Consider the following 537,673-nt stretch of genomic DNA (forward strand, 5'->3'; position numbering starts at 1 on the left):
TGACTGTCTGGGTTCAGTCACCAGCGTGGCTGACTGACGAAGTAAGAAACTAAACTCAACCATTGATGAAATGAGAGGACCTCATTTTATCAAGGAGCGGAAGTAGGAACGAGGTGGTTTTTAGTCAGTAAGAGTGTAAAACTCCCTCTCGCTATCTCGTTCACGTAATTTTAGACTTAAAATGCCGAAAATTAGACGATTAAAATGTTATACATTTCGTCAAATATACTAAATTAATTACTATGTTATCGGCTTACTCACGTAACTGTTTGACGAGGAACTCCACTAGTTTCAAGCTCATTAATTCATTCCAATTCAAATTCAAATCTCTTATTTAAAAAGCCGCCCCGAAAGCCCTTTCTAACAGCACGTTTCTAATGGCCCAATTTCGATCAATAATCTAACTATAAGGATTTTCTTACAAAAAATTATATTCCACACTAGCTTTTGCCCGCGACTTCGTTCGCGTGGAATAGTGACTTCCGGCAAATTTTTGGTTTTAACCACATAGTTCCCGATCTCGCGGGATCTCTTCAAAAATGAGATGTGGAAAATATTCCAGGGAACTCTTCAAAAATCAACATAATGAGCTCTGCGTTTGAATTTAATAGATGTATACTCACTTAGGGCATTGAAAAAATAGTTTAAAAACGGACTTAAACTAACTTAAAACTAAAGAAAGCTACGAATTACGAATTTATAACAATTAAAAAAGAAACTATATTACAACCTATCCTCTATGCTATAATAACCAAGCTTAAACTAAATAATTTAAAAGAAACGACTTAAATCTAATCTAATCTAATTAAAAATAAAATTAGACTTACAATTTTATTAAAAAAACTAACTACAGTAACTACTAATAATCGATATCAAACTAAACCTACGTTAAATAGTTTAACCAAAAAACCAGGAAAACCCAACAAATAAACTTATTAATTGACAAATACAACGAAACCAATTTAGAATATACGAAACAGCAGGACCACTACAGACAAATAATCATACGACTGATAATACACTTTTTCTACGATAGTACCGAAGCGCTCGGCCGATACCCAACCAAATGAATGTAACGAAACCATAGCGCGATCTATTTCGATCCCAACGCCATCTATCGAGGATAAAGACAACTTGGATTATTTATTTATACTCCGTTCGGGCATTTTCTTTGTACTAAAAGTTTAATTATATTGATATTATTTTTTTCATACCTTTTTACTATTTATTTACTTTTTTTCGATGAATTAAAACAATAACATGAACCGAAGTCGTGTAACGATCGACATAGAATTATCTATATTCCGTTAGAGCATTTTCTTTGTACTAAATGTTTTATTATATTGATATTATTTTTTTCATACCTTTTTACTATTTATTTACTTTTTTTCGATAAATTAAAACAATAACATCGAAGTCGTGTAACGATCGACATAGAATTATTTATAAATAATTTATTTCTTATTTTTATTTTTTGATTTTTGAAATAAAAATATATCTATGTCCTTTCTAAGGTTCTAAACTATATCTGTACCAAATTTCAACCAAATCCGTCAAATAGTTGCGGAGATTAATGGTATAAGCATAGAATGTTCGACGTGATTCTTTAATTTGACATAACTTTTTTATTTATGAACCGATTGACATGAAACAAACACTAAATGTAAATTTAAGCATCCCACAATATATTCGTGAAAACCGCATCCAACTCGGATCAGCCGTTTCTGAGATTAGCGCGCACAGACGAACAGACAAACAGACAAACAGACAAACAGACAAACAGACAAACAGACAAACAGACAAAAAAAAGTTAATTACATTTTTGGGTTCGACATCGACATAACAATAACCCCTGCTATTTTTTTTATTTTTATTTTCAATGTACAGACAGCACTTTTCTACGATTTTATTATATGTATAGATATAGATGAATGTTAGTAAAACCTTCCACTAGATTCAGAAACACAACCCAAAATCTCCACTAAACTATGGTAATCCATAATCTCCACTCACTATAACGAAACCAACAAAGCAATTCCCTTTTATAAACCTCCTAGAAGTATATGAGCTTTGTTCCTATTATCTACACGAGCCCACTATAAAACGTGAATAGGAAAAGGTTCGAAAATAACCGAAAAATAGACGGGAATGTACTGGGATAATTTATTCTGTACCTTTCTGAATATATATAGATGATATAGTGAACCTTATGTGTATAGGAATATAAGTCTTTGTTAGGAATACGAGTAATACAAAGGTATAGTTTGGATGGGTTTCTGTCTGGTGTTTGATAGTGAATCGATTTATACAATGTGATAGGGGTGGGACTTCTAACCCGTTAAGGCTGAGTGCTACATCTAATTTTATCGAAAACTGAAAAATAATATGGGGTGTTGAACCCCTAATTGAAAATATTGAAAAATAGTGATTTTTTCGGTAAAAATAATTCACAAATGATTTTTTTTCTCACCAAAACATTATCAAACATATGAAAAAAGTAATGAATTAGTTAGCCAAGGTTATTAGCTACCGTTTGTCGTTTTTTGTTTGTTTCTACGACGCATACAACCTTTGATATCAAAAAAGTAAAAAAAATATAAAAATAGCCATAATTTTTAGGGGGAGGGGATTCGACCGCTTCGACCCCTGACTTTTGTCGATAAAATTAGATGTAGAACTCAGCCTTAACGGGTTAGAAGTCTCACCCCTATCACATTGTATAACAATCAATTAAACCAATAATTTGTTATATTTACATAGAACTGAAAATGATTTAATGTAAATGCCTACGGCATTAAGCCCACCTATGTACACATTAATGTGCATGAAGAGTAAATAAATAATGTCGTGGTGGCCCGGAGGTTTAAAACGTCTACTGCTCATGCATGAGGGAGCGTATTTGAAATCTACCAATGGCAAATTTTTACTATTATAATATTTGCTTTGACGTTCATAAGTGCCTTCCCGGTTAATTTGAAATAAATTGTCTCTGACTTTGAAAACCACAAAGTTCTTACAACATTTACTGTTAAAACAGAACAGAATTTCAAACAGACATGCCCAATGTAAAGGTCACATCGCATGCTCCTATTTTCGGCCACATTACAATGCCAACTACATTGGGAGGCTGGGCACGCTTGCAATCAGGTGTTCATTCAAGCTTCAAAATATTGTTCCAATGTCGGTGGAAATTCGTGTCGTGTATCAGGTAAGGTCAGTTTTGTGTAACAGGTGATGTGAGTATTGAGTAGGTATCTATTTACCTATCTACTTTTATCATGGTTTATTATGTTACCAGTTTCTACCGGTTTTGCGTTTGTGTGGGATAAAAAGTAGCCTATGTGTTCCAAGTTGCCTCCCGATCAGTATAGCCGCTTTGATTTGAAGGATTAACAAACAAACAAACTTTCACATTAATAGTATTAGTGAGATAGTATTTTTGTTTTATCGATTTGTTCATTTATCAGTCTGGCTGTTATAAATCACATTTTAGTAAAGGAGATCATAATCACTTGGGCAGTTAATTTACTTTGTCTCACGACAGTTATTCTTAAAAAAATAATATGTTCAGTTTGTTTTTCATATTAATATCTAGGAACATGCATAAAGCTTTGGCATACAAAATTGTGAAATCACAAACGCAGCTGTAAAAAGGAATATTTCATACGTTTTTAATTTCGATTTCAATGAAGCATACACCTGCTATCCATTGTTGGAAGACAAAATAAAAACGACTTTTTTTGCAATCTCCTATTGAACAAATGACATGTTGAAAGTTAAATTCAAGAGGAGTTTGGAAATAAGCATAAAACAGAAATAATAAAACGAGCAGACTGATCACTTGATGGTAAGCAATCGCCGCCGCCCATGGACACCTGAAACACCAGAGGTGTCACAAGTATGTGGCCGGCCTTTTTGGAGTTAGGAATTTACATGTTGTTGGGCAATCGGGGATTGGGAAAGAGGGTAATTGGGCCACCGGTTACCTCACTCACACAATTCAAGCGTTGTTTCACGTCGGTTTTCTGTGAATGAGAGTGAGTGAGTTATTGTATTTATAATATTAGTAAGTTAACATTTATCTCGTTATAATAGACGTCAAAATAATTATTTCAAAGTAATTTTCGTTTTAAGTGTCAGTTTAAGCGTTTAAGATCAAAACGTGTCAGGTCCAGACAGTTCTCAAAACTCAGTCATTACGTCTTAACAAACTAAGAATTATGAAAAGAATAAATCTTAGTATTCAACTAAACTTTTGCACTTTTAATAACAAAAAATCTGATAATTTTTACTGACATTCGACTTTGTCCTTGAAATGTTTCACTTATCTATAAAAATCTAAAAACGTTTTTGCTTCTACTATACAGTCAGTGGGTACAAATTAAGTATCTTCGAGTCAGCGGAGCCCCGGTAACCCGCCAGGCTATCCGCAACTCCTTACTTTTTTTATGATATAAGCCGGTAAATGAGCAGTCGGGTCACCTGATGGTAAGCAATCGCCGCCGCCAATAGACACCCGAAACACCAGAGGCGTTACAAGTGCGTTACTGTTAGGAATTTAAGGGTCGTTGAGGAATCGGTGATTGAGTAAATTAGGAAGGGGCGTAATTGGACCTCCGGTAAGCTCACTCACACAACACAAGCGTTGTTTCACGTCGGTTTTCTATGAGGTCCGTAGTATCACTCCGGTCGAGCCGGCCCATTGGTGCCGTGCTGAGTTTATGATATTCTTGGTTAGACCTGTAGTCAAGGTATTTTCATTTAGAATTAATGAATAATAATTATAAATACAGAAATAAATCAAATACCAACTCCGCCAATTCTCAAAGTTTCAAATTAAAACCAAACCGAATGGATTAATTACTTGACTCGATTTGCATTTGCTGTCTCGTAATATTTCACTCCAAATTGTTATTAATTCCTGGAATCTAAATTATTTTCGCAACAGTCAAGGATTTGGGTTAAAGATTCAGGTACTTCTCCATAACTTTGGATTTTGTTTAGAATATTATATTTTAATGTGGCTTTAGTTTCACGTTAGAAACCGGCTACGCCCTAGGTTAAGTTAATTTGTAAATTAGTTACCATTTTGTATTTCTTGCTACAGAAACATTTAAAATCAAAGTAAAATTACGTTCAAGTATTCTCAAAAAAGTATGTAATGTAGCACCAACTTTTAACTAGTTATGTGATGAATGTAGCATCATAAACCATATATTATACACTTTTTTTAGGGAGGAAAATCATTCAATGTCTTCTCCCGCTTTAGGACGAGGCGAAAAGGAATGAGGTAAGATGAGTCTCTAGTCTGACAGACTCTTACTTACTAATTACTAAAAGCCACCCCGTTCCTAAGGCACGCCCCGGTAACCCACTAGGTAGTATGCAGCTCTAGGTCGGGACCGTATATTCACTGTGAATACAATTCTAGACTTTCTGAATACTATTGAGAAATTTTCCAAACTCCATTAATACTTTAGCCAACACGAATGAAATCAAAATCAGCATAATATATTTTAAACATGAGCCCGATTTCTCCCAATTTTGTCATCGATATAATTGCTTCAATAATAAATAGCGCTCCACTATCATTAAAATACCTCGTAAACACAATACATGTGTTTAATTTACGGCACACATATTACAAACCTGTTCCTACGAGATAACATGTTGTGGGAATTAACGGGAATTAATTAAATTTTAACATAATTGTTAGATGTACCACTACATTGGTAAATATGAGATAATAGTCGTTACGGATATTATACAAATATTAAAGGAAATTTCGATAAGATATTTACTAATAATGTTAATGTGAAGATGTTGTTGTTTGGTTTGTGTTTCGTTCACGTAGCAACAGTGTTGTATTATTATATTCTTAATAGCTACTTCTTACTCTACCACACTTAGAGACATTTAATGATAACCTACTTAAACTGTTACTTAGGGACAATTTTGTTCCGAAAACAATTTCTAAGGACTGTGTTAAGTAACCATTAAATGATTCTGAGTCCAGGGATAACGTAGTCTACGGTTTTTTTCTTTTGACCACACCGTTCTAGCCACGGTTATCCTTTTGACTAGTTCTAAATTACTTAAAAAACACGGTTTACTCACGTATATTAATGAAGAAAAGCTCTACTAGTTTCGAGTCACAGGAGGACTCTTCATCATTTCGTTTTCACTCTTTCATAAGTTCACCAGTTCTGTTGCAAATCTACTATCATTTTTCGAAATGAATTCATAACTTTTTTCCAAGTCATGGGTAAAGAATGCGCCAATTGACATAAGATAAAACAAACATGCGTATATTCCCACTCCTCCCCCCTACCTATCCCATAAGGTATTCTGTCAAAGTTCAAAGAGCCATAAATTACCATAGGTTCTGTATTTTTTCCATAAATTCTTGCACCCTACTCGCCATCGCCCGTGACGCAACCCACATCAATATCTGCATACTGACAGGCGTCTGTTCCTTGTGTTTAGCTATTTTTCTACACGTCAACATGAGCTAATTTCCATATATGTTTTTTTTACCTTGCCCCACACTAGGATTTTCTCCTGTGTCTTGGGTGCATTTACAAAGATAAAGTTTCACATACACATGCAAATGCAAGTGGGATTAAAATGTGAACCCTGTAACATAAATAAAAAGATCATATTAATTCAAAGGTCATGGTGACCCAGAGAGTATGGATATGAGCTCGAAACCTGGCAAGAACCAAATTTAATTGACACAAGTTACAGGATATACTGTGATGGAAAACATCAGAAGAGAATTAATTCTTATAATTTTATTAAAAGTGTAAAATTGCCTATCCAACTCAGCGCTTAATGCTCATGTGAGAAGAGGGTTATGCTCAGCAGGACACTTATAGGCGGTTGAGATTTACAACATGCGTCTGCCTATCTTTTCACATAAAAGTTTTTTTTTTTTTTACGTTTAATGGGTCGACGTTTGGCCGCTATCTCACCTGATGGTAAGTGATGATACGGCCTACGGTGGAGCACGTCTGCCCATAAGCAACCTATTCACTCGGGCCTTGAAGACACCCAAGTTATACCCATCAGGAAACACAGACTCCGGCAAGGAGTTCCACTCCCTAGCAGTTCGCACAAGGAAGCTTGAAGCGAAGCGCTTCGTGCGAGTGGGTGGGATATCTACCATGAAGCGGTGACGCCTCGCCGATTGTCTTGTGGTTCGATGATGAAAAGGACTAGGGGGAATCAAGTTGTGCAATTCCCCCGCACACTCTCCGAAATGTATCCGGTAAAAAACGGAAAGGCTTGCGACCTTGCGCCTGTGTTCAAGGCTTTGAAGCCGGGCCTCCACAAGCGCATCGTCATTGATGAGCCTCTTGGCACGCCTTTCAATGTGTTCGAGCGCATCCAGCTGGTATTTGGCCGAGCCGTCCCAAAGGTGAGAACAGTACTCCATACATGACCGAACCTGCGCTTGGTACAGGCTCAGCAGTTGTTTCGGTGTGAAGTACCGTCTCACCTTCGAGAGGATACCCAACTTCCTACCAGCCAGATGCGCCTTCGACTCTATATAAGAGCCGAAGTTAAGCGTTGGCGATAGAGTTACGCCCAGAAGCTCAAGACGATCCGCTACCGGAACGGACACATTTCGGAAAGTCGGAGCCAGCGGAAATTGACTCCGTTTGGCAGAGAATAGACACGCCTGGGTTTTGGTAGCGTTGAACTTGACCAAGTTGGCGTCACCCCAATCGGAAACCGCCTTCAGGGACGAGTTCAACCGTTCGACCATGGATTCTCTTAGAGACCGGATCTGTGTTCCGCTACTCCGCGCATCGGACACATACCTTTCAACAACTGTGCTGTCATCTGCATACCCAAAGATACCGGGCTTAAGCAGGTCGTTGATGTGCAGCAAAAAGAGCGTTGCTGAAAGTACAGACCCCTGAGGGACTCCGGCGTTGATGCCAAATTGGTCAGACGAGCAGCCATCAATGACTACTCGAATTGACCGATCCCTCAGGAAGTCTGCAATCCATCTGCACAGATCAGCGGGAAGTCCATATGCAGGAAGCTTGCCGATAAGGCTGTCGTGCCAAACCCTGTCAAAGGCCTTCGATATATCGAGAGAGACCGCTATTGCCTCCCCGTGCTTCTCGATGGCCTCGCTCCAAATGTGGGTGGCATACGCAAGAAGGTCCCCAGTGGATCGGTTGCGGCGAAACCCATACTGCCGATCACTGAGGAGGTCGTTACCTTCAAGGTATGCCAGGAGCCTGTTGTTAAGTACACGTTCCATACTCTTGCAGAGTATGGACGTGACCGAGATTGGCCGGTAATTATTAGGGTCGGCACGACTACCTTTTTGGGCACAGGCTGCACGTTGGCTAGCTTCCATGCAACCGGCACTTGACCAGTCTCCAAAGAAAGTCGAAACAGGCGTGTCAGGATTGGAGACAACTCAGGCGCACAGATTTTTAAAACCACGGCTGGGATTCCGTCGGGGCCACTGGCCTTGTTCACGTCAAGATTACGCAACGTCTTATATACCTCCTTCTGTCGTATGCGAATTTTTGACATATTCGTCTCGCAAACTCTATGGAGAGAGGGAGGCAAAGCGCCACCAGTATCAAGACGTGAAGATTCCGCAAATAGAGAAGCAAACAGGTTCGCTTTCTCTACCGCGGTGCGTGCCAGTGTCCCGTTAGGCCCCAGGAGAGGTGGGAGTGAAGGGCGGCAGAAGTTCGACTCAACCGCCTTGGCCAGGGACCAAAACGCTTTACTACCCGCTGGGTAAGAAGCCAGTTTGTTCCCTATTCGGCCAATGTGGTTGAACCGAGCCATCCGTAATGCCTTTTTGCATGACTTGGCAGCCCGGTTATAAGCTCTCTTCCTCTGAAGAATGTCGTCAGCCCTACGACGCCTGGCATCCGCCCATGCCAAGTATGCCGCATGCTTTCGCGCTTCAGCACGTCTGCAGTCGGCATCGAACCATGGACGAGTCCCACCGAAAGATGTCGCATCCGAGAATGGAATGTAGTATTCCATGCCCTGATGCAACACCCCCGTTATGGCATCCGCACAAGCTGACGGGTCCTCAGTAGAGAAGCAGACAGGCCCCCAAGGATAGGATGCAAAAAAAGATCGCATCCCATCCCAATCTGCTGACTTGTACCGCCACATCCGCCGAGATCCTCTGGGACAAGGATCCGGTGGGGAGTACGTGGATACGGATTTCACCAGACAGTGGTCAGAGCTACCCAAGGGTCAGCAGAAGGTCTAAGCAGTTGGCAGTGTGCGAGTCGACATCGGGCACCCTTGTGGCCTCCTGGACCAGCTGGGTCAGGCCAAGCGTTAGCGCAAGCTTACGCATTTCCCTCCCAGCATGGTCAGTGCACTGGTATGGGAACAGCCACTCCTGGTGATGGGCGTTAAAGTCCCCCAGTAACACCAACTGGGCCGAAGGGTACCTCTGCCGAGCCGCATCCGCCGTCTCCACAAGGTGTTGAGCTAATCTGGTCGTCTCCAAATCTCCGCTGTGCGACCGGTAGACACAGGCATAGAGAATTTTCTCCATCCCTGTGTCCACCAGTATCCACAAGGTTAAAAAACTGGGGTCTTCAAAGTTTCGGAGACGCCGGTAACAGATGCCGTCTTGGACGTATAGGCATACGCCTGCGCGGGAAACGAAATTGTGCTCCAGGGAAAAGCCTGGGTAGTTCAGGTATGATACGTCCGACGGACATCTGATCTGGGTTTCCGAGAGAAACAAGAGCGTGGGGTTCTCGGTCTCTAGGTGGTGATGGACCGCATTGATATTTGAGTGCAAGCCTCGAATATTTGAGAGGTGCACTTTGAGGGAGAGGGAGTGCAGCCGCTGTTGAACCCTTTTCTTTGCTCTTGTTTTCATTTTATGAGTTTGAGGTTGCTGAGAGGATGGCAGTGAAATGTTCCTCCACACAGGCGACCCCAGACGCGCGCCGCAGTTAGCTACATCATTGGGAGGCCAGCCTGGAGACTGCGGGGACGCCCGAGCCCCCCATGGATATCCATCGGGCCCTCTCGTCCGGTCGAAAGTGCACGAAATCGTAACACTATCGAGACGAAATAAATGTATGGAGATTTGTTTGGAGACCACGTGATTAATCGATGACGATAAGAAATCCCCATACATTTGTTTTGCTTCGATAACGATTTATAGGTAGTTGACTTGACTAACTGTGGGTCTCTACTGTATGAGAGGGTGTGCTTTAATATCCACGTTTGGCAGGTGGGTTTTTTTATGGTATATACCAGTAAATGAGAGACCCGAAACACCAGAGGCGTTACAAATGCGTTGCCGACTTTTTGGGACTAGGAATTTAAGGGAAATTGGGAATCAGGGTTTCGGAAGGGGGTTGTTTAGCCTCCGAAAACCTCACTCACCCAACGAGACATAACGCAAGCGTAATTTCACGTCGATTTTCTATGAGGCCGTGGCATCCCTCCTGTTGAGCCGGACCTGTTGTGCCGAAACATGGTTCTCCCACACTATTGAATGTTGTGGTGGGTTGTACATTATAGAATGAGGGTGTGTCAGAGATCAGCTCTTATGGTACCCGGGGGAAGAGTGGTGTAGGCACAGAACATTTATTAAGATAATGTTCTGTGGGCGTAGCTGATAAATGTATCATCTATTTTGTACACCTCTGCTTACCTTTTAGAATCATGACATTACACTATCAAATTTTCACCGTAACACGAGCTCCTAACATGAAACTCACATTCATCAATCATTAGTTTCAAAACACGTACTCTGAATACCGTATCGCAAAGTCCTTTCAAAATCGAACCTTAACTTGATTCAGTAAAAGACCAAATTCATTTAGCAAAGGTGTTACTAAAGGTGTAACTACTATCTTAAGGTATTTATGACACATTTCGTTACATAACTGAGACTAATAACATCCTAATTTACTTCGGGAAATAACAGTTCAGTAAATAAAAGAAAATCGTTGACTCTAGGAAAAACTTCAAAGGAAAGTATTTTTCAAAAGATATCTTTGTGCTTTTGTATAAATATTCGACCTTTTATTCAATTAATGGATACTTCGAATAGGAAAGTAAATAAGGAAAGGTTCCCGTTAATGTATTTACTGGATTGAAGTGCTAATGTAAACATAGTTGTCTTGGATCGATATGTAGCATATAAACCTGTTAATATTTTTTGTTGAAGGGTTCTCCATGGTGAAAAGTGGTTACACATTGTACAGTGGCATTACGTGTCGCAATGTGCACCTCTACCTACCCCATCAGGAATAAAAGGCGAGACAATAATAAAAAATATTTATTTTTTATTAGCCATACGGTTGTTTGTTTGAACAGGTGGGGCAATAGGCTAGATATCTGGCTATTGTGTTAAGTATGGTTCCAACTCCTGAGCAATTGTTGATTGCGTTTTCTAATTAAAATTACCTTTACTTGGCCCGCAGTTTATTTTACTCTCCTATTCATTTAAATTCATAAATTCAAACATGTCTTTTGAAGATAGATTTAATTCATAAAATAAGATTTCTCAAACTCAACTGTCACTCGATCTTGTAACACATTTGACAGGAGATACACGTTTTGAGATTGCCTCATTTCATCCAAAAATAACACGAACGAGGAAAAACGGTTCAACCTTTATTCTAAAGAAAAATGGCGGAAGGTAAAATAATCCCATTCGCTTATACGTCAATATTTTATAGCTATGAAGGATAAAGTATGTAAGGTAACAATATATCGCTGAAATTTTCGCGCTCAGCAATCTCTTTTTTATCCAAATATTTTCCTCTTTAAGCGTGACTTATAAAATATATAAACCTATGTACAGACGACGACAAATCAAAACTATTTACCAAAATAACTTAACCTTACATTATATACATTTTCCGAGCAATATGATTTCACGTATATTTTTCTTTTATATCTTTTATACACACAACACAACGTCACGCCTTTTTATCCCCGAAGGGATAGGCAAAGGTGCACATTACGGCACGTAATGCCGCTATACAATGTACATTGTACAACCTTATTTTTACCATTTGTATTAAAAGTCCCATGTAAATAGGTGGTGAGCCTAGTGCCATATAATGGGCACAATTCCAGACTGCGTACTACCAGTGAGACATTTAAAAAAAAAGGCGAAAAAAAAACACCAATTTATATACACGAGATATTTAAAAAGAGAAGTTACTTCGTTTTCTATATCTTAAGCTTTAATATAAGTTATAGTTTTTGTTGTAATAGGCAGATATTAAGAAGGTCATCCATACGAAAAATAACTATTGAAAACTTCTAAATTCACCCGCAGACAAACATTTAAAATTTATGATCCAAGATTGCTTAAGTTTACTTATATACCATGTAGAAAATTTACAGAAGGTTTGAAGCATTTATTATGAATGTAAATTATGTTTATCATCTAAGTGTGGGAAAGCCATGCCTTGGCACGAATGGCTGGCTCAATTGGAGTGATACCACGGCCTCACAGAAAACCGACGTGAAACAACGCTTGCGTTGTTTCTTTGTGCAAGTGAAGTTACAGGAGGCCCAATTACCCCCCGTCTCAATCTTCCCAATCCCCGATTTCCCAACAACCCTTAAATTAAACCTTCAAAAAATTACTAACGCACTTGTAACGCCTCTGGTGTTTGGGGTGTCTAAGGGCGTGTCATAATATGCATTTGTATACTCTCCATAAAAGATTGTCCGAATCTAACCTTCGTTCTCATCTCTAAAGTATATGAATCTCTTATGTATAAAATGGCAAAGACGTTCAGGTGACTATAAAGTACAGAACATTGAACAAAGTGGTCATAATTTTTAAATAATCCTGCCGAGACTGCACACTTGGAGCGATATGCTGCCGAATATCAATTTTCTTTGATAGCCAGCGATTTTACGTGAAAAACTTTTGATCGCTTCATCACAAAGGGGATAGGAGGAGAAATTGCCTTAAATCGTTAGTCTTTTAGATTTCTTTTTTTTTTGCATTTTGTTATCAAGCAAAGGAATTGAAATTTAGTTTTTGTGTAATTGTACATTTTAAGAGATTTTTTAAGAAATAAAAATTGAAAAATTAAAATTTCTATAAAGTGTAAATTAATGAAAATTTTGCGTGAGAAAATTTATATGAAGTGAAGAGGTATTCCAAAATCGTATTAGCCTGCTTGTCTCAGCTTAAATCAAAAACATCGTAGCACTTTTAGTTGCTACGCGACTACGTCGTAGCACATTTTAAGTCTACGCGTGCTACGTCATCAGCGACCGCGCTACGTGCTACGCGTTCGGTAGAATTTGTACTAACATTAGCTTATATATTAAATATCATAAATTAAATTAACTCCTCATCTTATAAGTCAAAGTTTACAAGTTATCTTGTAATGGCTACGCTGTGGATAGGGAAACATTGTTGCTTTGTTTACTGTAGGACAACTTGGCTTTGTATGTACCCACGAAGTTGGTAATTGAGATATTTGACTTGCTTTGTCTGTGTTAACAAAGAATTTAATGACGATTTGTAAATTGGAAACAAGGGGGAAATAAGAAAGCTTTGAATTCATGGAACGAGCTTTAATTGTAGAATATTTTTAGTAAGTATTTATACAAATACTTACTAAAAATGTTATTTTATAAAAAACTATTGTCTATATACGTATGTATATAGACAATAGACAATTGTGTACATTTTGTATACGTATGTATATAGACAATTGTGTGACGATGTTTTTTGATATCAAACAAACTTAAAAGGTCGTCTGGTAGAAATCACTATCAGTGATAAGACTGCCTTTGTGCCTATTATTTTAATAATTGTTTTCTTTTTTATCTTTTTTATTGATAGTGTATAACAAAGATTAATCTTTATATCTATCTTAACTAAATGTGTCAAGTCTTAATCAACGATATCCACAATCAATGTAAAACTATACATACGCACAATTTTATATGTTCAGTAGTAAACGTCTTGCAGCTGATATGATAACACTGACGATGATAATATCATATACAGTAATTACATTAAACAATACCACCACCAAAACAAATCAATCTTCACTAACCAACTACAAATCGCATCATCACGACCAATTACAGCTTATAATGAAGGTAGCGCCCAATAACTGTCTGATATATTATATGTACCTTTGTGATGGAAATTACGCGTAATTAATCACAAGCAGAACACACAGACAATTCAATTAATATGTATATATGTATGTATGTATAACTGTGTTCAAGTGAGAATGGCCTAATTAAGTGTTAAGTGCAATTAACAATGGGCCAGTGATGATGGTAGCGATATAATAGTGTCGTACTGATATCGTTTATGATCTTAGTACAGCCCTGGTGCGTTTCTACCAGAGAAGTGCTTTGGGTACATGGCTTAGCGCTGGTGGAAAAGGACTCTACTAAGATATATTTTTTACATGGAAAGATGCGTGCTATGGATATGTGCTATAGATGTGAGCTATGAAGGCGTGCTATCGTGATATGACATTTACTTGCGATAACTTAAACATATTAGAAAATAGATTAAAGATCTAGTATGAATCAACATCTTTTTATGACATCGATTCGTGAGACATAACTATCAAATAATTATTATGTCTTTATGTAGAAATCCATTAAAATTTAAGGAACTAAGTACTACGTCAAAATATTTTTAGAAATACTCATGAATTTGTTTTACAAAATGGCTATAAGAAACCTGTTCGTAGAATCTCATTTACAAACACAGCAGTTACAAAACTAACAATACCTATTTAAACTCTCACGAGATCAAACACCAAATTCAGTCGCCTCTTAACCTAAATTAAAATAAGTCTTTACATTTGACCATTGCGTAAACTTTGAGTTAGTTAATGTATTGAATTTCATCATTAAATCTTAGTTAGATACAATTATGTAGTTACTTCGGTTAGTTTACAGTTAGTTGGAACCCGGAGCCCAGTTAACTGAGAAAGTTGATCAAGTTGTTTATTTGAAACTGACGTAATAATGCTTGCTTTGTTCATCTCGAATTCGAGGATCTGATTGCTGAAATGTATTTTCTGTATCGTCGTGAAAGTAAGTGTACGTGAAAATTAATAGTTTTACAAATTTTAGGACATTTCTAAAATATTATTTAAAGAAAATACATAGTATAATACATAGATTTTGCATTTTAGTACGACGATCATGACTGAAAATAAATAATGCCTGGCTTCTCTAAATCTTTTAACAAGCCTCTGTAAATATTAAAATCATCAGAAACAACCTGCACGTACGAAATCCTCATAACCGTGTAGTATTATGAATTTATGAGGTAAAATCTTGATCCTTGACAAGCCTCGGGTGTTTCAAGTGTTCCTGGGCGGCGATTGCTTAACATCAGGTGATCCGTATGCACGTTTACTGGCTTATGCCGTATTAAAAAAAAAATGTGTATCAAGTACACAAAAACACTTGATTAGCCAAACATATTATCCAATTTTCCTCAGATAACCGAAAAAAATAAACGCCTATAAGCACATCCTTCGAACAATACTGTACAACAGCACAATGACAAACGTAAACGCATTACTGGTGTCACTCATACCCTTAGGACGTGACAATCGATTCGTGGCCGACGTGACAATGGTCCCATTGTCACGCTCTAGGTGCCAGTCCCAGCGGTTATCGGGACTTACATTAATGGAATCTGTTATTAACATGCCTATGGATGGTGGGCGAATTTGAATTTGAATCTAAATTGCATGGTTTTGTGGAATATTTTTACCCGTCAATGGATTGTACAGGAATCTGACGTCGTCATCAGAAGATACGATCAAAATTTTCGTCTTCTATTTTGTTGGACTTGTATCAAAAATGTCGAAAGATTGTCTTATCGATTACTGTAAAATTTACCTGTGTCCACCATTCTAAATGAAATACAATAAATAATATCAATCTCTTTATCGGAGTCTGTGTTTCATGATGGGTATAACCTTGGTAGGTATCTTCAAAGCCCGAGTGAATAGGTTCTTATGGGCAGACGTGCTTCATCATCAGGTGAGAGGCCAAATGTCGACCCATCAAATGTAAAATAAAAATATTTACACGTTAACAGTCACGTCGAACCCTGGTGGCTTCTGCTCAGCTGACGCCTCAACAGCTCTTTCACCAGTTAATGCTTTAATACAAAATTCATCACCTATCCAAACTCAATTGATTGATCTTAATAAGCACCTAAGTCTGACTCACAAACTGATACAAAAACAGAAAATACACATCATCTATTCTTCATTTCCACTACAAAAATCGACTGAAAAATTCCAAGTAATTTTTATGAGAATACCTCTCCAATGTCGAATGAATGAAATTATATGAACTCACACAGACGGTGGCTTGTGACTCCCGTGCGCCGCTCATTAGGCACAGATGCGAATAATTAGATGCAGATTCCTGAATGTAATTACAAAGCGAGAGGTGAGCAGAATAGATTACGATCATTTAGCTACTTCATTGTACTATTAGTGGGAGTTTCATAAACTTGTGAGGTATTTTAAAAGGTGAAAGGTAGTTGTCTAGACCACTGCTTTATTAAAGCATATATGTAGTCGTAATCAATCAATTCTATACTTTATTTTGAGGAGGGTAAATTATGCAATGACTTCTCGCGCCTAAGGTAAGGCGAGAGGGAGTGTCAGACTCTTACTGACTAAAAACTACCCCGCTCCTACTACTGATTTCAAGTTGGAGCCCTGATCACCCATTAGGCAGTCCGCAGCTCCGGGTCATCAATTCTATTCTACTTTTATAGTAGTAGTAGCACGGAGTCTGGAATTGTGCCCAGTTTATTGGAAATTTCCATATACTGAGAAATTTTCGATAAACCAAACAATGCCCAATAATACTTTGACCGACCCGAACTCGAACTCGAACCCAAGGCCGGGTCTTCAGTCGCACTTGCGACCACTCGACCAACGAGACAGTCCGAGACAGTCTAAGAGAAAATTTAGTCTATAATATTACAGCTACAACACGGAAAGCTAAAATAAAATATTTCATAAATTTTAATGTCCAACCAATAAATGTCAATTCGTTGGAGTTCCTATCTACCTTATATCATACATGACATTCATAGGTTCCTACAGTACCTATATAGCAACAAACGCAATACCTAACTATTCAATAAAAACACATAAATTGCCTGCGTTGGCATTTTGCCGAAACACATGCGACATTTTAAGACCTCTCGTGTCCTTTTTACATGGCAACTTAGTTTATGAATGAATGTACATGTAAAACATAAATTTTATAGTCATGGATGGTATATATTTTTATGTTCTCAGTGTAGGAACGTTATGTTATGATTATAATTCTCTAACAATCGGGTGTAAATAATAATGTACTATTATAATCAATTTACATCTACTATTATTGTTAATCGACTTAAAAAAGTGGGTTCTCAGTTTGACTTGTATGTATGTACGTTTGTGCGTGACTATCTCGTATTGGGATGAACCAATTTTAATTCGGTTTTCAGCATTGTATTTTTCAGACTTCAGAGAAGGTTTTAGAAGTTTTACCCGACTTATAAAATGGCTTTAAATATTGACGGCAATTTCTTTTTAAAAAAAAAGTTTTTTTTTAATGTCAATCATATCCCTGTTTCTGAAATCGAATTAACGCAAATTGTCTATTGTAATTAAATTTAAAGCATGAATCGCAATATTGCTATAGATCTCCATTTAAAAATAAACTTATCCACAATAATTTTTAAGTCTACTTTCCAACTTTTCATTAAAAGCCACACATTGAAAATGTCATAATTCAACTCAACATTATACACTGACCAATGAAAAAGTTTTTCACTAAAATTCTTAAGAAACAGCTTGGAGAGGTATGAAAATGTATAAAAACCGCAGTCGAGTCGTTAAGATAAAACTTTACTCAATTTATGAGACATCAGCTCCTGAATTTTGTGGGAAAGGTTCAGACAAGAACAGCCTTCGATATAACCAGATGTTCCCAATTTCAGACCAGGCTGAAGAGATCAGAAATAAGCATAACTTTTTTGGAAGATTGGTTGTCGTTCAATATTGAATTTTATTTCATTTGAATAATTAGGTTTGTCATTTACCCTGAAGTAAGATACTTTAAGTTGTGGTGGCCAGAAGGTTTAAGACGAACGCTTCTCATGCATGAGAGTGTGGGTTCAAAACCTACTAATTGCAAGGACCGGTTACCCAACTGTTGCCTAAGAACATACAGAAAGTACTTATAAGTACGGTACTTTTTAAGATTATTTATACACCACTGACAAACGGTGAAAGAAAACATCGTGAGGAAACTCGGACTTTCTAATTATACATTTTAAATTGCTTACCTGCTTTAAGTAATGGTGCTGATTAATGCTCAGACTTCTATCGTACGAGAAGAGGCCTTTGGTTAGGAGTGGCCACTTATAGGCTAATAATGAAGAAGTAATAGTATCTTAGAAAAGATCCCCATCCAGACAAAAATAATTCATACATGGACTGGAACTCAAATTAACTCAATATTAAACAGCCATATTCGCAACCACTAGACCACTGATTTAGTATTTTTATTATATTACCCTTTTTACTTCAAAATGTGTTTCATTAACGGTTTGAACGCATCCCTGTGTTCTCTCACACACCTGTGCCCGGGGCCAGGATCCATATTCTATATTGTATTACCTGGTTATTTTATTATCGTGTCTAAACATTTAAATTTCTGAAGGGAAACCCCTTCGAAAGGGGTATAAATGTTGTGACAAACTTAATTATTATTCCATACAAAAATAAATCGCTAAGTCTGTTGCTAAGCGCAAATCTCGAGAATCGATTTCGTTAATTATTTTTATTGTCTTTGTTATTGTTAGGAGATGGTTCTTACATTAAAAAAATAAATATGCTCCAAAATATTCTAAGGTGAAACAAAGTTTACGGTGTCCACTAGTATACGTATACATATATAGGTATACAAATATTATTCTTTATGCATCTTTTTTTTTAAACGTTTCCCCACCCTAGTATTGTCTCTAGTACCGTGGGTGCGTATTAACATACACATGACACCCAGACCCGAAACAACAATTTCTGGATCACACAAAGAGTTGCTCCGAGCGGGTATCGAACCCGCTAAACATTCCATGGCAGCCAGTTGCCCAGCCACCACACCAACTGTGCAATCGTATCTCTAATATATACCTATGAAACTGAATACTCCAGCATGTGTAGCGTAATCGCTAATCTCACATACCGAATCTCACAATAGAGGTTCACATAGCTACACATCATACCATACAAACCAGTATAAGCTGACCTTTACATGTGCGATAACATAATACAAAGTGAGACGATGATAAACTGGTCCTGTATAGCTCCATATGCACACAGACAAATGCTCGATAAAACCAAGCTTCAGTCCTGTGCCGAGCCCTCTATGGAAGTCAGAAATTCAGTTGCGAATACGTGTGTTGAATCGTAACATTTTTGTAACTCCATTTGTGTATGTGTGACGGGGCAGAATTTCCGAGGATATCGACTCGGTTTCGATGGAAATGTAAGGCACATTCTTTCAATGTGTGTGTGTATGTGTGTGTTATGCCTTTTGAGTGATTGATACTCAGTTATACGGTGTTTAGATGCTTTTGTAGTTGCAATTTACACACCAGATAGAGTTTTCTAGTTTCCTGAAATCACCTTGAAAGGATTTAATGTATGATTTGTTTTTACTGTCAAAATTACGTAGCAATATTGGTTAGAAGTGTGTGAACTTGTAATTTCGACTTCGAAAACCTCAAAAATATATTGTAATAATACATACTTAAGTATTTTATTAAGTTAACAAAGTGAAACCACAGTAAGATCTTCAAAGAGACGAGTAGAAGGAGGGTAGGGAGGCATTTGCCCTGCAGTGGGACGACCATGGCAGAAAATAATAAAAGAAAATAAAAAATAATCAAGAAGAAGAAATCAAACCAAGCAACCTTATATTCAGTACTCGCCTCTACAGGCACTGAACTATATCTTTATATATATAATTCTTCTGTAAGTTCGTATGTCACTGAACTTCTCTAAATTTTTTGTGTGTGTTCAAGGGGATCTGAGAATGGTTTAGATTCACAATTTTGTCCGCTGGACAATGTTTTTTTAATTATTTTTTAATTTATTAGTAGTTGTTGATTTTGGAATGTTTTACATTGGATCCGACAAATTTTCAAATTAAAGGCGTGTAGACAGGACAACGTCTGTCGGGTCCGCTAGTAATATATAAACTAGTACATAATTAACTATACAACAAATAAATATAAATAGATATCGTCCGTCTGTTTATTAATTTATGAAGCAATAAAACGGTTTGTTATCAAGAAACTACATACATTCCACGTTCGATATTCAAGTGTACTGGTAGCAGACAAACTTATTATGAACAAAGACACTGTGGCAATAGATAAGAAATACTTAAGTTTAGGTTATTGGTATTAATTTTTTAATCTCAATTTAGAGTTTATTCAATAAAAGTTTAGTTTAACATTCAATACAGTGCAAACAAAGGCCTCAATTTTTTCCAAAAATTCAAGAAGACGTAGCCTACCTACGTGACGCTGGTCATGATGAAGAGTCGAGTCGAACTCGAAACTAGTAAAGCTTTTCATCATTAATATACGTGAGTTAACCGTGATTACTTAGTTAATTTGGTATGTCTCACGACAATTATTATAAAAGACTCTTTGTTTTTAAATTCCAATTATTTCCCAGTGAACATACTAAAAAACATCAAATAGTTGTACACTACAATATTTTTGTCAACGACACATCATTATTCCCTCCTTTCAGTATTTTGTTCACGGAGGATTTGTGTAATCGGGTCAGACAGATAAAATACCGATACTTGCCTAAGGCTCTGTTTACATAAGGGCCGCATGAGTACCTCCCTCTCTGTAACTAAATACCCGTATTTGCTGAAATAAAAGGTGAAAGTTTCACGTTACAGACAGCTCTTTGTTTCACGTGGGTTTGCAAAAGGGATTTTGTAACACCATTTTAGTTGAAAATTAATTAACATTTTTACACGAGCACTTTATTGTGTTTTTTCACTTTGTTGGGGTGTAAACTAATATCACACGTATTCTCTGTAGGAGGATACTACATACTCTTTAGTGTTTAGTTTTTAAGTGTGGGAGAGCCATGCTTCGGCACGAATGGGCCAGCTCAACCGGAGTGATAGCACAGCCTCACAGAAAACGGACATGAAACAATGCTTGCGTTGTTTCCCAATCCCCGATTCCCCAAAACCCCTTAAAATCCTAACCGGCAACGCACTTGTAACGCCTCTGGTGTTTCAGGCATCTATGGGCGGCGGCGATTGCTTACTATCAGGTGATCCGTCAGCTCGTTTACCGGCTTGTACCAAAAAAAGGTTTTTGCTGTAGGTTTTTAACACTCATCATCATCATTATTATGATGAATATTTTACAATCCTATTCTTCAAACTGTTTCAAATATTCTCTTTATATTATAATCTCGAATCTTTGAATCTGAGCTGTAAGTGAACTATCTGGTACGTACCAGAGACAATAAGGCAGTGCTGTAACAAAATAGAAACAAAAACAACCTGCTGCAATCGTAGAAGCTACGTTACTACGAGCTATAAATCTTCGAGCTACGGTTAGTGCTACGAGCTACGCGCTACGTTGCTACAATTCGTAGCAGTACTACAGCAACTACAGCTGACATTTAATTTTGAGAGCTACAACATATGTGGCAACAAACTTCTTAAATACAGTATGGAGATCACTCATATGATTTAAATGAAACTACAAGTACTACTATTCCACAGAAACATAAAGAGAATAATGCACTTTTTAGCGTAACTACTAGGCCTATTTCGCTCATTTTTCGTATATTGTCAGCCAAGATAATAACAAATATGTGGCTTAAATGAAGTCATAAGAGGTCTCCTCGTACGGTAAGTGGAACTAAACTATTATTAGTTTTAGAAAATCCATCCTTAAAATCAAAAATCAAATCATGACAGTTTTAATGAAACATGAAAATACAACTTAGAAACAATATATTAAAGTCGGCTTTCAATTGAAAACTGTGCACGGATCCTTACGGTGTACCCCAACGTCCTCAAACCGACGAAATGAATTTTGTGCATGACGTGTTCACTGTTTATACCAGTTTTATTCCGAAAGAAAGTTCCCATTTATTGCCCGAAACGGTTCGGCAATCTCCGGATATGTTCGGCATTATTCGGCCGTTTGATTGATGTTTGTCATTTAGGGATTGTCACATGAATTGAGCGAAAATTTTTTTTTTTTCTTCTTATCGCCTCGCCCGTAGTCTTGTGATGATGTAACTTAGACCCTGGATTTTTTTATTGGAAAAGGACGTCGCTGCGAATGTAGGTGTAGATAAAGAATAAGCCCTTTTCGTCTTCTATATTGCCTGACATCGTTTTTGCTCTGCATGGATTCTGATAAAATAGTGTTTTCTGTTAACCGACTTCAAAAAAGAAGGTGGTTCTCAGTTTGACCTGTATGTATGTTTGTTCATGATTATCTCACGATTTGCAGAAAAATGTATATCATTTAGGAGCAGGTTGTAGTATATTAACCGATTTAAAAAAAAAGAAGGAGGTTGAAATCGGTTTCTTTAAAGCATTAACAGCCGAAAGAAAACTATTGAAGGCAAATTCTTCACTAAATATCGGTCACCAGTGTCTGACGTAGCAGTTATATACAAACTACGTTTAACAAATTATTACAGTACAACGATATTGTTGCCCTGATTTAGAATACTCCCAATAAATAAACTACCACTGAATTAAGTGTATTATTAATGCAGTTTCTGAACAACTGATTGATGCATAACGCGTTGTATTCGTGTAATGTATTTGTGTGATTCTCAAATTATTATTATGGATCGATCGAGTGTAATATTTATGTAAAAATATATGCAATTTTTTCATCATAGTATAAAACAAAGTCGTTTTCTCGATCCCCATGTCCATTTATAGGCCTTTAAAACTATATCTTACGCAACGGATTTTGATGCGGTTTATTGTAATAGATAGAGTGATTCAAGAGGAAGGTTTATGTTTATAATATATCACCCATGCGAAGCTGGAGCGGGTCGCTAGTTACCTATACAAACAATCTTTACCCCACTACATAAATTATAATAATAATTATGTATTGAAATTCACCTGAACACCATTAAAACACGTACAAAATTCAAAGCACACAATTTATAATTGATGGTAGACGCATTTAAACTTTGTCATTAAATCTTCATACATTAAGCATTTGAGTCACGCACCTGTGTCTCTCGTTCCATACTATGTAGTACGAGCATATATTCATCTATGTACATACTAAATGATGTGACGTAACGAATTTCTTATTAAAGTTCAGACTGAGATGTTATGTAGTACATTCACATATAAAGTCATGACTCTTAATCTGTAAAGGCACCAATCCTTTTGAGATGCACGTTACAATTTAACACCCACTTTTACAAATAAGTACTTACTCATTTGTATTATGGGTAAGTACTTATTTGTATTACGAGGTGAACTTGACTATCTACCATTAGCCACACAGTCCGCAGACGCGGTGAGAACCTAGAAAAAAATATTGTGGTTGCGAATATCGAAGGCAAGAGATCGCGCGGATCTTTCGCAATGAGATGGAGCGATCAGATGAAGGACTCGTCCTCAAAATTTTACACGGCTATTAGAGACGCGCAGGACAGAAACTACTGAAAGCAGATCATCCACTCCAGATGCAATCCTAATGCTAATCACGATCCTCATACGATCCTTTGAGGGAACGACAAGACAGAGAGAGAGAGAGAGAGAGAGATATTGATAGTGAGTATGTAACAGGGAGTGCCTATTGCCACAATTCCATGCTATTACTAAGAACATTAGTAAAAATAAAAAACGTCATAAATACCTTGCCCGACTCAAAAATCAAACCAGGAATGCATTGACGGGCAGTGACTCATATTACTACATCTATATTACTACAAACACTTTTTTATCACAACACTTTCTATCCATAAACTCTTTTAAACTTAAACAAAATTCCGTACAAACCTTCCAGAAATTTCTCTTCCATTTTTAAGTCAAAGCATATGTAATGCAAGGAAACTTTAACGGTAGCCTGTTCATATGCTAATGGTGTACGGACGGGGATAGCAATTGTGAGATGTAGATTACAGCCTTTGTGTCCGTCTGTGACTGGACGAAGACTGTTAGCAGATACTAGTTGGTTATCGTGGTGTCGCTTGTGGAATAAAACATATTAGATTTCAGTTTTGTTAAAAAGCTTGGATGTAAAAGTTTTAGGGCTATATTTTACCGGGACACCATGGCGGTGCTACCCACAAAATGTATACAGCTCTATGGATAGAGATACTCACCTGGTGTCCGCTTGGTTGCGCAACCAGTTCGAAGCACAGAATGTTTCTGATCGCACACCCATACTGGTTGCGCCACCACTAAATACAATAGCACTGTATAGTGTCTTACTCACTTAGACGCCAGTCTGCCAGTGCTATCTCATTTGATAGATACGTTTTGATACTATCACAGTGTGGTGTGGCGACTCTGGTGTCTAGTATGGTAGCTTACGGACACCACGGTTGCACAACCACCATGGTGTCCCCGTGAAAGAAAGAAATAATATCTGCAAGAAACAAGAACAGATTTTTTACAATAATCCATTGCATTCTAACCAAAACAGTTATTCTACATATAGATACTAGGAACACAAGCTAGTGCATATCGGTTTAAAAACAAACAAACTGAAGTTCCAATATTTATTTATACACACAAACGTAGATACGGAAGACGTTTTAAAATAAATGTATTTAAGGAAAATGTTCCAATAAAACGAATAAAACTCACTCAAGTGGATAATTTTAATACGGTTGCATTAGGTTACCGTTGTTCGATTTCATAAATCCGTATTTGTATGGGTATATCAAGGGTTTTGAAAATAAGATAACGATTTGAATGCAAATAATACATACATACATACCTTACGCTTGTCTCCCATGGGAGTACATACCGCTTGCATACCTCTTTCGCTTCATCTTCAGTTCAGTCTTTTCATGCATGCTAATAATATCCTTTATTTAATTTGATTAAAAAGTTTGGTAATAATAATTAATAATAATGATTATTTAAACTTATTTTAGTAAATTCTAACGTTAACTAACTCTCACAAGACTTATACTTTCCACATTAATCCAAAATTTCTACATGAATTTTCGAAAACTTTCCGCATGAATTGTGTTCTTCGATAAACTCACGTAAAAACTATTCTAAACTTTTTTAACGAACAAAACAATGTCATATTTAAATATTGTATTTTTCAGTATCATACAGACGTAAACAAAAATCCTTCCGCCTCTAGTTAATGCGTATTTCCCAAATCATTTACCTAACGAAGCGAAAAGAGATTAACGAGAAAAAAATAAAGGAAATTTTTAAAACAATATTACGAACAGCCACTCTATTTATTTCATAATTAGCGATGAGTTAATTATCTGAATTAAACTCGGGTTGTACCAGGTCAAAAACGATACCTGTTCTCTTGTTTACTGTCTGTGAAAAATACCTGTTAATAATTAATAACAAGCCTGGTAATAAATAACAGTTGGTTTTTTTTCTAGATACAAGATAGTCATTAAGAGATAACATTATATTTTTTATTAGTTTCAATCATATATTGTGATTTAAGCGAAATATCAAATTTTTTTTTTTAAGGGGGTAATATCATCCAATGACTTTTCTCGCCTTGGGCGAGGCGAGATTTTTTTTTTTGGGAGTGTCAGACTCGTACTGACTAAAAACCACCCCGTTCCTTCCCCTGCTTTTCGAGCCGGAGCCCCGGTAAACCCGCTAGGTAGTCCGCAGCTCCGGATCAGGCATCAGCCCTGCTGGGCCCCATCTGTGGTGGTCTGATGGAATTTACCAATAAGGCGCGTGCGGAACGCGACGCGCCGCACGCACGGGTCTGGTTCTGTTCGGGCGGCGAGCTACCCTTGGTCGCCGTCCGCAGGCCCGCACTTACGGTGGCCGGAGATCGTCTCGCGATCCCCGACGCCCGGAGGTCACTCGCGACGGCTGGGGCGTGAGGAGGTTTGTTCTCTCACGCGCCCCGCCTTCTCCTTAGCTAGCATGACTGCTTCGCAGAAGGATGAGACGGCATCCCAGACCCTCTCGCTCCGCACCATGGTTTGAACCAGTGCCGGGCGCGAGAGGTCGCCGTTGCCGACCACATCTGTGATCATGATTTGAGCAAAAATTTTTTGACTGACCAACTGTTATTTTGAAGATAAGTTATAAACGTTACCTATTATCTGTTATCTTTCAATACCTGTTACTTATAACTGTGATAATAAATACGCCCATGCCTAATCCCTCGCTTGTAATCAGGGCGCAAGCAGGTTGTTGGCGGTTTTATCCATTAATCACTGTTCAAGAGTTATGAATAACAAATTAACGTAAACAACCACGGTGGCTTAGTGGTAGGAAACGGGATTCTAAGCTTTGTGTTCTGGATTCAGTATTATATATGTGGTCTTAAGGTCCCTGGTGCCGACCGCTAAGATGGAATTTCTTACTGGAATCTGTGTTTCCTGAAAAGTACAATTATTATGCTCCATTGCCAGCCACATGGCCACATTGTCACCAGGCGAGATGGTTGCCAAATGCTATATTTAATAAAATAAAGATTGCTATCTCAAATTGTGAACTCAGTTCATCTTTTAGCTTGGTAAGGTATAGGTAACCAGTTTTTTAGGGTAAATTGTATCGGGCTCTGTGTATAAAAATAGGCTCAATCACATAAGACTCAAGAGATTAACAGTCATAATTTAAGTACAGTTTGATCATAGCTAGGAATGTTCCATTATCGGCCACAAAATCATTTTAGCCAATCGCGAAGTAATCGCAGACAAACATACATACAGACAAGGCCAATTGAGAACTTTCTTTTTAAGTTTGTTAGAAAGAAGAGCGATATAATTTATACTTATCTTCTTTAGAAGTCAAGAGAACGATGTAGCGTTATGTTGTGTAATGTAATTTTCAAATATGTTTCGTATGATGTTTTTAAGAAAAGATATTAAGTTGAACGTTACTACATCACGTTTATGCGTCATTAAAGAGATATTGCTCCTTGTATTGCTCAAAAAAAGAGCTTAAAAAGAACTCATACTCGGCATACTTTAGTGATGTGCATAGGTTTGAGAACTGTGTAGTTATCGATACAATGTATGTCAATTCATTTTAAAAACAGCATAGATCATTTGATTGTATATGACCCTTAAATCATTATCAGGCGGTGAACCTCTAATTATAAGATTAGAGATCACAATAATAAAAAATCAGGTTTCATTACGCAAGTGTGAGAATATATTTAAGGGGTAGTGACTCATGTATTATATCTTTTGAAAAAGTAAAAATCCAATGATATCTCCCGCCTTGGGTGAGGCGAGAAGGAGTGTCAAAATTTTACTGACTAAAAACCACCCCATTCCCACTCCTGCTCTTCAAACCAGAACCATGGCAATCCGCTAAGTAACTTAGTCTGCATCTCTGTGTCTTATCTATTATACTGTTCCAGTCACTATAGAAAACAATCCCAAAAAAAACGTTCCCACTTTTAAATAAAAACACAATCTTCCCATCACTAGCAAACAAAAATGGCCGCGTAAATATAGACAAATAAGGCCTTACACAACCGTAGCGAAACAGTCTGTAACTTCATTATACTACTGCGCTTCCCTTATTAGACACAGCTTACGAAGGAAAAAAGCGCTTTCCCAAGGTTTATTGTTAATTTTAAAATGTTATGAACAATTTTCTCGTTTCTTGCTTCATTCCGTGCGATATTACAGAGGTAGGAGTTACAATATCTTAGGTACACTGAATATTGCTTGTTTTATTATTTGTAGAGGTTATTTTTGTGATTGTTATCTGTTTAAGCAAAAGTAAAAATAAAACATATATATTTATGCAACGTCGTAGGGGTAGGCAAACGTGCACATTACGGCACGTAATGCTACTGTACAATGTTCATCAACTTTTCACCTCTTGTGTTTTAAGTCCCGTGTAATTAGGGATAAGACTATTGTCATATACCAAGCACAATTCCAAACTCCGTGCTACTACTGAGAACCACCGAAAAAAGCCCAGTAATACTTTGCCCGACACGGGAATCGAACTCGAGACCCCTTGCCCGGCAGTCGCAATTGCAACCACTCGACTAACGAAAGCAATAAAATATCCGCCCTGCCATCCATGGGTATCTCGATTCCCGAATGGCATAAATTACTAATAGGTTTTAAAAAATACTATAGGCTAGAATATTAAAATTTGGTATACGTTGTATAGCGGCATTACGTGCACTTCTGCCTACCCCTTTGGGGATAAAAGGCGTGAGGTTGCTTTGCGGATCCTACAATTGTACCCAAGCCATGACCATAATCTCTCACACTCTACTTGGGACTCATAATCAACCTGCTTAAAAGAAAAATATTTAACTGGCCAGGAACATTTCATTTCATCATCCATATACCGTCGTCTCTTTCCTTGTAAAGTAAATAAAAAATTCTGGCCGTTGAAAACAAAATCACTACGGTATACATATAAAAATGTCTAGGAACGTACTAAAAATGTTCTCTGGTTGTCCTATAAATTTTCTGCTCAGCGCTCGGCGTATTTCTCGCTTGGTCAGCTCATTCTCGCTTCGTATATGTATCAATCAAGTTTTTTTTTCTGTGGTAAACCGTTACCAACCATAAATTGAATGTCACTGTATTTTCTATTTAATGGATTAATCTAATTTTATGGTTTGCAATGAATGGCCAGATTTAATTTAACTTTGTTTATTGAAAAACATGATATTTTTGGGTTCGTTTTACTCGTAAAGTGATTTTGTACTGTTTTTGGCCACCAACCCGCTTACTATCAGAACGGTGAAGCGAAGATGTGGCTAGAATTTTCTCCTGTGTCGTGGGTGCGTTTACAAACATACAAATTCACATACACATGACACCCAGACCCGAAACAACAATTTGTGGATCACACAAAGAATTGCTCCGTGCGGGAATCGAACCCGCTACACATTGCACAGCAGCCATTGCCCAGCCACCGCGCCCATCATGCAGTCACTTACAAAGTACCTATTTACTTTGACCTTATTTTCAAATGATAAATGATAAATAAATACTTATTGAGGCTTCATAGTCTATCAGCTGGTTTTATAAAATTAATTTACAAAGTAATCATAAGAAAATAAACTTAAAAGTAGTCCCTATAACGTTGAACCAACAATATCTGAAATTTCCATGTACTTTGGCATTGATCCAAACTAGGCTATTGTAAAACAAACTTCCATTGCCATTTGCGAAAGTGCTGCCATAAAATTTTACACCTTAAAACCTGAGTGATAAAACTGAATTTTGTTTTAAGTGACAGAAGGTATATAATTGTTTGTGAGTTGTCGAAATTTAGCCTTGATGTTTTGCCAATACACGTAGATGTAAAAGTTTCTTCTTATTTCGCATCGATCTGAAAAAAATTGATAACTTTCCCTCATAAATATTTGTGAATACAACTGATGGAGGCGGTACGATTTTGATAGTTTTATTTTCGTTGGGAAATCTATAAAGTTTTTCAATTTGTGTTTGGGTTATATTGTTTTTGTTCGCTTTTGGAATATTTTCGTAGTTTGTTGGTTTACATTTTCTTATTTGTTTTATCTCAGGGTACGTGGGCGGTAAAATGTAAATAATTTGAGATTTACAGTTATGAGACGAGCTTTCCACTGTAATGTAAAGACGAAATCTTTTTTCGTATACCGGCCACGATTCTTGGCTTCATTATAAATATTAGAGAGAAGTTTTTGAAAAGCCGAAATTCCTAACACATGACCTTGACTGGTCAAGTCACCCATTAAGGTATTCAAGCAAAACTTATACCTGTTATATAGCAAAATGCAAGAATAAGGATCAATTTACTGGTCGAACTCCAACGACTTAAAAATTTATATTACGATACACAAGTCTTGTCTACTCTTCAAAAATATATCATCGATTGATGTCGAAGTTTCTCGTATAACATGAAGCACAAACAACAAAGTATTATACAACAAAACTCATGATTTTGTTAACGATCGCAAACAAATTTAATTAAAAGTACGATAATTAATTTTCATAGGAGGAAAAGTTTTTCAAGAAGGCATATATTATAATGTACTTAATATATTATAATGCGCTTAATATATTATATGTTAAATGTTACACGTTATAATGTGAAGTCGCCCGTTAAGGGTGACATAGTTTTACGAACTTTCTTCATGGAAAACGATGGGTTTTGTTTTTGGAGGGGGGGGGGGGAATCATCCAATACCTTGCCTCGTATTCGGCGAAGCGAGAAGGAATGTCAGACTCATACTGACTAAAAACCACCCTGTTCCTACTCCTGCTTTTTGAGCCGGAGCCCCGGTAACTTACTAGGTAGTCCGCAGCTTCTGAGAAAATTAAGATTTCTGACTTCGATGATTAAGATTATATTTTCATTTTACCTATTGTTATTTTACCTATTTTTATGCTATTGTTATGAGTCCCATGCAATAGAGGGTGAGCTTAATCATTATAATATTTTTTCTGATAACCAAAAAAACCTCAATAATACAAACTTTATTCGATTGAAGAATAAAACCAAACACCTCTTACTCAGAACTAGTACTCGAAACTACGCGTTTATTGAGCCAATATCATCAGCACCACCCTACATCACAACATCATCCATTAATTTAACAAATAACAAACTCAGTATTACGCAAATGAAGTGTTTGATACGAGATAAAATTAGTCTCTCTCAAATTGTAGGACAATAGCTTCGTAATTAAGCTCGCTCACAATGCCTTAATGCATTTAGAGGACGTACTTTACTTTGGCTCTTGTATTACAAAGTTTTAATTCTCGATGAAGTGGATAGAATGACTAATTGAAGATTACTTTATAAATAAATGTTAGATTGTGATGTAGCGGCTAGTTTTTGTACGGAGGACATGGTGGAGCATAGGATGGCCCTGCATGGGCTGAGCACCGACGTGTCCTCAGGGATGTGGTCGGCGACGGTGACATTTCGTGTCCAGCATTGGTTCAGGCCATGGTGGGGAGTGAGGGAGAATGGGATACCGTCTGCTCCTTCTGCGAAGCAGTCATGCTAGCTAAAGAGTAGGCGGGTGCGTTAGGAAATGAACTACCGGGTTAACCGACGCTCCGGCACGAAAAGCAAGAGTAGGAACGGGGTGGTTTTTAGAAAGCAAGAGTCTGATCTGAATTTCAACCTTCAAAGTTTTACTCAGTGAAAATATTGTAAACAAATACATAATAATAATTCATAGTCACCTAAAATTATATATTTGCATCGGTCGGGGTCATTTATAACCACTTTATAACTGTCACACGTAATTACCTGATAATTAGAAAGAGGTCCTTAAAAAGTCATTAAAGAAACATTTTTCGGCAACAAACTTGACGGACGCTTTGCATAAAATGATACACAATATTAAAATATATTTTTAGAAGGGTCAAGCAATCAAGTATTTTTTACTTCAGGCCATTTTTGACGAATAATTACATATTATAAGCAATAAACTTTCGTAACGCCATTTAAAGAACATTAAATCTTATGTCGTATGATATATTTTATAACGTTAATACAAAAAAGCTGTAAGCCCGCGGTCCATGCGCTGACAGCGTGCTTGCAGCATTTACAAAATATATCATATTTTTAATCGGAAATCTTTCTCATCAAGTTTGTTTTTAAATACATCTTTTATTAAATACATACATCTTTATTTATAATGCTTATTCTTTTTTAGCAATAGTCAACTTATTTTAACCCTTAAAAGTAACTACAACCAAAATTGCTTATATTTTCGAAACCGTTCACATGATATCTGTTATCGGAAAGCGCCTGAAATTGACCAGTCAGCTTGTTTTGAAGCTCAAGTACTGAACGGTTCAGTCTAGACGGAGTTCAGTTAATTATCGAACTCAAATTGCTAAATGAGCGAGCGAAGCTTGTGTTCATTTTGCAAAACGTAGCTGTTGAGCTAGCAAATAGCAATATGCATGGAAAAGGAGTTATTCTTTTTTAACCGACTTTAGAAAAGTTCTCAGTTTGCCTATGTATGTAGTATTTGTCTGGATTATCTCACGATTGGCTGAACCAGTGTTGATTTATTTTCAGAAAAGTGTGCTGCACTTAAGAGTAAGTTTTGATATATCAACTGACTTCAAAAAAGGAGATTATAATCGGTTCTTTAAAACATAGTTTAAATGAAATGTTCGGAATTCATACTTTTGAAAATGTAATTATCTTTTTTTGATATTTTATAAAAGAGTGACTAATTTAAAGAGAGACTAATTTACAGTTCAAATATAAGGATCAATTAGCTGAAATAAAAAATATGAGTAACATGTAGTCTCTTAGCCGACTGGTGAGGTGAATCAGGAACACCGCGGCGGTTTTAGCCGGTAAGAGTTCGGCACGCCCCCCATTGTCCCCACGACGTGGAAGTCCATGAGGAATTCCATCGAGTTACAGAAAAAAAGAGTCCCTTAGCTGACTCTTCTAAGACTCACATGAAGAAAAGAAACGGTGACAAATACATCCTACTCCGTCACCAGTCACCACACTACTCTAATGAACTGAAATACTCAATAAACAAGGAATGAATTGTCGAAACCTTCCCAACAAAAGCTTCACATCCCGGACTCCGAAAACGAATGGTACTAATTTGTTATGTCCCAAGGACCTAGTAAATTGAGTTCTGTGTACATACCACTACTAATTCCAGTTGAGTGGTATGCCAACTTAGGTAAGTAGTATTTACTTGACTTGTTTATTCATAGAGTTAATTGCGAGGATAAATAAGAGTTAGAGGTCTATGTAGCGTTGGTCTCGCGATTAAACAGGCTTGAGATTAATTAGAACGGTGTTTGGCTTCTGTCTTTTCTTTGGAAGGTTTTGTTTGATACAATAAGTTTGTTTGTTTTGAAGAAAAGCTATTTGAAATACTGTGTTTGTAATTTATGAAATGTGAAAGCGACTTAAATAAGAATCATTTTTTAGTGAGGAAAGTATGTTCGTAAATGGAACATATGTTCGGAAATACACGTAACTTATGAAAAACTACCTCCCGAGCCGAGCTGCGCATCTTCCACGCACAACTACTTTGCGGCGGTGCATCATCAAAGCACATTTTACTCGCACATATACTTTGCTTAGTGTCAGTGGAAACTTTCACATAGTTTCAGATAGTTATTACATCTTCGTAGTACCCTCAGAGTAACAAGAAAACTAGTCTAGATGTAAAATGTATGTGAATTTGTATATTTGTAAACACATCCACAATACAGCAGATAATTTTAGTGTCAGTAAAAAAAAACAATGTTATTGTGGAATAAGGAGCAAACAAGCAGACCTTTCACTAGATGCAAGCAATCAGCACCATCCATAGACCCGCAACACCATAACAGTCACAAGTACGCTGCCTTATTATCTTACTCCTATATTACCTATACAGAACATAGAACATGCAAAACACAATCAAGTATGGTCCCCAACAAGACAGGTCCCCATCAAATTAAAGACAAACACAGATTATACAGGGACTTAACTCGGTGATCACATTTGTATGCAGACAACAGACCGTACCTATGTACCCTATATTGAGAGACCTGTCAATATATACAGGCTATATTGACAGTAGGTCTAGTACTAAGGATCAATTGGAATGCTAGATGTAAAGAAAATAAAGTATATTGACCTATTCGTACCTGATTCAAAAAAGGGTTCTAAAGTTTGAGCTACGCACGATCTAGATTTGCAATATAGTGGTCTAGACTTTTTAAAACATCAGTTATTTTAATAGGTTTCTAAAGGACAGACGTGCGTTATCGTAAGCTGCATCATCGCTTACCATCACGCGAGATAGCGACCCATTAAACGCAAAAAAAAGATTTTACGTAACATAACAATAGTGTATTTCATATTTTAAAACTAATTATATCCTCATCATCATCATCAGCCTATAAGTACCTACTGTTCACCAAAAGCCTCTTCTCGCACGGAGAAGGCTTGAGCATTAATCACCACGCTTGCTCAATGCGGGTTGGCAATTTTTAAATAATTGTATAGAAGGCCAACCCGTTGCAAACCCGAAACAACAATTTGTGCCTCAGATAAAGAGTTGCTCAAACCCGTTGCGTGGCAGCCGGTTGCCCAGCCACCGCGCCAATCATGGAGTCAAATTTGAATTACAGAATCTAAACGATGTTCTTAGTATAAAACAGTATACCAAGAAAACTCCAGACATTCGATCGAGCTATATAAGTACAAACACACACTAGGTCTTACTGAGAATATCAAAAAAATCTAACAAAAAAACTCCCAAGCCTCGGAGATTTAATAAAAACCCCAGACATTAAACAGAACAAAGTCTATTAAAGATAATAATACTTTGATCCTATCAAAAGTTTATATGAAAAGATAAATAAAGGGCTCTGTTATATACTAAGCCTACAAAAGGTACTGTTCGAAACTATGCCTTATTTATCTTTCGCTTACAAAGAGAACATTATTCTAAAATAGTCAAGCCTTTAGGTTGCTTTTCCACCACAGATGTGCTATGTTAGTTAGTGATGCTGCGAGGATTTAATAGCTAAAGTAAGCTGTGATACTATTGACCGTTTCCACTGACACTTAGCTATGTAGCTTTGCGAATAAGATGTGCTATGAAGATGTGTCACCGCAAAGATGCAATGTATCGATAGTAGGGAAACCATCTATAGCACATATCCATAGCACACATCCATAGCACACATCTATAGTATGCATCCATAGCACACATCCATAATACGCATCCATAGCATGGATCTTTCCATATAAACAAACATACCTTAATTGAATCTGTTTCCACCAGTGCTGAGCTAGAGCTGAATATGGAAGCCAAACGCATCCACAGCAACTGCATAGCATATCACATCTGTAGTGGAAAAGCAACCTTATTCAAGCAGCCTTACACATTCATTATATGAAAATAATGAGCAAATCCTTTATCCTTTTGACTTTATACATAACACGACGCCTTTTATTTTGGCGGTGTTGGCAGCTTAACACTTTGTACTAGTTGTGTTACTTACCTCATTTAATACTAGCTTCTGCCAATGGTTTTGCACGCGGTTCCATAGGATAAACAGTATCCTATGTATTTTTCTAGGCCATAATCTACCCCTGTTCCAAATTTCATCCCAATCCTTTAAGCCGTTTTGACGTGTTTGAGTAACAAACATACAAGCAAACATTGTGTGTTTGCTTATATTGTGTTGTGTATTTACTTTCGCATTTATAATATTAATAACATATATTTGTAAATTTGAATGTAAACTACTACTTGTGCTCCTTTCAAGATGATATCGATACAACATAGTTCAAAAATAAAGTTTTATTTTAACTTTCCTGTGATATTAAATTAAACTCGACTAGTTTTAAGCCATGCTAGCTTGTTATTGAAAAAATAAGGGTAGCTCTAGACTGCAAAAAGACGGGAGCTAAAGTAGAAAAGGTGAGAAAGGCAAAGAACCAGAAGGTCATCTTAAGCTGCGGTACCAAAGAAGATATGAGGTTAGTGCAAAACCAGGTCCAGAAAAAGGATGACCTCAGGGTGGAAGTAGCCAAAGCTAGTAACCCACTGCTACGCATAGCAGATGTGCTGTCCTATCATACAGATACAGAGCTGGTGGAACACGTGCTTGCTCAAAATAAACATCTTCTGGGTGATGTCAACATGCAGGACAGCATCATAAGGGTGAAATACAGGAAAAAGGCACGAAACCAGCATGAGTGTCATCCAGTGCTAGAGTTATCACCAAGTATTCACAGGCGATTCCTGGAAGCTGGAAAAATTTACGTAGGGTTGCAGAGAAGACCTGTGTACGACCAGTCCCCACTAGTTCAATGCAACAAATGCCTGGAGTACGGCCACACCAAAACGATGTGCCAGGCTAAAGAACACCTTTGCAGTCACTGCGGAGAACCGCATATGTGGGAAAAATGTCCAAGCCGACTCTCAAATAAACCGCCATCATGCAGGAATTGCTTGAGGATACAGGGTGTTAGCACTGACACCGCACACAATGCCTTTAGCGACGTCTGTCGAGAAAGACAAAAATGGGACGCTATAGCACGATCTCGCATAGCGTATTGCTAAGGTTGACCAGGCGCAAAGAAGTGGGACTCCCTCAGGTTTGAGCAGCAGCAGAATGCACATCATCCAGGCAAATCTGCATCGCTCTAAGCTAGCAACCATTGAATTAATACAAGCGGCGGCAAGGAAGGGTATATCATTGGCTCTTGTCCAAGAACCTTATGTAGGAAATACCGGTGAAATGAAACAATACCCTGGCGCAAGAATAATTCAATGCACCATTAATCGACAGAAGCCTGTAAAAGCGGCTGTAATAGTCTTTTCGGATCGGCTGAGGGTTATACACGATCCTCAGCTGGTAACGGAAACCGAAGCAGCCGTACTGGTGACTTCAGGTAGCTTGCAGCTTGGAGTGATATCTGTTTACCTTGAGGGAGATCAGGATATAAATCTCAATCTAGTACGCTTAAAGGAATCCATACCAAAATTAAGAACAAAAAACCTCATCGTAGCTGGAGACGTGAATGCCTGGAGCCCTTGGTGGGGTAGCAGCTATGAAAACCAAAGAGGAGCAGACTATAACTCGTTCCTCAACGAGATGGACCTCCACATACTTAATACAGGAGATACACCAACATTTGAAGCACTCAGACGGGACCGATTTTACACAAGTATAGTGGATGTTACAACCTGCAGTACATCTTTGCTGGCTAGAGTTGAAAATTGGACAGTCGACAGAGGCCTTACAACTTCCGATCACAACGCCATTACCTTTGACTTGCAGTTGCAAAAGGAACTGGAAATTATAAAACCGGTAACAACGCGTATCTATTACACCAAAAAGGCCAACTGGAATCAATTTAAATCTCAATTAAGAACTTCTCTGTCAGAGAAAAAGATAACTCCACAAAAAATCATGAGTGTCCAATCATCTGGGGAACTAGAAACCATGGTCACAGCTTACATCAACGCCATCACAGAAGCATGTGAAAAAGCTATTCCCAAAATAAGGGCGAAGAAAGGGAAATGTAAGCCCCCATGGTGGACAGATTCCCTGGAGGATCTAAAGACTGATGTGCTTCGAAAAAAAAGGAGGATAAGGAACGCAGCTCCCTCTCGCAAACAGTTCGTCATTGACGAATATATACAGGCAAAGGAAGCATACACGTCAAAGGCAGATGAGGAACAAACAAGGAGTTGGAAGGAGTTTTGCACAACGCAAAAGATGAAAAGTATGTGGGACGGAGTGTACAGAATCATCAGGAAAACAACAAAACATCAAGAGGATGCTCTCTTAAGGAACGCTGAAGGAGCAACTCTCAGTCCGGCTAAATCAGCGGAACTGCTGGCGAAAACTTTTTACCCTGATGATTCTGAAAATACCGATGATTCCCACCATGCTGCCCTTCGAAAACTAGCGGATGGGAGGAACCTTGACGAAATAACGGAGCTTTCGGAGAATGATCCTCTCTTTTCTCAGGCTGAGGTGGATTTAGTGCTTAATGCACTAAACTGTAAAAAAGCCCCAGGAACTGACGGCCTGACGGCTGACATTTGCACAGCGGCTATCCAGTGTGAAAGGGAGCTGTTCCTAGCCATAGCCAACACATGCTTGGAACGAGCACACTTCCCAACACAATGGAAATCTGCGCACGTCATAATACTCCGGAAGCCAGGCAAGGAAGACTACACCCATCCAAAGTCATACAGACCAATAGGACTCCTATCCGTATTTGGCAAAATAGTGGAGAAATTGATGATAGGGAGAATTCAGTGGCACATCTTTCCAACTCTGCATAAAAACCAGTATGGATTCCTTCCTCAACGAGGAACAGAAGATGCTCTCTATGATCTGGTGGAACGAGTTAAAACCGAGATCGATTCCAAAAACATCGTTATATTGGTATCGCTAGACATAGAGGGTGCCTTTGATAACGCCTGGTGGCCTTCTTTAAAACAACAATTAATAGCCAGGAAGTGTCCTAGGAACCTGTACGCCCTGGTAAACTCCTACCTCAGTGAACGTAAGATCAAGGTTAATTATGCCGGAGCTAGTAGCGAAAAGGGGACGAACAAAGGTTGCGTCCAAGGGTCGGTAGGGGGACCAACCTTCTGGAATCTTATCCTTGATTCGTTGCTTCACAGACTCACCAGTGAGGGGGTTTATTGCCAGGCGTTCGCAGACGACGTGGTTCTCTTGTTCTCAAGCCATAAGGTAAGCGTCTTGGAGCAGTCTGTAAACAGTACCTTGGAAATAGTAACGACCTGGGGGGCTAGTAACAAGCTTAAATTCGGGGCAAGCAAAACCAACGCGATGCTGCTGACAAGAAAGCTCGCTTTTAGCCCTCCAGACCTTTACATGTCGGGCACCAGGCTAAACTTAGTGGACCAGATAAAGCTCTTGGGCCTTACCATAGATAGAAAACTAACTTTTAAACCCCATATATCCGAAACGTGTAAAAAAGCTGCAGATATTTACAAACAGCTAGCACGCGCGGCAAAAGTGACATGGGGACTAAATGGCGAGATAACGAGAACAATCTACGTCGCGGTCATTGAGCCGATTGTGCTTTACGCTGCGAATGTATGGGCCCCAGTAACCGAGCTGGAGTTGATTAAAAAACAACTAAATGCTCTCCAGAGGGGATTCGCACAAAAGATCTGTAGAGCTTATCGCACAGTGTCGCTCACGTCAGCAACGGTATTGTCAGGTACAATCCCACTCGACTTAAGAGTTCAGGAGAGTGCTAGTTTGTATCGAACAAAAAGAGGTTTCTCTCATGACTACCTACCACCCGGGAAGGAGCTCGAGAGGGATGTCCCTTACCTGGACCAGCCACATCCCTCAAAACTAATCTCAATAAATTATGAGCTCCTGGAGAATGATGGCTCGGAATCCTCTCTCATCGGTGAAATTGCCGGCCCTCATATTTACACAGATGGCAGCAAAATTGATGGGGGAGTCGGGTCCGCCTTGACTTGGTGGGAGGGGGGGCGCGAGTCAGCGTTTTCCAAATTTAGTCTAGACTCTTCCTGCACAGTCTTTCAATCCGAACTGTATGCGCTGAATAGAGCCACCAAAATGGCAGAAGACAATAGAGAGAGTAGAGTAAATATTATGAGTGACTCTAGATCCTCACTCGATGTCTTAAAAAATCCCAGGGTGACCCATCAGTTGGCCAAAGGCATAAAACAGTGTATTGAAAACATCAGGGAGCAGGGGAGAGAGGTTCGATTTTACTGGTTAAGAGCCCATGTTGGAACGGCTGGAAACGAGAGAGCAGACGAACTAGCCAAAGCCGCTGCTAAAACAAAAGATAACACCACGGCAGACTACTGTAAAGTACCCATGTCCTATGTCAAAAAGAAAATAAGAGATGAGACCATCCGAAAGTGGCAGGACAGGTATACCACCTCCACTACTGGGCAGGTCACGAAGTCGTTTCTCCCGAATGTCAATGAGGCATATCGTTTAGTGAGATCGACAAAATTGACACCTGCCCAAGTACAAGCGTTGACTGGACATGGAGGGATCGCTGAGTACCTGCATCGGTTCAAATTGAAAGAAAGTGCAGGTTGCGAATGCGATTCAACTATCAGTGAGTCTGTATGGCACATTATTCTCGACTGTCCTCGTTTTCTGGCCGCCAGAACCAACCTAGAACATCAGATCGATGCAAACTTGGATGCCTCTAAACTGAGCTCTATCCTAACTGACGACACTAAAAGACCGCACTTCCTGGAATACATAGATATCATCTTTCGCAGGGCGGCTGAAAGAAACAGCACGCTAAAAAACAGAAACCCAGCAACAACCAACCTGGACAGTCAAACAAGTTCGACCACGGCAGTATCCGGGATTTCCCGTGCAACGATAACCGATCTGCCTACAATTGGTGAACGGCAAATTCTCCTTCATGGGGAACACGGTGCCAAGGGTATACGGATTCGGGGGGTTGCCTTGTTTATGAGTACCGGTAGCGAAAGACTGGGGATCGCCTTCTGCAATACCGCACATCAGAAATGGCTAACAATCTCGCCAGGCCTTGCCTCCCTTCTGAATGGCAGCACTTTTAAAACAAGCATGAGGCGCAGAGTTTTCGAAGCACTGCCAGAAATAAAACTGGTGGGTCAAAGCTGTCGACTGTTGCGAACGCGCAACAAAACAATAGCAATGTTTTCCGGCGTTGACGCGATGACCTGCTTCGAACAGGCATGTAAGGTGTTGTCCGGTATAGGCAAGTGGGGTCAAGTAGAGGGCGTACAGTCAAGGGTTATCAGCGTGGATGCTGCAGTGGTGGCTTCCGAGAAGGGAAAGATAGCGGATCTCATGGGCTGTGTTCAGGCTTCCGAATATCATGAAGTCATCGTTTATGAGGCTAGGGGTGAAGACCTTAGCTTCCTCAGAAAACCAGTCCAGGATCCGCCAAGCGTTGGTTCCCTAAGTGGTTCGGAGCGTTTGCAGCAAAGGCATTTGGAACAGAGTGCTCTGCAACAACAGCAACGAAACGCTGAAAGACAACATAAGGAACGAGCCTCGCGAAGTAACCTGTGGGCAATAACATCAGCCATATGTACGGCTGCGGGCATTATTTCATCACCTTTCAGAAGGGGAGCGTCCGGATCCGCTCACGGGGGAAGTCACGTTGCTCAAGCACATTCTACTCAATCCAGGTCACCACCAACAAGAGCTGCAATGGGTCATGTCTGTCCACCGAAGCTTCGCCATGCTGCCACACCTAGGGACCATATCATAAACGCTTTCCTCGAGTTTATCGCAGTAATAGAAGCAACAAAGCAAGTAAATCAACGCACTTGCAAAACGATCCTGCAGGCTTACCTGCAGGGTAACGAGCTCTTACTGAACGATAGACTCGAGGCAGCGGAAGCAGTCATATACGACAACAGTACGTCGAAAGTATTGAGAGGAGCTTCGATAAGTCGTAGTATGGCAGCTTACAACGCTACCGCAGGATTTGTGTCTCTAGACGAGAAGGAGTCGGATCAACGCGGAGTTGTGAAATTTAGGACTCCTCCCGAAGACTCCTTAGTGGTGGTTGCTAGGTGCACCAGGATAATGCTGGACGATGGGATTCTGAAAATGGCAAAATCCATTTCTGAATCTGGACCGGAAGGCGTTCTCTTTGGGGGTTGGGACACCCCGACGTTTCACTGGACAAATGGTGTACCAGGATGCGGCAAAACTACCTGGATAATCGACCAATTCGAAGCGGAAAGCGATTTAATCGTCACCACAACAACTGAAGCGGCAAATGACTTAAGAGACAAACTATCCTGCCGAATCGGGGGGATGGTCAAATCAAAGGTCCGAACAATGGCATCCATTTTGGTGAATGGATTCAAAGAGCAAGAGAGCTGCCATCGAATGATGGTAGATGAGGCTCTCATGAATCACTTTGGGGCCATTGTGATGGCAGCTAGAATAACTCAGGCTAAAGAAGTCCTGCTGATTGGTGACGTGAATCAACTTCCCTTCATTGACCGCGACAACCTCTTCCCCCTCATTTACACCCGCCCTACGCACATCGTGGCTATAAGCCAGGAACTTCTCTGCACTCACAGAAACCCAATGGACGTAGCATATGCTCTTGGTGCTGTGTACTGTGGTATTTACTCGGCTAGGTCGAATGTGAGATCCCTTGACTTAAAAAGTTTCTCAGGAACGCAGATCCCAAAATCTTCACCGAACACGTTATACCTAGTACATACCCAGGCAGAAAAGGAATCCCTAAAAAACCAGGGATACGGTTCAGGTGCGGGATCACGCGTACTCACGGTACACGAGGCCCAGGGGCTATCGTGCGCGGCAGTGGTAGTTGTGAACACAGCGCAGAGGAAACAGCGGATACACGACAGCGTACCGCATGCCGTCGTAGCTATATCTCGTCACACTGACAGCTGTGTTTACTACACGGATGTCAGTGACGACGCGATCAGCAAATTCATCAGACGAGCGGCGGGTGAGAGTGAACAGGGGATCCTGGACTACAATCTTAAAATGGCAATCAGGAATAGGGACGCGACGGTTGTCGGCGCTCTTTTGGGCGGGGAGGGCTCGCTCTAGGCTTGAGCTGTGTTGCTGGGACGATGACATTATCGTGTTTATTAAAACTGCCTCAATGTTATGTTATTGCAGACACTAAGAGTGTAATAACATAATATCAAGGTAAACATTAACTTAACTACTTTGTGTGTGTTTGTGTTGCAAATCAACGTAATTATTATAAAATTATTAATTATATTTATATTGATATTGAGTAAAATCTCTAACAATAATTATTGTAGATGTAACTCTACTTATAAGACTGACAAATTGCACTGGCACTGCTGGAATCGGCTTACTGCCGCGTGAGCGGAGACGTCATGCATTCCTAAATGCTCTACAGTCGGTGGCGCTGTGGGCTGGGTCGCTCCGTTCCCTACATAATGGTCGATCGGACCGATTGCTGGCCCACAAGTCATGCTCGTGAACGGGTGCCTTCTGCTGGAGCAGGTCGGCTCGCTCACCGTGCTGGTGGGTTGATCCTGCAGGTCCAGTGTAATGCAAGTAATGTTATAAGATCTTATGTATTGTATAATGAATAGTGTTGTTGTAGCATGTAATATTATTGTCATAAGTTTTAGTATTAGTATAATTATAGAAAATTGAATAACAAGGGCACGGACTCGAGTCCGTGGAGATTGAACTATATTACATTAAAAAAAAAAAAAAAAAAAAGCCATGCTAGAGGCAAAATATTAATAAGCAGTATTCCGCGATACACAAAAATATACGCGGCAACTGTTTACTGTTAATAGTTTACTACAAACCTATAATAATTTTATTGCCTTTCTTTGCTACTAAGATTGGTTTCAACCAATCACAGCAACAGGGCAACTAAAGTATTTTATCCCACATTTTATGGGTTTCCTTGAACATTGCTGGGCCAATATGTTTTTAATCCCCACCTAATCCGGGAGACCTCTGGCCGGATAAGAGATATTCTTGCAGTAACTTTCGGTCCAGCGGGTCCGGATTATCCTGTTAAAATATAACCGGGTGTCAAGCGAGCCGTGTAATGTGTATTGGATTGAATTTTCTATTTTATTTACGGAAATAGTTTTAAGGGGATATGCATTTATGTATTTATCTGATTTAAGAATTGTTTTCTATTACTCGTTTACTTATTTAGGAGTTTAGTATATATTGGTCAAAGTAATTGGGTTTATTAGAATAGTTAAAATTTTGTTATCAGTTACACATTAGTCTTTAAGTAGTATTTTATAGTATGATCCGGTAAACGACGTATCGGATCACCTGATGATAAGCAATTGTTGCCGCCCATGCATGGACACCCGAAACACCAGAGGCGTTTGAAGCGCGTTACCGGCCTTTTGGAGGTTATGAATTTAAGGGGAATTTGTTGGGGAATGGGCCTTTGATTGGTATTATTTATTTAATCTTTAATGTACACAATACAATTAAATAATGGTACTTAACGCGAACTTAATACCATGTGGATTATGTATAAACCAACCAACAATTATGTATTAACCAACTCACCTTTAGGAAGCATGGCGATTAATGTTCATTCCTCCTCTATGTGACGGAAGGCCTTTTATCAGCAATGGAACAATTACAAGCATTATTAATGATCATGATGATTATGAATTGTTCCTAGTTCAATCGTATCTTATATACTATTATACATATAAAGCTGAATTGCATGTTACCTTGGGATCTACTTGGTCCAATTTATATTTTTTCTCAAGTTGAAGAGTCCATCGAGGACATTATTCGCTATAAAACATCACGCTACAATCAATAGAAACTGACTCCAGTTACTAGTTTCTTATAAAGTACAAGATAAAATACTGATCTAATAATATACCAAGCAATATAAGAATGCACCGCAAAATCCAGCCACTACAGCGCTACACTGAAAATCCATATAAGACCGCTCAATAGATATTGTTAGCTACTCGTGAATATTGTGCAAAACCTCAGTACAAAAGTTTATTGAAAATTCAAAAAGATATTTTCTGATCACGCAAGCGTAGAGCTAAGGCTTCAATTTATTTTCTGCTGTGCATAACAAGCGAAGAGTCTTAGTCTTGGCAACGACTTTGCACCTACAGTGGGTTCAGCTACAGTGCTCGTATGCATAAAACAGTAGGTGCTCAGTGTTTTAACATTGTGTTGAAGGTTTAAAGTTATTTCTGTGTTCGTGTGTGTGTTTGTAATATTTTTTTGTTAATTATCTGTTTGTGTGTTATAGGTACATACTATAATATAAGGATGCTTTTCGACCAGAGATGTGCTATGTAGCTATGCTACGAAGATGTGTGTGACCGTTACTACTGATACTAAGCTATATAGCTATGCGAGTAAAATGCACCACCACTATCTATAGTGCACATCTATAGTACGTATACATATCACACATCCATAGCACGTATCTATAGCACGCAGCTTAGGACATTTCCACCAGTGCTAAGCTATGTGTACTAAAATCTGTAGCTATTTGAAGACATTATTACAAAAAAGTCTTTAGCGCATTTTAAATAAAACTTGGAACTTTGTAGTTTTTCGTTCAGGGAAGTTAAATTACTATCTACTAAAATACTGCTATACATATTATTCTATATAAAACATAAAGAAACAACATTTCAGTAAGTAAAGAGAACTTTAAATACATGGAGCGTAAAACTTTCAAGTTCCTAAGGCATTGTACAGATAACTGCATATTAACCTACACTAAAAATTAAAGTTCTCCAATCGATTTTCTCCTGTAACTCCTTTGTAACAAAGTCGATAGTCCTTTGAAGAAATTGGATTGTATAGCTTGATATGCTGTTTAGAACAAGTCGATACTGGAAGTCAGTAATCTTCGCTTCGCTAAGGATACAACTTTATTCATTAACGAGCTATTATTATAGACCAAATAATAGAACTTTGATATCAGTGTTGTTTGAAACGTGACTGTATTTCTATATTACTAGACTTGCTTTTAGCCTGCAGATTTACCTGCGTGGGTATAAAAGTTGCGAGTCAATCTTGAATCCGTAGGAAAAACCAAGAATTACTCGTATATTGTGAACCAGATTGAAAAAAAGTAACCTATGGTTATGAAGTTTCTTGCTCGTTATTCTCCATAGTAATCTTACTTTGGAACGAGTATATAGTTTCACTAGAGGACCGACCGACAGACAGATGTTTTGTTTTTTATATTGAAAAGTGCCTTCAATCTATTAGAAATAAATCATTTTGACTTTGTATCAACATTATCATATAACAACCCCCCCTCCCACATTTCGCCATTTCTGTTATAAGTTCCATGTGGACTTCAGAAATTAAGGGGTAAGCCTATTCTCATATACTGGGCACAATTCCAGACTCCGTGCTACTACAGAGAAACTTTCCCCAACCTGGGAATCGAACACGAGGCCCCAGACAAAGCAGTCGCACTAGCAACCACAAGACCAACGAAGCTGTCATGAATATCTATATCGATATAATCTCATCTGAGCCGGACGACCAGACGGCCGGACGTAACACCGTCGTGTCTAATTTACTATTCAATTCTGTGTTGTCTTACATAGATTGAGTGTGAAATTGAGGTCATATGCAAGAGTAGGTAGAAACTACAGAGCGCTACTTACTATTGTTCTTACATACTACTTTAGCTTCTATCGCATTCATGAATCCGGTCTTACAAACAGACCATCAGTTAATGGTAAGCGTCCTCAGGCCCGCATCGTACGCATCGCACCGCAACGGATTTTAGTTTGTATTGTATGCACTCATACAACTGAGTCCACTAATCCGCATCATACGGACCGCTCATCGGCAATGCCTATATGCGATGCGTACCGATAACGTTATACGGAATGCCGATGCCAAAAATCTAAGTGAAAGTGACATCGGCAATTCGAACGCTGTCGATACAGTGGACGCAGTCAAGCGATCCGTCCACAGGTCCGCATAGTACGCATCGCATGCATGCGTACGATGCGGACCTGTGGACGCTTCCCATAAGAGTGCTCTGTACCTGGCCTTTTAAAAGTGGAAAAGTGGAAAAAAAAGTAAATGGAAATTTTATCACCACATAATTTATAGTCCATTCAATCTTACTAATATTATAAATGCGAAAGTTTGTATGTTTGTTACTCTTTCACATCAAAACAGCTGAAGGAATCGAAATGAAATTTGGAACAGGGGTAGATAACGGTCTGCAAAAATACACAGGCTACTTTTTATCCCTCAGGAATACAGGCGAAACCGCTGACAGAAGCTAGTATACTATAATAAAGGAAGATTCTTATACAATAGAGAAAATAGATTACTAGCCCACCTTAACAAAACCATGACAGGCATTCACAGGGTGTCCGTTTTCTGCACCACGGGTAACAATGACCCAGCATTTATATAAAAAGAAGTTTCTAAAGCCTTCACGATCAGAAAACACAATTTACACTATTTTTAAAGTCGAGTGCCGTTGAATAGGTTCGGATATTGGCCGGTTCAACGTCTTACTGGACGGAAATTGGTCGTTAGCCCGACCCATGTGGACGCACCCTTTGTGCTTAAAAACTTCGTTAAAAAGATTTTAAAGGGATTTATTAGGATTGTGGACGATTCTTGGGTATTCTTTGTGATTGTTGGAGGTTGTGGATACAATGGGTCATGCCATTCAAGTACATGAACTATTATTAGTTTTGGTTCCTCACATTGTATCTTCCCATATAAAAAAGTAAATCAAAAGGTTTCGATTAGAGAGCAAGGGTTAGTATGACGAGGTTTAAGACGCCCGCTTCTCATGCACGAGGGTACGGGTTCAAAACCTACCAAACGGCAAATACCAATGTAACTTTTTCCAAGTTATATGTTCTTTAGATTATTTTAGACACCACTGACAACCGGTGAAGGAAAATATCGTGAGGAAACCTGAGTTTATAATTTCTAATTATAAGTTTGTAATCACCAACGTGCATTGAGCAAACGTGGCGATTAATGAAGGATGCATGCATTCGTCAAATGACGTAACATGGACAGTAGGCCTTATTTTAAAAGTGTGAGTGTACCATACAGCTTCTGCTTTCTTCACTAAGATCAATAAAGCTAGTCCATCTAAAGACATCTATCCAAGGATCACTTACAAAGGCAAGGTATGTAAAGGCTTACAGTTATCTATTACATTATGTCACCATTCTCCTTTACTATGTAAATCTAGTCTCTGAGTGCATTCTGTATTCCACTCTAAGAGCAACCATTGAGTTACTGGGTACTGGTACAGGTGATTTTATCAGACATTTTGTTTTGGTATTTTTGTTTTTGTTTATGTTACATGTTATGTAGTCCCATGTGTATTACAGGTTGGTTAGAATTTTATAGTTTTGTATAAGCTAGCGTTTTTGAGGAGGAAAGTCATCCTATGATGAAAATCATCCTATGATTTGGTTGAGGCGAAAGGTAGTGTCAAACTCCTATTGATTAAAACCACCACGCTCCTACTCCTGCGCTTCGAGCTGAAGCTACTAATAAAATTTTGTTGAAAGTAAGTACACTAATGCCTGTACATATAAAATAATGCTACACTTTTTGTAACCTTTTAAAAAATAATCCTTTGAGGTACGCGTCCATAAACCCGCATCGTACGCAACGGATTTTAATTTGTTTTGTATAGAAACTCATACAACTGCGTCCACTGATCCGCATCGTACGGACCGCATCATAAGCAATGCCTACATGCGATGCGTACGATGCGGACCTGTGGACGCTTATCTTTATAGTACAGGGTGAGTCTGCACGGGACACAACTCCAAATTCGGTGCTATTAGAAATAATTATTTAAAAAACATTTGATGAAACACTTTCCGTAATCCACTATTAATAAAAATGAAGCCTCTTACACAGTAACACATTCATCAATCAATTCAAACTATAGCTTAAAAATTCACCAGTTTTGAACACCACTTTAAAATGGCGCAAACTTTACCTCCATAATAATATTTAAATAGACCATCATGCATTCAATCCTCCAGCCCTCATTAAGTCTCAGAGTGTCGCCACCGACGTTGATATATGAACCCTGCACCTTGCTCTACACCTTTATATTGCACTGGGTCACGACACTGACTGATTTCTAACTATTCAGGACTCGGGTACATTTCTTGTGGTCTCTGTAGAAGGGGTAAAGTGAACTAAAATAGAGTTGAATGACAAAGTTGACGTGGTTTGAAGTAATGCAATACATATTCATTTTTTTTGTCTTAAACGGTTTTAATGAGTGCTATTAGGGAATATAGGCGAATGTGATAAAACATAGAGTATAGCAAATATTGAATAGTCATCAAGATTTACCTGATATCAGATCTATCTGTCGTCAAGAAGTCCATTTCCTAATTTTGACCAAAATAAATGTAGTAAGATAATTTTGAGAAGTATTTTTATGTATTACTTATAATATGTACCTATGTATAATTTATAGACTTTTTAGGGAACTTCACACTCATTATAAAAAAGATGTTTTTATTTCGAATAATAGAAACACGCTTAATTCCCTACCAAACGTACCTACAACGACATCATAAATCCATTCACAAAACACAACGAATAATTATTCCATCCCTACCACCCAACGTGTAGCAAGAACAATTAATCCACAAGACAATTATGAATCCATAATTTGAGCTCACGCCTCAGAATGGGACTAAAAACTCCAATTAACGCCACGGAGAGCGAAACAATAGCTTTAGATGAAACGACTTCAAAGATGTGCATCAATATTAAGACTTCAAAAACCGGGACTTCAAAATGGGAGTAAAAGGAAACGGCGAGAAATGGGCTATTACCTAATGGTAGGCAAGAATTGAACATTTTGAAAGCTTATTACATCTCAAATGGAATATTGATTGGGGGTTATTGATGAGATAAAAGAAAAAAGAATGATCTTTTTAAAGGTCTTCGGCAATTTTCTTGGTGATAACATCACGCCTGTTACTTTCCAAGGGGTTGGAGAAATCTGCTCTTAGTTCATAGTTCATATTTTTACAATACTACACCTACACTAGAAGACTTAGTCTGTATCTTACGGGCGAAATTCTCCTCTAATTTTAAGGTCAAACTTTTTTATAGTAAAACAAGGTGTCTAAAATTATGACTGTTACTTAGCTTACTTACTTATTTTTGAGGAGGTAAAACCAATGACTTCTCCCGCCTTGGGCACGGCGAGTATCAGACTCTTTCTGACTAGAAAACACCCGTTCCTACTCCTGCTCTAAGCAGTCCGCACTTCATTCGCCCCTACTACAATGAAATTATTTAAAATAGGCACTAAAAATACAGACCTAAGTCTTCCAAAGTAAAGTAACAAACGATACATTACATTACCTACATTTTTAATCAGTCTTTCAACATTATATGTAGAACAATAGCTTTCATATTAATGCTTCAGTCCTAACATCACACATAACGTAAGTACTCTAAGTAATTAACGAAAACTACTTCAAAGAGGCTCTTTTCCATGTAAATATTAAAACCGGGGGAAAATATTCAAAGACAATGTTTCCCGGAATACCTTTGGCGTTGCTCCCGAATCCTGACTCCATTGAATTATTCATTTTGAGCGTTTCACGAGATGATGAAATTAAAAGTGGCCGCACACTGGCTCGGAATTTTGGGGCGTTGTTAGACTATACGTTTCGACGCTGTTTTGTCCGCATTTTTTATACAGTAATATTGAAAACGTAAGTGAAATTTCTAACAAAAGTAAATTGATAATTAAATACTGATAAGTTATTATATTTATAAAAATACTGCCTGATGGCATGTTAAATTTTCGAGGGTGCTCGACGTGTTTCGAGGCGCACCGGGACTCATAATCATGTACTACGGTATACGAATAGACGATAGGGCGCCACGTAGTCAATATTTAGTAAATAGTCTAATGTTTATAGAGTACGATTGCACAGTAACCTCAATGGATTCTCTTTTTTTAAAGGGGAAAAATCATCCAATGACTTCTCTGGCTTTGGTTGAGGCGAGAAGGAGTGTCAGACTCTTACTGACTTAAAACCACCCCGTTCTTACTCCTGCTTTTTGAGCCGGAGCCCCAGTAAACCGCTAGGTATTCCGCAACTACGGAACTCAATGGGTTCCATTGAGCAACAACCCACAACAATAATCTATTTCTATACATATACAAGTCACAACAATACCCAACAACACCTACGCACCAACGTAATAATATTTCCCCTCAGTATTCAAAATTATATCAAAACAGAATCACATTTAGCTCCCGCGGCCGCGCCCATTAAAATCTCGTCGACAATGAGATTAGTGAATAAACTTGACAAAATCTGCTTTGTAAGAAAAAGGGCAGCAATAACATAAAAGATTGTCCAAATCTTTGCAGATAAGAGAAAAGGAAAAGAAAAGAAACGTTAATAGGACTGCGAAACGCGAATTTGTCATAAGAAAAATGTCTTAATACAAATGCGAGAGATTGTTTGTCGGCTACTGCTCAGAGATTGGCGGACGAGAAATAAACATGAATTGTTGGTGATCTTTGTTTTGTTACATTTAATTGCACGTTGGTTAAATGTATTTGTTTATTTAATTTGGTTGAATAGAACGGTACAAAAACTCAATTACAGTACTCAAGACAATACGTAAAATACAATTAAAAAAATCAAACTTTTGACACTTAAGTATTATCAGTTACTGTGGAGTGAGGCAAATGAAGAGAGTCAGACTCTTACTGGCTACACTGTAAGAAAAGGGAACCGCCTTTAATTTTGTTTACCGCCTCCTTTTTTAAAGCCTTGTAACATCCCTAAAACCTCCTCGTAAGTCTGAAGGTTACTATGCTGAAAACCGCATCAAAGTTGGTTTAACCAAACGCGAGATTACCGCGCACAAACATACTTACAGGTCAAATTGAGAAACTTATATTTTAAGTCGGCTAAAAACTGATTCCGTAAAGTAAGGAGTAAAAGAGTATCTACTCTTCGATCCGGTAACCCGCTAGGATTGGAAAGGTTCACCAATATACATACAGGCTGTTCCTAAAATCACTTTAATCCACCCGAACTTAAAACACAAAAATTCCTAAGCACAACCAACCCATCTTTATAAACCTAACTACGCAATCACGAAGCAACCACTTAACCTCACATCAATTAACTCATAGTTATTTACAAGAAGGTTTATACGATAAATAAACACTATAAGTAATAATATTACGTCATAGTTCAGCTTCGCATCCCCCGAGGCCCCTTTATCTCCTTTTAAAGTCCGCTGCATAAAGGAACGGAGATCGGTTGAAAATAGCTGGAATTTTTATAGAAAAATGGGCGCCGCCTGAAGAGGGTGTGAACGATTATTTTCTTGCAGCGCTTGTAAAGCGAAATGGTTGTTGAGTTTTTGATATGAACTATACGAAATTTCGTTCTGTTTAGATCCCTGTTTCACTACTTCTGATTAATTTTGTGTTAGATTGTTTTTCCACCAGAGATATCCTATACAGCTATGCTACGAAGATGTAATAGTCAAGCTGTGAAAGTATGCGTTTCCATTGATACTAAGCTATGTAGCTGTAGAAAAAGATACGCAGCTCGAGTATGCGATGTATCGATAGTTGGAAGCCAAATATAGCACGCAACTTTCCATATAAAAACATATGTTTTTAAGCTAAGATATCTTAGCTGAGTCCGTTTCCACCAGTGCTAAGCTATATGTACCAATGAATATGATTGGTGGGAGCCAAACTGATCCACAGCAACGTAGCATAGCACATCTGTGGTCGAAAAACACCTTTACTCTAACTGGCAAAAATGTTTTCTAATCTAGTGTTGTAATGTGGAACGTTCTAAAACAATGGTTAAAATCTCGAAGACCAAAGAGGTTTAATGCAAAAACAATATTTATGTTTCCGAAATCGCTTATCGCGAAAATACACGTATGAAAGAGAGGAGTAATTTATTTCGCTAAAACGATCCCAAGACAAAGATAAAGTACTTATATGTATGTATCTACATCACGACTGTCTCCAATGAAGGGTAGGCAGAAACAATGTAAAGCCAATTGCTACGAATCTTACATACCTCTTTCGCTTTATCAACAGTCATCAGTAATTTCATGTATAATCGTCAGTCAAGGATAAAGTCACAATAATTCTTACTACAGTATACTCCAGTATATGACAATAAGCTCACCTCCTGTTACATGGGACTTATAACATAAATAATGAAAAGTGGGTGTACATTGTATAGCTGCATTACGTGCCGCATGTGCACCTCTGCCTACCCATTCGGTGATAAAAGATATAACGTTCCGCATTCTTACTTCACTCTAAAAATACTTCCTTAAACAACATGTAAATTAATTAACAAATACAATTTCCGAATAAATCAATATACACCAAGGAGAAGTTATTAAAAAGTAAATAAGTTCTCGTCTAAGTATTCAATGAACGTCGCTCGCTCCAAGTTCCTTAGTTTCCAATTAAATTGTGAGTTTCACTCGATTTAATTATGTTTATAAATAGACGGGAACGAAGTTGTCAAAAGAGCAAATTATATAATGAACTTTCCGACTAGTGTAGTTGCTAGTGGTCGATAGTATTCCTTGTAAACTTATTATGTTGGTTTTGTGGTATATTTATCCTTAAATATAGTAAGTTAAAGTCTTTTTAAGTTTGGCACAACGTATCCTTTTTTGATTAGGTATTTCATATCAATAACTACGTACTTATTGAGTAAAAACCATCCGTTTCTACTCTTGGTTTTTGAGCTAAAGCCCCGGTAACCCGCTAAGCAGTCCGTAGCTCAGCCTAGCTATTTCAGAGATCAGCTAAAAAAAATATACAGAAAGCCAATTTTATTTATTAACTACTCTAAAAATACATTATCGGCATACAAGTCACAAGTATATACACACTAGTGATCCTGTCCTTTCAGATGGACCAAGTAAAAAGCATTCGTTTAAGTATTAGGCTGAAAAATAAACAAAATCTTTCACCACATTCCCTTCTCCACTTAATAGCGTAGAAAAGTATTCACTATCGCGTATTTACAGAATGAGTCTGCCAAGAGTAATACTTTCATTCATTTAAGTGGCTCGTGCGTCACTGCTGGGATCCCACACAACGTGGGATGGGAACGATCGTATTAAATCAACAACACCTTCAATTCTTACGCTACATAAAATTCATTGAACTGTCTATACAAGGCTTGTTGTACACTGTAACTTATAGTGAGTCTTTTCGAAGTTTTTTTTATCCGGTAAACGAGCAGCCTGGTCACTTGATGGCAAGCAATCTCCGCCGCACATGGACACTTAAAACACCAGGCGTTATAAGTACGTTGCCGGCTTTTTCGGGGTTAGGTATTTAAGGGTTGTTGTTCGGGAATCGGAGATCCAATCTTCCCAAGATTGGGAAGGGGGAATGGAGCCTCCGGTAACCTCACTCACACAACGAAACACAACGCAAGCGTTGTTTCACGTCGGTTTTCTGTGAGGCCGTGGTATCACTCCGGTCGAGCCGGACCATTCGTGCCGAAGCATGGCTCTCCCACACTTACTTGCCTTGTTCGCATTACGCTAGTATTTTAGTTCAGTAGCGAAGTACATAGTATCCAAACGAGAGAGAGCTACTAATACTCTCTACTTGACTAAAATAGCGTAGTGCGAACAAGGCATTATAGTTAGTCTTGCTTATGTGCAAATGAGATTAGCTTAAAAAATGTTTAGTCCTTCACGCGAAGCGGTAGACAGAGATGCACATTACGGCACGTAATGCCACTGTTCAATATACTGCCTTTTTACCATTTAATCCTATGTAATAGGGGGTGAGTCTATTGCGACAAATTGACCTGATTTTATTAAGTAGCGATAGTTGCAGGAATGGAGAGTGGCATAAGCTATAAAACGTCACGCTATGATTTTTACATACACTTAATCTTGATCACCATACAATTATAATGTAATTTTTTCACAACTATCTCCAAATGAATATCAAATGAAAGAGTCTAATTGACAAAATAGAACTATCATTAAAACCGTTTAACATAAAAACTTTTTTTATTTAAGTACTTGTATATTTTATCAATGCAAGTAACTCTATGTTACAGTGTCGCATCGTTCGTTTCTAAACTGTCACGCATAAACTAAGGTGTTGGGTCTGAAGAATTTCAAATGGACCTGAATACAAATTGTCTCGTCCTCGCCAACGAATTCACTCAATAGTACTTTCGTTGTTTTTTCCTTTCGCTACCTGCATTTATTTCAAGCTTATTATACTAGTTTTATTCTGAGCATTTTTTCTTATTGAATAAATTGATTAAGTAAAACAAAAGAAAATTAAATGAATTAGGTAATATCTACTTATTGGCAATCTTTCAAGAATTGCTGGGCTTTATTCGGTTTTTCGAAAATTTCTTAGTGGTAGGTAGCACGGAGCTTAGAATTGTGCCCAGTATATGGCAATAGGTTCCTCCCTATTATATGGGACTTATAACACAAATGCTAAAAAGTAGGTGTACATTGTATAGCGGCATTACGTGCCGTAATAAGCACCTCTGCCTACACCCTCGGGGATAAAAGGCGTGACGTTGCATTAAAAATATCACTATAACAGTATACGTGATCTGATAATTGAGTCCAAGACAGTTAATTATGTTATATAGACTTATCTTATACGAGTATTACATTTATTAACCTTCTTTTTATTTTATATTTTTATTAGTTTACGTTGTTAAACGAAATTAGGTCGTAGGCATTCAGTATAATCTAGACACCTGTAATATCTTTCTTAGACTCTTTTTAATTATTCTTGATCTAAAACTTTTTTCATCAATCTTCTGATTTTGATGCGAAGACAGGCCAGACAGGTTTTCTTTTAGGCCTAATTTTAGATTAAGATTACCTTAATACATTTAAGTAAGATTTTTGTCAGTCATAATTTATTTTTCTTATTTATTAAGAGTAAGTAGTAAAACTTTGTAGTTTATTGACCACTATTGAGCACAAAGACCTTTTTTGAGGGGGTAAAATCATCCAATGATAGTCTGTTTTGCTATTCACATTACTTCTCCTCTAATTATTTTTCTGATTTATTGTTTTGCTTCGTTGCTGGATCCAAGACAGTTATACACGTCTCTGTGACACGCTGGACTTTAGTGTTCCGGTGTTTTCAAGGTTTGTATCTACTATAGGTCCTGGTTTACAGGAGTTGCAGCGGTTTGGGATGGCTGGCGGACTTGTCCCAAAAAACATCGACGTTATTGAAGAACACTAAAACAAATACTTACTTACATGGAAGCGGAAGGACCTGAATACTCAAATAAAATACACAATATAATCAACTATCCACCTTCGAAAAGATACAAACTTCACTCATTATTCACTAATAATAGCCAATAGCCAATAGCCGAATCGCGAACTTCACTTCGCGGATTCCATTCGATTCGAAGATAAACTATATTTCTTTCTCTCCCCTCTTCCACTCATACATAATTCTATCGAACTGATATATTTCCTCGAAGCATTTCCACCAAATACTTGCTATATTGCTTTCAGGGATTGAGAACTTTGAAAAAGGCGTCGAAGTAACTAATAAATAAGTTTCAATGTTCCAAGTTTTGTGGTCGGACCACTAATGTGACTACGTTTTCTTACCGAATTGAGACTTGACCTGATAATGTTAACAAAGTTGCGATAACACTTGATTTATTAGTTTTATCTTATTTATTCTTTGACTGTATATGTGTATGTGTGTGTGTATGTGTGTGTAATAGGCTATCTTATTGGTCTGGTTGAGGGCGGTCGATAGGCCAAGTAATGCCGAGTTTCATTCAAAAAGTTTCATTCGCTCCCGGTATTTATAAATGATCTTAATATATGTCAGGATGTGCTATATTGCTAAATATACTTTATTCTGCCTAACATAAATCACAGGGGTCATAATTTATTATGGAAGTCATTATTATTATAAAAATCACTCGTCAACGGCGTAAGAAAATAAAAATGTCGTCGCCACGCACGGCAGGTAGAGGTGCACATTATATTGTCATCGTACAATGTACACCCACTTTTCACAATTTTTGTTGTAAGTCCCATGTCCCATTTGTGTGGTGAGCTTATTGCCATATACCGGGCAAATTTTCAGATTCCGTGCTAATACTGAGAAATTTTCAAAACATCGAATAAACCCAGCCATACGTCGCCGGATCCCGAGTCCTCTTGCCTGGCAGTCGCAATTGCAACCTAATAGCCAACGAGGCAGTCACAAAATAAAAATGTATCGTAAACAAAAGAAATCTTGGTTGCCCTACAAGAGTGTAAAGTTTAAAAGCACCTTTGTCATCTCGCTGCCGTCTGAATGATTGATTGAGAAGAAGATTTGATTATCCTACTTTCTTTTATACCTCTCAGTGAAGTCCTGAGCCGTTTGGGTAACCTTTGAAATAAAGTAAGCCGATTACACAACTAAATATAGACAGAAATTGAATATCTCTACGTTAAGCACGTCACACAGCAAATAGTAAGGGTGCTTTTTCACCTAAGATGTGCTATGCTACGTTGCTATAGATGCATTTGACTTCCACCAAACATTGGCACATAGCATTGGTAGAAACGGACTCAGCTAAGTTCCGTTTTTTCTATGCTACATAGCTTAGTATCAGTGGAAGCGGTCACATAGTTTCACAGCTTATTTATTACATCTTTAATCACCACGCTTTCTCACTACGGGTTGGTGATTTCAAACATACAATTACAAAAATGATAAGCTAAGATTTTCTCGCGATGTTTTCTTTCACCGTTTGCCAGTGGTGTCTAAATAATCTTAGGAAGTATATATAACTCATAATCGTTGTGTTGTCCAGACCATAATCTACCCTTGTTCCAAAATCCCGATCCCTTCAGTTGTTTTCGCGTGATTAAGTAAATACACAACTCACTCACAATCTTTGACATTTATAATAATAGTAAGATATCTTTGCCATATTATAAAGCGACGTATTTGACTGGCTTTAGTTTTTTTATGTAATCTCCTTAGATAACAAACCTTTGAAGTTATCTTGGTCTTGAAATGGTTTGTAATCTAGATTTGAGTGATATTTCAAATTAATATTGAATTAAATTATACCTGATGAGATTGTTTCGTGAGATTGTTTGATTTTGTTTTCAATTAGAGTTTAGTCTTTGATATTAAGAAAATGGAATAAGATTTTTTTTTGCTAGTTTACAAATATGTAAGTTCGCAAGGATTATTTTAAATATTAATGTGTATTTTATCTGTTTATTGGGTTAACGGTGAATGTCGAGCAATGATTATTATTGGGTTGGTGAAAGTGTAATTAAGGTTTTTCAGAATTTTTTCAGTGATTTCTTTCTCGTTCTTCTCCATTCGAAGCTACACTTTGGAACAAACACTTCTTCACTGACGAATAATTCAAAAGTACTAATTAAGTATTAATTGAAACAAATACTTTTATTTGGACTTTATCACGAGCACACAGAGTTTGGATTTTTGTTCGACGTGTTTCAGTAGGTTTATTCCTAATCAATTAAAAATAACGGTTTACTCATGTACACTGGGAAAAGCTCTACTAGTTATGTGTCACAGAGAGAAATCAATAGAGCTACGTGAGTTTAGTGTAGTTAAATTAACTAAACGGCTATAGTTAATAATTTGTAAAACATAAGTGTAACATTGTACTTGAGTAATTGTATCTCTGACCTAAATTTTATATCCAACCTAATGAATTATACCTAAGCAAGCGCTTATCACCATTTATCTAAAGGGACAGCCCATCTTAATTATCTTAACAACATCAAGATTACTAATCTAAAAAAAAAACTCGTCAACTGAAGAACTTAATTAAAAAAACAAAAAAAAACATTAAAAATTCAAGACACGACTTGTTGAAAATTTGATCAAAAATCTCTTTTGAAGCCCAATCTTAGAATTGCACGTTTGAGATTTAAAAAAAGAAATCTTCGAGAAGTTTCTAGCACATTCTGTACGTTCTAACAAACGTTAAAGTAAATGAGTTTTTGTTGTTACAGGAATAATCTCTCTGACGTCTTTTAATCCGCGTAGAGATTGACAAAACTACAGATTAAGTGTGCTATTCCACCATAGATTTGCTATGCTACGTTGCTGTGAATGCGTTTGGCTTCCACCAATCATATTTATTGGTACACATAGCTTATCACTGTGTGAAAACGGACTCAACTAAGCTATGTATTTTATATTGATAGATGCGTGCTACGGATCCGTGCTATGGATGGCCCTGCTATCGATACATCGCATACTTACTCACATAAAATTATGGAGAAAAGCTCTACTAGTTTCGAGTCACAACGGAACTCTTATTAATGAGCAGCAATTAGTTCACGTGTGCACCTAAGCTCTTACATCAAATTAATTTAATATGTCTCACGATAGCTATAATACAAAACTTGTTCCTTGTACTGACAATTTTTAAAAATCTGGTAATCTTCAATATTCCTTTTGTGACCCAGTAACCAAAGGGCTAGCGCCATTCAACCAAATCGAGAAGAAGAATGGAGGAATAAGTGGCAAAAGTAATTCTGTACAACGTCAAAAGAATCACAGGAGTCATAAATTACCCTTACCGTTTATAAATAAAACACATAAAAGGGCCATTTTAGCGTCCCCAAGCCAAATAAATGGCGCCGAACGTAATTTGTTATGTCTCACTTATGCGACGTGAAAGTGGAGAAAGGAATGGCACACTGTTCGATGCGAGAGATGAAAGCGAAGTGATGCTATGTGATGCGATTATTTTGTGGATCCTTTTTAAGGGCAAACTAATGGACTATCCAACACAAAAAGAATTATTCACTTCGGACTAGTAGTTCCGAAGATTAGCGCGTTCAAACAAACAAAATCTTCAGCTTTTTACTTAATTAACTAGCGCCCCGCCCCAACTTCGCATGGGTGCAATGATGATATGTTATGCATGTATTATACATATAAACCTTCCTCTTGAATTATTATATCTATTAAAAAAACTACATCAATATCCGATGCGTAATTGTAAAGATTTAAGCATACAAAGGGACATAGACATAGGGACAGAGAAAGTGACTTTGTTTCATACTATGTAGTGATAAAAAAAAAACCTTAGTAAATATTAACCTCAATAAGCTGTATTTTTGTACAGATTCACAAAAAAAAAAACAACTTTATATCAACACAGCAAAACATAGCATTGTATCTCGTCGCTCCCACACGCGACCCTGTACATCGGTCACCCTGACTCCAAGGCGTCACTATTCATAACCATACCCTCGCTCTCCTGTCTCGCCGCGTTCCATATAATATTTATTCTAATACTATAAATGAGGTAATATGTCAGCTTCTGCCTACCCTAGCTGGAACGTGTAAAATATATTACTACAGATGAACTGAAGGATATATTTCTTTGTTTATGTCTTCTATATGACATGACGCCTTTAGTCTCTGAAGGTCAGTATTAATATTTTAATGTTTTCATATATTTTTAGTTAGTCATATTATGTCTTTCGTCTTATTTTTGGACTCTGTATTTACTTACTTAGATAGGCATGATGACGGGGTATGAAAATTAAAAATATATTTAGTTCGTCAGTTAGGTCTTGAAAAAATTAATTATAGACGCGTTTTTTTTTTTTTGTCATAAAAGATAACAATACATACTTAGATAAAACGAATCAAAGTTGTAGGAGTGGGAGTACGTCTATTTAGGAGTCATGTCAGGCGATATTTCAAATCGATGTATCTTCAAAAGTATTTGTTACCGTAAAAAAACGTGTCTAAAATTTTCAAATAATTTACAAGACGGACATTAAAATAAATATTTGTCAGCTGTAGTAGGAAAGCCAATATTTCAATCATTCTTTGACCACTAGTATACCAAACGACGATTATGTTCTGTCACATTAAGAAAACGACGATTCAATTAGTAGGTTACAGTACTTAAAATGTTGCCGCTTAGTCAAAATACAATTTACAATTACGTGTTAAATGTTCAGTTGCTGACAGCAATGTATAATCAACCATAACTTAAAACGCATACAGTTCATTACACATTATTAAACTTTGGGTCTAGCCACGGACTAGAAGATGCTTTCTCAGAAATATGTTTGAATTTACACTGTCTGTACCTACGTCTGTACAAATAACAGGGTATTGCCCTAACACTGAAAATAACAAAACAAATAGTACTATGCAAAGTGAATTCATATTTCAATCCGAATCTCTCCACACGAGAGCTTGAAATCGAATCAGTGCACAAAATGGCGCAAAATAAAAACATTCGCTATGATATCGATATTAGAGTTGCGATATGAAAAAAATGTTAGTGTGGGAGAGCTATGCTTTGGCACGAACAAGCTGATTCGACCGAAGTAATACCATGGCCTCACAAAAAACTGGCGTGAAACAACAGCTTTTTTTAAGGGTGGAAAATCATCCAATGCCTTCTCCCGCCTTGGGCGAGAGGGAGTGTCAGACTCTTACTAACTAAAAACCACCCCGTTCCTATTTCTGCCCTTCGAGCTGGATCTCCGGTAAACCCGCTAGGTAGTCCGCAGCTACAGATCAGGCATCAGCTCTACTGAGGCCCATGTGTGGTGGTCTGATGTCTCTTTGAGGCGCGCAGGAACGCTACGCACCACACGCACGGGTTTGGTTCTGGTCGGGCGGCGAGCTACCCTTGCTCGCCGTCCCCAGACCCGCACTTACGGTTGCCCGGCGAACGTCGCGCGATCCCCAACGCCCGGAGTGTCTCTCGTGTCGGCAGGGGTGTGTGTTTCACTAGTTGGGTGAGGCTATCATCATCATCACCATCATATCAGCCATAAGACGTCTACTGCTGAACAAAGGCCTCCCCCAATGACTTCCAGATAGGCTATGCCAGGATCCAGGAGGCCCAATTTCCAATCCCTAACCTTCATTAGGCCGGCAATGTACTTGTAACTTCTCTGGTGCTTCGGATATCCATGAGCGGTGCCGATTGCATACTCGATGGTAATCGAGTAATCCATCGGCTCATTTGCCGGATAAACTCATTAAAAAAGATAGAAAAGAATTTAACAACGGTAATGAGTAAACAACAGCAACTGCTCATAGCCATTGTTTTAAAATCCAAAGAGGATTTTGTATCCCCTGTTAGTATAATACCACAATACAGTTCCTACGAGGCAGTTACAATAACAACTAAAGCTCTAGAAGAGGTCCATTTCATAAAATTTCAAACGATTACAATAGACAGGGAACGTGCACTGAATGAAATTATACTGGGAACAGGTATCGGGGTAGTAGTGTCAGGCATTTTCTTACATTTAGAATTGTAAAGAAAAAATGTATTGTATTTTAGTAAGGTGTTCATATAACAATCTAACTCAAAATTTTTGTTGCTTTCCTTAATGTGATATGGTTGTTATATAGTATGTGGGTAACAATTAAGGGCCCTGTCGGGTACGCAACTTAAGGACTAATGACAAATAATAAATATTGTTGTTAATTAGTACATACTTAGTACATTATTTTCATAATCCTTATGAAATTAATCAAAACTTGACGCGGGTACGTTCTCATAAAGCGACCAGCCATGGACGGGTCAAAGTATAATTGAAATCTTCAATGATGTCCCAAGCTGCCTGCAAAAAGTGGGTACTATTTGGTAGCTGAAGCTGAAGGTGGTGGGCTCAAATATTTTTTAAACCAGGATCCCTATAACATTTTTTTCATTAAAAATCACGAAAATATCTTTAGATCCTCATCAGTCCGTATTCCGGAAAACAGCCTCGAAAAACGAATGAAAATCAAACGACATCAAAGCGATGCCAACACGATTATCGTTTGAAACGTTAAAAAGTACGGATATTAGATACAATCGCTCTCGCTCTTGAAATTTCTTGTTATTTTATTTTTATACGGAATATCATTTCGTTCTCATTCTTTTGATGTGAAAAACGTTTTACTTTATGATATTTTGATTTTTAATGTTATTAGGATAAGTGCTATATTGTCGAAAAGGGACTGATGGGATGTTTTGTATCGAATATTTTTGGCGTAATTTCTTTTGTATTGGAATTCGGTAGTGATTTTTATTCAATGCATGTATATTGTTTTCTAGCTGGGATGCTTACTTTTGTCTTTTTTGATTAAATGGCCTTACGTAGGGCAGAATAGAAGAAAAAGACATTGCCTCAAGTAACTTAGGTTGTGAACAGGAAAATAAAACGATTTGGTCCTTATTGTAATTGGGAGTAAGTCTAAAGTCTAACACCAGTTAAAATTGCTCAGTTTTGATTTACTGAACATTGGAAATTTCCATAATTTTATTAGTTCAATCTTCAAACTGAACCCTCCTAAAATATTACTCAAAAAGGTAGTCAAAGAATTTTTTCTTCAATATAACATTTTTAATTAAAAATCTTCATCAATCACCAACTGAACCTGGGCTGGGGATTTTAAACGAACCTTTTTGCTTCTCAAACCTGCCCAAGCTCACTACATTTTCGATATATTTTCGCTACAAAAATTGACAGCACACTTTTGGAAAATAACTACTCGTGCCAGCAAAAATGTGGAAATTGGGACGAAATTGCAAAAAAAGTATTTTTATGAAAGACTAGCTTCTGCCCGCGCCTTCGCTCGCTTTTCCGTAGGTTAAAAAGTAGCTTATGTGTTATTCCCGAAGCTGCGGACTACTTAGCAAGTTTACCGGAGCTCCGGCTCAAAGAACAGGAGTAGGAATGGGGTGATTTTTAGTCAGTAAAAGTCTGACACTACCGTTCGCCTCGCCCAAGTAATTCAATGGATGATTTTCCCACCTCAAAAAATAGACCACAATCTAATGCAAATCTGTTGCATCCCGATCCTTTCAGCCGTTTTGACGTGATTGAGTAAAAACATACACATACACACAATCTCGCCATCATTCGTATTTACGATATTATAGAAAGATATAATAAGACTAGTAAGATTCCGGCTTGTGGAACAGGTCTTTTGACAAACCTTTTTGGTCGTAAACGAAGTCACTAAAAGGTCGGTAAGTCAAGTTTTTGAGTTTTCCGTAATTGTAGTCTCAGCCGTCTTTGGTCGTTTTCTGCAGCCTGCATTTAGGGGCGCAACGAGAGGTACTTTTAAATTTGAAAATTTTGAATTGGCCATTACAAGCGTAATGGCGGTTAGGGGTGGCTCTCTAGTGCAGTATAGGGCTGTCAAAACTTTCTCAATTGTAATTATGTGACCTTTTAAATTGTTGTTTTGATTTTTTTTTCTTTTTATGCTTAGTTTAAAGAAATAACGATTTTTGTTACTTTTGTATGCTTGACAAAAAGATATAAGAGAGTCCTGGACTGGGAGAGTAGTATCGACCAGGTATGGTCGATTTTTATATACGGCGAAATAGGGATGTCTACGACACAGTCTCGTGCAAATATTGTCAACCTGTCTTGAGAATGCGTGGTGATTAATACTCTAACCTTCTCCGTTTAAGAAGATACCTTGTAGGTTGTTGATGTGAAATAGGCTACATTCTTAGGTTTATCATACCCTTTTCCTTCGATTTCTACTGTCCAAACCTACACGTAATTTCGATATAATGGGCAACCATATATCCAAACTATTGTTTCCATTAACCGAAACGTACCTAACTAGTAAAACTAATATACCCCATGCCCTTATGAAAACACCTGCCAACGCATTCACACCCGTAAATGCATGTATCATTAAGACTAGTATCCTATAAGGATAGTACAACTAGCAGGCTTTAGGCTCCGTTGAACATACTGTTACGTTGGAATGGCCATACTATGGTCAACGAATCATATACATGATGGCTGCAGATGAAGTTACACCATATTGTCAAGATTCTTCAAAGCATTTTCGATTTTATTACAAAAGCATTAAGGCTGTAAATCAATTGATATAATTTAGTGAACTTTGATGTGCGGCTATCTATACAATTGTACATTGCCCAAGACCCAAGACGTGTCGAATGGTTAGCGTTTGTAACGGTGGACAAGCACTAGGTATAATAGATAGAGACCTAGTTTAGACTTATGCTTATTGCTATGCATTATGACCAAGTTCGAGGTGTTGGTTTTGATTCCAAGGTTAAACGAACTCACTTTTTTTTTTGATTCATTAAATGATTAATGACTTCTTGGCCTTGAGCAAGGCTAGAGAAAGTCAGACTGTTACTGACTAAAAACCATCCCGTTTCTACTCCTTCTTTTTCGAACCGGAGCCCCGGTAAACTGGCTAGGTAGTCTGCACATCCGACTTTTTCCTGCTGATGATGATGATGTTTTATCAATAGGGTACAATGCCCTACACAAGTACACAACTTATATTTTTTTATTATTTATTTATTCCACTTCCACACAGGTGAGAAAATCTTATAAATATAAACTAAGCCCCACAAAACCGTTGCAATGGTTTACCTTAAAAGCAGTCAAGTAAAATCTCATTTTTGAAGTCGAGTAAAAATTTAAGATTTTTGTCAGATTTAGCAGCCCTATCACAAAATTTTAATTGAAACGGCAACAAGATGCGATTCAGAAGTGAACTTTAAACTTATTCAACTTGTTCAGCATTTCCCTGTACACTTTGTAAACTTAGTTCTTACCCCGCTTGACTTAAACTTGCTTGAAATTAATACTACTATTACTAACTTGTGTGCTTATTATCTACTGTAATTTATTTGCTTTAAAACAGCATAAATGTATTTTTTGAATATTTAAAGAGAAATTTCTGTTGTAACTCTTTTAATATTGACTGTGTTCGTCATAGGTGCTGATTGCTTACCATCAGGTGATCGGTTAGCTCATTTCATGAAAAAGTATAGTTTTTATACCTAAATATGACGAGGGTGGTTGATGATGGGATATGACAATAAAAAAATCTGATAAATTCATCTTGTTACATAATAAATAAAATAGTACACATTCTTTAAAAAATGTGACTTTACTAACTACAATTTTCGCGAGTCGTGACTGCGTGTCAAATGTTTTAAACTGACATTTCAAATAAGATGTAGGGAAACTATCCTATTCTGTTAAAGGTAAGAGATTAGAAATAATCTTTAAATATAAAACCAAGTTCCAACTCAAACAATTCAGAATTTAAAATTAACTTTACAGCTTAGAATTAACAACAAATTCGATGAAGTATTCAGGCGAATTTAAGGGTATTTAATATCAAAACCAGGCTTTCTGCCCATCCCCTTAATCCTTTTACACTGACAAGAAGCATTGTCTTGTGACTCGCATTAATAATTACCTGTTTAAGCATTAATCAAAGACACAACATGATCGCGGTTTGAATTAGAGGCTCGCAATGTCGCCATTTTGAATTGTTTATACTTATAACTAGGTATTGCCCGTTATTTCTGACAGAATTATGGATTTTGAGTTTATATTCAAATAATATATCTTTTCTCAAATAAAAGTTGCCTAAATTACTCCTTAAAACATCAGCTACCTGCCAATAAAAGTTTCCATTTAAGCTACCATCATAACCGGTAAAGCCGTAGTCAGAGATTAAAAGAAGCAGACATACAGACAGAAATTATAAAAAATATTATTTTGGTCTATGTATCGTATGTTATTCATATACATGTGGTAAAAAACTGTTAGTTTAATGTTACAAACAGACACTTCAACTTTTTATTGGTAAAACTATCCAAAAACACTCTTCCACGCAGACGAAGTCACGGGCACAGCTAGTACCTAATAACTGAGCTCACTGTTCTACGTGTATTAAGTACATAATAAAACTCAAGCCAAATATTTGTATAAAAACAACATCAACAGGCCTGTATATGAATTTGAAAAATACGAATAGCACCTTATACAGAATGTTGAAAAAGTATGAACCGAATAATATTCTCGGAAATATTTTCTCTTTATCATGAAGTGGCGTTTTCCCGTAAAAATACTTCTTTGTTTGAACATTCCCTTATTATCTTCTACAAAATATACAATATACCAGACCCCAATAATAAAAATATGATGGAACAAAGAGCCTAATAAAATGGAAGATTTCCTTTTATACGTGGCGTAGGTATCCAACTATTTTTACACGCAGCCATATTTTTTTCTAAGATGAGAATTTGAAAGTAAAATATAAGATAGTTTTTAATAAGGACAAATACGTGAAATTTATCGTCGTCACGCCTTGTATCTCCAAAGGGGTAGACAGAGGTGCAAGCGTGGTGATTAATGCTTAAACCTTCTCCGTGCGAGAAGAAGCCTTTTTACCGACTTCATTTTTGTTGTTTAATTAACATCAATCATACTAGAAAAGTTCACGTTCCCATGGGATGTATAATATTAGTGTGATTTCCTTGGTATTTTATCATTCTGGGTCCAAGTCGGATGTGTATGTAAAATTATATGTTGCTATACGAGTACATAGCACACATGAGAATATCTTAGTGCAGGATAAACATTAATTCAACACTCACTAACCGCCATACTCAGAGACATTTAATTAATATTTAAACTATTCCTTAGTAACGATTTTGTTTCGATAGCAAATGCTAAGGACTGGGTTAAGTAATCATTAAATGACTGTAAGTCTATTAATTTGTTTTTTCCTCCTTTATTTACCTATTCAGATACACGTGTCAGTATATTGTATTCTACAATTTGAATATAAAAGTAACATAGTGGAGACGCTTTGTAAAAATGTTTCGAAAGACGGCGAGCTCTAGTGTAGGAAGTAGGGTGGCCATCAAGCAGGTTTTATCTTTTTAAAAACGTTGATTTTCTTACACACTTAGATTTTCTCCTGTATCGTGGGTGTGTTTAAAAACATACAAGTTCATATACACATGACACCCAAACCTGAAACAACAGTTTGTGGATCATAGAGTTGCTCTCATACGACTATTTATATTCATTTAAAATGTAACTGACTATACTAAATGACTGTCTCGTTGGTCGAGTGGTCGCAAATGGGACTGTCGAACAAGAGGTCTCGGGTTCCATTCCCGGGTCGGGCAAAGTATTAATGGGCTTTTTTCGGTTTTTCTAAAATTTCTCAGTAATCCCTATTACATGGGACTTATAATACAAATGGTGGAAAGTGGGTGTACATTGTTTAGCGGCATTACGTACTGTAATGTGCACCTCTGCCTACCCCTTCGGAGATAAAAAATGCGTGATGCTGCGTTGCGTTAAAATGTAAACAAGAAACATTGGTGCGTGCCGCTACCAGAAACAATTTACTTACGCACACAGGTCTTGTCGATCCCCTAATACTGTTCGATAGCTTCAGAAATCCATTCGTAACGAATTCTTCCCTTTTTTAATTAAAAAAGTTAATTAACTTTTACAAAAACATTCTAGAGACATTTAATTTCGGCACGGTCAACGTTGTTTTCGGCGAGGTCGTGATATTTCTTTATTTTTATTTTTACTAAAATTGGTTATTTTTTACCCTTTGATGTTAGTTCAATTATGCTTTAAAATCGGGTTTGCATTTGAGTGTGATTAATTCTTTTTGTGGTTTAATATTTTTACAGTTATTTTACAATAATTTACAGCGAATTTCGTGTGATTTCTTCAGAATATGGTTTATAGCGAAATTCTGTCTAGCCATAGTTGGCTATCAGAGATGTTGGTCTAATGACAGGTAATGGTTTGCCTTTAAACAAAAGTTGCACTTTTCTAGAATTGCTCTGGTCCATTTTTTTTAACGGGGGAAAATCATCCAATGACTTCTCTCACCTTGAGCGAGGCGAGAGGGAGTGTCAGACATATTCTTATTGACTAAAAACCACCCCGTACCTACTCCTGCTTTTCAAGCCGAAGACCCGGTAAACTCGCTAGGTAGTCCGCAGCTCCGGATCAGGCATCAGCCCTTCTGGGCCCCATCTGTGGTGGTCTGATGGTTCTAAAACTTGAAACATTTCGGAATTGTCCTTGTCACTATTAAACGTAAAGTCACCCTACCCGGACAGGGTTGTTGATGCGAGAATATTGTTAGAACAGGTATTCCAAGCTGCTGTTGGACAATGGGCCGTGTTACGTCACGCGCGGACCTAAACTGTCTAGGTTTGTTTCTATTTCAAGATCTCTCCCTGTTCCATACATACATATAGAGAAATAGGTTTCAGGCCATTTTTCAGATATATGCGTGAACGTACAAGTGCATGGTTTAGGCGTGTTCTTGCCCACTGAGTTTATTAAAAACTTTTTGGAGTGATGTTCGATTGCAGTTGAATAGATAGATTTATTTCCAATATAAAAAACAAAAATTGGCTATTGGAGACTTATAGAAAGTACTTTACGTCTCATAAAGAAAACTATCTTGCTAGGAATTATTATCCTTGCAAATAAATTAATATCTAATTATTCGAAGAAAATTACTACAAAAAGGTCGCTTATCAATCATTAGACATTTTGTGTTCGACCGAAAACAACTACTTATTTCTGGTTGTCAAAAACAATGAAAATTGGCATTTGACGTTTTTATTCAAAGGTTTTTTTAGGATTTATTACCAAAAGAAATTTTATGGCCACTTATCTTATTTATAATTTTGCTGTTTACTTTAAATCTCTTCATAATCCTATATTAAAATCATGGTCGCCAAAACTTCTGGCACATCATGAAAGAACTTTCATCTCTTGGAAAAACCTTGTGAAGTGCCCAACGACGAAAGGGGGAACAGGAGGGGGTGCCAAAAAGCAGATAAGCCCTCGAAGACTGTTCAAAATATATCGATACGGTGGTATAGCACAGAAAGGAGTACCAAAGATGCAAACTTTCGAATTAGACGTGTCTAAATGTGGGCCCATGGTCCTTGATGCAATGATCAAACTCAAAGACATGGACCCAACATTTACCTTCAGAAGATCCTGTCGAGAAGGTATTTGTGGATCTTGCGCTATTTGTCTCCAAGGTAAAAACTGTCTGGCATGTATTACAGCAATACCAAAAGCTAAAACTATTACCCTGCACCCTTTGCCACACATGTATGTCCTCAGGGATCTGGTGGTAGATATGACGCATTTCTTAAATCAGTACAACTCAATCCGGCCATATCTTATAAGGAAGAGTACACCTCGTAGCATGGGACAGTTCCAGTACGCTCAAAGCGACGCCGACTGGCACAAGTTTGTGGGGTTGTATGAGTGTGTGTTGTGCGCATGTTGCGCCACGTCCTGCCCCAGCTACTGGTGGAACGGGCGCAGGTTCCTGGGGCCGGCCTCATTGCTGCACGCCTACCGGTGGGTGATCGACTCTCGAGATGAAGACACTTTTAACCGTTTATGCGATTTACGAGACGACTTCAAAGCGTTCCGCTGCCACACAATCTTAAATTGTGCTCTAGCTTGCCCCAAGGGACTGAACCCAGGGTTAGCTATTGCGAGACTGAAACGCCTAATTACGGGATTAGACAAGAAACCACCACCAGAATTTGATCCCTTGAAATTGAGGAGCGGCAGTGGTAGTGGAAAACCTAGTTTAGAAGAATGTATCAAAGCTAAATTAAAAAAAAAAAAGTGTTAAGCAAGTTAATTACGTCTTTGTTGATGCGGATATTTAATATATTTGAGTTTCTTGTACGCTTTGTGATTTATTTCTCGACAATCACTATTGCAATGGTCTTAAATTAAAAATCCAAATGAATCGCCGCTTGTGCTTTCAAATATCTCTTACTTAATGCAAATGGTAATCACTAGGTATTTGATTGCATTAAGTAGTTTATATTATATTGACTGCAGAGTTGGTGCGGTGGCTGGGCAACTGGCTACCGAGCAACGTGTCGCGGGTTCGATTCCCGCACGGAGCAACTATTTCTATGATCCACAAATTGTTGTTTCGGGTCTGGCTGTCGTGTGTATGTGGACTTGTATGTTTGGAAACGCACCCACGACACAGGAGAAAAACAAATACATATTATAACAAAGTCTATATTATGGTTGGTCGTCGTAAGCAACCCTAGTAAGCAATAATGTGAACTTGGCCTTGAATATGAAAGGAACTTCTCATAGCTAGGAACTCATCTATCAGTCCCCAACACGATTAATCATATGAATATTGATTCTACATGACGCCACGAGCTGTACACACGGCAGACGACTCCCAAACGAATTTATACTCTAAATGTTTTGTTATACGGTTCCTTTTCTTCTGTTATCGTTTAAATGATTATGTGAACCTTATGTATGTTGGAAATAAGTCTATTTTTCCCAATTTTAAGATCTATAAAAAGCGAGAAGAACATGTTAGATCTCCCTGGGATTTTTTTTATTGATTGTTTCCATACATGTGTTACATTACCAAAAATCTTTAGTCTGGCCACAAATACCTAAAACCTTTTGTACATTTAAATGGACATACACACATGATACAAGAATCACAGTTGGTGATAGTCTACTTCTGGACTGTGGCCTTCCTCTACACAAGAGGGCTTTCTATAATCGCCACGCTTGGCAGGCGGGTTGGAGATTGATGCAGGCTTATCAGAGAACCCTCCCCGTTTTAGTTTAATATGGCAGTCCCTTTGTAGGCTCTTACAAAACCTGCGGAAAGTAGTAGGAGTGGTGCCAATGACACTTTGACATTCCTAATGGGTATTCTTTTAATGGGACAAGCCCGCCACAACCTCCCATACCGCTGTAACTCCTGTAAGCCAGGATCTACAGTAGATACAAACATGAAAACACCGGAACACTGAAGTCCGGCGCGTCCCAGGGAGATGAATGACTGTCTTGGATCCCGCAACGAAATAAATCAGAAGATATTATTAGAGGAGAAGAAAAAGAAAACGATAGTTACCACTCCCCTCGGTGAATTTAAGCAAGAGACAGAATGACTTAAGCCTAAAGGCACAAAAGAGACTGCACAACTGGGAGAAGCCCAGTCGCCATGCCTAATGGGTATGCAATATACCATGCAGTACTATAAGATTTAGTACCGAGTCTATCTTAAGAAGCAAACAAAATATGCACAAAAATAGCGTTAATCCCCTCGTACTTACACAGTGTAAGAAACTAACTTATTTGGAAAAAGGCCAAGAGAAAAATAATAAAACCTAACAATATAGTCTGACTTGGCAACCTGTACATGCAGATATTAAAAAACATAATTTATTTAAAACATTTTATTTAAACCAAAGCCGGATAAGGGGTGTCGGTTTCGATTCCCGGCAAAGGATTACTGGGCATTATAGGTTTTTCGAAAATTTCTCAATAGTAGCACGAAGACTGGAATTGTGTCCAGTATATGGCAATAGGCTCACCCCCTATTACATTGGACTTATATCACAATTCACAAGTAGTGATTGTTGTTTTTTTTTTATTTAAACAGTATTTAAGTTCTAATTAGCACTCAACGTGTAACAGAATATCATAATTTATTTAATTTAAAATCTAGTTTTGTATACAAAAAGTTGTTGGACACTAATTTTCGGAATGGAAAGCAGAGCTGAACTAAAATTTAATTCAGACACGCTTGAGAGGTCTTTACAAACAAAGCGAAAAGTGGTTTTAGAATTTCGTTTTGACATGCAACATATTTTGTCACTTTTCACCAATTAGTGTCCCGTTTTAACATTTATGTGCATTTGCTTTACTGACACAACTTATTTTTAAGTGTGTGAAAGCCATGCTTCGGCGCGAATGGGCTGGCTCGACCGGAGTGATACCACGGCTTCACAGAAAACCGACGTGAAACAAGGTTTGCGTTGTGTTTCGTTGCGTGATAAACTTCCCAATCTCCGATTCTCCAACAACCCTTAACTTCTTGACCCCCAAAAGTCCGGCAACGCCCTTATAACGCCTCTGATATTTCGGGTATCCATAGGCGGCGGCGATTGCTTACCATCAGGTGACTTATGCCATAAAAAAATGTAGAATGTACAAGAAGCTGTTTTAAATTATCACAGTTTTCATTTACATAGTCACATGAACTTGGCACTCTTTTCCAACTCATCATCACATTTAAAAAACTAAATAATTAATTCGAAACAACAAAAACAAATACAATTTACAATCTATCACGCGAAACTAAGCTTTAACTACACCAACACAATGGTGAATATGAAGTAATTTATATTAACAAGTAACACATAGGTACATATACGGTATATCTCGTTGGATTAAGCACGTAACAGATTAGCTGTACATTTATACAGTAAACCATCGTTGTGTGCCTCAGAGGATTCTCTAACGCGAAACGTGCAAGACATCCTTGACACTCCGTCATATAACAGGTAATAAATAGAAGGTTCAATCTGTTACACTGTTTAATGTCATCATCAACAACCTATTTTTGGGTGGATCGAACACATATAGTAGGTTAAAGTGTTTATAGATACATTAGGCGTCAGGCCTATAAGTGGCCGCTCCTGACCAAAGCCTCTTCTCACGTGGAGAAGGTTTGAGCATTAATCATGGGGTGGCGATCCCAAAGTAATTTAGAAATTATAAGCTCAGGTTTCCTCACGATGTTTTCCTTCACCCTTTGTCAGTGATGTCTAAATAATCTTAGGAAGTACATGTAACTCGGAAAAAGTCACGTTGGTACTTGCCGTTGGTAGGTTTCGTAACCGCACTCTCATGCATGAGAAGCGGGCGTTTTAAACCTTCGGGCCACCACGACCCTCCGGGCTGCCACGACTGTTTAATTTACAGGGTCCAATAATTTAAATTGTTATAGTAGACAAAGTACTAGACCCTTTCGGTTCTGAATTTTAAACGGTTCGTTAGATGGACCTTACCATTCCCCAAAGACATGTACGGGACTCGGAGGTTCACTCAAGACGTCGATCCTAATGTAGGTTTTTCTTCCTCGTTCAATATAATATAAGGCAGTTTTCTTTACTTAAAGCGATACTGATGAGCCATGCTAGAGCGATAAATAAATTGACCACCAATTTTTATGTCAATATCAATCATTGATACATTGAGTTTCCTATTGCATTTTATTCACTAGTGGCAACGCTATATAAAATCGACCGCATGCTTGGCGCGGTGGCTGGACAGCTGGCATAGTATGGCAATGTATAGTGGGTTCGATACCCGCATGGAACATCTCTTTGTATAATCCACAAATTCTTGTTCTGAGTCTGGGTATCATGTGCATGTGAAATTGTACACACATCTATACTAATATTATAAAGAGGTAAAGTTTGTAAGTTAGTATGTAGGGGGTAATCTCTGGAACTAATGATCCAATTCTAAAAAATTTTCACTGGTAGAAAGCTACATTATTCCTGAGTGCTATAGGCTATAAATTATAGGCTATGTAAGAAATTTTCCGCAGACGAAGTCGCGGGCAGAAGCTAGTGTTAAATATACTATGAACCTTTTGCAATTCACCTGCCATACCATCCTTGAAACGACAAAGAAATTTCTCTCACCAGTGATCGATGTCCTCTCGCATCAGTCTTCATTCCGTCCTCTGTCACACGCGCCAATTATTGGCACAAAGGTATTAATAGGACCTATTGGATTACCTCGGTAATGAATGAGATTCGAACCTATATCGGTAATGAGATTTATGAGAGAACCTGTATAAAAATAATGTGAATGAGATATATTAGCGTTATTGGATATAATGATTAATGTGTGTTTATTAATTCTGTGGTTTTCAATATCATCCTTCTCACCTATTGGATGTGTTTTTTTCATACCTTACCTCCTTATCAAATGAGTAGTATGTTAGTCAGTTCTTAAGACAAGCACAGGAAGAGTAGTCATGGTAAAAAATGTACTCTACTCTGTATTGAGTGCCAACCCGCATTGAGCAAGCGTGGTGATTAATGTTCAAACCTTCTCCCGTTCGAAAAGAAGTCTTAGTTCAGCAGTAGCCACTTACAGGTTGATGTGTACCTATGTGTATGTGTGTACTATGGTATGACCACGTCACTAAATAGTATCATAATAAATCTCACATAACTGTTTGAGGAGGAACTTGACTAGAGTACTGAGTGGCAATCGCTGTGTCGTGTGTCGCGAATATGCTACTCATGAATATAAGTCTCTAGCTTAGCTTGAAACTAGTCGAGTTCCTCGTCAAACAGTTACGTGACTAAGCCGATAACATAATAATTAATTTAGTATGTCTCACGAAAGTAACAAACCCACAAATTAGCAAACCCGGCGAATTCTGTTTCGCCACCAATGATTTTCCCTGTTTTTCTCTTGAATGTTTCCTAGATTTCTCTGCTATAAACCTCACGGAGCCCGAGACCTTTACAACGAATGCAAAATCGTTCAAAATTGAAGAAAAACCCGACTTATTTTTATATTATAGAGATAAAAAGCTCTTCTTGAACAATAATAATAGCAAAATTAATATGTCGGACGTAAATCTCGGTGCAGCGTCCAGTCTAATGATTTATGAAATCTATGCTCCCTCCATTAATCACTGGGGAACCAGAAGGTGAGTTACTTGTTCGTGAGTAATTAGAACATGCCACGCTAATTAGTGACCTGGCCACACGGTTTAAAGTTTAAATTACCCTGAATAATGGTCTTTTAGAAAATTATATTATTGGGGTTTGTTATGCTGTGTATAATCGTACTAACATTATAAATGCGAAAGTTTGTATGTATGTTTGTTTGTTACTCCATCGCATCAAAACGGCTGAGGGGGTTGGAATTAAATTTGGAAGTGGGGTATATTATGACCTGGAATAACATATATGCTACGTTTCATCCCACGGAGCCGCGAGCAAAGTTGCTGGCAAAATCTAGTGTTGTTGCTACTGCTGTTGGGCCTTCTTAACATGAAATGAGCTCCTCGCTTGACAGATTTGAAGACTGCAGTTTAAAATACAACGTTATAAGGAAGCACTGCTTCTCATTTTCTGTCAAATGTGTAGCCTAAACATCGCAAACTTACAAAAATGAATTAATAAGAGCGAAATTCTTCACAAAAATGTTTGTATTAAATTAATGATGTAATTCTGTCGACTTATAGCTGATCCCGGATGATGTCTAATGATTACTCCCGCTGACCTTAAGCCGAAATGAAATAAGTATTACGCGACTAAATTAAAAGTTATTCCTGGAATAGGAGATTATTATGTCGTTTTTATGCAAATAGATACTTTAATTCTTAAACCCGAAGGTTTACTATAATATCCTCGCTTGACAGATTTGAAGACCGCAGTTTAAAATACAACGTTATAAGGAAGCACTGCTTCTCATTTTCTGTCAAATGTGTAGCCTAAACATCGCAAACTTACAAAAATGAATTAATAAGAGCGAAATTCTTCACAAAAATGTTTGTATTAAATTAATGATGTAATTCTGTCGACTTATAGCTGATCCCGGATGATGTCGAATGATTACTCTCGCTGACCTTAAGCCGAAATGAAATAAGTATTACGCGACCAAATTAAAAGTTATTCCTGGAATAAGAGATTGTCGAATATAAATGCGTATAAAGCTCTCATTAACCATTTTATGCAAATAGATACTTTAACTCTTAAACCCGAAGGTTTACTATAATATCCTCGCTTGACAGATTTGAAGACCGCAGTTTAAAATACAACGTTATAAGGAAGCACTGCTTCTCATTTTCTGTCAAATGTGTAGCCTAAACATCGCAAACTTACAAAAATGACCACCAAAACAAACAAATTGACAAGTCCGGGACCCAAACCCCCATTCTACAACTAAGTTAGACCATTGCTACTGCTAAATTAAACTTAGAGGACATCAAGAGGCGACCACATTTTCTCTTTAATTTATCGTCACGAAATAACATTCTTACCCTTAAAAATCTTGCTTCTAGGGTTCGGCATGGCAATGATAAAAACTCAATCCTATTGTACCTGCTATTTTTTATTTGTCTGTGAATCAAAGTCAAAGTCAACATTATTTATTTCAAATAGACCAGGAAGGCACTTTTGAACGTCAAAGCAGATATAATAATATTAATAACGTCTGTCTGTCGGTGAAGCTGTTTGCTCGTTCCAAAGTGTAAATTCCTATAGAGAAGAAAAGGACGAGCAAGAAACTCCATAGGTTACTCTTTTTCAATCAGATTCACAATACAATTCTTGGTTACATTGTTTCGATACAATCAAGATCATTAAAGCGAAATAATTGCGACGGTGATTCTTTCATATAATTTTATTATTACTAGTTGATATGTTTTAACGGTACCCATGTACATTTATAGCAAATATTTAAAAATATGAATTTATTAACACCAAGAGATAATACTCAACAACGAAACTCGAATAAATCCCTAAAACATAATAAGCATCAAAGAAAATGAAAGCAACTCCATTAACATTTACAGAATTCTTTGTCACTCGCATGATACAGAATCCTTAGTTAGCAAACCCGTCACACTTGGCCGCTTTATTCTCATTCCCACTTTTTCCTTATTGTCAAAATAAAACGATGCAAGTGCAATTTGCCGGGCCACCCTAATACCGGCCTACTTTATACATTCCAAAGCTTTGATAAAAATTCCGCGTCCATTTTGAAGGGTGGTACAGTCATGCTGCGGCATAAATGGGACAGCTAGACCAGAGTGATATCACAGACTCATAAAAAACCGACGTGAAACAACCGAAACGTTGTGTTTTGTCGCCGTGTGAGTGGGGTGATAAATCTCTACTCCTCAAATCCTTAAACCTCCAAAAGGCTAGCAACGCACTTGTAGCTCCTCTGGTGTTGTAAATGCTTTACATCAGGCGACCCGTCAGCTCGTTTCCTACCCGTAGGGTGTTCTTCTACCAGAGATGTGCTATGTAGCTTTGCTACAAACAAGTAATAGCTAAGTTGTGAAACTATGTGACTCTTTGCACTGATACTAAGCTATATAGCTGTCCAAGTAGGATGCGTAGCCTGAGTACGCGATGTATCGATAGTAGAGTAACCATAGCACACATTCATACCACGCATTCTTAGCAAAAAAAAACATCTTTCTATATAAAAAACATAGCTTATCTGAGTTCGTTTGCACCAATGCTAAGCCATATATACCAATGATCATGATTAGTGGAAGCCAAACTCATCCACAGCAACGTAGCATAGCACATCTCTGGTGGAAAATCACCCTGAACCATAAAACATATTTAATAAAAGCGAAATTCTTCAAAAAAAAATGTTTGTATTAAATTAACGATGTAATTCTGTCGACTTATAGCTGATCCCGGATGATGTCGAATGATTACTCTCGCTGACCTTAAGCCGAAATGAAATAAGTATTACGCGACCAAATTAAAAGTTATTCCTGGAATAAGAGATTGTCGAATATAAATGCGTATAAAGCTCTCATTAACCATTTTATGCAAATAGATACTTTAACTCTTAAACCCGAAGGTTTACTATAATATCCACGCTTGGCAGATAGGATTGGAGAACATATTTTAAAAAGTTCATTTTTATCAGAGAGTGCTGATCCCTTATTTTTTTAATGTTACAAGCACGCCACTTTCTCCCAATACCGCTGCAACGCCTGTAAGTCAAGATCTACAGTATGTAGTTAGTACAACCATGAAAACACCGGAACACTGAAATCGGCGCGTCTCAAGGACATGAATACTTTGAACGTGGTAATCGAACCCTGCTACACATTGCACGGCAGCCAGTTGCCCTGCTACCGCGCCAACCGTTCAATCAAATAATACGAGTATAACTAGGACATTTATTTATTTATTTCTTAGTAGAAAAATCATGCATAATTTTACATTAATTATTATGTTATCAGCTTACTCACGTAAATATTTGACGAGGAACTCGACTAGTTTCAAGCTATGCTAGAGACTCAAAATCAGGAGCAGCATTCCGCGACACAAGACACGGCGATTTTCGCGCTGCTACAGGTTAAGCCATAATTTTACAGCTTAAGCCAATACTTTACTACGTATACAATTAAAGTGATATAAACTACTTCACATTAAGTAATTCACTTTAAAAAAAAAAAAAAACAATATTTTTTTCGAACAAATAACATCCCATTACGAACAAATCACATTCGGGTGTGGACGTCAGGAGAGCATTGATCATCGCATTGAGAATTGACATCCAAAGCATTTATTCCAAATCATCTTTTAAACTGGAAATCTTCAGCACAACATTACCAAACATTCTACCAACGATCTCAGTTTCCGCGTTCAGATTTCTAATTACTTTGATTTCTGTTTGAAAACTTAATACTTAATGGTGCCTCGTCAAATTAAAGTCATCCCGGTTATAACGAAGGCTCATTAACAACTAAACTATTGGCTAATGGGCGCGCCATCTGTTGGTGACTTCGGGTAAATTGCTAAACGACCGTGTTTTCCTTAAAATCTTGTAAGACTTTCGTACTTTGTCTTGGTTACGATAGTATTATCTTAAGTATATTCACAGGCATATGTTATTTTTTTTTTTGAGGAGTTTATTTGGGGTGAGCTCATTACAATCAAACAAACATCATCTTGATTAATTATTATGGTATACACTTACTCATGTAACTGTTTGACGAGGAACTCGACTAGTTTCAAGCCGTGCTAGAGGCTCATATTCATGAGCAGCATTCCGCGACACAGGACACGGCGACTGTCGTGCTGCTACTGGCCCGTCATTTTAGATGCTGAAATCGTTAATAACCAAAAGATCAATCCTTAATCATGCAAGCCAAACATCAAAACTAAGATCTCCTGCTCGGTACTCATACATGGAATGTACCGAAAGATTGCCTGTTTCGTTAACAACGCTTTGTCCCTAATAACACACATACATAAACAAAAATCTTTAAACACAACACAACACTACAAAACTTACACCCATAAATCTCAATACAACACAATTCAAAAATAAAGATACATTCAACTGCAAACTTTCACATATTTTCCCGTCAAACTAAATCAGGATCGAAGTTATGAAACGTACAGTAATAGTAGAGGAGTGACTACTGTACAGTGTCCGGCGATAAATATTGCACATCGACATTTGGAAAGAGATAGACCAAGTCGCCAAGTAATTGGGACATATTATTGTATTAACATTGTAAAACTGGGAATAAAAAAATATAATCTACTTTTAATCTAAACTAACACATTATTTACAACTTAAAAATACCAAAAAAAAAGAAAAGAAAGGAATAAATACTAACTTAAAACTAAAATAAAGGTGTTAGGCGTGGTTAGGCGTTGAAGTACTCGTCCGCATCGCTGTCATTGGGGAACGTTCCCAGAAGACTGGCCGCATTGCCACGTTGTAAACCACCACTGTACACTATAGATCCATCAAAGTAATTTGATTTGATACTCTATACGAGAATCCTTAAATCATAAAAAGTTTAAAATAATAAGGAAAAAAAGGTTTGAAATTTGTCTTTTTTTTTGGATAATATTCTGGATGGTAAACAATCGGCACCGTCTATGGACACCCGAAACACCAGAGGAGTTACATGTGCGTTATCGGCCTTTTGGGAGGTTAGGACATTCTGGTATTGGGAGATTGGGGTGGGGTGGAGGGCTAATTGGGCCTCCAAAAACCTTACTCAATCTCGTCTCCAATAATAAATGTGCAATATTTATAGCCGGCTACTGTACAACTGTACTTACTTTGTGCAAAGCTCGCGAAGATGTATTGAAACAAAAGTTTGGCTCAGTACTCGCTTCATTGCTCTCTACTGCTCTCCGATTCATCAGGAACATTTTAGTGTAACTGTAAAACTAGTGGAAACTGTTCACAACTTCGTTTTGTTTTTGTAATGTAGCAAGCAAGGGGTGCGATATTCAGGTCGGGCAGAACAGGGCAGAAGTTTGTAAATTTTCGGTCATAGTACCAAGCTTTTTTTTTTGAGCGGGGAAAATCATCCAATGACTTCTCTCGCTCTGGGCGAGGCGAGAGGGAGTTTCAGACTCTTAATGACTAAAAACCACCCCGTTTCTACTCCTGCCTTTCGAACCAGAGCCCCGGTAAACCCGTTAGGTAGTCCGCAACTCCGGATCAGATAGTACCAAGCTTGGGATGGTGTCTTTGTAACTGTAACTGTAACGGTAACTGATAGATTAGAAGTCGCAGGTAGAACGCATTACTTGCACGGAGAAGGTTCGAGCATTAATCTTCACACTTGCCCAATGCGGGTTGGCGATTTCAAAGTTATTTTAATTACAAATTATAAGCCCAGCTTTCCTCACCACGTTTTCCATCACCGTTTTTCAGCGGTGTCTTAATAATCTTAAAAAGTACATATAACTTGGAAAAAGTCACATTGGTACTTGCCGTTGGTAAGTTTCGTACGGTAACCGCATCCTACTGCATGAGAAACATGACATCTTAAACCTCGGGCCACCACGACATAGATACATCATACCATACATAACCATATTAATTTTATATCACTTAAAAAACACAATCTACTTTATATCTATTTTGTATCGTACAATGAACTCGAAAGCCACAATAAATAGCCCCCATTACGTGAAATGTTCCACAAGCGAATAAAACCTAGATCTCTATCCTAAGTCTAGCTTAAGGAAGCAATACTAGACCTAGGCCGGTCTAATTACCATAGATCTTAGATACAGACTAGGTAATCTAGATAGTGCTGCAATAATAATGTCTGGTGTCCGAATTTCAATCGTGGATTCATGGAGTCTAATCTCAAGGAGAATTGCTAATTGTGTGGATTATTATTGTAATTGAGAAATGCAATTATGATTTTACATAAATTATGTGTATTTTTTGGGGGGGCGAAAATAATTGAATGACTTCTCCCGCCCAGTTTACCTAGTCTGTTCTCCCGCCTAGGGCGAGACGAGAGGGAGTGTCAGACTTTTCTTCTTCTTCAACTTCACGCCTTTTATCCCCGAAGGAATAGGCAGAAGTGCACATAACGGCACGTAATGCCGCTATACAATGTACACCCACTTTTCAGCAAGCATTTGTGTCATAAGTTCCATGTAATAGGGGATGAGCCTAATACCATAAACTGGGTAAAATTTCAGACTCCGTGCTACGTCTGAGACTGTCAGGCTCTTATTGACTAAAAACCACCCGTTCCTACTCCTGCTTTTCGAGCTACAGCCCCGTTAACCCGCTAAGCATCGCACAAGGCCTTGAATTCGACACACTAGTAACAAAAAGCATTTATTACTTTCCAGACAGAAACTAGGCAACCTAGGTCAGCAATTAGTATTACAGTTACCCCCCATTAGCATACAAAGCTAGTTTCTCTTGGCTACTGTTTACAAAGACGGTGTAACTAAAGACCCGTACCCGTACAGCGCCCTATTTACCTTGTAAGATATACTTTCGACTCACACAGTCAAGTAATTTGTAGACCAGACACCTGTTCTGATGTCTGAAGATATTGGACGCGGCATTTATAATGCGACACTATAAATAAAGAGGGCTGCAGAATTATTATTTTTTATTTCTACTAGCGAACTTCGCAGAGGTTTCGTTCCTTGGAAAATGTTCTGTGCAATTTTGTTTTGCTTAAGTAAGTACGTAGGTACCTCCTCCTAAAAATAACAAAAGCAAGAAAAAAGATTTAATGAAATCGGTTTAGCCTTTCTCGAGATTTGCGCTTAGTAACACATTTAGCGATTCATTTTTATATTTTAGATGTATAAATATTCCATGTAATAGAAGGCGAAGCTGCAACAGTGCTTCAAACCTGTCTAGACGAATTTTGATGAGAAATTTTAGAGACAGAAAACACTATTCCTGACTTGAGGACAAAACTCTTTTTTTTACTAAGCTGTCGCGAGAACTCCGTATGCATGTCCGCCATATCATTGGTTATGAAAATAATCTCCACCAATGACGAACAACCTTCGAAAGTTCAAATTAACAATTATAGAATGGCCTCGCTGACCCCAAATATCTTTACTCAATGCAACTGAAGAATCAGCTGATTCGATGATTGAGTGACAACCACTCATTTTTAAAGTCTATTTTTTCTCAAACACAAAAGCTTCAATTCACTTACCTCTGTACCCAGTTCTCCAGAGAAAAAGAAACTAATATATATAGCACTATTTATATTATCAATACTTTTCCTTCTTTCTTTCATATATCTTCACGTCGAAATGCATCCCAATTTGAGTCAGTGCATGCAAATCCCAAACTCCCACATCTGTTCACAAATACATCCGCGGGGAATTTATGCAAGAATAAAATTGCGACTTGAATAAAATCTTGGCGGACGGGTGTACGTGGACGTACAGTTAAAAATTGTATATTCCCTTTGTAGGAAGACAAAACAATTTAATTTGTACATAATGACATCTTTTGGTGTTATAAAAATAATGTGTTGTTTAATATTTTGTCTTATTTGGTTGAGTTATAGTTGATTTTGCAGCATCGGAATATATGTTGTCGAAATTTTCTCGAACTATGTGTCAGTTGTTGGAGAAAATTATCACCGGATTTCTTCAAGAGGGTAATATTGTCTAAAGAAAAACATCGTATAGAGGTTTCGTTTACAATGTAAAAAACTGTTATATGTTAACGAAGAAAAATTGGCAAAGAGAACATTAATAGTAACAAATACCACAAGCCCTCAAACTATTTCCGACAAACACATGACAATCTAACACGCTTTTACAACATAAAGTATAGAACAGTAAGTATCAGTGGTAAGTATAGACAGACAAACTCACATTCACATTTCCTAATACACTATAGACTAAACTAATAAATAACTTTTATAGCTCCTATAGCAGTTTCTCCTTTAAAATATCCAGTTCGTAGCTCATGCAAGTATAGAAAATAAAATAAAGAAGTTGAAACATTGTGCTTTTACTTGATCACGATACTGAAACTTCACACACTCCATCTCAATATATGTGTCCGTTTTATAAACAAAGTTATATGCAAACTTACTATGAATATAAATTATAAATATATTTTACACTTTTCTCTCTACTGTGCATCACACTAATATTATAAATGTGAAAGTTTGTTTGTTTGTTCGGAATGTTTGGATGTTTGTCCGTCAGTCATAGAAACTGATGATTTTAATGAAATTTGGTATACATTAAAAGGATCAAATTGACTTTGATTTCGAAAGCCGCTGTTTCTCATTATTGTTTGTTACTTATTTATATTTATAAGTTACTAGCTGTGCCCGCGACTTCGTCCGCGTGGAATAGTTATTTTAGGCATTATATTTATTTTTGCAAACAACTTTCTCACCTTCATAAATTATAGCTGTTACCCACGGTTAATTTGTGCAATGACCATTCGTGATAGCACTGGATTATGATTATAAGGAACAATCCACACTCATTTCTATACTATATGTGTTTCCACTGTTTTCCGGATACCTGCGCCTATAGGTTGGGTAACCGCCACCCCGGTTTGTGTTTCAGAAATAAAATTCCTAGGGTACTTTATAGATGGGCTCGCTACATACGCGTTATAGCAGTAGTAAGTCCCCTCTTTGAAGAATGGCTTAAGAGGCGTCACGGCTTCCTCATCTACCGCCTGACGCAGGTACTTACCGGACACGAAAGTTTCGGTTGGTACCTGTTTCGAATTCGGCGGGAGGAAACACCCGGGCGTTTCGTCTGGGTGTCGTCATTGCGAGGACCGCCCGGAAGATATGGTGGAGCATACAGTGGCGGTGTGCATTGCATGTGCTGAGCATCGCCATGTCCTTAGGGATGTGAATGGCGACGGTAACCTCTCACGTTGGGCTCTAGTTCAGGCCAAGGTGCGGAGCGAGGGGGAAAGGGACGCTGTCTCCCCCTTCTGCGAAGCAGTCATCCTAGCTAAGGAGGAGGCGGAGCGCGTGAGGGAACGATCCTCATCACGCCCCAGCCGCCGCAGAAGACACTCCGGGCGTCGAGCGCGGGTAAGCGCGGGTCTGCGGACGGCGAGTAAGAGCTAGTAGCTCGTCGCCCGATCAAAACCAGACCCGTGCGTACCGTGCGTCGCGTTCTGTGCGCGCCTCAAAGAGCCAGACCACTACAAATGGGACCCAATAGGGTTGATGCCCGATCCGGTGCTGCAGACAACGTAAAAGATTACCGGGGCCCCGGCTCAAATCAGAACGGGGTGATTTTTACACTCCTTCTCGCTTCACCCAAGGCAGGAGTAGCCAACGGATGATTTTCCTCCCTCAAAAAAAAAAAAAGAAAGAGTACTTTCTAGAACAAATGTTTTCTTTCATACATGTTGACGCAAGGTTATGAAATCCTTAATGACCATATTTTTATACCCTATCATATTTTTATGACAATAAATTGAAGAATTGGATTTTTTTGTTTGTCAAATGTTTCAGCCGATATTATTGCACTATACGTAGAATCTGGTTGTACTTTGTTAGACAGCCACAATAAAATGTGGGCGTGTGATAAACCGCTTTTTTGCCATTCTACGCTGTAAACAAACGCTTTCGATGGTCAATGATCAAAAAATGTTTTACTTCGTTAGTAAGACTATAATTTTTTTGAGTATAGTTACACCAGGCTCCGCGTCGTTCGCTAACAATGCCTCTCCTCCTGGCAGCGTCGTGTTTCGCACATCATGCGGCGCGGGTGAATTTTATATCGGAGTTATTTTAAAATTGTAATATCTTCTAAGATGTTTATTGAAGTTTAGTGATGTCAAAGACAATTTTGTTCACAATTAAATACTCTTAATGAACAACAAATTTATTTCGATAAAGATTAATATTTTTTCGTTAATACAACTCTTAACAAATAATGCATTAATTTCCACCCAGTTTGATTACCATAAAAACGATTCTAGTAAGTTAATCCTAAAAGATAGACATATACTGTCGCGGACTTTTTTAGATCATTTTAAGAGGAATAATTTTTTCATACATATAATTTTCGTATCTTGAACCATTTTCGCAGCGCACGCAACGGAAGCCCTCAAGAATTAATAATTTCCCCCGTTTTGTCCACATTTTACTTTATTTCTTCGCTCCTAATAGTTATAGCGTGATGTTTTATAGCCTATAGCCTTCCTCGATAAATGGACTATCCAACACAAAAAGAATTATTCAAATCGGACCAGTAGTTCCGGAGATTAGCGCGTTCAAACAAACAAACAAACAAACAATCAAACAATCAAACAAACTCTTCAGCTTTATAATATTAGTATAGATTTTGTGTACCATTTTAGTGTTTTTTTAACCGATTTTCTTCTGTGAAATCGGTATTTTTTTTATTTAAACGTTGAATGTTTGAATGATACCTAACTTTAAAAAGAAAATTGACTGGTTATAAAAAAAACAGGCTGTATTTCATGCACTCACCCACATAACACAGACTTGCCCAGTTTAGGCAATATGCTCACTCCTGTTTCATGCTATTAAAGCATCATGATTCTCATTCGTTCTAAACAAAGAGATTAATAGCATAAACTCTAATAAACTTAACGTATTAAACATGCATACACCTACGACAAATAACACCCATTCATCATCATATCAGCCATAAGACATCTACTGTCCTGAACATAGGCCTCCCCCAATGACTTCCAGATAAATAAATACTTAACTATCTACCTAATCACCCAACTAGTACATACATAAGTTGAACAAAACCTAACCACCACGCAGATCCCTACACAAAAAAAAAAGATATGTTATACATATAACATGTATCACTTTCCACAAAAACGCTTTAAAAATAGCTTAAGCTCACGAAGCGTTCGGAGTAAAATACACCAAAGGATCAGTTTACAGTTGATAAGGGTCGCAGTTTCACGGTTCGACGCTCTCATCCGGATTTATTGATGGCCTCCCGTCAGATGGGATAAAGTTCCTCTGTTTGCCGATCAGTGTGTGTGATAGTGATACTTAAATTGTCGCTGTTTAAGTTCAAAATATGTCATTGTACGTTTTTCAAGGAGCTCTATAACTAGTAAGAGTATACTAGTTATTGAACTACCTTTCTTTGTTAAAATGGGTACCTACTCGTTAGTCGAGTCGAGTCGGGACTGCCTCGTTGGTCGAGTGGTCGCAAGTGCGACTGCGACAAAGGGTTCGATTCCCGGATCGGGCAAAGTATTTCTGGGTTTTAATCGGTTTTTCGAAAATTTCTCAGTAGTAACACGGAGTCTAGAAATGTGCCCTGTATATGGCAATAGGCTCACCCCCTATTACATGGGACTTATAACACAAATAGTAAAAGGCGTAACGATGATGAATGGATGGGCTGAAACCGAGCAGTAACAGAGAAGTAACTGCTATATATTTAGGTAGTATTTTAAATATACCTATTAAAATTAGTCCAGTCATTACCGAGTAATTGAGAAACAAACATATTAACATTACAAATCACCTTTTAATCATTCTCACTCACACAAACAAATACGAAATTAAATTAAAAAAGCTAAATTGAAATCGTTGAAATGTTCAGTCATCCTAAACTCGTTCGTTAGACATTTTAATGGCCGGATACATTCGATGATACATTGGCATATTTTCACCCCAACGAACCAAATGAAAACATTAACCCTACACGGCGCGCTGGCCGTTTAAAAAGTCCCCGCCTAAAATTGGTATTGATATAACCTGTATCACCGTTTAGACAGGTACGGACAGACAACAAAAGCATATTACCATTATACTATTTGTTCTCATAAGTGGTAAAGAACTGTGGCGACACATGACAAGTGACAGATGATAGAAGTCGCACATAGACGATCGACGATCAAATCAACGGATGACGTCATAATTCCTACAAGGCACAAGTTTACATGCGAATAAACATGGATAGGAAATCCCATAGAAGGACAGTTGGGCAGAAAGCCCGCCAGGCATAATCACTACGCCTGATCGAAGGATCCTCCTTTTCTTAGGGAACTTTCTCAAAGAAGAACAGTGAATTTTAAATTGCGATCTTCAAACATGTTCAACACATCCGCACCTCACCGCAAAGCCCTCTCATGGTCCTCTTCGACCAGCAGCAAGTAATATACCATAAACAACAATGCCTTGTTAAATACTTACATTTTGCACTAGTTACATTAAACAACACATACATATGTGACATGCAAGTGATAGCGAATCCTAATGCACTGGTCACAACGAATGGATCGTAATTCATAGCTTTGTGGCGAAACGTTTCGAAAACTCAATAATACCGCCCAAAACCGAAATCAAACTTTTGATCCCTTGCTTAGAATTTCTACTTGCAATTGATGAATGGGGTAATCATACAGACGACAAAACATTGTTTAAATAAAAACGAATGGACGAAAAAACAAAAAATCAAAAGTACCCTTTTAGCGAAACCCCTCTTTTTGTCCAACTGTACGTTAAGCCGATGGATACTAGCAATCTAAAATCGAGTGGCGACGCGACACCGTATTTAATTTGCATCCGTGAGTGCAGAGTTAAATATTTGTGGCCACTTTTGGTCTGCGGCATATCCCCCTGGCGTTTAGACCAAAATGGATTTTGACATTTCCAATTCCACTCCTCGCATGTAGAGATTAAGTTTTGGAGAGTAAATTGTTTAGAGATTCGGTTTGTCTTTTCCATTTTTTGTGCACACATATACGTATAACGATCTTATTTCTCTGTAGGTAGCTAAATATTCTGTACAGAATTTACTTTTTGCTGTGCAATCGTGGTGACTAGAAAATTATTTATGCTCTGGACTGATCAAGTCAAATCGGCAACGCGAAATCCTGTGTCAGACTGCGCCAGACAGGACACAAACAGGGAGAGATAGTGGGAGATCGTGAGGCTAAGCATCATTTACGGGAAACCCTGCCTCAAACTAGACAGTCCACAAATACAGAGATGACGGGAGATCGTGAAGCTAAACAGCATCTACGTCTAATACAAATATAGCCGCCCCAAAGTGACCACGACAAAGAAGAAATTTATTTTAATTTTCACATTGATTACCAATTTTGGTAAAATCTATCAATCGATTAAAAATCCACAGGCATGTCACAAGTCATATGTTATAACCCAAACAATAGCATATTACACAAACTCTATGCATCAACAACTTTTATGCAATTACAAATATCACATGTGCCCTCAAAAAGCACACTAGCGCCACATTCAATTTCAATTTTCTCTTCGCAAACGGTATCGAGGCCGTGACTAGCCTACGTGCAATTCATTACTAAACGAATGGATATAAATGATCTTATGTGGGAATGAAGATTTATTAACGCAGTGTTTCTAGGCTAATCGAATGATAGGCGTTGTTTCGATCTTGTGGGTGCTTTTTAACAAAGAAACAGACGGTCATAAGTTAATTAATATGTTTATAAAACACGTACTTACTACCTACCGTACTCAGAGTCATTTAATCGTTACTAATATACATAACCCAGTCCTTAGCAATTGTTTTCGGAACAAAATCGTTACTAGGCATGTTATATGTTTAAGTAATCATTAAATGACTTTGAGTACGGCAGAAATTACAGGAAAGAAACCGCCAATTGTTACGGTATCAAGCGAAGGATATTTGTTTGCAATTTGCAATCGGTTTGAGCAAAGCATTATCGGGATATTTTTAAAATTTTCTACAAATGCGTCTGGAATTTTGCCTGGCCCCATCACATTAATCATAGAAGGAACTTATAACAGAAAATAGAAGCGGAAACTACATAGAATTAAAAATATTTAAAAAAGCAATTTCGTTACCTAATGAGCTTTTACTCAATATCAATCAAAACAATTCTGCACACCAATCAGAAGCCGTTGACCTTGTAAACTTATCTCGTACAATTCGAGTTGGTTACTACGAATGGACTGCTCGGGTCATGTAAAACGGGCCAGTCACATCCCAAGAGAAATCTGGCACAGAAACCGCCACATAAAGAAAACGTGACAGACCGACTGTTCTACTCAAATAACGGATGAAGTTATAAGCGCTGGCTTAATTTGAAATTATTATTTTAATTGCTTGAAAGTACTGGAAACTCTGGAGTATCTCTGGGTGTACCTAAAACTGGCTTCTGGTGTAGCAGCTTCTTTCGAATTGTCAGTGACCTAACTGCATATACACATGGTGAAAGGTGGGTTACATTGTATAGCGGCATGGCCGTAATGCGCACCTCTGCCTACCCCTTCGGGGATAAAAAGGCTGTGATGACTTTGTTGTCGTTGTCTTGATACCACTACCTCACAGAAAACCAACGTGAAACAATGGCAGCGTTGTGTTTCATTGCGTGAATGAGGTTACTGGAGGCCCAATTACCCGTCTTACCAATCCCCGATTCCCCAATAACCCCTAGATTTTTAACCTCCAAAAGGCTGGCAACGCACTTATAACGCCTCTGGTGTTTCAGATGTCCATGGGCGGCGGCGATTGCTTACCATCAGGTGACCCGTCTGCTCGTATACCGGCTTATACCATAAAAAGAAATATACCGAGACAAAAACGTTTTACTTCGGAGACAAAAACGATGTAAATTTCACGACATACAACGTGTTTAAGATACTTGAAGATCTCGAAGGGGATTTTGTTTATTTCTTCCATATAAGAACCGAACAAAAGGGGATTGAAAAATTGAATTTCTACCTCCACATTTGCACATGAATGTAAATACTATCTGTTATTCGGAATCGTGTTCAGTTAATGCGATCCTTTCAATCTCCACACCTACTCCTCAGCTGGGTGTTGTGTCAATATTTTTTCAGCTAAAACGTTGGGGCGAGGTGGCCGCGCGCCGAATTGGGTCAAATGTTGGCGTTCTGCGTTCTAAGAATGTTTTATTGTTAATAATTACGCTTTTAAGAAATCGGTAGTGTTGAGTATGTGTTGTATGTGATTTTTGTGTTAGTTTTCGCCAACCTCTCCATATTTTTAAGGATCCCCTAAGATATCCCTAAAGCTATATTTAGCGTCAATTAAATGGTTAATTTTAGGTGCTAAGTAACTTTTAGTTGATGGTTGATAGAAACGGCCATATTTTAAATATAGTAAAGACTCATGACTCATACACCTCTTTTCTTTTAAAGTTTTCTACAAGTCGTCATGCCTATTTACATCTCATAGAAATGCTATGCCACTAGATAGATATAAATCAGTGCGTAGATTTCTACTATTAGATCCCCATTATCTACCAATCATGTTATAATACGCACCTAATAATAAACCATAATGAATGAATAATAAACACACGTTATTGAATAAGACAAATACGAAATCTAAGTAACAAGAAGTCTTTTTTTTTTTTTTTTTTTTTTTATGGAACAAGCCGGCAATCGAGCAGACGTATTACCTGATGGTAAGCAATCGCCGCCGCCCATGGACACTTGAAACACCAAAGGCGTTACAAGTGCGTTGCCTTTTGGGAGTTAGGTATTTAAGGGTTGTTGTTCGGGAATCGGGGATGGGGAAGATTGGGAAGGGGGGAATTGGGCCTCCGGTAACCTCACTCACACAACGAAACACAACGCAAGCGTTGTTTCACGTCGGTTTTCTGTGAGGCCGTGGTATCACTCCGGTCGAGCCGGCCCATTCGTGCCGAAGCATGGCTCTCCCACACTTAGTATTAGTCAAATAGTTTAAACACCTTACTAAAATACAGTAGAGTACAGACCGTACAGGCGTACAATGGGCACTGTAATCACAGTCTGCCTGGATAAATCCTCGTTGCTGAGACTTAAGAAAACATTGGACTCAGTTAATGGAGTTCCAATTTATACTGGTTTCTTTTCTAGTTCATCTGTTGTAGGTAAGTTTGTACTATCGTATGTTTTAAATTGAGTATGTTATGTTAGACATTTCGGAAACTAGTGTTATGGTAGTTATTCATCAGACCACCACAGATGGGGCCCAGTAGGGCTGATGCCTGGTCCGGAGCTGCGGACTAGCTAGCGGGTTTACCGGGGCTCCGGTTCGAAAAGCAGGAGTAGGAACAGGGTGGTTTTTAAGAGTCTGACACTCCCTCTCGCCTCGCCCAGGGTGAGAGAAGTCATTGGATGATTTTCGCCCCTCAAAAAAAAAAGTGTTGGTATAGTTGTATAGAGTGACTGGTAATTAGTGACCGATATTTAAACACGTGATTGTACTCATGATTACAAAAAACTTTCCCAAAGAAACTTATTTTGTATACTCATTAGTTTTATTTTTTATCACAATATTTAACAAAACAGCAGTTCAGCCGTTCAACGTTAGTCTCGCTAAAACTCGAGAATGGCTGGAGTGATTTGGAAAATTTTGATCTTGAATTATTTGTGGAAGTCCAGGGCAGGACTAAGACTAAAAGGTGAGAAAAAATATGTTTGAGGCACTACGAAGTTTACTGTTTAATGTTTGCATAAAAACCCCTTAATTACATCATCATGTGTCTCTGGAAACCACACTAGGCTACCCTGTGTCGCAGGTTCCAGTCTCTTTCAACACATGTAAAAAATAAAGCTTCAAATGCTTGCAACTCATAATCCTGTGCCAAGGCGAGACTGTAGCTCTCCATCTAATATGAAACTGTAACATTTCTTGCCGACTAAGCGATGCCTTGTAAATGCTCTCTCAGCGTCACTCGGGGATTACTTACTTAACGTTTTTGCCAAGTACTGTGAATTTACTTCTACATTTACTTTTCACTGCCACATTGGATGTGCCACGAGTAACTAACAAGCACATGGCATGGAAAGGTTCTTTCTTTCTTTAAAAAAAACCGTTGCCCTACACCTGGATTTTCTCCTGTGTCGTAGGTGCGTTTACAAACATACAAGTTCACATACACATCACACCCAGACCTGGAACAACAATTTGTGGATCACACAAAGAGTTACTCCGTGCGGGAATCGAACCCGCTACACGTTGCACGTCAGCCAGTTGTCCAACCACCGCGTCAACCGTGCAGTCGATACTCATATCGGGTGAAATAAGGGACTTTTAAATTTAGGGCCTATCCACGTTACGTCATTTGACGAATCGTTTACAAACAATACATGACCTACAAATGATATACTACGCTTGCATCTTGCTTAGATACAATGAAAACTATCTACGAATCTGCAACGTGATATTGGCCTATCGATTTTGTTGGATGTGAATAAATAATTGAGTAGTGGACTCATTTACCTATACATTGTTATCTATGCAACGTCAGTTATGAGCGCTAAAAACAAATTTTCTTCATAAATTCAGCACTAAATTGGAACTGCTAGAAAAAGCACAGTTTAAAATGTTCCTAAAATCAAATGCAATTCTCAAAAACCAGGCCACAGTGCGGATGTGAATTTGATATCTTCATTTTAATATCGCAGTATTTTAGATGAGAAACGGTCGACGTTCAACAAAGAGCAAAACTGGTACATTTTCTCGTTTTTAGGTGTTCGCCACTTCATTTTATTACACACATTTTATCATACTCATTACACACATTATAATGTAAGTAGGTACAATTATTGTTATTTCTGGAGTCGTGTCAGCCAACTAAGATAGGTTTGTTATTTACCTATTATCACAACAAAACATTACAGTTTTACACCAGTTGTAAGTAGGTACTTAACCACCACTTCGCCCGTGCCGTGCCCGTGTCGTGTCCGTGCCGTGCTAGTTGTTGGCGTTTCCTAGGCTGACACCGACTCCAAAAATAACAATAATTGTACCTACTTACATTATAATGTGTGTAATGAGTTAGTAAAGTTAGTTGATCTATTAAGTTGTTGAAAAATACGCAATTATTTCTTTTACTTTTTAGTGCATATTAATTTGTTTTGGAATATTTATTTTTTGAAGTCGGTTTTTTTTTGTTAAAATTGTTTTTTATTTCTTGATTTTTAGTGAATAACTTATTTGAGTATGGGTCGACTAAACGCGCTGCTCATATGAGACAGCGCCGTTTAAATGAATAATATTAATATCTATCCATATTGACGCATAATTACATTATTTTAAAATGTATGTTGAACCTGATACCCTTACTTATGATCTGCTGAGCCGACAGCTAACAGTAACCTGTTCATAAGCCACATACATAGTCAGTTGTCAAAGACACAAACAAATTAGATACCCACATAGATATACAGTCATGTAACTCAGACAGCACATCAAGCTACCCATCACTCTATACCAGATATGCTACTATCTGTCCTGAATTTTATGGCTACTGAGAAAGATAAGCTATTATGCATCACTTCAACGTAAACGCAGAGCTAATTCTGCTCATTTTTAAGGAGTTCCCTGGATTATCTTCCACATTTATGGTCAGACTTTGAAAACAATTATATGGGACCACACTGCCATCGTACACTTTCAAACACAAAAAGTATTTCTCAAATCGGACTATAACTGCCAGAGATATGCATTTGTCAAACACAAAAAGATTAGGTACCTACATACACATGTAAATCAGACAGCACATCAAGCTACCCATCATTCTATACCAGATATGCTACTATCTGTCCTGAATTGTATGATTACTAAGAAAGATAAGCTAATATACATCACTTAAACTCAAACGCAGAGCACATTCTGTTCATTTTTGAGGAGTTCCCTGGATTATCTTCCACATTTATGGTCAGACTTTAAAAATTATTATATGGGACCACACTGACATCGTACTCTTTAAAACACAAAAAGAATTTCTCAAATCGGTCTATAACTGCCGGAGATATCGATTAACATACATAAAAAAAAATAAAAAAAATACGGTTGAATTGAGAACCTCCTCCTTTTTTTGAAGTCGGTTAAAAACCAGGCCACAGTGCGGATGTGAATTTGATATCTTCATTTTAATATCGCAGTATTTTAGATGAGAAACGGTCGACGTTCAACAAAGAGCAAAACTGGTACATTTTCTCGTTTTTAGGTGTTCGCCACTTCATTTTATTATTCCAAGAGAGAATAGACAAGGTACTTTTAAAATAGTGGTTTCTAATGTTCATTACGCGCATTACACGCATTACGCGAAATCAAAAAAACCACGAACCTACAAACTGCACTAGTTACATACTATGCCTACGCCCAAGCGTGGCTTAGTTATGGCATCATATTATGGGGAAATAGTACCGATACACATACCATCTTTACCTTACAAAAGAAACTGATCCGGATAATAACCAATATCGAACAAACAGACAGCTGCAAACCACATTTCCAAAAACATAAAATTCTCACACTTACCTGTTTATACATCCTAGAAATATGCAAATTCGTCCGACTTCACCCAGAATTCTATAATGCCAGACAAGATATTCAAAAAAAATATAGTCTACGACACAAGAATAGATTAAATCTACCCACATCCAACCTAAAAATACACTCTTCCGGTCCGTTAATTATGTCAATAAAAATATACAACAACTTGCCTAGAATGCTCAAAGATGAAACTAAAACCTCTGTATTTCTAAATAAATTAATAACTTTCTTACACTCCAAATGCTACTATTCAATAAAAGAGTTTATGGACGATAAAACAATAAAAAAATAACATACACACATACACACACACACACACACACACACACACACACACACACACACACACACACACACACACACCACACACACCACACACACACATACACGTATGCCCACCCACCCACATACTCCCTCTCTCTCTCTCTCTTACACACACACTCATAAGTAATCACCTACAAAGTATAATTTTAAGATCTCAATAATTATAATTATTTAAGCATTTTTAAACTAAGATAAACTATAATAATATAAAATTATATAATTATTAAGCCTGAATTTTATATCTTTAAAATTGCTGTGCCCAAACTGGGTCCATAATTGTTACTTTTACATTTAAGAACATCTCTGTACATACATTGTGGAAAGCAAATAAATGAATATGAATATGAATATGAATTACAAGTTAAAAATATATTCCAAAGATTTTCATGCTATTTTAATGTCGTTTAAAAAATATTTCTATAATCATAGATTAAGTAATATAGTACGATATGCAATGAATCATAGATAAGTCACAATTTTAATGAGAAATAAAAAAAAATACCCCATAAAAAAATAAAGCTACGCTCCGAGCAGTTCACGTACTAGGAAAACACACGAGAATTTTAGTCGCCTAGGGCAGCTACTCGCCACAAGATGGCGCTATACCCAAATTTTATAATTATATTGCTTTGTCATAAACTCTTCAAATACTTGAAACCAAAAAACTTTTTAAAAACGTTCTAAATGTTTACGATTTTTTAAGAGTAGTACAGGGTTGTACACCGCATATCATAGAAAAATAAATAATATTCTTCTATGATATGCGGATCATTGATGGAACATTCGTAGTATTTTCACATTTAACTTCATTATTTTGGCCACACATCCAAAGACCAATTTGCACCATCTAGTTATGTATCAAAACGCATTTATCCTTTACTGATTACAGCGTCATCTCTTGAGTTTAACCCGTACTAACAACAAAATAATACACAAAACATTATCTCCGTAACTTAGGAACTTGCTAATAGATGGCGCGCAATTTGACCAATAACATTTTGAAATAAAAATTAAATAATTTATTTTTGTCAAAGAATTATTAATAATGTTAAATTCTTAGCTTGAATAATTTAAAACCGTAAATTATTTAAACTTATTACAAATGAATATTGAAAGCTTAAAAAATGACTTTGCTTGATGTTCAAATCGTACTTTAAAGTATACTGGGCGCACTGTACCTACTGCATTTAGGTAACCTAACAAGGTGACATATAAATGTGTATAGTCAATAAAAAAAATCTAAACTTTATTTTAATATTATTAGTGCATACTAATGCCGACATAAAATATGATAAGAATATGGCAAATAAATTATTATGCATGGGTATGCTACATACAAGATGGATAATGGATAGATAGACGACTGCCGACCTTATAAATACCGCCGGATGCAAGTCGCTTCCATGTACCAACATCCGATTTGAATGTCTATGTTTAGTCATTGACACTGTAGTCTGTTATGATGATGAGACGATATCTGAAGTAGCTATAATAAACAGTTTGCTAGCTCTCAATGTGTGGAAAATGTAATGAGACAGCATAAAATATTTTTATCGCCACTACTGGGTTTCGTGGCACTCGTAAAAATCAACTATGGTACTGCATATTTTATATAGACCGAACAACATTGATCTCTGATAAACCTAAACCTTTGAAAGCGTAATCTCCAGCCCACCTGCTAAGCCTGAAAAATATGGTGGACCCTTTTATGCAGTAGAGATGATGTTGATAGACAAACTTACATTTTATTTTCTTTATTAAACTATGCATTTTAAATAAAATACAAGCATAAACACATCACCGCGTAATAAAGTTAATTGAATGCGATTTTAGTACATAGTTCTCCATTTAAATTCCTACATTTCCTACCACTTTTAGACGCTATCTAGACTTCCTGTATCACCTAGTGTTGCATCACTAACCTTGACACAGAGGCTGCGTTAATTTATCGATTTCAACTCCACCATATAACTCCCAAATCGCCATGCATATCTGCATCGTAATTCTAAATTGATTTAATAAGCTGTAACGTTGTGTGTAAGTTTTGTAACGTTTAATCATATTTATACCTTTCATCTTTTGTATTTTTAATGAATAAAATGATTATTTAGTGACCCGAAATGCAACGTTTGTCGCGGAAACTACGGAAGCAGTGTTCCAAGTATCAAGATGGAGCAGTTACCTGATCATCGAGACCATGAAATGAGTCTTCGGTGTCCCGTGAAGGTAAGTTTTTGACATTAATTTGATATTTTGGTTATTAAATTCGCACTATGCTGGCGTGCTATGCGGCTAGCTGCATGTGTCGAATGTTCTCATACCAAAGCACTAATTAACATTGGTGCTTCTGATTTTGGTTTCACGGCCGTGTGGTTTACAAGCTAGAAGAAAATCATCACACAGCACAATAACAGGCCGTGAATGTGTATTGGTGAACTATAGGCTTCCTTTAAGATTTGGCTTTGGGGCTTTGCTGCTGGGTATCAAACTAACCATTTAGGTAAGTAGTCTATGTATTGTGTACGTGTCTTTTTGATGATACCGACTGTTTTAGATGTTTTAAATCGTCATGACAAAGCACTCTCATGATAGTGCTGACGCGCGGCCATCTTAATATAAGTTGGTCCCAATGACTACCAAACCAAAATTTGAATTTCAGATAAGTTCAGCATGGACTTTCTTCACGGGATAAGGAAGGTTATACCTACCTATCTCTGGGTGGGTATCAGGTAAAAATGTAAGTATTGGGTAGTTCCCTAGGTTAAAAATAAAATATTTTGACATTTTAATATAAAAAAATATCTTAAAATAATCGCACTTTCATTCATTATCTTGACGATATACTTATTTATTAAATTTTTCTAGCTAATTTTAGAGAAGTAAGTATGCTATTTGACGCAAAAAAAAAATAAGTGTGGGAGAGCCATGCTTTAAGTGTGGGAGAGCCATGCTTCGGCACGAATGGGCCGGCTCGACCGGAGTGATACCACGGCCTCACAGAAAACCGACCTGAAACAACGCTTGTGTGAGTTAAGTTACCGGAGGCCCAATTCCCCCCTTCCCAATCTTCCCCATCCCCGATTCCCGAACCCCCTTAAATTCCTAACTCCCAAAAAGCCGGCAACGCACTTGTAACGCCTCTGGTGTTTCATGCATAAAGCTTACTCAATATTATAAATCTGAAAGGTTGGGTGAGTGAGTTTGTCTGTGTGTTTGTCAATCAATCACGTCAGAACGGCTGAAAGAATCGGGTTGAAATTTGGGACAGGGGTAGATTATTACAGGTAAGATAGGGTTATACGTAGGGCTGTAGGTTACCTAGTCGGAAATAACACATCTATGGACTACTTTTTATCTAACGGTAATGTGGGCAAAAATGCTGGCAAAAGCTAGTATACAATAAGTAAATTCAAAAGGTATTTAGTTTTTGGGCTATTATCAATTTATATATTTTGCGCTGACAGCGAAAATTAATACAGTTTAATATTTTATAATATTGAATACTTAAATTATCAACATTCAATAATATATTTTTTATATTATATGTGAATGTTGTATTAAACTGTGTTACTTTACGCCAAGTTTACGCTGAATAAGGGAAATTAATGCAGTTTGATATTTTGCAATATTTAAAACGTAAATTATCAACATTCAATAATATAGCTATTTATATATTATTTGAATGTTATATTGAACTGTTTTACTTTCCGCTATTATAGTTATAATTAATTAATATAAGTTGAATAAGGGAAATTAATGCAGTTTGATATTTTGCAATATTTAAAACGTAAATTATCAACATTCAATAATATAGCTATTTATATATTATTTGAATGTTATATTGAACTGTTTTACTTTCCGCTATTATAGTTATAATTAATTAATATAAGTTAAATAAGGGAAATTAATGCAGTTTGATATTTTGCAATATTTAAAACGTAAATTATCAACATTCAATACTATAGCTATTTATATATTAATTGAATGTTATATTAAGCTGTTTTACTTTCCGCTATTATAGTTATAATTAATTAATATAAGTTGAATAAGGGAAATTAATGCAGTTTGATATTTTGCAATATTTAAAACGTAAATTATCAACATTCAATAATATAGCTATTTATATATTAATTGAATGTTATATTAAGCTGTTTTACTTTCCGCTATTATAGTTATAATTAATTAATATAAGTTGAATAAGGGAAATTAATGCAGTTTGATATTTTGCAATATTTAAAGGTAAATTATCAACATTCAATAATATAGCTATTTATATATTATTTGAATGTTATATTGAGCTGTTTTACTTTCCGCTATTATAGTTATAATTAATTAATATAAGTTGAATAAGGGAAATTAATGCAGTTTGATATTTTGCAATATTGAATACGTAAATTATCAACATTCAATAATATAGCTATTTATATATTAATTGAATGTTATATTAAGCTGTTTTACTTTCCGCTATTATAGTTATAATTAATTAATATAAGTTGAATAAGGGAAATTAATGCAGTTTGATATTTTGCAATATTTAAAACGTAAATTATCAACATTCAATAATATAGCTATTTATATATTATTTGAATGTTATATTGAGCTGTTTTACTTTCCGCTATTATAGTTATAATTAAGTAATATATGCGCTTTAACAATCTGTAGTATTCAAATGTAACTTGGGGGGTTACATTTGAATACAATCGTACATTTAACTAAAACAAAAATCACAGCTTTTTCGTGTTTATATTTAAACTAGCTTCTGCAAGCGGCTTTACCCACTTTCCTAAGATAAAAAATTAGCCCCTTGTGTTATTCTAGACTGTAATCTATCTCTGTCCCACTTTCAGATCCGTTCAGTAATTTTACGTGAAAGAGATACAAATATACATCCATTTACACATTCTCACAAACTTTCGCATTTATCATATTGGTGGGATTAATTGCTGGAAGCGGTTTTCCTTATGCTTTTAATAGTGTAAATTGCATTAAATAATTAATAATTAATTTTTCATTTCATCATTAAATAATTAATAATTACAAAGTCAAACACCGCTTCTTTCCTATACCAATCTAATTACAAAGTGGATTAGGCCTTCATTCTGGGGATACCACTATAAAAAAAACGCACCTTCTGCTTTACCTCATGGGTGGTGTGGAAAAAAGCAGGAATAAGTTAATACCTATTCTATTTTATTTGAAGTAGATTGTTACAACTTTCATTAGTAAATACAATAAGTTTTTTTTTAAATTAGGGAACCTCCTGTGGGCCTTCTTTTTTTTAAGTCAGGTATCCCTAAATCCTTTTCCCAAGTCTGAAGAAATCACCAAAGTCGGTTCAAAATGAGAACCTCCTTTTCTCAAAAATATGAGGTAAATCAATAAGTCGTGAATTTTTCTAATAATTCACTATATAATAGATTCACTATTAGAAAAATTCATGACTTATTGATTTAATTTCATCGTTATCAATATCGGTACCCTCGGCAAAGTCAGGGTCTGCAGTCTCAACAATGTCAAACTTCTGTTATAGATTTGAACTTTATCATGTACTAATTAAAATATTGTTAGATATTGAATACGAGTAAAAAGACTATATTTATTTTATGGTCTTACTAAAAAAAAATACATTCTTCGTTTCACACTGGCAACATGACAATATGTAAACCAAAGACAATCTTTCAAATAATCACTCATTCATTTTTATTTTTCAAAATCATTCTTTTTGCTTTTTGCCAATTGCGTTGTTTCATGTTTGACATTTGTCATTTCCTGCGTGAGCTTCGTTGTACAACGTCGTTCGTTGTTGACGATAGCTCTGTAGAAAAATAAAATTGTTGTTCAACAACATGGCTGCCATCTGGTACATGTTGGCACGACGAAGATTACTTGAGCGATTGCATCAAAGGCCACGGAGACAACGTAAGCGTTTGCAAACACTTTCCTAATCTTCAAATCACTGTGTGAAGAATATTTTAGTGTAATCGTTAATTTTTTTTTAGGTTACGTCGGTGCAGCTTAGGCGCATTATGAGAAGGTTCTGGAAAATTACCATGATGGAAGCAAGTTGCGAGATGGGTTTCCCGTTCGGATGAATTCATGGCGCCCAAGCCCCTGACGATGAAGCCTGGGTAGACAGCTGCAATATGCAGTAAAGGTATAAAATATGGTCCCAATAGAACGAAGCGTAACTGAGATGTTTCAGTTTAACTTTGTTCACCCTTATTTTAATGCATTTCAATCGTCCAGCTATTGTAGATTTCCTAATATAATAATCACAGGCAGGTACATTACATACCTACCTAGTTTGATTTATTTATTTCATATTTAATTTTTATCTTGATTTGAACTATGTACTTAATTTTTACTTTTTTTTGTCGTTAAGCCTGGACTTTTACAATGCATTAGCGGAACTTTGTTCCGTTGTATATCATTAGGTTAAGATTAACGTAGGGTACATATTAGGTATCGTTCCAATAAAACGATTTTTCAAGGACAAAATATCAGGTTAAAGGTAAAATGCAGCAATATGCAAACAAAATGGCGGTTCGAATCCTCTAACGTTGCTAGCGGATAGTGGACTAGGCCTACTGGGGACACCACTTTAAAAAAAACGCACCTTGTGCTCTACCTCTAGGGTGGTGTGGAAATGAGCACCCTCTGAATGCTGCATCATAAAACAGGGTAATATCGTGTCTCGCCAAAGGGTAAGAAAGAAGTTTGTTCAAATAAAACAATGTAACTGTAAAATGGGGTAAATAGGGAACGAGAGGTGATTAGGTTCAGACAAATTCTTTATAGCATCTATTCACTCTTCTTCTGTCCCTATTCACCCCGTTTTACCATTAGGTAGGTAGATCTCATAAATTTTATTTTCCAAAATTTTTTATCTTTTGTTTCTCATACCTGGATGGCAATGCTCTCATCTGCTCATCCCATTGTACTGGGGGCGGCGCTGACCTTGCCATTAGGTTATCACTAATAGTGATAAGTATGTCCGTTTACCCTCTATTACAAAAAATAAATAAAGATCATTCTTGTAACCTAGCTACAACCTAGAAGAATTTTAATAGAATTAAAACTATGTACTGTCTTCACATGTTATTAACAATTTACTGATAATAAACAAGATGTTATAAAAAACTTTAGTTTATTATTTCCCTAATTGAAAATGTACTTCGACTAGGTATCTAAATTATTTACTATCACACTTCTTTTTAAAACAAATTTTGAAGCAAAACACCAGATATACAGTAAACGAAATCATCTGAGTATTTATCCTTATGACTATTACTGAAAGAGTTTTTACCCGACTGAGCCAGAAGGAGGGTTATGTCTTTAATTTAAAAAAGAACCAAAGCCCTCGATAGCACTTTTGAAAATTTATTACGAATTACCTTTGATCAGAATCACAATTCATGGAAGCGGTTTTATCTTCACCTTCAAACAAAATTGCAAAATACTACCCTATATTGCATTCCATACACTTGAGTTGTATAGACAACATATCAAAATAACATTATATTTATTTTATACATTGATTTCATTTTACATCAGGTATGTAAAACGGGGTGACTAAAATTCAGAGGGTGAATAGACAAAGGAATGGGGTGAATAGATGTTAGAACATTTTCCCAACATTTATTTCTGTAGTCAATAAAACTGCATTATGTACCAGTTTAATGCCACTGCCATATAATACGGCCAGCACCTACTCTATTGAAATAAAACACAAAGCCGTATCTAAAATTATTTTATTTTCCGTTGCACTTACATCGATTCAGTGACATTGTACAGTCTCCCATGTTAAATTACTCTCAACCAATCACGCCGACTTGCAAAAATAATACTTATATCACTTTAAACCTAATTTTAATCTAAATGGTATTGTACAGTTGAGATATTTTTACAAAAATTTAGTACACGCAATGGTTTCTAAGAATCCATTGAAATATAACCTATAGCGGGCATGGAAACAGTGCCCTTAGTACAAGTTTGCTTTTCGTTAAACGAAAACGAAACGAGAGCGCGTTCGGCGCTCTGATTGGTTGGTCTATTGGAGCCGACCAATCAGAGTGCTTGACGCGCACTTTAAACGAAAAACAAACTCGTACTAAGGGCAAAATTTTAGTTTGTAAAATGTCTAGCAAAGTGAATAAGAAGTTACAAAACCGCTACATCATATAAACACATAATTCCTTTGTTTGAAACAATCACTTAACTAAGAACATAATAACAAATTTCTTAAATCAAAACTATGTATATTTTTAATGTACTAATTGCCACAAAATTAATGTTTATTCTCGTATTTAAAAGGCGCCTGCGACCATCAGTTTTGAGAACAAAACAATGTTATAATATCCATGTTTTACTAAAAATAGCTTCAGCAATAGGTACGTAAAGGAACTTGATTATAAAAGGCAGAAACATGACTTTATTGCTTTTACTCCTACACGATAAGAACTCAATGTTTTATCGTCACAATAGTCCGATAACATGCCTTTGTGTTAAGTATGTATGTAGATAACAAAATCCCAATACTTCGAGAATTATTACGTAGATAAAACGAATATTATATTACAAAGAGCTGTCATATTTATTTATTAAATTAATCTTAGTTGTCAGTTCTATGCATATGGATTATAATTTTTAATGTCACTACTTAATTATATATTTTTAAATCAAAATTGTATGTATTGCTATTCAGATCCTCAATTGTAATTCAAATGTGTTTGTAACTTGACTACTAAATAGTTTAAAATGTCATAAAGTCTGATTGATCTATAAGTATGAATCGTTCAAGCGCTCGAAATGAATCCGATCTCAATATAAAATCAGGGGGCGTACTCTTGAATCCAATTTCGATCGACACTAATATCATACTCTTGAATTGCAACACTAGCGCCCATTGCATCCGTATTGCATGGATATTGAATGAACTAAATTGAGTTTGGTTTTATAATCCATACTCTGAATGCTATTTTAACAATTACAATTTTATTGGAGTTGTATAGTTTTGACATTGAATAATTATTAAGATTTTATTGGATTGAAACGGCATTGACATTGAGATAGGTTAATCGCGGTTTACTCACTTAAACTAATCGAAAAAAGCTCTACTAGTTTCGAATTACAGAGTAGGCTGTGTAGTTGCGTATCTGAGTAGGCTGCTTGAAGTCGCCGCGGCTGCGCACGCTGATGAGCTTTTCTCCATTAATTTACGTGAGTAAACTGAGATTTTTAGCTAATTTAGTATGTCTCACGATAGTTATAAAATTGACATTGGTTTCAAGAGTAAGCGCCCTGATGTTAGTTGTATACAGTTGGCTTGTGTGTGCACGTTTGCGGAGAGTGTACTGTATTGCCATGAAGTTAGGTTTAACACGAACCAGCATGGTCTAACATCCTACATAGATTTACCGCTGAATACTCCATAACCTGAACTTGTGAGAAGGCACTAAAAACACATCTAGCTTACCAATAAATAGAATCGGCTAGATTAAAATGAAAAACGTTTGCATACCGCGCCTTGATTATAGACCAACAATTACAGAAAAAATGTTCGCTAAAAACGAACAATAAGTAATAATATAATCGGACAAAGTTAATAATTATTTTTATGATTCCTTCCTCTACACATTTCTACACTGCTATGTACAGTTAGCACGTAGTTAGTCGTGGGCTCGAAGGCCGGATAGTGATTCTCAAATATTGTTCATGTCGTATAGAACTTGGGCGATCGTTCGGGAAGCCTCCACGCTGCTGAGCGCGATTGTCGCTAGATGAGCTTCGTAGGAGCGCAGTTGTCTGTAATTGAAAAAGGAAGAATATAATACATAATTTATTATTATAAACAGTTTCGCTGCATAACTGGCTTAGGTTAGATTACCGCACGGAACAACTCTTCGTTTATTTCTTAAATTGTTGTTTCTAATCTGGGTGAAATGTGTATGTAAAATTATTATATAAAACGATTTTCACAGTGGATAGCGTGTGGTAGTTTTTGAGTTTATCGCATTCATACAAGCCAACAGGGGACTTCTTTTAATAATTATTATGTATGTTTACTTTTTAATTTTTACAGTAACACATACATATATCCTTATTTAACGCTCACTAAGACAGAAAATATTAATGCACCTTTTGTCGTCAATAAACTTACATTAAACGAATAAAATATGTATTACGCTTACCTCCGTCCAGTATTAGAATAGATAACAATATTCCTCAATATGAGCGCTGCAGTCAACCGTATGCTCTTCGTGACTGGACCCTCGTTTTCATCCTGCCAATCAAAACAATATAATTAATAACCAATGTAACTTTATGGCATTAAATTCCATACTCAGAGACATTCAATGATTACTCAAAGTGTTCCAAACTGTAGTAACGAACTCCATTCGAAGCTACACTTTGGAAGGAGCACCTAGCTTCGCTGGCTGACAGACTGACAGTCTATTATTTATTTATTTATTGACATTTAAAAAGTACGACATTTCAAAGTAAGGAAAATGTTTTGACTTTGAACGACTTTGTTCAGAAAAGAATTACTAAAGACTGGGTTAAGTAACCATTAAATGACTCTGAGTAAGACGGTAAATTCCCAAAGTGTTAGGTAGAAAATAAAGATGCACATATTTTGATTTTAAACAAATATTTAACGAGAAATCTAAATAAAATTATTGATTTAGACCTACATTACCAAAACTAAAACTATTTTTTTTTTATTCTAAATATAGGTACCTACTTATAACAATAGCATGCAAAATAGGAGAGAGGACAGGCAGACAAGGCAGAACCGGACATGTAATACCGGTTTATATCGGTTTTCCTCCGAACTTTTCTTAAGAACGTGAACATTAAAGAACTTTATTGTTAAATTAACCGTTTTGTATTCGACGAGGGGCATGTCGGTACACGCGTTGAAATATTATTATTGAAATAAGCTGAACGGCGCGCGGCGTTTCTTTGATGTGCGTACGTATTAACCGGTTTTTATTGCTCTAAACCGGTTAATCCGAAAAAACCTTTATGAAAATACTGTTCCAAATACCGGTTTAAAAAACCGGTTTCGCTACGAAACCCAATGTAAAGGTTTTGCGTACAAGTACATAATAACGGTTTGAAAATTTAACCGGTATCCGAGCCTTGAGACAGACAACACTTATGATATATTTTAATGGATTTTCTCCTGTGTCGTGGGTGCGTTTACAAACATACAAGTTCATATACATATGAAACCCAGACCCGAAACAACAATTTATGCATCACACAAACAGTTGTTCCGTGTGGGAATCCGCACCAACCATGCAGTCTAGTCTATTATTATTTAAAATCAATGTGTCGTTGTAAGTTTTTTATACCAGAATAAACAGTATTTTTAATTAATGTACACTCTCCTATTTTCTTAAACACAAATCGGCATTCGCTAAAACACGTATTAAACTAAACTAAAGTTACGAAATTAAAAGTATTTTTGTCATGGATAAATAAAGCATGCATTGACTGGACTAGGCGATTGTGACGTAAAAACACAAATAACTAAATTGTAGTAACAAAATTATGAACAAATTGAGGCTACAATAAAAGTGTTTAACATTAACAAATAAGAAATAGTTAGATACTGTTTGGAATATATCTAAAAGCTTGTTTCATTCAATATACGTTAACATATTAGATTATAGCACAGACTTAACAAAGCACGACTCCGGCTTCGGCACAACGTTGTTTCAAAACGAGGCTACCGCTAGGTGCCAGCGTGCTTACGGCGCGCCGTCGGCGAGCAGTAAGCATGGATTGTTTGTATTGACATACGATTTAAAGTTCAAATTTAAATGACAAGTTAATTGCACGGTTGGAGCCGAGCTCTTTAAGTGTTTTTGACCTTTAAGTAGCCAAATCTACCAAAACAAACAGCTTAACCAGACAAAGCCTTTACCACCAAACAGTATCTAACCATCGTAAACACTAAACACGGAACACAGACACACACAAGACGAACACAAGAGAGCTACGAAAACACACACAGAAGCTAGGTACATGAACACAGAGTGTATCGAGTGTCTCACCAGTTGTTCCGGCGTGCGACCGAGTTCTGCCCTGTGCTGCGCGTGCACAAACAGACACGTTAGTGACGTCACACGGTGGGGGGTATGTGGCGAGGGGAGGGTACCGTTTTGTGAGAGTAAAACATCAAATCCTTGTAATTATGTCTTCGTAAATATTAATTTTATTCACGTAATGTGCACCTCTGCCTACCCCAAATTTAATTTTACTAATGTACCGTAATGTGCGCCTCTGACGTCTCCCTTCGGGGATAATCATTTTACTGATATTGTGCATGATCATTTTACTAATATTTTAAATGCGAAAGTTTGTGAGTGAGTTTATGTGTATGTTTTGTTACTCAATCACGTCAAAATGGCTGAAGGGATTGGGATGAATATTGGAACATGGGTATATTATGGTCTCGAATAGCACATAAGTTACTTTTTATACCACGGAAACGTGGAGAAAGTCGCTGGCAGAAACTAGTGACTAATCTTGTTAAACTAATTAGGAATTCATAAGCTTTTTTATAACTAATAAAGAAAACACTCACAATACGATATCCTCAGTAACAGCGGAATTGTGACTGCATTTAAGATATTTGACTATGTTCTATTAAGTAATAAAATTTGAAATGTAGCTGCAAATATTTACTAACAACACCTATAGAAGAACAGTCAAATACCCTATATATGGTGACTTATTCAGCTAATTATAAAACTATTCAGTTTTTGTACTGGTTAAATATAAATAACCAGAATAATTTGTCTTTTACATTTAGATAACTTTATCCAAATGATATGGTTCTTTATAGTGACACCCCTAAGACGCTAGCTCCGATTTTTCCGGGAACAAAAATCCTTTTGCTTACTCTTCACAAGATTTTCAACTTTTATTATAACAGGATAAGGTTGAAAATCCTTTATTGAATATGGGAATGATATTTCATAACATGATTTTAATGTTTATGTATTTAATGACACACATAAGCATGATCAAATTGTATGACTCCTGTAAGTAATGCAAAGGCTTGTCATTTCTGCGTTCACCAAGCGGCGCTAGTGTAAAATTTAGTCTCATGGACTTAAAACCGCTTAATATGCAATTGGTGTACAATACCCTTAGTACAAGTTTGTTTTACGTCTAACGAAAAAGAAACGAGAGTGTGTTCAGCGCTCTGATTGGCCGGCGTGAATGAATCAACCAATGAGAGAGCCGAACGCGCTCTCATTTCGTTTTTGTTCAACGTAAAGCAAACTCGTTCTAAGGGTACTGAACACACACACGAAGCGACACTAAAGTCGTGAAAATTCTTTATAACGGTAATAAAAATCAAAGGGTGACACAAGAATGGGTGAATAAATGTTAGAACATTTTCCCAACATTTATTCACCCCTCTTCTGTATCTATTCACCTCTCGAATTCTATTTACCCCGTTTTACGGTATAACTATTTAATTTACTCTCTTAATAAGATTAAGATACAAACTAATAAGTATAGTTTATGGTCCGGTATAACACATAGGCTACTTCTTATCTCACGAGACCGCGGGCAGAAGCAAAAATCTTATATTCTAAGTAATAATAAAGCGTGTAATATAATGTGTGGTAGTTACCATGAGTTCCCTGGGGTTGAACATGTCGGCGGCGTGCTTGTTGAGCGCGGCGAGCGCGGCGTTGGGCGGGTAGTTCAGCGACACCGCCTTGCCGTCGCCCGCCTCGCCCGCCGCGTGGCGACGCGAGTAGTACACCGCTGTTAATGCCTGGAAAGCCAAAATTAGTATATTTTTTAAGATTGTAATCTATTTTGGTGTTGGTGTGTGTTCGACGCCGCCTATAAAAACCCAGCATTGCCGGCCTTTTGCGGGTTAGGGATTTGAGGATTGGAGATTTAGGGAAGAGGAGAAGGGTAAAGATGGAATTGGGTCCCCAGCAACCTCATTCACACGACGAAACACAACATGAGGTTTCACGTCGATTTTTCTGTGAGGTTGTGGTATAACTCAGGTCGATTTAGCTCAGTAGTGCTGAAGCATGATCTAGTTATTTAAGGATTGACGTGTAAAAGTGTTATCTTGTAACCTAACTTGCAAAAATAAATACCATTTATCATTTATGACTGTCCCACACTTGCCATGACAATCTAAAATATATCTCCTAACTAATTAGTAATCAGTCCATACCTGCATGGAGCAATGTTTGTCAGTGAGATGGTTGAGTAGCGCGAATGTCTTCCGTGGCACCCTGTCGCAGTCGAGCCACATGCAGGGCGCCTCGCCGTCCGCAGACGTGGGGCAGTGCGTGCGCGCCGCGTGGAAGAATACTTGCGTCGCGTTCGAGAATGTTCTGGAAATTGCATTATATTATAAGAGATTAGGTGTTAATAATGCCAATGACTAACCGGCACTGCAAATGACCTTTTTTTTTTGAGGGGGGAAAATCATCCTATGACTTCTCCCGCCTTGGGCGAGGCGAGAGGGAGTGTCAGACTCTTACTGACTAAAAACCACCCCGTTCCTTCTCCTGCTTTTCGAGCCGGAGCCCCGGTAAACCCGCTAGGTAGTCCGCAGCTCCGGATCCTGCAGATGACCTAGCAGGTTACCGGGGCTTCGGTTTAAAGCAGAAGTAGTGACCGAGTGGTTAATATAGTCAACTAGAATCTGATACCACTTCCCTGTTGATTTGAACCCTCAAAAGAGGTATAAAGGATCTAACAGCGCCCTTTGATATCATAAATGATCACTTTTTACAACTACGATTTCCAATGCGTCCACCAAACGTATAAATTATGACAAAATACTCTTTTATAAATGAGGTTCATACGCCCGAATACTCAATTTTAAGTTGTACTTAAATATCGTGCTATCTCTGACATTTAATAAAGAATTGATAGTGACAAAACCACATTTGAGAGCGTCTTAAAATTGAGTAGCGTTTGAGTATTCGGGCAATAGTCTAACAATAGACTTTCATGAAACTAAAGACAAAACAACAATGAATAATTGAGTACTACTTACTTCCCACAACCTCTCCAATGACATATCCAAGGCGTTTCATCTTGTGGACTCGTGGCCTGAGTGGGTTGCGGCGCCGGCGCGGGCGGCGGGGTGGGGGACGGCTTCGGTGTAGGCGGCTTTGGAGGCTGAAGGATTTTCAACTCAATGTTTAAGACAATATGATTCATTTTCCAGTAATGATGATAAATAGCTGATTTTGTATTATAACTTTCATGACACATTATTAAAGTAATTATGTAACACTATTACGACGTAACTCAACTAGTTTCAAGTCACGCACGGAGCTCATAGTTATTAGCAGAATTGCACGACACAGAAAACTATGCGAGATACACTCAAACAATTCAATGAGCAGGTCGTAAAACATTATTTAATGACAAAATACAACTATAATTATTTATTTAATATTAATATATCGTAAATGATATTACCTCAGTCACAGGTTGGTTCACAATGAGTTCTTTGTCTCCAATTTTAGTGTTACCGACCATGACAGGCTGTCGGATCACCTGCCTCATTACAGGCTGAGTCGCTGTCTTCTGCAAACATAATGGGATATATAAATAAAAATGCCTGTACTATAAAAAATATCAAAGTGTTGTCATGGTTACACTAAAATTGTAATTGTAACTTCTCTGGTGTTGTCGTCGACTAATCTGCTCGTTTTTACCTAATATAATAAAAAATATATATTGCTTGAATTTTCTCACGTGTCGTGTGTACAAATTCACGCACACATCAAACTCAAGTGTGGGAGAGTCGTGCTTCGGCTCGAATGGACCGGCTCGACCGGAGTGATACCACGGCCTCCAGAAAACCAACGTAAAACAACGCTTGAATTGTGTGACTGGGTTAACCGGACGCCCAATTACTCCCCTTCCCAATCTTCCCAATCTCCGATTCCTCAACCACCCTTAAATTTCTAAACCCCAAAACGCTGGCAACGCACTTGTTACACCTCTGGTGTTTCAGGTGTCCATGGACGGCGACGATAGCTCATCATCAGGTGACCCGTGTCCTAGTTTACCGGCTTATAACATAAAGAAGAAGAAAAAAATCTATTCCCAGCTCTTGCATAATTAACAAGGTTTTTTTACATAATATGACTTGTCGACATTTGGCCGCTATCTCGCCTGATGGAATCCTTATATAACTAGTATACCATGTGATAGGGGTGAGACTTCTAACCCGTTAAGGCTGAGTAATACATCTAATTTTATCGACAAAAGTCGGGGGTCGAAGGGGTCGAATCCCCTCCCCCTAAAAATTATGGCTATTTTAATATTTTTTTTACTTTTTTTGATATCAAAGGTTGTATGCGTCGTAGAAACAAAAAAAAAACGACAAACGGTAGCTAATAATCTTGGCTAACTAATTCATTACTTTTTTCATATGTTTGATAATGTTTTGGTGAGATAAAAAATTAATTGTCAATTATTTTTACCGAAAAAATAACTTTTTCAATATTTTCAATTGGGGTTTCAAACCCCATTTTTTTTTTTGTCGATAAAATTAGATGTAGTACTCAGCCTTAACGGGTTAGAAGTCCCAACAACATTGTATAACTAGTATATAAGTAAACTTACCGGGCTCTGTATAACACTAGTCTTCGCTTCACTGACGACGGACACCTGGTTGCTTTGCACGCTGGTGACTACGGGACTCCGCTGCGGCTGTTGTACCACTCTGTGCACGTTCGTCTTCATAGGAGTGTTCATTATGATCGGCTGTGTATTCGACACTGCTATTATCTGCTGGCTGCCTTGTAGTAGTTGTTGGTTACCTTCAATGTGTAGTTAAAATATTAAGTTTTAACAATATTTTAACATATATACAAAGTCACGCCTTTTATCCGCAAGGGGTAGGCAGAGGTGTTGGAATAGCGCAAAGTGGCATGTCTCATCATCCATAGAGTCCATTAAATGACTTTTTTTGTGGGACAAACCCGCTACAAACTTTTAAAACCGCTGCAACTCCTGTAAGCCAGGAACAACAGTAGATACAACTATGAAGACATCGGAACACTGAAATCCGGCGCGTCATAGGAACATGAATAACTGTCTTGGATCTCGCAACGAAAATAATCAGAAGATATTATTAGAGGAAAAGAAAAAGAAAACGATAGTTTCCACTTCCCCGGGTAAATTTAATGCAGGAGAGAGAATGACTTCTGCGCAACTGGGAGAAGAAATATTACTGGACTATGGATTATACATAACATTTGATAATTCTGTGTATCTGTTAAATGTTGCCCATATTAAATTAGGTTTTGCACTCAGATCAGATATTCTTAGTTACGTGTTAAAAAAGCCTAATAAAAATACCATCATAATAAAAAGGTTACCTTGTATAATCTGCGCCGTACTAGTAACAATCTGACTGCTACTAGAAGTACTGATAAGCGCCGGCGGTTGTTTCTGAGTAACAACTATTTGTTGCGTCTGTTGCGGATTGATGATCTGTGCCTTGTGCGGCTGCGGCTGATTCGTTATTATTGGCTGCTGACTAGGAGTGATCTGAGGTGTATTCTGCGAATGTTTCAACACCATTTTACATTATAACTGTAGTGAGACATTTTAATTATGTTTAACGATTTAATGGCGCGCTCAGAGACATTTAATGGTTACTTAAACTATTGTTTTAGTAACGATTTTGTTCTGAAAACTATTACTAAGGACTGAGTTAAGTAGCCATTAAATTACTCTGTGTACGGCGGTGTTTTACGTAACTATTGGGCAATGTATCTTAGACTAGATTCAGGCATATTCATAACCATTGATACATACGATACGAGATCATATTCAGAGGGTTCTGAATATGAGCCCCCAGCGTGGTTCGAAACTAATCGAGTTACCTCGCCAAACAGTTACGTGAGTAATCCGTTAAACATAGTAATTAATAATTTTAGATATTTAGCTATATAAACGACTAACAATCAACATGAATATAACAGTTAGAAGAAACTAAATAATACATAATGAAGATGAAGTAAGGAAAATATACATAGCATGAAGTATTTTAATGAAAAATATGATATTGTTATATGTTACGTTACCATGCTTGTTTCTAGCAAAACGCTATTTTGTTTCGATACAAGCTTGAAACTTTACACATAAGATAACATCAAAATTATTTAAAAGAAGAAGGTAAAAAGAAAATGTAGATTCCTATGGAGAAAAACGAGCAAGAAACTTTATAGTCTTTATATTAAGTTTCAAGTTTGTTCGAAAATTAAATTAATCACTCTCTGTTTCAACAAAGATGATAATTTAAAAATAATTTTCGTCACATACAAAAATTTTTGCCATCATCTTTTCAGAAATCAGAGGTCATCGATGACAATTATATGTAAACGTGCAACAAAATTTTTAAATCCTAAAGCGTAAATCTCGTAAACGTAATATTATATTTTAACAAAAGTACCTAGTGCTTTGATATTATGTATGTTATATTATAACAAATAATAAAAATAGCTATGGACTTTTCCAATATAATTTAAAAATTTTGTCAGACGTATTGTTGTATTGAATAGAATACATTATAAAGCAATGAAGGTTTTCCTTTTTGTTTTTTCAATTTTTTCCAAATGGTGAGCGATAGTAAGTCATATGAGACATATTGGGTGTGCCATCTAGAAGCGAACGCGAACCGATGGATGACACACGAATTTAACGCGATGCGGTGTGATCTAGCCAATTGGTCGCTCACCGCATCCCACGTACGGTTGGACACGTAGACCTCAATGGATTTCGACGGTTTGTTTTCGCGCCGCACCGCATCGCCTTCGCTCAAGCAATACGTCGTCATAGAGTGTGGTCATTATAAATAAAATCGAACGACTTTATGCCTTACGACATTTCGATAGACATGGATACATTTATCTAAATACATGAAAACCTTCATTTATTAGTTACAGAGAAAGCACATTTATATACAGTATATACAGACATAAGTAAATACAATGAAATTATGTATAGATATATATAAAACAGACCAGTTACCAATGTCAAGCTACCACGACGTCTAACATATCTGCTAAAGGACCTAAGTTACATAATACATCAGTGTACTTTGAGCTATAATAGTAAAGCCACAGAGTCTAATTTTGAGCAGCATTTCATGCCTAAGAGCATTCAACACAGAAGGGAAATGTTGTATACAGTATGTTCTTTTGTTCACTACGATATTATAATAGTTTCTAAGATATATTTGTTTGTAGCTATCCTCAAAGTACTCATGCACATTGACAGAGACATCAACCTACTTGGACAGGTTTTAGGTAAATGGAACGGTGAATTTTGGCAATATGGCGGCCTAGTTTTAAAAGAAAGCCAATTGGGTGTCTATTATACGTTGTAGACTTATGATATATGTAGGTAGTAGAACTTATTTTTTGTAATTTTAAGAATACTTCAATATATTATAGAAAAGTAGCCTTTTCCAATTACATGCACATGACCAAATTTAGATATAACATACTACATTTGAACAATAAAATAAATAAACAAAAAAATAACTTTCAAAGTCACCAAAAAACAATAATTTAGAACTTTAAAACTCTGCCATAATCACTTTTAAGACAAAAAATATCGATTTTCTATACAAATCCACCATCTTCCGAACCAAAAACCTGTCCCTAAAGCTTAAATATTTAATTATTTATAATATTCTGTGCATGAAACCTGTGCGAGGACGCTCTTCACCATTGTGATCGCCTGCGAAGTACTCACTAACGTAGGCTGACTCAACACCCTTTGTGTAGACTGTATCACACCCGAGTTCTGCGATAACCAACTTTATTTCAACAAACTTTAGGTTCAAAATCCTATGTATAGCGGTTGCTGTTCACAACACTATGTAGGTAGACTGTATCGCGCCCGAGTTCTGCGATAACCAACTTTATTTCAACAAACTTTAGGTTCAAAATGCTATTTGTAGTGTTACTGTTCACAGCACTCTCTATGTTGGTAAACTGTATCGCGCCCGAGTTCTGCGATAATCAACTTTATTTCAACTAACATTAGGTTCAAAATCCTATTTATAGCGGTTACTGTTCACAACACTATGTAGGTAGACTGTATCACACCCGAGTTCTGCGATAACCAACTTTATTTTAACAAATTTTAAGTTGAAAATCCTATTTATAGCGATATATATTCGACAAATTACCGTTTTGGACCGGGGTCTGAATTGATTTAATAATCTATATGTCGCATTCTTTTTTTGATTAGATTTTTTTCTTTGGAGGACATTTGCAAATAATATAATATGAAAAATATGTTCGGTATACACATTTTTCATATTATATTATCTTATAATCACTGTTGTCATACTTACTTGCATATCCCGGGACTTTATTAGTGTGCTTATAATACAGTTTTGTTACTCAACCACAGACATAAATGAACTTACCTACTTTTGCAAAACAAAACATACTCTTTTAACTTAATCTACAATTTGGTAACCCATAAGTTAGTAAAGCGGCGGTTGAGTTAATAATTATGATTTAATGATCCGAATTTACACGCAAAACAATAATAACAACGTGCAAATACCCTTTTTTTCAGTAATTAGTAATCTTAATATTTTAAACTACTGAATGTAATGTTAAACGCAACATTTTTTTCTTTACTTTATATAATGACTCGTTGAATTACTAGCACAGTAATAAAGACGCTTAATAAATTTAGAAAAAAAAAAAACGACAATCAATACAAAAATTTGTAACAAAAAACCTACAAAAATTAGACACAAGACCCAAACCACCTGAAAACATTTGTTAGACCACAAAAAAGCGTAAAAAGAAATAGAAAAATGGTTTTTATTATTAATTGATGAGGACCCAAAGTTGCTAGGCAACCGCAACTATTAGTATGAGTTGAAGCTGTATTAGCACAGTGTTTCACACTACTCCAAATAGTCGACAAAAATCTTTACACTACAATAACTTTGAAAAATCAACTCGTGAGTGAGTTAGTTGACCTAATAGGGATGCTTACGGTCAGTCAAAATAAATCGTACTAATATTATAAATGTAAAAGTTTGTTACTCAATCACGTCAAAACGGTTGAAGGGATTGGGATGGAATTTTCAACATAGATAGACTATGGTGTGACATAACATAGGCTACTTTTTATCCCACCGGAACGCCACTAGCAGAAGCTAGTACTTTTTTGGTGAAAAACAGTAGTTTTTAATATTAATGTTGCATGTGACGTTGTTATTATGTTACGCCAGCTCACATAATTTAAATTTCATAGCTGTGCTATGAAAAATATGATTGAAATAATATTAACTCAACTCATTACGATTAAAATTAGATCAATGAATGAGAGTATACTTAATTTTTATTCTCTCAAGACTAAAACCTGCATTACTCAGATAACAGATTTATAAATAAAAACAATTTATTTTGACTAAGCCATCATCCCTATTTAGTTTAAAAGTATGTAAGTTTTGTTGCGCGAGTTCATTGACCGACTATAAGGAGAGATATCAAACTGTGTTAGCTACTTGATTTGAATGTAACCTGTATAATTTGCTGTTGCGTTATCGCCTCTGTTGCCTGCGTAATAAGGCTGTTAAGCGTCGCCTCGTCCAGGCCGCCTGGGTTGTTCACCTTTTTGTCATAACATTTAGATTTAGAACCTTTTTAGATCGAGCGCATTAAAGTTCAGTCTTAACTATTTTAGCGCATCAAATGTTGTAACGCGGATCGCGTAATGCCAATTATAAACAAAATAAAATACTCTTCTTTAGATATTTTTAAAAAATTGTACATTAGTCTAATTTGGATGGCCATTGCGCATGATTGCGCAATAATGCGCAAACCATTGACAAGTTAGAAACGTTAAGAGAAATCAGTTTCACATACTAACAGGTATTAATCTCATAAAAGATTTTCCATGCCGATACGATCTTGCAGATTTCCCCTAAAAGGGGTAATTTTCTGCTATCTTAAATTAATATATTACTCGTTTTTCTAGGTATTTAAGTAAAACAACACATACCGTTAAAGTAAGAGGCCCCCCGCCAGTCGGTCCTTGTACTATAATAATAGTTTTCTGCATCATATTCCCGGGAATGTTCTGTGCTATGTAGCTTATGCCACCTGTAATAGAGTTTATTTTGCATTAAACAATAATATACTTATTAAGTGTGAGAGAGCCATGCTTTGGCACGAATGGGCCGGCTCGACCGGAGTGACACCACGCCCTTACAGGAAACCGGCGTGAACCAACGCTCGTGTTGTGTTTCGTTGTGTGAATGAGGTTATCGGAGGCCCAATTACCCTCTCTCCCAACCTTAACACTCCCTAGTCCCCAATAACCTTGTAACGCCTCTGGTGTTTCAGGTGTCCATGGGCGGCGGCGATTGCTTACCTTCGCGTGATCCGTTTGCTCGTTTACCGGCTTATACTATAATACAGCAGATACAGCTAACCCAGTCTAACTGTGCATCCGAATAATATAAGAAGTTACCTTGAGCGTTGCTAGGTGTAGCAATAATCTGCATAGGTTGCTGCACAAACTGTGTCGGCTGGGAAGATATAGATTTCTCTGAAAAAATATCAATACAACAATCAGAATTTATCTTATCAAGTGGTAATTACTATTAAGTACTATTAAACAAAGTGTGTATATTGGCCAAAAACCATAAAAATGGCGACATCTCATATCGAGATTAATTTCGTTGAATTAACGGAGAAAGCAGGTAATTAAAACTATACTAGATAGAATAATAATAATCCTGTTAATTTAAAGGGAGTTAAACGTAAGAGGTTACTGAATAACCTCTTATGTTTAAAGAAAAAACTATAATACATACATACATACATATCGTCACGCCTTTAATCCCCGAAGGGGTAGGCAGAGGTGCACATTATGGCACGTAAAGCCACTGTACAATGCACACCCACTTTTCACAATTTATGTTGTAAGTCCCATGTAATAGGTGGTGAGCCTATTGCCATATACCGGGCACATTTCCAGACTCCGTGCTACCACTGAGAAATTTTTCGAAAATCCGAAAAAAGCCCAGTAATACTTCGCCCGACCCGGGAATCGAACCCGAGACCCCTTGCCCGGCAGTCGCACTTGCAATCACTCGGCCAACGAGGCACCTATAATATAATGTATAATATAGTGTGTAAAGAATACCTTGTAAGATGAGTTGGCCAGCCTGTGATGCGATGATGTTCTGGACATCCATCGGCTGTACCTGCAGCATCGGCTGCTGCACTTGTATCGTCTGCTGTGGACATGTCATGTGTTGCAATATTCCAAATGTTAATATTCATAGGAAATCTTTATTGTCGTTTTTTTTTTTTCATTTATTAAAGGACTTTTTCTCTCACATACTACATCGCCCAGTGCCGTTAAAATCATAATCTATTTATTATACATAAATAAGCCGGGTTTTCTTCCAGACGCTAATCTTTGCATTCGTTTTGCATTTGTAGGAAAGGTCTCGGGCTCCGTGAGGTTTATAAGCAGAAAATTCAAGAAAAATTCAAGAGAAAGCGAAACGGAGTTCGCCGGGTTTGCTAGTAACTTATAAAAAACTAAACTAAATAGCTACTAATAATCTAACCAGTATAGTCTACTGTATCAATTTGTATAACATTTTTGCCCTATCACAAATTGGGAAAACAAGAATACTATTCACAATAATGTTAGTTCAACTGAATATCTGTCAAAAACATCGATTTTTTGACATGTTCTTTTTTCAGTTTTTTTTTTTTTCGAGGTGGAATAGTCATCCAATGACTTCTCCCGCTTTGGGCGAGGCGAGAGGGAGTGTCAGATTCTTACTGACTAAAAACCACCCCGTTCCTACTCCTGCTTTTCGAGCCGGAGCCCCGGTAAACCCGCTAAACAGTCCACAGCTCCGGATTTTTTCAGAATCTGGATTCAGATTGTTTAAACTAACATATTACCTGTAAAGTCGGAGCCTGGACCTGCAGCGTAGGTTGTTGCACCTGCAATGTAGGCTGATGTACTTGCATTGTAGGCTGTTGTACCGTCAGTGGCGGCGGCTGAACCTAACATAAATAAACCAATTACTTTCTTTGAATCAGTTAGAGAGAGTGATGAGTTAGGGAGAAAAAGACTGAAGGCCTAGTACGAGTTTGTTCTACGTTTATGACGTTCGGCGCTCTGATTGGCGTGATCGTTAACCAACCAATCAGAGAGTTAAATGCGGTTACGATTATGTTAACGAACAAAACTAGCACTACGCCCTCTGATGCATTATGGAAAAGTGATACGATTATAGTGTACAAAATTGATTTGAATAAAACCAATTTCAAACTATTTTTTTTTGTATGATTTCTCTCGTATCCGTATCTCGTATTCTCTCGTATGTGACCCATACATTGTTGGGTGTAGGTATGATGTATATGCAAAATATATTTGTGAAGTTTTAATAGTGTCCACGACTACGCAGGAGAAAATCAGCACAGTAAATGAATATTGTATAATTATAATTGTAAATGCGATTAAATAATATACAACTGCCTCGTGGGTCGAAAAATGGATCTTGAGTTCGATATCCGGAAAAAAATATTAGGATAATGGAAGTAGGTAATCTAAGTATATTGTACCAGATATATGGTAATCGGTTCACCTACTAATAAATGAGGTTAAATAACATGCAATAAAAAATAAAATCACCTCTGCTTACCCCTTCAAAGTAGGTTTTTATATTCTATAAAAAAACTTACCTGAAGAATAGGTTCTTGTATAATAACAGAACTATCACCGGCCGCCGACACCAGTACTGAGGGCTGAATGATTTCCACGGGATCCTGTTTCGGCGGGAGCTATTTCAACAAGACATCTATTTAATACAATACTAACTACTGCTAATTATTTTACATGCTATGCTACTACTAAAACTAAAGACACACTACACTACTGATAAAACTAATATGTTACACAAAAACTAAATTATAAATGCTAACCAAAATGTTGATTGAAATGTAGACATATTAACAAAATATCTTTAAGATGACGTCACAATTTATATGGTGTATCCCTTTTTGAACCTTTAACCATTACCCCTAAGCTTAAAATTGTCTACACACGCTATGTGTGTAATTAAGTTATAACAATAAGCCTTTTTCCTATATTCATGCAAGTTAATATATTTTTTACGTAAGTAATAAATACATGCGTAACATGATATATAAAAGGTATAGTCTATATCTATAGCATAATGAAATGATGTACACAGCATGCAATATGACATTTACTAAATAAAATATAGCAAGAAACAATCCTTGCGGTAATAGACACATATTACATATAGAGAGCAAACCTTTTATTATACACCAGGCACAATATGGATGATGGTGGAGTATGAAAATTAAATAATCTGTCAGTTAGGTAATGAAATACATTAGTCACGTATCTTTTTTTTTGTTTTATCATATATAAGAAGTTTACGAATGGGAGTTAGATACGTCATTTTTACGTATGAAACGTACATAAAAGTGACGTCACCCGACATATCAAATCCATATATCGTCAAAACTATAATGTTTGCGCAAGAAAAAAAAATACGTGTCTAATATTAAATGAATACCCAATTCCAGACATAGACACAATATTTAAGCACGCAATTTTTAGGTGGAAATACACAATAATACTTTGACTATTTGAATTAAATTTTCGACCAACGAGACAGTTGAAAGTCATGCAGTTTAAAGTGATATGTTAGTGATAACAATATAATTATGTATTTATTAATAAAAAAAGGGTTAGTATGAAACCTTGGCTCGCAGTGCTCCCAATAACAATCCATGTGGTCGCTTTACACGGACAGACATGAAATAAAGATAATTATATACACGTTTAATATAAGCTGGTGTTAGTAATATTAGAATCAAAGTTATATTAGTAAACAAAAATATGAAAAATTGTGTGCCAATTATATTATTTATATACTATGCATTATTTGAATAAAGACTATTAGTATGGTTAGTTTTTTTTCGGTGATGAAGCACACTTAGCTAATTAGTATAATATTAATTTGAAGTAATTATTATGTTAATTTGTGAGATAAAAATATTGTCGGTATTTGTTTTTTTTTTTCGAAAGTCGTGTAATAAACATAGACAGTGTACAGAAAGTGAATATTCTTTTAATATACACATTATACAACACAATAATTAGAAATAGGTTAAATCAACAACACTATAAATCCTATGGTGTTAACTAAAAATCACGGTTTATTCACGTACGTTAATGGAGAAAAGCTCTACTAGTTTCGAGTATTGTAAATTTCCTAAATGAAATGTGTTGAATCAAAATATATCTTAATTCCTAGTCTGTAAGGTACAAACATGTGTGAATACTTACCAAATCCTCTTCATCTTCCAAAGCCGAGGCAGCGAGAGCAGCATACAGGTTCGCCGCAGTCTTTGATACGCTCTCTTGCGGCGGCGGGGCCTGGCAAATTTTATATAAATAAAACAATTATTATATTATCGGCCTAGTCACGTAACTGTTTGGCGAGGAACGCGACAAAGTCACGTAATTGTTTGACGAGGAACTCGACTAGTTTCAAACCATGCTAGAGGCTCATATTCATGAGCAGCATTCCGCGATACACGACGCTGCGATTGTCGCGCAGCCTGGCAAATTTTATATAAATAAAATAATTAGTTATTATGTTATCGGCTTATTCACATAACTGTTTGACTAGATAACTCGAAAAATTTACGTAATTGTTTGACGAGGAACTCGACTAGTTTCAAACCATGCTAGAGGCTCATATTCATGAGCAGCATTCCGCGATACACGACGCTGCGATTGTCGCGCAGCTACTGTAGTACAATCGCGTTTATGAATATGAGCCTTTAGCTTGAAACTAGTCGAGTTCCTCGTCAAACAATTACGTAAGTATACCGATAACATAAAAATTTATTTCGTATGTCTCACGAAAATTATAATAAAGTATACCTTTCGAAGCAAAAAACGATGAAAAAAACAAGAACTAACCTTTTCCTCCACCTTAGTTTTCTTAGCCGGCGGCTCAGTATACGAATGATCAGGAGGAACCTCCTCCTTCTCAGTCTTCATCTGTACCTGGGGTTCAGTCTTGACCTGAACGAGTTGCCCCTGTTCATTCTTATACTGCAAAATGGGAGCTTGTAATTGGTCACTTTTCAACTGAATGATTTGGCCCTGTTCATTCTTTATTTGAATCAGTTGCCCCTGTTCGTTCTTAATTTGAAAGTACTGGTTTCCAGGTGCTACAAGGCCCGAGTCGTTTATTTGAATGACTGGTGTCGGGTCCGATTTGACTTGGACGATTTGGCCTGTTTCCGTTATTTGAATGGTTGGCGCGTTGATTTGGGGGCCCATTTGAACAACTTGTAGTGGAGGGTTGGAGTTTTTCTTTAGTAAGTCCGCTAGCATCTTGTTTTGGGCTGATTTCTGAAAGAAAAAGATAGATTAAATAATAATCAGTTTTTTAGTCTAAGCTAATAAAAAACGGTACGTTAATATAATAATATACTATCGTTATATTTGAAAATAAACTTACAATAGTCAATTGTGTTTGTTCGTCGATTTGAATTTGTACCGGTTCTTCTTTGGGCACTGCAAAAATAAAAGAAATTAATCAAATCTTTTTCTTTAAAATCGAATTTACATTAAGGTGTGATTTTATAAGCAGTGACAATAATTACCTATGGGTTCTTCTACTGGAACATGTACCTGTAAAAATAAAATTTATGGTACAACATCACACAACTTTATCTGAGGAATAATTTAGACTTTTTTACAGATTTCCATACAATTTTTTTTTAATGAACGAAAGTTATCCGTAGATTAAAAAATCTACCTTAACTGAAAAAGAAATAATTCTACTTTGACTCTGACTTGTCTTTAGTTGCTTTTTGCAAAAAAAAAAAGTCAAAATCAATTTTATTAATTAGACTTACCTTATCTGTGGGCGTACTACTGGCAACACCGCCGGGTGTTATCGTCGTACACTTGATCAAAGCTTCCGGGTCCACGTCCATTACCTGCTGCTATGAAATACAAATATTTAACCTTATAATAATAAAGTTGAAAATCAGGGGCCATAGTCTGCTATACAATTGTGTCAGAATGATCGATCATTGAGCAGTGCAAGAGAGACGGAGCTATGTAGGTTGTATAGCTCCTTCCTTTTGTAATAGCACGACACAATTGTAATAGCAGACTAAGGCCCCAGGGCACTAGTGGTCTTTTCATGGAACTTTAAACGTCAAAGACTTAAAAAATACTTGCGACGTAATATATTTAATGCAAGTTCTTTTTTTATTGGACACCTATTCATGTCTGTCAATAGGTTGGCAGCTTTATGGCATACACCACATACACCAAATTATCCATTACACTAATAAAAATAAAAGAATTACCTGATTATTCTGTACTACAACTGTAGTTGGGGTGGCTGCGGGCGCTCGCTGTTGACTCTGTTGTCTTTGCGCCACCTACATTTATACAATTTGTATTTAAAAAAAGCACAAGATAGTTTTTAGAATCAGAATAATAGTAGCGACAAGATGCTTCAAACAATTTTTTTTTTTCTTTGAAATATAAAAATTCCTATCCTCCAATTATCACTATTAAATAAAAACGAATATACCAATTTAATGGCCAAGAAATAAACATTTCAGTTACAGTTACATTTTTTTTTTATTGCAAATGTCAAAATTACACGTATTATACCATAACGTATAATTTAAATTTTATTACATATTCCAAATGCTAATACAGAAACAAAATATTGTTTTATTCATTTTACTTGTAGTATTTTAACTGACAATTAATGTTAGAATAAGAAAAAATACTTTAAGCTGGGAATCTAACTCAGCCCTTTATACTCTCACAACTTATTTTACAACACATTTCAATAATTTTCACTAAACATTATAGTATACATTCAAAACTTAAGACACATGCTCACAAAATAAGCTAGCGTACTTCCATGCTAGATCAATCAAGTTATTGTATTGTTAGTTAACTAAGTATTATGTTGGGCATGCCTCACTACATCGCTGTAATTGCCACTACTCATTACATAATACATATACTCAAAGTCAAAGCATTTATTACAATTACAGGCAAAAATAACTTTGTAAGAGCTACTGTGCCTAATTGGGTTTAATTTATTTATAACTATTGTTGATTTTTGAATAAAGATTATTTATTTTACTTTAATTAGGCATATTAACAATACGACTGAATTCCTTCAAGAATCAAAGTGCCTACTAGTTCCCAGTGAGTTTGTTTTACGATGTATGTGTTTAGCCCTCTGATTGGTTGGTTAACTTGGAACAGCCAATCAGGGTGTTGAACGTCATACATGTCTTGTTAACGTAAAACAAACCACAGGGTGTGTTTTATTTCAACACCAATTCTGGTTACCACAAGAAATTACTGAGATTTTTAATATGACTGTTACAATCATTATTACATAATCTAGGATTTGATCCAAAGACGTTTCAATTTAAAATAATAATTAACAATTTTAAACACTTTTTGCTCTGGTAAATAATTGTCGCATAGAATGAGATTTTCAGTTCCCTCTTTCAAGCAAAAGACGTTGACACTTAAAAAGGCTAAAATTTCATTTTAACTTCTTCAAGCGTTTTAATACATATTAAAAACATATTCTATATTCTACAAGACATGCTAGATTCGACAGTGTATCATCAATTCACCATCGAATCCTTGTTATGGAAATCAACTCAATCATGCAAATTGTTAATCATTTACTGAATGATCCTGTTTATACCTTCTATAAGTTACACACGACACCTGCATTATCTATATTTCAAATAAGAAATCAAAAAAAACAAAATGAAATTAAAAAATAACTAATAAAAAATCACAAGAAAAATCGTCCGCAAATCTAAAGAAAACAAACCAATCTACTTTCTTCATTTAGACCCCAATTTCTCAACAGTTTTTAGACCATAAACCGCACCGCTTTTTTCACTAGTCGTGTTACGAGTCCCATGTAACTCCCTGTTAACCACTATTCGATAATAAAATCCTAATCTCCTTGCTTTCCAAATTATAGGATGGCATACGACAAAAATAAAATTAATAAATCTATCTTAGTCTAAAATCTTTAATATGAGACCGATTTTCGATACTAGTTCTTTGGAGTTTTTATTGTACGCAATACCTTATTGGCACTACGCTAGTATTGTTTATTTAGTAGCTCTTTCTTACTTCGATTTTAGAACAGAAGCAAGAGAGAACTACTAATGAGGCTACCATTTTTGCTCCACAGATGGTGCAGATATACGAAAAGATTTTTTATCCAATCACTGCAGCTGTCAAATATTGAACGTCCAATAGTGTGATACTAGCTAATTCCCTATTGGACGAAGAACAAGAGGTTCACACAAGCGCCATCTAGTGGGCAAAAATAAAGTAACCTCCATTACTCGCTACTCGACTTAAAATACTAGCGTACACCGAATCATTTAATTAAAGGCATCAATCTAATGCCTAGTAACGTAGGCATGAGTTCGTTGCAGATTTTGAATATCAATATCAAGGGCTAAATAATAATAATACTAAGCTAAAAAAAATGGTTATTTGTTAGTGTGTTGTTAGTAGCACTTACTTGCTGTGGTTGCAGGGCGGGGCTTACTTTGTGCGCGAGCAAATGTTTGATGAGCGTAGTGTTGGAGGGGGTCGACTCCAACGCCTGAGACAGGTGGGGGTGCGTGGTGGTGGGCGGTGCTTGTGGCTAGCGGAATAGTAGTACAGATTTAATAATAATATTTAGCTTAAGAACCTAACCTAACCTATTTAGCTTAAGACATTCAATTGTTGATTGCAAAACGAATGCTTGCATCCTGCATAGAAACAATGAAAACTCTATCCACGTTTGAATACCGTCGCGTCAACCGCATGTAATGCGTATATTTCTTATAGCAATATAATACGCAAAATTTGCCTGCGTCATTTGTAGGATGCATACATTCGTCAAACAATGCAACGTGGATCTTAGCCCTAAAGTATCTCAATGTTGAAACGCTAATGACCAATTTCTATAGTGGTGTATATGTGGGTATTTTCTTAACCAAATACATCCTTCGTAGCGAATTCTACCAACAGATAGATTAGTTCATTATTATAGAGACTAGTCATAATTGTATCAGAGTACTGATTTCTTTATTCTACGGAACACGTAGTTTCGGGGCAATAGTCCCTCTGTTAATAGGTAATTTGTTACATGGTACCCTTAACTAAACTAGCGAAAAGTCAGTGTAACCGTCGTTTCCTGTCTCTGTGTGTCTGTGTGCTTAAATCTTTAAAATTACGCAATAGATTTAGATGGGTTTTTATAGATAGAATGATTTAAGAGGATATTATAAATGTGAAAGATTTTTATTTAGGTGTTTGGATATTTGTCCGACAATCATGCTGAAACTACTCAACGGATTGTGATGAAACTTGGTATACAGTCAGGATATGAGCTGACTTGACTCATCCCACTTAGGGAACGCGTTCGAAGCCGCTGGCAGAAGCTAGTTTATAATAACCCCGATTTTAACGCGTGTGAAGCCGCGAGCGAAAGCTTAGTGATATATATTCTGTGCAATAAATACAAATTGAAAATAATTTAGAGAGATCCCTACATAACTTGTAGAACAAAACAGATGTTTGCCTCATACGAGAATCTGACTTACATTGTGAAAGGCGTTTAATAAGTAATATACAAGTAATGCAACTGGGTTTACCTGCGTTTGCGGTTGAGATACGGCGGGTTTCGCTTCAGCCGCTGCCTTATTTGTTAGCTGAGCCTTCAGTATGGGCGATGACGGTCCTAACAAAAAGGAAACAAAATATTTATTAGTCGATTTAACAAAAGGAGGTTCTCAGTTTGACCAGTATGTATGTTTGTTTGTTAACTGAAAATTACGGTTTACTCACGTAAATTAATTGAGAAAAGCTTTACTAGTTTCGAGTCACAGAAAGACTCTTCATCGTGAGCAGCGTGCTCAAGCCTACTGCGTGACGTGTATCAGTAGGCTGCGGGATTTTTAGTTAATTTAGTATGTCTCACGATAGTTATTATAAAAATGTGTTTGTCTTCGATTATCTCGTGATTGGCTTAACCAGTTTTGATGGGATTTTCAAAAAAGTGTTTCTTACACTTGCTAGCATATTAACTGTATTTTATAATTAGTAGGTGTATATAACAGACTTAAAAAAAAAGAATAAGAATTTTTAATTTTGTTATTATAATATGTAAGGACAGTTGAACACAAACCTGCTGGAGGGTTGGGCCTATTCTGTAACGCCCTCGACCTGATGCCTATATACACTTGTTGGGTCTCGCCAGTAGACAATGTCACTGTGTTGGGACCCACTGTGCCACCGAACACCGTCCTGTAAGAGATGATGTCCGGTACAGAAATGGTAAGTGGGGCAGAGTCATGCTTCAGCACGAATGGGTCTGATTGATCGGATTGGTACCACGGTCTTATATATAGTCGTTAAACAATCGTAGCGTTGGGTTTCGCCGTGTGAGTGAGGTACCCGGCGGCCCAATTACACTTCATCCCAATATCCAAATTCCGAATCCTCAAATTCCTAATCCCAAGAGACCAGACGAATTTGAAACTTTTCTTGTGTTGCTGGTGTAAGGTGTTGCAAGAGATATTTTCGTCTAATCATTCAGCTTATTGCCTATTGGCCGAAAAACGAGATGTTCACACTAGTGCTATTTTCTGACAGTTAAAAATACAGACAGATACAATTTCTTTTCATTACATGATCTATCCTACTTGTTTACCAGTGTATAGTTACCATAAAAAATGTGTACAATCCGTTACCTTACGAGCCGGGGGAAGTGCGCGGGCGCGATGAGTCCCTTGCGGCCCAGCTTGGTGCAGGTGGCGAGGTAGTGGCGGTACACGTCCCCCGCCTCCACCGCGCTGTTGTCCCCCGCCGGGAGCACTTCGTACGCGGACCGCAGCCACGCTTGGGCGAAGTGCTCGTTCTCCTGCACACACACTTGGTTTTGGAGAGAAACGTACTTACCTTTTCTGTTTTATTTTATCATTGAAGGTTTAAATGCTCTAATACTCAAATGCCATTCCATTGTAAAACGCTTTCAATAATAGTTCTACTCTGTTCTGTCACAACAAATTCTTTGTAAAATGACAGATATTACATGATATTTAAAACTTAAAATTGAGTAGCATTTCAGAGGGCTTAGTAAGAGTTTGTGTAATCACCGAACGCGTTCTTATTTTGATCTGGTTCAACGTAAAGCAAACTCATAACTAAGGGTTACAGTATTCAGACGTAAGTTTGAAACATCTTTTCTACAAAAAAAATATGTTTCTTTTTTTAATACGGTTCCCCCGCTATAGGATTTTCTCCTATGTCGGGGTGCGTTTACAAACATACAATTTCACCCAGACCCGGAACAACAAACTGTGGATCACCCAAAGAATTGTTTCGTGTGGAAATCGAATCCGCGACACGTTGCACGGCAGCCAGTTTCCAAACCACCGCACCAACTGTGCAGTTAGTAAATAGAAGTCGAAAATTAGAATTAAGCAAAGCTAAGCCCCTGTAAGGTGGAAGCCCATCCAAATTAAATAGATATGGGCTGTTAAGGATAATGAAATGAAATGAAAGCAAAATACAAGCAAACGCCTAACTTTAACTACTGCAAGACTACTGTCAAGCCTAATATTAGTAGCAAAGCATATATAGAAAGTTGACCTCGTCTAAGTTGAAATGACTAATCCCACTCTTATATTTATTCGGAAGCAATTTAAAATAAGTAATACATAATTGTTTGTAGCAACCGTTCATAAAATGAACGCAAAGCCGGTTATATTCGAATGTAGGCTTCTCACGCATCCGGAGCTGTGATCTGCCTAGCGGGTTTACCAGAGCTCCGGCTCGAAAAGCAGGAGTAGGAACGGGGTGGTTTTTAGTCAGCAAGAGTCTGACACTGTTATTGGATGATTTTCCCCTCAAAAAAGACTTTTATCAGTATGTTGCCCGAAAACCTTTTTTTTTTTTTTTGATGTGGGAAAATCATCCAATGGCTTCTCCCACCTTGGGTGAAGCGAGAGAGAGTGTCAAACTCTTACTGACTAAAAAGTTCCTTCTCCTGCCGAGCCGGAGCTTCGGTAAACCCACTCGGTAGTCCGCAGCTTCGGATCAAGCATCAACCCTACTGTACACCATCTGTGGTGGTCTGATGGCTCTTTGATCCGCGCGCGGAACGCGACGCACCGCACGCACGGATCTGATTCTGTTCGGGCGGTCTACCCTTGCTCGCCGTCCGCAGCAAAAAAAGGATGGGGTGGTTTTTAGTCAGTAAGAGTCTGACACTCCCTCTCGCTCCCCTCCCCTCTCTCTCAAAAATTTCCCCAAAAAAAGCACTATCAGTACGCCGACCAAAATACTTTCTTAGGGTCATGTAAACTTAGACGAGGTTGAGTAAAGTAGTATGGAGTGTAAGTAGTTCCCTCACCTTGGCCTCACTCACCTGCACGGTGCGCTGCTGCAGGTGCGACTGCTGCAGGCTCGACACCGGCGCCAGGGACGCAGCCCCGCCCGCGTCACTGGACTTCGTGGGGGTTTGGCTCTGTGGGGTGTTTTATAAGTTTTTATTTAATTGCTGGCAATTTAGTTATAAAATGAAATAAAACTTTAGTTTTGAATTTTATGTATCATCAAAAAAATGTCTTTAAGTGGGCATAAATATTATGTATTGTAAAGTAGGTATAATTTTAGGGCTAGTAGACGAGTTAACTTGCAATGTGTATGTATGTATAATGTTAATGTGTGAAGTGAATCTGGCAAGTAAATTTAAAAGGCGATGTCTTCAACCGATTGAACTGATATCTTGTATACACGCCAAGTTGTTTGTCTGTTAGGTTTTAAAAACATTTTAATTCTAAATTAATTTATTTTTATTGGAAACTTTTATTTGAACTTTCAGTCACAATTCACAGCGAATATGGTTAACTAAGCGATATAGGTATATCTAGAATTATCCGAAATGTTATTTTACATATTTTACTAGTGACATGATCTCAACAAGATACAAAATGGTGAAAATTTCAAAACAAAAATATATTAATAAAAAAAGAAATGTTAATTATAACCTAGAACCCTTACCGTATGGTGTAGTTGCGGCGAGCGGTCATGTTGGTCAGGTTGCGCATGTGCCGTGTGTTGCGCAAGTTGCGCATGTTGCGGCGCGTGTTGCTGCGCATGTTGCGCGGGCTGCTGCGCCTGTAGCGCGCTGGGGCCGCTCACCGTCTCCACCACGCGCATCAATATACACGCGCGGGGACCGTAGCTTTGGGCCTGGAAATAAATACTACATTTTCACACATCCCACGTGACTAGATCGTCTATACAGTGTGTATGCATTCTATAACCTTATTAACCGACTTAAAAAAATAATGACGTTCTCAGTTTGACTCTCGTCTTGCAATTGGCTTACCCATTTAGATGCGATTTTCAGAAAAAGAGGTTGTTACAATTAGAATCAGGTTTTAGTAAAAAAACTGACTTCAAAATAAGGAGGTTCAAATCAGTTTTGAAACGTAGCTTACTAAAAATTATCGTAAGAATAAAATGCCGATTTTGCTCTGATAACACATTTAACACCACAAAAGGGTTTGAAAACACAAATAGTATTAAAAAAAAAAATATTTGACTCACGTACCTCGACAGTAACGAGAGAGACCAACGTATGTATAAGCCCAGGTACCCTGGCCACGGCCTCGCTGGCGCGGTCCCCCAGCGACGTGAGCGCGTACACGCACTCCAGCGTACAGACCAGCACCATTATGTCGCGCAGGCTCAGCAGCGCGCATACGTCCGCGTACACCTGGGAACAATTAATGAAGATATAAGTTTTTAAACTGACATGGTCACTAACACTAGTATTAGAACTCGAAACGGGATATTTACCATGTTTTTCAATATCGGAAAATCATAGAAAAAAATTGTAAATATCCCGTTTCGAATTCTAATACTAGATTGAATAAAGAACCAATTAGTCTTATCTCTCCTTCAGTAATGCCTCTCCTCCCCTTCATTGTCAATCACCAAATCCGCAATCCTCAATCCCTAACCCCAAATAGGCTAGTAACGTATTGTAGTTCCTCTAGTGTTGCGAGTGTCCATGGGAGGCGCCAATCAAAAAAGATTTGCCATAATCAAACTTGGCCGGCGAGTTAGAAACTACAGGTTATAAAGTTCAACTTTAATTTTTGTAGAAATCACTGCTACTCTATCATAACTAAACATATTGTACTCCCTCCAACTAAAGAGTAGGAATGGTGAAATTCAAAAAGTTTGATGGCTGCTCTCTGTCAAACACACATCCCCATAGCTAGGGTATTCGACGCCCGCCAGAAGAACTACGGTGATGACATTCAACCATCTCAGATCACATTCAGTCCCTTACCTTTGCCTCCAAAGACTTCAATAAGGCATCTTCATTGAGTTCATTCTGCGCGAGTTTGTTGAGCAACTCCAGCGCGGCCAGTACCCGCGCCCGGTCCTGCGACACTAGCGCCGACTGGATGGTGGATAGCACGTGCCGGGTTATTAGACACGTTGCCGGGTCCTGTGGGGACAATAATTATGTATTAGACAAGATATTGGCTAGCTTTAGAGGTAAAACCCGAATACTGAAATGTAACTCCATTTTAAGTTGTACTTAAATATCGTTCTATCTCTGTCATTCTATGAAGAATTTGTAGTGACGGAACTGTAGACGGATATTTTATATTTGTATACAGTCTTATATTCGAATCTTCAAATCGCCAACCGGATTGCGTTTGACAGTAAGTCAAATTACTAAGAAAGGATACTTAGCTATAAAATAAATTCATGAATAAATTAACGCAGCATCTATATAAAGAACTGTGTATTGCACCAAAAAAAAAAGAAATAACAATATTCAATAAATTTCATACCTTAATAATAAGTTCTGTAGATACATTTCCGAGTGTGTCCAGTCCGGACTGACGTAGGGAACCAACCCAACTGTTAGCACACAGCAAGAGGAACCTGGAACAAAATCATATGTTGCGTGATAAACAGACTTACAATATTTGTTAAAATCTTTTTTTGTATAAACTGAACATAATGACGCGGTCGTAAAGTATACCAAGAAAATCTAAAAACAGACAAAAAAGCAAAAAGCAACGTCACGCCTTTTATTTCAGAAGGGGTAGGTGGTAGGGTAGGTAGGTGGTGCTCATTACGACACGTAGCGCCGCTATACAATGTACACCTACTTTTCACCATGTGTGTTATAAGTCCCATGTAATAGGGGTGAGCCTATTGCCGTATACTGGACACAATTCCAGACTCCGTGCTGCTACTGAGAAATTTTCGAAAAACCGAAAATAGCCCAGCAATACTTTGCCCGACCCGGGAATCGAACCCGAGACCCCTTATCCGGCAGTCGCACTTACGACCACTCGACCAACAAGGCAGTCAAACAAAAACTGACAAACTCACGTATAATTATTTATGGAGGAACTCGACTAGTCACAAGCCATGCTAGAGGCTCATATTCATTAGCGCCGACACGCGACACGCGACGCGGCGATTGTCGCACTGTTACTGCTATTTATGAATATGAGCGCTAAGCAGGGCTTGAAACTAGTCGAGTTCCTCGACAAACAATTAGGTAAGGAAGCCGATAGCATAATACTTTTTTTTTAAAAAACAAGCATATACAAAAGTTTGACTTACCTAAGAAGAGTAGTATTCTTAGCAAGATATTGAACATTTTCATCGTGGAAGGACAACGACCTCACAATGGAGGCAATCTGTAACACTCTCTGAGTGTACACACACGAGGCACCTCCCGGCAACTCCGGCGCGAAGAGGAGGTCATCTTCTGATGGATCCGCCATCCAGTCTTCGAGTACGTCCTAGAAAGAGAAGATAGTTTATTCAAGAAGAACTTACACGTATTCTGTATAGGGAAGAAACAAGAAGTTTACAGAAGCAGGGTAGACAAAAGTGGACATCATCTTAACCATTATCGTCATTTCAGTCATAAGACTTCCACTGTTGAACATAGGCGTCCCCCAATGACACACAGATAAGCCAAACTGCACATTATAAGGAGTTAACATTAGAATTTTCGTTCAATTATGAGTACCAAGTTTCATGTAGAACATATGGTCGACTATGTTTTTTAAGTAATTTCGAAATAGAAAAGTTTTAAATATAATTTTGGTAGTCAATAGTTCATGACGAGAGACTAAAGTAGGCTTTAGTTAATGAGAGTCTGAAAGTTCCTTTCATCTTCCCTAGCCAATGGACCCCTATGAGATATTCCACTATGGCGTCAAAAACTAAATTCTAATAAAATTGTAACAGAATAGAGAGGATAGAGGAAGGAGGTAGGGAGGCCTTTGTCCTGCAGTGGGACGACCACGGCTAAAAATAAATAAAATTGTAACACTTACACCGCTAACATCATCATAGACCTTCTCAACGACCGGTTCTTCTTCTTCAGGCCCACTCAGCAGGCAATCAGTGAGAGTATTGTACGCTGCCCTGGCCTGAACGATCAGCTCTGGAAGCTCAACTCCTGGCTGCATGAACTTGGTCTCGTCTGCCAGTTCCTTCACCCCGCCACCACCAGCTTTCAAACGCCAGAAGTCGTCTGGATATCTTCCTCGAGCCTCGTAGTATGAACGGCCGATTGTATCACGGAGACTCGCTAGAAAATATGACAATTTAATTTGTTATTGGATTTTGTGCTTTAAATACTTGTAAAAGAGGTTGTTTTTGGTTAACAGTGGGTACTGTTAACTGAGTCTTGACTATGTATAATATGTATCTTGAGTAATAGTATTTAACACCTGAATTGAATATGAATTCGGTCGATCCAAATCGAACCACTAGTTCCAGAGATTAGCGTGTATTCAAACAAACGAACTATTCAACTTTGTATAATAATATAATATTGCTTTGTGTGGTCTTTGAGTTAGTAATTTGATTACTTGAATTCATCGACTAAAGTAACCGAAAATTCTTTTTGTGTTGCATAGTCCATTTATCGAGGAAGGCTATAGGGTATAAAACATCACGTTACGACCAATAGCAGCCGAACAGAGCTGATGAAACCATGTGGGAGTAGCTAGTAACATAATAAAATGACAATACTCACAATGATTATAAACGCCAGCATGAGCCAATAAGAAGTCCAGGATATGCGGTGTAGAACTCAGAGGCAGTCTATTCGAATGGTCGGCAGCCAATACCGTGCACACGTTGACGGCGAAATCTTGCTCGTTGGGCATCGGAGATAGGAGAGAGAGGGCCAATCGCTCCGACGCAGCTGCCACGCGCGACCCCGTCCGTAACGCCTCACCTGATGCTTAGATGCCGATAAATAATATTGCCTAAATACTAACTAAAAGATAAATTACTAAAATATTTTTATATTGTATGAAATTATGTAAATTTAATTTATAATATGTATTAAAGTATTCTAAAATGTATTCTAATGGAACGGTCATCCAACCAATCCCTACTCTACTCTACTGACATGACTGTTGAAAATAAAAATTATGGTATATTTATTTTGTTCTTTTTGTACTCGGTAATAAGTACTATATTTCAATGTGATGTGTACTTTCAAAGTTAAACAAATATGTACTACAAAATTATAATACAGTAATGAGCATTTGTGCATAGCAAAGAAAGGTGCTAGTTAACAAAATAATGGTTAGTTACAACTATCCTTGGAGCTCTAACTACTATAGTATAAAAACAATTTAAGGCAAATAAATAGCAACTTCATTTTGTTGCTTATAGTAGAAGCCTCTATAAGCTGAACAAAAAAAGAATTATATTTTTTTAAGAGAACTGAACTGTGAAAGAATATTTTTTCAAGAAGTAGAATTTAGTTGCTGATGTTCTGATTACAGAGACTTTACTATATTTATCAACTCATGATTGTATGTAGTCACATAAGAAAATTAACTCAAATACATTATAAATCTAGGCTATCCCACAGCCTGAGTTTAAATCTAGGTTCAGACCGTGCGTACGGCGCGTTGCGTTCCGTACGCACGCGTTTACCGGGACTCCGGCTCGAAATCAGGAACAGGGTAGTTTTTAGACAGTAAGTGTCTGACACTCCTCCGCCTCTACCGGGCGGCGCCCTAAAAAAAAATACAAAGTGTGCACTTAGTTACAAATTGTCTAGAGTCCAAGCACTAAACCCTAAGATATCAAAATAAAAAACATGAAATTACTATCTACCTATGTATGTTATTACCAAAACAATCATGAGCCAACAAATAAACGTTAATAAAATAAATAATAAAGAGAAGAATAAGCAAAGATATCAATATGTTTCAGTCTGAAACATACCTGATATGTACGTACCCCCAGCAAAGGATATGCGTGGCATGGCGCCGCGACCGCGTCGAGGATCCTCGTCCATGTCATTGTCGTCATCTCTGCCTGGTGGACCTTTTGCTCTTTCGTATCTATTTACATAATAGTATAATTACTATCGTGAGACATACTTAATAGAAATATTATTATGCAACGTCACTTTCATCTCTGAAATGGTAGGCAGATGTGCACATTATGGTATGTAATGCCACTCTATACAATGTACACCCACTTTTCTCATTTTGTGTTACAAGTCCCATATAATAGGGTGTGAAAATGACCATATAATGAGCACAATTTCAGACTCCGTGCTACTACTGAGAAATTTTTAAGAACCCAACACAGCAATATTTCGCCCGACCCGGGAACCGAAACCAGACCCTGTGCCTGGCAGTCGCACTCGAGTCGACCACTCGACCAAGGCAGTCTTAATTGAAATTTGAAAGTAATGGTAATTAGTGGGCGCGGCAATGTCACGCGATTCTCAGTAACTTATTGACATTATTTTAAATATTTCAAATTCTCAGAAATACTAATTCAAAAATTCAATACAAACTCTGTTTTCCCATACTTTGACCACATTCAAACTACATGAAATATAAATCTATTTATCAAATAGCATCTTACTTCTCCAAATAGGTTCCATATATCCGTCTGAGAAGTGTGGAACCATTGATGCATGGATGTGGTAACCGCAGAGGTCGCAGGAATGATTCCCAAGTGTCATTTTGATTTACCTGTAAAACAAAAATTATTTCATAAATATTTATCTTACTAATATTATAAATGCGAAAGTTTGTGTTTGTATGTATGTTTGTTACTCAATCATGTCAAAACGGCTAAAGGGATTGAGATAAAATTTGGAACAGCAGTAGATTATATCTGGAATAATACATAGGATGTGAAATGAAGATGAAGTGATTGCTATTCAATCACTTTTTCGTATTTCTATATGAATATTTAAATATTGAGATATTAGAACAAGTTTCTCAAATCGTAAAACCAACATTTATACAGAAAAATTGCAACATGTTGTGAAATTATTGTGTTTGTGGTGTTTACCTTTAAGTGAATGTTACACTTTATTTTTGTTTGTTAATAGTTATAAGTATGCATTAGTGTAAACATTCGTTGGTGAACCTAATAAATAAATAAATAAATAAATAAATAAATCTGTTAAACTACTAAGTTTCACATATAATTAATAAGAAATGGTTTATTAAATTATATAAACCTTTTTAGTACCTAGTCGATATGCAATGCGATGTAGTTACAAATTAATCAAGCCTATCGTCAAAATGAAAATCTCACTTATTTGGTAAGTACGTAAGTATCTGGTATATTTTGTAGAATGTGTCAAAATAAGTCCACTATAGTTAAAAACGTATTGAGTGATTTTTTGCAGTTAATAATTACTTGCAACAAGCCGATGACATACACAGTACCAAAATATATAATTCCTATGTATGTAAGTACTCACCTTCCCAAGTCCTCCTCGCTGTTGTACTAATGTATAAAACAAGTACAAATCTAATTCTATGCCATTTACAATCGGAACTTTTGTTGGTAGACTGAAAAAATAAAAATAAACATTGCAGTGTCAACTCAAATTAATAATATACAAATTCTAATAGGTTTATCACATCGACTTATACTTTATTGTTCGTTTATTAGTTATGTAGTAATATTATCTAGTTATATTAATGAGATTTATGATGATAAAGGTTAATTGGTCAAACATTCCAACGTAAATAACCGATACTGAAGGCAAGGTATACACAACCAAATATGCTCATAAAAACGTTATACTAACTTTTTACTCTCGTTGAATTGCTTCAACTCCTTCATAAAACTCTCCCTGTCTTTAATATAATTGCTAGATTTCGTATTTATTTGTGCTTTTGCCATTATAACTGTTTATGCACACACACAGTTAGAACACCAAATAGTTACACTAATGGCCAGTGTAACACAGTGACAAGGTTTATAGATGGTCACTCATATCAAATAATTATTTAACTCCCTAGTTTTATCTTATAATTTTTACAGAAAACGCAATTTATTGGTGTTAGAACAGTTTGCTTGCTTATTTTTCTTTGACATTAATGACAGCAAGCCCACAAGCCGGAGCGGTGCAGTAACGACGCTTATAATGTTGCCATTATCATTAATTTGTTATAAACCACCATAGATTTTAGTTTGTCATTTTCTACATAGAAACTTGTCTATGGTTTAAAAAAAACAATCTGACATTCTGACTACTCATTTGACAGTTATTGACACTGACAGTTTTTTAATAACATGCTCATGCTCGAAGCTGAAGTTGTGTGATATTTCGTAGAGGTTATAAACACATAGTTATTATTTGTAAAATTGTGAATTAAGCTAACAAAATGGTGAAGAAGAAAATAGATAACCGTATTAGGGTTATGATAGAGAATGGTGTAAAATTGGGCCATCGTACGATGATCCTTCTCGTTGGAGACAAAAGTAGAGATCAAGTAAGCACATTTATTTATTTTTAAATTATTCCAGTTACTGATAAATGCTTTGTCAACCGCAGAAAATTAAACACCGAGTTTTAAACCACCGACTTTATTCAGTTAATTTCTACTAACATACGAAAGAAAAATTACCACGCATTTCTATTCATTCAAAAGTAATATTTCTTATACTGTCGGCATGCTGCTCATGATGTTGATGATGTGTCTACAGTTTTCTTAACATGAATTTTATCTCAGTACAAGGTTGCTTATATAAAATCAAAATGTTACATTTATAGTATAAATAATAAATTATGCTATGTAGAACCTAAGGTTACCGACTGACCTTATGTTTGGCTATTGACTCTATAGTATAAACATTGATATTCGATTATTAATTATCATCACATTGTAAGGCATTTGTATTGTTTACATTCTTTTAATACAATAAATTAATTATAGAATTTTCTTAATAACTGTCTCTCCGACAATAAACACAAAATTGACAAATTGTTCTAGGTCTCTCTGTCTATATCTGTATAATATTGCTTACTCTTTCTTTATTGTTTCAGGTTCCAATTCTGTATGATATGCTAGTGAAATCTACTGTGAAGGCCAGGCCAACAGTTTTATGGTGCTATAAGAATAAGGATGAGGCTATAAGCAAGTAAGTTCAAGTAAAAAAATCCATAAGCTTTTGGTCCGTAAAAAGGTCTCCTACTTATTCTCCTTTAAATTTGATCTAAGGTCCTCCTCTAAACTAGTTTTTTTGAAAACATCTTTATAAATATAAAAGTGGAGCTATTTTTTATTATAGTCAATCTAATCTAAATATATATTTCAATCAAAATTTCTAGTCAATAAATATCAATTTTGCTTACAATACTACAATTAAACAGTTAATTACATAAATGAACTACCTATATTTTCTCTAATTCCCTTGCTTATTAATATAGATCTATGCAAGACATTTTATTGTCTCATAAAGAGGCAGTTAAATGGTGAATAACGACACAAGGCTTTTTTTATACATTTTGTTTGTGTTTAGTCATGGCCGTAAAAGAGCAAAGAAGATAGCAGCGGGAAAGTTGGAAGTATCAGAAGAATCTCTATTTGATGCATTCAGAGTTGCTACGACTATACACGGGCGGTATTACTCGGAGAGCCACACAATGCTCGGACAGACTTATGGGATGTGTGTGCTACAGGTATGTAGAGAATATAAAATAAATACATTTTTGGTTATTTAATAAAAAGACGACATTCTCTTTACCAAATAATCCTTGCTGTGTGCTATGCACATACTTTGGTTAATCTTAGAAATTAAACTGAAATAATATGTATTGCTATGATATTTAATTAAAAATCTTTATAATTAAATACATTTCTGTTACTATTGTACCATAAAAACCTGCATGTTATAAAAATATACATATAGAAATATTCTAATTTAAGTACATATAAATATTCTTATTAATATACATACAAATATTTTTATATTGGACCTCTAACAGTAACAATTTATTTCAGGACTTTGAAGCTCTGACGCCTAACTTGATGGCTCGCACGGTGGAGACAGTGGAGGGTGGAGGTCTCATAGTGTTCCTGCTGAAATCCATGGACTCCCTGAGGCAGCTACATTCCATCACTATGGATGTTCACTCCAGGTAATGTAATTGTAATGCTGCTTAATACATTAGCTACAATTTAAAGGTATTTAAATATGAGCATAATCATGCCTTTCGACAAAATGGTAGAAAATCTCAATGGTTTCTGCTGATACTAATATCCTGGTGATAACAAACATTACAGAAGATTTTGCAAACAGACTTATGTACCAGAAACTTCTTCTATAAATGAACTATTCAACATAAAAATAATTATTTAATTCGAAGCAGTTGGTTCTGGAGATTACTGCGTTCAAACAAACACTCTTGAGCTTTATGTATTAGTCTAGAAGTATAGATATATGCATATAAGAATAAGCACTTATTGTAACACCAAATGTTCTTCACAGATTCAAAACAGAAGCGTATGACACAGTAGTGAATCGTTTCAACGAGCGCTTCCTGCTGTCTCTAGCGGACAACCCTCGCTGTCTGGTACTGGATGACTCCCTGACTGTGCTGCCTATATCTTCCAAGACTGCACAGGTTGAACCTGTTGATGGTGCGCCTGAGGTAAGCATCTAAATATGGTAGAAAATATTTTTATAATAACTATCATAAGACATACTTACGTATTACGTGAGTGAACCGTGATTTTTAGTTAATGATAGGAAATATCTACAGACCAGTTAAAAAATTTATAAATGCTGAGTAAAGGTTTCTCCTCGCAAGAAAAAGGTTTGAGCATTAATCACCATGCTTACTAAAAGCGAATTTCGATTCCAACTAATAATTGGAAATTATAAGCCTCAGGTTTCCTCACGATGTCTAAAATATCTGAGAAACTAGAAAGTTATTAAAGATTCAAAAATATTTCTATGATATTACTTTAGTTTGACTTGCACTCCCTAAAATGTTTATTCTAATCAACTCCAGTAAAAGTTGTAGTTGATGTATACTAAGTAAAGTACCCTGTCTAAACTACAACCGAATATAGAATCTATTATTTACTAACTAAGATTTATTTCAGCGTGTCAACCCAAAGCTGACAGAGTTAATCTCCTCCCTGTCGGACTCCCCCCCGGCCGGGCCACTGGTAGCGCTGTGTCGCACGTACGACCAGGCCACCGCACTCGTAGCGCTCATCAACACTCTGGCTGACAAACAGGCCAGGTAAGGAATATAGTACTTTATATGTTTGTATGATAAGGTTTCATTTTGATTGACTCCTAGCCCTGGTAATGTGTATGAAACACTCTCGCTGACAAACAGGCCAGGTAGGGAATATAGTGCTTTATGTGTTTGTATGATAAGGTTTCATTTTGATTGACTCCTAGTCCTAGTAAGGTGTGAGGGAAAATGTGTATTATTGATGTTGGAATAAGGATTTTTTTCTCTTACACGCAAATTGGTAAGACAATCTGAGCCATGATTGAATGAAAGATTTATTTATTTTATACTTTATTGCACACATACATAAAACACATTACATTGTAAGATTGTGAGATGCTTAAAATAAATAAAAAAAAAATATCAAGAGGAAAAACGGTGAGCTCTTTATTTAGCAATTGTGAAAAAATACTTAGTTCGTTATTAGCGCTAATTCACAAACAACAACAACTGAAAAAACATAACGTCACTGTAATTTCTATATTCTTCCTATAAACAAAATCTTAAATGCCTTAAAACTAACTAAGATTCCAATGTCCCCAGACCACCGCACTGCCTGACGGCGGCCCGCGGTCGCGGCAAGTCGGCCTGCCTCGGCCTGGCGGTCGCCGCAGCCGTAGCCCTCGGTTACGTCAACATATACGTCACGTCCCCACACCCAGAGAACTTGATCACATTGTTCGAGTTCCTACTCAAAGGCCTCGACGCCTGCCTGTACCAAGAACACATAGATTACAACATCGTAAGGTCCACGAATCCCGACTTTAAGAAGGCGATAGTAAGGGTCAATATCGCAAGGAATTCCAGGCAGACTGTGCAGGTATGTTTGTGTTTTTTTTTTCTATATTACATATACATTATATAATTTTGTATTCATGAAAATATATGTTATACTTACCTGTTATTTTCGTAAAATAACTATAAAGGTATACTAAGCTGCTTCAAATTAATTATATTTTACGGCTTCGGTCACGTAATTTTTATTTAACTAGTTATTACTCGACTAGTTTCAAGTCACATCAGGGGCTCATAGTAATGAGCAGTTTTACAACACGACGTGGTGATCGTCACTCAGTAACTCAGCAACTATACTCAAATTGTAAAAATTGAACACATTCTCAACCATATCAATAATAAATGAATTTGAAAACTACTAATTTACTATGTGTCTTTTAATCAAAATTCTTTTTCCCCAGTACATAACCCCGGACGACCACTCGCTGCTATCAGCGGCGGATTTGGTCCTAGTGGACGAGGCGGCGGCCATCCCGCTAGTTCACGTGTCGGCCGCGGCCAGCCGCGCCCCGCTGGCGCTGCTGTCGTCCACCGTCTCCGGGTACGAGGGGACTGGACGCGCGCTGTCGCTCAAGTTGTTCGCCCAGCTGCAGACTCAACATAATGCTCCTTCGCCTGTAAGTATTTTGGGAATAAAGCACTAGAAATAGCCCAATAGAGTGTTTTTGGAGTATTTAAATGTTATTATTGTAATTAATATTCTCAGAAGAATCTCGATAAGAAAAAAAATCAGTGGTGGTAACACAGAGTCTGGAATTCTGCTCAGTATATGGCAACAGGCTCAACCCCTTTTCCTTAGAAATAGTAGTTTTGAATATGAATATTGATTATTCGTCTTTTTACTAATTTGTAAATAATAAGTATGCAAATTCACTTACGAAAAGTGTGATTGTGTGTAAATATGTTTACCACCTTACTCTTTTTTGTAGATAAAACTCGAAGAACCAATCCGTTACCGGTCGGGCGACCCAATAGAGGCGTGGCTGAACTCCCTCCTGTGCCTGGAAGCCCCGCCCCCCGGCGCCGGCGCAGGCGCCCCGCCCCCCGCCGCCTGTGACCTCTACCGAGTCAACAGGGACGCTCTCTTCTGTTACCATAAAGCCGCTGAAGCATTTCTACATAGACTCGTTTCTATTTACGTTGCTAGCCATTATAAGGTAAGATTAATTTGTGTATTTTTTTATTTTATAATTTTTTGTAAGTACCAATCAAAAGTTCTAAAAGTAATCTATACGAACACGCACGCATAATCCAATTAATTTTACTCGACTATTGTCTTAGATGTTTCTTGATCATCATTATAACAGTCTATATTCTCCTACTACTGGGTATAAGGTAGTTAAACAACTAAATAATAATTCATCATTTAATTTGTTCGGCTAGTCTACGTGCGACTTCTATCATATGACATGTGTCATTAGTCGCCACAATATTACCGTTTAATTTATTTTCCCAGAACAGTCCAAACGACCTCCAGTTACTGGCGGATGCGCCGGCGCACTGTCTGTTCGTGCTACTGGCGCCCACGCCGCCCAACAGTACGGCCATGCCCGAGATACTCTGTGTCATACAAATGTGCTTGGAGGGAAATATATCGGACAAGTAAGTAATAGGCTATATTTTTATTACAACTTTCGTGAGACATACTAAATTAATTATTATGTTATATCCGTTAGTTTATAAATTTACCGTATGACGTCGGGAATTGATAAGTTTACGAAAATGTGAACGTAAAATATTACAATGTATCTCCCGTTTAGGATCCTACGAAAGTTTATGAACTTCCTAGTAGATTAAAATATACACTTATGGATAAACTTACGGATCTTGTTATTTTCCAGTGACATATAAAAGTATGTAGTAGTTTTGGTAACTTAAGCAATATAATATTTTAGCTAATCATCTATGTATTTAATTTAAGAAGATACATATTTCTTCTTTTGGTGCCACTTAATTGCTGAAGGTTTACCATCAGCTTTTTGAATTGCTCTTTGTCATTTATGAAATATTATTACTCATTGTAAATATTTTCTATTTCTAGATCAGTCCGCGACAGTTTGGGCCGCGGTCGCAAGGCGGCGGGCGATCTGATCCCGTGGAACATTTGTGAGCAGTTCGGTGATAAAGACTTCCCCAAACTGTCCGGAGCGAGGATCGTGAGGATAGCTACACATCCGTCTTATCAGAGGGTAAGTATTTACGTCTCTTAAGTTGATCGTCTATGTGAGTAGCCACAGCCTTTTCCGAAGCTGCGGACTACCTAGCGGGTTTACCGGGGCTCCGGCTCGAAAAGAAGGAGTCGGAACGGGGTGGTTTTTAGTAAATAAGAGTCTGACACTTCCTCGCCCAAGCCGGGAGAAATAATTGGGTGATAACCCACCCTCCCCCTCGACCCCTTAAAAAAAGACATAGCTTGTTTGAAATTTTAAATTAGTTATGATTTATTTAATAGTTATTGGGGTTTTATTGGGATTTCAATGACTTAATGATTGAGTAAGAAATATTACGCAAATGTTTAATTGGCTTGATATTGAGAAATGTAACAAGAAACTTTTATCTGATTTTACTGTCAGACTAATAACAATATAATATTTTGTCATAATTTACACTTTGATTGTATCATTTTTAAAATTACCATTTATAATCTAGATTAAAAAAAAAAGATACTTAATCCACCATCCAAGTCTTACACATCCCAAACCAAGATGATCCCTAACAACATACAAATAAGCAACAAACACCCCCCCCCCCCACAGATGGGGTACGGCAAGCGCGCCCTGCAGCAACTAGCGGCGTACTACGCGGGCGACGTGCCGTGCCTGGACGAGGAACACTCCGACGGAGAGGACAACGCCACCAATGGGAACAGCAGCACTTTGCAGACTGAGACTATTGTGCCTAGGTATGTGTTAAATAAAAATGAAGATATTTATAATGTTCCGTCTTGTATGAGATTCAGTTAACCGCGTACTACGTAGATAACTTAAAACAGTGTTTTGTTCCCTAATTTTGAGTTTACCAGTACTCTTAGTATGAGTTTGCTTTATTTTTCAAGCAATCAAAATGAAAGCGCGTTCGACGCTCTGATTGGCCAGCTCAAATGAACTAACCAATAACAACGCCGAATGCGCTCTCGTTTCGATCTTTTTGAACGTAAAACAAACGCAAAAACACATGTGTCAATGTTCAAGCAGTTCACTTAGTGCTGTATAAGGCCCTTAAATACATTGTTATTAAGGCACTAATAGCAAAACTCAATTCAATACGTGTTTAGATCCACTTAACTGATACCAAATCGAATAAATGAATACTTAATTTAAAGTTTAAGATCCTATCTACTATCATCCATAACTTATACCTGATATGTGTTATAGAGCCAAGCCGCCGACTCTACTGAAACGTCTGACAGAAGTGAGAGCTGAACATTTGGACTACCTCGGCACCAGCTTCGGTCTCACTGAGGAACTGCTCAAGTTCTGGAAGTCGCAGAAATATGTTCCTGTTTATTTAAGGTATGTTTGTCTGTTTCAAGATAAAGATTGTCTAATGAAATCATCTTTTACGGTTTAGCTTTCGACTTAAATTAAATAATAACCTTAATTCAGATAAAGAAATACAAAACATTTTTTAACAAATTAATGTTAATTCATCACCTCGGCTGAGTCGATGACATTTATGACTTCATCTGTTTGCCCAACTTAGGTAAAAGCTTTCTCCAATTCTTTTCAATCTGCTCAATTTAAAGCTTTACTTTCGTCTTTATTTTGTCCTCTCACATTCTAAGCATTCGACTTACCTTGCTTTAAAAATACCTTTAAACGGTTTATGGATATTGAATTCACAAACTGTTTAAAGGTATTTTTTGGATTATATTTGATTGTTCAACTTCCCAAAATTTTGAAATAGCTTGTCATGGCAACTGTTCGACAACAATATGTAAATGGTTTCTACATTTCTTCTTATACAGCCAAAAAGCCAACGAGCTGACAGGCGAGCACTCGTGCATAATGCTGCGCGCGCTGCGGCAGTCGTCGTGGCTGGCCGCCTACAGCGCGGACTTCAGGCGGCGCCTGGCGCGGCTACTGGCCCGCAGTCTCAGGGGACTCACCGCCTCGCTCGCACTGTCCACGCTGCTCAATGACAATGTGGCTATTGATAAACCTGGTTAGTACATCTGTTTCGATACTATTTAGTTCTTGTAGTATATTCGTTACTATAGTTTTCGGCTTACTCATGTAAGTGTTTTTTGGTGAGACAGTCGCTGCGTCGTGTGTGAAATGCTACGAGTGAATATGACATGGCTTAAAACTAGTCGAGTTTCTCATCAAACAGTTACTTGAATAAGCCTATAACTATAATAATTAATTTAATTTGCCCTAGGAAAGTATCAGTAGGTATAGTATCATACTTGTGATAATGCCATCTAGTTAATCTAAGAGTGCGACTATTTTTATTTAATTACGATCATAAGCAACGATTACAAAGTTTAATTTGCTTACAATGTCTTTATTTTTGCTTAACTAAAGTAAGTTGTAATAAACAATCTAAACAAAACAAACTCATTACTCATAAAACAAACTATACCGGTACCTATCTTTTATTTATAACAAAGTTCTTTACAAATTCTTAGAAAAATTAGGAAAGAATTTGGCGATAACAATTTAATCTTTACATTTAAAGACTCAAGTATAAAACTTAATAATATATCTCCTTCCAGCATTAACAAAAGAGCTGATAGAGCAGCAACTATCGGGCCACGACGTGGGTCGCCTGGAGGCGTACAGTCGCCAGCAGGCCGACTACAGGCTCGTCACCGACCTGCTGGGACCACTCGCCACCCTCGTCTTCCATACCAAGTCCTCGCTCAAATTGGATGCCGTGCAACAGGTATTGTATTGACATTTCTATGTATATCCGTGTTATTATAAGTATAAGAAATTGATTTTATAGAGAGAAAAGTATTAAGACTAGCGTTTGTGTTGGCAACACCAAAGCGGTGCGCGTGTTGCCAGATTAATAAATATGTATTGGCATAGTTGTACTTGCCTACTACATATTACTATATTTTTTTACATTTTCTCCTGTTTCGTTGGTGCGTTTACAAACGTACAATTTTTACAGACACATTATTTTTAACTTTATTCGGGAATCGAACCCAAAACCCTATCTAACAGTGGTTTTTTAAACAAGATCTCTGAAGACAATTTTTTATTTATTTATCCAAGCTTTTAAAACAAAATTTCTATTTACAGGTAATATTCATAGCAATGGGTTTCCAAATGAAAGACGTGGATGACATAGCGAAGGAACTGGGCCTACCAGGCTCCCAGATCTTGGCGAAGTTTTTCGAAGCGTGCAAGAAGATAACTGCAGTCATCAACGCAGTTCTAGAAGATACGGTGGCGAAGGAAATCGGCATTGAGGATAAAAATACGGATGACGTCACCATGGGTCCCGTCAAACAGAGCCTTCAAGAGGAACTCTCGAAGGCTGCCAAGGTAATTGCTTTTGGGGTCTTAGTCGTGTCTGTAGTGTTGTGGTTTAGAAATAAATGATTTTTTGTTTAATGAGGTAGTTTTTTTTATTATTTATTTGTTTTGATTTGGCTGTTAATATGGAAATTGTGATTTATTAGAATATCGAAATTAATTTTTCGTAGTGGTATTTTCCTTGTGAAAATTGAATTCATAGCAGTCGATTGTCTAGCTACTACGCCTACCGTGAAGTCAATTAAATTATTTTTACAATATGAGCCATCTGTCGCTGCATAGCTCAAAGTCAATTTGATGCATAAATAGACGTAATTACTTGAACTTTCAACCCTATTATTATACGATAAAGTCGAAAATGTATCGCTTACCAGCTTCACACTACATTTTTAAAGATATTGTATTTATTACTTCATTATTCTGCAGGAATTGGAGCGCAAACAACGCAAGGAGCTGTCTCGTCTGATGGGTGAAGATCTGGCGCAGTATCGTATCAAGGGCAGCGACCTCGACTGGGGACAGGCCCTCGCTGGCTCCAAGCAGAAACAACTGGTGTCTGTTAAGAGGTATACTTGCAATTTGTATTTTTGTACTTCTAACTAAATCTGTGGTCATAAGTTTTAGTGTATAGTTTACTTTAAAATATGACCTATTTGTTAAAGCTTACCAACTAAGATACATACAGACAATCTTAAAAATATGGGAAACAACACTTCGTGAGTTATATTACTTATATTAATTATATTTGTGTCTTTCTAGACATATTCTTATGCAAAGCCTGAGATTTTCACATTTTCGAAATTCTCAGTTATAACTCGGGAGTCTCCCACTACATGAGACTGCTAGACAATACACTTATAGTGCCATTGGCAATACTATAGCCTGGCCTGATAGTAGGAGGACCACTCCCCATTATATGGTAATAATAACGTAACTAGTGAAAAGTACGACGTGCACGTGCACGTATATATGCATCTCTGTTTACCCCTTCTGTATTTACTGAAAATTCAAGTCGAACTGATACTTACGGCAATTTTAGCTTTAGACTCATTTTGTATCACTAATAATTTCTATGTTACTTCCAGCGGCGAGAAACGTCTAGGCGACGACAGTAAAGAAATCGATGACCTCATAGAAGCACACTCGCAGAAGAAGAAGAAGAAAAAGAAGCATGTACGGAACCAGGACTAATTATAAATAAATATATATTGTTATATATTTTATAATATGAGTTTCATTTTTATATTATTTATACCTACCCTTCGTCATCATTATGGCCACAAGACGTCTACAGCTTTTTTTTTGATGAGGGAAATCATCCAATGACTTCTCCCGCCTTGGGCGAGGCGAAACGGAGTGTGAGTCTCTTACTGACTAAAAACCACCCTTCTCCTGCTTTTCTAGCCGGAGCCCCGGTAAACCCGCTAAGTAGTCTGCAGCTCCGGATCAGGCATCAGCCCTACTGGACAAGACGTCCACAGCTGCACATAAGTCTATCTCTACAATTACTAGTATGAGTGCTTTACGTTGAACGAAACGCGAGCTCAGCATCAGATCAGCTGATTAACTAGGAATAGTCATTTCAAAATCTGCCGATATCTCAATAGTTGGAGATCCCACCCAAAAAATAACGATAACTTCGTACCCCTTTAGATATCCCCTATGTAAAGACATATTTGCTGATTGAGGGATATGGTGGGAGTGACCTTGTGCAGAAATGGGTCTATTCATTTTGATGAAACTATTTTTTATACTCACTGTGTAGGTTCGATAAGCCTGATTTAATTCTAGCCATCTTGCAGATGTTGCATTCCATAATAATATATCTAAACTTAAGAAGGTCTAATTTAGACCCGTAATCTTGAAAACGGAAACTGATTCCTAGATCTATGTTAAATCACATTAGTGGGTATTCCTCCTCGGGTGTCTTAAGGCTCGACCATAGGACTAAACATTTGAAAGAATCGAGCAGCAGTGTTTACTGACAAACCTCACCCTTTTAAACTGATCTCCAACCCGCCTGGGAAGCATTAAGATTATGGCAAACGCTCTTGTGGTGGACTACCACAGGCGGTTGATGTGCTGATGCAGACGCCTGTTTCGCTGAAAGTATCCTGCCAGCGCTCATGGTTGATGCTGATGTATAGTGGTTGGTGTCGGTCATAACATAGGAATCCTTTTGTATTTTATATCACAATGTGAGTTAATAGATACCTGCATCTACCTACTTCTATTATTTGCATAGATTTTTATGATGACTGAAGATACTCACCAACGATTTGTTTACCAAACTTATCGATTCAATGTGTCTCATATGATTATGTGCTATGTACATTATTTTCATTAAATATTAAGGATAAGTGATGCCACTGAGTATGTACCTAAAATATAAAGAATTTGTGAAATTGTGTGTTAGTAGAGTACTTATGTACTTGCATATCTATGTAGGGTAGGGTAAGAAATAGAAGAGTGAAAGGAAACGACACATTCAATAATAATTTCTATAATTATTGTAATATAAAAAAGTGTTGGTAGTTATTCAACCCTTGGAATAGACAATAGATATTTCCTCTTAAACATAACAAATACGAGTGCGTGCGTTGCGTCCGGGCGGCGTGGTGCCGCGCTCGTAAAAAAATAACATTTTTTAATCTGTGCGCGCGCATCGCTGCCCCGACGCACCGCCGCACGCATACTTCTATACCATTTTATTACAATATAATGTGATCTAAGAAAAATAATATTTTCGTCTAACGCCCGATACGGGGCGTCTGGTAAACAATTTTATACTATAATTTGTTTGTCCCTTATTTTAATACACGCGTTCTACTCGTTACAAATGTACGTAACATCGGCTCGTGCCGCTATGTGTGTTACAGCGAAGGCCCGACGTCGGTCTACTCGCGCGGTGCGCTGCACCCCGCCCGTCACAAACTGAGGCCGCGGCGCAGGCACCGCCCCGGCTCCGAACCCTCGCGACCGATTCGCTGCCTATCATGTCCCCACGAATCCACCGCGAGAGGTCGCCACTTACATTTGCTCTAATATTTGTTAACATACGAAGACCACCTCCGTACTTTACGCTATCATATCGAGAATAAAACATCCACTACAAAACATAATTTAGAATATCATTAACATTAGCTGCTAGTATCGTTAAGTTAAACATTATGGGATTTCGTTAATTTATACACTATTATTTTCTCACTTTGACTTGCGGGACACTTTCCAAGATGGTGGAAGGAAGTGAGCGAAGGAAACATTAAACAATACAAACATAACGACTCGTTCAACAGTCTGTAGACACACGCAACTTGCTAAAGCTCGAACGTTACAATAATAAAATTGTTTCTAATTAAAGTATCCCGTAGTAATAGACAAGTTTGGCTAAGCGAGACGACGCGTCCGTCGTGTGCGAGAACTAACTGACGTACATACATATACAGGTAGGTACAGAGTAATTGAGAAGGAATTGCACTTAGGAAAGGATTCGCGACTCTTGGCACTTTGACTTACGCTAATAATTTGTCTCGGACATGTAGTAACACAAGAGAGAGGACAGTGAGAGGAAACGTGCGATGTAAAGCGACAGACTCGTATAGAGGAAGTAGGTTCAACATGGCGCGCCGCGTAACCGCAGCGCTCACGCAGCGTCCCCGGAGCGTCCACGCAGCGGGAGCGCTGCGGCCAGGCGTGGCGCGCTAGAACGTAACGAACATTGACCAGACACACAATACTCGATACATTCGATTCACTACGTAACTAATTACTTCCACTTGAGATAATATATTATAAAATATAAATATATTTTTAAAACGTCAAGAATTTGAACTTATTGTACGTACATGATGATGTAAGCAGTGTACAGCGCCGGCTCGACTAGTCGCCACTGGGTACTCTATACATATACATCGTTTCATTTATTTACTCGAGACACAAAAGCAAATGCACTATATCTTATTGCCACACTTAAAGTTATTGCTACGACATATACATACTGCTCTACGTATAATATATAATTGTAAATATAATCAATCACAACATCCAATAAAACAAAATATTGTTTAAATATTATTGCATTAATTTAGTTCAACTATAACTTCGGAAGGGGTTATCAGTAAACCACTGTATAGCTCTGTACATAGTGCGAGTACTGTACAGTGCATTGAGTATCAGAACATTACTGATTCCGATCGACACTGATGAAAAATAACACATCTCTTAACCACGTCTCTCGAGAGATTCCAAACGAAATTGGAGGCTAAACGATTGTCACTAAGGCACAATTTAAATTTCCCATTTGAACTTTACATATTTAAATCTAAAATAAACGAATTCAATTCCCCTTCGCACACAAGGCTGGGAGCGCTGCGAAGGTACTCCTCAATACAGATCGTCGTATCAAAATCACTGCAAAAATATTCAATGTGCGAGTACAAACTATCCGTGACTATATACGACATTCCATTTAGAATTCCGTCGATAGTTTAGAATACAACGTTTGTCTTCAAATGGCTTGCTTATGGTAACTTATAGTATAATTGCTTGGTGTATAAAATTGCGGGGTCGCAGTGTCTAATATTAATGTAACAACTATATTCCTTTGTGTCGGTAAATGAATGATTACAGTAAACTTCTAATTAGGTATAGCAATGATAACAGTAACTAGAATATTGTTAACAGGCAATACTTTATAATAGTTCTAAGTTAATGATTTGCTTGCTTTATGAAGCTCTTGTTAAGTACTGAACCACTACTTGCGTACAAAACTTGAGTTTGTTTGTTCATACAAAAATATACTGTGATATTATGTTCATAAATCGCCAATAATTCCATTACAGCTATAGTCTTGTCTATTTATTTCAATTACTGTTTTAAAATGATAATAATAAACAATTTTAAAAGACATACCAAACTAACTAAAAATCACGGTTTACTCACGTACATTAATAGAGAAAAGCTCTACTAGTTTCGAGTCAAAAAGGGACTTTTCATCCCCTCTCCATTCATCTACCTGAGTAAACCGTGATTCTTAATTAATTCGATAACTTTAATGAAATTATTGTTTGGTTTACGAAGAAGTCTGACAAACGGCGAAATAAAATCTTCAATTCATTAAATCTAAGTATTTTTTTAACAATTTCACGAACGTTAGGTTTCATGGCACTAATTAAAGGTTTGTAATGGGTTTGCCTTTTTTTAAACCTATATCTATAGTTGACCTATGAATTTTAAACATTAACAAACAATATTTTTCTTGTTAACTGCTGTACTCGAAGACATTTAATGATTTATCAAACTATTCCTTACCTACTCAGAGTCATTTAATGGTTACTTAATCCAGTCCTTAGCAATTGTTTTCGATACAAAATCGTTACTAAGAAATAGTTTAAGTAATCATTAAATGTCTCTGAATGCGGCATTTAGAAACAGTTCCTCAAACAATTGTCAAGGACTGGGTTAAGCAAGCATTAAACGACTCTGAGTACGGCAGAATTCATAACGTAATAAGAAATTGTAACTAAATTGACCAATAAGGATGCGACTTGTAACTTATCGATAAACCTTTATCGACCTTTTCATGGCTTGTTTAACGTTATTATTATTGATATCGGTATTACCTATTTTATTAGGCACTCTTTATTTTTATTTTTGTCACTTATTTAAGTATATTTTAAGTTGTGATGTGTGAATGCTGTCTTAGTAACTGAGACATCGTGCTTTTCTAAGTGGCAATAGTATAACAACAAAAACAATAGCATTATTTAACTTTTTTTTAGTCTTTACCCGACTAGGTTGTGGGCATTAGTCTTATTCAGATTCCATGGGATGTTATTACATGGGTTTTTTATCTGTGCTCCACAAACCGTTAAGGGTAATTACATAATGAATAATGCAATAATAACAATAATTACTCTACATATTAACATATATAAATTTATTTGACAACTTTATAATATTTGTTGAATTGAACAACTGTTATCTATATATTGCTGTATAGAACACATTTATCTATTACATCTCATCAATGAAGTGTTAGCTATTTATTTTTAAGTACATAAACTTAATCTATTTAAAACATGTTCTGTTGTAATTTTATTGATAGATAAACAAGTTTCAACCAATATTTATTCCTGTGCATTTTTCTGCAACATATGAACACAACTATGTATTTACTAATATAAACCTTATCTGCCCCTTAGTAAAGCACAATGTCGTTTATAACCTACTCTAAACCATTAACGTCAACTATAAATATAAGTATAAATGATTCTACTATGAATGAATACTTCCTAACAAATCAGGTGATCGCTGCATAAACATATGTCTCGCAAAACTATTATATCTATCGTATACAAAGCGTTGCCTGGGCCGGCTCGCGGCCGCAGCGGGGAGCTTGCAGCGGTCCAACACGAATCTAACGACGACACACAGACTAACATACAAATATACTCATATATTAGCTTTATAATTGATATACTCTGCAAACTGTGTTCGTACCTCGGGCGCGGTACAGCGGCGACAGTTGTAGGCAGTTTAACATGACAATTACGCAATCCTTTATTACTCCATTATTTGTACCACTCCTTCAACGCTTGCTTAGTAGTGGAAGCGAATGCTAGCGCATGTCTCCTGGCCTTTACCGGGCTGGAAGCCGCAACGCTTGCCTCCAGTCACTCGACTAAAATATTATTGCTTTTCATTATATTTCAGTAACTACATACCATTGTACTTTGTATCGTTAACCTAGGTAATCTAACACCAACATTATGTATTAAATCTTATTTATAATTACTTTATAACCGATCAATAAAACATTGACTATTTATTAAAATATAGTGTAGAAGCCGATGTATAAATATGATATTCTGATGTATAAATATATCTGCAATAAGTAGGTATTGGTGTTACGGTGTATACAGGTACCTCGTATTAAAATATCCTACTTATGTACAGTCGCACAGTTCTATTCTAGGACTAATGTAAAGCGCGTCCGTCTCACATAGATTGACTTACTGTCGCGCTGCACCGGGCCCGCGGTACGTACTGTATATACTGCTTCAAAATTACTCTAAAATCTGCAGCTGAAAGACACTTGCTATAAGGCATTACTGACGATCACATCTGCGCTGAACAATACGATATTATTGCAATAGCTTGGAGCGCCGCGCGGCTGCGGCGACGTGGTGTCTCGAAATGGCAAAATTGACGAAAGGCATTTTGTATTACTCTATGACTTAACTAAAGCGTCCGACTCTCGCATCCACTACCCGCCTACCGACGAACTATACCGTCTGCTAGCCACACACACATGCTCAACCAAAAGGAAAAAGGTAAAATAAAGAAACAAATATAAATCCATACATAAAATTAATGTATTCTATTATCAATAACATAAGGTATAGTTACACAAATAATAAAATTAAAGGAAAACAAATTTATACATAATTCTTAACGCGAATAAAAAAAAAACAAATTATACATGCTATCAACACAAGATGCTAAAAAAGAAAACAGTATTTTACAATTTCCTAAAACAATCGCCTAATGCTTCCTAACCAGCGCTCACTTGTTCATCATCTTAAATAAATTGTCAATTTGGTTTCAATTTTAGGCTCATTTGAGATTTAGGATGTACCTCATGGTGGTCAGAAACATAGTACACGAAGGTACGAGGGAAGAACTAATGTAATTAAGTATTCCATTGACACTACAGGGGGGGACATAGACAACTTAGTAAGTAAGCCAGTCCGCTAGTGGCGCACTCTATAGGTCACTCCGACCTAAACAACTTCAACAACATTAAAAGTGGGGAGATTAAGTAATTCTTCTTGATTTAAGATTAAAACTTGTGGATTTGTAAGTAAAATGTTGATCACAGTTCTTTTGTCAATGGTAATTTTGTGATACTTTTAATATTAAGGCCAAAATAATAGCTTAACCACAAAAAATAAGCAACAAAACAAAAATAATAATAATAATTGTATTATAACTCATTAAGAACTATAACGATTAACAAAAACCAAGTACATATACGCGAGTTCCCTTACGAGATGAAATTTATGATTTTGATTGAAAATAATAAATAAAAAGCAATGTTTGCATTACCACGAGTAGACAAGTCGAGGCGACGTCACGCGTGAGGTCGCTCGACTCGACATTGCCAGATCTTTGATAAAACGCCTCGCAATAACTTCTACAATTTAAGTAAACTTCGCATCATGTGCAGTAAAATTAAAAGTAATACAATGCCACAATAAATTAAATAATCAACTAAAATTTAAATTAAAACATTTGTGCGGGTGTAAGTACCGACGGTGACGAGACTATGTTCATGTTGCTGCGAATATTTCGAATTAAGACGAACGAAATAAACGTTACGTTAAATAAATACATCCTGTACGTTCGCTACAAGTCTGCGTACACACGACTCTGGCCATTAATGTACATCTACTGTCCAAAATATATTTATATCGTCCCCCAACAACAAGAGGGTTTGCACATTTGGAACACAAAACATTGACGATTGTGAAGAATTACTATAAAACTTACTAAATCTAATTGGAAATATTCCCGGCACTATTGTGATGTTTGTCTATGCAAGGACAGTAGAGATACTTTAGTTGGCGGTGCTCTGTTTTAAGAATTTATTGCTGTGAGGAGCACTGCACGTGTAGACCAGTGCGTGTGTAGAGACCGAGGGAACGTACGGACCGTTAAGTAAGGAAGCACGCTGGCGGCCAGTGCGGGTAACTCGCTGGTAAAGTGGTAACGTGCCGAGACTGACGGACGCTGCCACTATCCTACGACACTAGAAGTGAACGCTGCAAGCTCACGTACACTCGTCGTCCACTCTCACGCCAGGCCTCACATCGAAACACGCACCATTATACAAACATTATTATGTTAATTTCTCCTTGTCCGCTTAGCTATAAATATAGTTTACATATAAATTAAAATATAGAGTGAAAACTACACATTTCTTACATTATACTATGTACAAGGCATCTCTAGTCGCTCCTTATGACATGTAGCCGGCGGATCGGCCCCTCACCTCTCTTACTATAAACGTTCATACAAAAACCTATCTGGCACTAACATGTATATTCATTACAAAATGTATAATATAATAATATTATGTATATACAATCACAACATAAATTTGATAAACAACCGAGAGGAATATATAATATATTGGTGTTACGGACACTTTGTTGCAGAGTCAAATCTGTTCATGTCAAGCATATATTGTACTCTTCAAAAGTATTCATTAAAATATATTTTGAACTTTTTTTTATTATAAAACGAAAGGAATATTCATTTTGATTTGTTCAGGATTGCACACCGAAGGGCAGTGGACTTTACATATAAACGAATCTAGCTCCCCTAGCAGAGTATTATTGTCACTCCAAATAATGTGTGGATTGCGATGATCAGAGACCAACGACTGTCTTGATCGCGTACTTCACCATTTCTAAGCGTACAAAATTATATAGATCGCCATTGATTACATTCATAATGAAACTACCTGATTTGTCCCCAAATTATTTGATATGTATACGAAAAAATGTTTATATTAAGACATGACAATAAACAGGGTTTTGCTCAATCATTGTTCAGTAAGTAGTCTGTTATCTATGACGTGTGTTACTGGGAACCTGCGTCCCGGCGGATTGTTCGCTGTCTGCGCGGCGCTGAGCCATGGCGGGCGTGTTACTTCATCTAAATTAATTTAACTTAATTCCTTAAAACTGTAGCTAGCGTCTTTAATTTTCACAACGATAATGTTGGCTCCATGAGTGCATGAATGCCAGTATAAAGTATAACTATCAAAGTTCCTAACAATGACTTTATATTCAGCCAATCGGATCAATTTCATTAAGATAATCGTTCAATTCATTCTCGTAGTACAGGTGTAAGTCATTGTATATCGTGCCGTTTGGAAGTCTCGTAGTGCGGAAGCATAGTGAATACACGTATAGAGCGGACTCTATGTTAAGTAGCGACCTTATTTCATGAGGTAGATGAAATATCACTTCATTGCCTAGTCACAGTCAATTTAGTTAATCGTACGTTGATATTGCATATTGTACCTTATACAACATTGTTTTAAAATATCGTAATAATCAATAATCTAAGCTAATTGGTGTTGTATTCGCCTAACCACCGTCCGCCGTGGCTCCCGCCGCGCAGCTCTGTAGTTCCCGATGTGTTGCTGATCGCCCCGATACTAAACTCGTTGCACTACATTATACATCTAAACTAAATTATAAAACGAATGACACGCACGTCACTCGCGTAAATCAACATTGCGAAAGTATAAATCTGTAAATTATTGCGAAGACCTACAAGTGATCCCATACATGTTGAGTTATATTAATATACTCGATTGGCCCACATGCGATCAAAAAATTATTTTTGTCGTATAGCTCCCATTACACTAACAAACGAGCAATTCGTATATGTGTTCCCGACAGTAAAACGTTTCCATTGGTAGGGAAGTAAAACTACAACGCAAAACACTTAAGATATGATTAGTCTATCACTTATGATACAGAGTCGGTAATCAAATCGGACTCGCTCGCCCGTTGCTACGCAACGATGCCGTATTTACAAATTTTCTTACAAATTTTTACATTTTGTTTTTTGGTCATCGATTTGGGAAGAGAACGAAATGCGAAGACTTGAGTTGAGTGATATTGTCGAGTGACACAAAGCGGACCTGTCCGCGTTACTCTCGCACTCTCGTGGCACCGGCGTCACTGCGAGGTAACCGATGCATCGGAACCGGGTTCATAGTACAGGGGTAGTTCAGTGTGATGTTACCATCATCTCTTCGGTAAATATTGCTGAGTGTACATACAACTCGCGCACTGGCGTGGCCCAGTATCTCCAAGTAAATGCGAACACCGACCATGTCCCGTAGCGATGCGCATGCGCTCAATCGTCCAAAGTTACCTAACTACAATGCACACACATCGCTACGGACACACATTGTGACTGAACGTCTGTATTAGTAAACGCACTTCAGATAATATCCATTTATCATTCAATTAGGGATATGTTTATTAATCAAGTACTGCCCAAATCACGAGTGCGGTTTACTATTACATACTAACAATTTTATATGATGCAAGACTACGTATAAAGGGTGAGTTTATATGTAGTTTTGCGTGTCACAGTGTGTTGGATTTTGGTGCTTATGCGTGGGAGATAGGGTCTGGTTACCAGTGGCGCGCGGCGCGGCGTCAGTCCCGCGGCGCCAGCTTCAGCAGCGAGATGGCGTGCCGCACGTACTGCACCAGGTGACGGAACGTCGACGACAGCGACAGCGGACCGCACTTACGGTCCACTGCTATGAATAGGTCTGGAACATACACGGTACTATATTAGGGATACTGCTTTTGTTACATATTTTATGTCAACGTGGGTCTACTAAGATTTTCTTCGATATTGTGGATGCTGGTAGCAAACATAATGTGTCATATGTGTAAAGATTCGAAACAATGACTTTTAAATCGATCCCAACTGTCGCGTCAAATACTGAATTAAGTTAGACAAAAAAGATTTAGCAAAGAATTAAATTAAAAAAAAAAAAACAAAACGCATTTGTTATCATCGAAATCGATTCTCGGTTTCAATTGATTCCAAACCAATTGCTTGGCTATCAAATTTTCACCCTTAAATTTATAGAAACAATATATAAAAATAAATAATTAAATTAGTTTAATTACCTCTATTAGCCCTCAGACGACACAAGGAATCAGCTTGTTCCCACAGATCATGCGCGACGTATAGGAAGGCGTAGTACTTGTTGAGGAGCAACAACGCTTGGTGCGCGTGCGCAGGCACCGAGTGGGCCAGGGAACAGTACCCGGACGAGGCAGACCCCGACCCCACCGACCCCACTGACCCCGCGGGAGACGGGGTCGGGGATAACGGGGACACTGACTCCGCTAGCGCCGGCTACGGGAGAAGAAAATGTAAAAATAAACATTCGCTGTCAATGTAAGCTTAGTTTTTAAAAGTAAAAGCTTGGTGATTATGTAAAGAATGTAAATTGGAATGAATTTTTAATTTACTTATTGAATTATTTATAGAAGACTTAATCGAATTACTTTTTTAAGATTTATTTTATAGAATTAGTAAAGGGGATAGATGTCTTTTTGATAATAATCCAGTTACGAATTGCCAATATTACGACATAAATGAATATGTCTGTCTTCTTAAACAGATAGTGTGCACTACTCAAAATAAAATAAAAAACACTACACAAAATCGAATATCTTTTATAATAATATCTATGTCTGTTGATGATACCAAACCCACGATTGTTTAGTAAATGATTAGGATGTTAGATCACTTGTTTAAGCTCTTTTACCTATATTGATTTAATAATAAAAAAAAAACTATTTAAGCAATACAATTTCAATGTAAAAAGGATTGAGAAAGCTATTATAATTGGTAAGTATAAGTTTCAACTTCTGAATTCGATATTTTTCTTTTAGACAATATTAAAATAGACATATTACATGATTTTCTTTTCGACAATTATTGTCTATATTAGAAGTGCTTTCGAAGCAGTTATGTTTCTGATATGTATCATAGAAGATTATGTATGTATAAAGCCATGTGGCTTTACCAAATACTCTATGTTTAAAGGTAATGTGAAATTATGAGATTAGTTTCTAAAATGAAAGTTCAAAGAAGTTAGGTAAAAAACTTAAACAAGTTAATATGCAAAGCAAAAAGATCAAGAGAGGTCAACACGGTATTCTGAGGCCAATGTGAGACTGTGTGATAGATATACTGAATTTAGTAAAATTATTAAAAACTCTACAACTTATCGGTAAATTACGTAGTGAAAAATGTTTCTGAGTTTTATCGGAAAATATCGATATTATCAAGAAATATCCATACTATCAAACTCTTTAAATGGGCATAGAAAAGTTATCAAATTAATACATTTTAAGTTGATTTTATATTCTTCAATTTTTTATTTGAATATCCAAAATGTATTTTACAACTAAATAGAAATAGATAAATAAAGAAAAATAATATAGACATAAACTTATATTCTTACAAAATCAACCTTAAATCTCAAATCACAAGACTCAGAACACCATATCAAAGTTAAACAAGAAAGTGAGCAAAGATGGCGGCTAGCGGATAGCGGTGTAGGTATAAAAATAAAAGACAATTCGATACAGACATCGGCACGTACCTTCTGTTGGTACTCGTGGACGATCTTGTTGTACTCCTTCACTTCGCGGTTGTACATCTTGAACATGCGCAGGTACAGCAACGCTTGGACGCGGAGGCTGGAATGGTAAGTGGTACTTTAGTTTGTTATACATATATATATTAACCTCATGACTGTCTTCCTTGGGGATAGGCAGAGATAATGATACGCCAATTGCTACGAGTCTTACACAACTCTTTCACTTCATACATACATTTAGTATGTTATACTTATTTGGAATATATGAAATGTTTTGGTGTTGTATATCTAGAAGTATCGATACGATTTTTAAATACGCTAATGTAAGATTATTGTATCTACCGATACCACATCTATCTGAACTATCAAAACTCTTTCTCAAATTTTCAACCCAATCATTTTAAAACAGAGTCAAAAATCCCATAAAACAACCGAAGAAAAAATAGAGTGAACGATAATAATTTGGGATACACCATATTCTATAGAAAATATTAAAGGTATCATATTTAACACATTTTCAACCTCACCATTTGACAATAAAGTCCAAACTCAAATAACAAAAAAACACATTTACTTTCACCACTTACCTCAGTATATCAAGTTTGTTAAATGTATCGTGCGGACTGGCGCGGAACCGCTGCGGCATGGAGTGTATGCTCTTGATGTACTCGATGGTCTCGCGGTAGATGGTGAAGGCTCCCTTGGTGTCCAGCTCCAGTTCCAGTACCCGGCCGGTGAGCACGAAGCAGAGAACTGACTCCAGGTACCGCATGACGCGCGGCAGCGGTTCTTGTTCCTTCTCCGCCGCCGCGCGGAGACGTGTCGCTTCTTCTAGGTAGTACCTGGGGAGAGACGGTTTAAATGTTGATGAGTACATTGATTTCCATTAATATTTTATCGTAATAAGGTTTTTTTGATGGTCTATATGGTATGAGAGAAATATATTCTATCATGCTGAAGCCATTTAAAAAAAAAATGATGAAACTTGGTACAACGAGAAAGAGAATTAAGGTCTTGAGTTTCTACTTAATACTGGGAAGATATCCGAATTAACTATTTTACGAAACTCGTGGGAAAAACAAAATGATTCCATATCATTTTTTATGTCAATAAATAAAGGTAGAAAAATAGGCCAGGTTGACGAAAACTGACACTTATTTCATTAATATAATTTGATCCGTTCGAAGAAACTAAAATACTAAACATATTATAGGCGTTTGTTGATAATAATGTACATACAATAATAATGAATGCGACTTACTTATGATCCCTTTCTTCGTCGGACAATGCGTCGGCAGGCAGTCTCTCGAAGTACGAGAAGTATATGGGAGTCTGTCCCGCGTACGTTTCTGTCCGCTCGTGGTTCGTCGCAGCCACCTCGCCGCCCTGGACACAAGTACTCGTCAGTATGTTGAATTATACAGCAAGGTTGGCAATTAAAAGCAAAGTCTCGATTTAATTTTATAATTGGTTAGGTAATGGATCGAAAATACTTCGTAACAAAATAACAAGGTTTTTGGAATCGTGATATGGATAGTCATTTATTGTAATAAAGATATGTCTCTTTTTATACCACAACGGTGGCAAGAAAGCACACGGCCCACCTGATGGTAAATGGTTACCGTGGTCTATGAATGCTTGCAACACTTGGGAAACCTATTTACTCCCTTCTTGTCTGTTGAGGCTTGTTTCATATTATAATTATGTGACTTGGAGCACTTATTTCTCGCCAAAATGCACCTTAGGGCTAGAGAGAGTAAAATTGAGATAAGTGTACCTGTTCTGGTAGAGGAGAGTGAGGTCGTTTGACGGGCACCCGTCGCGGCCTCTGTATGGCGCGCAGCGTGTCCGGCCGCAGCCGGGACAGGGACAACCGGACCATTAGCCGGGGACGGGACCGACCTGGGGACAACACACATGTATTCATTAGTATCGTTACAATATTTCTTACGGTTAATTGTAGTGCGATCTAAGTGGCGTTGAAACTTACCATTGGAAGACGCGTCCTCGAGCCTGTCGTCGACCCTGTTCGACTTGAGTCCGGAGCCGACGTCGGCCTCCGCGCGCACGTACCGCTCGGGCTGCGCCCTCTCCAGGCGCTCCACGCGCTCCAAAGACTTGTCCAGCGACTTGTCGAGCGTCTTGTCCAGCAACTTGCTGTCCAGCCGCTCCAGTCCCAGCTTGCTGTCGCCCAACCTACCCTTGGTGTCGGACAAACGGTCGTGTGAGAGCTTCTCCGCAGATATCCGGTCGTGCGGCCTTTCTCCCGACAGTCGGTCGTGCGCCATCCTGTCGGTCGGTAGCCGGTCTATCGACATCTTGTCGCCCGGCACTCGCTCTGACGACCGTCGATCCGCGAGCCGATCTGACGACAGTCCGCCGGATAACCGATCCACCGATAACCGTTCACTGGCAGACGACGATCTGTCCGAAGCGCGGTCGGTCGGAGTTCGCTCTGTCGATATCCGATCGACCGGCCGGTCGGGTATCCGATCGTTGGAGGTACGTTCAGTCGGTATCCGATCGTTAACGATTCGATCGGAGGGTATTCTCTCGTAGGAGGTCCGGTCGGGTATCCGGTCCATCGTCCGATCGCTGGGGGGTCGGTCGATGGGTATTCTGTCGTTGGCAGGTCGGTCGAGGCGGTCGGCGGAGCGGCGGTGGCGGTCGTGTCGGTCGTGGCGCGCGTCGTGCGGCGGCGACAGTCGCGCCAGCGCCTCGTGGTTGCGGCGCTCCTCGTCGTCGGCGTCGGGCGCCGTCACCTCGATGATGGTCACCTGGCCCTTGCCCTTGCCGCCCTTGCCTTTGCCGCCTTTACCTCCCTTGCCGCCGCACTCGTCGCTCTTTTTTGGTGTAAAAACCTGGGGAGACATTGTGTGCAATTAATAAAAGTTGGTATTTGTATTGTATTTTATTTAATAATACGTTTATGTGAAACAACGGAATGTCATGTTTGCTAGATAGAGATCCATACCTTGCGAAAGATGTGCGTCTTGGTGTCTTGCAGGGGATGGTGGTGTGGCGGTGGGTCGGGCTCCACGTCGCTGTCGTGTAGCGGGGCGGGAGCGGGGGCCGCAACCGGGGGCGCAGGGGGCGCAGCACCCGGGGAGGAGCCCTGCTTAGGCTTGCGGGGCCGGCCACGACCGCGGGGCTTCTTTAACGGCCGCTCCTCCGACGCCCGCGCCTTGGGCGGCCTGCCTCGCTTCACCGCGCCCGTCGGCGCTGACGACTCCGACATTTTCACGCGGGGTGATGTCTGAGGGACAAAAGAATACCACTTCGTCTCAACTATCTGACCATCATTGTAACATTTCAATTCCCCTGTATTGATCCCAACTTGCACCGCATAGTATTTCACTCTAATTAAGTTAGATCTTAAAGCATCATGGAAAACCCACATACTTATAGAATCCACAATAATGTAGTAATTGCTCTTACCGTATGCCTTGGCGTGTCCTCATCGCTGGACGCGGCCGACACCCTGGACCGCCTCCGTCTAATGTCCGGGGACGGCGACGACGCCTCGGAATCCGACATCTCAGAAATCGGACTCTGTAACAACCATTACAAAACACACATGAGAAACAGAACAACAACACACAAAAATGCACTCAAATCCACTGCAAATAGGGTCTAAAAGACAATAATTCTTCTTCTCGGTCACCTCGTAGAAACTAGTAGTGCACACAGATCCAATGCTGCCGTGCATGGCTCCCACAACCTGCCACATCACGGCCTTCAGCTTGAGGAACTGGTACCACACTCTCTCCCGATCCTCGAATGGCACATCGCGTATACTATTCTCGAAGCACAACAGCCCGTACCGTAGGCTAGACTTTAGTAACGCTAGTTTGATCCATTTCTGCGTAATGTCTGTTGTTTGAGCCATTGTGTGGTGATGAAGCTGATCATTTAATTTTGGCAGTGTAAAGTAAATAGCTATTCTGTCCAATCATCACTTGGCGTGTTGGTGCTAACTGTGTAGTTTATGTGTGCACCATGGATGTCCACTTTTATTAATATCGCTCCTTATAATAGCAGTAACCTAACGGTGCACAACAAAATGCCTTGTTTCCGTGAATCAAAAACACAAGTGGTCCGTTCCCATCGCGCTCATCAAATCAATTGCGAGCTAGCGATTTAGATACTAATAATTGTAAGTATGCTTACTTAGTATATTTACTAAGAATCGTGTGGGTCGGTGTCGTTTCCAAGTAGTGTTTATCTTAGGCAACATGACACCTGAGAAAGGCTCAATATAGTAAGGATAGTATTGCATGTTAGACCTAAATATGTAAAGTGCTGCTGTAGACATTCCATCCACCGTGAGAGGCGAAGATACTGGGATTTGTTTGTGTCTATCGAACGCCTACATACTGGGAATTCATTAAACACCTCGCGAAACATACCTAAGCTTTATAAACGTGACAAGTTGTCGACAAGTTGTTGAAATAATTTCAGTACCTAAAATGCTAGCTTGTCGTCAATGTCAAAGTTTGTTCGGTACGCTTACATTAGCTGAAAGTTCCAAGGCGGTCAAAATTGGCCTGAATAGCTTCAAGAAACGGATGGTACGGCCGTGCCGCTTTTTTGTTTCGACTTGGCGGGGGCTATGTTCCAGATATGGGATGAAGTAGTAAGAACTCACCGGTTTCCCTTTGATATCGGCAAGGGCGTGCCTGACATCTTTGCCCGAGTCATAGGTCTGGTCTGGTGGGTGCGCGGGAGGGGGAGCGAAGTTGGAGAGGCTCCAGGACGAGCGTTGCGTGGGCGCAGGGGCGGTGGCCGCGGGCGCGGGGGCCGGGGCGGCCGCCGTCGGCGCCGGCGCTGGCGTTGTCGACTCCGCGGACGAGGACTCTGATTCTGAATCAGACGGTGATGAACTGCCCGAGCTTGGACTCGCCGACCCGATTGGTGATATAGGCCTGTGAATATTATTAAAATACTTTATCAGATGATGTTTCAAAGCTTCTTATAAAGATTGGTGCTTAAATCGTTGAAAAAAGAAATGATTTCACTTTCAAAAGTTTCGATTACCTAAAATCTATATGAAAAAATACTGTAATAGCTAAGCTAGCTAAACATCAACATTTCACTCGTTGAAAACTAGGAATAGAAAATCGTAAAGCATAAAACTGCAATCCTTTCAAACGCAATAAGACGAATGGAAGCAAGCTTGGCTAGGGCTTGTTGGAATAAATTCAATTTAGCCCGCGTACTTTAAACTTACAGAGTTGCTTGAGATAAAAATCAATTAAAAACTTAGCTTGGGGGGAGAACTAGTGCAAAGTGGGAGGAAGGTAATTTTGTTAAGTACGGGAATCAATGACTGTATTGTTGTGACCATAAGTCTTTATGATGTACAATGGGTCTCAGATTCAGGCCAAATATTATTGCTATTTCGATTTCCAAATTCTGCACGGTTGGTGCGGTGGCTGAAAACTGGCTGCCGCGCAACGGGTCGGTTCGATGCCCGCACGAAACAACTTTTGTGTGATCCACAAATTGTTGTTTCGTGTCTGAGTGTCTTGTGTATGTGAACTTGTATGTTTGTAAACGCACCCACGACACAGGAGAAAATCCTAATGTGGGGTGTAATGGGGCAACATTTTGTTAAACAAAAACAATGTACTTACGGTCCAATCACGGCGTTGACCTCATCGTCGCTCTCCGACAAACCGAGGTCCTTGTTCACCACATCACTGAAATTAAAAAAGATTATGGATTAGTACAAAATATATCCAATGATGAAATTTTAAATGATAATTTTATTGTGTGTGATACATAGTGTGCAACTGGCGAACATCATCTCTTTTCAACCCCAAATTGGAAAATAAGTAGTAAATGAGTATTTTTGTTTTCGATGTTGAAATTCTGAGCGGAAAAACGATAACATATTTTATAAACGTTGAAATCAATCATTATACTTAGGAGTATGGTGCGAAACAACAATTTGTAGATCACATTACTGAGTTGTTCCGTTTTAATTAACGCCAACATTTTGGCGCTTTCCGCGTCTAGTCCTCTGATTGGTTGATTAACTAGGAGCAGCCAATCAGAGCACCGACCGTCATAAATGTGTCGATCGCGTTGACGTAAAACAAACTCGCACTAGGCACTCTGTAGGTAGACGAAAGCCATTTCATTTGCATTGAAGAGAGCGGAGTCTGTTTGCAAAGCGACCCGACTGTGCTTGTCATATATGTAGTGTGTTCCTATGTTTTCAGGAATGGAGCTAGCTTAGCTAGGGTTTTATGTACAGTTAATAATAATATTTATAGCTTTCCAAATGCTATTACTAGTGCTATGTTATAATTATACCTTAAAAAGAATATGGAGTTCTTCTTCATTCGAAGCAACATTTTGGAACGAGCGCCTAGCTTCACTGACGGACAGACTGACGGACAATTCAATTTGACGTTTCAAAAGTGCCTAATTTAGGATTACTTGAAATAAATGCTTTGACTTTGACGCTTTGTGGCTTGTGCCTTAGTCTATGAGACAAAACCCATCTGAGCAGCCTATTTCCGCACGATATGGGATAATGCCTATAGGCTATAATATGCAACAACACATCTAAACAAACAGCTTTTATCCAAAATCAAACTTCAATTAACTAAGAGATATGCAAATAAGAAAAAAAGATTACATAACCATGGATACAGGACCCTCACTCCATACCAGTTTCTATTAGAGACAGACAGACTGACAGAGGCTTATGGGATTTTGTTTTCAACCTCCCTTCAAGCTGAAGCTTCAGGTGAAACGGGACTTTCGGAACTTTACAATCGTTATGTTTTCCAAATTTTCCGATGCTATGAAGTATGCAATTTGAGCATTTATCGTTTTACTGTACAACAGAAAAGACATTAGGTATTGTATGAACCTTAAAATAACCCAATAATATAATATCAACACTAGTAAGTATATAAAACACCTATGAGAAGATTAGCGCTAGTGACAAATGTTTTTTACCCTGTAGTCTCCACACGGCAAAAATAAGTAGCAAAAACAATAGGCTCACCCCCTATTAAATAGGACTTATAAAACAAATGATGAAAAGTGTGTGTACATTGTATAGCGGCATCACGTGCCTTAATGTGCACCTCTGCCTACCCCTTCGGGTATAAAAGGCGTGACGTTGCATAATAAAAAAAAGACTACTTACGGTGAGACTGAACTCCTTGAGTTCGATATCCGATTGTCTAAACCTGTAACAAACAAAATAACACATTAATATAATTTACTAATACAAAAAGATATACAAAACATATATAAGGTATATTAAACTACAAACAAAGGCATCAAACATTCAAACAATCATAAAAGGAGATCGTAAAAATCCCAATTATGTAAATCCCCATTCAATTTAACTTAAACATACAGTTTCATAATTATGTACCGTAATACCGGCCGATGCTTGAATAATTTACTAGTTATTTAAAAAAAAACGTAATTAATCTTTAGACGTGTTTTATTGATAAATACATAGTTATAGACTGTCTAACACGGATGTTTAACTTTATTTAAGAATCGACATTTAATTTAATCGTTTAAGTTTTTAGAATTAAAGTGCTATTGATATAAAAATTTGGTGATACCTAACATATTTGGACGATCGAGGATCGAGGAAAATATAATTGGATTTCAAACACGACAGTATGTCGCGTACCTAGCTGCCTAAGGGCTGCGGTTACGTTTGAAAATAGTTGAGCTACCACGCAATACAATGACTACATCTTACAAACATAATTCATTTAATCTAGTATACATTTCAGGATACTTATTATACATAGAAAAATATACTGTATTCTTCAAATTGGAATTAAGATATTCATTGTTCGTGTGGACTAAAGTTCCTAGATACTTCAGTAGACGTGACGAACAGACAGACAGTGAACATTCATTAGAAGCCACAACAATAATAAACACATAGTAGCAGTTACAGTGACAAATTACGACTAATTAAAATTGACCGAAAAATGCGTACACCAGCACGGTAAGTTATCCTCAATCTGTTATACAATTTCGAACTTTATAGCTTAGTTAATAAGATACAAAATGTGCTAAAGTTCTTTGACGGTAAAAGATAGCTTTATGTGATTGTCTACATTCGTAAAGTGTTTCCTTAGCTTTTCAATGTCGTTCGGACTTTAAGTTAATAACCTCGTATTAAGTTATTATTTATCTATTTTTATACAAGTTTCTGACTGGTCACGTATAACTTTGAAATTAGAATACAAACAAATAAAAAGAAACAATACATCAATGCCAGACTTAATGTTAGTATAACAACGTTTTGACAAAAAAAGCCTAAGTTTTAAAACTGACATGGTGACTAACACTATAATTGGAACTTAAAACGGGATATTTACCATGTTTTTTAAAAAATCTGTGAGTTTATCCGTGATCATGGCGCTTGCAACAGTGCCGAAATATCGGAAACTCGTAATAATTGAAAAACAGTTTTAAGTTAATAGTTTTTATGAGTTAATTATGAGTACTGCAGTAGTAATTAGCTAAAGAGTCCGATTGTGTGGTCTCCCTGCAGCACCTGGTTTAAGTGCATCGTTCAGTGGAAGCTGTCGATGTTTACATAGGCGTAGAGTAATGTAAACATGTCGGTAGCGGGTTCGGTGCCGGGCCGATACCCTGTCGACTTTAAACAACCTATAAAAGTGCCTTGAACTCCTCGGTGCACATAATTATGTTTAAAGCAAACATTACACTTCTAACAATTCTCACGGATACGTTTAAATACGTTGAATATTTGTGTTTCTTGTTAATACTGCATACTGGGATTGTTTTGTTAGGCAGAGCGTCGCTGAGGAAGAGATTCGATTCTGTTTAGAAAATATTGTTGTTATGTGTTTGAAAATTGTTAGTGACAGGATGAAATTGTATCTGTTATTGTCCTAATAACATAACAAGCTAAACGTGGGCGTCAAACACGTATAATCAGACCTTTAAAATAATAAAACAAATACAATCCCGAAACTGACATTTCACCGAATATCCAATTGGATACAAAATATTTCGACAATCTATAAAACCAGGGACTCGTGTATAAATAATGAATCTAAAAAAAATATGAACACCGTTCGCGAGCTGTGAGCTGTGTAAAAATATTGAAGATTGAAATAACGCATTTATTTTCTACGTAAACACCTGTAAAGCCATCAATAATGTGAATCGAACTCGTCGATCAAACTCATTCTTACTGATTCGTGGTTAAGCCCTATCGGACTACGTAATATTAGGGGTATAATCCCCTAAACGACTGCAGAAGGCATAAGAAAGTGTTACACCCCCACTTTTCGCCATGTATTTAAAAGCAACTTTGTTAGAAGTCTAGGTCATAGGCCTGACGTAATTCTAAACTGCAAAGTTACGAAATTTCCAGCTAAACTTAAAAATAGCGCTTTTCCATCTAAGGAAATACCAAGAATCACCCCTTGAAACCGTTTTGTTAGCGTCACCTACGACGATTGCTCATCAATGACGCATTCAAATATTCTTCACCTAAACTATGGAGAATTCTCCATGAACAAAAGTAGAAGTGAACACAATCATTTACCCTGAGACCGATGACGCAATGTGAGGACTATGACCGACAGTCCTTCAGGGTCAATGACACGTAGGGTTGCGGTGACTTGCCAGTGTCAGACAGGCGGTCGAACCTGCTGCCCATTTGGCTAAATCTTTACTATATAGGCCTTTTACTCCAATATAGATATAACAGCGACCTACGAACTCATTTGAACTTGACATTAAGAGCCTAGTTTTTGTACATTTGTAATCCTAATGCTATCGTAGAATCAAGTGGTAGTTGGTTCAATGTCAAAGTTGAAACGTCTAAGCCCTTTGGTATTAGTTTCTTCTCAACTTGACGTTTCATTCATACATCCTACGCTAAGTCTGAACTAAAAACACACTCATCGAAGTTTGTCCTCTATAAATAGATTGGAGGCAACGCTGTAACGGTAGCGTCACAGCGCTGTGTGACGTCATTATACACTAAAGTCGTCACGGATGCGTGAATCAATGGAGTGTCAATGCGGCATAATAGATGTGTAACACCAAAAAATTATCTTAATTGCATTTATTTATTTTTTTGTTAAAGTTGAGTAGTTTGTTGTAGAGTGCAATGGTGCGACGAGCGTTAAGTTGCGTAATGAATGACCACCCACGTTAGTTGAAGTTCATGCACGTGGATGCGGTTCAGTACGTGAGTACACGTGCCGGCTTACTGCGCGGGCACGATGGCGTATTTCCTGATGAAGAGCTAACAAGAGATTGAGCATGAACTTCAGAACTGTTTATGTTTATACAGAGATTATTTGTTTAGTTTATTTATTATATAAATGGACTTATAAGTCCTGAGGCAGTTATGTTCAGTAGTGGACGTCTTATGGCTGACGTGATAATGATGATGATTAAATAATTTGGTGTCTTTACAAATAAAGGGTATGAAACAGGTTACATTGTGTGATCATTTTTGTTTATGTGTCATCACTAAAATGTGACGTCATACATACCGTTCTATGAGAAAATTAGCAATAAAAAATAATGTTGTGAAAGTTTGTTTATTAGGACGTTTGGATGTATTTTCCGACAATGACGCTGAAACTACTGAACGGATTTAGATTAAACTTTGTATACAGACAGGGTATGCGCTGACTGGAGTAATATGTTCTATCCCATGGGAACGCGAGCGAAGTCGCTGGCAGAAGCTAGTGTTATAATAAAGTAGTATAATGTACTACAGTTCTGTTTTCCTTATGCATAGCGTTGTTGTTGTTTTCTAACACATTACCGTTGCGAATCCATCATGGAAATGTCGAATAGTACTAACGCTTATTTTGATCTATGATATGCGAGTACTACATGACGTAGTGACGTAACAAAGTTTTTGCCATTATTTTAAGCTTCGGTAGTATTTCGTAGTAAATGTTATAGTAGCAGTGGCAACAAGTTGAATTGTAAGACTCTGTTGCTATGCTGATTCTTGTCTAGTTACCGAAATTACTGTAGCTTTTTTTTTACTGTGGAGATATTTATGTTAATACAGGGAAATATTTTTAGTTATGAGGACAATTTTCATTCCATTTTTTCACATTATAAAATTTCATTTAACATGAGAACATGGCATAGCTAATATACACACTATACGAGGGACAATAATCTGAAATATTACTGAAAATACCTTTACAAGGCCTAAACATCGAACCTTTAAAGTCAATTACAACTAATCAATTAAGCGAGAAGACATACAATATAATGATACACAATAACACATCGCTATTGATTGCATCGCGAACAGCAGTTGAGGCGAAATAGTAAACATATCAGTATCCTTTGTTTATAGTTAGAGTTATGTGCTTACAACATCCGGCTACAACGAGCTAGCTATGAAGTAGCCTCATAGTGTAGTGTAGAAAACTGCTGATTTATAATCGTAGGTTTCTTATGCCTTTACTAGCCACTTCCTCGCGGTTTCATCTGCTATGCTCGGCTCCTTATGGTCGTAACGTCATATTTTATAACGTTCCCAAATATCTATCATCAAACACATTTTTTTTTTATTGGACTTCCATTGATTGGTGTTCTAGAAAGTAGCGCTAACATAATTATTCGATTGATTTAAAATTAGTAAAATTGTGTTTCTTATGACAATAGGTTCATTCCCTATGACATATGACTCAAAACTAGTAAGAAACAAGGGAAATATAGAAAAATCTTCACTATATCTAGCACTTCAGGAAAATGGTGTGATTTTATGCTACATAAACTTAAGATCCGTTCAAACTATTCAACTCTTAATAAACACTACGAAACAACACTAGAACAAAAGGCGACCTAATACAACTTTACCAAGAAACTATTGACTATATATTTTAACGACGAGTTTTACCTGAAAAGATCTGAGATTTCCACAAGTACTTATAATGTCTCGGCTTTTCTTTTACCGCCTTCACGACACCAGCTCAAACAACATTACGTCACAAGTCAGAACCTCACAACTTTATTACTTTGTAACTGTGTCTAAAAATACATAAGTACCTCCGTCTAAACCCAGCTTCTTATACATTATTTTACATCCCACAATGTCACCGGCAGTCATGTTTTTAGATCCTATATTTTTTACGTAACAAAATTGGATGTGTATTGGGAATTGTACGTGTAAAAATAGACTGTACTGTTCCTTTTTTTATCAACACGGGGTAGGAGAATGGGAACCGTGAAAAGGATACTTCATTCATAATTTTAGTGGGAATTATAAAAGGATATATGAATACTAGATAGATGCTATAAATAGGCTATAATACTGTTAAGGTGATGAAGTTGAAGTTTGCTTGTGCTGATTGACTAATGAAAGACTATTTGACACTAAGTAAATACATTGAAGGTTTGGTGAAATGACTGAGCTACATATTAATAAGTATAGTTATATGCGACAAACTTTTTGAATGAACAAATACTATCATCTTATTTTCATGTGTCCAATAGACATACCTATCACATCTAAGTACGGCTTTTCCATAATCGCCACGCTTGACAGACAGGTTGGAGATTAATTCTGTTCTCATTTCAATATTTATCACCTACTTCCAACAAACAAACTGAATTGAAAACCAACTATACATAACTTTAATTATTCCAAAAGAAAACTAGCAAGGAAGCATTCATAAATCATGTCGCGGAGTGCAGTTGCGACTGCGACAAGCGACAAGTCGCGAATAAGACCGACGACATTGCGACTAATATGCAAAACTCGACATCTGTTGCTGAGTTGCTTCAGCCCGCGCCAACGACCGCGCGTTTGTTGCTTTTGTACGATCAAAGTTTTCGTCTTAAAAATATTTTACTGACTAGAGTTAAGTAAGGTTTCTTGGGTCGACATTATATTATATTCCACTTTAATATAAGACAAAACAAATACATATTTGCTGTTTGTAAATGTAAAGAATTCAGAAATATTTTTCAAGTATGGAAAAGTTTTAGACATGACGATTGACGTAAGTGACATTACCAACTAGAATCGATTTCTGAAACTCCATAGTGCATACATTTGCTATCAAACCCAGTATCAAAAGGTATTTGTTACTGAAATGTCACTATAAATAAGCTTTGTACGTATTTGTGGTACGAAATCCAGAATAAGCCTACAAGGGCTATTTTTAACAACGGGGAAAGTCGTGGGCGAAAATAAATGAAATATGATTATTTATACATATACGTTAGTACTCCATGATAAAGTTATCTGTGTCATAATGTAAGGACACACGTAGGACATGCGCTAACCACCCACTTCATGTCCTTTAGAACTTATGACGTATTAGTTTCTATACACATATTGTTGGTAGAAGGAAAATCCTTTTAAAATATATCTACAATAGACATCCTGTTTACTACTATAAAGTTTATAAAAGGAGACAAATAAAGAGTTGTTTTTGTTTCTTTAAAGGAGATGCAACCCGCCTATCAAGCATGGAAGTTATTGTAATCCCTTTAAATATTTAGAAGAGCTCAGGAGGTCCACAATCCAGTAGTAAACTATCACTGACTGTCGATGATGATTCAAAAAGGCTACAGAAAAAGATCTTTTCATCTAGACTTTATTACAAAGCAATTAAGTTGAAATTAACAGTGAATAAACAGTTTAAGTGTACCTTGATGTGCCGTCTTTTGTTTCAAGCATGTCAGCTTCCCAACTTACTTTACGAACCTATTCCAACTTACATTGTATTGTAAACAGAAACAAAAGGCTATCCGTTTAAATAAATTATAAGTCTTCTGTTTAAAAAACCGGTAGAAACGGATACCACGCAGAATAAGAACGAAAAAAAAAGAATAATGAAGACCCGAATAAATAAACAGCGGGTACTTATTTGTAAAAACAAAAAGCGAAACGAAAATATTAAAAAAAAACAAGCGACGCAAAAGAAATGTGTCCTTAGAAAGTGGACGAAGTTACGCAAAAAAGGGGTAAACGAGAGAGGCACAGAGAGAAAGAGAGAAAAAACAGTAATTCTGAACGCCATGGTTTACTGCAAAGCAATTAGTTACGTAGTCAAAATACTGACAAACAAAACCATTTTTTTATATCAATATATTTTAGTTGAACAATTGATAACAGAAATGCTATGAAAGGCAAAAACATTTACGTTACTTTTTGGAACCGTATATAAATCGGGACAGAGCAATATTTCAATCAACTTAACATGGAATACTAAAAGTCGGAACTGCACTAAATTCTGCAGTTCTGCACTATAAGCGAAAGACTTTTGGATACGTACAAAACATTTCTTTGATTGTTTGTTTGTATAGACTAACTCACTCAATAGACTAGAGAGATTTTGACACTTTTTGTACGGACCTTATGTCAAAATACTATCTCTATTAGGCAATACCACAGATAGATAGGTTATTGAAATTAGCCATTAAACTACAGGACCAATTTTAAAAAGATATTCCCACATTATTGATGTCCCACTAACGGTAAATATGTTTATTCCGGGAAAACGTCCGATTTCTCATTCCTTGTATATCCCTTCATGATAAATTGCCAATTTCTGATGCTCTGTATACCTAAAAAGGGTAAGGAATGAGAAGTTAGGATCCGTGATTTTTTTATATGTATAGGAAACTTACTTGAAAGAGGTCTAATATTTTATTGTAACTTTCGTGAGACATACTAAATTAATTATTATATGTTATCGGCTTACTCACGTAGCAGCGCGACAATCGCCGCGTCGTGTGTTGCGGAATGCTGCTCATGAATATGAGCCTCTAGCATGGCTTGAAACTAGTCGAGTTCCTCGTCAAACAGTTACGTGAGTAAGCCGATAACATATAATAATTAAGGTCTAATATTAATACGAGTGAAGTCACAGGCAGTAAGATATAAGTAGACACAAAATGCTGCAGTAAGTCGACAATGGCGCATAGTGTAGACATGTAACATTGATTTAATTAAACCCATATCCAGTGGAAACGAAACGTTTGTGCAACAAGCCACTTTATTTATCATGTCCGTTGACAAACGCGAGCGTTCACTTTAATATCTTTGAGCAATTGAATCGCAAAACTCCATTGATATCGGAGTAGTCAGTGCTATTCTGATTGTGCAGATTGTGGTGCACTTCCATTATTTTTTATGAGTATTTATTGTTCAGTAAATGTTATTGTAGATAGGTAATATTGTTTGTATAAAAATTAAGTAGAAATGAAGTATTTTCTTCTATGGTGTAATTTTACACACAACTGTACCAAAAAAAAAGACATGTATAATGTAATAGTTCTTTTCTAGATTAGTTATGAACCCTAAACAACAGCCTACATTTATCGATTTTAAACCCTACATTTAAAGATTTTCATCATAATCTTAAAGTGAAATCGTTTAAGAGTAGCTTCTATGTGTGACATTTTAGCTTAACTCCGAGCAAACATGTCTTCGCAACATTAAACAAAAATGATTATTCTATCTGTAATTACACAGTACATATTAATAAAGGTATGGGCGCAATGAACAACTCAACAAATAGCAACAAGTGGTGGCAAACTTCCAGAAAGTTCCTAAATGTTCGCATATAGCAGAATGTTTCTGTATTTAACGTGGAAAGTCAAAACCAAACATTTTATCTAAGTCTAAAACAATATATTTATTTGTGTTTTAAACCGGTAAGCCTTATAAGCCGCTATACGAGCACACGGATCACCTGATGGTAAGCAATCGCCGTCGCCCATGAGTACTCGAAACACCAGAGGAGTTACAAGTGCGTTGCTGGTCTTTTGGGGGTTAGAATTTAGGAGTGGTTGGGGAATCGGGGATTAGGAAGATTGGGAAGCATTGAGCAACTGAGTATCCTATCAGTTTTTATACTGCTAAACACTAATAAATAAAATAGCCTTTAACTCTTTCTAATATCGCTAGCTAAATAAGTAATCAAACTTACGGTACATCTTTATAGATATATCACAGACACCATTATTAAATAATTGATATATTAATTGAAAATTTAATTGTTTAACACGTCTGTATGTAGACATATCACGATATAACAAAACAATTAAGATATCATATATAAGAAAACGATTAACTTCGGGAAACACAATTTTATATGATAGATAGATACATAAGAAATAATAGTACATACGGACTTTCAACTCTAAACTAAGCAAGCCAGAAGGTTGAAGGAACAGGTACAAATTATAATTAAATCGCCCCTCAATATACAGGGTGCAAGACAGATGGCTATGTTCGATGAAAAAAAAACAATTCCAATACAGGTGGTTGTAACGTAAGCCTCATTTGAATCGAAAACTCATTTCATTTATAAAAACGACTATTTTTTCTATATAAAGTTTAAATGACATGATATATTAAAACATATTATAGAAAAAATATGGTATTCAATGGTTGCAAATGTAATTGCTGAATATGGGATAATTGATTCGATGCCCAGATCAGGATTTCCTATAAACTTACTAGCGGACCCGACAGACGTTGTCCTTTCTACACGTTAATTTGAAAATTTTATTCTTTTTTTAATAAGCTAAAACATTCTGGACCTTTTTGATGAAAATTATTATTCAAATGTTATGACAATATCTAACGTCATTAATATTTGACACTGCGATGGTAGCGCCGTAAAAAAAAACCGTCGGATCCGATGTAAAACATTCCAAAATCAACAACTACTAATAAATTAAAAATTAATTAAAAAAACATTGTCCAGCGGACAAAATTGTGAATCTAAACCATTCTCAGATCCTCTTGAACACACACAATTAAAGTTTCATCAAAATCCGTCTAGTCGTTTAAGAGGAGTTCAGTGACATACACACGTACAGAAGAATTATATATATAAAGATTTGACGGTAAACGAGGAGACGGATCACCTGATGGTAAGTAATCACCGCCGCCTATGGAAACCCGAAACACTAGACGCGTTACAAGTACGTTACCGGCCTTTAGGAATTCAAGAGAGGTACTATGCCAAATAGCAGAAAGAGGATGTCTGGTAAAAACACCTCTGTAGAAGCATAATGTTATAAATAGCGTAATGTTATATACTTGCCTACGATACAATAATAAGTTAAAGTGCCATAATTAGCAATTATAAAGATAAATTACTAAGTGAAGATAACATCTTTACGCGGAAACAATCACTATAGAATACACGTGTACAGATAGAATGACTTGTACGATTTATGTCCGATACTATGGATTTCCCCAACGATAAACAGAAACACCATAATAAATAACAAATCAACAGGCTTTTATCGAAATTAATAAACGATTTTCTTCAATATTTATTAAATTTGATCGCAAGGTTATTGAAACTTCAACAAAAGTTAATAGTATATTCCTTTATATGTTTTTAACTCGATTACTCAAAAACGGCTAAACAAATTTCAGTGAAATTTTATGTTAAATTGAAGAACAGGAAAGAAGATTAAAATTTCCTGTATTAGCAGATAGGTGTAGATAAAGGAGCACATATTATATAAGCAGTGAATATATTGTGTCCGGTTTTTCAGGCCTTTTTGTAGTATAGTAAGAAGATAAAAAATAATAACAAATTCTCAAAAACCCAGTACAGATTAAGTTAATTAAAGCAGAACAGCAATACGTGTGGACAATGCGACAATAAATAATGAATTGATACGATCGACTCGTGCGCAGTAATCGTCAAACACTGCCGCGTGCGCCCGTTCCATTTTCTGCATACATTTCTAAGCATGAGACGATTCTTGGTATAGGAGTCGTTGTTTTGTTGTTCTGCGTACGAGTTGCGAGCTAATATAAGATTAATTTATTTTGTTTTTTGGTTAATATTTGGTTCTGTTTAACTAGAAGGGTTTAAATGTCGAAATGTCGATTTGTTTGTATTGTCACATGTGCGTGAACATATTAAAATTTACCATGTATTGTGGGAAAAAATGTTCAAAGTTATCATGAAAATATTTTTATAAGCGTCAATTGTTTGTTAAGTAATTAAGTATGTTATATAACATATTTGTATACGAAATAATTATTATAAATAATGTTACTTATTTTATTCACGTTCTTATTTGTTACAAAAATTGTCATAAAACTCCTTATAGTTATGTCAGTAAAATAGATTTTTCCTTATCTCATTAAATCTATAAGAAATATACCATTAAGGTACAAGACCTAGTAGAGACAAGTTACTTATTACTTATAATTATTTACAGTGTGGGAAAACAATACAACTTCCTTTAAGTATGGCATAAAGAGGTTATTATGGCAATAAGAGTAAAATTAAATAAATTACGCGTTTTTTTATAGTACATACTTAGCTATAGTAAACGTGTTTATAGTAGCCATTGTATTACTACTTAAATTATTATCGAGTGTAGATCTGATATCTTTTTTAATTGCAATATAAATTGAACTTTACTCAAAGAGATATTTTGACCTAATTAGGTAACATAAAGCTTGCTATCAATCGTTCAGCCTCAATATTTTCAGATAAAGATGAATGAGAGGTCTGATTGATTCCAAAGTTTACTATTCACTATAAATCATAGAGAAATTGCCTTCATTTGATAAAGAATTGCAGTACATCGTATTTTCTAGGAAACTATTACTCATACGATAGTTATTATCGCTTGAATATCTGTATAAACATTGCACCCTATGGATTACGTCATGACGTAACATAAACAACATACCGTAAACGAGCTCCCTCCCTAGTAGCACATCGCCACAATCGATTAATTGTTGCAGAAGAGTTAATCGATTCTTGTATCCGAAATCCGAAGCAAGTAATCCCAACATTATGTCACATTTTCTTCACAAACCACTTCAAAACTGATTTAAAAAAGTACAATCACTCACTACACTTCATGCACAGTTCTAAACAAACAAACACATGTTGTTTTGGCGCGAAACCAGGACAGATGCGCTCGCGCCGCTTGCCGGTTGCGACTGCGTCTTCCGAAAGCTATTACAAGGGACAGGTGGTGACAAAGGAGCCCCTACTTCCCCTCTATTTACTAAATAAGCTCTTCGACTAGTCGCACGATTAGTCGCAAGACTAGTTGAAGTGTTATTTTGTAAATTAGATTGGGTATTGTTTCTTAAGAATTAATCAAGTCAAAGAAGAATTGTGACATTTATGTTTTAACATGAATTATTTTTTAAGAATATCATGGATTGTAATAAGAAAATAAAAATTAAGGCTTATGAAGCTGTCATAATATTATTTTTGGAGTGAAACCACCCATTCGAAAGAATACTTCTTTTGGATGCACACGGCGGGTGCCAGCACGAAACGCAACACAGCATCCAATACTTTTGATGTATGAAACTTCCGTATCAATGGAAATACCGAATAACCCAATTGGAATTGGCTAAGTGCATGCATGCACGGCGTACGTGAGCGGGTGCACGTCCCACCCGCGCCCCTCGCTATTATTACTCGTCGTACGAGGGTGGTTGAATCGGGGTTTGATTATTCGCACATCAACATGTTTGCATTTCATCGATTTCGTCTGAGTCAGGACAAGGCGACAGGGGAAACTGCCCAGTTTGGACAGTATACTACAAAGGTATCGAACGATCGGTATTAGGGTTTGGCTTTATAATCGTTTAAAGTATTGGGTGGTAAATGTTAAGTGAGATAAGGCTACCGGTGTTGTAGAGGAGGATGGGGCACGCGTCGCGTTTATTTATTTTTGTCTGCGCGGCACGTGGGTGCGTACGGTCGCGCTGGGCTCGGCGGGGAACGTCGCGACGCACCGACGCACGCGAGTGTACTGACCGCGCGGGTTTCGGACGCGCGTCACGCGTTGCACTATTGTGCATGGCGTTAGATTAGTGAGGACGAGACCTGCTATTAATTGTAGTACTTTTCTCGATCATGACAATATTGAATTTAATATTAGCTTAGTATTTAATTAAAGGATGTTAGTATCTTAATTTAAACTTATTTTTTAAGTAACGCGTGTCAACTCCTAAAATAACTTAACAATTAACATTCAAGTTTCATGAGAATGCAGACATACGAATACGTCTGGAAATCCCGACAGAGAGAAGTGATAATGTGACAGCTCGTCGCGACAGGCGTTATAAATATTTCATCCAGAGAAAAGGCATTTAACGCATCGACAGCGGTCCCATCGACACATGTACCTACGTAAATGGTATACGAGTATGCAGTCACAGACAAACTCCATCTATTTCTGTACCCACCAAGTATTTAAGCTATTCTACTTGCCTGACGAACAAAATGTCCGCTCCTTCGACGTTTCAAGTTTTAAATATACTTTACATTCGTTTAAAAGTCATACTAACGTGCACATTAGTCATAATCATACACGATATACGTATTTAAGTGTGGGAGAGCCATGCTTCGGCACGAATGGGCCGGCTCGACCGGAGTAATACCACGGCCTCACAGAAAACCGACGTGAAACAACGCTTGCGTTGTGTTTCGTTGTGTGAGTGAGGTTACCGGAGGCCCAATTCCCCCCTTCCCAATCTTCCCCATCCCCATTCCCGAACAACAAGCCTTAAATTCCTGACTCCCAAAAAGCCGGTAACGCACTTGTAAAGCCTCTGGTGTTTCAAGTGTCCATGGGCGGCGGCGATTGCTTACCATCAGGTAATACGTCTGCTCGATTACCGGCATGTCTCATAAAAAAAAAAAAAAAAAAAAAGTTGTATAAAATTAATTCTCACAATTAAGTTTACATTTCAAACATCTTTATGACTTCACATGGTTTCCTCAAACGTGTTTAAAGTAAAAATCGTTTTGTTTCAGTTATTTATTACACTGCATTGTACAACTTCTGTATAATATTACTAAGAACTATTATAGAAACAATACTTGGACAGAACAATGAAATTTCGGTGTCAAAGTGTTGCATAATTAGAGAAAGGACCGTTTTTATTATACCGAAGCCTCAGAATCTGCGACAATACAAAGTGAGGGAGCCTCCCAAAGGAAGACAAAAGATTCACGAGCCCTTAGGAACAAGGGCAGCGGCCGCTTTTAAATATCCCATTCGGTATTCCTAATTCCACAACGCCGTGCCAATTCTTTATTTCACCTCAATGACATTGACGTTTATCAAATCACTTTATTCTCCTGGAAAAACCACCGCTGTGACGTCACATTTCACACATATTACATAAGTGTAATAATTGTTTGCGCTCATTTATGTTTTCGATATGATTTTCCGCGACGCAATCGTCAGGTGACGTTTGAAGACCCTACGTCATGGTGCGCAATTTATTATATCATACAAGTATACACTTACGTAGGTACATAAGTATATGATGATAAAATTATTTCTTAATTATTCGACTCCAAAAGAGCACGTTATGAAAATCTTAAGCAGATTAGCGGTAAACTTCTAGAGGCAATTAACACGAAAACGAGCAGTTTGGAGGCTTCCAATGTAGGTAAATAAATATCTAAGTACGGATCGGATTAAGTCTACAATTTTCCGAGATACCGGGTACGGGGCCGATCGGGTGAAAACTTTTGTTACGGGGGAAATTACTGCCCACTTCTGGACTTGACGTTCAACTCCACTTGATTGAATGTTTTCATAATTAATTATGAAAAATATGACATGAAATATTGCGCCAAGCCACTCGGGAAGGGTTCGAGTAATAGGCAAAGGCAATTGAGTGTAATGCCACGAGCTGCGAGTTTACGATGCAATTATTTAAAGATACGGACGTCTCGCATTCGCATAATCCATGCTGCATTCAATTAATTGGCAGTCTAGCTACTTGCTAACCAGTGGAGCGTGCGACATCATTTTAGTTGATAGAGTGGGCGTGTTGGTTTACATTATAGCCCCATGTCGCTCATCGCAAAACCACAGCGACAATGCAGTACATTTAAATTGTGGATTTTGTTCATCGCAAAATAAACACGGCACCCGAGCTCTCACCTGATAAATTATTACAACAATTTAATAACAAAGTGATCCACATTATCATCAACGCTCATCTACAATAGAGGGGTTGTTCTCTCGCATGAATATAGCGGCGGAATCGCTACCCTAAAATTAATATCACGCTGGAAAATTAAACGGACCGCTTGTACCAAGCGTCGGGCACTAATTCATGTGTGTATCTAACTTTGCCACATTGGCACTGACCCTCGGCAGAACGGCAAAATAAGATAAACGAAGTTCGTCGCCAACCCCGCCGCACTTCAGTTTGCTACTCAAATCGGTTGGTTAATATCGTTCCCCTTCAATAGTTTAATGTGTATAATACGAACAAGTAAAGATGTTAATTGTTTACACGCTGCGACTGTGTTGTGTCGGTCAGTTAGTTGATATTATTGTATTACGCGCATAAATTCACCTTGCTCCCCTCATCCGGTGTTTAACTGGGGGTGGTACAAGGTCGCTGGCTCCCAGCGTATACCCTAGGGCACACATTATGTGTATTATTTACACCTACATCGAATATTCTTCTGACGGTCTATGGAGAGAAAAGGGTTAAATGTTCAGAGAAGATGTCGGACATCGATCAAGATTAAACTTTGGGAATGACTTCGAAACTCGATAAACAGGGCACGTGTTAATTTAAATAAGGCTTCAAGCTTCAACCCGAAAATTCCCTTTTAAAACTTGAAACAAAATTGTTATAGAGGATCCGTTGCTCGAATCAGGCGGCAATAAATCACGGGAACAATCAATATAAGACAAGGTTTGATCCCAGCGAGCCGTGAACAATAACGCGTTTTGTTTACGTAAAGACTAGTAAAACTGTGATTCAAGTGTTATGGCCGTGGCAGTGACATTCATCAATTATTACGTCACTAAGCACGTCCGTTGCTGTTGTAGCCTTTAGGAATGTTTCTAATTAGGATTTAAAGCAATTGCAAGGACTACTAGAACAAAGAAGTCCTAGTAGGTGACTATCTAATCTCACTAGTGTTTGTAATACTGCAAAGTCAAAATCAAATCATTTATTCCAATTAAACCATAAATAGGTACTTTCAAATGTCAACAAATAAAGAAATAAATCAAAGTCTGTTTGTCTGTATTATCAAATAATTTTACAAACATAAGTGAAAAAACAGTCTTTACTCGAAAACACATAGCGGGACAGATAAACATGGGAACAACATTTTAAAAATTCCATCTTAGACGAGTTCTAAACCACAAAGCGTTTAAAAGCGCGACAGATATCGCCTAAAAAGCTGAACAGCGGCAAACCCGAAGAAAAAAATTAGCTCTCGACCGGGAAGCGGAAAGTGCGACGCCTCGCCTTCAGCTTTCAGGCGCCATTATTTCATCCGGTATTAAGTCGGAAAATATTTCGCAACATCCACAAGACTTTTTAATGTGAAATATAACTTGAGGACGATACTGTAGAGTTCAATTTTCATCGGTATCGTATTGTTTTTACACGGGTCTTGGTTTGCGAAGTTGGTAAGTCCTTTCTGGTTGAAGACAATAGGACGTATATTGATTCCTAGATAAATGTGTAGTTGAGACCTTTTATTTCGTGGTCTTGATAGTCCTTGAGGACGCTATTCGTCTTTCGTATTGGGGCTTACAGAGATTGTGGCGAGCGGACGGTGGGAGATTGTGTATGGTTCTGATTGCAGTGAATTTTCCATGAGGTCGACGGCACGGTGCGATATAAGCCTCGCTTCTGTTGTTCATTTTATTGCAAGCGCTCGAGTGGTTTCGTTCGCTTTTTAAATTTTTGATTGGACTATTACAATAATACGAAACATTTGTGAGTTATTTACCTTCAATAAGTATTTTATGGTTCCATTTATTTACATCACAAATATGCATCAAACTCTTTCGGCCATAAAAAAATAAGTGGCAAGTGCATCTGCATCGAAGCGAGAGAATTCAAATTAGTTCGTAATAAAACAGAAGCCTGAGAAACATGATACACTTAGATAAAATCTATGCGTGTTTGTGTGTGTGGACATTGCGTAACGAGTGATGGAGTACGCCAGGGTTGGCGGCGAGGAAGTGTATGGCTGGGGGCAGGGCACACGCGCGCTGCATTTTAATGATATGTCCCAAGCTCCGCGGCACCCCTACGATTGCAATACGATTACACGTACAACTCATATCTCTTTGTTTTAAACGTCTTTCTAGTCAAGTGTGTCAGCTTTATCATAAACTTGCTGGCCTACTTACGATGAGTCGATATTAAATTCCTTTTCAATATTTCCATAGAATTTTTAAATAGGACATTAGTATAAACATGATTACTCTACAATAAAAACATCGAATTCCGTCAAAAACTTATTTAATGTATTGCTGGCACAAAATTATTGTTGTTCCACTAAGAAAATGGGTATACAGGTCACAATCGAGACGGTCGCCCTAGTTTCTTTGTACGAGTGTTTAAGACGCGCACGTTGAATACTGTAATGTAAATAAATGTGTATCATCGTGTATATAAAATATCATTCAAGAAGTCTTTTCTCACATATTTCTACTTAATGAATAAGCAAACATATCGCCGCGTATGGTCATTATCACCATATTTAGTGAGACGTGTGATAAGTCACGATACGAGTAAAAACATTCGAGAACTCATGGTAGGGCCCCACCCACATTACGATAGACGTTTTATCACCCCGTCACCCGGCTATAAAACATAACATTGTACCGTGGCTTCGTACACCTTTCGGAATTCACCTCCGATCCTTTGTTCTCTCAGATTCGTTTCAAATAAGTCATACTGAACTACGATTGATCTTGGCAATATTTATTACAATTCCTTTGTCTATCAAACATGTTTTATTACAATATCTCTAGTAAACAAACCGATGAGAATCTTCACTTATCCTAAAACCCTTCATCTTATAAACAAACCAATTTAAATTGTACAAAAACCCAAGTGACGTTTTCAATTTGAAACTGCGAATTAAATGAGGTCTATGTACAAGGTTTAAGCTGTTCATAAACGCCTTTGACAGAGGCAACGGGCCAACTTTGAATTAGTGTTGCAAATTATCATTTATCTTCGGAAGGATTAAAGGATATTGTTACAAATCTACCGTTTACACTTCGTTAGAGCACAGGGGCTTGGGTACTGGGTAACTTTGAATGAAAAGGGAATCTACGGCCAACGGGCCACCCACTTTATTTCTTGTTGACCAATGCGGTTGCTTTAGTCTGTAGGTATAATCTAAATCGGTGCACATCAATTGACTAGTAGTTGTATCAGTAGTAAACTAGTGTCTGCTCTCGAAATAGCTGTAGCTACGTTCTCGTATAACGTAGCGGCGCGTAGTATGGGCGTCACGGGCCGGTGCGGGGGTGGGGCCCACTCCACGTGCGCGCCGGCCCTGCCACCCCGCCTCGCTACCTATGCCGACGATAGATGGCGCCCCGAGATTAAATTGGCATATCGGATACACAATTTATTTCGCTCACCGATCGAAATGAAACATTACTCCTGCGAGTGATATAAAAAAATAAAGTCAACTAATATCTCTGTACTTACCGTTGAGTACATAATAGATTTTCTTAGAAAATAAATTGTGCTTTTCGCTAGCATATCTGTACACTGAGTTACTGAAACGAGCAACTGGTATGGCTCTATCTTATTGCATCTATCCTAATAAATAATTCCCAAAACGTATCTAATAATTTTCCTAAGAACGCGCCAGACGAGTTCGACGTCACAGCAAGCACACACAAAGAGTTGATTAAAAAAAAAGAACAACAATAGATTATTTCAAGCTGTTTTAATATGCAAACAACGTAACAGATGTTAATTTCAAATGCGCGCGAATATAAAATGGCGTACCTACGACCACAGAATATAATTTCGCTGCACTAAGTATCAACGTAAAAGAATCAATAATAATATGTTAATAAAGTAGTAAAAGTCCAGACAGTATCCTACGCGTTAATTAAAACTTACAAAAGATAAGAAAACTTTGTTATTGAATAAATAAAACCGTCTGTTTAAATGTTTGCGGAGGGAAATGAACGGAACGAGTCGGTCTGGATTGGCGCCTTTTTAGCGGGAAAACATCGCGAAATGAAAAGTTCGTTCATTCGTTCTATTCGTACGTCCGGGAGTCCGGCCGCGACCCGATGCTTGCGGCTTCACTCGTTCCAAACTTCGCACGGATTAATAACATTCAGAGTACTCAAACTTCAACTCACATAACAAAGAAAATGAACCGTATTACGATGTGTATCATATGAAATGGCTATCTTATATTATACTTGTGAAAATTATAGGTAAAGCGTGTTACAATAACAGATGTTACTCATAGCAATAAATTATGGGCGCCACGTGAGCCCATTGCTCATACGTTAGCTACAAATTGTGTTCGTATCTCGTCATATCTGGATCTGTTGAGACCACCGTCTTCAACATCGCCGCGCGCTGGCGGGAGTGAACGAGAGGAGCGGGGAAAGGGGCGACGGCCGCCCGCCCGGCTCACCGCGCGCCCGCCACCCGCCAGTCAGCTGTTAACTCACAAGACGATCATCCGCGCTCGCGCATCCTAAACCCCTTTTTCTTATTATTTCGTTCCGTAGACGCGACACCTTTGTACCAGTAATACCTTTGCTACAGCCCTTTTTATTCGTAATACAGTTATAAATACAGTCCACTCGAGTTTTACTGCCTTCTTCGTTGAACCAGCCACGGCACACCCCAACATATGGTCCTTCTACCGTCTTACGAAGAAACAAGATCGAAGAACAAAGGAGCTGTACAGTGGGTTCAAGTCGTCTTCACCTGAGATTATCTGCTTGCTTGGATTTCTTGAAGCTTTCGTCGTTAGGGACGTCTCCAATCACACGGGAACAAAGTACCGTCCTTGTTGATTGGTGCCCAGATTCGAAGACTGATCCAGGAGAAGAACTCTCAGGACTGCGGGACAGGAAGATCTTCATCGATATCAAGCATACAACTATAAATTGTCGTCGTGTCTTGAGGATACTTGAAAAACTTCACGTCACAATCATCATCAGTGGTTTGCAACAAAAATCGTGAGATCGTTCCAAATTATTCCTTCATTTATCATTGCATATCCATTCAACACCATAATCATCCCATACGCTTCATCACCTTGTCTAACCATCATTTCATTAACTTCATTTTAAATTTATTCATTTCTATAATATTGCAAGTCATTCGAAAACTGCAAGTCATTCTCAATAGATTAGTCATTCATCTTGTATTTAGTGCTGTTCATCTCTTCATACATTCATAAGTAGCTTAGGCAGTCATTTCCATTATCATATTTCATTTCATTTAATTGTTTTTTTTTCCAGCAACTTAAATTATAAGCATATTTTTGCAAACTTCACACAGCTAAACGCCTGCTGAGATATTCCTAGCAACCTATCACATAAATAGAAATTGCTTCTAAATTGATTTTAGGCGAACTGCAGCTTAATAAACTTGCTTATAACTTTTTATCTTACCCTACATATTTTTGTAAAAAATATTTTTGTATTTTTTCTTTTGCTTTTCTTATAATTTTATTATCTTTGCATAATGACAGATGCTAAAAGCTTAATTAAGAAGCGAGCTTCAGTTAAAGCTAAGCTTACACAATTTGCATCCTTTTTAAATCTATCTCAATCCTGTAAGCAACTTAGCGATACGCAAACAGTTGAGGTTGAATACCGTCTTAACATATTTGAAAATTTATACGAAAAATACGATGCATTACAGTGTGACTTGGAGACACTCGCGGACGATCCCAGCGAGCAATATGCGGAGCGGGAGGAGTTTGAGAAGCAATATTACAGCTTGGTGGCTACCGCCCGGCAGCTGATCAGCGCCACCCGCAGTAAGCAGGCAGGAGATTCGTCGTCCGAGGTGGGGTCTTGTGCTAGTCACACACATACACATAACTCTATACGTCTACCAAAAATTGATCTACCTAAGTTTTCGGGCAGCTATCATGATTGGCTAGAGTTTAGGGACACATTCACTTCAATAATCCATAGCAATAATAACATAAGTAAAATCAATAAATTACATTATCTTCGCGCTTCTTTAAAAGATAGTGCTTCTCTTGTCGTAGACAATTTAGATTTCAGTGCGGAGAACTACGATGCTGCCTGGAGGTTACTTTGTGACAGGTATGACAATAAGAGATTACTTGTCAATAATCACGTGCAAGCTCTCTTTAATGTAAACCCTATCTCTAAAGAGTCAAGTAAGTCGTTACGCCTTATTATTGATACAACGAACAAAAATCTTAGAGCCTTATCTACACTTGGGCAACCAGTTCAACACTGGGATACGCTTATAATTTATATTATGGCTAGTAAATTAGATCAGGTGACAAATCGTGAGTGGGAGGAGCATAGAAACTCTCTGACTGAACCTCCAACATTAAATATTTTTATTAACTTCCTCAGCAACAGATCAGATTTATTAGAAACACTTGAGGAGTCGAAGTCCATCAAAACAAGAGGCGAGGGTCACAGCGACAACAATAAATCTAATAAAAGTTTTCTGGCCACTACTGATAAACCTAAATATAAGCCTTTATTGTGTCCAATGTGTAAACAGGATCATCATGTATTCACTTGTGAAACATTCAAATCACTTCCAGTGGAGGTTCGTAACAAAAGGGTTCATGGTTTTAATGTATGTCTCAACTGTCTGCGACCAGGCCATGATGCTAATAAGTGCAAGTTAGGACATTGCAAATATTGCAATAAAAAGCACAATACATTGCTGCACGTTCATAGTGATAGTGAGCTCTCAAACACTCAAAATGTCGTTTTGTCAGCTAATCATTCTGCCTCATCTCGCATAATTCTACTTTCCACAGCGCTCGTGCAGGTGACGGACACAAAGGGCAACTGTCACACTGCTCGAGTCTTGCTGGACAACGGGAGCACGGCCAACTTCGTGTCCAGCGACTTAGTCCGTAAGCTTCAAATTTCTATCTACAATGCCAAGTCTAAGGTGGTAGGTATAAATTATCAATCTTCTAGTTGCTCGCAAGGTTGTTCGATTGCCTTAAAGTCACTCAATAGTGATTATAAAATCAATATCGAGTGTTTTGTCTTACCGAAAGTATCATCGTACATACCGAACACATTTGTTGATACGAGCAACATACACATACCTTCTACCATTCGTCTTGCCGACCCTCAATACTACATTCCGTCTTCGATCGACATCTTAGTCGGCGCGGAGGTATTTTGGAAGATCATAGGCGCGAATCGGGTCACATTAGGTAAAGACAAGCCTTCTTTGTTCGAATCAAAGTTAGGCTGGCTTATTTCTGGCGCTTTAATTCAATCGAATTCCACTTCTCAGGTGTGTATGCATATTGACAACCTTCAGTCAGACTTATCACGCTTTTGGGAGTTAGATTCGGTAGATACAAAGCATAAGTTTACTTCAGAGGAACGAGCTTGCGAGCAACTTTTCGTAGATACCACTGGTCGCAACCCTGATGGTCGGTTTGTGGTAAACATCCCTCTCAAAGAATCTCCTCACGTTTTAGGTGACTCATATGCAATGGCTAAGCGTAGATTTCTTTCACTTGAAAGACGTTTAGCCAGAGATCCTCACTTCAAAAAATTATACGTTGATTTTATGAATGAGTACATACAATTGGGTCACATGTCTGTAAGCAATAGTCAAACACCTAACTGTAGCCCGCCTCATTTTCTACCTCATCACGGCGTTTTGAAAGAGTCAAGCTCAACTACGAAACTGCGAGTAGTATTTGATGCTTCGGCTGTCACCACGTCGGGCAAGTCACTCAACGCTATCCAAATGGTCGGTCCAACTTTGCAAGATGATCTCCTGTCGATCCTGCTTCGATTTCGTCAGCATAAAGTCGTCGTCAGTGCAGACATCGAAAAGATGTACCGACAGACTATGGTTAGTGAAGTGCATAGACCGTTACAACAAATTTTGTGGCGAGCGGAACCAGATCATATATTGACAGCTTACACTCTGAATACAGTCACGTATGGTACTGCATCGGCGCCATTCTTGGCAACTAGATGTTTAATTGAATTGTCTAAGGAGAGCTCTGACCCAGCAATAGTTTATACCATAGCGCATGACTTTTATGTGGATGACTATTTGTCAGGTGGTTCTTCTGTTCCAGAAACGATAGAGAAGTGTCGTCAAGTCGTGGACATTTTGCAATCTGCAAAATACAACCTTCGCAAGTGGCAGTCCAACTCAAGAGAAGTGTTGCAGGCTCTTTGCAATGATCCCACTGGCTCAGATTTAGTTAACCTCAGTGACGATAGTCATATGTCCAAAACGTTGGGACTTAACTGGAGATGTTCGACTGACACATTCACTTTTTCAATAAATTTGTCTTCCACTGAAAGAACTACAAAGCGTCAAGTCCTATCGGTCATTGCCCAAATCTTTGATCCAATTGGCTTAGTGGTTCCTTGCATTGTAGAGGCCAAAATAATTATACAACAGCTTTGGCTTTCTAAATGCTCTTGGGATGAACCTATACCTAAAGATATTTATACTATTTGGAGTGCGTTTCAAACCACTCTCCCTCTTCTCAATAACATTGACATACCCCGATGGATTTCATGTGAGTCACCGTCTTCTGTTCAGCTTCATATTTTCACTGACGCATCTGAGAAGGCATATGGTGCCTGTGTATATGTGCGCAGTCAAACGAGGAATGGAGAGGTCAGCGTGCATCTTCTCACTGCAAAGAGTAGAGTTGCTCCTATTAAGCCGACGACTATACCTAGGCTCGAACTATGCGCTGCATTACTTGGCACACGGCTGTATCTCAAGGTTCGTCAATCGCTGACCTTGCATATTGATGAAGCAGTATTTTGGTGTGACTCAACCATTGTCCTGGGTTGGCTATCTACATCACCAATTCAACTTAAAGCCTTTGTTCGTCATCGCGTTTCCGAGATTCAAGATTATGTTGGTGGTAGTACTTGGCGGTATGTACCTTCACTTGAAAACCCCGCAGACCTAGCTTCGCGCGGACTTAGAGCTGACAAATTGGTGTCTTCTTCTTTGTGGTGGTCAGGTCCTCAGTTTCTACACAAAGAATCTTCTTCATGGCCTTCATTTCCTGAGTCAAATTCAGGGGATAAGTCGTACCTAGTAGAGACAGTATTATCTCATCATGTTGATACTACGGTTACTGTTGACAACTGGTTTACTTTACTATGTAAACAGTATTCTAGTTTTATTAAACTACAGCGTGTGGTTGCATATCTCATGCGCTTCATAAATAAATGTAGAAAAAACTCTACAAGGTGTGGCTCACTTTCTAACACTGAGTTGACTATGTCATTACATTTCTTACTTAGACATAGTCAACAGGATTCCTTTCCTGAGGAATACAAGTTATTAATTTCCGATAAACAACTACCTTCTAAAAATAAATTATTGTCATTGTCTCCATTCCTAGATAAATCAAATGGTTTGATTCGAGTAGGGGGGCGATTGGCTAATTCATTCTATGATTTTAACGTAAAACATCCAATTCTTTTATCAAGTTCACATATAATTTGCATTTTAATATTTAACATGTATCACCTGCGCCTTTTGCATGCTGGACCGCAACTTCTACTTGCCACGATTCGCCACCGATACTATCCTATAGGCGGTAGAAACCTAGCCAAAAAGGTTTCACAGCAATGTGTAAAATGCTGTAGGATCAAGGCTATGACTGTTCAACCTATCATGGGTAACCTTCCAGAGCAGCGTGTGCATTTAGAGTTCCCTTTCTTAGATACAGGGGTGGACTATGCTGGTCCTATCATGATAGCTGATCGCAAGGGTAGGGGCTGCAGACTCATTAAGTGTTTTATATGTGTGTTTGTGTGTTTAGCAACAAGAGCTGTTCACCTCGAGCTGGTGTCTGACCTCACGAAAGACGCTTTCTTGGCTGCTATGAATCGGTTTATTGCTCGCAGGGGGAAACCTCGTAACGTTTTTTCAGATAATGGCACTACATTCGTTGGCGCATTCAATGAACTGGCTAATCTTCTATCGCAAAACCTAGATTTCAATGATATCGACCCAGGTATCAACTTTTCCTTTATACCTGCATACACACCGCATATAGGTGGGTTGTGGGAATCGGCAGTCAAATCCACCAAGCATCACCTTAGACGTATCTTGGGTTTAACAAATTTAACCTTCGAAGAGATGGCCACATGCCTGATACAAGTTGAAGCCATCCTAAACTCGAGACCCTTAACTCCCTTGTCCAACGATCCAACAGACCTCGTCCCTCTTACTCCGGCCCACTTCCTCATTGGACGATCACTCATTATGTTGCCACATCCACAGATCCAGAACGAGAACATCACCAATTTGCAGCGGTTCCGTCGCATTGAATACCTGAAGCAGCACTTTTGGCACCGGTTTTCCCACGAATACATTTTGTGGCTTCAAGAGAAAACCAAGTGGCGCCGTTCTTCCGGGGAACTTAAGGAAGGGACACTTGTCGTAGTCAAGGATAAGGGGTCACCTCCTCTGCTGTGGTTACTAGGTCGAATCGTCCACGTCCTACCTGGCAGGGATGGAATCACTAGAGTCGCCGACATCCGCACACGTAAGGGTGTCATTCGGCGAGCTTTTAATACCATCTGCCCTCTTCCAGTCACTACAGTTGAAGATCCTTCAACGGGGGGAGTATGTTGAGACCACCGTCTTCAACATCGCCGCGCGCTGGCGGGAGTGAACGAGAGGAGCGGGGAAAGGGGCGACGGCCGCCCGCCCGGCTCACCGCGCGCCCGCCACCCGCCAGTCAGCTGTTAACTCACAAGACGATCATCCGCGCTCGCGCATCCTAAACCCCTTTTTCTTATTATTTCGTTCCGTAGACGCGACACCTTTGTACCAGTAATACCTTTGCTACAGCCCTTTTTATTCGTAATACAGTTATAAATACAGTCCACTCGAGTTTTACTGCCTTCTTCGTTGAACCAGCCACGGCACACCCCAACAGGATCCGGAGTACGGAAGTGTATAGCGAAGTAAATCCCTTTGCTCTAGAATCCTTAGATATTGGTAAACAACCGCCAATGTAAACAGACTGTGCGGTAAGTAGAGATTCAAGCGCATCAAGGTATCTTAATTTATTTCATAGAGTTTTCTTACTAGACGGAGAATAAGTGATGTTTACAGCTTCTAAGAATGAGATTGTGTACGAATTTTAACATGAGGAGTAGTAATTAATATGAAATACTCTAATCATTGCTATAAATAACAAACTAAACATTACATTCTCATTATCGTTTTAAAATGTAATGTTACAATAACTAAGTAATACATATCAAGTGTTAATCAATGATGATAGCGACAAGATACCAGTTATCTAAGTGCTTAAATTGTTTGACATGATATAAATCACACCTTTTTAACTGAATAGATACACAGACATTTAAATTAAAAAATGCAATTGCAAGCGTCATGTATTCTCCTCACTTAGCTTTCATGATATAAGTGAAAAATTGTTACCCTCTAATTGGGTAGTTTACCCAGTAACGTAGACCCCAGAGGCCATAATTATTATTTATAACGTAACCTTCTGATCCATTACATTAACAGATAAAAGTATATCTGAACCAGTTCAAAAGTAAGAACAAAGAAGCTTTCGCAAAGGCACCCCCACTCTAAGTTGCACCACAGAATTCAATATTCTTGTGAAGAATGGGTTGCAAATCAAAAATTCAAACTTTTACAGCTATGAAGCTAGTTCTACTGTTCAACTAGTCTGCTATTGTCACGCGATGTACTTTAGGTCTTGGAACAACAGTGCTAATCGCTGCCTGATGTTGTGTAATGGATTTTGGACTTTATCGTTTTTGGAATAAAATAGAAAACAGTTCAAACGTTTAGGGTAGCTTTTGTTAAGTTCGTACCCATCTTTAAATCTTTCATCTATTCGCCAATTATTATTTTACTAAAGCCAACCTTTTTAATGTTAAAGAAAAACCTATGCCAAAAATAAATAAAAATAATACTTTGTCAAACCCATACAACTCGATTATTGACTTCAAAAACTAACCACAAACAAAACAATTCTATGAAAATATTTGTAAGCACCACGTTTAATATTCAAGTGCAATAAAATATCGATGTAGTGATTGAAAATTCCCAACTTAAACACTCCGCGCGAGTGCAGTACGTAACTTGCGGAGTTTCAAACTTTATATAATAAAACTTGGGACTAAAGCGAGTATAATCTAACACTAGCTGATTGCTTTTGCGAAACGACGAATTTTTAAGGAGTACGTAGTTAATGGAGTATTGGATTTAACATTGATCTTGGTAACAAAATCTGCTTTCTTTTATGGTTCTTTCGTAGGAGACTTTTGGAAAAGCGCTTACTTTTGAAATGCCTATATTTAATACTAGCTTCTATTAGCGGTTTCACCCTTATTCCTGTTGGATAAAAGTATCTATCTGTATACCAAATTTCATCAAAATCTGTTTAATAGTTTCAGCGTGATTCAAACAAACTTTCACATTTATATGATAATTGTGATATAAACTTACTGTCTGTAACCAAAGCAATGTTCAATGTATTAAAATACTCAATAATACCTTGACCAAGCCACAATCAAGATACCTCGTGCTATTTCCACTCAAGAAAATAGATTGACCGACAAAGCGACAAGGCTCGATTTATTGAATCCAATGGCAATCATAAAAAGGTCTCAGGGAATTTTAACACAATAAAAATAACGCATGAAGAATTCCATATAGAGTCGTAAGTTATGATTTTATCAGCGAAGCGTCGCTGTCGCCGCGTGCACATTGCATTCCTAACATAACAGCTTGTGGCACCATTATGTAACTATAATGACTGCAAAAACACTCCGATAATGTTACAAAACTATAATTTAGATCAAATACCACTAATATAAGCTTATCTAAGACCAAAAGCAAAATAAGAATTTAATTCTGCACGGCTCTTTAAACAGGTGACAATGTTTTCAAAATATTTAACTTTGGAGTAGAATACATATGACTTAGAAACGTTGGAATAATATATGCAAGGAAGTCATTAAAATGTAGACGAATAATAAACCTGTATTTTGTTAAATTTCCATTTCCTTGCATCGCCGCCCATTTGAAGTGGTTTCTAAGTTCTAACGGATCCGAAATGCGTCAAAGAAGGTACTTATGAACACTAATGCCTTAATGAACGTGTTAAAATTATGCACACCACATTGTAGACAAGAATAAATACATTACAAATGAAAACACATGGAATATAATTGAAACAAAGAGTCATAAAATCAAAGATTGTTTTACAATTATCACATATTTCAAACTAAACTTCACTAAATCGATATCATAAAAGGTAATACATAAAACAATATTAAGACGTTAATTGAATTAATTATTGAACTGTGAATTATTATTAATTATTTATGTGACATAAACTTGAGATACGAGATACAGCACAATCTATTGACGTTCGCACGCGCGTATTGCTCACTCCATTTACTCTATACTCCGTGCACAACGCTGCACATGGTGCGCGCTTATGCAACACCTCGTAGGTGATATTAATTCTAATATTGAAGACATTTGCTTTACGATTGCCACGTTCCACGATATAAGGATGAAAAGGAGGCCGCCTTTGCAGTTTCAAATGTAAGTAAATACATAGTTCAACCGCAAATCGATACTTAACTTAATACCGAAACGCTTATAACAATAAAACACATTAACAACACAACCAAGTCACTCAGAACCGGCATAAACTTACCGATTAATTCATCTGAATCGATTATTCGGAACGTATTACGCGTATCGATTAATGTTTAATTAGTCGTCTCGTTCATTAATGCTCAGCCAAAGTTCGGTTGCGAACTATTGAAAACTGTTACTTACGGGAACGTGTTTAGTAGTTTGCCCGATATACTGAACAGTCCTTGTTTAGTACAGCATGTCAGTATTTAACGTGTTCAGTAATTACTGGGATTAATTGCATACTTCATATTGGGAAGTTGTTTTGGTTTAGTCTAAGATAATTTCTAGGAATAAATAGCAATTGGAAACTACGAAGTATCTGTTGCAAAATTATAGAAAGAAATGCAACCTCTAGAGGCTTGACAACTTGAGGTGGTGACTTCTTAAGATGAACAATGATTTAAATCAAGTTATTTTGTACTTTATAAGTGTCTAAAAAATAGACATAGGCACGTATGTACGTAGAGAAGGTAACATGAGTACTGTCTTTAATTAACTTTGACCATCAAATTAGACAAGAATGATAGCTTCATATTTGTTCTACACGGATCCCGAACCAAAAGACCTAGAGTTCAACCGTCAAATCTCTACTCACTAGACCAAAGCATCAATAATTAAGGAGTCACCGATCTTCGGAGCTGATCTATTATTCAGATACGTCTCATGTCGAGTGACGATATCTGCGAGGTATTACACATTCATGGAAACTCATTACATGCAGATAAAGAATTATAGCTAGCTATGTGTTTGAGAGGCAAGTCGAGTTGTAATCTAAGTTTATATTTGTAAAGTTACTAAACCTTATGACTTACAGTCTCCATTGTTTATTTTATGGTTTCTGTTAATTAAAGTGAAATATTTTAAGTTGGTTTTGTTAAGTGGTTCTAATGAGACTAGCGAATAAGAAGTGTTGATTTCGATTATTAGTAGCATATGTGTCAGTTGTAAACATACGGTAACATAACTGACGAAAAATGAGTTGGGGTACGAGGTAAGTTTGCCACAGACAAAGCGAGAAGCAAAAATACGATCCCCTCTTACCCAGAGATTAAAAAGTAAAAAAACAATGTTGTTATAACCGCGGTGGAGTTTAATCACATAATGGCCGCGTTATTTATCCCATAGAACACGTATACATCTTCCAATAAAAGCTACACCTTTTTCAATGACCTAAATAGTGATTTATTTATCAGCACTCAGCCCATCCCCTAACTCATAGGGGGTGAAATAGGGAGGAATGCGAAGATGCGAACAGCAACGGTTTTACGATTGTCGAATCGTAAAACTCGGAAAACAATTCTGTTGAATACGTTATATTAGGAGGTGAAGCTAGCTATGTATTTTTTTTTTCTAACGTACTTAGTTTTATTTTGTTGTATTTTAGGGGATTTTCACTAATACTAAAAAGACTTTATCAATCAAATTAAAGTTACTACCGGTCATATATCCATTAAGCCTTTTAGTTACATTTAACAAGAAAAAAACAGCCTATATCAATCACAAATTCCAATCAAAATCGTTAAAGTAATTTACAAGTATACTACACACAAACAAATAAAAATAAGTCGCATTAAAATAAAAATATTACGACATTTTATTCATTGAAATACTCTTAGTAAATAATAACATGAATGATTGTAAAAATATAAATCGGTAACAAATATGGCAAACATATTTATTTACCTATACAATAAAGGATAAAATGTGTTTAAAATAACTACACAATAAGTATTAGACAAAAATATATCGAATTCACGTTCACCGTTTATAAAAAGGTTTGTTAGAAAATACATAAACATTTACTTACTTACTGTGAAAGATTTATTTACTTAGCATTTTTATGTAAGAAAGTTTCGCCTTGATTTTACCACTATGGGGCTTCTATTGAACTCTTTATAAAGATACCAATGTTTCGTTTATATATCAGGTTCTTAGACTCAGACTAGAAATTTTAAAGTAAGATTGAACATCATCAGTGACTGTGTCTAGATTAGTGTCGATTAGTATTGTATCTAGATTACCTTTTACTAAGATAATCATAATCTCTTGTCTCTCTACTTACAGTTTAAAAATATCAGGTTTATTAAATATACTACGCTACTGCCTAGTCTTTGTCGTATCTTATAAAAAATAATTAAGCGAGAGGTGCTTAATGAAAACAGTAGTATATAAATCAAAGTATTTGAGTTAAAATAGTGATGTACATCGACCTATATCGGTAAAAGAAATACTGTGGTCAGCGCGGGCATATATCTGCATTGTATTGTATTCTGTACCTTAATTATACGAGTTTCAGTTTAAATTCATTTGCATCAGTTATTAAACGAGGAAGAATGGATAATCGACGAGTTAATTGGTGCATGGGTAGTTAATTGCAATATTAACATCGAACCTTATTATGATTTATCAATTAATGCTTATTTTATGACTGAAATATTGCCTCGTTAATCGAGTACATATGCGACTGTTGAAAAAGAGTATTGGGATCGGATTCTCGCACAGTTGTTTATTACTTATCGTTTTTCGAAATTCTTAGTAATAAAGTGTAACATAACTGGTAGAAAAACCGATTTCCGTTACTCTCCTTCTTCCACTTAGGGGCAATATATCTAATACTTTTCTAATGAAAACAGTATCAAAATCGTTTCAGCCAAACGTGAGATAATCGCGAACAAACATACATACACACAGGTCAAATTGAGAACCTCCCTCCTTTCTTGAAGTCGGTTAAAAAGCCTGTGTTCTATGCAACTCTGTCCCCCCTCCGGAAGATAGAAGCGTGTTTCTATTTAGTTAGAAAATAATAAAATACCTCTCACTCCATAAAAAAGTTTTTCCACTTTCGTCAGCCTTTATTTATAAATTTTCATTATAATTAGTACCGAGTAAATTGCTGAGCTGCTATATAGGCTGAACCGTTTCCTAGAATCCGTGTAACAACTACTGAGAATTATGTATACCGAAAAAGAGATAAATTTTTTCATCGTTATTTAAAGTAAAATTTCGTGTTTAGAAATAACACTATTGCTAAACTTTTGATGTATTTATAAAAATAGCTAAGTTCATTGATTTATTTAGAATGAAATAATTATATTAGGTAATGAGATTCTTAAACATATTTTTTTATTATTTTCATTCGTTTTCTTCTAGGCATAGACCTCATTCTAAGTTCGATATTCAACTTTATCTAATCTTCTCTATATACAATGTTTTGCTTTTATCAAATTAATTCAAGCAAGCATAAACATTACTTATTTTAATCACAGAAGACACAGGCAGATGTGTACATTTTATTACCTTACCGGTTATATTATGAGCTCTATGTAATAGTAAATGATCTTATTGCCATATTTCTATATAGATACAATTCCAAACTCCCGTACTAATAACTGACAAACTGTTTTAATTACAACCAAATCATAATGACTGGAATAAAACAAAAGAAAAAACACGCTCAGAATGAGAAGAAATTATTCAAAAAACGAGGAAAATAATAGTATCGGTGCCCAGATGTGTCGAGGATATAGGGGAAATTGGCGGAAAGCTCCCGTGGTGATTGAAATACGAACAAAGGCCCCCCACCCATGTGATATACAACCTCTATGGTGTAGAACAAAGTTATTAACCTAGTGGATGCAAACCCTACAAGGGTGCGTCACGTGTTTTCTTTTAAACGGACCAATCAAAGGTGTGCTGTGATGTAAGGGATTGGTTTTACTAAGTATTGTACTGTAAACAAATAAATGTGATTTGTTTTGTGGGACTTTTGTGGGTACTGGCTATGTGTATTGGTCATTATTTGGTTAGTAGAAGGGTTTGTCTTTATTGTGAATGATATTCGTGTGCTTCGTTTTGTATCATGTTAATAATTATAATTAATAAGCAATTAATATAATTAACATTATTGGTATTGTCTGCTTGCTAAGACCTTGTATATGTTTTAAATATATACGATTATTATTTAAACATATTAGCCCAATCAACTTAAACAACTCTCAACTTAACGCTAACCATATTAGGATCTAAAGTTCAAGTTAAGCCGAAGCATTTCATTAAAACTCCACGGACCGACTAGTACACTAAACTCACAAAAGACTCTCTAGTTTCTGATGATAAAAAATCCACTTTGAAACGATTCAATTTGCAGACAGAAAAGGAAGGTTTTGTCAGTTTTCATTGGATAAAAAAAAGGGGAAATCTAATCCTCGAACTGACTCTATGCTTGTGTCACGGACAGGCACGGTGATTCCCGTCGAACCGTTCTAAACGATCCAACTATCAATAAACGAATGTATAGAAAAGTCTGGAACATTTAGCGAATCTAAACGCTGTCGGGATTCAATGGGAATTGGATAGAAATGTATGGATTTTATTGAGATACATACATGTACAGGCTGTTGCGCTATCCATCTGTCTCTCTAGTAGGTTGAGGCAGTCAATTTAATTACAAGTAATGATAATTAATTAACAGAATGTGATACTTAGCAGTTATCAACGTAAGCAGTTACTCAGTTACTCTGTCCGTCCGTTATCGCGTTGCGTTCCCAGCTACTACAAACTGTACGATTTTAATCTGCACTTTGCAATTTTTATTTTACTTTTTCGTAGTTTCGATCCCAGGCTCTTGCAGTAGGCAGGTGATGCATGCGTACTTAGTGTATGTGTGCACGATTTAACGAGACCTCAACTTGAAGCCATTATATTCGGAATGCCGACAATAAAAATGACATTACGAGCAAACCTCACGTTTATTCGATGTAGACCAGCCAAGTTCCTTATCTCTTAAACTAAAATCCTCTTCAAGAAAGACAGACGTTTGTTGCGTGCCTACATGTTCATCATGCAAAAACTATTATAGCATAATTAACGCAATAATTAAATGTTCAAATAGGCAATAAAGCACTTTCTAAAACATTTACGTTGGCGCAACACTAAACATTGGAACAGGCACGGTAATGAACTGAAGCCACGATTATTGTCATAAACCTGTAATTATTAAGCCACTAGTTTTGCAGAGAACCCATAAAATATTAATTAATAACTTGTATAATCGTACGGGGTTACACAAAGCAGTGGAAATTACTGTGATGCGATTCCGGTTACGTCCGGTTCGGTCATATTCATTATTATTCAGTTAGCAAGCGCAAATATTTTCGCTGGCAGTCTTGTTTTATGATCGCAGCTATGTGTGTGCGGTCGCGTCAATGTGTGCAGTTTGCACGGTTGCGTTTTGTGCTTTTTTCCCAATTTATTTATTCACGTCGACGACAGGTGGCGCTGCCGGCGATCTGTGCCCGCGATACGTGTAAACTGGCTCTTAATATTTCATTCCACATTTTATTTAGGCGCAGTCAACCTTAAAGCCCGCGCAAGCTGTACTGAACGCCGTTATTGTTTTAGCTGGAAATTGTACATATCTATTCATACGTATCACCGGACAACCGATTGCACATCACTTAACATTATCACACTTAGTTGCTCCATTAATATAATCGACGTGCCATGTTTGAGCTTAAAACGCAACATTATTCATAATATTAACCGACTACCACGAACCGTACATTTTCTTACGAGTTAATATTTACAAAACAAATACCGGAGTGGGTTTGAATTTACTTTTTCCGAGTGGTTTTTCATTGGTCGTTGAGTGAGTCGGTGGAGTTATGAGCCAATTAGCGGGCTGCTAGGATAAAATAGGGTTTTTATCGCGCGTTTGAGGAACGACATTTTAGGCATAGCGGTGGGCGGACGTGGAACAAGTCTGTGGGGGTTATCGTCACTATAAACCACTTCACGTCGTGCCTTCACACGCACCACTTTATCGCCACTACAGCCTTTTTGTAGCTACAATCATTTATACGTTAAGCTATCCCAGTCGTCGGCGGCGCGGGACGTACAGCATCGATTACTGCCTCTTCCATATCTTGTTGGCTTCATCACCCATTATTATAAAAGTTAATTCCATTAATATCTAATAAGTATTTCTCGCACAGGATATCCGTTCGTTTGATGTCTCGGTTAATGCATATATCGTTTGTTTATCACAGCATTCCATATCAGTAATCGATTGAGAATAATAAGAACATCGGAGAGCATTCACTGAATAATGCATGTAAATATTTATGAAAGAAAATGTCCATTAACTGAAAAGGTTTTGACTTTCGACGTCACGTACACAGTTGGGTAAAAAGAAAAATAGACAAGTACGGCCCGAATGCCGGAAGAGGGGCAATGAATTAAATATGCATGTAATTTAAAGGCAAAACGGGAGAATGCGCAACGGTCGGCTTGTTTCGACTTGTATAACCGATAATTCTGATAAGTGACCGCAAAGGGCAACTCTATTTGGTAAATAACATTCTGTTTTGGGGTTGCCTGACCCAAATATTCTACATATACACATACACAATTATAGTATTACAAAAATTCCTTCCTCATAGATGTGGCTGCTCCGTAAAAATATGTTTTACGAGTGGCAAGATGTGACAACCCTAATTTAAAAAAATGTATTCACACTTACCGGGTTTGGGTAGGGGTGTTTTGAGATCGTTGGCGGCCAACTGAGGGTTCTCTTGGACCTGTAAAAGTGTTTATGTAAATAAATTGAGGAGACCACCGACAGAACGAAATACGAAACGAATCTCCATAATTATGGAGATTATTGTTATACGATTAATTAAGAAATCGCTTTTTTGACAATTCTATTTGTTTTCGAGTTTTGTTCCTAGTCTCGATAAAACTATCATCATTTATAAGTTGTTTAAAAAATCTACTAAATAATTTAAGCATCACTACCCATTGTCAGTATATTACATATTATGTCCTTTAAACGAGAATTTCCCGAAGCGCTAACAAAACAAACTCTTAGTTCAGCGTGTCGACGATAGATGGCGTTACAGGTTCACAAACGCTTCTATTCGAATTTTGGTGTGTTACGAAACTTGCAGTTTTTGTAATTGAGACCTTATTAAAATAGCGTAAGAACACTTTATTGACTGTTACTTCCGAAATTATGTCAACTACGAACATTCCACACAGAGTACTCGTTGCACTTTTAATTCTATTTACTATGGAGTATGAGTTATTTCGGCTTGAAAGGGTATGTGTGCTTAAGTTATGACCGTTCTCTCTGAATTAAATTAATGTTTTTATCGTTGTAGTGAGGATTACCTACACATACATTTTGGCAGTGTTAACAGTCAGTAACCTATGTAGGAGTACTTTTTGTTACTTTTTAATGCAGTAAGTACTAAGAATAGCTATAATGTATGTAGTTGAAAATTATCTTTGTTGAACTTGCACTAACTAGAATTTTGCAAAGAAAGATCTATATTTGTAACACTTAAATTCCGTAATGGAAATAAAAAATGTATAGCTTCTAACATCACTAAAGAACTTCCTGAACGAAACTACGTAAAGAAATAGCTTGAACTACGCAAACGCATCCAATCATATTTTCCTCGGATCCATACCTATATCGTCCAAATAGTTTTACGAATCATATAAAGTAAATATTCAGTTAGCTACACGAGGAACATTCTCGAAATATATCCGACGATATCAAGACGTAACATCAATTGTCTTTGTCGCCATAAATCATGGTCGCAGTGTAAGGCTGTGTACGTATTTTTCGCGCGTCGCCATTGGTCGAGCCGCGACCTTGTGCGGTAAGCAAGTGTACAAATACGTTTTAGCGTAGTCATGAACTTGAAATTTGCATTTATAATTGTTTTCATATTTTTCAAAGTGTTACGCGATTCCGTACACAAGTAAGTTGGCGTTTTAAATTAATTTTCGCCGACGTAACTGAGCGTGGTTGTTGTACGCTTTCCTGCGATTACGTAACGGCCAATTGTTTTTGAGATTGTTCAATTAAGTCTTATGTCATTTTTTAACGAATCAGTGTCAAGGCTGGATGTCGTGTGGCCTAGTTTTCGCAGCTAAGGCTAAGATCAGACGTCAAGCGCTTGCTACCGACGTCGCTATATGAATATTACACTAGACAGATGATATCTAACTCTTACCTTATTTGTGTAAGGGTTGAAGATGAATTTGTTCTCCAATTCCTTTCTTGGCGTCGCAGCTATCACAGACAACGGCGTCGGCAGAGACTTCATCTCCTACAATAACAAACAATGTACCGTGAGTTAACATCGCTGCAATAACGAGACAATGCACTCGCTGGTGAATCATACGTACCTTTAAAATACTTTCTATTGGCGGTTGACTGCTGTCGATCGCATTCTGTAAAAAAAAAGAACAATAAATTTTTATATGTTTTGATGTTTTCCAATAAAAGCTATTCGTGGCTGAACGTATTCATTTCACTGTAAAAACGCTCAACTTGTGGATAGAATTTTAAAGGTAAAATATTGGATTGCAACACTGTCAGATTCGTATAAAAATGGAAAATGAAATAATATTGTTGTCAGGATTAAACGAGCGTCCGAACTATACTCAGTCACCGGGGCATCGTAGCACGTGGATAAAATATTGTGACGCCACAGATGAATCATATGCGCGCTTTATAATTTACGGTGCCCGAAAAACAGGACAGGGCGCGCCAGTCAACACGGACACATGCAAGTAACGAGATAAACCGCGTTGCTCACATAAAAGATTGGACAAATTTGCTCTCGCAAGAATAAAACTACTTTTACGAGAATACATTATGCCTCCTTAGCGAAGCGGGGCGATTAAATTTAGGGCCCGTTTACGGCCGACTTTGCTTGTATGATTTACGAGTTTACGGCAATAAATGTATTGTATTGTTGCCGTTGAAGGAATCTGCCGGGGTCCTTAAATATTCAATTCGACGAATACATTTCGTCGCTCGTCCTTTTATAAGATAGCGGCCAATCATTTGGAAGGAGACGCAGACATTTATTGGATAGTGTCAATCGTTTCTGAACAACTAGGTAACGAGGGTGAGTGTTGTGGAATAAAGGTTAAACATTTTCAGAACACGACAGAAGATAATTGTCTTCTGTGAAGAATAGCGGTATCAACGACAAAGGGAAAGGGACTGAAGCTTTTGTACTAAGACGCTCTCTTATTAGATTGTAACAAGAATTTTTATGTCTTCAACAATAAAGTAACGGTAGTATAATGGATAAATTAGTAAGTGATTAAATGAGAGATTTGTATAGAGAGCACACAAACTAATGGCCATCAGACAAAGGACGTTTATAGTTATCTTGAAGGACTTTCTCTAAAGTTACAATCACAAACAGCTACTTCATTTGAATCACTAATACACATCATACAAGAACCCCCTATTTAGCAACCACAGCTAAGCTTACACAAAAACAATTGTTTTCATGCCCCATAAATACCAATGAAATAGTTGTAAAGGCTTACATTTGGCACAATCGCCGCCCACTTGTTGACCTATCTATATCAGCAATAACACCTACGATTCTGAGTGGGGAGTGACAGTTCAAAATTTGAACTTTGTAGGGTAGAGGGCGCCTTTGTTGACTTTCGGGTACGTGATGATAATCATTAAATATGTATTGAAGTCATTGCGTATGATGTCTACATTCCGGAACAGATAGTGTAGGAAATTATGAAGGAGGTGTAACTAATCATTGTCGTGTTTTAAGATTAACCTTCGTTTGCTACGGCTAATCTAATGATGAATACAATCGTTAGGATTGCTACTAAATCTGTATAAGCAATGGATTATGACTCAGTATCATACCAAAAAGGGCACAAGAAAGAAAAACTATGGTGTTTAGACGATGACACATATATACCAGAGATACTTCATTAAACAGCTAACTCGTTTAAAGAATACCTTTATAAAGACTTCCCTTAAAATCGCTAAAGAACTGCACACCTCTAAAATCGGGAATAAGTAATGAAGGGGGGTGAAAAGGCGGAATAACTATGTAGTTGACAAAAATGTAATTGTTGACAGTGTCATTAATAAGGCTCGTCTGGGGAATGAGTGGGCACGCAACGGCTGTCTCTGGTACTTCAACCATTTTATGAACATGTGGTGGATACTAGAACAGTGTAATATGCCTTTAAACTCGACTGCACCACATTAACTAGCCGATATAGTAACTAGCTGATGTCGTGTTCACGATTTTTGGTCTAATTGACAGTTTTGTCCAATGAGTCAACGGTCACGATGGTAATACTTTAGGCCCTACTTGAATCGAATAGTTCATTGTTAGTAAACTTGGGATAATTTATACAAAATAGATGTTTGATCATGATAATGTTTACGACGTGGCTATATCTAAAGATATTGTCGCTTTCGTCTATTAAGTTATCAATTTAATGACAGGATCAGAGCTACTCGAAGGTTGAAAAATCTAGAAATCGATAAATCGACACTTTTGTAACCATGAATTTTCTAAAGTAATTCAAATTAGCTGACAGTCTGATGGAGGTGTTAGATAATAGTGAAATGAATGCGATGAATGAATTCTCCATGTAAACAAGGCACTGTTATCGAACTGACCTGTGACTGGATACCGTTGGGTATCCTTATGGGGGGCGGCCTGTGCGGGGCTCCCGTCGAACCGGAACCATCGCTCTGCACCAAAAAATGCACATTAATATTCTATTCACCTCTCCTCTTAATAGAATTACGTTTTGGGATTTCTTAAACGACGTCTCTGAATTGGATTGTTTCTTTTTGCGAGAAAAATCTGAGCTCGTTATACGGAAACATTGCGCTCGGTTTTACTTTCTTAGAAGTACACACGTAGCTTTTAATGTCGTTTGGACGTTAACTTTGTTAGAAAAATATACAGTACACACACATAGTACAAACAATGTACCGTTTGATGTTTATAATTCGCAAAGTTCTGTGAATATCAAATCTGTTCTGCCATTCATCATCATACGTGTAGCAAGTTTCCCGAGTGATCGAAGTTAGTGGCGCCGTTTTGGAGTTAACCACATTAAACTTAATTACAATGTACGCTTGATGAATAATTCAGCTAAGAATTAACTAGTCCAAGATGTGGCTGTGTAACGGCATGAGAAGTTTCAAATGAGACGTGAAAAGGCCGGTCACGGCTCGTAAGACCCCCTTAATCAGCACTACGGCCATAATTATCAATGCGACTTCTATCCAACAAGTTCGCGATCCTGTTCAATGTAAACAAATGCTAAGATAAAGCATGGCAACAATAAAACGAGTAAAAGAGTTAAACTAGGAAAAAGTTGTATTGTCGTTAAGCATATTTCAGGGTAGCAAAGCGATCCAGCACAAAAGATGGTGGAGCCCGAAGCGACGGAGTTTGGTGGGGAATTTAAAAAGTTTCATGATAACACAACATTTTCCTGGATGATATTGCTTTGTAAAGCGTACAGCGTGACAATAAACACCATTGTGTACCGATAAGTATTTGTAACGAAATTTTTCTCGATTCTCGCAAGGATCGCAGTAACGAGTTGGTATGTCGCGCGTTTGAACGCGAGACACGTGTCGCTTATTATTTATCATAACCTTAGAGCAGCGTTCTAGTTCCTATTTTTTTCTTCATAAAGACACATATGAAAGAGGCTAAAGAGGGTTTTTGTTGAAACAAATGTGATGAACCTGCATTTATACGGATACGAGCACAATAATCATGTCCTCGATCGATACTTGCACGCGCTGCTTATTTTTTATCGGCATAGCTAATACAATTTGCACTGAGTAAACAGATTTTAGTTCATAAGGATCATTTTATAAAAATTCTGTCGCCGCATTAGCATAGTGCAGGGTGGCTGTGACTTTAGAGTGCATGTATTTCATAGTAATAAAGTGTTTACCTTGCTGTGTGGGATATGGGGGCGGTGATGGCGGACGCCGTTCTGGGGGGCGTGAGCCGGCTTCTTGAACTCGCTCTCTCGCCGTGATGGTAGACCTGAGAACAAAGGAATACATTCATTAGTACAGATAAACAAACTACACACACGTATATTACTAAAGAATAGCTATTTATTTATTCTACACGAAGTAAACTAAATGTAAACAAGTATCGGTAGAAAAAACAATCCCAGAAAGATAATTGTTTGAGTATAATATAAAGGTTATTTACTTTATCTCAACAGCTTATTCTGTTTCGTCCAAACATCAATCTCGGGGCACTAAGTAATTATTGTTTGGTGTCAACGTTTACGGCTTCCCGAGATTTTTATGGATTAATAAAAGACCGACATCACCTCAGTGCGGAAAGTCTCGAAATCATAAGGCACTTTAACTCCAGTATAACTAAAAGAAGGGGGATGGGATCCCCCGCCACCCTCGGGACTCGTGAGGGGAATCTCGGCTAGGTGTTTAGCTGGTTTATGGAGATTGCGATCAGGACAAAGGAGTCCAAGTTACGACGCCTAGATTGCGCACTGATCCATATAGTCCCCTCTAAATAGATAGCTACCTCACCTTTTTTTCTATCACAAACTTATAGAATGAGTTTTATAGTGTTTATATTATGTGCAACACGTGTAGGCCTGTAGGGGACTTTCTTTGTATAAGTATGGGCATAATTTGGACGGATATCGTAAACTTAATCTGTTGACTATTGTAGCCTAATGGAAGCTTATAGCCGAGCCATAACAAAAGTGACTAATATTATAATGGGTTTCTTTACCCACTGAATCATCATTTATTTAATGTGTCTATCTAGTACTGTACACTTGTACAGTTTCTAAATAGATTAATCGAAAGTTTTAAGCTGCTTAATGGAGTGCATTAATCAAAGAATTCAGAACGAATCCACGATTCGATTTCTCAAATGATTCGTAAAGTAGTGTGGGAAAAAAGGAATGCATTTCATTTCATTGTAATTGGATTACGAACATTCAATAAATAAGGATGGTTCAGGTTGTTTTGAGGCCACCTCTAAGAGCGTGAGTGCAGAATATCTTCAATTACTGGCACGCACGTAATGCCTACACATGATTGGTCAATTTCATATTTCCCATTACCCGCTACCAGTTTACAACCGCTAATGTGATCCACTAACAAGATGAAGTCGATCATAACATTCATAACTGAAACTTATTTAGCGATAAAATGGCGGGATAAGGGGACGGGATAATGCCGCCATATTGAGAGATCGCCCCTTCAAAATGCAGCACATTAAGCAATTTTGTAGTTTAAATAGGTGTCTATCATTCTTAAAATATCTATTAATGCTTGTAATGTATTAGAAAGCTGATTTTAATATCTATTACTTTATTATTTGACTTCTGATGCGAAGGTTGTATGGTAAATATCGCTGGCACCAATAAGGTCTTTGCACCATTAACATATTAAAATATCTTTTTATAAAAGCGTACATTACCCATATTAATTCTATGAGAAGTAATAATACAAAATAGTAAAGTTATTTTGTTTGTTACGTATTAATGTTGCTGTAATTATAATAAAGATTGAGACATGACCAATGTTATCGAACGCCTTACTTAGAACCGAAAACACAACGACAATTTTAGCAATAGCCGTCTTCTTTGTTTAACCTGATGTTATGATACTTATCTACATTATATGTATAGGATCGTCTACCGTGTGAAAGTATCGCTGCTAGAATGGTAACTACTGAGAAAAATGTATTTGTGAGATATTTTAATCGAAACGTGGCGTGGGTGCTTGCTTGGCTCTAGTCAGGCGAAAATACTCTCTCCAAATAAGATCCTTCCTATTATTCTACCGTGTATTCCATTAGGATTTGTCTAGAACCTAATATGTACAAGAATATCTTTATGTAGACCTAAATGTTTTTGATTACATTAGTTTATTATACGGATGAATCGTGTGAGGAGCGATTTGAAAGGGGTTTATTTCAGGAAAAGGTGGAAATGAAAGACGAAATTTTGCATCGATACTAAATGACTCGAAATAAAGGCAAGATGATGATGATGATTTATTTGGCTATTGGGGAAACCAGCTGCAGCAAAAGAGGCGAATTAAGAATTGTGGATAAGACCATTACAATATAAGAAGTGACTCGTTAGGGGAATAAAATGTGTAATCATAATGTAAGCATATTTTTTATTAAGTTAGTACTCTAAGCTAGAGAGATTACACATGCTATATAACTCTCTCTCGGATAGCAAACTTGTGTAGCTTCGGAAACTTAGTATGTTACTAAACAAAGATCTAAGTTTGGCATCGTTGCACTCTTGGTATGGAGATTGTGAGAATTTCACTATGAGGTAAGCTCTGGAGCCAAATCTGCAATAACCGGAATAAGATCAACTGAATATTGAAAAGCTTTGGAAGAATCTCGAGTTTGATTCCCAAGGAACGAAACATTGGAATTTTAGGTTTTCTGGATTCAAGAATCGAGCAAAGTATTATTAAACTTTTGGATCTTGACATTTTCAACTACAGAATAATCAATGTGCACGATGTAAAGCATTAAGCTTAATCTGTACTTCATGATAAAAAGTTGGAGTTTCATAGAACACCTGTATCTAAGCTTACACCTTCAGGAAATAAAAGGCGTAATGCTATGCGCGTAGTACCGTCCACAAAGAGCGATTTATAGAGGACACACAAAGCAGACCGCTGCGACGACCCGTCTTAGAAATATACACCTTATTGTGTCCATTGTTGATTCAAAATCTGATAAGCACACAATCTTGTCAGGTTTTGTGGAATTGAAAGCGATGTTTGATAGAGGTGTTTCTGTCAACATTTAGTTTAGTCTTATAACATTTCTATTACTTTCTAGGGGTAGGCAGAGCTTCTATTTTGTCAATTAAGTCTCGTTTATTAGGATAAGTTTATTGCCTTCTCTGAAGACGTCATACCATTTGTTTCATATCATTCCTCACACAATATATTCATGTTTATCATAGGTCTCTTAGTATCCATCCATCAATACAAAAATGTACAAATCATCATTATCATAACAGCCACATTCTTCAGAACATAGACCTCCCTCAATGATTTCCAGATCGACCAGTCGAATGTTAGTAAAAGACTTACGATTATCAAATTAAGAGAAAATTCTTAATGTGACGTCACGGTATGAAATCCAAGTAAACAGTTACCAAACAAATAGTTAACTGACATGTTGTCACTTGTTGTTACAACATACCTTACTATTATTTACGCTACGTACTTAATGTTTGGCACTAATTGTAATTAATTACTACGTAATAATTTAATTACATATTGTTATCTTATGTTACGTGTAACCACTTAACGCTAGATCTTCTTAAAATGGGTAATAAAAGTATCTTGACACGCTTTTGACAGGAGAGAGTAAATGTTAGACAATAGATTTTCGATCTTATCACAAAGCAATTAAGTTGAAAATTATAATGTATTAGTACACTAATTTTTCTAGTGTACCTCAAGGTTCTGTCCTAGGACCATCTCATTATTCATTTGTGCATCATTGACGTTTGTTTTTAAATAACACATTTTAGTTTATGCATACAGGGATTTGACTATAAATCTCCGCTAATTAGGTATTTATTTGTACAAATTAATGAATAATAACTAGTAAACCGATTAAAGTATTATTTACTAGTGGGCAAAATAGACAATCATATTATTTAATGCCGTGCGTTTTTAATACATTGGACTCTGGTGTTTACTACACACACCTGTACGAATAAATACATATATAATCATTTGGCATGGCTAATTTATTGCTATGTGTATGTAGTATATAATAAATAAACGACTCCAGGTGGTATAATTGTATATCCTGTGATATTTTACTTTTTACCAGCAGTTGAAGTGAGCAAAAAGATTATGAATCGATCAGCTGCTTGCAATGATTGTTCCTCGGGTTCTTTTATGTGTGGTAGTGATGTGATGGTCTTATAAAGTTCCGTAATTGAAACCGGATCCGATTCAGATTCGGATATAGACGGAGCGTTGTGACATATATTTGACTTAACTTTGATTATCCATGTTTTGTATTATATTAGATATCTATCATTATAATGCGATATTTTTACATTAGTAACCGAAACCGATATACTATTTATTATTACATCCGAATCTAGATCCGAAATGTCATATCCGTAACATCCCTGATATGCGGTTTGGTGGGGAAGGGGGGAGAACAATGGCCAGTGCTGGCCAATGACGCGAGCACCTGCGGCCGTTGACACGTGCGCGCGCGCACTCACCCGGCTCACACTGCTTTGTTGATAATTACATGAATTATATTTGCGCAAACGATTAAATTAGTATGATACTGGACACACCGGTTTATTTGCAAAAGGTTCCTTCTTATTTGTTCAATTTATTTTGATTGGATTTAAAATTTTAGTTTTTAAGTAATCTTACATCTGTGTTTTCAAAACTGATTGGTATTTCACTCCCACGTTGATAGAAAGACGATTTGGTAACTAGTTTAATCTGTTTGAAACCGAAGATTTTCGTATGAATCGATTATGTAGAATTAATATAATTCGAAACTACCATTTTAGACCCTCCCTCGGGTATTATCTCAGTACGATAGTTTTACTCGCAGGTAAACAGTTATTGATCTATGTATTAGTAATATGTACTACAATATTGGGTTTATTTGCTAAGAGATATAGGAGCAATTAAGCAGCAAAACGATTGCTGTCATATAAGATATGCTTATTAGGCGATGAATATAGACACTCATTCAGCCCATGGCAACTATTTCACTTTGTACACGTATATTGGAATCAAATGGAAAGGTAGAATAAACCTTATACAGACAAGTTAGAAACACAGCACTGACAAAATTTACTTTAACAATCGTCAAAGTGACTTTCTAGAACTTTGGACTCTAGGGACAATCTTTTCGTTGAAATACCAAAAAAACTTATATAACGTAAACGTAAATTGAAACAGTGACAACAAGGAGGACTGGAATACGAATCATTTGAACATTGGAGTATAAATCAGTCGTACAATATCAGTTGATGTTGAAGCTACTGAATTGTGTGACAATCATTCATTGCGAGTGAAGCATTGATTGTAGCGAACGTCAACAGGTATTGAAGGAGAGTAATGTTGTCAAAACAAAGTTTGGATCGACGTAAACATTATATAAGCTGCAAGGGTCCTTGTGAAGAATGATGGAAGGGAATGCGAGACACGCGTCGCCTTTGTTCCGCTGGAGGTCGAACCGCATCGCGAAACGTAACGTAAGCGGGTCAATGCGATCTGCGGCGACACGTCCCGAGGCCTTTCCCTCGCTATAAGGAAGTTAATACGATTTATTCACAACTTGTCCGTCTCACACAAATCTATTCAGATACAAACATCACTGAGTATCCGCGTTGTATACTGCTTCTGACCTTTGACAACTAAATAATTGTTATCTCAACTTTCTAAATTAGACAATACTTCAAAATTCGTGATGATTGCCTATACAACTCGCCTGGCATTTACTTAGTGACCATGGCCGCTGGTCGTTTTATTCACTGTGAATTTTATACGGTTACAAAACCTTTAACAGACGGAAGTAATTTAGTAGCTTTAAGTTCTTGAAACGATAAGAAGTGAAATAATGTTGAGTGGCCAAGAATGCATTTTAACTGAGAGAGGTGATCAACAAGCTTATTGCATTCCCCACTTTACGACTGCCGTAGCAACAAGAAGCGTATGATTCAAGAACTCAAACAATTCGCTAAACAAAAGGATTCGACGAGTTATTTTTATATGTTTTCGATCACAGTACGTTTATGGCGCGGTGGCGAACGACGCCAGTATTTTGTATGCAGACGACCGACTGCATAAACAGAGAATACACACAAACACACAGACACAATCAATGGACTAGCTTGGATACGAGCAGGGCTGTGTTCTATTCGACATGTGCACGAGGAACTGCAGAGGTTCACTTTGAAATATGTCAAATTTCCCGAGGGAAAGGAGATATATGCAGGAATCAAAGGAACAACGGAAGCTACGTACAAACTTCACGTTAACATCTTATTGAAAAAGTTCTATAGTAGAAACTAAGAAAATAAAAGAACGGATGAAGAGAGACAAAACCAAACTTGGTAGCACATAAAACATTAAGTTAAACCAATCATAAGGGGTGATGTATATCTATTACAGCTCGCAAACGGATTAAATGAGTTAGAAAAGAACATTTTCGTAGCAACTTGTGTAATCTTGAGGTAATTCGCAATACCTTAGACCCCTCACAGTTTGCTCGTCAATAAATAACTAAGTTTCTTTCACGTTGATCCTAGCCCTCACATATTTCATTCCGTTCAGTGTTACCCAGAGGAATGTTTTCTTACAGTATCATAAAAAAGTGTCACAATTTCAGTTGAACATTTTCGCTTGTGTTCTAAATGAATATTAGTACGAGTACGAGGTTATAACGTATAGCCCGGCCGCGATATAGCCACGATTTAGACTTCCCCCGAGCAATAATCCTGTCCCAGAATAATTTACCATATTACAACAATGGGGAAAACCGAATGCGGTCTTCCTAGGTCAACCTTTAGGTGAATGGGGTTGTAAAGTTTTTAGCTTGGAAATAATCTTAATACAAGAACTATCTGCGTGAACTCGGAATGTTTACTAGTATCTTAGAAAAGGTCTCTCCGAGGAAAGTACTTAAGGTTCCTGTCGGATCGTAAATATATCATTTCGTGTTCACTGTTTACGTTTCTCTGTCGAATCTCCAAGTAATTCAACATAATCTTTTACGGCATTGCGAACTATTGGACTATTATGTACGGACTTGCGGTAAATAGTTTCGCAAAAGGTCTAACAAGTCATGTTTAATTTTCGTCTGTAATCAAAATGTTGTGGTTTCGATGCCAAAGGCCAGGGATAACATTATACAAACACAAGTAGATACAAGTCGTTTAATAATCAACTATGAATTTAGGAATTGGGCTTTACTGATTGAAGTTGACCCAACATTATTGTGCTCACATTTACAAAGCGTTGGCAACAAAATATTATGTGGTAAGCGTTGACGCCGTGTTGTACAAATAAATAACCGTTTAGAGAGACAGCCACGTTGCGACATTGTGCAGGAGTGTGTTACATCAAAAATGCCATCAAGGCACAAAATACGAGTAATTCTTGAAATTTACATATAATCAACGTCTATTCGAGGTCTGGCGAGGCACGTTCGACGTCTGCCGACAACACTCGGCCCATTTGTATGCGCATCACACACTGGCGGATTTCAGACACAACTAACAAGCGTGTGTTTATAAGTATTACTGCTTATATGGAGTAAAAACTCTAACGCTGTGTATCAGTTGCATTCTCCCTACGGCGGATAAACAAAGCCGTTGTCGCCGCAATAGCTCCCTCCCTATACAAACACGGCGCGGCTACACTGCTACACACGTATGTAGTAACCAACTAGATGTAAAGATTGCAGTTGTGGCACGATATCGCTTTCATAAACACAAGTCATTATATGGAAACAATTTCGTAACAATTACTGTAGCTCTGCCGTGTAGAGAAATCGCAATGTTTATGAATAAAAAGTTAAACAAACCGATTGAAGGAAGTCAAAAGGCTTTGATATTCGTATCAAAGACTGAACGAATATTGTTGGTATAAGAGACACGTTGAAGATTAGGGAAAATTCGCAAATAAAGGCCGTACACCCCTGCCCGGTGGCGCGGTGCGACGCCGGCGCGTACCCCCGAACTCGCACAATGAAAATAGATTATAAGTGGGTAACCGGTGGAGGTGGGACGATACGATCCGAATGCATGACGCGCGCCGTGTTAACCCGACATACTCGTAAATGGCCTAGGCCTGACCAGAGAACTACACGTTCCTTTATAAATCCCACAACTCCTAACCCGAACCTCCATATCTATATTTTTATATATTGTTCATTTTTCTCGGTGGTGTCGGAATCAATTCCCATTTGTCCCTTGAGGGTAATACTTCATATCGGTGCCCTGAGAGCCGTGCCTCACGCCAATATACTTAGTACGCAGATAGTGAGATATACACAGCAGTAAACAGTTCATGTTAATTTGTTACACGCGATATAATCCACAAATAAGCATGTTGTTACGTCGTAGTAATTACCGCAACTGTTGAGAATTTCCTGCGGCGCGCGTATTAAGGGTTAAGCTGGTGGTGGGTGAAAATAAGAATGAAGGACTAATGAGGCTTAATCCTCTAACAGCCGTCAGTATTAAGTGCATAATGATGAGGCCAGAAAGCGCGAATGACTAACGATAATAGGTACTAGGCAGTGAATAAACGCCATTAGCTGACACAGCTTCCTATACATTTATCATTTTTCACACATGCATATTTCACAACCACCGGCCGGCCTCACAAAGAGGCGAGCGAAATAAAAGAGAGTGAACTAACAGAAATAATAAGAGTAATTCAGCATTCACGTCGGCTTTACCACCTCGGAAGAATTACCCTCATAAATCTTTCATTCGCGCGCCAGTTCAGCAACTCACTTATTAAAATAATCCTGAACTCTATACGCGACGGTTTACCGTCGTTATTTCGTAAATCCCCGATATTACCCCAAAATCCGTATCCCATTTAAACAATACGTACATTGTAATCTCGATTACAAATGTAAATTATATTTGCGAGGGCCGTGTAATAAGGCCGGGGAGGCTGAATGAATGTCAAGGGTGTGCCGACCACGTTTTATAATAAAACATCCGTGTTTATGGACGTGTAATGATGACTGATAGACGAGGCGGATCAAAGACCAGTCTGCCTCATAGTGTGATGTTGTGAAACGTTACGTAATTTGCATAGTGTAATGAAAACAACGCGTTGATAAGGAAATGTGCCCCAGTTACAATTATCATGGTCGTAGGTCGGGGAAGTCGGTTAAATAAGTTTCTTCATCCATTTCTTTTGAACTCGTTCTCGGAATGTCTGCTTATTATGCAAGTGGTAACTATTTTAAGTCGTAATAAATTCTAATTATAGTTGGAGTAATTACTACAATGAGTTTGTTAACCAAAGGAATATCTTCCAGTGGGACTATAAATTCAAAGATTTGCATAACATCTCTAAGTACTTAGTCGAACATTTATAACTGTACTTACTGTACGTTAATCTAAACACTATAAATTATGATTGCATTGCAAAGCACCGTAGATTTCTATTATTATCACCTCATAACCCATGAAGATGACACCGGTAAATAGTATTTAGAGGCCACACTACATACTTCTATCCATTAATGGCAAAACAGTCCTGTTGTTACCTAAAATATGAATCCTAATACCACATAAAGCGGAGATACTTAGGAACGAGAATTAGTGAAAATTTTGCGGGAGCACAAAGAGCAACGTTGAAAAAGGACTGCGAAAAATTGAGTAATATGCAAGCCAGACCTAACCGAGGCGTAATATGAAAAGTACGTTTAAGAGCTGCTGTTTTTACCTCATATAAAACATGTTGGTCTTGTATTATTTGTTATAACTGTTTATGTATAACGCGTTATGCGTTATGGAGTACAAAATGACTGCAGATGATTTAGATAAAATCCAACAGTTGTGAATTAGGTCATGTGAAATTTGACACTGATTGGAATGTTAAATAGTTTGAAATGATACACCTGGTACATATCAAAAGCATTATTGAAAATGGTTTTTTAATGGTAGAAATGATCAACACCAAAGACGACATGTCCTAATCAGGAGATCATAGTTTGTCACGGTACACAAAAGAATATTTACCACCAAAAAATATAAGCCAAATTCACCTAGCAACAAAACTATTAAACCAATTCAGTCCACAATCAAGTTATAGACCTATAACCACTTATAACAATAGCTGATGATGTATAGGACTACTTCTCAATCCGCTTCGAATGGTCTGTACTACATAATGCCGTCTTGAGGGCAGTTTAATTGACTTACGTCTAGACAATTGTGACCTTGAACAGTGGGCTCGTCCCAATCAAATCGAAGATTATTGGTTAGCTATGGGCGTGTGATATCTCTTATACATCATGTGGCTCTGGTACTTAGCGCAAAGAATTAAAGGAAGAAGTCGTTATGTTAGTTCTAAATAAAATTGTTCTAAAAGTTGCTCTCATAACTTAAATTATAATTGACACACATGAAAACTATTAACTGAACGTAAGTATTTTGAATTCGGATCACAAATTGTCTTCAGACAAAGATCATAAGCCCATTACACCTCAGAAAAAAAAACAACATTAAACTAATTAATTTCAATAAACCTTAGTAGTCCTCTTAATAGGTATTATTTTAAAGAGTAGTTCCCAATAAGCTGTCAGCACCCGTCTACCCATTAGATAGTAATGATGTGAACAATAGTGGCCCAATGCGGACGCCGTCATTCTCAGGGCTATGATTGGTAAATACAACCTTGACTCCGCAACTAGGTCGGATACATCTTGTTCTTACCATGGCATGCCTAAGAAGTAAGATGACAGTATAACCACTTCGTCATACATGGGCGTTATAATAAGAGAATGAAATCAAGTAGGTACTCGAAGATGCTCATTATTTTCTTTTATTTTCATAGTACCTTAGCTTTGTTTTGTATCAAATGTTTGTTTATTTATGACAGAATACCTTCCTACTACTAGATTTGCAGATATAGATTACTTAGCTAAAAAATTTGGAAATCTTGAAATTATCGAGTACTTATAAAACAAATCTTTCCTACTTAGTATGTTACATCAAAAAGACGCTACAGCATTAAGTAAAAGACTATACGGACTAAAACCACTGAAAAGAAAAAGATTTCTTGAATACCTGTCTCCTTTCAACCCTACATCACAGTGAACCTTCTGCGCGACCGTTTCATTACATGTCATGTCAAAGCCTTTTGTTTTTTGATGAAAAGCCACTGACTCATCTCCAGCCTTCACATTTAGTTAGAATTAGTGCCGCATCTTAAATGTTTCCCACGCTTTCACCTTCTGCTATTCCCATTACCTAGTAGCGCAATGATTGAGTCACGTTTGAAGACAAATCATTTCTTTTACGCCCTTAATACCTTCTGTTTTGAGGAAAACCATAGAAACTAATATTTAGGTGCGAGAGAAACAATTGCCTCGAGGGAGATGACGATTTCTTTGACATCGTAGATACATGTTTTATGCGCAACAAAGAGAAAACATGAGTACTTATAGTATAGGTGTCGAAGGAAAATTAATGCGACATTTTTGTATTTTGTTTTTGCATGTAACAGTACGCTTACTGTTCATTGCACAATGTGGTAAGTTAAAATTAGCTACTCATTTTTTACCACACATCATACTATGGTGACCTCATCTACAAAATCCACATTTGAACATGTTAAAACATCAAAATTTTACTCAGGTTTCAGAGTCGAAAATCTAGCTCTTATCAAAAAACATAAAAGCGTCCTTTACACATAATTACCACTCATAAACCAAATCTTTCTGTATCACAGTTGGCTGTTGGCACCGCTACCGTAGTGCGCCCCCCGCTACTTGTGCCACGAAACCCTTAATTTCTCGCAGGCCGCGTTCCCAACACGTTATACGAGTAAATAAAACAAGCAACTATTGAAACGCTTCATAACTACCTCGCTTTTTATTGCCAGACTTATTATTGCGTTGAATTTGCACTACTTTTTTAAAGCTTACGAATGAGCCTTTTAAGGATTCGTTTTGCATCCGCTTTACAGCTTATTTTGATGGAAATTTGTCGCTATTCTTGCTTTAAATTGATGATAAATGGTTGAAGTAGTTCCATATTTTGAAACTATTTTCTCAAACTATGTTCTGTTTTACGAGAGGAGGTGTCTATCAATAGGCATAAAACGAGCGATATAGTGTTGTTATAAAGTTTGACGGCGTAATTAAAGTGGAAAGTGTAATCAAAGCTGCATTGTTATAAATTCAGTCATTAAACTACGGCCTGGTTTTTCCGTCACTTAGCTGCACCACTCAATCATTATTTACACCTTAAGGAAAAATTGCATGCTCGTATGAGCGCCATTAAGCAATTTCTCCATACGACATTGCAGTGCCTTTCTCCTACTAATTTATAAAGGCAAGCTTGCATGAATTCCCTAGAAAAAAAACTTGAAAACCTTAAATAATGGAAATTTTAAAAGGGTGTTCACCGAAAGATAAGTGCTGATGACAACTGAAAGAAAAGGTCCTTTCACTTTTTTTATTCTTGAATTCATTAAAATATTAAACGTTAGATGGAACAATCAAGAACATTAAACTCCACCCAATTCGTTTGAATGCCCCCCTCGGGACTACGTTAAGAGGTAACTTGTCAAATCCAACATGCCACCAGTTTACATTTAACGGAGATCTTTGCTTTAAATTTTAATTTATTTTACCGGCAAAGATGGCGCGTCGACATATTGAAACTGTTTAACTTAATATTTTAATTTAACGTTCACAAGAACTCTTATCTTTTCGCGAAAGTATACAGAAGAAGGTAAAACAGCGAATCAAATTCTTGTTATAAAATTATTACTTTTGCGGAACTTACGAGTGGGATTTAGGATAAGAATTGGTTCCCACAATAGAGAAGTAATACAAAAAATCCGGATGTACACCGCCCAGCGCACCTTGTCACAGAACAAAGAGAATAACTCTCAAAATTTTATTCGAAAGCAACTTTACAGCTACGAAATACAGATCACATTCGTCTTGCATTTATTGACTACCTAACAACCGAAATCTAAACAATTAGATCATCGAACACTTTGATTGAGATACTACTGCTATAGATAGATTTACTTGAACGAGATATTCCGAGAGCTTACTCAATTACAATCACATTAGGGTTATACACATCTCATACGGGACGAACGATCGCTCTATATACATATTATAACGACATTTTTATAACCAGTAGCTGACCTTACTCTTATTTATTTATCAGTCCATCAGTTTTCCTAGCTCGTTTACAAACCTCTTTCACGATAATGCGATCATAACCCAATATTTAGAAGAGTCTTTTAGCGATGTTTTCGCCGAGATACCGAAAGCCTTTCAACTTTAATAAATTATAGCTTCAAAACGTTTGCGAAGTCTTCTGCAATAATTATGAGAACTTAAGGTTATTGAATTACTGTTTGAAACGTCGTATCCCTCTTTGGACGGATTAGTCTTAATAGATCTTTCTGTTGTGGGCTGTGTCAATAATCTTTTTCGTATGTATTTTGAGGTTTAAGGCTTAGCTTGTATGATGAGAACTGAGTTGATTAAATTAGGACACTCAAGCTTAGTCCTAACCGCTGTAGTAGTGAAATTGAACACGTACTCAGGAGCAGTAAAGCGTCACGTCACAAATGAGCGCTTCATAGTGAACCGACCGCTCATGCATCTTCATCGGACCTGACTACATTTCCATAAGCTTAGATGACCGGTGCACGGCGGGATATTAGGGTCACAATAATGCAATGACAAGTCAATTTGCAGCGTGCGTCGGGACGGACCGTCCGCGGTTGTCATCGCTGACCGATGCCCATCATTTATCATGGCCGCACATCAAATCACCATCGGAATGTAATGGACACAGAACACGTTGTGACGAGATAAGTCGTTAACGGAATTAAACCAATGCACGTCCAGTCGCACGCTCTTGTTGCAGTTGCCCGCAATGTCAATATAATCACGGTTAAATAATGGCCCCGGTAAATTACCCTTACGTGGAATACTTCGCCAGAGACGAGATTCGGAACAACTTTATTCAACTTCGGAGAATCTTTTGTTCCACCGAAGCTCGCCCGATTGCATAGGAATTTATATCTGTTATACGACTCGACTACATAAAACTCCTATCATGTAAAATCAGAGCCAGCATTTTTATTCTCGTTTGATTACGATCCATATAAAATCGGAAAGCATTCTACACGTCAATTTGATTTAATATTTCGTACGGCGTATTCAATGTAAATCTAGTCGACCTCAATAATCTGGAGAGTATTCTAAGAATAAGAAATCCAACCGATACAAGTCTGCAAGTCAATAACTCAGTGGGAAGTCAAGCAATAGCTGGCTCGGCGGTTCAGTACGTCGCCGTTCGTAAATTATGAGACGCATGCATCAGAGAAATGTGTTTTCTTACACGGAGCAGACTCCTGTGTGCTACACACGAGTGTCCGTCGATATCAAGGCGCGGTTTCGCAAAAACTGCTCCCGTTCTGTCATTACAGTACGTCACCAGGTACAAATAAGGTTTGTCGCGTGACCAAATGTTCGAACCAATAAACCATCGGTTTACGTGATAAGGCGGCTGGCCGAGTTAGTTACGGTTTGATCGTGGCGTTACAATGGGAATTATGTTTTAATGACTTTGCTCATTGTTCTCCGAGTATTAATTGTTTACATACGTATTGCATGCAGAAAGTACCGGTGACGTCATACATCATATTACTCACACTGAATAAGTGTTTTAATTAAAATTTCCATTTGGGCGTCTGTTTCCTCTAAGGTAATAAAGTGATCAGTCAACTACTTATTTAAGGCGAGCATATTTCTATGAGCTATAAACTGTTCGTGCACGAACATGTTTGTTAGTACATGCTAATTATTACATGTACCGAGTCTGGGTTTCTTCTCAGTTTGGTCGAATACAGTAGTGAATCGAGTCGTGTAAATAGAATTAGGATATTAGATAATAGGTTTGGAAGTTTCCCAGAGGAAACAGTGAAAGGCGGTGATGACAAACAAGTGCTTTGTTCCAGTCATTAGGCGCAGTGTGCGGGGAGCGTCGCGCGTCGTCTGCAGGCGACAGCGAACGCGTCGCGTCACACGACACGAATGTTTGTCACGCGACACGGCGTCGCTCGCGATTTTTGAATCATTTATCAACCGCTTGTTTACTCTGCCTTACGCTACTGCGACCGGTTTCGACGGCCGCGCAAAAACTGGGTCATTCTTCATTACGGCCACAACGCAAGTCAATTCATTGATTTCCACAATAACTCATACATTTTTACGATTAATCTGTCTGGCGTGACAGCAGGCTATTCTATTATAATACTTATTAACAGGGATCAATAAAATATAGTCATTGAATATAAAACCATCGCTTGAATTGACATTAAGTTGGTGTTTAATCACGTTGCATGAGAATGCGTTTTAAAGAGGCAAGTTGAGCTTGTCGCAATGTAGAGTGACTTTCACAATGCACTCGTCGCATGCGAGTGAGCTAGTAATCGTCTATAATGTGCATTTGTAGAATGGGGCTCGTCGCATAAATACAAGAAGAATGTGCAAGTGGTACAAGTGATCTTCCTACATATTTATCTGTGAACTCTCCCACAATTTGTTTTGCATGTTTAATTTATAGGACATCAAAGGTCTGGAATAAGGTTAGGTACATTGTTCTAGCCGGTTTAATTAAGAGCTACCGAGAGTATCCGAAAGATCGTAAAACGCGACGATAGTTGGCTCGGCTTTATGCGGTGTCTTACAATTATTTCCTTCTCGGGGAATATCATTATTATATATTACTTCTTTTTATGGCGGGTGACGTTTTACGACGGTTCATTCGGACAAATCCCAGAATTTTGAATGGAATTGCTCGTGGAGTGTGTAATACTAATGATACAAGTTTTCCTTATAACGAAATGGATCAGTTTGCGTATAAACTTGGTTCATAACGATGCATTAATCCATGCGACATTACTACCTACTCGTGTTTGATGTCATATCATTAAATCTAATTTCACGGCAATTGCACACAAAAAACTAAACAATACTATTAAGAGAATCGATAAAACGAAGCGTGTGAAAATGAGTGATGTCGCAAAAACTAGATCCACGTAAATCTCAAACATAAAACATATAAAACTCATGTTATCTTCACTTTAGAATCCCATTAATCGCATAATCCGTCAGTTATCAAAGTTAGTTCATTGGGAGCGCGTACAGCGTACATCTGCAATCTTTCGTCACGTTCGCTCGTTGTGACGTGCACCGCGTCACGTTGCCAGCTCGGCGCCGTGACGTCAGCGTGACAGAGTGACCGTCCGCCCGTGATCCCGCGCCCAAACCGGCAGACACTACTGAATCGTTTATTATCACACTACCGCAGCTACCATCGATCACAAGCAAAACCATTTCAATGTTTATATCACCCCCTCCACTGTACCTCGCTGCAATCTTACAATTTTCTCGCTTCAAAACCGCACTAAAGGAATTATGAAACCAATTTCATAACAATTTTCACAATTTAATGTAATAGATGCATCAAGGATGTTGTGTCACTCTTGATTAAAGCAAACCGATAAAAGCGAGTTAGCCGACTTATTTCGTTTTGATACAATAACCTTTAAAAGAACCCCGTAAATAGAAGGTCCATTGTCCCTCCTCCCTACATGAGCGCGGTATACAAATTGGCCCAAATTAGCCGTTATTCAAACGTTACCGCGAACGGAAAAAAATATCGGATAACCACTAAAGTTCACCTGAAAAATGGTAGATTCTGTAAAGTAGGGAGAGGAAACCGCGTATCAAATAACTTTATTCTCTTTTGTTATGGTAATGTCCACCCCGAAACTGAGAGCCGAGTATAATCTTGAAAGAAATAAAAATGAGGTTTAAGAGGCACTGTTTACCCTTACTGTTTTGGTCGGTAACTTGACCGAATCTGATTGAAACAATATGGCGATTAATGTAAATATGATTACATTTTCGACGTTACGTAATGTTCAAATGGCGAATGTTATACAACGTTTAACAAGTTAAACATTACTGTTGTATGTACACAGCTCTTATATAGAACAGTTTGATAAGCTGATAATCATAGAGGAAGTAGGTGTGTTCTACATACTGTTGTTATTATTGGTACTTATACTTTTCATTATTAAGTAATCGACATGAAGGAAATACAAAGAGGAGATGTCATAATTGGATTTGTCTTTAATATAATGCGTTACGCTTTACGGGGAGCGCGGGACGTTACAAACTGATCGCTACTTTCCGTCTAGCGCTCCCATACTACAAAAACGTTGCCAATTGTCCACATTTTAACGTACCACTTTCTCAGCGCTTTGAACCTATGTACATCTTTTTACTTAACAAAAGTACATTGTCCTAATATACTCAAAATCTTTGTCTTAACCCCTTAAAACATTTCACCACAAACCCATTATAAGCTTCTATTTTACAGATACATCACGGATTGGGGCCAAGACGAAATCTATACGAAATTAAATGAAGTTTCCACGCCAATGGTTTCGGGATTTCAGAGCCTTTCTCAGAACTAGGAATTGGTCTGAGATCAAATGTACGTAACTGAACCGCAGATACTACTTAGGACAATTTCATCCAAATATTTGACATAAAATAATTCATACAAATACTGGATTGTATTTGAAAATTAATCAACTGAACCGTGATAAATGAAAAAGTAATGACGAAGTTGCAAATTTGTTACACAGACGACTTAGTACGAGTTTGTTTTATGTTTGACGAGATCTAAACGAGAGCGCATTCGGTTCTCTGATTGACTAGACGTAAAGCAAACTCATATTAAGGACACAGATTGGGCATAGTTAAAGTAAAAAATCTCGCTAATAGACAAAGTTTAAAACTGTGTTCGGTGCTGACTGCCATTGTCAACGAGGCGAATAACATAAATTGTGCAAGAGGAGAAGAAGAAGTATAGCAAGTCCATTTCTATCTGCCTCTTTAGAGGAGAACAGGAGAATGAGATTTCTTACACATGAGAGTCATTACTCATACATATACGTATACATATCATACAATCACATTACTCATTCCCTTCAACATCTTACATAATATACTGAGTATCAAGTATATCAAAACGAACTAAGCCAAGTTAAATCTTTTAAAGTTATTAAGTAATAGCGACTTGAACTAAAACTGAAACTACCTTCCTCAAGGACTTTTCGAATTGAACTACGCCACGTGAACTTCTAGGAAAATTTCTTTAAAAACTTTTCAACGAATTTCATTGCAAACATCCGTAGTTACTGTGGATAAGGAAAAATGCTTTTATACTTCTTTTTTTTCTTGCTCGATTCCGTCGAAGCGAAAAGTGGGGTTATTATTTTGATCTGTATTTAAGTAATCATAAATTAGATACTTTGTTTAAGACAAAGAATTAGCCTATAGCATTTCTTATTTGAAAGGGGTATTGACATCAATTTTCCTCTTTACTATTTTGTAAGACGTTTTAAAAAATACGGTCTGCTTTACTACAACAGCATACATAGCTGATACTGTATACATTTGAAATGCAAGCGAGGAGGTACTTGATGTAGACTAGCTTGGAGAGTAGGATCGTATGGAACAAGGCCACAATCAATATGTGTTGTATCAACACTCGGGACGAATGCATAACCAAATTACGTTTGGACTTAATCAGAATCCTTCACCTACATACATACGAATATCAAAACAACATGGACTCTTTTATTTCTTAAGAGAAGAGAAGAGAAGACCGCAGCAAATGAATAAGTTACGGTCACTTTTCACTAGGTTATGAATCCTATAATATTATAGGACTTGCATAATTTCGGACTACAGACAATTCCAGACCTAATGTTTTTATTGAAAACTTTTCAAAACTGAGAAAACCTAATAAAACTTGGGTTGATCTGACAATGGAATCCAAGATCTTGTTGAGAAGAAGAAGAGAAAGAAGCATCAAAAGAGGATACCACAGTAGAAATAATGACCGAATGCAGAAGGACTATGAATTCTATGAAAGCAGGTTTGATAAACATAGCGGCTCAGGAGTTGATAACAATGTAGTGGCACGATGCCAGCCCATGGTATATCTACCAGCTACAAACATACAACGTCGACCCAACTATGACCCGGATTGACTTCGACTAGCAAATATCTTACAAATTCATTTACTGGATGGGATTTGTCCAAAAAATGGATAGACAGGTCTCTCGCATATTTTTTGCCTTAAAACACAATCCGGGTTTTCCCACTATTCGTTATAAATTCCGGGAAATTCAAAATCAGTGCATTCTTGCACTTTGAGAAAAACAAATCGAAATGGAAAATTCTATATAATATAAAAGCTTTCTATGTTCCTAGTAGAACAATAAGACCAGGCTTTTGCTAGGAGGCAAGGCAAAAACACGAATAATTTAGAATTAACACTTTAAAAGCTACGGGGGTCACCGGTGACCGACGTTAGCGGAGGATTTGCCTTCAACAATTTTCTATTGGCAGTCAGTAGTAAAAAGTGTAATAAAAAAATATGAATACTTACATGGCGCAGGACTGGGTGGTTCGGCACAGATCCCAATAGATTTACTGGGGTCATCGATGAACCACTGCGCGAGGTGGTAGTCGCCAAGCTTGGTTTGAATCTGCTGGCTCACGCGATCCCTGTTGCCTGTTACCTGTTGAAGAAAAATAAACATTAACATATTTATAATTGGATATAAAATACTTTGACCAACATTTGAATATTCTCTTGTGTTAGCCCATAACCCACACAAACCTAGAAACATAATCAGTGTATTCTATTAATGCTCTCCAATCTACTGTTATGTTTATGGCATAGGTTAGTAAAACAATAATCGACTCAAAAAAGGAATAGACACATAACAAACAAGAACCTTCTCAATTAGATCACACCTATTAATTCTTCTTTAAGAAAATGAAACAACACGTTGCTCAGCAGTTGCCAATTGCGCGAGTGCAGTCGAAAACGTGGACCAACGTCATCAGCAACGTATCTGGGTCAGAGGAGTGCTGATGTGGGTCAAGTTCATTAAGTAGGTGTTGGAAGCCATTAAGGCGTTAAACAAAACAAGTCATCGAACGTCCTTTAGCAAATTGAAAAAGGAAGATTGTTTCTTACGCAGGTCAACTTATACCAAAATGTGTAATTTCTACAATTGATTGTGAACTTAATTCTTTTGGTTGTAAAGTTGAATTTGTATTGTAGATATTGGGGATAGCTTGATGTGCTCTTATACATCTTTGTAAAAATATGGGTATTGTTTTTTGGTGTGCTGTGTTGTGATAAACAAGATGGAGGAGTGAATGAGGCGTGAATGAGAGAATTATCATCGATTGTTTATAAAGTCAAAACATTTTAGCACTGAAGACTTGGTCTTTGTCATTGTTTATTTCCTCGTGTCATTAAAAAGCAAAGTTTTTGTTGATTACATTTGGACTTTACTTTTAAACCCAATCAATAAAGCATCATCGTCATCATCAGACAAAAAATCACCATAAAAAGGTCCCTTTATGTAAACTAAACATAACAACTACTTCCTTATACAGAAACTATAAATACATTCCACCCAAAAAACTCTTTAGAATCTCCTTAAATAATTTCCATCAAAATTATTCGGTTACTCGGATTAGCGAAACCGCTAGCGGCTTAGTGCTTGCACGGTTTGTGTTCAACGCTAGAGAGAAATCCGGAGATCAGGGAAACATTACGTTATTACTGAATTCATATTACATTTCAAAATTACAATAAGTACTCCTACACTTCATCACTACATAATGTAAAACAAAGTGTCAAAGTGTTTTCTGTCGTCTGTGTGTTTGTATGTTTAGATCTTTAAAATTACGCAACAGATTTTGATGCCTTTTTTAAATAGGCAGAGTGATTTAAGAGGAAGGTTTATATAATAACTCCGAATTTAAAGCGGACGATGCCGGGCTAAAGGTTAGTGAGTTATAATTTAAAGCTCAAGCGATTTCTTTTCGCTTAAGATCTACTGCAAATTAAAAGCAATTATTAGCAGATGAAAGGAAAGGAGCTTCATTTGAAAATTTTCCTTACGCAGTTTTGATATCGGAATAATTTTTACTTCAAAGTCAACATCAATTTAAAGCAATTGATTTGGATAGTGTTGATTTGGAACTTTGTGGTAGATGAACAAACTTAAGTATAGGTTTTGTAAGGGTCGGTAAAGAGCATATAATGCCTCAAGTGTTGCAAATGTTCATAGGCCACTGTAATCCCTTACCATCAGGTGGACCGTGTGGTATTTTGCCACCGTCGTGGTATAAAAAAAATAATTAAAAAACCCAATCCAAAAGCCCTATATCAGAATTCTGAAGGCACTAAAATAAAAAAAAAGCAACAAAAACACAGGAAGTAAAAGTGAATATCAGGAATTTTATCAACCCACGTCTCTTAGTATCAAAAACGATAAGATAGCACATACACAAAGCAAGACCAACGAAACAGTTTCAATTGACAAAGCTCTTTAATGCACTTTGGGCAGAAAACCCTCACATTTATTCTATGACGCCAAATTTCTGACCTCGTTTGCTCCACAACCTAGTTTTCCCGGCCTTGAAAAATACTAGGCGTCTATCCACTAGAAGCAGGTTTGCACAGTAACGAGAAACCTTAATTAAATTGACTTTAACTTGTTCGCAAATTGTAATTAAATCTGAACCGAATATAAGGAAAAAAAGCATTGTTTGGTTAATTATCTGAACTGTTAACTTGGTAATTACTGAGATACAGAGGTTGATGTTATCTGTTCAAGTAAAAATGTGTTATCTCCTCTGAATATATTGTGGTTTCTGGCTGTTTATGATGTGATATATCGTACTAAGCTTTTGTTTATATTATAATAAACTGCCATCTGTCATTTGTAGCTGAGATAATTTAGCATTTATCGTCGGCAATGTTTCACTTGCCCATGACTATTACACAACTATTAGAAATGATTTAGCTTCGTCTAAATCATTCATTTACATTTATTTTGCATAAACTTTTGATTATTATCGCTATTAATTATAGCATTATTGCTTTAATAAGCTAATTATTTTAAGCACAGATAAGTATTTGACTAATAAGGTGGTAAGGTATAAAATTCATGGTCTTAAAAACAGGTTTTGAGATTCGCACGCGTTCTTTGTCAAGACTGTTCAAGTTTAAGTCAAAACGAAGCTGATAATAAAACTGCGTTGAACTGGTAAGCTTTTAAATGGTAATACGATCATAAATAGCGTATGTATCATCGTGAGGCCACGGCCGTGTGGTGGGCATGTGTCGTCTCGGCCTAAATAAACCAGCCCTGTCGACTAGTGATTCACAACGCACGCTTATGAGATACGTATATGCAGATAATAACACTATTTTTGCCATAATCTCCCGTTAGCTTCACCCAGTCTTTTATGGGTTTTTGTTATGGGGTACAGCCCCTGCCGACTAAGTGCTTGCCAAGACTTATAGGGTGACACGTGATGAATTTCAAAAGTGCTATTATGCAGATGGTTATGGCATTGTTGGTCTGATATTCGTTGGAATTTGCGCTTTGGAACTAGCGTCTAAGATGGTTGCTAGGCGGACAATTCTTGGTTTACTTATAATAGGGTCACAATCGAAAAGATTTACGAGTGAAATTTCCATTTGCAACCACATCATCATAAAATCTGAAATTTAATACGTATTAAGTATGAATATGAAAGTAAAATTGGTAAAATTAAAATGTATTAAAAAGAAAATTATGAAACAAATACAATCGGAAATTGTATGAAGCGATGCGATGATTTATTGATTGAAAATCGTAGCGGCAAATTGATAACAGTATCGTTAGTAGGAGCATAACAAGAACATGATTAATTAAATGGCTCCCGACGAATGGCCCGGCCGGAACCGCTCTCAATGATTGTTTAAACCTTATTTAATATTCCAACTCCAAGACTGTTGATTTAAATATTATTTCTAATTTAGATGATGGAATTTCTTTAATCGAATTGCAGTAAGATAAACAGACAAATTAATCATAATCTTTTTAGACTGATGCCGCAAAACTGATACAAATGTAGTATATAAAACTTTTAGTGATTTAACAACTTCTTTCAGTTAAATCAACAGCATAAACACTGGGACTAAATAAGTAGAAAATTTCACCAATGACCAATGTCCAAACACACTATTTGATCTTCACAAGCGAATTCACAACCAAATACTCGGAACATTTGATTCAAAAGGCTAGTAAAGAACGAAAAAATGGCTAAATGCAAACAGTTTTTAATACAGTTGAAACAGAGTTGGAAATGGAATAAAGTAAACGTATTGGATAGCCGTCGAATGTGCAGAGATTTGATTGAAACGGCAAATCATTTATGAGACCTGTTTCCCGGAGTATTTTCCGCACGGCTATTTACTAAAGTACCTTTTGCGTCCTATATTCACATAATCCTACTGACTCGTTGCTTGTGTACATTCGTATTCCTGTCGTGCATGGGGTCACGGGATTGATGTTCGTGTCAGATTATGTATTGCGGATTTTTGACCTTAAAAAGTACGTGAAGATTGACTTTACCTGGGTAAACCTTTTTAGAAAATAAAAAACATTATGTATGTGATGCCAATTTCTAAATAATATACAGCCCTAAAGCTAATCATTATTTTAGTCGTACATTTCCACATTTCACTCCCATGTCTTTATAAGAAATGATTCGATTTCGGATCTAATACAATCTTCGATAAAGGTCTTTGGAATTCAGGGAGCGTATGTTACGCTTTCTTTCTAAAGTGACCCTTCCCGTAGGCATTCCAACGTCATCCCGGGATCTCAGGGTATCAATTAAGTGGTTTCTGTTGTAATCAAGATCAATGATTTTGATATCGCCATCATCGCGACTTGTTTGATCAACACTTTGTATAAGGTCGTCAACTCGCTTCAATATCAACTTGAATACAAAATTGATACATTTACGTTAGTCTAATAGGTGAGGCCTTACTCAAACATCGTTTTAATTGGAACTTTTTAATGTTTGCCCACGAACTTTGAATAAACATGAACCCTGTTCTCAAACGTAAAAGTCAACATTATCCAAACTCGTTCAGCAATCGGCACCGATATCGTATACGACAAATATGTACAAATGGCTAATACGTCTGTGTTTAAATTCACAAAACTGTTTACTCTCTCGATTCGTACGATGTTCACAGATGAAGTGAGATGTAGGTCAATAGGCACATAAAAACAATCATTCTGACAACTACGGAAATACATATGTATGCGCTGTGCGCCTCTAAACGCGAACTAAGAATAGATCTCTTTGAAAATAATAGACGCATAATTTTAGACTTTGTATATTCGTGCCGTTTCATCTTTGAGCTAAGATTCTTGTTCAATCAATTACGGTACATATTTTTGTATAGTAATCCGGTGTAAAGAACCTCAGCACTTGTGTAAACAGCGAGAGGCGAAATCTAAATAAGACGAAGCAACAAGTCGATTCGTCTCCTTCCGATAGCTAACTTCATGGTGGGAAATTAACAATGTACAAACAGCTAGTGATATAAATCTTGTCATTAAGGTGAACAAGTGAATTTCACCACGTGTTATACGTATCTGTGACTATCATAAATCCCGTACGTGCAGACTTCGGGTGGTAGAGTCAACGCCCCGCCACTGTTGTGGGGCAGATCGGCGCCGCCCGCGCCCGCCCGCCGCCCGGGCGAAAGGACGTACTTCAGGGGCCGGTTACATCAAGTAACCACGAGTCGTGAACCATGCCGCTGAATATGTTTGTCCATCGCACATTTTGGCTAACTATACTAGATAGAAAGCAGTCTTATCTAATTATGTTAATATACACAACATCTGCGTGTTCGGTGATGAGATCAATTATTATTAAACGTCAATTAGTAAAGAATTTGACGCCACAAGGCCGAAAGAATGGCAACAGGAAATATTAACGCTTATCGTATAGCTATCTCTTTATCATTTATCAATCTAGAGCGTCAAACACTAATTGGGAAATCGTTCGATATCTTTGGAAACTCCGTCCTTGACTTGCAATAAATTGTTGTAACACAAAGACAAGCAAAGTAAACCGAAGTTTATGGAGATATTAATCATAAGAAGGATAGTGGCAACAATATATTATGCAGTTTGCATACACAATATTTCCTGGAAGTGTACCTTGAATTAACTACCAAGCAAACGAGTATTTCCTCGAGGAAAGATGACGCACGTTCATATCTTCAATTTGGCATCCATAGTGAGGAAAATACCAGCACGTCGTCAACATAATGGAAGACATTTTTTCTCTTTATTGCTATCATGCAATATTTGATTTGTACCCAAGATTTATGGAAGGGTGACACCGATCTAAACTCATTTCACCCACCCATCCTCAGATGATTCGATTCGATGTCTATTTCAATTTAAATAGAAGACACCTTAATTTATTCCCTGATATATGATAAACCAATTACGAAAAACACATATCATTAAAAATATTTAATCAAATAAATCTAAGTAAAAGATCATTACAGGTAACAACAACTGTAGATACTTTGCGATTTTACGACACAATAAAGAAAAATATTCGGGGAGTCAACGGCCTAGAGTTCACAAGAAGGGTGCAAAATAAGTACAAAAAGGACGCGTTCAGAGGGGTCGCGTTTTATTACTTACATTATTACAAGATGGGGTAGGCATAGGCGACAGACACACAGATGTAGCACCTGCCAGTACAGGATACACTGAATCATGTTACAAACCGACTAACTAAGAGTCATCGACCCAAATCGAGTCAACGACATTATCTGGCTTGGTAGGCGCGCCTAATTTATCTATAACAGAGAGATGATAGCCTCCCAACTACGCAATTCTTATGAACTTGATACAACTTTCCATACCACCCTCAGAGATAATTTGTTTACCAGTTTTGTAGAAACAGAAGTACGTGGAAAATTTAGCTTTCATTATACAAATGTTCGTTTTACTTGGTTTAACGTATTTGCGTGATTAAAAAGGCATATTTTCATTAGATATTTGTGGGGGAGGGATGGGGCGCGCGCCGGAGATGGGCGGCGGGTTGTAATGAGGCCGTCTAGACGCTCAGCAATACTACATTGTATTTGTACCGAGCTCCTATTGTACTCCACAACACAGCACCGCCACTTAACTTATCGTTTACACTAATGAATAATGAGAAAACGAATTAAATACGGTCACAGGTGTAATTCTGTGGGGTTTGTTAATGTTATTTCAATAGACGGATTATTTATTCATAGCGAGATATGTCCGAGCGGTCGTCGACTTGTCTTTATAGAGCTCACCCGTGATTAACTACGTTTACATTGTCGACCGGCCGAACTGTATTGAAATGAAACCAGTGACTTTAATGATTTATTGTTGTGTAAGCCAAAAACTGTGTTGATATTATTGATTGAAATTCTGCTTCGCTTATACCATTTTTTCCTCTCAATCACACCTCAATGTTCAATACTATACGTTTTTTTTTCTCTTTACTCTGCTACTAGTTTTTATTGGAGGTTGGATCGTTTACTGAATAAATCGGCTTAAATAAGTCGAGCTTGAAGAAAAAGTAATAACTAACTGGCTCTTAATTATGGACTACAAAGTTGCAGAGTTTAAATGGCAGTAGTGCAAGCTTCCCTTTTTATAATCTATTTCTACAGATCGCTTTTATTGGTATTTTTATCGCCAAGTTGGATGAAATACTTTACTATAAAACCACTTCTTAACTTTAATTCTCGAGTTACGTAGATTAAATAGAACTGACGTCTTATATGCACGGGTCTGGTGAGCATGGGTATGCTCGCCGTCCGCAGACCCAAAACTGGACGTTTTAAGTTTATAATTTGGTATGTTTCTCTGCATATAGTCATATGACTAGAACACTAGACAGAGAAACATTATTATCAAACCCTCCATATTACTTCACCCTTCAGTTAATAACGCTCAGCAGCTACCAATGACAATCCCTAATGACAAAAAGTAAACAAACCATCACACTTATTTCAATACATGTGTAGTGTAGAAATAAATGTGTTTTCAACACTTTCCACACAATCCAACACATGTGAGTTTGTATGTAGTTAGGTAGTAGGGTGACTTGGTCACGTGAACTCACGTTGGACCTAAACCGGGTGGGTAGAGCCACGTGACTTCGGAAACTGACTACTGACTGACTATCAAAGCCACATTGATTTGCTGGAAAATGTGAAGAAATATAAGTGGGTGGTAACTGTTGTTATCACGTTTTTATTTGAAATAGATGTATTGATAATATTTTAATAGCATTTAGATATGAAAATAAATAGTAATTTAAATATTTGTGTACACATGTCATACTCCTGAGTGAAGACACTGACCCCTGTAATACAGTGTAAACTAATTAGGTCAGGGAATTCTGATTATCTGTGTAAACTTTTTGTCAATAAAGAATTATTATTATTATTTTAGTTTATGGGTTAAAAAGTTGAAGGGATGATAATATCGGAACTACAGCAGACTATTAAAATTCCAGCCAGTAATCCTTTTTGAATAGACTTCAAGACACTCAAAACTTATGACCAATAAATTTAAAACCTATTACAAAATCGAAAAACTAAGGCGACTTTTCTACAACAATTTTATAGCAAAGAAAAAACTTTCAGCATAATAAGTAATTAATTAAACAATATACAAAATCTCGAGAAATCAAACAAAGTAACAGCAATAACAATGAAAGCATATTTCTTAGAGGAAACAAATTACATTAGCAACGTAAACGAAGCTAATATAGGAAAAAATACTTTACTACACAAAGAAAAAAGAATATTTTAGAATACCTATATCCATCATGATATGGTAATCTTAGTAATATTATAAATGGGAAAGTATGTAAGTGAATTTGTGTATATGTTGGTTACTCAATCACCTCAAAATGGGATGAAATTAGGAAAACTACCCTTTTTCCTTTTTATCATTATGGTCGCGGGCGAAGCCACTGACAGAAACTAGTATGAATATAAAGGCTCATGTCGAGTGCTTACAAGTCAAGTCAGTCAGTCAATTTAGATTCCCGTGTCTTATGAAATTAATCGAGTAATTACGATTTTTGTAAAACAAAGTAAGAATTATCTAGAATATATTAATACGTGATGCAAAAACTTTGGACCGCTTTTTACGAAAATTGCGCGGACGTAGGAGCATAAAATTTGGTACACTTATAGTTTATGTGTAGGAGAAGTGCAGCATGCTAATATTTTTCAAAAATAATGCTTATAAAGTACATTAAATCAATAAATAAAACATTACCCACACATGCATAGTATCTGATCGTATTTGACAAAACGTCAAAATCAATAGACATTGCGATGATATTCTGACGTCTCATATGAATAGAGTTTTATAAAAGAGTTTGTTTGAGTTTGAGTTAAATAAAAATTATCATTGAACGTATGTTAAGTGGTATTGTAAATTAAATCGTATATGGTCGAATTTCGACCACTAGGCGACCACTAGTTATCTAGAATTGTGTCTAGTATAGAGCAATAGACTCATCCCTTAATAACAAAGAACTAAATCACATAATTAGCAAAACCTACGCTTTCGAGGATATAATAACATAAGAATATCCCATCCAAGATATAAAAATATGACGGTACAAAAATAGACGTTACATGGAAAGCTACCACTATCCTCTACTTCACTTTAGTGGTGTGAGTTATGGATGAATATGCTATCGAGTCACATTCAACACCTTTCAACAATTTATACACATTCCCTACCTTGTCAACGTGATGCCAACTCACTTTGCCGAGTGAATTTTATACGAATGTGAAAATGTATTTCATAGTACGAAGTTCTATATGGCTGCAGACTGGAATTATGACCACGTGTAAAGCTATGCTATAGAATAACTGTACATACTGACAAAAATGGGTATTACATTTAATTTAATACACTTCTAATTCCTCTTTGAATAAAAGGTGTTAGGTTAGAAAATCCAGGTACAAAACGCTTCTGACCTACATTCCAAGGTTGCCTCAAGGATCTGGTTGCAGCGCTCATTAGCGACGATGAACGAAAAACCAATCGAATTTATACTCATTAAAACTTCCCCGATACCTAACACACAGCCGCAAACACCGCGAGAAAATAATGATGTAAACAAAAAACAAATCCATAAACACGTCGATGCGATCGAGACGCGACAGAAAGTGAAATTATATGAAGTAGACATTGGCAATAACGATAATGACGTCGACGTTTGAATAAACTGTTCATTCCGCAAGTATTATCGTGTGTAAACATATAACATAGTACCGCACACATGCTCGTTCCACATGTCCAGCGTACGAGCTACGAACGCCTAGCTTCGTCCCCCTATCGGCTCCATTTCCTACCGCGCGCGGGAGGCGAGGCAGCTTTAATTACAGTTATATTTGTGTTTATGCACATATGTGCTGTCATAAAGTGGGTCGCGCGAGTGCACACGCCGGTTCAGATAAGCCGACCGCTTTCAAAAAGTTATTATAACTCTACTTCGTTTTAGCACTGTTTCGTTGACACTACGTCACAACTCTTAAACGTGGTCAAAGTGTTATTGAAAATACCTAAGTAAAGGATTTTTATATGTTAGGTAACTACAGGCTTATATAGAGACGAAGATCGGATGGCAGATGATTAAACATTAAAGTATCTCGAGCGTCAAGTTATTAAGTGAAATCGATAGATACGATTGTGAACCGCGCGGGCACGAGAGGTTACGGAGCATAAAAGAAAATCCAGAGAAGGAAATTATTTGCTGAGCGTTCATTGTTAACTATGATCAGAGTGCGCGCCGTGTCTTCTCTTCAGAATTGCTACAAATGTTTGGAAGTACGTCAGCCCCGTGCCATTTTGTTGTTTTACAGCGACCGACACGACTATTTCAGACATAGTTTACAGTTCGTTAATACTGCATTCCAAGAAAACTACTTCTCCATTCAAATATATCCTCCTTTGTTACGTAATCTTTCCTGTTCACATTTCGTAATCGCTACAAGGCTACAACTGAACAACATCATGCAAAAAGTTAGGAAGTTCAAACATTTTAAAACACAAATTACGTGTCGAAACAAACTTGTTACAAAGTTTAAGCAAATAAACATAAGTCTTATAGGCGAACAACGTCCATTATCTTAATTTTCTTGTTCCATTTGAGCACTTTAAAATCATTTTGGCAGCAATTTACAAAGCGCTCCAACAGAACGTATCAACGTAATTACCGAAGTCGACACGTAAACAGCGGGCAGCCTCGAACCCGCTTGACACTGGTCGCACGGCCAAACATACTTGATCTCCCTCGACCCGATGTCCATTTAACGGCACTAATGAGTGACGAGGGGTGTTTGTGTCTTATCAGGGGCCTGCTTGAAGTGGCCGAGCGGTGGCTATCAGTTTAAGGTAGGTAGTGACTAGTCAGTATCTACGACTAGATGCGAACACGGCACGTGCGGGTGGCAATAAAACCACATACTTCACTTTTACTGCGGCCGATCACGCGATCTGTGGAGACACTCATATCGCAAGAAGTAGATAGGCTTCGTGGAAACTGTTATTTGTGCAACCGCCTCTACTATTTAAAGTTACGTGTCTCCCAGTTTGCATGCGTGGCGTGCATTATCTCTGTACAATTCAGTGATCTAACGCGAAGACGGTATTGTACTGTGTACAGCTAAAGTCTAAGTGAAAACTTTTGTTTACAGTACGGGAGTGGCTGGTCTTGTCTGGCGCGCTCTGTACTCATACTATTGTTCCTTGTCAAGCTAGCATTAAGATATCGTCTGTGGTCAGCTCAGACTCGTTTGACAACTAGGTACTGTAGAAACAATTTCGCATTTTGAAATCAAAACTACAAAGTTCACCGTCCGATTTGTCGAGTATCGATCTAAAAAGTGTAGTAACGTCTCTAGAGATCTCTATCTGCCTATCACTGAGTTTGATAGCCTCTCTAAACTAATTAACTGCCGACGATAATCTAAGTAGTTACAATTAATTACCTTATTTGATCGTGTCAGATATCTGTGTATGTTTACATTGGTATTGTATTGATATGTGGAATTTTCGTGTTATGACATAGTAATGTGACACGCGCAAGCTCAGTATCGGCACGTGATTGCGGCGCGCGTGCTCCGCCGAGAACAAAGGAATGTACTAACAAGCTACACTGCATTTTAGACACTACCTAAACATTAACACCAACTTCTAAATAAATTGATCACATTAAACGATTCTATTAATCTCACTAATGTGATAAATGCAAATGTTTGTATGTTTACATATCTATTACTCAATCTCGAGAACTACTTAATGGATTTAGATGAAAAGTGTTTTATAAATAGACCATGACCTAGTTTAACACATGGATACTTTTTGTACCGGAACAGTGCGCAACGGATAGAGCCGCGGGCGAGAAATCAAAATATTATGTGTTTAAGTTTCTAAAAAAATAAATATTGTCAGAATACTTAAATTCAAAACTGCAATTATTTATATTATTAAGGCACTCATTTGAAAAATTGTCAGTTTGTGAATGAAAATGGTAATTTTGTGTTAAACTTTGTGCCTTGTATTTACATAAGAAGTTCGGCCATATTTGTTTCGTTACGCGAATCGCATGTAACATTTGGATTCGAGCGTTACACACGATTCGCAGAAGCAAACATCGCCACAACTTCTAAATGTAAATAAAACAAATACAACATTGTTTAGCTTAATCGTAATTCGCAACGTGCGTTTTTTTGTTTATGCAACATATCCTTCTATTAGCAATTTTTCAATATGCGCTTTGTTTAACAGGTAGACTCAGACACACATACATATAGACAATTTGATTTCGATGTTTACGTATCTGTTAAAAAGGGTCATAATATTAATATTAACGACCCAACCATGGACTATATGAATGAGAAAAACTAGTATTCCATAAAAAACACTCCAATCCATCCTTTTAAAATTAAAAAGCACGATATTATGATTTGCGATTTCTATTAGCAAATGAATGGACTTGCAAATCCACGTATATTTTTTTCGTCGGCCAAAATATTCGCAGAACGCAAAGCAATTCGGAACACTCACTCAATTTAAATGTATTTCTGTATACATTTGACAACCTCGCTGAATACTAATGCTGACAAAAATTCCAACTCCGTTGTATTCCGTTCGGGACTGGTATATAAAGTAATTGTCGTTTAATGAATAAACCCCTAATTAGAATCAGTCTCAATTCTGCAAATTAAGTTTCCGCTGAGATTCGACTTAAAATTTTCCCTTTCAGTTGATGAATAAGTAATAGGTATGTACGGACCGGTGTAGTTTATGTACTACGTGACTCGTGTCCTCCTTCGGTTTATTTACTCTATGTACGTTCGTATGTGTGTAGTTTAGTTTAGGATTCGTTTCAAGTTTGCAATAGTGCACAAGCGTTGAAGGTTGTGTGGATAGCGTCCTTCGCAACTCTGAGTGTATCCTCTGGAGGACTCCTTAAAATAGGAGGAAATAAATAAGAAACATAACTGTGCACTCATCGAGTTATTTATACCGAGGATACTTTTCCTTGGAATAGCCATATTTTAAGAATACCATTTCTGTTCTTATCGTATTGATTCTTTGTTGATTGATTGTTGCTTGGCCAACTTCTTTGAGTACTTGTTAAGCATTTTCTAAAGGTATAGCCACACATTTGAGTGATGCACAGATATTTATAATCTAACGCATTAGTTAATTACTTTTTAATTAAAACTCATTACTATATATTCACAAAGGTTTTGTTTAACTTTCAATAAAAAGATATAGGAAAGTAATTAAGTCAATTTTCAAATGATTCTCAGTATTCAAATTAAAGCGCATTAACAATAGCTATGAATTTATTTTCGAAATCAAGTAAATAATTAGGGCTAATTTGCAAATGATCCTCTGCACTACAATACCAAGAAATATTTATGGAAGACTATAGCATGCGTTTTATAATAGAAACCAAATGCAACTATTTCTACGTAGAGGGTTGAACGTATGGGCCCACTGTGCCGTTTAAGTCCAGGGTTGGCAAAAACAAAGCAAGGATACGCTCGAAAAGTCGCACCAGGGAATGTTTTTCTGCACTTTATGTGGGCATACGGGAAAACACAGAACGGGGAAATGGGTGAATTATGAAATCCACAGGCCAAAATCGAAAACCGCATCACATGAGGCAAGAAGTTTTGGACAAGTTGGACGAAAGTAGGACTAAAGGTATAAAAAAAAATGAAGAGAGAATGGCAGGAGAAGTTAATGCTGATCTCATTAGAGAGATCCTAAAAAAAGACGATAATCTTCTTGAACTCCGCATGAACGTGGTGAGGGATATATAACATACTATTAGACAAGGCATATATACGTACAATGGGACAATTTTGGCAAGAATTTACGTATTTTCTATCGTCTATTGGTGGGATACTTTATCATGTATTCCCACGCAGATTTCAGTACCGTAGGCGTCATTGTCAATGTAAACACACAAACTACAATACCTCTACAAACGAGGCTGGCTGTTTGCATGTAAACATAAAGTGTGTAAATACAGGTATCATTGGTATTCAGAAACATATGATTCCGTTTCCTTGACAAAATATATCGGTTTAAGTTTTTGACTGCCAACAGAAAACTGATAAAAGCCCCGTTAATGATGGTCACCGGCGTAGCAGGTAAACGAAAAACACCACACGCGGAGACAAAAGATAAAATGTGTTGAGTACTATCAAGTTATATTGGGGTTGCAAAAAGATCAAAATTACCGACAGTGTTGGCGTACAAAGAGTTGAAGATAAAGATCAAGCTCAAAGGCGTCCTATTGGAGACTCAATGGTCAGCAATGGCTAAAAAAGATTCAGATAATGAAACAGAAGTCTAATCTTCTATTTGGAATGTAATGTATCAGCGTCCGCGCAGAAAGAACATCTACGCGTTAGACACGTCACACGTGTGGCCGTGGCAGTGCACTATTGTTTGCATGTGTAGCGTGGGTGTGTCTGTGAGTGTAGGTCATCATTATTGAGTTTCGGTTTCCGATAATTTTCAGTAAATAGTAATCATTAGTAATGTCCTCATTCAAGGGACTTGTGACCGGTTTAGACGAGCACGATGAAAATTCTTGGACACATGTGACTATGGTGAGCGCAAAGGAAATTGATACACGAGACTATGGTAGTGTATGTGGACTTTGTGAATGTAGTAGATCAGCGAAAAACTTCTGAATGATTTTACGTGTGACAGTGGCAATGAACATATAGTATGATTTGTCGTATAGTTAACTGAGTAATAGTACTAACCCTGAACGGCGCCGGGAAGAGCGACGATGCATCGGGCTCGGGGGCGTGCGCTTGCGACATCTGGTGCGCGCGCGCCTTCCGCTCGCGCTCTCGATCGCGCTCGCGGTCGCGGCCGGGCCAGGCGGCCGGCGCGCCCCCGCCGCCGCTCCCCCCGCCCCTGTCCCGGTCCCACTTGTCGTACCTGTAACAATAACAAACATTCACTGATTAGACAATCTCTAGTAAATTGCCATTTATTTCCAAAACCTAAGATCTGGAAGGAATTTAGATTAGCGGTTACAAATTATCGTTTTAAATTTGCACGGTTCCTGTATCCCGCTATTCGCAGTGGATTTGTTGAATAAACGTTGCCTTGTCCAAAATAGGTACTCGGTAAAAAAAGAAATATGACAAAAGCCAATTTGGTGCAGTCAACCATTAATTAATTCACGCAATGAACATTTTATATCGTATAAGATAATAAGTGCGAACAAAATCCTCAAATTAATCAAAACCGACATGCTATATTGTCTGACACAATTAGAGAATTACTCACACTTGTAACATTGAGCCGAGCAAAACTTATATTAAACCTCGTACAGACGTAACTCTTGACGACTGCTATATACATCTAGGCTGTTAATCTCTTAATTCAGGGTACCTAAACGTATACAATAGTGTCTTTTATACTACTACTATATTATATTGCATTAAATCGCCTAAGACACTATTGCACCCATTTGAAAAATCATTTCATTATTGAATTGAGTTTTATTATCACAGAATAAGAGCACATGTAAATGACAAGCGTTCAACGCGCGTTCAATACGCGCAAGTTTGTTGTAGTGTGTTTAATATGATACACACGTGATAGGATTTGAACGCGCGTTGCTGCGGTCACCAAGATTAAATGGAGATTGGAGTTCTTACATTTGTCGAAGATAGAGGTAGAAACACTTTTAACTTTGAATTTATACAGAGGGACGCGACGGTAGGAACGACGTGACTGAAGACAGATATATTGGGTCCACTCAGTTTATGCGATTATTTTGGACGGACATAAAAAATAGGTCCAACCCCGGCAACAACCCGCACTCAACTGAAAGAACACGTAGAAAACAAAAGATCCCAAAGGGTGCGTCGACGTGCACTGATAAGAGCCGAGCGCTTGCGCAGCCGTTCAATGAGCGCTTGTAAGATGGCGCTTTAGCAAGCCTCGCGTACCTACACCTAAAGAAAATATTTGTAAGTATAAACGCGCGTTAAAAAGGAGGAATCGAAAGCAAGTCATGTGAACTTGCTCTAACATAGGATACTTTTAATCCTAATATGTAATCTAAAAAACACGCGAGAGAAGCCGCAGACAGAAAGCTGTATCTGATCCGCATTATACAGGTAATTGATCAAAACTATTAGAATATGTACAGACTACAGACTAAAAATTGAACCAGGTAATCAAATTTTTATTCAATATCGAAGGGTAACCAAACCCGAACTGATATTCGAACTTTTGGAAAATATATTTTTTGCTATTCGCTTTCGGCTTTGCAGGACTGCGTTGATTCAACCCGAGCCTGAAGCCATTCCGTTAGGGATTAAAAAGCGGTACGTGAGTAAACCTCATTCGTTATTTTGGTTACGTACATACACAACAGCAATGTAAAATATACCAAACTGTATAATTACAATTACTTTAAACGTATTTAAACTCTATTATGTTGCAATGAAGTTGAAAATCTGTTACTGACAGATTTTAACAATTTGGCGAAGATCATGAGCATCTTCAGATACTAACAATAAGATAGGCTTTATAGAAGTTCCAGTTATTAATCACAATGTCAATGAACAACGACGAAGAAACTTTCGACTGTTTTCTTAAATTAAAACAACTTTAATGGTTTCAGAAGACCATGAAATTCTATAACAATCGAATGGAAACCATGTGAACTGTGAATTAGTTTATTACCGACGTTTATAATAGAAAAGTTATTGTATCGAATGCGTTAAGAAATTCAAAATGGCCGGCCTTTCTGGAATTCTATTGATGAGTCATAGAATAAGGAGAAATATGTGGAATTCTGTACAAGTATTTTAATGTTTATACCGATGAACTAGATGACTAATCTTGGTTGTCGAGGTAACTAATTAATGAAATAGGTAATTAATAACTAATGATGTTTTCGCAGAAAAAGTACAGATAAATACAAATTCTTTCACCATTTATAAATTACCATAGCATGTTTATACTTTAATATTATAAACTAGTTTCTGCCAGCGGCTTCGCACATATTCCCGTGGAATAAAAAATCCTAACACCCAAGTCAGCTCATACTCTGTCTGTGTATTCAACACCAAAATCCGTTCAGTGATTTCAGTGTGATTGACGGACAAACAAACAAACATACAAACTTTCACATTTTTTTATAATATTACACTAAGCGTGATATCTTAACCTTTACAAAAAAATAATAATAATAAAAAAGTACTTTTTAGATGTTCCAGTTTAGATGGTCCAGTTATTTATCGATAGTCGTAGTTTTATCTACAAACATTACGGTTAGTTTAACAATAAAACAATAGTTACTGCTCAGTAGCACGTCGTTAAACTACAATCATATGATCGAGTAGTGTTCATCGATTGGACATTGTAAAAAGGCTTTAAAACCTGTTGTAGCTTGAAAGTAGTCGAACTGTTCTCAGCATATTTACGTGAGTACACCGTCATTTAAAACTAATTTAGTATGTTTAACGATAGTTATTTAAAGATTTTGTTTATCATGGTTATTTGGGAAAAATCTCAATAACTTAAAGACGGAGTTTGGATTTTTTTAATTATATCTAGTGTATGGCAATGGAGACTATACGATGGACATTCACCATAACATTGTTTTTGGGCGATAAGGCGGCAATTGATCAATCATTTCAAATGATGGTAAGCAATCAGCGCAACTCATCGATACCAGAAACACCAAAGACATTACAAGTGCGTTGCTGGCCTTTTGAAATTTGAGGAATACGATTCGGAATTTGAGGAAGGGTAAGTGACTAAAACTGCGCCTATATCTATGGCCTTATCTTCCAAAGAAATAAAACTGTCATAAAATTATTATGTTTTCAGTATAAAAGCGTAAAGAACCGGTAATTGTTCCCGCGGACATTATAATACATAAGTCTTGTTCCTTATATGTGAACAAGTGCGTTGTATACAGCGTCCTTGATGAATGCTTAAGTGTTTGTACTACGTACTATTAAACTAGTTTTCGCATCGATTTATTATAACATCGATTCATTAAGTCTACCTCGTTAGTCGAGTACACATGCCTTAGACATCGATTATCAAGACTTGAGTAATTTTAATAGATTGTATAAAGAATAATAATTATGAAAGTGATAAAGGAGTAACTACCGATGAAAAAAGACAATGGAGACCGCACATCCCATGGTGACACCTCATGGTGTTTTATTTGTTGTATGTTTGGTAATCAGTCTTCTATATTACAATGGAAAAGGCGGTAGTTAAATAACTTTTAAAGAACAATAGATTTTACTGCCCTGTATGTAAACAAATAGATTATTATGTATGGGACGGGGTTCAGTTTTTGCGGACTATAGTATTTTAGTCCAGAAGCGAGTATTAAATAATTCTTTCTCGCTTAAATTTTGTGACATGAGCAAGAGAATGCTAATAAGTGCTAGCGTAATGCGAACAAGGAATTAGTGATCAGTATTATTATTGATAAAACAAAATTTTAAACGCAACAACTTGAAAAACAAATCATCGGCAACTTTTATCCACAATACATCCATGGTGAAATTTCGCTCCTACAATCGATGAACATAATATTTTTTTGTATTATTATGTCACCAATAGACGTATTTTTGTCCGTTGAATCGTATGTAATGAAATGAAGCCTGACTGGCCGCCATCGCCATTGTTCTGTTATTTTAATCAGAGCTCTGAAACTCGACGGTTACATACTTATCCTGCGTTTATGTAACGTGATCGAGTCCCAATATAAACCAAACATATGAACTTGAACAATATGTGTAGGGGAAGTCGTTATGTAAATGGTTAAGCAGGAATTGGTTGGCAGACTTCGATTTTGCGTGATAATTGTTTTATGTAATAGGTAAGTAGACTAGTAGACATTAGCTTTTAATAGTATAGTCAGATAAAAGCATACTATGAAAAGACCCCCATACGCACGAGAGAATTTTTACCGCGTAACCTGGGGGCCTTACCGTATAAAGACTTATGTAGAATTTAAAACAGAATCTATGTAAATATTGTGAGTCGGTTTTGTTTTATAAAATGTAATCTACCTATTATTATATAAAAAATAAATCGCTAAATGTGTTGCTAAGCGCAAATCTCGAGAACAGTTATATTGTTGTTAGATAAAGGTTCTTGTTTATAAAATAACAAAGATACGCAGAAACATTTCCGAGGCGAAACAAAGTTCATGGAATCCGCTACAATACGTACAATCATAAAAATATACTGTAAATATATAATTAACAGCTAACAAACACAGTATTGGTATAAAACTATTTATAAATAGCTGAAATAGCAGTTTCACTTTCACCATGTACCGATGTCAGTACTTCAGTAGTAAGTTGAAAGATTTATTGGTATCGGCCTCGCTCGGCGCGCCCGCCGGCGTCAATTATAATGTTCACTCGAATAAAAACCGAATAAATGCTCATACACCTGTAAATATATGGGCAAATATTTACCTCCACTATTTTGTAGGACTAGGTAACTATCTAATTTTGCTCCGATATACAGAAATGTAGACGTAACTACGTGAGAAATATATGTAGAACAAATTTTTTCGTGCACTCGAATGATTAGCAAATATACTAAAATCAGCTCTATTAATACTATAACAGATTTGAAACTTGTAACCTAGTAGGTAAGTAGTCAGTGGTTACGTCTAATCGATCAATAAGTAAATAAGTAAGATGAAGTTACCGTAGATCATCATTTAAGTAATAGAAGTAACGTCCCTTCTCCCTAATATAAAACAAAAGAAGCACATTTCGATTGTAACGCCATGTTTATTTTGAAACAAAGGATCTCCTTTCACCTTGGCCCTGAGTTTCTCAGAATACACCCAGCTTACGGCAAACAATTCTTTGATATTATTCTGTTAATAGCTCTGACATAACTTTTACGTAATTCGTGACAATAAATGGGGTTTAATTAGTTACTTTGACCAACCTGATAGGACAAGTGAAATGGACCCTAGAAAAGGAATTGGTTGTTTATTTAACATTGATAATAAGCAGACTAGAGCAACTGCAGAATTTCTCTTAATTTGAAATTGGACAAGTAACTATTATTTATTGGGTATTTTGATAACACTAAAGTATGTTTGAGACTATGCTCGATCTATGACAAAACTCTGTTTACCTATAAACGGGTCTCATACATAACTCCTATTTACTTCGCTAAACAATGTTACTTATATAATATACTGAGAAATATATTAACCATACAATAAACTGGAACGGACGACAATAAATAAAACACGATGACGATGACACATCGGACGTCCGCACCGGAATATGTTCAACGATTAAATTAAAAAATAAGCTCTTTAAGATACATTTTAAAATTAATTTGTTAATTACCGGATGAGAGCTCAATATAGTTCTGTATTTCGCGAATTGAACATGAAATGATTAAGGAAACCATGTTTTAATTAAATAATATGATTACTGATTTAACCTACTTTGCTATGGCGTTTGGCTTCTACCAATCATGTTCATTGGTACACATAATTTAGCACTGGTGGAAAGCTTTGTATCAGTGAAAACGGTCACATAGTTTCACAGCATAACTATTATCTTCGTAGCATAGCTACATAGCACATCTCTGGTGGAAAAGCATCCTAAGAGTTGCTTCTTTTCGCATAAAATCGATAAAATATTCTCTAACAACCTAAAACTAGTAACTAGAGTCCTTCAAAGGTTAGCAAACTAAGTATATTCTATACGAATAAATACAGAAAAATAACAAAAAGCCATTAAAAATTCTGTATACAAAATTCAAGTGAAACAACACCATTAAAAAATAACCGCAAACAAAAATATATTCACGAAAAACCGTTTATTTTAACCAAACAATAACAAAATCACATGACGGGATGATTCGGCAGAAATTTTCAACAACCATTAGTTTTAAACGACACACGCACTTTAGTACATAAAATAACTATATATGTAAATAGTCTAGGGTGGTATATAACCATTGAAAGACAAACAGGTGACCTGAAAAGTATTCAATATCATTTTAAACCATTCTTAGTAGTTAATTTTGGTAATAGTTGTCTAAGGCCTAAATAGTCAAATGACAAATTTTTATTTTAATGTCCGTCTTGTAGATTATTTTAAAGTACTACTTACATACGTATGTTTTATTTTCTTACGGAAAAAAATATCTATAATATATTGATTGATTTGAAATATCGCTTGACGTCACTTCTAGGTACGTTTTATGTAGGAAAAAAAGCTATGTGCAAACAATATTATGTCATCATTACATTGTATTACAAATACGTACATATCAAATACCACGAATCAATAATACAAACCAGAATAATACAAAACAATTACATTTTAAAGTAACAGCAACGGAATTAAAACGGTAACAAAATGTAAACGAAATTTCTTTTCACATATCAATAAATAGTTTCCATTTTCATTCCTTTTGTTTACAAAACGTTATCGTAAATATAAAATGTAAACGTTAATATATGAAAAAAAAAAAACGCACGAATGAAGTTATTACGTTGCGTTTTTCGCAGTTATACCGTATCGGGGTGAATGGCCGGTTTATCAAACAATGTCGCTATAGGAGTGCGCGCTGTAATCTAGGGCTGTTAAAGGTCGTTTCAAACAACATGTTCCATGTTACCACATAACCATAAAAACATTTATATGTACACAGAATTGATTACGAAGTTTATTTCACTGTTTTGTTTTTGAATTGTGAAATAGAAGACTGATATGGACGCAAAAGTAAGCAAAAATGTGATTGAAGTCTACAAGAATAATGGAATCCAAACCGATTTTTCGAATTTGAGTTCGTAGCGCCGAAACTACTGAACGAAATTGGATGCAATTTCTACAACCATACAACTCGAATCGATAATAGAAATTAACCAATCACAAATCTAAACAAGAAGATATAACGTAAAAACAAAAGGCTCATCACTAAGACGCCTTTCAAAGAAGATAAGAAGAACAAACAACATTAGTCAGTCCTTTTACTAACGACATACTTGCATATGCAATCGGAAAAGTCAACCTTGCACAATACTTGGACAATTGACAAATATATGGACACAGACTTGCTTGTGACCTCTTACTAAATAATGTCCAAACCTACATATTAAACTAGTATGTAATACAAATTCCTTACTAATATTATAAATGCGAAATTGTGTTTGTCACAATGGGTATGTAAGTATATGTTCCGGAGCTGCGGACTACCTAGCGGGCTTGCCGGTGCTTCGGCTCGACAAGCAGGAGTAGCAACGGGGTGGTTTTTAGTCAGTCTGACCCTTTCTCGTCTAGCCCTGGCGAGAAAAATCATTGGACGATTTTCCCCCATAAAAAAAAAAAAAACGCGTATATATATGTATGATGATGATGAGGTTAAAGAATGATACAGCGAGACCGCGGGCAATAACCTAGTTATAAATATAAGTATGTGTGTTTACTGTTTGTTTTGAAATAAAATGATTAATTGTTGCCGTTTTAACCGCAGGAAATTATCTCATTACCATAGAAGAAAATGGAAATATAACCGATTATAGATGGCGTGGCTGTACTTTTAAAGCTCATTAAAGGCCCCTTTGTGCGAAAGAAGATAGGTAACAGATAGTATATCACCACACAGAGAGGTAGACAACAAATGTCAAAATTCTAGCACACACCTTTTCACGTTTATAATCTATTCATCTCTTTATACTCGCTATTTAGTAATGCCACTTAAAAATTAAGAAACACTCTCCTTCTCATACAAAATTAGCCTTTATCTCAAAGGTATCTTGTCTCAGAATCCATGAAACCTCCCAACTGCATAGCAATTTAATTCAAAGTGTAGAAGGAAATGTAAAACTTCTCGCAAGCTGGTAATATAAATTAATGTCTTAACTAATGACTGCTTTTCAATTACCTTAATTGATCACTAAAATGAAACTCTATTTGCGTCGATTAATTAACTAAAACCATTCGTTCAAGCCTTAGGTAAGTAAGAATTTCAAGTCTATGTATACAAAATAGAGTAGGGTTTACATTGCGTCATTCTCACCTCACCCGTTGATAACAAAAGTTTGTTTAAAAGAGTCCCCTCGTCATGTGAAAGGACAAACTATTTTTATCCGGGCAGGCCAGGTAGGCCCTTGGGCATATAACGAATTATTACTTCCCTTTGTTGTCCAATCAGTCCCGGGTGGGTAATATTACTTAATAGAAATCGAAGCACGTGAAAACTGATTTTAAAGACCGGTTCATATTAAAAAAGCGGGCAAGGAACCAATCTGCAGATTGTTATTATTATCACGGATAATTGACATTACAAAACAAACCTTACGTTTCTTTTGACCATCAAAACCCTATGACGTATTAAAAATCGTCAAAAACACGCCCACAAAAATTCCCTTTTGGAGTTTGGGCGGCGAAATAATTCGATTAGTTATAACAAACTGGTGCCACGCCTAACGCGAGCGACTCCCGTGTCATAAGGTTGCGAGGTTGCTGGGTCGTTGACACGACGATTTTTCAGAGGACATTTTATCACCGGCTGATTAGTTGTGACGCTATTGTTAAACTGATAACACTAGCATGATGCAAAATACACGTAAATAGTCTCGAGTGGCGTGCAGCACCCACAACCCACATGCTCGCTCGCTTAGTAGGGAATTGAAAACCGCACAATAGAAAAATTCAGTGTAACTATCTGTGGGCGTTATACATTCTACATTGTAGCTTTACTGAATGGAGATCCCACCTCATACACGCGGTCTATAGTAATTATAAAACCATTTGTATGGACTGTCCGATTAAAATAGAGTGCGACCGTCTCGCAAATTGAAACATGTGTTTTATTTCATGCTAAACCTATTCAGATTATTTTTAGATGAACTCATAAATGCGAATGAAGTATTAATATTGGTTATTATTGTGAATTTGATTTCATGATAATCAGGTCGGCTATGAATAGAACTTTGTTGTGGTTCTCAGAAATTATTGAATCTGTATTGGGTCTGTTGGAACGCTGGGTAATACATATAAATAAGAGCTCAAGTTATTCTGTAAAATCTAACATAACAACGATAACTATTTTAAAAGGTAAAGTTTTGAGAATAGATGTTAGTAACTGTCTAAAGCAAAAAGTAATTAAATTGTTTGCTATACCGATAAAACATGTATGAATCAAAACACAGACGTTTTATCCGATAACATAGTAGCTACGTGGGTGAAATGTTAACAAAAACAACTTGTAATACGAGAACTTATATGAAGTTATAGGGTAAAGAGCAAAAACATAGCAATCATACACTATGCTTTAAAAAATCAAAGTAAAGTATTCAATGATCAAAGTCAACATCGAGGGGAGAATAACCTTTACAAAACTTCCCACGGACTTTCTAAAGAACACTAACAGCTAGTATTACACCATTAAGATAAAAGATAAGATCAATTCAGATATACGTGAATAAAAACAAAACATTTCCAGGAAATATGCTAACCTCGAAACATTTTTACATACGAAAACCAGCTCATCAAGCTACACCAAATCACTTTAATAGATTCTCAACCATATTGCAAATGAACAAGGTAGAAAATTGACAGATTTCGCTGGAATTTAAACCAAAGCTCTAAACTCCTTCCATCGTAAAACTTCATGCGAATAATTCAAAACTGACACACATACGTACGTACACACACACGTACAGGCTGTTTTATTTAATACTTTATATTGTTGAGAAGTGAAATAAACTTTGTTAGAAGACAAATACCGTACAGTCGAGGAATTATGGAGGATCCTGTAAATTTAAGACGATTTCGGAATCTTGCTACCTGCGAATTCATAGAAGTCGGTACTCGGTGCTCCGTACATTTTATTCGGAATAGCATCTCAAAGGATCACTGAGAAAAGTACGAGAGTCACGTGTAACTCGTATAAGTGAGAATTTCTTCATTGATGGAAATATGTTGGTATTAGATATTCTACATAATGTAGGTACGGAATGCTCCTTTCTGGTCGTGTAAAAATCTGTAGCTCATGTAAAAAATCTAGGATAGATTTGGTTATCATTTTGCTGTTTCAATAAACACAAATGATCATTAGTTAAGTTAATGAGCAAAATTAATTGTTATACATTAAAATCATGGACCAAAACGAACTATTTCAAAAGCCACAAATTCCATCCTAGATAATTCAGCAACATGAACAATAATAGCGATACTTTATTATAAAATCATCTATTTCAAAAAGGATAAAACAAAATTGAAATAATACTCTGTACAGAGTGAATTTCCACGAAGCGGCGAGAGTGCCTTCAGGCAAAGCCAAATAAATAGTTAAACACTTGAGCTTCAGGTTTCCCACAATTTATCAACAGAGTTCGAAGAAAAATTAAAAAGTAAATTGTGTTGGCAGTTTCTATCATTCATTAGACAACAACTAAGTAACTTTTGTGTAAGTTCTTGTTCTTATTCAAACTATTATAGAGTAAACATTTTATGATGTAGCTCGAGAATGAGCTTCGTTTTATTACCCCTTTAACTTTTAAGTGTAATGCACTGGTCGCGTCGTCCATTGCAGAAGGTGGGCGGCGGACATCACTAAACAGCTTTATTAACAGACACGGTTTTATATCCGACGATAGCAATAAAATCGTCGAAGATACAAGGGTACTCAGGATAAAAAGTTAGCTAAGTACTAACGTAGTAAATGAGCATAGGGAGATTTGTCAACAGCATAGTTAAATGTTCCCAGGCAAATAATTAACGGCTGGTAGTAGCGTTGCGTAATAACCTGACAACTAAGTACCCGAGACAGCCGTAAACGAGGTGGCAAGTACCGAATGTATACGCGAGCCGAGAGACTACAGGATGCATTAATTGTACTCATTTCACAATCTGTTTAGCTATTTTATTGAATAAAGTTGGTCACGTGCGTGCAAACAGACACCCGATACCTTTTATTATAGAGATAAGGTTAGTTAATGCGACATTCGGAACGGATAAAAGAGCAAGAATTTAGATCCAAGTATTTAATAAAATAAGTGTTGCACGATGCTATCGTACTTAGGTCTTTGCAGAACTATGCCTTCAGTTAAAGCATTAACTGACGAAAGAAAACTCCGTTAAGCATCGTGGCGGATAACGTATTAAGTATTAAAATTACTGAAGTAAAAAGAAATTTCGAAACCAAAACACTAGCAGACCGGGACGAAACCTAAGACCAGTTCGATAATGACCATTTAAAACGAGGTAATAAATAAAGCGTATATTTTAATTATCACATGAGTAATACGACACACGGCACGCTAATTATGTTGCGGTCATGTGATGCTGACAAATAAAATATTTTAAACAGAAATATTTTGTTGACAACGCAATGTAAAGTCGGCGGCCATTGTTAACATTGCAATACTTATTATCCGCAATAGGGATGATGAAAATTAAAAATCTATTTAGTCCGCCAGTTAGGTAATGAAAAAAAATTAGACACGTAATTTTTTATTTTGCCAAATAAGATAACAATACTTAGATAAAAACGAATCAAAGTGTAGGAGTGGGAGCAAATACGTCATTTCTACGTATAAAACGTACCCAGAAGTGACGTCACGCGACATTTCAAATCAATACATCTTCGAAAGTATTTCTTCCGTAAGAAAATAAAAAATACGTATGTAATGTTTTAAAATAATCTACAAGACGGGCATTAAAACTAGCCATCTACCCTATTACCTAGTATCATTTCTTGTGAATATACTGGCCTTTATTCGGTGGTCGCAAATGTCTGCAAAGCGAGGGTTACTGAGTTCAAAACTAGGGGTCGTGTAAGCATTGTTGGCGTCTTTGATTTCAAAATTCTTTACAATAAACACGGTGTTCGCATTTGTGTCTGGTGTACAAAAATAAATGCCTTCAATAACAATAGAGCTCATAACTACACACCTGCCCCTATGGGGAACAAAGCTTAAGTTAGTTATATTATTGCTTCTTATAATTAAAATAATAAGGATATAACAATTAGCGAGTATATTAGACTTATTATAGAATTAGCTTTTCCGTTTGAGGACGATATTCGCAAAGATTAACATAAATTAAGTCTGCACAATCGATTATTAATAATAGCTGCCTTAGTACCTTGTGAGACGAAACAAAATTGCAATTAATACCTCTGATGAACCTATTTTCTTAATGATGTTTAACATAAGCATAACTAGCTTGACTAGTGAAGTGTAGTAATTTAATGTTCCAAAGCTAATTAGTTTCATGTTTGTCTCGACATGGCTTGTTTTGGAAACGCTCTTTTTGTAAAAGATTAATAAAAAATATTATGCGCCATCCCTTTCCATATAACTCATAATACAGGCTTGACTAATACACTAGAAAAAGTAAACAAGTTGTAGATACTAATATGGATGAGCGTGATAAATATTAATGACAAAACAGAGGAAGCAGTCAGTATTCGAGTGGTATTCCCATCCACTATAATCTTTCTACATCATTCTCTAGAGTAAATAAGATTCAAAGGTCTTGTTAGATAGTTGGATTAATCTCATTGGTTGACACTCGTGCAGCACTAAGTCGCGTCACTCCCACAATAGTTGGTATAGTGTTCCTAGCATTGAGTTACAACGTATTCACATATAACTAAGAAGGTTAACTCGAGCCACTACCAATTCAGCTTATTGGATTATCGCGGGCTCACCGACGCTGGTATACGGTATAGCGCGCGAATGTAGGGAAAATGCAGTTCTATAACAAATGCATTTGAATAAATGGATTTAGCTAACAATGTCTGATGAGTTGGTCTTCCACATTGTCTTTTTGTTTTCAAATGTTTTGGAATTGACAGTGTGTTCATTTGTTAATGGGTCCTAATAAAATAATCATGCGAAAGTGTGACCCTAATAACATAATCACGCGAAAGTGCTCCATAAATGAGTCAAAAATAAATCCGTAGTTTAAATTTTATCGTAAAATTAATAGTAATACTAATTACCATTAATGATTAGTATTAAGACATCAGATCATCTACAATCATGATACCAAATAACAAACAAAAGATAAAATCAAGCGCGCACATCGTAAACATTAAAGTTGACAACAGATTTCGAGAGAAGCGGTCAGTAACAGACGCGTCACACTAATTATCCAGGCTAATTGATTCTTGCAACCAGCCGAGTAAGATAAATGAGAACATAAGTAAGTTGATTGACTTTAATCGTTCACTTCTGAATTATTACCGGAGCGTTAACGAAATACTAAGCAAATGGCATAAGAAACTAACAATAATGATTTTGTAATTGATATCACTAGCTATGCACACGCATGCTATATCCGAGGAATGTAAATAAGATGTTGAAAGATTGTAGAAAACAGATTGACGTATTTTAACTTGTTAGAAAACTCCATAACAAGAATCTAGAAGTAGTACATACACTAAATCAAATACTAGAAACAGATAAAACTTTAGAACGAACAGAAGGAAAACGTCTTGACAGTAAACAAGAACCTATCCCAACACAAATTTCTAAACTAAGTACTTTACAGCAAGCAAATAAAACAAACGCTCGAGCCAAACATGATCAACACGGCAAAAGAAACCTTACTCAAACAGTACTTAGCGGCAAGTAAATAAATACTTGCAACACAAACTTAGTACGTATGTTAATCAATTTGTCGGCAGCACGGCGCGTCTAGTTCGCGAGCTGTTTGCACAAGTCGCCATTGTTGACACTAAACACCGAACGTCCTATTATGACTGACTTATAACTAATATTCACGCTAATATGAAGCATAAACGTTTCAACTACGTGACATAAGCAACAACAACGCAAAATAAATCATAATTTCAAGTAGAACCACACGAAGTTCGAATAACTAGTTACATAATAAATTTAAACGATTTTATAGAAAGAATAGTAAGCACTAAGCAATGCTAGAAATCTCTCCAGCACATTTGAAGCGTAGGTGTGAAAGCTAGAAATGTTAAACACTATGAGTGGATTAAGAGACGGGATATGTTAGTTTCCGATAACACATGATCACGGATTAACTGAATATCCCGTAATAAGTTCTAATAATAGTGTTAGTGACCAGAGAAATTTTAATAAAGTTAAGGTAAGTTAAAGTGATACTTTATTTATAACCGACTGAAGTCGTGGTGGAAAGGTTACTAGCGTAGGAGGTGTTTATTCGGAAACATACACCAACGAATATAATTTTGCTCTTTTTATAGAGACCGCAGGAAGTGCAGACTAGACTACATGTCAAAAGCATGTAGAAGCAAAAAACGAAAAAGGTAAAATGAACAAGATGGTGGAAATATTAAAAACTGCGTATTCATCATATTCATTCATAAGCGGAAAACCTTTAACAAAATTCAAATTAACATCCGTCCTCATCGGGTAAAAGGGCACATCGTTATGCCTCTATATCAAAATATCAACTTCAGACGATTTTACGAGCAAAAAGTTAGTTAACAACACATACCGCCGCATCAGTGAGCAGTAGCCTGCGCGTTAGAATTTAGCTTAATTGATTCCGTGGTACTTATCGCATGATAGGAGTAAATAAAGCCGGATCTAAAGTTAATGCGTTGGGAACATGCATCTGTTTCTTGCACCGACTAGCAAAGACTAGCCTTTGGATTTAATGAACAAGACACTTATTTTCCACAATCCGACACTTGCTTAAATGGTATTGTCAATAAATAGTCTATTGTCTTCTACTGGCCCTTCGATGCCTTCCAAAAATCTGCAAAGTATTACTGTCGGCATAATACCATAAAAGGACAAAGACAGTACGAGGCTTAACGGTGATTTAAAATTGGGTAGCGTTCCAATATTCTTGTGAAAGGATCCTTATTAACAAAAGGAAACTACACAGGTAAAGTTGATAAAAAATACCACACCGAGGACTGAGACAAGAATAGGTTCTTAGCTAACTAGTGACGCACCGCTTTAATAGTTATATAGTAGTACTCAACAATTCTGTTTCATCCTTTCCATGAAAGCTTCTTGACTAATAAATCTCCAACATTTCTGGTAGTGTTAATGCTTTTTTCGTTTACATTGCTAATGCAGAAATAAAGGCATCCTAATTAAATGTACATTTGTCGCGCCATAAAAGTGAATAAAAGCTTTGCGGTTTATTGTCTCGGTTTCTTGTTAATTATGAGCATGCATTGTTTTGGGTGCTTGTTTTAACGAATAATGACTACAAAATTTCCGGCTGCTTTGATTAAATCTTTCAAAGTTATGAATGTGTTTTTTGTCGGCTTAAAGTGCTCAGTATTCAGTAGACATTGGAATATTTGTAATATTTGCATGAACATGATATCATAAGGAACTCGTAACCGAATACATTCCGTAAAATACAACGGGCACATAAGCAGTCAGGGTTGGTTCCTAGCAAGTAATAAATAACGACAACACGACGAGTTCGCAGGAAATTAAAAAAATACAAAATGGTCGACTGTCGGTGACCCTCGAGTATGTGGTCGTTTGGACATTAAACTTTTAAATACGAGATTACTTTTTAACTGTGCTATTGAACATTTTTATTATATTGTGGCTATTGAAGACACAAATGATTGTAATATAAATATGTACATCCTATACTGGTTAATATGGGAAGATTCCTTACCCAACACTTCCGTTCAGGGCGGTGACCAGGCCAGGCCTTTCATAACACATATGCATACCAGCAATGGCGGGCTCACTTTTATCAATACTGATTGTTTTAAATATATCACTGTTTAACACAACACAGCACAATATTACTTATTAACCAACACCACGAACGAACATATTTGAATAAAAGTTTCATCCACTAACGCACACCGACAGTTTAGCACTGCAAAACAAAATTATAAATTACACACTGAATGTAGATCAGCAAGTCCATTGCAATTAATTGACTCGTGTCATGTAACACTCGATTGCCGTAAACGATTGATATTTACAACAAATTAACAATTGCTGGGAGCTCATTCAACGGTCCACTGACGCTAATTCAAACTATTGGATACAAGTCAATTTTGGTTCGAGTCGAGAAGCTAACTGAACAAAATATGCAGCAAATATTCATTTGTTACTTACTTCAGTTATGTTGACTACTGCTAATGACTCAGGATAAAGGTAGAGAGCGAATGAAAAGGAAAACTAATGTTTAACGACTACGTCATAGTACTAATTTGACGTAGTTTGAGGTTTACACATGATATAGCTATTACAGCTTACATGTGACCTTGTCAAAGCTTATCTGACCTTGCAGAAACTGCTAATCACAGACCTAATTAGGTAGGTAAGCTACATGAAGCCACCGAACATGAGACGGAATTATAGAATACAGAAGAGTTAACTATTGCGAAGGCAGTTTTAAACAGTTTTTAGATAGACTTCTACGACGTCAAAGTTTTTAAATGTATTGAAGAACAACTATCGTCTATCAAAAGTTGGACAGTTTTTCATTGAACCTTGTACGGTTGTCAATAAAAATCGAATGACGCGACTCATAACTTCGATAACTGCGTGTATTAAGTACTTTGTAGACTTGGTAGGTCCGGATAATCTTAATTTAAAGGAACTGTCATTACAGGAGCCGGGTTCCGGTCAGATGATTAATTGGGAGGCAGTGTGCCGGATACTTTTTGCCTTATTTAGCGGACATCGGGTAAATAGAATGTGTCGGGTATTTTTTCGCTGAGGGTCATGAGGAGCCATTACGCGGGTGTTTTCTCATGTGATTGATCTGCGACCCGCCGCACTAGGGGAACACTGAACCTACCACCCCTACTCGAGGAAACGGCGTGTTTATGGATAACGGTATCCACACACATAAACGTATCTTTATGCGCTCATGTCTGCCTTTTGGACATCTGTCAAAAAGTACTTTATTCTAATGGACCTTTTCATAGAAATGGATTTGAAATTTTATGCTGTAAGGTCATTATTATGTGAATAGCACTCAATCTACATTCGTTTAATAGATATTCGTCTAAGCGACCCTTTCTTGGTCAGGTCAGGCGTGGGAAACGTTAGTTCGTCACGTCACGATATAATGTAGACACGTTACTACTAAGTTGAATTTGAATGACAATAGAACAGATGGTCAGCACCGACAATAACAGGTAATGTCGGCACAACGGAACATGCGGGTGCATATCTATAATATAGCGCGGCTTTGTATATCTGTCAAGGTCGAACCGGCAAATATATTTTTAAAAGTAGTTAATTTTCTATACGAGCCAAATAGTGAGTGTCCTACATCAGAGAAACATTAACCCAGTTTAAAGTCGAGGTCACAGTGTGGTCACTTCGTCACTGGACCCGTTGAGAGCGAAACAATTTACAGAACAGACAATAAAGTCGTGACAAAGTATTCGTTCATCAAAAAGTCTCCAAAATTTGTGATGGTAATCGTTAAAGATTGGAAGCATTGTCCGTAGTCCGTAGTGCGGTGGAATAAGCGCTCTGGAAGGGATAAATAATGTTGTGAAGCGGACATTTTGTTAGATAGTTATTCAGCTTTTACAAGACTATTCAAGATAACCCTTGAGACGTTAGAACCCTCTTCGTACCCCCGTGGGAAGTACAATTTATCTGAAGATAAGTGTCCCTCACACTGACCACCGGCCTCATTTAGATTACCGCCCATTAATATTCGGCCTTTGCAATGTTAAGGATCTTAAAATGTATTTAACGCATTCATTTGATTCTTGATTGCTATTTCTAGATATAAATGAAATAATCTAGCGCGAAGAACTAACAAATCAGGAAGCCATGTTGTTTTGAGTTTGACTTTTATGAATAATTCAAGATGAATTTAATTAAACGCTTTGTAATTAGTGTGAAAAAATATGGTTTGGAGTATAATAGTGATACGATAAATATTTAGCGTTTTAAAATAACTTTTTATATAATAAACCAGGTAATAATAACTTTTAATTACCCAATACGAGGAAAAACGTGATATTATTCTAAAGTACTCTAAACTGAGTATCATTGGTGTAATATTATTGTTGTAGCTTAGGAAAAATAACAAATTATGTTAGAATATAAAGCCACAATGAAATTAAACAAATAGTAGTAAAACAAATAACTTTTTGTGACTTGTCTGCGCTGTCGTGGCCGAACGTAGTACTAAAATGTATAATAATGACGCTAACAGCAGTAGGGACCTAATTATACCTACGTGAATTATCAAATGAGATAGGATGCTAATTGTATTTCATAACTTCGTGTTTAAACATGTTTACGACGAATTTATGAATATTTTTCAAGCTAACGCCTTCTAAACGTCATGTTCTAATATTTATAAATAAATGCGGGTCGGTATTTATTATGATCACAAGTACTCACTACTAAACAAAGTAATAACCATACCATAAGTAAACGTAATATAAAGGTCTCACTTAACGACTGAATTTAAATCAAAATACAGGTTTAACCTTGTCATTGACTTCAAGATCATGAATGTAATAAAAATAAGAATGCAATTAAAATTTTAACATTTAGCTCGAACTCGACTCGAACAAAGCGCACCCTACGTACAACAATAACAACGGTCTCAAATTCACAAATGGCTACAATTTTGAAAAGGTATCGTAAATCATAAATTCCCTGTTCCAGCAATCAAGTGCGTCATGCATGAGTCAACACCATGGACATAACATCCGCCAGAGCGGTTCGATTCTTACAAAAAGCTGATGTGGTCGCGTCTCAAAGTCAATCCTCCGATCCAACACTGCAATCCAAGAGATCACTGGTGGTCCTCGCCACAGATTTCACTGTGACGCCGCACAAACACACTAAGAGGCGGAGCGCACTGACAACACGCACGCATTCCGTGTCCGAATGCAAAGCGCATCACGATCACCGCTCACGTCCGTGCGAAAACCCGCCAAAAGCGAGTTCCCCGAGTACCTTATATGATGTATTTGATGTAAGAGCATTCGCCGCACGAAGCGCACACGACCACACGGCAGGCGAGGACGCGCGCGACTGCCGCTCGACGCGGGGCGGGACCGACCGACGACGCTCGCAGGTTATCGTGAGTCGACTACACAGATAATGATGTCAAAAGTGGATCGGACTAATGCTCTCTTATTATATTTGTAAATGTTCTGATCCACAGTCAGATCCGATGCCGAATATACGCATATCACGATCTCCATTCATCAATTCATCTTGATTGATATTTTTTAATAAATTATCCGGTGGCATTGCTGTTACTATTGTTATGGTAATGATCAGATCACTGATCAATTATGTTTACTTCCGTTTAATTACTGTCAAGATCATATACCGCTTTAATTAACTGGGTAAGAGACGGATTATTGTTCGGAATAGTTTTAGATCGTTATCTTGTTTTATTGGCTTTTGGTCCTTCGAGTTAAGATTGAGTTCTGTGATATTTTGTGGCAAACGTCGTATTGTCATTTAAGGGCTTAAAAGACGAATAAGGTAAAATGTTAACAAAATTTAAAAAATAACAGAACGCAAATCTTGCCACGCCTCTGAACAACACCAACAAAGAAGTATTAGCGGAGAATATCACTCATCGAAGTGAGCGCACGCTCGGCGCAAAACACCGGCCGTAATTTTTATTGTCCCACGCTGCCCGCCTCGTTAGAGTAATGTGATTCTTGTCTCAACACAACAAGACAAAAAATCGCTTAACACTAACGCACGCCCGCAAAGTATTAGTCAAATCGAATAATGTTGATATTTTGTGGATCCAACGAATGTGTACCGTATCGCGATTGTTTTGGAGTCTTTAACGGAATGCTCACATTGATGTGGACGACACAGTTGTGTTACTGAATTTTATCGGTTTACACCAACTTTTAAATCTAGCCGCGTTGTTTGCGGTAATAATAAAGGTGGGTTGCTTATCAGGTAAAGTGACTGCCTCTTTTCAACCGCTTTTTTATTGCATATTTTGTGTTGTATTCAGGGTAAAAGGGAGCTGAGCGCTTCATTAGGCGTGGATTTTATGGACGAAAGAAATGGAAACGAATTTAGAGCTCATGGGTGTACCGTGCACGACACGACAAACAGGATCGTTGAGACAATGAAATTAATCAACACCTAAACTATTACACAAGCCATTCCGTTCGAATCCACATCAAAGCTTCTAATTAACGCAGAATTCGCTACATACTTACAGAATTTATATTATAATGCGGTACGGCAAGTTAGTACAAAAATAAACACTGACACCAATTAGCACATACTGGTACGGTCTCCAGCGAAACTATTCCATCGCGACCAATTATTAGTCACGTTGAAATAGCAGGGAGCGAGCTATGTGCTAACTGAAAATAGTACTATATTGACCATTAAGTGAATTGCACACGGATAACTAATTCGGTGTGACCCAATTTGGTGTGACAAGCGGAGCGCGCCTGCGACGGCCGCGCGGCGCACGTAGCGGAACTAGGCGGATCATCCCGGGGGAAGAAGGGGGGAGCAACTTTAGGGCCGCACAGGGAACGTACTCGTGGATCGTCTACCACTTTCTTCCTTCTAAGGTTTCAATAACATGTAGTATTCGCAGTACAAGCTACAGTTTGATTCGAGGCAGTTAATTCTGCGGTTATTAAGCATTAAGGCTTAAGTCACTTTGTAGAGGAACGTTTGCATAACAAAGCAGCCGGCTTAGCGCTCAGGTTATGGTTTGGTGTAATCTAACAGAACATTGCCTACCGTCTATCACTTCTAAGTGTATGTCACTTGTGTGTGTGTATTAAGACAGTTTTGAAGACCTGTGTGATTGAGTTTACATAATTAAAGAAAGTTACCAATTCAATATGAACTATGATGATTGTTAATACAGATTACCAGATCAATTCTTCGGTTGACATTTATGAAAACCTTCCCAACTTATATAGCTTTAATACTTACAACATTTTTCTTGTAATAATGAAGATTGAAACAACAATTTTAATTAGTTGGACAAAAGGACCAATGGCGGCCGGGCTACAGTTAGAAATCACGACCTTTATTCGAAACTAAATGAGAATAAAACCTCAACCCTCCAACTCGTACAACGTTATAGTCTGTTCACAAAGGAGCTTTTGACAGGTCAAATTCGTGATTGTTCCAAACTGTGGTATGAAAGCAAGAGGTGGGTTTCGCCCGACATCCTGGTTAAATATGCACGCAAACGACCCACCGCTTCGGAAATTGGCACTCTAGTAAAGAACGATACTGAATGTAGTTCTCCTTAATGTAATTACATCGAGTACCAACACGTGGAGCCGCCTATTTACACTGAATACATAAACAAAAGCTCCTTGGAAATCAAATGGCGTTTAAGAGTAGTGCCGTACGAGAACTGCGCAGTGTAAACTTGACTTGGTCTTACAAACCTTTTCAAAGCGATTACTTTACTATGTATAGCAAAAACTGTCAAGTACACGAAGAACTTTTAAATAAAGTTCATTAACCTGATTAAATAACACCGACATATCCAAGATCATTATTAGATCCGAATCCGCAATTAAGACCTCTTAGCTCCGCAGTTGTAATACCGTTTACCTAACTTAATGACAAAGGGAACATCCCAAACATTCACAGAAACGCCCGAGGCAGTTAAATTCCTCGGAGCATAAATCCTGACTGCTCGTGTATTGAGAATTTGCATTAAAATTGCAGATTGAGTGGCAGGCTGTATTCGAAATCGTCGGTATTGGATGCAAAACCGCAATGTACAGCGCCACCACCTATCTTTACTTTAACAAGCACATTGATTGCGGAAAGTCTTTAAAACCACGTTATAATTCCATAAGTTTACAAGAACAAAACAAGTTTAACTACTGTTCGAAGGCTGAAGGAAATGCACCTCTCTCGTTATAAAGTGTGCAATATAATGAGAATGAAATCTCTTGCCTCGTGTCTATAAAACTGTGTGCTGAGGGACAAAAAGAAAACCTCCTTTTCCGTAACACTGTGTTCAGGTTACATTTAAAATGTATTTCTTTTAGTGACTGCCTCGTTGGTTGCAACTACAGAGCAGGAGATACAGGGCTTTTGATTCAGATATTATTTCTATTACTAAAATTGTGGACTAGAGTATATAGAAGTAGTTCTCTCACCAGTGCCCACCTTTCTAAATAAAACAATGTATCAGTAAGTGTAGTTTGACATTATAGAAATTTCAGGAACCAATATCAAACTCAAAAGTTGTTAACACAATGTCAATGGGGGCTTCTAAAACAACCTTGAGATCAAAAGAATCTCAAGTGGCCTTTCCGTGAGGTGTTTTAGACTTTATGTCACACACAATACTGATGTTTTTCAAGTACTCGCTTTATAAAGTATTCTTTTAGCGTGACGTACACAACCATTATTGTTTTAAACACTTTTATTTGTGAAGGTCGCTCTTTGCGAAATGAAGCTCTTAGTCGAAATCACTTTTAAACCGAAATAAAAATCTGAAGAGATTGAAATGAAATTATTTGCCATTCTGGAAACGCGCAGTAAGCGCATAATCAATTGTTGGTGTAAATTTCGCAATATCATTAGCGGTTGGCGAGCCCCAAACATTCGTCGGTTGTTATCGGCAAACTCGTTATCTTGGCGGCGCTGGCGACGTTAAAACGTAACGTTTCCGAATGTATTAACGCAAATTTCAAGGCGATGTCTCGCTCTGTTTATAAATTTTATTTATTTCACACATAGTATGTTTAATGGCAGCCCAGTTTATTTATACACGAATTTATGTTCGGCAAAAATAGCCTTTGATGGCTATCTTTTATTTGTTATTAATAGGGTCTATTTCAACCACCGTTATTGGATTATTAAGCATGAAACACTTCTTTCTAGTCTTCCAATTGACTTCACCTCTGCATGCATTCCATTCATTAGAATGTAAATCAAATTGTTTTTAAACATCAACACGCCATGGGAATTAATAATACCCATTTCTATTAATATAGAAAACAACAATCTATATCTATCTATTACAATAGAAATCTATTAATATAATAAAACTCATCGACAAATCGACACGCTATAAATCTTCGTAGCATGTAGTGATAATGTTTATCTATTTTATCGCGGTGATATTGGCAATCTTCTAGATAAACCGTATTGTTCCCGATAACACTTACCTAAGTGTATATCACTAATTAAATTAATATCTATGTATGCGTTTATTGGTCACGCACAAGTTCAATGTAAAACCTACAAATGTTTTCCTTATCTATCAAACTATTGACCCTGGTAAACCTAGTACTTTAAACAAATTAAGTTGGGCGGTCAGTCGGTCCAATACCCTCAATATATGAAATTGGTTGAAATGCTCCTGGTGAACCAGTCTATCAAATAATCCAGCACGTTTATACAGTCCTTGGTTCCGCTGTCGTCAGCCGTTTGATGACGTATGTTCATACTGTTATTACATTATGGAATAAATGATCCATCGTAAACCAAACTGCAGATGATATCAGTTTCATAATGTAGTCGAGTTCACGACACAACACGAACAAAGCGAGTGCCACAGACTTGCATTTATCGAGAGCGCAGAGAAATGCTTTTTCACCCCCATCTAGCCAGACGGAAAAATACTTCGTTGCTGATTGTTTCCCTGTCCGGAACGCGAAATGCAAAGTATGAAATAATTATGGCGGTGAGAGTGCGCGACATGTCGGTACCCCTCCCTCGCCCTACGGCCTCACTCCCAACCCATCAGCCGATCGTTCTCGTCTCCAATCTCCGACCCCCTAGACTAGAAGGTGGCGAGGCGTCGACAAAACGTCGCCACAAATGCGGTAAAAAGGGACTTGTTGCTTTATCAGTGTCAGGTTTTCGCGTGAAAATTTGTTGAATAAGTAATGTAGCGTTACACGACCTATATTCTACAATGTAGAACACTTGTGACACTCGCTACAGAATATTCGCTCCATCATATTGTGGAAATGGTTCACACGTAAGCTTTTAGGATTTAAAAGTTGACTTAATTTCTAGCTTTGTAACTCGATTGTGAACGACATCGCATTGCGATCGTGACAACGGTATAGTAGAAATGCGTTAGTGTGGAGCACACACAGAATCGAGTAGTTTCGCCGATGCATGACTGGGGTGACAAGGGCGAGATTCGAAAGAGGAATGTCCCACAATCGATTCTTTAGAGCGCGCGGCTGGTCTGGCATCGCGTCCAACAGAACGCCGGATAATTGAAATACCTGACGGCAGCCATGGGAGGCAGGATTGGTCCGGGAGCGTCGCACTATCCAATGTAAACATTTTCATGAAAACTTTTAGGCTTTTGTCATTTCGAAACACTGCAACTAAGCTTCCAGTTGGATAACGTCTGTGATTTATTTTATGACCACCATTCATAAGGTGCTATGAGTATTTGAATTTTGGTGTTCTTAACTTGGTCTTAACTTTGAGTAACGAAATGAGTTTAACAAAATCATATTTGAGGTTGAGTGGCTAAGAGCAGTACCCCTCATGTTCACAAACACCGGTAACACGCACATTGAATATTTTTTTATTCCAAAATGACTGGCATTGAAAAGAAAAATTCAGATCCAATAAACATCAAACCCTATTGAGCATTCAAAACAAAAATTAACTTCTATTCAACAGTGTGACAGATGACAACATGAACAGAGGCAGCAATCAAGTCGATTAAGTTATTTGCCACAACACAAGTGGCATTATTCACGATACAAATGATCCGCCGACAGCAGCTCGCTCCATACTCCACTTTAACCACATCGTCGATAATAACCTGTATCTGTTATAAACCACTACTTAGGCATAAAGCCCAATAATTCATGATCATTCGTGTTTTTCCTCACAATACTTCCAGTCTTTGTCCTCACTCTGAAGTCTGACGGGACTTAGAACGAGATGATATTTCATATGAGACGACTTTTCAAACAGTCTTTGTTTTTATTCCCCATTCTATTGAACGCGGTTCGGAACCAACACAGCCCGAGCACGTATTGTACATAATATTGTACTGTAATTCGATACTGCCGCTATGATAATACTCGGAGTTATGTTTATACTAAAGAATGTCACGTAATACCGAGCGCAATTCATTCAGTTCTGTTTAATTGCACGCAAATGAGACGCAGTGGGAATTATTTTTTATAAACAACTTTATTGAGCACGTTTACGATATGAATTTCATTTGCTTTTCAAATTAGATGGATCAACTGTGAATACTTAATCGTATAAATGTTTCTTTAAACACCAATCTTCATATTTTGAAAAAGCCTTAAATACAGACCAGCTGTACAGAAGAAAAGATAAAATACTTTATGAACCAAAGACAGACGGTGCAAATAAAATGCAGCGTACAACAATAATTACTTCAAGCAACCTTAAAACGATGTCGAAACTAAAACTCAACGCGACTGGAGCGAGTAAAATAAAACAAGTTGTAGTAGCGTCGATGCAAACGTCTAGACGAGACACATGTAGCTGAGCTCAATTCAACATAAACATGAGCTATTAGACGGGCACATCTCTATTACAAACCTACATAGTGTAGCTATAGAGGTCTAGATTAATCAACGACTGTCTACTGGTACGCTGACGTGCACCTCTATTATAGACCTGTTGATTCGTTTTCACGAAACTAAGATGAATAAGGTGTGTGAGTTTTAATTGGGAAAAAGATTTAAGATGAAGTAGAGTTATTTAATAATTTCGTTAGTTAGAAATCCCATATATTTAGTGGAAGACAACACTATACTGAACATAATACCAATCATGACATGAAGTTTTATAACGTTTAGAATTGAAATTATGATTATGAAAACTCAAACCGTGTCATTGTTCTCAACCAAAAGGACATTGACAATCATAATAAGTTAATAACATCTGTGAAGATAACAATATTGTTAAATAAATGTCAAAATTATCCAAAGAAACAGAGAAAAACAACAACCTAAAACAACAGACGTTTTGACAACAATTGATATCACAAAAGGCCCAAAACGGCTAAATGTCAATTCGTCACTGGTATCCACAAATAACATGACGATTCACAAACCGCTCATTGTTGTCATACAAAAAATATTTCAAATAAACTAAACTATTAAACAAGCTGAATCAAATAAAACTGGTTGAAAATAAAGGTAGGGTTACGGAAAATTAAATTTTACTACTGAATGGAAAAGAGCAAAAGCGAAATAGGAAAGCAAAAGGGATTTTATTTTAACGGAACAGTTTTAAAATCTCATAGTTCGGATGGTGAAACACAGTGTACCTTGTAGGTAAGCAGATTACGATAAATGTTATAAAACCCTCGATATTTTACTTTTTACTTTTCAATAATATCAATGAACGAAATATTTCCAATTACATTTTCATGTGAATCGTGTTAATTAACTCTGTATTCTTTCATTGTGAAATTAAATACACCGAAATACATTACTTTACTTTGATGAAATATAAACTCCATTTTTGAATTTCACCCACATACATAAGTGTCTCTGTATGTAAAAGATAAACTATTCTGCAATATACAAAATTCTGCACAAAAAACTGATGAATGCAAATAATCATATTCTATAAATTCAACTAATCACATCAGAGTTTTAATTTTCATTCTTAGGTTAGTCAAATAAGGTTTATACTTAATTGGATTAATTTTAAGTAAAGTAAATACAAAACAAAAGCCAAGAAAGCATTTAACGAGGCTTTAGTTTGATGGAAGGAATAACAAACTAATAATGATTCTATGAAATTAATAAGTCTAAATGTCTGTCTTAATGAAATATTTTGATCTACGATTTCATGCTTAATGCAAAATGACCAATTGAAAAAGGGCACATGAAGAAAATCGGGAAATAAATGACAAATACTAAAAAAGCTATCAGCTCTGAAAAAAACAAACAAAACCAAAACCAAAAGCAAATCAAAATTAGATCACCAACAATCCATTCAATTAACATTCACGATATTTGATTAACATGTACACGGTATCTGCATCGGCCATAACACTATGAATTCGGAGAGCATGCATAAATGATGCGCACGCGATGCCACTGGACAATCTGGCCATACAATATTTAACCAAGACAGTGAGCAGACAATGACATCATCGATCAAACTAGATCATGTTTGTGTTTTCATGTAATGCACCGTATGTATAATGTACACAGTCATAAACTAGTGTCTAAAGGAAAATAACTAGAAAATGTTAGTACTGCATAATCGATGGAAATAAGTGTCAATCCCTTTAGGACGATTCCATAATCTATTATTATTAAGGATTTTGACTTATTTATTAGGACTTTGAGTTAGATTATTTAGACATCACTGACAAACGGTGAAGGAATACGTCGTGGGCTTATAATTTCCAATAATATAAGTTTAAAATCGCTAATCCGCATTGAGCAAGCGTGATGATTAATGCACAAAACATCCGTGCGAGAAGCGTCATTTGGTCAGCAGTGGCCACTTAAAGGCTGTTGATGAAACTGTAACTAAATAAAGCAGCAATAGTCAATAAAGAAATATCTTAAACGTTTCTAACATTTTTATTAATGTGGTCGTGTATAGGTAAAGGAAAACAAAATAATAAGAATTTAACATTTAACTAATACCTATATGAGATTTTGGTAATACTCCGAAATGAAACCAAAGAGGAAAATATAATTTAAATCAAACAAAAAGGGTATTGATTAAATTAACAGAAGAATTTAAACAATTTCGTAACATATAAGTAGTTAAAATTACTTATTAATTTACTATCATAATCATTACGTAACAGTCTGAAAAATTACATCAGATAGTCACATCTAGTTATGTTGTACTCACATTTCATAAATAGGGAACATACCTATTGCCATAAATTAACTTAAGAATGGTTAAAATAAAATAGAAGAATGCACAGATCATGATTCTTACTATAATTCTTCCCTCGCTGAATATTTCATGTGTCTAGTCGATCTAGTTTTACAAGCGCAATATATCATTGCATGCAACGCTTTAAAAAGGATGCCGCAAGGAACTATCTTAGGCCCGCCGTTAATTGTAAACAAGTTTATAAGAGCTTGAATAAATAAGATGTATTTAGATACCATTCGTTGTCTGGTCTATGAAATTCATAGTCTAAAACAAAAAGAAAATTATACACCAGCAAAGCGAAAGAAAATATTCTGGAAATAAACGTAGACTATTATTTGTTGCTTCTAAGTATTTTGGTCTTGAAAATTCAAATAGTTTGTAAAGCATACAGGTTTGGAATATTGATTAAAACTAAACTTGACCTTAGACACTACGTAAATGCTACAATGTTCATTATACACTTTATAGTGAATATCAAAACTGTCGGTTTCGACGACAGAAAAAACAAATACCACCTTATTATAATAATAAGAATTCAAAGAAAAATGAAACGTTTCTCACCTTGAAGTGTGTATATGCATATAATAATGATAGTGTTCAACATTTACTAAAATACAGGTTTCTTCAACAATATGTACAATATTTTGAGCCCGAAAAAATTCATCGGTATTTTTCAGCATCGACATCAGAGATTACAGGGGTTCATACATTTTAATCAGTTCGCTGGAGACACGTGCACTCGCCGCTAGATAAATGTGAAACGTATAGGAAAATAATCAAACTTTTTACATCACACGTGTTTTTTTGTGCGATACAAGCTACGGTATCTGTCTCATTTACATATTGTTTGATTTGATTCGGAAACGTTATATATTGTTGTAAAGCGGCTGGGTAAACAGTTGTGTGTATATGTGTATTTAAATTATCATTATTATATTTCCACATTTCTGCTTGCTTTATCACAGTAGTGGTTGCGATTACGGTGAATCATCGTGTAATGCATTTGGTTTTTCGATTCTCATGTTTTCAGCAGCAGATTGTCTGGCTCTATTACTGATATCTTTTAGATAAATATATAACAGTTTTCAAGTCTAACCTACATCATGTATTTTAGAAGGTTCAAGTAATGATACGTCTAGTTTCCGGAGATCGACGGAACTATCGCACATCGCCGCCCCTAAGTGGAAATCAGGTCAACTATAATGAAACTCTTATTTCTCTTACAACACTATGACCCGTTTTCCTCAAATGTCTTTATAGAAAGACAAGCTAACATACTACATTTCTCTATTAAGTCTATATAAACAACATGACGACGCAACTTAACCTAATGGTGTTCCTTGGTCTAAAATGAATTTGTCATCGTACTTAATAAGCCATGAAACATCCCCTAGCCAACCATTCTGAGTTATCTACCAGTAGTCGAGTTATCTAATGTCTTGCAGACAATAATTTAATACTTATGTCATCACCATCACAGACGATGTTACGAATACATTATTAAGTGAAAGCGTTGAAAATGTTATTAAATTTTTCGTCAACGTGGCGTATCTAAACGTTGGAGCACAAGGTATCGGAACTATTGTTTCAGAAAACAGCTCTAAACGAAATGGAAAGTTGCTGAGGAAGACTATTGTTCCTTTTATGCCTTTTGATCACAACAAAAATAAATTCACTAAGGGCAATGTCTAAACACATAAGGTCCAAATTAATGTTTAAACAGGCCAGCCAGTGTGTGTACAGTTCTGCGATGTAAGCGTTATCGATGGGTCAACATCAATAAACGTGATTTATTTAATTAGTTAAACCATTTGATGAGCGGCTGGTTTATTTGAATGAGTTTTGTTATGTGAATTCAAGACTGCTAGAGTAAATTAACACTGTTAAATTGTGGCGTTCAGTAGTCAATTAGATTGAGATTTAGGTCAGTATCAATTATTTTTGGAGCAAAAAAGAAACAGTTCACTACATTTATTGGCGTAAGAAAATACAACAGACTTTATAGACGGTGATTCAGACATGACTAAAAATCTGGACAAAGCAATTAATTGATTATGGAATTTCCCTTTATGGGTTTTTGCAGTCACAACTTACATCTGATGAATAAGGAAACACCAAGAAACCACGAACAACACACAAATGAGAGAACAAAATAAAATGGAAAACTTGATAAGGTATGCGCGCAAATGAGGGCAATTTCATTATAGGCGACCGTAACTCAGACCTGTCAACGTTGTTAGACCGAGCACATTACTCTTTTGAACAAAAAAACTGTATCATCGCAGATTTAGTGAGATTTACTCAAGCCTTTTACCGTTATCTTAGGAAAATTCCTTATAAAAAATATGAAGACACTACGGACTGAATCATTTGTTAAATGTCTGACGTGAGGTGAGATACGCTGTCATTCTATTAAATAAAATTTGTTATTCACCTTCATAGTTTCACACTATTCCCCTTGAAGGATATGATAATAAGCCACGGTATCAACCCTTCCTCATGAATAGGATTATTTTCTTATGACTGAAGTTTTCAACATTTTTAGATAGAATAAATTCTACATCTTTATTATTGCCATAGACCAGTTTAGTAGCGTACACGCGGTCACGACTTCCTTAATAGATTACGTAGTATCAATTGTGAATTACGATGCTTACGCATAAATCTTAAACAATTAACGTGCAACATTTTATATTTATAGTTTACAATAATTTTCCTCAAACGATTATGTTAATGATGAAATTAACATTGACTGCAGAATTATGGGCTAGCTAGATGAAAATATGAGAACTAACAATATTTATAGCGAATCGGCTAAATTTGGCTTGTAAAATGGCAGACAAATTTAGTTACATAAAGTTATCTACATACATAATAATAGGAAACAAGATTATAATATTGCCAGCTGAGAAGCTAAATCGTACAAAAATTCCTTCTCACGGCACAACGGTACCAACGCACGCGCACGTTGGTAAGGTCACTGCGACAAAATGGTCGTCTCTTTCTGGCTTTTAGTGTTTGTTTAGAGTAAGAGCGAGAAAGAGGACAATGCAAATGAGCCTACGGAAAAACGACCATTTAACTTACTGTAGCGAGTCGCAGTGATTGATTAGATGCACCTTCTTCTTCTGGAATCGGCGTTTACTTGGAATCGGACGAGTCTGCTCGCCCCCATTGTTTGTCCGTTTCGACATGGCTTCACATTATTACAATGGTTCTCCTTTTGCTGGACGATGGAGCAATAAATACATCGTAAACTTAGTGCGCGCACATAAATTCTTGTACCGGACTCATAATGCGAGCATTTGATGATAGCGCGCTGTCTGGAAGCCACACCAAAACTCATCCAAAAACCATACCGAATTATATATGTTATCAAGTAACACAAAACAATCTAAATGTTAATTCACTTAACTACAATTTTATTATAAGGAAATAAGTTGAAAACTCATTAGCATTAAAACAAATGTCTATACGTGGCTCCATCTATCGTTCCGGTAGCGCACCTCCGTGTTTACAGTTTGACAATCAGCATTTATGTAGCAATTTCCATGGTATAAACTACAATTTGTAATGCAACACGTGACGTTTGTATTAAGTAATGTAAATAATAATAAAGTGGAAATAAAAAAGAGAATATACTCGTAAATAAATTAAAGTCTATAATACCCTATGTTTACTTTCACAGTTCATGGTCGCAACTGATATCGGTACGCACGATGTCGTGCCATCTCGTTCTGGCTTGTTATGATTTCTATTTAGGGCACGTTGCTCTGTCTCTGTCTGGCGGTGATTTATAGTGACTGAAGCTTTACATAACCGCGGCGGCTACTTACTCCATGTTGTGCTTGTGCCAGTCCGTTTATCATGATTATGACGCTATAAAATAATTACTTTATCTCATTTGCATTGCTTATCGGTGACGAGTTTTCAAAGTTATTTAGTCAAATGGACTGATTAATGAGCGTATGATGCTGTAATCTAATAGTCTCGGAAATGGATGAGTGTGAATTTTAGATAAAGATAAATAGGTTAGGATGCTGCAAACAAGCATAAAACTAACATAATGGTAATTACAAATAAGAGCCGGAGAGGAAAACACTGTAAACATGAAATTAAACATTCATTGTGTACAACAACCAAATCATATTGCCAAAACGAAAATTTCATTCATCATTCCAATAAAATAGGAGAGAGCATTTAATTAGTCCAATAATTCACATAGCAGCCCCGTAAATAATAGCGAAACATTAATTGTAAATGCTCTAGTATTGGATGTGTACGTTGTACATCGCAATTAAATTAGAAATTAGAAAACGCGCAACTTTCACGTAATTGATGCTCCTATAGTACGCACCTGTGTCGGTGAGTGAATAAGCGAAACTAATTATAAGCCGACAACTGCATCAATACACGAACCATTTGCGATGAAATCTTCGCTACATAGTTCAACGATCGATATACAAACAATCTAACTGATGCTCTTAACAAAATCGATCCATTAAAGACCCCAACTAAATTAGGTAGACGAGATAAATTCCCTTAAAGGGCTACTAAAATAAGAAAAGTTATTAAACATTTTCCAATAAAACGAAGGGTCAACAGCCACAGAGTAACGGACAAACGTGCCAATGAAACATCTTTGTGTAAAGTTAAACTCATAGATGTGAACGATTTACGTTAAAGAGTTATTTGTGGCGGAGTTGACTTACCGGCTCGACTCGAGCATCATTTCGTGTGGCCTGTAACACAGAAAAATAATACTTTAACAAAGGGAGACAATTACCAGCTAAAGTATTACGCTGGCACACATTTGTATGTAGATGATGTTAATATACACTGAATTGTTACTGTATTGGAATGTACACATGCTCATGTGTGCGAAAACAATACGTAGTTCGTTAAAAGAAGTAAATCACGTTTTATGAAATGTTTAGTACGACGACCCGCCGATCAGTAATACTGGAGGAGATTGCAGGCATCTAACCATCAGGTATTAAGCGATCACCTCGGGGGAAATATTTATTAAATTTTGTATAGCCCGAATTCTGAATTTTATTGAGGCAATCTTTGCGGTGGATTATTTTTATAGCATTTATTTTGAAAGAGCGTTTGTTTTGTACGGTTTCTTGAGATTGTGTTTAGCGAATCATCTTCGTGGTGGCAGGTTGGACAAGGTTGAATTCCCCGTTGCGCTAATTGTGTGGTTTAGTACAAGGTTGCCACGATATGAACGGAGTTGTGCGCTATGAAAACCTAGTTAAACATCACTTAAACAATCGACTTAAAAATTACTTTGTTTCTTTCTGTAAATCCACTGACAAATAAATCTCTCCAAAGGCCATATAACAATTCAATGACTTGTCAACTACGACGGTAAACTACATAATAAAGGTAGAAAATGTATATTCTTTAACAGCTAAAATGTTCTAGACCTTCGCCCAAGAAGGTATTTTCTTAAATTCAATTCCTAAGGGACAAGAAAGGCGAAACAGTTTGTATGAAAATCGTATATTTTCAAGTGGATCAATATTTATTTAGGCCTTTTGTTAAAAAACATAAGACATGTGTTTCAAAAGTTAGTAAATTCAACCCTCGATGGGAGATTGGGATCAAAGTTTGTATGGCAAACTTACAAACCAATGTTTTGTTACTGTTTGTGCATGTATTAAACTATGATAATATAAGGTAAAAGATCATAGGAAACAGAACATAAACACAACACTTAGTGATAACAAAGTCGTTACAAACAACGTTGATGATAGGAATTAGCAACCATGTTGTACATACACTCAATATTCTAATTTCAGATTTGGCTATAGGGGAATAATAAGGCGTGTCATGAATGTATGTATAATTAATATGAGGAACAACGCTATGGAAAAGTTATTGGTACCCGACCTACACGCACATCTGCCAATCATGTCACGCAAGGGATATTCCACAGCCGCGAACATCGTCAAGGTCACCGAGGTCATTGCATTGTTGACTTCAATGGCAACCTGCCCAACACAGACGACCTTATCTTTTATCAATACGTGACATATTTTTAGGATAACGCTGTTACTATCGCGCTTCATCGATTTTATCATAAGCATGTTTTGTGTTTTAATTTCTCACTGTAATAACGAAAAGAATAGAAATACAGCAGAAACGATTACATTCAAATTAATACGTCATGGTCATCATATAAAGGGAAGGAAGGAAGTTACAAATAATAAACGAAGTTAATAATTTAGAATATCGCTAATTAACGTTAAAGGTTACGGTAAATTATTCCTATTAATAACATCATAGAGGACATCAATGGCGATAGTTTGCTAAGACAGGCTGATGCTAATTTTAGCAACACACCCACACAACAATTAGTTATTACTAGGGTATCAAGAAGCTAGACATACAAATCACACAAGAATCATAGGAAATAGAAAGAGTAAACATTTAGAAATTCAACTCATCCACAGGAATTTACACTTTGGAACAAGGTTGTCTTTCTATACAGCCCTTATTGGTCTTAAAACAAATGCCTCAAAGTCAAGCATTTGTTTAAAGAGTCAACAAGCTTGCTCAGTGCTCACACAGTGACAGCCTGGGAAGTAGTGTCCGACCGCTAGAAAAACAGAGCAATCACCGTATCAATTCTCAAATGCGTATAAACCATTGCGGGAAATATGTATGAAAGGCACCATTGTATCCTGGGAAACAGTAGTTACTGTCACTGCACGTATCACTTAAAACCGCATCCTGTCATCCAGTCCTGCGGTCAGGTCTACGCCACACGAAATATTCACTTTCAAATCACTGTAACATTCATCCAAACTTCAACATTTTTCACTCCAACTGTTTGTGACTATAAAAATCTAATATGAGTCGTAAAATAGAAATAAATGTACAAATAAAACTCAATTTGGCTGTGCTTGTGTTGTGATTTATGAATTTAACAAATATGTCAAATGTTTTCATACAAATGTATTATTTGCGGAACGTTTTCAGTTTTTAAACGGTATCATGTTTAATTTTATTCTTGTTTGGTTCATTAAAATGATGACAATTATTCAAAAACCTAGTTATAACACAATTATCCTTTACTACACGTTATAAATCAAATCGGCAATAACAAACGTAGCCCCAATGGTCCGCCATTCACTGACATCCCAAGACTGCAGGTAAATTTGCAATCAGCAGAAATAGTGCAAGTTGTCTCAAAAATATTCAAGCAATTTTGGACTCTATTAGTATATTTGTAACCTGCCTTCGTCTATTCAAAACATAGTATCAGCAAGGTAATCAACACTATGGAACCCAAAACGATAAAAGACATAATGCTTTGGTTACCAACTAACCGGGGACGATGTCGGCATACTTCAAGTAAAATGGAAAGACAGAAATACTGTCATTTAAACACAATAGAGAAATAATTGATTTTAAAATGATTGTACTAAAGATAACTATAAACGTTGCTACACAGAACTACTTTCATAAAAGATTTAATTCCATTGTTTCTGTCGTAAAAAAAATTGAAACGCCCAAGGCTGTTGAAGAAGGTGCAATTGAATTAACATTCGCATATGAATTGCAAATGAACGATTTACAACCTGCCTTCTGATATAAAACAGCGAATTCACCCGCTTAGCGCACTCAAATAAACAGGTAACACGTACACAATTAAAATAAAAAGTATTCTTTTCTACTCCGTGTGAATTGATTTCATTCTGACGAAATATCTTGTCTATAATTTCACGCGTCGAAAGCCACAAAATCAATTTATGTAAGACCTCCCGTAAAAATATGAAGTACTGGTAGGAGACGTTCCCGTTACCACGGATTCTATCAGAATTTCTTTATAGAAATTTGGTTATAATATTTAAGAATTGTTACCATCTTAAGCAGGCAAATTATTATAAACAAAACCTTAGCTTTCCCTCCGAATTCTTTGAATCCACAATTCCCATTTTACTCAAGTTAAGAGCCTTTTTACATCGCCAGTCGGCTCAATGGTCTGTAATTTTGTTTTGATGAATTAGCCGAACGACGGGATACTAATAATTGAGGATGGACAGGCAACGCCGAAACCGTTCGAGCCTCCCAATTTATAGCGGATGTATCGAAAGCTTTTTGCAAATAAAATATATAATTTTCAGAAGAGGGAGTTCATCGTTCGCTTGATCGCGTTCACGACCTTGAAGTTTGGATGAAAGAACTGGGTCTAGTAAACTAACAACGTGCTTTCGGATGAAACTTTGCGAGACACAATACCTGGAATTTTTTCAAAGAACTTTTTACTACAATACATTTTGAGGCGTGGCTTTGTGTGTCTAACAATTCAACAAGTCACGTGAAAGTAACAAACAAACAACAGGAACAAATGTCACAATGAAATGACTTTATGGAAATGTTTCTAGTGGCACTCAAACCTTTTACAATGGAAATAATTTCAACAAAGTAATTAAAAATGAGGTCAATAATAAAGGAAGTAAAAAAGTCTATTGTAAATATGATGTAGTAGATGTTGGTTGGATGGTAACCCTCTGAGATGGCAATGGAAAGAATATCTCTAGGGTCTCATTAGCAAAGCGAGCGAAGCATGCTGCGGCTAGGGAGACAGTCGCACCGAACAGCACTTCTCGTAAAAAGGGCCTTATTAGTAAGCTGATGACTGTTTTGTCTATTTGTTAATGTTGGAGTGGTCTACAAAACATAGTGTGGTCTGAATTAAAAATGGCAAGTCTTTGTTTGCTTTGCTAATGTAATTTTGATCGTGTGTAGGAATAATAATGTTACTTTTGACGATGAGAGATTGACAACAACGGTAGATAATGATCATGTAATATGAGAAAGGGAAAAATAAGAGAAACATTTTTTTCAAATAGCAATTTTTCTTACAGCCTGTCCTTTGACTTGCAATCGAATCTTGATATCGATGAAATGCATCAAGGCATAAAATTAAGTAGGAATGTCCAGCAGCGGTCTGATGATTAGTAATGACGATGATGCCGAATAAGTGTGTCAATAACACGTACTTATAGTATTTATTCCGTACAATTCATGACAAACTCTACTAATTCCATATCCAACCAAAGCGCTGTAATTATTGTGTGCACACACACGAATTACGCCACTCGATTCGAGCAACCGATCGGTACCAAACGAACAGACACTCACACATAAAGCTACCACCAAACTGTCAACGTTCCCTAACTAACATTCAACTTTAACTATCTTATTGTAGGGTTGAAAATCGATTGAACGTTTCTTGGGGGTAGCCTGAAATGCTTCCGAGTCTTCATACGAATCAAAGGGCAAACAGTAATGACTGGAGATTACCAGTCGGTTTCGTGTAAAGCTCAGTAGTAACTGAGGCTGTGCTACCGTGTGAAACTGTCCTAGATAACTATTTGCTCGTCACCGCTCCAGCGCTGGATAAACTAGTTCCCTATTGTATATCGCGTTTGAATAGGGACGGTTAATGTATATTATGTTTGTAAATTACTGCGTCAAATTGGTGGATAATGATACAGTTTCTAAATAACTGTGATTGAGAAAGATAAGGTGAGGTCCGGACTTAATGAAACTGAATTAAAATTAACCATTATCTAACTTAATGTCATCGATGGCAACAAATTATATGGGACACATAACAATAACTAGCTAAAAGTCCTTCAGAGAATATAAAGCATAATGTCAGTAAAACCAAAATAACAGTTTCCGTGGACTAATAAATAATGACAGAGAGGAATAGCGTAACGTATTTAAATGTTAATTAATAAGTTTGGACGGGCGCGTGCAAGTGTTGGAACTGGTAGCGCCCGACCACCCGGTCCGACCAAACTGGTTGCCTTCATCGACCTTGCAGCTTTCAATTCTGCACACTATCTATAAACTAGCATTAAAACACATACTGCTACCAATTCGTTTATGCTAAAATAACTTTCGCTAGCACTTTGATGTTTTTTTTTTTAGTATAGAAATATCCTAAAAAATTTAAAGTGTGTTCTAGATCAAAATGGGGTCTTGAAAATAGATCCAGTCAAAAATGTGCTCAACTAACAATCTACCAATGACTAAATTCCATTTATATTGGTTGAGGACGTAGAAGGGCCAAAACAACTACATAATCAATTGAGGCAGTCACAAGACGCGAAGGTATGTAGATCAAAAAGAGAGATCCATATCCAAAGTCAATTACAATTGTTTCGATACACGTCCAACTACGGCAAAACAATCACGAGGATATACTGTATAAACATTCCATTGAAAAATTCCATAATTACCGTCAGCCTTTCCCTTTTGTATACTATTGTATTCAATATCGAATTTTCCCATATCGTTTACGATTTTAATATCATACTCTAATACAATTCGGAGACATCAAACAGCGCAATTACCTTCTGATTGAGTTCCATTACGGACGCGATTATATTTCAAATAACGTTAGCTTATGATGATTACATTTGTTATAATAATATGAAAATTACTAAGAAATATACGTATAACTCAAATAGTTTTTGATTAAGCTAAGATCGTGTATACCTACGCAACTACACGCAAAGGTTTTTGACCTAATATAAAGCGGTTTATAAATAGAAAAGAGGTAGACTTAGACATCGATGGTCTATTTTTATAAAGGATCAATAAGGAAACCATTGCCATTAAGGTAGATTGTATATATTTCCTTATGTTTATCATAATTAACAAGCACTCAAATAATAGAAATCTTGATTTATTAGACGATGACAACGATGTTTTTGGTAAACAAGCCCAAAATTGTAAAGTAACAAACCGCATCCCTAGACATGTAAAAGCAATCCGAGAGAAATAAGATCCTATAGATTTACGATCGATTAAACTGTTCATTTACATAACTATGGTGTATCGATTTGTTTTTATTAAGCGAAATACTTTTAAGTTGGATAAATGTGCGACTGGGAGACTGTGAGATACTGCTGTGGTTTACGAGTTGTTCATTACTTACAACTAACTTATTCACTTCTATTTTGTAATGGAATATCTTTGGAAAATTAGATGCGTATTTTGTAAGCCAGATGGATATTATAGTAAATGAGATGCAACACTAATAGCGAGTAAATTAAGTTGATATTCGAATGCAAGAGAGTTAATAAATCTATATATTAATACGTGATGCAAAAACTTTGGACCGCTTTTTACGAAAATTGCGCGGACGTAGGAGCATAAAATTTGGTACACTTATAGTTTATGTGTAGGAGAAGTGCAGGACGCTAATATTTTTCAAAAATAATGCTTATAAAGTACATTAAATCAATGAATAAAACATTACACACACATGCATAGTATCTGATAGTATTTGACAAAACGTCAAAATCGATAGACAATGCGATGATATTTTCACGTCTCATATGAATAGAGTTTTATAAAAGAGTTTGTTTGAGTTTGAGTTAAATAAAAAATATCCTTGAACGTATTTTAAGTGGTATTGTAAATTAAATCGTATATGGTCGAATTTCGATCACTAGGCGACCACTAGTTAAATCGTCTTGGATTTAAAACAATTGTTCGGTGGCAAATATTGATCCAATGTTGGCAACCAACTTTACGTTGTTTGTGATAAGGATAACGTTGAGTGGGGCATCAGGCACATCATTGTTACCAAGTCACATTACACCTTCAGTGTGTGAGAGTATCGATTGCTTGCTCCGTTACCGTGTCCCAACTGTGAATTAACTTTTCCCGAGCCACCACACGAGGAGATTCATAGAATTTCCAATCAAAATGTAAATTTGAAGCCAACTATTTTACATTCATCCGTTCATTTGTCGGCAGGAACAGTGTGAACGTATTGTATCGGTCGGACTCTTCATTACGATATTTCTTTATTGTAAGGGTAGGCGACAATCGCGACTACACTGTGCGCGCTCATTTTTTACTCGCTAAGTAAGTTCTGAAACAGTTATTGCCATAACAGAGGCGATTTGTCAATTTTATTGCGCTTCCCCACTCACAACAGTAAGTTACTAGCTATTTAATAGCCTGTTTTATATATCATCTTTGCAATCAAATTTTTGAGAGTAACATTTTTAAACTATTGCTTCTTGAACTATAGCCACAGAAAACATCTTCAGGAGCTAGCAGGAGCTAATTTCCATTTGAATAAAACCTTTGTTATGTTTAGTTAAGACAAAACTAGCAGCTAGAATAACAATTACAAGAAACCGTCAATCTCCTAACAGTGCGTTTGCATCACCGACATCACCGTATAAAATGACAAGTTAAACTAGGCGTAATAGCTCGCATACCCATGACACATCAGACGCAATCGTAGCGTAAATCTGCGCCGAGCCACGTCCACTTGTCATCGGCGCAGACGACATACTCCTTCCTTTATTATCATATCATTTGTGGCCACAACCATAAATACCGTACAACTGACAGCAATTACGACTAATAGACACACAGACAGACAAATATAAGTACAGTAACTCTATTGACTTATGCGTAGAAAAAGTGCAATTATAATTTTGCTCTGATCATGGACCATGTAGTTATATTCCTTGTAGCGGTCGTTGACCTTAGCTTTATGCAGTATGTCTTTGAGCAGTGCCAATGTACTTACGAATAGTGTTGGCACGACTAGGAGCTCTGATGACACAGGAAGAGATAAGAGCTTGAGGATTCTTCCTGCTTTCGAGGAATATTTACTGCGTTCATATTGAGATTTTCAATGGAGAAAATGTACAGAAATTAACCTTTAACATCTCTTTACTGCTGTTTCGTTTGAAAAAAAAATAACGTATGTATTTCTCAATATTATTAATGAGAGTTATTCGACACTTATACAGTAAAAACCTAGGTTAAACTACAGACCGAAGTGACTATTGAAAGAAAAACATGAATTCAGATTACACTAAAGTTTTTAACGAAACAAAAATAATTGTAAAAAATATCGCATTGCCAACAGTTGTTTCTCATCCTCAACAATATTACTTTTGTTCGAAATCGGGTCAACCGTTCCTTAGATTTGCATCAGATTTCAGGTGTTGAGACTGTACGCTTTTATTTAGTCTCGTTTATAGTTCACAATAAGTTTTTTAAGGATAGGAATAACTGAGTTTATTTTCTTCTTTCCTTATCGTAGGAATATCTCTTTGAATTGTATTTACTCGTGTCGGAAACCTATGAGGAAAAACAATAGCGTAACTTGATGCTGTTTATTATCATTAATGATTCAATGTCTTCAAATGTTTCCCAACTTCTAAACCTAAGCTTAAGTTTACCGTATAAGCTGAATAACTATGTGGCTATCAAAAACAGCAATTATCTCGTGCCCACAACGATTGGAGCGTGTAGTTCATCAATCATGGCGATCGGCGGCCATGACAATAATAGACTTTATTAAACATGTAGCAAATTCGCAACGCTTTCGAATTTCGTGGAGAACGTCTCGCAAGGAAGGCCGGTCAGGGCTCCCTGGACACACGCCAACAACTCCACCTACTTCAATCTTTAATGCATTTCAACTATTTTATTACACAAATGTATGCAAACACTGTACACAGACATTTTGTCAGATATAATAATGGCATTTGAAGCTAAATTACTAAATTGGGAGATTATTAGCTTTTTACTGACTAATTAATCATATATGTACTGAGGCTCGTGTATGTTTGTATTTATAAGTATTTCAGTTGTATACAATAGGCGACCAGCGATGATGTCACCTCGATACTATAGCGAATCAAGCGTGCACTACAAAACCAGTGTTGCCATAAAGCCGGCACAAAAGCAACCGCTAAATATGGCATTTTAATAATTATCATTCCGACTTAGGTTATTATTGTCGGTTTGTACGACCCAGCTGTGTTTCCACTAAAATGTTACGCAACTGCGCCAGTAAAATTACTCGCTCGTGATTGGCTGAATAATACCCAGTTCCCACTCTTTAGGTGGACTGGTGGACTCGAAATTGAAAGATTTATTGTTATAATTAAAATTTGTCATAAAAAGGTGTGGCATTTGTTGATGGTTAAATAAAATTAATCGTCGTAAACGCTAACAATTTTCCACGGGCGGCGGTTCTGTCGGGACTCGTGCTGTCAGCGGCGATATTTCAAGATAATTAAGCTACTTGGCCGTACGCTTCGCTCCTGTGTTCCGTTCCCACGCAGCCACGCAACAAATAACAACACACAACATTTACCGAATCATTTGTAAAATGAGCCAGTCCGAATTGAAGAACGTGTGTTTGAATTTATTGAACATTAAACTAGCTAGTAGTACGTAGTAAACAGTGTAACGCAACGGAACGAGTTGTCCATTCCATCAAAGTTGACCTATAAACATTGATTAAGTGATTTAACAGTTTGTTCAGAACGGTAGAACACTCGTTAATCTTTATCAGACTCGTATAGTATTTTTGTACACAGTAGTTACCTACTAATTGAATTATCGTGCTGAAGCAAGAGTATAATTTGAAATGGTAGGTACCAGGATAATATAGTAGTGAGAAGTAACGGAATTCGGTGTGAGTGGCGGGCGGCGGCGCGTCGCGGTCCTCGACCCGCGCCAGCGACGGCGGCGGCGACGACGGCGGCGGCACAAACCGCCTTGACCTGCGAACTCTTGCTGGCTTCCTATTGCCCATTGCAAGCCTAGTACTAGAACCCGATTATAAACGAACAAAGCCGATTTCACACGAAGTGGCCTTCTCAGATCTCATACGTGTTGAAGGCACTTATCGTTTCGAGGGGGCTATCATTTGCTTGAGTCAATCGGAGTGTGTGCAGTTTTATTGAGGTCACTGTGAGCATCAATCAAAACATTATTGTGGTGAATTCAATCGAGTCTTGGAGTTGAGGAGTGTTAACAATGAAAGTAAATGGAACGATTAATATTTTGAGTGTTCGTTAAATGAGGCCGGAGTCCAAGTAACATTAGCATTATAATGGATGTTTATTAGCGTGTGTGAGGATCGTGAGCCACATTAAATTAGTCGATCGATCACAAACTTACTTGATACATGATTGCGCACGGACATTGCTTGTGAAACAATAGTCTCACTACCGCTTTTGAGCTACGAGTCTCGACAGCGAATGATAAACAGATGTCGAAACAAATTGTGAATTCATGACGACCGAGACGAATTGTTAACTGGGTACCTAGTTTGTTTTAAAACATCAAGTAATACGTGCAAAGATTTTAGTAGAAAGATTAATTAATTCGATGTAGGAAATTACAAAATCTTCATTTTAAAACACAATTTAAACAATATTTGTTTTGAATATAAAATAAGCAATATTATTTATTCTAGATAACTTTAAATTGTACAACAAACAACACCATCTTTACGATCTAAGAAGTCACCAGTCGTCTTCTAAGAATAATACTAGAAAGAGGCAGTTCACACCAGTCGCCAATTGAATTAAATTCTAGGTTCAAAAACCGCATTAGTATTAAGTAACATCAGCGTCGCCCACAGGCACCATAGTAACCTATTTTATATCCAGTCACATTTGCGCGGGACGATAATAATCAACAGATCGGGAACATCCTGTTTTTTACTGTCATAGCGACGCAATTATAACATAACACACCTTTTATATTGAAGAGCTATGGTGTAATGTAAGTTAAAATAGGTATTATTGCCATCTATTGAGCAGACTTCCAAACTTAGCTGGTACTGAAATTGAAATCAAGTAACAGTTTCCCGAGTCAAATTGAATCAAAAACATCTAGTAAGTCAGTATTAGCGTATGTGATCAGGATCACTTGAGCAATGAGACAGCTTATCACGAACATCATCATCAACATATCAGTCACCAGATGTCCACTGTTGAATATAGGCCTCCGCTAATGACTTCCAGATTATTATATTGTAGTTAAAACAAAATTAAAAGAATCGGGAAGCGTGTCGACGAGGGTCGCACCGTTCCCTGAAGAGGGACATGGTAGACGTTGATAAGATTAGATTTGTAACCCAGTTTACAAGCACAGCCAGGTTTTATAATGTTACTGATCTACAATTTGTAGGTCATGTTTAATTCATAATAACCTTATCACCATTCAATAAAGTTTGAAATGAATTGTATAGTGTGGAAATAATGATTATTCTCCGGAAAAATAATGACCTTCTTCTCATCAGCAAATATCTCCCAATAGCCAAAAAATAATCGATTTCATGGAAAACGATCCGAATCTAAATCAATCAAACACTTCTAACACCAAAAAGTAAACCACAAACAAAAACAATAAAGGAGTACCAGCACCACGCACCCACAATCACGGTATACAACGTTGCGTACACGCAACCGCATAACGGTACGCGTGCATCGCCGGATACTGCGCGTCATCCGGCCTCGTACGGCTCGTACGTCACAAGCGACAACATCAATCATCGCGAATTGCGAAGCGTGCCGAACGATCTCACTCTTCCTGGACTATACTGATTTTCTGAGTTCTTACACTAGTTTACTCTACTTTTGGGAATAAACAGAAAGAACACTACCTAATACGTCTTTGCATACGTATTCCTTCATATTCATGCTTCTGGTCTCTACTCTGCATTTGGCTTTTTCCAAGCATCTCTTCAATAAAGTCAGCATTGTTGGAAGCACCACTCCAATCGTGTTTGACTTAAAGGGTTCGATTGTTCTAAAATTGTGATCAACATCCGGATCTGGTGACTTTACCGCAGATGTCCCTTAAAAGGAAGGTCTGTTCAGTAGTGGATGTCTACCAGCTGATGATAATGATCCCGATGTTGACACTAGTTTACTTCAAGTGCGATACCGTTCATCTTCCGGCTATGCCAAAGAATTTTGTAGAACCGGAATTGATGAATGAAAGTAGTATGTCAGCTGTTTGGGGGTCACTAAACTGGTCTTGGCCGTGGGTGGTGATTATTTTTGTTGAAACGAAACATGTATATCGTATCCCACCCAAAACATAAATGTGAAAGGATGCCAAGTTCGATAATATTGGAATGCTTCGCCTATAAAAGAAGTGAGATCTAAATAAGTACCAAGTTCCATACACAGACCTCAGTTAAAAATGATATAACAAGTTGGCAAGTTTTCACACACTTTGTTATAAACCTACTAAAGGCAAGTATATAATTTTCTATTAAAACTTGCCAAGTTATATCATTTTTAACTGAGGTCTGTGTATGGAACTTGGTACTTATTTAGATAATGATCAATATTATCGATGTTTTGGGTGGGATTTCATTTATTTTTGTAAGGTTTATTTTCTTTTTTTCTTATTTTACTTTACTTTGACTAAATACAAACCTTCGTAACGAATTTTAGGTCGGTACGACCATTGGAAGATATAGATAATTTTTTTGTTTTAGTTCCTTAGGGGTATGAATTTACACCTTCATTATTTTTAAAACCGACTCACACTTGGCCATTTTCAGATTTTTTCCTTTACCTTGATCTAAAGACCTACCTCCATGCCAAATTTCAAGTCAATACGACTATTGGAAGTGGTCTAGGTTTTTGATGAGTGAGTGAGTGAGTCAGTCAGTGAGTGTATAGTAAAAATAGCGATTTTCTGACGTCAATATCTCAAGATCTACAATAGGTACATTAATGAAATTTTGTATTTTAGATAAGTAAGTAGATCTCGATAGATACTAGGATATGCGTAGATAAAATAGATTTTGAGTTATAGGTGGGTCGAACTTGGCCCGAAATGGTTCGTGTAATATAACCCACGGCCGGTGTGTCGGTTTTTTTGCTCGAACTTGGCGGACACACTGCCGTGTGTCTAGATATTTATTTTACGCGAAATGATCTAAGTTTTTAACATGTCTGATGGGTTTTCGAATAGCGATAATCGTCGAGCTTTAGACCGTTATCCAATAGAGATTATTATGGCAATAAATTTTCTTATTTTTAGCTGTACAAGGATGTTCATTTTAAACGTGACTGCACTTTCATTTGGATGACATGATACTCGCAATCAGCTGTGTTTGATCAGTCGCGACTCATTACTGTCAGTGATGTTGTTAGATAATTTCGTGGTCCTTCCACGAACCAAGTTCTTGGAATCTTAATTACTCTGTGCAGATAAATTAATTTCTCAAAATGGCAAGGAGAAAGCGTTGATTGAAACGGTTTATCAGATTAATAAAATCGATATCAGATTGTTAGATAAACACAGCTATACTGCTGTCCCGAGATTCCATCTGAGCTGGACTAGACGCCACAATTTTCATTTCCGTTCCCAGATTCCTTTAGAAATGGAAATGCAGCGGCTGAATAGCAAGGCAAACTTCCGAACTCAGATAATATTGTTTACACTGACCGACTAGGTTGATCGTTAGGGCATTTAACGACTAAGTGTCCAACTTCAAGTTGGTCCTCCAGTCGGTTATGACGTCCATTCACGTACGTCATAAATTCTCGACGTAAAAACTTGAGTTTATGAATCAGTTCCACGTAACTTTTGTAATATGTTCCTTGGTTTTGCCATGTCGAAATAAAAATATGGGATGTTGGACTTCCAATGGCAAGTACTTACACATTGTACGAGGATAAAGGCCTCTTTCGAGTAGTGGCGTCGACGCTGACCCATATCTCATGTGAAGCAAGATGTGGCGACTTGCTCTATTTTATATCCATTCTTTAGATTAACATTATTTGTTTTCAATAGAATTTATAAGCCTTCAAAGGTTATTTCACGGTAATTATCTTAACAACTGTGGCAAATGGTAAATAAGTATAATCAATAAACACATAAGCAAAGATTTTGTTGGAAATGATCTCATGTCTGCGAACAAAGAGCATTAGAGACACAGTAAACGTAGGTACCTGACTAATAAAACGAATGTGATTAAGACAGACATAAAACCACCGATTACAAACTTCCAGACGGTCTAGACAATGTACCAAGTTACCTACGCAGGCTACGTCTCAAACACAACCGGTGTTTTCATTCACACGAAAGAAAATACACGCCTCAGAATTACTTTTGGAAATTACTTTGTTTCGATACCTAGGCCCCACTTTACTGGTCACATTATATAGCTATTAACGTCCAACGGAAACGTATACAGCAATTTATCAATCCGGAATAAGTTGTTGAACAGATGACAAAATAATCTTGATATTTACTAAACTACTGCTGAGTAATAGCCGAAAATTGAGTGGAAGAATAAGTTGAGACATTAAATAGGACAGACACGTGACACCATCTACCGTATTTCTCAAGAACTAAACAAGTTTCCGAGTCGGTGCTCGCGACAAGTCGTGGAATGAAATCCGAGAGAGCACCTCAATAAATGGGTAAACATTTATCTTTGGTTGAGCAGTTAATACTAGACGGGGCGTCGCCTACATCTGCATCATTTACTTGAATAACTTGGTTAATGACTTAAAATGAAAGTCTGTTTGCTTATGTTACATGCATCACATTTCTATGTTAATCCGCAAGCAGATTAAAAATTGTAATGAGCAAATATATGCAATCGTTGACTGTGGAATGATGAGCTGGCTTAAGGTAATTAAATTGTTATGACATCGGAAACGAGGGGGACGTAACTATGTCGTGACATCCTCAAGCTTGTTCCCAGAACTAAGTATAGGTAGTCGCGGAAGTGGTTATTTGTTGAGTACCAACGTCACACAGTTCCAACGACTGTCCATATCTTCCGCTGTAAATGTTCAATGAGATCAAGTAATTAACACTTGCCTTGATGACCGAGCACGATTCTCAAACTCGAGTTGATATTGAAATTTCGGATACAAATTCTCAATACCAACTAAGGAATCTAGTTTTAAAGCAATTTACATTTGACATTCAAATCGGTAGTTGACAATGGAGTTATCAACTAGCAAAAAAGTGGACAAAAAGCCTATCTTTTCGAATAACAACAGACATTTTCACAAGTTACATCACAAACACTTTAGGCCTTAACAAATCATCCATATTATCTTTTTAAAGTACTTTTATTTATATTGTTGTGTGGACAGCGTTTACCCAGAACTCGTAATGTGGCCGAAGCGATGCTGAGCCGGAGATCTCACGATATATCGTCGGGCGAGATTCTAACACTGAACTTAAGCCTTTCCGAGAAACTTAGCAGACGCTGAACATTCTTTGATTAAACGCATTTCCACAAACTGTTGGATGTATTGTTTGAAATTTTATTGTCGTCGGTTTTAATTACATTTTGAATAAAATCGTTTTATTTTGAAATATTAATACTGTGAATGATTACGACATAAATAGAAAAGACCGCTGAATGAGAAATTGATTTAATGAAAATTCTTGTTTTATTATTTTTAATTTATTGGTCTGGTCTGACTGGTCGAACATGGGATTTTGTCTTTCAACTTACAGCTGAAAAAATAAATACTAGGAACATTCGAGTTAGCACAGAGTCTGTAACTGTACTAATATTATAAAGCTGAAGAGTTTGTTTGATTGTTTGTTTGTTTGAATGCGCTAATCTCAGGAACTACTGGTCTGATTTGAATAATTCTTTTTGTGCTGGATAGCGCATTTATCAACGAAGGTTATATAGGCTATAAATCATCACGTCACGATCAATAGGAACCGAGCAGTGCGGGTGAAACCGCGCGGAAGTAGCTAGTCCTTTATATAACCAATCAATATTAACAGCTGATTCTAATACAGCATGCATTCAATGTTACCAAAGTTCTCATATCATTCCTAGGAACTCAAATGAACCCACGTTGCGAATCCTCACAGTTCTACACACCCGTGGGTGTTACGTGGGTGATTGGTAGCAAGTAGATATTAAAACACAAGAGCACATCGCATTATTACCTCCACAAAGTGTTTACTTAATCCATTAAATAGGTAATAAGTCTCTTTATTATCATGTTACGTGAGCAATTACCGAGGTTTCAGATAAATGTGACGTCATCTTTCAAAGAGTCGGTTCAAGTCACTTGTGGTGTGTATGGTCTAATATTTGTGTTTTAAATTTATGTTTGATGATGCAATTAAATAAATATTAATAGAAAACAACATTTGTTTTCTAAGTAGAGAACCGTCTTCAACTATGCTGATTTTTTACTCTGGTGATATCCCTAAAAGTCGGTAAGTCTGAAAATACTATGTTGAAAACCTCATCAAAATCCTTTAGGCCAAAGTCAGTTCATAAACATACAGATCAAACTGAGTAGTAAGTTTTGAAGTCAAGTCGATATCACAGTTTTATCAATTGCATTTGCTTTAATTAAAATCATCCTATGCACTCCAAACTATCTCGGATCATCTTTCTTCTAACAGAACATATCACAAAACTCTTATGCTCACATTGAAAAGTTTGTGTTGCTAAAACAGCCATATTCAAAGGCATTATTATTCGTAAACCCCCATCAGAGTTCCGGCCGCAAATTCCTCAATAAGCCTAAAATTCCCCGCAGTTTGTGGAATTCCCCACAGACCGGCAAAGCGGCCACTGCAGTTGATAACTTGGACACCTTACATTACTTAAACAATAATATTTACTTATAAGTATTTATTTCAATTGATTATGATTCATTCAAACATCTTGAAGATTTTGTCTGTATCCTTCAGAAGTTTATACATCTGTCTCTTTCGGAGTTATACTACTAAAGAACTATTAGTTATAATGTAGATGTATGAGATCGGATGATAGATCCAATAAATTTAGAACCAAAAACAGAATAGCATCGGGGGTTAAAAGACGAAAATAGTCTTAAGGACTTAAATAATAATGAAGAAGAAAATGAGACAAAAAAGAAAAATCTTTAATGAATTAATCCAAAAAGTGAACAGAATGTCACAGAGTATAGAGACAGAGCTCCTGAGTAAATTGAAAAGGTATTTGTACTATGCAGACGTTTAATCAATCAGGGCGACCTCTGTTAATAGCTTCATCTCTTCAATGAACATAATGTGGCTTAGGAGACCACAAGGGATGGGCAGACTTAAGACCCTTTAATCTGCAAACCAGATATTATCAAGTTTTAACATAATCGAAGCTGTTAATTTAAACAAAAATAATAGGACTATTAGAGAAGTGTATAGAAGAACTTGTTCAAGTTGACTGACGTCTTTCAATTCATTTACTAAATTAACGCTTCATATTTCATTAAAAACACTAATTACTTTCAAATAACAGATCAGAATCACTGATCAGCCAGATCTATCTGTCAGTTAGAAAACTTTTCTCTTTGTGTACTTAGACATTTTAAGATTAATAACTTTACTAGTCTAAGCTATCCGTTTATATCATTGGTTGGTTAAACTTCTAGCTAAATCATTTTGTATAACCACATTTAGTGCATAATTACTTAAGATCTCGTCAGACTTTCCCCGAAGTAGACAGAGTTGTTCCTACTAGACATGTATCCACTTTCCGCTCATGTTATTAGTTCCATGCATTAGGGGGGAGCCTATTGCCGTGTACCGAGCTCAAACCCCATACACTTGATACGCCAACTTTAATCAAACCATTTTATACTTTAACTTGTTAAGTTTTAAGATATTTTTTTGAATATTTCAAACAAGAAAAATAATTTTAAATTTGATAATTCTTTTCTTGAAAGTTATTTGCTATAACTAAATGATAAAAGAAATAAAATGGTCAAAAATTAATTCTTAGAAACGTTTAAAAAATTGTAGAAAAACGCTCACAGGAAATAATGGACAGCTTTCAAATAAAGGATCTTATTCGAAGATAAACAAGGTTTTCTTCTAACCGAGAGGAGTTTACGAGATAGTGAGATTATGTCAACAATCAAACAAAGCGGGCGGATATCTCAACATCCCTTTATCAAATAACCTATGGTAATAAAAATGTACGCAATTATATTTAAAACCGATTGACACAGATGGGTTCCCGTTTATAAATTCAGCTATAACTAGTTAAAAAGTCCTGTTTATTCCGAGACTCAATACTTCAACCTACTCAGACGTTATTACAATTTACAAGAGGGCAAAAAGATCTCTTTTTCTCCTACTTATAATACCTGTACACTGATTTATTTATCCGACTATGAAAATGCACTTGTGCACGAAACTTGGTCTCGACACAGTATGCATTCAACGATCCAGCCTACACAGGGAGATATTAAAGTGAGGGGGGGAGGGGGTTGCAATCTGAACACCCTAACCACCCCTCCCGGCGACTAATTTCCGACAGACTAGTATACTCCTTCGGTATATTCTGTTTTACACTATTTCATATTTTATTGGCTACGGAATAAGATAGTATGAGATCCTCAATTCGTGTTAATGCAGACACTACCGGCCGTATGGTTTGTAACTCGTAAACCGCACAATTTCACAATGCAACGTCGTCTCAGCGATGATATCGTTCCAAGTTTACATACCTGTAACAAAGAAAAATAAACATTAATTTTTAATAGAATTATAATCACGTACTTTAGTTAATGGAAAACCAAATATTCACCGCCCGATCCCAATTTAAAACGGTTATAATTTTAGACCAAAAGCTGACGGTTTATCGCAATTTCATCGTCTTCACTTCGTACCAAGCGGCGATAAGTTCCTTTCCAACGGCCTTGCCTGTTTGACCTTTTTGTTTTAACTCACAATACCTATACATTGCAATATTGTTACCAATAAATTCATTAAAACTTATTTATATCACGTGACGTCTAATTATTTCGGCACGTTTTTTATGTCTGTTCGTTGCTCAAGATCTTATTCATCTGGTGTTGTAACTTACGTACCTAATAGTCTGGTCACAAACAAAGCATTATGAATAAGACGTACATAGTTGTTCTAAGTTTCCGTATAACCTAAATGGAGCTTTTCTCTGGAGATATAAAGTTCAATTTGGTACAGCAGCGGCAGCTTCCTAAGTAATAAATCCATTGGAACTAATATCGACACATAGATGCCAAGGCACTGCTTGCCAATTCGTCTGCAGTATCTGGTTCCCAAGACAACAACTAGCCGGTATAATCGACAAATAATAATAACATTTCCGACTATTGTTCAGGGATTCGATGTTTAAGTTTGTGTAAAAAAGATTTTACGGTCATTTAATCTGTGTGACGTTATGACGTATGTAGTTATCTGTGTCAACTGTCAGAGCTTCGATATGGAATGAGTTTATCGGGAAGTTCTGTGAAATTACGAGGCAAGAATAAAAGCTAAGGCTGATAGACGCCTGCAGACTACTTAGCGGGTTACCGGGGCTCCGGCTCGAAAAGCAGGAGTAGGAAAGGGGTGGTTTTTAGTCAGAAAGAGTCTGACATTCCCTCTCGCCTCACCCAAGGGGGGAAAAGTCACTGGATGATCGTTCTAAACTGTTATCCTGGTCTATTTAAAATAAATAATTTTGACTTTGACGATTTCCCCCCTCAAAAAAAGCAGATAGACGCAGGTCGTTATGTTGACAAAATATTACAATGGTACTACGAGTTCCTAGTAACATATTATTACATGGTGCACTACTGCAATATTTTATGTGTTCAAACATTTACTCCGAGTGGCAACAGGGACCCTGGAAACGTTATATGGAAATATTATTGTTATTCTGTTTGTGTCAATTGCCATACGAGATCTGATTTCTTATCAAAACTGTTATTGTTCTGAAGTTATCTGGCTGCGCACATTTAAATGTTCATCGGGTGCTTTACATAGTGAACGCAGTATAGGTGTACTCTACATTATGCAGACATGAATGGGAATAGGAGCGCCGGTTTGATCCTTATTTTATGTCATAAAATAAATGGTAGAATGCAGAGTACTGTACTGAAAGACATAAGTTTAACTGGCTATTTCATTGGTTAATTATTTACGACTTACGAGCTCCACCATTGAGTAAGGGCTCTTTTTTCGAATTTCCCAATTGTATGAAACTTAGTACTTTAACTGTACAGTTGGCGGTAGCTAGGTTACTGATGCCGTAGCGGTTTCTATTCCCGTACGCAGTAACTCTTTATGTGATCCACAAAATTGTTGTTGTCGTGTGCATGTGAAATTGTATGTTTGTAAAAGCACCTACGATAGGAAAATCCTAGTGTGGGGCAACGTTTAAAAAAAACTATAGATGGGGAAAAGTGGTGTTAACATTTGATACGTAGTAACTAGTTAGTCATATGTACCACTGTAATAGGACATGTTACGTAGGTATATATCACAGTAGGTTATAGTACACAATATAACAAGCTAGTAACTTTTTAACGTTGACCTTTTAAACTGTACAATACAATGTTAGTTATGGATGCTCTAACAAAGTATGGCGACAGAATTATGTATGTATCTTATCTATTGCCGACCGGTTCTAAATTATTACTGTTTGTTGGCCATTAACAGGTCTATGGATAATTATGAAGAGTGTTAAAGTTAGAAACTGCACGAAACATACAAAGAATAAGTGTATATAATATATGTATAGTGCAAGTTTCCTTTCAGTTGCAAAGACTTTTCGCCAATTATGATTTACGCGCGTAAGTGTTGGACGATTTCGAGGAGAGCTCGACTAGTTTCAGGTCATGAATGGGACTCATAATTATGAACAGCATACTCTATTCGACTAAGTCGTTAGTAAAAACTCGTACAGAATTTCAAACATCACTATCATTTATTGCTTAGAGTTGAAAATCTGTTAAAGTTTTTCAGATTAAGATAGCTTCATATACTGGTGTTCCTACAAGGTATTAAATACTTTGTATGAAGCCGCTTGTAGGTTCCGGCTTATAATATTTTAATCCTGTTTGTCTTCAATTTAGGTCAAGCCTAAGCATTGCAAGTGGAACATTATTTGATGAAAATGTACGAATATTTTTACGACAGTTTTTTGGTCTGGAAGAGGATCGGACAAAGTATAATTAAATTGAGTTTTTGAAGTAACGAATGGTAGCTTAACCTGGTATTTTTTCATCCCTTTTCATTAACTAGCGGATATGTAATAAAAAGGGATGAAAGTCGTGTGGCTAAAAGAGTATCTAATGAATGCAAATGTTTAAGGATGAGGGGAAGAGAGGATGATGCGTGAGGAGTGAGGAGTGATGTAAAGGAAATGGAAGTTCATGTGGTGACGATGGATAAGGGTTTGCAAAAGAATCGAATAAAAATACATTCTTGTACTTAGAGTTTGTAAAGGAGGAGCGAAATGAAAGACAAGTTAGACAAGAGGATAATGTAATGACAACTAATGGAAAACAAGATAAGAAAATAAATGACTAAAACACTTGGAAAAGGTAAACAAAAAAAAGTCTGCTATTTTAAGCAAAGCGATTCGCTCACTAATCAATTCATAAAATTATAATATTAGATAGATTTTTAAACAACTTCGTGGAAGACAAACCATCATTATATTAATAAGAAATATGAATATTTTAGTATAAATACAGGTTTATTATATTCACACGTGCTTGTTATTTGTACAAACCGGTACACGAACTGATGGGGCGGGCTATCGATCCAGCTAATCTGTTTACTATCGCGATGATTACATAATTACCATCTAAGCAATTAATTAAACGGCTAGCTGGCCAATCATGGTGATGACACGTCACTTGGATTTAAAGTTCAGTTTAAATTAACGAATAAGCTTTGAAATTTTAAGGTTAAATTTATCTACCATTATCTTTTCGCTTGGCGCCTGCTATAAGAGGGGGGCCAGTGAGTTTGGGGTCCTTTGGAATCATATTAGTCTTTAATGTTAAAGATAAAGATATAGCTATCCTACCATCGGTGGCTAGTTGCTGTTTAAGGACATTTTAGAATCATGTCTATAATACACAACACCGACTATAAATAATTCTAGGCTCTATAGGTTCACATTTTGATCATTGCAAGAGTAATTCCAAATAAGAGATTATGTCCCCGCATTTCACAGAAACGATCATCAATGAACATTTCAATGTGATATAATACAGTTTGTTAATTGATGTGTTAATTTAACATGGGAATTATCTAGAGTACGGCGGGTGTTGCTAGAGGCGACGGATTAGACCAGGTGAATGAGCAGCCGCAACCACCCGTGATACGTATTAGTAAAATAGTAAGATGCGTGTGTATGACAGTGCCGCTAATGTAGATAGGGATTATATGAAAGGTGAAAATCACACAGCATTTTATGCTGAAGTGTGTTGTATAATGTGTGCGGTAAAGTTCAATTTAACTTGACGTATTTTGTAATTTTACTAGCGTAAGACCCTCTAATAATTTCAGTCAATTTTCGGCCGCACCTGCGTTAGACTGTAATCTAACTGAACTAACACAAAGACATCTTAATTTTTTTGTAGATAAAAGACGATTTAGTGTCGACTGGCTAGGAAACTATCACCCAAAGAAAGTATCGCAATTCCTGTATTTCCTACACAATACTTTTGGCATTTTAATGTCAAGAATTATTTTCAAATACTACATTAAATGTCAAATGGTAGGAGGGTCCGTTCCTTACCAAACAATTGGAAAAAAGTTGGCAGTAAGTTAAAGAAAATCGTGCGTTTCTTTCTATATTTTTGTAACAATAACATGGAGGCGGGCGTAATGCCTTGGGGTCATTTTCTTGCGGTTCAATTGATGAGTTAAAGAAATCCACCTACCTAAATGATTTAACTGGTGTTGGTCTACCAATTTAACTCACATCACATTTAACTAACTTCTATCGCTCTTTCTTTTGAAATATTTTCCATTTATTTTTATATTTGATTGTCAGGATTAATTATCTTTTTGGTGCATTAGATAAGTGCGTCAAGGACGATTTTAACGAATTTGACCTACTTATTAATATAATGTAGGTGGTTTTTAACAAAGAGACACTGATACTTTAATATATTGTACATTTTTCACATAACCGTATCTTCAATTACAAAAATCAATAGAGCAATGGACCTCGTTCCACGGATCCCAGCATTCGAAAGTAATTCTAATTAATTACAGGCTTACAACTGCGTCACAACCGTTTTTTCTCCATTGTAAATTTGAAGGAAGGTATTAATTTACTTAAAATAAGTGAGTTTTCCACCTTTAAAGAGCAATTTCATAGCTCGTTGGCACTTTGCGTGGGTGTCTTTAACAAAGGTTACCTATTGAAGAGAACTGCTTTTCATTCAGCCATATAGGTACTTGACTAGTCATAACATCGTGACTGTTATTTTTCAAAGGGATTGGTTGGGGTGTACTTAATACACAATACTTTTAGTAAGTTCTCCCTTAATCATAATGCAGTATTTAGTTATATGAGATAGGCAAACAGATCGCCTGATGATAACTGATCAATGTCGTCCATGGACGACGAGAATGATATTATTAAACGTATTTATAACGACACTTAAAAATAGAAGAAAGTAAACAGGTAAAACTACAGAAGGTGTAATTTGTAAACAAAGATTATGCAGTCCCATGCCAGATATGGAATTCTATACCTTATTTTATACCCCATAACTTATGGGTTTCTTCACACCGGAACGGGAGTAATGAATACCATTAGTTATTTCCAGCGTCTGTTTGCGCTGTAAAAGTAGTGCGTATACATTCTTGGAATAAAAAGTGGGCTATGTCCTCAACCCATATTCTATCATACATTCATACCTATCATTTTCTTGTAGTGTTCTTTTATTTATGCGCTGTCTGGTGTAAAGCAGGTTTTATAAACATATTAATGTTGTGGAGCTAGTAAATTTTAAAACAGACAACTTTTTACTATCACGCCTACATACAGTCTACACCCAATTTTTTCAAGGATATTGAGGAGCATACTAGCAAGCTCATCGCCTAAAATGGGAAGCGATCGGCCCTGTTCATGGGCATCCGCAGACCGCAGCACTAGACTATTATACTCTTAGATCAGTTATTTTTGCTCTAGAAGCAAGCCCAATAAGGGTTTTCCAGACCCTGTGATAATTTTGGGAACTTAAACGTTGTCAGAACAAAGCATTTAGCACCTGGAGCCCAGAAGACTAACGACACTTTTTCAACATATCTTAGTCTTCTGTTAGTCTTTTATCCAATAACTTCATAGTTCCACTAGTTAGTTGCTTGCATCCAACGGAAATTTATTTATGAAATATTCAAGTTTGGCCACGTCTTGCATATCTTTGAGACAGTTCATAGCAGGAAGGAAGTTTTAGCGTTTACCTGAACTAATTACTTAATTCTGTTACTAGGTATTCACTTTGTATGTAAATTCCTCAACTTGAAACAGCGGAAGCAACAATTTACATGACAAACACCAACAATATTTACCAATGTTTGGTAAAAAAACTTAATGCATTTGAAATGTAGGAGTATACATGGTGGCAGGGTGACTTGAATAAAAATGAGGTTAAATTGGATCAGAGTGAGATAAAATCTATGGGAGGCGTATGTGTGGGCCATTGGGACTTTGTTTTTGTCTCAGAACGATAAAAAATATGTCTGCATCTTCCTCAATTTCCACGAACGGTACTGTCTGTCTTTGCATACCCACTTAAAGTCGGCAAGTACAATACATCACAATAGGTTGAGTGATTAACTGTCAATTAAAGTGTATCTACGTAACAGGCTTTACACAACTTCCACTAACAATCAACGTCAAGTTAACAAGAAAATAAGTGGTGATTTAATAATTTCCCAACGTATTTAAGTGTAGGCTCAGCTAAGTAGTTGTTTATTTAATAACGTCGCACTTAACCCCGTAAGTATCTAACAAAAATTTAAGAATGTCTCTGTTTAATCTAATTAAGCATCTAGTTGTTGGTGGGCCATCCTCATATCACTCACACATCCAGATTAGAATCGAACGAACAATGTTATCTCCAAGCGCCATCGAGCACGTCTAATTAGAAGACAGTCGGCCATTCCACCTATGACGCGAACCTAAAATAATAGTGCACTAAAATGTCTGTCAGTCTGCGAATCCAAAGTCAAGGCAACAAAAAAATAATCACCGATTCCGAAGTATGGCAGAAATTTGTGCCGACACGCACGCCCAAGTGAGCGGCCCCTTTATTTGACAGCAAATTAATAATCATACGGGAGACCGGAACGCCTTAACTGACACCCGCAACGATTGAACATCGACTTTATAATGTACGCAATAAAGTCTAAGGTAAACATTTAACATCAAATAAATGTTCTTATGCAATTTCAATCCTTACGGTGTGAGACATTAAAGCTTAAATCGAGCACCGGAACGAAGTTAATAGGATGTAATTTATCCGGGTTGAAGCGCGTGGTTGCCGCTCCGGGTGCGGTGAGAGGGAGACGGGCGACGGCCGGTCGCGGAGCCCGACGAAGACGGAGATGTTTTTGTTGTTGCGCGCAGTAGTCATTAGTCGCCGGGCAGGCAGCGCGCGGCCGCGCCGCCGTCGCCGTATTGTGGAAACGAGGTGCGAACTCTAAACGTCGTAAGCGGCATTCTCATTAATTTTCAGGAAGACGTGAAATTCCCTCTCATTGCTCTCGCCCTTCGTTAAATAGCTTCCAGCCTGTTTCACGCTTTCGAACGCTGCAACTCCGATTCAATACGATTTAATTCGACGTTCAACGATTAATTATGCTGATTTCCGGAGCTTGTGTTATAATTCAATTACCATAATGCCAATGTAAACAAACTCTGGCCACGATAAATAAATGGAGAAACGTAGCTTAATTACACTTGTTAGATCTTAATGAGATGAAAATAAAATTAACAAATCGTAAAAAAGATTTGAATGGACCAAATAAAACTGTACAATGTGCCTAATAACAATCATAAACAACTTGCACAATTTATAAAAGCGCATGAATATTCATAAATTATCAGATAATGGCGTACTAAATATTAACGTCAAAGCGGAAAAAAAAGTTGAGGGCAAAGGCGATAACCCGAGCGCGGTTTTTGTGGCTAGAGTGAGGTCACTGGAAGATTTACATTCAGCCAATAGACTGTCGCTCAAACAAAATTAATTTATGTCGTAGTCCGTAATGTATTTGTTAATCTTCACCGTGTTCTGCTTACCTAATACGTAAACAGTTATTTAACGACGATAGTTAAAGAACGAATGCTAATTAATTTGTTCCGATAATAAACTGACATAATTCAACACCATTATTAATCTTATCTATTAATTAAATATTTATTGGACTCATTGATTAAATAGTAACAAACGCGATTGCTGAGCACGTGCGTTGGCAAAATAAATCTGTGATCGATATACTAAAAAGTATTTTTATCTGGGAATTTCCGTCAAGGAAATTCAGTATTCAATATTCTGGGAATTACATGGGAATAAAAGACGTCATGTAATTTCTTTACAATAGTTAATAAGTAAAGTATCTGAAATACTCAACACAACAACAGCTTGTAAAACCAGTCGAGGAATTTTTCTGTGTCACGATCGTAATGACTCACTTGCCGAAAATGTTTGGATGGTAAGAAAATTCCTGGGATAGTCAACATTCAAACAATACAATCAGTAACACTAATATTGGTGAGCTACAGAAACTTGTTCCTGGTTTTCAAAGCGTTGTATGAAGGTGGAAAACAATGGCATAACCTTGTGGGCTCGGCTCATTTGTCCCTCCATTCATCCGAGACAATCGTTGCTGTAAGCGCCATGCTTATCAATAATCGTATCTAACTTCCACTAACCTCCACAATATCAATCCATAAAATTCACTCCATATTTCTTAACTTCATAAAAACCACATAAACGAACCATTTCAACGAATTACTTCTTATAGTTTCTCGTCTGTTCATCATAGTCTTCGTTCGATTCGGTAATATATGGGATCGTTCTAGGAAATGATACTAAAGTAGGTACGCGTCTAGGATTTAGATCTACGGCCGAAGATAAACAAACTCGATGAGTTCATCAACCTGTTCAATCTTTTCATGGTTGACAACAGGAAAAAGATTTTAGGCCGAAAGTATCCTCAAAATATTGACAAAGCTCTTATATTATATTACTCCTGGAAATGTCTACCTATATTTCAGTAACATCATTGTTAAAAGTCCCATTTAGCTTCATTGGTATTTTACTCCAAAACCGTTTTGCTTTTATTAGTAGGTAAAACCAAATATATGCGTGATCTCGTTCATAAGTTTACTTCTCGAGATGGTCAGTTCTACTTCCGACAGCCGATGTCCTTCGCCCACGCTTTGGGATGACGCCAGACTGCGATATCACACTAAAATAATGTTGAACGCCGTCACATTATTGCAGGAAATTTATTTAAATAATGCAATCGTGACTTTCAGTCATAACAGTCCATCTTACTAAACAATACGACTTGTATTGAAATCACGTGTCAGAAGAAATTGCAAAAAAATGTACTCAATGTGTAATCTGCAAAATGATTATCATACGTTACTCGTGCAATCATTTATAGATAAGAAAGTAATGGATCAAGAGCGGAATAAGTTTATCTGAACAATTTTAAAACGATGCAGTTGCTGATTGACGTCTTCTGTGACATTGAAAGATGTAAAATTGGTAATAATATCAGTGTGAATTGGTAAGACATTTCGTAATTCGTATGTAGTACAATATCTTTTATATTGAATCAAGTTTAATATTAAAATGCAGTAGTAAAGCTGTCGTCACACGAAGCAGTCACGTTTGCATTTCGCATTCACAATGGCGCGTTGGGCGGGATGCACCCAGCCACTTCCGACATCGGGAGCGAGCCCACGCACTGCCTGATATCCAACAGTGTTCTACTGCAGAAAATAATGTCATAACTACTTGGACAACATAACTATAAATAGCAGTGCAACTGAAGGAAACTGCAGCGTGCACGATAGAAAATCGCTCTGCGATCGTGGTCTCTTGACATATTTGAATAGGATACTATCAAGTTAGTATTGGTATATCATAGCTTGGCAATTGCAGCTTCTTTTTGACAATAATACGATTCAAATAGCCCAGATCATATTTGAAACTGAATTAACTGATACTCCAATTAATTTCCAACATGTTTAAAACTTGCCTTTTGAACCCGAACACCACAGAAAACTTTTCAAATACAACTTTGTTTTCTAATACCGTAAAAACCTTTAATACACCAAAAGCATTTTATTTATTTACCACGTCTTCATACTACTATAGTGCTTACTACAATGTCAATGTAGTGTACACAAGCATTCAGAAATTTAATAGGACGAAACCTAGTTCCTTCCCGTGGGAGTCCTAATAGCCGATTATGGTATTATATCAGGTGGATAAATAGCATCATCCACCCACATGCTGTGAACCCAGTAAAGGTTACGACAAGATCATAAATAACAATGAGACACGACATTCTGTAAATGTAGGGCCAGAATGGAGACAAATTTCTTTAAAAAGCTTATAATAATAATAGTTAGATAATTTGGACAAGGTTTTGTCAAAAAAAATGTTCTAATTGGTACTAGTTATTTTATGAAAACCTTGAGACAAAACATCGTTACGCGAACCGGTCTAAAGTGGATAATTGACACAATTTCAAATTGCGTGCTATCACTGAGAATTAAAAATTATGTAATAACTATGTACTATGGTGTTAGACTTCAGGGATTTCGATATTTTCCGTCCTAGCAATCGCCAATTGCCGATGGACACTTAAACACCCGAGGCGTTACAAGTGCATTGCCGGCCTTTTGGGGGTTAGGAATTTAAGGGTTGTTGAAGAATCGGGGATTGGGAAGATTGGGCCTCCGGTAACCCCACTCACACAACGCAAGCGTTGTTTCACGTCGGTTTTCTGTGAGGCTGTGGTATCACCCCGGTTGAAATATGACTATAAACTCTACACTCGTACGCACCTCACGGCAATTTCTTAAAACGAAAACAATAAAAGAAAACACACGATAAATTAAACGTCTGTATAGCTGTTACCCACCTACATTAACACGCTACTTACGCAAGTGGAACAATAGGGTAATTATATAGTTGTAACTTATTATTATTAGGTATATATTATTGGAAACGATTGGTTTCCCTTATAGCTTATGTACTCTTTGTTAGAGGTTCCTTTTGTTCCAAGTTTTATGTAACTGTTAAGCAGCGATATCGCAAGTTTACTAAGCTTTAAGTTTTAACGTCTTTTATAAAGTACCAAGGTAACTTGGAAGTATAGGCTACTGTTGTGTAATTTTCTAGGGTTTAACTTACAAGTCTAAAACTAACACTCCTACACATTTAAGTTATTTAATTTGTGTTCTTTTATTCATGTCTGTGTTATAACTATCGTGGGACAAATTAATTAGGGTAAATGGTCTACCTACGTAACTTTACAACGAAGTTACTCGATTAGTTTCGAGGTACACCAGGGGCCAATAATCATGCGCGACAACCGAAAAGGTGAGTCGCGTGGTTTACTTTTTTTATATATTATCAGTTTGCTTCAAATTTGTAATACTGTTTCAGGTTCTCATTACTTATCTTTTGCTTACAAATTGCAAGTTTTGGGTCAGTACAAATACAATATTTTCCTCGTATTATCAATGTATGTTTGTCAAGCAAGTATAACACTGCAATTTTGTTAAACCCCAACATTAGAATCAAAACATCAGTAATGATTTTCCTTATGAGAATTCAGTGTAGTAAGTAGATAATACTTTGATCCGTACTATACACTTCTTCATAATTAACGTAACATTATCAACCATAATTAAATTGATTTTTTTTTATTCCGTCAAGTGTTGCAATGATTGCGACGTAAACAATGATCTCCGTACTCTATAACAGAATTGGTATAGTTAAGTAGGTGTGATACTATTCCCAAATATTTTGATCCGGAGATGCGGACTACCTAGCGGGTTTACCAAGCCTTCGGCTCGAAATGCAGAAGAAGGAACGGGGTGATTTTTAGTTACTAAGAGTTTGACATTCCCTTTCGCCTCGCCCAAAGCGAGAAAGTCAATGGATGATTTTCCCCGCTTCAAAATTTTAATGTTGGTCATCTAGCTTCTATTACAATTAGAAGAGAGAGTTATAAGACACAAAACTGTCAGAAAGTTCACACGATACAGTTCTATTCATAGGACAGTCAAAATCATAATCTTCTTACCTACACTCGAATTAAAACCTGACAAAACACACTGACATGATATTACGCTTCAATAAAACGTTTTATTCCTGGTAGACACTTATAGCCACTGTAGAGTGGTGGATAAATTACTAGGTAGGACTTAATAGTCCTTCTAATAGATTCTTCTGTCTCCAATATAGGGTTACTACTCGGTAATTGCAAGCATGCCAAGTCGTGGGAATGTATGCAGCGATACGGAAAACTGTGGGGAATATATTGACAATCGTATAGAAGTTTAATAGAAATTGTCTTAATGACTGGAATCTGATTATAATAGGGAAATATAAATCCCACAAAAACATTTCATGTTAAATGTTGCCAAGACGAGACCATATAGCTCGCACTGTCAAAAAGTAATCAGATCCCGTGTAGAGCCAAGTTTCTAACCCTACATGCCCAGACCTAAATCGATAAGCCCTAATTTCACACTCAAGTTACGGGGAAATTCTACAGCCATAGCTCGTACTGCGTAGTTCGTAGCGCGTAGCAGAGTTTTTACGCTATAATCTCGTAGGCGTGCAAACCTTGGACGTAACTGGCGAGTCGGCCGCACGGACTTTTTGCTATTCGTCATATGGGCTTGAGCTTAAAAATCTATTCAATCTTCTAAACTCTTTCCGTGCGGCCAACTCGCCAGTTACGTCCAAGGTTTGCACGCCTACGAGATTATAGCGTAAAAACTCTGCTACGCGCTACGAACTACGCAGTACGAGCTATGGCTGTAGAATTTCCCCGTAACTTGAGTGTGAAATTAAGGCTTATCGATTTAGGTCTGGGCATGTAGGGTTAGAAACTTGGCTCTACACGGGATCTGATTACTTTTTGACAGTGCGAGCTATATGGTCTCGTCTTGGCAACATTTAACATGAAATGTTTTTGTGGGATTTCATTTCTTTTTGTAGGTTGCTTATGATAGAAAGATAAAATGAGCGACAAATACAAGTATTTTTTTGTCGCTCATTTTTTCTTTCTTTTTTTGGGGTATATCGTAATTTTCTACCTACTATACAATATTCAAACCGTACGTAATCCTAAACTACTTAAGTTAAACCTATTAACAATGAAAATTAAACAATGACCTACGTATCAAATTATTCTCACTAAGTCGTACCTACATAAACAACTATAAACATTTAACTTTACCTACTAACCTATACTACTTAATTGCAAATACCTACTTATTCAATCTTTGAATTTCTTAATTAAATTTGTGAGAAAATTGCAAACGTAATGCTAATACTTTTTATCAATGAAAATTAAAACACTAGTACCTAACTAAACCTTCACCTACTAAACTACTAAATTTATAAGAAAATTGCAAACGTAATCCTAATACTTTTTATCAATGAAAATTAAAACACTAGTATCTAAACCTTTACCTACTAAACTACTAACAATTAAATATTAGGCAAATGGTTTTTTTCTCCGCGATAGCAAACTTTTAAATCACCGAAATATTCCGAAAATTTTTCATTCAACGAGACAACCGTCAACGACGTCTGCTCTCGCGCTTCTGCCCGCGTTCGGGTGCCGCGCTCGCTGACGGGCCGATTAATATTTTTAGCTACTGCGCGGGGACGAGGGGGCAGGCGGCGGGCGTTGGCGCATACTATACTTACGATGCTTATGTTCAAAAGTATAGGTTGATTAATAAACACTTACCGAAGTGAAGTGTAGTGATATTATTCATATCTAAGTACTTATGGGTAGGATGATGTTTTGATTTGATGAAAAGTTTGTGTTCTATGTACTTGTGTATAATTTTCAGATCTCAAGCAGGAAATAGGGAATTAAGTTTCCCTATTTCAGATTTTTACCCCTCCGCGGCCGCATTCAGACCTCTAGCGTCAAAAGTTGCGGAAGTCTCGAACAAACTTTCACCCCCTAGTTTAAGGGGTTGGGGGTAAAAGTTCCAAGTTTTAGGATTTTTTTGTTGTTTGGGTACTAATACTAGCTTACATACCAAATTTCAGTTTTCTAGGACTTCAGGAAGTACCTTAAGAATTTTGTTGATCATCAGTGAGTGAGTGAGTGAGTGACGAAATCGGGGTATTTTAGATATCAATAAAATCTAAAGTATAAGAGCTATGCAATTGAAACTTTAGAGGTTTATTAAGTCTACCACTGACATTATATCCTGAAAATTTTGTTTATCTGGTATAACCCAAACTCAAGTTATGAAGGTTCAAAAATACGACGAAGCGCTTCGAGAAAAGGTAGGTAGTGCCCTTGCGCTTGCGCTTCGCTTGGCTCGTCTTGGCAGGGGCACTACCGTGCCCCCAGATATCCTTGGGAATTTCGTGGTCGAGGATTCATGATAGTTTCCAGAGAATTCTTTCATCAAGAACTGGATTAACTGGACATTTACAAACTTCATATAGATGGACGAATGGTAACTATAGATATCTCATTTGTTTCACTGTCTTCATGAGCCAACAGAAATCTCTGGACCTGGCCTATCGGTTTCCTTTTATGGTATCTCCTTGATCGTTCAATACAGAAGAATGACTGAACATTGCATATCCTTAGAACAACGCCTTATTATACGAGAAAAAATGAAGAATTAATATGTTGAAACAATAATTTAATAAACACTTCATTTAATTGCACACTGAGTACTAAGTACCTATGTGATTTTCCACACCATAAATGTCATCAAGGATCGTCTTTGAATGCAATGCGAGTGTACAAACGTAATAAGTTAAATTAGTACAAGTGAGTGACCACTAATGTCTGCACAATAAGGTGTTAATTCGGAAGCGGTAACTTAGTGTCTAAGCATAGTTCATTAACATGAGTTTGGACGCAAGGTCATCCAATGACGTTTTATATGACGCGACGTGCAAAATTTACTGATTATAATACCTATTAACAAATCCTTTTACGTCAATCTATCAATTTAAAAGTGAATCTCTAATAGAAATAGAACTAGAATATTGCAGAAAAATCTTTGTTTTCTGATCAATGGCGATCAGAAAGTAGAAGCCTCTTGTACTGCAAATATTTGTAGCTCGTACATTGACATAAGTGGTATACCAATTGAAGCGGCGTAAAGTGTTTAACGTATTCAAGTGTATTATTATGTTTGGCGATCCTCCAAGTTTAATTTTAGCCATTATTCCATTTAAAATTAATTGTACAACATTTTAGTTTGTGTGAAAGAAGTTTAAACAAAAAGGTTTTCAATACAGGCTGTGACGGGAAAGTTTCTCGTCAATTTTGTTGAGGAGGTTCGAAGACCATCTGTTGTGTGGTTGACGTGACTTATAGTTTGTGAGACAGGACGGCAGGTGGCGTGGCAGCGCGTCCTACCATGACCACCCAAATACGGTGTGACTTAGCGCAGGCCTTGAACGGTTCATTTGGTATCGGTGTTAACGAAACAGATTAAAGTAATGCATCAAACTAAGTAAAAAATGGCCGACTCTAATTAAAATAACTCTTTAGTGTTGTTTCTGTAACACCAATAACAAAACAATGCTTGCTATCGGTTTTATCTTTGTAAAAGTGTTTGGGGCTCACACAAGATCATAATTTGAAAGCAACATATGATATGATAAGATAATAATATTAGAGGCTAGTAGTGTTTCATATTTGCAACGATTACGATAAGAAGCTTGCTGTGTTATTACATTCTCTACGATAATGAAATTAGAGTGCAATCTTCTGTGGCATGGAAGAGTTTCTATCAAGGTCAATATGAATAGGTAAATTAGGATAATTCCTTCAGAAATAGGCGTGTTTTACATACTTTTGATGAATCTGAATTAGAGCAAACTTATTTTCGAGTTTCGAGTTTTATTGCAACAGACGATTTACGATCTTCTATAAGTTACTAAAGACTGGATTATCCATTAATATGGTGTCCATAAAAGGGACTACTAAACAAAACTAAATCGATGGAAATGAACGATCTCCAAACTGCAATCCGGCCTGTTATTTTCAAGGGGAAAAATCATCCAATGACTTCTCCCGCCTTGGATGAAGCGAGAGGGAGTGTCAGACTCTTTTTTTTTTTTAAGGTGGGAAAATCATCCTATGACTTCTCCCACCTTGGGCGAAGCGAGAGGGAGTGTCAGACTCTTACTGACTAAAAACCACCCCGTTCCTACTCCTGCTTTTCGAGCCAGTGCCCCGGTAACCCGCTAGGTAGTCTGCAGCTCCGGTTAATCCGGCCTGCTTAGGAGTTTTACAGCGTAAAGTACACCATTTCAACCACCAAAAGTGGATGACCTATATTACACATATATATCTTGCTTACTCCTTCAGGTTAATACAATCATGAAGCACTTGTTATTTAAATTTTAATTCATTGGGCATCTTAGTATGTATGTAGGCAGCAGATGCAGGTACCGTACGTTATATTATGTAACTTATGTATGTAGGTGAGGGCAGTTATTCATCAGAATCAATTTTATTCATTGAGGTTATATAATTAACATGAAATGACGTTGGAGGCAGGAGGATGCGTCACAGGTACAGTTGGTTAGCTCTTCTGGCTAGACGTGGAAGATTGAAGATGGAGTAAAGTGCTTAATACAGGTTTAACTAGTAAAGGAACCAGGTCTTCCAGTGTGTTCTTCTTTTTTGGGGAGAAAATCATCCAATCGACCAAAGCGGGAGAAGTACTACCACTTTGGTCGAGGCGAGAGGGAGCGTCAGACTCTTACTGACTAAAAGCCACCTTGTGCCTTCTCCTGGTTTGAGCCAGAGCCCCGGTAAACCCGCTAGGTAGTCCGCAGCTCCCATCTGTAGTGGTCTGATTGCTCTTAGAGGTTCTGATTCTGATCGGGCAGCGAGCTCTTCCAATGCTGAATCAGCGATAGATTGATAACGGCGCATTCCATAACCTGATCGGTAGATTTGCCTACCAGAGGTAGAATTTTGACATAAGCTCCATACGAAATGTGTCAAAATTCTACCTCTGGTAGGCAAATCTACCTAAATAACATTTCGGTTTATAATTTCTGGATTTCGAATTCACTTTCCGTCATACATTAGACATTGTAAGTAGGTACTCTAAAGTACACTTATTCTAAAATTAGTGAGTATCAATTTGACCATTATATTTAGTTACTAACCGAACTTCACAAACATTTAGTTATTTGACCTTTGTTATAAAACAAACAAGCCATTTATCTCTATCAGTATACGTTATTTTTATAATTCCAGTTCACACAGCAAGTTTGGATTTAACACATGTAAAATTAAATTCGTAATTATGTCACTTTGTATGATAACATGAACAAAATATGTATGTTTTGTCGGTTCACCGTATTATCGAAACGAATACTAAGTAGGTAATACGTATGTACGAAGATAAAAAGTTAAACACTTATGACACGGTTTAAATAATAATATTCAACAATTGTCATCATTATAATTACCCAATATTTATATATTATTCCTCTCCAGCAGTTGTCATTGATTAAAATTGAGCAGGTAAGTAACCATTAATCTTCTTTATTAAAGTACCTAACTACTGCAGTAGTTATAAGTATCGTGTGTGTAATAATATACATAACATAACAAATAAACCTATAATACTATTAAGTAAAACCGGAAATCGAATCCAAGAACTACAGTAACATGTATAAAAACAAATTCATAAGTGACAACCCTAGTCTGCGCGAGTCTGCGCGTACGCATAATGTAGGCAAGGGATTAATTTTTAATCCAGTTACACAGTGAGATCTCAAAATAAATGGCGTAGGCAATAAATATGTCGTGACAATAAATAGCCACATCACTAGGATAAAACTAGACGGTTATATGAGATAACTATTCATCTAACGTCTTGCTAGTATTTGTCTTAATGTTATGAACACCTGCTGGACGCTAGGCTATGTTGGATAGGTCTTGATTTTATTGCTTTACTTACTGTAAAGCTTAGATGGCAGCTTTATTTAGAGAACTCGTTGGCCCTTTAGTGGTTTCAGTCAGGTGAGGATCACAAACTATAGATTTTATCATCATTACCTTTAAATAGCAAACATCACCCTACCTTCCAAAATTGTGCTACGGGTTACCGGGGCTCCGGCTCGAAGAGCAGGAGTAGGAACGGGTTGGTTTTTAGTCAGTAAAGGTCTGACACTTCCTCTCGCCTCACCCAAAGTAGGAAAACCCATTGGATGATTTCCCCCTCCCCAAACCTAACCGTAAAGTGACTATGAACTTAATAACACTTAGCTCTTGACAGGAGATTTAACAATAGTTGTTGGTGTTTGTATAAATCAGCCGATGAACCAGGTGTTCATCTTTTAAGTTCTTTGCAGTAGACTCAAAATCGTGACCTGATTTTGAACTGAGTCAAAGCTACGTCCTACCGCCTACGAATACATCATGTGTAATACTTGATGAAACTTACACAAGGCATCAAATAGATAACTTAACTGACATACTGACTCATTGGAACACTGTTGACTCACCCATACGTCATGTAGGTATAAGCACTGAAAGTAACAAGCCACGATTTTGAGTGATAACCAAATTGAATTCATAAATAGTCTGAAAGGAATAATAGTTACGTATGATTGCGTAATTTGACGTAATAATGTTATAATATAATATCAGCCTTTATCTCATTGCTAGGCAAAGGTCTCCTACGTAAGAAGGGAGGCGTATTGAGCAATGATCACGTTGGCAAAAGATGGATTGAATCGAATGAATTGATTATAGGGAGATATGACTTTTATGTTATACTACACATTGATAATAAGATGACGATGATTAGGAAGTCATTAGGATTTGGGAGGCCTAAGTAGTTCACAGCACATGACACCCAGACCCGAAGCAACATTTTGTGGATCGCACTTTTGCTGATAATTATGACGATAAATAAGTAATTGCCTTTTGAAACTAGACTAGTTATTCTAATCAGTATGTAATCACAAGAGACCACGATACACCAATAAAATCCTCTCAAAGCCTTAAATAAAATTCAGTCCACATTATATACCATAGCTTTATATTATACATAATCCGATAACTCAGTAACCGAGACGGCCATTGATAGTACAAACGCAACAGGATCTATTGTTTGTCCATTACGATCACTACTTGAACAGCTAACACTAGAATGGCTTTGTTAATTTTCTACTGCATTGCTGGTCCTTGTAAACTAATTGAGTCCAGCTAACCACTCCATTGTTATATGATAAACGTGGTAATCGAACTAAGGGATTGAGGGAAGATCGATATCCGATGTTAAAGTTATATTGGATAACGTACCTAGTTAGTTATTTGTATTAAAATGACCATATTCAAAGCATTTACTGAACTACTAGTAGTTATAGAGGTTTTTAAAAACAAGCAGACGATCACCTGATGGTAAGCATTCGCCGTTGCCCATGAACAACCGAAACATCAGAGGCGTCACAAGTGCGTTGTCGGCCTTTTGGGGGTTAGGAATTTAAGGGTCATTTAAGGAAAAAGGAGATTGGGAAGAAGGTAATAAGGGCCTCCGGTAACCTAGCTCACTCAACGAAACACAACGCAAGCGTTATTTCACGTCGGTTTTCTGTCAGGCCGTGTTATTAAGTTATTACTCTGGTCGAGCTAGCCCATTCGTGCCGAAGCATGGCTCTCGCAAATTTGGTGGCTTTTAATGTTACAAGTTCTTGGGCTACGGTAAATGTTCACCATCAGACAGTCTCTAACGAGGCAGATTTATCTGATCTAACATCACTCCAATTTTTCTTGGAACACGTTTTCAAGGCAATTTGGCTTCATAAAATTTTCAAGTCAATATTTAGGCACCATAATCGGGTACATGGCTTTGCCCTTGATTTTCCATTAACAAAAAAAAAGTTATATTTGCTGCATTACAGTTTCTCAGTACACTGCTTTTTACTTTGTAAATAAAATCCCTTTCCATCTCGCATTCTGAGAAAATACTAAACAAAGATTGTCTCTCGACTTCTTTTATCATAACACAAAATTGTACACAGTAACGTCATAATAATTTACGAAGAAAAATAAGTTTAACAAGTTAAAAGAGAAAACATTTTATCTATGTGAACAAAAGCCAATTTAGGCCAAATACTTTGCGAAGATGTTTGGCAACCAAATCGAATTGAAATGTGCTCATCTTTTCACGAAATATAGGTAACTATGTAATAAGTTAAGTAACTGTTGGAAAATTCAAAACATTATACAATTAACTACAAGTATGTGGAGCAAATAAAATTGTTACTAAAGCCCACATAAGAAACCGTACGACTAACTACTAGACATTCCATAAGCGCTTGACAACGCAATACTAGTAACAGCTAATGAATGACACGCAAAGAATAACCCGAATAAATTCGATATTGCAGCATATTTTATAAATGTTCTTAGATCGTGAGGTATACACAAAATAGTCGTATAACACATTACGGACGTAGAGGCAGTGCGACCTCTCACTTTCTCTAGAGAAGTATGCGGCCGCTCAAGTTTTTGCAATGTCAAAAAAACCGTTAGCAAAGATATCTGGGTCCTATGAAATCTTTGAATCTTGTTTGAATGTTACTGTCTCCGATATAATTTGTTGAATGATGTTAAACAAGAAACACGTTTAGATTTCAGATAAAAATAAAACATCTAAGGTTCTCAGAGTAACTTGTTGTTGAAAATCATTACATTACAATATCTATATATTAATACGTGATGCAAAAACTTTGGACCGCTTTTTACGAAAATTGCGCGGACGTAGGAGCATAAAATTTGGTACACTTATAGTTTATGTGTAGGAGAAGTGCAGGACGCTAATATTTTTCAAAAATAATGCTTATAAAGTACATTAAATCAATAAATAAAACATTACACACACATGCATAGTATCTGATCGTATTTGACAAAACGTCAAAATCTATAGACATTGCGATGATATTCTCACGTCTCATATGAAAAGAGTTTTATAAAAGAGTTTGTTTGAGTTTGAGTTAAATAAAAATTATCCTTGAACGTATATGGTTGAATTTCGACCACTAGGCGACCACTAGTCATTTTTATTCTTTGAAAGGTTGTTATTACGTGTGTGTGTAGGTTTACTTATGGAAGAATGTATAAACATCAAACCCAACTAAAGTGGCAGAAAACGCAGTAGGTTATTTTAATCCAACCTTCAGATCAAACTCCGACCACCGAGCCAGCAATATTAAATAAGTTAAAATAAAAATTAATAAACGTGATATTTAATGAGCCAGTAATGCGATGCATACGTGATTAATTCGTGAACAGTCCAATGACAAACAGCTCTACACAAGCAAACGGAAAGATACTATCTCAAGCGATTAATTTACTACTCTTCCCGTCACTATAATTGACACAACTTCACAGACAAACATCCAATAAACGCATATAAATGGAAAGTAGGGGCAAATTAACGATTCCTATGGCAGTGACATCCTTTATGTTATTTCAGACACGTTCATTACGCAGGCGAAACCGAATAATTAACTAGTATACGTATAATCGGATCTATAATACGATTCTTGAGTGGTTTTTGCCATTAGGTACGTGGCAGTTGAAATGGGAATTAGAATCAAATTATACTTCTATCCCAAAACAGATGGAGAAACAAATTCCAAGACATGTTTATTTTAAGAAGATTGTCAATAAAACGGGTGTCAAAGAACGACCTCCCCGTCCCACGGCTGCCGACATCCTGAAACTATTAATTCAACTTTCCACCGATAAATCAGTCCGGACGAGCGATGAAAATAATTTATTTCCAACTACCCAACAATTTATAGGGCGTAAAGTGTTAACATCTTCTTTAATATTTCCACATTAAGGTGATGCAGGTAAGGTTTAAGTGCTATCATAATAATAAGTTTCCGGTATTAGCTCATTCAAGGATTTAGATAAGACTCATCCCGGTTCGAAATAACTCCGGATATAAAACTAGGTCAGCGTTCGTTTAAAAATGATCAGTTTCCTTTCCTTCTTTTCATACCTTTGCAGTTATTATTTTATTCTTACGATGTTCTTTACAATTAAAATACCATTGTTTTAAAATCGCAACAAGACTCTCTGTAAACTACCTACTTTGTTATTGTAAGGGAAAGTGAGGCCGAGTCTTTTGAGTCGTGCTGAGTACAAACTAGAGTAATATGTAAGTTATCAAACAATGGGTGACATAACGACGTTTTTAACTTTTAAACAAGGGCAAAGGGTAGACACCAGACGGCATTGTATTATAATAGGGTCATTAATGAAATGTAAGAAGTCACATTATTTAATCCATCTAAGAATTAGAGCCAGAGAAATTGTGTTGACTCTGTAAGAATAAAATCAAACCATTTTAGATCCATTAAATATATAATCTTAATTTAATATGTTTAATCCGAAGAACAAACTGCAACCACAGAACTTATGTGGTCGTACTACGATAAATGAAACATTCATGCAATAACTACCTAAAATATCAAACAAAAAGTCACCCGCTAGCTAGACATAGCAGTGGTGAACGCAACGTCTACAAAAACTAAATAACGTCGATAGAAGCGAACAAACGGACTGGTTTAACAACAAACCAGTGAACAAAGGTCAATACATTATGTTATAGTATTAGACTCAATCGAGCACTAGATATACACACACACATACAACCGGACGCACGAGACTAAAGCCTGGTACATATTACACTAGTTTATTATTCCAACAACGGATACCACCCGGAAAAGGCAACAAATGCCGGAAATAGTACGAAAGAAAATGTATAGCACTTTCCATTGTACCATCCGACACTTTGAAGGTGGATCTTATTTCTATTCAAGGTACAACTTGGGGTTTCGGACATTCAAATACGAGTAAATAATATATTGGATGTAGTGTCCCGGCGTTGAGAACTAAGCTTAACCCTTTCCGTATAGAAACGGATGCGACTCAAAAGAATTTACTTTCACTGAGGTGTTACGAATCGTACGTCGGCCGTGGATCCATAATCCAAAGAGATAACAACGCAACAAGGGGACTTAACACTGCGCTTGGACCGTCTTGCGGGATCTGACCTACATGGAACGGATCACGACTTCTTCAAAGATAGCAGACAAGGAAATATGTAGCGCTATTGTTGTAAAATATTGGATCTGCGAACATATTTTATCGGTGGATGGGAAAAACTAAATTATATCGTGATAAGTGGTTAGTGAATGACGGTGTGTGGTCTACATCTATACCTTATTTCATACACCATTTTGTTGGTTATGAAAAAAATTAAACTTATCGCTATAAATTGGTCACAATTTGATACCAATAACAATATTCCAGAGGAGAATGCCTCATAAGATTTGTTGTCCAAAATTGCACTCCCACTCACAAGACAGAAATGAAACGCCTTTCATTCAAGCATATATTTAGTTATTTATTAATGAAAAATAAAATATCAACCAACGACATTGAAAACGATACCATTTTGACCGGTTTTATCGATATAATAAACAAGCAGTTTCAATTTTAATAAGCATATTATTCTAGCCTTCACGTTTGGCTGAAATATCCGCATAAATAAACATTATACCTAACTAAATACTATATGATAACTTTAACTTGGGTTCAAGGTTAAAATATAATATTAGCAGGCAAGATAAATTAACTGGACACTGGATGCATTATTCATAAATAGGTATAGTAGGTATATAGTCAATATTTTGAATGGTTAAAAGTTTTAAATAAGTTTCTTCGAGACTGAACACTTGGAATATTCTTTTTTCTAGACCTTTTGTAAGTAACAAGATGCATTTTGTATATATGGGAGTGTGAGGCAGCGTGTAATGAGGTTTTGCAATCGTAAAAATTTTGGATTTATCTTATAAAGACTTAAAATTGCTTGTTAACAGACAGGTCGGATGATTTGATACAGAAACAGATGCCTGTTGTGCAACAGTCACAATATACATAATCGCACCAATGCGACAAAGCGTAGTTTAATCCATCCATCAGCGTTTTTACTTAGCCAAAGCCAACATCTGCATAGAAACTAGTTGGGATGTCAAAATAGAATAACATTATAGTAAATAAACATTAAAGACAATATGAAAAGAACCATATTTTACTAAGCGACGTAAAATAATGCAACTTTTTCTAGAATTTTAATATTAAATAGCAAAGTATACAGGTTCTAATTAAATGTTAAAACAAAATTCTTCACTTTATGACTTTATGAAATATCGCTAGAAGATGATTCAACATTTTTACGAAGCATTATTTTTAAACAGAAATCTTCATATTGTTTTACCTATAGAAGTGTTAAAGATTGTGTTATGAAAGATAGTTAATTAACTAATAACTTTTTATATGTTTAAGTTCATATATTATGTATTATGTAATCTCTAAATAACTATTGTTTGTCACTAATAGTTAGTTAATTTGCCTAAATATTGCAATAATATATTTTGTTTTTGATTCGGACCTGTGGACTACCTAGCGGGTTTACCGGAGCTCCGGCTCGAAAAGCAGGCGTAGGAACGGAGTGGATTTTAGTCAGTAAAAGTGACATTTCCTCTCGCCTCACCTAAGGGGGGAGAAGTCATTGGATAATTTTCCCCCCTTAATAAAGGGGGAGAAGTCATTAGATGATTTTCGTCCCAAAACAAAAAAAAAAACATAGATTGATTTTATTGATTAAAAATGGATAATATGTTAAATAGTTATATTGCTCGACAACTAACTACGTGAGTGTCGAGCAAAAGATAAGCACGTACATTAAATTCCTAGATAAAATCATTGTTATACTTGTATTAACATTACACACTAGAGAGACCAGGAAGAGAGCCGAAAGAAAAAATATTGAAAATAGAAGAAAGAAAGAGAAACCATAGACGGCCGCCAGTTATCTAGATCACACACCACAACAATATGGAATGATAGCAGCGGATGTTGATACGGATATGACTCAAAATCGAGCGTTATGGCGAAAATGTGCAAGGAGTACGGATTTCAACAAAATGGGAATAAAAAGCCAGGCAGAAGAACAGGATTGACATGCATTTTTTATGATATAAGCCGGTGGTAAGATGGTAAGCAATCGCCACCGCCCATAGACACCCGAAACACCAGAAGCATTACAAGTGCGTTGCCGGCCTTTTGAGGGTTAGGAATATAAGGGGCCAATAATGAGCCAAATTGTCTTAACAAAATTACAGTAGACAGACATTTTATTCGGAGCTAGGACAGATAACGGTCTCCAAAAAGGCCAATTTTGAGCTATAAAAATACCGTAACAACGTCTTGGCGCCGCGAACAATTCACGTGAACATTACAACAATCACGTTGGTTCAAAAACGAACAAATGTCAAATTTATAATCCAAGGGGGCGAGAATTCGAGGGGACCAAGAAACCCCACCGCTTAAAGTAAAAGCTTCCTCGAATACAAATAAAATAAACCGTCAAACAATCTATGAACCGAAATAGAATGCAATTTTGCTTGTAACGTATAAATAGCTACACCGTTAGGGCTAAGGGCGAAAATAGCTACGCTCGTTAGTTGAAATATCTCAAAAATAAAACAGTCTTAAAAAAGAGAGAGATAACTTAAATCCAGCACCTTGTTAGGAAGTATCATTAAAGGAAATTAAGTCTCTTACCTATTTAAGGAGACTTTTACAAAGTTATTTGCGCCTAGGTATAAAACATCTTTATTTATTGTATAAAGAAACTAGACACGAACTTTAAAGTCTGAACTCTTAACTAGATTCAGGAACTATCTCAGAAGTGACAAATACGGCCATTATTTAAATTCGTGCAATAAAAGGACTTAGTACAAAGTGGTTGTATAATAACTGAAGGAGATATTAGAAGGGTGGCGCTGAAATGGGAATGCATGGGGTATTGATTGATAAAATCGATGCTATTAAAATTTTATAGCGTCACTGCTCGATAAATAGAGGAACGGCTCTATTTGTAAAGACAAGTAAGTATCGTAATATCGATGCGACAACCTGCTATAATATGCTATTAAATACCGTTTATATTCCGCTTCATAAAATAGAACGAGACAAAATGGAGCCCTAATGGTTGCATGCATACATCTTAGAAAATAGTAGCTGCAGAAAGTAGCACCTCTGCCAAGCCCTTCGAAGAAAAAAGGTCTAGATGTTATCTTGGCAAATGTAATCAGAATAATTTCTTAGAACATCTTAGTAACAATACTGTGGTTAATTTCTTAGAATCCAAACATTATTCGGACCTGATAGAATACAGCGCTGAACTATCGTTTAGAACTATGCAAATAAATGTTTCTGTTAAATAGATAATAGTTTGTAAATAGCGTCATAGTCATCGCTTATCATCAGATGAGACGGTGGTCAATGTGAGCATATCTCTCCGTATCTATTCAATTTGAAGTAACTATAGTGGACCTTAATTCAATCACAACAAATGTGCCATTATTAGTCCCATATTTTCGCTTGCCAATCTGTGATTGCACTTCACTTTTACTTTATCAAAGATAGTGTCATCATATTACAGCCAAAATAGTGGATTGGTGGTACTGTTGTTTCTGTTCATTCATAGATGGATGAGTCATTCAATATAAATACAATAACTAACTAGAAACATCTAATAAAAACCAATCCTACAAAACTAATCTAAATTCGCAACAGGAACGATACTGGCAAATATTTCCTGTTTGTAAATATTGGAATCACTGAAGACATTAATATAATAGCATTAACATTCTTAAGATAAATTACAAAGCTAACATTACCGACGATCGGACATGAATACTAAAACACAATGACATCTGGCCGTAAAGACCTTCAAAATGAACATTATAAACATATTTAAGGGTCAAATAAACGAATATGTTTGGCAAACAAAACATCTTTCGACAAACATGTGTGTAAACGTGACTTCATTGTTTTTCTCTTCGCCAAAATGTTTCCGAGTTCACACCGGATTTTTAGAGAGCTTCTGTGAATGTTAAATAAGGCGTATTAAGAAGCTGCTTCTCCAAAGCTGGCCATCTATTACTGTATAAGTCTTTATGATCGATAATAAACACCAGTCTTTATAAAACCGTTATCTATAAATAATAATAACTCGGCGCCTGTACAAACAATGTGATATCTTACGCAACCAGCTGCCTGCTCTAAAAATGCTCCGACCATTTGTAAAAGGGTGGAGTAAAACCTCACATTTATTGTGGCATGTCATACTAATCAAAGTCGCATGGAGACCGCTTTTTCTTATATAAAAATGTCCCCTTCAAAATCAGATGTTATTGAACTCGTTTCAAACGAAAATGTACCAATTTCCGATTTCATTACGTTATGTTTTTATTCTAAACAGACGAATTCTTACGTAAATAAGAAAATAAATAGCAATATTTTGCTTTTGAGCAAACATCGGCTGTTTATATCAGTTGCTCGGCATATTGTTACAGGTAGCTTATAAATAAATAATTTAATAGCAGTCGTGTTCAACATTTAACTTAATAATGTAAATAGAAATTCATCTAATAACAAATTAAGTGGTTTAACATGTAGGCACTAGGTACTAAATTATTACTGTAGTAATAACTTCAATGAATGAATCACGTAGTGGTGAATCTCTTAAAGATACTTTTCACACATGAAGATATTTTTGATACATTTTTAGTTTAGAAAAACATTACTAAGTTCCAAAAAAACAGATTAGATGTGTAATAGTTACTCGCACTTTGTTTTTAAACGAGTTTGATTTATGCTCCATGTTGTATTTTGATTTACGGTCACAGAGTTAATAATATCTAAACAGTGTGGCAACAGTATGGAGCGTCTGTCTGTAATTAAATGATTCAAGTGCTTTCGGTAACAAGGCGCTTGAAATAATTACACAGAATTCTGCACTAGACGGTGTCTGACTAAAGCGAACTAGGTATTATGAGCAGATATTGCATGACATTGATGAAATGTCAGTTTGTGATGACAGGAGAATACAACATTTTCGTTACCACTTATTGTTTTCACCGGTATCGTATGAGCTGATCCAAGAATAGGATAGTTTCCTGAGACAAAAATAAATTATTTCGACTTCTCAATAGTTTCAATAAAATATTCACAAAAAATCACACTTTCATCCATAGATTTCGATGATCTACTTAACTTTGGTATTTTTCTAGAAAGAAGTCTGCTATTTGATGTAAAAATTTGATGACGTCATTACGCACTTTTTCATACAAACATCATAGAAAACATAGTTTTTGAAGTTTCGAAAAAAGTATTTCATTTGATTGAGTAGTAGGAAATTAGCTTATTGGACATTAAACGGAGATCGGGCAGCGGCACTCTCTGATAAATCTAAAACTTAAACTGCGACCCACTTGCCAAAATTGAAGATTACAACAAAGTTAATGTATCAATTAAAAAAAAATGTGTCCGTTACTACACAATTTCATCTACACTTACTACATTCCTTCACAACAAATTCGTTAAAAATATATTTCAAAGGGATTTACTTAAGGTTAAGCAAAAAGCCAATCCCCCTAAAACGGAAGATTCCTATGGCGTGGCGCTGAGCGAGGGTTAATGAATTGGTTTCCCTTTTCTATTATTAGTTTCAGTCACTCTTCCCTTAAAACGAGACTAATTTAATTGGAAGTAAGGCAGCAGTTCAAGCTACCCTTAAACTGTCAAACAAATCTTGAACCTTATTATTTTTACAATAATGTTGACATTGCCTAAGGGTTCGCAGTTGGAGCAAGATTTATTGATTTTATTTTTAATTTTTTTAATAAATTCTCAGTGATAGCGCAAAATCTAAAAATCTGTTCGGTGTATATGACTTATGACAATAAACATGACCTACGTCATTTCTACGTAACTATAAAACGTACGTAAAAATGACGTCCCTCGATAGTTATTTCAAATCAATATAACTATCTTCAAAAGTATTTGTTTCCGTAAGAAAATAAAAAAAGACGTGAAATGTTTCAAAATAATCTACAAGACGGACATTAAAATAGAAATTAGTCATCTACCCTATTCTGTTCGGTGTATAGTTAGTTATGACAATAAGCATGCCCTTTTTTACTTCGAGCTAACTTATAACTGAAAAGAGTGTGTTACATTTAATCATAATTATAAGATTGTTATGGAAACTTGATGGTGTATTTAAGAGGTATATTAAGTAGGATAACTTGATGTAATCGGTATCTGTAGCTAAATAGCTAATGGGTATAGCGACCATTGACATATCCGTTGCAATCTGTCTGTTACTTTCGCTAGACGAGTCGAGGATCGACTGTACAGACAGACTACATAGCGTACAGTGATTAGACACAGTGTTTCGGTCAGTTTAATTTGTCTGCACTTCGTATTGCGTACTTGTTTGTGAGAGAAGACATTTTGTTTTTGAGTGTAAGTTTCTGATGAATAGCTGATGTTGACTATACGAAAACGAATACGTTAAGATGTGTTGTATACAATCACAAAATAAATACCTAAGGGTGCTTATTTACCAGAGATGTAGTTGCTATGTAATAGCTAAGCTGTTAAATTATGCGACCGTTCCCACTAATACTAAGTTTTGTAGCTGTGCAAATAAGATGTGCTATGAAGATGCGCCGCCCCAAATTAGCTGTGCGAGGAAGATGCGCAGCTCGGGCATGCGATATATCGATGTTAGGGAAGCCATCCATAGCACGCATCTTTCCATATAAAAAAAACATCCGTCCGTTTCCACCAGTGTTAAGCTATGTGTTCCTATGTATGTGTACCAAGCGCGTACCATCGCAACGTAGTATATCTCTGGTCGAAAACCCTAGTAACTACTAATCTCAGTCCAACCTTTCAAAGAATGAAAAGAGCAGTTTGAAATTAATTATTTAACTCAATATTAGTTTACCTAGTAAGATAATAGACGAAACTATTAAGTTAAAAGCTTAAACATTAAATTGAAAACAAAGCAGAGGTATTTAGAACGCCTCGCTCAATTATCAGTTCAAGGAATACTCAATAATGACGAAGACCGATTAACCCTGTGGCTTTGTTTTGTTACTTAATCGAAGATTTCCAAGCAAAATGTACCGCGCGACTAATTCATAGAAACCGTCTCCCATTTTATAACAATTAACTAACTAAGTAAGATTTAATCGAGTAACTAATCGAAAGTGTTACTCCTACTCATAACTATAACTACTTCTTCTTGCTTTCTTTTTGGTTAAAAAAACGTTGCGATTTTCTCCTGTGTCGTAACTAGGTGCGTTTACAAACATACAAGTTCACATACACATGACACCCAAACCAGAAACAACAATTAATGGATCACACAAAGAGTGACAGCCGGCTGCCCTGCCACTGCACCAACCGTGCAGTCAAATTTACAATTTCTTGTAGTTACTGGGTTTTTGCAGCTATTGATTGACAGTAATAAATAAGCATAACAGAATTTGCAATGAAATTGCATCTTCGTCTATTCTATAAGAATATAAAAAGCCAGCGAAAATAGGGTGTTACATTTATAATATTGTATCTTTTAATACACTTTCGGAGAAGTTAAACTAAATAGTTTGTTCGCGGCTTTAAATCTGTTCAAATTTCGTCTTTGACACTCTTTTTGCGACATTAATTAACTGACGTCGTTTTATAAGAAGAGTTAGGCATTAACGGCGTACGCTGGGCACCGTGCCAGCAATCTTACACTGAGCATCTTACAGCTTACTCCATGTTCCTATTTATTATTGCAATTATTCGCGAATCACCTCATAATCAAAGAGAATTGGCCTTCATTTAAGCAAAAGTCGCATCGAAATCGGTCTATGGGTTTTCGATGTTCCCTTTCGCGACGGGAAAAGGGTGTAACATGTGATAGGGAGAATGGAAGACTAAGACATTTTGTATCAACCCCAACCAACTTGGAATTGAATTGATCCTGTGTTCAGCCATTCATCATAATTATTGTGGGTCTTACTTTGAATCCCGAAGCGCAAAAAATAAGATGATTTGCAAATCTCAAAAGCAGTCCCTCACTGGATTAGATTGATCTGTTTTTGGATTTATTTCCTAGAGTGTAGTAGACATGTTTATTAAGAAAAATACTTCACACTTCACATAACTATCACACGACAATTTCTGAATAACAGAAATAGTAGTTTTATGTTCGAATTAAATACACGTTGCGCAGTAGCCGGTGTGGTGTGCCAACCATGCAATTAAATGGACAGATATTATAATTCTGTCAAAACACGGATCCATGATTAGCGCATTTGCCTTAAATAGGATTATTAGCACACACACACACATTAGGTACTTCAAATTCCAAACAGCAAATGCAGGATTACATTAATTAGAATATTAACTATATGTATGTTAATCATTATATTACCTACTTTAATAACTGTGATAATGGTACTTTAAAATATTGTTTTATAGTAGTAAAATTAACGCGTTTACAGCAAAGAACATCCCGTGTGATTTTATTGATTTTTAAATAGTTAGTAAAAATACATTCGGTTTCTTATCATTCCACAGTGTAGGCAGAAGTGATTAAGTACTGATGAATTACTGAGTACTAATGCAATATTTTTAGTAGCAAATAACTTGAGGAGGAAGGCTTTTTCAAGTTTTTCAGCAGTGGTGATGATAAACGTAATTAAACTACCTACTACTACCTAACTAATTAAGCCAAAGAATAAATAAAAAATTTATCAACTCTATTTCGGAGTCGAAGCCAAGCTTCCTTCATCGGCAGTCGACTGTCGATCTCTTGACCAACGAGGCAGGCAATTTCTTGTGTTAAGTTTTTTTTCTAATTATAGTTCAAGAACATCATTTTTCACGTTAACCTAATTGCCTTTCAAGTCTGTTAGTCACAAATGAACGATGGCAACCTTAATTATCACCAGAGCTCATACTGTTTTTTTGCAGTTAGCAACACCATGTTTTATTAATCATCGATGCGATTATCAGCACTAATTTGACGATTAATCGTTACTATTGATTAAAATGCGATCATTCAATTGCTATATGCTATAACATGCCGTTATCAGATCAATGTTAATAAATAAATGACGTATTCGCCTTAATCAATACGTTCAAACACGATTATGTTTCGCAGCGTTTTTAATTAAGATAAAACATAACATGGCACGCTAATTTGACATAAGCATAAAGTTGCCAGAGCAAAAAAATGTAGTCTATTAAAGTTTAACGACCCCAAACGTTAAAAAGGTCAAATAAAAAGTATTTCACCCTAGTGAAGTGTGTAGTTTTAAAGTGTCAGGTTGAGCGACCGATATATGTTGAGACGCGGCAGATGATCGATGTCGCCCCTAGCGGCGGCGACCCGTGAGCATCGGGAACTGTCGGGAAGGGTGCGGGAGATCTTTAATACAACTAGTTAGATGGTAACAAAAAACAAACAAAGCTGGGTGGTCCGACGTCCGCTACCGAGCAGTTATGCGCTTACGTAAGAGTAGAGCATTTCCCTCATTGTTCACAAGTAACTTCGTGGATTAAGTAGGTACCTAGTTTAATGGCACTTTGTGATAACCAATTTTAATGTTCACTTAGGTAACTTTTGCGGTTTCTGATCTTTATTTGAATAGACTGTCACGTTAAATTACATGTGTGACACAAACAAGTGTTCATTGATAGTATTTGCAACGTAAAACAAACAGTCGACGCCTCCATTACACATTGCACAACAAACCTTTGTATTGACCTATGAATTCTATGATAAAACGAAAACTTTATCTCGACTAGTTCAAACATAAACACCACTACATGTAGGTACAATGTTTTTAGGAGTAGGAATTAAGAGTCGACCAATCGTAAAACTCCGATAACGAGGTTGTTACAAGATCGACGCGTGCGCAACTGCGATTAATATAATTGCTAGCCATTATTGAGTGCTATCGACAGCAAAACGTTACTCGATAGTTACCTACACTGACTTAAACATATGTTTTAATAACACTAGGAAGTTTTCTTTATTAGAAACAAAAAAGAAAGTTGTTTAATTTTCTTTTTATAAAAAACATGTATAGGTAATTATGAAGTGACATTTTAAACACATGTTGTACAGGAAAATGGATAAACATTTAAATACTCTTCACAGCACCAAGTTTGCTGAAGACTCGTAGGAAAAACAATAATAAATAGGCCCCTACACTCTACTACAATGATGACTAATTGGCTTGGTGCCTACAATGATTTAAATTGAATATATAAGTACTAAGAAGTCAGTGAGTGAGCTGGGGAATTTGGACTATTATATGAACACAAACAATATCATTACTGCTTAGTTAATCATATTTTACTTTGATATTCACATACTGAGAACTAAAATTAAAAACAGTCGAGAAACAATTCTGATTGATTAAACCACTTAAAGATGACATAATAACCTTTTAAAAGTGCAAAGTAAGTTATAAAAAACAAATTTCACCTTGGCAATAAAAACTGAAAACCGAACCGCCTTGGGGTAAAATAAAGGGCCAGATATCTATAGGAAATAATTCCATACATTACACGACAGGTCCTATACAAAAAGTGAGGTCTGTCCCCTTTTGGAAGCGGTTGGCCCTTGACACAGTACCATATGTAGGGGTCAAGGTAATCCACTTGTCCAAAATGTCCGTTCTGGCTTCACTGGACTTCAATACGGCATGGAATTTCTATAGAACAAGTTTGTCAGGGGGCTATTTAAGTAGGTACTTGACTTAATTTTTTTAATCTCAGATATTTACATTATAATAGCTGTTTATTTGGAGAATGTAATTGTGTTTACATTTCAATAATTTCTGTTAACTTGTCGGTTTTATTATTAACATGCGGAATATATTTGCAGTAATTCCTCAATTGTTTTGTTGAAATAAAAACAAACTACCTAATTAAAATGCCAGTTTAAAGTTAGAATCGTGATTAAGTATAAAATATGCTATTTTTACTCTATACTGTTGTTGTTTAACTAACTAAAAAAGGATTAACAAAGAATTGGAAGGCAGTTCACAGCATTACTTACTTAGCAACTGTTTTTCTAACTAGATAAAATACATATAAGTCATAAATATTTACATATAATACACAAAATATCAGTGTACATTAATAATTGCAATTACAAACATACAATCTACAGTTCCAAGTGACAATCTGATTAGATATTGTATGTTTGAATTTGTTGATAGGATTAACTACTTAATATAAAAAAATGCCTACTAGCCTACTATTACTTAACTTAATACCTATACTAATGAATAAAGCTGAAGAGTTTGTTTGAATGCTATTATACATTAGTAAGTATCCAAAGCAACTCGAAATAAGTGTATGAAGAAGTTCAGTTAAACTGTTGAAGTCAATAACAAAGATTAAAAACAACACAATATTGTGTTGATGTGTTCAAGGTTCCTTTTTTATGGATTGGCATAAAGAATTAATTGCTATTTAATTATGGAAGTCATAAATCTAACATTGCAAGCAGATGATATTTGTAAATATCTTCTTGTAATGTTCAGAGATCTACTAGTTATTTTATTTTTAGCCATGATCGTCTTACTGCAGAGCAAAGGCCTCCTTACCCTCCTTCCACTCCTCTCTGTGCAGAGCTTTCTGCGCCAATTCTTATTGTAGGTGTCAAGTTCGTCCCGCCATCTTCTGGGCCTGCTGCTCTAGTTACGTATATTGTTATTTTCAAAGTCACAGGATATTTGTGATTAATTACTTTAATTTTTTATTTATTAATTACTTCTCATAATTAATGCGTCGCGTGACCTTGGCAAATTAAGTTACTGTGTTATGCGCCGACGTTGTCGCATAAGACAGTCGATGGTTTTAGTATGGAATGGCAATACCACATACCACTACATCTGATATTTCACATGTGGAAGGCAAAAAGAATGCCTCATATTACAAAAACTAACTTAAACCCAGTTAAATTTGAAATTTGAAAAAGAAATTTCATATAACTAATTCCTTAGTTACTTAAAATATAATGCAGCCAGTGTGCACTCTGAAAATTCCTATCATTAAATTGAATTTTCCTTAAGTAATTTTTGTTCTTCTGATAAGAAATGGGGTCTATTATTTAAGTAGAATTGTGTGTTATTTAATCAATATAATTGAGTATAACAGTAATAGATAATATTCCTAGTATAAAATTGATAATGGAACCACATTTTTTGTTCCAATTGTGGTAAATAAAATGGGTCATGTACCTACTGCCTGATGTAAACAATATATTAACTATATCGCTTTCGAATCAATTTAACCAGAACTCTATGAAGAGACGAGAGTAGAAGGAGAGTAGGGAGGCCTTTGCTGTGGGACAACCATGACTAATAATATAATAAAAAGAAAACTATGTAGCTATTTAATTTTCTAAATAACAGAACACTTTTCCGAACAGACAAATCAAACATGTTGTTCAATAATTATCCTTACAAACACTCAATCAATAAGTCAGTTTAATATTGAAAGAATTATTATGTTTAGATTGTCATGATCATTTAGCGTTGAGTTTCAATTGAATGACTCTGATAAAGTGGTGCGAAGTTTGATAAATCAAGTTTATCAAGTTGATTTGTCTTGTTTGTACAAAATAAACTTATGGCAAACAGTGATATGGTCCATTTAATAATTGGAACTGTTTTGTTGTAGTATTTGCGTTTGTTATGATGTTAATTAATAAATAATAAAATAGATTTTTTAGATGTATATTTACCTAGCTTTGTTCGAGGAATGGTCAAAGTCTATACAATGTTAAATTGTTTTGTGGTAGTTAAGTAATGTAGACAAATCAGATGAGGAATTTGTTTGTTTAAGTAATAAGCAAGTAAAACTAATCTCTGGAACTACTGGTTTGAATTTCAAATACTTTTTTGTGTTGAATAGTCCATTTTATGAGGAAAGCTATAGGCTATAAAATATCACGCTATAATCAATAGGAGCCGAGCAGTGTGTGACACTGCAAGTGAGTATTAATGTGAAAACTTTAGAAAAAAAATTAGCAAACAAAGTTATTTTATTTCATTAATATTGTAGTGTTTCGTTCTCCTTTATCACAGTTCATAAACTTATCAGTTACATTATTATATATGTTTAAATTGCATAACCACAGCTAATAAGGCAACATACTGCAAATGAAATTACAACAAAATGTAACTGGATAACATAAAAAATATAAAGTTTGTCATAAAACTCGGTTTTTGGAACATAGCTATACCTACCTATGTACAAAAAAATGAGTTTCTTACTCACATTTAGTGAAAGCTTAGGGAAAAACCTAAAATCTGGCCTGATTTCCTCTAAGCCAAAGAGGAAGGTAGATTAGAAGGAAATCACGGTACTTGTATTCTTATTTCCTTGCAAACCTTGCTACCTAGTACAAAAATATCGATATCAAAAATCATAATAAGTAATAGGTACTTTACTTAATTCAAGTTTTGCAGACAAGTGTCCACCACTATAATCAACGAGGTAATCAATCTACAACTAACTTGTCCACCTCTAAATAAATTAATTGGTATTAAAATACAAAATTACATAATGATAATTAAAGTGTATAATGTTGCCACCATAAATAATGGTGCTCATTCATAGTGAAGCAATTATTTATTCAGAACTAAGTTGAGTTTATAAATTAATTCATGTCATTATTTATGCAGCTAATACGACCGAGTATTATAATCTTGAATAATTGTAATATGCTAGTTATGTGTGTACACTTACTTGTCAGTAAGTATATGTATATCTACCTACTTCACTTAAACAAAAAATTGCCTCTTGCTATGAAAAATCTAGATTAAAATTTTTTCTTTCCTGAAATCTGTGTCTAGAAATTATGGTGGAAGTTATAAACAATGACGTCATCAGCATTAAATTGCAGGCATTGGAGGAAGATAGAAGAATATCTATTTTTTTCAAAAGTAAGTAACATTTGTGTTATAAGTCCCATGTAATAGGGGGTAAGCCTGTTGCCATATATTAGGCACAATTCTAGACTCCTGACTACTGAGATATTTTTTTACAAATCTGAAAAAAAGTCCAGCAAAGCTTGGCCCTAACCAGGGAATCGAACCCAAGACTCCTTGCCCAGCAGTCAACGAGTTGGTATTTTACAATATGTAACTTTAGATACATAATATAATGAATACCTGTTTCCCACTTGTTTCGGACACCTGTAACCATAAGACTTGATATGGTATGTTTCAGTAAGGATATAAATTCACAGGTTGCTGTAAATTTATTAATTAAGGGCTCATTTCACTACTGGTTATTAAGCTTCTGTTAGCTAAGTCTGAGCAAGTTTCATTTAGTTTAACTCAGGAGTTCCCAACCTTATGTTGATCAAGGACCACTTTTTATAATTTAAATACTTGGGGCCAAGGACTACTAATTACTTTTTCCATGTGGTCCCACATAAGATTTTCTCTCTAAGTGAGGTTGGTTGGTTCTCATAGTAAAAAATAGTAACTTTTTGATTATTGAAGTAAGGTATATTTTTATTAGGTGTTGTCTTGTGTATTTTTCTTATTTTGTGGACTATATTTTGCATTCTGGGGACTATTGTTGGGTCACGGACCACCAGTTTGTCAACCACTGGTCTAACTGATGTTTAGTTTGATAGTCAATTTCATTATAAAATATGTCTCAGTTAACATATAAAAGGAACTTTATTAGTCATTAGAAACAGGCCCTAAGTGATACTGATGCACATTTTATAAGGAAAATAAGTCGGAAATTTCAAATTAATCCACTAATGGATATTTAATAAGTGTCTCTGTTTAGTGTTGTCTGAATTAATAAATTCCAAGAATATGTAGGATAATTAAGAGTTATTTTAAAACATATTTGAAATGGTTACAGGATGTCCATTGGGTGACAATAAATGATAATTTATTTTGAACCTAAAGGATTAGTCATACTGTACCTAACAATATACCTACCTACTTAAGTTTTATGTAGGTAGGTATGTTGTGCTAGCCTCAAATTGTTATTATTACCATTATAAGACTATAAATACATTAGAATAAGTCATCTGTTAGGAAAACTATGTAATAAACTAATAGAGAGTATCAATGTTTAATGAAAATGTTATTTCTTTAATCAACAATATTGAGTATAGGATTGCACATTTTTTGCAACATTTCTGTCACAATCAAAGTTAATGTTAGGTAATTATGTACAAAGTCAGTATTAAATTGTAAAGAAAATGGTAATAAAGTGACAAATTCTCATTCACAATGGCTCTAACTGTACTGTTTTATAGGTGGACTTATTAGCAATTTAAATAAACACAGTTAAACTATGCCTAGACATGGACCTGGTGGACTTATGCCTATAACCATTAATTTGCCATATAAACTCCACATTGTAGTCTCCCTTACAACTTTTCATTAAGTATAATGCATAGTACATTTTCCTAAAAAAGTAAAAGAGCAAAAGTTAAAGTTTTCATGCCACTATTGGATATCTAAACATGGCCATACAAGTTGCTCTGTAGAGCGCCTTCCCTCTCGCACGCCTCGAGCCGGCTATACGCCTCTCTCCCTCACTCCCTTCACTCCATGGATAAGAGAAAGTAACAAAAGAAAAATAACACATCCCAGCCTCAATACATAGTAGTAACTGCATCCGCATTTATGGTAACTCACTTACACATTAGAAATCATTACCTAAACAAATTATATAATTAAAGGTCTGTGAGTCAACAAACAACTTCTACACCTTATTATAACCTATACCCCTCAAATAAATATGCACACAACTTTCGCAACGATGCCGTAATTAAGATATTAATAGACGTTACATGTATAATCACAGATGTGTACAATATATAAAGTAAACATAAACAGGTAAACTAACCCTTTCTTCATGAGCCACCTCTGTTGGCCCCAGTTGATAAAAGAACGTTCCAATGAAGAAGACACTCATCCATTTTACGATCACTCATCTATTTACACGATTTATATAATTTATGTTTGCACTACTTGTCACAATCAAACTAAAATTCCACTTTTTGCTGCGCTAAACGCAGACGTCATTGACAAACAACCGAAGTGACGAGTTATTGCACGGGATCACATAGTAGATGAAAACACTGCGTATTTTATGAGCCATTGCATCGATATATCACAATTCTTATCACTTGAGGTTATTACATTACTAATCACTTCGTCTACATCAGTTATTTATAAAAATAAAAAGGTAAAAAGCAAAAATTACTCGTAGACAGCACTCACGACGTCGCACACTCACTAACGTAACATGCGATTTCGTTCACACACACACACAACTAAAGTCAAGGTGACAGTTGGGCGCTAGCGTCGTAAAAGTCGTTCCGATTCCAACTTAAATCTTTTGACTATTGCAACACTGAGCTAGAATTTCCGTCTTTTAAAGACTCTTGAATGTGAATCGGACGAGATAATATTTTTTCCGCGATTCCAATAATAGGTACTTCAATGAAAATAAGTTTGAATACGCATAATTTAAACTTTTGAAGAATTATTTTACGCACTTGGAAACTTAGTAAAAGAGAATGACATTTTCAGATTCAATCAATCTTATGAGTTAAATTAGAAATAATTGAAATCATTTTCGGAATGGGCATCAAGCAACGGTTATTTTTTCTAAACTTATTTAAAAATATATTTTACTGTTAGCTGTTTTTACTGAAAAATAATGCCTATTTATAGTTGTCTACTAAACAACAGATGACTAAGTCGGTAACTTTTATAGATTACCCACATTTTATGCCAGTTCGTAGTTTACCTTAATATTTCTTCGCTTGCTTACTCATTTGGATTATCCACCTATTAACTTTGCGTACGAAATATTATAAGGTAGATAAGTCATCAGTACCCACTAATGGAATTTCCAGGATGTCTTTCCCTAACTCTAGTGTACAGAGTTACCAATCCAAATGTCACTATTTTTTTTTTGTTTATCGTAGGCTGCGTAGACATTTTCGGGAATCTTCTGGGTAGGTCTCTGATAGCTTGAGTTATTGTATTCTATACTCAATATAATGTATTAAATAAAATAAACATCGTTACGCCTCTTATCCCCGAAAAGGTAGGGAGAGCTACATATTATCGCACGTAATACCATTGTACAATGTATACTCACTTTTCATAATTAATGTAATATTGCCTTATACCAGGCACATTTCTTCACTCCGTGCTAGTACTGAGACATTTTCGAGAAATACCCAGCAGTATTTTGTCCCGTGCGGGAATCGAACCCGAGACCATTAGCACGTGCGACCACTCGGCCAACGAGGCATCCTATTGAATTAATACATACAATACGTATGTACATGAACACGAGAGTTTTTTTGGGTAGCCATATTCGTTTCTAGCAACTGGGACAGATGTCTGTTCAACGTTCTTGGTTGCGTTAGTTAAGTAGCAGTTAGCAAGTAGTATGCACCTATCTACTTAATTCTTATTCATTGATTATTCTACTGTCTTGGATAACTTTCATATATCCCCATCGGATCATGCCCGTTTGCGGGCCACCCGTGGCGGTATACACACACCCACTCTGAGTGAAAAAATATTAATCCAATTATTTCAGGTTCACAGATCATTCATTGTAACTCGGATTGGAATAACAGATAAACTCCAATTTCATAAATACTACAACTTCAAGCTGAGTAAACAACTTTCAATCTCTTTTATACATACTTACGTATGCCCCATGTGTACACCATTCTGGAAGGCTGAATATCTTCATTTCTCACAGTATCTGGTTTACAATATTAGCAAGAAAAAATAAAACAAGCTTTCATTAAATACATAGTTTTATTAGAAAATGAAAACAAAATCCCTTACACTACCTAAATAAGGCACGACGTGTTCTAACAACCGCGAGGCTGGCGCCCGCACTCAGCGCGTCCTCACGACAGCGGGGAACAAAGGTTCAGCACAATATGCACATAGACACAAAAACAAACAATCCTGTACATATACATGCTTACAAAATATACAATTATAATGCCACTGCGCTATCATTTATTGCTGGTTACACAAATACTGTAATTTGGGCGGACAACATCGCTGTATAGACATTTAGACGCTAACTTTGTTCAACAAAATAACACAATATAAAGCATCTGAAACAAGGACGAACAGACGTCGGATATACAAGTTCCTTAACACCGATATGTTATATTTAATTGATTGATATACAAGTGATAGGAAGCAGAGGATTCATAACATTTATTTACCTATAACAGTACAGTATAACACTGAAATTTACACAATTTACAACAGAGTATTTATATAAATATACATAAGATTTGTGCTTCAACGTGAGTGTGAGATAAAAGGCGCAAAATTTCGATATATTTTTGTTTGTTTACATTTTTATTTAAAAATATCTATGTCTGTGTCAAATGTGCCGTGTATACAACTTTCTATATTAGTATACAAAGGAGCGTTACATTAAATAGTACATAATATAATTTTATATCTAAAGCGTGATTAAATTACATGTCCCTATATGAATACAATCTCTAGTTGAAACAAAATGCAAAACTCTTACTATGAAATAAATTACTAAACCAACATTTGATACACTACTCACTAACTTTGTAAATAATAATATAGGAATAATATCTTAATTTGTATGTCTTTGTACCAAATCATGATTTAGATAGAAATTTTACAATTTTGAGCTTCATCGACAATGAGATGGCGCGAGAGAGCATTGATTGATGAGAAATGATACTTACAGATAAGCAGAGGTTGAAAATGTCAATCTTTTCATCGTCTGAAAAGGTAATTTCGCACCTCCATTGAAAGACATTAGCAAAATTTTCACGTGTAAAATTTTGAATGCCGGAATTTGAATACAATATGTGTACAAATAAAGGAAACTCACGGAATTGTATCACAACATTCAAAAAATGAAATGGTCATGAGAAACTAGTGAAATTGAGATGAATTTACAGAATATAAAATAACATGTCAATCTCCGAATAGTATCAACAAATTATTGTCTCCGCGATACGTGCCAAGGTTACTCAATTTACTCGTTCATTAAATTGGTCAACACTACAATTAATAAGGATATCAGTGACTAATACTTGGGTAATAAAATTTACCGAAAAATTGTTAGAAAAGCCAAAAATTTTATGTCTAGTACAAAAAGTTAGAAAGACACCATGTTTTGAGTGGATCAGTCATGTTACTTGTATAGTCCCCGGCAGGAATCATGGCCAGAAATTTCGTGGTAGGCCCCTACCGATTTCGGGCGTAGTGTATTTTCTCACTATTTATATTGAAATGAAGTGAGAAATAATGAGAGCAGTTAACCCCACCGCGAAGTATCTGGCCATGGTTCGTGCCATAGATTATATAATTTAGTTAACGCTAGGGTCGCCGGCCCAGCAGGTTGGCGCAGCAAGCTAAATGTCAGTAATGGTCGACGTCCGCTGTGGGAGCCACGGAGTATACTGATGGAGGTCTGCGGAGCAAATGTTAGTTAAAGTTAATGCCGTGATTATTATTCCCTAGAAGTATAAATGGTGATTAATTGAAATCAATTTTGATTTAGGACAGTTAAGGTTACCTTTACCTTACCAGTGTTAAGGTAATGAATAAAGTAAGTATAAGAAAACCAATACACCAGGTTTTATTTTAAATCGCGGCGACTGTGTGTTTAGTAGTCTTATGGGTCAGATAAGATGATGTTATATAATACCCTTTCTCTTCAAAAGCAGAATGATCATGATGGTCAAAATGAAGTAAATGATAATAAATAATATAATAAATTTTAAGCCTTTTAGTATTATTATCAGCCATGGTCGCCCCACTGCAGCGCAAAGGCTTCCCTACTCTCCTTCCATTCGTCTCTTTTAAACATCTTATTTCATTTGCTGTCTTTTAAAATGTAAGTATTGGTAAATAAACTGATGATGTAGTTTACCGCAGCGCCCGTCGCGGCGCGGGCAGGCGCGAGGGCCGCGGCAGCGCCGACACGCGCGCCTCCGGCGCCGCCCCCGCACTCGACACTGGCCGAGGCTGCTCTACTACTGGAATTGGTATGAAGCACATATAAAAATTAAACAATTACACTTTTTTTCAAGTTGGCAGTACAATGTAGGTAAAAAAAGTAACGACGCGCCTTTTAGGCAGGGGTGCACAATGGCACGTAATGACACTGTACAATGTACGCCCATTTTCCACCATCTGTGTTATAAGTCCTATGTAATAGGGCGTGACATATACTGGCACAATTCCAGACTCCGTGGAACGGAGCAGTTACTAATCTATTCAGCCTGAGAAATTTTATAAAACCCGAAAAATACTTAGTATTACTTTGCCCCATCTGGGAATCGAACCCGAGATTCTTACTCGGGAAATCGAACCCGCACTTGCACACCACTCACCAACGAGGCAGTCTCGATCGACAATGTAGGTGTACCTAATTAAATTATAATAATATATTACAAGGGAAATTCCCTAAGTTTCAAGTAGTAGCACGTGATATATCGGGATTTTCCCTATATGTTTCAAATAATTGCCATGATTAAATCACCCACAAACTATTAGATTTATAATATTAGTAAAATATTTGAATATAATATATTAACTCACCAGGATTCTGCTTAGGTATAGGGCCGGAGGTAGGTCGTGCGACGCCGACGCGAAGGGGAGCCGTCGTCGCTATCGAGTACGGCCGACTTGCAGGCGGCTGTAACATATCAAAATGATATTAATATGACAAATATATAATGTTTGTGTTGTTCTATTATATGTATATAAAATGTTCTAAAATTATCTGCCACGACTTTAATGGGAAGGAGTGTTTGAAGTTTACAATAGTGAAGAAATTTCGTACCCCGGACCAGTTAAATCGAAACACGAGAGACGTTAAATTTGCATAACGTGGTTCACACATACGACAGAAATAGTGAAAGAGATAGCTCTTTTATAACAAACTCATACATAGATTTTTTGTATGAAAAAAGAAAATACTATTGTAATCTTCAAACACAACACTACCTCCCATTAAAGCCGTGACAGATAATTTTAGAACACCTTATACAAATAATATTAGTCGACAATACACCACCAATAGATACACATAGATTGACCCACAAATATAGTTGGTAAACACATAAAATGTATGTTAGAACAAAAACACAAAAAATGATTGATTGATTGTTAGAAACAAAATTTTTGGTATATAGAATAGAGTCAGGCTTTACTTTGCGGAACTACATGCAAAATTTTTTTTTGGACTTTATCGAGAGTTAATCACTAGAAAATATTTTAAGGAAATAGTTGAAGAGTTTATAGAACTTTTAAATAAATAATAACTTAATTTAAATTAAAATCTTAATCCATTTTCAATGTCTGTTATATTTATTATTAATTGAAAATGTTTTAAGATATGAAACTAATGCACACTGATGCCAAATAACAACTTAAAAAAAAAACAAACAATAATTAACGAAACAATAAAATACTTTCTTGATACGTTCCAAGGATAGAATTTGAAATGTCAAATAATTCACGGTTAAAAAAATAATATCTTCGGTAACAGTCACCTATCGACCAAATGGTAGGTAAGGTGTCGATATTGTTAATAGCCGTAACGATATAGATGAAATCATCGATAAAATTAATATCGATATCTTACCCCCATCTCTATCAATTTTTTTCACATATTGTATAAAAATAATATTTAAACAAACACAGATTTAATTACAATAATTGAAATGCATTGTGCATTTCAATTATTCTTTTTTTATAAATCTTAAGCCACACAAATACTCGTTAAATTTTTATATTATTTTAGGGATTAAATAAAGCCAATTCGGTATTGAGAAGCCGTTAAAAATGGGCGAGCCTTTTAGAAGCGGTAGCGTGGTGAAGCGAGACAAACCGTGCATCATTCGAAGGGTATTCGGCATCAGTATAACATGAGTTACTTAGTAATAGTAACTCCTGTACATAATGGCCATTTCACAAGCATTATCAAACGTAATAGATGTAATAATGTATGTGGAATACTACAATTTGCTCGTATTTACAAGCACATTGTAGTATTTGCTAGAAATTCGTGCTTACATGCAACTTTCCTAAAAAGACTGGTCAAACTGGTATATCACAAAACACTAAAAAACTTTCATATAAAATAAAAGAACAAAAAAAGGGCACAAATATACACAAATATCAACTTTAATATTATTACGAGAAAGAGCTATCGCGCGTGAATTCCCTAATAACTAATAATAACTCTTGCTCAATAGATTTTCTCAAGTTCAATTTTACGAACAAGATCTAAAACGTCACCAGCGCCATCTACTAATCGCAAAAACGATAGCTGTCATTAAAGGACATGCTATATTTAATATGATACATATTTATCTGTTCCTAAATCACAGGCCACTGTGTACACGAGTGTATATAGACACTAGACACTAGACAGTGGACACTCACAGGTAAGTGATGGTTGCGCATGGAGACAGGCACGCCACTGCCCGCAGTCGCACGGAGCTGTCATGAGTTAGTCACTCTGTTAGTGCGTTGTGACGTCACTTAGGTTAACACGTTCAAATGTGGACCCAGAGTTGAAGGATTTAGAGCTCATTTTTAATTATTATGAGTAATATTCCAGTTAATGAAGATGTGATTTATAAGATTACAACAAAATTGAGTGATATTTATAAGTTAGAAAAGGATAGTGCTTTTTAGACAAACGCACGATAATTTAGGAAGCAAATATATTAAAAAGTAAACAGGTAGAATAAATGCAATATTCTCTTGAATAAGAGTACTTTACATATCATGCATATCGGGGAAAGAAAAAAATATTCATTTCATAATTGAGTGCAAAACGATATTTAAGAAAATATTATATTATAAAAGGCCAAGGGAAAATTATACAGGGTCAAATTGAACGGGTTAACCAAAAATAAATTAGTTTACTTAATAAATAATGTATGATCGACACCATAAAACGTATTTTAGACACAATTATAATGACAGACACATTATTAGCACAAAAATAATTGTCGTAATTCCACCACCAATTATTATTAGACATGAAACATATTATATCTCTTTTGAATTAAGTGTCAATAAAAGAAGACATACCTTTTAAGGTAAGCGTCCACAGGCCCGCATCGGACGCATCACACGCAACGGATTTTAGTTTGTCTTGTATAGAAACTCATACGTCCACTGATCCGCATCGTACGGATCGCATCGTGGGCAATGCCTAAATGCGATGCGTACCGATGACGTCATACGGAATGCGTACGATGTGGGCCTGTAGACGCTTACCTTTAGTCTTTACTTATGAATCAGATCATTCATGTCAAAGAAATCACATATGTACTTTACTTTTAATATTTTGTTTATAAGTACAAGTACACAGTTTAAGCTCTTGAAAAACCCAACATTGGAGACATTCATTATGATTGTAACAAAAAAAGACTTGCGCAATCACATTTTCATTGCGCAAAATAAGCGCAACAGTATTCTGATTTGCGCAAACAAAAAATGGTAAGTAATTTCATATAAGGTGTTAAGAAAAGCGTTTGTTTCATTATGACTTACGTCTCTCGGAGCCACCAACTGGCTTTGCGGCCTCTCTCTTCTTAGAGTCTCAGTCCCTTGTCGGACTAACGCTGGCGTGGGAGGGATCTCGGTTTTAGAGGCTGTTTTATCTTCTAATTTCTGTAATATTATGTGAAGTGATGATGGGACAGTGCAAGTAGAACATGCTTTACATGCTAGACATTCATTTTAAAATTGGATATAAGCGATCACAGTATTTTTAAGTAACTGGTCAGTTGCTAGAGATGGTAAGATAGATGAGAGTTCATGCCAGCCAATAAGTTTTGGATTCATGTACGACGTTATTTGCCATTGATGACGCCATGCTCCTGTTTTATAGAGGTAAATGACCATATAAATAAGCCATCCGGGTGCACTGAGAACCTCCTTTTTTGAAGTCGGTTAAAAATAAAATCATTGTAACAGTATCACTATTTCCATGTAGTCGATGATTGAAGGACCACCTCCATCATTGAAATTATGTTAACTTTTGACAGACAAATTGACCTCTACTAGTCCTAAATCGAAACTAGCGCCATCTAGACATCAAACAACAAGTCAACTGAAGATACGTACGTGGTGTGTAGCGATGGTATAAGACTCGGTGGGCAGGGGATGGTCCGGTGGTGCGCTGGCGGTGGGACTGAGCGCCGGGTTTGACGCGTACACCGCGCGCCGCGTGATACCCCGCCCGCCTAGCGCACCACGAGCTAGACCTGAAGTTGCTGCTGGGATCTGCCCGCCTGTTTACAGTACATTATTTTTATTTAAACTGCCAATAGAAAACAAGGAAATTTATGCGTTAACATCAGTCACCAGTGACGATATAATTTTTATACAGTGAGAAATCTCGTATCAGAGACCAAGTATACACTTTGGGTCTCTAAGCTAATAGAGTAAGTAAGTTTATATGCATTAATTGTATCATTGCTTGATTGATGCTGAACTGACATCAAAAGGCTTTGTTACATTTTTGATGTATACTTGTATAGTCTATATTATATTAAGTTCGGCAGTTCAAGAGACAGAAAATAATTCTAGACAAGAAAATTTTACTATAACTCATTTTTGCAATAAAAGCTTAGCTTAAAGCAGTATTTACAATATTTTGTAGTATGATGACAATCTCAAATAAAACATGACAATGCTACTAAAATGGGAGTAATGAATACTTGAAATTAAACAAAACCAATAATAGGAAAAGCTTACCAACATAACCAGACCCGTACTCTCACTTTACTCTTAAATGTACAAGGGTCAAGTTATACTGGTATTTAGAAAAACATAGTATATCTTACCAGGTATCCTGCTAAGTTCCCTATGTGAACTGTATTGTCTTAACTTTGACGTAGGCAAGCTTGTTTTCCTCGGTACGCCGGCAGGGGGAACCATAGAACCATATGAAGCTATAATACAGAAACAAATAAAACAAAAATAAAATGGTTATGAAGTGATTTTGATAACAAATGCTAGTTGTTTCCGCGGTTTCACTTGTGTGTTTTGTTAACAGTACCCTTAGTATGAGTTTGCTTTACGTTTAAAGTAATCGAAACGATAGCGCATTCGGCGCTCTGATTCGCGGACTCGTATAAACCAACCAATCAGAGCGCCGAACGCGCTCTCGTTTAAAGCAAACTCTTACTAAGGGTTCTTATGATAATCATCTTTAAGAATAAAGATTCATTTAGATTAATTCCACTTTTCATTAAATTTCATTATATTTCGAACAGTAATTCCAGAGATTAGCACAAACATTTTTTTTTTGTTGAATGACAATGAATGTGGAATGGCTATGCAAAGTGCTGATTGTGTATAAAACAAAGTATGATAAGCTGTAACTTTTAAATATTAATAAACCTAGTGGTCTCTTGACAGATTTTCTACAATACCCTTAGTACGAGTTTGCTTTATGTTAAACGAAAACGAAACGAGAGCGCTTCCGGCGCTCTGATTGGTTGAATCATCCGCGCTGGCCAATCAGAGCGCCGAATGCGTTATCGTTTTTACAGAAAATCGTATCACGAGCTGTTTTGCATTCTTAAAGTAATTTTAGCGACACATTTAACTTAGTACAATACAACTTATTTTTATACTACGACATCACTAACATGACTAGTCTATTTTAATACTACAATTTTTGTATATTTTCAACGATCACTTACCAGCATAAGGCATTGTCCTAGTAGGTTTGGGCATAACACTAGGAGCGAACATTTTCTTCTCTGGACTAGCCTTCCCCGCCATAATATCCCTTTTCACAGACTTCTTAACCAACGTAGCACTATTAATAACTGTTGTATTGTGCATATCACTACTGGGAGTCGAACTTGGTACTTTAGTCACCGTATATGATGATTTGTCATCAATCATATCGTATATAGGAGATATTGTATTATGGAGGTTCATCAAGTCATTTTTGGATCCCTTCCTTAGTGACATGAGCGGTGTCGATGCGATTTGTGGGCCTGCAATGTGGGAAAGTGAACCTTATACCTTTGTGTTAAAGCATTGGAAGCTGGTTGGATATTTTTTATACGCGAGGCTTAAGGCCCGCTTGATGGAAAGCCTGCAACACCAAATGTATCGAACCCAATGAAAACCTTTTTCTTTTTTGAAGATGGGTGTTGGTGGTATTTATGTTTTTATCTAAAACGCTATTTCAGGCTGTGTGGACAGTGAACTCGGAAAACCCAATGAAATATATTTGACGGCACGGTTGGCGCGGTGTCAGGGCAACTAGCTGCCGCGCAACACGTAGCGTGAACAACTCTTTGTGTGGTCCACAAATTGTTCATTCGGGTCTGGGCGTCATGTGCATGTGAACTTGTATGTTTGTAAACGCACCCACAACACAGGAGAAAATCCTAGTGTGGGGCAACGTAAAGCCATACTTCTCCTTTCATCTTGAAAACCACACCAATGGTAACCAACCCAAGGCTAACTTATTTATTACCATGATTTTGACAATATTAGAATAGGTCTTACGTGTATCGTGTGTGGGCACATGATCAGGGACACTGTCAGGTGGACTGGACGAGCTGAAGGTGCCCGTGTCTGTGCTCTCACTCGAACCAACCATCGCTCGCTCTTGTGATCCCCACTCCTGAAAGTAAATGTACGTTTTTGTTAGAAGATATATAAATAAACTACATCTAATTTAAGGACCAATACTAAGGATTGATTCGCAGTTTAACTACTGGTAATATTCAAATGGTGAAGATGTTTTAATAGGCCCAAAAGTACAACTTCTAGTTTGTTTCGCTCTTGGCAGAGCGGTCGTGGTCACGTTGAGGCGGCCGTATTTGTATTGGAGGTGGATGCTGCTTTCCTCACGATCTCCCGCCATCTCTCCCTGTTTAAGTACTAACACCAACGGTCTTACTAATAAACATTTATACACGCTGTATACACGCGTTATAACTTTTCATTACTAATAATCAATGTATAGGGGTTGTCATCTTATACACCCGTTATAACAGTTGTATAAGTGTATGTCATTTTACACAATCCTTATTCAGTCGTATCAGCTTGTTTAACGTGTGAATAACCTATAAATTTCTGATTGTCACGTCTCATCTCGTGACGTATTTTCTTTCATTTAATGGTTTTTATCACGGAATAGAAAATATTATGGATTATTTGCATTATTTTGATTATCTGCGTCATTTTGATACTCTTGAGATGGAAGATGAGGAACCACCTCGAAAGAAAAAAGTTTATAAGACACGGTTTGATCCCTTTTCTTTGGAAGAAGATGAATTTAGAAGTAAATATAGATTTACTAAGAAGTATGTCAAATATGTGGTGGATTTGATCCGCGAAGACATAAAACAAACGAAGAAGGGTGGCGGCATCTCTGTGGAACTTCAAGTTTGTACAGCTCTCAGGGTATGGGCGCGGCAAGAAGTTCAAGACGATGCAGCTGACATTCATGGCATGAGTCAACAATCGATCACTGTTGTTTGTCGCCGCGTTGCCGTCGCTCTAGCAAAAAGAGCAGCGCAATTCATTTATATGCCACGAACACTTGAGGAAGAGGAAGTAGTGATGGCTGGATTCCGCAGTATTTGTGGGTTTAGACATGTGGTAGGTGCAATTGATTGTACTCACATAAAAATAAAAAAAGTTGGCGGTGACAATGCACAATATTACATTAATAGGAAGGGAGTATCCTCCATTAACGTTCAAGTTGTCTGTGACTCTAAATTGCAAATTAGAGATATTGTAGCACACTGGAGAGGTAGCACACATGACTCTCGAATATTTAGAGAATCTCGTATTCGACAAAGGTTCGAAAATGGAGAATTCCATGGTCGTTTACTCGGAGATGCAGGTTATGGGCTAACTAATTATTTATTTACACCTGTCCAAAATCCTAACAATATAAAGGAAGAAAGCTACAACAAAGCCCATATCCTTACCAGGAACCCTATAGAGAGGTGCTTCGGAGTATGGAAGCAGAGGTTCCGGTGTTTATTGCATGGATTTAGTGTTTCCTTGGAGAATGCAAAAACTTATTTAGTTGCACTTGCTGTACTGCACAACATTGCGATGAAAATGGGTGAAAATGCGGAAATTGAAATTTTTGAAACTGGTAATCAACCACCACCACTTCATCAAGAACAGAGACAGGCAGCTGACAATACAACTGGACAAATAGCAAGGCAGTTGTTTATAAGAACTTATTTTTAACAAGTATTTCTATTTTTTTCTATTTTTTTTTTCTATTGCTTTGACTGAATATTAGTTTTATATTGTTCGCACATAGTTGAAGCAATCAAACAATGTAACCAAGAATTGTATTGTGAATCTGATTGAAAAAGAGTAACCTATGGTGTTTCTTGCTCGTTCTTCTCTATAGGAATCTACACTTTGGAAAGAGCAAATAGTTTCACTAGAGGACTGACCGACAGACAGACGTTATTTATATTATTATATTTGCTTTGACGTTCAAAAGTGCCTTCCTGGTCTATTTGAAATAAATAACTTTGACTTTACTTAAATAAAAGAACAAGTTTTCACTGAGAATTTATTTTATTTATTTGGGTTTGTAATAAAATATTTTGAAGTTCTAAATTTTTTAAGCGAAGCTCATGTTCAGCTCTTGCCCACTCATGGGCTTCTAACATATGTTTTATTTTAACATCATTTTCAGCCTTTATAGCATCAATGAGAACTTGGTTTCGCATTGTCTGCTCATCCTTATGCTGAAACAAATGAAAGTAATTAAAAAAATATAGTTATGAGAATTAACTTTAGCAGAACTTAGTAAATAAAACTTACTTTAAATGGTAACTTCTGCTTTACTCTTCGCGTAGTTATAGTACCTTTAGGGGTTACACATTTATCTACCATCTGAGGAAATGGAATTTCAAATATTATTATGTGAAGTCAGAATCAATAATGAAACAATGGTATGAACATAATTTAATTATAGATTTAAGAAGGGAAAGAAATTAGGAAATTATTTAATAACATGTTTTCTAATTAACAGAAATGCCACATGAAAGCTTTGCTTTTGCCTGCGAGTTCACCCACAATACTTTAGGAAATTGTACATATAAATTTGTACATACTTTAAATAAAAAAATAAATCTCCCTCTTGAATCACTTGATTTATTTAACAAACTCATCTAAATCTATTGAATAGTTTTAAAGATCTAAGCATTCATAGGGACAGACAGACATATTACAGGAAGTGACTTTGTTTTATACTATATAGATATATAATTATATTTATATTTCTATCCTTCAGTCTCTACTCTAATTTTGTGACAAACCCCTTCGGTATTTTCTTTCTCATGTTGAGGACTGAGAATGGTCCCTTGAAAGGTAACCTCCATCGGGTCAACTTCATTGGTTTCAATTTGGACATCATTGGACTGAATTTCCGTATGTGTAGTTTCCTGTTACAAAAATATCATTAATTAACATACCTTTCCAGAAACATAAGTCCAATATATATAATAGTAAAAAAACTAAAAAACTACTACTACTTTTTAAATTAAGTACCCTTTTTATTTTATTTTCTTTTAGTTTTATTATTTTTATATATATTTTGATATATCTAGTGTCACTCTCATAGTAAATACGAATCTAACGACACCTCTCAAGCCAAAATCCATCAAGCCGTTTAGGCTGCAGAGTGTGCCCAACAATTATACATACATACATACTCTCGAAAAACAAAACCCTCCTTCTGGTGGAGTGGGGTAAAAAGACATGTTATAAGTGTACCTGAAATATAGTGCCATCACTATCAAATTTATTAAAATCCACTTCAAATTCCTGTGGAATCATATCTAATATTTCATTAGTCACAGGATCTGGGCTTTGCGGCTTTTGACCACCACCTGTTCTATTCTGGTCTCTTTTATAATTAGATAATTTTTTCTTAGCATCTAATTTACTAAAACGCCATTGCTGCTTTATTTCTACAGTTGTTCTTTCTTTATTATTAAGTTCATTAAACCTAGGGTCAGAAAAATAATAATGCAATGTCACGCTTTTTATCCCCGAAGGGGTAGGCTAGTAGGGGTAGGGTAATTTATACCCTCTTTTCACCATTTGTGTTATAAGTCCCATGTAATAGGGGGTGAGCCTATTGCTATATACTGGGCACAATTCCAGACTCCGTGCTATGACTGAGAAATTTTCGAAGAACCGAAAAAAGCCCAGCAGTACTTTGCCCGAGTCGGGAATTGAACCCGAGACCTTTTGTCACACTTGCGACCACTCGACCGAAAGGAAATATGGATATAATCATATATTTTTAAAAACATCAAAGCTTTACCTTACTGCTTAAGCTTAAATAAGCGACATGTTGTCTTAAAAGTTATAATATGTGTAGGTACATTGTCTCTATACATACAAGAATAGCTTGTATTGAAAAGTAAATATTTTTATTTCTCAAACCTTTCAGTAATTTTCTGCCATGCTCTTAGTTTGGCCTTGTTGGTGTTTGTGTCTGTATTTTTATTTTCAATAACCGAGATATGTTCTTTGACGCAATTCAGTAATAAATTCTAAAACAATGCAATGTTAGGGAACAATTATTATTGTAGTAAATATATGGTTTAAAGACCTGTTGAAATAATATTTTGTTAATAATACCTTTTCTAAGGAATCCCAATTTGCAGCCCGCTTCCTCTTTTTTGCCACAATACAAATGTTTTCAGTTTCCATTGCTGAAAATAATTGTTGAAAAACAACACGACGAGTTTGTCTATTTTGCGGAAAATGACATTTGACGTTTCAAAGCGCGTTCAAAACATATTCTTAATTATAGATTACATTTTACCGATTGCAAAATGTAAAAAAGTAATAATTTAAATATCTACATGTATGTACACTGAAAATATTTTGCAATAAACAGAAATTGTTCATTTCTTATTTTCTAGTCACTGGTAAATAAAATGATGTAAATATCAAAGAAAAATAAAAATAGAAAAGTGTGGTGTTTTTATCGTTTTAAGGTTTCGGAACACTTCTCAAAATGTTACCAGCGGTTAGTGTTATAACAATTAAATAGTTACTCAAGGCTTATACACTGTTTATTAGTAAAGTAGTGTATATCTAGCTATTCACGCCTTATTCATTGAATAAGTAATCAGACGTTAAACAGTTGTTTAACATATTTTTATTAGTAAGACCGTAAAAGTACAACAGCTCAGCAAATAATCTCAAGTTTGATTTTCCAGCCTAGACAAGATTGGCTGATATTTTCAATTGAACCTTGTGTACCATTACATAAGACTCATAACCCGAACTAAGGACAAGTTGTATAGACAACTATTAAATATTTCACTACCGTACCGTATTAATACGTACCCGAATATCCTGCTGCAAGGTCCTCTCACCGACATCTATTAAATTAAGCGTTGCTGAATTAATATCTATAATCTGATTATCGTCTGCCTTCACGTAAACAACCGTTGTGTCCATAGCGCTAGCTTTAGGTGATAGTTTCTTAAACGTAGCATTCCTTTTGGGAGTTTCCCTAGTCGGTGGTTCCTCTTGTCTATCGAAACCATTGCCGTTTAGCGCTCTCCGCCTTGACAGCAGCTCTGAAGCGTTCTCCATACTTTGCCGAGGTACCGTTATAGTTTGGTTCGGTAACTGAATGGTTTTGATAGGGGAAGTGTCCACTTGAGGAGGTGCGACCTTCTCTGGTTCCGTGGGCAACGCCTTCCTCGCTAGTGACAGCTTCTGGCGAGCCTGAATGATCTCATTCAACTCCTGCTTCCCCAAGGTCACGTTCAAACTACTCCGACCAATGTCCTCGGGCCTCTGCATCCCCATGTCCTTGTAAAATGCGTCGTCAGTTTCAAAGTTTTCTTTCTCAGCGTCATTGTCCCGTCTAAACCTATTATTAGAGTAGTGTAAGGTGATCGTTTCAGCCATTTCTGGGTTAGGTTTGGGTATAGTTTTGGGCGAGTCTTTCTTATCCGTGTTTTCGTTTAGAATTTTGCCCGTGTCAATTTGGCACGCTTCTTCGCGGGATTTTGTGTAGCTTTCGGAGTTTCGTATGCCGGATTCTCGTTTCGTGAAGCTGTTGTAGAGTTGGCACCGAGGTCGGGCCGAGAGGAGTTTTTCTGATTGTTCGAGGTGTGTGAAGGTTGCTGAGCTGAAGATGTTGGAGTCTGTGCTGTCTTTAGGTTTGGAGGTGTTGGAGATGACGTACGAAGAGTTGACGGAGCTGACGAGGCTGGGTGGAAGGGAGTCGATGAGGCTGTCGTTGTCAGGGTACGTGGTTTGGGAGAGGAAGCTGGTGCTCATGTCCTTCTCGTCGAGGATGCTGAGCGTCATGCTCGTCATCATCGGGTCGATGCTGTCGCGCCCTGACATTGGAAGACCTGGAAGAGGAAAAAGGAGATAAGCTAACACTATCATTAACATCATATCAGCCACAAAACGTCCACTGCTGAACATGTAGGCCTTTTCTAATGACTAACTAACACTATAGTCCTCAGCAAATGCGCAATTAAAGTGAAATAAAAAGTGAGACTTCCAAAACATCTTCATAAATCTCGATTAAAAAAACATCATCGTCAAAAGCAAGAGAAATCGCCATTACCAATAGAATCCACTAAGTACAACATTAGTCTTTAGTTTATTTACTCTACATCACCGATAGCCGACAGTACACTTCCCGAAGCATACTAGATATTACGTGATATCCAGTGAGGCGGATACTGCGGGTAGTTGCATCATACAGCCCTGAATATGAGTGTAGGTAAAGCGGACCATGGTTAATATTGCTTTGTTATTATGACTGATTGATACATAATAAATATAGTTTAATTCTTATATGTATAGGGTTTTAAATGCTATTGATCTGGCTAAATACGAAGGTTTTGTTCATTTTAATAAGCACATGAGAATGTGTAAAGCAGTTTTGGAGAAAGGTTGTCAGCACTATATATATCTTTTACTGATATAGCTAAATACTTTTCTTTTAAGATTAATTTAAAATTAAATGCTACATCTTAATCTAATATTGCATAAGTAAATTGTTTGATATTAACTAAATAAACCGGACAGATTAATTTAATTACTAGTAATTTTACAGAATAAAAAAAAATCTATTGTGAACGTGATTGAAAAAGAGCTATGGAGTTTCTTGCTCTTTTTTCTATCTTTCGACTTATCGTAAAATTACACATTTGAGCAGAAATATCACAATAAAAAAAAATCTCACCTGAATCTTTATGGGAAGGCATAGATTTACGGCTATCAATAGACTCAGCGTTGAAGGTTCCAGAGCTTTCCATGAGGAGCGAGGAGACGAGGCTGGGCGGGGACATGCGCATGAGTGACTCGCCGCTCTGGTACATGTTCAGACTCGGACGCTCGTTCAACATGTTTGTTAGACCCCTGCAATTATTAAATAATAGACAATAAGTAATTAAAAACTAACTCTTGACAAAGTTTTGCTGTGTAAGGGATGAAGTTAAGTCCTAATTTACAGATAGGCATTTGTTGTAAGCAGAATAAAAAATAACTATCGTGAGACATACTAAAGTAATTAAAAATCACGGTTTATTCACGTATATTAATGGAGAAATCTCTACTAGTTTCGAGTCACAGAGGGACTCTTCATCATGAGCAGCGTGCGCAGAAGCGGCGACGTCGCGTAGCCTACTTCGTGACTCGAAACTAGTAGAGCTTTTCTCCATTAATATACGGGAGTAAACCGTGATTTTTTAGTTAATTTAGAATAAAAAATGGTATAGTATTACTAGTAAAGTATCTTTAAATAAAGTCACAGCGTGTTATAAATAAACGATGCTTATATGCGATTCTTGTAAGACATTTCCATTCCGTGTCCACTGTAGATCACTGAACACTCGCAAAAATCTAATCAAGCCACAGAAGGCAAATTACACCGAATTTTCTCAATCCTCGAGCATTAAAACCTTTTGAGCTAAAAAGCGCAACACATAACCAAGCGAGTTAAAACAAGAAGCAGATCTAAAAAAAAAAACAAATATTGGTCAAACCGGACAGTCCCAACAAATATCCATAGCCCACATTAATAAAGCATAAATAAATATAACCTAAAACAATGCAGAGCCAGGTTTTGCGCGGATGTGGCTCCGTAACACCGCCTCTGTGCTTGGGCCACATTGAGGTACAAACCGAATATCCACCTAGATACAAGGCACATGTTAGTGGGAACTTGTTAACGAAAATATGACTTTGTTGAAGTGTTGTAAGGTTTATTTTTGGGTGCTAGTGGTAATGATGATGAAAGGAGGATCCAATAGTAGTTAAAACAGTGCGGTATCACCTTTTTCACTTGTATGAGGTAGTCAAGACATAGTAGTTTTTTTTGGGGGAAAATCATCCAATGATTTTTCCCCGATTGGGCGAGGCGAGAGGTATATAATATCAGACTCTTACTAAACCACCCCGTTCCTACTACTGCTTTTCGATCCAAAGCAAGGGTAAACCCTTAACAATCTAGCTACCTAGCTTAGATAATAAAATACACCCACGTATCGTCAATTATGTTTTACTCCCACAGTCAAACTGTGTTGTATCTATCTTTATAGCGTAGCCTTAGAACACAAATTGAGTCTTTAGCTAGAGAAACACCCCAATCACACATCATACCTCTCTCTGTATAAAAAGTACGAATAGACAAGTAATCTGCATATTATTAATAAACTAGCCTCTTCACCACCATTATCTACTATAGTTAGAACTCAAAAATTAAGCTAGAAATAGACTGATACAATATAAAAAGTAAAAGTAACGTCACATCGTCAGTTATATAGCAAAAAGAACAGATTGGTACTTTCTTTAGATCCGCCTTTTCTTACTTTCCCTTCTCTTATGTAGAGCCGATGCTTAGTCATGCACGGTAATTAATAAGGAGTCAAATAATAATAAACCTTGTAGGCATCATTAACCGGCTTCAAATAAAAGGAGGTTCTCAATCATACATACATACAGGTTTGACCTATATGTATGTAAGTTTCTGCACGATTATCTCGCGTTTAGCTGAACTGATTTTGATGCGGTTTTCAGTATAGTTTTTTTTTTATTTGGGATAAGATTTTAAGTATATAACCCGACTTAAAACAGTGGAGCCATCAGACCATCACAGAAGGGGGGCCTAGAAGGGCCGATGCCGACCCGGAGCTGCGGACTACCTAGCAGATTATCGGATCTCCGGCTCGAAAAGCAGGATTAGGAACGTGATAGTTTTTAATCAGTCAAGTTCATCAGTTCAAGAGTCTGACACGCCCTCTCGGCTCGCCAAAGGCGGGAGAAGTCATAGGATGATTTGATTTCCCCAACAAAAACAAAAACACCATAGATAGAGCAATTAAAAATAGTTTTAGTTTTTAAAACTAATTTAGAACAAAAACTTCACCATAAAGAAACACAATAGGAATTTCTGAGACGCCTCAAATAGTTAATCTACATTAAAGTATTAAGGAACTCGGCCTTTAGCCCATAAAACGGTCTCATTAGTGACGTAACAACTCGATTCACAATACAAAGTGTCGCTGAGCCGGCAGCCATTATTTTTAGATCTGTTAAGAAGCTGCATCTTTTCTGGTTCATTGTTTTATTTTACTAAATTAATCGGTCACGCTTTTATCTGATCTTGTTTTAACAATACTGGTTTACCTTGAATTATTTATTGTAGTGTTATCAAAGTTAGATAATTAGCAATACGCCGTGATTATGTAAATAATAAATGATATTTATTTTTGTAAATAGGTTATAAAATAACACTTTTACACATCAATATAGTTAAGTATAGTTTGATGTGAAAGTGGATTAACACAATTGTAGGTACATATATTAGAGATACACATCTCCTTAGGGATGTGCCGTAACAGACGTTGTATCGTGGGGGCTCCGGAGCTGGTCTATTAGAGGACCCGGTGCCCCTTACAGGTGTTGAGGGTGGCCACCGGGGTGGTATTAGTGAGGTAAAAATCCCACACTCCCTAGTCTTTTATCCCCAGAAAGCTAGGCGCCTTTGGAAGGTTTCTCCCCGTTATAAAAAAAGGTACATATATTACGATTATAAACTTTTTCATAAATATAGTATGAAATTGCAAAAAGAGCTTCTTTGCTTCAAAAATATTAACCTAGAAAGATTGATAATGACCAAAATTAGGCTGCTTAGAAAGTTTTGAGTGTATAAAAATACGTATCAGTGTGTGTACATTGAGCGATGAAAACGGCCCAGATATCGATAATATGGACATGTATTGTATTACCAGAAAGAGAAAACAAAACTAAAGTATATAATAAAAAGTTTAAACTATCGAGAAACAACGCTTGCCTTGTGTTTCGTTATGTAGATGAGCGAGATTCCCGGAGGGACATATTCCGAATCCCCGATTCCCCAACGACCCTTAAATCCCTAAACCCTAAAAGGCCGGCAACGCACTTGTAACGCCTCTGGTGTTTCGGGTGTCCATGGGCGGCGGCGATTGCTCACCATCATCGGATGATCCGTCAGCTCGTTTACCGGCTTATACTTTATACCATAAAAAGACGCACTTTATTCGTTTTTATTGATGCGTTAGATCTTATTAGATCCCAATGGATCTTATACTAAGATAATAATATTGCACAGTCTAGTACTGTAGTCAATAGCAACCACGTGTTGAAGAAGCCATATAAACGTTAAATTACGCGTAGTAGGTGTTAGTGTCACTGTGAGCTGTTTAACCCTTTATCACATGTACAGTGGTATGCATCACTGCCTCGCGCGTAGTAGAAATTACCAAGTACACACAATCCATATATAGATTTTTTTTGTAAATGTTTCTTTTCGTAATAGATTGTTGTGATTTTTTATGAAGAATAAAAGAATTGATAGTAATAAAAATAGCATAAAATAGTTAAGCTATAAGTTATTACTATGTATCTGGAACTCCAAGACGGATACAGAGGGCTTAGTACAAGTTTGTTTTTCGTCTAAAGATATCGATTCATTCGCGCTGGCCAATGAGAGCGTTGATCGCGCTCTCATTTCGATTTCGTTCAAGGTAAAGCAAACTCATACTAAGGGAACAGGATGATTTTACAAGTACGAGAAACTATACCTATCGGAACAGATTAAGAAGAAAGTGACCTCCTTACAAAATCGGATCACGTTTGAGAAATCTCTAGATATACTAGTCAAGTATCATCATTCCAAAACAAAAGAAACAAACCTCTTGAAACGCAATTAATACCACACAGTATTTATTACTCATAAATGATGAGTGAGTAAAAAAATCGTATCAAACCATGCAAAAAAAAACTTAACAAAGCAAAAGTAAACATATATAATGTACTAACTTGTTGAAGGTGTTATGTAGGTTGTGTGCGGGCTGCGAGAGGTCGATGTTGATCGGCTTGGACGGCGCGTGGTCCATCGACGACCGGCCCGACACCTCCGATGCGAGGGTCACGTCTAAGTCTTCCAGCTGTAATATAAAACAATATTATGATATGATAAGTTACATATAGAAGTGGCACATCTATCGACGATCAAATCAACGGACGAGGTCATAAAATCCTCATTATTTATGTTTTTCGGCTGCAATAGCAGCGCGACTGTCACCGCGACGTGTGTCGCGGAATGCTACTCATGAATATAAGCCTCTAGCATAGCTTCAAATTGGCCGAGTTCCTCGTCAAATAGATACATGAGTAAGCCGAAAAACATAATGCGCAAATGAAATGCAAAATCCATTTCTTACAAACTCGATTCAAGTTCAATACAATAGAGTCCATTATCTTACATCTGTGTAATTTTAGAAACCTACTACTATCATATCTACAGCGAATCATTAAAACCGAAAATCTCAATAATACTGATGCTCTTGCTACCACTTACTAAGTAAACCATGTTCTCCTTTAGACGTTACTATCAATTTAATTCTAAAGTAACAAGACAAAAAAGTCTTGACAATGTGAGTACAACCTAATAGTACTCACAATAAAGTCTCATTACGTTTGTGATCCGTTTCACACCTGTGCTTACGTAATTCGCTTTCCGCTATATTTTAGCGCGACACGCCATGTCCACATACGTCACTAGATTACGTCAGGATTGCACTTATTTTATAAAAATCGTCAGAATCTCTATATTTAGAGGCGAGGATTACTGTATTGAAGGTCTCCACATCGATGAAACGAGAAAATAATGTTCCTGCATTAGCTGGTACGCCCACACTACGCATTTTTGCGTGTTGAGTTATTCTTTCAAAGGATTTAGGTACTGGCGCCACCGTCGTTTTTGGCATCAGTCAAGAACTTTAAAAACTCTTTTTAGTAGCAACTTAATAATAATATTAAACTGCAGCATCCTCAAGTTCCGGTGTACTACGTACATAGCAAACTATGAAAACTTCGACCAACATCTGAATAGGCTAACGTTAGATGGTTGGATCAAGGACCTGATGCAGAAAGCCAGACACTTCTGGACACGGTGTGTATTATCCAGAAATACCTATCTCTTGAGCCCTGACCGTAGCTTGTATTTTTTTGAAGAGCCTTGTTTTTTTTTATAATTAAATATTTAAAAATGTATTAAACAAGTATAGTAAATAAATAAATGAACCATAAAATATTAAACTGAAACATCCTCAAGTTGGTGTACTATGTACATAGTGTCTGCTTATATTTATATGTACGTAATGTGACGTCTATATTTGAAGAACAAGGTCATACTTCGCAGAATCTATCTCAAGTCAATCACGACGAGGCGGTTATCAAGTTTACCGTTAAATTCTACTTTGAACTTTAGTAGACGGTCATCAAATCTATATAAGGAAACTACATTAGACATTTGAAGAAACAAATACGATTACTATAAGATTTCTAATTGAAAAAAGAAAACAATATATTTTGGTTAAAAAGAGGTCAATCTGAGTCAGTCGTTGACTGAGTTTAAGCGATCCAAAATCGAGATCATAATCACTTTAAGAAGACAAGAATTAAAAAAATATATGATCTTTCCTTTTCCAAAGACGTAGACATGTGAGTTTGCAAGCAATCGCGAAGAACAAAAACTCGTGAAGATCTATTTGTCACTCATTAACATGGTAATTAAAAATTCTAACGCTCTTACTTGCACAAATGACCTCATTTGACATTCAAAATCAAACTATCTCTCTCGTATTTTCTCCGAAGTTAATATATAGGTTAGGTCTATTGCATTAACTGTCGTACTCAGAGTCATTTTATTTTTACTTAAACTATTCCTTAGTAACGATTTTGTTCCGGACTCGGTTAAGAAACCATTAAATGACTGAATGGAGTACGGCGGTGGATCCATTTTTAAAATTAATTCTATGGAGTTTCTGACAATAACTTAATCGATGCAGAGATTTTGGATGAGATCATACATTATTTCGACCGTTAGACTATATTATTAAACCGTGCAGTGTATCATAGTTAAGTCTTACTATCGTTTTCATCCTACCTGTAGTTATCATTATACACCGATCCGGTAAATCAAGTCCGCTTTGTTGCGTGATGTCAAAAGCCGTTTGGACTCCGGTTATTGCATGTCTATGAAGCCGTTACGGGAGCAACAAGTATAGTTACCTATAGATCAAGTTTACTAGTGTCATCCGTAGATGCTAAACTTGCAAATCATAGTGAAAGACTTTCACTTTGCTTTTGGTTAAAGATAACCGTGTTTCAATTTTAAGATCACGTTTAGGATAGAGATTTAAATCTTGAAATGGCGATAAGCGATAAAACCGTTGAAGATAAATCCTTCGCTACTGGCCAAGGTGTTAAACATAGTCCAAATTACTGGAACCTTATCGTATAATACTGTAACAATTCCCGACTCCAGACTAACAATTAACCTTTCTCTCGAGTTGAAACTCCGACTTCGTGCTAATAAATTGCAAAATGCAAATATGCACTTAATTAAAACAGCAATACCGGAACCCTTCCTATTCCCATATCTGAATATTAAAGGCATCTACGTTACCGCATGCATTTTGCCAGTAAATACCGGTATATCGCCCGAATACTGAAAGGCTACTCAATTTTAAGTTGTACTTAAATATCGTGCTATCTCTGTCATATTATAAAGAATTGATAGGGACAGAACTAGTTTTGGGAGCGACTTAAAATTGAGTAACGTTTGTGTATTCGGACATATACTACCTACTTGGTAAGCAGCGTCCATTAATCAGGTTACAAGTAGGCCACTAAGACTGAGCCTATCTAGCTTACATACAACGGCTATCGACCGCAATATGAAAGCCTGTGTAGGATTGACTTAATGGTTATTGTAGGACGTGTAATAATAATAAACTTTAATGGCTTTCCTTTAGAGAATAGTTTCATATGGCACTGCTATGGAAAGTGGAAGAAGAATAACTATGGCTTTGGGTTCTTTCCCTTCGGAGTCTTTTAGAAATTCGACTGCCAAAGTTCTAGTACAAATATGTCTCATTTTCTAATTTGGACTGCCAATGCCTGTCTATTTAGTCTATGTTCAGTAGTTGACGTCTTGTCGCTGATGACAATGAAGAATTTATTTAAGGAGGGTTTATCATCCAATGACTTCTCCCGCCATGGGCGAGGCGAGAGGGAGTGTCAGACTCTTACTGACTAAAAACCAACCCGTGCCTACTCCTGCTTTTCGAGCCAGAGCCCAGGTAAACCCGCTAGGTAGTCCGCAGCTCTGGAATGATGAAGAACTTGGACTGTCTCTGCTCTCTGAGTTACTAGTATTGCAATCCCTAGTGAATTACTGGATCACGTTTTCAAGCAACAAAACTGTTTAGCTAGCTGTCCTGGCTAAGCAATAAGGTAGACAAGGTAGGTACGTGCTGTATCTACTAACGCTTTGTGTGACCAAATCATGTTATCTACGTTAAAAACATTACTTTCAATATCATTTTAGGGCACGCTTTTAAGTGATATGGTGCAAAATACTTCATAATTCTCTGTTGCAACCAAGCAGAATAAAGGATGATATTTTTGCAATTCTCTGCAACTACATTCTTTATCATATTCTCGTTAAAATGACTCATACTGTCGGTAGACATTTATTTTTATTTACAATCCTAGAGATAATCATATTTGCAACCTTTCTTTGTGTCACCCATCCCAATTTCAGTATAAACATCTGAATGAATCACCCTGTTGTTTATTTTCTATACATTATTAGTCCTCTCAAGGTCATTCGCTACTAAATGCGTTCTTCAATCCTCTTGTACATAACTACATAACAAAGTATGTTAATGTACTACGGACTGACTTAATACTCGTCCAGTTTAGCACGTGATTCGAATGTCATTATTCTTATTGGAATTTAAGTGGGACATGCACACGCATCGTAATTGAATTGTGAGGACAATTTTACATATGAATTGATAGGATCGTCTGTGGACTTTTTATTGACAGATTGACAACTACGATATCTTTGCAGTAGAATTATAAATTGAATGTAACGAACTGTTGATTTGCCACAATGTGTCTACGACATGTTTATGTCCCCGATATTTGCAATATATTTATATATGCCCGATATTGCTATAGGTACAATTTCAGACATTTTGATAATGCTTAGTCCAACCCAGAAGCATCAATCTTTTTAATTACTCAATGTCACTAATGAAGTCCACATCCAACGTGTTATAGCAAATCATTCTATTAAATAGAAGACAAAACAGCAAAATCCGGGCATAACTTAATGACATTGCTAGACGGGACAAACGAAGACTAAATGTAAGCAATCCACAAATCTCTTAAATAAACTCATTGTTATTATTTTAATAACATAAACTTTAGATTACATAAGCCCGATACCATAACATAGCTATATTTACACAGCTGCACTCAAGCTTAGTGTTTGCAGTGAGTCAATAGTAGCACCTGTAATAATTTTGTAGAGACTACGATATCGGCCTATTTACATTTAATGTTAATGTAAGTGTATGTGTGTAAGTGGATTTAATTTCTGGAGTGCTTTGAATTTTAAAGAGTGATAATGGGAGCAGATGATGTGTATGTGATAAACAGTTGTCATTCATTAGTAAAACTGCATTCGGAATCCTGCCTTAAAAAGCCTTTGAAACTTATCAAACATTAGTCTCAAAGGTTCTCTTATAAGTTCCAACGTTTCAATGGCGAGACTGATGCCAAAATTGGGCATAATTCTAGACTCCATCGCATTTCATTACATAATTCTAGACACATCGAACCTAAATAATGTCTGAATCTGAGAACCATATTTGGAGGCCATATTCTCGACCAGTAACCCTTTTACCCTTCAACCAGAGTGCGTTCGGCGTTCTGATTAGCCGGCTCGAATGTACCAACCAATCACAGCGCCGAACGCGCTCTCGTTTCGATCTTGTTAAACGGAAAGCAAACTCAAAATATAGGTACTGACCAACGAAACACTCCTCTAAAACTCTTATAACAATGGACACAATATGCGTGGGAACATTAAGAAATATATCATCATCATCATCATCATCAGCCGAGAGACGTCCACTGCTGAACAAAGGCCTTCCCCTTAGTCCTCCACAATAGCACTTATGAAAGATATACCTATACGCAAAGGTTGTTGTTGAAAAATAAGGCCAGATATCTCATTCCACGTCCAAGTACCAAATATGCTGGGTGCAGCAACAATACGTGTCTCTGACAGTTTTGCAACCGATGCTGTGTGCACTCATCCGTATGAAGCCGTTTCCTTCACAGTTCAGTTGCAGTATGAAGCTTCAAAACTATTATCGATATATTTTGGTTTAGTTTTATTTTCATACCAACGGTCGTTGACATTTAACCGTTTCGGTTTCGAATGTAAAAGTCTAGAAAACTTGTTGAAAAAGTTTTGTTTTCTAATGTGGAAAACGAATCGAATCCTCGTATCAGAATCTGATGCTTATTTGATACCATTATCGATTTATAGAAAATCCTCAAAAATAACTCTGAATACACGGAATCAATCAGATAAGGCAGTATTTTATTAAATGGCATTATTCGCATATGGAAACCAGCAAAAGAGGATGAAGTTAAGAAGAACCAACCACATGTATTTATTTTATAGAACAGGGGGCAAACAACCAAACGTGTCACCTGATGGTAAGCGATCAGTGCCGCCCATGGACACCCGAAACACCAAAGGAGTATCAGATGCGTTGCCATAGGATTTGTATGTATGTATGTGTGCATCTTCCTCTTCAAATAGAGGTGATTTATAATCACTTAATCCAAATAATCTACTTTAATCACAAATCCAGTTCTTTTGCAGTCTGTAACGGTATTCTCTGTTCATCACTGGTCAACCTCGAATCTCGATAGTCGGCCATGACACTGAACTTGCATAATAAATGAGATCACGGCGAACAAAAATCTACCTATAGACTCTATAGACAGACTACGACATGGGTTAAAAAATGCAAGCATTTCGTATTCATGGAATAAATGAGACACGCAGAATACGACCTTGGGTGTAATGGAATTGTAAATCATGTGGAGATTATGGAACCGGTGTGGGAATACTAAATTGGATTCCTTTGATTTTGAATGAATGAAATTCAAATTGATTTTATTTGGGTTACGACTTACGGACTATGAATAATGAAGGTCCAATTTTTGATTACGTTTATAGATTAATTTGTTGCTTTCATTCAGTGAAAGGAAAAGTAATTAGACCGTATTGAAATACATCGACGTTACTCTAGATTACTCTTTTTATTGGCGGTTTCCAAATTATATTTTGGCCTTTGTCCTAAAACAATGGACGAGGCAAGGTAAGCACATATCATGATACACAGAGAAGCAAGGCAAGGAGCTTGAAATGAAATCAACACCCGTTTAACATAAAGCATCTAATTTCTGTAATACCTAAACCGTAAAAGCTCCAGACGGTTCTTTGTTTTACTTGATGTAGGGTGCGTATTAAACGCGTTCAGTATTTATTTTCCACAACTTAGTACCACAATTCAGATTTTATGACCGTTTATTACGGTTACTTAGAGTCAAACTCCTAACATCAAAAGCGAGGAATCCTCAATTTATTTCTTCTGTAGCAAGTTAGCAGCCAAGCCAAGAAATACCTCCGGTTTTACGTTTAGCCGTTAAAACGGGCATAAAGGTGTTAACTTGCGTAACAAAATAAAAAGAACGCTTTGTACATTTCACGCGAACGGCAGTTTAGAATAATCTTGGTGTTTATGTCCGTCGTGCAATCAGTTTCTACTCATCGGAGCTGTCAAAAGCTGAGTGATATTAGACTGTTGTCTATTATTCCACCTGGTTTTAAAGATGGCTACGGCGCGTGTTCCTCTTACCCATTCAGTACAATTATGGTTGGTACTGAATGTTTTTCCGATTATATTTTTGTGGTAAAAGCAACCTCTTTTGTGTAGAGGACTTTGATGATGAAGAAAGCTTGAATTGCTTGTTTCATCAACCTAATCATTCAACGCAATTATTTTTAGCGCTTTTCAAAGTGCGAAGATCACATTCTATCGTTCAAAAAAAGGAACCTTTAAGTCTCCAACCAGAATGGGTGAAATACACATAAACGTCACGCCTTTAACCCCGAAGGGTTAGGCAGAAGTGCACATTACGGCAAAATAAACTTTTATAGTAAAAAAACTTACCTGAGGATCATCATCGTGCACCAAACTCCTCCTTTTCATCGCATACTCTTTAACTGCATGACTGTTCTCCGTGTTCGTATCCACATTGAACGTTTTCAACCTCAACATAGGACTGATAGGTCCCAGCGGATTATTGTATTTGTTGTACGTCAGATATTTATTCGCTGATTGGTTAGACTGGTGTATTGTGTTCAGTGATGGGATAGGTGACATAGATGGAGTGGATGCTTCTACTATGTTCTGAATGCTCGGTCGATGCGTTCGTTTCTTTGGCTTAACATATGTTCGTGAGTCGAACTTGTGTTTGTCTGGCATCGAGAGGACTTCATCTGAAACAAGGATTATTGGATTACTTAACAAAGTTTATGCTAAAGTTAACGATGATGGAGTAAAACCTAAGTCAATGGGACAACTTTAGTAAACCTGATTGTCCAGTTGCAGTTAAAACTGCAACTTCATTATTATCATCAATACTTGGATTTCATATCTAGATGTCATCCATTCATAATCCATTCGCAGAGTGAAACAAAAGACTACGAAAGTTGTGACACAATACAAAGCATGCAAGCTAACGAATAATAATTTATTACATTCATACTTCTAACAATAGTGCGTAATAATAAGGAAACTGTACCAACATAAATCGGAAAAGGGCCAAGTATACCAGGATTAAACGTAGATTTATCAACAGATCAGGTAAACGCGGAAGACGCAAGTGAGAAGTTCAACAAACCCATTAAAAATCGCATCTCTGAGCTTCGTATTCGTTAAGGCTGTGATAAACACACAACTATAAACCCTAGGCTAACTAGATAAGGAACACTCTCGCTTGTTCTATGTTTTGTTAAGCGGTTACAAAATAAAAGCGTCAAAATTCAGTTCGCAACGCACTGCTATAGTAGAAACGAGGTTTAATTGGCACCAAAATTGGTGGACAATTTGCATTCGTTGTGGACGTGGTCAGGAAATGGCAGTGACAACTGTTCCAGTGTTATGACGGGAGTGCGTGAGCCGCCTAGGAATGCTGACGCTAAGGCCGATTAAGGGCAGGTGGAAGAAAGCTATGGGAGGCCATATCCTTTCATTCAATGTATCTTTGTAGGATAATTTTTAATTGCTGGATAAGTTGGTTTTGCAACAATCATGACCTTACGTGCAGAGAAGAATCTAACTTTTAAATGTTTAAACCTATCGAAGAACTTATACCATTGTTGATAGATTTAACCTTAATTTTAACAGTATAGAGTTAATATTTCAAGAACATTATGGAGAATTCTAACTCTTTAGAAGCAAATATGGAATCCGAAGTGGATAAGCTACAAGTGAGTAAACTGCAATATTCCATTATGAGTGTTGACAAACACAATATTGACACGGCAGGGTGACTTCAAGTGCGAATCATAATAACTTGGAGGATGTTTCCAGTACACAGCTTTTGAATAACATTAAGTGAAGCAAGAATAAAGTGGTATGACGAAAGCTAAAACTTAAAGTATAAGTACAGGATTGTAAATATTGAAATAGTGCCAAATATTTTCTTTGCAAATCCATATTTGTCTATATATACTTACTTATATTTAAAGCTGAAGAGTTTGTTTGATTGTTTGAACGCGTTAATTTCCGAAACTACTGATCCGTATTGAATAATTCTTTTAGTGTTGGATAGTGCATTTATTGAGAAAGGTTATAGGCTATAACATCACATTACGAGCAATAGGAGTCGAGCAGAAAGGGTGTAATGGCATAATAACCTCTAAACAAAGTAAACAGGTACCAAACTGTTTTAAGGATGCTATCAAACTATCCCATGGCAATCACATAAGTGCCACTTTAACTCAATGTACAAGAAATTATCCCTCAAGCACCAATGCGGAAGGACTTATAGAAACAATTCCATTGCATTAGACAGGCATCGCCCACTCTATCCATTTATTAGTTCCAAGCTACAATTGATTGAGGCGTACACAATTTTATACGGCGAAATAACAATTTTTCCTCTATTACATCAATTTACATCCATAGCGAATATTTATAGTGTTATTATTAAAATGTTCGCTGATACTAAAGTAATCTATGAATTCATCTTAATCTAAGCTAGCGTAGAAAGTGAAACTTTTATTGTATAAGTTTCGAATATTAATTGTAGTGTGGGCCGCAATGGTATTGTTGTATGGACCGTATTCAATGTTCTATGAGTGGGGATTGCGTATGCAAATGGTTTATTGTACACCTTAGTATGAGTTTGATTTACGTTGAATGTAAACGAAACGCGAGCGCGTTCAGTGCTTTGATTGGTTTGTTCATTCGCGCCGGCCAATCAGAGCGCTGAACGCGGTCTCATTTCATTTTCGTTAAACGTAAAGCAAACTTGTAGTAAGGATACAGTAAGCCATTCGTACCTCGTACTAAGGATACTGACTAGTTGGAGTACTGTACTAGACATATTATACCCATTTATTCAGGCTTACTTCGTTGTATATTGAGACGTGTCTGGATTTATCAGCCTACTTAGTCGTATTCTCATATATCGCGTCAATGTGAGACGTAGAACATATTGGTTTATTTCTATTCTATACAGAGTGTTTGCAAATTTTTTCGTCTGAAGGAAATGTAGTAAGGATTTTTTCTTCTTTAGACTGATTGATAGGTTATTAAGCATAGAAGTCTGGCGTGGGAAGATCTCAATATCTCGCGTTTATAATGACGGTTCGGTTCACAATATCCGACATCCATACACACACACGCCCACTTCCCTGAATTTGCTCAAAGACTTACATAAGCAAATATCAGGTATAAGGACGATAAGATATTCTTTCGAAGCTTGAGTCACTTTAAAGAAAAACCTAAAAGGAAATCCGTTTTTCTGAGAGAACTGTACTTGTGGATAAAGCAATAATGAGTTTTGATGAACTTAATAATGAGGATCATAAAAGGTATTATGAAACCAAAGAATATATGACAGTCTTGAACGTAAAATGACATACTAACGGTCCTAATACAAAACTGGATCATTAATTTAAATGTCATTAAGGTGAATTATAAAACACAATTACTCATCTTGAGCTAAAGACGACGGTAGATTGGTGAGACAGGGGAACGCTTGCATGTAAACACAAGTAGACGTATGGAGGACGCATCTAATATAGGAAATCAACCGAGCAACCAGTTCCTACATGATTACTTCCTGCAGCATCAATTTATCAATTAACTTGGTTTCTTGGGTTTTTGCTTCGTTCCATCTAATAGGAATCTGGTAATAGAAAACTTTTTATTTCCCTTCCTAGCTGGTTTCTCTAGCCCAAGTCTTGATAATGTAAATGTCATTAGACTTGGATGTAGAAGGAATGTTCGAGAAAATAGGGAGTGGGCAAGACAAAAAAATAAGCAAAATGGTTTTTATAAACATGGGAGTGTGGTTGTGAATTCTGATGCACTTGTTATGTAGCGAGTGACATTGCAAACTCGTTTGACGAAGGCTGTTGGCTTATATTCTTAGTTATGGGCATTTCGCGACACATTGAGAATTTTAAAGATCGTCACTTGTGGCTTGTCGATGACTCGACAGGTAAAGCGTTTTTAGTATGTCATTGTCAGAATACCTATGCAAGAAGTTTTACAGCTAACATCACATTCAGGCCAAATTAAAAGTAACCGATGAGCATGCATTAAAATACTGATGACTGTTGATGAAGCGAAAGAGGTGTGTAAGAATCGTAGCAATTGGCTATCTATTGTTTCTGCCCACCCCCATGGGAGACAGGCGTGAGGTTATCTATGTATGTATGTACGGTATCAGAGTCCTGTTTTGCGAAGACATATTTTTTATGGACAGGAAGAATGAATTCATGACATTCCGATGTTGATGTCCTGTTTCTTTACAAATCACAATAAAAACATAAAGGGGTTTCGGCGAAATTGATCAGTAATACTGTTACTAATTCCAAATGATTCATCTCTGGGTTGATAGAAACTACAATCATGTGCCAGGGGTTCCGGGTTCAAGAAGACAAGGACCTTTTGTTGAGTTTATAATTAGTTAATTATTTTATAATAGGGGTTCCTCCAGATATATGTTGGTTGGTTGTTATGATTTGATTATAATGTTGTAACTCTGTGGTTGCGATTTTTTTTTTTGGAAGCTATGACTGTTTTTATACGCAACTAGCTGAATGAAACGTTATTTTGCCTTATAAATTGCCGATTCTCAGACCTACTGAATACGCATATAAAATTTGGTAAAAATCGGTAAAGCCGTTTCGGACGAGTGCGGTAACTAACATTGTGAATATTTTATATATTAGATAATTAAAGTTTGTGTAATCTATTTTGCGCCATACAATACACAGCCCATTATTTTGTGTAAAGCTTTATTCCAACCACTTCCAAAATATTTTATGTTAGGTACGTACGTTGTGTATAGTGGTATTATGACATCAATAACCTTTTAATATTTAACAAGAATCATCTTTGAAGCTGAGGCGATCATTCAATCTTAGTTACGACTTATTGTCAGAATGAGGTCGACTAACATCGAACGACTGCCATAAATAAGAGAATGGACAAGTAAGAAGAATATTGTTCATATAAGTACTAAAAGTATCTAGAAACACAAATTCTGCTAATCATTATAACAAGCTTAAGACCAGTTTGAGCTAAATTACTATTTGCATACTGCATAGTCATTATTTAATGTCAATACGTAAAATTGTTTCCGTTATTATTTACCTGTGCTAAAACTGTCTAAGGAAGATCAGTATAAAATGAGACGTTTGTCCTTGAATACAGAGTGCAGATTTCTGTAGCAGATCTGGGGCAACAAAATGATCTCAATGTAATTGGAAGATTGCTTTAGTGACATTGAGCGGTACTAGAGCTGTCTATGTGTGAGTGAACTAGTTCATAGCTTATAGCGGACCAAATCTTTCGATTATTTGCAGAAATTTTGTTGCTGAATCATTTCTTCTAGATTTACCTTAAGATGCAGTGCATTAGCTCCAGACAGTAATAAAATAGTATTCAAACAAGGGACGCTATTTTCTCGTGAGTCACTGTCTGTCTCATCGATTTAATGGACACGAGTTGGACTTTTATAGATGAGATTCTCCTAGTTCTTTTAAACTACCTAAATTCAGGAGGGAGAGTGGAAAAACACGTAGTTTGGATTGCAATATTATAAGAGGCTCGTTCCAATACATTCAATATAGTTTATTATAGTGCATTATAGTTTCATCTTATGTGAATACCCTTCACGTATAGAATCACGGACTATTTCACGTACCAACATACCTAAAATCAGTAATAACAAAATCAGTTCAGTCTTTCCCAAGTTCCTGACACGAAAACGTACAAACACCAAAACTTTCATTTTCATTACGACAGTAGATTTTAGAAATAGACTGCTCATTCAATTTGTTCCTATTATCGTGCAATTCGGGACTCAAAGGAGGCAAAACTGTACAATGAACTGAGATTGGTCAGCGGTCAAGGGTGAATGACATTAGCTTGGTAACCAAGGTTACGGCTAAGCCTTCTAGCTAGTGTGTGGACTGCATAAACACTGACTAAACGTCCTATCTTGGCTTGGATAGACTAGGCTACTAAAGGACCGACAGACAGACATAATACAAAGTGTTATTATGAACTTTTGTTTACAAATTCATTGCAAATTATTTCGTTAGTTCTTGGTTTAATACACAATGATGAAAAGCGTGTTCTACATAGAAGACTAACAAACACAGCAAAGATTTTATAATGGAAATTATGATGTGTAAATTGTCTTTATAAATTCGTCTTTATTAAATTTTAAATAGAGGTTACAGACTTTAACTAGACATTTATATAGTATACAAGTTGGAAAAACATATTAACATTTTAATATCCATCTAACAGCATTGTGTGCTTATTTAAAACCACGTTATACCCCAATTTTTCTTTATTTTATTTGAGAGAGCAATTGTGTAATGGAAGTCATTTGTACCTACCCAGTGTCTTCCGTTTTCCCATAAAACAAGACGCATTGTTTTGAGAGTTGCAACATAACACGCACGTTTTTCATCGAAGATGTAAGAGTTATATCAGAGGATGCCGTTATGCTATTTCCTTTGGCTTTTTTTTCGTTTCTCGTGTCGTATCATTTCTTCTCCCGCCTTAGGTGTGCGGCGAGAAGGAGTGTTATACTCTTACTGACTAAAAACCACTACGTTTCTATTCTTGCTTCGAGCTGGAGCCCCGGTAACCCGCTAGGCTGTCCGCAGCTCCAGGTGCTGTTATGGTGTAGACTACAATTTCTCCCGTCTCTACTGTCCCCACAGGTTTTCAAAGAGGTGACTAAGAGGTTTACACATTGACAGAACCCAGGCATCAGAACTTTCTGTTAAACGTGACAAACAAACGAAAAATTTGATCGAAAGTGTTGATATATCTATCGAATTACACTAATGAAACATTGCACATCGATACTCGGAATTCCTTTGGTATATTAGAGTGAATCTCAGTTCACTGACGAAGCATTCTATGAAGTTGACGCATGCAACTCCCGAATGCTATTTGATACATGTTGTGTATAGTTAAGTATCATATTTCTGCATTCATTGCAAGCTGTTAGATGTAGGGCTGACCAAAACATTGAGGCTTATCAGTCCCTAAAGGAATCGGAAGATAGTAAACTCATTGTAGGTTCTTTTCGCCAGTTTTGTAACAGCATATGTTCGATTTATGGCAATAGATAGGCGAGTATTTGAAGGTTAGGTTCCCAATTTGTTTTGAAACTAGCCAGTCACCATCGACCGACATAGATCAATCAGATTGCACAAAATCAAGTACCTAATTGCTATTAATGGGAGAGCAAACAATGACTGTTCATAATTTATCGCTTGTGTAGATTAAAGTATGTGAAAGTCTCATTAAGTGTAGCCTTTTTTTGAAACAAAATAAGTTTAGTTAGTAAGAAGCTAAAATGATATCGGTATTGAGAGGTTGATCAGTAAGTAGCAAGCCACTCGCTTTTACCACCCACATGTCTCATAGCTCGCAAATTCCATAGACCAGTTTAGTCTAGTTGTCTGAAGTACTGACAAGTTACAGTCAAAGACTGGATATTACACCATCTTTGAACTGAAGTAGGAACTAAATTATACTGCGAGGAATGCCCGGAGGACACGGTAGAGAATACGATGGCGGTGTGCCCTGCATGGGCTGAGCACCGCCGTGTCCTCTGTGATGTGATTGGTGCTATGGTGTGGAAAGCCCAAATTATGCTACAAGTCATTATTCTCCGCGGGTAACTGCTAGTAAAATATAAAACCCACGTATGTAGTTAACAAAAGAGGCTCATCACCTCTTTCTCTCTGTTTTAAATAGTAGATAAAAGTAAAAAAGTTGTAGTTACTGCAAAATCAAGTGCTTCTTCTGCTTTCAGAGAATAGAATAACGTTAAGTAACAAAATTGTCAAAGGAACCAATAAAATAAGTACCGACGGCGACCTCAAATAGTTGTTGGTAAGTCGTAAATAAGACTAGTGGGTTTTTAACAGCATACATATCCATTGTGTCAGTTCCAGGTATGGTGTGATGCCCACATAACAATACATAATGCCTATATTAACTCTTAGTGACCGGTAGTATAATTCTTACCATGGAAATTGGATTATAGAAATTTTGACCAGCTATTTGCAATTGAAAAACCCGTGGGTTAGTCAAGTAGGGAGATTTTGTAGTTATTGACGCGTTTCTGACAAACAAGGCATCGATTGGAAAGTCCTTCGAAGCTAAAACCGGCAAATGAAGTAGAAATCTTTTCTTTCAGATTTAAAACAAGACACTCAAACTCACAGTTTCTAACGTCACGCCCTTTATCCCCGAAGGGGTAGGCAGAGGTACACTTGCACATTACGGCACGTAATGCTACTGTAAAATGTACACCCACTTTTCACCATTTGTGTTATAAAGTCTCATGTAATAGTGGGTGAGCCTATTGCCATATACTGGGCAGGCATCCAGACTCCGTGCTACTACTGAGATTTTTTCTGAAAAACCGATAAAAGCCTAGCAGTACCCGGCAATCGAACCCGAGACCCCTTATCCGGCAATCGCACTTCCAACCACTCGACCATCAGCTCGCCTCCTGGATCTTGCCCCTTCCGATTAAAATGTTCCACTCGCCCCGTTTTTATTCACAGTTTTATTTCAATTTTCACTATTAAATCCCAAGGCATTATTGAAGTTTTAAGAAAAAATATTCATTTAAATATTTTATAAACTTAGAGTGCTGACAGTACTTTTAACTAACCAACAATCGGGGGCGAGAAGTATCTAATAATTTAAGGGGCGAGTTGATGCACTTAGGCAATCAGGGGCGAGATCCAAGGGGCGAGCTGAGCCTAAACCGGAGCCCGGTGCAGTCGATATCAGATCTTTGTCTTAAACCCATGAGCCGTGTCGAATGTCATTAGATCAGCTACCAATTGTTCACGATCATATCCTTTCAATTCCTTTGTTTAAACGCCGACAAAAATCATTGGAATCTTATAAATTAATAGCCATTTTGTTTTTTAACGCATAACAAAACGATGTTTCACTGGTTTGGTTATGGTTTTATTCAAAAATGTTGAAGATGGGGTCTGTAAGTGGTGGGTTATATCATAGCAGGCTTGTTTGTTGTTAGCTCAAAGGATTGATATGCTGCGGAAGAATCCGGATTTCCGCAGCGTCATTTACTTCAGGTGCAAAAAGGGACATCTTGATAATTTTTCTTTAGTAAGGATATGACAGCTCCTTTCTCCACAACATTTTTTAAAGAAAATCATATTATGTAAGTAAAGACAGCATATTTCGATGTCTGGATAAAATTCTCAGCCTTTTTTGCTCTTGTACTAAATCAACCTGTGAGTACTAAGACCAATTTTAGCTAATTGAAACACGAGTAATTAGCTTTGAGCCATCAGATTCGATAATTAAGTAAGTAATTACTAAAGTATTTTATTACAGACGATCTTTCTTTCAAGGTAAGGATGCCTCTAAATGGGCAAGAAGTGGCTTCAACACGTAGCTTTTTTTTTAATGGAACATATTTTCTATGGCTACTCTTGTATTATAACTTTCGTGAGACATACTAAATTACATTCGTACTACAGTAGCAACGCGACAGTCGCCGCGTCGTGGGTTGCCGAATACTGCTAATGAATGAGTTTGATTCTCATTTCGGGGGTACAGTATCCAAAGAGACGACAAAAGGATTGCACATTTACATATAACAGAGATTGGGCAGCAGCGCTCTCTGATGAACCTGGACCTTTTAAACTGCGATCTCCAGACCGCTAGCCAAGCGTAAACTATGCACCTTGGCCAGCCCTTCTTACGTAAAGGAGACCCACATTTTTGTAGAGGACTATTGATGTGGCGTATTTGTAGCCAGATATTACAAAAAAATATTGCCCATTTAGAATCACCTTAACAAACATTTGAGCTGAATTAGCCGAACCAATTATGCGTCTAGACTGGCATAAAAACAGGCACGCCTGACTCGGTTGGAGTCCAATAACAAGTAATTTTCTCATTGACTCTTAATGAATAAACTAAATACGTTCAGACTGAAGCTGAAAAGGATTTTATCTGGAGTTTATGTGCCATCAAGTTGAGTATAGTCACTGAATGTAAGTACCGTAATAGTAGTTTGATCTTTAATTCCACGAAAGGGTAGACAAATGTGCCATGTCACGCCTTTTATCCCCGAAGAGGTAGGCAGATGTGCACATTACGGCACGTGCAAATAAACTGTTTTTCTTACTTACTTACTTTCTTTCTTTCACGTAATGCCGCTATACAATGTACACCCACTTTTCACTATTTGTGTTAAAGTCCAATGTAAAAGGGGGTGAGCCTATTCCTATGTACTGGGCACTTATGACCACTTGACCAACGAGGCAGTAGGTGGGCAGATGTGCACTACAATTAGTCTGTTTTATGTCGGATAGAATTTTGTTAGTCATCTTCGACCGCATCGTCACTTAATATAGGTGAGATCGCGGTCAAATTTAATGCCTATCTAGTTTTAGATAAAAAAAGGTCTGATTGATTGATAAGTGAAACCAATATAGACTAGGTACTTTAATGCCTAATAAGTGGCAGATATTTAGATAACAGTGGCTATTCCCGAGAATCAAAACTGAAACCTACGTCGATTGCGTATTTATAGACGAATTTCTATTTATCAAAAACAAGCTACTGAATATGGCTGATCTACAATTTAGACTTTACTCTAGTTTGTTAAGAGACACCCTGAGTCGAGAGTAAGTCTCATCTAAACACAGCATCAACACTATTGATAAACATTCTATAAATAAAATCACTACATTCAAAGCAAAAATAGATACTTCCTATGAGGACATTAAGATATTCTAATATGATAATTATTCAGCTGTGTGTAATAACTTCCCACTTGTGTTATTGTGTACAATGATAATAAATATGATTATTTAAGTGTTAATTGTAAAGTTGGAAATTAATAACTACGTTGAATTTCGATATTATAAAATTCTCAAGTATTATTGATAAGAATATTAGTATACTTTAATTATTATGTTATCGGCTTACTCACGTAACTGTTTGACGAGGAACTCGACTAGTTTCTTAAAATTATTATATTTATTTATTTAATATGCGAAAGGTGATGAGATTTATGTTTGAATCTTTGAACCAAACATGTTAATTTTGTTTAATACTTAATAGGATGGCGTTTGGCCATCATCTTGCCTAGTGGTAAGCTATTCATTTGGTCTAATCTAAGAGCTTTCGTAGCTAGCATGAAATTTTCAATACTTCAAGGGTGGATCACTATTTACAATACAATTTTTATTAAATGTAGTAAATTCGTGTAATATAATTCTTCACCTTCACATTTTGTAAAGGAATTCATATTCTATGTTCATCTTACATAATTACTAATTTGTTATACTTGCAAATGACTTCATAATGCAGACAATTAAACGAGTGTTTCATAATTATTAGCTCATATTATAATTTTAGTAAGTTGCATTACTGGGTAAATAGCCCAAATTGTTATATTTTTACGAGATAATGTTGTATCTAAAATAAATATAGCCGTTGCACCGTCACGCCTCTTATCCCCGAAGGGTAGGCAGAGGTGCACATCACGCACGTAATGCCACTGTACAGTGTACAGGTACACCTACCTTTTAAATCTATGACTTTAAAAGGAATATTGTTATAAGTTATTAGACTTTTTGGTTTTTGTTAACTATCTCGACTCTAGACTATTAAATAAAATTGGAGTGCCTATTTGTTATCTTCAAATAACCGTTTTTACTACATGCATATGAATCTACTTAACATACACCGAAATAATATTTTTTGTAATTTTTGTTTGTCTGGCGTTTGTTTTGACTAATCTCTAAAACGGCTGGACCGATTTGACGGGACTTTTATTGCCAAGTATCTGATTTACTAAGGCTGCTTTTATTAGTCACGAAACCCGTTATCCACACGAGCGAAGCCACGGTAGTATTAATTATGCATTGAATTAAAAGATGCTTTAATAAAACTATCAAAAACAAGAATATCTTTACTCAATAAGGAAAATATAACACAACACCTATTGAGGTTAAAGATTTAAATAGACCCATAAGTGTACATAAAAAAAAGTCCGTTAAGAACATATGTAGACAAGTTGTGACATGTTTCGAAAAAAAATCTAAACCCAGTCAGTGACGTAATTCTGTAATTCTTAACATTCCTGTTCTTAAATTCTTATCTCAAATTATTTAAGGTCAATGTAATACATTATATTCTTATATCATATTAATTTGTACTAATGTACAGTCAGGGGACAAAAATGCAGTAAGTCTTAATCCATTGAGTGAATCAAGTATTAAGTAATAAATAAATATTAATTACTTAATGAATTATTGTTGAAATAATAAAAAAGCCGAGGATATGATGAGTTATAGACTGTAGACAGTAAATTAATATCTACAATTTTAATTGAAAATCAGCCTTGAGATGTAAAGTTTTAGGTATATTATAGTTTATAAACAAAGCACTTACTTTTAAGTATGTTGTCGAGCACAGTGTATAGAGTTTTCTCCAACTTAAGATATTCACTGTCCTCATTGACTGGCCAGTCGCAGGATAAGTTCCAGTCCACAATGTCAACATTCTGGCCAGAGTCGTTGGGGACTGTGTACAACCTGGGAACAAAGAAATATATTCTGTTACGGAGATCGTTTAACATACCAATGTCACTTTAAGATTTTTTGGACTAATTCTGGTTTGTTGTAGTTTTCGTTCAACATAAAGCAAACTCGTAGTAAGAGTACTTATCACAGAAGTAATTTAACAGCAGGGTGGGCAGAGGTACACATTACCACATAAAACAAATGTTGAAAACACAATTTTCACCATGAGTTTTATAAGTCCCATGTAATAGGGGGTGAGTGTATGAGCAAATACTGGGTACAATTCCATACTCTATGCTACTACTGAGAAACATTTTGAAAAGCCGATAAAAGCTCAGCAATACTTTGCACAACCCGGAAATTGAACCTGTGAACCCTTGTACAGTCACACTTATGGCCCCTTAACCAACAAACCAGGCTATGACAGAGACAGTGTAATGACATAACTTACTTGTCTCTAAAGTATAGTTTTTTGTACTACATATAGGTACTTATGTATTTATTATAATAGCAAGATATTTATCACAGAACTTATCATAACAGTTAAAGTACAATACAATTATGTCAATTGGGCATGTACCATATTAACAATCTTATCAATTTTGATAATTTCCTAACAAGTACCTTCTTGAAATACATTATGTTTATTACGCAAATGAGGAACAAAAGAATATTATAATAGTCAACAACACAATAAGATTATAATAGTTAAAAGTAATTTTGATATGTAACTAGTTATTTTGAGACTAAGCCCTAGAAGAAAATTAAATCAAAATAAGTTGCTCCACACCATAACTCCATTACTCCTAAAACTAGTTAATATTCAGTGTCAACTCCAAAATCTAATTAAGAAATGCCAGGACTGATTTTGAAAGAAAATAAGAGTATTTACTACTGTCAATTTATAAACAGATTACACTTTATAGAGGGTACATTGATAAAATTATTTTGATTGTAAGATAATAAAAACAATAATAACATGGTAGCACTGATTCAGAATGATTTACATACATAATTAAACACATTGTTGTTCAAATATTCAAACATCACTCAATTTGTAATACACTTTTAAGAATACTTCTATTACTACAAATTCTTTAGAAAAGACAGAAAGAAGGATGTTTAATTTCATCTCAAAATAAAGTATTGTATCAACACAGAGGTAGGCAGTAGCACTTGCAACCACATGATCAACAAGGCAGTCTATTGAATGGAGTAGTGTTTCAGTATTCAGGCATTTGTCTCATAAACAGAAACTACAAAATGAAGTCCAATAAATATGACCTATCCATAAAATACTTCTAATCGCATTAATACATTATTATTATGTTATACAAGCAAGAGTTTAGAGGAGTAAGTAGGTTGATAAAAGATAGGTCTGATGTTCACAACACAGATTATATATTTTGTTTGTTTTTGTCAAATTACTCATACCAACTGTTTTAGTGTAGGTGAGGTAGCATTCAGTGTGTGGGCTTCAAACATTACATGAATAATGCCTTCACAAAATCGCGTTTCTGATGTCATAACATGAAAGCAGACACCTTTTACCAGCCATCAGGTAAAGTGAGCATGCCAAAACAAAATAAAAACAGTTGGAATTCAAAGGTGAATCATATTGGAAAATGTGAAGGCAATGTGTGCAAGATGGTTATGTTAAAATACTGGTTGGAGTGGTTAGACTGGAAATAAATAACTTGACGATTAATTGGAACAGGCTGAGTAGCCATCGAGACACAAATGGTGCACTGACATGTCGACCGGACGAGACATACATGACCCCGTATTTTTTACACTCATACAAACTCACAGATCACAATTCTCCTACCCAAATACTCTTTAATGGTACTCACCAAGTCTGATCATCGGAATAATCCAAAGATTCCACGTCGATCAGATCAGAATCAAACATATCTTTGTTTATATTTTGATCAACCTGATTCATAATACCAATAATAACGAGACATCAATTTGGCACTTTAAACAAATCACATATAAATTTCACGCAAGAACTACATTTACTACAAGGGATACTGTAAATATTTATTAAGAAAAAAGATATAATAAGAACCAACACGAAATTGTCCCAGACAAGTTTTAGTTTGGAATTTGACATATCACCATAAAGCAAATGCCAAAAAAAGGATGAAGAAATGAAAGAAGTCAACGGTAAAATCCATAGAGTAAAGAGTTATTGAAATGCAGTCTTGTATAATTTTGTATTTTAACCTAAATAATCGTTTAATTTAATTATAAAATGTAATTTGAAAATAACAATTATAAATCATTCATTAAATCAAAATTTATTTGCAGTAAACCATAGATACAAAGCTTTTGGGCATATTCTAGTCTATGGTTATGAATGTGACAATGCTAAAAAAATTAAATACAAATAGAGAAATGCTTAGATTAAAACATGTTGATTTTGGATTTTTAGTTTTTATGAAAAGCTAGAGCAGGTGTAATTACGATTGATGATGATGTAGAATTGAAGAATTTGTGTAATATGTACAACATATCTTTCATAAACATGTCGGAACTTAGAACGGCCCCTTAGTGTAAAATAATTATTTAGTCAGTCAATTTTACTACTAGTTTCTCATATTGTTACAAGACAAATATTAATATTAACTCCCATTACTTAAGTATTATTCATCTCATAATCAAAACATAAAAAGTATCAAAAAGTAAAAACAGGGAGTATTATAGTAAGAGGTGGCAACATTCAATTTGACAGTGACGTTTGACATTTGCATAGACAATTTTCTTCTTTCCTTTTGTCTACGGACACGTTGTGAGCACGTTGTAATCGGTGTAGTTTTAAGAATAAAACTGCAAAATGTCGTCGCATCTTAACTGGATGATCATCCGCAACAACAACGCCTTCCTGGTGAAGAAGCGTAACATCAAGAAGCCGTTCAGCAAGGAGCCCAACAATGTGACTAACCTCAACTCGTACAGATACAACGGTCTGATCCAGAAGAAGGCTGTTGGCGTCGTCGAGAACCCCGACAGGAAAGGTTTCACAGTTGTATACAAGAAGGCTAAGGCTACAAACAAGCCCGCCAAGAACGCAGTCCGCCGTCAGTTCAAAGCCGGCGCGAGGAGATCGCTGTACAAGGTAAAGAGGTTGTTGAAAGCCAACCACTACCGCACTGACCTCTCCAAGGCTACCCTCCGTCGTGCATCTGCCATCCTTCGTTCACAGAGGCCCATCAAGGCGAAGAAGCCCAAAGCTGCGGCCGCTAAGACCGAATAAGTTAATGTAAGCTGACAATAAAAAAAATTTAAAACCCTAGCTCATCTTCTTATTTCAAACATCCTTCTAACCAGTGAATAGTTCTATCAGTCAGTACGTAGGTTATTTTGCAGTGTATACTTAGTCTATTTACTTCTAAGCAGTAGATAACTTGTTTGTGATGACATGTGTTAGGTTATGTTTATAACTTTGAGACATGAGTGCTGCATGTCTTGCTATACAACAGTATCTGTGCATTCAATTTACCCTATTTCTAAATAATTAAGTTAATATTCATTACTGCAAAGAGTCTTAAACATTTTTACTTGTGTGTACACTCTAATATCTATGTCTAGTATTACTTCACTTGGCTTGAGTAATGAGATATCTTCGTTTGAATATAAAACATTTACTTGTAACTTGTGTAACTGTACCTTCGACACTGAACTTGTTGCTCTTATTATAATTTTTGGGTTCTTCACTAGGATTTTCTCATGTGTCGTGGGTGTGTATAACATATACAACCATACAAGTTCATATACACATGACACCTAGACTGGAAACAACTATTTATAGATCACACAGAGAGTTGCTCCATGCAGGAATCGAACCTGCTACAGACTCCATAAGTAGCCGATTGCCCAGCCACCTCGCCAACCGTGCACTCAAATTGCCTTATCTTGTGCAACTTGTTGATCACACACTAAAAACTGTTTTGTTAGCAACAATAGCTAAAATCTTTACTGATTTGGCTATTGTATCAATAAGTAAGTATTACTGGGTTTTTTTCAGTTTTTCGAAAATACTTCAGTGGTAGCACGGAGTTTGAAATTGTATCCAGTATATGGCAATAGACTCACCTCTATTACATGGGACTTATACATTGTGAAAACTTGGTGTACATTGGACAGAGGCATTATGTGCGATAACGTGCACCTCTGCCTACCCCTTAGGGGATTAAAGGCGTGACAATGTTTCTTTTTCTTCCTAGGAGAGCAATGTGCAATTGGGCTGTCGTAGAATACGGTTTCTTACAGACAACCTTTGAATGGAGCCAATACAGATAACTTAATACGAGTTGGCTTTAAATTAAAAGCAATTAAAACGAGAGTGTGTTATGTGCTCCAATTGTAGATAGTCTCATTTTAGATGGGAACAGAAAAATAAAACAATTTTTGCACCAATACAATTTATTGATAACAAAATCATGATTTTTGTATCACAAACAAGGAATGATCAAACTTGTTGCAACACTGGTTTACTAAATGTCACACATGATCATCAAATGGTATCAATAAATGATATCAAAGTTAAATTACAATCAGACATCAAATGCAGTGCTCTCCTAAACACAAACATTACAATGGGGGCTACCGTATTTGTTAACTAGATGGCGCCTATGTAGCACGAAGTCTTGTTTGTCTAATCACTGACTGAATCTTAAGGTATGCGTCCACAGGCCCGCATCGTACGCAACGGATTTTAGTTTGTCTTATATAGAAACTCATACAACTGCGTCCACTGATCCGCATCGTACGGACCGCATCAGCAATGCCTACATGCGATGCGTACTGATGACGTCATACGGAATGCGTACGATGCGGGCCTGTGGACGCTTGCCTTTATCCAGCCTCTTTGAAAGTCATTGGGGGTGGCCTATGTTTAGCAGTGAACGTTTTGTGGCTGATATGACACTGATGTGACTGACAAAAATTTAATGTCCAATGACTGGACTGCACGTTAGCAAATAGTTTATTAGACAAGAGACCTCGCACTACACTAGCGATCCTTACAGAACTCGCGGTAGCCCACATTCATAGCTTACAAATAATTACGTTCAATATTTCAGTTTCATATCGCTATTTACAATAGATAGGTATCACAAATATTTCATACATCAAAAAATGTAAAGAATAATTTATTACATCACTTTATTTAATTCACATTGCAATACAATACTAGACATGATTGGGTGGTCAATTCTATGAACAAAATAAAATACAAATAATTGGTCTATACAATAGGGTAGATGACTCATTTTTATTTTAATGTCCGTCTTGTAGATTATTTTAAAATATTAGACATGTATTTTTTATTTTCTTACGGAAAAAATACTTTCGAAGATATATTCATTTGAAATATCGCGTGACATCCCTTCTAGATACGTTTTATCCGTAGAAATGACGTGTTTGATCCCACTCCTGAACTTATTTTTTTTCATCTGAGTATTGTTATCTTATATGACGAAATAAAAAAATACGTGTCTAATATTTTTTATTACCTAACTGACGAACTAAATAGATTTTTAATTTTCATTCCCCGTCATCATTCGTATTTGGTTTACTACAGGGACAAAATAATTAACGATTTCATTCTACGGGGATCGAGGATATAAACAATATAAGCATTTATTTAAATATTTCCGGAACATTTAACTATACACACTGCACAATAACTATGAGCAAAATTTTAATTCACAAGTTTTTAAGTAAATGGACATTCTCATGAATTTTTACAAAAAGACTAAGATTTAAATTTTATTTTACACAAATTCAATTATGTTGAACATTCATTCACTACTAGGTCTATTCTAGGGACTAAGAGACAGCTTTGCTTGTAAAAGTTGCCTTAATAAGTAATCTAAACATTTCAAGGTGTAAAAAGCGATTCGTCATCTAGTAAAGGGGGGTAGTTCTGTGCCTACGAAAAGCCTCAGGTACAAAATACATAGTAAACATGAAAATAAAAGGCACAAACATTTAACCTATCGTTACCAAAGGCACAATACACCAAAATTCATACATTAATATTTACAATTCTACCAAAATGAAATTGTCACATTATTTTATTATGTGTAAAATGCCTAACTAAACAAATATATTATGATTATTTATCATTAATTGCTGCCAAACTCTTTCCTTACATTTGTAGGTAGTTAGTCAGTATGCTAGCACAATGGGTGCTATGCTATCCAATTCCTAGGTTTACAAATCAGTTGTTATATTGCCGCTTACCAAGTCTTCAGTAACGACAGAATGACACGATTATCAAAACTATCTAACATCTGTACCTCTACCATGAGTTTGAAGCAATAGTATTTGTCGATAGACGCTAGCGACGACGTAAATTTTTGTATGGCAAATTTTAGTTCCACCGGTGACCGGTAGAGGCGTTGTAAAATTTGACATGACTATCGACAAATACTATTGCTTCAAACTCATGGTAGAGGTACTGATACAGTATTGAAACGCCACGCTTTACAACCAAACACCCATTAGTTGTTAACAAAGGGAGGTCATAATTCTGCCAATCACATTAAATCCATATTAAAAATTGACCAATCGAGTTGCGTCGCGTTTCCATACTATATTTACAGTTCCTCTCTAGGCTAATACAATCCTTCACTTTCTCCTTTCCTTAATTGAGCCCCAAAGTTATAGTCTCATCCTGGCAGTGTTAAATTCAATACAAATTCTTGCCTGAAAAGTTTTTATGTAAACATCATCTTTATGGGGCAATTTTCGAAACATTACAGTTACAATTTTGTTATTTATATTTTTTTTATAAACCACTCCAAGACTTAAGTGTCTAATGATATCATTAATTGTGATTAACTAAAAACCACGATTTACTCACGTATATTAGGGATTCTTTATCATGGCACAGTGGCACAGCCTAGTGCACGCTGCTCATGATGAAGAGTCTCTCTGTGACTCGAAACTAGTGAAACAGTGTAATGGAGAAATATACGAGAATTTTAGTTAATTTATTACATTGGGAAGAGAAACTTTAGTATCATTAGTTGCCTTTAGAGTGGTTATATAAGAGATAATTTATAAGTCTCCGTGCAAGGAAGAGATTGAAGGAATTATTGTGCATAGAATTTTAACTAAAGTTAGATACACAATACAATGAGGTGAAGTGAGTTTAGAACAACAGTTAGTACAAACACGATCACTACTACAAGCTCATGACATTATTACATAGACGCGTTGACATTTCATCATTTATTTAATTTACAATTTCATTTTTTATCTTTCCCATTTAGCTATCTAAACACGTAACCTAATTATAGGCACATTTATTTATTCTAATAGTAATTTCTTTTAGACAATTTGTGAAATAATTTTGTTCAGGGAGAAGGCAGTGGGTACAAATACAATGTACTTCAATATTATTGTCAGGACTACAAATTATTGTAAAATAATACTGGTGCGGTATAGTTGGCTAACATATAAATAATTATAGAATATTTAAAATAATTATAATAGAAAAGAACTGGTATTCTGTTCAAAGAACTTTGAACACAAATAAATCAGTCATAACATAACTTACGTTGGGTCAGAGAGCTTAGTACGAGTTTGTTTTACGTTTAGATGGAAACGAGAGCACGTTCGGCGCTCTGATTGGTTGGTTCATTCGAGCCGACCAATCAGACCGCCGAACGCACTCTCGTTAAACGTAAAGCAAACTCGTACTAAGGGTACTGTATTGTATGCTGCTAATAATAGTTAAACATAATTACCATTTCATAATAACGATAAAAATACATAATTTATAAGAAATGTAGCCACAAAATAATTTATCTAACACTAGGAAAACCTTAAACATTGATTTGTGCATACGAATTAGAATATTAGTACTAAATAAAACTAAAACCTAAGTTGACTAGGATACAAAACTAACGCTATGTGACACTTAAAAATAGTTTGTACATAGTATTGTAAATAAGTTACAAATATTATGGCAACAGACTGCTTGAGAAGGTACTTTAAGTCATTTGGGGAGTAGAGAATGAACTTTCAAAAGGCATTTCAAAGACAGGATACATTGTAACTAAGTATTAGTATATAAGCACAGAGGCCTTAGTACGAGTTGGTTTTACGTTTAACGACAGCGCGTTCGACACTCTGATTGGTTGGATCATTCGTGCCGGCCAATCAGAGCGCCAAACGAGCTCTCGTTTCGTTTTCGTTCAACGTAAAGCAAACTCGTACTAAGGGTCCTGTATTTAAGTATTGACAGACCGGCTGTCGCGTAACGTGTAGCGGGTTCGATTCGCGCACGGAGCAACTCTGGGCGATCCGCTGTTTCGAGTCTAGGTGTCATATGTATGTGGAATTGTATGTTAATAAACGCAGAGAGAAAATCCTAAGCTCGAAATGCCTCTCAAAAGTCCACTCTCAGTTCAAAATGAGCTTCAATTATCATATTCATAATGCTTTGTAAATTATTCAGATAGAATATGTAATAGAAATGACTAAGTGCTTAGGTAATAACAAATACCTAGATTACGTAAGATTTGTTTTTGTGTACAGTAAGCAAACTTGTGCGTAATATTGAAGGAACATTATTCATCGCATAACGAATTAAATAATAGTACGCTTAGTACGAATTTGTTTTGCGTTGAACGAGATCGAAACGAGACCGCGTTCGGCGCTCTAATTGGTTTAATTCGTACTAAGGGTACTGGTTTATGAAACAACAAACTACCAAATAAGCGTTAACTTTCCCGTTCGAAATTATACATAAATTCATTTATTATTTTCATTGTACAAATTGTAGACACCCGCTAGTACACTTGGGAGCAAAGCAATGGAGCCAGTAGCGTATTTTCTTATTAATTTCTTGATAACTCTTTTCTGATACAAGTATTTACTTAAGGAAAGCGTCCACAGGCCCGCATCGCACGCAACGGATTTGAGTTTGTCTTGTATAAAAACTCATACAACTGCGTATTCCAGATGTTTTTTTAATAAAAAATAAAACTGCTAGTGGCTTCATTTCTTTGCACCCAAGTGTAAATACCCCAATTAGTCAGATTTAATTAATAGATTCTCAACCTTTACATTTTAAGATAAAGTTGAAATCTATTTAGGCTAAGGGTGGCTTGATGTGCAGGAGTCTTTTATAAACAAAATAAAGAAAATTATGATTTTCTTTATTTAATTTCTAGCAAACGAAGCAAACCCTATCGAGTGTCACAAATAAAAACCATTCGTTGTCTGTTGTAAAATATTAGACAAGGAAAAAGCTGCTTGTCATTTTTGTCTCATGGTTAGAAATTTTTAAAATTGTAATTATAGAACTGACATCGTGTTTAATAACATTAAATGTAGTTTCTTTGGTTCCCAAGAAACTCAATTATGTTTTATTGACGATGTCATATAAATCACTTATAAACATACATTTTAAAGGGCCAATATAAACTTTTTGAACAGTAAACTTGCTGTTATAACTACTACAAGCTCTTTGACTGTCTACACAGGCCCTTATGACTACCCAGAGATAATACACGAATATATTTACATACATTACTATAATTGATATTACATTAATTTATTTTGTTATTAAAGCGAAAAGTAACGCATAAATACCTGTAGTTTAGTTTAAAGAGTAGACAATATAAAATAAATTCCTTCATTGCATAGTTTACTACTTGAAAAGTGATGAGATATGAAAGTATATGTGTCTATTCCTTGGTTCAAACCTTGGACCACAATAAAATGACACTTAAATTTATGCTTAAAATTATGACCGATGTTTATTATACCACTTTGAGCAAGACTGGGCAAGATTTATTACAACAAGCGCCTTATTTTAATGACAAAGCAAAAATGTCTAACTGAATTTTGTTGCTAATAAAATTTGAGTAGGCTCACAGAATATTCGAGATCTTTTTTAAAGTGAGCCAACGTCGATAGCTTTTCTTATAGGGTCATATATTTTAAACATATACAATGGTAATGGTGAACTAAGACTACGGATGTTCGTTCAAACAGTCGATGAAAGTTAAAACACGGGCAAACACAACCTATGTCACAAAAGCACCAAAAAATAAATCATGTGCGCTTGTTTTGATTTTGATCAACACATTCTGTGCATCATGGGGCTACACACATACTTACTACTATAATATGCGATGATACATTCACATGCGACGTCAACGTCATTATACAACATTCAATTCTATTCCTTTAACGTTAAAGTAGATTTTTGCGTGCGTCAAGAAAAAATAATTTATATGAGTCAAAAGATGTGGTATTAGAGTTTTTAGTAGATTATTTAAGTTGACTATTACTGAAGTGATTACTGGAAAAAATTAAGTAAATAAATGCCTCGGTGGAATGCTCTAGAAAAACATAGTTGCATTCATTCACAAGCCAGTTTGCTGTCGAAAGAGCTGAGGGCAATACCGAACGCCTGTAAAGCACACAGCGGGTATCGGAAATCCATAGTGAAGATATCTTCGGATATCCGTCCGAATTGCATAACGACATAGTCCGGTTCTGAATCGTGGACAATTTGGAAATTTTTCACACTTGCCTGAGTCACTCTGCCGTGGAAGTTTAGCACGTAGGATTGGGTCTCATCGTTCCAAACTGGCGTTTTGTTGTGTAGAACTACTATGTCATCCAGGGTCTGACTCTTAAGTCTTTCTAGAAGGGTCTCGCTGTCATCCTGCGGTGCTATGGTGACGCGTTGGCGGTCTGGCGTCATTCCTGGAAGAATGACTGTCATCTTTCTTGGACCTTTGAAGCCGAGGACGTTTGTATCCTGGAATTTAATGATTGTTATGTTCATTATTATGTTTTTCAGTTTACTCACGTAATTATTTGACGAGGAACTGGTTTCAAGCCATGCTAGACATTGTGTGTTGCGGAATGCTGCTCATGAATATGAGCCTCTAGCATAATATAAAGATTGTTATGTATTTTTTTTATTTTACAACACATTATGGCAAGTCAGAGACGGCGTATGTTTACTACGATTGTATGTAGTGTACACGTAACACATAGATCTGAGACAATAGTTTATGAGTCACTCTAATAGTTGTACAGAATCGAAGTCGTAATATGTTGCACAGCACCCAGTCAACACACTACAAATGTGCCGTAATAAGCGTAGCACCTTGGGGGCTCTGGAGCAGGACAGCAGGCCTACTTAGGGGACTCAGTACCCCTTACAGGTGTAAAGCCACCGGGGTGGTTTTAGTGAGGTAAAAATCTCACACTCCCTAATCTTTTATCCCCAAAAAGCTAGGAGTCTTTTGAAGGTATCCCAACGTGATCAAAAACAAAAGACACCCAGTCATCAAGCTACTAAGGCCACCATGTTGTCTTTAACCGAAGGAAGGCGTAACTAAACAACTATTTGTACGAATACGAAGCAACTGTTATTAAGTTTTGCTGTTTGTCTATTTGTCAAGGTCGGTCTATGAATAAGTGACCGTAGATAGCATTCCTACGATCGATTTTATTGGTCATTGCGATATTCAACATGGTCATTAAAGGGTTGGTTAGGTAAGCAGAGAAGAAATCGTCTTAAGAGGTTTGTGGATGACTGACACTCTAAAATCTAAAAATATTTGAGTACTTAAAGTCTCTCCACCTATTAGATGGGACTTAAATCATAAATTGTGAAAAGTGGGTGTACATTGTATAGCGGCATTACGTGCCATAATATGCACCTCTGCCTACCCCTACGGGGATTAAAGGAGTGACAATATAAAAAAAGTTTTAGAACAATGTACCACCAACTACTACTATCATAGTTTGTCAATACAATAGTACCTAGGTACTATTATATCACCACTGCATATGATATGTCACTACATCACACTCGCGAACGTGATATGAGTTGTAATGCGCATTAGACTGGAGTGGATCGATTAGTATAATTCTAACTTATGTTTTGTATATGTATGTCGTAGTAGGTGGTCTGTCGCCATTATTCAGTTATTGCGGTACCGTTAGCCTTCTTTTTGAGAGGGAAAATCATCTGATGACTTCTCCCGCCTTGGTCGAGGCTAGAGAGAGTGTCAGACTCTTACTGACTAAAAACCACCCCGTTCCTACTCTTGCTTTTCGAGCCGGAGCCGCAGCTCCGCAGTACTGTTAGCCTAAGTATCCTTTGAATTAAAATAATTTTATTCTATTTATTTTATGGTAGCCAAGATCCATTAGCAATTTCTCCTGTGCTCTGTGGGTGTCTTTGCAAATACTCCAATTCTCAAACAGAGGCCAGGAACAACAAACTTTAGATTACACAAAGAGTTGTTCCTTGCGGGAATAGAGGTTGACAATAAGTCGGTTGCACAATCATGAAATCAAGTTTCCACCAGTGCTATGCTATGTGTACCAATGAATTTGTTTGGTGGAAGCCAAAAGCGTCCACAAAAACGTAGCATAGCACATATCTAGTGGAGAAGCACTCTTATAATTGTTATATCCTTCAACCAAAGGATATACTAATACCTACACAACATAAAAAAATCTAACACCCTCTTATCACCTATGACTAACATAGCAACGACAGTGAAAACATGTAAACAAAGAGACTACCAAGATACTTATAAAAGAGCGTAAACTGAAACAATGACGTCACTGCTGTGAATAATTTGCTAGACGTAGGATAACAGGCTAAACCGCAACTCCTTTGACAAACAAACAACCAAACAAATACCTACTCTAGTTACTGATAAATAGAGTTTATTTTGTAAAATTTCCCAAGTACCTAAGTTAAGTGTTTGTGTTTATGTTTATTCCAAAACAATAACTACGTCACGCCGTTGTTGTTTTGTCGCGTAATTTCTAAGATATACGTATTAAATTAATATTATTATAAAGTCCTTAGAGAGAAGTAAATATGAGTGAGTCAAATGCTTGCCAGTACATTGTGTACTTCATCAGTTCGTTTATAACTTCAATTAATTTCTCACGCTTGTTTCACAAAAAATCTAAGTGGAAGCGAAATAAGGAATACCTACTAAACTTACAATGTAAAGTGCGATCTATTAAAGTATATTACTAAATATTGTTGTAATATAGCTGTTTGTAACTAACAAACAGCTGGTTTGTTGATCGCGTTAATCTTTCAAATTAGATGTTTTTAAGGGGGGGAATCACTCGCCAGGGCGATGCGAGAGGGAGTGTCAGACTCTTATTGACTAAAAACCACCCGTTCCTCATTAGTCCGCAGCTCCGATTCAAATTAGAGGTTGAATTCTAATTCTAAACTAAATCTTCAGCTGTACAATTTTAATAAATAGCTACTCCCGCATGGTTTCACCCGTTCTACTCAACTCCTATTGATCGTAACGTGGTGTTTTATAGCCTAGCCTTTCTCGATAAATGATCTATCCGACACAAAAATAATTATTCAAATCGAACGAATAGTTCAGGAGATTAACCGTTCAAACAAACTCTTCAGCTTCACTCACTACATAATATAAAACAAAGTCGCTTTCTCTGTCCCTATTATACAAAGGGAAGGCTTAAATCTTTAAAACTGCGCAACGGTTTTTTAATAGAACTTAATAGAGTGATTCAAAAGGAAGGTTTATATGTATAATACATGCATAATATATCACCATTGCACCAATGCGAAGCTGGGGCGGGTCGCTAGTAAGATATAAGATTATAAAACTACTTACATAAACAACAGCTGCCAATTCGTGCCTGGTGTGAGCGTGGTCATGTTTCCGCCACGCCTTGCCGTTGTCATACACCGTGAACGCGGTCCCGAGGAGGTTGGACCGCAGTTTCCCGGCGAAGCTGTCGGCCGTGCGAGTCAGCTCAGTGGGGTCCGTTGATATCAGGTAGTTCGATGTGGCTGATTTCTTGCGCTTTCGGGCTGTTGTAAAAGTTATTAGATTTGATTAATTTTCATAGTATAATTTACCTTATTGTATTGGGTTTTTTGTAGGAGATAAAAGGACTGCGTCGTTGGTCAAGTGGTAGCAAGTGCCTCTGCCAGACAAAGGTTCTCGGGTCCAGCAAAGTTTTGCTGGATTATTTTCAGTTTTTCATAAATGTCTCGGTAGTGCCTCTGCCTACCCCTTCGGGGATAAAAAGGTGTGACGATGCGACAGAAAGACTTATGAAAATAACTGCACAATTAGGAGAAGTCCAGTAGCTACGATTCTTCCAGTTACGCAGATTCACTACGAGAATTTTAATTAAAACTTTAACTGTGCTCAAAGCTGTTAAATTCGGTTGGTAGATTTCTATTATGTATTCTATAGATCACTGACTGTAGCACATCGGAAAATACTTTTTAGTAAAGTTTTTTAAGTCCTATTGGTTTATTCCACCTTGAAATTACTCGTAATCGGACATACTATAACAGGGAGTTTGGAATTTAGATCAGTGTACGACAATAGGTTGACCCGTATCCACAACGAGGGTAAGTAACAACAACACAATATGGGAACATCAGTTCACATCTGCTTATCCTAACAAAGAATAAAACTGCACATTTGGACCATAGGTTAAGCGAACAGCTGTTTCATAGAGCCGTGGTTTGGATTACCGCATGGTATCAATTATTGTTTTTTGATCCATAAATTGTTGTTCTAGGATACAGGAGCGTATGGAATTTTATAACACATGAAAAATTTAACTAAAAATCACGGTTTAGACGGGAAAAGCTCTACTAGTTTCGGGTCAGAGAGACCATATACGTGAGAAATCCGTTATTTTTACATAATTTAGTATGTCGCACGATAGTTATTATTACAACATGAGAAAATGTTTGCCAGGAGCAAAGTTTTTAACAAAACAAATTGATAATCGGGAGATATATATTAAATACTTTAAAGTAGATAGAAAAAGCACGATGTCATTTAGGTGTATTGGCTTATATACACCCAAACCAATCATATCGGATCGGCCATCAAATTAATTAAACTAACAGCGTATCAAACGTTTATGGAGCATCCAAATAATTTAGATAATGAAAGACTAGCACGAATATTTAATCAAGGAAAATCAATTAAAGGGAATGGAAAATTAGAAGCGTAGTTTCAGGAAGTTTTTGATAAATAATCATCTTTTACCACCAGGAAAATCGGTGACGTAAATAGGTCGACATATTAGGGGTTTGTACTGCCAATAGAAAACTGTTCAAGACCGCTACTAAAGTCAGTCACTAGTGAGTAACCCTCATGGCGTTTAATGTATTAAGAAAAAGAAGTCTTATTTCTGAAGTTAAGGATGACCAAATGACCATAATTATTAAATGTAACCTACTTTTCACCAGTTATGTTATGAGTTTTATGTTATAGAGGACAAAGCTATTGCGATCGAGTCCAATTAAGGACTCCGTGCTAATATTTACCGACAAATTTTCCGAAAAACCGAGAATTCACAATAATATGTTACAATCCGTAAATCCTTATTCGGCAGTCGCGCTTCTGACTCATTGACCCACGAAATAGTCAATTCAATAAAATTATTTATTGATAAATATTGACCTAAATGGCCGTCTAGTAATGTTTTATTTGAGGTGTAAACACTGAGATGGTATTTAGGTACCATTAATCATATAATTCTACACGCTATATGTCATGGTCGGGGCTTAAATCAATGGTTTCTATTGCTCATAAAATAAGGTTGATTTTAGAAGGTAGTGTTTAACTTACTACTTGAATGATTCTTCTATGGTTTATTATAAGTTTATTAAGGTTTTCTAATTTAGAAATAATTCGAGGTCCTCTGAAATTTCAATCTTAGAGATAGGCAAATTAGAAATATTGATAGATAAACTTTTATAGTTGCAAGAATGGGTACCTAAAACCTGTCAAACCACATGTTCAAAAAAGCAGTCGTTAGGTATATAAATATCACGTTTTATATAAATGCATACAAGACCACATTGGAATTTAAATCCAATATAGGGTGACTGGTAATTCAATAAAAATAAAACTTATGTGTATAAAAAAATCTTCTTTGGGAAAGTTATTATGTATATCATGTGTACAATCACATGTTCAAATATCATTCACTAATTACCAGTCACCCTATATAGTTAAATATAATAATAATTACATACCTGCAAGCAAAAACACTTTCTTCCCGTAGTCCTTTTCGAGGTGTAAGAAGTAAGTAGGGTAGAGGCCTCTGTCCATGCCCTTCCGATCTCTGGCGATGCGACATTTGTATAGCGTGCCGTGTTTAGCTGGGGTCACAACAAACTGTTCCACTGCACCTTCCACTGAACCCTCAATTTCTGGAGCCTGTTTGAGGAGAAAAATGAAAAAAAAATCATATAAGAAAGTTCTTTTTTTATGCTAAAATTTTCTCCTTTCGCACAAACACACACACAAATTGTTCATGCCTATCACCCACGTAACATTAACACACAAAGAATTTTTCAGAGAATGAAACCCACGATAGCACGTTTCCAGCCAACCATTTTAACCCGCGACAACTGCAGCAGCCGCTGGTTTCATAGTTACTGCGCTAATTGTATAATAGGCTAGAAGAATGTTAGACTAAAGAATGATGTAATATGTGTGTGTATTAGATCATTCCATAAACTGTATATTTATGTAATTAATATTTAACACAATGCAACATATTGTGATGCGTCTGGTGTTGTAGGTGTACAATGGAGGACAGATCCGCTTGATCATTTTATTTGTTTATCAAGCGTCAAGACACGTCCCGTCCCCATAAACGTCTCATCCAATAGAACAACGATAAATATTAACTTCGAGATCTTGACGATGATCAGGCGGATCTGACCCCTATTGTACTTGCTACGGTGACAGTCCGTATGATATATCGATACTATGTACGACAAAAAACATCTACTACAATACTGGTGTAGGTGACAGAGGCGGATTAAACCTAGAGAGCGCCCTAGGCAAGCACTTTATAGGCGCCCCTTTATATCAATGGGCAGTTGGACATGCGTGTTTTACGGCGCCCCCCGGTAACTAGTGCCCTAGGCACTTGCCTTAGGGATAATACGGCTCTGGTAAATGACTCAATAATTGTGAGTATTATGCATGTAAAAGAACCCAACCTTTGTGACAAACTTTGGCTCCCGCACTTTATCTTTCTGTGTTTTGGTTTTACACCACTTCTGGTAAACCTGGTTAAACATTGAAGCAAAACAAAAATAAATACATAAAATAAAATAAAATGGGACAAAATAAAATAATATGGCAAAATTAAATGATTGGAACATAATGGTAACGGGAAAAAAATGGGATTAAATTAAAAATAAGCAAATATATAATAATGAACAAAATAACAATAAATCTAAGCACAAACAGTTTTTACCTAATCCAAAACTACCAAAACACTAACATATTAAAAACACCAGCATAATCTAAGCCCTAAACAAAAAGCTTATCTGTTTTGGTACTCTTACCTGTGTGGGTGAGCTATCCCTCCGTGGTTTATCGTGTAGCGGCGCGACAGCTGCGTCGGCGCACACGTCGTCGGTACTAGCGTCCCTGCCTACGCTGCACACCGGGACACTCTCCTCATCTTCCTCGCCGCTACCGTCCCCTTCACCCACGGTCAGAACTTCGATCTGATTGCCTAGTTCTGCGAAAATTAGTATTTGAAGAATATTCTAGAATGTTTAGAAATTTCTATGCTACAATGTTGAAAAATTGCTGTACACAAATATACCTATTATATTAAGCAAATTGTTAGTTTTTTTTTGTCATTAAAGTATAGGAAATATCATACAAGTATTCACATTTGTGCCAAAACTTATTCTTGATTTTTGTTAATCATTTTTTAGTCACTGTTTGGAGTGTGTATTTGAGAATATTTTAAAGACATTAAAGACTGTCGACAAATGGTGCATTTACCCTACCCATATAGTACAATTTCCTTGTATTCTTTGTGTGGATTTCAAGAAACAAATTCGCGTTCTTGTATAATTCCAGTTGTATTTTGCGAAACATCTTCAATGCATTACAAGACGAGTGTTTACACGTATTTAAGTGCTATAATGTATGTAATTTATAATATAATTTCTAGAGAAATTAATCACACTTCAATTCCCTACTTTATGATCTCAGGTGTAAGATTGAAAACTGATTTATCAAAGTTCGGAATTCTAGGCATTGTATTGACTGTTTTATTACATAATCTCTAGTATTGTACTATTTTGTTGAATAACCATTGACAATGGATTCGAAAGATATAAAGAGTATTATTGTCTTGATGACAGCATTACTACAATAATTATAATAAAGTACTTATAAAAACAATTGTTACTGAGTTTTCTATGTTACAATTTAATTATTATTTTGTTGTCGGCTTACTCACGTAACTGTTTGACGAGGAACTCAACTAGTTTCAAGCCATACTAGAAGCTCATATTCATGAGCGACAATCGCCGCATCGTGTGTGGCAGAATGCTGTCCATGAATATGAGCCTTTAGTATGGCTTGAAACTAGTCGAGTTCCTCGTCAAACTGTAACTGAGTAAGCCGATAACCTAATTAATAATTAATTAGTGTGTCTCACGAAAGTTATAGTAAAATTTTGTTAAATTTTAACACTGCATATAGCACTGTGTATCAAGTTTGATTCTTGGGTTGAGCAAAGCATTGTGTTTGTATATTTGTTTGAGCATTGTACTGTGAACATTTGAAACATAGTGTGCATAGCTGAAAACAACAGAAGTGCACAGAAATCAGCCATTTTCTGAAGAAAAGGTATGAAAGAAAGCAAAATTTTGTTTCCAGTTTACATCAATATTAATTAAATAATGAATTTGTTATTTATTATTTTTTTCTTTAAAAACCTTGCCGCATTCTAGGATTTTCTCCTGTGTCGTGGGTGCATTTACAATCATATAACTTCACACATGACACCCAAACCAGAAACAACAATTTGTGGATCTCACAAAAAATTGCTCGGCCACCGCGCCAACCGTGCAAAATGTGATATAAAAATAGTTCCCGAAAAACGCTACATCTTTTTTGGTTTTTATAATTTTTGCCGTTTTTGATTTCGTGTTCTTCATGCAACTTATACGTTAAGAAGTTGATTACAACTATTTTTACATAAATGTACATTAATAATCACAATAAGTGGAGTTTAGTATTTACATAGAAAAGGTCACAGTAACTATTAAAAGAGAACACATACGTAAAAACCGTAAAAAAAACTCCCCGTTTATCGAAAAAATAAAATAAAATGACTCCTTCAAGAAATCTTTGAATAAAACAACAGTAGTAATTTCGTAGTAAAACCAGTTAGGTAGTTTACAAGTTGTGAATGAATAATATGTTTTCCTACAGCACGGTTCAATAACAAACTTATTCATGCTATGATTCACCACACCAATAGAACAAGGCTGTATGTAGTACACAATTGTCGATCCTTGAGAATATAATATGTTTGCGAAAATTCTGTATTATTTTGTTTTTATACTATGTACCTATTATTATTGTTCTGATATTCTTTGTTAAAGAAATGAAATACTATTTTTTACTTTAGTTAGATAGTTACTTAAATGTTTGTACTTTAATTTGTAGGGAAATTAATATATATTATGTAAATTATTACAAACTAGCTTCGCCCGAAAAGCAGGGGTAGGAATGCTGCTTTTTAGTCAGTAACAGTCTGACACTCCCCCTCACCTCGGCCAAGCCGGGAGAAGTAATTAGATGACATCAACCCTCAAAAAAGCGGCTTCGCCCGCATTTCCGTGGGATAAAAATTCCTATCACCCAAGTTAGCTCATACCCTGTCTGAATACCTAATTTCATTGAAATCAGTTTAGTAATTTCAGCATAATTGAAAGATGAACATCCAAAGAAACTTTCACATTTATTATATTAGTGTGATTTCAATGTAATCATATTATTTTTGATTAAAGGCTGAAAAATGTATTGTATTCATGGTTATAAAGTGCATGAAATTAACTGTTTAATTTTTTTTTTAATATTGTTATCAGTAAAATCTGATATCTATTTTTGTGGATAGACTAACAATTATCATTGAATACTGTTATGAAGAAATGATTAGAATATAAGTTGATACATTTAAATAAAGTTAAAAGTTTTCATAGGAGATTTTCTTAAATAATAGGACAGGGGCTTCAAGCAATAATGTACGGAATAATGTATGAGAGTATATGTAAAGTATACCTAATACAAAAACCACTGACACCAATCATGCTAACTTAAATAAATGTAAAAATAGAAGCGAAAGTATCATGTTCCATAAGAAAAAGTAAGCACAGCAGCCCAACTTACCATCAAAAGTAGATATTCTATTCGTTTGAAGAGGTATTACTTGGTCCGGATTGACTGGCGACATAAGAAATTGCATCGGACCATCATAGCCTGTCATAAAAGGAAAAAGAAAATGCGCATAACAAAAATATACATCAAAAAACCATGCATGAGTAACTAAACATTTAGACATTGGTTAAAAAACGACGTAAAATTATATTTGTACTCACCATGGAGCTCCCGGGAACGGCTGCCTGATATTGGACGTTTTGCAGACCCTACCCTGAGGTCGTTTGCCTGAACCAATCCAGAATTCTGGCGTTTCTGCTTCATCTTCTGTTCCATCATTTGCCGCTAAAATTAGAACACCAACCAATAGAGAAATTATCAAACAAAATACCAATTGGCAAATATACGTAACGAAAACACGTTAAATATACAAAATATGTTAATAATAGTCAAATATTAATTTAACTAAATTAATTTGAAACCACTTACTTGCTGTTCGATTTTTTGATCCCGCATTGAAGCCATGGTCGTCGTATGAATTATTTACTTTGTTTCTAACTTTATAAATTGCGCACTACAGTTTAGTTGTAAATGTATTAACTTTTATCTCAAAATTCAATACAATAATTGGCATTTTGTAAGCTCATTTTTTGTTTATAAATCATCTTGCCTATCGTTGCCCAGGAAAATAGTGTTGTCAACGTCAAAATTTTCGATTGATTGTAAAAGTAGTTTTTATAAAAACATTGTATACAAAAATCTAAATAAACATTATCATAAGCTAAAAATCTAGTAATTTAAAAATAAAGAGGTTTTTCTTATTAGCATAACGACATTTTTTAACTTAACTATAGTTAAAACATACATTTGGTAGGATTTATAATTTTCATGTAGCAATATTAGTAAAAAAAGGTACCCTACTATGGTGTTTTCATATTATGTAAATTTCCCTATTTTATGCTAAAATGCCATCAGGACCCAAAACAAAATAATTTAATCGTAAAGTTAAGAAAATTGAGACCGCGTTCTTTTACACAGGAAATCATGAGATTGATGCCAGAAATTTTATTTTACTGTCCTGCTTGCCTGCGTGACCTTTACTACAGAACTTTTTTGCTCCACTGGCCGTTGGCTCTCCAAGTTATGTGCCCTGCCTACTACCACTTTAACTAGTCACGCTAGTCAGCTTGACTATATCGGGGACTTTTGTTTGCAGATTTCTTTATCCTTGACTCGATCTCGCAATGGTTCTCCAGGCTTAGCCCTCTTTGCGATGGGCGACCTCGAGCTTCATTATAAAAAGGAAATAGCTGCTGGATGCAGGCCTCTTCCAAATGGCCAATCTGGAAGTCATTGAAGGGAGGGGGCATCTTCTGGCTTATATGATCATGATGATAATGATGATGAAATGTCCTACAAGTAGATAGGTATTTCAAGAATCAAGTTAAACAAGTACCAATGGAGTCGGGAGACGCGGTAATAATGTAGCTTTTGCTTAAATTGATTCAGATCCTAATTTTCATTAGTAGGTTAGTAGGTATGTGATACGTATGTTCATGTAGTTTATTATACTTATACGTGTATCCACTTGTATTTACCATGTTGAATAAAAAACACAAAAAATATACCGTTAGAATCGATTCAGTAGTAACATAATTATACTGTAGGATCATATCCACAACAGATTGACAAAACTGCTTGTATTAATCCATTTGAGTGTACCTATGCTTATTGCTTTTATATATCTCCGTGGTTTAAAAGATAGACAGATAGGAGTGGAAGGAGGGTAGGGAGGCCTTTGCTCTGCATTAGGATGATCATGGCTGAATACTAAAACTAAACTAAAACCCACTATATTTTTAGTTTCAATTCCCGTGAGATTTGCAGGTTAAAAATTCCTTTTCGGTTTATTAAACTTTTGTTATTCGTTGCGTTTTGTACCGATAAAGACAGTTTGGGGTTGTTTACCTCAAATAGTGCAACACTGGCAGTTCAATCAATTTCTTAATCTGTCAATGTCTCAGTCTGTCATTTATTTTTCAAGATGGCTCCAAATCGGAGTGTTTTAGGATTTTTGAACCCAAAAACTATTAGTACGGTTTTCACCAATAGTATTGTAAAAACTCCATATCGTTATTTGCACGGATGTAACAACTGTGACAAATTTTTAGGCGGTCACGCTGTATCTGCAGCTTCCTTAGCACGTAAAAATTGTAAGTTTTACATGCTTTCATTACATCACCGGTGATTATTTATTTCGTGTTCGATAGGCATTAATATAAGGAACACATTTTTTACTAGATCATCTCAATAAGTTATGTAGTTTGTGTTATCAATTTATGATCCACTTTGACATTTCGTGAAACATAACCTCACTTCATATTTCTCAGATAATATCGGTGCTAGACATCGATTTATTCACACGACGAACCATTTAAGTGCTCGAGCTGACTACTACAAGGTTCTCGGTGTCGCTAAGAATGCTTCTGCTAAGGACATCAAGAAGGCATACTACCAGTTAGCCAAAAAGTATCATCCTGATGCGAATAAGTCTGATCCAGAAGCTTCCAAGAAGTTCCAAGAAGTATCTGAAGCTTATGAGGTAAGGGAAACATTACAAATTATATTTTACACTTGAGAAATTTATTTATAATTCATGATCATGATTTGTCCATTTATTGTGATAATACCATTTGAAGGTCTACTTATCATTGGTTCAATAAAAAGTGTTTACAATAAAGAGTTCTGATATAACTGTGTGTATTACAGATACTGTCTGATGAGAACAAGCGTAAACAATATGACACATTTGGAACTACTGCGGATGACATGGGTATGGGTGGTGGGCCTACAGGAGCTGATGGTTTCACCCACCAATGGCAGTACAAGTCCACCATAGACCCTGAAGAGTTGTTCCGGAAGATATTTGGTGATGCTGGCTTCAAGAGTGAGGCTTTCAGTGACTTTGCTGAGTCTAAGTTTGGATTTGGGGCTGCACAAGAGGTAAAATATCTATACATTTCTTTTTATTTGACTTTATTCTGTCAATACAGTAATGCTAAGTAAAATAGCTTTGCTTATTGTCTTATGATTGCCTTATTATCTTCTTTAACTATATCTTCTTAGAAGTAGCATTTTTATGACAAACTTGACCTGTAATTTTATTATAACTTTCGTGAGACATACTAAATTAATTATTATGTTATTGGCTTACTCTAGCATGGCTTGAAACTAGTTGAATTCCTTATCAAATAGTTATGTGAGCAAGCCAATAACATAAAAATTTCATTTGACCTGTGTGGCTTTGGGTGATAAAGTTAAAGATTTGTCTCTATTGTTTTTATATCATTGTAGCTAATATTTGTCAATAATTATTTTATTTAACTTTTTTTCATTTCACCTTTCAGGTTGTAGTGAACCTCCGTTTCACAGAAGCGGCGCGAGGCGTGACTAAAGACATTAATGTGAATGTGGTAGACACATGTACCAAGTGCCAGGGCTCCCGCTGTGAGCCTGGTACTAAAGCCATTAAGTGTACTTACTGCAATGGCACCGGAATGGAGACATTCTCTCGAGGTGAGTCCTATAAGATTTTCGAGGTAGGATACTATCAAATTATAAGTCTCATCTACATTTTATTCTAAGAAAAGTTGGATAATACTGAACCATAAGATTCACCATCAACTTATTAGCTATATACAGTGAACACCCACTATTCACCATTTGTGTTTAACGCTCTTATGTAATAGCGGGCGAGCCTATTGCTATATACTGGGTATAATTCCAGACTTACTGAGAGATTTCGTCCAGACGTCTGATTCGTACTTGTAACCACTCAACCAACAAGGCTTATAATGCTTTATAATGATGTTTCTAAAATATTGTTATTGATTCTCAGGTCCATTTGTGATGCGCTCCACTTGCCGACACTGCCATGGAACTCGAATGCTCATCAAGTTCCCTTGCGTCGAGTGTGAGGGGAAAGGACAGTCGGTATGTATCTTACTGTTCATGTCTGAGCTAAGATCAACTAAAGATTTATCATCTGACTTTAGTTTTGTGTTGGCAGCATGTGTCTAATAGTGTTATTGGATTTTCAACTTTATTGTCTTCTAAGTTGAAGATATATTATAAAACAATTCAGAATAAGGTCTATCTGTAATAAGTTGTGGAGCTTTTTTCAAAATCTTTGCATTTCAGGTCCAACGCAAGAAAGTGAAAGTCCCAGTGCCGGCTGGAGTAGAAGACGGACAGACGGTCCGTATGGCGGTCGGCAACAACAATGAGATATTTGTCACCTTCAAGGTGGAGAAGTCCAATTACTTCCACAGAGACGGGCCTGATGTACACACTGATTGTACTGTGAGTATTACTGAGATAATGAGTGACAAGTACCCTTAGTACAAGTTTAAGCGAGAGTGCATTCGACACTCTGATTGGTTGGTTAATTTGCGCTGACCAATCAGATCGCCGAACGCGCTCTCATTTCCTTATGGTTTAACGTATAGCAATTTCATACTAAGAATAGAATTTTGAAGTTGATAATTTTTAATAATATTTATTGTTTACAGATTTCCGTGGCTCAAGCCTTGTTAGGAGGAACGGTCAGAATACAAGGATTATATGAAGACCATACCTTGCAGGTTTGTATTCTCTTCCGATTAAGCCTCGGTGGCAAAAGAAATATACTTTCCTATAGCTCCTGGCTCTACTGGGAACAGCGTCCTATACGCCAAAAAGCACACACGTATATCTGCTTATAGTCGGGAGAGACTGATTGCAAATGAAAATTACAAATACATCTTTCATCTCTACAACAACTATCTACAACGCGCCTAACACTTTGTTCATAGTCGGTGACAGATCGCAAATGAGCACAGAGAAGAAAAAAAAATACATCTTTCATAATATTCATTTATTTTCTTTAATTAACAATTTGTACTTCCAGATAATGCCATGTACGTCTTCACACACCACCATCAGACTGTCACGGAAAGGCATGAAGAGAGTCAGCCAACATGGTTATGGCGATCACTATGTGCATATCAAAATACAGGTTAGTAAACAATATATTAACCCATTGAGTGTCTTATGCGTCACAGTCGCCACAGCGCGTAAGACTAGCACATTTGCTATTTGCAAAAGAGATTATTTATTGGTAAATCTCTCGATTTTCGCATATAAACCGAAATAAACTCAAATTACATTGTGATTTATATCCCGCAAGCGTTTTTAACCGCTCAAGAATCTGTTCCAAATTATTTGCTCTGTACTTTATAATTTGTAGCAAATTGCAGTTTTTGCTCAATCGCGGGATAAAAGAGCTATATTACCTTTGACACACACTCTGCGGCCAAAGTAACAGTGTGAATTGGAATTTTTGTATTTGAAATAAATTATTTTGTCTACAGGTACCAAAATCGCTGTCGAGCAAACAGAAGGCGCTTATGTACGCGTACGCCGAACTAGAAGAGGACACTCCCGGACAAATACACGGCGTCTCCCTCGACAGAGATGGTAAGAAATAACTGAGAAGCTTAACTACGACACATACTTAAATATAAGTGTAGAGATATGTATAGAAGACTGCTCCTTATTGATGTTAAGATTGTACCAAAGCCAGTAGGAAATAGGCTAATTTACTTTCTATAAATGTGTACCAATATGTACCCTAATTCATCCGCTATAAAGCCGAAAATTCGACAGTAGATGATACTTGAAATGTATAGAAAAAAATACCAACTTTATTTTACAGAAAAGGCAAAAACTAGCAGTGATACAGGGGGCGGTAAATCAGAAAGTTCGGGAACGTTTAAAGGGGGTGAACACATTCACCAAGCGAATCGCGATAACGACGATTATGAGCGACATAATTCGAAAGCATGGACGTTTCTAGAAAGTTTGGGTGACGCTTATAAGACTAATAAGATGTATTTTGTGACTGGTTTCGTAATGGCAGTGTTTGTCAGTATATTTGTGATGATGCATGATCCTTTAGATCGGTATGGTGCTCATAAGTATATGGAGAGTTTAGATAACTTGCCGACTCGAGACATGGATACGCCTTATGGCTATCAGAGAGCGATCCAACGTCAGAGGGAACAACATCCCGAACTTTATCAGAATTTGAAGGAGGCATGAGTGTGTGATGGATTTGAATGTGATATTTGTATGGATAGATAGATACCTTTTATCTATGATTAGGTCTTGCAGATTTGTTGATTCAAAACGACTTATGAGAATAATAGATTCATTACAGAAACTGCAGGTTAGTTTCATTTGAAACTAATAAATAATGTACTCGTTAGAAAAAGCTTTGTTTTTCTAAAGATAAATATTACTTACATTGCTTTGCGAGCTACATTTAACATTAAACCTTAAGACACAGTACTTACAGTCACTTTTCAAACTAGTTTTTAAACAGTCCATTATAAATTAGCAATGAATTTGTTTTTATACATTGTTCTTATGTGATAAGCACACCAATGTAGACATTGAATATTATATTTAAAATATATGTAAACATAATTGTATGTATAGTTATTTATTGAAGAGATTTTTATGAAAGAGTTGTGCATGGTTCGAAAGGGCTTAGTTATAATGGTTATAGTATGATGGTTATACATTAGTTTCAATGATTGTAAATATTTCTAGTCTGTTTCATGAATACACGGAAATTTCAATTTATATGTTGTTTCATTTCGAACCTTTGACCCTTTACCATCATGCTATAATCAACATTTTTGAAGTGGTATGATAAATTACCAGGCCCAACTAAAGACAGTATTTAAAATTATCTATGCCGTATCAGGTACATTTAATGATTACTTAAACTATTTTTTAGTGACGATTCTGTTCCGAAAATAATTGCTAAGGACTGGATTAAGTCCATTAAATTACTGAGTACGGTAGTAAGTGCTTAAGATCAATTTTGTACCGTAGGTACTAGTTGCTTGACCTAAATCTTTACATATTAGATTTTTTTTGGTAATAGCAATAGTAGTAGATTTTCTTTTCCAACGATTAAAGGGAAGGGTCAAATATTAGCAATTGGTGTTAACTCACTTTCTAATGTCCGATTGATCCGATATTTGGTATACACTCTTAATCTTGATGACCGTTTAACATAAAAAATATTTATATCATCATCATCATCGTATCAGCCAAAGGATGTCCACTGCTTAACATATTAATATGTATGACTTGTATTCTACGGTCTTCAACCCACCTGGCTGGTGTGTAGATAATTGGTCTTATGTAGAAGAGGCTCATAGTCCAGTTGATGTTGACATTGGATGAATTACTGCAGACATTAATTATTTTCCAGGAGCTATACGAGAGAAAGAGAAATAATGAGTATACAAACCTATTACTTCTTGTAGGTAATATCATATAATTGAGAATTTTATATAGGTATAGTAAAGTCAGTAGAAAATAATTTGTAGCGAAATAGTTTGTGGTTGTTCCCATGAAGCAAAGACAAAGAGGAGATTTCATAACTGGATTTCCCTTTAACACAATGTTTGAGACTACGGGGAGTGCGGGACGTGACAAACCGCAACAATCTCTATTTTCCATATAGCGGTCCCATACTACAAAAATGTACCACTTTCTAAGACCTTATAACCTATTTACACCTTTTTACTTATAATATCATTGGGCAGAGCCGTTTTTTTGTGTCACAGTGCACAATCACATTTTGATCTCTTTGTACTTGCTTCATGGTTGTTCCCCTATGTAATTAATAAAGTATTATATTTAACGTAAATCGATAATCTTAGTTAACTTTTGAAAGCAGGATTTATTATAAACTGTCGTGTGTTGTGTTTACTGTATATACTTTTGATTTATTTGACCAACGTAATCCTTATTTGTGTAGATGATGATGACAATCAAAATTTAATGTATGTTACAAGGACCTACTAAACGCTTGACATGTCTTGTAACCAATTTTTCTATTATGAAAATACTATTCATTCCTATATGTTTTCCAAAATGTTCCTCTATCAGCATCACTTAAGGTTCATTTTCCCAATTTCCAGGTAAAAAAGTGTCGATATCCGAGCCTCTTGACATGGTGGATGCTGTGAAAGAAGCTCTTAAGGAAAAGAAGTCCATTGAAGGTACTCCCACTGAGGAAGAATTGGTTGAGGAATCTAAGAGAAGCAAGGCGTAGATAGCTGTGCCTATTTAGTACTATATTTATGCCGATTTTTTGGTGAAAGGATGTTTATTATGTTGTTTTTAACCTATGAAATGGTGGATTTTGTCTTGTAATATTTATTGAAAATGACAATATTTTGATGAAGTTTAAACGTTGTAACTCAAGTTTGAGCATTAACTGGTATCCTTTTGACTGCCTGATAGAAAGCTTTTGCAGACAAATTCTCTGCTAGCGCCGGTCGCATTTGCATCTGAGTAATACTCTTAAAATGATTAATTTATTGACGAGATCTTTTTATCTAGCACATTTGAAAGGGTGGAAATTAGGAGCCATTTCAGTCTTTATTTAGTCGTTGATATGTTCTAGAATACTAATAAAAGGTAGCTCGCAATAAACATACGAAGCAAATAACTATCCTTTCATCATCGAATGCGGCAAAGCCTCATAGAAACATGTTCCAAAAGTTAGATAATAAAAAATCCCACTTCTCTGTTTATTATATATTTTGTTAATGTATTTGAAATTACCAAATGTAAGTACTCTAAACACATTTGTATGATTTACTTTCTTTACTGTGATACATTGTTGAATGGATAACATTTCGCGCTACTATTGAAATTAAATATAAATATTTCGATGTCTGAAAATCCACGTTTTATTCGATATTTTACAAAGTAATTGTAATCAAAGAAGCTGTACATAGCCGTTGACTAGTGTGTAGGAAATGGTAGGTAAATAAAATATAACAAATTATTTATTGTGTTGTTTTATTCTAGTATACACATACATTGACTGTGATAACTAAACTTAACAGCCTCACATGACATTACAAGAAAAAAACCCTTTTTGTGCTTACTAAATGGTTCTAATGACGTTATCATTAGAACTTGAGAATTTTAATTAGTTCATTCGTGATCATAGCGCTTGTAACAGTGCCGAAATATTGGAAACTCATAGACATAAACATGGTAAATATCCCTTTTCGAGTTCTAACGATTGTGTTAGCTATAACATCTTCGTAGCATAACTACATAGCACACCTCTGGTGGAAAAACACCCACATTTACTAGTGTGTCGTGGTCTTTAAAAACATCAAGCTTTACTATAATTTTATTGTAACTTTCGTGAGACATACTAAATTAATTATTATGTTATCGGCTTACTCACGTATTTGTTTGACGAGGAACTCGACTAGTTTCAAGCCATGCTAGAGTCTCATATTCATGAGCAGCATTCCGCGACACATGACGCGGCGATTGTCGCGTTACTACTCTACTAGCTTTATTAGTTGCAATTTTGTTCTTTGACTGTACATAAGCTTCGGTTACCGTTCACCATTAGACTGTCCTCAACTTGCAGTATTAAAAATACCTATGTACTTATGTGTCTACTTCATTTGCTGTCATAGAGTCTGTACTTCTCAGTCATGCATTTGAAAGCGGCGCTGCTGTGTCGCCGCAATGCTGCCAGCCCGCACGAGAGCAGCAACATCGCTCCTTCCACGTAACACCCGTATAGAATACGGACGTGGCCGCTTACCTGTTGACATAATTGTTGTTTTTTTAATTTGGTTTATTCTAGATTTAATTTTGTTTTTGGAATAAAGTGTTATTGTATTTGGTGGGACTGAAGGAGCAGATATAATATATGAAGAACAGATAATAAAATAAAAAATAATAATAATAAAAATATACATCATATAAATATATGAAGGATTGCAGTATTAAGGCCCTCATGGAACGATGGCTTATCTAAGTTGTGCTCTGTAGTTTCTACCTATCCTACCCTCATTCCCATGAGCCATAGTCCCCTATGGCTTTTGTACTATTTGCTATAGAGAAGACTCAGGCGAAAGATCGCCTGGAGTGTGGTCTCCATTGCTATAGGATCTTTCGAAAAAAGTGATTTCCATTCCATAAGACGTTTACTACAAGAATGAAGCGAAGTGAAGTGACTGGCCCATCGCCACTTCAGCATTCCTATATTGTCACCCCTTAGTAGACAGGAATGATAATTGGCAAAAAAATAAATAATTCGAAAGTCTCACCTTTATAAACATACGTCTGATTGGTGTACATAGAGACATTTAATGATTACTTAAATTATTCCTTAGTAATGATATGATTTTGTTCCGAAAATAATTGCTGTAGACTGGGTTAAGTAACCATTAAATGACTCTGAGTACGGCACCTAATCTTATGTAGCATTTACGTAGTGAAATTCCAACAAAATTAAATTAAATTCCAACGTTTTTCTATTAACCCGTTGTCTGTCGGAACGCAGATCTACGCGAGACACAATGTGTTTTCTATTGTGTCTTATATACCGACATACAAGTGGTTAAAAGCATCTGCATAAACCATACACTTACGTGTTCCAATCCGCCGCTAGTGGTGAACTCTAGCGGGAACAAGGCGATGTCTAGCGAAGTTCTACCGCGCGCCAGACCGAAGGCTGCCGCGCCAAATATGTAGTATAGTATTGCCATAAGCGGCACGCTGCGACACGCTACAAACACGCTGAGGCAACGCTGTAATGGTAAATAGTATTTTAATGAATAAATAAGTTTGGAAAAAAGTGTAGGTAATTTCTAACAATGCAATTTACTTAGTTTTCATTCCGCTTATAGTTCTTTTTTTATAAAAAAACCTTGCCCCACACTAGGTTTTTCTCCTGTGTCGTGGGTGCGTTTACAAACATACAAGTTCACATACACATGGCACCCAGACCCGAAACAACAATTTGTGGATCACACAAAGAATTGCTCCGTGCGGGAATCGAACTCCCTACACGTTGCGTGGCAGCCGGTTACCTAGCCTCCGCGCATGCAGTCAAATGTATTTTCATTTCAGCATGCAGTGTGCAACACCACTCTCCCGCCTGCAATTAAATGCTCATGCAGCAGAGGTGCAACACAAAACATACACACGACATGCAACAAACCACTCGACATATGTTTCGCTCCTCCACGGAGCATCTTCAGGAGGTGTTGACTCAGCGGCTCCTGCAGCTCAATTGGAGTAGAATGAAAACTATAGGTAGGTATTGTTAGTGTAGCATAGATTTCCGTAAATTAACGCCTGATTCTATTCTATATACTTAACATGTTCAAAACGTAATGTTCGCACTCACCAATATTTTCAAACGAATGGTGATTACATTTGGTGTCTTCAGCACATCAGAGTTTCTACTGCAGTTTGGGCTTTCTGAAATAATCACGTTGTTCAGATTTAAGAAGTATTTGTAGTAATACCAAAGTCAAAGTTAAATCATTTATTAGGTACTTTTGTAACGTCAACAAAGAAAGTAATAAACAATAGTCTGTCAGTCTATCTGTCAGTGAAACTAGGTGGTCTTGAAGCTAGGTGATCTTTTGAAAACGTATTAAATAATATTGGAAATCGTTAGAAAAAGCAAAATAAGGTTTCCCCCTCGATATCAAAGAAATGAAAAGGTCTCATGTAATAGGCGGAGGGGGAAAGGAAAAAAACCATGTAAAACTTAGTATAAAAATGATAGTATAACCACGGAATCGCTTGAAAACTGCTGTAATTATCGCGAAGTGCGGCGCGGGCTGGAAGTGCTGGTAATTTACTTAATGCTTTGTTTAATTACTACTGGACTAGTTCCTCGTGTTGCATTAAGCGATTTTGTTTGAGAGTCTACCTTAGTACCTACCTTTTTTTGAGGGGGGGAAATTGTCCAATCATTTCTCCAGCCTTCGTCGAGGCTAGAAGGAGTGTCAGACTCTTACTAACTAAAAACCACTTCGTTCCTACTCCTACTTTTCAAGCCGGAGCTCCGGTAAACCTGCTAGGTAGTCCGCAGCTTCAGATCAGGCATAAGCTCTTCCTGTATTACTTAGTAGTGGGAATATGAACCTCAATATGTCTTGTAGTCTGGTTATGGAATGGCGGTATGTGGGTGTTCAATGTAAGTGGCGTAGCGGGTACAGTGTGGCGACACATGACAGATGTCACACATAGAAGATCGACGAACAAATCATCGGATGACGCCACAAATCCTACATCGCTCATGTGCAGTTTACATGCGAACAACAATAAACATGGTTCCCAACGAACGAAACGCAACAGAAAGCCCGCCAGACACGATCACCTCCGCTGGTCGGAGGTTCCTCCTTTTCTTAGAGCATTTTACTCTCTGGTCCCTTAAACAGTTAACCCAATTAGGACTGTCATTCAATGCAAACAGCCAATCAAATCTTTTCTCTTTATAATAGTAAATAGGTACCTAGTTACCTATTAATTAGGTACCCTGTTAAATATATGTAACAAAATAATATTATGTACTACCAATAGTGTCATCTGGTGTATTAGTTCTAAACTAATTATGTATGTAGACCTATCAATTGTTAAACTCCTTATGTGATAAGTAAAACTCCTTGTATATTGTTTATTATAAAAAACGTCAGTTGGTTGCAAACCGTTTATAGCGTTTTATTAGGTTATGGACCCAGATACGAAATAAAATTATATTTTCACGAACTTTTAACTTCGGTATGTTTACTAAGTAATTAGTCGACATTTTAAACTGACCAGCTATGTTAGCCAGCTATTTGAAACGGCAGAAACAGAAACTGAAAGGAACTGGTTTTGAAATTAACGACCAATGGATGGGATCGCTCATGTTAGTTGGATTACCGGAGAAGTTCGTCCGTAGTTCAGGACGCTATAAAGACAAAAGTGTTGGATATGAGTTTTGCAGTTAAGTCGGAAGGTGCATTCATCGCTGAAAAAAGCATCATATATATGGCGGCGGTTACAGAATTCAACAATCACGTAGCAGCGGAAACGGAAACCGAAAATTCGTTGACGAGCACTGTCAGTGGTGGTGTTGGTAGCGCTGGTAGTAGCCATAGTGATACAACAACAATTCCGGCGCAAGTACTCATATATTATGTCAAGAATTTTTTGTCAGAATGTTTGTTATCAACTCAAGATTAAGGAGATTGTTGAATGCTCAGGAGACTCTTACAGATTAAACAATGTTTTGTAACATGTGTCTAACCTCACCAGGAATTTACTATCAGTGAGTAGAAGATGAATTTATTCAACATGGTTGTTTGATTTATAACTCACAGAATGATTGTATTGGCGAGCTAAAACTGGAGAATGGTGATACAGATTAAGACTGTGAAGAGTGAGCAAGTGTTGACAGCTGCAGTAAAAGTATTGAATAATACTTGGCATAGACGTTTCGGTGTAAGTTTTGATGAGAAGTGCGGCTCTAACAAAGCCAGTTGCACAGTTTGTTGCGAAAGGAAACAAACTAGGTTACCATTCCCTCAAAGTGTAAGCAAAAGTCATGAAGTCCTAGAACTGATTCACTCTGATATGTGAACCAATGGAGAATATGTCACTAGATAAAGCCAGATATTACCTATTGTTTATAGATGACTTTAGCAGTATGTACACAGCTTATTTTCTGAGATGGAAAATTATTTGAGGAAATGTGGTATAGTTCATCAGAAAGAAACAGTTATACACCAGAGCAATATGGAGTAAGTGAAAGGTACAACAGATTGAGTTGAGAAAACTCGTTGTTTCCTATTCGATGCTCAGTTTGAGAAATGTCTATGGGCAGAGCCTGTAAACACAGTCAACAGCAGGTATTAAAGAGAATACAACTCTTTATGAATTATGGACGGGCAGAAAGCCAAAGTTGCAAATATTTGGCAGTCCAGTTATGGTCCAAGTAAAAAAGAAAAACAAAAAATGAGATAAGAAAGCGAAGAAGAAGTTCCTAGTTGGATATTGTGAAAATATCAAGGGCTATCTTTTGTGAAGGTGAAGTACATTATAGAGTCGGGCTTGCGACTAAGGGATTTACCCAGTTAATGAGACTTTTTCACCAGTTTTACCAGAGTTTTGTTAAATAATATTATGTTTTTTAAAACAGATTATAATATTGTTTTTAAAGAGAATTTAGATTATTTTGTTAGGTCAGGGTGTTAAATATATGTAACAAAATAATATTATGTACTACCAATAGTGTCATCTGGTGTATTAGTTCTAAACTAATTATGTATGTAGACCTATCAATTGTTAAACTCCTTATGTGATAAGTAAAACTCCTTGTATATTGTTTATTATAAAAAACGTCAGTTGATTGCAAACCATTTATAGCGTTTTATTATACCCTTTTTCCTTGGAACTTTTAACGCAAGGTTTCTGTTAATTATCTTTTCGATTCAGGTATTTGATACAATTAATATTACTGATGTATGTATGTACCGTACATACATCAGTAATATTTGTAGGTACCTATCTACGTAAATAATTATTAGAAGTTTACCTAACTTTGACTACAGGGTTGCCTTAACATTTAAAGAAGAAGAAGTTATTGTTATTGTCTCAGTCTGTTTGAAATATACCTAATTAGAAAAGCTCGTCATTGAAGTCTGGTAGTCGAGGTCTTTAAAAGTAATTGACACGGAAAAGGTCTTCAAACGAGCAGCTTGACATTTAAGTAGAAGAGACACATTAAAGGTACGCGTCCACTGATCCGCATCGTACGGACCGCATCATCAGCAATGCCTACATGCGATGCGTGCTGATGACGTCATACGGAATGCGTGCGTTGCGTACGATGCGGATCTGTAGTCCCTTACCTTAAAGTTCCTATCCTTCTACACATTATACAGGAGTATACTGTGTAGAAGCTTATTACCTACTAAACAAATTAACGCTCTCTATTACCTGTTCTGTGTTGTTACACATTAGTTAGCTCAACCATCAAACATAGGCATGCCAGATCATACAAACGTAATCTACCTATGCCCATACATTCAGCAGCTCAATTCCCAACCATTCTGTTTTTGTTTTCTCTGACGAAAACAACCAATTCACTTCGCGTAAACAAACTAACTCTAATTCTACGGCTCGTAAGCAAATTTAACGATCCGTAGTTTATTGGAATGCGCCGATAGTCTGCAATGAATAAACGGCGCGAGGAACACGTATACAGAGTGATTAAATATTTACCCACGACCGATATTCGAGTACATTAGCGAATGCTACTCGTACGCGTTCGTATGCTTGTAATGAGTACCTCTATAGACCTATACATTGAGTGGCCGATGTGGACTCATGGCAAATAACTGATAAACGCTACAATTCATTGCACAAAGGGGAATATATTCAACGCAGAGAGCGTTCTTGTTTTTCGCTATAAAGTTTAATTTATGGAATTGGTGGAATTTTTGGTTTTAAGTGTGGAAGAGCAACGATAAGTGTGGGTGAACCATAATAAGCGTGGGAGAGCCATATGGTAGAGAATGGGCCGGCTCAATCGGAGTGATACCACGGCCCCACAGAAAACTGACGTGAAACGACGCTTGCGTTGTGTGAGTGAGGTTACCGGAGGTCCAATTACCCCGCCTTAATCTTTCCAATTGCCGATTTTCCAACAACCCTTAAATTTCATATCCCCAAAAGGCCGATAACACACTTGTAATGTCTCTAGTGTCTCTGGTGTCCATGGACGGCGGTGATTGCTTACCATACACAAAGATACCAACCAATAAAACGTCCACAAAGTTTTTTTTTACACCAGTGTTTTGAAGCCAAGTTCAAATTCCACAGATTCAAACTCACGGGCTAAACCTAGTTTAGTAATATTACAAGTGTCCGGTCTCCCAGCGGTCCACAGATCAACGACATCAGATACACGCTGATGTATCGCCACTGCTTTCTACCTACCGGTCATAAGACTAGGACACGATAAAAGATCTAAGGACGAAGGACAGGTTTTAATGTCTAGTAAATATAGGTACCGTACCTCATTTTGGGCAACTATATTGTGAAAAGTGTGTACCTAAGTCTGCCGTCTATGGCATTTTTGTTGATATAAAATAAAAAGTTTTATTATATAAGAAACGTATCGTGAGACATACTAAATTAACTAAAAATCATGGTTGACTTCCGTACATTCAAGGAGAAAATCTTTACTAGTTTCGAGTCACAGAGGAACTCTTCATCATGAGCAGCGTGCGCAGACGTCGACGCTAGGACGAAAAGTAGTGGAGCTTTTCTCCATTAATGTACGTGAGTAAACCGGGATTTTTAGTTAATGTTACAAACGATTTTAATGTCGAGTTCAATTTGTTATGAATAAGAATTCAAAGCGAATGCAATAAAATTTATTTTAATCGAAGTTGTACTTCGTTACATGTTCTGTGTTATGCAAGCTGTGAGATATGATATTTAGCCATATAATGGGAGCTGTCATCTCTGATAGGTTTATGCTTGTACCGCAGCAGTTCCGGATGTTTATGAATTTGTTTTGGTTTTAACCAAACTCAAAAAAAGGAGGTTCTTAGTTTGACCTGTGTGTATAGTTACATGTTTTGTGAGATTATCTCGTGGTTGGCTGATCCGATTTTGATGCGGATTACAGCATAGTATTTTTTAGACTTGGAGAAGGATTTAGGGATATTACCTGACAAACCTACAAAAAAAATAGAGGCGGTTTTTAGTCAGTGAGAGTTTGACACTTTCTCTCGCTACGCTTAAGGAAGGAGAAATAATGGAATCAGTTTTCCCCCTAAAAAAAGAAATATTGAACTGAAAATAAACGTAGGTAGAAAAACATACCTGTATTACAGTGAGAATTAGTCCGCTCTATGGAAAAAGGTCGTTGACCTCGGGTCTTGAGTCTTAGCTTCTTAAAATAAATTTCTGTATGTACGATGAGGCACAAACTGGCGTTCAGCACTGGAACAAGAAACTGTGTGCTGTAGGAACATTATTACAGTAGGATAAGGTTGAATATCTATTGATTGTATTATATTGATATGTATTGTTGGTACTCGTATATGTAGATCCACTTTGTACAATTTGTATTATAAGTGCCATATAATACACATGGAGAAGATTTCCGAAAGATTCAAAAGAAAACCAGTAATACTTTGCTCGATGCGGGAATCAAACCCAATACCCCTTTCCTGGCAGTCGCACTTGAGACTACTCGGCCAACGAGACAGTCAAAGCATAATTTTATATATTAAAAAAGCAGGACTATAATGCCAAGAAAAAAGAACAAGTTAGTTATCTTAAGCCATTTATTATTAATCCTACCGAGGATCAGTCTTTAAGTAAAATCCGTTCCATTTTAGATAAAAACAGCTCTTAATTAGTTTTGAATAAATAATCAAGGAACTTACTCAGGTCTGCCTTAATAATAGCCCGAAGTCTGGAATTATGTCCAGTATATGGCACTAGTCTCACCCCCTATTACATGGGACTTATAACACAAATGATGAAAAGTTGTCTGTTGTATACCGGCATTACGTGCCGTAATGTGCACCTCTGCCTACCCTTTCTTGGATAAAAAGCCGTTGTATTTATATTATAATAACTTACTCAGGTACAGATGGGTAGGTACTGCGAAGACGGCGTATATCAGCGCGGAACTCCTTCCCCACGTAGTTTGGGGCACCGGGGCGCCGAACCCTGGATATTAGCATATTTTATTATCATTTGAATAATTACGAACATGTTTAGATAAAGAGGTGGTACTTTCTCGCGGCTGTATTGTTTATACAAGACTTGCTGTGTTATGATTTTGATATAGGAAACGCAGGGGGACTTTAGTTGATCCGGAGCTGCGGAATACCTAGTGGGTTTACCGAGGCTCCGGCTCGAAAAGCAGGAGTGGTTTTTAGTCAGTAAGAGCCACTCTTTCTCGCTTCGCCCAAGGCGAGAGAAGTTATTGGATAATTTTACCCCCTTAAAAAGGGTGTAAATCACACAAGGCTGTTAGAGACATTTGAAAATTTTCGCTTTCATAAAAAGGTGCGTTAAGTTTCCCGCCGCCATAAAAAAGTAATGAATATAAAGTTTGTAAAAACTGACAGTTATAAAATTAAACATTATGTAAATCCACCCTGACAAAGTCACACAAGTACCTAAAGCGGTCATCACATAGATGCTGAAGAGGAAAGTTCCAGAAAGATCCCAGAACTGTCCAGTCTGGAGGTGAGCTCCTTGGTTGACGGCATTCGTGGTGAGCTGTCTCACATCCTGCACCCGACGCTCTATTGCAGTCCTCCATTTTGGAGATAGAGGGGTTATCTGGAAACACAAGAGTCGCTGTAAACATGAGGTTGTATGACACCAATGTTCTGATCTGGAGCTGCGGACTACCTAGCCGTTTTACCGGGGCTCCGGCTAGAAAAGCAGGATTAGGAACGGGGTGGTTTTAGTCAGTAAAAGTCTGACACTCCCTCTCGCCTGTTCCAAGGCAGTAGAAGTGTTTGGATGATTTTCCCCCCTTAAAAAAATATAGGAAAGTTCTCCGACATCGTGGTGATGTGTTTATATTTCCGCACGAAACAATTATTATCTAAAAATTACAGTTTACTCACGTAATTATGTGGAGGCAAAGCTCTACTAGGTAGTTTTGAATCACAAAAGGACTCTTCCTCATGAGCAGCGTGCGCAGACGCGTCGATGTAAACTGCGCAACGTCGGCGTCGCTGCGTTACGTGTGGATACCGTTATTTTTACTATATTTAGGAGGTCTCATGATAGTTAATAAAAAAAAGACTAGACTGTAGAGTAAACATAAAACGAGGATGTGGAGCAGACATGTCGTTAAGACAATGAAGGTTTATCAACCATATTCATGTTATATTGCGATTAGACACTATTTATTGTTCCATACTCTCTGCCTAACCCCATAGGAGACAGACGTGAGTTTATGTAACGGATTAAATTTTCTGCGTCTAAGAAACGGTCAATCATCTACACACTCAACCTTGTAAACCAAAGCTTTACCTAAAAGGAGGCTATTTGTAACTCGAGCCCCAATCTACGTATTATGCGAAGCCAATATCACAATAGAGGCATATAATAACGACATGGGTAAGCATAAATTGATGGATAACGGATAAATTACACAAATCCGATACCGGTATAATGGAAGCGGATTCTGATTAATTGCCTGGACGCCATCTTGGGCGAACAAATTTAATTCAAGTAAGTACGAGCGGTTTTCTGCCCCATTAGGTGTACTCATTGCCCTGTTTGCTAAGTTGGTAGTACCGATTTTCTATAACACTGCGTACTCGATCTTGGTACAGTTTGTTGCAAAATTAATAGGGCAGCTTGATTAGAAATATTAAATACGTATCTGGATAATTTGACGGGTGATATTTCCATTTCCATACCCTGTGTACACCTCTATTGCATGATGACATGATTTGTTTAATTTTGGGGACAGTTAAAATGTATTATAGAAGTTTGTGTTTTTATATCAAAGTCAAAATCATTTATTTCAATGAGACCAGTATCGTTAGTACAAGTTAGCTGAACGCGATTTCGATTCGTTTTCGTTGAACGTAAAACAAACTCATACTAAGGGTACATAAGGGCATTTTTTAACGTCAAAGTAAGTACTGATATGTTAATAATGTCTGTCTGTCGGTCAGCCCTCTAGTGAAGCAATTTGATCGTTCCAAAGTGTAGATTCCTATGGAGAAGTACGACCAAGAAACTTCATGTGTTACTATTAATGGATCTTCATTACATCATATCGAACTTAATTCCAAAAAGGCATAGCTTTACTAACAATACTACTAAGCAAAACAAGGTAACTATCTGAAAAATTACTGGTTAGTCAACGTTCAATTATTCGTTCGGGTGAAAACAGGCTTGCTATAGTTATATAACCAGGATTTTATTACTTGCTACAGCTAATTAAGGTCATGTGGGTACAGTTACGTACATTGTTTGTTAGTACTACCGATCCTTACGTTGAGAAAATTTGCTCACTTTTTCCAGTTTAATAATAATGAGCAGTACAAACAATCATAAGTCTGTTATGTTACTGGACAGTTGGCAAATTCAGAACCAGAGGTGTGAAAACGAACCGAAAATCTGGACAACGTAACAAGTTACCGGGGCTCCGGCTCAAAGCAGGAGAAGGAATGTGGTTTTTAGTCAGTAACAGTCTGACACTCCCTTTCGGATTAACCAAGGCGAGAGAAGTCATGTAGGTATGTATGTAAATAATGAACTTAATTTTTGATGTTTATATTTGATATAATTAATAAATTATTGTATATGTATACTTGTACTAGAACTCTTCGGGGACTAGCAGGTGTGGCATTTCTACCAAAAAGTATAATAAACTATCAGATGTTATAACCAACTGTGAGACACAAGACTTGGCTCAACGTACATATAATTTCATTATATCTTTAACAAATTGAATAGAAAAAAAACAAACCAAATAATAATTGTAAATAGTTTCAATTTTTTATTTGAACAATTGTTTATTCCAATTGTAATTCTTATCGCGTATGAAACCTATTTGGGTGGAATATATTTTGAAATTACTTTATGTGTAGTTCGAGAGCTAGGGCTTGGTTCTCAATCGTTAACACATTATTATACCATGGAATATTTTAAATATATAATATGGGTCATTTTTACTGAAGACATTCACCATGTTTTTTGAAAAAACCAACGGCCAAAATTGTTTACCATTTATATTTAAAAATCACATTTATTGTTCGAAAATAAGACAGTTCATGTCCCTGAGACGCAAAGAACTTCATTGTCTCGCTATTTTTATGGTTGTATTTAATGTGGATCATGGTTGACAAGATTTGCAGAGGCTTTCGAAGGTTAAAGTTGACTTATCCTAAGAAAAGTCGACTCTATACAAAGGCTTAGATCAGCTCAGTTTTTATACATACCTATCATTTTCTATTTCTATAAGATTATATCTGCATTTGTCAAGTTACAGGTTAATATTTTTGTTTTTCGAATTAAACTGTATTTTATTTACATAACGTATTTTATTTTATTCTTTATTTCTATAAGTGGAAACCTGTAATTGGCTTCATGTAGCTAAGCTTGTTGTTAAGTAAATTGCTAAATCAGATATTGATTGCTCTAAAATAAATAAATATTATCTTCTGTTGGCACCTCTTCTACTACAACCGCGGCATTAAACGCTTGGAGACAAAGCTAGTTATTTGTTTTCTTTTGGTTGCACGAACGAAGGCGACGTGGACGGATCGTGCCACTAATTGCTACGTCGCTATTATGATACCAAATTGGATTACTTACCAAGAATATCTCCAGTTATAAATGAGAAAGTGAGACTCTTTTTGTCGTTGTTCTGTTGTTCTTGTGATGAACGGGTAAGACATTGACTTTTTATGTGTATCTTAGTTATGATAGGTATGAGAAGTGTAGTTTTTGTTTAAAGTGGTTTTGCTAATGAAAATATAGTCGGTATAGTATTGTTTTAGTTACGATGCTCAAGGTTAGTTAGTGTTTTTTATATTTCGATTTTTTTATATGGCCGGTAAACGAGCTGACGAATCATCTGATGGTAAGCAATCATCGCCGCTTACAACACCACAGGCTTTACAAATGTGTTGCCGGACTTTTGTGGATTAGGAATTTAAGGATTGTTGGGGAATCGGGGATTGGTAAGATTGGGAAAGAGGTCAAATTCGGACTCCGGTAACCTCACTCACACAACGCAAGCGTTGTTTCACGTCGGTTCTCTGTGAGGCCGTGTCCGTATCAGTCCGGTCGAGCCAACCCATTCGTGCTGAAGCATGCGTCTTATGGTTTATTTTACTATAATTAAAATTATCAATTGTAGACGGGGAGTCAAAATAGGCTGGCCTTCTCTTATTATGTGCAAATAAAAATATAACCTATTAATACGTATTCAAAATGATTAGTGAATACTTTACGGCTCCAACCAATCTTTTCAGAAAATCGAAAGTAAATAGAAAACCTACACCTTTCTGGAGTAAGCTAAAAAAAGGTCTAATAAAAAATTTTAGTAGGGTTGTCGATAAAAACAGGGCCGAGTCTTTGCTAATTAATTTGCGGGTATTTCATTACGGGTAAAGTGTAGCCTTTGTTTTAATGGCGGCCATGTTTTCTCGCTAGCCTCGGTACACACAGCCTCGAGAATGCAATTAGAAAACGTTATCATTTTCTGTCTGAGCTAACCTTTAGTAAATTGAATCGAATATTTTATTTCCCGCTCTGTTGGCATGCTTTTTTTGTTTGTTATTTTCTAGATTCGTAGGGGTATCTTTCAAAGGATGCCTTTTTTGTTTTATTGTGGAAGCTTTAAAGTAAAAATTTTTATTAATTTTTGTTGTGTGTTCATATTTTAAGTCTTTTAGCTTTGTCTATAATAGTTTTTCACGTTTGTCGTTTGTTGGTTCACAAACGTTTTTATATGAACAAGAGAAATTTTATTATTACTTTCGTGAAACAAACTCACTACGCGGCGTATTCCAGTAGCAGCGCGATAAGGGCCGTGTGTCGCGGAATGCAGCTCATAAATATGAGCTTGTAGCATGCCTTGAAAGTAGCCGAGATCCTCGTCAAATAGTTATATAATTATTAAAAAGATAAATGTTTTTGAGGTGGATTTTGAATAGTATATTTAAACAAATTTTTTGACCAATTACATTACAAACATCATCAATTGGTATAGCGATCGACACAGGATTTAACTAACACTCTCAATTCTCAAATCCAAATATCGTCATAACTAACAAGATTACACAAAAAATATGTCATTTTAACTATGTGCCAATAATCTTGCTCGGTCTTGTACTTTACTAGTTCGAGTGCCGAGTCATTAGGTAGGCGTTGTCAAGTGCACTATATGCTAGTACCGGTCCTTAGAGTGGGCGTGGGCACGGGCTTACATCTAAGGCCATAGCACTTTACAGCGTGGGCATACGAGTGGGGTATAATGCTAATAAATGATCTAAAACTGCGTGTATTGACAGGTCATTTGTTTAGACTGCTTGCTTATAGAAGGGTGAAAAAGATATTAGTCAAAGTCCCGTATCACGTACCACGTATAAAGGCCACACTTTTTTGTTGAATATAGATTTTGGTTTGCAAAATTCTGCTTGCATTCAAACAGTACTTAGTATCGGACCTTTAAGGCGTAAGACCGTAAGTCCTTTAAAGCTTTTTGGGGAGAAATACTAGAGAGTGTAAGATTTTTCCCTCGCTACAATCACCCCAGTGGTTCAGCACCTTCAGCACCAATAAGGGACACCTAGTCCTCTAATTAGACCTGCTCCGAATTCTCTTTGGTGCAACGCACATCCCTCGGAAGACGAGTATCTTCCACAAGTTAGTCTGTTGGTATCGGATCTAGAGTATAATTATAGCATTTGAAGTAATGATACTAGGTATCAACAGAAATTAATAATGGGTTCCCTATCGACAGCATGGTAACCGTCTGGTTACCATGACAATAGACTTATAGAGCACCAGATGATCCTCTATTTTTGATTAAAATACAAAATTTCAATATCCCCATCACAACCTTCAAAAATAAATCCCTTAACCTCTTGCCCAAAGGCTTTTACCGTAACATAAGTCACGACATATATAAAATAGGGCTGTCCCAAGTTTTGACATCGCCTTCCTATAACTTTCAAGGTTGTCACTGTCCAAAAGGTGGACATATTAATAGTCAATATTCTGACTAAATTTGATAAGGGTCGAAAAATTTGAGCAAGGTTCGGCGTCAACTGATTTTATTATCATATAAGATGGCTCCTAGAAATCCGGTTGGTCATTGGAAGGTCACGTTTTGGTGATAACATTTCACCCGGATATATCAAAGGTTATATACTACACGTATTCGATGAAAGAGCTGTTTGCATAAAATATTTTGTGGGTAAATGATACTTGGCTGTTTACTTTGTGCCTATTTCACCTTTTAGTCGAGTTATTTAAGTTGAACGGATTAATTTCTATGATCGTTCATTTTGTGACATACATTTTTTTTTTATATAGGTGTATTTGGTGACTCGACATTTGGTCGCTTTCTCGCCTGGTGATGAAGTGATGTTGCGACCTACGATGCAGCACGTCTGCCCATCAGCAACCAATTCACTCGAGCCTTGAAGACACACAGAAGACTCAACGTAAACATGCATTACCTCACGCCTGTCTCCCATGGGGGTAGGCAGAAACAATGGAACACCAATTGCTAAGAATCTTACATACTTCTTTCGCTTTATCAACAGTCAATCAATCTTTTCACGCATGTTCGTCAGTCATTTTGTGATTGAAAACTGAAACTGTTCTGACTTATAGTAATGATAATTGACAACAGTAGTTAAATGTTTAAAATATTATAGTTATGAAGAAATAGCTCCTCTTTTGATATTCAAAGTAGCACTTCCGTGCGGTTTCACATCTCGTCCCCTTTTAGAGTGCTTTTCCACTAGAGATGTGCTATGTAGCTATGCTACGATGATGTAATAGCTAAGCTGTGATACTATGTGACCGTTTCTACTAATACTAAGATATGTAGCTGTGCGAGGAAGATGCGCTAGTCGAGTATTTACTATGTATCAATAGTACGCATGCACGCACGCATCCGTTTCCACTAGTGCTATGCTATGTGTACCAATGAATATGATTGGTGGAACGCATAGCAGCACCCATAGCACCCACAGCAGCGTAGCATAGCACATATCTGGTGTATCTATAAACCTTTGTAAGTGATCAAAATATGTTACAAATTATTTAAAATATAAACTGGAAACTCTATTTCTCTGCAATTAAGAATCTAATTTAAATGACAGTAAAATCTTATTATTTATACTACCTATTATTTCGGAATAAGACAGTTAATCTTCTGCAACAATAACACAGAAATAATAAAAGATTTTCTCCGAAGATACTCGTAAGACACAATACCTAGTAAAATCACGTTGAAGATTTATTTAGCAAAATTCTGAGAATATTTATTAGAGCCAAACCAGTGGTTTGGATAATAGGTTTGTCTCATTGTTTGAACTTTGTATAATTTAATTGGAAGGACCTTTGGTCTATTGCAGAGGTGCCCAACCTTTTCTTGGTAAAATACCAATTTTATTATAATTTTCATGAGACATACTAAATTAATTCATGAGCAGCATTCCGCGACACACGAGGCGGCGACTGTTACGCTGTTACTTCTTTCTAAATATGAGCAACTAGCATAGCTTGAAACTAGTCGAGTTCTTCGGAAAACAGTTACGTGAGTAAGCCAATAGCATAATAAAATTAAGGACCACTTTTATAACTTTCTAGGTGGTGGGGTAGGGACTACTTTTACGTCTTCACACTACCTATTTTTCTCCTGCCCAGTCTCTTTTAACATGATTTTATTTTAGACTTCAACCGTGAATATTAGCAATAAGTGTTATTTAGTGTTTCTTTTATTCATTTTGCATACCATAATATATTGTCTTCTGCGGACCACCGCTTGGGAACCACTATTCCAGTGGTTTCAAACGGATGATTATTCTTGTATTTGATCGGAGACATGATAGCAGTTTCCTTGAATATTGATTATGATAAGTTTGAAGTACTTTTGGAATTCTATTTCAATTAGAAGTGTGTATTCGTAATTAATTTTGGCTTTGTAAATAGAAGTTCGTCGACCCTTGAGAATACGGTAGAGGCTATTGTTTGAAGAACTTTTGTTTGTGAAACAAATGTGTATTAATACTGTTTTATTTTTGTGATTTTTTTCTGCCTTGTTGTTTCAATAATTATATTGTTTGATTGACATTTTAAACTTTGCCTTACTCTAGGCTTTTCTTCTGTATCGTAGGTGCGTTTACAACCATACAAGTTCACATGCATATGACACCCAAACCCGAAACAATTTGTGGATCATACAAACAGTTACTCTGCGTGGGAATCGAAACTGCTATACGTTGCGATGCAGTCGGTTGCTCTGCCAACCGTGCAGTCCAATTTATTTTTCACGTCCAACATAACGATTTTATGGTATGAGATTTGTGTTTGGAGATAGTTAGGAGGCTGGACCATTCTCTAGCCTTTATCACTATGAAGGCTACATTTTGTTCCAAGGCAAAGAGCTTAAAACTTTATAATAGACATGACCTTTGCGGTTTGTCTAGAAACACTGAAATTTTGTCGCCACAAAAACATGTTGTTGCAAAACTTGTGTAGTTTAAAAAAAATCTTTCTAACTAGAGCCAAACGTACACATAACATAGAAGGATACCCTAGTGAGGTTAACATATATTTTTTTTTTATAAAACTTAACATTGTTTGTAACAGTACAGTGTCGTAGTTAGCTAGGGACTGTTGTTATATGAACATTCAGGTCGTTGTTACCGCTAGACACTACTGAATATAACTGTTTATAGTATAATTAGACAAGTTGGCTCATTGTGGTTCTCTGTATGTACTGGGTCACTACTATAGAGTCTGAGGGTTTTTTGAGCGGGGAAAATCATTTAATGAATTGTCCGTCCTTGAGTGAGGCGAGAGGGGGCGTCGGACCTATTTTACTGACTACGTACGTAGTGTAAGGGTTTGACATTCGGTTCATATTAAACAACGTCAAAATATTCATAGTAAATTACCGGTATTTTATAATTTGCACACCATATTTATAGTCCATGAAAGACAAAGTTTAATGTTAAAGTCGGACAAACAAGCAGCGAGGGCCGACCGACATGATCTAACTACCCCCTCAGTAATCACGCTAACACATCGAAAATAACAAGCAACTTAACACAATTTCCTTATAATGACAAAAGTATATTATATAGACCACGATATAGACAAAAAGAAAAGAAAAGACCCAACATATGAGAAACAAACAATGGAAACTTAACGAGATCAAACCTTGAAAATACCAACCACTTGTTACATTGAAATAGCTACTCATTGTATATTTTATAACCAATACAATGCTACAAGTGAGAAAACACGCCACGAACGTAAGCTCATTGCTACGTAGCCGCGTAACCGCGTAGCGTCGTAACTCCGTAGTACCGTAGCACTGCTACGACGTAGCACTACCATTTGCTTTACTTTATTTACCCGAGCTTGCTTATTAAGTTTAATATGACGTAACTTAGTGTTGTAGGTGCAAGAAATAAGTCTGTCATGTCTGTTTTATATCAAAGAAAGTAAGGGAATATTCTTTTTGTCTTTCTTTAGTGAATTAGATTAAGATGTGTTACTTGAAACTGGTTTTCTCGCTCGCTCGTTAAAGTGACCGTACTGTGAACGAAATGTTGGGTTTTATTTCTGAGTCCAGCTGTTACTAGGATTTAACTAGATTTTGTAACAATGTACCGTATAACTAGATTGTGTAACTTGACATTTTGTAATGTAATGAATGTAGGTCGAATTCAGTGAGAAAAATTTTACGTTTTACAAATGGTATCTGAAATATAAGTTTAATACGTTTACTGAATACTATTCAAGACTGAATATAGTCGTGTCTATACAAAATATTACGCTACTACACAAAATAATCCATACATTGAGAAATCAAATTTTCAACAACCAATCCGACTCAATCTGACATTCAATATAAACACAGAAAACACTAAAAAACACGCACCATTGTTACATAAATAACACTTCACCATTTCACAGTTGAAATGCTGAAAATTTATTCCAACATTTTTCATGCATAGCCATTTAAATTCAGATTTTGTGAAGTGAAAACCTTCAATATTTTGGCTGTATTTTTAGTTTCAGCATTCTGTGTGAGGAAATTGAAATTTCTTGTGGTTTTGCATCGGGTGACGTCCAGTGATGTTCGTTAACAGACGTTTTAATTTCAACTTGGGTAAAAATGGGTCGGATTTTTGTGTAACCGGTCAATTGGCTGTCGGTGTCAAGCTTTTCGTTTGCCACAAATATTTTTGGTACAAGAATAGATTTCATTTTTATATTTTTAGAAATGTGATGATGGCGTTCTTGTATTAGTCTGCGTGGAATTTTATGCTGACTTACTTTATAAACACCATTGGGTATTGATAATTATATTATTGAAAATTTTACCCCATTTTTTACAAAAATATCAACTTAACAAACATTTCAGGACATAACATCTCTCCGTGAACACAAATCAAAACAAAAGCATTTTAATCTCTCGTATATAAGACACAATAGAAAACACATCGCGTCACACGTAGATCTGCGTTCCGGTATACAGGTTAATTAATTTGTTGCAATCTTATCATTAGTTTCTAAGAAAAGTATTATGTTCAATGAAAGCAAAAAAATACACTCTCCACACACACAAACTTAATGCATTTATTCATCGCTTTAACCAGACCACGAAAACAAAATTCAAAGCATAAAATTTAGGGGTCCCGCAAAAATCTCCACCAGCCCTATATGATAACAACAGTGCAATGTTAGAGAATTCTTAACGTAAAATCAAAGGAAGGAATTCTCTAAGGAATGCAAAGAATTTGTGAGACACGCGAAGCCTTCCAGAGGTACCTTTGTCATAGGGAAGAGACGCCGAGTCCCTTTGTTCCACGAATTTGGTTTAAAATGAATTTAGTTCATTTGCTGTCGGCCTCTCGAATGAAGGTTACGTGTTTGTGTTATTGTATAAATAGCTTTATAATTATCTTAAAGGTTAGGATATGTGTTATATATGTACATGTATTATATAATGATAGTATTATTAATTTATGGTTTGCTTGTCTGCTAAGTGTACGCATAGTAGCAAATATTCTTATGTAAAGGCGTTCTATATATAGTTCAACAGCAGACTGCCACAGGCGCGTTGATGAATTAATTTCCAAGTTACAAACATTCATTTAATGATGTTTTTTTTAAACAAGGGAACCGCTTTCAATGATCTTTACCGGTTCTATTTATTTTAAGTCAGGTAATATCCCGTAACCGTTCTCCTAAGTCTGAAAATTATTAAAAAACCGCATTAAAACAAAATCGGTTCACCCAAACGCTAGATAATTACATGCTAGTCAAACCGAAAACCTCCTTTTTTTTTGAAGCCCGTTAAAAATGATAATAGTTTAAACCAAAAATACCTCTCTTTGCGTTCTTAGTTCTTTTATATTTTGAGTTTAGAGTGAGACGTTACATAATATAATTGGATCATGCGATGTACAGAAACAGTATTCTTCTACTGTAGACCCAGTGTAGGCGTTTGCTTTGAACCAATAGCTGTTACTTAGAATATTTGTTTCGTTTCACCATTTTGTTTTTCCTTTGATATAAATATTCAGATTCCATGAACGCTTTGAGCCCAAAGCCAAAGCGAAATCTTGTGCGTGCTTTTTAAGAATTATTTCTGAATAACATTTATAGAAGCCGAAATAGGATAGTTGTTGATATAATGATCGCTTATTTATACATGAAGTTTTGGAGAGTGGCGAAGTAAGTTTGTGTGTTAATAGGACTCTCATTTACATAAACATTTACTGAGAGGTTTAGGTTGCTTTTCCACTAGAGATGTACTAATGTTACGCTGCTGTGCGCTGATGCGTTTGGCTTCCACCAATCATATTCATTGGTATACTAAGCATAGCACTAGTTGAAACCGACTTAGCGACGCACATATCTTTCCATACAAAAAACATTTATATAGAAAGATGCGTGCTATGGATGGCTTCTCTATTCTATAGTTTCACAGCTTAGCTATTACATCTTCGTAGCATAGCTACATAGCACATCTCTGATGGAAAAATACCCTGATTGTACTTTGAGTTTCAAAGCGCATAATGTTGATTTATTTCCCAAACGTAGACCGAAGTCTACACACATATTGTATGTATATCCAATTTTCGCTCAGATATCCAGCCGAGTTTTTCCCTCGCCCAGCCATAAAGAGTACCCCGTGCACATGACACCACTTACCACTTTATTTTTCCAAAAATATTCGCACGTTATAAGGTTTTCATCGTTCAGTATAAAATATCATGACAACTTTCAACAGAGCGCGCATGATTAATCGTCTTGAGCGATCGCGACCCTTATAGCACGTTTCAGTCAAATGCGGCGTGCGGGCGCACGTCTTGTCTCCGAATTTTTCTTTCAATACATTACACAAATGTTGAGGAATTTGTGTGTCGCTGCGTTGTCGCGACGGAAACGCACTGCGATTTATCACAATGTCCTGTTTGTTGGGTTTTTTGGTGAACGGATTTTTATATATTCAGGCGATTGTTATTGTGTTCTATTGTATCGTATATTGAGAATCTTATTTTAATACTTGTAAAAGTAAGTTAATATAATTAAGGCCGCTAACAAACACATGCACTATTGTCTTTATAATATGTTATCGAAACGTTGGTCTTAGAAATTGTCAAAGTCAAAGTCAAAATTATTTATTTCAAGCGTAGTAGCAAATATTCTTATGTAAAGGCGGTCTATATAAGTACATATAGTTCAACAGTTATAGACTGCCACAGGGGCGATGATAAATTCATTTCTAAGAATAAGATAATTTACAAATATGGATTTAATATATATAAAAAAAATAATCGCTTTCAATTGACCTTATTGCCTCCACATTTTTTAAGTCAGGTAATATCCCTAAAACGTTCTCCAAGTCTGAAAAATACTGTGCTAAAAACCGTATTATAATCGGGTCAGCCAAATGCGAGATAATACATGTTGGTCAAAGTGAAAACCTTCTTTTTATTTTGAAGTCGGTTAAAAATTGAAAAATAAAGTTTCTCTGCGTTCTTAGTTCTTTTATATTTTTAGTTTAGAGTGAGACGTTACATAATGTAATTGGATCATGCGTTGTACAGAAACAGCATTCTTCTACTGTAGACCATTGTAGGCGTTTACTTTGATCCAATAGCTGTTACTTAGAATATATGTTTCGTTTCACCATTTTGTTTTTCCTTTGATATAAATATTCAGATTCCATGAACGCTTTGAGCCCAAAGCAAAATCTTGTGCGTGCTTTTTTAAGGATTATTTCAGAATAACATTTATAGAAGAAATAGGATAGTTGTTGATATAATGATCGCTTATTTATAGATAAAGTTTTAGAGTGTGGTAAAATAGATTTATGCGTTAATAGGACTATTTACTTTTACATAAACATTCATTGACAGGGTCCATAATTGTGACTAAATGCTGCATTTTCTAACACCTGTGTATATAATGGATGCAATAAATACTTGAATACTGAGAGGTTTGTGGTGGTTTTCCATAAAAGATGTGCTGTGGATGCGTTTGGCTTCCACCAATCATATTCATTGCACATAGCATAGTACTGGTTGAAAAGGACTCAGCTACACTATATTTTTATATGGAAAGATACGTGCTATGGATGGCTTCTCTATTCTATAGTTTCACAGCTTAGCTATTACATCTTCGTAGCACAGCTACATAGCACATCTCTGGTGGAAAAGCAGCCCAATTATATGTTTTGAGTTTCAAAGCGCATAATGTTGATTTATTTCCCAAGCGTACCCCGAGATACACACATACTACATATCCAATTTTCGCGCAGATATCCAGCCGAGTTTTTCCCTCGCCCACCCATAAAGAGTGCCCCGTGCACATGACACCACTTACCACTTTATTTTTCCAAAAATATTCGCACGTTATAAGGTTTTCATCGTTCAGTCTAAAATATCATGACAACTTTCAACAGAGCGCGCATGATTAATCGTCTTGAGCGATCGCGACCCTTATAGCGCGTCTCAGTCAAATGCGGCGTGCGGGCGCATGTCATGTCTCCAAATTTTTCTTTCAATACATTACACAAATGTTGAGGAATTTGTGTGTCGCTGCGTTGTCGCGACGGAAACGCACTGCGATTTATCACTATCTCCTGTTTGTTGTGTTTTTTTGTGGACGGATTTTTTATATATTCAGGCGATTTTTGTCGTGTTATATTGTATCGTAGATTGAATCTTGTTTTAATACTTGTAAAAGTAAATAATATATGTTGTCGAAACGTTGGTCTTAGAAGTTGAATATATTAAATTATTTTTTGACACATAAAAAAAATCTAAGTAACTTATTGTCGTTTTCAATGGAGCAAAACCTATCTCTATCCAAAATCTTTAGATTAAGATCGATTTTAGAATTAGTTCTATAATTTCTCTTAAAAATGAAGATCGATCCAAAGTGTTTGGATTAAGATGTTACCGAAATGGCACTTAGCTTACAAAGCGGATATATAAAATCAAAACTCATAAGTGGTACACCATACCAAACACCATTAATTCACACACAAATTACTTCCGAAGATAAAATCACAATAACCAGTCATACATACAAACAAACATACATACAACATTCCATTCCATATATATTATTACAGCAGACCGCAGTTCCGAAGACACTGCAGGGTGTCGCTGACATCGTGGTAATTAAGGACGTGACGTCTCCCGCATCGCTGTTATTACGTCGCCCGGTATTCGAACCCCAACTAGCATGTTGTGGTAATGAAAATGTACCGTGTACTGCTGTTGGTGGCGATATTTGATGAAATTTATGGAGATAGTGAGGATTAGAGGTTTGTTTATATCAATAGTAGTTTGAGTGTCCTATACCCTTAGTATGAGTTTGCTTTACGTTAAAAGTAAGAATGCGTTCGGCGCTCTGATTGGTGGGCTCGAATAAACCGACCAAGGTTAATGGTTCTTGGGTAGAGTACGGAGCACTCTATTGCTGTGTTGCTTGTGCAGGCGGTATTGAGATTGTGGTTTTCAAGATTCAACTTTGTTCGTGAGAGCTTTTTTTTTTGAAAAATCTTTCAATGTCTTCTTCCGCCTTGAACGAGGCGAGAGGGAGTATCAGATTCTAACGGACTAAAAACCTGTCCGTTCCTACTCCTGTTTTTCGAGCCGGAGCCCCGGTAACACGTTAGGTAGTCCGCAGCTCCGGATTAGGCATCAGCCCTACTGGGCAAATCTGTAGTGATTTGAAACTTGGTCGGAATAAGGCACCATAAGCCTGGGTTTGGTTCTGATCGGGCGGCGAGCTACCCGTGCTCGCCGTCCGCAGGCCCGTGTTTATTAGTGAGAGCTACAACATGGTTTGTATTAAACAATAGTAGATGTGTTCTGATTTTGATTACTTTAATATCTATTAAGTATGTATTTATTCTTTAAAGTAGTCTGGTATTAATTTTTTTCCATTCGATGATACGTACCTCACTGGTAAAGTCTAAATTCCATGTCAGTTAAGAACTATTTTAGTGTTCTAATAACACACAGATAAAATATATATTAATCTCTTATAAAACCAACCACCTTAATTGTACCTAAGTTCAGCAATTTTAGCCACATTACGGTATTACCGATAAACAACAGTAAACGATGGGCGCGACCCCTAGCGGCGGGGAAAGTAAACACAATAAATTAATTTACAAGGGGTTTATTACGAGATTCCACTGCTGGGAAGGAACTGAGGTGAATTGTGTATACATACTTAAGCTTTGTACCTGTATTAGCGGAGAGGAATGAAAGATATTTATTTTATCTTTTCGGAGTAAATTGGGGTGAGGTTTGGGGTTACAAGGGCCATTTTTTTTAAGACAAATGTTATGGAAATTTGTTTTTGATTGTTTGCAATTAGGATATTATAGAGCAAGTTTTAAAACGTTAAATAGTAGTTTAGATAAACGAAATGAAAAACGATGTTTTAGCATAGGCACATCAGTTGATGATGATGATTTTTTTAAGGGTCATCCAATCCTTTCTCCCACCTTGGGCGAGGCGAGAGGGAGTGTCAGACTTTTGCTGTATAAAAACCACCCCGTTCCTACTTCTTTTCTTAGTTTGCTTGCTTTTCGAGCCGGAGCCACGGTAACCCGCTAGGCAGTCCGCAGCTCCGGGTCGGTATCAACCCTACTGAGCCCCATCTGTGGTGGTCTGATGGCTCTTAGAGATGCGTGCGGAAAAAAATAACACTATCTGGTCGGAATCGGGTGCTCGTAGCAAGCAGTTATCCTTACCATCACTCGATCAAAGATAGGTCGAGCAATAAAAAAAACTATGATATGAATTTTACAATAAACAGTAAACAATACTAGGTATATCAATCTCCCATCTCGACTAACATTTTATCTTTCATCGCAAAATGGCTGCCCTAACAAAATCAATTTAGGGTTCCATGTATAAAGGCACTCGCCGCATTTCTCCAGGGTTTGACTCCGGGCCACTGGAGCATATCGACAGTAATATCAATGCTCTAGACTTTAAGAGAGAAATGGAATAAAATCTGTAGTGCATTTCAAATTCAGTCTGCGTTTTATGAATACCACAAATATTTACATATGTATGTATTCTATTCTTTGCATAATTTCATAGCTTGGTGTAAGGTGACGAGGGATTGTGTATTTTTGTATAGTCAAAGTCAAAGCATTTATGCTTATTAAATCAAAAATAGTTAATTTTGAAATGCCAACAAATAAATAAATAGTTTTTCAGTCTGTCCATCAGTGAACCTAGGTGCTCGTTCCAAAATGTAGCTTCGAATTGCGAATAACGAGCAAGAAACTCCCAAACATCTCTACTGACAATACAGTTCTCTAATCAATAATAATTGTACATAATATGCGCGACAGGTTGCGGCAAACATTTCTGCATATACATACATAACCTCACGCCTGTCTCCCATAGGGGTAGGTAGAGACAATGGAACGCCAATTGCTACGAATCTTACATACCTCTTTCGCTTCATCAACAGTCATCAGTCTTTTCATGCATGCTCGTCGGTTAAGGGTACTTTTAATTTGGCCCTTCTTTAATATATCGCTAATCTGGTCGCTATATGTCCGTCTAGGGCGCTTTTTGCACTTAATTTATTATTGTTATCCTTTTTATATATGTACACACTTGTTTAAACAAATAAAGAAAACATCTTGAACAGTCATATTATAAATGTACTGTACACATTAACCAGATTATTTTCAAAAACAATTGTGATATAATAACACAAAAACGATTTAACCAAAGCTTTTCACACGCAATTGATCATTGTTTTAAGTGACACACACATTGTTAGCTGCCGTCATTTCTTTGATCGTTTATAAAAAAAATAATGCTACAAAAATATATGTGAAGAAATATCTCAGGCCCGCTTTAGAAGTGAGATAGAGAGAAATGATCAAAGGAATAGCTCGGGATTTGCATAGATTTGTAACTTGAGAGATTACGTATGGATCAATGGGCTGTGGTGAGATATAATAGCAGTATTGGAAGATGGTTATTTTATCTGAAAAAGAGGTGATTGTGAGTGGATTCGATTAAAGGGTTTGTGTTGAGAATTGGAAGTGAAGATAGATAGAAGAGAAAATGAAAAGTTAAACAGTATAAGGTATGATATTATCATTGTGTTATTAATTTATGTGTTTTTTCAAAGTTGTTTTTTTAGACTTTGCCCCAGACTAGGATTTTCTCCTGTGTCGTGGATGTGTTTACAAACATACAAATGACATCCAGACCCGAAACAACAATTTGTGGATCACAGAGTTGCTTCGAACTTTAGAACCTGCTATACGTTACTTAGCAGCCGGTTACTCAGCCAGGCCAACCGTTTAGTCATTAAATTTATCAAGGTCGATATTAGTTATTCAAGAGGTAAATTTTTTATGTAATAAAAATAGTAGAGGCGGACCTAATGCTGGAGGCATTTTCTTGCAGTCGTACTTTTGGGCAATGAAAAGAGTAGCTAATGATAGGTGCAAACAAAAGCCTAATGTACTTTATTTAATTTAAATTTCATGTAAAATAGGCCTCATCTCGTTTTGTCTGAACTGCCTGTAGTAATTTTGTGGTTATAACTGTTACATACAAGTTCAATAGATATTGAATTTTACGCTCTTGTCCAAAATTTGATAGCCGTTAATAACCCAAATGAAATAGCGGTTTTTGTAGTTTGGCAACTGGTTTTTGGAAAATGGTATTTGTTGATAATCAAGTAACCTAGTATGGGTTCTATGCGATAAAGGGGTAGGTTGATTTATATTGAAAAGTATAACGGTGCTTTTCCACCAGAGGTGTGCTATGCTACGTTGCTGTGGATGCGTTGGGCTTCCATAAATCATATTCATTGGTACACATAGATTAGCACTGGTGGAAACAGACTCTGCCAAGCTATGTTTTTTATAAGAAAAGATGCGTGCCATGGATGTGTGCTAGGGTTGACTTCCATCCATCAACGATCCATTCTAACCATCAATAATACATACATCAAATACTCGAGCTGCACATTTTTTAGGCAGAAAATCAATAGAACTAAAGACGGACATTCACGGATGGACATTCCAAAGCTTTTAGATTGACTTAGGTTATAAATATCAGTCGTAAATACATAGTTCAAATAAACAGACTTAGTTTTAGTCCTGAATAATTGACTAGTGGATTGTAGCTATCCAGTCCATCCAGAATGCAAGCTGCAACAAAGAGCTATCAGAGCCATCTCGAAGTGGTTTCGTTTGCCATTCCATTAATTCAGTTGTTCCAATAGTTTCTCAGAATTTAAGCTGTTGTTGAGTTATTCTGGAGGTCGATGAACTTCGTGATAGTTATTTTGCTCCTGTTGTTCATGACGGCACGAATTCGGATGTTTATTAGAGTTGATTGGTGAAATATTTTGAGGAATTCCTTGATCTAGTTTGAAGCTCTAGTGTTCTAATCTAGTTTATTAAAGTAATTCCTTAAAGGGTATTGCAGGTATCGAAATGAAATGAAATGAAATAAATTTATTTGCAAGTAGGCAACAATATTGTCCAGTATATGGCAATAGTGACACCCCCTATTACATGTAAAGTATAACACAAATGGTGGAATGTGGGTGTACATTTTATAGCGTAATGTGCACTTTTGCCTATGCCTTCGGGGATAAAAGGCGTGACCGTGTGTGTGTGTGTGTATGTAGGCTACAAAACAGCACTTTACACGTTAAAAACGATAACTATTTCAATTTAATAAGATAGTCCTTTACAAAGTAACTACGACAAAAAGTTGAAAAATTCCATTCTTATAAACCTTATGCTACTAGAAACGCTTTACGCTTTACTTTTATTTTCCGCTTGTCGAACTAAATCTTCCGGCCAATAAAACCATGGAGTCGACATGCGTTATCTATGCGCTGTTAGAACTAAGAATGTCTTAAAATTTAACACCGTTACGTTTGGACGCGAGCCAGGTTTGGTTGTATGCAGAGCGGCGGATAATAATTGTTATGGCCTGACGCAGATAAGTAGGAGTCTCCATGTATTTTCTGTTCGTTGTACTTTTTATTTTGTAGATATTGGATTAATTTTGTATAATTGGTTACCTCTTTGATTTAATACGTTTTAAAATGAAATGGTGTCTACAATAATTGTGCCTAGTGTTTGGCTTTTTTTTTGGGACATTCCCATTTCACTCACCAAACTATTGCAACTCCAATAAGAAAGGATTTGCAATTAAAAGCAACCGCAAAACCACTAAACTGTCAGATATATCTTTTGATTCATGACATTGGCGTCGTTGAAGGCATTGAGAAAGCGTGGTGATTAATGCCCAAATTCTCAATTATCCTTGTAAGAAGAAACCTTTGGCCAGCAGTGTCCACTAATAGGCTGATGATGAAGTTCGAATCAACTAGTCATTTAGTTAAGTAGAATTGCTTTATTTGTTCGAATTATCAAATGTATAAAAATGTATTAATTTATCCGAAATATAAAGAGATTTTCTAGGGACCTCATAATAACTTTAAATTATAGAGATGATATTATTAATATACAATCCTTATCTAAAACTGTTACATTTCTTAAACTAAACAATACCTACAGCATACAATATGTCAGATCCATCATGGCGCCTAATCCAGTATATGAAGCCCTATAATCCCTGACATGAGGCGATCATTACTAAATACTTCTCTCTGTGTATAGCAGAATTAATTGCCGGTTCACATAACCCAAATTGTAGATTACTATCAATATGCAGCTAAGTATCACAATGGTCTTTATTGTTAAAGTGATTAGAGTTAGTTTCGCTTGTCGTTATGAGGTTCATTTAGTCTTAGTTTCGGCGGTTAATTAGTCGCTTTGGGACTGGGATCAGCTTATTTTTAGGTACACAAGTACAATAGTGGATTGCTTGCTATTACGATTTGATATTAAATGTATGTAGATATAAATCAGTGTAAAGTAAGAAATAAATCAAATACGTGAATCTCAATCGTAAAGAAAAATATGTAGAATTGTGATATAGCACATCTTTATAATTTTAATCTGTCTCTTTATTCTGACTAATCTCTGAAATGACTTGACCGATTTTGACAGCTTTTACTTAGGCTACTTTTATTAGTCACAAACTTCTGTGCCACGCGACCAAAGCCGTGGGCATCAGCTAGTAATAAATATATATATCAACTCTAGCAGTAGAAAGTCCCGGAGCTGCGGACTACCTAGCGGGTTTACCAGGGCTCCAGCTCGACAAGCAGGAGTAGGAACGGGGTGGTTTTTAGTCAGTAAGAGTCTGACACTCCCTCTCGCCTCGCCTAGGGCGGGAGAAGTCGTTGGTTGATTAAAAAAAGCAGTAGAAAGTCGTAATAATCTTTAGAAAAACAAGTTAGCACAAAGCACACCTTAATTCAATTTACGTTTTACGACATATGACGTCACGTGTCACAAAAATGGCGGCCAGCGTATGTTCTGTATACAGCTAATAAGCTGAGCACGTTTATATTTCGGTTCAAGGATTATGTATTAGGGAGCCGGTATATAATCTTCGCTCGCACAATATGGAAGCAATTTATGAAGTAAGACGCCCTCTACTTAAATCAAGGAAGAGTTGTGGAGGTGGTACAATGTATCTGAGTTTTCTTTGTCAAAAGTTTTTTTAATTATATATTAGTTTCTATGTATATTGGCTCACACAAAGGACCTTAGTCTGCTATTACAATAGTAGAAAAATTGTATAACAGTAATTTCATAATAGAGATGATGATGGGGTATGAATATTAAAAATCTTTTTAGTCCGTCAGTTAGACATTGACAATGAAAAACTATTAGATACGACAACAATACTAAGATAAAACGAATAAAACTTTAGGAGGTGGGAGCAAATATGTCATTTCTACGTATAAAACGTACCAAGAAGTGACGTCACGCAATTTTTCAAATCAATATTTCTACGAAACAGTAGTAGCACGGAGTCTGGAATTATGCCCAGTATATGGCAATAAGCTCACCTAATGTGAACAGTTCTGGGCATCGATCGGTTTTAAACCTCCAACAACAGAATTATTGTCATCGAGTGTCATGAGTATTAAACAAAATATTCTTAACTTCAATTCGTTTCTTCGTTCGTAGTTGAAGAGTTTACGTTTCATTTTACACACCTGTCGTATTTACAGAGTATAAAAATTGCGTCGATCCATCCTCGTCGCGTAAACGCTAATACGGTTAACGTGACATAGCGTATATGTTGTTCATCTATGCGCTACTAATATTAGGAACTCGACAATCTGTATGTTCGTGTCTTTGTTAGACAACGCTAAAATTGCTGAGTGAATTTTGATAGTAGGCTAATTACTGGAACACAGATAGATACAGACTTATAATATAAGTTAAAGAATTAATCTGACACCTAACAGGGAAGGGAAAGGAAAAATAATGAAGAGGAAATGGTCTAATAACAAGAATGAATTTGACCATTTCCTTACACAAACATACTTCTCGTTACAAAAAAGCTAATCTTTATATATATAATTCTTCTGTACGTGTGTATGTCACTGAACTCCTCTTAAACGACTAGACGGATTTTGATGAAACTTTTTGTGTGTGTTCAAGAGGATCTGAGAATGGTTTAGATTCACAATTTTGTCCGCTGGACAATGTTTTTTTAATTAATTTTTAATTTATTAGTAGTTGTTGATTTTGGAATGTTTTACATCGGATCCGACGGACGGCGCTACCATCGCAGTGTCAAATATTAATGACGTTAGATATTGTCATAACATTTGAATAATAATTTTCATCAAAAAGGTCCAGAATGTTTTAGCTTATTAAAAAAAGAATAAAATTTTCAAATTAACGTGTAGACAGGACAACGTCTGTCGGGTCCGCTAGTATTATGTATAGACTTTGTGATTTTCCACAAGAGATGTGCTATGCTACGTTGCAGTGGATGCGTTTCGCTTCCACCAATCATATTCATTGGTACACACAGTTTAGCACTGAAACGGACTCAGCTAAGCTATGTTTTTTATATGAGCTATGGATGGCTTCTCTAAAATCAATACATCGTATACTCCAGCTGCGCATCTTCCTCGCACAGCTACATAGCACATCTCTGGTGGAAAAATACCCTGATCAGAACAAAACCAGTTACTTCAAGCATTTCTATTCATATGACTATTAGAATGTTGGTAAGAGCATCGCATCATCATAAGTGCAAGATAAATATTAAACAGCTACCTTTTATCTATCAACACATACTAAAAGGAAATATTAGACACTTTTTTCCCCTAATTCTACGAGTATTCACACAGAGTCGCAGGGCAAGCTAGTTCACAACAGAATGTCTCCCTAGAGCCCCCTTTGTACTAATGACACCGTTTTTTATTTTGAAGGCTTTCACATTGTGTTTTTGTTTAGTCGTTTTTACCAAATTATATTGGGTACATTACCATTTACATTGTATTAAAATGAGTATACATATTATGTCTATTTCCACGTATTGGGTGTACAGACACATTCTCCGAGTATAATGTTTATAGTGGAGGTTGAATTTGTTCCTAAACTCAGTACAAAATTCTAGAAATTTCGTGGCTCGACTTCAAACGTGGTGGTTTTTTTTAAAACTTTACCTGGACTAGAAAATGAACACGATTCTTTAGCAATTGTCCAACCTATTAAGTAATTAATTTAAAAAACTTTGTGTATGAAACATGTTTAAAAAGTACCGAAGTAATACTTCTTCTTCATCAAATTAAAATCAACTCAATGATAATGTAGTTAAAGTTGATTACAGAATAATTAGTGTATTTTTAAAGTAGCCTATATTAATCCGTAATTTATCAGCTAACTGCCAATTAAAGTCCCATCAAAATCAATCCAGTCATTTTTGAGATTAGCCAGAATAACAAGACAGACAAAAATTGTAAAAAATATTGTTTTAGTTTATGTATCGTGTATATAACATATGTACGTTGTAAAAAGCGGTTATTTGAATATTACAAATAGACACTCCAATTTTATTTATTAGTTTAGTCAATCATACTTTAAAAAGACATCTTTATCGCTATTTGCCAATTAAGGTATAATTAAGTAAATAAGACGTGTAACACTCAGAAAATTAAATAAAAACAGTTGTCCAACTTGGTGTATATAAGTGTAACGTTCATGAAGCCATTTGGGGCTAACAGTTGCCCTCTATCGGAGCGTGTGAGGCCGTTTGACATCCAGCCTTTGATGACAATGGCACGTTGCCAACCGCCCACTGAAAATTATTGTACGTACTTGTTTTAATGAAAATTTCGCTGCTAGTAGCCATTGTAATGTAAGGGGTAATGGAAATAGAATGGTAGTTTTATCAGACTATGTGAGTTTTTAGCTACATATTTTGTCTATTGGAGAGTCTGATAAATAGATAGTTTTATCTTTGGTTGAAACCTGATTGAAAAACCTAAGTTTTTTGCTCGTTCTTCTCCATAGGAACCTATGTAACACGCAAACTACACTTTGGAACGAACAAATAGCTTCACTAGAGGACGGACAGACAGACATTTTTTGTATTTTTTTAAGGCGGGAAAATCATCCAATTACGTTTCCCGTTTTGGGCGAGGCGAAAGAGAGTGTCAGACTCTTAATGACTAAAAATCACCCCGTTTCTACTCCTGCTTTTCGAGCTGGAGCCCCGGTAAACTCGCTAGGTAGTCCGCAGCTCCGGATCAGGTCAGTCAGTCCCTAAGTAGTTAAGATTATAATAACCAGATTATTCTCCACTTCATTAGCAAATGGTCACCTTATTTGATTTCGCATCTGGATTTGGTTCATCGGAAAGTTTTTATTAAACTCCTGCGACTTGATTTATAGCTTTACAACGGAATTTCTTTTACTTTTTCATTTCCTGACTAATTTTATAGGACGGCCAGTCGGCCATGATTTATGAAGTCCACTTGTTACATTTGATGATTGAACAAGTTATATTAATAAGAGTTTAGGAGATTTTTGTTGTTAAAGTTTGTTATTAGAAGAAATATGTTTAAGTTTTTGACTGCCAATAGAAAACTGTTGAAGGCAAATCCTCCGCTAACGTCGGTCACTGGTGACCACCACGGCGTTCAATGTGTTAAATACATTGTATAATATAAAATCTGGGTTTCGTAACAGGGAATAGTAGAAGCTGTAGTTTTAAATCTATATCTATACTAATATACATAGTTGAAGAGTTTCTTTGTTTGAACGCTAATCTCCAGAAGTTTTTTTTGTGTTGGATAGTCTATAGCTCTGTAAGATCACGCTACGGTCAATAGGAGCGGAGCAGAGTGGCCGGAACCGCGCGGAAGTAGCTAGTTTTTTATAAGCATTGAGCTGATATCGATATATCAAAGAGTGTATCCTAGTCGTTTCCACAGTTAGTTTTAATCCTCGTTTTGAATTTAAGGGATTTTGAGATCCTCATTTGCCTGCCTCCGTGGTTGAGTTGTCATAACTTCATAAGTGCAACTTTTGAACAAAGCGTTCTATGTTGGATTGATTAGGAGTTGCCGACGATAATTATTATTGGTTCAATGAAATATGAACCTACATGCTTAGTTCACAAGCTTGCAATTCATGTAACAAGACGTAGCAAACCAATCATTAATAGATAATTAATACCTTATTGAGTAAGCAATGTAATAACGGGTGTAGAACCAACACTACGTCATCAGCCATCAACCTAAACTATCACACATTGAATATACAACCTTACCCGTTTAGCTCTAAAGTTGAAATTTGATTATTTTATGATTGCACACGTGGGCATAAATACTACTCATTAAATTTCCAACCTTATCTCTTCAACGTTAAAGTTGAAATTCCTTAAGTTTTGTTGTGAATTGGTATACTTTGATGTGCTTGTCGGTAGAATGCGAGATAATATTGATTCGTCGAACATACAGACAGACAAGTGATTAAATGCTGTTTATATGCTTATAAATTGTTGGTTTAGGGTAATGTTCTGTTTGTGGTTTGCCAATTGGGAATTGTATTGGTGAAGAGTGTTTGTTGGTACCTTATTGTGTGTTATTTATGTATATCCGTTGTCGCATTAATGTCACCTAAATTTTAAAAACCTCTTAAGCCAAGATATATTTAACGTGATTTTTATTTTCAACAACTCTAAGTGACACGTAACAGTATAAGTTAGGGGTTAATTTAGGTGTTATGTCACTTCAAGTTTTGGGGTAATTGGAACTATTGGGCTGTTTCTCATGAACCATAAAAGCTAGACTGTTGAAATGTTCAGGGGGCTCCCAAACAAATCAAAATATGGTATTTCTATCGTGTGGATAATCATATACAACACAAAATATTTTGCTTGACCCGGGAATCGAATCGAAAACCCTTCCATGGCTGCAGTATTGTATAGTATGTATCAATAAATATATGTATAACGCAAATAGTATCGAATATATGGCAGACATTCCCGCGAGACGCCCCATAGAAATCGAAGCACATCAAAATATCCCAATCTGTTAAATTTTATCAAAAGATTATCAACCTTATCCTATGCGAAGAAAGTTGAAAATTCTATAAAAAAACTGACGAAGAAAGTATAGTTTGTTCTGCTGTATTGTGTATGATATGTATATGTATGACAATATTCAAATTTCATTTCCAACGAGCCGGTTCAAATTGGTTGGTTACATATTTTCTTACATTCACACCGCGATGGTGAGGGTGTGGGAATGAATATGTCAACACATATTTGGTAAAAGGTAATATGATGATTCGAAAAATAAATGGGAGCAAAGAAACAGAACCTCTAGCGTTTTTTTTTCATTTTAAAGAACCCTCTATCGCTTTAAAAAAATATATAAACATTTTACAACAAAATAATGTCATTTTAAAGGTAATTAAATTGCCTTTCATACGATATATGAAACTATTAATGAAATACTTTTATATCAGAAAATATTTATCAAGAAATTATAAAGTACAAACCGCTTTTTTTTTTTTTTTTTTTTTGAGGTTGGGAAATCATCCAATGACTTCTCCCGCCTTGGGCGAGGCGAGAGGGAGTGTCAGACTCTTACTGACTAAAAACCACCCCGTTCCTTCTCCTGCTTTTCGAGCCGGAGCCCCGGTAAACCCGCTAGGTAGTCCGCAGCTCCGGATCAGGCATCAGCCCTACTGGGCCCCATCTGTGGTGGTCTGATGGCTCTTTGAGGCGCGCGCGGAACGCGACGCGCCGTACGCACGGGTCTGGTTCTGTTCGGGCGATGAGCTACCCTTGCTCGCCGTCCGCAGGCCCGCACTTACGGTGGCCGGAGATCGTCTCGCGATCCCCGACGCCCAGAGTGTCTCTCGCGACGGCTGGGGCGTGAGGAGGTTTGTTCCCTCACGCGCCCCGCCTCCTCCTTAGCTAGCATGACTGCTTCGCAGAAGGAGGAGACGGCATCCCAGTCCCTCTCGCTCCGCACCATGGCTTGAACCAGTGCCGAGCGCGAGAGGTCGCCGTCGCCGACCACATCCCTGAGGACTTGGCGGTGCTCAGCCCACGCAGGGCACACCGCCACTGTATGTTCTACTGTGTCCTCCGGGCGGTCCTCGCAGTGATGACACCCGGGCGTTTCCTCCCGCCCAATAAGGAACAGGAACCTACCGAAACTCCCATGTCCGGTAAGCACCTGCGTCAGGCGGTAGGTGAGGACGCCGTGGCGCCTCTCTAGCCACTCCTCAAAGAGGGGACTTACCGCTGCAATGACAGCGAGCCCAGCCCTCGGTTGCGACAGTCGTTGCTGCCATTCCGCCATGAAAAGTACAAACCGCTAGAGGCTCCATTTTGTTTGTTCCCAAGAGCATATTATTTGATCGCGCGACGATCTCCGGCCACCGTAAGTGCGGGTCTGCGGACGGCGAGTAGGGGTAGCTCGCCGCCCGACCAGATCCAGACCCGTGCGTCAAGAAATCAAGTTGTTTTATTAACAAGAACAACAATATATAATAATAATCTCCGAGCACCACTTAGCCATAAGTTTCGGTATGCATGCAGCAAAATTGTATTATCATATTTACAAAGAAATTCATATCCAAAATCAGTATATTCTCACGAACCGTCCTACAAGTAAAAAATGTGTAGTTCTTCCTTTGAGGAGCGAAAATATTATGTTATGTAGCTATGTTACGTACAGTATGTTACAATTTATTTAACTCGGTTTTATGCAACTTTCATCTCAGGCAAGTCGGTGTTGCATAAAATTAACTAGCAGCAATTCCTAGCCATTTTGTTGCCTTTCGGTTTATCCACATAAAAAGTTAAACGCAGAAAACCTATTTCAATATTGTATCAGTTAAATAAATAATGTGTCCTTGTTTATACTCTATATGAAATATACATACAGGACTATAAGTGGCCACTTTACTAAACTTACGATCTTACGGAATGCCGATGCCAAAAATCCGAGTGACAGTGGCATCGGCAATCCGATTATTAGCAATACGAACGGTGCCGATACAGCGGACACAGTCTGAAAAATTAATCCGTCTGATGCATGCGATGCTTGCGATGCAGGCCTGGCCTACGAGGTATGTAGATGCATGGACGTTTACTTTAATTAAGGATTAATTGAAAAATATGCTTTGACTTTGACTTTAAGTTGACATTTTACCTAAATTGTTGCCATTTTTAGACGACACATCTGTTCAGACTTAACCTTCTGTCCAAATAACTTTCATACACAAAGACGGCGCGAATACCTTGTGCGATTATTTAATTTCTTGAAAGAGCAGCGCTGAAATAGCTTGCAGAACTATCAACGTAGTTTATGGCGACGGTATGCGAACAAACTCGAAAAGTTCACGATTTTAACTTTATCTTGCTAACACTATAAACATAGTTTGTGTGTTTGTTTGCCATGTTTTTAAGTGTTTGTTTTTCAATCGGACTAAGTAGTTTGGACTTGTTTGTGTAGGCATAAACATAAATGGAAGATTAGGTAGAGACTATTTCTTAAATTAGGTATATTTTCTAAATTCTGTGTACTAAACTGTTGAGAATATCGTAGTTGAAAACAGGCTAGTTTTCTACTAGTCAAATTCAATACTTTTTTCGAAACGTCAAAAATGATTATTTTCTATGAATTTTGTATGAAATAGTACGTTATGACGTCATCAGATTTTTACGTCAAATAGCAGACTGATTTCTAAAAACTAGAAACATAGCTAGAAAAAATCGTTTGATTATTTTTGAATATTTTATTGTATTGAATAGTCGAAATAATTTATTTTTGACTGAGGAAACTACCCAATTTATCTATAAGATTTTGTGATCCTCGTATTTGAAAAGTTATTCCGACAAGTTTTTGTCCGGAGAACATATTAATGTATGTTCCATTATTGTTTAAATTATCTTTTAACTAGTATTATTTTTATTGTAGACATACATACAGTTTAAATGATGTAGATTTTGCATCTAACACAATTTATACCTGTCTCAGTTCCGTAGCCAGGCTGACGACGAGGTATTTCTGCTCTTTCTCAAAATCCTTATACACTTTCATTTCATATGGACCTGCAAAATAAAGCAACTTGTATTATAAAGACACTTGTATTGTTCAAATAAAACAATACCTGTGTATTTCTCAAAACCATTATAAGAACGAGTAGGGTACGTCCATTCCGTTAACTTTTTTACCAGTTGTGTGCTTAATATCGTTTGTGTGTTTGTGTCTTTAATTTGTACTAGTTCATCCCGCGCGGCTTCACCCGCTCTGCTCACCTCCTCTAGGTCGTAGCATGATATTTTATAGCAAAGATAATTATTCAATTCGGAAAAGTAGTTCCGGAGATTAGCACATTCAAAGAAACAAATATACGCTTCAGCTTTATTTAGTGTAGATTAAAAAAAAAACACCATTTTATTGAGTCCTAAAATTCTCAACACTTATCAGCAGGCATTAGTTTTAGTTCAATGAAACAAAATCATTAGCAATAATCGGTCGATATCGTAAATTAGTTAAAGGTAGGTTATGTGGGCGTCTAGTGGCTAATAATAATATGATGACGCTCGCTGGTAAATTTAATTTTGGTGGTCAGTAAAATTATGCTAATGTGTGTTTATTCTGTAATAATTATAGTTGTAGTTAATAGGGACGCTGAAGGGGTATGGAAATTATAAATATATTTAGTCCGTCAGTTAGGTAAAGAAAAAATATTCGAAACGTATTATTTTATTGAGATAACAACACTTAAATAAAACGAATCAAAATGTAAATAGGAGTGGGAGCAAATACGTCATTTCTACGTATAAAACGTACCCAGAAGTGACGTCTCACAATATTTCAAATCAATATATCTTAGAAAGTATTGGTTTCCGTAAGAAAATAAGAAATACGTGTCTAATATTTTAAAATAATAAAAATATGTCATGTACCTTATTGAAGTGTATTATACAGGTACAATAAATATTGGTTAGAATTATGTTAAAAAAAAATGTATGACAAGGGCACGGACCAAGAGTCCGTGGAGAACTAATATAAATAGAATAAAAAAAGATATGATGACGCTGAAAGACCATTAAAACATGGAACAAAAAATTACCTTCAAACGAATGTATGACGAATACCCAAATAACGGCCCAGAGCACCAGCATACTGCACAACCCAAGTTGGCAGAGAGCACATCGAAGGATCACAGATGTAACAGACTCCTCAGGGAGTTTTGGAAGGGGGTACAATCTCAACCATGCATTCGAAACCTGGAACAATAGCAGGGTTAATGAAAATTGTTTTGGCTAAAGCTATCGTATCCAATTGGGATTTGGAAACTTGGCTGGTACTGAGGAGTTGAAATCGATAATGTTGGTTTGTTGGGGGGTTATGTTGAATTGTATGCTTTTCTGTATAACGAATACCATTATTACTTGTGTAAGTATTTTTAATGTCTATTTTTTAGTAGGTACTTAAAGTTTGTTTTAGTTCTGGAATTGATATACATATAAGAATTGTATCAGTCATTAATAATTGGAAAAAAAAAAAAATTGTAAATGTATCATATTTAATAAATGGTTTGAGTTGCATGTTAAGTACCGATCTTTATTCAATTTAATAAAAGCCCGACCACCTTTGGCAATTAATTACTACTATGTTATGTATGTGGAAGAAAATTTATGAACAAAGATGGATTTGCTAACCATATGAGAGTTCATGATAGACAACATAGAAAGATTATTATTATTCAACTTGGTCAAAAACGAAGTTGACTTGTTTGTGACTATGAATGCCTTTCATTATCCCCAGGAGGTCAATAACTCACTCATGTATTTTGAACCTACTTTGATAAGGCGCATTTATGTGAGGGAGTGGGAGCCCTACGTCATAGCTATGTATAAAGAGTACTGCGACGTGACGTCATGTGACATTTCAAGTATATCATTATTTCTGGTAACGTCAAGAACAACATTTTTATCCGTAGACATAGGCAGAGGTACTTCTCCCCATATAAGTTATGTTATAAGTCCCATATAATGGGGGATGAACCTATTGGTTTATAACATTGGATTTCAGTCATGATCTTCCCACTGCAGAGCAAAGGTCTCCCTCCTCCTATTGGTATAAATATTATGTATGTTAGGAAAAACCTACATTTGTTTGCAAAAGTATCTGATAGACACAACTATCAAACTAGACATAAGGATAGATTAAGTCAACCATTTTTTAGATTGTCAAAAATAAGTAAGACATTTATGGGATTCTGTGTTAAATGTTATAATAGAGTTCCAATGGAAATACAGAATCTAAATGAATCAAAATTTAAACTATGTATTAAAAAAACGTTATGTAGACAAGCATACTACAAAGTAAACGATTATATAGAAGATAAAAATGCTTGGAGGCAAGCTGGTCCGGCTCCACAGGAGAACGAAAAAAATGTAGTAATATAACCATGTTATTTAGATGTGTTCTGTACGTTATACAATTATTGTAAATGTGAGAGCCCTGTAATTAACTGAAATCAAATTAGACTAGTAGAATGCATTTATGGGTAGTTCTTCAGAGACAAAATTTTCGATGTCTTTGGGAATATTTTTGAAACCAACTAACAAAACGGCATGTTATATTTTTTTTAGTATAGTTTAGCTATATCAGTTACTAGGACAAATAATATTTTTTAAATAATTGCAGTCTAGGTACAAAATAGATTTTTTAAAGCTTGTTCTTCTGATTCATATGGTGTGTCCGTTTGCCATTTTCCGGAACAAAGTAGTCGATTTCGCATTTACCCTTTGATACTTCAATATAAAGTATAATTACATCGAAAGGAGATGAGTTGTCCTCTTCAAAAAAAAATATGCATTCGTTATAACTATGTTAGTTTGATTATAAATAAATAAATAAGAAGTGTCCGGCGTATAATACTGATTAATATGGCGTAAGCTACGAATGACCATAGTTAGTCGGGTATTAATAATGAGAGTCTGGCTTCCTGTGCGGAGGGAAACCAGGCGTACAACGGACAAGCTAGAAGGCGGACGTGCGGTTGGTTGGCTTAGATCCAGGTGTTACTAAGATAAATATCTGATTCATCTGTGTTTGGTTTACATGGCATCCTGATTACAATGCCTATTTTATAAAATTTACTTTACAGTTTTAAAACTTCAATCTATGTTTCGTGTGAAGCTTTTTGGTTATACATTCGTGTAGAAAAATGATAAGAATGAAGTCTGTATATACGATGAGTTATGCATGATTGTAAGCAAAATCCTGATTCATCTGTGCCTGATTTGTAAGGTCAAAACCGCATATAAATCATAAAATAATGCTCTTGTTGCGTTGTCCATTTTTTTACTAGTCTTATTTTTAAATTAACTTAGCTATAAATGTTATAGCTACAATTTAAAAACTTTTTTTGAGGAATGTAATTAATATGAGTCTGAAATTGCTAATCCGCCCTGAGCAAGCGTGATGATGAATGCTCGTGACTTCTCTGTGCGAAAGTACTCGAAAATGGTATGCTAACAATTAAAATAAATACAGAGCTCATTTACATACAATTTTCAATTGTTCAACAGATTCATCTGTAACAATTTCTGATTCATCTGGGCAGAAAATATTCAAACGTCGATATCTCGAAAACTATTTTTTAAAAACGAGTCCCTCATTCGAATATACGTTATTTTATACATCTATTTTCATATGAACACGTGTTACAGATCTTAAAGTGGAATTAAATTTTGGCCATATGAATCAGTCGAAGAATCAAATTTCGAAGAACTACCCTTATGTCAGCTTGGAGTTGTCATGCTCACTCAAAGGTCTCACTGGCGGTGGCACGGGCATTGGATCGCTCGATTCCCTGCAACATGGTTGAGTTGGGCGGTGCTGGTGTACGTGTCATGTTCGTGAACGGGCGCTGTCAACTGGGACTGGTCAGCTCCGGACTGCATTATTTTTTATTGTCCTCTAGGTTATTTTCTTTTTCTGTCGCTTGGACTATATATTAGTTTTACATTGTTCTCACATAGTTGAAGTAATCGAAACAATGTAACCAAGAATTGTATTGTAAATCTGATTGAAAAAGAGTAACCTATGGAGTTTCTTGCTCGTTCTTCTCCATAGGAATCTACACTTTGGAACGAGCAAATAGCTTCACTAGAGGACTGACCGACAGACAGACGTTATTAATATTATTAAATTTGCTTTGACGTTCAAAAGTGCCTTCCTGGTCTATTTGAAATAAATGATTTTGACTTTGACTTTGACTTTGGTCTATATCAGGCAAATTCCACACACTGTACTTTTTTGCGTAATAATTTGCCCAACGCGATCTGGGAATTTATTTCAAGACTCCTTGCTTAGCAGTCGTATATGCGACCACTCGACCAATGAGACAGTCAGTAATTATTTAATATCCTTTAGTAGCATCACATATCACACACATCAACAGCGGAGCATAATCTCTCACGAAGGTTTGAACATCAATTACCCCGCTTGCTCTACACGGGTTGGCGATTTCAAACTTATATTATAAGCCCAAGTTTCCTCACGATGTTTTCTTTCACCGTTTGTCAGTCTCAGTATGTAAATAATAGAAAGTTATGTACTTTCTAAACTCGGAAAAAGTCGCATTGATACTTGACATTGGTAGGTTTAGAATAACCCGTACTCTCACGCATGAGAAGCGGACGTCTTAAACATCCGGACTAACACGACAATTTGACATACTAAAATAATTTGAACCACTCTCCTAATAGCTTTCTGTGGTCTTAAAACTACTCACAATACTTTTCTTCTTATACGAACAAAAATATGGAGCGTTTGTGTTACCTATTTACACTATAATTTGTGAAATGTTAAAATGGAGAGGTATTTTCTCACATTCCTTCCTAGCCGTAGGTAAGAGCGGAGTTATTTCAATTATGTGCTTGCTATGAAGTATGCTGTAAAGAAAATTCTAGGAAAATTAAGTTAACACGAAGCGCAAATGTGTAACCTTGTAGCGTCGTGAAATATTTCACGGGAACTTCGGTTAAAATATATGTACAAGAGTGACGCAACTATACTTAAGTTTTATACATATGTATGTATAAAACTTATATTACTTTCTTGATTGATATTCTTGCGTGGGAACGGGATAGAGTATTCTTATATAGAGTAATGAACAGTTAAGTTTACTATGTACTAAGTTTGCGGAAATTATCGCGATTGTTTATATGTAGTATATGATAAGGTAATGTAGACTTCAGTATATTATATACGATTTTATTTTAATGAAACTTTTATAAGTTTTAAGTAGTAGTGTTATACATACACTTATTCTTTATTGCTCAATTCACTATTTAGTTGTCTGACAAACAGGTTGAACAACTTTTTTTCTTATTTACTCAATAGTTAGAAGAAAATGTTTATTACAGTTGCAAAAGTACTACTACTATACCAAAGGTTATCTGTAAGAAATCACCATTTTGTGATAAGACCGCCCATTGTAGGTACGCATATTACTTATAATGTATGTAACCTAGGCTACTTAAATGTGTAAAATAAAGCATATATAAATAAATAAAAGTACTTACATTTTGTACCACAACAAATTCATCGTCAGCTTGAACCAATTTACTACTTCTATCTTCAACACCTTTTACCTCCCTTTTAGGCTTCCTATTTTCTACAGCACTTAACATATTACGGGAACCACTAAATCCATTATACACTTTTGTATCAACGAATCTATTTTTATCTTCGCTCCATCCACATCCACTAGAAACCTTATTGAGATATTTTCTTCTAACAGCTACACCATTAGTAGCATTCATTACTTTTCTCTTGACACAAATTCCATGACCATCTAGATTTAGTCTGCGATCAATTATAACTTTATTTGGCTTTATTTTGTTATTATTTCTCAACTTTCTATACAAAGGTTTAACGAAAATATTGTTTTTGAATTTTTGAACTCCCAATGTGCTCTTCATGTTTTCTCAGATTCGACTGAGGCTTTAGCAAAATTAGTTCCAAATACTGGTAGCGTGTTTCCAGTTCCCAAACACGTAACTTCTCATTAAAAGTTGAATGCAATTACACGCTGTACTTACGCCCAATTTTGCGATCTTTGTTCGAGGGTATAATTAAAATCTATTGCTGGGCTGTTCTTTTTGTTTTTAAAGAGAAAAATACTTCTTTTGGCCTTTAATAAATTTTGCCTTTATCGATTTTTGAGGGTTGAGTACGGGGGTTTGGTAAAAGTTTTATGGGTAGTCGATTTAACATTTTAATTCACTTTGGATTTTTTTTTCAATTAACCTATTGTAAATCAATGAGACTAATCACGTGATTACAAAGAGTTGATACATTGAGTTGATGAATGCAAAGAGTTCATATAGTTTCACTATCTCCGGCTATAATTACAGATATTATCTGATAATTATGATTAGGGTTACATTTGGTCCTATCTTTTGGTCTGGATTTATCATATCATCTTCAAAATGGTATTGGAAGCTTAATAGTTAATTAAAGAACGTAGTCTAGGAAGTTAGAAGAAAAGGAAAAAAATGTCGAGCTAGAGAATTAGCGCATCGGATACGTATTTTGGCTATCGAATACGAAGACGAAGTAATAGTATGGATATACTACTGTGTAATCACTTGTTCATGTATAGGTAGGTAATAAATTAATTTACACAGATTTAAAAAAAAGGTACACTACGTATGTTTTCTCATGAGAGCAATGAGATGTTTGTTGTGGCAGTCACATTTCGATAAAATTATTTACGTAGGTAATAGAGATTAAACTTACCTCTTAAACCATATAAACCACAACATAACATTACCGTATACCTGACGGAAACCAAGTCTTAAAACAGAAACCGAAATTAAACTCAATTTCTCACACGCGACAGCTGCATTAGCGAACACTAACCCAAACATCACCCACATCTGTCAAAACACAGATATCAAAACTAAAACAGATTTCTTATTCAAAGTTCACCTTACCGTATCAAAGTTTTGTAATATATTCATAAAGCCGTGTCCATATTAACATAGCCCGTGAACGTGGAAGAAACAAAGTTAAATTGAGTTCACGTCATGTGGTCTGTCACTCAGATCGGTAGCCGGCGCCGCCATAACAATTTCTAGAACTTTCTCTGGACTAAACTGAGCTAAACTTTGCCGTGTGGTTGACTATACTTGTCACCACTCTTGCTCTCGCCGCGGGTATCAGAAGAACCGATTGAAGGGACGAAGATACATCTGACAGAGGCCGGACAGCAGCTCTTTGATTGTGTGTAAACTGAGCGGAATGCTGCTCATGAATATGAGCCTCTAGCATGGCTATGAAACCTAGTCGAGTTCCTCGTCAAAACGTGAGTAAGCCGATACCATAAGAATTAATTTAGTATGTCTCACGAAAGTTACAATAAAATCATAGCTCTTTGATTGATTTGCACGTTTTTCAAACGATAGCCGTTTGATAATCGTGGTGATTATGGAAAACCCCTTATATGCAGACGAGACCCAGTAAACCCGCTAGGTAACACCAGAAAAAAACAGGCCGAAGGTCTTTAAATAAAGTACTTTTAAACCGTTAAACATACATACCTACATTGATACATTTAATCCGTTTTCCTACATACACATAAATTGATATGAAAAAACACGAATGTATGTTAAAGTTTCTGTCACGACATTCTAAAAATAGAATATGCAAACGAGCATATTGATTTAAATACCGTACGACAACTCGACATGAGGAAATAACGAGCTAACATTTGTATAGGAAACGAAGAAAACCAGTAAATTTTCTCTTACATTCCATTTTGGTCTTCCGAATTGTACCTATAAATATATAAGAAAGAATAAGTTGAAAAGAATTTAGTGATAACTTGTATAAATGAATTTAATATTTTTTAAATAATTTTATGATGTTTGGCGTATATCGCTAGAAAGAATTAACTAAAAACTTTTTTTATTTCGACAATAGAGAACGCATTTGTAGCAGTATGGCGGGAATATTGATTTCCCCATTGCGCACGCTGTCAGAGACCGGCGCGCGCACCAACTGTCAAACTGTGACGTTACCCACGGCTGAAGTAATCGCCAATTTGATGTGAAAATAACATAAATTTTGACAAATACTAGAAATTCCATGAACTGATTAAATTGTAATACAGTGATTTTGTTTTATTGTAGTCGAAATTCCAGCATGAAGTGAAGTTGTATAGAGATTGCTGTGAGTCCGGAAGTTTGCCGCAGTCCTTGTAATCTCATGTCATTGTCTTTTGTGTTGTTTACAAAAATTCTTCGTTCACAACATGAGATGAAATCGTATGAACCATGGTGTTTTTGTGCTTAGTGCGTTGAACATAGTGATACGAGGTAGAAACATGATCGATAGAAGTTCATTATAACTAAAAACAATGATAGATAAACATGTCGAGATGCCTGCGGATATTTCGAGCCTACTCCTTCAGGTTTACGAGGAGACACTCGACCATATTTCTTGGAGTGTTCTTCATACTCAGTGTTACTATAATCCTGCAGCTGTACGCATACAGGCACCACGAGCACCCGCACCCACCTCCCAGTGTCGGTGACTTTAACTATAGTCCAGGCGCCTTCTTGCGAGGTAAACAGCCCGGAAACATAAGTTACTGTCTCTTCAACTATGGCCTTCCTCATGGTCTAAATTGGAGCAAAATCTCAGTACTTCCGTCCCCAGAAACTGGAAGTAGGAGTGAGTATGGAGTCATATACAATGCCGTTCAAAGTATCACGTATATGAACGTCAGCAAAGTTGACGCGGTGACGTATGTTACTCAAGCGACACCTGAATTCTTGTACCATGTCGTGGAAATAGCGAAGTTTTGGGATGGGCCCATTAGCGTCGCCGTGTTCGTACCTGACTACGACTTAGATATTGCTATGCAGATATTGAACCATCTATGCCATTGCTATCCGATGATGGCTAAAGTTTCGGTTCATTTATTTTTCCCGAAACGAATAACGAAGCCAAGGTTGAGGACGTTGCAAGAAATACAGATGTCTTTAACCACTGTACCAACGCCGACATTTGAATCTTCCAATTTAAATGCTTCAGAACTTTTCAAACGGAAATTGGAGAATTACCGCAATTTGACTAACAATACGAGAGCAGAATACATTCAGAAAGCGAGAAAGAACAAAATTGAACGCATGATGATGAGGATACCAAACACAGGACCCCTACCGCCTCATATAAAATTCGAGGACTGTTCTAGTTCAGGTTTAGAAAATGTCCAAACGTACAGAAAAGTGAAACTAATGACGTACCCAATTAACGTCGGTAGGAACGTTGCGAGAAACGCATCGACGACCAATTATTTCTTAGTGTCTGATATAGAAATGGTGCCAAGCAATGGTTTGGCGACGAAATTTTTGAAGATGATTAGAAAGTTGATGGGTGATGAGAAGAGAGATTCTGGATGTGTGTTTGTGAAGACGGTGTTCGTGGTGCCACTGTTCGAGGTGGTGAGAGGAGAGCAAATACCTCGCAACAAAAGAAAGTAAGTTGATAAATAGTCTTTTAGTGCGACACAAAGGAATGCAGAGCGCGTACTTAGTGCTTGTGTACCTTTTGTTGCTATTGTTGTGGTCTTTGTCGCAAGAAGGTCGCTCTTTTCTTGTCACTGAATACTTTGAACTTTCATCCTTTGAGTAGTTTTGTAAGAGCTAGAGTTATGTACTCCATTTCACTCCAGTATACGTTGGATATTCGTTAATCCGCGTTCCATTGTGCAAGTCTCTCGCAGATAAAATGCAGGTGCTTGCTTTATGCTTTTGTTACATTTGCTTTGCGCTATATCGCACGTATTTGCCGTATCCTTCGTATGTCCTTATGATATTATCTTTTATGTTCTTTGAGTATGGAATCTGCTTAGTCTTTTAACGGTAAAAATATTTGGAAATACGCAAATGTATGTACCGAGACGAAGTTTCTGTATCTGAGGGATTAGTACGAGTTGGTTTTACGTTTGACAAAATCGAAACGAGAGCGTTCGGCGTTCGTACACCAACCAATCGGAGCGCCGAACGCGCTCTCGTTTCGTTTATTGTTCAACGTAATGCAAACTCGTATTAAAGGCACAGAGCGCCAAAGGCGCGGATAGTAGGTATTTTTGTTTCAACGTCCCTGAATATGGGGAAAAGAATGAAATTATTTTTCTAACACGGAGATTTATTACAGTTTGTTTATTAGCCTAGCGTAAAATAATGGAATATTAGAGAATATTTATGTTATGTTTTATTATCGTTAGTGTTGCTTTAAATACTCATAAAGGGAAAGTCCAATAGCTAAAGTCGGATCACGTACAACTTAAGAGAAAAAGAATTATGAGATCTGTGTACAACAATATTGTGGGGAAATGTATGATATATGAACTAGATGATATGTGATCAGAATACATTTTGGATGATGCTCATCTTTTGTCCAAATACTGACATTAAGTAGAATTGGATTAGCACTCATTGCCGACTTCTAGTTAAGAATAATACTAGCATAAGTATAACAATTGCTATTGTTTTTGCTGCAATAGACATGTTATATATTTCAAGGGATTAGATATAATAGAAAACACTTTGGGTGTCGCGTAAATCTGCGTTTTTTTTAAGAGACGTAAATCATCCAATGACTTCTCTCGTCTTGGGCCAAACGAGAGTGATCAGACTCTTACTGACCACTCTGTTTCTACTCCTGCTCTTCTAACCGGAGCTCCGGTAAACCCGCTAGGTAGTCCGCAGCTCCGGATCAGGCATCAGCCTTACTGGGCTCCATCTGTGGTGGTCTGAACGCGACGCGCCGCACGCACGGGTCTAGTTCTGGTCGGGTGGCGAGCTACCCTTACTCGCCGTCCGCAGACCCGCTACGATAGTACCTAAGCCGCTAAACATAATTTAATCGCCACGTCTGATAGCTTTTTCTTTGAAGGCGACAGTTTCAAGTTTGTCTTTCATACCAGGAAATAAGCAAGAAAAATAAGGATCCATTTGCATCGACCAAATTGTTTCCTATGACCAATAAAACTCCGTTTATTATTACCTCAGTGAGTCTTCGTACATTTTATGATACAAACGTGCCATCTTCAAAACTTACTACTTACTGTTTTCTTTATTTCAATTTTATCGTAAGACAGATGTGTTCTTGTATGCAGTTGTAAAACGATCTTCGCATACACAAACATCAATATTTTTATGTTGCTTCAATTTTATTATGTTGCTGCTGCTAGTGCGGTTTCACCCACTCTGCTCGGTTTCTGTTGATGGTAGCGTGATGCTTTATAGCTCTTTCTAGATAGTCCATTTATAGAGCTTTCCCTCGATAAATGGACTATCCAATACAAAAAGTATTATTCAATTTGAGCCAGTAGTTCCATAGATTAGCGTGTTCAAATAAACAAAATATTTACCTCTATATATAAAAAAATACACTAAAGATGTGCTAAGTGGATGTCCTTTCGGTAGTTTTTTATGGAATAAACCGTTAAACGAGCATACAGATCTCCTGATGGTAAGCAATCGCCGCAGCGCTGCCCATGGACACTCGATTTGGGGTAATCGGGTTTCCAGTAACAGTCACACAATGCAAGCGTTGTTTCACGCCAGTTTTCTGTGAGACCGTGGTATAACTCCGGTCGAGCCGGCCCATTCATGCCGAAGCAGGGCTCTCTGTAAAGTTACTCACCACTTTTATTGTTTTCTGTCCAGGTTGATTCAGATGATAACTGCGAACCGTGCTACGTACTTCCACCAGCACGTGTGCCCACATTGCCAGCGGTTTCCAGGGTTACAGACCTGGTTACTAAGACCTGAACGAGATGTGGTGGAGGTAAGAATACATTTCTTTTACCCGACTGCTTACAAGTGTGTTATATGTTTTTACCTGACTAGATGTATGAATTAGTATGAGGTTACGAACACTGAAGAAGTATTCGGCGGTCTGATTGGATGATTCATTCGCGTCGACCAATCAGAACGCCGAACACTATAGTTTTATTAGTTTAAACGTAAAGCCTCATACTAAGGTTACAGACGTATAATTGTGATGGAAGCTGAAGAAGTATGTAAGGATCGTAATAGGTGGCGTTTTTTAGTTTCCGGACACTTCTACCCCTTATGGGAAACGAATGACTTATTGTTCTTGTGATCATAAGAGATTTCATGGCAGAATTATTTGATTATGATCTTTAAGTTGAAAAATGTTCTATTATTATTTTAGTAATTTCAGATTTGATTAGTTCAGATTCTGAACACTAAACCCTCAGCTCAATACCGCAATTGCAATTTGGCGTTTCTAATTGAGTCTGCCAGTAGTTCAATTGATTTTCAGATAGTAAATGTATTTTAAAACCGAATCGATAATTTAGACTGCCTTATTGGTCGAGTGGTTGCAAGTGCGACTGCCATGTCTCGGGTTCGATTCCCGGGTCGGGCAATCTAACACTGGGCATTTTTCGGGTTTTCAAAAATTTTTCAGAGCACGGAATCTGGAATTGTGTCCAGTATATGGCAATAGGCTCACCCCCTATTACATGGGACTTATAACACAAATGGAGAAAACTAGGTGTACCTTAGTTATACAGTGGCATTACGTGCCATAACGTACACATCTGCCTACACCTTCGAGGATAAAACGCGTGACGATACGACGTCGAAAAGTTAATACCTTGTTCGAATCTCAATGAAGTAATAACAAGCATTGAAGGCAATAGCTATAATTTAGAGTTATCGCAATTCATATCGCCAATATAGTGTAGTTTACCTTCGGTGGAGATTAAAAGCTACTCAGAATTAATCGCTCTTAATCTAGAACAGTGTTGTCGAGGGTTTATCAATATCAGCTCACAACGTAACTAATAATATACTAATGTATACTTCTAGCACAATTCTACCCGCCCATTCTGAGAATAATAATTTTGTTGTTTATATTTATGTAGATTAGAGTCCAAAATGGAATGTCTAGACAAAGTTTGAAATTATAGACGATCGTTTTCGGTATTTGAAATATATGGGATTGATATTACCTTCTCAAATATTGCGATACATAAAATTCAAACATTTATAATACACTAGCGACCCGTCCCAGCTTCGCACGGGTGCAATGGTGATATATTATTTATGTATTATAGATATAAACATTCTTTTTGAATCACTCTATCTAATAAAAAAAACCGCATCAAAATCCGTTGCGTAGTTTTAAAGATTTAAGCATACAAAGGGACATAGGGATAGAAAAAGCGGCTTTCTTTTATACTATGTAGTGATTTTATAATACTGCGGTGTACAAACATAGTTACAGAAAACGTATATATTACCTGTGTGGCGATACATGACAAGTGACAGATGACAGAAGTCGCACATAAACGATCGACAAAAACAAATCAACGGATGACGTCATAAACCCTACATCGTACATATTAAGTTTACATGCGAATAAGCATCACCTCGCCTAGTTGGAGCCTCCTTTTCTTAGGGGATTTTACTCTCTGTTCCCTAAACCTGTATGTATCTCAAGTATTTCCAAAAATCATGAAATCTATTTCACTCCTGTTTTTGGAGAACCAAAAACGTTCTCAGTAATCTTTATTTATTTTTTCTTGAACTGAAGAAACTTTACAATGTAGCTTATACAGAAGTACGAGCGGAAGAAATTTACTTTTTTTTTATGAAACAAGCCGGTAATCGAGATGACGTATTACCTGATGGTAAGCAATCGCCGCCGCCCATGGACACTTGAAACACCAGAGGCGTTACAAGAGCGTTGCCGGCTTTTTGGGAGTTAGGAATTTAAGGCTTGTTGTTCGGGAATCGGGGATGGGGAAGATTGGGAAGGGGGGAATTGGGCCTCCGGTAACCTCATTCACACAACGAAACACAACGCAAGCGTTGTTTCACGTCGGTTTTCTGTGAGGTCGTGGTATCACTCCGGTCGAGCCGGCCCATTCGTGCCGAAGCATGGCTCTCCCACATTTATGCAAATACGTTTGCTCCGGAAACATTGGCACTTGATTAGACGCTCAAAACTTTTAACACGAGCGACGTCTTGGACTAACACTAGTTGTTTAGTAACGGCTCAAGCGATTAGTGTTCAAACTTAGAGAATTCGATCAATTAGGTTCATGCCTTCGCCCAAGTTATAAGGATCATCTAACGGCTTAATGAAATGCAAACTAATCGTAAAGATCGTAAGGTCTATAATTGATTGAGCTTAGAAATAGGTATCTTGATACCTATTTCAGAAAATGTAATACCCTGTCAAAATCTATTTACCTGGCATTGATGGATCCTTATACACATTAAGTAGACAGATACATATTTGCTTTCGCGCGTTACATTAGAATGATGGATAAATACATATTGGGTTGCTTACCTCTGAAAGTACTTACGTAGGTGTTTTTCGCAGTATTTTTCTATAATTTATTTTCGGATTTTATTTATAACTTTTAAAAGTAATTTTATTTTTATAAATTAGGGTTGAGATGTATTTGGAAATGGTCTAGAATAATTCGAATGCCTTTCGAATACGAGTAGTTTTCGTAATCAAAAACTATTTGATGTATCACTTATTATATATATTTGATGGAAGTCAAATTAAAAGTATCTACTTAACGTGAGGGTTTAAGAAATTTGTAAACGAATATATACCCAATTACTTAAGATATTAACATGTATTGTGGTAGATTATTATCGTTTTGAGAAATCATCGTGACAAAAGCAAACTTGTTTTCCATAAATGGAAAATATTTCAAACAGGAGTGTCACCCACAGGATGGGAGGTCGGTAGAGTGACGAGCCCTCCGTTTGTCCCATTATGGACACTTATTTGTTCTTAAAGATATTCACGTGCTTGGCAACTGACTTTGATTAATGGGATATGGAGAGCTATATCCTTTGTGTTGAAGGGAACTTACTATAGATAGGTTAATGCTTAAATCTTTGACTGCCAATAGAAAACTGTTTAAGGCAAAGGCGGTGACTACCACGGTGTTTAATATATTAAGAGATTTCTAATGGTCAAATTATTTTAGAGGAGTTTAAAAGACTTTTCTAGTCAGTTGTGTGCAAAGAAAATTATATTTATTTATTTATTTACACTTCTGTATATAATATACGATGGTAGACTTAATGCCGTAATGACTGAGTTCACCATTGGGTGATGCAGAACTGTCCAACAGTAGGTGTATCGAATATTAGTGTGATCGATCGATTATATTAAATACACTTCGTTTATTTCACTATTACATGGGACTTTTAACTGAAAAGTGAGTGAAGGTACATTGTATAGCGGCATTACGTGCTGTAATGTGCACCTCTACTTATCCCTTCGGTGATTAAAGGTGTCACACGTTGCGACTGCGTTTATTATTTTCGTTTAAAAAAATCTCTATTACTTAGCACCTACTACAGTTCTAGATTACAATTGATTGATATAAATAAATTATCAAGATTGAGTACTATCGTATTTGCTGCACTGTCAACCCTCCACCATCTATCTAGTCCATATTCCATGCATCTCAATAATCTAATCCACATCTTAGTCATCATGGAATTCCATCCAACCTCACTCCGGACGTCAATCAACACATGCCGCGTCGAATCTCGATTCGAATCCCACAGACGCTACACCGCAGTCATCGCTCAATCAAATTCCAATTCCTACCAATGAGATTGCAACTAATTTAACGCTCCCAATCACGGCACAATCTTGTCGAGTGACAGCCATAGTTCTAACACATTTACCCGGTGGGGGGGGGGGGGCACCAATTCTCGCCTTCACCCGTCTCATGGCTCACCCCCCTTCTAATTGCCAACTAATTATCGAGAGCTCCCATCCTAGCCGAGCCACTTTACCGTATTAGAACGCTAACAGCCAGCTATAACTGGGCAGGTCCTAATTTCAACTTGTGGCTGTTATTGGGACCGTGTTTAAAGTAGTTCTGAACTTGTGGCGATGTGCAGTTACGGTCTTGTTAACTGTGTCATAGTTATTTTTATGGTTTGTTGTCTGGCAACAGTATGTTAGGAAAGGAGATGAAAGTTTATATGGAGAAATAAAGTTAAAGTTTTTTTTTATACTACAGTTTAGTAGAAGGTAGACGCGGGTAAAAAACGACTAAAAATTAAAATTAGGCTTTTGATTTTGCCGATGCATATTTTTTTTTTATATCGTCACCCCTTTTATCCGCCGAAAGGGTAGGCAGGGGAGCACATTATTGCATGTAATGCCACAGTGCAATGTACACCTTTCACAATTTATGTTGTTTCCCATGTAGTAAGTAGGTGGTGAGTCTATTGCCATATATTCTATACACAAATAAGTTCTAATAAAAACATATTGTTCCAGCCAATGCTAATAGCAAGGAGGGAGTATCCATACCATAGATGGGAGCCTCTTTACTTCGGTACCAACAAAGAGCCTTGGTACAGCGAGTCTCTGTGTTGGGAAGGTTTACAGGACAAAATGACGCAGGTAACTTAACACTTTAGAGACTGCGAAGCATCCCTTAATGGATTTTTGAAAGGTCTCTCAACGATTTTTCATTAAACCGTTAGGACCCTTTTTGGTTAAGTAAAAAAAGTTGTGTATAAGCCCTTCGTAATTTTAAGTTTAAAATTTTCTTGCTTCGTGAGGTGTAGTTATTTCAAGCAAGGTTTTTCATATTTGATATCTGGGTCGGTGAAAGTGTTACAATGTTTATTCTTTTTAGATTCTTTGTGCACTTTTTTGGATTTAGGAATGAATTTGTTTTTCGTATATGTATTTGACGTTAAGTATGTATTTTCTGGCACGTTTTTATATATTTTGTGTATGAGAAAAGATATACTTGTAAGATTGAAATATTTTTTTCTTCATAAGAATTCGATCTTGAATTTATATTTACCTTAGGTTTTACCACATTACCAACTAAAATTAAATGGCATATACATATACATATTACCTGAAAATCGAAAATCTTTCAGTCAAAGTTTTTTTTTTTAAATATTAATTCAGAATGTTTTTCCAATTTAGATGTTGGAGATGTGTCTACAAGAATACCGGATGGTAGTCCTAGATGGAGGATTCTTATCTCACGCAGCAATGCCAAGAATAAAGAAACATAGGAAAAGAGATGAGAAACAGAACTCGGCGCAGTACTGGAAAATTATCGAGTGGTTAAAGAAAAAATATGACGACAGGCAGGAATGTAAGCTAATGTGGGGTTCACGGCTGAAAAATAAGTGAAATTAATACAAAAAGCAACTGAATCAAAGATTTAAGAGTTCCTCAGGGAAGTATGCTCGGTCCTTCGTTAATTTGAAGAAGACGTAATATTGTAATGTTTTGAAACGCACAGAACTGATACACATTTTTTTACTTTAATTAAGAAGACCACGCTTTGTATGCTCTGATTGGTAAATATACAGAACAGCTTTGCCTTTTTATTGCACAGTGATAAGACATTTTCATTCAGATACTTTTGTGATTTATCTTAAAGCGTGTGATAAATTTCGTATAAAAGATTACGGAAACAAGAATACGTGTTATTTTATATAACAATGGCCTATAAATCTTTATTCAGATATGATTAGTCTTGATTTAAAGTTTAATTCTAACATCAATCTAAGACAGTGAATGTTTTTTATACCGAAATGACAAATATAACGTAAATCTTTTAATGTCTGTAATCGGTTGATCTGATTGCTACACACTGAACTCTTAATAGGATATTTGTGGAAAATCCTCAATATCAGTCTGAACCGAGATCGAGGTAGTCGCTCTTGCGACCATTGCTTGCAAAGTAAGGTTGATAAAAAAAACTGAGACGGGCTAAAGCTAAGGAGTTTCCTAGGCAAGTACCTCATTGCTGCTCCTTTATTTTTGGCGTAGCCATTACTGTATTGGCACCCATGTCTCACAGTGTCGCGGCATCCTCTTGTAACCTGGTACCCTAGGCGCTTACTTAGTCTGCCCTAGGGTTTTACGCTCTGAAGAAAAGTATACCAAATTATACAATGTGATAGGGGTGAGACTTCTAACCTGTTAAGGCTGAGTACTACATCTAATTTTATCGACAAAAGTCGGGGGTCGAAGGGGTCGAATCCCCTCCCCTTAAAAGTTAACCCCTCCCCCTAAAAGTTATGGCTATTTTAATATTTTTTTTACTTTTTTTGATATCAAAGGTTGTATGCGTCGTAGAAACAAAAAAAAAACGACAAACGGTAGCTAATAACCTTGGCTAACTAATTCATTACTTTTTTCATATGTTTGATAATGTTTTGGTGAGAAAAAAAAATCATTTGTGAATAATTTTTACCGAAAAAATCACTATTTTCCAATATTTTCAATTAGGGGTTCAACCCCCCATATTATTTTTTTTGTCGATAAAATTAGATGTAGTACTCAGCCTTAACGGGTTAGAAGTCCCACGCCTATCACATTGTATAAATTGGATACAAGTGCATGAGAATAAAAGGACTAAGGACCATCTAAAGTTGTCAGATAGCTGTGTTTGTTCAAATACATAGTTATTGTACTTGTCAGTATCAAAATCGAAGTAATATTATTTCAAAGGTATTTGTAATATGCCAAAGCTTATTGTGATATGTTGTTGTTATTCTTAAATTAATTTTGTTTTATGATGTTCTAATTGAGGTTGAAGATGTTTGTACCATTAATGATTTCCTTTTCGGCAAATATTTTTTTAATTCGGTTTGGTGCAATCGTTTGGGAGTTATGCGTATATATTTTGGCGATTTATTTTTGTAGGTTAGCTGTAAAATAACAAAAAATATTTTACTAGTTAAAACGAATATATCCTAAATGTACCTTTTAAAAAACTTTATGTTCCTAATTACATAAATACAGAGATGTTAAACATTGTACATTTAATTTATTAATGAAATATTTAATAGCGGTTTTATGTAAATCACGGCTTATTTCGTGGTCGTCTAAGAATGATTAACAGGCGTATATTAAAATGGAATTGTTTTTATTTCACTGGCTTTTATATATTTTATTCATGTTTGATAGAAATTATGATAATTTATACAGTTATTGCAGTGTTTAAGATGTTTATTGAAATGAAACCCCGCTGTAGAGCTGTATATACCACGGTCTTCTAATGTGGAAACTTCGTCCTAAATAAAGATTTTAATATTATTAGATGCATTCTTTGTTTTATTTTATTTACTAACCAATAATAGTTAATAATATTTAACTCTGATAGGACTTTTACTTTGATTTCAATTAATCATAAATTTGAACTTTTAATCAAATTTTACTAATATTAGAACTGCGAAAATTTGGGAGTATGTATGTTACACAATCACGTCAAAACGACTGAAGGGATCGGGATACAATTTGAAACACATGTAGATTATAGTAACTCCGGCTCTTCGAGCTGAAACCCCGGCAGCCAGTTTAGCTTAGCGCAGCTTTATGGTCTGAAATAAAAGGTAGCCTACTTCTTAGAAAAGAGGAGATGCCATAATGTGTTTCTAAAATAACAAAAAAAATTACCCTGCCTAATGATAAGTAAAAAGTTATTTGTAGTATGGGACCGCTAGATGATAAATAGAGAGAGGCGTAGTTTGTAACGTCCCGTGCTCCCAGTAAAGTGTCATGCATTATGTTATTTTAATGACATCTCTTTGTATTTGCTTCATTGTTATTATACCACCCAGGAGATATTATTATACTAATAAGCTTATTTGTATTAAACGCAAGTATGAAGTACTCCATTTTGTTTTAAAATAACATGCTAAAATGTTAGTACTAAAAATAACTGCAAAACAAAAATGTTTTACAGTAAAGCTTCCTTTGGCTTTTCTTTTTCTTTTAAGATGCAAGGAAACGAGTTGTAAAACGTTCATAAAAAACAATAGCAGTTCTCCGCACTATCAACACAAAGACACATTAAAACTTGCACTACTTAAAGAAGTTCCCTCAAAAATGTAAAAAGGGTAATAATGAAAATAAGGCCCAATTACCCCTCTTCCTAATCTTCTCAATACCCGATTCCCCAACAGCCCTGAAATTCCTTTCCCCAAAAAGGCTGACGACGCACTTGTTACGCCGCTGTTGTTTCGGGTGTCCATGAGCGGCGGCAATTCCTTACCATCAGATGATCCATATGCTCATTTACCGGCTTATTCCATAAAATTTTATAAATAAGGATAGGAAAATAAGCAATTTTTTTTTTCATTTAAGACATAAAACATTCTTAGCATTACTTGAACTTGAAGCAACAAAAGAACCAAAAAAGACCAAAACAATGTGTAAAGTCCAATTAATTGGGACCTTTTGTAATAACACTTGACATGATTTCTAACAGAGGGAAGGTCCCACGCCCTCTTCAACGTACCTCGATAATATCTGCGGAACGACCTTTTAATATATCTCATATCGCACTTTTATGAGGGAAACATTTTTGATGACCTTTTATTGTTTGTTTTGGGTACATTATGTGATTGGATTTATCGCCGGGGTTTGCAAAAGTGCTGTAATCCTCTGTTATGATACAAGTAAGGTAATATTCATGTCCTCTAGGTGGGGATAGAGGAATTAATAAGAATCAGGAAAATGTTGTTTCCATCAGTAATGTTAATAATTTGTGTCATATACGATACGCAAATATAGACTTTCATTTAAGTAACTTAATAGTATATTAGAAAAGCGAATCCACACGTACCAGCTAGGCTATACAAAGGCGGATAAAGGAAAAACTGCCCACAGCACTAAGCAAACACAATTCCATATATATGAGGAATCTTGTTTTTTATTTACTTTGTTTTATATAGAAGATGTTTACTCGGCCCGTCCAATAAATCCTTATAGCCTTTTTAAAGATATTTACTTTGGACGGCAACTAATAAGCTTCAGTGTGCAAAGATCACTTTTTGAGAAATTGTCTGGTCAAGTGGCCTGGTTTCTGCTCTAGTTGAAGTAATATTTCTTTCTTTTGTTTGTAGAACAGATTGTTCAATAGTTATTGTTTATTTTTCACCTATACTAATAAAATAAGGATGGAGTTTGTTGGTGTATTTGAATTGAATTTGGATTAGATTGTGGTCAATGCTCAAACCTTTTCCGTATGAGAAGAGACCTTTGGTTAGCAGTGGCTACTTATAGGCTGTTGATGTGATAACCAACACATATGTGTTGGATAGACAGAAGTGAATAAAAATAAAGTTTTTACCAGTTATGTTGGCTCATGTTAATCCCGGGCAAAATTTTAGACCACATACAATAATTGTGAGAGATAATGTCCAATAATACTTTGCCCTACTCACAAATCTAACCCGAGACCTCTTGTTCGTTTTAAGTTCCATTTAAAATTTACAAACAAACTTTTCAAATATCACCACCGACAAAATGTTAGTAGATAGCATTACAACCAGGAGTGCAGTTCTTGTTATCTTATTGGCGTAGGAAACATCATCCCTGCTTCTGTGACATTGTTCGTGGGCGACACATTTACCTATTCTCCTGCCTACCCTCTCTCCCCTTTTGTTATGATGAGCTACCCCTGCGCTACCCGGCACATAAACAAAAACAGCGCTCTATGTGCACGAAATATTAATTGGTTAAAATCATGCCTCTACGGTATTTTGAACGACAATGTTGAACGATAAATTGAAGGTTTTTCTATGTATGTGCAAATGTGCAGAAAGATAGGAAATGTATGGCGTATAATATATCTATTGAGATATTAACAATAGTCAATGGTAAGTAAAGTGCTTAACAAATCAATTCCCGTACCGTTCTTCTAGTTTTTTTTTTTAACGTTTATAAGTCTGCGTTTGGCCACCAACCCGTTTACTGCGTTTTAGTTTTAATATGATCAACGATTGTGGATATTCGATTATTGTTTCAATATCACGTTTGTGACCGAGGAAATCTGTGAGTGAGTAGACCCTTATACACTTTACTCTTTAAACTCAATTTTAATTAAAGTAAAGGCTTCTTCATTCAAATTCCAACGCTAACGTAACCGTCATAAACAATATCTTAAAGAATATTCTAGAAAAACTACTTCAATAGCAATCTTTCTCGCGTGTAATGTAAAATATAATGTATATATATTGGTTTTCATAATGTCTAACAGAAATTTCCCTGGAGGGTAAAATATCTGAGAAAAGGGGAAAGCGTTGAGTGGTAAAAAAATTGAGAAACAGCTCAAGGGAAACTGGTAGAAATCTCAATAAGTTGGGAATTGCGCGGTAAATGTCACGCTTAGAGGCTTTTGTAATAATTCCGGCGATATTATCATATTATTATGGGCGTATACTATTTTGATTTGATTTTTAATATCGTTTAATTCGCTTCGTTATTTTTGGTGATATTGGAATCCCTCGTTGGTCGAGTGGTTGCTAGTGCGACTGCCGGGCGAGTAGTCTCGGGTTCGATTCCCGGGTCAGGCAAAGTATTTTTGGACACACATTTTATTCCAGAAGAGGTAGATAATACTGAACCATAAAATTCACCATCACTTATTAGCTGTGGGGCGTTTGTGATATTGTTTCACTACTTATGAGCAGTCTACATAAATGCAACGCAACTTCACGCGTTTTTACCACCGAAGGGGTAGACGGAGGTGCCCATTACGGCACGTAATGCCACTGTACAATGTACACCAACTTTTCACCATTTGTGTTATAGGTTCCACGTAACAGGGGATGAGCCCTAGCCCCGGTGAGCCGACTACTGCAGTACTTTGTCCGACGCGGAAATCGAACCGAGACCCGTTGCGACTACTCAACCAACAAAGCACTCATAGTATCCTCAAGATAAAAATAGCTATAATAACAATTAATCCGTTCATAGTATTTCTTTTAATAAAACCGTGAAATTATAACAAAAGAAATCAAATGTCATGGTTTAAAGCGAAGGTCTCGACTTCCCCAACGTCTTTTGTTTTACATCCCAAGTTCCTTGAAGTTGTTTGAAGCTGATCCCTTTATTGTATTCTCAAGAGTTGATTTATTCTCTTTAAGTTTCAAGTTATTCTTAGTGTCTGTGTGAGTTGTATTGATTCTTGGGCTAAACTTTAGAGTAGAATTGCTGATCTTACTTCAACTGTTTTGTGATTCGGTATGAACTTGTTTTTTGTGGGATAGGGGTATCTGGTATATAAGATTTTAATTTTATTAAAACTTTAGTGAGATAATAAAATTAATTAATATGCTATCGGCTCACACACGTAACTGTTTGCCGAGGAACTCGACTAGTTTCAAGCCATGCTAGAAGCTCACATTCGTCGGCTACGCGGCGAAAGACGTAACCAAGTCGATGTTGCTCTTAAAGGAGATGGACAAATTTTGCCCCAAGCTGTACATAATTAAAAGTATTACAATTAATTAAATTAAAATAAATAAATAATTGATAATATCTAATAATATTTCATAGCAGTCTCTGAATAAAGTACAAAAATAAAAGAATTTTAAGCGATTTTATCCGTTCAATTTCACTTTAAAAAGCATATTCAATGTTGCCATTTAATAATATCAATGCTTAGAGGAAAATATAACTAAACGCATACAGCAATTAAAATATTAATAATAAAATATTTATTTAAATATATTTTTGACGATAAGTAATCCATTAAACAAACCTTCTTTTAATGATTTTTTAAATCAAAACTGAAAGAACACAGACAATATCATATTTTAATAATTTATTTACATAAAGGTTTTACTTGAATCAATAATTACTAACAACACTCAATGAATCCGTCAAACGTCAAAACTGACATGACATATTATGCACTTGAAGTACTCGTTGTTTATATTGTGTTCACTGTATTCGTTTGCTTCGTATTATTATTTTATGGTGTCGTAGCCCCATGCAAATGCTCCACTAATTATAATAAATATAATATTAGGTAATAATATACCTAATATTCGGACAACTATCACACAACATTGTAAAATCATGATGAAAACTGATTGAAAAAATCAAGAGTTTCAATTCTTTATAACTTTATTCCACGACTGCATAGCTATATGTAACTTACGATTCTTAATTATTGAAGATGTGCCCTATTGAACGACATATACTTCATCTCTGTACATTCTGGGGCACAGGTCCTAAACATTTTTGTCCATCTCCTTTTATAAAAATAAAAATAATGTATTAGCTGGAAATAGTATATTATTATGTCTGTCTAGGCACTTTATACACATCCTTTATGTGTATAAAGTGCCTAATTCATACTACATCACTAAAGAATAATTTCCCCAATAAATCTTAGTACCTACCTACTTTGCGATAATGTTTGAATTTACTAAACAAACGAGACGGCTCCAAAATATATGAACGTAACTTTGCTACAAACAAAGTAGCCTTCACAAATACTATCTAACTTACTTTTACATAAGCCTAGATATAAGAGAACTTGGCAAACAGACGGCTGGATCATTTCAGTTCATTATTATTATATTTGGCCTCATTTGTCCTGAACAAACAGCATTATTGGCCTTCTCGGGGACGGATTAGCAGGCTCGTCACGGATGAGGAGGGGGCATCCAATCAGCTGTGGATTATTTAATCTTCGTATGAGGAGCTCCTTATGTACAGGGTGGCTCCTGTGTTAATGAACGATGGATGTTCTTTTTTTAGACTTTATTTTTACAAAGGGTGGTTTGATTTTGAAGTTTGAAGTAGTATGATGCTTTTCTGGGATGTTTTGACTTACTTGTTTAAAATTTATTAGTTGTCATCTAGTTAACAGGGGTTATAAGTTTTAAAACCATATCTATTAAGTTAAAGTTCGCTGTAATGTGGTTTCTTCTAGATAAGTGTCAAAGTCTAAAAAAGTCTACACTTTTGCATTAATAATTTCGTTTCCTTTACTTCCATCATATTCGTAACCAATTTTCAGAGTTAATTTTATATGCGACGACTTACATTTTAGATGCTATGAAATGTACCTACATTTTTATTGCCAAGCTACGTGATACACAATTGTAAATCATGTCTGCTGCTAATGGAAACAGACTGAATAATATATTTTCATATACGTACGTGTAATTTGTTCAATTGTCATGTCAGAGTATATTTTAAGATTTATTAAGAAGAAAAAATATGTTTTATTGTCGAAAGATCAGAGCTGCGGACTACCTAGCGCGTTTACTGGGGCTCGGTATCGAAAAGCAGGAGTAAGAACGGGGTGGTCTTTATAAGTTTTTAACTGACATGGTCACTAACACTATTATTACAACTTATTTTACTATTAGAGTTTATCCCTGATCATGGCGGTTGCAACATTACCGAAATATGGAAATCATCGAAACAAATAAACATGGTAAATATCCCGTCATAAGTTCTAATAAAAGGGGTGGTTTTTAGACAGTAAGAGCCTGGTATTCTCTCTCGCCTCGACCAAGGCGGGAGAATTCATTGGATGATTTTCCCTGGTCAAAAACATCTTTCTGAAGTAAATATTTTACGCGAACAAAGTAGTGGGTAGAAACGGGTATATTATATGTAAATCTATGGCTATGGGAGTGCAAAATAGTAATATAACCAGTTATACCTAGATCTCTATCTACCTTCATAGATACAACTGAAACGCTCAAGATTTGAAGGCATGGGAAAGTTCTTTATACAGTCCATAATAAAGAGATTTATATGGAGTCGTAAACTATACCTTATAAAGACATTTTTAGTGTCGTAAATGGCTTGTTTTCCCTGTTTTTTGGGGACTAAGGGGGATATTAAAGGAAATTGGGAATTATTTTATCGTTCGTTGCCTACTACTTACTTCTTTGTATGGCTTATGTTGAGAATGTGGTTCAAGATTAAAAAAACTGGTGAAAAATACGATTAGATAATGATTTAAGCATTTAAAAAACCATTTCCCCACATTAGGATTTTTTTCTGTGTCGTTTGTGCATTCACAAACATACAAGTTATGTGAATTAGTAAACCCAGACCCGAAACAACAATTTGTGGAGTTGCTCTGTGCGGGAACCGAACCCGCTACACGTTGCACGGCATTGCCTCTGCCTACCGCCATGGGAGACAGGTTATGTATGTACATATGTATGTTTCACCAGTTATAATATAAGTTTCATGCAAAAGGGGGTGAAAGGAAAAATAATAGAAATATGTTGTAAGCATAAACATTTAATTGCACTTATCAAGAATTTATAAAAATATAAAATTGAATAAGTCTACTTAATAATTGATACTTATAATGTTTACTTAGCTGTTTTCTTAGTATGGGGTCGCTCTTATCTCTTGTGGTAAACTGAAACAAATGAACGTTTATTGAAATAACTGTTTTTCTTTCAAAATATAAGGATTTTTTCTTTTTATTTTTTGTGAAAAGAAGTATATGGGTGCATTTCTACTAGAAATGTGCTATGCTACGTTGCTGTGGATGCGTTGGGCTTTCACAAATCATTATTAATTGGTACACATAGCATAGCACTTGCGGAGACAGATTCAGCTAAGCATTTTTTTCTATATTGAAAGATGCTTGCTATGGGTGCGTGCTATAGATGAGTGCTATGGACGGCTTCCCTGCTATCAATACATCGCATACTCGAGCTGCGCATCTTCCTCGCACAGCTTCATGGCTTAGTATCAGTGGAAATGGTCATATAGCTTCACAGCTTAGCTGTTACGTCTTTGTAGCATAGCGACATAGCACATCTCTGGCGGAAAAGCATTCTTAAGAACCGGTTGCTTGATTTGCTGTAGTTATTCATCAGTTTCCGTGGTGTAGCGGTTATCACATCTGCCTAACACGCAGAAGGTCCCCGGTTCGATTCCGGGCGGAAACATAGTTTTGTTCCACTTATTATTTTACTTTCTGCTATACGTATTTGTAGCTTTACTTATAAGTTAAACTAACCACCGTACTAAAAGTTATTTTATGGTTACTTAACCCAGTCCCCAACCCAGCAATAGTTTTCGGAACAAAATCGTTAATAGTGTATATCAATGAACAAATATCTTTGAGTTCGGTAGTTTATGTACATAAGTATCTACCATAATATATACCTTCAGTTAAATCTAGAAACACTAACCACATAAATCTTAAACATCACCTTTAGCTAAAGGTAGCTTAAGCATGAGAATATTCCTAAATCAATCTGCATATTAATTAAAGATTCGGAAAGTCTCTAATAAAATTTTCCTCAACGCTTGAACTTGTAGAAGACTTGTTTAATCCAATTTCGGAAGTCCAATCTCTGCTGTAGACAGTAAAACTCGAGAATCATACAAAATTTTCAACGCAAATGCGAATGTAATTGCCAATGTGATACGGGAAGTTCTAACTTTTGAATAGATTTGTGCGCATACGAGCAATGAGTAATGATTAGGATTTGTGTGGATCACGCATATGTTTTATTGGTGTTTTATAACTAATTTATTCTGCTGTCTTAGTGCTGGATGATTGCTGTTCATAATTATGATTGCAGCAGATATGTGCTATGTAGCTATCCTGCGAAAATGTAAAAGCTAAGCTGTGAAGATGTAAAAGCTAAGCTGTGGAACTATGTGACCGTTTTCACCTATACTAAGCCATGTAGTTAGTTGTGTGAATAAGATGTGCTATGAAGATACACCGCCGCAAAGTAACTGTGCGACGAAGATGTGCAGCTCGAGTATGCAATAAATAGTATATTTTTCACATAGTCTACTAATTATGAAAATAAATGTAATATTGGTACTGCAGTAATTTAGTACATGAATGAAAGACTTATACGTTCCAAAGAATCGTTGCCAATAGAAAAAAACCTAGAAAAAAAACGAGTTTATTCACTGACGGTTTTTAGATTTACCGAATCCGATACAAATTGGAGGAAAAACGATGGAAAAAACTCGGGGAAAATCTATGCGAATCGGATACGCTGTAAAACGCAGTATGTTTTTTTTCCAAAGTCGATTTTATTCCAGTCCTTAGAATTGATGGTAACATGAGCAAGTTCCGTGTTTTTATCGGATGAAGATCATATTTTTGTGATCTTTTATTTATACACTTTGGAACGAGTACCTAGCTTCACAGACATACTGACGGACAATTCAATTTGAAGTTTCAAAAGTGCCTAATTAAGGATTAATTGAATTAAATGCTTTTTGCCTTTGACTTTGATAATAGACTTGTTATCCGCTCACGGCTTCACATGCGTGGTTAAAGAAGAAAATAGACTAATTTATGATTCCTTTCCAGCCAACTTCTTATTTTCAGATAGACAAAAATCTAAATATTTGTAATCCAAAGTAATCAACGGACAGCCCAAACCACTGGACGGATTGGGTTGAAATTTGGCATGCAGGTAAGCTAAGAAAGGATTTCCCTCAATTCTACCCCCATGACAATAAAATAGTTGATGAAACTTAGGGGAAGAGACTAATTAACAAACCCAAATTCTGCCAGGATTATTCCACGCGGAAGAAGTCGCGGGCAAAAGCTAGTCGTACCATAAAATCGCTTCATCCTGACGTGAAGGACACAGAGCAACCAAACAAACAGACTTTACGATATTTATACCTAAATATTTTAATAATTTTGAAAACTAAATTATTTCATTGAAATGGTCAAGCTATGTGAAAGTTTCCAGACTTTGTTTTAAATAAGTCAATATTAACAAAGTTAATTAATTAGTTCCATTGTTTGATCGAACTTGCGTGGGCGTCCACATATTGACAGACAGTTAACTTTAACTAGTATTAATTTTGAGCGAATTATCATTAATTTAAACTCATTAAATGAAACTAATGATAATTAGTTCAATTGCTGAATTGATGAACTGAACCTCTACCATGAGTTTGAAAAAATAAGTGTTTGTCGATATTCGATAGCGACGACGTAAATTTTTATTATTATTATGTTATCGGATTACACACGACGCTGCGATTGTCGCGCTGCTACTAACGCGTCGTGTGTCGCGGAATGCTGCTCATGAATATGAGCCTCTAGCATGGCTTGAAACTAGTCGAGTTCCTCGTCAAACAGTTACGTTAGTAAGCCGATAAGATAAAATAATGAATTTAGCCTGTCTCACGAAAGTTACAATAACACGTAATTTTTTTGTATGTCAAATTTTACAATGCCTCTACCGGTCACATGTGGAACTAAAATGTACTGACTACTAGTAGGGTAATAAAAACATTTATATTTAAAGTACACACTACACAACGAGATTAAAATAGACAGAAAAATTAAATAAAAAAAAATATCCTTTTAGCCACTTACTTCGGTTGTATGAGATGGAAAGGCATTTTCCTGACAGCTTCCTCAGCTATGTCCAAGGGGAAAGCGAATTCAATCATGTTCTCATTGAGACAGTCATTATAGGTCGAAGCCAGCTGACATCTGTCCGACATGCCGTCGATACTGTCCAGGCACAGTCGGGAGACGGTGTTGAGCTTGCGAACCACGCGGGAGCTCTTGCCATTGACCAGGCTTGCGAGGTGGACTAGTAGGTCTCTGTTCACCTGTGGTAGATTTTTTTTTATGGTATAAGCCAGTAAATGAGCAGGATTACCTGATGGTAAGCAATCGCCGCCGCTCATGCACACCCGAAACACCAGCGGCGTTATAAGTGCGTTACCGGCCTTTTGGAGGTTGGGAAATTAAGAATTGTTGGGGAATCAGGGTTGGGAAGATTGGGAAGGCGGACGGGGGTAATTGGGCCTCGTAACCTCACTCACATAATGAAACACAACGCAAGCGTTGTTTCACGTCGGTTTTCTGTGAGGCCGTGGTATCACTACGGCACATTCGTGCCGAAGCATGGCTAATGGCATGGCAAAGGTAGGTATAGGTTTTAGGTGAAGGGTCTTCATGATAAATGTCTATGGCGAGTGTTGTTTATAAATTACTCAATAATCGCACTCATATCTCTAATGAAAGAACTTGATATTTTATTTCGAGATCTCGCCTGGAGTTTTGGAGTCTCTATATTGTTGTAATTATTGCTTTGGCACCGTAAAAGTATCTGACTACAAGGGAACTGGTGACAAGACATACTTAAGATTGTTTTTTTTTTTGAGGGGGGAAAATCATTCAATGACTTTTCCCGCCTTGGGTGAAACGAGAGGGAGTGTTGACTAGCCTATATACAGTTAAACCAGGCTTACCTTCCCATGATTGATGACGTCACTCTGTTCCAACATGCAGGCAGCAAAGCACTGCCCAGACCTGGCGACTGGTGAGGAGTTGGTGAAGTATGCTCTCACATCCTTAGGAGTTGCTCGGACTTTTATGACGCAGGACTGTGCCATGCGGACCAGAGCATCCAGGTGACCTTGAACCTAAACAAAAGTATTATCAATAACAGTAGATTTAGGCTTTAAGTATAGGTACATGATTTTCAACGTATGGTTCTATGAGATTCAGCAGCGTCCATTTCTTTTGACTTTTAGGGAAAATTGTAAATTGAACCTTATACGACGTAATTTTTAAGATTTATTTTGGTTAAGCAAAGGATGATATCTTAAGAAAGAAGAAGAAGAAAGTAATATAGTAACAATGATTTTATTACTTCGTCAATCTTTAATGCTTAAGTTTATAATCGAAGTATTTGCACTTTTAGTGTATAGCCTTTTTTCTGGAAAAGGGGGCAAAAGAGCAGACGGGTCACATGACGGTAAGCGAGCAGCACCGCCCATGGACACCCGCAACACCAGGTCTCAGATGCATTGCCGGCCTTTTATAAAGAAGTACGCTCTTAAGAGAATTTAAAAAGAGATAATATTAAACAGCTTACTTTGGGATCAGTAAAATCAACTAACGTGCCGGACGACCGTTCTATTCTTAGCCCCATGGCCAATGGCAAGAGACAGCTCATGACGTTTATTACCAGCATTGTTCTGGAAAATAAGAAAATCACATTAAATATTGCAAGATTTCTGTTATTTCAAAAATTATCGCCACGTTGTTGATTTACAAAATCATGTTCCTTCGATATTTTCTGTGCTGTAGAGCAGATAGTCATTATCCTTCCCCCTAAGGAGTATGGTCCTTTACTAAAGATCAGATAGTAGTGCTCTCTGATAAACCTTTCAAACTGACTAACTGCTGTTCGGCCTCACTCCCCGTGCGAGCGGCGCATTAGATTCCGCGCACGCTTCAAAAAGCCATCAGGTCACCACAGATGGGTATCACACACCAGTAGGGCTGATGCCTGATCCGGAGGTGCGGACTACCTAGCTGGTTTACCGGGGCTCCGGCTCGAAAAGCTAGTCATTTTTTTTTTTTGAGGGTGGAAAATCATCCAATGACTTTTCTCGCCTTGGGCGAGGCGAGAGGAGTGTCAGACTCTTACTGACTAAAAACCACCCCGTTCCTTCTCCTGCTTTTCGAGCCGGAGCCCCGGTAAACCCGCTAGGTAGTCCGCAGCTCCGGATCAGGTATCAGCCCTATTGGGCCCCATCTGTGGTGGTCTGATGGCTCTTTGAGGCGCGCGCAGAACGCTACGCGCCCCACGCACGGGTAAAAAATGATTATTATCCTCACACAAAAACTAAAATATGACTTACATGACTAACCATAACGTGTGTGTGCTGTTCCGTTTCGAACCGTGATATTCTCTCATTTTGTTCGTAAAATTTTTACTATACCAAGATAAATTTAATTTTGAGTTGTTGTCAACGTTGTCTTAGTACATTTTTAAAAACGACATTTTCTTGTTTCATCTCAGTTTTAATTATAAAATTAACCTCTGGTGATTCTAGACTAAAATTCCTTTGCGTTTTGTAAACGAGATTCCCTCTATTCGTGTTAAAAGCTTTTACAGAGTATTAAGTCCTCCGTCCTCTTAATACAATTTTCACTATATTTCACAATATTTTGTTGCCTGTTTTATGATATTTCTTTATATTCTTTTGTTACAATCTAGAAACCTTTTAATCTGTAATGCTTTCTGCTTATGATTTTTGTTGTATCTTATATTTGTAGAATCTCTATGGGAATCTACTCTTTGGCACGAGCAAATGGCTTCATTAGAGGACTGACCGACAGACAGACATTTTTAATATTGTTATACATATTTACTTTGACGTTCAAAGTGCCTTCCTGGTCAATTTGAAATAAATAATTGTGACTTTTACCTTGACTTTGACAGGTATTGAGTTATCCAGGATACATTTTATCTAATTTTTTTTTGGTGGAAACGGACTCAGCTAAGTTATTTTTTTTATATGAAAAGATGCGTGCTATAGATGCTTTCCCTACTATCAATACATTGCATACTCGAGCTGCGCTTCCTCGCACAGCTATAGCTTAGTATCAGTGGAAACGGTCACATACATAGTTACACAGCTTAGCTATTACATCTTTGTAGTACATCTACATACCACATCTCTGGTGGAAAAGCCATCTTAATAAGGCACTTTAGAATAAAAACAAAATAATATTATGTAAATTACACTTACCTAGTTTTCAGTTCCGTGGTAGAAAACGGAATGAAGTATGAATGAACGGGCCAGCTGGGTTTATAAAACGTTTGAGAAAAAGATGATAGTGCGGAACAATCCTCATTGTTGCGAAACACATCGATTGTGTTCGTTTTGTGATAACTAGTCACCAGGTGGCGACACTGCCAACTTAAAAGTGCAGTTGGTGGCGCTAGTTTTCACATTAAGTTTGGGTTTTTTTATTTATTTAAATTACCTACGTTTTTTAAATTTAATTTTTTTTTAATATATTTGGAAAATAAAATCAAATCAATGTAATATGCACATCATTTTCCACAAATTACTAGAATTATATTATATTTTTTCTATTGAATTTTCACTAGTTAAGTTAAGTTAAGCCGTTTTACGTTTTTGGCTTCTAAAACGTATATAACTACTGTCACACAGGTGTGGGTTATTATTACATTGGAAATAAAACTATACAACTATCAACTCTCAACTATACAACACGAGAATACTTTCCAAATTAAACTATTAATTCGTTCTGGAGATTAAGACGATCAAACAAACAAATACTGCAGCTTTGTATATTAAGAAGTGTAGATAGTAATTAGTTCCAATTTCATCCACCTGCATTTGTAAATTGGTAATGCCATACCATAATGTAACAGTAATTTGATCACGGAATACAGAAGTTTTTTCTATTCCATGAATTTGATGGCATTAATGTTATTGTATATTTTTTTTAGGTTTTTACCTATGTATGTACTACTTTCGTGAGTGTGTAATAATTTTACACAACCATTATATTTACTTTGCATAAGGCCTTAAACGTTTATTATTTTTTTTTTATAAAAATAAGTAATAATCATTTAGGGGCCATAGATAGGAAGGCAAATGAAGATAATGATAAAGAGAACTTATTTGCAAATGAGCAGACGAATCGTCAGACGGTAAGTAATCGGGACCTCTACAGTCTTAAATTATACATGCTGCATATGGATAGTGCGGATGCTGCAGCTGTGTCGCGTCGTGCGTTCGTAATTTTAATTATAAATAGTCGTCGATTAAGTAAATTTACTCGATTAAGTATATTTATTTTGCAAATAGGTTAAAATGTAACTCTTTTACACGTCAATCTCTTAAATAACTAGATGAGGCCGGCATTTCCTATCGGACTACTCTGAGAAGAAATGCCGAAACAAACTCAGAGGTCATTGTCTCTTTTAAAGTCCAGACAAAATCAATTAAAGATGTCGGAGAACCGTGCAAGTTGATTCTGTAGTGGTCTTTTGAGGAAAGAACCAGAACAGTTTGGGCGGACCTGTTCAGATGGCAGCACGCGTGTGTAAGTTTATAAGTTTATAATTTAACTAACAAACGTAACATAAGTGATTACTCGTATTTCTCTTTGCACTCATCTACTCGACCAACTTGATTTCAATAAACGAACATCTTTACCAGCGAATCTAAGCAAAGTGTACCTAACCGTACAGGGTGGCCTATGGGCACTCGAAATACTAGAGCCTTGGGTCACTGGTAACCTCATTTACTCATCAAAACACAAAGCGAACGATCTGAGCACTCCGGCAGAATCAAAAGTTCGAACCATGTTGACTCTTTTTAAGTGTAGGAGAGCCATGTTCCGGCACGAATGGCTCAGCTCGACTTTTTCGACAAAAAACTGACGTGAAACAACGCTTGCGTTGTGTTTTGTTGTATGAATGAGGTTACTGGAGGTATTTACCCCCTGTCTATTTTCCTAATCCCGATTCCACAACAACCTTAAATTCCTAACTCCCAAAAGGCTGGTAATGCACTTGTAACACCTCTAGTGTTTCGGATGTCCATGGGCGGTGGCGATTGGATACCATGAGGTGATACATCTGCTCGTTTATTGGCTTATACTATATAAAAAGAGTAAAATAAAGTTAAAAATAATATAAAATAGTATGAACCTTAAATCCATTGGTGTTAAGTCTCCTTTCATTCTGTCTTCCTTTTCATTCAGAGAGGACGTGCTCAGCAAAGCAAGTATTCCTGAATACAGGAATAAATCCCAACTTTACACGAACTTTCAGTCAGCTGAAGTTTCTAGCTTCACTAAATCAATCACGAAACTCAATTGATATTCATTTACATTTTAAAATACATTGAAGATTGTTTTAAAGTTTATATTAAAATTCTTTAAGGTATAGTTATAAAGTAGCATCAATGAAGCAAGTACAAAGAGGAGATGCCATAATGTGATTGGGCATTGTCACGTGAAAAAACAAATGGGCCCTGTCCAATGATATTATAAGTGAAAAGGTGTATGTTATAAGCGCTCAGAAAAGGGCACATTATAATATGGACAATTAGTAACTTGTTGGTAGTATAGGACTGCATATTGGAAAATAGAAATGGGTGTGGTTTGTAATGTCCCACGCTCCCCGTAAAGTGTCACGCATTATGTTAAAGGGAAGTTCAGTTATGACATCTCCTCTTTGTATTTGCTTCATGTTTGCACCTATACAGGGTGTAAGCGGAACGCCACAAATTGTTTATGTTTTTATAATTTTAATCGTTTTTGTGTTTGTATTATTCATGCTACTTATATTAAATTCAGCATTAGATTACAACCTGTTTGCGACGTTTGAGAGCGTTCCGCTTACAACCTATATAAATCTTGTTAGGGCACAGTAAATAATATACTTTTTTCAAATTCATTATCATTAACAAATGCGTGACGGGCGGGCAGGCTGGAGATCGCTGTTTTAAAGGTTCAGATTTATCAAAGAGAGCGGGCGCCCGATCTCTTATAATCCTTCATTTGTCGGTAATCTTCACACAACGAAACACAACGCAAGCGTTGACAGCGTGATGAAAACCGACTAAACTGTAATTTATTTCATCCCTCACTACAGTAACTTTTTATAAAAACTTATGACAATTCAGAGTCTATGCAATGTAATAACACAGGTTTATGAAATTGAAAAACATTTGGCCAAGGAGACAGTCTAACATAATTTGTACTTCGCAGAATTCTTATCATCTCGAAATTATCTTTACGACCTTTGTTGAACGAACAAGATGTGTACTTTCCAAGATTACTCCCAATTGTTTTCTTTGTAAATAAAGTGAAAAAATATTTTTTTTTCTTAAAACGTTGAAGATTGTGAGTCAATATACATAAGTAATTTAATAACGCTGAAGAGTTTTTTGTTAGTTTATTTTGAGTAGACTCAATATTAGTTCAATGTAGTTTTGAAATAAAAATATTTTTGTAGCAATTTCGTATTATAATTCTTCGATAGCTGTAGATTTTTGAGTGTGTATGAAAGGCGGATCTATATAGATGATGAATCATCATGGAAAAGTACAACTTGACGTGCGTGCGACGACGCCGGGCAAGAGGTGTCGGGTTCGATTCCCAGGTAGGGCGAAGTATTACTGAACTTTTATTGGGTTTTCGAAAAAAATCTCAGAAGTAGTACGGAGTCTGGAATTATGCCCAGTATAAAACAATAGGCTTAATACATGCGACTTATAACAAACGGTAAAGATTTAGTGTATATTGCGGCATTACGTGCCGTAATGTGCAAATATCAATTGTTTTCGGAACAAAATCGTTACTAAGGAATAGTTTAAGTAATCATTAAATGTCTTTGAGTACATTAGTAAGGGATGACGAGACCTCAGCCATAGTCTAGTTAGGGGAAGACGCCGTCGTGTCGCCGTCGCTCGCAATAATCACAGTGCAATTTCATCCTATTAAAAACTTTGACATCCAACTGAGAAGTCAGTCCGTAGTCTCCGTACTGAGGCTCTGTAGCCATTCGTTCTGAACTCCGTTTAATTTAACTTATTCCGTCTTTAAAGTCATTTAATTTAAATTATTATAACTTGTTCAAGTAATTTGTCTAGGAAATATGGAGGCGAATTAAATGCCAGTTTTGCATAATGATGGACATTCAAAAAATGTCATATCTGTTATTGTAGCTAACGGGTTACCGGGAACTCTGGCTCGAAGCAAAACATAGACATGGGGTGGTTTTTAATCAGTAAAAGACCGACACTCCCTCTCGGCACCCAACGCGGAGAAGTCATTGTTGCCTCAAAAAAAAGCTTATTGAATAATGTAGTCTTAATTAATGGAGATCTTTATGACACGTGGCACTCGTTAGACGTCAAAATTATGGGGCCAAGCTAGGGAGATACCTGATCCGGATTGCGGAATATCTAGCGGATTTAACTCCGGCTCAAAGGGCAAGTAAACGGGGTTTATTGAAGTCAGTAGAGTCTGACACTCCCTCTCGCTTCGCCCAAGCACATTGGATGATTTTCCCTCCTTAAAAAAAGACGTCACAACTACAATAAGTGACGTCTTTTCTGAACTGACGTCTATTTGAAGTCAAACGTTGTATAGATAAAAGTATATTGTGTCTAATTACTAGCTTTAGTAATTGTGACGACCATTTGCTGGAAGTTTAGTATCGCACCTTATGCCAGTAACTATTCTGTCTTACAATACTCTAGACCTATTATCGAGTTATTAGCACTTTTGCACGTCTAGCCGCAACGATAATCCTATTATAACAATTGTTATGTCTTCTAGGCAACCTAAATGAGTCTTTTTTACGGCGAAAATTTTCCCTAATGACTTGGGGAAGTGTCAGATACTTACTAACTAAAAACCACCACCTCGTTCCTAATCTTCAAGCTGGAGCTATGGATCGGACATCAGCCCCACTGGGTCCCATCTGTGGTGGTCTGATGGCTCTTTGAGGCGCAACTAATAGCCCTACATTTTAATCTGATTAATTTTTCGACCAAATTATCCTTCACAAAAACCACAGTCAAAACGACGTTATACATTTCTCCATCCCATTTCAAAATGGCTCAAAGAGACTTAGCGAAAACATTAACCGCTAACAGCAGAGCGTTTTTGTTAAAAAAAATATATAACAATAAAACATTTCGCGCAGTTTCATTTTGTAGAAACGTAAGGAAATCCTTGAATAATGAAAAAATAAACCTCAAAAACTTTCTGACTGACTCTAACATCGTAATTTGTTCTCGGAAGCGTTAATTCCCCAGTTTACCTGGACTCCTGTACCTGTGCCATTACTTACGATTCGCGTTTACTCTTAAACAGTGAAGGGGAAATGCCAAGGTCAAGCTACGCTGGTCGTGTTTTGTAATGGGAGTTTATTAGATTTCCTACGGAGATATGACGTGAACAAATTTTTATTAAAGACTGGATTTATTACGGTTATTCCTTCTATTTGTTGGTTTAATATAACGAGACGTCAAAAGTGTTATTCGTCACCCCAGTTGTATTGTAAGCTTAATGATTATGACAGGTTATGGATTAAAAATCCTTTTGTGAACAGTAATCTAAGTAAAAATACTTTACCCAGAACTGCGGTTCGACTTGCTAATGTTTACTGCTAAATAAAACTGCATATATCTATTTTCCATATAACATATTATATCAAGTGTGAGAGAGCTATGCTTTGGTACGAATGGGCCGACTCGGCCGTAGTGATACCACGGCCTTATAGAAAAACGACGTAAAACAACGCTTGCTTTGTGTTTCGTCGTATGAGTGAGGCTTCGGGAGGCCCATTTACCCCCCTTCCTAATCCCCGATGACCCAACAACCCTTCAATTCCTAACCCCTAAAAGGCCGGCAACATACTTGTAACGCCTATGATATTTCGGGTGTCCATGGGCGGCGGCGATCGCTTACCATCAGGTGATCCGTCAGTTCGTTTACCGGCTTATAACTTAAAAAAAGCAACACGTATTACGGGCAACAGGTAACACGTCTTAGATGCTATAGTAGGAAATATAAGACATTTTCGAAGAATATTATACTTGACCAATTGACCATGGGTCCAAACTGAGACCTTTTACTCTGTAGTCACATTTGAGAACTCCTTTACGACGCAACAGTAATAAATAAAACTAGAAAGCATTACAGAAGAAGAAATCTAATATTGCATTTTCTACTCTCGTCTCTCGTCGGGAGCTAGGAAATAGAAAAAGCCAATTCACCTTTAATCAGTCTTATAAAAACTAAATAAGCAGTGTACGATGAAAAAGTAATTGAATTGAAGTAGCGCTCCTACAAATTGCTTTCAGACTCTGTTTGACAGACTGCCTTATTGATTCAGTGGTGAGGTGATGGGAACTAGTTTTTTCTTAGGTGGAGCAAAATATTGTACTAGACTTTTTTGCCAAGTTGGTTATTTAAAGTAGATATTAATGTTGCTAAAAGTACTGTTGAAGTTTTTGGAAGCGTGTATTAAATCGGTCAGGAAAATATAATTTTGTAAAAAAAACATCGTCGTATCGTACCGTCAAGCCTTTTATCCCAAAAGGTAGGCAGAGCACATTACGGCACATAATACCACTGTACAATGTACACCAGGCACCGTGCTACTATTGAAAAAAAAATCGATAAACTGAGCAACACTTTTTCCGACCTAGGAATCGAACCAGGGACCTCTTGCCCGGCAGTCGCATTTGCGAACACTCGACCAACGGTTCATTAAAAAATTTTCACCATTCCCAGTAACATTAGCGACTCACCTCACCTCTTAAAATACAGAAGATTTTTCCTTAAAGATATTGCAATATTCTACTTACCCCTCTGGAGAATAAAAGGTAAGATATTTTTTAACATTATGTTGATAAAAATAGCATTGACCTTGAGCAATAATAAATGTCACAATATAATTATTTCCTTTCATAATACCTTTGAAATATTTACCTAACGTCCATTAAACATTAGTTATTGTTCAAAAAACCAAATTACAGTACCATAACTCATATGATTAGAGTTTATACAAAGCGAATTAGATGACAATCTGAACAGATAGCAATCTCCATTACAAAACGCTACCAAAACAACATAACCTCCGCCATTTTGTTCCAATAACACTGGCCGGCCGTACATGTCAATCGATTTAAATATCGAACAGCATACAGATTATAAAAACTTAATTCTCATAAAACAAAATGTTGTCGAAAAAGGTTTTAATAGTTGTTGTTTATTTGACAGTTTTGTTGACGTTTGTGGTTTGTCAAGATGAGACTACCATGCCGGCTACCACCAGGGCTGAGGAGGAGGAAGAAGAAGAACCGAAGAAAGGCTGTTCCATTTGGTGCTGGATACAGAAGATAGCTATGTTTGTCGTCTCCCAACTTCTGAGTGGTAACTAAACTTGATTGATTAAACTTTTTGAAATAATTTCGTTTTTTGTTTTAATTTCGTCTGTATAAAGTTAAGCGTCCATAGGCCCGCATCGTATTCAAGTATTTAAGTATTTATTGCATCCATAATGTACATAGGTGTTAGAAAATACAGTATTTAGTTACAATTATGGACCCTGTCGGGCATAGCAAAATAAAATTCGTAGGAGAGAGGAAGCATCGTACGCATATCGCATGACGTCATCAGTATGCTTCGCATGTATGCATTGCTGACGATGCGGTCCGTACGATGCGGGTCAGTGGACGCAGTTGTATGAGTTTCTATACAAGACAAACTAAAATCCGCGATGCGTGCGATACGTACGATGCGGGCCAGTAGACGCTTACCTTAATATGATTTACTTGTTTAGATATCAACTGTTCGTGAGATAAATTAATATTATCTGTTAGTTAAAATAATTAAATTTATGATACTTAATTGGCTCTTAATTTAGTTTCGAAAAGATTTATTACTTAATCCAGACTGTTATTAAAACTAGATAGAGTTAAAATTTGTTCTGCGGATATAAAAAGCTATGAAAAAATCTGGCCACGAAAAAAAAAATACACTCGCAGCGTAACGTTCAATCTATGTCACAATTGAAGTGTGTACGGTGTGATGCAGTTTAAAAACTATTTGCAAAAAGTAAGTCAAAACCCAGATAGCTCCGAAAAATAACGTTTGTATTTATTTGTCTTTGATAAAATAGACAATTTAGAAAACACTTTCTTCTCTTAAATATATATAAAAGAATTAATGCTGGCAGTTTCTATTTTCCATAATACATTGGCTAAACAAGAAAAAAGTTCAACGTTTGTTAAAGGTAAAAGCATTGTAATTTAAAAAACGTTCTAGAATGCCTTCAAAGGATTCTCAATTTGAATTTCAAATGACTTTCCAGATTTTGATCAACTTATTTTCTAGAAGCATTCAAATTAAGTGTTCTATGTATGGACGTTCTTTTTTTGAAAGATAAAGAGATTATGTTTTGATGTAATCAATTTTCATTTATTTTGTAATAACAAGACAGAATAAAACTTTTGTTATCTTTTTATGGGATCAACGAGATGAAAATGTTAGCGATTTAAATGAATAGTGGCTAAATCTGTTCACTGAATTATTTTATACAATATTTTTCACGCATTGCGGTGAAAAAAGGAATGAAAAGAAAAATATGATTGAAGTAAGCTAAAAAATTAGGCGATGCGGTGTAATTAAAAGTTGTCTATTTTTTACAAACAGTACATATTTTGTCTATAAATAGTTGAAATCAATTAGATACCTTCATGTTACTATCTATTGATCCAATAATAACCAAATAATACTCTTGTTTCATTTACAATTACATAAATGGCTGGAATGTATTCTTAATTAAGGAACATGGATAATTTTGTTTGAAAGTAAAATAAACAATGATAGGTAATATGAAATGAAAATGCTTTGTAATTCCTATTGTTTTATTGTGAAATAATAAAATAGGTTATACAAACACAAATATGTTATTACTTTTTTGAAAAGTAATCTAGATTATATGTTGAAAAGTATTCTGGCCCAAAAAAAGACGATGTTAATGAATAAGGACATATAAAATTATTATTTTTTCTGCGTTTGTAATCTCAGAGAGATTAATTGTAGTTTAATTATTATGTTATCGGCTTTCTCACGTAACAGCAGTCGAGTAACGTAGAGTGACAGCGCAACAATCGCCGCGTCGTGTGTCGCGGAATGCTGCTCATGATTATGAGCCTCTAGCATGCCTTGAAACTAGTCGAGTACCTCGTCAAATAGTTACGTAAGTAAACCGATAATATAATAATTAATTTAGTATGTCTCACGAAAGTTATAATAAAATTGTAGGTTGTAGTCATTTCTGATGTTCTTATAAACACCTATAAAATCGGAATTACATCGCCACCAAGTTCAATATTCGGGTTTTCTCCAAAAAACAGAAAAATAGCTAAGGAATTTCAGATTTTCAGATATTCATGGGACATGGTTAGCACACAATAGTCGTTTATCGTCATTACATTTCGTTTGGAGGCAAATTAAGCATTAACACGAGAGCGGAGTATCCGTGGAGACCCAAGGCGCTCCATTTAATTCCCTCCATATGAATTAGTTGCAGATTGGGACTGCTCTTTTGACGTCCCAATGTGAAACCGCTCGAGTAGAAATTCCATTTCAATTGACATGACATATTCTCCTTCAACAGTTTTCCAACTTATTATTTGTTTGCTCAACGAATTTGCCAATCCACGAGGAAAAATCAAAGAGAAATAAAACACCAACTGACAGGTTCGTAGCATACAAAATATGTTTTTATTAGAAGAACAAAAGTACTAAGAATTCGGTTTTAATATTTATCAACGAAACTTTGGATCAAGTGAATTAGGTCTGTGGTTAATTAAACGCAGTTTTTGCTGGGTAACATCAAAGAGAAGGCGCCAAGGACCAACAATCTAATTAATTAATGGACACAAAATCTTGGGTGAAAATAGTAAATGGGTCGTGTTTTTTTATAAAATAATGGTGTATCATGAAGTTGGTCACATAAGGGTGTTACCACACCTATCGGTCGATAGTCCATCGATGCTATCGATTGACATTATTCGATTGGTGTGGTAACCAATCGATCGATTGCCGGTCGATGGTATCGGTCGACGTATATTGATTATATTTCAGCCGAAAACTATCGATCGACATCGATAAATCAATCCATTCCACCATTAATAGATAGTATCGGCTATCGATCGGTTGGTGTAGTAGAAACTATCGATCGTCGTCGACTAATCCATTCTACCATCGATCGATCGATGGTAAGAAGAATTCTGTATTTAAATGATAAATGAAGAATTCTGTATAAATGAAGAAGTATTCTGTATAAATATGTGCAGTTATTGAAGACCAACAATTTATTTAATTAATGGGCACAAAATCTTGGCTGAAAATAGTAAATGGGTCGTGTTTTTTTTTATAAAATAATGGTGTATCCTGAAGTTACTGGTGGTCACATAAGTAGTATTCTGTATAAGTGCGTGCAGTCGTTGAAGACCTTGGCTTTCTTGCAGACGTCTTGTTTATGTTGAGTTGCTTCTGCGTTCTCCATGCAAGAGCCTCCGTTGTCCATGACTGAGGTGTTTTGATCTAGCTGGTGAGCGATTAGGACTCGTTTTCTGTAACAAAGAAGAGTACTTTATATTCTTCTAAGTAGTAATTGAAACGACTCTCTTTCTGCTTTTGAAGGAGTCTGATGAAATACAATTCTCCCTTTATGCAATTTTTGTTATTAGTATCATTTACTGCTAATTTCAATAATTAATCTTAATCCAAAATCGTTGGTTCGATCTTAATTTTTGACAGAAACTTTAAAGAAGAATGTCAGAAATAGATCTTAATCTAAAGATATTGAATTGAGATTATTGAAATCAGTTAATCCGTTAATCAAAACACTGATACGTCATTTATTAATAGTTAACTAAAACTTTTAGAAATGCCTAAATAATGAATCCAACACGAAACCTTATTCATGCTAAGACAATGAAGTCACACTTGCAACAAAACTTCTTTAACATTCAAACCTTTTGCTCCTTTCTCCATAAAAAATGTCTACAAATCCTCATGATCCCGTTTGAGCGGCGACATTCTGGACGGAGCACTTCTTTTATCATTTATCTAGATTCCGTGTCGAACGTGTTATGTGGACGTGTATCTGACGGGCGACGGGGGACGGGACCGATTTATTACATGGAAGTGTTGAAACGAGGTATCATGTTTGAGATTCCTTTTGAATCAAGTCTGAATATTAACATTGGGCTAGGCCTTTTGATTTTTGTAAGTGCAATATATTTAGTTTTTTGCCACGCGAGGATCTCGTGTCGATTCATTTGACAGGATATTTGGTTTTGGTTCAGAAGGTAAGCGAGCAGGCGATTCACTTGTATGATCAGCGCCATCTATGAACTGGACCCCAGTAACACTCTCTTCTTGAAGGTTAGAGATACTTACTTTTCGTCCCTTCATTAATGGAACTTATTAAAACTACAAATATTATCTGAGGATTCATTCAAATACTCCATATGGGACACCAGCAATAAAGCTAGCTGAATATGTATTTACTACTAAGAGCGAGGCCCCGTTTGTCTGTTGGGCTGCGTTGCATAGTCGCATAGTTGCGTACGTCGACGCAGCTGCGTCTCAGATACGTGATGACTGACTAAGTTTCCATTGCCGCGGCGTATCTCTCTCCTTCCCACTTCGTCTTTTATCCGTCAATCCATTGAAATGTTCCGCACGACTGGAAAATGAACTAAGAAGACGCAACGTAGCGCAAACGACAAATGGGGCCTCGCTTTAAAACAATAAAAATCTTACCTATAAACCTCCAGATTGATCACACCAGTGGCACTGATGATGCCAAACTTTTTGAGGACGCAGAAGATGATGCAGGGTTCATCTGACTCCTGGATCTCAATGCGCCTGTTCTTAGGGTACATTTCTGAAAGGCACTGCTGCGCAACTATGTCACTTAGCTTGTCGTGGGCATACATCACTGACATGCGAGCGTGAGCGAAGCCGGAGAGCGTTATAAATGTAAAAATCAGGATTTCTGTAACAAATAAAAAGAACTTTCTTAAGAAACGAAACCGCCTTCAACTTTCTTTACCTCCCATCTCAATCTTTTCAATCGCCGATTCCCCAACAACCCTTAAATTTCTAAACCCCAAAAGGTGATCCGCAGGTTAGTTTACCAGGTTTTATAATAAAAAAAAATTGTGACATACTTTTTAAAAAACTAGTCGTCCTTCTAACGAAAACTAGCCTTCCCAATTCCGTCTTTGAATAATAATTCTCGAATAATCTAACCCTCGTCCCTATATTAGTTCCAAACTAACATGGAACTTCTAAGAAAAAGTTACATGAGAAAGCCACACAGCCAGGCAGATGTCAGTGGAGTAATCAGCAAAAACTTTCATCAGAAATACTTCGAGCGAAGAGCATATCTATGTAAGAAATAATTCCAAGGAGGCCTGTCCTACATAGGGTCTGAACTAAATTTCAAGGAAAATACGGGTACGTTATCGAAATGCCTAGATTTCTCATTTTCAAAGACGTCATGTCCTTAATGTTCATGACAGACGAGGATTTATTCTTTTGTAGCAAATGATTGTACGAAGACGGTTATGGATGAGGATTTTCGCGCCAATAGGGGCGCTGGTGTCGTTTTAGGCTGAAGAGCGATTACTATTGTAGACATCTGAATGAGTGAAATTAAAGTTATCTTATGTAAGTACGTACTTTGTTATGAATCGCCGACCCATTATTACATAAAAAAAAAATATTAGTCAGTTTTATTTTTCAGCTTTTTCTATTACTAAGTAATTTAATATGATAATAAATACTATTTTTCTTCTCCATTAGAGTAATATGGAGTACATTTACGGTTCCAGATATGATATTACGTATGTAAAATTAATTATGGGCAACCACAAACCATAAGTGCCTTTCCTAATAGACACGCGACGAGAGGTTGCGCATTCGGACACTCTATAATATCTCTGAGTGATGTTGAATTTTGAGCTGTATGTGTAAGTTATTAGGGTTTTATTTACATTACTGCGAGACATCGTAGAAAAAAAATATGCTACAAAAATTGTGTGTAGTATTAGTTATCTTCAGGTTTATGTGAATATTATAGTATAAGCGCTGGCAACGTTTTTGAGAGAGCATTTCAAGAAGGCCAGTTTTTAGATATATTATGCCTCTCAGTCTCTCAGACATCATACGGGCTATCTGGCACCTGGTAGTCGTTGCGTTCATCAGTGCGCATCGCATTTGTACAGGTAAAATTTCAATTTTTCAAACCATTTCAAGAAGTTATTTTTTATTATTATTATTTTTATTGAACTTATAGTAACATGAATTTCTTATTGCCAGGCATTTTTCATGTTGTTTAAGGTCTGCCAGGCGCCAATTTTGAATTAAAAAAAAAAATTTTTTCAAATCATTTTAGTATGGCTGAAATTTTAGTATGATGTTATTTAAGTAAGAAAAGACCCAAAATTAATTTGCCAAGCAGTTATTCGGTTGTTAACCTTCAGCCAGACCGATCTAAAACTGAAAAATGATGTAGTATCATTTCGCTTGGTCTAGAAATATTTGTCGAACGAATTACAGAGAAAGGGATTAAACAACCGGCCAAGTGCGAGTCGGACTCGCCCATGAAGGGTTCCGTAGCAGCAAGTAGACGACTAAAGAAAAAAGTTATAAAATAACTTGGTTTTACATTGTGCTTTTATGAACGACAAAGTTATATTTGTGGTTTTGGAAAATGTTTTATTTCTTAAAAACTAATAATGGTATCTCGTTCAAACCAATTTTAGTTGAAACATTTTATTGAAATGTATAGCATATATTTTTTTTAATTTCCTCACTCTCTTATTCTTCTAGCATGGCTAGAAACTAGTCGAGTTCCTCGTCAAACAGTTACGTGAGTAAGCCGATAACATAATAATTAACCTTAATTTTCATGTAACCATTCAATTTTATGTTTATTTTTATACTTGAGATATCTTAATTTTGTACAAAAATAAATTAGTATTTTGATACCGTATTAATTTACGAATTAATTTGATAGTTTTTAGGGTTTCGTAGCCAAATGGCAAAAAACGGAACCCTTATAGATTCGTCATGTCTGTCTGTCCGTCTGTCTGTCCGTCCGTCCTTTTTTTTTTTTTTTTTTTTTTTTTTTAAACGTTGCTCCACACTAGGATTTTCTCCTGTGTCGTGGGTGTGTTTACAAACATACAAGTTCACATACACATGACACCCAGACCCGAAACAACAATTTGTGGATCACATAAAGAGTTGATCCGTGCGGGAATCGAACCCGCTACCCGTTGCGCGGCAGCCAGTTGCCCAGCCACCGCACCAACCGTGCAGTCAAATACGTATGTCACAGCCATTTATTTCCCAAACTGTTGGGCCTACAAAGTTGAAACTTTGTAGGTTGATGTGTTTCGGTAACCGCTATTCGAATTTTGAATAAAAATTAATAAATTTAAAAATTTAAGGGGGCCACTCCATACATGGAACCGATTTAAAAAAAAATATTTTCAGCTAACATATCCGTGATGGGTGTCTATGGATAGGTCTTTAAAAAATACATTAAGGTTCCTAAAGCCATTTTTCGTCAAAATCAATCGTTTGAAAGTTAGACGCTTCCAAAGTGGAAAAATGAGTGTACCCCCCTCTAACTTTTAAAATAAGAGAGTGAGGAAATTAAAAAAAATATATGCTATACATTTCAATAAAATGTTTCAACTAAAATTGGTTTGAACGAGATACCATTATTAGTTTTTAAGAAATAAAACATTTTCCAAAACCACAAATATAACTTTGTCGTTCATAAAAGCACAATGTAAAACCAAGTTATTTTATAACTTTTTTCTTTAGTCGTCTACTTGCTGCTACGGAACCCTTCATGGGCGAGTCCGACTCGCACTTGGCCGGTTGTTTAATCCCTTTCTCTGTAATTCGTTCGACAAATATTTCTAGACCAAGCGAAATGATACTACATCATTTTTCAGTTTTAGATCGGTCTGGCTGAAGGTTAACAACCGAATAACTGCTTGGCAAATTAATTTTGGGTCTTTTCTTACTTAAATAACATCATACTAAAATTTCAGCCATACTAAAATGATTTGAAAAAAATTTTTTTTTTAATTCAAAATTGGCGCCTGGCAGACCTTAAACAACATGAAAAATGCCTGGCAATAAGAAATTCATGTTACTATAAGTTCAATAAAAATAATAATAATAAAAAATAACTTCTTGAAATGGTTTGAAAAATTGAAATTTTACCTGTACAAATGCGATGCGCACTGATGAACGCAACGACTACCAGGTGCCAGATAGCCCGTATGATGTCTGGGAGACTGAGAGGCATAATATATCTAAAAACTGGCCTTCTTGAAATGCTTGTTTTTTCGACGTTGCTAGCTCTCGTACCATTATAGCATTTATTATTTTGAGTTTAACCTAGTTTGCACTTTATGTTTTTTTGCGTAAAGTTCATTATGCGTTGTTATTACTGCGTCACAAATTATAATTGCTCATAGTTTTGAGTTTGAGTTTGGTTACTTAACCCAGTCCTTAGCAATTGTTTTCTGAACAAAATCTTTACTAAGGAATAGTTTAAGTAATCATTAAACATTTCTGAGTGCGACAGTAAATACTTTTGGAATTTTATTCAGTACAAATCCCTTAGTCTGCTTCTGACTTAAACTAAGTAAATTTTTACGTCCTAATGGCTTCATCTTAATTCTTGTGGACTGTATAATATTCCAAAATAAAAGAAAAAACGAATTCATCTGCATTTTTATTTCAAAGAAGTAAGGTTGAATTTTCTAGTTAGTCTTTCACAGGCTTTGTGACCATAGCCGGGGCTATAAAACGGTTCAAATGAATGATTCTGAATGGCTCTAGTTCTGGCTTTGTCCCAAGTTTATACGAACTTCATAGTTTGTTTGTCCTTGACCGTCCTTGACACTTAGAATTTAGTTTTGCCCCCCATTCTAAGTTGCCGTCAATCACTGCTGGAGTGTTAGTTCTCATGAGACTTAAGGACTGTATAAACTAAGTTTGTCTTGAAGATGTAAAATATTTTGCCTTAAGTTTGCCTCTCACTTGTTTGTTCTTTGTAGATTTAGTGGAAGAGAAGCTAGGGCTGTCCAAAACGGTGGTAGAGTGATAATATTGCCTAATTCAGGGATACAGATGGTGTGGAATATTGAGATTATCAGCAGAAAATATCAAACTGTAGATATCAATGAGTATAATACCATATTAGCGCTTTTTTGTATAAGGCGGTAAACGACCCGATGCATCAGTAGAAGCTAAGCAATCGGTGACGTCCATAAACGCTCGCAACACCAAAGGAGTCACAACTGCGTTGCCGGTACATGTAATGCAATGCACGTCTTGTTATGAAACCAATAATATTTAGTAAACTACTCAAGCCACCACGATTGTATGTAACTAATGCAACTCTTATGTATATAAGAAACGTACGATAGGACCATAACCGTAAGTGTAATTTTCTTTAAAACAGTAAGTTAATTTAATTCCTTTGTATAGTTAAATGTTTGATTTAATGTCGAGTGTGATGTGTATTATGATCATCAGCAGCTTGTTTACGTTCCTTGCAGGACATATACTTCTTCAATAGCACTGAGCTCGATGCTCAACTCTTCATATCCAATTACTATCACCTACTAATAAATGTTTTCAATTTAAAACCTTAATAGCATTTGCTCATTTATGACTCAAGACCCAATATCAGTCCTATTGTTCAACAGTTACTTTATCATGTCCAATCATCACAGTGAACTAAATTTTCTCAAAAATAATGATGCTTTCTTTTTATCTAACAATCTCTTGAAATATTCCTTCAAAACAAAAGCATTAACTTTTCAAACGACCTAAAAAAGTAAATAAACATGAACATTTGACTCAGTTCATTTTGTACATAAAATAAGAAGCCAAAACCCTAAAAATACTAAACAAAAATCTGGCCAGATGTGTACGGTCTAATGAAACCTTCATAGGCTTTGATATGCAGAGAGAGTACTTCTAAATTATTCAGGAATGTTGTAATCAAAGGCCTCCAATGAGAATGGCTCGCCAAGACGTGGAGAAAGAAATATGCTTTAATTTACATCAAACTTTATATGAAAATGCAAAACAGATTCGAGAGGACACCCCAGTAATAAAAGCAGCGGTAGATGTTATCGGTTTTATTAATAAGCTTGTAAATAAAAAATTGTAAAAATATGTTTCTACAGTATTCTACAGGCTATTTCCATTCGTCGGGGTCTTTGTAGGACACTGCGTACAGTTGCGTGCAGTCGTTAAAGACCTTCGCTTTCTTACACACATCGTGGTCGAGATTCATTCCGTTGATGTTCTGAGCACAGGTCTCTCCGACATCCGATATCAAGATCCTCGGATCGTACCTGTGTATAGCCTGCACTCTCCTGTAGTAATTCTTTATGTTTATGTAACCATCGTTCGTCATTATACCGAATTTTTTGAGCACACAATGTATTATACAGGGTATATCATTCCTATCGATACGCAGAGGATACTTATACAAGTTCCGTGGGTACATTTCTGTTAAGCAATCATCTGTTACTTTATCACTTTTCTTGTCACGCGCGTACAGGATCGAGACCGGAGGTTCCGAGTCCAAGCTTTGCGAGAAAAACTTTGTTTTGAAGCTGTTCACTACAACAGCGAGCGATAGGAAAGTCGTGAAGATGAGTATTTCTGAAAGTATTTCAACAAACAGTTACGTACAACAACGCTAGCGTTACAAACTGGGGAACAGCGTTGTTGTGATCTGGACGTGGAAAAGTTCCAACGATTTCAGCGGTCCACTGGATACAAATGAGAATGTAATATGATTTCACTCAAACGAAGTTCTCGAGAAAGTTCTGCTAGACGCGAACGTTACACAAATGAAATTTCTGCAGCCATTAAAAGAATTTCTTATTCTATTTCAAAGGAATTAATCTAAAGTTTAAATCGTTTGTTGGTCTGCAGATATCTCTGTTTCTGACCTCTCATAACGTTCTATTGTTACGAAAGATCGAGACTCCTTCGGAGCATCTTTGGTATCGGTAAAATAAAATTCACTTACTTTCCATTGCAGTAGATTTGTAGAAAATATCACGGTTACGTCACGCCGTGTAGCAGAGGCACATCATTACACAAGTCCAACAAAATTACTGAAAGCTGAAACAGAAGAAATCGGATATTTTCCTTTCCTTACGCCAGAAAATGTATTGTTTCAAATAATCAAGTTCAATGTTTTATATACTAGCCGAATTACTGCAAAACAATCGACCATTGTTCGTGATAAGAGCAGCAAATACGTCGACGTAATGTAAAAAATGACCAAAGTTGCCAGGTGTGGAGCACGTAGAGATGTATTTTTTTATATTTCGTTAAGTACCGAATAAAATTGTGAACGCCAAAGCTTTCAATGGAATTGGTGTTATGAGGGCACGCTTTATATTTAAGGCTTCACAATTGGCAACACTCTTCAGAATTGGATTTATTTATGGCAAACAATACATTTTTATTTCCTTACAAATTCGTGTGAAGCCTGTTCATTGGATTATGTTGTTCAATATTGTTTTACTTGAATGCTTCCTGGAAATTTTCTTTTTTATATTGCTATTTGTTTTGTCTTGGGTCACTGAGAGGACTTTAAATGAAACGGAGGGTTCTCTTTACTGGTCTATTACTGCTGGTTAATGATGGAGAGCCTTCGGGAACAATTAAAAATGTAAGCTAACGGGCCCCGGCAGAATTCAATTAGATTTTTCCTGTTCGCCAGTTTCGTTTGAGTAGAAATGTTCTTTGTTCGATGCCGGGCTGTGGTTTTATAGTATCGTAGTGAAATGGCAATTTCCCTCATTAGTTTTTATGGAGTGATACCTAATTGGATTGTTCTCTTAATTAATGCCGCTATTAAAATTCCAGAACGTGATTGATTATGCATGAAAATCAAGGTTATGCAAGTCTTTATTGGTGTTTTATTGCAACCAATCTTTGTAGAAAGGACATCGGGCGTTTTTTACCCGATTTTTTAAAAGTCGCGAACATAAACCAAAACATTTTTAAATGATAGTGTTTGCAATCATATTTAATATTGTGTAGTTATTTTGATTCACAATAATGGGAAAATGGAAATAATTAGTAAAATGAAAATGATATTTTAAGTTGACTATTTTTCCTAATTACTAAACGACCGCTCAGTAAGTTAAAATATCACTCCGTGGTATTTTTATAAACCCAATCAGACTAAATCCGTCAAGTTGATGTGCATATTTCGTTCTCACTCTCGCCCATAGTCTTAAAACTGGTATTATGTTGCGCTCGCGCAGGTAGCTAGCTTATCTTACTACATCGCAGTCCTTCGTCATCATCATCGCAGTCCTTCGCCAAAAGTTAAGAGAAAAATATGTTGTTTTAATTATTTTTGATTCCCTTTTTCCTCTTCAATTATTGCCCAAAAACATTTATAAATATTTTTTAAATGTCCAATTTCTCCTTATTGCCACGACCCACAGATATGGGAACTATACCATTGTGAACTAGATTTAATTGCCTATCCACCGTACCTAATTTTATTTTTGTTCGCCGTAGGTAAGTGTCCCATACAAAAATGCCCGATGTTCTTTGTAGAAGTAGTTTATTCAAGTTATGCAACTAGTAATCTTTAATTTCTATTAGTTAATTTTTGATTTGTGATAAAGTCTTCGCATAATTAACCTGAATTGCATGTTGATTGCTTACACGGGAGGCGAGAAGGAGTGTAAAACTTTTACTGATTAAAAACCACCCCGTGCCTGCTACTGTTTTTTGAGCCGGAGCTACGATAAACCCGTTAAGTAGTCCGCAGTTCCAGATTAAAATCAGGTAAACTCGAGCTGCGCATCTTCCTCGCACAGCTACCTAGCTTGATATCAGTGGAAACGGTCAGATAATTTCATAGCTATCTATTACATCGTTGTAGCATAGCACGTCTATGGTGGAAAAAGCACCCTATTATCTATTTTTGTACATCTACCAGTACCGGTCATCTAAGAACATTCCATATAACATAGGTACATTGGACAAGGCCCCAATGACTACTGTTAAAAAGTGTTCCAATAAGGACATATCTACTAACTCCTTTGGGGGTGAGAGGCGTGACGTTTAGGATCACGTTTCCTACAATCAGCGAAATGTTTTCTCAAGGGAATATGAAGTTACACATATTATTATATGTTGTTGACATGGGATTCTTTATACAAATAATATGAAAGTCGTAAGTCATAACTTTCCTTTATTCGATACGCGGTTGATTTATCTTCTTAAGTTGTTCTTGACGTTTGTTATGTTGTATTCATGCAAAATAAATGTTGTTTTCTATACACAATACAGATATGTAATATATGATTTTCTTTATATCGTGGTGGCTCGGAGGTTTAAGATCTCCTCTTGCATGAGGGTTTGAATCCTACCAACGGCAAGTATCAATGTGACTGTTTTAATGTACTTTTCAAGATTATTTAGACACTATTGACAAACGGTGAAGGAAAACTTTTACTATTAATTGCAATAATCGATCGTAAAATTTTCGATCTTGATTTTTGGCACAAACTCTATTGAAACTACTGTCAAAAATTAATCTTAATCTAAAGATTGTGGATTGAAATCGGTTATTAAAATCGGCAGTAAGTCAGTTCTTGTAGTCTTCTAGACGGCAAAAACAAATGAAATAAATTCTGCTGTCTTACATCATCCACACGGTCTTACATCAGTCATGAAAAGACTGAGGACTGTTGATGAAGGGAAAAAGGTATGTAAGATTCGTAGCAATTGGCGTTCCATTGTCGCTGCCTACCAACCATGGGAGACAGGCGTGAGGTTATGTATGTATGTACCACACGGTCTTACCCTCTTTGATAACATGAGCACATAGATTAAAAAATAATCCCCTTTACAGTCCATTTTTACACATATTAATTAAAAGTCTACATCAATCAGCTTTGTGTTTATTTTTTTTTCTTCCTATTACCAATCAATTTTATATGACAGTCCTTGATGATGATACGGCGTTGATCGAGTGGTTGCAAGTGTAGCATCCGAGCAATGAATCTTGAGTTTTATTCCCACTGATAAATTGATTTTAAAATGTTCAATTTGGGATTGTGTTCGGTTTGGCAATTTTGGCTTGTTCCTTATTATACGTAACTAGCTACTTCCGCACGGTTTCACCCGCTCTGCTCGGCTCTTATTGGTCATAACGTGATGTTTTATAGCCTATAGCCTTCCTCGATAAATGCACTATTCAACACAAAAAGAATGATTTAATTTGGACCAGTAGTTCCGGAGATTAGCGCATTCAAACAAACAAACAAACAAACTCTGCAGCTTTATAATATTAGTATAGATTAATTAAAAAATATGATGTAACATTTAATTTTTTCTCCTCTGTCTATTGAAAGGCCTTCAAAAGTTATAGTGGGCTTGCACTATTTTTCAAATCGGATAATATACCTAAAACCTTTTCCCAAGTCTGAAAAATACTAAGCTGAAAACCGTATCAAAATCGCTTTAGTCAAACACGAGACAATCGCGCACGTACATGCAAGTAAAATTGAAATGAAACTCTTTTTTTAAGTCGGTTAAAAACTTTACCATATGCAACAAAATACTTCACCAATTAAATAAAATGTCCGTCTGTTTGTTAAAACCAGTGTTGCAATTCCAAAAAATATATTCCGTAGTGTTGCCACGTAACGTTACAGGGGAATTTAAAGCGAATCCTTTGTTGGGAGATATCTCGTAATTTAATGCGTGGAGATAAAGGGAATATATTTTAATGTTTTCCTTCGTCTGCCTAGCATTGTGCCAGCGATAAAATTAACGAACTGATTTATTAAGATATTGTGGTTCTTTGGTAGGCGTATTTGTACATTGATTGGGTTCAAGAGAGGTCGACTAAGCTGTATTAATTATGTGCAGTACGCAAGTACTGCACATAATTAATTAGGTGGGTATTATTTAGATTATTTATTCTCCTGAAGAATGACAACCTAATTTTAATTACGTAATCAAGGAGTATAATAAATTTTTAGGCAGTTAAAATATATCAAATCAAAATTAAACCAAATCAAATCACTTTAATGCATCCATAGAATAATCCTTAGATCACACTGTACACAGTGTGTACAATTTTAATACAGTAATATGTTCCACCTATGGCCCTATGTCCCAATTATGGGCCCAAAATAAATAAGAAGAATACCTTTTTATTAACATATCCAAATTGTTCTTTAACTGACATGGTCACTAACTATATCATTAGAACTTGAGACGAGATATTTATCATGTTTATATATTCCTACGAGTTTCCGATATTTCGACACTGTTGCAAGCACCATGATCACGGATGAATTATCTCAGAAACTCATAAAAATTAATAAACATGATAGTAAACAAATTGTTTTATACAGTTTATGCTTAGACCTCCAGTTCAACAGAAGTGCTTTACAACCATTAGGCCTATGGAGTCACAAAATTAAATAGGCATCAATTGTCATGTCAAGAAGGAAAATCATAAGGAATCCAATTTCTACCCAATCTTAAGACTCTTTACGTTTTGGGTGACGGCTTGACTCGTATTGGCAGGATTAAATGTCGTTATAGGGAAGTTATTAACTCCCTAAATAGACATCTAGAGGTTCTATTTCTGTGAAAGTATTTTTTAATAATCGTTCCTATATTAGGAGAAAAGGAATTTCATTTGTATTTTGTTCTGTTAAACGTTGTGTTTTATTATTGAAAGTAGCTAAAGAAGTATGTTTAAATGAAATACGTTATTGTCAGTTACTTTTTGTACTGATTTTAGATAGTCATAAGTGCGATTGTTGAGGTCTCAGCATCAATTCTTGGGTCGGGACAAGTATAAAGAAACACGTAATCTATCATTACAGAACCTATTTAATTTTTGTTAAAAAAAGTTGCTTTACACTAGGATTTAATTAAAATTACAATGAAAATACACATAAACAAGTAAAAAATATTTATTCTTAACTAAGCATTATCAGCTAGCAACTGTTGTACCACAAATAACCCTATTCTTCTTGCCCAGCACAAAATGTTACAGGATCTTCGAGAACTTGAAGAAGTATTCTCTGGCATTTTGCTACCAGTGTTCTCAGTGGTAGAAAACATGGTATAATTCATAGTGCTATTGTGGATGTCCAGGTCTTCAAAATCGTAGTACACTGGGTGGTGATAGTAGCCTATGTACTGAGGATAGTGGTAGCTAAAGGTTGATGTTATTAGAAATAGTAATTTAATTATTATAAAGAGTTTTCGCACGTCCATTTTTTGTTTTTTTTTTGAAGAATGTTGGGATTTTGTTTTTTAAATGGGTTTGTTTTTAATGACTCATTCTAGATGTTTCTTTGCTGTGATTTCGTTTCTGCATTACGATTTTTGTTTTGTCATGTTGGTGATCTGAAATATAAAAAAAATACAATTCAATTACGGCAAAGATGATTCTTATTAAATTGGGTTTAGAGGGAAAACGACGTACAGTTCCTAGAAATCGATGAAAGAATCTCTGTATTGATAGAACGTGAGAAAAATCGAAACTACGACTCATAATAAAGTATATAATATTGTCCCAGAAATCTATCTACGGAAACCCATTTCTTTGGATTTGATTAAATGAAATATCACAATTTATAAATATCGTTCCTACAAAACATAATAAAAAAGACAATTTTAGAACACATTAAAGCAACATCGAATAACATCTTCAATTCAATGCAAAATAGTTCTATTTTCACTGCACTTCTATAACCGACATTGAAATAAAATTCAATCACATTTTTCAATTCTATTCAATTCAATATACAATTTCTCCCACCACTTGCAATGTATTTACGAAGTAATATCCAAGCTATCAGGTTATCCAATAAAATGCCTATTGAACAACACTTCTTCTATGTTTTTTATTAAATTTATTTTTTAACTGTATTTATGGGAGCTTTTATTAGATAGCAAATGTGTTTTTAACTGTATTTTTGGTAGAATAAAACTGCTGAGCAAGATGTCTCGGGTTGGACTTAAAATTTAAATATTATTCGATAATTTTGAAAAAAATATCATGAATGGCATTCGAAAGGAGATGGAATGGCATCTGAAGTATGGCAGTAACATAGGCCCCTCATTTTTCGAGGGGGTAAAATCATCTACTGGCTTCACCCGCCTTGAATGAGGAGAGAGGGAGTGTCAGACTCTTACAGACTAGAATCCACCCTGTTCCTTCTCCTGCTTTGAGCCGGAAACGTGTTACGTTGTCCGCAGCTCCAGATCAGGAATATCAACATAATTGATAAAAAGTCAGTGATATATTCTATATTATGTGCACCTCTGCCTACCTTTTCAAGGATCAAAAATGCGTAACATTATACTTTAACTACATACTTACCTCATAAACACAAAATCACAGTACAGTTTACCAACAAATTTTACACGAAACAAGTTCAAAATTAGGAAATGAGTTGCAGAGGGCGCTGTCGTCGAGAATAGTCACCACGCTAGAGCGTTGCGGGTACTAACTAGCCTTTTACAATGAAAACTGCGTTAGTCTGTAACAGTGCATATCCGACCTAGTTCCCATAAAATTGTGTGGTATTTAAATATTGTGTAAGTGCCCGAGTATTATGATCTCGCTTTGTGTCTGTTTATTATAGTGCTTTTAGATATTTATTGGTATATTAATGTGTGTGTAAGGGCCTTGGTTTGGCGGTAATTTGGGTCATTTCATAACTTGTTGGTGTAGTTGTATGAGTATTACAGTTGAGTATGTGGCATTGGAATCAATTCTTGTTATAATATTTAAGTAATGGATTTGTATTGCAAATCAGATAGTAATGAGATGTATTTAAAAAAGTTGTTGGTTATCTATCCTGTGTACCATATTTTACATTACATAATACGGCATAAAACTCATCAAGACTGATATTACGGCCTCACAGCAAACCGACGAAAAACAACGATTGCGTTGTGTGAGTGACGTTACCGGAGGCCCAATTATATCCCCTATACATGTTTAACCCCTAAAAATCCGTCAAGGTACTTGTAACGCCTCTGGTGTTTCGGGTGTCCATGGGTGGCAGTGGTTGCTTACCATCAGATGATTCATCTACTCGTTTACCGGCTTATACAATAAAAACATAAATCTCTGTATCGCATGAGACTTATAACACACACATAATCCAAAATAACTACGAAAACAGCTCACTCCTGCAAAGTACATAAGACGTGATAATAAAGAAACAACATCTGTAGGAAAAACCCACGTCCAGATGCATTCCTTGCAAAAATATATTATTTCGCCATATTTTTTCCCTACGAAGGCTAAGATGGAACGTGATGTATGGGAAAACACAACCGTCATTGGAAATTGTACCCTCTTCTAATGCGTTAAGGTTGTAACTAGCAGTAACTGTTGAAGAGGGATTTTCTGTCAAAGCTAATCCTCATTGCATTTTAAGTAGTGAATGTATTGCAGCTAAGATTAGATAATTACATTTGTATTTAGAACGTCTTCCCTCGCTGTGAAATTACCAGGTAGAAAGTTGTAGTAAAGATAGACTTAGACATTTTGAACTGTATTATGTTTGTGATAAAGTTGAAAATTGAAGACTGCTTCGTTGACCGAGAGGTCGCAATTGCGATTGCCGGGCAAGAGGTTTTAGTTTCGATTCCCAGGTCGGGCAAAGTATCATTGGGCTTTTTTCGGTTTTTCGAAAATTTCTCAGTGGTAACACAGAGTCTGAAATTGCGCTCGGTATATGGCAATAGGCTAACCCTCTATTACACAAATGGTTAAAATTGAGTGTACATTGTATAGCGACATTACGTGCCGTAATGTGCATATTAAATATCAATTACCGTGCATCTAGCGCGCGGTTAAAATCGAAAAGATATCAACATCATCAGCCGCGAGACGTCCCCTGCTGAACAAAGGCCTCCCCCTTAGTCCTCCACGTAGACAACGAAAAGAATATATCTACACTAAAAAAGGATGAGCAATCGTGTGACACAGAAAAATGTGTCGCATATATGCGATACAGGCAGTTAAAGGGTAGGGCTGGTATTGTAACAGTATAAAGTTTGGAATTGTTATAAATGAAACCGAAATGAAATAACGTAATTGACGACTATAAATGAAATAGATTTAGGATATTAATACAAAGTTTTATTAAATAGTTAAATACATGGCTTCTTGAACAAGATTCTAATTGAAAGTTTCATAGTCTTGTGCTGCCAGTGTGGCCACTAGAACAGCGTTAATATAACTATTAAGAAAATGTTCAATCGATACTTAGTATAAGTTTTGTTTCTATGTTTTACGAAACGGTCTAACTCACAGAACACCGTATACAGTTCTATGCCCACATTATGACGAAAAATATCTTCAAATATATTTTAGTAACCCAGATTGCTATAAAACTGTAATAATATACCTTTATCAATTATTATGTTAAGGACTTACTTATGTAATAGTTTGACGAGGAACTCGACTAGTTACAAGCCATACCAGAGGTTCATATTCATGAGCAGCATTCCGCGACACAAAACGCGGCGATTATCGCGCTGCTACAATCGCTGTGTTGCCACGAGTTCCTCGTCAAACAGTTACGTGTGTAAGCTGATAACATAATAATTAATTAAGTATGTCTCACGAAAGTTATAATAAAAACGCCTCTCATTCAAATCAGTTCAGCAGTTTCCGAGTTACAAAACACCAAACACAACAAATAAACTTTTGTTTTAAACAATATTAATACCAACAACTGTTCTAATCCATATGGTGCCTCGCCGCATTAGGGGCCACAATTCGAAGATAAATAGCCTCACCCCGAAGAAACAATTAAAAACTTGTTTCATTTAGTTAATTAAGCTCGTCGAAGGCGTCCTAGTTACCGGCTTTCCATACAAATTAGAAGCACCAACAGTTAGCGAGTTAGGAGTTATTACTTTCAGCTTACTGGAATAATAATGTATTAGTCGATGTTGAGTGATGATGGTAAAGCTATTGTTTTGGACGAAGTTACTGGAGTTTTGTTAGTAAATGTTTATAGTTTAAATAGGAAGGGAATCGTATCATCTGTATAGGGATGCCAAACCTCTATACATTGACGTGCTAAGTAAAAAAAAGAAGTGTGTATCCAATATATTTTACTTTTTATACTGCTCATGATCAATCAGTAGCAACAAAGTTTGGGTTCTTTTCCATCAGAGATGTACTATGCTACATTGCTGTGGATGCGTTTGGTTTCCCTATCATTTTCATTAGTACATATAATTAGTACATATACCTACAAGCTATAGCTTAGGACTGGTGGAAACGGACTCAGCTAAGCTATGTTTTTATTAATTTTATTCAGATATAGCCAAAATAATGTAGAATCACGAATACGACAATATTTTGTAAGATTTTAGACTTCACGTCCTTTAAAGATCTTAAACATTTTGAATATTTATCATAGTCACCCATCCGTATTAAGACATCAGCAAGAGTAATGTTAACGTAAGTCAACCAAAAACTTTAATATGTAATAGAAACTCCAAATAATCTTTAAATCAAACCGCTTAATTTAATTGGTCCAATCAAATTTAACTAAGTACAAGTAAATTTCGTGGTTTGTACCAAACTTAATTTCCAAAGTATTTCGGTTTGACTTAGAATTTTGGTGTAGACATGTGGAGACATATTTCTTAGGCTGTTTGATATAGGCATTACTAAGTTTCGGCCTAGTGTCAAGGGTGTAACACTATGAACATACCTATGTTCTACGAGTCTATCTAAACTTTAGAGATATTTGTTCAGGACGCACACAAATTGGTACTCAAATAACTGCTGAGCCATGATGCGTCGTTTGAATATGAATTAGCTTTACTAGCTTTTCGCCGCAGTTTCAGACGTGTCTGTTGTGTTAGCTTATATTATAACTAACTTGGCTTAGTAGCTTATATGTCATTTCAGAGCATAATGTACTCTCTATTTCAAATTTAATTCTTATCCCTACAGCCGTTTTTGACGTAATTGAGTAACATACACACACTCAAACTCAAAGCAATATTTGCCAATGGACTCATTTTATACCCAAAATGAAGAAAATAAAAATGTGACTTTGTAGTGAAAGTTTACTATTACGTATTACTTCTCCATTTGCTAAAAAGAAGCAAGATCAAAACTCTTATATAAAAACAACAAATCAGCACAATTACAACATTTCAAACGATAAAATAAAGAACGTAAATAACTCCTTGTTAAATCGTTTTCGAAATCTCAAATAAGTTTCAGATTACGAAACCCTTTACCGAAAATAAAATTTAACAACAAAATAGCAAACAAGCAAAGTTACTCAACTTATTATATTTATCCTTGGAAGAATAAAAAAGGGAATAAAATAACCTTTAAGAGCAAAAAGTTTTTAATCCAATTACGTTACTCGACTGTGAGTGATACTTGTTATGTGTTTTATTGCCTTAACTAGTTAACTAGTCAGAATACTGCCTCACTCGTGTCATTTTGTATCTATATTGGTTTCAAAATGTATCATAATCGATTCAGCAGTTTAGGTGTTGATAGGTCTTTGAACATTAAAAGGAGCTTATGCTACACCGGAGTTATACAACTAAGGCCCGAATACTGAAATGCTACTCAATTTTAAGTTGTACTTAAACATCGTGCATAGCTGTCGTTTTATAAAGAATTGATAGGGACAGAACTAGGTTTGAGAGCGTCTTAATTGAGTAGCATTTGAGTATTCGGACTTAAGTCTCATCTGGTATTGTAGAAGTTCGGCCATGTGTTTTGGCGGCGCTCATCATTTACTATTTAATTTTACTACTACTACTATTTTTTTTGTTTTTATTTACAGATTAATGACCTGTCCACTCGTTTGTCCTTCTATCCTATAAAATATACACATTTTAATATTGGAAAACAAGGTTACTTTAAAATAACTTATCTTAACTTATGACGAATCAACGAAACAATGTAACCAAGAATTATATTGTGAACTTGATTGAAAAAGAGGTAACCTATGGAGTTTATTGCTCGTTCTTTTCCATAGGAATCTACACATTGGAACGAGCAAATAGCTTCACTAGAGGACTGACCAACAGACAGGGTTTTTTTTAATATTATAGTATTTGCTTTGACATTCAAAAGTCTCTTCCCAGTCTATTTGAAATAAATAATTTCAACTTTGACTTCGTGTCAGTCGTCCTTATTTCTGACTAAACTATACTAAAACAGTTATTAGTGACTTTCCAACTATTACACATGTTCGTTCAACTATCAAATTCAAAGATTCTCCACAAATGTTCAAAGGCAATTTTCAGAGACTTGGCATTCGCAAAACCCGACCGCGTTCATTAAACTTCCAATTTACCAAAGTTATTATTTATTCATTAGTTTAAAGGTTACATAACCGGCTGGGATATCTGACGGGGATTTTGCTTTTAAAAACATTAATGTAAAGCTTCGTATTCATTTAGCAATAGTTGGACTCAGAGCATGTTTTATTTTTATGGAATAAGCCGGTAAACGAGTAGGCGAATTACCTGATGGTAAGTAATTGCCACCGCCCATGAACACTTGAAAGACCAGGGGCGTTACAAGTGCGTTGAATTTAAGGGTTGTTGGGGAATTGGAATGCGATACAAAACGTGTTCAATTTTTGTTTAGCAATATTGTCTACTTTTTTTGAACCCAATGTGGAAAATCCTCATAATATCATCTAGGGAGGACGAATGGTAATCTCAGACTCTTACTGACTAAAACCCATCCATTGTCTGCTACCTACTCTAGACTTTGTCAACCTTCATCAGCTACATTTTGCAAGCAAAACTTTGCATGTCTCCGATTGATAACATTTGATGCTCAGCAGCAAGATTGAACCATAACAAAGGAGAAACGCGTCTGTTTGTGCATCAGCGGGTAACATCACGCAACGTTGCTCAACATGTGCAAAATATTTACATTTTGTTTTATTTGAATGATGCTAATTAATTATAATTGAGAATTTTATTTTATTTTAAGTGTGTGTTTTGTTATGTTTTTGATTTTATTTTAATTTCATGTAATTTTAAAAACATGTAGACGATTTGGTACTCTTACTGTAAGTTAATATTGTTGTTGAATTATGAGTAAATGAATGAACAAGATGCGTATAATGTTGTGCGCCTATTATATATATATCTTAAGGCATCTTGGAGGCATTTCGATTTTGTTTCAGACGAGTGACAAGAGAACGTGACATGTCAAGGAGAGAAATATTCCTATGTGTAATTTGGGCGGAAATTCCACGGAAACGAATGAATGTATTTTTCGTATGTATGTACGATGACAAAGTACATAGTCAACAACTTGTTAAGATAAATGTAGACAAGTATGAAATTGTAGAAAATGCATGTAAGGGTGGGAGAGCCATGCTTTGGCTCGACCGGAGTCTTACAGAAATCCGATTTGAAACAACGTTTGCGTTGTGCTTCTTTGTGTGAGTGAGGTTACCGCAGGCCTAATTACCACCTTCCCCTATTCCCGATTTCCCAAGAACCCCTCAATTCTTAATCCCTAAAATACTGGCATTTGTAAAAGTGCGTTACCAGTTTTTTAGACAATTTTACCAGCATTTGCTTGTAAAATTCTGTAGTGGTTTAAAAACACCATTTTTAAATGTCAATGTGTGGCAGCGATAACTTGCCATCAGGTGATCCGCTCGTTTACCGGCTTACACTATAAAAAAAAATTTCTCATGATATAAAATAATTACAATCCAAACAGCCCACACTAAGTATGTAGGTCGAATTAAAAGGGAATATTCGTTGAGTTTCGTAGAGGAAAGGGAACGAACGAGCATCCAAAGTTAGAGGGCGACCGTAGGGATTTAGTTTAGTAAACTCTTTGCCTTTTCCTGCTTGAGGGGAAGTTGGTGGAATTTTCTCGTAGAAAAAACTCTGAAGCCTTTTATTATTGCTACACATTCGAGTTTGGGGTATTTTGGTGCTTGATTGGTTTAAAAAGTCTACATCGTGATTTGGGTAGTTCAAAATGAGTTGGTTTTAAATTCTTCCAATTTCAATTGAAAAAAAATTGCAATGAGAGATTACAGATTGTTACAGATAACAAAAAACTGATTTGATGGGTACTAGTACTCGTTACGCACTTGCTTTACCAACGAGAAGTCAAACGTTATTAAGTTAAAATACTATTTTTTTACTATTTATAAATGCGAAAGTAAGAGCGTGATTTTCTGTGTATATTTGTTACTCAATTATGTCAAAACTGTTGAATGAATCAGGATGAAATTTAGAACAGGAGTACTTAGGCTACTTTGTACGTGAGGAAAGCCGCTGGCAGGAGCTAGTGTTAATACAAATATTTTTACTTTTGATTCCCAAGATACCAGACATCAATCTATCATTAAAAGTGTCAAACAAGTAAATCAAAAAGTACTTTAAGAATATAAACTGTTCGACTTGGCCTAATTCTAGCTAGACCAGTAATTAAGCATCTCCGCCTCGGTGTGAACTGCGGAATAATTTAGTATCTAACCGACTCTAATTGGTATTGATTGGTTTAGTAGTAGTGAATATTACAGTATTGTTTCTTTTGTGTAATGAATATGTTATTGGTTTGTGTGATTGTTGTTATATTTGAAAGTGAGTATGTAACTGTTGTTTAAAGAAGAAGAAGAATAATAAAACATATCATAAAAGGTTTTTTTTTTCAAATAATAACCTACCGGACCTTTAAATCGCCAACCCGCCTTTAGCAAGCGTGCTGATTAATGCTTAAATCTTCTACGTGTGAGCAGTGGCCACTTATAGGCTGTTGATGATAAGTGAGTTAGAAGTCAATCGGTAAGTTGACCAAGATACCGTTACAAAGATGTATGGAAGGTGGATTTAAGGGAGCTTCGAACAAGCGAAAAACTGCGAGAACCGCGAGAAATGGCAAAATCCCTTATCGGAGGCCGAAATCTTTTTTGGATCGCTGAGCTAACAGACTTACTTACTTTATTGGCTCAGTTGGACTTACTTTGTTGGATCTAATATCTAAAAATGTAGTAAACTATTTTTTATTAAAACTCAATCAAATGAAATCCTTAGAAACTTTTGTAAATAAGTAACTCTTTTACAATTACTTAGAAATATAATAAAAGTCAACTTAGGCCAGGCATCTAATTAGTTTAGTTGGAAGAAGAAAATTAGATACTAGGCGAAGATGGAACTACGTAACCATTAACTGGTTTCCAAGAAATTCGGTGAAGATTTAGAATAGCGAAATAACTAGATTTCAGCTAGAATATTGAACTTAATTATCTATTTGACTTTGAAACTTTGAAGACCATTTTTCGGACGGAAAATTTTGTTATTGTACCTTTTTGTTAAAGAATTAATGGCTAAAAGAAAACTGTTAAAGACAAATCCTCTGTTAAGCGTCGGTCATCAGTGATCGACGTAGCGGTTAAAAGTAAGCGTCTACAGACCCGCATCCCACGTATCGTACGCATTTCGTATAACGTCATCAGTACGCATCGCGTGTAGGCATTGCTGATGATGCGGTCCGTACGATGCGGATCAGTGGACGCAGTTGTATGAGTTTCTATACAAGACTAACTAAAATCCGTTGCGTGCGATGCGTACAATGCGGGCCTGTGGACGCGTACCTTAACGCGTTAAATATGAGTGTCACGTTGCATGTCTAATAGAAGTGTGCTGGCGTCATAGTAGAATGCATTCACCATCCCTACTCTTTCTACGGGTGTCGTAAGATCCTAAGAGAATTCATATTGAGAGAGACCAGGCAGCAGCGCTCTCTGATAAACCTTTTAAATTGCGATTTCCAACTTTGCCAAGCGTAGTTATTATGCGAAGCCTAATATGTAGAGGACGCCTATAGTCTAGTAGTAAACTATCAAGAACTTTTGATAATCTGTACATAAAATGTTTATACAAAGTATTTAGGGAACAGCGAGTAAAGTTTCCTAAGAATGGCCGGATTTTGCCTGGCGGGCTTTCTGCCCAAATGTTGTTCGTAGAGATTTTCTATCCATGTTTATTCGCATGTAAACATGTGCGATGTAGGATTTATGACGTCCGTTGATTTATTCGTCCATTCTCTATGTTCTACTTCTGTCATCTGTCACTTGTCATGCCATGTGTCGCCACAAGAACATAAAAAAGTTACTGACAACTACCGGAAAGTTAAAGTGCGTCGGTTTATTAATATACTGTCACAACTCGACACTGGCAGTATAGACGACAACACTGTATTGGAGACTCGGTTGCCATATAAAGGTACACGTCCACAGGCCCGCGTCATACGCATCGCACGCACCGCACGCAACGGATTGTAGTTTATCTTGTATAGAAACTCATACAACTGCGTTTACTGATCCGTATCGTATCGCAATGCCTAATGCGATGCGTATTGATGACGTCACACGGAATGCGTACGATGCGGGCCTGTGAACGCATACCTTTAGAAAGAAAAAAAAAGAAACATAAAAAGTATCAGTGTCATATAGAAATGCAAAAGTCTACACACCAAGTACCTAGTATTCCGAAAGCAATATTAAAATTGACAATCTTTCTCGTAAATTCGATCTTGCAGAGTGCCTGAAGGATCCTTCAGATTGAAAAGTCCTTGAAGTCTGTTAGACTTGAAACGGAGCTATTCACGACGCATATTGAATCTAGACTGTAAGCAGAAGTAAATATACTACTGAGAATTTGTTTCTATGTAGAACGTCTATATAAAAAAAAATCTAACCTTTTTTCTCGAACAGATGTGCTATACTACGTTGCTGTGGATGCGTTTGGCTTCTATCAATCATATTTATTGGTACACATAGCTTGGTGCTGGGGACGAGAATTTAGCTAAGCTATGGTTTTTATATGGAAAGATCCGTGCTATGGATGCGTGCTATAGATGCGTGCTATGCATGTGCTAACGATGCCTACAATGGACACATTGCATACTCGCGCTGCGCATCTTCCTTGGACAGCTACATAGCTTTTAGCGTATTAGTGGAAACGGTCACATAGTTTCCCAGCTGTACATCTTCGTAGCATAGCTACCTACATAGCACATATCTAGTGAAAAAGCACACTGAATTCTAAAAAAACACAAACGAATACAATACCTAACCGAGAATAACATATTAATTTGTTAAACTAATCAGTTTCCCAAACAACTTATTATTATGAATGTTCAAAATGAAAGGCCGTAATTTATCGAGAGTTGTACCGGGCATCCGAGCAACGTAACGTAAGGTAATTTATGTAATCAACTTAGCTTATCGTTACCCACTGTTGCCCGAAGAAGCCTAATTTATGTAAACCTTATGGTAATCGAGCTGGCGATCTTAACTTGTTTAAGGGGAATGGTAGAGAGCAGCTCAATATACACCAGTATATTTTTCATTGGATTTTCAACTTTGTATCAAAACTACAAAGTTGATATTGGAATGGAGGGATAGAAAAGAGTAGCTTGATTTACCGGTCACTGTGCAGTCCCATTAAATTGGTGAAAAAACATAAAATGGCTAGCAATTGCCATTAAGAGTGACTGTGAGTAAGTGGCTCTAGTTTTTCTACAGTTACTTTAGTGCTTGACCCTTAGAAAGACATTGGATAATATACGATTATAGCCTACTAGATAATCTAGTAATTGTCTAGGGATTAGTTAGGGAATTCTCCGGGGGTCCAGTTCGAAAAGCAGGAGTAGGAACGGGTTTTTAGTCAATAATAGTATGACACTTTCTCGCCTAGCAAAGCGCCAAAGCGGGCGAAGTCATTGGATGATTTTCCTCCCTCAAAAAAAAGTTAGGGAATTCTAAGTAGGATTTGTTTAAAATTGAGATATTCTGTTCCTTAACCAGCACCAATTGTTTTGCCACACAGTGCGTCAATTGACGAAAGCGTGCGTATGAGTGCGGTTACGTCGAGCACTTATGTGAACAAACAAGTTCGCACAAGTGTGATGCCAGCATTACTACCACAGTTTCACACAGATCATTAAGTTTATTTGTATTTTATATTGTGTCTACTTAATATTTTTTAGCCCCGAATACAGTTCTTCAATGATCCTTTAATCCTTCAATACATACTGTTAACACAAATTAATATTAAAATACACGAACTAAAGTACCAAATATAAAAAACACATCTAGTTAATCCAACATATAGTGTTAGCATTAAATAAAAATAAACAAGAACAACCTAGTTCACTTCATGTCCCAATAAAATCTCAGTTAAACGTTATTAACTTTGCCGAAACGATAAAGGAATATGTTCAACCAGATTGTAATACGAATAAAAAGATTATTAGATACTTTGCGGATCTTCAAATTAGGCGTCCTTGTACCTAAACCACGAATACAAGTAAATAAGGGCCCAGAATATTACATAAAAGGGTTTACTACAAAGCTCGATAAGTGCTTAGTGGGCGTAAACATCTTCAAAATATCGATAGATATCGGCTTAACCAAATCTCTCGATTGCCGATATAATCACGTAACTAGTATCGAAGTTATTGGTTGAGGGAATGCGTGTCCCATCTCTAGCTCGTTTTAATCCTTCTTTGGGGTTTTCACGTCTTTATTGTGTTAGCTTCAAGCGATGATACATACGTATACTGTAATACGTACATTACAGTCATTTAAATTATAAATACATAGTACTAGCATTAAACAACTTTAAGTTCCGTTACAGATGGTCCCAGTCTTTTTAAGGGGGGAAGTCATTCAATGACTTATCTCGCCTTGGGCGAGGCGAGACGGAGTGTCAGACTGTTACTGACTAAAAACCATCCCGTTCTTACTCCTGCTTTTCGAGCCGGAGCCTGGCTTCACTCGATACCTTTTTTATCGATCGAGTGTTCGAATTACCTGTCCTACTACTTAGGTATATCTTATACGCAAAAAATCAGTCTGTAAAAGTCTGTAAAATGTTAGGACGTGAAAGAAAGGCAAACAAACAAACAAATTCACTTTCATAATATATATTAAATAAAACGTATATATAGTAAAAGGATTAAATTATATAACAGTCGATTCAGTCTGTACATATTATGCGGTGAGTCCATTAATTTCAGTGGCGACAGTATTCTTGTTTCGAGCAAATAAAGTATTTTAATTGCGCTCCATTAGAGAGAATTGTCTCGTAATTAAGTTTTGTAATTTTATTATGTTCGTGGTTCGTGGAGATCCGCGATTTAGGAGGCACCACCCTTTCTCTTCGCAGTAGGTATTACAAAGCTCAGATTTTAATGGAGGCTTCTGCCTCCAAAACTTCTGTTTTGTATGTTAAATAATAACAAAGTCAAATTAAATTTTATTACATTTACAATTCGCTAAAGCATTGTGTGGTTTTCTGAATTGAATTATGGAGGGTTTTTACTTCTATTAATATATAAGGTTTTTAGTTCTATTGAATAGAAATCCACTCGGCACTATTACCAGTACAGTTTGCTTTACGTCGTTTAAAGAAATCGAAACGAGAGCGCGATCGGCGCTCTGATTAGCCGGCTCGAATAAACTAACCAACCTGTTTCAAACTCCATGCCTAATATACAGCCTTTGCTCTCAAAACCAAGAAACCAATTATATCAAAAACACGGTTCCACAAAACGATATCAAACGCCATTCGTACAAATATAAATTATAATGATCACCACATTAAAGAAGCAATATAATTGAGCAACGCCTAAACAAATAAAATAGCAATGAAACAAAAGACAACACTTGAATTCCAAAATGAATTGCGACCTCATTGCTCTGAACAAATTACAATAGTCAAACATTATGGTATTAAAACCGTTTGCACAACACTGTTTTTCTTCAAGCTGTTTTTCATACAATCTTTAGGGAACAGAGAGTAAAGTTCCCTAAGAAAAGGAGGATCCTCCGACCAGGCGAGGTGATTGGTGACACTATGGATGCATGTGTGTGTGATTTGATTTGATTTGTGCCCAACTGTTGTGCGTTAGGATTTTTTATCCAAGTTTATTTGCATGTAAACTTCATATTATGACGTCATGCGTTGATTTATGTGCGACTTCTGTCATCTGTCATGTGTCACTACAATTCTTAGAAGTCCTAGTACATAATATAAACCGAATAAACCACGAAGCAAGTACAAAGAGAAGATGCCATACTTATTGCGACTGTGCATTGTGACACAAAATTCGGCCCTACCCTTCTCTAATGATATTGAAATTGAAGGTGTAAGATCTGTTATAATGTGTCACGCATTATGTTAATGGGAAATCCAGTTATGACATGTCCTCTTTGTGTTTGCTTAATGGTATAAGCCGATTTAACGAAAACTTGATACGCAACCGAAAACATTTTTTTATTCCTCAGCGTTTGACCAAAAGCTCGCCTGGTGGAAAGCGAAGATAATGGAGCGCGTCTAACTATTGCACGTTTTCGAAACATGGACATACAGATAGACACACACACACACATACACAGAACACAAACATACACATAAACATGGTTGAAAGTTTGTAAGGAAACTTAAAATGTCTCTCCCTGTCTCTCTTAACTCTATACTTTTCTGGGCTAATCATGATAATTATGTATAATAAGTATCCTATAATAATTAATTGGTTCAATATATTCAATAAGTAGGAATTTGTAAGTTTGTATGAAATATCACGCTGTATAAACGCTCTTAAACACTGAACAATTAAATTAATTGTAAAACGTATTGCTTTGAATACAAATCAGACGATTCAATTAATGATTTGTTTTGGAAATTTGTAGTAATGGGAAAACACTTAACGGTTGTTAAGTGACAATTTGTCAGGAGATCTTAGAATCTACATAAGTTAAGTGAAATACTATTTAGTGATTAGTGGATTGTGGTTTGACGTGGTGGATTTAGAAGAAGTTATTTCAGATGATGTAATATAGAAACAAACGGTTAGGCTGTTTTAATATAAGTTTGTAGGTATTCTTAGATATATTTAGAATAAGAATTGCAATTCGATAAAGGTACTAATAAAGTAAAGAATATTTAAATAAAAAGATGTCTGTATTGCTATCAAGAGTTCATCATAATTGCTTTTTTTAAGGGGGGGGGGGGAGGGGAATCATCCATTGCGTTCCAATTGGACTGCTTAGCGGGTTACCGGGGCTTCGGCTCGAACAGCAGGGTGGTTTTAGTCATTAACTGCCGTACTCAGAGACTACTAGATACTATTCCTTAGTTAAGATTATGTTCCAAAAACAATTGCTAAGGTCTGGGTTATGTAACCATTAACCTCGCCCAAGGCGGGAGGAGTCATTGGATGATTTTCCCCCATTAAAAAAGGCAGTTCGCAGCTCCGTCACCACAAATGCTTAGAACCCGAACTTTGTCATAATGTATATGTAACATTTTTCTCATTTCACCAATTTCCATCTCTTAGTAAACAGGCGTACATTTCTCAGCTCGTTTCGCAGCCACAATTGAAATAACTTGTGAAACATTAGCTTAACAACGCTAAGTATGAGGAAAAACAAAAATAAACAGACGACAAACATTCTTCTTCATGAGTTTTAATGTAATGCTATATGTTCGGAGAATTTCTTTCCATTTCAGCGACGTTTAAAGATTTGCCTTGATTTTTTGTAATAGTAACTGTGATTTTGTTTACTCTGTGTGTGGGGGTTTGAATGGTGTGTTATTGGACTTGAGAAGAAAATTTTATATTGGAACTTATTGCCTTAATGTACATAATGGTATTTGTATAGTACAGATAGTTTATTATCAATATTTGCAAGATATGCCTTTAGAAGACCTGGCCTTAGTAGTTAGCTCGTAGGAAGCCCTACTAAGTTATTATTGACATACTTTATGTTTGCGAGAGCTATGCTTCGGTACGAATGGGCCTCATAGAAAACCGAGGTGAAACAGTTGCGTTGTTTTTGAGTGAGGTAACCAATAGATAACAATTACTTTCCTAATCCCCGATTCCCCAACAACCTTTAAATTCATTCACTCATTTGTAATTTCATTCATTTGTAACGCCTCTAGTGTTTCTTGAGTCCATAGGCGGCGGCGATTGCTTACCATCAGGTGATCTGTGAGCTAGTTTACCGTCATATACCATAAAAAAAAAACAATGAAACGGAGTATCAAAACGCAAAGTTACTTAAAATAACTGTAATCCCATTTCATAGCTTGGCAGATATTTTACTGATGAAAAACATCCAATAATATTATTTGGTAATTCCAGAAACAGAATATCATACATTAATGGTTATTAAAATTATAGCTTTCCAATACTTTCAGCAATAACCAATATATTTATTGTAATTCCACTGATATACAGCTCCAGTAATATTCACATTAAAGTACTTATTGTAAACGATTAATAAAACTCGATAATAACAAATTGGTAGCAAATAAATTGTTGAAATTATTGCCGGCAAATGATTTACTGACATACCGCTGAAAAAAGGATACCATTTTTGGTTCGAAACCTTCAAAATAATTTGGAACCAGGACATAGATTAAAATGCAACGTCACGCCTTTTATCCCCGAAAGGATAGGCAGAAATGCACATTACGGCACGCAATTTTCACCATTTGTGTCATAAGTCCCATGTAATAGGGGGCCTATTGCCATATACTGGACACAATTTCAGACTCCGTGCTACTACTGAGAAATTTTCAAAAAACCAAAAAATGCCTAGTAATACTTTGCCTGACCCGGGAATCGGACCCGAGACCCCTTATCCGGTAGTCGCATTTGCGACTTCTCGACTTGTTAGTCGAGGCAGGCAGTCGAGCAACAATTAAGTAGGTCTAAATGATTTCTAGTTTGGTCGTTAAATACGATCATCAGAAGTCTTACAATGAATTACTTAAAATGATCAAGAAAACACCCCAAGTTCGACTGCCGACCCTCGCGGAAGTAATCCGACATGATAACGATGTTTACTTTCAACGAAACTCGACAATCAAGGGGAAAAAATCTCAATAAATTTGACCTCTAAAATGAGATTCCAAAGAGGTACTCCAATATAAAATTAGAACGAGAAAAATATAATAAACGTGAACAATTTAACTAGAATATATATTTTATTTTGATTTTAATATTCTGTCAACTGTTACTATCAGGTGAACCGACTGGATCCGTCTGTTCGTTTACCGGTTTATACAATAAAAAAATATAACCACAGCATAAACATTTCGAATAGAAAATTTAAACACCATATAGTCGGAAACTGGAAACCTCAAAACGTATTACTAACTATAAATACTGACACTTTGAAACATGAAACACATTTCCCGAAAGCACCGTGTGAAGACTAGAAAGATTACAGGTGCAACTCTGTAGTGGGAAACTTCATACATTTACTATGAACGACGTACAATTAGGTATCACTGTTTAACCCCTGTGCACACTGATGGAATTGTGGAGTTTAATTTAATTTTAGTATATTTTTTAATTATTATGTTTTAATTTGTATGTTGCTTAAATAAAAGTAAAATCGATATAGTAATAGTGGAAACTTTATTTATTTTATTTACATTTTGATCAAACTCCTCATTAACCTACAAATGGCAGGATCCCACATGTAATGATGGAATCTGGCATGGTCTTCAATTCAGTTCATTTCAGTTCATGCTATAATAACCAAGCTTAGGAACTAAATAATTTAAAAGAAACGACGAAATCTAATCTAATTAATTTATAAATTAGACTTACAATTTGGGGGTAAACATTTGTCGATTATTTAATACCAGTCAATCAAAATAACCTTACTTTCTCAGTGACAAGGCTGCACACACTGGTTACCATCAGACTATTCCAAAGGAAAAATATTTTTTGATTTTTGAACACTAAAAATCCTATGTCCTTTCTAAGGTTCTAAACTATATCTGTACGAAATTTCAACCAAATCCGTCAAATAGTTGCGGAGATTATTGGTATAAGCATAAAACCCGTACTAAAATTTGACATAACTCCTGTATTGTGGGTGCGTTTAATCATACAAGTTTACATACACATGACCCAAAGACCCAAACCAACAATTTGTGGATCACACAAAAAAAAAGTTGTTCCGTGCGGAAATCGAACCCGCTAAACGTTACACAACAGTCAGTTGCTCAGCCATTGCACCAACCTTTTATATTAACTTTTTAAATATAGTGCTAGTAAAGTGTGGCCGCATGTCTAAACTAACCTTTAAACTGCAGTGTAAAGTGCCCTATAGTTATTTTTCATGTCACCGAGGTGGCGGAGAAAATGGATGAAAAATATGAAAGATGTCGTGTTTCGGAAGATATTTGCGGCATCTACAATATTATATGTATGAACGTATGTCCTGGTTACTTTCAGTATCCTTAGTACAAGTTAGCTTTACGTTTAATGTATTTGAAACGAGAGCGCGTTCAGCGCTCTGATTGGTTGGCTTATTCTAGTCGGGGAAAATGGAGTGAAAGATGTCGTGTTTCGGAAGATATTTGCGGCATCTACAATATTATATGTATGAACGTATGTCCTGGTTACTTTCAGTATCCTTAGTATGAGTTTGCTTTGCGTTTAAAGTAGTTGAAACGAGAGCGCGTTCGGCGCTCTGATTGGTTGTTTTTTTTCGAGTCAGCCAATCAGAGCGAAGAACGCGTTCTCGTTTCGTTTTCGCTCAACATAAAGCAAACTCGCACTAAGGGTATTGAACTCTGTAATTGTCAGAAATCAGAAAAATGTAGAGAGATTCGGTGCAAGCTACGTACTCAAACAGGAATTTTGGTTGACTTGAACAGAATATTAGGTAAGATGGAGAGATTTCTATTTCACTGACTACCTAATGCGATATCTTTTAGTGTAGTCTTAATCAGACAATGAATCAGACGAAACTATTATGGGACTTGAGCTTATTGAAATTGTAATGTAGCTGCGCCATTAAAATATTCACACCTCTTCTGGGAAAACAGTACCTAAATAACTTAAATCCTTTGCCTAGTCAATTGCCGAAATTATATTATGTAGCTTATAGTTCGCATAGAGTTTCTAATAATGTAGACGATGGAATTCTTAACTACGTCTATTTTGCCTGTTCCTAAAATTGCTGCACAGCGCAGCGTATATTTAATGGAATGTATTAATTCATATTGTGAACCTGATTGAAATAGAGTAGCCTATGGAGTTTCTTGCTCGTTCTTCTCCATAGGAATCTATGCTTTGGAACGAGCAAATAGCTTCACTAGAGGACTGACCGACAGACAGACATTCTTCCGGATGGCTCCGGCTCGGAGAGCAGGAGCAGGAACGGTCTGGTTTTTAGTCAGTAAGATTCTGACGCTCCCTCTCGCTTCACGCAAGGAGGGAGAAGTCATTGGATGATTTTACCCCTTAAAAAAATACATATCCAGTTCTACCTAGCTCACATAAAAGTTCCGAGAAAATTAAACCGTCATGTAACATTACAGACACATTTGAAAATATAATTGGACAAACTCCCTCTTACATAATAGTCTACATATCTTGAATACAAAAAATAACCCAAGCTCACTCGATATTAAAGTTAACAGCACATATTTTTTTATTTCCACTAACGCCTTCGCTTTTATCAGTCTTCGTACATCGCTATCTATCTCATTACTCTTGCTGCTTTCAAACGAGTACTCGCTGAGTGCTTGTCGAACAAAATCAATATCTATGTTTATCGAGATAAGTACCAAGTTGTGTTGTATGAATGCACCAGTGAGCACGCAATAAACGGCTGTACTACATTATTACCTACAATATTGTTCTAGTCGACGCCCACGAAGTTTTTGCTTGAAAGAATACTGATATTTTTCATTTTTTATATTTATTTATCGTTCACCAACACACCCGATATCACCAGTGATTAATGCTTAAACCTTCTTCGTGTGAAAAGAGGCCTTTGGTCAGCAGTGGTCACATATAGGCTGTTGATGTGATGTGAAATGATATTTATTTTTCTTTCACATGTTGCGTAGTAATTTATAAAATGTATTCCTGTTACCTTTTTTTTCAACGTGATCCTACTGTAACTTTTTGTCTTATATTGTGGATTCATTTACAAACACAAACACACGAAGTTCACCAGATCATGACGTCACGCAGTGCTATGAGCCTATGAGCCCCTAACGTAGCTTGAAACTAATCGAGTTTCCTCGTCATATACTTTCGTGTTTAAGCTGTAAAACATACGTATATATAATTACACACGTAGACTTGAACAACAATTTGTGTAAAAATCGAACACCTCCAAACGTTGAGAGGCAATCAGGTGAAGCCTATAATTTGATTGCTATACATTAATTTGCATAGACGTAGAGTGTATATATGACGGTACGTCTATTTTATTGTATACATTTGAAGTGTATGGTTGACAAATTGTATGCAATACCAGACTGACATCGCTGATATTGTAATGGATGTGCTCCGAAATATTTTATTCACGTTATTCAAAAATATGATGATGTCTCCTGGGTGTGCACTTTGAATTTTCTGAATGAACTCCGAAACGGTGCAAACGAAGCTATTGTTCGCTATTTTATAAAGTTTTCACAGTTCACATGAGTTTTCTATGGTTATGAGTCGGTAAACGAGCAGAGGGATCACCTGATGGTAAGCAATCGCCGCCGCCCATGGACACCTGAAACACTAGGTACGTTACAAGTGCGTTGCCAGCCTTTTGGGGTTAGGGATTCAAGGGTTGTTGAGGAATCGGGAATTGAGTAACACATATGAAAAACGTTATTATAGAAATTTTGTCATACTCAATTTGGATTTTTCAACAATACAGTCTTTCATCAGGTTCAATTTTAGACTTTATGCTACGCTAAAATAGTGATATATGTTAAAAATATGATATTTTCATTACAATATTAACAACAGTATCGCAATTCGCATTACAATATCGTAAAAAAAGCTTTTTAAAATAATAGTATTAATATATTTTCTTTTTTTATTCTAATACCTTTTTAGTATCACAAGAATTTTTCCCCCTTTGCAGTTGCTAGTATTCCTTTGCCTCCAATAAGATCGCCGTTCAAAGAACTTGAACTAAAAATGTGATATTGTCTATGCACCGTTCTCAATTGTCTCTGGTATGCCCGCCTCTTTGAAACGCTAGTCGAGCAAAATGACGAACGAAACATTTTGCATTTGATTAATATCGATCGTGTTTTGTTTATTTTTGTTATCTTTGTGCATTGAAGTATTCTTTGCGCTGCATTGCTCCTGAGTTTTGTAATAAAACAGTACTTTGTATAAAGCCATATTGAGTAAAAATATCAAATTCATTCACTCTTATGAAGACCTAGTATTAATAAGTCTGAGAGAGCCATGCTTCGGCACGGAAAATCCGGTCGACCGGAGTGATATCACAGCCTTACAAAAAACCGACGTGAAGAAACGGTTGCGTTGTTGTTATTTCCTTGTGTGAGTGAGGTTACCGGAGGCCCAATTACTCCTCCCCAATCATTTCCATCCGATTCGATCGATTGCCCAACAACCCCAAAAAGCTGGCAATGAACTTGTTACGCCTCTAATGTTTCGGGTGTTTTGATTCTTTAGCATCAGGACGTGATCCATCTGCTTGTTTACCGGTTTATACCCTAAAAAACTCAATTACAAATATGAAATTACGAAACTTACAAACAAACAACAAACTGGCTACATTTAGTTTAAAGTTTCAATAACTCGTCCTGTTTTCGTTAACTTAACTTTACCTAACAAATCATTTACTTTCGAACCCTACTTCAAAGAGCACTTTATTTTACAACTTTGACATTTCTAACTTATGGGTTATGGCCACCATAGAGAGGCCATTAAGTTAAATTAATTTATAGTGAACTGTAAATGAAATATGTGTTTTGAAACTGCCCTGTGGAATAGAGGTGATAATTATTATTTATAATTTGAAATATATTTTAGGTATATATTTTAGTTTCTCGCCTCAATTTTCATTCCTATTTCGTATCTAGACCAAAGTAATGAGTTCTTTTTACAAAGATTACACAGATACTATACAATGTAGACTTGAATAGACTAGAATTATTATTTTCTATAATTTTATTATAACTTTCTTGAGACATACTCGATTGATTATTATGTTATCGGTTTACTGATGTAAGATCTTAACGAGGAACTCGACTAGTTTAAAGTTATCTTAGAGGCTCATGAAAAAAGCATTACACGACACACGACGCGACGTCAGCTAGTCATTCAGTCAGGAGTAAGCCGATAACATAATAATTAATTTAACATTACTTATAGGGTGCCATTTTTTCGATAACCTCCTTTTGGCTTCCACTATATTTACCCTATGTATTATACACTCTATACAACATACATCTCTTACCACAAAATATCCGTACAAACACAACAATTACGAAATTACCGAATAAAACACGAATACGTATTCACACACCCCGCCTTGTTTACCTACGTCGTATAAATTACGTTCAGCAAAACCGTCGCGCGGCAAATACGTGTGTATAAAAATATTATTACGATGACATGCCTGTATGAATATATAGTAGTTTACCAAAGAAACCTGTTGAAGGTAGATGGGAAAAGTTTTTGAAACTTGTCCTCAATATATTCATGACACCTGACGACCTGATCGGCGATCCTTATTGGTTGTTGGAATTCGATTACTGGGCGCTAGTTGATGCCTCGTTTAGCTAGAGCTGAAGGCAGTTCCATTAGTTTATGGAATGATATGGCTTTATAGGTAATTGTCTGTTAGATGCCTCATTAGCCTTGCAGTCATAAGCTAGACTAGAAGATTAAATAAGTATAGTATTTAATATTCGATTTAGATTTACATGTTTACAAACTCGTATCTTTTTTCCTATGGAAGATAGCTAAAAACTATAGAGTGCAGTGAGATTCTTACAGATTTCTTTTAGTTTTCATCAAATTTTATGTCTATTAAATCAGCTGGGATGAGAGTATTACCCTAGTCTATCTTTCGAAATTCTCTATCAATTAAGAATCGTGCTTCATTTGTATCAAGATGTATCATGTAGCTTGCCTGGGGTTTGTATTAATTTAGACGTCTTACCTGATCTCTTCATCATCAGCCTAATGGCCACTGTTGACTAAAGCCTCTTCTCATACTGAGAAGGTTTGTAATCACCACGCTTGCTCAATCATGCAGAAAGTACATACAATTACAAAAAGTCACATTGGTACTTGCCATTTGAACCCACACTCACATGCATGAGAAGCGGAATAAAATTACTTAAACTAACCTCTTGAATGAAATAAGAAATAGCTTTACAAATATGTTTCTCCTTTACAAAATTGACCTGTTCACACATCTATACACATTCAAGACATAGATTGATAATCAGATGACACATTACATTACAAAGAACGCCCGATAGGAATGCACAATTATCGCAAGCCAAACTTGAATAGGCAGGAAAGAAAATTATCATATAAAGTGAATATTCGTCGAACAAGCGTAATCCGGGATATATCCCATGTAATGTATAATCGGGGTCGCGTAAATATCGACTTAATATTAAATTTCTGAAGGTCCAATTTCCCTATAATATAGGGCCTATATGACAGTTTGTTAAACAGTACTTTTTGGGTTAGTCTGAACATAATCGGGTCGGGCTCATGTAAGCTGGATTTAGTATTATTAGGTAACCTATTTTTAAGCCTTTTGATTTTGTGATAATAGCTTGTTTGTTGAGTTTGGTGGTATTATGAAAATAATGTATACATTTTGACCATTGTTAGAGTTGTTAAACATAGAGTAAATATGATATACTTTATTGTACCCTTAATAACTCAAATACTGCTCTTTGTAACATTTTTCAAAGTCAAAGTCGAATATTTTTTTATAATCAAACCATAATTAGGTAATTTTGAAATGTCAACAAAAAATAAATAAATAATAGTCTGTCAGTCTATCCGTCAGTGAAGCTAGGTGCTCGTTCCAAAGTCCCTTATTTTAACTAAACTAAACCAAAATAAGTATATTATATCTATCTAAATAATTTGGCTAACCTGCAATACGTAGTAAACGATATTTCACTTTCAATAAAAATATGAGAGGAGTTATTTGGTTTCAACAGCAAACCAATACCGACCAAAATCCACAGCTCGAAACAATGGCAGACAGCCAGCAAAGCCCTTCACTTTAATACCATATCCGGATAGTTGCGGTATATTTTTCCGGAGCCGATTTCCGTTATCTCTCTCCCGAAAAGCTAGTGTTAGCAAGATGGAGAACACGGCGGTATTTTTTTAATTTAAGCGTAAGCTTGTAAATCTTCATTTTAATTAACTCGGTTAAATTGTACCGTGATTGATATGAAAACTATGTGTACATGATAAATAAAATGATATTAATTTCTTTCTTTAATAGTATAAATTCTAACCTTTAATAAAATTAATTTTCAACTCACTGACCAACGATCAACAATTTAAGAATAGTAAAGTTATTTGACCGCCTCGTTAGCTGAGTAGGCGCAAGTGCGACTGCCGGGCAAAAGGGCGTTCGGGTCATTTAAAGTATTGCTAAGTTTTTTTCGGTATTTCAAAAGGTTCTTAGATTTAAGTCTGGGAATGTGCCAGGTTTATGACATTAGGCTCATTTATTACATGGGACATACAAAATAAGTGAAAAAGGGGTTTACCTACACAGTACAGTGACATTGAGTGTCATAATATGCACCTCTGCCTATCCCATCGGGGTTAAAAGGCGTGACGATTTTTTGAAAATACTTTGAAGTCATCATCTCAACATACCAACACGTAAGGAGCAATTAAAAGTCAAACACTAGTCAGAAAAAAGCAACGCTTCCAAAGTTAAATCCACAATTCTAGCAATTACCAAAATGTCAAAACAGCAAACAGGTTGAAAGCATACAAAGCTGACGTTTAAACCTGTCATTACAAACATCCGCAACATCCACAACATCCACATCCAACATTGTCATCCGGAGCATCCAGCAGCGTAAATAATTTACTAAACTGCTTTCGTGATCCCAAATAGTGCAAACTCAAAGGATTCGTACCAAATTCCGGAGCTCAGTTGTCAAGTTTATATCAAATCCGCCACTGACATTTTCTGGACATTCCAACCTAGGGTTCCTAACGAATGCCCTAATTTCAGCTTTGAATCGGAACGTGAATAATTCAGGAGCTGCCTGTGTAGAGGTGGGAATTATCTGTGATACTATGCATGTATTACGATAGCATCTAATGAGATTCGTTACGCAGAAAAATAAGGGAAATTCTTTGAGAAAAACTTGAGTTCGTTTTTTTTTTTTATTTGTTTGTTGAGTTGCACATGTGATTATGTATAACGAGTGCACAGTTGGTGCGGTGGCTGGGCAACTAGCTGCTGCGCAACGTGTAGCGGGTTCGATTCTCAGACGGAGCAAATTTTTGTGTTATCCACAAGTTATTATTTCGGGTCTGCCACAAATCATGTATATGTGAACTTGTACGTTTCAACACAGTAGAAAATCATACGATGGGGTAATGTTTTTTTTTAAATAATATTAAATGGGCTTTTTCTTGTTTTCCTCTTATGCTATTATAATGACATATTATAACAACATATGGGCGTTATGCCAAATAGTTAAATACGTATAGAGGCGACAAATAATATGTCGTAACCAAAAAACTATGTTTTGAGACAGAACTTGAAACGGCTTAAACGGCTTCTTGAAATATTTCTGTCACTTATTAAATGTAAGTATAATATTCAGTTTTCTAATCATAGTATTATATTTTTCAAATTAAAATGTATTAAATCACCATCCTACAATATAATATAGGATGAAACTATCAATTTCATGTAAGACTCGCGTCAGCGGTGCTAATAAGGTGTCTAGTTACAAAATCGACCGAGCTATTTCTGCTCCCTTCCAGGTCATAGTATATTCCACTATAAATAGTCCATAAGCTCAGCTTCATTAAATAAATTAAAATACTAAGAAAATTCTTTATATAACATAATAAGCACGGTATTTATAGATTCCTTATAAGACCTTTGACGCAGATGAAGCCGGTATATGGTCGGCTATGATTAGTTATTTAAAAATAAAAAGAGGATTTATTTCATTAATATGGGGAAGGAAATGAATGTGGTGTATGTAATTAAATTCTATTTATGTGGCATGAAGTCTTACTGTGTTTTTTATTATATTTTTAAAGCTTGTTATATCGGCATGGGGTGGGCAGAGCTGCACGTACTTAATGGTCTGTGATTTTTAATGGACTAGGAAGCAAACGATCATATGGCTCACGTAATGGTAAGCACTACGGCTAACCTGCAAGACCAGAGAAGTCACAGTATTTTTAGGTCTTAATTATGTTCGACTGTTGATTGAAAATATTAAGGCTATTTTATTCTTACCTGGCTATCGAACATAGTGGTAAATCATTCCAGATTAGGCATTTCTGTTTACTTTAAATTTTAATATTCTAAGTAAAACAGATTAAACTCTAAATTATCACTGGTACGGTTGATATTTCAGTTTGTAGGTATAATACATTAAGTTAATAGGAATATATTTTTTATCTAACAAATATAATACTTTACTTAGTAACCTACCTTTGATTAGCAAAAAAATATTTACCAACAGAACCAATTTTTATATTGACGAAAATACAATATCATATTTTGCGGACCTAACGAAGCCATATTTGTTTTAATTAATTTGACTTTATACCTAATTGAAATCATAAAACCTATTTAGCGTGTGCTAGGCTTGACATCAAATTATCGGAGGTAATTACAGTATAGCTAATTAGAATGATGAATAGATATTTTATTAATGTGTAACCTGCTGATAGGCTGTCATTTATAAAATTGAAAATGAAAATGGATGTTGGTTATAATATTGTCGCGTTGGTCGAGTGTTCATGTTCTTTTCATAGGGTTTATCTTAGGTGGTGACGGGCCCGATTCTGTGTCATGCAAAGGTCATTAATGAAATAAAAAAAATATTTGACATCACGGTTGGCGCAGTGCCTGCCATGCAACGTGTAGCAGGTGTGATTCCACCACGGAGCAACTTTTTGTGTGATCCATAAAATGTTATTTCGGGTCTGGGTGTCATGTGTATGTGAACTTGTACGTTTGTAAACATACTCACGGCACAGCAGAAAATCCTAGTGTGGGAGAACGTTTAAAAAATATAACAAAAAATATTTTGATGTTTTTTGCATTTTCTCAAAAATATGTCCGAAATTGTTCCCTGTATACGACAATAGACTCATCCGCTATTATATGGGACGCATAAGATAACTGGTGAAAAGTGGCTGTTACATTTAACACTTTAACACATATGGGGTTGAATGTAACATAACCTACTAATACAAGCAAAATAAAGGTCTCAATAAATCAACCATACTGCCTACATACTTAAGTCTTATATACCAAAGATCGTCAAGGAGGTATTTAATAACGCCATTCGATAAAGGCAAAAGGCTCGAATCAAATTGCGCGATATTCTTCAAGGTTCCTTATTATCCTAATCTTCGGAGAAGGCATACAAACCTAGCCATTATTCTTATATGGTTGTGGAAATCATTGTTCTTCGAATCGATGAAGAAAAGGGTGTACGTTTATATAGGACGACTTAAAGGAAATTAATTGTAATTTTTAATCCTCAAAAAGGTTAAGAATTTTTTTTTCATGTTATCATCGGATCACCTGATGGTAAGCAATCGCCGCTGCCCAATGACACACAGAGGCATTGCGAGTGCGTTGGTGCCGTTTTCGGGGTTAGGAATTTATGCGAATATAGTCGCTGGTTGAAACTAGTTTTACTATAAAAAAGCCGTGTCATAGCCGCCGTGTAGAATAGATTTTTGAACCATACTTTTCCCTTGAATGTTGAAAGCGGCGGTTGAGGAACGTATTTCACTGAGAATAGATAGCAGCGCTCTCTGACAAACCTGAATCTTTTGAACTGTGATCTTCAACCCACTCCCCAACATAAACTATCTTGTATAGAGTAGGCATAATCAATCCTGTAGTTGAAACCAAAAGTTGAAAAAAATATCTATCTTATCTTTAGGCATCTTCCTACTAGTATTGCAACAATTTATATTGAACAGAGAACATTGTACTGATTTTACAATGTTGCCAATATACTCTGTCTTGGCACGCCACTTGAAAGCTACGACGTAGCCGTAACGTAGTATCTCAGTGCTACGCCGTAGTAAATTAGTTGCTACGGTTTTCTGGCTCAACCTCTAGATTGCTAAAGTCTTGGATTTATAGACGGGTACTAAATTTTGTAATGTTAATTCGTTAATGATGTGATATATAAAAGCATATTTAACTGAATAATACAACAATGTATTACCGTGACATAAAAATAATATAATATTACGAATTTCCACTCATATATGTAAGTTCTGAGTCCCATGTAATACAGATAAGCCTATTACAATGAATTGAGCACAATTCTAGAACCCAAAAATTTTATAGGTCTCGGAAAATGAACCCGATACCTCTTGTTTAGTATTCATACTTACGACCGATTGATTAACGAAACAGTCAATATTTAGAAAACCAGACTACAGAGTTTTATTTAATTTTTTTACTCCACTGCAAGTGAACGTTTCGTTTCACTAAGGAAACTGAGGAGATTGGAAAGGAATTCTTTAGATTACTTTATCAAATACTTGAAGGATTAACATTTTATTAAAGCCGGGAATTTTAAGAGATCGTTCTTACTTAGAGGACCATTCATATAATTGTTTGAAGGTTTTGCAATTAAGCATAGACGCTGAGTTACTTACAGATTTAGGTCTGTGTATTTTTGTATTATTAGAAGTTGTTTAAGTTTGGTTTCAGCTAAAATTCAGTTATATTTATAGGGAACAGAGAGTAAAATTCCTTAAGAAACCGAAGATCCTCCGATCAGGTGGGTTTTCTGCCCAACTGTTGTTTTTTGGGATTTTCTATCCATTTTTATTTGAATGTAAACTTCATATATGCGATGTAGGATTAATGACGTCATCCGTTAATTTGAGCGACTTCTGTCAACTGTCACTTGTCATGTGTCGTCACAAACCAAAATATTTTTTTTTGTTTCTTATTTTGTTTTTCATTTCGATCAGAATTTCCGTAATACATATGTATGTTGTATGAGATTTATATTGTTACAAATATATGATGAATAAAAATCTTTTTTTAATCCTCAAAAGGGTCTTTTTCTGAAATTATTACAACTTTAGAAATATGTACCTTCTTCTATGCGCACTACAGTTCATTATAGACCAGAAGCACTTGGTCCACCACCGTCACATGTAACAAATGTAGACTTGGAACCGACCCGACACATGCAGGTTTTTAAAGTCGAGTCACGTTATGCGCATTTTTCTCTCAAGTCGTATCATTACGGTGTTCTTTAATGTAAGGAGCAAATATAATGTTTTTGTAACATGTGATGTATAATGAAAAGTTATAATCTACTTTCTTTCTTGCTTTTTTAAACGACTCTAAAACATGATGTCGGTTTGATTTGCATGTATGTATGTTTGTCTTTGATGGTATCGCGATTCCCTCAATCGTTTTTGATGCGGTTTTCGGAAAATTGTTTATTACACAGTAGGTTTTCGTATATTAATTGACAAAAAAAGTAGGTGCCAGTCGACATTTTAAACTTTTTTTTCTAAAAATCAACCTCGGTGTCGCAGACGCGAAAAAGGTTTCGTGATTTTAAATTGGGTCAGGCAAAGCAATACTAGGATTTTTGGTTTTAAAATTGTAAGTTTTGGCACGGGATCTGAAATTGTACCCAATATATGGCTATATAGCAATTACATAAGGCCTGTAATATAACTGGTGAAAAGTGAGTGTTACTATGAAAATGTGTGTAGCACGATGGATGTAATAACGTTTCTCATATTATTTTACAAGGTACATAGCGATTTCCTCGAAAAAAATGTTCGATATTTTTAATAAAAATACAAAGATAAGTTTTCTCATATATCACGTCTCGGAGAAATTAAATTAGAGTTTGTATGCTTATAATATGTTTCTGAAAAATAAGAATATAAGGCTCATATTTTATTTATTATGGACCTTATCATATTTATATCAAACAATTTATTATCATAAATTTTCTAGTAGTCCCAAGTGCTATTAAAACTTTTGTTTATGACCTACTGTTGTATTAGGCCTATCAGCTAGGCTAATTTTAGCACGTTTTTTATAATAATATTTTACAAAAACGAATGAGTAAGATAGCAAAACATCGTTTATCTACCGAGATGATAGGCAAATATAAAATATGTTATAGTGGCTAAACGACGACCCTTTACATATATGAGTGTAGGAGGACTGAGGCCGGCTTGACCGGAGTGATATCACGGCCTCACAGAAAACCGACTTGAAACAGTGAATGAGGTTACCGGAGGCCCAATTATCCTCCTTCCCAATCTCCCCAATCCCCGATTACCCAAAAACCCTTAAATTCCTAATCCCCAAAAGGCCAGCAACGCACTTGTAACGCTTCTGGTGTTTAGAGTATCCATGGCCAGTGGCGATTGCTTATCATGATCTGTGTGCTTGTTTACCAGCTTATATCATAAAAAAATAGATGAACCTCTTATTATACGTAACGTAATATTCCAAATCGCTCGCTGTTATTAATATTAATTTTTCGAAAACTAAATTACCCTGTTTTAAGCCATTTATTCTGTAATCAATCTTACAACCACGTCATTAATGAAACAGTTAATTAATTATATATAGGGGGTCGAAAAAGGCCCGAATTGCTTCGAGAAAAGGATGGTACGGCCGTGCCGTTTTTTTTTGCTCGACTTGCCGTGCCCCCAGAAAAGAACTCAACAACCGTAATAGACCTTTAAAAAGTCTTTAAAGATTCTAATATTAAGCTAAATTAAAGTTATTTATAGAACCTTCACCATTGACTTAAGTACGTGCTAAAACATTTCTTTTCATTTTAATTTCGCCAATTCTTTCGAGTTTCAGTAGCGAACGGTTTCGGGTGTCTAAACAAGGAATATCTCTTTGTAATGTGGACGGGCACGTCTTTTAAATTCCTTTATTAGATTCCGAGCGTTGCGCGCTCCCTGTGTCTTCGTTCGCAAGATCCATTTACATGGTAGCGCGAACTGGTGTGAATGTCCCTGTATACATATTTATGTATAATGTACAGCTGCTGTTTTTTTGTTAATATGTAATGTAGCTGAGTACTTACAATACGTGTAGAATATATGTATGTATGTATACATATAATTGTATTTTTATTGTATCATTGTCATTAGCTGAAACACGTATTATGTTAACTGCTTGTCTCTTTAAATGAGCTTTAACTAGTCTCCATGGTCGGTTGGTAACTTCAAAGATGCAGTTTTTTTAAAGGGGCGAGTTCATCTAATGACTTCTCTCACCTTGGGCGAGGCGAGAGGGAGTGTCAGACTCTTATTGACTAAAAACCACCTCGTTCCTATTCCTGGTTTTCGAGCCGGAGCCCCGATAAACCCGCTATGTAGTACGCAGCCCCCATTTTCTCCCCTTAAAAAAGACCGGAAAAGGAAAGCCCTGTTTTAGTGAAACAAAACAATTCACTACCGTATTTTTTTTTCAGTAACAGTCGAACGAACGAACGTTTCAAAATATTTCAATATCTACGTGAAATTATTCGCTACACAGTCGTGTGTTATTAAAATTGTTTTTCGGCAAACGTTTTGTAACTCCGTTTCATATGCAGTGGAACGCAGATTTTTAATAAAAGTTCACTCGGAAAGAGAACTGAACTCATCAACGAGCAATTATTAAATTGCCGTTAAACGTGAAGCTTCCTGACTTCGTTTTTATACGACTCTGTCTAAATGTTATTATATGATTTTTATTTACATATGTGTGTTATTTTCAGGAACAAGAAAAATATGGTGCATTAAATGAATGGTGAATCAAAAATTCGTATCTGTCTTTGGGATTAATAGAAACGGAGTTCCATATTATTCCATCTTACTGACTAAAAACCCACCCCGTTCCTACACCTGCTTTTCGAGTCGAAGCCAAAACACAGCAAATGAAACATCTGCTTATCTCTGTGAGAATTACAGAATAGTCATTTTCTTTTTTTCACACGTACAAAACATAAATGGGAGTATAATCTATATCTATACTAATATATAAAACTGAAGAGATTGTCTGTTTGCTTATTTGAACGCACTAAACTCCGGCACTATTAGTCCGATTTGAATTTTTTTTTGTATTGTTATAGGCTTTAAAGCAACATACTATGACCAATAGGAGCCGAGCAGTACGTGAAACTGCGCATTTGTAGCTGGTACTTAAATATAACTCTCAAAGAAATATGTCTACTATTCATTAACAAAGTTCACCCATTTCGAAATATCCCGAATAGTTTCATAAAACAGATAGAATTCTGCTGACTCCATTACAAGAGTTGTGACGAGGGATTTGACTAAAACTTCCTGTTCAACTCAAACATCATTATCTCATACGGAAGGTTAGTTCCACTGCATAGTCGGGTTCAGGAGGAACTTTAGATTTGAATGTAAGTATGTGAGCTGCTGGTTGAATTCCTAGTTCGTCTGTAGTATATTCAGAATTTTAATTTGATTCAAATATAATAATGTAAGTCGTGTTCTGGATGCAGTTTGTTTTCAACCGGCCTATCTGGAAGTCATTGGGGGAGGCCTATGTTCAGCAGTGGACATCTTGTGGCTGGTATGATGATGATTATTATTAAAGTCTAAATACGGAGGTCTAATTACTCCCTTCCCAATCCCCGATCCTCCCTATAACCCTTAAATTCCTAACTCCCAAAAGGCCCGCAATACAAAATGCACTTGTAACGCCCCTGGTGTTTCGGGTGTCCATGGGCGGCGGCGATTGCTAACTAGATTAAGAAAAAAATATTATGATACAATATATCGATTTAAAATTGCTATTAAATCTAGAGTTTCGTATTTTCTTCTCGATATTCGTTTGTTAAAAATAAAACAGTTTCTTATTTTGTGCCTAATTAACGATTTTACACAAACCTAAACTTTCTGGCAATAAATCTCTAAGACCGTCTCATTAAAAGTTTAGAACAAACATTAAAAAAAAAACACAAAATAGTATCTGTACAATCAGTAAATTTATCTAAAGCACGCATTTAAGTACAAGCAAAACATTTTAACTTGGTAAACACAAAGAGTTTCCATCTAACACCGCAGTTGTCTTTGTTTATTTAGAGTCGAGTGACTGCATTCAAATGCATACGTGGCGCCCTCTAGTGCAATACATTTAAATATTAGCTCTTACTTGACTTGCGAAGTGTCTGATACTTTTCCATTTGCACTTTCATTTGTTGGAGGGTTATATATTTGTTAGGGGGGATGTTTTGGTTGATTGTATTTGTGTAAGAATCGTGTAAATATTGATAGCATAAATACAATTGTGGTGGTCCGGAGGCTTAAGACGTTTTTCATGCATGCAGGGTGTGGGTTCGAAACCTTAAACGGCAAAGTATCAATGTGACTTTTTTCGAGTTAGCTTATTTATACACCACGGACAATACGATGAAGGAAATCGTGAGGAAACCTGAGCTTATAATTGCTGATAATAAGTTTGAAATTGCCAACCCGCATTGAACAAGTAATTAATACGCGTAGTTCAAGTATGCGCTTTATCGATAGTAGGGAAGCCATCCATAGGAAACATCCGTAGCACGTATCCATGACACGCATCTTTCCATATAAAAACATAGCTTAGCTGAGTCCGTTTCCACAAGTGCTGAGCTATATAATATACTAATGAATATGATTGCTGGAATCCAAATGCATCCACAGCAACGCAACGCAGCATAGCACACCTCTGGTGGAAAAGCATGATTATTCGTAAAATATAAACTTTAACTCTTCCTAGAGATAAAACCAACCGCTGTGTAGTTTATATGTTTGTACAAATTAACGTCCAAACAACAGTTAAACAAAACAAATATTGTTTTCAAACACAAACAAATTACATTATAAAACGGACAAACCAAAAGAAATATTGTTGTTAGTTATTTATTGAAGTGGAAATTTAATTTCAACGAAAGCAAATAACTCTGTAGACTCAATATTAAACAAAAACAGTGGAAAGTGAACGGGATGGGGGGTTGGCATTGTAATGATTTTTTTATCACGTGATGTCTCGTTTGAAGGACATTTGTAGTTGTTGTGTGATAGGCGTTTTTATGCAGTATCATCACAACATCTTCTGATTTGTTTCGTTGCGGGATCCAAGACAGTCATTCATTTCTCTGGGATGCGCCGGACTTCAGTGTTCCGGTGTTTTCATGTTTGTATCTACTGTAGATCCTGGCTTACAGGAGTTGCAGCGGTATGGGAGGTTGTGGAGGGCTTGTCCCATTTAAAGAAAGTATCATCACAACTGCTGAACATACGTAATGACTTCCAGAACAAAGCTATGGTCATAAGGTATGCTTTATTTGCCATAACTCTCATGTTGGGTAGGATCATCTATACTAATATTATAAAGAGGTAAAGTTTGTATGTAATGGGTAATCTCTGGAAATAATGATCCAATCCTAAAAAAAAAATTCACTGGTAGAAAGCTACATTATTCCTGAGTGCTATAGGCTATAAATTATTTTTATAACATGTATATTGACCGAGCAATCACAACTTTTGTCTAGCAAGTCAGACAGAAATAGCTCATAAAACAGAATAATATGCATACGCTGCCTAAACAGTTGCTTGTCTTAATGATAAAATAATATTTTCGTCTTACTCACTTGGGTTGATTATTTAAGCAACAAAATATTAATTATTATCAAAATAAATTATTTCAGTATCACAAGGACATCATACAGATAAGATTTGCCATTTGCAGTATGTCAATAGGTCATACAGTTTCGGAGATAATGTAAAATTACTAAAAAGCAAAATGCCGCTAGCATAATTAACACGCTTTGTGCGAATGTTTTATCTATTCACCCATGAACGCCAGTTCAGCGGCTTTATCCCGCACAGTCATTGTCCCGCACAAAGATTGTCCCGCACAGGGATTGTCCCGCACAAGCATTATCCCGCACAGGTAGTGTCCCGCACAGGCATTGTCCCGCACAGAGATTGTCCCGCACAGGCATTGTCCTGCACAGGCATTGTCCCGCACAGGGATTGTCCCGCACAGACATTGTCCCGCACAGACATCGTCCCGCACAAGCATCGTCCCGCACAGGCATCGTCCTGCACAGGGATTGTCCCGCACAGACATCGTCCCGCACAGAGATTGTCCCGCACAGGCATTGTCCCGCACAAGCATTATCCCGCACAAGCATTATCCCGCACAGACATCGTCCTGCACAGACATTGTCCCGCACAGAGATCGTCCCGCACAGACATCGTCCCGCACAGACATTGTCCCGCACAGACATCGTCCCGCACAGACATTGTCCCGCACAGAGATTGTCCCGCACAGGCATCGTCCTGCACAGACATTGTCCCGCACAGGCATTGTCCCGCACAGAGATTGTCCCGCACAGACATTGTCCCGCACAAGCATTATCCCGCACAGACATCGTCCCGCACAGGCATTGTCCCGCACAGGCATTGTCCCGCACATGCATTGTCCCGCACAGGGATTGTCCCGCACAGGTATTGTCCCGCACCGGTATTGTCCCGCACCGGTATCGTCCCACACCGGCATTGTCCCAATAGCGTTAGTCGCCCAACAATGGGATGTGTTCCCTATCAACAGTGTTAGTCGCATGTGGATGCCTCACTGCGAAGGCGTGTGTCGCCCAGCGGCGGTGATTGGCACCCATAGCGTTAGTCGCTTTAGTAATGTATAAGGCAATGGTATAAGATGGTTGGGACGCCTACAATCTTATATTATTAGCCATTTTCCTATTGAGTGATCCTTGCACGTAAGGTTGTATGTCCAGATCGAGATGTAGAAGGACGGCGGTCACGAGCCTCGTGGCCGTACTGATGAGAGCTTTCCTCGGAGTCGCCATGTTCCCGACGGTGGTTCCGTCGTGATTTACGGCGCGACCTACATTCGGTTTCACTGCTAGTATTTTATATAGTTGTTTATGCAATTATCTTATGGTGAGGCCGTAAATAATATATCATAAATTAAATTCTTTAGGTCTTTGAAAGTCCTTTTCAAATCTTTGAAAAAGAGACAAACTATCTCAAATCGAGTACTATAGTGATAGAGATTTTATATAAAATAGTGATAAACAAAATAATGTATAATTTCAACGATAGTATTTTGATATACTTGTTTCAAATAGTATTAATATGTTTGACATACAAAAGAGTTTCATGTTTTTGACATTGTAATTAATATTTCGTCACAGGTTAGTTCCTGAATATCAAGGATATTTTAAAAGAGAAACAAAAGAAAACATCTGCCAATCGCATGTTCAAAACAAACAAAAGGATAAACGAAATTGATCCTTATTTACATTGCAGATACGGTAGTGTTTTGTTTGTATGTTACGTTTCCGAGTTTCAATCATTGAACCGCTTTGATGAATCGTATGTGGAAACTGTAATAGCTTACTTTGTTTGTGAAAACAAAACTTAAATGGGGGAACATGTAGGGGCGAATGGTTGAATGAAGCTGTTGGAAAAAGTTATTCTATAAAACAAGAAGTTTATTATCTTGGTAGTCCAACAGCTGAGCAGATCCAGTCAGGATTTTCTATAATTATTATCAATTTGAAACATTTGAAGTGAGCTCGATCGCATTCTCGCTTGTCATTGGTCAAGATTATTCTCACAACCAATGACATGGCGGCCTTTGCCTTGCAGTGGGACGACCATGGCTGAAAATAACTAAATGACATGGCGGACCATGATCCAGCTTCGAATTAAAAATTATAGTATAGCCTAACTGTCTTGATTCTCAAGTTAGATCCCTAAGCTACGAAAGACCTAGCAGGTTACCGGGGCTCCGAATCAAAAAGCAGGAGTAGGAACGGGGTGGTTTGTTTTTAGTCAGAAATAGTCTGATACTCTCTCTCGCCTCGCCCAAGGCGGGAGAAGTCATTGGATGATTTTCTTTCCTCAAAAAAGCCAGGATTGAGAGTAGCAACAATGTCACTCCAATTACAAGATTCCTTTAACATAAACTGGCGAAAAGTGTTATTAAATATGCAATAGCCAATTAGCCACAACTTATTGAATAAACTCACATAACAGTTCAGGGAATGAAAAGCGTGATATTGCACATGTAAATACTAAAAATAGTTCGCATAGTTAACACGTGCCGCTAAGCTGTGTAAAACATGCACAGCGGCCATTTTGAATTTCTCGATTTTATTGTAGATCGTGTCTAGTAAGAGTATGCGAGTTATTTATCGATAAAACCTGTGTGTTTTTATTGCATTTCGAACTTTAACTTGCTATGTTTAAGTTTTCAGTTCAATTGAAACATGTATTCAGTTTTTCTCACATATAATTATGCAAGGTAAGGCAACAGGTAAATGAACAAATATTGTATCATAGAGATTGTAAAAAAAGAATAGCGATGGAGTTTCTTGCTCGTTCTTTTCCATTCGAAGCTACACTTTGGAACGAGCGCCTAGCTTCACTGACAGACAGACTGACGGACAAATAACCTTGACGTTTGAAAATTGCCTAATTTAGGATTAATTGAAATAAATGCTTTGAAATTAAAGTCATCATATTTTCATTTGATATTAATTTGGTTTCAATCAATCATATTTTAAGAATTATTATCGATATGAAACGAGTTTCGATTAATTATTTGAAATATTTTAGTCATCAATTTTGCGTGGGTAGGCTATAAACCTACGCAATATGGAATGTGTTGCTCGTATTTAATTTTGTTACATATTTCTTCGTAATTGAAAATAGAATTGTGTCTAAAATAGATTTTAATTCTATTTATTGTGTGGTCAGTTTGGTATTCTAGTAAACTGTATAAACAGCTAAATTATGTTGTTTAAATTTATTTTTAAATACCATTAATATTACAAATGCGGAAGTTTGTTCGTTTGTTTGCTTGTCAGTCCCTCACGTCTAAACGGCTGAAGGGTTCGGGATGAAATTGGGCACAGGGGCAGATTTTCACTGGTCTAGAATAATTTATTGGTTACTTTTTATACCATGAGAATGCGGGCGAAGCCGCTGACAGACGCTAGTTTGTCATACCATGAAGTTTATCAGTGTAATCAATATGGCTGGAAAAAATCGGGACAGAAATAAGCTCGCTTTTGGAGGCCCTTACCAATACCGTCAGGTGATTCGTCTGTTCGTTTGCCAGCTTATACGATAAAGAAATAACAATATAAACACAAAACACATTATTTCTCCACCCACCCCTTTGCATAATAAGTGTGTTCTGTTTCAAAAACTCCGTAAGATCTTTTGGTATAAGAAATTCCTAACTTTGTACTGATTCGGAGCCCCCGAAATAAATCGTGTACGACAAATTGATATTACCTCAAAGTACGCAATGGCTCAAGTTAGAATATAATGTCCCATATTTCGTACGTAATTTGGTAACGAAAAAAAAACTTTATTTGTGTGTGATTTTTACGCATGTTATAAGACATATTTGTATCTTTATTTCTTTTGTATGTTTTCAAATTAACTTTCGTATTAGCTGTTGTAATAAATTTGTGTAGATATTATGTTTCGTGTTTATGTTGTTTACTATTCTTTTATTAAAATGAAAAGATTTTTTGGTTTGTTGTGCTTGGCTCACAAGATATTTTATTAAGAGTTAGGGATTCTTGACAATATCAACAATTATATTGCTAGTAAAGGTTTAGGATTCCCGTACGACCGCCAGGTCGCCTAGCCAGTGTACGGGTTACCGGTACACTGGCTCGAAGCAGAAGTAGTAACGGGGTTGTTTTTAGTCACAACAGAATTAGGCATAAGAGAGTGTCATTTCTGTATTAAAAATAAAGCTAAAGAGTTTGTTCGTTTGTTCGTTAAATGCGCTTATCTCCGGAACTACTAGTTCGAATTTAATATTTTTAGTGTTAGACAGTACATCTATGAGCCAAGCAATGAGCGGAAACCGCACGGAAAAGCTAGTATTTGATATTACGAGTGTGTTATGTCGAACAATTCATTATAACATTAATTTTATTTTCGTTAGCTTTTAGCGAGTTGTTCTATAACTATTTAATTAAAACTAAAACGTGCTCGCAATTGTAACTTACTCAGCAATTATTTGTTGAGTGTTATTGTTCCATGTTATCCTTGTAACACTGTTATGTTTTAGTTAAAGTTTTTATTCAATTTGTATAATAACTGAAAATGTAACTCGTGCTATTTTCGTCCACAGTTTCATATTATTATATTCTAAGTAAGTAATTGTCCTTATGATCATACATGTTAGGAAACAGACTAAAATTTAAAAGTTACTTCTGAATCGTAAAAAGGTTTTAGTGGAAATATTAAAAAAAAATCTCCATGTTTTCCAACTATCTATCAGCCGTGGGACATACTAAATTAATTATAATGTTATCGGCTTACTCATGTAACTGGTTGACAAGGAACTCGACTAGTTTACCTGTAGTGGCACGACAATATACTGAACGACTGCTTATGAATATGAGACCCTAGCACCGCTTGAAACTAGTCCAGTTCCTCATCAAACAGTTACGAGAATAGACCGATAACATAATAATTTATCTAAAAGCCTTTGTTGCTACTGTCTGAATAAAAAAATATGGAGAAGCCACCCAATCAATTACATACATCGCTCAAAAATATGATGGACCAATTAACTGAACTAACCAATATCGGATTCCGTTATGCAAATATTAGCTCGATACATGATACGGAACGGGTACACACATCTCAATCCCACATCCCACACTGTATCAATTAACTTACAGTAACATCGTGATTTGTACTCTATTTTATGTACTTTTATTGCGAGACTAAAATGATAAATGATAAATAGTATTTATTTTTGCAAGTTGGTTATAAGAAAACACTTTTACACGTCAATCTTTAAGATAACAAGATAGATGAGGCTACTATGTTATTACTACTCACTACTATATTATTTTATTTATAATAAGCTTCTATCTGCGGCTTCGCTCGCGTTTCCGTGAAATAAAAAGTTCTATCACCCAAGTCAGCTCATACTCTGTCTGTATATTAAATTTAATCAAAATCCGTTCGGTTGTTTCAGCGTAATTGACGAACAAACAAACTTTCAATAATATTAGTGTGATGAGATAAACAAGAATACATAATCGTCTGATGGTAAGCGACTAGCGCTACCGTTGAACATCAAAGAAGTTGTAAATGCATTGCCGGACTTTCAAACAGGAGAATAAGATATTGTTTTATTGGTCATTTAACTGATAGCTTATAACACTACAGTTAGCTAGTTTATTTTTGTCACTATTAACAGAAAATTATACAAAAAGTTATTACTACTTATAATCTATATTAGAACGTTATCATTTATTTTATTTTTAGATTTTTGTTATTCTGATTACCATTGACAAATGTCCTACATGACATTGATAAACGGTAGAATTGACTTTATTGACATGACTTTATATTACTTTATCAAGAATGACCATTATGACCTATCTACTTATTGAACGTAGTAAGCAGAGCTTAACCTTGAAATATACTTTGTCACATAGGCTCAAATTTAATCACGAACTCCTAAAAAAAATAGAAAAAACTATGCCACAAAGGTAAAACTTCATATTTTAAATAAAACTCATAAAACTTATTCTGTAAATAAAACAGTGGTTTTATATATATTTGATGAATGCAAACCACTTTGGACTTTTAATTAAAAGAATAGCTTAACACTAACATTGAAATCCCTTTGTTTAATTTGTGTAATAGTGTTTTTACTTCTTTTGTTCAGACGCGTACTTTAGTTTGATTTGAACAACCAAAACCTTTTAAATTCTGTTTGTTTGTAAATATTAGGGTTATATAATTATAAAATATAGTTTTTCAAAACGAAATGGTCTCTTAATGTGCGTGCTACGTAATCGCAATGTGAGTGCTACGAGAGTCGTAGCAAACACGTAGCAATTTCGTAGCCTCGTAGCACTAATGGGTTCTAATAAAAAATACCAAAATAGAAGTTTCATCCAATGATCATTTCTTGCCAAAATGATTATATTTAAAATATGGCAATGTATTCTAGCGAACGGCATTTGAGGCGACGAAATACGCCCACACTAAGTTCACAAGATCAGAAACGAAAAGGTCATTCTCTAACTATACGATGTAAAGTTCAAACGTCATTTGGGAGGAGGGGGGATCCATCAAAAGCTAAAAAGCATTGATGATACACATTTGTTGATTTTTAATCTCTTATAAGTGCTTACAGACACGAGCAACGTTCGTTGCTGTCGCATTATCCATAATTTATGATTCGATTTTAATCGATTGTTTACAGAAATTACATTCGATAAAATGTCGTCTAAGGTTATTCCAAGACATGAAAAATAGTGATATTTTTTAGGTTTAAGATATCGTTGAATTTTATACTTAGATTGAGGTTACACGTTCTCCTAAGTGCTATAAATAAAAAGAGTGAAATAAAAAATCGTTTTCGATTAAATAATTCTGTACTCGTAACAGGCTAAAACTATGGCTGATTTATGTTTAATCTTACCCCTAATAAACCTTTAAGAAAATAGCGTATTCCTTTTTTAAAGATCGGCAACGCACTTGTGACCCCTCTGGTGTTGCTGGTGTCCATGAGCGGCGCGGATCGCTTACCATCAAGTCAGCTCGTTGGACGCCTATTTTTATATAAAAAAACAAACCATTTTTATAATAACCTTTTATATATGTACTACTACTAGACTGTGTATAGGTTTTCTAATTGGTTCCATGCAGCACTTACACCTTGAACCATTTCACAAAGTACGTGACAATTACATAACATGCTAGAATAACACCTCTACCTCTACCTTACCCCTCTGGGACAACAAGCGCGCTGGTATTATGTATTATGTAACAATATTCAACGCAATTCGATGCAAGGTCGCAAATTTGGAATAAATTTACTTTTTATGGTCCATCTTTCTAATAAACAATCGTAGCTATATTTCATCTCATATCGGAGGGTTGAGAGTGTTCTCTTAGGTACATAGGGCAATATTATATACAACCTTTATATTGCTTATTTAATACAAAAAATATACACAAATAAACGTTTATTGGCTCACAGCGTAACTTCACAATGGCTGTGTACAACTAGTAATAATGCTTTATAAAGAATTAAATTACAAATGTGTGTCGTAACTGCGAGGACACAGGTGATATTTTTGTATATTTTTTTCCAATGTTGTTAGTTCGGTAATGGAGCCTATTACCAAACCTCTAAACTAGTATGCAGGCCTTTCTTCATAATTCATGGAAATGTATACTTTAGTATAATTCATGCTCGACCGGAGTGATACCACGGCCTCACAGAAAACCGACGTGAAATAATGCTTGCATTGTGTAAGTGAGGTTACCGGAGCCAATTACCGCCTTTCCCAATCTTAGATTCCCCAACAACCCTTAGATTCCTAACACTCAAAACGTCAGCAATGCACTTGTAACGCCTATGCTATTTTGTGTGTCCATGTGCGGAGCTGATTTCTTACCATCAGGTTATCCGTCTGTTTACCGGTTTATACCATAACAAAATAAGAAAAAAATTTGCACATAAGAAACATAATAGACACTACATTCAATAAAATCTTACATCCTGAAATAGAAATTAAATTCTAATAATACATTAACGACAATATAATTTGTTACAACATCAAAACTAATAAAACATATAAACTTTAACCATAATTCAATGCTAACAACGAACAGCAAATCAACAAGAAATACCAATTTTTACCTTCAGTAGTCTGTTTTTCTACTTTACAAGCAATAATTCACTTAAAGTTTGTCCCTAGTTGGCTCAATCTTCCACGCTCGTTGCTTGCAAGTTAACCTATAGTTTTCCACTCAACTCCTCGAGAATTTTTCCAGTTAAGCGGCAACCGCAGATGACGACTAATAACATTTTGTTGACAACCCGCCACCGTGCGACAAGGATGGCACTCTGCGGTATTTGTATAGAGATGATAATACTCTGTTATTTTCTTTTTGATATTTTTGAGGATAAAACACGTTGATTTGTATTGGTTTTGTAGTCTTTACCTTCAATTGTACAGACAGATTTTTCAATGAGATAATCAATGATTAAGTTTGTTTA

The 537,673-nt window shown here is 36.5% G+C and overlaps 16 protein-coding genes, 1 long non-coding RNA gene and 1 other non-coding gene across 35 annotated transcripts; 10 read left to right on the plus strand and 8 right to left on the minus strand.

Moving 5' to 3' along the window:
• Positions 1-36,108: 36,108 nt before the first annotated feature.
• On the plus strand, positions 36,109-42,950 carry LOC126911039 (uncharacterized). The gene has a single exon (XM_050695863.1). The coding sequence runs from the start codon at positions 36,366-36,368 to the stop codon at positions 42,333-42,335; it is 5,970 nt and encodes a 1,989-aa protein (XP_050551820.1). The 5' UTR covers positions 36,109-36,365; the 3' UTR covers positions 42,336-42,950.
• Positions 42,951-68,715: 25,765 nt separating this feature from the next.
• On the plus strand, positions 68,716-69,857 carry LOC118271139 (succinate dehydrogenase [ubiquinone] iron-sulfur subunit-like). Its single transcript, XM_035587080.2, has one exon. The coding sequence runs from the start codon at positions 68,803-68,805 to the stop codon at positions 69,799-69,801; it is 999 nt and encodes a 332-aa protein (XP_035442973.1). The 5' UTR covers positions 68,716-68,802; the 3' UTR covers positions 69,802-69,857.
• Positions 69,858-96,081: 26,224 nt separating this feature from the next.
• On the plus strand, positions 96,082-98,245 carry LOC118271249 (uncharacterized). The gene is made up of 3 exons (XR_007705579.1): positions 96,082-96,652; positions 96,727-97,115; positions 97,275-98,245. It is a non-coding gene; the product is annotated as an uncharacterized LOC118271249 (long non-coding RNA).
• A 4,107-nt stretch (positions 98,246-102,352) lies between these two features.
• LOC118271180 (AT-rich interactive domain-containing protein 2) lies at positions 102,353-137,263 on the minus strand. Its single transcript, XM_050695769.1, has 39 exons — positions 136,938-137,263; positions 136,605-136,695; positions 135,752-135,861; positions 135,098-135,216; positions 133,887-134,096; positions 133,180-133,436; positions 132,455-132,636; positions 131,668-131,761; positions 131,154-131,315; positions 130,407-130,571; positions 129,851-130,042; positions 129,216-129,314; positions 127,537-127,706; positions 126,972-127,090; positions 126,439-126,524; positions 125,316-125,441; positions 123,091-123,165; positions 122,629-122,718; positions 122,374-122,401; positions 122,229-122,284; positions 121,682-122,119; positions 121,040-121,129; positions 120,446-120,489; positions 119,401-119,500; positions 118,615-118,719; positions 117,836-117,929; positions 117,158-117,235; positions 116,687-116,787; positions 116,206-116,295; positions 114,359-114,457; positions 112,021-112,204; positions 111,263-111,459; positions 110,108-110,215; positions 109,677-109,801; positions 108,843-109,005; positions 108,276-108,422; positions 106,681-106,716; positions 104,806-104,897; positions 102,353-104,419 (listed from the first exon to the last, which is right to left on the minus strand). Exons 1-39 carry the CDS (start codon positions 137,030-137,032, stop codon positions 104,317-104,319), a joined length of 4,920 nt encoding a protein of 1,639 aa, XP_050551726.1. The 5' UTR covers positions 137,033-137,263; the 3' UTR covers positions 102,353-104,316.
• Positions 137,264-137,407: 144 nt separating this feature from the next.
• Positions 137,408-147,894, plus strand: LOC118271275 (RNA cytidine acetyltransferase). The gene is made up of 18 exons (XM_050695742.1): positions 137,408-137,625; positions 138,180-138,274; positions 138,656-138,815; positions 139,138-139,274; positions 139,625-139,787; positions 140,245-140,387; positions 140,928-141,204; positions 141,581-141,796; positions 142,109-142,336; positions 142,636-142,781; positions 143,221-143,368; positions 143,936-144,081; positions 144,554-144,691; positions 145,147-145,343; positions 145,897-146,066; positions 146,432-146,677; positions 147,095-147,234; positions 147,754-147,894. The coding sequence occupies exons 1-18, from the start codon at positions 137,518-137,520 to the stop codon at positions 147,857-147,859; spliced, it is 2,964 nt and encodes a 987-aa protein (XP_050551699.1). The 5' UTR covers positions 137,408-137,517; the 3' UTR covers positions 147,860-147,894.
• A 1,261-nt stretch (positions 147,895-149,155) lies between these two features.
• LOC118271319 (AF4/FMR2 family member 3) lies at positions 149,156-331,724 on the minus strand. Of its 5 annotated transcripts, none has more exons than XM_050695734.1 (21): positions 331,299-331,724; positions 274,304-274,333; positions 241,528-241,708; positions 226,708-226,840; positions 207,376-207,470; positions 206,072-206,146; positions 203,797-203,841; positions 203,622-203,717; positions 202,118-202,175; positions 167,059-167,101; positions 165,527-165,592; positions 164,539-164,815; positions 163,329-163,442; positions 162,865-163,146; positions 161,881-162,751; positions 161,668-161,792; positions 161,152-161,276; positions 160,478-160,732; positions 159,882-159,990; positions 158,404-158,635; positions 149,156-158,036 (listed from the first exon to the last, which is right to left on the minus strand). In XM_050695734.1, exons 1-21 carry the CDS (start codon positions 331,307-331,309, stop codon positions 157,918-157,920), a joined length of 3,342 nt encoding a protein of 1,113 aa, XP_050551691.1. In that variant the 5' UTR covers positions 331,310-331,724; the 3' UTR covers positions 149,156-157,917. The 5 variants fall into 5 exon arrangements, with proteins under 5 accessions (XP_050551691.1, XP_050551690.1, XP_050551688.1 ...); XM_050695733.1 differs by lacking the exons at positions 274,304-274,333; positions 331,299-331,724 and adding exons at positions 257,413-257,622; positions 260,468-260,784 and having other exon boundaries at positions 159,894-159,990; XM_050695731.1 differs by lacking the exons at positions 274,304-274,333; positions 331,299-331,724 and adding exons at positions 257,413-257,622; positions 260,468-260,784.
• Positions 186,253-192,785, plus strand: LOC118274479 (uncharacterized). 3 transcript variants are annotated; one of them, XM_050695763.1, is made up of 2 exons: positions 186,253-187,725; positions 192,178-192,785. In XM_050695763.1, the coding sequence occupies exons 1-2, from the start codon at positions 187,399-187,401 to the stop codon at positions 192,529-192,531; spliced, it is 681 nt and encodes a 226-aa protein (XP_050551720.1). In that variant the 5' UTR covers positions 186,253-187,398; the 3' UTR covers positions 192,532-192,785. The 3 variants fall into 3 exon arrangements, with proteins under 3 accessions (XP_050551720.1, XP_035447863.2, XP_035447862.2); XM_035591970.2 differs by lacking the exon at positions 186,253-187,725 and adding an exon at positions 187,732-188,791 and having other exon boundaries at positions 192,491-192,785; XM_035591969.2 differs by lacking the exon at positions 186,253-187,725 and adding an exon at positions 187,732-188,791 and having other exon boundaries at positions 192,178-192,360.
• A 1,498-nt stretch (positions 331,725-333,222) lies between the features above and the next one.
• On the minus strand, positions 333,223-374,451 carry LOC118270894 (uncharacterized). Of its 5 annotated transcripts, XM_050695737.1 has the most exons (15): positions 374,171-374,450; positions 372,187-372,329; positions 360,127-360,455; positions 352,832-352,959; positions 348,714-348,889; positions 346,844-347,868; positions 341,999-342,116; positions 341,176-341,478; positions 340,312-340,419; positions 339,590-339,756; positions 339,014-339,133; positions 337,892-337,948; positions 336,041-336,137; positions 335,370-335,475; positions 333,223-334,907 (listed from the first exon to the last, which is right to left on the minus strand). In XM_050695737.1, exons 1-15 carry the CDS (start codon positions 374,260-374,262, stop codon positions 334,856-334,858), a joined length of 3,021 nt encoding a protein of 1,006 aa, XP_050551694.1. In that variant the 5' UTR covers positions 374,263-374,450; the 3' UTR covers positions 333,223-334,855. The 5 variants fall into 5 exon arrangements, with proteins under 5 accessions (XP_050551694.1, XP_050551697.1, XP_050551695.1 ...); XM_050695740.1 differs by lacking the exon at positions 341,176-341,478 and having other exon boundaries at positions 374,171-374,451; XM_050695738.1 differs by lacking the exon at positions 337,892-337,948.
• Positions 342,253-344,041, plus strand: LOC126911017 (putative nuclease HARBI1). The gene has a single exon (XM_050695756.1). It carries the CDS (start codon positions 342,644-342,646, stop codon positions 343,703-343,705), a length of 1,062 nt encoding a protein of 353 aa, XP_050551713.1. The 5' UTR covers positions 342,253-342,643; the 3' UTR covers positions 343,706-344,041.
• LOC118265871 (uncharacterized) lies at positions 343,734-346,696 on the minus strand. Its single transcript, XM_035579128.2, has 6 exons — positions 346,127-346,696; positions 345,929-346,038; positions 345,251-345,485; positions 344,794-344,919; positions 344,297-344,368; positions 343,734-344,220 (listed from the first exon to the last, which is right to left on the minus strand). Exons 1-6 carry the CDS (start codon positions 346,196-346,198, stop codon positions 344,032-344,034), a joined length of 804 nt encoding a protein of 267 aa, XP_035435021.2. The 5' UTR covers positions 346,199-346,696; the 3' UTR covers positions 343,734-344,031.
• A 606-nt stretch (positions 374,452-375,057) lies between the features above and the next one.
• LOC118270893 (60S ribosomal protein L28-like) lies at positions 375,058-375,615 on the plus strand. The gene has a single exon (XM_035586686.2). The coding sequence runs from the start codon at positions 375,157-375,159 to the stop codon at positions 375,574-375,576; it is 420 nt and encodes a 139-aa protein (XP_035442579.1). The 5' UTR covers positions 375,058-375,156; the 3' UTR covers positions 375,577-375,615.
• A 1,665-nt stretch (positions 375,616-377,280) lies between these two features.
• LOC118270892 (protein king tubby) lies at positions 377,281-393,249 on the minus strand. Of its 3 annotated transcripts, XM_050695750.1 has the most exons (8): positions 393,050-393,249; positions 392,782-392,905; positions 392,573-392,662; positions 389,719-389,897; positions 389,368-389,436; positions 388,390-388,573; positions 385,991-386,190; positions 377,281-383,112 (listed from the first exon to the last, which is right to left on the minus strand). In XM_050695750.1, the coding sequence occupies exons 1-8, from the start codon at positions 393,083-393,085 to the stop codon at positions 382,708-382,710; spliced, it is 1,287 nt and encodes a 428-aa protein (XP_050551707.1). In that variant the 5' UTR covers positions 393,086-393,249; the 3' UTR covers positions 377,281-382,707. The 3 variants fall into 3 exon arrangements, with proteins under 3 accessions (XP_050551707.1, XP_050551709.1, XP_050551708.1); XM_050695752.1 differs by lacking the exon at positions 392,573-392,662; XM_050695751.1 differs by lacking the exon at positions 389,368-389,436.
• Positions 393,250-394,569: 1,320 nt separating this feature from the next.
• LOC126911011 (protein tumorous imaginal discs, mitochondrial-like) lies at positions 394,570-401,481 on the plus strand. 4 transcript variants are annotated; one of them, XM_050695746.1, is made up of 11 exons: positions 394,572-394,773; positions 394,951-395,162; positions 395,330-395,563; positions 395,968-396,136; positions 396,459-396,553; positions 396,761-396,922; positions 397,132-397,203; positions 397,509-397,616; positions 397,972-398,077; positions 399,888-399,942; positions 400,603-400,747. In XM_050695746.1, the coding sequence occupies exons 1-10, from the start codon at positions 394,605-394,607 to the stop codon at positions 399,911-399,913; spliced, it is 1,353 nt and encodes a 450-aa protein (XP_050551703.1). In that variant the 5' UTR covers positions 394,572-394,604; the 3' UTR covers positions 399,914-399,942; positions 400,603-400,747. The 4 variants fall into 4 exon arrangements, with proteins under 4 accessions (XP_050551701.1, XP_050551703.1, XP_050551704.1 ...); XM_050695744.1 differs by lacking the exons at positions 399,888-399,942; positions 400,603-400,747 and adding an exon at positions 398,316-399,247 and having other exon boundaries at positions 394,570-394,773; XM_050695747.1 differs by lacking the exon at positions 400,603-400,747 and having other exon boundaries at positions 399,888-399,946.
• Positions 401,473-445,454, minus strand: LOC126911013 (uncharacterized). The gene is made up of 9 exons (XM_050695749.1): positions 444,760-445,454; positions 440,289-440,445; positions 439,178-439,260; positions 410,653-410,818; positions 410,108-410,197; positions 409,340-409,459; positions 403,857-403,930; positions 403,096-403,254; positions 401,473-402,263 (listed from the first exon to the last, which is right to left on the minus strand). Exons 1-9 carry the CDS (start codon positions 445,156-445,158, stop codon positions 402,117-402,119), a joined length of 1,395 nt encoding a protein of 464 aa, XP_050551706.1. The 5' UTR covers positions 445,159-445,454; the 3' UTR covers positions 401,473-402,116.
• A 1,773-nt stretch (positions 445,455-447,227) lies between these two features.
• On the plus strand, positions 447,228-458,362 carry LOC118271354 (uncharacterized). The gene is made up of 4 exons (XM_035587427.2): positions 447,228-448,724; positions 450,922-451,042; positions 455,558-455,683; positions 456,224-458,362. Exons 1-4 carry the CDS (start codon positions 447,613-447,615, stop codon positions 456,434-456,436), a joined length of 1,572 nt encoding a protein of 523 aa, XP_035443320.1. The 5' UTR covers positions 447,228-447,612; the 3' UTR covers positions 456,437-458,362.
• A 6,966-nt stretch (positions 458,363-465,328) lies between these two features.
• Positions 465,329-471,649, minus strand: LOC118271009 (uncharacterized). The gene is made up of 5 exons (XM_050695766.1): positions 471,587-471,649; positions 469,921-470,023; positions 469,292-469,465; positions 468,405-468,646; positions 465,329-465,446 (listed from the first exon to the last, which is right to left on the minus strand). The coding sequence occupies exons 2-5, from the start codon at positions 470,017-470,019 to the stop codon at positions 465,413-465,415; spliced, it is 549 nt and encodes a 182-aa protein (XP_050551723.1). The 5' UTR covers positions 470,020-470,023; positions 471,587-471,649; the 3' UTR covers positions 465,329-465,412.
• On the plus strand, positions 465,912-465,984 carry Trnav-aac (transfer RNA valine (anticodon AAC)). Its single transcript has one exon. It is a non-coding gene; the product is annotated as a tRNA-Val (tRNA).
• A 10,003-nt stretch (positions 471,650-481,652) lies between the features above and the next one.
• LOC118271400 (uncharacterized) lies at positions 481,653-490,301 on the minus strand. Of its 3 annotated transcripts, XM_035587489.2 has the most exons (4): positions 489,964-490,234; positions 489,511-489,605; positions 483,183-483,417; positions 481,653-481,984 (listed from the first exon to the last, which is right to left on the minus strand). In XM_035587489.2, the coding sequence occupies exons 2-4, from the start codon at positions 489,515-489,517 to the stop codon at positions 481,819-481,821; spliced, it is 408 nt and encodes a 135-aa protein (XP_035443382.1). In that variant the 5' UTR covers positions 489,518-489,605; positions 489,964-490,234; the 3' UTR covers positions 481,653-481,818. The 3 variants fall into 3 exon arrangements, with proteins under 3 accessions (XP_035443382.1, XP_050551725.1, XP_035443381.1); XM_050695768.1 differs by lacking the exon at positions 489,964-490,234 and having other exon boundaries at positions 489,511-489,658; XM_035587488.2 differs by lacking the exons at positions 481,653-481,984; positions 483,183-483,417 and adding an exon at positions 488,591-489,137 and having other exon boundaries at positions 489,964-490,301.
• Positions 490,302-537,673: the final 47,372 nt, after the last annotated feature.

This window comes from Spodoptera frugiperda, chromosome 9 (assembly GCF_023101765.2).
Source record: "Spodoptera frugiperda isolate SF20-4 chromosome 9, AGI-APGP_CSIRO_Sfru_2.0, whole genome shotgun sequence".
Lineage (NCBI taxonomy): Eukaryota > Metazoa > Arthropoda > Insecta > Lepidoptera > Noctuidae > Spodoptera > Spodoptera frugiperda.

Bases quoted from the DNA above. Each gene is read 5' to 3' on its own strand.
- LOC126911039 (XM_050695863.1), top strand. From the start codon at position 36,366: ATGCACATCATCCAGGCAAATCTGCATCGCTCTAAGCTAGCAACCATT.
- LOC118271139 (XM_035587080.2), top strand. From the start codon at position 68,803: ATGGCCACTTATCTTATTTATAATTTTGCTGTTTACTTTAAATCTCTT.
- LOC118271180 (XM_050695769.1), bottom strand. From the start codon at position 137,032: ATGGCAAAAGCACAAATAAATACGAAATCTAGCAATTATATTAAAGAC. The intron at 135,217-135,751 runs GTAAGATGCTAT...TTATGTAAATAG, and splicing joins TATGGAACCTATTTGGAGAA to ATACGAAAGAGCAAAAGGTC. The intron at 127,091-127,536 runs GTAACGGATTGT...CATCTCTTACAG, and splicing joins CACTTCCCCCGGCTCGTAAG to GACGGTGTTCGGTGGCACAG.
- LOC118271275 (XM_050695742.1), top strand. From the start codon at position 137,518: ATGGTGAAGAAGAAAATAGATAACCGTATTAGGGTTATGATAGAGAAT. The intron at 137,626-138,179 runs GTAAGCACATTT...TTATTGTTTCAG, and splicing joins GAGACAAAAGTAGAGATCAA to GTTCCAATTCTGTATGATAT. The intron at 144,692-145,146 runs GTATGTTTGTCT...CTTCTTATACAG, and splicing joins TATGTTCCTGTTTATTTAAG to CCAAAAAGCCAACGAGCTGA.
- LOC118274479 (XM_050695763.1), top strand. From the start codon at position 187,399: ATGACAGATGCTAAAAGCTTAATTAAGAAGCGAGCTTCAGTTAAAGCT. The intron at 187,726-192,177 runs GTGGGGTCTTGT...CCACATCCACAG, and splicing joins CAGGAGATTCGTCGTCCGAG to ATCCAGAACGAGAACATCAC.
- LOC118271319 (XM_050695731.1), bottom strand. From the start codon at position 257,468: ATGCATATGTGTTATGAAAGGCCTGGCCTGGTCACCGCCCTGAACGGA. The intron at 206,147-207,375 runs GTAAACACTTTA...TTTTTGGTGCAG, and splicing joins CCCATATCCCACACAGCAAG to AGCGATGGTTCCGGTTCGAC. The intron at 162,752-162,864 runs GTATGGATCTCT...ATGTCTCCCCAG, and splicing joins AGACGCACATCTTTCGCAAG to GTTTTTACACCAAAAAAGAG.
- LOC126911017 (XM_050695756.1), top strand. From the start codon at position 342,644: ATGGATTATTTGCATTATTTTGATTATCTGCGTCATTTTGATACTCTT.
- LOC118265871 (XM_035579128.2), bottom strand. From the start codon at position 346,198: ATGGAAACTGAAAACATTTGTATTGTGGCAAAAAAGAGGAAGCGGGCT. The intron at 344,920-345,250 runs GTACACTTATAA...TTTTTGTAACAG, and splicing joins GTGATGGCACTATATTTCAG to GAAACTACACATACGGAAAT. The intron at 344,221-344,296 runs GTAAGTTTTATT...CATTTGTTTCAG, and splicing joins AGCAGAAGTTACCATTTAAA to CATAAGGATGAGCAGACAAT.
- LOC118270894 (XM_050695737.1), bottom strand. From the start codon at position 374,262: ATGAATCAGGTTGATCAAAATATAAACAAAGATATGTTTGATTCTGAT. The intron at 360,456-372,186 runs GTAAGTGCTTTG...TCCTTGTTTCAG, and splicing joins GCTCGACAACATACTTAAAA to ATGAAGTCCTCTCGATGCCA. The intron at 339,757-340,311 runs GTAAGATATACT...TACTGTAAACAG, and splicing joins GGAACTTAGCAGGATACCTG to GCGGGCAGATCCCAGCAGCA.
- LOC118270893 (XM_035586686.2), top strand. From the start codon at position 375,157: ATGTCGTCGCATCTTAACTGGATGATCATCCGCAACAACAACGCCTTC.
- LOC118270892 (XM_050695750.1), bottom strand. From the start codon at position 393,085: ATGGCTTCAATGCGGGATCAAAAAATCGAACAGCAA. The intron at 389,898-392,572 runs GTAAGTTGGGCT...TAATTTTCGCAG, and splicing joins TAGAATATCTACTTTTGATG to AACTAGGCAATCAGATCGAA. The intron at 388,574-389,367 runs GTTGGGTTCTTT...CTCCTCAAACAG, and splicing joins AGCCAAAGTTTGTCACAAAG to GCTCCAGAAATTGAGGGTTC.
- LOC126911011 (XM_050695744.1), top strand. From the start codon at position 394,605: ATGGCTCCAAATCGGAGTGTTTTAGGATTTTTGAACCCAAAAACTATT. The intron at 395,564-395,967 runs GTAAAATATCTA...TTCACCTTTCAG, and splicing joins GATTTGGGGCTGCACAAGAG to GTTGTAGTGAACCTCCGTTT. The intron at 397,204-397,508 runs GTTTGTATTCTC...TTGTACTTCCAG, and splicing joins ATGAAGACCATACCTTGCAG to ATAATGCCATGTACGTCTTC.
- LOC126911013 (XM_050695749.1), bottom strand. From the start codon at position 445,158: ATGAAGAGCACATTGGGAGTTCAAAAATTCAAAAACAATATTTTCGTT. The intron at 409,460-410,107 runs GTAAGTTATTAT...TTCTTGTTCCAG, and splicing joins ACCTACCCATCTGTACCTGA to TGCTGAACGCCAGTTTGTGC. The intron at 402,264-403,095 runs GTAAGTGTATGG...TTATGTCAACAG, and splicing joins CTAGCGGCGGATTGGAACAC to GTAAGCGGCCACGTCCGTAT.
- LOC118271354 (XM_035587427.2), top strand. From the start codon at position 447,613: ATGTCGAGATGCCTGCGGATATTTCGAGCCTACTCCTTCAGGTTTACG. The intron at 448,725-450,921 runs GTAAGTTGATAA...TTTTCTGTCCAG, and splicing joins ATACCTCGCAACAAAAGAAA to GTTGATTCAGATGATAACTG. The intron at 451,043-455,557 runs GTAAGAATACAT...ATATTGTTCCAG, and splicing joins CTGAACGAGATGTGGTGGAG to CCAATGCTAATAGCAAGGAG.
- LOC118271009 (XM_050695766.1), bottom strand. From the start codon at position 470,019: ATGCTGGTAATAAACGTCATGAGCTGTCTCTTGCCATTGGCCATGGGG. The intron at 469,466-469,920 runs GTAAGCTGTTTA...ACTTTTGTTTAG, and splicing joins TTGATTTTACTGATCCCAAA to GTTCAAGGTCACCTGGATGC. The intron at 465,447-468,404 runs GTAAGTGGCTAA...CATTTGTTTCAG, and splicing joins TTCCATCTCATACAACCGAA to TTTACCACAAGAGATAAGAG.